The following is a 509938-nucleotide window of genomic DNA, read 5'->3' as shown; positions in this document are numbered from 1 at the left end:
CTAACCTAACCTAACCTAACCTAACCTAACCTAACTAACCTAACCTAACCTAACCTAACCTAACCTAACCTAACCTAACCTAACCTAACCTAACCTAACCTAACCTAACCTAACCTAACCTAACCTAACCTAACCTAACCTAACCTAACCTAACCTAACCTAACCTAACCTAACCTAACCTAACCTAACCTAACCTAACCTAACCTAACCTAACCTAACCTAACCTAACCTAACCTAACCTAACCTAACCTAACCTAACCTAACCTAACCTAACCTAACCTAACCTAACCTAACCTAACCTAACCTAACCTAACCTAACCTAACCTAACCTAACCTAACCTAACCTAACCTAACCTAACCTAACCTAACCTAACCTAACCTAACCTAACCTAACCTAACCTAACCTAACCTAACCTAACCTAACCTAACCTAACCTAACCTAACCTAACCTAACCTAACCTAACCTAACCTAACCTAACCTAACCTAACCTAACCTAACCTAACCTAACCTAACCTAACCTAACCTAACCTAACCTAACCTAACCTAACCTAACCTAACCTAACCTAACCTAACCTAACCTAACCTAACCTAACCTAACCTAACCTAACCTAACCTAACCTAACCTAACCTAACCTAACCTAACCTAACCTAACCTAACCTAACCTAACCTAACCTAACCTAACCTAACCTAACCTAACCTAACCTAACCTAACCTAACCTAACCTAACCTAACCTAACCTAACCTAACCTAACCTAACCTAACCTAACCTAACCTAACCTAACCTAACCTAACCTAACCTAACCTAACCTAACCTAACCTAACCTAACCTAACCTAACCTAACCTAACCTAACCTAACCTAACCTAACCTAACCTAACCTAACCTAACCTAACCTAACCTAACCTAACCTAACCTAACCTAACCTAACCTAACCTAACCTAACCTAACCTAACCTAACCTAACCTAACCTAACCTAACCTAACCTAACCTAACCTAACCTAACCTAACCTAACCTAACCTAACCTAACCTAACCTAACCTAACCTAACCTAACCTAACCTAACCTAACCTAACCTAACCTAACCTAACCTAACCTAACCTAACCTAACCTAACCTAACCTAACCTAACCTAACCTAACCTAACCTAACCTAACCTAACCTAACCAGTTGCATTTTTGCCGCCGTCCGGTACGCATCATTTTTGTAACGCTCCGCACCAAAAAAAATCGCGAAAAATAGTAAAAATAGCGCGATTTTCATAAAAATAGTGTCAAACTGTGCGGGCAAAAAAGGGCTACATTGCTGTGCAAAAATTTTTCGCCGGAAAGTGAAAGTGGAAAGTGACAAATAGTGAAAAATTTAACCTTTTCGGCTGCGTGGCGGCCGAAAACGATCGACGACCCCCACTTTTTCTGGTACGCCCTGGACCGCATCGGTGACCTCTACAATCCTGCCAAGTTCCAGATTTTTGGCGCCAAGCGTCTAAGTACAAACGCCAAAAAAAACAACTACCACGTGGCCACGAGGTCATCGATGCTGACGAGTCCGGCCAAACCTGACACTCCAAAATCAAGCAGTAAAACCGGCAAGTTGCAACACTGTTTTTTATTTTCAAAAATTTTGACATTTGATAGAGCAACAGACATTTGAAAAAATTAAGTTTTTTCAAAAATTAATAACTCGCCGAAGTGATCTACGACATATACTTTTAAGACCTTTATTAAGTAGACCACAAATAACTTTATATTTAGGCAAAAAAATTGTTTAAATCCGCTCTCTACTTTTTGAGATATTAATTTTTAAAAATTTTAGGTATTTACGTGGTCCCCCCAATATTAAGTGTGGGAACTCAATTTGTACATGACAAAGCTTGTAGTAGCTTACTTATTGACGCTACAAATTTTCAAATTAAAATTTTGTATTTTTTGTGTATTTTTTATATTTTTTTTGTATTTAATTGTTGTTTTTTGTATGTAATTAATTATTTATACATTTTAAAAATATTTTGAAATTTGTACTGTACGGGGCTCATCAAGCCCGACAGATTGAGCCCAATCTCGGGTTGTTTCGGATCAGTGGATCAAAAGTTAGCTTATTGTCCGCCATCTTGGACGCCATCTTGGAAAACTTTAGACCCAAGTAACTTGTGACTGGATATTCCCTCTGACGTGCGGTTTTCTTGGTTATTATTGTCTTCAGAAGCTCTACAAGATAAACCACTTGTTGACTCTACATAGAGTCCAAAGTTTTTGTAGAGTTTCGACAGGATTCAGATCGACACAGCTGGCCTTTACTCTGTGGTCCAAACCGCAGCGCTCTGGGGCATCTGGATCAGAAGTAATCGCTTTTTTAAATTTTCGGCGGCCATTTTGTCGGCCATTTTGGATTTCTTAAAACATCTGTATCTCGGGAACCCGTCATCCGATCAGAACGCGGTTTTCAGTAGCACTAACGGCTTGCCCAGGACTACCCTTCGAGATATAGAGACTGTCTCTACATAGAGCAAACATTTTATTTTTAAGAAATAGCAATTTGACGCCCTCTTTTTATGATATAGAGCTCTATTGAGCCTAATTTACTGCTATTCTTTGATTTAGAGATCATTTTATTTTCTCTACATTACTTTTTGTTGTCTTTACTTTTAAATTATGTTATTTTAGTGACGTCTTTTTGACACAGAGCTTTATTGAGCCCTGATATATTGACGTAGAGCCAGTATTTATTACTTAGTTCTACTCATATTTTATTTTTACTCTAGTTTTTATTAGTAGACTCAGAGTTTTATTGAACTCTGCCATAGTTTAGATTAAGTTATATATACACTATTGTGTAGAGACAAGGTTCCCTATTGAATCTTCAATAATTCCATTTGAACGTATTATCTACTTTGACGCACCCGTACCCAAATAACTATGATGGGTATTAGGACTCCTCCCGCCAAAGGAAATGACAAACAGGATACCCAACGGTCTCCCGTAAAGAAGACGGAGAAGGCTGGTCCTTCAAAGCCTACTGCGACTACGTCCACCAACGTTAGGCGAAGCGTCGGTGAATGGGAGACTGGAAACTCGGATATTCCACGATCTAGCCCCCTTAAATACCAAGATAGGTTGTCTGAGGCAAGAGCTTGCGTTACTAAGGCTAAGCTAAATCTTAGCAACTCACGCAACCTCAAAACCGAAATAAAGGAGGGTGTAACGCAGGCAGTTGATAGGCTCTATCAATTGGTAAAGGAAGCTGGAGCCGCAAAGGGCCAGCCCCAAGCCAACCCACCACCGCCGGCGGTGCAAGCAGAAAAACCCGGCCCCCCTGACACCGACCTCTTTAAAAGGATAGATGCTCAATCCGCTCAAATAAGAGAAAACGCCAAGATGCTGGAGGACATCAAGAATAGTCTTGACAAGCAAACAAGGATGCTTGAAACTCAAACAAATGAGACCCTCCCAGCGATGTGCGCTAAGATGGATAAGGCCCAAGATAACATCATTGATGAGACCAAGAACCAACTGGCAGAGTTTAGAAAAATGGTAGAGAGCGACCATTCACAAAGACTGAGCTACGCAGAAATGGCTAGCCGACCGAAACTTTCGCAGCCAGAGCGAGTGCATTCCATCATAATCTCGTCCTCTGATGCGACAGAATCTAGCGGGCAGGTGCTAGAGAAAATAAGAACTGCAGTAGACGCGAAAACCTCAGGTCTCCAAATCGACAAGGTAAGGAAGGCTAAGGACCAAAAAGTAATAATCAGCTGCACCACAAAAGACGAGTTACTGAGGGTCGCAAGCAGATTGAAAGAAGGTTCTAGCCTGCGCTGTGAGGAGGCAATCCACAAGGACCCATTAGTCGTACTCAAAGGAGTACTAAAGATCAACTCGGATGAGGACGTGGTCAAGGCCGTTACCATCCAAAACAAAAAGCTTTTGGATGGCCTGAGTTCCGATGAAATAAGAGTTCAGGTCAAGTATAGGAAACGTGCTAGAAACCCCCACGCTGACAACGTCATTATGCAGGTGTCCCCACAAGTCTGGCAACGTCTAACGAGAGCACAAATAGTTCACGTTGATCTCCAGAGGATAACGTTAGCCGACCAGTCACCACTCGTGCAGTGCTCGCTCTGCCTAGGCTACAGCCACGGTAGGCGGTTCTGCAAGGATGAAGTGGCGAAATGCAGCCACTGTGGTGGGCCACACATGTGGGCTGACTGTCCTGATAGGGTTCTCGGAGAGCAGCCACGGTGCTGCAATTGCACTAAAGCTAAACAAGCATCAAGCAACCACAACGCATTTAGCCAAGACTGCCCTATCCGAAAGAGGTGGGATGAGTTAGCGAGAGCCACGGTAGCTTATTGCTAAGGTGGTGACAACAGAGAAAACCGCAAACAACGACAAAAAGGGGTACTTGGTGGTCCAGGCAAACTTGCAGAGGAAGAAACTTGCGACCCTCGAACTAATGAAAGCAGGGAACGAAAGATGCGCGGCCTTTGCTCTGGTCCAGGAGCCTTATGTAGGGGGGGAAAGGACAATGAGGAACTATGGGGCGGCGAGGATATTTCAGGCAGCTGACAAAGGGGAAGGCGTAGTAAAGGCGGCAATCGTCGTATTTGACCATGACCTTGATGTGTTACCGTACCCAAAACTGACTACTAACAACATCGTTGTAGTCAAGATCAAGACTAGCGCCTGGGAGATCGTTGTTGCCTCTTTTTACTTCGAACCCGACCAACAAATTGAACCATACCTGGAGCAGATCAAAGTGATAGCAAAGGAGCTTGGACCAGCGAGACTCATATTCGGAGGGGACAGTAATGCAAAGAGCACCTGGTGGGGAAGCCACGTCGTTGACCTTCGAGGGGAAGAGGTTTCCGGAACCCTAGAAGAACTTGGTTTGCAGGTGTTGAACAACGGTGACACTCCGACCTTTAGCACTGTCAGGGGGAACAAAACATACAGGAGCCACGTAGATATAACAGTATGCACAGAAGATCTCTTGAATCTAGTGGAAGACTGGTTTGTCGACGAGGATATCACCAGCTCGGACCACAACGGTATTACTTTCAAAATTAATCTAAAAAAATCAAAAGGAGAGAGTGTAAAAAGAACTACTAGAATATACAAAACCAAAGACGTTAATTGGGAACAATTTCACGAAAAACTGGAGGAATTAAAGACAGAAAACCACATTAACTTAGAAACTTTAGCAAATATCAACACCGTATTAGATTTAGAACACCTAATCGAAAATTTTAATAGCTTAATAATAAAATGTTGCCAAGATGAACTACCGAAAATCAAGCAGAACAATAAATTTAAAATGCCGTGGTGGTCCGAGCAACTTGATAAACTCAAAAAAGACACAGTCACTAAAAAACGGAGGATTAAGTGTGCAGCTCCAATACGGAAAACTAAAGTAGTGGAAGAATACCTGCAAGCCAAGGAAATATATGAAACTGAAGCGAAAAAGGCACAAATCGATAGCTGGAAGGACTTCTGCGGGAAACAGGACAAGGAAGGTCTTTGGGAGGGAATATATAGGGTTATAGGACGGACCACCAAAAGACACGAAGATGTTCCTCTTGTACAAAACGGGAAAGACATTGACCTGAAAGACTCTGCACAGGTTCTAGCTGAGACTTTTTACCCTGCTGATCTGGAAGCTACTGACAGCGCAGAGCACCAGCGGATAAGACTGTTAGCATGCCAGGAGGAAGCAATCGAGGAACAAGTACTAGACCCACCTTTCACTATGGTTGAACTGATTGCTGCGGTAAAAAGCTTCAACCCCAAGAAAGCACCAGGAGAGGACGGCCTGACGGCCGATATATGCAGTGAAATCATCCTGAGGAACCCCAAATTCTTCCTATCACTGGCCAACAAGTGTCTAACCTTGGGATTATTTCCTAAGATCTGGAAAATCGCCACAGTAGTAGCCCTTCGTAAACCAGGAAAAGATGACTACCAGAATCCCAAGTCTTATAGGCCCATTGGATTGTTGCCAGTGATGGGAAAAATTTTGGAAAAAATCATCGTTGGACGTTTAAAATGGCACCTTATCCCGAAAACGAGCCCAAGACAGTACGGTTTCATGCCCCAAAAAAGCACTGAGGACTCCCTCTATGATCTGGTGAACTATATACGCGGAAAGCTCAAGGAGAAAAAGCTAGTGGTGATGGTGTCGCTGGATATAGAGGGAGCCTTTGACAATGCTTGGTGGCCCGCAATCAGAATTCGGCTGTCAGAGGAGAAATGCCCGACAAACATAAAAAGGATTATATACAGTTACCTAAACGACAGGATGGTCAAAGTTAGGTATGGTGGTCAGGAATACTCCAAGAGCACAAATAAGGGATGTGTGCAAGGATCGATTGGTGGTCCGACCCTGTGGAACCTTCTTCTGGACCCACTGTTAAAAGGACTGGACCGTCGGGGCGACTACTGCCAGGCTTTTGCAGACGACGTCGTTTTAGTGTTTGACGCAGACAGAGCGGTAGACATACAGCGTCAAGCAAATGCTGCCCTCGCCCATGTACAGAGATGGGGCCAGGATAACAAGCTGAACTTTGCAGCACACAAGACTAAGGCAATGATCATCACTAACAAGCTCAAATACGACACCCCAGCACTGAGCATGGGGGGTGTGGATATAGGCTTCTCCAAGGAGATCAAAATACTTGGACTAACCATAGACGACAAACTTACGTTCAATAGTCATGTGGCAGAGGTTTGCAAAAAAGCCCTCAACATCTACAAACAGCTGTCTAGGGCAGCCAAAGTCAGCTGGGGCCTTCATCCGGAAGTCATACGACTAATTTACACGGCTACTGTAGAGCCGATTATCATGTATGCCGCAAGCGCTTGGGCACCGGCGACTAAGAAACAGGGAATACAGAAGCACCTGAATGCAGTACAAAGAGGGTTTGCTCAAAAGCTGACAAAAGCATACCGGACCGTGTCCCTAAACTCCGCACTCCTACTGGCTGGCATACTGCCCCTAGATCTTCGCATACAGGAAGCAGCAGCTCTTTACGAGGCTAGGAGAGGCAAAGACCCAGAGCAGAGGCAAGGTGAAGGGGAGGTCGAACTAGTCACTGCCTATGCGGAGACTCCCCATCCAGCTGAACATATGGAACTGGAGTTCATTAATCTGGTGGACCAGCAACAGGTGGAGGCCCACAACTGCCAAGCAGTAAAAATTTATACGGACGGCAGCAAAATTGATGGCAGGGTTGGAGCAGCGTTATCCTTATGGAATAACGAAGCCCAATTCAAGGCCATCAAGTTGAAACTGTCTCCCTACTGCACGGTCTACCAGGCCGAACTACTGGCCATATGCAAGGCTACGAGGGTGATATTGGACCGTCAGGAGACGAGTTTCGGCATATTCAGTGACTCGAGGTCAGCTCTGGAGACTATTGTCAACCACAATACTCGTCACCCTCTAGCAACTGAAGCAAGAAGCAACCTGAGCCGTTGCAAATCTCAGAATAAGACAGTTGACTTATTCTGGATTAAAGCACATGCAGGGCTGGAGGGAAACGAAGCAGCTGACAAGTTAGCCAAAGAGGCTGCCAAAACCCTGAAATGCAAACCCCACTACGAACAGTGCCCGGTATCATTCGTCAAGCGAAAAATCCGCCTGGACTCGCTTGCCGAATGGAACCGGAGGTATAAGTCAGGTACAACTGCATCGGTCACTAAGATATTCTTCCCAGACGCAATAGATGCATACAGGACAGTCCGCAAAATTGAAATTAGCAATGTACTAACCCAGGTTATGACAGGACATGGTGGATTCTCTGAGTACTTGAATAGATTCAAGTGCAAGGAGAACCCATCATGTACCTGTGACCCACAACAGGTAGAAAGCATACCGCATCTGCTATTTGACTGTCCCGTGTACGGGTTCTCGAGATACGAACTAGAGCAAAGGGCAGATGTGACTCTGAATGTAGAAAACGCCAAACATATAATAATGGATAAGGAAGTACGTCAGGCTTTCTTAGAATACTGTATAAATTTAGCAAAAAAAGTTATAGCTAGAAATAAGTAAAGCTATTATGCAAATATATGCTGAGCCATATATTCTGCATAGATAGGATATTATAATCATAAGTCTAAAAACTGTAGAAGTAGTTGATAAGAAACCTAAAAATAATTAAAGTACTATTAAAATTAGATAATAATATGAAATAATATTAAGTGTTGGCATAATATTAGAAATAAGATGTAAATAATAATTAATAGTATATAAGTTAAAGTAAGAAAGATAAAAAACAAAAGGCAAAAAAAAAAAAAAACAATAATAAAAAATAATGAAAACAGTAAAAGAAAAAAAAATATATATATATATGTTACTAAATAATATAAAAAGAAAAGCAAAAAGGTACTGAAAAATGTAACTCGATTACCCGACGTAGTATTTAAGTAGAATTAAGATAAATTAAGACTATAGCTGTACAAAGTCCCTGATTATGTCAGGGGTGACTGGAAAGGGAGGGGTTTTAGTCGGTGAGAGTCCGACACTACCTGACAGTACGGGCTGTCAGGTGTCCATTAGGATTTCCCCTCCCTACGGAAAAAAAAAAAAAAAAAAACCTAACCTAACCTAACCTAACCTAACCTAACCTAACCTAACCTAACCTAACCAAACCTTTTTTTTTTTTTTTTACGTGGGGAAATGCCTAACGCATACCCAGCCGCTCGGGGAAGCGACTGGGTTATGTCGGGCTTGCACCGACTAAAACCCCACGGTGGACTCCATCGCGCTTCTTGGAGGTGTCCCGGGAACCGCCTTGTGGCATACTACCGGTAGCCTCCGCGCAGGCTGCTGTGAGAACAGCAGCACTCCTGAGGGAAGGATTTCCTACCCTCCGCAGTAGCACGCATCCACAATACGTGTTACCACGCCGCAGGACCCGCAACTCGACGCACTAAGGGTCTCCCGCCCCTCGTGCGCCTGCGACTCCAGGGCCCCTTTGAGGCAGGGGTTACCGTAGCTCTATTGTAATGCCCGAACTACAGGGCGGGGTCCCCTTTAAGGCAGGGGATACCGTTTATATCGCTCGACTCGCAGGGCGACAGAGATACTATCTTCTGCCACCCCGGGGTCGGCGGCCTCTTCTTGCACGACGCCTAGCTGGGTCCTCCTGTTCCCGCTCGCGTTCTGCGTCTTCCTTTTGCGACATGACGGTCTCACAAAATGTGGAGAACGCACGCCAGGCATGTCTGCTGCTTACGATCGCTGCAATTACTGCAGGCAGCGTTAGGTCTGGCCCGATGACCGCGCAGAGAGCGCTGCGCTCATCGGCCCAGGCCGGGCACTCCGCCAGTGTGTGCTCCGCGGAGTCCACTACAGCACCACAGTGGTGGCACGCTTGCGTCTCTTCCCTCCCTATCCTACACAGATACTTCCCGAAGCATCCGTGCCCGGAAAGCATCTGTGACACACGGAAAGTGCACGACCCGTGCTCCCTATCTAGCCACTGTCGCAGAGCAGGGAGAATCGCGTCGATTGTGCGCCGGCCATAGGCTGATTCGTCGAGCCTTCTTGTCCATAATTCTATAGCATCGTCCACGTACCCGTCTCTCGCAGCCCCGATCTCTCTTGGTGCTGGACGCATGTCTGTCCGACGTGCTTCCTCCCGCCAGTGATACAGGGATGAGAGGACACCGGCATCTAATTCCCACGGTAGGGATCCAGCAATCAGGCAAGCGGCTTCTGCGGAGATGGTGCAGTATGCCCGAATCACCCTTGAGGCCATCACTCTTTGCGCTCTGCGCAGATGGGTGATGTTCGACCTCGATAGGTTATCGGCCCACACAGGAGCACCGTACATGGCCATAGAACGCACGATGCCCATATAAAGCCGCCTGCAAGATGTTCTTGGCCCACCAAGGTTGGGCAAGAGCCTACTCAGTGCCGCACACGTGGCGACCAGTTTTATAGCCAGCCTTTCAAAATGGGCGGCAAAATTCCACCGGCTGTCCAGGACGAGTCCCAGATATTTCATCGTCGACTGGACAGCGATACGTTCTCCGCCAACTACTATGGCTGATTCAGGCGGAGGAGCATTGCGGGCCCCGTGGAAGCACAGGGCCTCTGACTTGTGTAGAGCTACCTCCAGCCCCAGCATTCGGATGCGGCGCACCATCTGGGCGACACCAGCCGTTGCAAGAATGGCAGCATCCCTGAACGTGATGCCCCGAGCCGTAATTAGGGTATCGTCTGCGTAGCAGGTGGTCTCGATACCTCTGAGGGTCGCGCCACGCAGCACCCAGTCGTAGCCGATGTTCCACAGGAGCGGGCCAAGAACCGATCCCTGTGGGACGCCGCACGACATCGCCTTTCGGCCCCAAGCCTCCCGCCCAGGGTATGTTATAAACCTTTCGGAGAGGTAGGAGTCCACTATCTCTATTAGGTATTTGGGCATCCTGTGGTACCCAAATGCTTCCTTTATGCAGAGCCAGGGTAATGTGTTGAAGGCATTGGAAATGTCAAGTGACACCGCAATCATCACATCACCATCGCGCACTGCTTCGTCCGCCAAGGTCTTTACCCGCAGAATGGCATGGACAGTGGACCTACCCCTCCGGAAGCCGAACTGGTTTTCGGACAGGTTGGGTCCTTCTGACTCCAGATGTTCTGTAATGCGGTCGGCAATGATGCGCTCAAAGAGCTTACCGACCTCATCTAGCAGCACGATTGGGCGGTATGCTGAGGGTGAATCTGCAGGCCGTCCCTCCTTCTGTAGCAACACTAGCTTGCCAGTCCGCCACTGCAGTGGGAAACTCCCCTGCTCTAGACATTGTGACAGAAAGCGGAGGAATCTTGGCCCAAGGTGCTCCCTGAGAGCCAGGTACACCACACGGCCAGGGATGCCGTCAAGCCCAGGGGCGGCTTTTCGCGTTCGGAGTCTATGAAGGGCTACACGAAGCTCCGCTTCCGTTACTGGAGGAACATGATTATCCTCCGCTGGTTCCAACACGGCCGCCATCGATGGTGGAGCATGTGGAGGCCTCGACGGAAAGAGGGCCGATGTCACCTGATCCACTAGCTGGGGCCGGAGACTTTGTGTCAACGGTGGAGCCCAGGGGCGAAGCTTTTTCCTCGCAGCCCTGTACGGTCGGCCCCAAGGATCCACGTCTAGAGCCTCCAGCATCTCATTCCGAGCAGCCTCCTTAGACCGCCGTAAACCTAACCTAACCTAACCTAACCTAACCTTTTTTTTTTTTTTTTTTTTTTTTACGAGGGGGAAATCTTCAGAAAGATTCCCGCCGACCTCGGGGGAGGAAGACGGGATATGTGGGATTTTTACCCACTAAAACCCCCTCGGTGGCCACCATCAGTGCAGGTAGGTGCTCCGGGATCTCCAGGGGAACGCACCGGAGTCACCTCACACCGTGCCGCAGCTCTTCTCCGGGAGACTCAAGGTCTCCCCACTCCTTCGCAGCCTGCGCGGCTGTACATGGCCACATGCACAGCCGCTCTTCCCGGGGCCGCTATTATGCGGCGGCTCGGACCCCCGTCCTCACCGCCCACAACCCCTAACCTCCTTTTGGTCGCCTTCTACGACGGGCAGGAGTTACCGTAGCCTTATTCTTACTCCCGGGCTACAGGGACGCGACGGGCTCACCTGGCCTGAGCCCTTCGCCGTCGCCTCCGAGCTGGATCGGCCCTCTCCCGATCTCGTTCTGCGGCCTCTTTCTGGACCATGACGGTCTCACAGAACGAGACCACGGCCTTCCAACACTCCTTGCCTCGAGTCATGGCTGCCACCACTGAGGGCAGTGACAGATCCGGCCCGATCCTGTTAGCCAGGATCTGCCTTTCGGACTCCCACGCTGGGCACACTGCAAGTGTGTGCTGCGCGGAGTCCAGGCTGCCTTCACAGTGGTGACACGACGGTGCAACCTCACGCCCTATCCGGTGCAGGTACTCACCGAAGCAACCGTGCCCGGTCAGCACCTGCGTCAGACGATACGTGAGGTTGCCCGGCCGTTGCATCCATGCGTCGAAGCACGGAAGTACGGCTGCGACAGCTCGCTGCCGACAACTTCTCGGCTCCTCCAACCGCTCCCGCCAGTGCTCCAGAGCGACCTGGTGCTCGTATCGCCGGACGGCTGATGCCGGCTCCGCATCGGCACCTTCCACATTGTGTAGTCGCTGGTACACTCGAGTGTCCATTTCCGCCAAGATGTCGAGTGGCGGAAAGCGACCCAACAAAGTCGCCGCATCGTACGATATCGTGCGATATCCACGAACAACGCGGATGGCCATCTTACGTTGGACGCTGTTGAGCAGTGCTCGGTTGCGTCGGACACCCGTCAGTCTCTTCGACCAGACAGGTGCTCCGTAGAGGGCCATGGATCGCACGACTCCCGTATAGAGGCGGCGGACTCCTTCGCGAGGACCCCCCAGATTCGGAAGCAGCCCATGCAAAGCACCAGCTACTTTTTGTATCCGGGGGGCTAACCTTTTGAAGTGTTCCTCGAATGACCAGCGACTATCCAGGACTAGGCCGAGGTAGCGCATATGCCGTCCTATGGCGATACGAGCATCACCAACTTGCACCGCTAGGTCAGGTGGTTCCCTGCTCCTAGGCAGTTTGTGGAACCACAGCGCCTCGGTCTTGTGGGGCGCTGTTTTGAGACCCAGCTGGTGGATCTTGCCAATCACTCTGGCCACAGCATCTTCCGCCCTTGGTATAGCCTCCTCGAAGGAGGCCCCGCTAGCAACTACCAGTGTGTCGTCGGCGTAACACACTGTGCTTATTTATTTATTTATTTATTTATATTTTGGCAACAAACAGTCATTTACAATAAATTTTACACATATATAGTGGTATTATTATAGACCTATAGTGCCGACAATAATCACAAACAATTGATTAACTTATAGCTAGTTGAAGTTGGGTGAGGTAGGTAACTACAGTCCATTAGCAGCCAGAGTACACTCGAGAGCAGCTAATCGAGTTCATACAGACTGATAATCATAAAAAGTATTTCGGCCGCCAAGCACACTCATACCGTCAACGAACTGCAGATATCTATGCTTTATTCATTATAGTAATAGGTATTATTATTACTTACAATATTTTGGTCAGTCTTGTTGAATGAGCGCAAGTGGAAGGTGATAAACAAGTTTTCATACTAAGTAGGTATTTATAAAGTTATTACAATAGGTAAGTAAATTATGTATTAAATAGGATATAAAAATGGGTATTTATACACGGCAAACTAGATTACCTGCCTATAATCCTAGCGTGAACAAACATGGGTTAGTAATTGGTACCCAGTACCGAGTCACAATTAAGTGTTTGAGAATAATTATCATGATTCATCCTTATCACAAAGTCCCCTAATTATTAGATGTTTAAACCTGCCATAGGCATTACTAAATATATCAATATCGGATGTTACATCCATTAAGTTACAGAAATTGACATTATAAGTTTGTTGGCTCCTTATAAGAAAGCGGTTACGGGTATAGTTTTTGTTCGCATTAGGTGGCACAAACACATGTAGGTATTGGTTATTTAGTTTAGCAACGCGAGAGGGGCGCGTTATGAATTTAGATTTCGAAATAAAGTTGATCTTTTGCAGTAGGTCTGGGCAGTCTATAGTATTGTTGAGAATTTTGTAAAGGTAACAGAGGTCAAAATAAGAGCGTCGCTTATACAGAGATGATAAGTTATAGTGTTTCAATGATTGCATATAGTCTGAAGAGTACTCATTACCCCTATGATTGAGTAGGTTAAGAAATTTCATTTGAACCTTTTCTATTCTGTCGATGTGTATTTGGTATACTGGACTCCAAATTACACATCCAAAGTCTAAAATAGATCTGACGAAAGAGAAATACAGAATCCTCAGGGTATGTGTGTTCTTAAAAGGTTTACTAACTCTATTAATAAAACCAAGCATTTTAAACGACTGTGCTACGATTTTATCAATGTGAAGGTTGAAGGAGAGTTTGTCATCCATAACTATTCCTAGGTCTCGAATACTTTTCACTCGTATAAGAGAGTATTCATTAAGGCAATATCGGAAATGCATTGGCTTATTTTTACGAGTATAACTGATTATGAAACACTTTTCTATATTCAAGAATAGTTGATTAATTGAGCAGTAATGAATTAATTTGTCTAAATCAGATTGTAGTTTTCTGCAGTCCTCTATGTCGTTTACAACTCTAAATATTTTTGTGTCGTCAGCATAAAGTAATTGATGACTGCTGGTAAGGTTTTCACCTATATCGTTTATGTACAGCGTAAAAAGAACGGGCCCGAGGTGGGATCCCTGCGGTACACCTGAATTGACGTTTAAATAGTTAGATTGGTATCCCTTCATACATACAGCCTGACTTCTGTTTTTTATGTAGGACTCAATCCATCGCAGCAGGCTGCCGTGAACACCGGCTCTCCACAGCTTATTGATTAGGTGATTATGATTAATTTTATCGAAGGCTTTGGAGAAGTCGGTGTACACGACATCTACCTGTAGGTTGCAGTCCATGGCACTTAATAGAAATTCCGTAAAAGTTAGCATATTTGTCTCCACACTACGACATTTCCTAAAACCATGCTGATCATTAGAGATAAAGTTAGACAAGAGTGATGTAAGATTGTTAGTTACAATCTTCTCCAGGATCTTACCAAAAATACACAATTTTGAGATGGGTCTATATTCTGTGATTAAGTTCCTTTTGGCGTTTTTGGGAACGGGTGTAATAAGAGCCTTCTTCCAGATAGCTGGGAAGATACCAGTGCTGAGTGACTGCTTATAGATAAGGAATAGTGGCTTTGATAGCTCTTCTGCGCATTTAAATATCATTAGCGGGTGTATACTGTCAGAGCCCGCTCCTTTATTAACATTTACTGATTTAAGTTCCTTCAGAGTTCTGCCCAAGTCAATTGGTATTGAGTTAATATTAATAGCTGAGCTAAAGGCCATTGGTGTGGTGGGATTTGATGAACATCTGGCCTGGTCATGTGTGTCGTCTACGAAAACTGAGTGGAAATATTCATTGAAAGACTTACATATTTGGTTCCCATCGGTTAATGTTTTTCCTTGGTAAATCATTTCGCTAGGAATTTCATTACAATTACTTTTTTTACTTTTTATGTAGGTCCAAAAGTATTTAGGATCAACGATTATTTGTTCTTCACTAAACTTTATGTAGTTTTGATGTGCTAGGAATTCAATTTTCTTTAACCGTTTTCTAAGACATCTAAAAGCATAGAAATCTGATAAGTTTTGATATCTTTTCCATTTTTTGTGAAACTTATTTTTTTCCTTATCTAATTTTATAAGAGATTTACTATACCAGGGTGGATATCTAGAATTCGATGACACGATTCGACTAGGAACATATTTTTCAATTAAATCATTTAAGACAGAATATATGGTAATTTGGTTTATATCACTAGGAACGGAAAATTTAGCATTCCAATCTATACATGAGAGTTCCCGTTTAATTGATTCAAAATCTGATTTATAAAACATTTTTTTGGACCATTGATTGGGAATTAAAGGAACAGGAAAACATGTAGGTATTTTTATGTCCAAGGATTTATGGTGAGGATCTTCCTTGAGAAGTGGCGACTCACAGGATAATACTAAGCATTGAGTGTTACTGAATACTAGATCAAGGATTCTATTATTGATATTGAACTCTGAGTTGTACTGAGATAAAGCGGATAAATTCATAAAGTTTGATGTTAAGATGGCTAAATTGTCATTATTAGTATGAACATTCATGCTATCGATTTCCTCATCATAGTACCACACGGCATTACTTACATTAAAGTCTCCCACAACTAAAAAAATATCATTAGGAAATTGTAAATATTTTTCAGAAACTCTTTCAAAAAAATTAGATAATCGCTCCTTGTGCGAAGGACCGTGCGGTATGTAAGTACAAATAACATGCAAAGCTCCCGGACTATAAGCGGCGGAACCGCGGTTAGCAACATGTTGTAGCTTGGAGGAGAAGCGTATACTTACCCAGAGCTCATCAGCTGGAGCGGGCGCCGCCCACGCGCCCTGCAGCGTCGCGCACAGCTCCCGCCTCACGGCCACCAGCACGCCGCCTCCCCGCTCGCAGCCACTAGCAACTTGGTCTCGATCACAGCGAAACACTTCATAGCGACTATCTAAGTATTCTGAGCTGTAAAAGCCGTCCGTAAGCCAAGTTTCGGTTATACATATCATGTCGTAATCGTGAATTAAGACGTTTTCGAAAAATGAATGAGATTTTGTACGGGACCCTCTCACGTTCTGGTAATAAATAGATAAATTATTGTTAGTGTTCATTGATATTTAATGATGTATGATTTATAGTTTGTGCCACTAATGCGAACTTAGGAGTATCAAGGTATACATATACATAGTTGTGCAATAGATACAACATTATAACAGTAAGGAATGTTAAGATTGTTTTTACAGTACATAATGAACCTAGTGAACTTGCCAAATAAGAGCCATAAATAACACTTGCAACAAGTGTGGGCATAATATTGTTTAGTAACCCATAAATAATCATAACATACAGGATATTAGCGTTACAAGTGTTTATGATGGTAATTATTAATATTTGAAATGGTTTACATGTATATTTTTTGGGCTTGAGTTGTTTAATTGACAAGTGCGATTTACAATGTGATGTAACATATAATATATGGCATGTGATATTATTACTGTGACATATAACATAAAAAAATATCTTTGTATAATATTTGAGACCTAGATGCAAGGTTTTGGCTATTAACTTTATAGTAGGACAACTGTGAGGAAAGCAGATTGGGCTAGCTGTGTAAAATTGTACATACCATGAGTTTAAGCAATACGCTTTGGATATATAGTATGAGCTAAGCATATGCAGCAACAAAAGCATAACAATTACTCCAGGCATGTGGGTTATAGTTATTTTGGACGCATTATAATAATGTCACTTTATCTTCTCAAGATCTTTTTCACTTGTAATAGCGATTGCTTTAGAATTTTCACTTTTTCTCATTAAGATTTTACTTTCACTTAACCAGATAAACTTATAACACTTTTCTTTACCGAGTTGACGCGCACTTCTGTATAGCACTTTGTTTGAGGGGGTGAGATGGTCGTTCACGAAGACAGGCCGGCTCGGCCCCGCCAGGCCCAGGTCGGCCGTGCTCAGGCCCCGGCGCGCGCGCACTGCTGCGAGGACATCGTTCTTCTTCTTCCGCTGCATGAATTTAATTATTATATTAGGTATAGCAGGAGGCTCGCTGGCTGAACCTTGTTCAGTGGCAGGTTTTTGCTGGAACCTCCGGACACGGTGTACAAAGTCGATATCTGTAGGCGCTATTGGAATTCCGACTTTAACTCCGATACTGTGCAGGATGCTGTATAGGTTTTCGCCTTTAGTGGTAGGTAATCCCGTGATTTCCAGATTGTTCAGGCGCCCCTGCTGCTCTTTCAGTTGTAGCTGCATTTTAAGGTCAGAAATAGCCAGCCTGGCCTCGACCAAGTCGTCTTCCAATGCGATTACTTTTTTCTCACAGTTTACGCCGGCTTTTTTCAGATCAGATACTTCAGTTTTTAGAGAATTTACGTCTTTTGTTAAGTTTGCTGTAGATGATTTTATGTCAGATATCTCTTTCTTCAGGAACCCCATGTCGTCATGTAGCTGGGCTAAGGAATCATTTTGTTTTTTAAAGAGTTCGTGGAATGATGATAACAAGTCCCGCCGAAATTGGTCCAAAGTATTGCAAAGTTCGTTTTCAGGCTGCTTCCTTTTGCGTGATGATGGTTCACACTCACTGTTCTTGGCCAAATCAGGATAGGATCCACTTTTTGTTGGGGTTCTTTGTAATTGAAGCGACATCGCAATTCAAGTATTACTATTATTAATTAATTCGGGTAGCAGGCAATCTGAGATAACGGTTTTAACGGCTTGCGGTATAGCCGAGTGTCGTGATAAACAGCGCGTTGTCTCTTTCACTCACTGCACTCACTGGATGTTTAATGAGTTAACTATTAGAGGATATTGAACCAAATTCACTTTACATAAGAACTAAAATTTAACAATGGTTCCGAGTGATTTACGTTGAAATCGAAGAAAGATAATGGCACACGTCCGACCGTCAACTAGCTTGCGAGCAGACTGACTGCTAACACCATCTGGGAGCTCAACTCGCAGGACCGCATCGTATGCCAAGTTCCACAGAAGAGGGCCCAGCACCGACCCCTGTGGAACTCCGCAACTGACATCCCTCCGCGAAAACATACCCTCTCTGCCCGGGTACTTGATATACCTGTTCGACAGGTATGACCCGACTATTCGCTGCAGGTAGGAAGGCAATTGGTGGTACACAAGAGCCTCCCTAATGGTTCCCCAAGGGATGGAGTTGAACGCATTAACTATGTCTAGGCTAATAGCCAGCGCAACTCCCCCTTGGTTCACAGCCTGCTCCGACAGTGAGCGAACGCGAAGTATCGCATCCACTGTCGATCGCGCAATCCGGAAGCCGTACTGACTATCTAACCTAACCTAACCTAACCTAACCTAACCTAACCTAACCTAACCTAACCTAACCTAACCTAACCTAACCTAACCTTTTTTTTTTTTTTTTTTTTTTTTTTTACGTGGGGAAATGCCTAACGCATACCCAGCCGCTCGGGGAAGCGACTGGGTTATGTCGGGCTTGCACCGACTAAAACCCCACGGTGGACTCCATCGCGCATTTTGGAGGTGTCCCGGGAACCGCCATGTGGCATACTACCGGTAGCCTCCGCGCAGGCTGCTGTGAGAACAGCAGCACTCCTGAGGGAAGGATTTCCCTTCCCTCCGCAGTAGCACGCATCCACAATACGTGTTACCACGCTGCAGGACCCGCAACTCGACGCACTAAGGGTCTCCCGCCCCTCGTGCGCCTGCGGCTCCAGGGCCCCTTTGAGGCAGGGGTTACCGTAGCTCTATTGTAATGCCCGAACTACAGGGCGGGGTCCCCTTTAAGGCAGGGGATACCGTTTATATCGCTCGACTCGCAGGGCGACAGAGATGCTATCTTCTGCCACCCCGGGGTCGGCGGCCTCTTCTTGCACGACGCCTAGCTGGGTCCTCCTGTTCCCGCTCGCGTTCTGCGTCTTCCTTCTGCGACATGACGGTCTCACAAAATGTGGAGAACGCACGCCAGGCAGGTCTGCTGCTTACGATCGCTGCAATTACTGCAGGCAGCGTTAGGTCCTGCCCGATGACCGCGCAGAGAGCGCTGCGCTCATCGGCCCAGGCCGGGCACTCCGCCAGTGTGTGTGTGCCTGGATGCGATTGGCGATGACTCGCTCAAAGAGCTTGCCAGCCTCGTCCAGCAGACAGATGGGTCGGTACGCAGAGGGAGAGTCTGCGGGCCTGCCTTCCTTCTTCAGTAGCACCAGCGTGGCCTCCTTCCAGTCGGTGGGGAACTCGCCGTCACTCAGGCAGCGGTTTAGCAGACAGATGAACTGTCTGAATAAACCAGCCCTGAGCGCCAGCACCCACACACGTCCTGGTATGCCATCGGGGCTGGGAGCGGTGTTCCGCGCTCCGAGACGCCTGACTGCTCGTTCCAGCTCCGGATCCTTCACTCCTAACTCATCAGACCACGTGGTCGGGTCTAACGGGAGAGGGTCTTGTTGACCTTCCTGGGCCCTAGGAAACAGTGTGCTGACCACCGTCTCTACCAGAGCGGGTTCCAGGGTTTCGGTCAACGGAGGGACCCACGGACGCAGCCTGCCCAGTACTGATTTGTATGGTCGGCCCCATGGATCCCTGTTGAGACCCTCCAGGAGCTCCTTCCAGGACCGAGCCTTCGCATCTGCAATCGCGAAACGAAGCGCGTTTTTGGCCTCCCAATAAGCGTCATAGGCGGTACTCTTTTCGGCCTCCGTTGCCTGGCGTCTTCTCCGTGCTCGGGTGTACTGGCGTCGACTGCGGAGACAAACCGCGTGCAGCTGCGCGATTTCCTCTGACCACCAGTACGCCCCTCTTCGCGTGGATGGCTTGGCCCGGGGCATTGACGCGTCACAGATGGACGTCATCGTTTCCCGGAACCAATTGGCCTCCTCTTCTACCCTGACGCCTTCGGCTGGTCTTCCCGCCCATGACGCTACCGTTGCAGCAGCAACTAGGCTATCTCGGTCCAACGATTTTAATGCCCAGCGGCGTTGTGCAGTGTCCGTGCGGATGGTATGGCCAGCTGGCCGGAGGTTCACCTCAAACACGACGTGTCGATGGTCCGACAGGGTTACCATCTCCTCAGCCACCCTCCATCCAGACACAAGACGTGCAGCAGGAGGAGTTGCCCATGAAAGATCCACGATCGACTCCCCCTGCCACCGCACGCACGTGGGCACGGACCCCCGGTTTAAGAGCCGTAGGTCGAGCCCAGCAGCCCATTCCAGCACTGAGTCTCCCTTAGCGTCGTCTGCCTCCCCGCCCCAGGCTCTAGAGTGGGCGTTGAAATCGCCCAGGACAAGCACGGGGCGAGGCAGGCATCTGCGAACGCACAGCGCGACCGCATCCAGGTGAGACTCATACTCTGCACGGGGACTGTTGGGGGACAGGTAGCAGCCCACTACTGCCATAGGGCCCAGCTGAACCGCCACGAAGCGCAAGCCCCGCTCGAGGAGAGTGCACGGGGGGTCACCCGATCCACCGCACCAATAAACGGCGACGAATCCTCCGGTATCGCCGAACCATCGGGGGTGATTTGGCACTCGGTAAGGATCCGACGCGACTGCCATGGCAACCGAACGCTCCGCCAGAGTATGCAGGAACAAGTCCTGTGACTCTCGGCAGTGATTCAGGTTGCCTTGCAACAAGTTTATGGCTGCGAATGGGAAACCTCCATTGCCTCCCTCGGGCCCGTGTTGCCCGTTGGAACCGGCAAGCTGGCTGGGACCGGTTCATCGGCTCGGGGATTGGCAGGCAAGGCCTGCGGCTTCTTTTTACGGCCCTTTGGAGGAGTGCACCTCTTGCTGCCCAGCCGGTGGTCTGATGGCCTACCGAGGTCGGCACAAAGAGGGCATTTCGGCCTATCCGCCCTGCACTGATTTGCGCGATGACCGGTCTCCCCACAAGTGTAGCACCTGTCACTCCTATCAACAGAGTTGGGGCACTGGCGGCGGACGTGGCCAGTCTCGAGGCAACGGTAGCACTGCATTGGTCTGGCCGCCAGGACCTCAACTCTCGCCGATGCCCACCCCACGCGGATGCGCTTCGCTGCTGCCAGCTTGCGCACCGCAGAGAGCGGGCACCGGACCCACGCCGAATTCAAACCCGACCGTGCTTGTCGGATCTCGCCCACCTTGATAAGAGATTTAAGAGATTTATTTATTTCACCAAAAACATACGTACAAATTATATTGAGCACTGTTTTCCGAACTAGATATAAATCTGTATTTCAGAAAACAGTTCTCTTCCAGATTAGGGCCTTACTGGTAAATAAACAAAAATAGAACACAAAATCAAATAATAATTTAAATTAATTTTATAACCAGTGCGTGGGTGTCTGTGCGCGTGCGTGTGTGTGTATGTGTGTGTGTGTGTGTGTGTGTGTGTGTGTGTGTGTGTGTGTGTGTGTGGGTGTGTTTTCTGAGGAAATTTGTTTTGTGTAAAACATAATAGACTAGGCACAAAACAAAATAAAATTAGTAGTGTCTACTGCACTATTTCTAGTATGCTTTCAGTCTCCGAGTATGATAGATTAAGTAGATAATTTGTGATAACGAATTTAGCTTTATGTTTTATTAAGTTGTTAATCATTAGTATTTTGTTCAATTTATTATAGATAAAAGGACCTGTAAAAGGAAAGAATCTCTTGGCGAATACTGTTTTAAAAATTGTATTTTGTTGGTAAATTTTAAACTGTCGTCTTTTCGGGGGTTTTTGAATCAGTTGATGCACAGAAGAATGTTGATGTCGGCAGCCTGGCACTCTCCCGCATTCGCAATCGCCGCGGCCAACTGAACAGGCGAGATTGCCTCATCCAGATCCATGACGCGCACCTCACCCGTCTTGAAAGGGCGCGCGACATGAACCGGCATGTCGGCTAGGGCCTCCCTCATTTTTGCGGCAAGATCGTCCGCATGCTTCGAGCATTCTGCACCAGAAACCTCTAGGACGAGGCCCCCAGTCACGGCTCGCTTCATGCGGACGGTGCTTATGCCGCAGTCACTCAGGCGCACACGCTCCTTCGCTGCTGCCATGACAGCAGCGTATGTGACGTCTGCACCCTCCCGAATTGTGACGGCAATAGCTGCCGATGAGGGAGGCTTCGCCGGAACCACCTTCTTCGTCTGTGCCGGCCTCTGCGGTGCGGTGACTGCCGCCTTCTGTTTCGGGGCTTTCCTGCTCACTACGGTGGCCCAGGTGCTTCCTCCCGCTGCCGGAGTAGCAGAAGAAGGCACTGGTTGTGACCGAGCCACCGGAGCTGGGGTCTCCACAACCCCCTTCTTCCCCTTCCTCTTCCTTTTTTTGGCCTTAGGCCTGGGCTGTGTCCCTTTGACTGCCCCAACTGCTGGCCTATTGTGCCCGGCTGACGGTGTGGAGCCGGAACGAGGTGGGGTCTTTGGAGCGGAAGCGATGGACGCAACTGCCGCCAGTTTCTTGTCCATCAAGCTCCCAATGCGCTCCATCAGGCGCCGCTCCCAATCTCCCGAAGGTTCGGGGGAAGGCCTGGCAGGCGAAACTGGCGCTGCGACATGGTCCTGAGTCTGCCGGAGAGTTGCCACCTCCTTGGCCAAGTCCTCCAGCCTCGAACTGAGGGCGGCTACCTGAGAGCGCAGCTCTGCGTTCTCCCGCTCCAGCCTCTCCTCGTTCCGGCCCGACACCGTGCGTTCAACCAGCTCTGTGGTGGCGGCCTGCACCTGTCTCGCGGCAAGGCGAAGACTGTGGACGAAGGTGCCCTTCAAATTTCTCGACCTGTCGGCAACCCCTTCGACAGTGGACAGCTGAGCTGCAATAAAAGCATTCAGATCAGCTGTCGGTCGTCCCTGCATTTCTGCCAACAGGTCATCCACCTTTGGTAGTGCGGCCTTAGCCCTGGTGTTGGAGGGGGTGAGAGATTGGCCAAGAATCTCATCGTCCTCCCCACTTCCATCCCTAGCCGAGCGCCTTAGCACTCGGCGTTTTGAACCCGGCGGGCTGTTATTGGCTCCCGGGTTCCCCCTTTTCCTGGGCCGTTTAGACACGACATCCGATGATGTCATTGAGATAAATGACACCACCGACGACGTGTCCGACCCGACACTGTCTCTGCGCTGAGACGTGCGCTCAAATGGGCGCGCAAATTCATTGTCACAAATTGACACACTATTACAAATTGACACATTGTCACAACTTTTTTTTCCTAAATCACAAAGGTGCAAATTGCCCCCCCCCAGAATACGAGGGGCAGCCCGAGCCAATTGGCTCGGGGAGGGATTCTCCAGTTACGGGACCCTCCTGGGGTACAATATCATCTATTTTTTGTACCTGCATGATTTAGGACTCCTCCACCTTGGTGTTTGGTCCGCGAGAGTTAAACTCAACCTCGGCTCACTGCCACTAGTACGAGCGTAGTAGTAGCAGAGAGCCGAGGCTCCCTATCCGCCACCTGGGACGCGCCACGTAGGGGTTCACCTCCCCTCCCACTTAGACAACTAAGCAGGTCCGTGGAACCTAACCTATCCTAACCTAACCTAACCTAACCTAACCTAACCTAACCTAACCACTCATCTGATAGCGACACTAACACCACGCTGCTCCGCGGAAAAATTCGCTAAAAATAGTAAAAGTATTCAAATTTTATCAAAATTAGTGTCTGGTGAGAGTTTTGTGGCTGATTCTCCAGGATTATCGTTTGTGACGTCCTACCCTGGAAGAATCGGGAACCGCAGGACTCTAACTTCAGAACTCAACTACATCACCCCAGAACGTTTTCAAAATTGGATCTTGACTTCTCTGTGAGGGGAGCGCCGAGCTACATCTACCGGCGCTTCAACCACGTGGATAACCCTACCCGATCAGGAGATACAGCCCTCGTAAGTTGCCATATTTCCCTTAGAATAGAATAGAATAGAATACTACTTTATTGACTAAAAATAACACAAATAACAATTTATACAGTGGAGTTAAAGCAATAGGCGGCCTTATCGCTAAAAGCGATCTCTTCCAGGCAACCTTTGGGTGGAGGAATGACTTAAAGAATAAGGTGGGAAGGTGTACAAATATAGTAGTAAACATTCACAATTTTTATAATAAATACTTAAATACATACATACAAGATATACAAAAAGGCAGAGGAAATAGTTATCTACATTTATATTATATATACTTAGGTACTATTGCAAGATTGAGGAAAGATAATGTTCTTTTACCTGATTTTTGAATGCTATAATTGTCTTGGCAAAACGGATATTTAGTGGTAATGCATTCCACAGTCTTATAGCAGTAACAGTAAATGAGTTGCTGTAAAACTCAGTAGTATGCGATGGGAAATTCAATAGACGCATTTGTGAGGATCTCATTGGTCTGTCGTCTGGATGGTTTTTAAAAATAAAACGCTCTTTGAGGTACGCAGGAGTTGAGGGATTGAACAGCACAGAGTAGAGTAAGGAGAGAATATGAGCATTCCGGCGAAGGCGAATTGGGAGCCACTTGAGTTTATTGCGATATTCGGATATGTGGTCATATTTGCGTAGACCAAATATGAACCGTATGCAGAAATTTTGAAGGCGCTCAAGTTTATTCAGTTGCTCCTCGGTGATATCTGAATAGCAGGCGTCAGCATAGTCGAGAATGGGAAGTAGAAGAGTTTGTGCAAGCGAGATTTTAGTAGCGGTAGGTAGAAAGTTACGCAGTCTTCTCAGACTGGCAGAGGATGCAAAAATCTTTCGACTGACTTCACTAATCTGTGGCACCCAGGTTAGGTTGGTGTCGATGAGAATACCCAGATTCTTCACTTTATCGGCGAAAGGAATATTAACACCGTCAAAAGCAATCGGGGGTAGTTGAAGCCAGTCAATTTTGGATTTCAGTCTCGAGCTGCCAACCAGTATGACTTGAGTCTTTTTAGGGTTGACCGTAAGCCCATGGCACTTGCTCCAGTCAGAGATTCTATCGAGGTCAAAGTTCACCCTTGATATCGCGTTTTGTAGCTCTTGTGGAGACGATTGGCAATATATTTGAAGGTCGTCTGCATACAAGTGGTAGGAACATGAAATAGTTTGCGATATGCCGTTAATGAATAAGGCGAAGAGGAGAGGAGATAAGACGCCACCTTGCGGGACTCCGGCATTGGTGCTGCACCAAGTTGAAAACGAATCTTCAATGCGTATCCTCTGCCGGCGACCACGCAAGTAACTATGAAACCAGCCAACAGCTTCTGGAGATATGTTAAGTGAACTCAGTATTCCTAGCAGTATATCGAAGTCAACGGTGTTGAAGGCGTTACTGAAGTCAAGCAGTGTTAACACAGTAAGCTCACCTTTTTCCATGCCCCAACGGATGTCGTCATTTATCTTAATTAATGCAGTAACGGTACTGTGACCAGAGCGAAAACCGGATTGGAAGGGATTCAGGATATTGTTTTGGGAAAGAAAGGAATTTAATTGATAATGCACCAGGCGCTCAAACACCTTAGAAAGGAAAGATAGGATTGAGATAGGACGGTAATCGGAAAATGAGGAGGGGTTGGACTTTTTGGGAATAGGGGTGATTTGTGCGTCTTTCCATATAATGGGAAAGGTTTCTGCATCAATTGAAAAGTTAAAGATGTGAGTTATTATGGGAGTGACGACATCAATAATGGGGATGATCATATTACGACTAACACCGTCGCTTCCAACTGCATTCGAGGTAATGGATACTATGTTCTTCTTAACATCACAGTCACTGAATTGGCTAAAAACAAAAGGGGAATAATGAGGAGTTGGCAGAGATGAGAGGCGAGCAAGTGTGTCAGATTTAGTCGAGCCACTGAGGGCCGACGATGAGGAAAAGTGTTGATTTAAAGAGTCTTTGTTAATGTCTCTGGGTAATGAATTATGCTGAGTTTTGCCAACTCCTAAGGATTTAAGAAATTTCCACACTTTAACCGGATCCCCATTTTCTACTGCTTCGTGAATATGGCGTCGTTGGGCGTCCCTACACGCCTTGTTGCAGCGATTCCTTGCCAACAAATATTTTTCCTTATTACGTTCTGTAGGGTTGCACTTGTACCGACACTTTGATGATGCTTTTCGGTGCATTGAAGCTTTTATATCATCGGTAAGCCAAGGGGCCGGCAAGTGTTTCATTTTAACAGCTCTGACTGGAGCATGCCTGTCATACAGGTCTTCCAAAAAGGAGTTGAGAAGCTCTACCTTATTGTCAACTGTGTTGGCGCTCAAGATAGATCCCCAGTCTAAATTTTCAGCATCAGACCGAAGCTTTTCTACATCCATACTACCAAAACATCGCTGCAGAAGAATTCTCGGCTTTGCTTTAGGGGGGCGAATTTTATATGAAAGATGAAGCAAGTCGTGGTGTGAAAAAGCATCAGCACTGCACTGGCCAAATTTTGCAACATGACTATTTGATGACACAATAGTAAGATCGAGCAGAGATGGAGTACAGTTGGGGAGGTGATGCGTAGCATTAAGAGGAAGGACATTTAAGTTACTAGCATTCAGAATTGATTCTAGAGAAGAAGAACGGGAATCTTTTTTGAGGAGACAGGTGTTAAAATCGCCCATTAAAATGATATGAGAGTATACAGAAGTAAAGTCTTCGAGGAGTTTTTCAAACGAAGGAAAGAAATTAAAACGGAGAGTGGGACAATAATAGACTCCAAGGAAGACTTTTTGTTGCGAAAGAGTTACCTCAATAAACAAATGTTCAGCGGAATTTAGTGGAGGGGGCTGAGCGGACATACTAATGACAGTAAAAGGAATGTGAGCACGAAGGTAGATAGCCACTCCTCCTCCTCCAATACCAGTTCTGTCGTTCCGAATAAGTCGAAAACCTGGAAGGGAGTATGAAGTAGTTGGGAGACACGGTTTCAACCAGGATTCGGATACTAAAATCGCATGAATATTTATGTTATCAGAAAACGTTGCCAGCATATCAGAGTAGTGGGCCGGAATGCTTTGGGCGTTGAGATGGACAACATTGAAATTTTTTGGAACATCAGAGAAGTTTGTGATGAGGGTGTCTGAGAGGGATGGTATACTAAGAAAACTACTGTCAGTGCTGTTCAGCTCATCGTCAGACGTACAGGAGAGGTAATTTTCATCATCTATGTTTCCATCGAATATAGACATTATCAGTACCTACGGTTATATGAATAATATATATTATAATAATATGAAATACCTAAATATAAACAATAAATAGCTATAATTATAAAATAAATCAATACCTATTGGGGTACAACAACTGTACAACAAACTAATAAGTCAGTCATACATACACCCGCCAGCTGCCCATTACTAATCACAGATTAACAAATTTTTAGTAATTATTCGCAGTTTTAAAACACAGAGTCAAAACATTTTACTCAATCTGTGAAAGCAAATGTCAAAGTTACGCACATGACACATGACAGCTAAAAATTGACATTGAATTGAAATCAAAACAATTAAAATTTAAAGTTCAGGTAGAAAAAGAAAATAAAAATAACTAATAAAAATAAAAAGCAGCAATTAGAATTTTAACTACCTATCGCAATACTATGACCGAAGATCACGCAGACTTTTGGATCGTGGCTCGTTTCGGACGGGCTTTGGTTGATGGGGCTTTCTCGCTACCTTTTTTAGCAGCCCCCGGCAACGTACTGGCGGCTGACGATGATCCCGCGAGCAATGTCGGCGGACACACAGCATCCAGCTCGGCGACAGTGACTGCTCGGTGCCGCTTACCATCCGGGCTGAGCACGAACACGCACCCGTCCCTCGTCCAGCATCGCGACACACCAACCCGTTGTCTAGCCGCCATAAAAGTGTCGTGACGCGGCTTGGTCAGAAACTCAGACAGAGTCACTCCAGAGCCCTTCAGTTTGGTTTTTGAAAACCAAATCTTGTCCCGTAGTGAGGCCTCCTTCAGCTTCAGTATGACAGGTCTTGGCTTCTCACCCACACTGCGCCCTAGCCTGTGACAATGCCTCACGTCAACCTCCGTGCAAAGCTCTGGGTCTGCGAAGTGGCCGGCAAGCTCCTTGATGGTAGCTGCTGTGGTGTTCTCATCCTTGCTCTCTGGAACTCCATGCACCAGCAACATTTTGCGACGGCTCCTCATCTCAATAGCATCCATGCCCCGTGCCAGAAATTCTACCTGTTGCTGCAGAGTCCCCAGAGCAGACATAATGAAAGCCCGGAATGTGCTAAACTCTGCTGCAAGTCCAGTGGTGGTCGGGGGGCTTGGGGACTTCGAGTTGAGCTGCTCCTGGAAGCTGGCCATGCTACTGCCGAACATCTCCTTCATATCCTCAAGTGACTTTGTTATGGATTCCATTTTGAGGTTATGTGTAATCCAAACAAAATATTGTGCAAGTTCTTGGAGTGAATATATTAGCTGGCAGGTATAATGGTGTCACTGACTCTAATAGACCATGAAGTACAGCTTTATTTCCGTAAGTTTTATTTATTTATATTGGGAGCTAAATATGTATAGTGTTTACTTGTTGACACCTAACCTCCAAAAAAAGAACCTTAGTAACTTACTTACAGTAACTTACTGGAAAATTTCCAACAACTTACACGTGCCGACATTCTGCACGACGTCACAGCCATTTTGGCTGTAAACAAGTGACGCGGCCACAGTTGAAGACACTTACGAGGGATCGAGGAGTTTGGACGACCAGCTGTGAGACACCTGGCTGGTCATCATCAGGGATCGAGGGATATCCTGAAAAGCGAACGGCAGAGAGTTGGTTTTTCCGAACATCTCGAGAAATCACCAGGACCTCTCCACAGCATCGAGGTAACCCTTCAGACCCTCAAGGCTCCCCATCTCCTGATCCCCCTCCGAGGGTCAACGGAACTCCTGAACCATCTACGACCGGGAAGTACTGACTTCACCGAGAGGAGGCAGACATCAGTACTCCACCGCCGCATACAAGCACCTGACAAATTTCCACCCGCACCAGCACCACACCTTCGGCACCAGCTCCGGTCCAGGATCGAGGGATCTCCGGAACCAGGAACGACCCCGAGCTGGGACTTTCGCCGAAGAGGTCAACTCACCAGGTGTACCCCAGGAAGAAGAAGGTAGAGGAGTCCGATTATTTCTTATATTGCGATATCTGACCTAAGGTCACCCCCCCCCCCTTTTTTAGACTCAATATTTTTTGTCATTGTGAACCCCCCCCAGTTAGTCTTCCCACCAGACCTCCCAAAAAAGTACCAATCATAACCCCCCCTACATAGACTCCCCACGAAACCTCCCCCCCCCTTCCCCCCTCAAAATTTCGACCTCACCCCCTCGGAGCCTAACTCAGCCAGTTTTGGCCGCAGAGACCCGTGCTTAGGCTCCTTAGAATCGGAATCTCAAGATCTACCGATTGGCTCCAAGGGTTTTCTAAATTTTGGCCACACTAATTGTGGGCCCCCCCAGTTACTCGTCCCACCAGACCTCCCAAAAAGTACCAATCATAACCCCCCCTACATAGACTCCCCACGAAACCTCCCCCCCCCCCTCCCCCCCTCAAAATTTTGACCTCACCCCCTCGGAGCCTTACTCCGCCAGTTTTGGCCGCAGAGACCCGTGCTTGGGCTCATTAGAATCGGAAAAACAAGACCTACCGATTGGCTCCAAGGGTTTTTCCAAATTCGGTTTAGGGAAAGATATTGTAATTATTGTCAATAACTTTTAATAAATAATAAAATATTAATAACCCACATCACAGTTCTAGAGGTTAACTATATACTACTAAGAATTTCTTTAAGTTTGCGCACGAAATCGTCGGTTTTTAGTAGCCACAATGTCAGGTAACACAACACCAACTAAAGTAAACCTCTTCGAGGACAACATCTCAGCGGGGACCCCGGAGACCATCGAGGAAGGGAGGACCGAGTCATCATTACAAACTCCCCTTAAAACCCCACAAAACCCAACAATCAAGGCAGGACCCAGCATTGGCAAAAGGATATCCTACACTCCGGTCCCAGCCGCCAAACACCGGGCGGCTGCCACTAAACCTAAAAGACTTAGTGGCAATAAGGGACCGAGCAACCTTTGCCGGAGTATCGCCCAAGCAAAGGGCATTACAAAGCGGATACACACGGGAGGGTTACGGAGGGCAGTCTCCATAAAGAATGCGCAATCCGTCGCAAGGAAGATGTCCGTGGACGAGACGCGCGACCTTGTGGCAGACGAATCCCTCTGTGACCCCCACACACCACAAAAAAAAAACACACAACAGACAAATCACACCACAGTCCCCCTGAAGCCGGTCAAGATACGGCCCAAAAGGCTCACATCGAGGACCCACAACCGTCCACCAGCGCCTCCCCGACGCACGCTAAAAATGACTTTTACGGCATCGTTGTCTCGACCACCCCCGTGAAGTCACCTAGAAAGTCCCCATCACCATCTAGGGAACTTGAAGCAGCACATGACGAGCAGGAGGCGCTCACGGACGAAGACTGGACGGACATCGAGAGTGTGGCCAGTGGAAGGGAGAGCCTTCTTCCTCCCGTTATTGGGAAGCACACCGGTGTCTGTAAGGACCTAGCTACAGCCAGGGCACGGGAATATCTCATGGCCGGCAAGGGGGCCATAGAGTCAGCCAACAATTTAAAAAGAGAAATCCGGGCGATCGCTGTGGAACAACTATCAAACCTCTATGAAATGGTGCTATCTCTTGCTGACTCAAGAAACAGGCACAAGCTCCTCAGAGAGGAGGAAAAGTGCAGGTCAGCCAGGGAAATGGTCAGGGTGGAACGCGCCCACAACAAACAACTCGTGGAAGAAAGACAGCGCTCCGAGGTGCTGCTGCGCGAGGCAAAGGAAGCCTGGACCGGTACCCATAAGGCGGTAACGGGGGTCCAAAGTTGGTTGAACTTTGAGATGGACGGCTTTATGAAGACCATAAAAGCCGTCCATATCGAAGCAAAAGAGATGACACCTCCAACGAACAAAACCAGCGAAGGACCCCAAAAAACTACGCAGGATACAACCATGGCGACCACTGCAAACGAACACCTACATCCTGACCTCAGACCGGCTCTGGAGGAGATAAAATTAAAACTCGGGGACCTGGCCAATGAGATCCACTATATGAAGATGGACGCCCAGACTCCACCTACAGGGCACCCATCTCCAAAATCCCCACCCCCAGAGACCCCCCGTACCGGAATTACTGAGGATCTCCAATTGATCAACCGGGAGATCTCCGTGCTCAAGGGCGAGCTTCAAGAAATAGCAACTTGGCTCCGCAGCACGAGACCAGTAACAGAGGAAACCATACGGGAGGTAATTAGGGAGGAGACAGTGGGACTTAAAGCCAGGTCCCACGACATTATAAAAGAACTTGAGGAAGTTAAGGACCAAATACACACGAGCGGCCCAATAACATCGGGGCAGCTTGGAATTGGAGCCGAGCTGGCCATCTCCGACACGGCCACACATCTGGAGGAAATTATAACTCCCCTTAGGGCAGATGTGGCAGAGATGGCCAGCCAATCAAAGGCCCTAAATTCTAACTTGGTGTGGATTAACTCCACCCTCAAAAGTAAAAATAAATCGGCGCTCACACCTCTAAGCACCACCACCACCTACGCATCTGCCGCGGCCCGCCCCAAACCTAAGGCGAAACATACGATCATAGTGACGTCCAAGGATCCCAATAACACCGGGGACAACGTCATAGAGACGATACGGACGTCGCTGGACTTCAAAGGTACGGGCATCCAAGTCGACAAAGAGCGTAAGGGTAAAAACCGTAAAGTGGTGCTGAGCATGGGGAATGAGGAGAGCGCCAAAGAGGTCAAGTCCCAGCTTGATCGCCTAGGAAACGACTTAGAAGTAGTTAGTGGAAAACTAATAAACCCGCTGGTAAGACTAAAAAATGTTATGGCCTACCACAGCGATAAGGAGCTGTTAGAGATCCTGGAGGCCCAAAACAAAAACACCTTTGAGGGCCTAGCACTGGACGAAAAGAAAATGACGGTGCGCTACCGTAAAAAGGCACGCAACAACCTCCAGTGCCACCCAGTGCTGGAGGTGTCGCCTGTACTACATAAGCGGTTGGTGGAGGTGGGTCTGGTCCATATTGGTCTGGGCAGAGCTGCAGTGGAGGACCAATCACCCCTCGTACAGTGCGCCAAATGTCTCGGCTTTGGACACACAAAACCCATGTGCAAAGATGAGAATCAGAGCTGTAACTATTGCGGCGAATCTCATTCTTGGCAGGAATGTCCAGCCAGGGAGGCCAAGAAACCACCCACCTGCAAAAACTGCTTAAAAAAGAAGGGCGACACCTCCAGTATTGAGCCCCACATAGCCTACAGCGACTTATGTCCTGAAAGACAAATGTGGGACAACATAGCGCGGTCCAGGGTCGCGTACTGCTAACGCAACAGTTCAACAGGGGAACGTCCACCAAAGTAATCACGGGCACACAAGACTCCACTTCATCCAAGCCAACCTGCAAAGATCAAAACAGGCAACGGCCGAGCTTCTGAAAGCGGCTGAGGACAACGGAACCGCGGTAGCTATTGTCCAGGAACCATATGTGGGATCCTCTGGCATAGTCAAACAAGTTCCCGGCACAACAGTAATCCAGTAAGCATCACTAATAGCGAGATTTTTAACAATGATAATACGCAGCCTATATTTATAAACGAAGATCTCTCTAGACACCAAAGACAGCTGTTCTGGGCCGCTAGGGCGGAACTGAAGCCGAACTTCAAGTTTGTATGGACCAATAATGGGGACATTCTGGTGCGCAAGAATGAAGACAACAGGAAAGTATATGTTATCCGCTCTGCAGAAGACATAGAAAAATTAAAAAAATCAAGTCAGGAGTAGTGCACTCTTTCTTGCGCACTCCGCATTATAAAGGAGGATTCACATAACATTCAATCGTATAAATACCAACACTTTAGATACTATTACGGATACAACATATAATAGATATAACGACCCAAAATTATGGAGTCAATTCATTAGTAATACACATAATAGCTTGAACTTAATACATATAAATATAAGATCTTTAAGAAAAAACTTTAATACATTTTTGGTACTTATAAACCAATGCCAAGAAAAATTAGACCTGATTATCCTTACAGAAGTTAACATAAAAAAAGAGGAGATACCACTATACAGTTTAGACGGCTATGATAATTACTGGAATACAAGAGAAACACGTAAAGGCGGAGGTGTTTTAATTTATGCAAAGAAGGAGTTAAATTTTTCAGCTTCAAACATAAATGGAACAGCATCCGAAGTAATACATGGAAAAATAAATACATCTCAACAAAAAGACATCCACATAATATCGGTATATAGACCGCCTAAAACCAATAAATTAAGATTTACTCAAGAAATACAAAACGTATTGAAGACTATCCCAAAGTTCACCGATGTCATATTTGTGGGAGATACTAACATCGACCTGCTGGATGACAACATGAGCACAGCTACAGTGAGGTACAAGAACACGCTGTATAGCCACGGACTGGACTGTCTCATCACCGACGTGACGCGGGAGGAGGTCGTGGACGGCCGCCTCACCAGATCCTGCATCGACCACCTGTGGGTGCGCAGCCTAGCACCTACTCACCACCAAGATCGCCGACCATTATTTGATTGGTGTAACAATATCTAAAAGTGACGACACAATAAATGTCAGTGATAGTGATAAATGTGATAAGGTAATAATATCAAATAAATTAGTGCGTGAAAAGTTGGATGCTGTTAATTGGGATGAACTTCAAGACTGTAAGTGTCCTTTATTATTATATGAGAAACTTTGCTTAATTTTTGGGTGTATTTATGAAAGTTCAAAGATCAAAGTCCCATTAAGGAGTAGGCGCATTCGACCAGTGTGGATAGATGATAAATTGAACTCAATGTTATGTATGAGAGATGAATTGTTCAGAAAATGGAAATCGAAAGCAAACTGTATGAGTATTATATTAGAGTACACGAAATATAGAAATAAGGTTAGCAAATTAATTAATTTAGCTAAAAATAAGAATAGACAAGAACAACTTAGGAAATGTAATAATGATGCAAAGAAGATATGGTGTAACATAAATAGTTGGTTAGGTAGAGAGAAACCTCGATTAGATGATGTTATTTTGAAATATTTAGGACAAAAGGATAACCTAGAAAATATATGTAGTAATTTTTCTAAAACATTTACTGAAGAAATTCATAATATTAAACATAACTGTGATAAAAAGTTTTTAAAAAGAAATGGATATGTAAATGAGAGTGATGTGTCAATAAGATTTCGAAAAATTTGTGCTTCAGATGTAGAAAAAATTATTGATAACATGAGTAATGAGAAGTCATCCGGCTCGGATGGTATCAGAGTAGAGGATATTAAATACATTAAGAAACGTATAAGTCCTATTCTTGCTATCTTCATAAACCTGAGTGTAAACAAAGGGTGTTATCCAGATGAACTAAAACTGGCTATGATTAGGCCCATATATAAACAAGGTAGCCACTTTGACTACACAAATTATAGACCCATAGCTATTTTGTCCATTATCAATAAGATAACAGAAAAATTAATTATACAGCAAATTAGTAAGTTCCTAGACAATCATAATATTATCTCAAATAGTCAACACGGTTTCCGCCGAGGACGCAGTACGGCGACAGCTCTCAAACTATTTACGGATTACATAAACAATTCATTAGATGAACGAAAACAAGTAGTAGCTCTTTTCATCGATTTCAAAAAGGCTTTTGATACTTTGGACCATTCACAACTTTTGCTGGCGATGAGTGAATGTGGAATACGAGGTCCTTTGAATAGTTGGATAAGGGTATACCTGAAAAATAGATCTATGCAGACCGTGGTAAGTGGTACAAAGGGTGCCAAAGCAAACATAAGGTATGGCGTCCCGACCGGTTCCGTGTACGGGCCGGTTGGGTACATCATGCACGTAAATAGCGTGTGCAATGTAGTTAAACAATGTAAAATGTTCATGTATGCAGACGATACGTGCTTACTATGCGCCCACAATGACTTAGATGTTATCCAAAAATGTATACAAACTGATCTTGAGAACATTGTCAAATGGTCAAATGATAATGGCATTATTATTAATCTATCTAAAACTAAATGTATGCACATCTGTTCACCATATAATAGACCTAAAATAAATAAACTACAAATAATTGGCCATTCTTATGAATGTTTACATCGAAGCGGTTCGAATTGTAACTGTTCAGAAATTGAATTTGTAAATCAGTACAAGTACCTGGGACTTATAATAGATAAAAATATGTCATGGAAATCACATATAAATAATGTCTGTTCAAAGTTAAGATCTGTATTGTGTAAGTTGTATCATCTGCGGGGCGTAGTAAACAGAGCTACAGCTACCATGTACTCCGTTTACTACGCACTCGCAGAGTCGATAATATCATATGGTTTGAGTAGTTATGGGTGCACCTTCCAAAGTTACTTAGATCAAATAAATGCTATACAGAAAAGGCTTATAAAATTATTGGTTGATAATAAAACAAAGAGAAATTGCCGCCCTGACTATGATAAACTATATGGTACATGTAAAATATTACCTGTCCAAGAAAAAGTTAAGTTGTTCATTTTGTTAGAGGAATACAATAGCAGTGAGTTTAAAACCCCCATTTCACATTGCATCAGTACAAGAAAAGTTGTCAACAAAAAGTTGTATGTACCCAAAATATGTAATTATTACGGTTCACGGACCCGAAAGTACTTGGTACCAAAGATTCTTAATGATCTTCCAGACGATGTAAGAAACAATACCTTTACTAAACCTGTATTTAAGAAAAAAGTTATAGTATCCCTATTAGATTCTTTTGTAGCAAAGAAAAACTGAGAAAGTGTATCAAATTATGTTAAAGCTATACCTAAACATGTACATGTGTGCCTGTGTTCGCCTAGTTATCTTTCAAATTATATAAGAAGTAGTTAGTATATCTATAAACCTAGCTATATAGTAAAAGAACGGTTGCTGCAATCAACAATCCAACAACCCGATAGAAGTTTATATAAATTAGGAAATATAATACATACATACCTACATGCCAATGAACTACAGCGTAGTTTGTTGTTGCATTTGTGGATTGCAGAAACCGGTTCTGTTCTATCCTATTATAAGTGTAGGTACTTATAATAGGATAGAATAGAACCTAGTTTATTAAGTAGTTTATTAGTTAAGTTATATTATGAGTGAGAGCGTATAACTGCCAATAAACTGCTTTGCAGTTTGGCGGTGTATTGTCATTAAATTTTTTTGTGTTTTCTTATGAATAAATAAACTTATCTATCTATCTATCAGTGCACCCTCAACCGCCAGAAGCCCGTCAAGGCTGCTGTAATAATTTTCGGTGACAGGCTGAGAGTAACGCATGACCCCCAGCTTGTCACAGAAACGGAAGCAGCAGTCTTGGTGGAAGCAGGCCCACTAAAACTTGGAATCGTGTCCGTATACTACGAAGGTGACGACAGTATCTCACCCTACATTGAGCGTACTAAAGCAGTATGCGAAAAACTAAGCTCTTTCACGGCCAACATACTTATCGGCGGGGATATAAACGCTTGGAGCCACTGGTGGGGCAGCCCGTCCGAAAACCCAAGAGGCCAGGACTATGTTTCCTTCCTGTCAGAAATGGACTACCAAGTTCTAAACAGCGGCAACACACCGACCTTCGAAGTATACCGCGGAGGGAAGCTGCACAGCAGCTTTGTCGATGTGACAGCATGTTCGACACCCTTGCTTGGGAAGATCAACAACTGGTATGTGGACCGAGATCTGACCACAGCCGACCACAACGCAATAACATTCACCCTGGCGGTGGGAGGAAAATTAAAACCAATTCCTCGAACTACCACCAGGAGGTACAATAGGCGTGTCGACAGTATTACATTATCAAAGATTTAATGACTTTAGAGGAAAATACACATTCAAAGGATTTAAAAAACTGATTTAGTTTTATTTAAAAAATTGAGATTAATAAGATTTTCAATAAAATAAAAGAGTAAAATACTGCAATCGGCCATTTTGACTGAAACGCCAATCACAGCGCATGACGTCATACTTATGTACGCTTCACTGTGTTTTGATTACCTTACATACTGATTGCGCGTTACGATTGATATATATTTGTTTTGGTGATTTATCGACTTTATAACACGAAACTATCTTTAACAATGGAACCAGGTTTTGTTAAGGCAAACAGTGCAAATTTACCCAGGATCGATTTATTAATGTTGGGCGAGTTCCTTGCAACAAATAAAGAATTTTGCTCTTCCGAATTTAGAAACGTGAAAACCTCTTTGTAAGTTTATTTTATTAGTATTTATCTTTAACACTAGATATAAATATGACTAAGTAGCAATCAGACTCGTTTTAAACTCGTAGAAGTTTATTACGTTTTACTTTTATAGGTTATTTTTACAATAAACTTGTCTTTGTTTTTGAGGTTAACTCCCTTACAGTCAGTATAGGTATGTTTGCTAAACCAGTTATTTACTAACAAAACGAGAAAATTTGTATAACTTCGAAACACCTAAATATGAGAAGTGATGGAAGTTTTAGATTTATTGACACACAAAATTTTTGACTTCTAAATAAGTCTACATTCAAAAATAAACATGTTTGATTTGACAGTATGTATGTATTGTATGTATGTATTTGTTTTAATTAATTTCTATTATTTCAGGTCTTCAAGACCTTCATACGGAGATGATGCAATTAGTTATGTTCAACTAAGACGGGAAGGAAACATTTGCACAGTCAAATGCAAGATTTGCCCCGAGCATAAAGTCCATGCAAAACTATATGCTGTTACATTGATAGTTGATGAAGATGAAGAAAAAGTAACATCAATTCAATGTCATGATTGCGTTGCTGCCCAGGGTGGGTGCAAACATGCCATAGCACTTCTTATGTGGGTCCACAGACGAAGTGAAGAACCTTCATGCACAGAAGTCCAATGCTACTGGCAGAAATCAAAGCTGTCAAGAGTTGGCACTACCTTGAAATTTATATCTGCCAAAGATTTATCTAAAGGTAGCCCTGTGTTGCCTTCTAACAACACAGTCCTTGAAAAATTTTTAGAGGAAGGAAAAAAGAGAAATCTTGGTAACTGCGAGCTACTAAAGTACCAACATGATTATAATGGTGAAGAATTATTTAGTGTCTCAATGCACCAACTGGTCTTTAAATATAAAACAGAATGTTGCGACTTATTTTTAAGTAAAATCAATTTGACAGTTGACCTTATCAATAAAATTGAAGCTGAAACCAGGCCCTCCGTCGCTGGATATCCTATTCGCAAAATATGATATTCGCAAAACATCACATTAGCAAAACATGATATTCGCAAATTATGATATTAGTAAATCATGATATTCGCAAAACATCACACTAGCAAAACATGATATTCGCAAAACATCATACTAGCAAAATACGATATACGTAAATCGGGCCATTATTTTATTTTGGGTACAATTATCGGTCCCCTACAAAGAAAGATTTTTAAAATATTAAATAGGTAATGAAGTTTAGGAATAAAGCTACCGTCTGCAGCAATCAAATAAGACACCGGTCACATAAAATATTATAAATTTAAGAAAAATACTTTATTTATTTACAAATTACGGTAACTCTGTTGTTGTTTTTGGTAACGCAATTGTTTTTCATATAAAAATTGTCTGTCCCTCGAAGCGAGTCATATGGAGCTCCGAATCGTTTTCCGAATTACTCTTCTCCGATAGCACGGTTCGTCGAAAACACTGTTCGTCGACGGTTTGTTCATCGAAAAAATCCTTCTCCGATAGCACGGTTCGTCGAAAGCACTGTTCGACGATGGTTGCTTTGCCGAAGAAATCGTTCGCCGATTGAAAGATTCGTCGAAAGCACTGTTCGACGATGGTTGCTTTGCCGAAGAAATCATTCGCCGATAGAGAGATTCGTCGAAAGCACTGTTCGACGATGGTATATGATTGGAATAATGATGTATAAACTAGTATAACCTTATTGTGTCATTGTGTAATATTTAAGAAAAGTAATTTTTATTTCTATACTTGCTCTATATGCACCTAACGTCTCTCTCTTTCTGTTTGCCTGCCTATGGCCGGGACTCCACCAAAGCAGAGATGTGTGCGGTGTGCTGTGTGCTGTGCGAGAAGAGATGTTTTTCAGCTCGGGTGCGAGGCGTTGAGTGCTCAGTACGCATTCTGACGGGTTGCTAGCGGGCGAGAGGGGGGAGGGTGACATAGCTCACTGCACGCCGCTCACATCTCTCGTCTCCACTGCGCGTCGTCCGACAGCTCACATCTCCGCTTCCTCCACGACATACAAATATTACTCATCTCCGCACAGCGAACTCCACTGAAGCTGAGCGGAGAGGAGACGTGTCAATAACTCAATTCTATTGGTTGTTTAAAAACATCTCCTCTCCGCTCGTCTCGTCTCCGCTTTGGTGGAGTCCCGGCCTAACGGTGTATAATATGTGTGACTATAGTTTTCAAATAAATATCCAAGTTATAAGGTAATCTTGCTCTTTTTGCTTACGCTTACCCAATACCTATGCGGATGGTTCGTTTAACGAAAGAATCAATTGCCGCCGCAAAGAATTTTATTGTTCACCATTTTCGTTAGGAATCGAACCAAATGGATTAATATCTTTATTGGAATATTTAAGGTAAGTATAATCATTATAAGTATTGCTTTCGAAAAGGTAACTACTGTGTGTATCCATGTGTATAAATACGTACCTAGATAGGGTATCTACCTCAACTTTTTGGTAAGTCAGGAATAACAAATTGAGTTATGTCCAAGCTATAATGCAGTTATGATTTTCCATTTAGTATACCTACTAATAGTATTACTAACCTAAAGATCGATGCATAATTTATAGATTCAGATTATGATGTGCTGAGATAGGTACTCATCAGTAGCTTACAGTTGGTGTTCTCTCCACCATGCAATACTGTTTAGTATTTGTGTGTGATTGAACAAATACTGTAATGCACTTAACCGTTTTAGGCATACCTGGAGACTTATTGTCTTAAGTACGCAATCATTAACGATACTTATAATTTGTTTATTTTTGTTTATGACTTTTTTATTTCTTTTCGTATCAGGGTAATGTAAATTGTTTCGTACTAATTTTACTTTTTGAATTTTTGCTTCTTTTCTTAATAATGAAATAAATTGAAACATGGTTGGTTGTTTTGCAATTTTTGTATTTATTCGGCGATGCCAGCCCTCGACGCCATTTGTCGTTCTATTTTTCTGGTTATAACAGCTTAATATATTACTGCTTATCTTCTGCATCCACTGAGTGTTGAAATAGTCAAGAAATTTGTTTATATCTTCCGATCGTGATGACATTTCAATAATAGTGAAAAATGCCTCTGGTATCATTTTTGGTGGCAGCAGTGGTAGTAGTGAACAATACTGTACCACTTTACGATCTTCGGCAGAGAGATTTAATTCCTTGGTCTTTTTGAAAACAGCGTTGCAAAAGTGGTAATAACAACCTTTTACGGTTAAATTTGGAAACACACGGTTCACAGCGTTAATAACGCTTAATTCGTAATCGCATTTGTACATTTCTAAGTTTAATCCATATTGTTCTTGAAGTATCGAAAAAAACCTTTCATACGTTCTTTGCTGTTTATTCGGCAACAGAGCAAAAATTATGGGTATAAAATTTACTGTTTCATCACTGCGTGCCACGTCTACGTGCAAGCTATACAGCTGATAGTATGGCTTAGGTACTATTTTTAAATGTACCGTCACCGTAGAGAGTTTTTTTGGTTGTGAAATACTCAACTAACTCAGTCCGTGTCAGTGTTGAGAAAATAATTATCCTGCCAGATAAATCATATTCATCGTACAAGTAAAAATCTTCTACTAAGCTATGAGGGAGTCTTATGTGGAATGAGTCCTTTACCTTTAAGCTATTCATACTTAAAAACATTTTTCGTGCTCTGTAAAGAGTATCTTTCTTTGACGCAAATGCTGGCATTTCATGTTCTTGACCCTTAAAATCATGTTTAGAAATGTTCTTCTCAAAAATCTTTTGAGCGGAGGTAAAATTTGCACACACCTCTTTTTTGCAGTCATCAACAACTAAATCTATTAGATTACGGGTGAAATTCAAAGAATCACAAACATGCTTAGCGGGTCTGATAACTTTATTGTTACGGTCGAGAGTTATCGAGGTGCGGCATTCTTGTTGTTTAAAACATCTCCAGTTCGTCGTGCCAGACTTATTTTTTAAATACAAATTGTACCTGTATCCCTCATGGAGTAGCACCGGTTTATTTTTTTGGCTTTTTATAAATTTCATTTCGTCCATTTTCATCCACTAATCCACTGAACACTAATTTGTAACAATAATTTTGACTAAGCTCGCAACGCAATTATGAACATGAAATAAATCAAAATTTACGTATTTCACATGAAATAAATGAAACCTGACGTTTTGTCATTATTAATCATAACCATAAAGAATAAAAATACATGGTCAGCCAGTATCATATTTGAAATATGTTCAATCAAAAATAGTTTCAACATAGTATCTATTTACCAAGATATCATATAAAAAGGCCTTTCTGACATCAAACAGGTTTTAGGGTTCCGTACCTCAAAAGAATAAAAAAACATGGATGACTTTATTGTCCGTTGTCACCACCCGTGTTCCTTTTTCAGCGCGAAATTCTACCTCTATGAGACTACTCAAACGTAAAAGTACCTACCTACATATTTTTTAGTCCGATGGTACTTTTAGATAAAAAATGTGGTAAATTGCGAATATGATATTATATGGAATATGGTTAATTGCAAATGTCATGTTTTGGGAATATTATATTATGCTAGTATGATGTTTAGCGAATATCATGTTTTGCGAATATAATAATTTACTAATATCATAATTTGCGAATATCATGTTTCGCTAATGTGATGTTTTGCGAATATCATTTTTTACGAATAGGATATCCAGCGACGGAGGGAAACCAGGGACCAGTTCAAAAATAACCTGTGGTACGAACTCAGGTATGGCAGAGTAACAGCTTCTAAAGCTTATGAAGTGAGTCGGTGCCAGACCAATGATGGGACTCTGATTTCTATTATCATGGGGGGTAAGATACCAGATACACCAGCCATGAAACGGGGTAGATATTTAGAAAATGAGGTAAGAGAAATTGTTAGCAAGAAACTGGGGAAAAATATCAAGAATTGTGGTCTCTTCATTTCTCAAAAATACCCAATGCTAGCAGGTTCTCCTGACGGGTTATGTCAAGATAGCATTGTGGAGATAAAATGCCCTATAAGCAATAAAACTTATGTAAATTATATAAAAAATGGAAAACCCAGCAAGAAATGCTTTGCCCAAATACAAATGCAAATGTACCTAAGTGGCCTAAAAAAATGTTACTTTTGTGTCGCAGATCCTAATTTTTCAATTAATAAAAATGTAGAAATTATATGCATAAACTTAGATAATGAATATTTGTCAAGTTTCCTTGAAAGTATTATAAAATTTTGGAAATGCCATGTATATCCATTGTTATATAAAAGTGTAGAATAGGAAATAAAAATGCAGAAATTTAATTATTGTTTTATTTAATAAGAGAATCTTGTATATTAATTAAACCACAGGCTATAGTTATTACATCATCCAGAACTTTAACCAAACTTAAGTTAAGACATGCATGTGGTTTTAACATGTTGAATTCACGTAATCGACGTATTACCCGTTCAACATGAATACGTAAGCTAGCTATTTGTTTAGTTTCTTTGGCTTCAGCTTTTGTTAACTTGGCTCCAGATACAACACTTGGAGGCCGTACTAATAGCACACCCATTTTACGTAAATACACTTCCACATGTTTAAATCCTCTATCTGCCATAACACACATATTAGGTTGCAAACATTTTGAGAAATCTGAAGTTTCCACAATGCATGTGTCTGTTATTCGGCCTCCATAACCATATGAAATATAATTGATTAAACCATTAGGGGTACAAGATATGAGGTACTTAATTGTGTTGGCTTTCTTGTAATCAGACCAGGAAAGAGCTTGATTTAAGGCCTTCGAAGGCTTTTGTACTTCGATTTCTAAACAATCTATTATACAACTCACTGTATGATATTTATGCCTAAAAGCCATAGGTAACGTTTTTTTTATCAACTCCTTATCTAGTGACACAATAAAAGGACGCATTACACTTGCTATAAGAGGTACATTTTTAAAGAAAATTTTGCTTGGATAAGATCTATCAATGCCGAAGTCATCAGCAAGTTCACGGAATGAATTGTTCAACCTAATTTTTTTTAGACAGAGTAAAATATGGTTAAACGGTATGCCTGTCTGTTCTGAAATTAAGTTAACTAAATAATAACAATTTAAAGGAATGCCAATATAAGAACGGGGGTTCTTTTTAATCTTCTTCAAAGTGCACTCCAAAGTGTTTAAATCTTCTGTCCTTTTGTCATCCTCTAGCATCTCGCTACAGTCAGATGTAAACTCCATATGAAGAGATTTTATGGATGATGACGGCTCATCAGAGGGAGTGTAAGAAGTATCACTGTCTGATTGTTCTATTTGTTTGACTATTTTACTCAAAACATTTATACTTGGTCTTGATGGGTTATTAACATCATGCTTGATTTTAAATGGTGATGTAGAAACAGAATGTAGATACGGCTTCAAGGGTGATGTCATCTGGTTTACCAAATTAACTTTTGTTTGGTTAGCTTTACTTCTAAATGTTTTACATATGTGTACTTGAATTGCTTTATCCAACATTCTTGGTAGTAATTGGGGAACTTCTTCAACAATCTGCTGAACTGTAAAACAAATGTTTTGTTATTGAAGTAATAATTTTGTTTGTTTTGCGATTAGTCCTAAGTGCAGTAACAAATCCATACAGTCTATACTAAACACCGCAATATAAGATAATCTGTAATATGGGCCTAAGTACACCAACAATGTATGAAATAATACTGAATAAACATTCTAATAAATAAGTTAGTAAACTATACCTGAACTACAAGATGCAATTTCTTTTGAACTTGATGGCTCTTCAACTATAGTACTTTCTTCAAATTGCTTTTCACACTCCTCAAGAATCATCATCCTTCGTTTTTTAGCTATATAGGGTCGCTCTGTTGTGTTTGTGTGTGTTTTCCTGCCTGGTTGGCAAGTAAATTTTGTGGGCATACATCCTGGTTTCATACGTACTTGTGATACCGACCCCATCACATGGTATTCCATAAAATTTTCCATGTCATTTGGCAACTGAAAAATGCAAAGTCAACAATTAAAATTGATAATAAGAATGATAACCAAGACTAACACAAACATAACCTCAAAAAATTACTAGTTATTCCATAGCCTCTACTTTCAACTATTTCACGTCAAACAAACATTATAATAAGTTAAAAATCTATCAATACATGATAACATACTCACATCAAAGTGATCTTCACAGAAATAAAGTGGCGAATTTGTCTTTACATCGTTCGGGTTTCGGCGTGCAAGCTTTAACCATTTATCTCTTATTATTTTCTTGTATGGGACATGTACAAACACCTTGTTGGGTGTCGTTATAGATGTATTTTTGCACTGAGGCACTGCACACCACTTATAAACTTTAGAATTCATTTTTAACACAAAAAATACGCAGTGTTTGTTTACTTTGCTGTCTAGCTGCAAGTAAACAAATTTGACGTACGTAAGTGTGACGTCACACACGACGCCATGACACGGCGAGCTGTTTTCGCGCAGAATTTAAAAATGATTATAAAAATGGCTTTAAATTTCCAAAATCTTAAGTTTATTACCGAAATAAAGGTTTTGTTGTAAACAATAGATGGTTATCTGCATAACGGAAGAGGATTTCCAAATCTTTCGCCTTGCCTATTGTAATAAGGCAAATTGGGAGGATTTCGACTCACTGCTACATCAATCTCTCGTAAGGAGGAACATCAACGTCAACACAATAAGGTCGGCAAAAAGCCACGAGGAACTGGAGTCGTATATACAAGCCTACATAGAGTCCATCGAGGAAGCGTGCGAGCACGCGATTCCGAAAACAGGCAACAGGAAGACAAACACCACGCCTCCATGGTGGACACCAGAGCTGAATACCTTGCACAAGGACGTACTGCGCAAAAAGCGTAGAATTAAAAATGCTGCCCCAATCAGAAAAGAACACGTGCTGAGGGAATACATTGAGGCCAAAGAGGAATATCTCAAGAAAGCCTCTGAAGCCCAAACAGAGAGTTGGAAAACCTTCTGCACTGCACAGGGCAGAGAGAGCATGTGGGATGGAGTGTACAGAGTACTCAGGCAGACTGCAGGCAGGCAAGAATAAATAAATAATAATAATAAATAATAAATATGTGGGGACATCTCACACACGGCCATCCGACCCCAAGCTAGGCAGAACCTGTGTTATGGGTGTCGGACAGCTGATATATCTACACAAATACATAGATAGATAGATACTAAATATAAATATCAACACCCAAGACCCGAGTACAAATATCTGTCTTTAAACAAATATCTGCCCCAGCCGGGAATCGAACCCGGGACCTTCGGCTCAGTAGTCAGGGTCACTAACCACTACGCCATTCGGTCGTCTACTAGAAGACATGCTACTGCGTAACTGCACCGGCAAAACACTCAGCCAGGAAGAGTCGGCCGCACTACTAGCCGACACATTCTACCCTGAGGACTCTGCAACCACAGACAAACCATACCATACGCAACTCAGACATACAGTGGAGTGCGGGAAAGAACACCAAGTGAGGGAAAATACGGCAGTGGACCCACCTTTTACTGAGGCAGAAGTCGAAGCTGTGCTTAAAGCACAAAACCCGAAGAAAGCCCCAGGATCAGATGGGTACACTGCAGATATCTGAGCCAGAGCCGTACGCTGTGAAAAGGAAGTATTCATGGAAATCGCAAATCAATGCCTAGCCATTTCTTACTTCCCATCACAGTGGAAATCGGCCCATGTAGTCATACTAAGGAAATCAGGCAAGGAAGACTACACCCACCCGAAATCTTATAGACCGATAGGCCTTCTATCAGTACTAGGCAAGATTCTCGAGAAACTCCTGGTGGGCAGGCTGCAGTATCACCTTCTGCCAACTCTCAACCCCAAACAGTACGGATTCATGCCGCAGCGCGGTACGGATGACGCGCTCTTTGACTTAGTGAAACATATCCGGTCTCAGCTACAGGCAAAACAATCGGTCATTGTAGTTTCACTGGACATAGAGGGTGCCTTCGATAACGCGTGGTGGCCGGCTCTCAAGCACCAACTACTGACCAGGCGGTGCCCGCAAAATCTGAGGAGGCTGGTAGATTCATACCTCGAAGGAAGGAAAATAACAGTAAACTACGCAGGGGCAAAAAGTGAGAGGACCACATCTAAGGGTTGTGTTCCAGGTTCAATTGGTGGACCAACCTTCTGGAACCTCATCCTTGACCCTTTGCTCCAGATACTGTCCGGCGAGGATGTCTACTGAAAGGCCTTCGCGGATGACGGTGTCCTGATCTTCTCTGGAAAGTCCATAGCCCAAATGTAGGAAACCGCCAACAGTGTGCTGGCAAAAGTGACCGAATGGGGGGAAAACAACAAACTGAACTTTGCAGCACATAAGACCAATGTTATGCTGCTAACTAGGAAACTAAAGTTCGACCCCCCCGCCATACAAATGTCCGGTAAAACGCTAGCCATTGTTGACGAAATAAAAATCCTAGGGCTCACCATCGACAAGAACCTCAATTTCAACGCACACGTGAAGGCAGTATGTAAAAAAGCCTCAAATATTTACAAACAACTAGCGTGTGCGGCCAAGGTTACTTGGGGACTGAATGGAGAAATTATAAGGACCATATACGTCGCGGTGATTGAGCCAATTATCACCTACGGCTCATGCGCCTGGTCAGAAGCCACTAAACTACAAACAAATAAAAAACAGCTGGAAGCAATACAGCGCTGCTTTGCTCAGAAAATCTGCAAGGCATATAGAACAGCATCGTTGACATCGGTGCTGGCGCTATCGGGGACGTTACCATTGGACCTGCGCATACAAGAAAATGCCGCAATGTACGAGGCCAAGCGGGGACTATCAACCACCTTCCTGAGTCCGAAGCGTCTAGCCTCGACCTTGCCGGGTCCAACACAAGCAAAGGGCGGCCGAGCATGCTATTTGCCCCCAGTGGAAAACGCAAAGGCGCAGAAATGGACCTGGCGACAAAACTAGCGACCGAAATGTTCCAAAAGGGGAAAGATGCAATCGAGCAGGCCAGTAAGATAAAGCGAGAGCACAAGACCATCGTATTAGAAAGCATTTCTGGCCTGTACGAAATAGTGCTTTCCGTTTCGGACTCTAGATCGCGGGCCAAGTGCGACCTGGAGAAAGAAAAGGCGAGGAATGCTATAGAACTGATGAGAGTGGAAAGAGCGCACACAAAAAACATAAACGAGCTCAATAAAATGCTCGCCGGGGAACTGGGACTTGCTAGGAAAGATCTAGCTGCAAACCTTGCCGAAACCAAGGCAATTAGGGACTGGCAAGGGTACGAGACTCAAGAGCCACACAGGCTCATAAAGGAGACCGCCGAGGCCATAGAAGACCTCAAAAAGCGCCTGAAATTGTTAAATGACACCGTAGCTAGCCAAACTGGACACCTTACATCAAACGAGCCTATTCTTAAGGATCACGCCTACATAAAAACAGGCGTCGAAAGTTTAAGAAACCAGATAGATGAGCTACGGCGGGACATGCATACAGAAGGCAAAAAGGCTTCCGAAATCCATGGCCTCAATACAAAAATGATCGGTCTCCTGGAGTCTCAGCCCAAATATTGTAAGACCGATACCACTGCTGAAATGAGCAAAGTCCTAGAAATCCTAGGTAAAATCGACTCCAAGAGGATTCCTGAGTCCACCCCGCAGCCCATCGTTGTCAACCTTAACGAGCAGTTACAACCCATAACTGAAACGCTGGAGGCCGTCAAGTCCGAGCTCCGCACTATGCGAGAGGAGAAGCGGACTCTGCCACCGTCATCCCTAAGTCTCGAGGCAGAAATGGCCATTGCGGAGTGTGAAAAAGGAGCGAAGAGGACTTACGCCAAAGTAGCCGCACTACCTCCTCCACCACTTAAACCGAACCATACCCTAATTATATCGTCCAGTGACAACAAGCAAACCGGAGACAACTTAATAGACCGGATAGCGGTAGCACTGGACACAAAGAAAACGGGGGCAAAGGTGGACAGGATTAGAAAAGCCAAAAATCAAAAGGTTGTCCTTAGTTGTGGAACGCGCGAGGATCTGAACCTCATCCACAACAGAGTCCAACTGGACAAAGGCTTAAAGGTGCAGGTGGCAAAGGCCGGGAATCCTCTTATTATTATAAGAGATGTCATTAAGGCCCATACTGACGCGGAAATTGTGGAGAACCTCCTGGCGCAGAACAAGAACCTCCTCCAGGACCAAGACCTCAAGGAATGCACAATGAAAGTGCGATACAGGAAAAAGGCACGCAACACCCTTGAGTGCCATCCGGTCTTGGAAGTTTCCCCGCTCGCCCACAAAAAACTTGTAGAGGCAGGGAAAGTGTATATCGGGCTACAAAGAAGACCTGTGGCAGACCATTCCCCTCTCGTGCAATGCACTAAATGTCTTGGGTTTGGCCACACAAAGGCAATCTGCAGGGAAACAGAGGACCTCTGCAGCCACTGTGGAGGTAAACACACGTGGGAGAAATGTCAGTTGAGACTGGACAGACTGCCACCTAAGTGTAAAAACTGCTCCTCCACAGCCAACGGTGAAGGTAACGACCTCAAGCACAATGCGTTCAGTAGTGAGTGTCCCGAAAGAATGAAATGGGATGCTATAGCACGGTCTCGAATATCCTACTGCTAAAGGCTCCTCACAGATGCAAAACTCATCCCCCCAAAGTGTCAATCAACGTAACAATGAATTAAACGTAATTCAAGTGAATCTGCATAGGTCTAAACTGGCAACCGCAGAACTATACCAGGTGGCAATGGAGACAAAAGTTTCAATAGCTCTTGTTCAAGAACCCTACGTGGGAAAACATGGCTATATGAAACAACAGCCAGGAACACGCCTTATCCAGTGCACCCTAAACCGACAAAAGCCAGTAAAGGCAGCCATCATCGTCTTCGGCGACTTGCTAGAGGTAATCCACGATCCACAGCTGGTGACAGAAACCGAAGCAGCAGCCGTGGCGATCGGAGGGGGCACAAAACTGGGCCTGGTATCAGTTTACTTTGAGGGGGATCAGGACATAGATCCATACATTGAAAGGACTAAAACATTCTGCGAAAAATTGAACACGCGAAACCTCATTGTAGCAGGCGACGTTAACGCATGGAGTCACTGGTGGGGAAGCGTCTCGGAAAATGACAGAGGGGTGGCGTACAGCTCATTCCTAACAGAAATTGACCTCCAAATTCTCAACACAGGAGACACACCAACCTTCGAAACCTACAGAAATGGAAAAATCTGCAAAAGTACGGTAGATGTCACCGCCTGTAGCACGTCCCTTCTGGGTAAGATCGAGGACTGGAAAGTCGACGCAAACTTAATAACTTCTGACCACAACGCAATCACCTTTACACTGCGAACGGGAAAGGCACTAGAACACCTAAAGCCAATCACAACGCGTATGTATAATACCAAAAAGGCGAACTGGTCGAAATTTGCGTCAAAACTAAAAACCCTCCTGGTTGAGAAAAATATCACAACTACGTCCGTACAAGAGTGTGACAATCCAGAAGATCTTGAAAATATGATCTCAACGTACACTGAAGCCATCCACGAAGCCTGCGAAACGTCCATCCCAACCGCAGGAAAATGGAAAGGGGAACCCAAACCCCCGTGGTGGTCAAAGTCGCTTGAAGATCTCAAAAAAGATGTGTTGAGGAAAAAAAGAAGAATAAGGAATGCTGCTGCAAGCAGAATGCCCTATGTCATAGCGGAATACCAAAAAACTAAACTAGAATACTCCGAAAAAGCCGAGAAAGCCCAAATAGAGAGCTGGAAGGAGTTCTGCTCGACTCAGGAAAAAGAAAGCATGTGGGACAAAATCTACAGGGTGATAAAGAAAACCTCAGGCAGGCAGGAAGACATGCTCCTCAGAGACAGACGTTTTACCCAGATGACTCCGAAAGCACCGACCAACCATTCCATGCGGAGCTGAGAGAAAAAACCAAGGAAATACCACGGGGACATCTAAGAGATAACGACCCACCCTTTACAACTGTGGAACTCGACCTTGTGCTACAAGCAATGAACCCAAAAAAAGCCCCAGGACCCGATGGCTTCACTGCCGATATCTGTGGCGCAGCCATCCAGTGCGAGAGGGAGGTGTTTATGGCGATAGCCAATAAATGCTTATCATTTAGACACTTCCCATCGCAATGGAAAACGGCGCACGTGGTGATCTTGCGGAAAGCTAGCAAAGAGGACTACACGCACCCAAAATCCTACAGACCTATAGGGCTACTCTCAGTTCTCGGAAAAATAGTTGAAAAACTAATGGTCGCTCGCCTACAGTGGCATATCTTACCGACGCTCAACAAAAACCAGTACGGCTTTATGCCCCAGAGAGGTACCGAGGACGCTCTCTATGACCTTGTAGCACACCTAAGAGAGGGAATGAACACCAAAAAATTTGTTGTACTTATCTCCTTGGACATAGAGGGCGCCTTCGACAACGCATGGTGGCCCGCTTTAAAACATCAACTGGCAAAAAAAAGGTGCCCACAAAATCTGTACGAGATGGTATGCTCATATCTCAGTGACCGAAAGATCAAGGTCAACTACGCTCGAGCGGCATGTGAGAAGGGGACCACTAAGGGATGTGTCCAAGGCTCCATAGGAGGACCAACTTTCTGGAACATCATCCTCGACTCACTGTTGCACAAACTAGAGGCTGAAGGAGTGTATTGTCAAGCATTCGCAGATGACGTGGCCCTTGTCTTCACAGGTCTAGCAGTAAAAACCCTAGAGGTGTCGGCTAACAAAGTACTCGATAAAATAGTGGAATGGGGAACTCGCAACAAACTCAACTTTGCACCACATAAGACCAACGCGATGCTGTTAACGAAGAAGTTGAAATACGATTTGCCCCAACTATTCATGGCTGGTACAAAGATAAACCTCGTAGAGGAAATAAAACTGTTGGGCCTCATCATAGACCGCAGGTTAACTTTCAAAGCTCACATAACCGCTCAGTGTAAAAAGGCAGCAGACATTCACAAACAGCTAGCGCGCGCAGCGAAGGTAACCTGGGGACTAAACGGTGAAATTGTGAGGACAATCTACATCGCAGTAGTGGAGCCCATCATGACATACGCCGCAAGCGTCTGGTCACAAGCCGTCGAACTGGAAAGTAACAAAAAACTGCTTTTCTCGCTACAAAGAGGTTTCGCACAAAAAATATGTAAAGCCTACCGAACAGTGTCGCTCACATCTGCACTGGCACTGTCGGGCTTGCTGCCTCTCGACCTCAGAATACAGGAGGCAGCAAATCTGTACAAATCAAAAAAACTCTTGTCAGCTGACTACCTCCCACCGGGCAAAGATCTCGAACGGAATGTAGGGTACTTGGACTTACCACATCCGTCCACACTTACCTCTACCAAGTACGAGATCCTTGAAAACACCACCCTGCTGGACACCGGCTCCCAAATCTTCACGGATGGAAGCAAGATAGAGGGAAAAGTCGGCGCCGCCCTAAGTTGGTGGGAGGATGGCAAAGAAAAACTGTCCGAGACTTTTGGTCTCCACCCATCGTGCACGGTCTTCCAATCGGAACTTTATGCACTTCACAGGGCAACAAAACTGGTGAGCTCTAGCACGGATAAAAAAGTGAACATCTTGAGCGACTCGAGATCATCACTCGATCTGCTCCAAAATCCGAAACTCAGCCACCCCCTGGCAAGAAGCATAAAGGAAAACATTGCGAGGGCTGTGAGCGATGGCGGAGAGATACAAATGTTCTGGTTGAGGGCGCACGTAGGAACTGCCGGGAACGAAAGAGCCGATGAGCTCGCCAAAACAGCAGCACTACACAGCACCTCCCACGACTATGACAAAGTTCCCCTGTCCTATGTCAGAAAAAAGATCAGAGAGGAATCGGTCCGCAAATGGCAAGATCGATACGCGACCTCGAGTACAGGAGCAGTCACGCGTAAATTTCTACCGGATGTCAACCAAGCATACCGAATTACGCGAACTTCTAAATTGACCCCTGCTCACGTACAAATGCTGACCGGACACGGGGGGATAGGAGAATATTTGTACAGATTCAAACTTAAAGGAAGCCCTGGATGTGATTGCGACCCCAACATCAGTGAATCGGTATGGCACATCATTCTGGACTGCCCCCGTTTTCTTGCTGCAAGACATGATCTGGAGACATCGATAAACAGGAACTTGGTGGAGTCGGAATTAAAAGATATTCTGGCAGACACCAATCACAGACCTCATTTCCTATCATACGCAGATCGAATCTTCCGAGTAGCAGCAAGGAGAAACAGCACAATTTCTCGCCCTGAAGCCCAATCAACATCAGTATTCCAACCATCAAACCCGACCATCTCAGCACCACAACAAGTGACTCCAAAAGCAACAGCGACAAACCAGCTATTGTCTTGTGGCGAAAAAGGAGAAGCCGGACTAAGACGCCGAAGTGTGGCTCTGTTCATGGACAGTAGCAGCGAAAGACTCGGCATCAGCTTCTGCGTCTCGGGGGCGCGAAAGCGTGTAGCCATATCACCCGGCCTAGCCTCTCTCCTAAATGGAAGCACATCCAAAGCTACCATGAAACGTAAAGCCTATGACGCACTGCCGGTAACACTAGTGGGAAATCAGTCCTGCAGATTAGTACGATGCCGTAACAAGACCATCGCACTATTGGAATGGGCCGATGACACCCCGTTTGTCCAGGCATGCTCATGGCTCACTACGCTTGGAGAGAGAGCACAAGATAGTAACGTCCCCAAGATAATAAGCGTAGACGCAATGGTGATCGAGCATAAGAAAGGTGAAATTGTTGACCAGCTGGGCTGCCTAAAAGCCTCAAAACAACACGAAATAGTTGTGTATGAGGACAGAGGTGAAGACCTAAGCTTTCTTAGTGGACACATAACCGTGAGGAACAACAACCACCAACAAACTGAAGCGGTCACCGGATCAGAACGCCTACAGGAGAGGATGGCTTCCGAGTCCGTCGCTGCTACTGAACAGCAGGAAATAAATATGAGGATGCAGAGCAGAATCTCGCAGGGGCGCGCACAAGGGTTCCTTCAGGCATTCAAATCAGCTGCCCAAAGCCTTCCCAGGTAGCACAAAATTGCTGCTTAAGCGCTGAACAAGTGCTGTATAAGAATACCAATGCTGCAATATAGTATTTAAATTGGCTGTATTATAGCTGTAGTGGCTCTGTTTCAGCCAAAAAGGGCCCCAAATTAACCAGCCTTTGGTATTATAATGGCTGAAAATTGGCTGTGGTTTACGTTAAAAAAGGCTTAATTAAAGCTGCAATAAACTCTTCCTAAACGTTTCATTCTGCTTAAGATTATCATATCCAGCCCTTGTGCAGCTTTTGACGTACGCGGTATCCAATTACAACTTTTTTTGCAGCTTTCCATATGAAAATATTTATAATTTTTAAAATATTTCCAAAGTCGTCACGTCATAACAAGAAAAAGAAAGAAGTTGATATTATTTAACAGTGCATCCATTTTGAATAAAATATTGTGTTTGCAGTTACGGTAAGTTGAACCAGTGAATATAATAATAAGTTCAGATTCTGATTGCGAGTGCAACTTTATCGTGTAGTTTATACTAATTTATAACAAATAATTGATGCGCCCTTAGAAGTATTTAAATATATTGAAAGAAATGTGTAAATAAATTTCGAGTCAAAAAGCGTTTTGTAAAATTTTACTTGTAATCATATGAAATAACCTTTTACGAACGTATTTTAAGTTGAAAAATAGGTAATATTTGAAATAAATGTGTAGTTTTGCAGAATATTCGATTTAAAATTTGATTCAAAATTATTTTTATAGGTTAGTTATGGCGTCCATAAAGTTTTCAGCTTAAGTCGTTGAAAAAATATACTGTGATTCTATTTGCTGTAAATAATTCTAATATTCAGCCACAAACTGCTTATGTTCTGCATAGAATACTTTCATTTACACTTTTAGTTTTTACAAGGTTTTGGGGTACGCAGTTCTAATTATTATTGAGGTATATCGTATTTCAGCAACTACTTTATGCAGCATATTGGGGTTCATAATGGGGTTCCTCTAACAAATAATAAAAACCGTTTCCATTGATTAAATAGGTACTAATGGCGTGTGAAATTATTATGAATATTAAAATAATAATCAATAATGATGTACTCGTAAAAATTTTACCTTACTAATTGTCTATTTTTTTCAGATTACACATGCGATGCGATGTCGTTTAAAATAGTAAAAACGTTTGAAGATGGGAAATACAAACTATGTGTCGTCCCCAACAAATGGGAGAGTAAAGGAGTTCTGAAATATCCTGTGAAGAACTCAGACTATAAGCTATATCGCGATGGGAATTCTAGACCAAGCCACGAATGGCCCACAATGCAATGTCAAGTGAAAAGATCCGCCATTTTTACATATAAACAGGCAAACGAAATTATTGATGAGATGATGCGCACAAGTGACACAGACAATGGCGAAAATAATACCAATAGTAATGTTCATGTGGCTTATAAGAAAAATACAGCAGACAGTTACAATGAATTAGCAGAGCATTTAGTAAATATATTGTTACTCCATTTTAATTTCCTATGTAGGGGTGATTAAAATTTTAATGTTACTTTCAAACGAAATCTCATGGCTGTGATTCACTTATATACAGGATGTTGCAAAAAGGGTATACTAAGCCGAAACCTACATGTGCAGCATGTTATATCTAAGCCCAAAACTGAAATAAGAATTTGAAAATTCGCTAACATGCTGCACATGTAGGTTTCGGCTTAGTATACCAATTTTGCAACATCCTGTAGTTAAGAATTCTAAGTAATGTTATGGTTCTCACTGATATTCTATTCTCGCACAGATTTTTCTTAATAATAAAAGTATTTATCTTGGTATAATATTGTTTTATTTTAAAATAATTTAATCCAAATAGGTATGTAGAAGAGGTATTAAAAACAATTCACATCCATGTTGAATGGAAACAAATTTAAAGTGCACATCCTTAGGGGCTATCATTTTCTCGACTAATCTGTTACTGGTCACCCTGGTTTTGTACATGTTTATGTATGATGATTTGATTGGGACGTCAAAAATATCAACAAGGTCTGTTATTTCAAAGGTTTGAATATTTATAGTCTTTCTATCCATATCTTCTAATACTTCTTTGACTTTCATCACTTCACCGTTTCTTGTCATAAAACAACTGTCCTTTGTTTTTGTGGACACTACAAAATTTTCAAAATTTAATATTTTTGTGGGTCCAACTTTAGTTACATATGGCACAGAACTCTTCTTTTCTTTCTTTTTAATACAATCATATTCACTCATTCTTTTCGCTACTTGCGCTAATGGTTTTGGTCCACTTCTCAAAAGGCGTTTAATCATAAAAAGTTCATCATCTGTAGTACTAATTTTTGTGGAGACTGGGTCACAAAAGAACTGAAAGTACTAGGATTTGCAGGAATTATTTGTACGAAATCGTTATTAATATTGTCTCTTCGACCTTGATCAAATGACGATTCTTGTGTTTCTTCATATCTCCTTGATAATTTTCTTTTTATTGCACCATTTCGTTTTCTTTTTGACCAGGGAATGTCCATAGTTTCTTCATTTTTATTTAACTGTAAGTATCTGTATTAAACAATGAATAATGATTATGACTGCAAGCTACGGACCCCAACATAAATTGATTTACTGATGTTGGGAAGAAAAGCTGTAAAATGGAATCATCAAGAGCAACAAGTTCCATAAGGGTTTACCGGGATGCGATAATCTTTATAATAGTACGCATAAATGACACTATGTTTCTATAAGAATCATAAACCACTTGTAAAATTACACAAATCAGCTTTGCAACCAAGCTGTTATAATAAACGACTCGATACGCTTCTACAGCTTCAGGAGTAATAAGATTAAACTTTGAAGTATTTTAAGCAGGTGCGGGCTGTTTAAAGTATTTCTTTTACAGTTTTAACCAGACATCTGGTTATTGGTTTCAAAATAGACCACAAGTAGTGTAATGGCTTGATAAAAGATACCTTCAAGATGATACATCAGCTTTTAGCGTTAGAAAACCACTGGGGCGTACTGTTAACCAGTTGTCTGTATAAAAGAATTTGTTTCAGCCATTCAACAGCAAAAAACGTTATAAAACACTAACTATGAACTCGTATGCAGCCCACAGCTTAATAACGTATTTTAGATGAACCTTTTACCAACCATTAAGTTATTAACTTATTTCAAAGCTTTATATCAGCTTATTGAAGGTACGAACACCATTAAACATCTTATATAACACTTTTACACTTAAATAAGAGGCAGGTTCGACATCTAATCAGCCAGTGTGCTACCTGGGTTATGGGGAAACCACAGAGGACACCTGAGTGGCGCCAAATCCCCAAAGGCCCCATCCGAAAAAGAACGGCCCAAAGAACCATAACAAGAGCCGACATGGGTCAGGTGGTCCCACCGAAGCTAAAAACAGCAACCTCCCCTAAAGAGCATTTGGAGAATGCCGTCATAGAATTTGTGGCAATAACAACCGCCACAAAGCAGGTAAACCTCTTGTCGTGCAAAACCATCATGCAGACCTACAGGCAAGAAAACGAAGGCCGGCTAAAAATTCTACTCGAGGAGGCCGAAGCCTGCATATACGATAACAGTAGTTGCCAAGTCCTCAGAGGCAAAATGACTGGAGCGTATATGGCGGCTTACAGCGAGGAAAGCGGATTTGTACCCTGGGAATGCAACTCCTCAAAATTTACTGTGCCACACAACAACCAAATAGTGGTCGTCGCCCAGTGCACCAGGATTATGCTAGAGGATAAAATCCTAGCAAAAGTGGAAACCATCAACGCCAACTGGAATCACTGGACGATGCCCACTATCACTTGGGTGAACGGGGTACCTGGATGTGGGAAGACAACCTGGGTGATAAATAACTTCGATGTGAGCAAAGACACCATTATCACAACAACAACTGAGGCGGCCATCGACATAAGAAACAGGCTAGCGCATCGTATTGGTGACATGGTCAAAACTAGGGTGCGTACGATGGCATCAGTCCTGGTAAACGGCTTTAGAGAACATGTCGGTTGCCAACGCCTGATAATTGACGAAGCCCTGATGAACCATTTCGGGGCAATCGTAATGGCCGCCCACCTGTCTCGTGCCTGTGATATTGCTCTGATCGGAGACATCAATCAGCTACCATATATCGACAGAGAGAACCTATTCGAGCTTAGGTACAATCGCCCAACACTGGTAGCAAACATCACCCAGGAGCTGTTGTGCTCATACAGAAACCCCATGGATGTTGCATACGCCCTAAAGGAAGTATACTCAGGCATATACGCAGCCACAGCGCGCATCCAATCCCTGCAGCTGAAAAGGTTAACAGACGCAGTAATTCCCAAATCCCAAACCAACACTCTGTTCCTGGTGCATACACAGGAAGAAAAAGAGACCTTGACCAGCCAAGGGTATGGTGAAGGAATGGGCTCACGCGTCCTAACCATACACGAAGCACAGGGATTGACGTACGAATCCGTTATTATCATAAGAACAAAAGATAAAATAAAGTTGCACGATAGCATACCTCACGCAGTAGTGGCGCTGTCGAGGCACACCACCGCCTGCACCTACTATGCGGATGACACCGAGGACGCTATCGGCAACCTCGCTAAAACGGCAATAACAGCGCCAAAGAAACGCATCCTCGAGTACAATCTAAAAATGGCAGTTAAGAATCGAGACGAAGAGGTCATTGCACTTTCTGGGGAAATGTTAAGAAGGCAAAACGGGGCGGAATAAAACATAAAATATAATTTTGGTTAAGAGCGCAAAATATAGGCCAAATCGGGAAAATAATTTGTATAACTAACCTATTGATTATTATATCATAACTAACAATTAAAATAAGTTATCTTTAAGAACAGAGTCACACACTAACATCAGGCAAAACATGACCTATAACGACTGAGGGGCCGAGCCATTGCCAGGTGTCTACTAAGTTCTCCGAAAACAGCTGGCATTGGCCCTGTCCTTGTTAAGTTTGTTGCCATTACTAATGTAAGTGTGACTCTGAAAACCATTAATTAAAAAAAAAGGGAAAAAAAAAGAAAAAAAAAAAAAAAAAAAAAAAACTTGTATAATGAGATACACGGCTGGGGGTTTTTAGTCGGTTAACGCCCGACACTACCTGGGTCCTCTTCCCAGGTGTCCATGTGGATTTTCCCCCAGCAGTGGAAAAAAAAAGGGAAAAAAGAAAAAGAAAAAAAAAAGAACAATATATATATAAAAGATAGAATATATATATATATATATATAAATGAAACTTCCTTACCGAGTAGAAAGTAGATAAAAGAATTAAAAACTATCTCATAAAAATTACCACTCTTCAAAAGGCACGGACATAAAGTCTGTGGAGTGATAACAATTTCTTAAAAAAAAAAAAAAAAAAAAAAAAAAAAAAACCACCTTCCTACCTCCGGGACGACAGCTCGAGCAGAAAGTGAAGTTTGCAGACTTCCCGCATCCTGCTACCCAAATAACTACCGAGTACGAGCTCCTGGAGAACATGGACAGCGACACTATAGCAACCCTCCATATTACCGGACCACAAATCTACACAGATGGTAGTAAAATGGATGGGAAAGTTGGCGCCGCCCTCACATGGTGGGAGGATGGAAGAGAGACCTCGAACGAACTGTTCAGCCTCGATAAAACATGCACGGTTTTCCAATCCGAGCTTTATGCACTCCATAAGGCAGTCAGGAAGGTAAAGGACAGTAAGGTATCAGAAGCAAACATTCTAAGCGACTCCAGATCTTCGCTAGAACTACTCAACAATCCGAAACTGTCACACCCTCTGGCCAAAATAATAAAAGAGGATATGGCTCGGATCGCAGAAGATGGAAGACAAGTTCGGCTATTCTGGCTCAGGGCCCACGTCGGTACACCGGGTAACGAAAGAGCAGACGAACTGGCAAAGGCAGCATCCTCAAAAATACCATCGCAACCAGACTATGCGGAGGTACCACTCTCATACGTCAGGAAAACAATCCGGAGCGAAACTGTTCAGAAATGGCAGGATCGATACGACAGTTCTGAAACTGGTTCAATCACAAAAATATTCCTCCCGGACGTTGATAAAGCGTACCGTATCATCAGGGAGGCAAAACCGAACCACTTCCAGACTCAAATCCTGACGGGCCACGGGGGTTTCGGGGAATACCTTCACAGGTTTAACCTAAAACAGCACCCCGGGTGCGAGTGCGATGCCACCGTAAATGAGTCGGTGTTACATCTTTTGCTCGAGTTCCAGCTGAGACGCCAGGACTTAGAATATTTAATAAACACCAAATTGACTCATCACACACTACACATAGCTTTAGAGTCAAAAAGTCCAGACAATACCTGCTGGACTTCATGGGATATGTTGCTGAAATATCTTCTAGACGCAACAGCACTCTAAACAAACCAACACCCACACCCGATCACACCACAACACCAACACCAACACCAACACAAAACACAACACAGAAGCCCTTCGCTCTAAAACGCGCAACTCAGAAGCTGGACCTCCTGTCTCTGGCACATACGGGTCGCCCTGGAATACGGCTGAGAGGCACGGCGCTGTTCATGGACAACAACACCGAATGTCTAGGGATAGCGTTTTGCAATGCTTTGGCCAAAAACAGTGTCACATTATCACCAGGCCTAGGGGCACTTGTAAACGGCAGCACTAAAAAGATCACAATGCGCCGCAAAGTTTTCGATCAACTACCAAAGGTGGAAGTCGAAGATGTCACGTGCAGACTGGTGCGAAAGGACAACAAGGTCATCGTACTGTTCTGCGCGGGCGATCTTTGCACAGACGCCACCGAGTTCGAACAGATGTGCAATGTGCTGACGCGTATAGGCAACCGGGCCACACCTGAGACCGCTCCTCGGAAGATCAGCGTGGACGCCATGACCGTGGCCTACTTTAAAGGGGAAACAAAGGATTACGAGGGAGTACTCCTGGCGTCAAAACACCACGAAATCGTGGTTTACGAGGACAGGGGCCAGAGCCTAAGTTACCTTTTGACCCAACACCACGGTCACGGTGCACCACGAGTCCCCACCGATCACTTGGACCATCCCGTTTCGAACCCGGAGATATCGGGGTCAGAACGTCTCCAGTTACGGGTAGAATCGGAGAAAGAAGCGGCTCGGAGTTCTAAGTCCGTCGACGCAAACGAATATAATATCCAAAAAGCTAACCAGGCTTGGAAGAACTAGGTCGGCGGAGAAGGCTGTGGAGGACTTCATGGAACCCACTCCGCGTCAAAGTTCGGAACCACGTAGTCCACCGCGCACTCGCGCAGACGAGGGACAAGTGGAACCCCCAAGGTTTATATCGGCCCACGGGCCACAAGATCACATGTATAACGCATTCATGGAATTTGTAGCAGTAACCAAGGCCACCCGCAAGGTCAATTCGGACACCTGTGAGAAAATCATCCAGGTATACCGACGGGACACAATTGGCCTGCTACAGGTTCTATTAAGCGAAGCCGAGGCTGCCATCTACGACAATAAGAACGCTATAGTCCTCGCGGGCAGCATGTCTGGGTCGTATATGGCAGCTTACAGCAGCGCATGTGGTTTTGTGGAAAGTGAAGAAGATAAAACCAAAATCAAAGGGGCTCATGTTTTCAAAACACCTCCAGAAGACCCAATAGTCGTAGTTGCCAAGTGCACCAGAGTGATGTTGGATGACAGGGTGCTTGAAATGGCAACCACCATAGCAGGCAGTCTGTCCGCAGTTACCCCAAGCACTGGACGAGGCCTACTTTCACATGGGTAAACGGAGTCCCAGGTTGCGGGAAATCCACCTGGATAGTCTCGAACTTTGACGTGGATGGAGACATAGTGGTCACAACCACCGCTCAAGCAGCAAAAGATCTGAGAGAGAAACTGGCAGCCAAATATGGACACAAAGTCAAGTCACGGGTACGCACTATGGCATCCCTACTAGTAAATGGTACTCAAGAGGGCGAATCGTGTAAACGCCTTATGGTGGACGAAGCCCTCATGAACCATTTTGGGTCCATAGTGTTGGCAATACAAGTAGCCCGCACCAGTGAAACACTCCTCATAGGGGACATAAATCAACTGCCCTACATTGAGCGGAACAACCTATTTCCGCTGTTTTACCACAGACCAGGCCTGGTTTGCAACATAAACAAAGAACTCCTTTGTACGCACAGGAGCCCAATGGACGCAGCATACATCATCATCCCATCATCACGACCCATTGCGTCCCCACTGCTGGGGCACGGGTCTCCTTCCAATGAAGGAAGGGTTAAGGCCTAGTCCACCACGCTGGCCAAGTGCGGGTTGGTGGACCCCAACACAAGCAAGCTTGTGCTGAGAAAGTTGTCAGGTAAGTGGGCAACCCGACTGTCAGATGTTTTCAAGCCGCCCGAAGGCCTCTGACTAGGCTTAACGACTGCTGCCGAAGCAGCAACCGGGACCCATGGCTTAACGTGCCGTCCGAAGCACGGAAGCGTCCAGAAAAGCACCACTTGAAATTGGTCACCCATCCAATGGCTGACCGTGTCAGTTGTTGCTTAACCTCAGCGATCAGTTACGATCACTGAGGCCCGCTCGACTACGGACGCAGCATACGCCCTCAACGAAATCTACAGCGGCATATACTCGTCCAGAACTCTCATCAAATCCCTAGCGATGAAAAGGTACACGGGTTCGGAAATTCCAAAGACAGCCGGCACCCTATATCTTGTTCACACCCAGGCTGAGAAGGCACTGCTAATCAGCCAGGGTTATGGAGAACAGCCGGAATCCCGAACTCTAACCATTCATGAAGCGCAGGGGTTAACTTATGAGACAGTGGTAATTGTGCGTGCAACATCCCACCCACACCAAGTCCTCCTTAGTGTTCCCCATGCCGTCGTCGCAATCTCCAGGCATACCAAGTGCTGCACGTATTATACGGACAGCACCGAAAACGATGCCACCGCACGTTTGATCCTACGTGCGGAGAGTGCGACGACGACAAAAATAATAGATTACAACCTAAAAATGGCCATAAGGCAAGGTGACCACCTTACTCGGGAGAAGATTCTCCAGGTCTTGCGGGATCCGGAGTCAGGCCCGACACGCCGGCTGAAATGGCCACGAAGAAAATAGAATAAAATATATATAAAAACCAAGTGTTAGTTGCCTGGCAGCGGGGGTGCTGGAGACCGACGATAGCGTATACACCAAATACAATACAACCATATAAATAACAACTGTATAACTGTATTTTAAAGCAAAATCAAGTTAAAGTTACTATTAGTTATATCATCAAGTTAAAGTTACTATACCATCAAGTTGTACGGTGGCCTGCGCCTAAAAGTATACAGGAGGAGTTTTTAAAATAGCGATCTCAAGCTCACATGCTGCTCAAGCACATCCACATAAACACCACTGCGACACACATCACACACAACACGTCCCCGGATTTAAAACAGATGTAGCTGGTCCCTTCATCATCAGGGATAGCTATTTTGAAACTCCGCCTGTATACTTTTAGGCGCAGGCCACCGTACCTAGTACAACAATAACTGTAAAATAAATTACTAACAATACTCAATAAGAAGATTGTGAAATGTAATAATATATAACCTACCGGATTTGACTACTTCATTATAAGTATATTATAAGTATAACAATGACAAGAAAATTATGTATAATATTTAAAAAAAAAAGCATAAGAAAATATATATATTCATTAAAAAAAAAAAAAAGAATATTTATAACAATGGAAAACAATATACCATTAAAAAAAAAACATACCGATATAAAAATATATATATATTAAAAAAAAAAAAAAAGTCTTAATATACATAACGTACCTAATAATAACTAAATATAAAATAAGCATGTAAAACAACATACCTCATACAACAATAACTGTAATAATAATAATAATAAATAAATATAATATGAAAATATAATATTTGCATGTAAAACAACACAACATACTTTAATTTATGTATAACATCACAGAAAGGGGCAGCTCACTGTAAGGCAACCCAACATCTGTAACAACGAAGAGAGCGAGCCACTGTCAGTAATCTACTAAGTTCTCCGAAGACGGCTGACATTGGCCCACCTCTTTCGCGTTTTATGCTGCCATTAGAATCAAGCCTGCTCCTATCACCAATGAGTCACAGAACATGTTAAAATTGTTAAAATCTTTATTGAAAACAGTATTTAAGTCCTGATCTATATATATATATATATTATAATAGTTTGTAAGTTTTAAATTAAGGAACACTAGAACTGTGATGCTAAGACATCATGAAATAAATATCTGTACTTACTATTTTTGTATAGTTAATGTGTCTGATCGGGTAGTTGTCCGGTATGGTCCTCGAGTTAAGCGCGCGGTAATCGCCGCAAGGTCTCCAGCCGTCGTCTTTTTTCTTTGCTAGATGCAGGGGCGACGACCATGGGCTTTCCGAGCGTCTAGCAGTACCATTGTTAAGCATATCCTCGAACTCTTTCTTCGCTATTTGCAAGCGGGTTGGATCCAGGCGTCTTGGTTTGCTAGCAACTGGATGTCCGGGAGTAGTCCGTATGTAGTGCATTGTATTATGCTTAGACGGGGTATTCAGGCCAGCTGGTTTGGTTATTTCAGGGTACTCCTGTAGCAAGGAATGGTACTCCGAGTCGCCTGTGACAACTTTTATCGACGAGATGTATTCAGATGACTCCGACTGCTTGCCGTTGACCTTGAGAGAGGTTATACCATCGATAAGGCGGTTGTTTCTACAGTCTACTAGTAAGTGGTAGTACCGTAGGAAGTCAACTCCGATTATAGGTTTGGAAACATCCGCGATGGTGAAAGTCCAGGAGAAGTCTCTTCTTAACCCGAAGTCCAGGTGTAAGTGAGTGGGTCCGTAAGTATTTATTATTGAGCTGTTGGCTGCTATCAGGTCGTATTTGGTTTTAGTACAAGGTACTTTGACAGCTGACCGTGGGAAGACACACAGGTCTGAGCCAGTGTCCACTAGGAACTGCATCTTGGAGGAACGGTCAGTGATAAATAAACGGCCTGATGGTGAAGGGCTGTCGGTGGCCGCTACTTCCGACGGCCCGGACAGTTTTCCGATGTGTCCTTGTGGAAGCTGCACGGTTCCTTGCATTTCTGCGCCTTATCACCGTAGGTGAAGTGGTAGAAGCAATGCGGGTGGTTTGCTGGAGGTTGCCTCGGACGAGACCGACTGCGGGAGCGGCTGCGTGAGAATCTGCGTCTGTTGGAGTATGGATGTTCGCGATCGTAGCTTCTGTCATTTACCTTGGACGTAAGCATGGCCACCTGCCTGGTAAGTTCGCTTATCTGTCTCGTTAGGTCGTCGTACGCGGTTGGAGGAGCTGAAGAGGTACTTGCCACCAGGGGAGATGATGGGGCTATCTCGTGCACCTTGTCTGCAAGTTCGGCCAGTTTTTCCAATGCAAGCTCACTCTGCGAAGCAACAACGGTTTGAATATTGTGAGGTAAACGACTAGACCATATTGTATACAAGAAATCCTTTGGTACATCTGGACCTGCCAGGCTTTCCAGGTGTCGGAGGAACTGGGAAGGCTTCCTGTCCCCGAGCTCTTCATGCATCAGCAGCTGTTTGACCCGTTTTTCCTTAGAAGCGGAAAGTCTTTTAATAAGTTCTGTTTTCAGCTTTAGGTACTTATCTTTTTCAGGTGGGTTGGTGATGACGTCCTTGACCTCGGCAGCATATTGATGATCCAGCTGGGCTACGAGGTAACAAAATTTAGTGTCATCCGTGGTTATCCGTGACAAAACGAACTGACTTTCCACTTGAGCGAACCATAAGGCAGGTTCTTCAGACCAAAATGGCGGTATCTTAACACCAACACGTAATATTTCAGGTTGCTGGATGGCCTGTGGTAACTCTTTATCCGAAACAGACATTATTAATTTCACGGCAAAAGTTGGGATCCGCTCCGCTTATGCCACTATGAACGCAGCGTTAAATAACAAACGAACAACTCGCAAAAGTACCGTCGTACGATTAATAAAAATCTCAGCGGCGATGTTTAGGTAGGCACTTTTTAATGTTTAGCACTATGTTCACTTGCACTTCGCACTTGCACTTGCAGCTTTTATAGGGGTCACCAGTTGTAGGTAGCCGAGGGCGAACTACCATACAAAAGAATTTATACCTAATCCTATCCTAGGTTTAGTTAATTTTGAAATTTAATAGCTATATTTGGAGATTAAATTAAAGAAAAGATTATGATAATTAAGTTATATTATAGATAAAGGATTACAATTTTTGGTACAAATAAATTGAGGAACCGATGTTATGCGTGCGCGATAATAAAGCCCTCTGATGGTCATAGCGCGGTAGCGGGGATGCATCGATGTGCTCTGAGGTTGCCACTATAGGCATGAGCGGAGCGATTTTGATCGCGGGCGTGGCGGACACGCCACATTACCATTTTATTGCGGAGCGCACCCATGTGGTGAATTTTAAAAACACTGTAGTTTTCAATATAATAATTTTTAAGAAGTAAAGTAAAAAAAGGTGCGGACCACGTGTCTGCAGTTGTAGAATCATTTAATAAAAAAAAAAAAAAAAAACCTAACCTAACCTAACCTAACCTAACCTAACCTCCTCCACTGGCCGAGTCACCTTCTTGTTCTTCCCAAATGTCACGTCAGCCTACAAAATCCTTGGTTCCTTCACAATGTGCAACACCAAGGCGCAGCTGTGGACTGGACACGGTGGCTTTCGAGCGTACCTCCACAGGTTCAAACTCTCCGAGAGCCCATCCTGCTCTTGTGACGATGAGACTCCGGAGACCATAGAACACCTGTTGGAGGAATGCCCTAGGTTTGGAGCTGCTAGGTTTGACTGCGAACAAAAGGTCAAAGGAAGAATAAGAAGTGAGGAATTCCCTGCTCTCATGGCCAATGAATCCACACGATCAGTGTTTATGGGTTTGCCTTAAATGTTGTAAAGCTAGCAAACGGTGCGAATAGGACCAGGTGATAATAATCTGTGATAATTTTAGTATAATTAATTAAGTTGTTTTTAAATAAAAATTTGTAATAATAAGCTTTCATTTATTCAATTGTAATTTGTGATATAATTAGTTTTAGATGTAATGAATTTGATTTATAATTATTTATTGTTATTTGTAAAATGTTAATTATATGAATGATGCATTATATTATGTTATAATGCATTACTATTGTTATTATGTTTATTTTAATGTAACTTTAACTTACTGTCTCTAAGACTTCATTCTTCTGTTTCTACATTGTATTCTTCTATTGTTTCTTTTCTTTATAATGTTTTAATTTGTTACTGTATCATTTTATGTATTGTATACTTCTTCATATCGATTTTATTATGGAAAATGATTTAAATTAAAATAATGTTTTAAATAATGATAAAAGGTAGGGGGTTTTTAGCCGGTAGGAGTCCGGCACAACCTGGGTCTTCCCTTCCCAGGTGTCCATGATGGATTTTCCTCCTACCTATTGCAATTTCATTAAAGAAACTTAAATTTGATATTATTTTTTTGATTTATTAAAAGTTATAAAATGATTAAAAGTATAAAGGTTGACGCAAAATAAAAAGCGTCAGTTCATAATGAAAATGAAAATGAAAATGAAAATGAAAATGAAAATGAAAATGAAAATGAAAATGAAAATGAAAATGGAAATGAAAATGAAAATGAAAATGAAAATGAAAATGAAAATGAAAATGAAAATGAAAATGAAAATGAAAATGAAAATGAAAATGAAAATGAAAATGAAAATGAAAATGAAAATGAAAATGAAAATGAAAATGAAAATGAAAATGAAAATGAAAATGAAAATGAAAATGAAAATGAAAATGAAAATGAAAATGAAAATGAAAATGAAAATGAAAATGAAAATGAAAATGAAAATGAAAATGAAAATGAAAATGAAAATGAAAATGAAAATGAAAATGAAAATGAAAATGAAAATGAAAATGAAAATGAAAATGAAAATGAAAATGAAAATGAAAATGAAAATGAAAATGAAAATGAAAATGAAAATGAAAATGAAAATGAAAATGAAAATGAAAATGAAAATGAAAATGAAAATGAAAATGAAAATGAAAATGAAAATGAAAATGAAAATCTCATCGTCATCGTCATCGTCATCGTCATATTCGTCATCGTCATCGTCATCGTCATCGTCATCGTCATCGTCATCGTCATCGTCATCGTCATCGTCATCGTCATCGTCATCGTCATCGTCATCGTCATCGTCATCGTCATCGTCATCGTCATCGTCATCGTCATCGTCATCGTCATCGTCATCGTCATCGTCATCGTCATCGTCATCGTCATCGTCATCGTCATCGTCATCGTCATCGTCATCGTCATCGTCATCGTCATCGTCATCGTCATCGTCATCGTCATCGTTATCATCATCGTCATCGTCATCACACACATTAAAAAAATAAATAAATAAATCACTGCTAGACGAAAACAGTACCAGGAGTCCATAATGTATTGAGTTCCGGTAGTACAACTCAATACCGGGATTCCGGTATTAATACCGGTATTAGACATGCTTGTAATAAATGGCATATATGTGGGATGAAAATTAAAGCCGCCGATGCACTTAAACAATCTTTATTTTATTTATAAAACCCATGAAATGAAAAACAATCTTTCGTCCTAAGCGCCATATTTTCAAGAGAACCCATAAAAAAGTTAACATCATAGACAAGTAATAATTCTATAATTCGTTCTGAAATATCATTGAAATATTATAAATCCTACAGCTCGGCCATCCTGCAGATAGTCTGCCCTCAGACTATGAAAAACATATAAAAAACAATCGACATAAATCTTTACTGAATCTACATTTAAACAACATTTTGAACTGTAACATAAAAATATTAAATCTGCAACTTTCAGAAAATTACACTTAATTATTGACACAATATAAACTTCAGAACCAAAATTCTTAATACAACCATGGAATATTTAGGTAAACATTTCATCAATATACAATAAGCATCAATAAACAATAAACATCATCCTGTACATTTAACATACAAAAAAAACATAAAATTAACCCTGCCTACTCAATTAAAAACACACTCATTCTTTGTCACTCATTCATCATCACACAAATAAAAACTTATAAAAATCACCTACACCTTCCTCAGTGTCCCATCTAGGCAATGACTTCATGTACTCAGCGTAGTACATGGTAATCTTTCTTCCTTTCTTCTTTTATAATCCTCTCAGAGAAATTACCATCCTTGTATACCCTCTTCACGATTTCTTTCTCCATAGTTTTCTCCTTATTTATTTTGTAACATATTTCATTCTCCATCAAACCATCTTGGTACTGTGTATCTTTTTCTACACATCTTCTTTTAAACGCCCTCTTATTATCGATATATCTCCTTTTTGTGCCATCCTTCTTCTTAGCAAATTCACCTGGACAACTCTCTTTTCCAACCACCTTTTCAACTTTTTGTTTACGAATATTTTCCTCCTTAATACATATGCGCTCGATTGGCGCCTCTTTGCCAAGTTCCTCCTTTTTATTTTCTAAAACTTGTTTATTTACAACATTTACAACTTCCGGTTTACGTTTCATGGATGTCACTTCGTTCGTCTTTGTTTCTATGGCTATCGTTTCGTTCTCCTTCGTGTTTATGGCTGTCACTTTCTTTTCCTTCGAATAATCATTACTCCGTTTGTTGGCCTCGTCCATCCCGACTTCAAACCAGTGCTGTTTTACCGACACCGCCGACTTGTCGCCGCATCCGTTTCTCTGTTGCTGTTCAGGGTCCTGCTTTACCGACACGTCGTCTATCGGTCGTTCGCCTCCTGTGCAGCTGTAACACCATCTAGCCGGGCTTTCTCTTCTCGTTCGTGCACTCATCTCCATCTTTCTTTTCATATATTCGTAAATTTTCAGCTTTTCCTTCAGGTCCGGATATGTGGTGATACCATACAGCATGGCTTTGTGTATCACACAGTCTTCGATACCATCGACTATATATTGTATGGCCACGTAGTCTTCAAATCCACCGCGCTTCCCCAGCTCCTTCATCACCAGCATGTACTCATAGCAGCTCTCGTCGCGCTTCTTCTTGCGGTTAGTCATGAGCTCGTGGATCACCTTCGGGTTGGCATCGTAGGGAAACTCCTCCAGCAGAGCCCGCTGCAGCTCGTCGAAGCTCTTGAATGTATTCTCCGTGCGGAGCCACAGACCTGCCACACCAGTCAATGCCCGTCGCGCCATCAGCAGCTTTTGTGAAGGTGACCAGCCGAATACCTCCGCATTGTCACTGATCTCCTCCACCCACCTTGCCGCCGGGTACGTCGGGTCCGCTCCCGAGAACCGTGGGATTGTCGCCTCAATGCTGACCAACGAGGGTTGGGCCGCCGTCATCATCATATCGTCTTAGTAATAAATTTTACACCCTTTGTTTTTCACCTTCACCGTATCTACATCATTATCACCTTCTATTTGTTCACCTTTATTAATTTTGAATTTTCACCATAATTTCGCTTTAGTGCGCGCCGCCATCTTTTACGTGTGAGAATCGCTTCACGAACACGCCTTCTTATTTACACTATTTACACCTTCATAATATACATCTTCAGCACCTTTGGCCTATTTCCATCCCGGACGAGCCCCCAAAAGTTGTGGGATGAAAATTAAAGCCGCCGATGCACTTAAACAATCTTTATTTTATTTATAAAACCCATGAAATGAAAAACAATCTTTCGTCCTAAGCAGGGGGGGCTCAGTGCCTTAATGGCTGAACTTTTAGTAGAAGGTAGCGCCATCTCTTTATATTACTCTTACTACCAAAAAAGATGTAAGATGGCGTTGTGAACAAGACCATAGAACAATAACAAGACACATAGATAAGTAGTATTTGAATGTTAACATTGTCATGATCTATGGCTATTATGAAGAAATTGCGTGTCAGTGTCAGTTCAGTTGTCTTACAATGTCTCGCAAATAACATTTTTGTAATAAAAGCCTATACTCTCGGTATATCGTTATTTATAAATTTTATATACCTACAAATAAAAATAAACATGGTGTGTCAAGAAAAAGCATCTTAATCCGCAAAAAGTGTTTTTATGAAATTCTTGTGACCTGACAGATTACATATGGATCCAGGTTCCATGTGGTTCCACGAGAACCGAGCTGAAATGGCGGCACTGGCAAAGAGCGATCGACATCTTCATATCCGCTGAAGATTAAAATACTATGTGTACCAAACTGATAAATGTCGTCAAAGATTTGCCTCGCGAGGATAAATGATGCACTATTGGACGAAATGACTTTATCACCACAAGTGACAAGATTTGCTTCTCTTGGGAAACATAAACTAGCAAAACATGAATTGGTTTTCATGGTGAAAGGAATAAAAAGGAATACACATACCCACTCGCATATTATTTTACAAGTGACATGAACAAAACTGAACTGAAACATTGTTATATGCGAGGTAATAAAGAATTATATAATAATTTGTTTTTAATTTATTGTTGCATGTAGGTAGGTACATAAATAGATTGAACTTACATTTAGCTAATAAATTTTAATGTAATAACTGTTGTGTGGTGTAACTACGTTAAGGCAAATATGTCTCTTATAGATTGAAGTTAATAGCCGGATCCCCACCAGACGATCCAACGCGATCCGATCGTGCGATCCAAGGAATCTTACATACTAAACTTCTTGGATCGGGCGATCGGATCGCATTGGATCGTTTGGTGGAGATCCGGCTATTAACTTGTGATAACAATATCTATATATACAGGGTGTCCCAACAGAGCACCCTGTATGTATGTACAATGAGGCTGAGAAATATAAAGAGATGGCGCTTTTCACGTATTATGACGTTTATGACGTATAGAGTATGACAAAAAACTCCTCGAGATGCCACTCTTTTCACAATTGTTTATTTTTTCTCTATGGTCCTAAGCGCCATATTTTCAAGAGAACCCATAAAAAAGTTAACATCATAGACAAGTAATAATTCTATAATTCGTTCTGAAATATCATTGAAATATTATAAATCCTACATATATTGTGTTTAAAAGTCGTGTAGGTAAAAAAAAACCAAGAATATTCTGTAATTTATGTAGAATTTTAAGGGAATAGAGAATTAGAGTTTAATTTTTTGAATATTCTAGCTAATTTTTAGCCGCTGCTTTATTTCTAGCCTAAAAAAGTCCGATTCCGGTATTACTTCAATACCGGTATTAACTTTCAATACCGGTATTGAAAAAAGCGTGAACTTTGTCCGGGATCCCGGTATTGCGTTATTGCATGCCCTAGTCCATATCCATACCTATTAAGGAGGTTTTGGAATCAGCAACGTCATCATCATTATCATCAGTCGCGCATTTTATTAACAAAAATTATTGATTACATCATAAAGATAAATTATATTTAATTAAATGTTTATTCTAATCAAATTATTTACATAAAAAGACTTAATTACCTGAGGCGCACCCGACCTTTGATTATTATAGTTATTATTATACATTACTTGGTCGATATTCATAATGTCAATGTCAGTCAACAGCATTTAAAACCAAGCCGATAAAATATTATAGAACATTTCCATTATTTTATAAGTGGATTTCAAAAAATAATGAGCTGAAAATATCAAACACTAAAGGTGGCTTGCATTGCACAACAAAGTTACCAAAATTTAATTGTTCTGTCAGTATAATGTCAGAGCAAGAGGACGTCATAGATTTAATTTTGATTAACTTTGTTATGCAAGCCGCCCTAAGACAAAGTCAAATGTTTTTTTTTCATCGAAATACAATGCACCTCTGCCTACCCCGCAAGGGAGTACATTAGTACAAGGTGTGACTCACACCTTATATGTTGTTGCAGTCCTATGGCACCCCAGAGGTGCAGAGGGTCTCCACTAACGTCCGCCACTTCCGTCTATCTTTGGCTGTACTTTTGGCCTCACTCCAGCTTAGTCCAGCGGCTCGCAGCTCGTTTTCGGCGCCATGTTTGGACAGGGCGTCCCCGGGAGCGCTTGCCATTTGGTGGCCTCCAGTCAAAGGCTATAGTTGCGGCATTCGTAGCTCCTCTTCGTACAGTACACCTTATATAATATAATATAAATACAATAATAATAAATATAATAATAATAATATTACCTATATAATATAAATACAATAAAAATTTCTGATGAATATAATTTTTTACAAACTACTCTCCGTTCTGATAAGGGGCCCTTTTTGAACACATGCAATGCAATATTCAAAATTGTGTTTTTCGTTATGTGAGTTATGTGTTATGTGACTGATCCTCATTGGTTCAAAAAAATTGAAAATAATCTAAGCTAAACTTGGCCGGTTTTTTGTTACGAAAATTATCTCTATTCCCTTAGGTACCTTCTGAATAACTTTGCTCGGCTTACGCGATTTGTTAAATTTTTGTTCGGTTTGTAATGCCTTATTTCACTTGGCTTTAGGTTTTAGTACCTAAATGCCGATTCGTCGTGCCATTTTCCGCCGACGACGGTCGTCGCCGTCGCCCGTCGCTCGTCGGCATCGCCTTACCAAATTGCGTTAGGGAGATGTAATTATTGCTTTTATAGAGTGCTCTTAGTGGCTTTTAGGAGACGCGAGCGGAGTGTTCGCCGCCGCCGCCGCCGATGTAAACATAAATGGCATGGATATCGATTCTGAAGGCATAAATTCTACCCAATTAATGCTGTCAATAATTAAAAAAATTAAAAAACCGACTTCGACTGGTGCCATATTTCTTCAGATTACTTTGTCACCGCACCAACATCAAAAAAGAACAGTTCCTGCTTAGGTATATTTGTACTGTCTCATACGAGTAGAATTTGTGTAAACCTTAAATTATTTCTTACATTTTAGTGGTTTTTTGAAGTCGGTTTTTTAATTTTTTTAATTATTATTTTATTTAATAGTTTTTAGTTTATTTGTAATAATTTTCAATCAAAAGTAAGGTGCAAATGATACCAAAAAGTCCTACTAATCAATACGAATCATTCAAGCCTAAACACGAAGTAGTTGCTATATACCGTTGAGGAGTTCCCCTGACTGCCTTCCGTTTCCATCATCAGATCAGCTCAAGGTCACCATCATATTTTTTGTTATAGTGGGACCTGGCACCTGGAAGCTCAACCCAATACAACAAAAAAAGAATTTTCAAAATCGGTTCATAAACGGCGGAGTAATCGGTGAACATACATAAAAAAAAAAAAAAAAAGATCCCGACGAATTGAGAACCTCCTCCTTTTTTTGAAGTCGGTTAAAAAACCAACCAAACCTATGCAACCAAAATTTTTTTAACGCAACGCCTATGTAATCTGATGAAGTGTTTAAGAAATAATGAAAATAAGAAGAAAAAAATTGAATTGAATTGAATTGAATTGGATGTATGAATTTTATGTATAAAGAAGCATCTTTATTTAATTTGTAATAGGTAAGTACTAAGCTTTATTGAAAATTACAGATCGACTGTGATGTTTTCATAATAAACAATAACTATAATAATATATAATAGTTATTTACTTTTTGAGCTTTGCGCAACCGCTGATAAAAAAACAATCATGAATCTGCAAATGAAGTACCTATTTAAAATTGCTCATGGCGCTACGTCATTTTCGGTTAAGAGTAATTTGGTGCAATTTTTACTGGAACTTTTTCATTGATCGTATCATCATGAATATCGAGGTGCCAGTGACAACAGCAACAGCGAAGACGGAAGATCTTATCAAAATTATATTGTAAATTAGCACTTATCAAAATTATACTGTAAAATTTAATGTAAATAACTGTATATACTAGCCACATCTTAAAGCACACAGGATGCATGTAGGTCCTTATCAGCTTGTTATCAAGTCCATGCATCTTGTGGAGTTACCCCCTTGACCCCATGGTGAGGGTGGTAATGAAGAACGTACGTTCTTGGTGGGCGGTATGTTCAGTTATCAATTAACTGTCATGTATTTACATAGATGTCACAATCCCGCAAACTACATCGCGGTATTAGGATTTCTTACAACATGTTAATGACCCTATGAAATATACAAATAAACATTGCTTCTACTACCAGCGATCCGATCATAAGGCTAACAAGCCTTTTCACCCGCGGGGATATCTTTATAAGGCGAAGCAAAGCTCGCGGGCAATACCCAGTCAGAAACGAAAACGTAAAATCAAGTACCTATTGGGGGGTCAGTAAACGCCGAGTGTCCGCGGTCGGTCGTCGCCCCCGCCCGCCCCGCCCCGCCCCGCCGCCGCCGCCGCCGCTGACCTTGGTCTCTCACCGCGACCGGCACTGGGTCACCTCGCGGGGCAGGAAGCGGCTCTTGTAAACATTATACTTAAATATTACATTAACATAATTTATATTTTGGTTAAAACATAAGTGCTGATGGATCAGGCTTACTACAACCACTACTACAACACTGCAGTGTTCACAGTTAAAACAAAACATTAATAGTTTAAGTTATATTCAAGATGTTATCGTATCGTAGATTTCTTGTATGTGTGTATTCATTAGCTCTGAAGCTTCGGGAGTCAGGTGGTGTGGTATACATTCAACATGGTCGCAGCCTTCAACCTATGCAGGATTATATTAGGAGGGAGAAATATATACATCTAGAACAGGATAAAATGTAAGATAATAATTTAATACTTAAGTTTATTATTTTATCTATTGAGTACCCGGTACCAACAGCAAAAAAAGATCGTACCTTGTAATTTTACGCTAATTTCTAAAATTATACGTCAATGATTAACACATTTATAAAAACGGAAACTCTTAAACACTATTAAGAAAAGGAAGCTGCAATACTTAGGCCATATAATGCGCAATGACAAATATGCCCTCCTGCAACTCATATTGCAAGGGAAAATACAGGGCAAAAGAAGACCTGGCCGTAGAAGAACCCAATGGCTACAGAACCTTGCCGAATGGTTCAATATGTCCACCATAGAGCTATTCCGAGCTGCGACTTCCCGGGCCCAAGTGGCCATAATGATAGCCGACCTACGATAGTAGATGGCACCTGAAGAAGAAGAAGAAAAACGGATATTCCCAACTTAAAAAGCAATAAGTATAAAATAGTTCGAATTTTACTTAATTACATAAATATCTGGTTTATATTATTCGTATTTTTTTATGCATAGCTGACAAGTTTGAATTGAATGTGAAACAACAGTGCTGTGAAGTCTGTCCCGAAATAAATAAATAATCTTTATAATTATTATTGAAACTGTTGTAGTAGAGTCGTGTCCGTTTCTCCTACTAGCATGTCCCACCCACACAGGTATCACTGGACAGAAAATGGCTTATCATTCCCCAATATTGTTTTTTTATCATCAGTTAAGGAACAGTGTATTCCGCCTTAAACCTGTAGCTTTTTACAGCCAACAAAATATATAAATGAGTATAAATAACAAAAATATTGTTTGACCACCGACCTATCGTGTACCTAGTAGTACCTACCTACAGACGCACTGCGAGCGCCGCGAGGAACCCGCAGCCTTCACCTCGGCCGCGGGACCGACGACTACTCGTTCCATATATACGAATCGCAACACATACTGTTATCAGTCCTTTAATCGAGTGTAGCGCAGACAGACATGGTGCGGTGCGATGTTGTATTTCTTCTTGTTGCTGTGCTTGAACGCGCTCACGCGGGAGACGCTGGGCCGCCTGCTGCGGGAGTGGCGCCCGATGAGGATTATTCGGACGCATTCCTGGATTCTTATCAGCTGATCGAGAAGTACGGGTTCCGCGCGGAGCGGCACCGCGCGGTCACGCGGGACGGCTACGAGCTGACGCTGTTCCGCGCGCGGGGGGCGGGCGCGGGGGGCGCGGGGGATGCGGGGGACGCGGGGGCGCCGCCCGTGCTGCTGCTGCACGGCGTGTCGGACAGCTCGGACTGCTGGCTGCTGCTGGGCCGGCGCTCGCTGGCGCTGCGCCTGGCGGCGGCGGGGCGCGACGTGTGGCTGCTGAACGCGCGCGGCAATCGCTACAGCCGCGGCCACGCGCGCCGCCCGCCTCCGCCGCCGCGCGACTACTGGGACTTCAGCTTCGAGGAGGTGGGCACGGAGGACCTGGCGGCCGCCGTGGACCTGGTGCTGGCCGCCACGCGCCGCCCGCGCCTGCACTACGTGGGCTTCTCGCAGGGCACCACGGCCTTCCTGGCGCTGTGCTCGCTGCGGCCCGAGTACAACGAGCGCGTGGCGCGCGCCGTGCTGCTGGCGCCCGTGGCGTGGATGACCGGCGTGGACTACCCCTACGCGCCGCTGCTGGCGCCGCACCTGCCGGCGCTGGGGCGCGCGCTGGACGCGCTGGGCGTGCACGAGCTGTTCCCCTGGAACCCCGCCATGAACGCGCTGCACGCGGGTGCGTGCCGCGAGGGCCGCGCCAGCAAGGCGCTGTGCGACCTGGAGTACCTGGCGTTCTTCGGCGTGCGTTCCCCGCGGGCCGTGGCGCGGCTGGCGGTGGTGGCGGCGCACGTGCCGGCCGGCGCCTCGCGCGGCGCCTTCGAGCACTACCTGCAGGTGTACGCGGCGGACCGCTTCCTGCGGCGCGACCGCGGGCGCGCGGGGAACCTGGCGCGCTACGGGCGGGTGGCGCCGCCGGACTACGAGCTGGGGCGCGTGGCGGCGCCCGTGGTGCTGCTGGGCTCGGCGGACGACTGGTTCAGCTCCGCGCCCGCGCTGCGCCGGCTGCAGGCGGCGCTGCCCCGCGTGGACCGCGCGCTGGTGTTCAACCAGTCGCTGCACTTCACGCACCTGGAGTTCGTGTACGGCGCGCGCGTGCACCTCGTCAACGACGTGGTGCTGGAGGAGCTCGGGGCCGCTGACGTGTGAGCTCCATGGCAGCTGATGTGTGAGCTCGATGTCAGCTGACGTGTGAGCTCGGTGCCAGCTGATCATTGTCCGAGAACTTTGTAGGCAACTTATATTTCAGTGTATATCTAGTCATTAATTTATTTGTGCATAGCTACACCTAATTTATTTTATTTATCATGAACAATAATTTATTTTAATAAATTAATTGAACTTGCCTAGTGAAAGTTGTACATAGATAGGTAATATTATGTACTTACAGTGTTATGACTCATATTGAACTAAGTACTTACAGTTATTCGCAACACCAGGACGGTAGTGGTCTGTATTAGTCTTTAGACTGTGCCATGTCGAGTATTTAGTTAGATAACATTATTATGCGATAAAAAATATAGTGAATAAAAAAGCTGAAAAACTATTAAAAATCTGTTTTTTTCTATGTTCTATTTTGCTATCCGTAGCGTTACCGGGATTAATTGCAGAAAATTACAGATCGCCCTGTTTGTTTGTCGTAAATCGATAGAGCAAGCCACCACTGAAGTGTAACGGCAAAATCGTGAACAATACTGCCTATCATACTATATTTGCCATTTAGTTCTATGAGAGCAACTAAACAGTAAATACATACTGCGTTGAATACAGCGCCGCGGCTATAGGAATGCAATAATAGCGCTCCATCTAATAAACGTAAAAATTCTAAATTCTCAAGTATACATTCATTGAAAATAACCTATAATAATTGGCAATAATGGGACCAAAGTTTACCGTTAACACTCTACCAGTAGCGGGTGACTCTGCGGTGTGAACAGGCCCTAAGACGTCGAGGTGTGACAAATTAAATTTATGAATGAACTGTCTTCTCCGTGTGATCTTCGCATCGCCTTTAAAAGGTTTCCCGGGGGAATACCGAGGGGGAGAGGGGTGAAAACTTGATAAAAAGTAGTACTCAATAATTATAGTACTCATACTGAACCTTATACCCATTAATAAAGACGTGAAATAAATAAATAGATATTTTGTGAAATCGGTTTAGTAGTATTGAGTTTATTCGTTTCACTTACATGCATGCCTGCTTTAATCCTCTCAAATTAATCCTCTTTATGATATTTATAATTATATTGTAAGTGAATAGGAATAAAATAATTTTAATGTAACTTTACTAGGTAGGTACTACTAAATGTTCATCTGAGGCTGTTTAGTTAGGATGTTTTTCAATAAAATATAGGTACCAATTTCGTGGATTTATAGTAGCGTAAAAATCAATGGAACTTAGTATTGAGAAAATTCAAATATTTTGTCATATTCACACAGTAGGGAAACAAGTGGCGGCGGAATTTCCAGTCTTCTTATTTATAGAGGTAACATAATCTTCATATCAAAAAAACAAATTTGCTAACAAACAGGAAGTATAATTTTATAAAACATACCTAAGTAGTTTAAATTCTAAAAGCAAGGTCTTTCCTACATACATCGTCCACTGAGATAAAACAATGGTGATAATTAAATTAATAAATGGATGTGTAACCTAACACAAGTTAGGTACCTATGTCGCTCCCTAAAGCTATAAACATGGTCATTTCTGAAATTTCACTTCCTAAATCCCCATCTATTCTATTCTATTCTATTCTATTCTCTGTGGGGAGGTAAGTACCTGCACCTGGCTCTCTCGAGTGGAACCTTTGTGCATATCCCCAAGGTCTAAACTGCCTTCCTAAGCTTGGACCATTTCCCACCACGCTGGTCCACTGCGGGTTGGTGGGTTCACATATATCTAGATGTGCTAAATCTAGATATGCAGGTTTCCTCACGATGTTTTCCTTCACCGTAAGAGCGATGGTATACATTGTACTTAAGTTAAAAGAACTCATTGGACATGTCAGCGCCGGGATCGAACCCGCATCTCTTGCGTGAGAAGCGGGCGCTTACCCGACTGAGCTACCACCGCTCTTACTGAGCTACCACCGCTCTTTAAATCCCCATCAGTATGATTAGGTATGTATCTCGTTTATAGTTGGTTAGCAGCTTAGAGCAGCTCAGCTCAGATATTGAGTGTAGTTTTATTAAATTATTGCCACACTCTGAGTAAATAAAAACTTGTAAAACTCCGGTGTTGTTGACTGACGCCGCTCCTCAGCACACAGGCCGCGACACGACGCAGTCTGCAGACATTGCGACATCACACGAGGAGAGTGAGGACGCGAGGAGCTGAGGGAATAGTGCAGGTTCTTCTTTTCAGTTCGAGCACTGGCAGCTAACATAAAATTGTATCGTATACTGTACAGCTAGGTGGCGTCTCACCCGCGCCATACAAATTTAACTCGCGTCTACTTGCCACTACTCGAATGAACGAACGGTGTACAAACACGCACTCCGCATGCTGTGTGTTGACCCAGAGAGTCAGATGAAGTCAGATCGGTGTCTCCTGATTAGTTATCAAATTAAATAATTACAAACATTCTAGTCATGAACAATTTTCGGTAGTCGTAATAGTAACAAAAGCAGTGAATGAGGGAATGTTATCATGCTATCGATAAACATGATAATATTGATAATTATCAGATTAAACAATACGTAAGTGTGTGATGTGATCTGGCGACTGCGAGTTCTCACGGTCAAGGCAGCGTGACGTCATCACCGGAGGGACCGGTTCTTGTTCAGAAGAGTACTGAACATGCAGTGGTGGCAGCATTTGCAACATAAGAACTACTGAGATACTGGTAGGTATATTCGTATGAATGGCACTATTCCCAAGATCAATCAAAATCTATGTGGTAAAGCTGCTGTACAAACTTTCACATGCTGTGAATCGCACAACATTGATGGTTTGTTCCGGAAAGTAGCAAAAAACTGATTTTCTTATAATGAATCTGTCAAGCAGTACCTAAACGCTTGCACCGCGGCTAACTCAAAACATGTTTATTTGTTTATATTATTTTCGCTTACATCCAAATTATGCGTTTTGGTCACCTTTTTGGACTTACCGTTTTGTTTTAATTTCTTAGTTGCTTTTTTGTAGGTATTATTTGCTTTTATGGTGCAAATAAACAATAAGTAGGTATTGTATAATTTATATGTTCGATAATCATGTGTTCTCTGCAGCTTGGCTACCCTGCGCGCGCGCCGCCGCCGCCGCGGGAGGCAGTGACCGGCGCCGGAAGCAGCCGCGGCCTCCGCGCGCCCGGAAGGAACATTCGCAAACAACACCAGGTTATTCATACTACATACTATATCATACTATAATTAATGCCCAATATAGAACAGCTACTTAGGTCTGTAATATCTGTAAAAAATCTACACAATATTCTAAAGAGGAAATATTTGATCGTATTCAATGGGGTCTGACACTATTGGACTAATTAAACCCATTTTCGATTGTAATAAGTATCTACTGCACTATCTCTGACTAGCAGTAGCCAGAGATATGTCAACCACGTCTAAGGCTGTAGCATATAGCACATGCTGCTTTTTATCCCGGTATACTCATTCCCTCCCAAAAAAGAAGTTGAGTGATGCGCTGATGAGCCTTCGATCAATTTATTATACTTACATAGAAGAATTAAATGCTGGTAGAATTATATCACGAAATATCATCAAGTTCCTATGCCGATTTATCTGTTTAAATGTTATAGCCTGTGTTATTCAGCAGGCTCAGAATGTAGGTACTTACGAGTAGTCATTTATGGGAATTATTTGGAATAGTTTGCTAACAACGTTATAATTTTTATTAAAAATTATTAAAATAAATTAAATACAGTGATGAAAATTTACTTATGTTTTTATCCGTATGAAATAAAATACACGTTAAAGCTGAGAAGATGGAATGGTTGATCGCAGCGCAGGTTCATAAATATGCAAAATGATACATTTTCCGTGTCAGCAATTTTTCAAGCGGTCTTTTCAGCGACTGGTAAATCCTGTAGATTAATATAATAAAATGAATTGCATTGTGGAATCTGTCGCGCAGCTATTACAACTGCCGCTCAGAATTATGAAACGCAATCAATTAAGCTCCAGCAGAATTAAAATACACTTCGGCCGAACGAGTACTATTCACGATGGTACAGTCGACTCCATCAATATCTATTCACTTGTATATCTGATTAAATTATGTATAATATTATACTTACATTAGCCGTCAAATACTTCTTGGTCGGTTTATGAAGTAACGTTCTACAACATGTAACACTTTTATGGAGTCGACTGTACCGCTTCCATCGATGACTGTGGTGTTATTTTATTGGAATGGTGACATTATACTGTTTTATTTGCTCACTTCTAGTTATTAAGTACTTGTGATATTGTGATTTTATTAGACAAGTTAAGAACGTTGGGATGTAAATAGCCTGGTGCAAAGTGGTGAATGAGTGTGTGTGTGCGTGTGTGTGTGTGTGTGTGTGTGTGTGTGTGTGCCGGGACGGAGTGCGTTCATTAGCCGGACAAAGCGGAGAGTCCGCGGGCCATTGAGCGCGGAGAGGCAATTTAAATCGTTGTCTGCCGTGGACAGCGGCCGGTCGTCGGTCGCCGGGGCGGGCGGGAGCCGGGGCGGGCGGGCGCCGGGGCGGGCGGGCGACAGGTTTTTTAATTTTTGTGCTCTCAGCACCTCGGCCGCGTATTGTTTATTGAACGCGCCCGTGCGGCCTCCATACGTGATGTACGTATGTGTATTGTGTATGGTTTCATTCCATATTTTCGATTATTTTAATTTCAATGACATATATAGGTTACTACACTATAAATAAGTTAATTACATTAAGTTGAAAATGTTCTATACGTACGATGCGATGCGATGCCACAGGTACATAATCATAATAATATCACTTTCATACTGTAAGTTTATCTAAAGCATGATTGCAATTGGTACCACACCGCAAAGTGCAATTAATCCAACTGCAAAGTGTATTCCTGCTAATCCGTTAGATATACACATTTCCCAATGATTTCTATTACCACCACTATCAAAGTATTCATTAATTCAAGAATAGACAAAAATAGACGACATTTTAAGTGTGTAATATTTGTTGGTTGCATATTTGCTGGGTGTCGGCGTGACGTCACGGAGGCCGCGGCCGCTCCGACTGCGAGCATCGCCTCGCACCTGCAACATGCATGGATATGAGGAGAGAGAGACAATAAATTAAAGTAAAACGACCCATCTACGAAACGGTTGTCCATATAACTATAACAAACTGTATTCCATATACTTATTTATCTATCGGTTGTCCGGTAGATGTCGCTAATAAATGTCATACTAATTCCAGTTTAATAGTAGTTAGTAGTTGTAACTTTGACAATCAAACGGACATTTAGCTAAATCAAATAATCGGGGTGATTTTAGGACTTGGGCCGCCCCTCGCAGCCGCATGGGCCCGCCGCCGCCGCCGCCGCGTCGATCTGTCGACAAGCTTTATTTCCTCCTGTCGAAGCGCCTGAAAATACGATACTAGCTTCATTTTATTTCCAATATTTCATTTATTGAAATAGAAGCACACGCAGTCAGTAACTGCCAGCTGACACGGCGTCAGCGGGAGCGTGCTGGACAGATGTAGGGATCCGAAATCATCATCATCAGTATTGGAATTAAGATAACACAATATGCATATAAATGCAATAAACAGCATACATCTCCTGTCATCGAGTACGGTGGAGACACAACCAGTCTTGCCTGCGTGGCGGCGGTGGTAGCGGCGGCGGTGCAGGCGCCTGGGCGGCGGCGGCGAGCGGTGCGTGTGGGCGGCGCTACCTGCAACATGACAACATGTACGGGCTGCCCAAATTAAAAACTTTGAAAGGACGTCAAAACCAGAAACTGTTTTTAGATTGCTTTTTGTTTATTTTCTACCAATAGATTATGAAGTTTAAAATCACTTTGTTAACCTTTTGGTATGACATGGTGGGGAACGGATCTTCCTGATATTACCTGAGCTCGTTGCCTGTGTATGTGAGGGGTACTCAGAGGTAACTTGCTGCTTGGCAACCCACTGTTCCGTACATTGTACCTACTCAGGTAGGGACTATAGCAAGCCGTATACTGGTTTGGGATGAGTATACAAGATGAGCACAGTCATGCTGGTGTCCCCAAGGAATTTCCATGGTATTTCCATTGTGATTCTTCACGATGATTTCATTAAAGAAAAAATACGGCATTAAAATAAGTAAAAAAAAACTGCAAACAAAATAAATCTTGCAACTAGTAAAAGGTATTTGTGTAACAAATGTGGCGCAAAAGATTAGTTCAGCAGATATATGGCGAGTGCGGCCCCGCGGTGAACGCATTTCCGGGAAACAAAATACGGTTGTCAAATATCTGAATTGTAGGATAAAATTGTTATGTTCTATATCTTGTAATTGTTGTTTAAATTCTGTTGTAATTGCTTCACAAACATTCTGGTGGTCGAATCTGTTGCAGATGTTTTCTATATATTGAACGTATTTATGGATGCTTTTTATCCCACTCCAGTAGCTGCTCATATTGTAATAAGCTACAACTGTCCAAGTATCGTGAACTGTGCTCAGTGTACCCATATCATCGTAGTACATGTTTCTTTGATTTTCAAACGATGTCATCTTAAATGTTTCTTGTTGGTAGGTACATGGTACGAGCATCAAAACGGTGAGAAAGGTGAAGGCGTAGTGGATCAAAGCCTTTTTCCCACTCCCGTTGGGATGTCGTATCTTTTGATGTTGGATGTTGCTGACGGCGCTGGCGGCTGATCGTCTTGTTGTTCCGTAGGTTCGTAAACTGGTAATCTTGTTATCTTGTTAATGGGTCTTCGAAGTTCTCCCTTCTGGGTTTTAATGGTTAACACCCTAGTTAGGCCATCTGTTCCTGGATGAACTTCTGTTACTCGGCCGATTGGCCAATTCCCTGGTGTGTATGTTTCATCTTTGATTACGACGATGTCTCCCACAACTATGTTATCTGTTTTGTTTTGCCATTTGCTTCGTGCCTGAAGCGATTGGATATATTCCGTTGACCATCTTTTCCAAAAAGATTGTTGCATTTTTGTTGTGAGTTGCCATCTGTTTCTCAACGTTATCTGGTCTGTCAAGTCATCCTGTGGTATTGCTAGAAGCGGCTCACCAATCAAGAAGTGACCAGGTGTTAGAACGAGCTCAGTATCCTCTGGATTTTCTGTGAGACTGACTAGAGGTCTTGAGTTTAGACAAGCCTCTATGCAGGTGAGTAAAGTGTTGAACTCTTCATAAGTAAGCCGCTGCGGACCCAATACCCGCTTTAAGTGTTTTTTCATGGACTTTACGGCTGCTTCCCAGAGTCCACCTGCTGTTGGCCATGATGGTGCGTTGAAATGGCATTTAATCTGCATATTTGCTGTGGCCCTGTTGATTTGTTCATTGTTGAATGTATTTTCCTTCCTAAACTGTTTCTGTAGTTCTCTGTCGGCGCCTACAAAGCAAGTTCCGTTATCACTGAACATTCGACGGGGCAGGCCTCTCCTGTTGACCAGTCTCTTCAAACAGGCTATGAAAGATGGTGTGGATAAGTCCCCGACCAGCTCCAAGTGCACAGCCTTGGTAGCCATGCATAAGAATACTGCGATATATCCCTTGGTAGTAGCGACGCCTCTTCCTTTGTTCGTTTTGATGTCTACCGGCCCAGCGTAGTCAACACCACAATTGTAAAATGGTCTCGCTGGTGTCACTCTAGACCTTGGCAGATCCCCCATAAGCTGGCACTCTTTGTTGTTATGGCGTGCGCATTTGACACACTGCCTCAGCTGTTTCTTGATGACGGTCATTCCACCAATGATCCAATACCTTTGTCTTATATAGCTCAAGGTTAGACGAGCTCCCCCATGTAGTGTTATTGCATGGGCTTCAATTATTAAAAGTTCTGTAAGCTTAGACTTGGCTGGTAGAATTAGTGGATTTTTAGCATCATAGTGTAATTCTGAATTTTTCAAGCGCCCGCCCACTCTTAAACACCCATTTTCATCCAAAAATGGGTTAAACTGGACTATACTGCTGCTGGGGTTGATACGACCTTTTTTCTTTATCGTGTTCATTTCTGTTTGAAAATGCTCGTGTTGTATTTCTTTAATCATATAATTTCGAGCCGCTCGCAATTCTTGCAGCGTCAGATGCTCCGGTTTCGATGCGGCGGCGGTGGAGGCGGCAGGCCGTGTATTTGTTATGAATCGCATAATTCGCGCTAATACACGCGTGACTTTCGTAATACTACTGACCTTAGTCAACAAGTCATTAGTTATTCCTGTTTGTTTTGTTTCAGTTTGTGCAGTAAATGCTGATAATGTTTTGACTTCCTCTGTAGTATAAATGTTATTCTTTGCGTCGGCCTGTAACATTGTTTCTATGTTTATAGGCTCAGGCTAGGTTCCGGCTCGAAGGACCAACTGTAGGGGAGACAGAGTTTCCCCCTACAGTATTTAGGTCGGGTCGTGATGGAGATTGAGTGAAAGACGCCCGTTACAAGTCTATACAATCACTGCTTTATTTCTATCTTATTACGGTATTTAAATATGTGCATTACGTGCATCAGCCTCATTATTACTATCTAATGTTATTACTAACTAATCTAGTGTACGATTGTACGTGATAAACCGTACAGCCTATGTTATTTGTGTAACTGTAATGTTTTTTTTTATAATGTATAATGGTGTCTTTAATCGGTGTTGTTACTTAGAGCCCTTGCCTGCCGCCCTGCCTCGCCGCCCCCGCCGTGTTGCCGCCCCCGCCCCCACCGGGGCTCACTGCACACGGCACAAAGAGGCGCTTACGAGATTTTCCGTTCAATAAATATGCTCTAATTTGTGTAACGCGATGATGTGACCCTCGGCCGTGTGGATCTTTCACCTAATTACCCCTTCCGGGACACGGCGCCGCTTCAAAGTGCCGACTCGCCGGGTGTAGCTGGAACTATGCGCCTCCCCCGCGCCCCCGCGCGCCTACTGGAGTGGACTGGCACTGCGCTAACGTGATTGAAAGCGGGAGGTAAATATAAATACTCCTCGTTGTTTTTCCCTTGTTCCGCTCGGAGGTACATTAGCGGCACGAGTGTGGAGCCTCCGCGGCGTGCCAGCACGGTGCTCAAGAATAAGAACAGTCTATACAGGGTGTTGCAACAGCAGAGACGAAAGGCAAAAAGATTGACGCAAATTTTGTTTAACAAATATTGAAAATTTAGGTTTTTTGCAGGAAGCATTTACTTTATCATATATGGGTATTTCAGCACTGCCCTGAAGAAATTTTATGTTGGAATGGCAGAAACATATACCTAACTAAAACATTGTTAATTTAGTAGGTAATTTTGTAATCCTCACCATCAAAACATGATGATAATGATAAGTACTGTGGGTTCAGTACAAAGTGCCTACGGAACACAAACTGCGACCTAATAACTTTGCCGACATTCATATTCAGTTTGTTATTTTCAGCGCTTTTGCCGATATTGTTGGGAAACAATAGTAAGTAATTGTTTTAAAAGCTTGGCACTTATGTTCCTGACGCCTCGATTATAAAAGCTTTGCCTTTGCTCACCGAACTAACTTTAGTATATAATACTCATATGTGGAGGCAGTGAATTATTGCTAGGTTTATTAGTTTTGCTGATTAAGAAATCAATACAAAATTAATATTCTAATCTGTTGCACATCTATGTCCACCTAGACAATTTAGACTTTACGACGACAGTCTGACGGTAAAGGTGGCGCAACCAATGGAAGAAAACAAATGAAAGTGTAATCGCAGCCAACTTTAAAACTATGAAGTTGTTTGTACCGAACTGTAAAAAAACCCAAACCCTACTACAAAATATCTGTCTTTAAACAAATACCTGCCCCGGCCGGGATCAAACCCGGGAGCTTCAGCATAGCAGTCAGCAGGGTCACTAACCACTACACTATTTGGTCGTCAAATTATGCCACTTTCTCACAAACTAGTGTTTCCTAGCTTTATGATTCTGGAGTACATTCATGGTAGTGTCACGCGTGCACGTCCCGCTCACCGCTCACCGCTCACAGCTCACCGCTCACCGCTCACCGCTCACCGCTCACCGCTCACCGCTCACCGCTCACCGCTCACCGCTCACCGCTCACCGCTCGCCGCTCGCCGCTCGCCGGTCATTGAGCGCTCCCCACGCGGCCCCGCACACTCGCACACTCGCACGAGGCGCACTCGGCGCACGAGGCGCAGTAATTGCATGAGCTCGGATGAAGCTGCGCGTAATCGCGTTACTGCAAACATGGTGAAGTTTTCAGCGCCCACTTACTGTCGCACGCCTTTTTACATATCCACCGGCGACGACGCTAACGAACTAAGCCTGTTAGAGACCCGCCGCGGTGTGCGCCGCGCCGTGTGCTGGTGGGAAACAACGCGGATAACACAAGATATATTACTAACCAGTTCATGTAGAAGGTATAATTCAATACTTACATATATTTTGGCATTTCATAAAAAATATAGCGTCCTCGAATGATGGGCAAGATGGAAGCTCTATTTAGGACCAAACATAGATCATTTATTATTTTGTAAAACTAATAGTTAGTATGTATACCGCATCTGCTCATCATCTTTTATAAAGACACAAAATACAATAGTGATCTCATCATCTCGTTCTATAAGACAGTTGAATGGTGAGAACCAATTACAAGTTGTAAGCGATCCTCTTACCCTCAGAGGCGGCGGCGGCGGTGGCGGCGGGGGCGGCGGCGGGGGCGGGGCGAAGAAGTGCACACTTTCTTCAAAGTTATTATCTGGTTAAATACGACTACACTTCGAAAAACATAATCAGACAGCTACATAGGTAATCAATATATATCAATATATTTATATATAAGTACCGAATAGGAATACGAAAGCATTGCAAATCTTAGCAATGATCTGACTGGTACTAATAATACCGACCATGTAAATTGTTAAATACGAGTAGGTTCGATGAATAAGTGTGCACTTCTCCCTCGCCGCTGCGCTGTGATAATTCACTTTATCCATATTCAATATCAGATCGTCGCAAATAGAGCGGGCCGAGGGAGAGGCTGCCTGTACCTACGTACATCCACCTGTACCTACATGTACACATACTTGCTACCTACCTGCCGGCCAGCGGGGAGAATAGCAAGAAATGACTGAAATAATTAGATCTCACTTACAATACGTCGGTAGTTATGCTCTTTAGGGCCGCGTCCACGACACCAGCGGGCGGGCGGCGGTGGCGCCGACTAGTATTATTTACTCTATCCATCTAACGCTTTCCATCGATTTTTTTAAAGGAAAATTAGTGTTGTTTTTGCCTCTCTATTCCTACTCTAAATCACCACAATCTTTATACGCTGGTACATCAGCTGATCTGTAGCTCTGGCTGTCTTCACTCATTTTCTATACCAGACTACCAATAATATGGCCGTATCTAGCGGAGAGAATTAGCTGTGCCCTGCGCCCTGCGTGTGGACATGGAACAATGGCGGCGCACAAATATCCAATTAGCATGCGCGAGTGTTTGTCGCCGCTCATTTGGTTGAGTTTTCACGCCGTGATTAATCTATTCATCCGATTGAACTTTTCAACATCGGATTTGTGCTTTTGTCTATCGGTTGCTTTAAATGTGGCACGAACGTTGTATTTTTCATCAGCAAACGACGGCTTTCATAGCATGTTAATTATCTGCTACAATATTCATCACATAATACTGAAATAATATCGTAGTATCACATCGCATCCAGTCACAGTATCATTTGGTTGGCTTTGCGACTTTCCAACTAATACAGCTCTCAACATGATCATGGAACCTCATGTGCATCCAGTCCCAATTTTTTTTCCGTTATGTATGTTATGTACGACTTACGAGTAAAGAGATGCATGAGCACATGACAGACGATCACGATAGACGCTTTAAGTAGAGCACCACATGTCACTGCCTGTGTGTGCCAGCGACTACTTCTCGTCGACATTAGATCCGCCTTCACCACACAGATACACTTAAAAGATAAAGCCAATCTTGTAGCTTTTGCAGTTCCTTTCTGATTCTGAAAACCAGTTGTCATGTCCAGTCGTCCACGCAGCGGGATTCTGCGACCATCTTCGATACATCAAAAATGGCACAAATACTTATCATAAAATTATTATTACCACAGTGAATGATATGAATGTTAAGAAGTCCTGAACATTAAAATATAAGTAACATATTCACTTAACATCCTGTAAGTTAATAAAGTAAACTATAGGTACCTTAAATGGGATGGTAGATGTGGCTGATAATCAGATAAATATCGAAGAATCAAATTTCAAAACGAAAAGCATGCTAAACAAAATATTATTCCTTTCCAAGAATACCAACATTTTTACCGATTGCAAATAAGTAACAGAATAAGTGTATTGGTCAGAGGGACGCACTGGCGGCGGACACTATCAGCCGCGTGCGATCTGCTTTGTGCCACCCCCGCGCCCCCCGCGCCCCCCGCGCCGCCGCCGCCGCCGCCCCGCACTGCCGCTGACATCTCAATTATGATATCCTGCGTTCTGGTGATACATTTACTTTGGTTCCTGATAGAAATGAGTACGTTTGATTGTACTGGATTCGAATGGTTATATTTTGATGTTATTCTGTCATTTCGAAATAGCTTTTCGCTCATTAGAGGGTGAAATTTTATGACTGACATTACATTACAATACAAATACCTATCTTAAATATCCGCAAGTGTCACAAGTTCCGCTGGTAGCCGTGGCGGCGGCGTCGCCCGCTCGGAGCGCGGCGGCACGTCCGCCCGCGCCGGCGGCCGCGAGCCGAGTGAGTCTGAGTCGTAATCGTAAATAACCTATATTAATTTGATAACCTTATTTATCTACATACATATAGCTTAAGTACCTATATGTACCTGATGATGCGGTTCGACCGATTTCGGTCACGGCGACCGCTTCGAGGATCAGACTCGTCGCTCGTGTGCTCGCATGTGGCTTGTGTAGCCTATCTTATTCGTGAAGACCCTCGCACATTGCGGGCATGTGAGCACACCATTCTCATAATTATATTGAGTTAGCGCAGGTGGTCGGGCTTTTAACTCATCGCGCTTCAAGTCGAGTTCGGCGCGCCGGTGGACTTCAAAATCACGGACTTTGGTTTTAACCAAAGCCCTCCACTCAGGTCTTAAGGCGGCATGCTTCTCCCACTGAGAAGGCTCTATGCCGCACCTCTTCATGTGGCGCTTCAGCACATCTTTGTACCTGAGGAGTTGTCCGCCATGCTTTCGCTTGCCCTCCTCAAGTTCTGAATAGAAGATGCGCTTTGCGACCCTCTGCTCTGACATCCTAGACACGTGTCCGCACCACCTAAGCTGTCGCCGCATGAGGTAAGCCTCAATGCCACCCAAATTGGCTCGACGCAGCACCTCGGTATTCCTCACGCGATCAGACCATCGGATATTTAGGATTTTACGCAAACATCTTAGGTGAAATCGATCCAACATGCGGATGTGACGACGGTACACGGTCCAAGTTTCCGCAGCATACATATGTGGGGGCCGCCATGTATACTGAGATCTTTGTACCCAGCTTTATATCGTGTGAGCAGAAGACCTTATTATCCAGCTTGCCGAATGCTGCAGCGGCAGCTCCGATCCTGCTGTTGATCTCTGCGTCAAGGTCACACTTTGATGTTAGAGTGCTCCCCAGGTAGCGGAATTTATCGACCTGTTTCAGCTCATCATCCCCAAGTTTAATTTTAAGCGCCTCGTGACCGTCGATGTCTAGAGACATTACCTCCGTCTTTTTGACACTTATTCTTAAGCCAAATTTATGGCAGGACTTGTCTAAATCGGCCATAAGCTGTTGCAGGCCGTCTGAGGTCTCTGACACGAAGCATAGGTCATCCGCGTAGATTATCTCAGTAACCATGGCGTGTGAGACTTTTGTGCGGGCTTTTAGCCTCGCCAAATTGAACACGCTGCCATCAGTGCGAAAACGGATGCGGACACCTTCCATAGAAGTCTGTAAGACCTCTCGGACTACGACCGCAAAATACAACGCGAACAATGTAGGCGCGAGAACGCAACCTTGTTTTACCCCACAAGTAACGGGGAAAAACGCAGATTGTTCATCGTTGACAGCGACGCAGCACTGCATGTCGTCGTGGAGGAGTCTGAGGAGTCTCACAAACTTCTCAGTGCACCCTATCTTTTTCAGCACCAACCAGAGGGCTTCTCGAGGCACGCTGTCAAAAGCTTTCTCGAGGTCAACAAAACACAGGTACATGTGACGGCCCTGCTCTCTGGTTTTCTCTTGCAGTTGACGCACTGAGAAGACAGCTTCAGCTGTGCCACGGTCAGGTCGGAAGCCAAACTGGGTTTCGGGCAGCAATGTTTCGGAGATTTTCATCAGGCGGTTTAGGAGTATTCTGGCGAACACTTTTCCAGGGACTGATAGAAGGCAAATACCGCGGTAGGAACCACAATCGGAACGGTCACCCTTATTCTTATATAGAGGTGTCTACGCCGGTCTTTTCGTTTAACTTAAATTCAGAAATTTAATAATGTGTGCGTCTTGCATTATATAAAGTAAATAATAAATATTAATATTTAATAAAACTAGAATTGTATAAATAAATAATTTAAAGTAAATAAGTATAAAGAGTAAAGTATTCTAATAACTAATCTAACATCATTTCTAAACGCACACACTTAGTCATCCGCACTGCGTATTAGACACGTATGCGGTTACCGATCCAACGTCACTTCCCTACTTACCGCGACGCAAGAACCATTGTCGGGTCTAATTGTACAAGTGCTAATTATTTGCTAATTTAAAATATAGCACTACAACTGAAGTCAACCCAAATCTTTTATTTTGTTCCCATCGTGAACAAAAAGTGGCGACCGTGACAGGACCTGCTGTCTATTCGGATTACTGAGCACAGGTCCAAGTTCCCGCCCAAGTCAAGCAGAGGTCATCGCCACGTGTCACACCTTGGAGCTGGTCTAAGAAGACTACGGGTCATCCCACTTCAGCCAGCGCCGAGCCTACCCCGTGCCGTGCAGCCGCGACCCGCGCCCACTCCGGGAACGAACCCGGGACTCCGCCTACGTGAGCAGCAGCCAGCCCCAGAGCCGCGCCCGACGTGCCCCGCGCCGCCCGCCGCGACGCCGACGCACCGCCGCAGCCGCCGCCTGCCTGCCCTTCTAACTGTGAGCCCGTTCCTATTATTTCCTACCTTTCATATTTGATTTGTGCATTCATTGAAGCTTGTTCTCGAAATACTGAGTGATCTAGACCTAGGTTTCCTAGTCGCTTTGCGATATATCTAGCTAAACGTGCCTTCTATCCGCTTAAGCTACGCATTTAAACGCAAGTTTATTAGCTTATACATTCCTAAGGCTTGTTACGTCATCTCATTCTATACGTCATCGAGTCTATTTGCAAGTCATCGCCTAAACAAAGCACTTATCTTTCACAAAGGCCTAATCTAACTAGTAAACTAAACTATTCACAAAGAAACTATTATAAATAGCCAATAAATACTTACGTATTATTACGTAACTACATTTCATCCCAATTTTGCATTCCAATTCCAAGTCATTGCACAACTAAACTGTATCCACCTATCGTAATTATTATTGCTGTGCATATTTACGCTTTTGCAATCAATTAAATCTAAACACAAAACACTGCCTAATTAAATACGCCTACTTATTCCTAGCGTTTCTAATAACTTCACTTGCTTTAATTTCCCCTGCAATCATCTTTGTTCACTAGCTTCCAACTAAAATATAACTTTGATAATCAGCTGCTAAACACAACGAACGTCTCAATTCCAGCGGACTGTGTGGTGCATTCCAAGCGCGGAGACGCCGTGTTTACTGCGCGAGCGCATAGTCACCGACTGCTGGTGTCGAGCGGCCGCTGCCTGCGCGCGCCGTGCGCCGCCAGACGAACCGGTTCTGCTATCGGCCAGCGCTGCCCAGCGACAACGAAGTGAGGAGCGTATCGTTCAACTTTTGTTATTATTCATAACTAACATCAGCTGATCTATACCGTTAAGTTTATCGCACGCTTGCAATCATGGAGGACAAATTAAAGGAATTGCTAATTAAACGTAGTTCTATTCGAGGACGCGTTACTAAATTTAAGAACAGTGTCGATTTGCTAACTACCGAATCCATTTCCTCCATCGAACTAAGTAAGCTTTCGATGAAAATAACGAAATTTGAGGCGTTATTCAATGAGTTCGACGAGTTGCAGGGTGAAATCGAGATTTTAAATGAATTAAATCTCTCGTCTGAGTTAGCTACCAGAGATTTAATTGAGCAAGATTTTTATCAGGCCATCGCTGTTGCGCAAAATATTGTTCAGACTAAGTCGCCTTCTAAGCAGGAGGACAACGTAAGCAACCCATCATGTTCCGCCAATTCCCAGTGTCATCACCAACCGGATGAGACACTAGGTTTCAAATTACCAATAATTAAAATACCAAATTTTGACGGGACTTACTATAAATGGATGGAGTTCAAGGAAACTTTTACCTCATTAATTCATGATAATGAAAAAATCAAAAATATCCATAAATTTCATTATCTTAACTCCTACTTAGAAGGCGAGGCCTCTCGAGTTATCTGCAATTTAGAGGTAAATGACCTAAATTACGTCAAGGCTTGGCAACTCCTGTGCGAACGATTTGACAACAAGCGGCAACTAATTAACAACCACCTAAAGTCGCTTCTAAACTTCGAGTCAGTGCGAGAGACCGATAAGTCATTAAGGTTTATAATTGATCATGTGTCGAAAAACTTACGGGCTCTCAGCACTCTCGGCCTACCTACAGACAAGTGGGATATGCTAATTATATTTATGGTCGCAGCAAAATTAGATCCCAGTACATTTTTTAAGTGGGAGGAAAACAGGAACACTCTGCCAGATATTCCCACACTAGAACAATTTTTCCACTTTCTAAAGAACCGTGCTGATGTTCTCGAAACCGTGCAGCGTAGTAGGCAGCAAGATAGGTCTAAACCTAATAATAATAATAATTTCAACGCCCAAAGTAGGCCTCAAACCAAAGCCATGGTAGTGACTTCTAAAGAAGCTTCATCTCCCCCGCCTAAATTTCATTTTGAATGTGTTGAATGCAAAGCTAATCATCGTCTGTATGAATGCCCCACATTTAAGTCTAAGAAACCGGAGGAGAGAATGAGTTTAGTCACTGCACTAAAATTATGCACTAATTGTTTAAGAGGAGGTCACAATTCACGCTATTGTAAGTTACCAGGCTCGTGTCGTTTGTGTAAACAAAAACATAATTCGTTACTTCACCAATCAAATGAAGTCTCCGACTCTAATCAGCCAAGCTCCCTAACAATGTCGGCGCAGTCTTCGACAGAAGTACTGTTGTGCACTGCCATGGTTAAATTAATAAATCCTGCGACAAACCAATCAATCAAGGTTCGAGCTTTACTGGACAGCGGTAGCCAGAGTTCTTTCATCACTGAAGCTGTTAAAGATAAGCTTAGTTTGACCCCTCAGCCGTCTAACACTAATATTGTAGGTATTGGAAACACCCCAATTAATTTAAAAACGGAGCGTTGTGCACTCCAACTACAGTCCAATGACTCATCCTATGACGTCAAAATGACGTGCCTAATAATGCCTAAGATTTCAGATAATTTACCTAAAGTTGCATTCGATATTAGGCATCTAAATTTATCTAACTTCTCATTAGCCGACCCCAACTTTAATGAGCCATCCCCTATCGAAATGCTTATAGGTGCTGACCTATTTTGGGATATAATCGGATCTCAACAGCACTCGTTAGGCGAGAAAAACCCAATTTTAAGAAGTTCCAAGTTTGGCTGGCTCATCGCAGGTCCTATAATAACTAAAACTATGCCTAAAAATAATAATAAAAAATCAAATAAAAACATATTGTGCAATTTTGTGTCAAGCAATGAAAATCTTGACAGCCTAAATGACGAGTTAAGTAGATTTTGGAAAATTGAAAGTTTTCCTCAGGTACAGCCATTAACTGCTGAAGAAAAACAATGCGAGCAACATTTTCTCTCTAACACTACTCGTTCTACAGATGGTCGTTTTTGTGTAGCTCTTCCTCTTCGAGACGATCCAGATTGCCTAGGTAACTCGTACAGTCTGGCTAAAAAAAGGTTTCTGAATTTAGAAGCTCGTTTCAGGAGACAACCGGAGTTGAAAAAAGCCTACACCGACTTCATCCACGAGTACGAGGAACTGGGTCATCTCTCCGAGTGCCCAGTACAGCAGCCTAATCTCTCGTATTTTCTTCCCCACCACCCTGTTTTCAGGGAGAGTAGCGAGTCAACTAAACTTCGTGTGGTCTTCGACGCTAGCGCTCGGTCTACTTCCGGTTTTTCCATTAACGATCTGCAAATGGTCGGTCCTACTATACAGGACTCTCTCTATAACATTCTTCTTCGATTTCGACTCCACAAGTATGTTTTATCTGGGGACATCGAGAAAATGTTTCGGCAGGTGTCTCTAAGAGAGTCAGATCGTCCATTGCAGCAAATTTTATGGAGAGACAACGAAGACGAGCCACTGAGGACTCTACAACTCGGTACAGTCACCTATGGGTTTGCAAGTGCTAGTTTCCTTACAACCAGATGCATATGGCAGGTAGGCGAAGAATGCAGTGACCCCTCTATCAAGTCCATCATTCAGAGAGACTTGTACTGCGACGATTTATTAACAGGTGCAGATTCAGAGGAGCAGCTTCGCTACATTCAGCGCTCAGTATCCAGCGAACTTGCCAAGGGTTGTTTCAACTTGCGAAAGTACCGGTCTAACCTAACTAATCTTTTCTCCGGCAACGAGGAGCTAGAGAAAGATAATCTCCTAATCAGCAACTCTACCAGTACTTTAGGTATTGGATGGATTCCTCCATCTGATATGCTACATTTCCAAATTGAGTACACGCCTAGCAAAATTTTAACTAAAAGGTCGATTTTGTCCTCTACATTCAAAATTTTTGACCCACTTGGTCTTTTGTCCCTGTGTACAATCAAACCTAAAATTATTTTACAGGTTCTATGGACTCTCAAAGTTGACTGGGATGAGCCGGTCCCTACAGAAATCCATAATTCCTGGTCAAATTTCACCAAAAACTTAGACTCACTGTCTAACCTTCACAGACCTCGGCGAGTTTTAATAGATAATGCTGTGTCTATTGAAATGCACTGTTTCTGCGATGCATCGCAACGCGCCTATGGAACGTGCATCTATCTGAGGTCCACTAATTCCAACGGTGATGTCAACGTCAGTCTGTTAACAGCTAAATCTCGTGTCGCTCCTATCCAGCTGATGACTATTCCTCGCCTTGAACTTAGCGCTGCCTTGCTTGGAGCTGAATTAAGCTCAGCAGTGTCACAGGCTCTTCATCGCAATATCGATCGTCACGTCTATTGGACAGATTCAAGTGTCGTACTAGGTTGGTTGAAATCTAACAAAAAGGCTAAAACATTTGTTGCCAACAGAGTATGTGCAATCCTAGAGCTCACCGATGCTTCATCCTGGCGCCATGTACCTACTTCAGAAAATCCTGCAGATCTTGTTTCCCGTGGAGTAGATCCCCAACATGTAGGTGGCTCAACTATTTGGTGGCATGGACCTGCGTTCCTGAAGGAGTCGGAGTCTTCATGGCCATCCTCTGAGTTTTCAGAAGTAGTCGATTTGCCAGAGTTGAAAGCAAATCCCGCTTTCGTGGCGGAGGCTTCATCGTCTTCGAGCGATGACAAAATTATAACTTTTGCAAACTATTCAAAGCTCGTGCGTCTTCAACGAATATTTGCTCATGTTTTAAGATTTATTGATTCTGTTAAAGATCCTAAATCGCAAAGAAAAGGTCCCCTACAATCAAACGAATTAGAAAACTCCCTAAGGACCTTAATAAAAATGGCTCAGCTAGAGTCCTTCCCAATTGAGTTATCCCTATTAAAGAAAGGTAAACCTGTCCCTCAAGCTAATGTCGCATCCCTTAACCCATTTATCGACAGCGAAGGTGTCATGCGAGTTGGGGGTCGCATAGGTTCATCGAACTATCCCTACGACAAAAAACACCCTATTCTTTTAAAGTCAGATCACCATCTAACAAAACTTTTATTCGAATTAGAGCACGAACAACTAATGCATGCTGGACCTCAACATCTCCTCGCCTCTATGAGAGAGCGCTATTGGCCAATCGGAGGTAGAGCACTAGCACGACGCGTCACTCGTCATTGTTTCGTGTGTCGTCGATTCAAGGGTCAGACTTTAAACAATATCATGGGGAATCTGCCCTCTGACAGAGTGGAACCTGACTTTCCTTTCCACACTGTAGGCACTGATTTTGCTGGACCATTTCTAATAACTGATCGCAAGGGACGGGGCTGCAAAATAACGAAATGCTATCTATGCATTTTTGTATGCTTCCGTTACAAATGTGTCCACCTAGAAGCCGTAAGTGACCTAACAAAGGATTCATTTATTCTCACTCTCTCTAGGTTTATAAGTCGTAGAGGCAAGCCAAAAACAATATGCTGTGACAACGGCCGAAACTTTGTTGCTGCAGCTAAGGAGATCAACAGTTTTCTAACGTTACAAGCTGACTCTATAGTTGAATTTGCAGCTCGTCGGGGCATTGAATTTCGCTTCTCACCTGCGTACGCTCCTCACTTCGGCGGTCTCTGGGAGGCCGGTGTAAAGTCAGCCAAATTCCACATGCATAGAGTATTAAAAGACACTCATTTAACTTTCGAGGAACTGGCGTCTCTATTTGCTCAAATTGAAGCAATCCTAAATAGCCGTCCCCTATGTCCAATCAGTCCCTCACCAAATGATCTTTCCCCCCTTACCCCGGGCCACTTTTTGATAGGCAGGCCACTAACGGCCTCACCATCTCCGTGTCTACTGGAAGCTAATCCAAATCGCCTCGATCGTTTCCAGCGCCTCGAGCAGTACCGGCAACACTTCTGGAAGCGGTGGTCGAGCGAGTACGTCGCCGAACTCCAGCAGCGCACGAAGTGGAAGACGAGAGCCACGGACCTGCTCCTAGATGACCTGGTCCTCATCAAAGAAGACGCTGCTCCCCCCCTGTGCTGGCGGCTCGGCAGAGTCGACAAGCTGTACCCGGGCTCCGACGGCGTGCCTCGCGTCGCCGACGTGCGCACTACCCACGGCACAGTGCGGAGAGCGCTAAATCGTCTCTGCATCCTACCTACTCCTCAAGCCAATGAATCTTGAAAGCCGAAGCTTTCAAGGGCCGGGAAGATGTCTACGCCGGTCTTTTCGTTTAACTTAAATTCAGAAATTTAATAATGTGTGCGTCTTGCATTATATAAAGTAAATAATAAATATTAATATTTAATAAAACTAGAATTGTATAAATAAATAATTTAAAGTAAATAAGTATAAAGAGTAAAGTATTCTAATAACTAATCTAACATCATTTCTAAACGCACACACTTAGTCATCCGCACTGCGTATTAGACACGTATGCGGTTACCGATCCAACGTCACTTCCCTACTTACCGCGACGCAAGAACCATTGTCGGGTCTAATTGTACAAGTGCTAATTATTTGCTAATTTAAAATATAGCACTACAACTGAAGTCAACCCAAATCTTTTATTTTGTTCCCATCGTGAACAAGAGGTTTTATGCGCGAAACTTTAAAACTTGGAGGGACCTCTTCCTTATTCCACATAAGACTAAAAAGCTTCCATATTTCCGAGTGTAGTTCCTCACCGCCATATTTAAGCAGTTCCCCCGGTATAAAATCCACGCCAACCGCACGCTTGTTCTGCTGTTGTTTAATTGCAAGGTTAACCTCCTCTCTAGTCAACGGCTCATCCAGATCGCTAGATACGGGTTGTTGTGGGGTCGAGTTGATGTGTTCCAGATCTACAGCTCTGTCCACATTTAGCAGAGAGTTGAAATAATCTGCCCAACGTTCGAGTATTTCTTCCTTGCTTTTAAGAAGGCCATCGCCACTAGCAGGCTTAAGTGGGACTTTTGCAAGTGAAGTTGTACCTATCAACTTTCGAACCTCGGCGTAGAATTCCCCAAGCTGGTTATTGTCTGCCAGCCATTGCATTCGGCAGGCTTTGCCTTGCCACCATTCATTTTTTGTTTCCCGAATTAGTCTGCGCAGCTCTAGGTCACTTCCTCTGATCTCCGAAACACTACGATGGCTCTTTCCCCGCTGCCGGAGAAGACGCCGATGTTTGTCAATTGCTTCCCGAAGAACTTCATCATTTTCATCAAACCAATCCTCATTCTTTTGAACTTTTAGTCCCAAAGTATGTTTGGCGGTGTCTAATATGCAAGAAGATAGAGTACCCCAGTCCGCATCAACATTACCGACTCCCGTGTCACTGTGTGGCAGCGCGGCAGTCACTGCTTCGACATACTTTTCCCGCGTCCCGAGATGTTTTAGCCCATCCAAGTTGAGACACGGCGACTTTGGTTTGGAGGATCTAGAAGGACGACGAAGACGGAGACACAGCTTAGTGACTACAAGCCGGTGATCCGTCCAACAGTGAGCTCCACGCATGACGCGAGTAATTTGGACTTGGGAAACGTCTGTTGCCTCACTATAGCATAGTCTATAAGATGCCAGTGTTTGGATCTAGGATGCATCCACGTGTTTTTGTGCTTGGCAGGGAGTCTGAACATAGTGTTCGTTATCGCCAGGTCGTGTTGTGCACAAAGATTGAGTAGCAGGTGTCCGTTTTCGTTCATTTGCCTACTCCATGTTTGCCTAGGACTTTAGGCCAGGCTGCGAAATCCTGACCTACTCTGGCGTTGAAGTCACCCAGTAAAAGGATCTGTTCCCTGGGACGTATGCTCTCAATAGATTCTGTCAACTCCTCATAGAATCGATCCTTAATGTCATCAGATTTGTCTAGCGTAGGCGCATATACACTGATGACATTAAGGTGGTTATTATTGTCAAGTTGTAGGCGCAAAGTTGTAATTCGGTCTGAGATGTGCACCGGGAATTCTTGGAGCTGTTTAGCAAGCCGATTTTTTATTGCGAAACCCACACCTGATTGCCGCGGTTCGGAGGTTGCGAGTCCTTTCCAGAAGAAAGTGTATCCGCCGCCGTGCTCCACCAGCTCTCCTTCATCAGCGAGATGTGTTTCGCTGATAGCAGCCACATCTACGTCATAGCGGGAGAGCTCACGAGCTACTATTGCGGTCTTTCGTTCGGGACAGCTGTTCTCTTTGCGGTCAAGAAGTGTTCTTACATTCCATGCGCCAAAGGTCATATCCATTTTCATGGGTGTATTTTTGTTATTTATTCTGTGACGTCGACCACGATTTTAAAGATGCAATGACAGCCGCGGTTACTACCATTCATTGTAGTTGGGGTGAGCAATTTTTAGGGCACCTTTTCTAGCCCTCTCCAAGGCTGAGCAAGGAGAGCAGTGCTATCCTAAATAGGGCTGCTCTGTCACCCCGGGTGCTGCCGAACCCACTCTGTCACCCCAGTTCAGAGCGGAAGCGACCACGATGATCTGAGACCACCCCCGGAGCCGCCTATGTGCAGGCCTCAGACAAAGCCCGGCATGCATCAGACCGAACCTATCTACCTCAGCCTGTCGCCACAGGACTTTACGTCTTCGGAGTCCAATTCATGAAGCAGTCATCTGCGCAGGAATATTTTTTAGTGCATAAGCGGTCGCGCGGTCGCAGATGCCCTCTCTCGTCCTCATCCCCCGTAGCCCAGTGGAACGGAAACCGCTACGACTGGCGGAGGGTTTGGATGCAGTCTCTAGCCGGCAGCCACTTCAGACCTCAACTGCCGCCCTAGGCCATCAACATTGCCTTGCTAACTCGCCGGGTCTGCCAAGACTCGTTGCTTAACAGCGGAGCTGCCTTCCCCGCCGAGTTAGACTTGTGCACAAGCGGGAGGTATCCGCGTAGAAACCTGGCGGCCAACGCCTACCAGGCCCCCTCACCGGGTTTAGCCCACGAGCCGACGTGGTGTACCGGGGTGTGGCCGTCGTGTGCACAATGACTACTTGGAGCCACCGGTGAGAGTTTGTAGAATGCTGGCCAGAGCGATTTGCTACCCTAAGGGTCGGCTGCAAACCCTCGAGCATCCTACTACACCCCTAATTACACGCCTATATGTACCTATCTAGTATGTAACTAGACGTGTCAATTGTTTTAAAAAATGAAATGAGACAAGAAATATGAGAGGTTCCAATTATCTAAGTTATATTATCGAAGGGTGATAAGGGTACATAATGAAAGCAAAATCCGACTTCAGAGGTCTCAATCTGCGATCTGCGATTTGGGGTTTCCGAGTACCTCAGTATTGTTTGCGAGCTGTTGTAGATAGGTACCTAAATTAATAAGCACAATTTCGGTTAAATATTTTATTACTACTAGGCCTAAACCCTTCCTTCATTGCTCCTTCCAATGCCCCAGCAGTGGGGACGTAATGGGTCGTGATGATGATTTTATTACTATACTTACTTATAGCATTTAGCTATCGTAGAAATATTAATTAAGAAAGTATTTATACTAATTTTATTATGTTTAGTTACTAGTGTTTAAGTGTTGGGTCATCAGCATAGTTCCAGCTCTGGAGGTTTCTCACCTGTCCAGGTATCCCCCTTACTGTACCTGGATATTTATGAGAATTAGACACTGAATAAGTATGACTGAAAAAGTAGAATAAGAATAGAATACCTCTATAGGTCGGCCCAATTTGTAGGTCCCTTGAAGTTCCACTTATGATGGCGCCTATGAAGTAGGACCACGTGTGGCGTGGTCCACTGTGTGTGGTTCATACATCATAGTCCGTGGTCCATGGTCCGTGGCGCGGGCGTCACCGTGTTCACAGTCGATATGCAGATTACAGTTCAATTAATTCGATATTTCAGCAGCCTGCGGTGTGGTTTATCTAAATATTGATTCTGTGGTCACATCATACTGGAAAATACATTAGTATCAGTCACTCAGAGAATTAATGTCATGTTAATGTCGCAGGCAACTGGTTTAATCTTCTGTTTGATTGAACCACTAGCCCGTTCATTGGATGGCGCTGTTCAGTTGTATGACTAAAGGACAACTCGTCAAGTCGTTGATTGTAACGTTCGACGTCTTGACTGAACGTCATTCAGCGAGGTCGTTGAATGGGATATAGTATAGCAACTTCGTAATGTCTGGTTAGGGTGAACATCACCAGACAAGAGTCAACAAAAAGACTATGTTACAAAGCTCTTATCTCACAAATTAACTAAACAATAACAATAAACGTACCTTCATATTGTTGTTCATAATAATCCAGTTTCGCCACTTTTTTTCTTTGAAACTATCCGCCCGCGGCGTAATAATAGGTAAATCCATGTTGTCACACTATTTTAACACAAATAACGCACTTTAAAGCTAATTTATTTGCAAAAAACTAACATATAGGTGCTTTTAGTGTCAGCTGTTAGCTGTTAGACGCCATATTTGTTTTATTCACCACCTGACTGATTTTAAGTCAGCTAACTAGTTGGACGTTTTGTGACGCTTGTACAATCAACGTTCGGCCTAGTCATACAACTGAACAGCGCCATCCAATGAACGGGCTAGTGGTTCAATCAAACAGGAGATTAAACCAGTTGCCTGCGACATTAATACGAACATAAATTATAAGTACCGTCTACCTACTACCTATACAATTTTTGGTTGGAATTCATTTTACAAAATAGAATTTTTATTGATGGATGATAAACTAGTTTTGACTTTTGACAGACGTATGTTTTATTTTCAATCAAACATTTTATAGGTATATAGAAACGGTTAGTACACTTCGATCAATGAGATAAAAAAACCCTAATCGACGCGGCGACTCAAAAAATCTATTGTTATATTTCAATTAAGTCTTTAGAAATGTAAAGGGCAAAAATAATACTAAGTATCTTTTTTTTAAGTTGTCTACTTTTTCTCTTTTACCAACAGCTAAACTAAAGTACCTACCTCGCATTGGAGCAACATTGAACCAATCGCCTCCGGCTCTTACTATTTATCTAATGAAAGAGTCTTAAGAGAAAATTGCGAGAATAAAAAAAAAAAAAAGATCCCGACGTATTGAGAACCTCCTCCTTTTTTTTAAGTCGATTAAAAAAAGAAAATAAACCAAATCTGTTTAGGATTAGTTTGTCCGGCCAGTGTTTTGATTTTATAGTACGAAAAAACATAAATGCAAGAAGAGCGTAGAGTTGAATTAGAATACTCCAAACAAACCCATGAATCTGGCACAAGTTCGGCTCTCCAACAGGGCCGGTGAAAATGAGCCATTTCATATACAGTTACAATATTCTGAGATTAGTGGATACGGATTAGGAGTTATTAGTTAGACTGCAGACTGCAGCCACGGGCGGCACCTGGGACCACCGGGACCCGCGCCGAAACACAGTCATTATTACATACTTTACATTATTCTCAATCACTTACTTAATTAGTAGAACTAACTGCATTTACTGCTATTAAATAACGTTTAGGTGTCGAAATTTTAGACAGTGAAAACTGTTCCTAGCATTGATATATTTATCGATTTTCCCAGAAAGGTCCGCTTGCTGATAGCCCAATAATTTAATAGAAACATTCAATTTGTAGCATTTGAGACATAAAACCCTCTCCAATAGCCAATAAACTTGCACGTCCAAGTGTAGTGTGTGTGTATGTGCATATGTGTGTGTGTGTGTAGGTAGGTACACGAGAGTGCTACTTAGTTTATTGGCAGCGAGTAGTTGTCAGCTGCGCTCTGTGACTACAGTTACTCCGCGGGTGTAATGCTATGTATTTACTTTGTGCATTTCACTACTACATCTACATAGTATCAGGTTCAGGTGTCGTGCAGGGGCGGTGGCGCTGCTGCGGTGTCTCCGCGAGGCCGGCCGGGGCTGCACGAGGAGACACGCCGGCACCAGGTGGCAGCACCATCGTCGCCTGTGCGGGGCGCAGAGGTGTGGGATAATGGCTCCATTTCACGTAATCTGAGTTATTTTTTTGTTTTAATGTGATAAATTTAGCGGCGGGCTGTCTCCCCGGGTCACACATAAAACCTTAATTAGTTAAACTTCTGAATTAATGTGGGCACAGATAATTAGGTGCCAAAGTTATGTCCCGTTTAATTATTTCATATTACTGAAATCACTTTTCAGCCCGAAATTCCTACGTTATAAAACTTAATCATGTACTTACTTATAGTGTGTGGTGTTGTGTTAATTGTTATCTTCCTAAACCTAACAATAATTTCAATAATTTATAAATACAGGTTGTCCCTGGTTAAATTGTCCATAGTCATCGCTCTAACAAATTTTAATTGAAATGAGTAAGTAAGTCATAAATTTAATAAACCTACCTAGGTAACATAACTCCGCATCCTAACTAATATTATAAATGCGAAAGTAACTGTGTCTGTCTGTCTGTCTGTCTGTCTGTCTGTCTGTCTGTTACTCTTTCACGCCAAAACTAATGAACGGATTTGAATGAAATTTGGTATACATACGGTCTAGACCCTGGGAAAGAACATAGGCTACTTTTTATCCCGGAATTCCCACGGGAAAACTTTTTAAGGCGAAGCGAAGCGCGCGGGAACAGCTAGTACTTACTAAAACGCTACACTTTGTGTCTTTACCAGGTTTACCTATCTATAGAATTATTATTATTACTTCTATGGCTACTAACATACTCCATCCATAGTCGGTAACGAAAGACTTCTGAAATGTCGCATAAATATGTATAACTCACTTCAATTCAATTTCCCGAATGCTTATTAAGTACTTACCTACTTGCGATGGGAGGATATTTTAATGCAGAATTAAACTAAAATGGTAGATTTTCCGCTGGATCTAAAATGTCATTTTGAGTAACGATGAAACCTTTATGGTTATACGTACGGCTCTTTACGCTGATCGTAAAAAAACTACCAATTATTAAATTTTATTATTTTCTACTGATAGTACCTACTACTTTTATGGTCAACTTTAGGCGTAATTGAAAGCAAGTCTATCATGTCTAATAAAAATAATTCCCCATTTTTCATCCACTTCTGAAATCTGAACATACTCGTAGGTATGCATAGGTCTCTCCCAGCAAGGAGCATCACAACACAACACTCTTCCTCGCCCTCCCCCAGCCATATCTGTCATAGTGGTATGACAGGCGACAGGAGGGCGTCCCACGGTCCGCTGGTGGTGGTGTGGTTCCCTGATTGTAGTCTCTCGATAACTCACAACCATGATCGGTTCTCCGGCAGACATGGGCCTCGCCCCCGCCGCCGCCGCAGCCGCTCGTCGACAGAACAATATATTTTCAGGTGAAACTGTCGGCCTTGTCCCAATGTACCTACTGGAGGAATTAATGTAGTTTCATAATGCTTTGTTCATTTCCTGAAGCTAGCCGTGCGAGCGCCGAGCTTACATTGAACTTTGCCCGCTGCGATGAAGCTTAGCGGTAAAATATTAATAAAGTACCTACTTACTTAGATTTTAGTTACGTATTTGAGTTTATTCGTGCTAGCTGATTATACTATACGTAAGTAAGCTTATCATATTCTGTCTGAATCTAAGTTTGTAGATTAGGTATTTACTTACCTATTTATTTTTAGCCCATCCATACTGACTAAGTACTTGGCAGATGGGTGATACCAATGAAAACCGCCGTAGTCGAAAATCGGGTGGGAGGACACTATTATTTTGATACAATACGGATATAGCTTATCATTAATTTACAAAGACATCCCTTAGCACTCAATTTAAACTGAACTCCTTACAAGAAAGGGTTTAGAGCATTGCTATTCAGTACGTGCGATAACGCACCCGAGTAAATTTGTTTTGGCAAATACGCCAGTATCTGGATACCCGCGAGGCACGTGAGTACAGTGGGCCGCACGCGCGCCCGCCCGGCCTGCCCCCCGCGCGCCCCGCCCGCCCCCGCGCGCGCTCCGCCTGCCCCCGGCCCGGCCAACCGCGCCCGCGGCCCACTGTACCGACAACCGCACGTATCGTTTCAATTCGAATCTTTATGTTAAGTTTGTTAAGAGCTATGAACGATTTAGCTTCAGAGTTAAAATTGACTCAAACAATTTGCTCTAAGCAAATAACATTTGAAAAATAGTAAGTAAGTACTTATCTATTATAAGATTGTAGTTTTCATGGTAAACAATGAAGTAAAAAGTAACGTAAGTACCTACTATACGTTATGTTATAAAAAAATCTATATCTGAAAGACGGACTTTGCACTCACAGCACAAAGTCCATGTATAGTACAAAGTCCATCATAACTATTATGGCTTATCTCATTACTTTTGATTTTTTTAATACTTGATAAAAATCTAACAATAATTAAATTCTAAACAATTATATGTATATCCTTATCATGTCTGAGTTGATAAAGGTGCTCAGTCATTCAGTGTCTCGTTTAAATAATCTTGTATCGCGTGTAGTGCGTCAGTATTGCTCTACTGGGCCCGCCGTCGCCGCAGTCAGCATGGTGTCGTGTGTCCCCCGCGCCCCCGCGCTGCTGCTGGCGCTAGCCCTCCTGGCCGGGGGGGGCAACGCCGCGCGCATCCTGTGCTACTTCCCCGTGCCGTCCATCAGCCACCAGGTGGTGTTCCGGCCGCTCACGCAGGAGCTGGCGCGGCGCGGGCACCAGGTGACCGTGCTCACCCCCGACCCCGCCTTCCCCCCCGGCGCCGCGCCCGCCAACCTCACCGAGGTCGACTTCCACGACCGCTCCTACGAGCTGTGGCGCGAGGCCTTCGTCAAAGAGATCACCGGCAACTCCAAGAAGTCTTTCAACGCGCTGAAGAGCGGGTTCAGCGCGATCATCGACGTGATCGACTACCAGCTGGGCACGGCGGAGATGCGGCGCGCGCTGGCCGCCGGCCCCTACGACCTCGTGTTCACGGAGGCGCTCGCGCGGCCCGCGCTCGTGCTCGGACACATCTTCGACGCGCCCGTCATTCAGATCAGCTCGTTCGGTGCTCTGCCTCCCAGTTTCCAAGTTTTTGGCGCACCCTCCCACCCGATTCTTTATCCAGAGCTGTCGCGAAAGAGGCTGTACAATTTGTCGCTTTGGGAGAAGATCGAGGGTATCTACGAGGACCTGTCGCTGCACTGGCTGCAGTGGCAGCTGCAGGCGGCGGAGGACGCGGTGCTGGCGCGGCACGTGCCGGGGGCGCCGCGCGTAGCGGAGCTGGGCGCGCGCGCGCAGCTGCTGTTCCTCAACGTGCACCGCGTGTTCGACGGCAACCGCCCCGCGCCGCCCGGCGTCGTGTACCTCGGCGGCCTGCACCAGAAGCCGCCGCAGGAGTTGCCATCGGTCAGTATCTCCTATGAATCTCCCAATCATTACGTATCCTCTTGTAAAAGACAGAGTTCAAACTAAATTTTACATTATTTTTGTACCCTAGGACATCAAATCGTACCTGGACAGCTCGAAGCACGGCGTGATCTACATGAGTTTCGGCACGAACGTGTCCCCGTCGCGGCTGCCGGCGGCGAGCATCCAGCTGTTCAACCGCGTGTTCGCCGCGCTGCCCTACGACGTGCTGTGGAAGTGGGACCAGGACGAGATGCCGGGGAAGGCCGACAACGTCCGGATCTCCAAGTGGCTGCCGCAAGCTGATTTGTTAAGTAAGTTCTAGCTGAATCATCTATTTTAGCTAGATTTATTTGCATATTCAATGTGACAGTATATTCTTTCGTCTTTTCATCGTTTTTTGACCCTACCGCCCAATTTTAACCGTGTTTTCCATTCAGGGCACCCGAAGGTGGTGCTGTTCATCACGCAGGCGGGGCTGCAGTCCACGGACGAGGCCATCACCGCCGGGGTGCCGCTGCTGGCCTTCCCCATGCTCGGGGACCAGTGGTACAACGCGGAGAAGTACGAGCACCTGCACATCGGGCTCAAGCGTGAGCTCGCTGCCCTCACCGACGAGCTACTCGCCGCCTCCATACACACGCTCATCCACGACGACTCGTGAGTGTTTTGTTTTCATTATTAACACGTGAATTTCCGTAAACACTTTATACTCAGGTGCTGGATAATTGAGATTATTATCTACAATGATAGGCACAAACGGTTAGTTGCCAACGTGATTATAATTAAACCCATAGTGTATCAAGGTCGCTATGATAATGAGTTAAACTATCTGTACCCACTACATCTTATCATAGCAGCCGATCTTTTATATTACACTGATTATTGATTATTACATTGCCTAAGCTAATCTCTTCCTTTATCCTTTATCCTTATGATTACATAAGTAGGTATGTTATGTTTAAGTGGAACAAATAAACGTTTTATCTATCTTCTCCATGTTCCTCCTGCAGCTACCGTGCCAGCATCAAACGCCTGGGCGCGGTGGTGTCGGACCAGCCGCAGTCCCCGCTGGAGCGCGCCGTGTGGTGGACCGAGCACGCGCTGCGCCACCGCGGGGCCGCCCACCTCCGCGCGCCCGCCGCCGGCGTCTCCTGGGCAGAGTTCCTCATGCTCGACGTACTGGCAGCGATCTCCGCCGCCGCGCTAGCCGCTATCACCGTCTGCGTAGTCGTGTTGAGGACCATTTTATGTTACGCTGTTCAAGAGAACTGCGAAGGTTAAGAAGAATTAGTTTAGTGAGGATTATTAGTGATTTGATGACTGGGTGTTTGTGTGTTGTGTGTATGGAGAGAATAGTGTAGGTACAGGGAAACAAAAGTTGTTCAGAATTAAAAGGTTTACGTACCCATTTTTGTTCAACATCCTGTTATAGGAGTATAATAGGAGTCTAATACAAAAGTACTTACATGAATTACCTACGTACTGGTACTGGTTAATTTTCAGTTCTATTATTAAATTTTTAATACCTACCTATTTTTTAGCTATTTTTTATCGGTGCTAGTCACTTTATAAGCATGATATTATTGAGATTGTACTTTGATATGTAAGTACCTAAAGTGTTTTTTTGGATTTTGACTTGATATCGAATCAGTATGTAGAATCTAATACTAATTTTTTTACGATTAGCATAGATAAATAAAATTAGTCAAGAAATACTGAAATACTGAAATACTCATTTATTCATAAATCAATAATTTATAAGTCAAAGGAAAAATATATGGTACTTATATGAGTACGTATTACAAAAAATGTCACAGTAAAAAAAGCATCATTCACATTATATTTCAATGTCAAATTAATAAATTCATACTATCAATGTCAAATAAATTAAATTAATACAGTATTATTGATAGATGTCAAGTTAATTACAATTAATACAATTTATCGCCATAATAATAATAAATATAATAAATCAATATAGGTACAATATTTGTACGAAAATATATCAAATCAAGGAATGGCTTTCACAGTCTGAAAGTATTCGTTAGTTGTATAGCATGCCATACCAACCAGTAGCTTTTTAGGGTTCCGTAGCCAAAATGGCAAAAACGGAACCCTTATAGTTTCGTCATGTCCGTCTGTCCGTCTGTCCGTCTGTCCGTCTGTCACAGCCGATTTACTCGGAAACTATAAGTACTACAGTGATGAAATTTGATGGGAATATGTGTTGTATGAACCGCTACAAAAATATGACACTAAATAGTAAAAAAAAGAATTGGGGGTGGGGCCCCCCATACATGTAACTGAGGGATGAAATTTTTTTTTTCGATGTACATACCCGTGTGGGGTATCAATGGAAAGGTCTTTTAAAATGATATAAAGTTTTCTAAAAAACATTTTTCTTAAAGTGAACGGTTTTTGAGATATCAGCTCTCAAAGTCGTAAAAAGTATGTCCCCCCCCCTCTATTTTTATAACTACGGGGTATAAAATTCTAAAAAAAATAGAGGTGATGCATGCTAATTAACTCTTTCAACGATTTTTGGTTTGATCAAAGTATCTCTTATAGTTTTTGAGATAGGTTGATTTAACTGTAATATTATATTTGCTGCTACGGAACCCTTTGTGCGCGAGCCCGACTCGCACTTGGCCGGTTTTTTTAACTTAGAAATGAATATGGACTCACTAGGCACACTTTTTATTTCGTCAGGGAGAGAGTTGTACACCTTGGGAACAAGAGTAAGGAGACACTTGTCAGCTTTGGTGAACCTCCTAGCAGGTATACAAAGTTGATCGCGACGCCGGGTGTTAATATTGTGCGTGTCTTTTTTTTTGCTAAATTGTGGCAGATTACGCCACGCGTACTTAGCGATTTCTAATATGTACAGCGAGGGAAGCGTTAAGATGTTGTATTTCTTGAAAAGCTCCTTCGCTGAAAAGTCCCAGGGTACACCGGCAATTATTCTTATGGCACGTTTCTGCATCCTTAGTGCGCTTTCGCAGTCTGCTGCGTCTCCCCACAAGTCTAGTCCGTAAATAAGTATGGAGTGAAAGTAACCGTGTGTGTGATCTCAATTGAGATTGGCCGCCGTGGCCGAAATTCGGCTAGGAGGACATTATAGTAGGCTTTTTTTAAATTATCAGTTGTTAGAGATGGGGCCAACCTAGACAGAGCAAAGCACGCAGATGAGAGCCTAGTGCAGGTGATGTCGATGTGCGGCGCCCACGTGAGGCCGGCGTCGATGGTGAAGCCCAGGTAGCGGACCTGGTCCACCTGCGGCACCGCCACCCCGTCACAAACTACGTTCAGCTCGTGTCCCCTAGTTTTTCGTAGTTGGAAGTGCATAACCTTTGTTTTTTCAACATTCAGTAGCATTCCGTTGGCGGAAAACCAATGAGCTAGACAGCCAGTGACACGCCTGAGTTTAGATTTTAGCTGGTCGAAGTCATCGGCAGCTACTATTACACATGTGTCATCTGCGAACAGAACGTATTCAGCTTCATCAGACGCAGTGGATATATCATTCATTAGAATGAGAAAGAGACTATTGCCCATTATTGACCCTTGAGGGACAGAACAATTACCAACATGCTCGAGTTCCGATTTAGCACCACGAACGCATGTGCATTGATGACGCTGTGACAGGAAACTACATATAGTTTTATGGAAATCACCCTCGACACCGTACTTACTCAACTTTTTGCAGTATGAGAGAGTGATTAACAAGATCGAAGGCGCGCGACAGGTCGCAGAACATGGCCGCGACCTGTCGCCCGTCCTCGAGCCGGCCCATCACCCGCGCCACGACGTCGCGAGCGGCGTCTACTGTAGACTTGTTAGCTTGGTATGCGTATTGCCGAGTGTTTAACAGTTTATTTTTGGTAAAGTGTTCATCGAGTCTATTGCTAATTATGCGTTCGAATGCCTTAGAAAATATTGGGATTTGAGCTATAGGTCTATAGCTCTTTTCTACATCCATCTCCCCTTTGCCCTTGTACACCGGCTGGACTTTAATCTGTTTGAGAGACTGTGGATAAACACCAGACTCAACGCACTTGTTAAACAACATACATAACAACGAGATTAGTATTGGTGGTACATAATCATATACGTGCGTTGGCATGTCATTTATATCCGTCGAGTTCTTACGTTTAATATTTTTGATCACAGTTATTAACTCTGATAATGTTATTGGCACAAACTGAAACGTTGGTTTTGGCCTGCCATCTAAATATTTATCGAGGAACTGCATAGCGACAACAAGGTCGGGTCGCGAGCGAGGGTCGTTGTTGGCCTCCACATAGAAGCGATTGAGGGCGGCGGCGGCGGCGCCCGCGCGCTGCTCCTGGCTGCTGCCGGCAGACTTGCTCACCAGCAGGTCGAGGGCCCCTCCGCGCCGCGCCTCGCTTCGACCGGTTTCAGCCTCGATCACTCTCCACACAGTACGACGCATGTCAGATTTAGGGTTACTGATCTGTTTGTTAATGTATTCGCTTAAGGCTTAAAAGGCTTAAAAGATTGTATATAAAGACTATTTTATTTAAATCACTTCCACTCTATACCCTTTTATTCGGGAGCCAGCTCAAGTACATGATATACGGACACTTCTAGCACAGTATCTTCCTTCTAGTCACGTATCATCAGTCGATGTGACTACTTGTGACGTCACGCAGACGTTGTGGGACTTGTGACGTCACGACGTGTCAGCCGGTGAGATGAGGAGACAGCGCGGCGCGTGGCGGTCGGAGATAGCGCCGGGTGTGTGTGTGTGTGCGTGTGTGTGCGTGTGTGTGCGTGTGTGTGTGTGTGTATGAACATTGTGAGACCACAGACACAAACAGAACTGTCTACACACAATGCCTAACCCACCTACTCCTGTAATAATGTAGCTTACTTACAACATTCGCTGAAACCGCAGCCTATTATCATCTATTATTTACTATTATTTTTATTATTTTTTTTATTTACTATTATTATTATATTAAACGATGTTGATGTTAATGCTTAATCGCGTTGCCTCAATAAGAAATAACTTGTCTATCTAATGGTTGTTTGACTTGTTGTGACTCAAACAGACTTTTCCAACTTTTAAGTGGTTTAAACCGCAGCAGCAGTGGAGGATGCGGGGGGGGGGACGCAGCGGCACTCCATGACACAGCTAGCTTTTTTCACACCACAATAAACTTGACAAGAAAAGCCACACGAAATCTACGACAGGACTTTTTATTGCATTCTTAAGTTCTCAATGAAATGTTTGAGACTTTTCTACACGGCGCATCATCGGCAGCTGTTTACTACGCCTTGCTGCATGCTTTATGTAATTCAGGACGTATTGTAAATGACACTGAAAGAAAGATATTTTCTCTCTGAAAGATATGAAGTTGGCCGAGCCGTGCTCCGTGTAACCTGTGCTCTGTGGGTTAAGTGTGGATGTGCACTACACGCGTCCAGCGCCGAGACACGAGGCGGCTAGTTTAGCAATCATATCAGTTCTGGGGGTTTCTGTAGCTTACGAGGTTCCGAGCTGCTGCGCCAACCACGTCTCTATCTTTTTGAATTAAACATGCCGATTACAGGACACTCTTTTTTGTGAAGCTAGAGAGACCCCTTAGTGGACGCGTGGCCGAGTGGCCGTGGCTGTTTGAACTTGGAATAAACTTGCAATCTAAATTCATGGCGCGTGGTCGACAACTCGACATGGCGGCGTCCACTGCAACTCATTTAATATTTCAGCAGCTCGCCACTGCCACATTAACACAAACTTCTGCACCAAAAATGTTTGCACCAAAAAAATATTGAAGTCTGTACTGAATTCACACGCAGCCTCGCCAGTGACCCCCAGGTCACTGTAGCGTTGTTTCATTCGTATATGAAGCGTACTGTACTAATATTATTTATCTTTAGATGGTTGTCTATTGATGAATCTATTAAGTACATAAATTGTTCTATTTATCGAACAATAAAGTGATGTACCTAGTAGTGTCATAGCGTACGATCGAGGTGGAACAAAGCCGGCGCTATCGCCTCATACCTGAGCGCGGCCGATAGCGGCTTTGTTGCGCCTGAAAGCCTGAAAGGCCACTGAATGGTTATTATTTTAAATAATAACATTATATTTTGAACATTTAAAGCATCGTGTCTCCTAAAGTAGGTCATACAATAGATACTAGTATAACCTACAGTAACATAGTTCATAGTTAAATTGTTTTTGGAATGCCTTTGATTATTACCTACGCAGTTTTAATTGTGGCATCTAAGTAATACATACGTCTTATTGTTACTCCGTACCTATATTGAATGATTTAAGGGGTAAATTTAAATAATTGAATATTCAGGTAAATCATTTTGTACACAATACATTTTGGGTCGCTCCGCACCTCCGTGCGTACCGTCCTCCGTAACTTCTAAACTAAACTAACTAATTTAAGTCGCACGATAACTAGTTCCCAATAATAATGAGGTACCGCAGTGGTACGGACAGTCACTCAGCACGCGGCGGCGGCGGCGGCGGCGGCGGGAACACAATTACAGGCAGCGGAAGTTGTGTGGAGTTAGTCAGGGAGCACTTCCGCTGTTCGCCTCCACATTTGTGATGCAAACTTCACTATTATGTTTAGTGGAAACGCCCTCACCGTAATATTGTTATTTAAACTAATTATTTGTCGCTAGTGGTGGCTTCTGGACTAGTACGTCGATCGGAAACTTCTATGATTTATTCCACTCCAACCGCTAAAACATTGTAAGTAAGTAGTTGTTTATTTATATTTTTCAAAGATAACCGACATCGGCCTAAATGATGAACACTAACATAATATTACAAAATATAACAAAAAAACAGGAAATGCTATTATGACTATTATGAGACACATACTCGTACATAGTAAAAAAAATGTAGTTCATCATACAACAACCGCCAGCCAAAATATTATGGATTATATATGGAAAATATGTTGAATTTAAAAATTTGCGAAAAAAATAATTATGCATAGTGAAAAAGTCACGTGACCAACAAAGTTTCTGCAGAAATCACACAAAAAGCGAAGCGCGGGGCACAGTCAGTACCATTGGAAGCGTTTACAGCTTACAGCACAGTTTACACCGGGCAGTTTATCATACCATGTCATGTAATGTGTCGTGTCTCGTGTCAAGTGTCACGAGCTCGCGACAGGCCGCCGCCGCCGCCGCCACCGCCGCCGCCGCCGACACTCGCGGAGTGCGAGTATGTCTCAGAGACAGCGAGCGGGGCGCCCCCACGACGATCCTCATTGCACTATAACTGAGCTCAATTAGGTACAACGTGTGTGGTGCGATACTGCATATTCACATATTTTAAGTACGAATAGTAAGTACCTATCTATCTTCTGTAAATAGAGTTGCCTTTACCATTCTTCATCATCAGCCCGTATGGCCCTCTACCATGTAAGAGGAGGTCGGTCAGGGTGGCGTACCACGCTACGTAGCGGATGCTATTCGTGGTCTATTCTATCCCCACATCATCGGTTGCCCGGACCATTTTTTGGTTTACGTATAGTTGGTATGAATTTTTCGGAATTTAGGGTCCTAGGCTTTAAGGTTTTATAGTCATTTATGTCTCTGTATAACGAAAAAAAATGCAGCCATATCGTAACGTTTACCTATGCTGATTTATAACTCACTTTCAATGAAGCGAAGAAACGATGTTACTAATACGATCCATGTAAACAATTCTTGTAACAAAACATCAGGAAAATATGCAGTTGGAAACAATACAGCGATAATGTAGGGATGAACACCCGAGCTGCCCGGCGGGGCGGCGGCGAAGGCGGCGGGTGTGCGAGTGTAAAGCTCATCGAAAGCGCAAAAATTAGAAAACTCGATGTTGAAAAAAGGAAGTAAAAAGTAGAAAATGTTTCAGTTTCTGTACAAAGTTCCGAACACGCGCGGCACCGCATTACAACATGTTGTTCCTGCATTAGGTATGACAATGGTCGGAAATACCTACGGATTTTCATCACTTTTGAACGTGAAATATTGTTACAAAAGTGCGTACAATTCATTATGTGAGATATCTTTTTTGATCTATTTAGGAGACTCGGAGACAGGAAAAGGTAGGAAAGAGGAAGGAATAAGTATTTGTTAAGGACAGGTAGCCAAATCTTAACTACACGCCTTTAAAGTCAACTATGCCATAAAGCTATACATATATCTATCACTAGCTGTTCCCGCGAGCTACGCTTCGCCTTAAAAAAGTTTTCCCGTGGGCATTCCGGGATTAAAAGTAGCCTCAGGGTCTAGACCATATGTATACCAAATTTAATTTAAATCCGTTCAGTAGTTTTGGCGTGAAAGAGTAACAGACAGACACATTCGCATTTATAATATTAGTTAGGATTTATTCATTTACGATACATACTTAAAATCTAATACACAAACAAACATGCAATTATTGTGATAAGATTAAATACCTCGAAATTATATATATAAACGCAAATAAGTTACAAAGAGGGTAAATTTAAATTGAATTTCGATACTCGCCCCGAAGTGCTTGAGCTAGGTTGAGATTTGCTATCAGACTAAGAATGTATCTAGTAAGAAGGGGAAACTTACCGACATGTTTGAAATAAATCTCGTACACAAAGTGGCGAGCTCGAGCCGGGACCGGCTCGAAGGACCAGAAAATGTCATAAATGCACAATACGGGCGCCAGCGTTGCATAATATGGAGTATGTTCAGCCAAAGTATTCGTTATGGTATTTGCTACACCGCCAAGCGGGCATATGTTTTTCAGTATGACGTCTAAAGTCAGGTGTTTATCTCGCCGTCCCTCCTGAAAATCCACCCGTATATTTTCCTGAATAGCGTCGGATTCAAGTGAAGCTTTTGCGCAGCGTTTACGTCGTTCTGCTGCCGGGGAGATGGAAGCCCTTCCCTCGTCTCGGGCGGGCGCGGCGCTGCAAGGTGCACCTTGCGCGGAGGGCGCAGGGTCGGCGGTGGCCCGGCCGGCGCCGCCGCGGGGAGCAGCCCGGCCAGTCTGCCGCCGCGTGGCTCCCCGACTCCTCGCTCCGCGCCCTGCTCCGTGCTCCGTCGCTCCGCGCGCGCTCGACTCACGACACAACTTCTCCCTGCACTCGCTAATATAAATAGTTTTAAACTACCTAGAGTAATTCATAGTAAATTTTTCGTCTTTAGTGTTAATAACAATAATAAGGACTACTCGTAGAGTTTGGACGGTGAGTGACGTTGAAGTGGTCTGTGCGCGGGAAGCGGCTCATTTGCATCTGTCAAGTAAGTACCTCCGCTACCTGCTAACTTTGCTTTTTTTGAAAGCTCTCTAGTTTTATTTTTCTCTTTGATAACGCGTTTCATTATTCAACGAGGCGTGAAGTCCTCGTTTATGGAGCTTCTTTATTTTGTCTCTCGGATTGTAATTAAAATCGCAATGATTGTATTCTTTGTGATATCTGAAGCTCCATTTTAAGATGTTTATTTTACTTACCAACTCTTAATTAAGTGCTATTTAAACTTGGTGTACAATTAATATTGTTTGCTTACATACTTATACTTTTAAGAATATTTTTATTGTTATCGGATGATATAAGGTAAAATTGTTTTTACCTATGGGTTTCATGCTTAAAAAAAACTGGATGATGAAACAATAGATACTTAAGTACCTAATTAAAATGATCGGCCGTGGTAAACCTAATTACAACAATAATGGGCGACCATAAAGCACTTGTTTCCCAACAAAATACAAGAAAACGAGGCTTTAACTAGCGACTCAAATTACCCGTTTAGTTGTTAAGCGCTGGAAAATGTATTCAGCAGGATCCAGCTTACTAAGACGAACTGTTGAACTTTGTTGAGTGAAAATAAGAGTCAATTTCAAATGGCAAGCGAGAGTAAGTCAATATCGTTAAGTTTAAACAGTAAACAGTCCACATTTACTTAGGATAGGTTGCTAATAGGCGGCGGCACTCTCTGCCGTGAGCTGCGGGCGCTGCCGCGGTGGAACAACTGTACTTCATGACGACTAGGAGACCTGCCCCGGACTGCCCAGGACCGTCCCGGGTCAGTCACCGTGTAGTATGACACTGCGAGCCCCGATACTTGCATTGATCCCACCTCTCGCCCGGTGACGGCTGCAATCCCGTTTGCGCAGTAAGCTTTGTGGAATTGAATCCTAAAATTGCATCAATTGCTTATCGAAGTTCAAAGGCACTGAGGTGACACTCGCCGGAATGCCACGTTTCTGAATGCGCTGTGGGAATTCAAATGACATCACTGATACGATGATATTACCTTACAAACATTGAATTGACTGCGAAGCGTTTTCGTTGTTTTGCAAAGAGAAAACTATACTCAAAGTCAGGATCAATAATTTTTATTCATCGTACAAATATAAAAATTTCTGATGAACGTCAATTTTTACAAACTACTCTCCTTACTTTGTTTATAGGTGTTTAACACCCTTTTTTTTTCAATAAGATCGGTATTTTGACTGAATCACAAGAGAGGTACGTGCAGTTGCACTACGGAAAAACAACATTAGGGGCTCCTTGCACCAACATATTAAATCTAGATTTAGTGTCAAATGTCGATTTAAGAAACGTCATTCCATATAAAATTTGACACTAAATCGAGATTTAACACAAAAACTAGATTTAATATGTTGGTGCAAGTGGCCCTAGATAAGTTAGTAAATCTAAAATAGTTGCATGCTGAAAATCAGCAAGTGCGTAAATTGCGTGTGCTAGCGCTGCGGGCGGCGCGGTGCGTTCATATTGTTCATAACTCTTACTAACAATCATTAAGGTGGGCAGCGAATTGCCACCGCATTATCCCCCCGCCCCCGCGGACCTCACGCGGGGTTTATGCCCACTCGGACTTCTCATAATTTCACTCACTGATTATAAAAAAAACTATTGTAGGCAAGTGCTAGACTGCTAGTGGTGTGCTGACGATGACTACTTTTAACCTGTATGTGATAGAATCCCTATGACGGTGAGATGTGACCGGAACCCGCAATCCCGCCACAAGAATAATGACGGTTAATTTTGGCAACAAAATAAATTGGACATTACAAGCCTCGATCACTACTTAGTGGACCAAAGAGGCGGTTTTTTTAAAGAGATCAACTCTTAAATTCAAATATAGAACACGGTCTATTCGTAGGACGATCCTAATTGTGACCGTTAGCGGTGTCCTCGATGTCGGCGGCGGTGTCGGCACTATGCGAACTCACAAGTAATGTAAAACTACGATTAGAAGACTACCAGATTTTCTCTTCTAGCTTCGAATGCAATCGTCACTCGTCCTGGAGTTGCTGGAAGAGGCCGCTACCCGTATAAGTAATACTGTTCTTACACAGTTTCTTGTTCTGGCAACAACAATGTCTTCCCAGCTGAGTGCGTCCCGCGTCCCTCGAGGAGACAGCAGCCGCGGGGAACACCGCATGCCGGATGTACCATATGTACATGTGGCGACAACACCAACACAATCATCGCCATTCGATCCCGGCGAAGCATAAGCTATATTGTACGCATACATTGTAACTTGTAACAGGGCAATTGTAATTTGTGATATTCCATCCATCACAAATTAAAATAGCTTCGGAATTAATATCGTCACAAATTAATTATAAATACAGCGAATAATTAAATTGGATCCGGTACAGTTTGGCGGAGGCAGGATTCAGACATTATTGGAATAGTTATTAGGCATAATTGTCGACAACTTAGATAACTTATCGTCGGAACTATTTCAAGAGCAGAAGATATTATATTCATCGTTATTGTTGGCCCACTTACAGCAGATAAATAAGCATTTAAATAAAATAAAAAGTAGGTAATTAGAATTTCAAACATTTGTCTATAGTCTTACGCCAATGTAGGTTCTATAGTCAAATAGTGTAACATAAGTATGTACTTGTAAAGTACGGAGGTTGCATCAATCTCGCTGAAGGGTCACGGCGTAAAAAGCTCTGACATTCATTCAATTTACGCACGACGGAGCAGGATTTAGCGCCGCTTCAGTATTCAGCGCCCGCCCGCCCGGGTGGCGCTTGGCCCGGATCCCGCTTGGCCCGGACCCAGCCTGGCCCGGACCCTGCCTGGCCCGGACGACGCCTGCCCGGGCCGGCCTGGGTCCGGGCCGGCGCTAACTCGCGCAGTATATCACCGCCGTCAGCGAGACTCTAAACTCATTCCCGCAAATAAAATAAATATGTCACAAAGTCGTTCCGTTAAGGCTCTTTATGACTTAAATTATGTACTCGTGGGGCGCGGGAATGGAGACACATCCCTCCGCCGGGAGCCGACGGACGCGTGACGCGGGCCGCCGCCGCCGCCGCCGCTCCTACTAGGTGTTCGGTGCCTTTTCCAGTATTTCAGGTATCAAGGAAACTATGTTTATTCAAGGTAAAGAATAAGCTGCGTCGTAGCTCTGCGCTAACCTCGGACTCCGAAGAGACGAAGGGAATGTTCCTACACTGATAAAACCCCGACCTACTGTCATAAGGGGTATCTTATCTTGTATTATCGCCAGGAAAATCTATTCAGTATTTCGTATACCAAAGGAAAACTTTGAGTTGAATTTTTGGGTCACTATTCATGGATATAAGGTAGCAAAGATATCATGTAAGTCCAATATCTGTAATTTTGTTATCGCAAACGAAACATAAATTTACGTTACCTACATAAGGTAGTGGAAATTCTTCGTGGTATTGGGTTATCATATATATCAGCTTTTGGTCGTCGTCCTTTTACAAGAATTTTACCAACATACTGTAAGATGGTTATGTAGGTCTGTATCAATTCACCAAATTACGGTAAAGATTTGCCTCAGGATATCTTTATCATTTCCGAATCTGAACCTTTAGTTACAAGTTACGAGTGGCATCGCCGGTGATCGTGTATGGATCCGCGCCACAACTGTTGCCTGCATTTATCTAATTTTATAGAAACGTTCGTTACGTTTTAATTAAAATAACAGAGTGTCTCTTCTAAGAAATATAACATTAAATCTCTCCGCAGTAAGTAGCGGGTGCTCCGGTGTCGCGGAAAAACTAGACCCGGCTCACTCAGTACCTGGGGGGTCACTCTACATCCTAATCCTAACTAATATTATAAATGCGAAAGTAACTGTGTCTGTCTGTATGTTACTCTTTCACGACAAAGCTATCGAACGGATTTGAATGAAATTTGGTATAGATACGGTCTAGACCCTGGGAAAGAACATAGGCTACTTTTTATCCCGGAATTCCCACGGGAAAACTTTTTAAGGCGAAGCGAAGCGCGCGGGAACAGCTAGTAATAATATATATGACGAAAAATGTAGTTTCGTAGCGCTGCTGCGCGAGCCATGGCTCTATCTTGTTGTATTAAACGTGCCGATAGCACAAAGCTCTCGTTTGTTAGTTTTTCATCATTATAGAGGTAACCCTCCCTGTGTGAGTGCGAGTGCAGCCGCTTTCATAACTAGTCCGCATCGCGATTAGCGAGAAGTCACAACTACACATAGGTACATTGCAATTTGTATATGAATTCATGACTATTGTTAAGAATTAATAATATTACTTACTGCATTAACAATAAAAAAAATTTACTGAATCGTTTGGTCCTCAATGAAATAACATTCGTTAAAAAAAATCTTAAACGGTCGGATGCAGTTTTTCAACAGCATATCCTACTGCAAAAGTGGTCCAAACTTGAATTTTTATGCAAACTAATTTATTAATTTAATTTTAAATACCAAATCTTATTTAACAGCATAGAACAACGCGGACTCGGGTGTTCAGGTGTACCCGATACTCAATGTTTAACAGTGTGCAAAGTTTCGGCCAAATCTGTAGAACTACCAAATACGAAGTTCGCTAAAAGCTACTTGAGATTCCTTCCTTCAGATATCTTACTCGTGTCTATCAATGTTAAAATATAATTTTATTTAATTCGGAAGTTTATAGTTTACCAGACTCAGCTAAATCTATTTACGTTTTAATTAATAAATGTATATTTGTTTAAACCTAACAAAATCAAATAAAACAAATTGCCAATTAAATATTTTGTAACAAACAAACGCACCTAAATGAAAATTCATGTCATTGACCATTGTGTGGAATACATTGCACTGAAAGTAATTGGAATAAAAATGTTATTTTCAATTATGAAATCTGGCGCTTTGCTATGTTGGTACTACACAGATACCTACTGTCTGACGTAGATATCTACTATATTAGACAGTACATAATATGATTGTGTACCTACGTACCTATTAGAATATATTACATGTATTACTTACTTACTCTATTGCATTATCCCTGAGTTCATAATGCATGGGCTACTTTTCGTTCAGAAATGTCCCCATGGGAAATTCTTCAAACAAATCTGCATAAAACTAAAAAAAAATGGATATACATATCCAATCCAACGGACCGCGTTAGTCCTGTTATAGATTCGGATTACTGACTTGCCTGTGTCGCAGATGCATTTAAATGGCACCTCAGCGAATGCTAATCGTGCACCGGCGAGTGCAACAGTACCCACATGTGACGAGGACGCCTCCCGCGAGTCAACCACCTCGCGTGTGGATGGACCGGTCCCATCATCATACTCGCATCACACCTCTGCCCATACGTGGCTCGAAAATACTTTTTAGACAACAATCATCTTTATACTGGCTAAATAGGATGTAGAGATGAACTAGAATGTATAGTAGGTAAGTGGTCGTTGGATATGGGCACAGTTTCAGTGACCATAAAATATAACTTTAATAAGTAAGTACTTAAATAATTCGATTTAGACCACCATACGAGTATTAATTAATACTAATTAATAATTATGTAGCTTTTCGAGTAAGTGACCGGCCATTTACATCGGTATCGATCACGAAAGGTAGACATGTAGAGAATCTTAGAACATTAAATATGGCCCGTGCGGTGGTAGCTCAGTCGGGTGAACGCCCGCTTCTCAATCAAGAGATGCGGGTTCGAATCCCGGCGCTGACATGTACCAATGAGTTCTTTTAACTTAAGTACAATGTATACCATCGCTCTTACGGTGAAGGAAAAACATCGTGAGGAAACCTGCATATCTAGATCTAGCACATCTAGATATGTGAACCCACCAACCCGCAGTGGACCAGCGTGGTGGGAAATGGTCCAAGCTTAGGAAGGCAGTTTAGACCTTGGGGATATGCACAAAGGTTCCACTCGAGAGAACCAGGTGCAGGTACTTACACCCCCACAGAGAATAGAATAGAATAGAATAGAATAGAATATGGCCCGTGATCCATCCCGAACCCCTTAGGTATATTATTACGATTTTTAAATGTGACTGCACTGAAATTGGGATTCATGTCAAACATGAAATTTGAAAAATATAGAGCCTGAAGGCTATCTGTTAATTAATGCTATCGAGCAGTTATCGATGGTTCGAACCGACATTTTTTATTCATTTTGAATATTGAAAAATAATATCTGATGGGGTCCGACGCTGACATATACAATACATGCACCTAACTGCGCCTACCGCACACCTAGCGCGTGCTAGCTTGCTAGCCTTTGTCTTATTATAAAATTTTGTAAATATTAACATTTACACAATGAACTAACTGGCAAGAGATACTTTGCGACTGCGGCTGCCGCCAGGCCGGGAACAATAGCTGCACAAGTATCAGCCAATCAGCGACAGGAATCAATCAAACGACGACGAACCCTACGAAAATGCTTGAAATTGTGAACCAATTCAGAATATCCACCAACAGTAGCCGGTCGCGGCGGCGGCGGCGGCATCTCGGCGGAATGCGCCGCGTCATAACACAATGTAATAAGTTTCAACTTCGCTCGTTCCAACAAGATGTTATGCTTAAAAATATTCTTTCTTGTTCTATCCAAGTTATTTAATGTTCTTTGCATTTAACGAGAACTCTTTGTTGGATCATCGCTTATTAAATTGTTTCTTGTCAAGGCGAGTGATGTTCAGATTTAACGTTAAAAGGCAATTTCAAGTTGTGTTGTGATTCCGCGCGGCTCCGGCAGTCGGCGCGCCGCGGACATTCCAGCAATACAACAACACTATTTTGCAGACGTTTGTAAAAATGCAGTACATATTTTAATATAGGTAATATTATTATAATGAGGTTTGCAAGAGAGTTGTTAAATTTGATATTAGTAATTACCTATAGGGACAACGGCCTATCAAGTATGATGATTATTTTAAAAAACCTGGACTAATATTTTTACCTCAGATATATTTTTTCTGGCAAGCAGGAAAAAGTACGCGAAATTTATAAGTACTTAAGTAGGTACGTATAATACCTACATGTGGTTACGCAAGCGTTAAATGTTCTTTATTCCCGAGAGTGTTCGATACGGAAACCATTATTTGGTGTCGGAACAGGCACAGGTATAGCAGCTAGTTAAAAAAAATATCTATAATATTATTATCTTAGAGTGAAATTTTCTGTCTTGATGATTAGGAGTACTTCCCTTTTATGTTTCTTATGGTAACAATCAGAAATGTGGCTATATTTCGGATTGTTAAATTAAAGTTGATTGTTGTTTGTTTACCTAGTAGCAAACATAAAATACTGAAGGGCTCTGTAACACGGCTTGGCGCTCCAAGTCACAATGTGTTCCTGCTGGGTCGTTTCCGCGATTAATCACATTTGCAAACAGCTTTTATAAGTTAAATTAGAATTAAATTCAATGTTGCATTGTTCGTAATGTTTAAATTAGTTTGTAACAGTTTATGCGAGTGTTTGGAGCGCGGTTTGTAGCTAGTTCTAGTTCAGATGCGGAGCTCCAACTTCGCAGATTATTAGAATTGATTCCTTTGTTCAATTGAAATCATAAATATAGAAATTCAGTTCTGTTTAGGGAAAACTAAATTAATTAGTACAAAGTTAGGTCATGTTTGTAATATGCAAATCCTCGCAGTTAATAATCTGTCAGTTAAATATAGTCGCGTTGAACACAGAAATAGCATGCGCTGGGGATAGTGCGGTGGAGATATTCTAATACTATGTCATTCATTAGTTCATTACATAAACCTAGTTCTGCAACTAGCTGTAGGTAATATTTTTTCTTCGTAATGTCGAAATGTACTACTATTGAAACTTCTCAACTTGATGAAAGTGAAGTGTATGATTGACCTCAATGGGACCCCTTCCGGCTGGAAACTCGCACAATGCCTCGTCCCCCCTCCCTCTCCGCAGTCATCGCTGTAGAGACAAAATGTGTAAGCATATTTCTAATACGGAGGAAATTTCTAATTATAAAAAGTTATTATTTTAAACACACGGGGAACGTGTTACATGTTTCTATGACATGATAATGATATCATTCAGATTCTTCTTTTGCAGCCTATAGCATCCACTGCCGGACGTAGACCTCTCCCAAAGCACGCCACTGGATGCTATCTATAGCTTTCCAGATTCATGATTTAATTATGACATGACAGGATATAATTCTAAGGTTCATCATGTCTATAATAACTCAATGGATTCTTATATCGGATTTAACTTATCATTTAGTTAATTTAACTTATTTCACAAAGTCAAAACTGCATGGTAATGAATACTAATCATAGTCAAGTGCCTCCCGATTCATTTCAAGCGAGGTCGCGTCGCCTGCGAACAGCGAAGTGTTAAATAATGAAGTGTAATCAGCAGAATAGCTTCACTAACTCCAATAAAAACTATTTAAGAGCTCTTTGTGAAGCTCTTAAGAAAAAGTAAGTCCACTTAATACGAGGGCAATTCAGCAAAGATTGGTATCGACTGCCAAGTGCCGCCGCGGTGACGCCGGCCGGGCGGGCTGCACTGAGTGTCAGTGCATATGTGTTACTTACTAAATAAAAAAAAACTAACATAAATAATAAAGAATCAGGGTCACTAACTACTACACACAAATCGGTATCACATCCGTCAAACATCTGTAAAATACAACTAGCTGCAGCTGCACCTGCCCTCGACTCCACGACATCTCCATTTCAATGTGGTCGTCGCGAGGTGAGTGGTGAGTGGTGAGTAGGAGGAGGAGGAGAGGTTCCATTGTCCCGCGAGGGGGAGGGAGTGATCCACGAAATATTAGCGTCGACAGTTTATGGAGTCTCTTTGTGCGGCGGCGGCGGCGGCGGCGGCCGGGCCAGGGGGATCAGCGACCGATTTTTTCTGTTTTAATGCGATTTGTGTTCGCATTTTTCACATTTTCAGAGCTTGCATTATCTAAGCAAAAATGAATGTTACTGGATGTTTGTTTCAACAATCTTATTTCCTTTGAGAGAGTAAATTTTTCATTCTTCGTTATGTTTAGGTCTGATTGACAAAAACAGAGCGTAAAAATAGGAGTATTTTTCCCGACATCTTCTGTAAATCTCGGCTTATCCTAATGTTGACATCCTTGCTGTATCATTTCACGTAAGCTGTATCTTTCCCCTGACCTGTTTGTTCAGTGGAGCCACAGTCCTGGAGGCAGCGTGGAGCGCGGGCCCGCACTAGTCCCTGGCTTAGAGGGCTTGGTCCGCGTGTTTGTACTATCATTAGTAACATGAATAGATAGATAGAATATTCTTTATTTGCACACACACATGAAATAAACTTATATAACTTAAATACTAAACACATATGTACAAAAATGGCGGCCTTATCGCTTAAAGCGATTTTTTCAAGACAACCTTAGGGTGGAAGGATATTTATGATCAAAGAGGGGATAGCTTGGTTATGAAATGTGTTGGTTGCTATCTATGTATTATATTTTTAATGGTATGGTATCCACCTTTCTTAATATTTTATGTAAGAAAAAAAACCTTCTTACACTAGTAGCATGAAAAAATAAAAAGAGATTTACAATAACCTAGAGTGGTTTACTGCAAAACACACAGGAATGCTATCTGAAATCATCTGGAAGTTTCCCAGTCCGTTGTCAAGTTGAAAAGGTAGAAATAATACGTATTTTTACAAACGGAAATATAATTTATTTGCTATCCAAAATAATATTAAACGGAAAGAAGCCGGAGAAAATCTTATAAGGCTTTATACTCATTTGTCTCCGCATAAGTTGGATACGAAATGTTGATTACATTCCCATTGTGGAGACGCAGGAGGGAGGCCATTGTTGATCATCAGCGTTCCACGTTCTACAGGAAACAAACTCCCTTACGAGTACATACTGTCCTGTACGTATATACATTATACAGTATTTTGAGAAAATTTTGTTACATCATGTTAAATTAACCGAACTAAAGTAAATAGATAACAGACTTTTATATACCTTCAAGTACCTACCTACTTACATTTCGATCAAAGTAACTTAAGTAGTAGACCTTTATTAAAATTGGTCAATTTCTCTCTATAAATACAAAACTTTCAATATATCACCCGTTGAATTAAATGAATAGGCACACGTGAGTTGAAGTACAAGAGGTCGCACCGTTGCGGTCGCTGACGCTGTCCATGCCTGGTCTCCACGCCTCCTTCAGTAAACTGTTTGAAACTGGACCCGTCGTCGGGACGGTCCTTAAAACATCGCCCCCATTCCTGCCGCCGCCGCCGCCGCCGCCGGGTCGAGAGGTGGTCTCACCGCTCGACTCATGCACACTTGGAGCAGCTCTGGGCGCTCAAAGGCTGCTGAGTTTTCCTTTTATTTGGAGGCGCAACCGCGTGGCGAGGCTGGCAAGGTCCGCGCATTTTTCACACAATTTTCACAGGAAAAGCGGTTGTTCTATGAGAGAGCAGATATTTTATGTTGTTCGAATGCTTATGTCATTCAAAGCGGTATAAAAAATATTCGCCATTATTAATTCGATACGAAGCTATTTTGAGCATAGGTGGAGCTAATTGTTATGAACATAAACGCAGCCATAGTAACGAAAATTAAAGAAAAGTCCAGTATTAAAGCTGTCGAAAGGGCTAAGTACACATAAAAAATGCAGCCAGTCATTTGAAAAGCAAAAATTCCTGTTTGTTAGCTCGGCGCTTGCAAGAAGTGAGACGCGCAAAAAACCTAGATCTAGACCCGACCAGATCTAGACCGGTTCGACCCGGGCCCGTCAGGAAGCGCCACACCGTGGTCACACCACATACCGCGGTATTTATAGGGCTTCCAGAGTCAACAAACTACCTACCTATGTATAAACGGTGCTTGAGCTGAATTATGATCATTCAATAACGATTGAACACAATAATAATATTGAGATACGCTTTTAAATTCCATACACATTATTTACTGGTGCCGGAACATGATTCTCTTCTTTCAAATAAGTACCTAATTTATTTATAAAAAATATTATAATTATGTATATCAACGGCAACAATTTACGAGTGTTATTCAAATTAATGCACTGAAAGTATACATAGAAAAGCGTAGCTACTTAATATTGGCTTTGTAACAGATTTTCAGTAAACAATGAATACACCTTCTCGTACGTTATCTTGACAAACATCACCTAGCACCTACAGCGAGGCTGCATTATTGCGCGTCAACACCTGCTAGTGATGTTTTCGACAGCTAATTACATTCCCACAGCTACACAATATTAGTTTGCGGCTGAGTCTGTTATCAAATGGCTATACAAGCTATATGTGGCAATAGAACCTACAGCTATAGCGTGGTATAGCGGTGGCCGCGTGCAGGTGCACTGTGCCTCGCCCGACTACGACAGTGGTCCCAGTCGGTTATAGTGCGTATAATCACAAAAAAGTATAATAAACTGTAAATTAATGAATTATTATGTTATTTCAACTGAAATATTTTTCCCTAACATCATAGCATAAATATTAAAAGAGTAGAACAAATGAATCCCGCTTATTATTCTGACGGATTGAGCTTCAAATTAAAGCTTAAAATTTGCAATAAAATAAACAAAGCAAGTGTAATAATTAAGCTTTTCGTTAAAGCCTTAGCGGGACACGGGGCGGGGAAACATTCCATCATTAAAACGTTCATAGTAGGTATGTACCTATATTGTTGCGTATTCCCGCCAACTCGGCAGTTCCAAGGCGATAATGAATTCGTAATGCATTGCTGCTGGCAAACTGGCTTCTCCTTTTCAAACCTGACGTTAGATCTTCGATGTGCTTCGAATTCACTGTCGCTTTAGAAACCCCGAGGAAGCAGGAATGAGCATATACGGATACGTATCCACCGACCATCATCCGTCCGACATTCTGACACGCACATGAAAGTTTTATTATGTAGCGGGTGTGAGACCCGCCGGGCCCGCGGGTTGGACCCCACTGTACAATGTTGGGAACAACCGTTTAATAATCTGCGAAATTCCAACATCGGGCTTTAAAAGGAATTATTCAAGTACAATTATTAATTTACTGTTACTATGTACATAAATATTTTCTTAATTAATTGTGATTTCACTCTGTGACGGGTAAATGCTCCCGAATAGAAAATATGAACCTTTGAAGACTTTAAGATAAACTAAGATTATTTCTAATAAATCGAAATTCCTTATAATTGGCCCGCAAATATTTTATTCATGTGCTTTGTTATCCGCAGCGATAAAGCCGGAGTGATCCGACGCGGAGCCGGAAATTTGTACTCAATTAGATGACGAGTTTATTTTATTTATGACAGCGTTTGATATTAAAGAGCATAAGTAGGTGTAGAAAAAAATCTTAAAATTGAATTCCGGAAGCCTTCAAGACTTTAAACCACTTCGTCTTATAAACCGTCATATTAGGTAAGGTAGGTAGGTAGTACGTAGACAGAATAATTACACGGTGGAATTTAACAATAAATATAAAATAATTAGATCACCTGAAACCTAAACTACCTACGTCACTGCGGCCTGATGGTGCCGCATCACGCAGCACGCAGCACGCAGCACGCAGCACGCAGCACGCAGCACGCAGCACGCAGCACGCGCCGCGTCGCTGACTACAAACTACACGCTTAATATGAATGCTTTGCCGCCGCCCTGCCTCATCACGTGGATCGCGCCACGTAATGGCGTAGATAAATTAAAAATGCAATGTTACATTTGCTGTTATTGAGCTTCCTGTAATGTGGCTCCGTAATAACCATGGCGCGTACAAGGTAAACCTATAAGTTAAAACATACAGCATTCACGTCAATTTCAGAATATAATCCTTTCAGCTTCATAATTTACCGAAAAATATACGCAGCAAAACGTCGGTGTTGTGTACATTTAGCCGTGTGCCCGAGTTCCCAATCTCACTTTGTGGAACAAGAGAAAAAAACTCCTATTTATTCCTTGTTAACACATTTCAACGGCAAATCTTTAAAGGAACCTTTATGAATAGAAGAAAAATATTCCTTTTGTACAATGAAAAGCTTGATAAAGGATTACGGGTTTTTTGCGAATCATTCGTTTGTGCTCCGGCCGGGCGGCCCGGGCGCGGTAACACGGGCGGGAAATTATTTATCCGGGTATAGGTAGGTACGAACCTAATAAAAAGACAAAAATAAAAAGTTATTCTAAAATTCGGGATGTCATACTTAGAAATATTTTTTGTGCAGTACTAACTACGCTTCTTCAAATGCAACTTTCCAAAAAGTGCATGAATGTAAATTTGAAATTCAGAGATAAAAAATCCAGTGGCGTTGAATACGGTGTTGATGTTATTTCATGAGCGGGCGCGCTACTGCGGGCTACAGCTTTAGCTACTTGTGCCCATTTCTGAAATGTTGGGCGTGAACCAGTTCACACGACACGCAGCTTCTTAAACCAAGTGTGAACTTATATTAATGTAAGCTGTATATGAAAAGCACCTCCAATGAACCTTTAATGTTTATATCTACCCAGTATTACGGTACATTCATATTGATCAATTACCTACTACAAGTTAATACTATCCGGCACATGCCTAAGTCTCCAATATCAAAGTCACGTAATTTGATAAGAGCCATATTAACTAATTAGCCATGAATGTAACCCTTTACCGAGCAGCAGGTGAAGAGCTCGAGGAGTGACGTCACTCAGTCTCGCTAATCCATCACGGGCGGAGATCATCAATCATCCTCCATTGATTAATGTGTCCCCACGTGAAGTGATCTACTCCACATAATCACATAATTGATGAAGTGAATTGATTTTTTGGCGCCACATCATTAACTTTTGGAGGCAAATTGAAGAGCGGCGTTGTATAGAGAAGTTGAGTATGAGTAACTGGTGGACTGTGAACTGACTTACGACTTTAGCGTCGCCTATTTCATAATCTATTTGGCTAGTTTTGCAGCTGCTTTTGTTGCCGTGATGTTTTCTAGAAGTAGTAAGACAGATTTAGGCCTAGGTATGTGAACCGCAGGTAATAAGTGTGTACTAACAAAATTAAAACACAAAATAAGAGTTTTCAACTCGCGGCCGCGCTGCGCTGTCACGGGCCCCAACTTTAGGGTCTTTTAATAATCTTGAGCTTGAATACTTCGTGAAATGGCTCGTCACTGCGCCACAAGTATAGTGTTCTTTGTTCGTCATATAAACTGAGATGAAGATAATCCACGTATCTTATTAATGTTATAGACATTTTTAACAAAGAGCTGCGTGCTTTCATCCGACGGAAGGAGGTCCGTGGGGCTTCCCCTCCCCTACTTCTGCTTAATATTACATAGTTTCGTTGTTGATGACAGTAAAGGCTTATTTCATTTTTAAAAGCTTTATGAATTTCTACTAACAATCTTACACGTTGGACCAACGACTTTGGCAAGTAGACGGAAATGGTTAGTTGAGGAAGGCCGAGGATAGGGATCAATTTATTATCGTCGTAAAGTTAGGAAATCACATCAAGTTGTTGATATCAATAAAAGTGTTGTAGTTAGTACGCGTGGTGCGAGTATGGCTTTGTGAGTAGTTGATGGGTGCACGTCGGCGGCAGGTGTCGCTGCCATCACTCTCCGCCGGGACAGCGACAATGCTGCGATCACTCGGTTCCACTCGGTTCCATCGGGCCCGCGCAACGAACAAATTCCTCCCAACTTTATGGCGGTTGCAACTTTGTCACAGTTAGTGGATTCGACAACTCCTGTGACGCGGAATTTTTCACAGCGCCCGATGCGATCAGAGTTTAATAGTGTTGCCAGACGCGGCCGTTCAGTTTTTATTTCATTTTTGTTACAAGCCGAAGTTCATGTTCGGTTTATAGTTTTCTGTAAATTGTTTGATAATGTAACTATGGATTTTACAATATGTACAGAAGAGTAAAACCGTACGCGTTTACCTAAAGCAACATTGAACATCAAAAATTTTAATAGGTTTTTGAAAACATGAAATAATATGTTTTTCCCAGCGCGAGCGGGAGTTTCCACTTGAAGTTGATTGTTGATTCTTTGTTTCCGTCAGTTCATTCGAAACGTTAACATTTACTTTGAGATTGACTTTTACGTGCGTTTAATACATCCTAAACGTATTTAAATAACATCTTAAATACCTTTAACTTTGCATGAATTTAGATATTAATCATTTAATGTAAGAACCTAAAATACAGTGGACTTCATTTTATCGTCAATAATTTATATTGTCATGAATATTGTGTTATTTGAAAATTAGCATTAACTTCCCATAGCCTGAAGGTTTGAAATAAATCATTTCATTTGAATTCAATAATATGAATTTCGTTTATTACTTTTACATTTATGTAAAAACCGAAAGCCTGTGACTTTACACATTTCCATAACATTTTACAAGCGAGGGGCGTTCAGTTGAATGGGAGTGATTTCCCGAACATTCTATTGAAGTACTCACCCAGTTAGCTTTACAAAATGCTTAGACAACCTCCGATGGGCTTATGAAAATATTTTTGTAGGTTTACATTGTATCAAAGGCAAAAGTGAGTGACTTTTTTCAAATAGAAAGTAATTTACCTTCGATATGAGAAAATGGTGATGAAAATCTGATACAAACAGCAGCTGTCGAGAGATAAGTGTAGGAAGATGAATGTAGGACATGGAGTGCGATCCATTTGCACTCGCCCCGCGCCGCACGAAGACAAACGACTCGTGTCGTCTCCGCCATGGCTTCTACACAAATCCACCTCCAAGTGTAGTTGAATATATCAAGGCACATTCAATCCCACATCCTCCTTGTTAAAGCCTAAGTCAACATATATTATAGAACATTTGAAGTCAACCTTTCAACTAACAACTAAACTGCTTATCCACTACTCCATTAGAGAACTTTTGAAAGTTAAAACCCGAACTGAATTATAATTTTCTTTCACACTGCACGGACTGCACCTCACATTACCTATGTAATACATAACTGAGTCCGTATTAGATTGGTTGCCGATAGGTATTTCTCTCTACCGTAAGGTGAGACTCGTGGTCTGTGGCGGCGGCAAACGGCTCGCGTCGCGGAGTGCCCCAACATGAGGCACCCTCGCCTCGCCCTGGTCCCCGCAGCTCAGCCCGCGCCGCAAGCAGCTTACCACCTGCTTACTGACCACCACTCGCTGACCACTCTTTCAATCTTCCTACACCTGTGCTTATCTAGAATTACTCCCGGAATATCGGAGTAAGAGTACAGATTAGTTGTGTATCTATATGTTTTGTTAAAAGCAATGGTTCTCGTAATAAAAATAGCAGTCAGTTAATGAAAATTAAAAAAAGTTTGCGTAAATACTCTGCGACACATTATGAAGTCACAACTTCAATTAGGTTCTCAAAGCGTTTCAAATCGTGAATAATCCTGCTAATTGAATTCTCCGAACTTAAACCTTGGCCGGTTCCACTAGTCATACATGCTATAGTGACTAGGTATCTATATGTATTGGTACAAAACTTGTCACACAATATTTAATGTTATACTTCTTCTTCTTAGCTTTTCAGTAAGCAACTAGAGCTCGATCATAGTTTTTAATCGTGGTGAAAGGATATGCCAGTCAGTTTAGATGTCGATTATCGAGTAGGGTGATCGTTTATAACATCGAACTATGTACCTACATTCATTAATAAACCATTACCGAACCATTTTCCACTAATAAAAACAATTAAAATGGCCCCACTCCGCCACCACCACGATATAGCGGAAGCAGCCCCGCGCTGGGGCGCGCGCGACACGCTAAATGGAATCCAATCAAACTGTTTAAAATTTAAATTATATTGTGGGAAATTGATAATGGCATCGGCGAGGTGTTGAGAGCATATTTGCACGCTTTTAATGGATACTCCAGATGAATGGAACCTGCCGATTACAGCGTGTCGAGTGAGCGGGCGGGGCGGCGGCGGCGGCGGCGGCGGCGGCGGCGGCGGCGGCGGGTCGAGCTTGCTCACGTTACACTCATTGCATTAAATTATACTGACACCAAATAAATATATTTAACTACCTATTTACGTACGGAACTCCGTTATTTACACAATTTGTTTCGTCAAACATTCACGATCACGATGCACTAAACGAGTTCGTTACATTTGTATCTAAATAATGGGTATTATATTTATAACCTAACCGATGGATTAAATTATTACAGTACAGTAAGAGTACCTACAATAATAGTAAATAATGATCTACTCTCCAATAAAAGCTAATGGTTCTCGGAACATATTTCATAAGCAAGACTTTCAAGTTCTAAACATCTCGTCCCCGCGGGGGCAATATCACAGACAAATTGTAGCGCTGTCCACTAGCTAGTAGCCGCCCGCCCTCCGCCGCCGCCGCCCAGCGCCGCCCGCCCAGCCGGTGCACAAGACCGTGGGATTTGTACAACATGAACACAGTTTTACCGAGAAAGATACTTTTTAAAAGTGTTTAACTATGTCTGGCTGTAACATTTCTTTAAAATTTTGAAATGCATCGAAATTACTAACACTTGTTGGTTTCAAATACTGTTATGTTTATGAAGTCAATACGTACATTTGTAAGCCTAAGTTCCTAAACAGTGGAATGCGCCGCCAGGTTGTTATCAGACAATGGGAGTCCCTCGAAGTGCTCGCAGCGCCCCCCGCCCCCCGCAGCTGCCCCCCGCAGCCGCCCCCGCGCCCCCCGCAGCCGGTCGAGGCTCGAGATAACTTGGGATTAGTTTGCGCCAACAATCGTCTCTGTTGTAGTTGTAACTGCCGCGGTCGAGATCAAACCTCACTTCACTCCACTTCACAACTTGTAAGACGCACTCCAAGTACACAGTCTATTAAAAGATGCAAGAGTTAAGAACAACTGGTGTAATCTCGTGCTGAGAGACCCTTGGCTGTTAGAAGGGTTTCAATAGATAGGGTTAGAACACCCTCTGATCTATTCTAATATTAAAATATAATTTATACATATCCGCCAATACGATATAAAACATAATAGTATGTAAGTTATGTAACTTGTATTATGTTTGTGTACAGTATTATATAATTAATTAATTATGTAGAGATAAATAATATTTTTATCTCTACATAATTAATAATAAAAATATATAAACCATATATAATATAAACCAACTTGTGCAACACCATACTTTACAAAGGCCAACTTCCTGTCAAACTATGTCACGCAAATATTATTCTTCTCCATAAAAAAGGTGATAGGTCTGATATTGGAAACTATCGTCCCATTAGTTTAATTTCCCATATTTATAAAATATTTATTAAAGTAATTGAAAACCGTATTTCTGCTAAACTTGACTCCCATCAACCACCGGAACAAGCAGGATTTCGACCTGGATTTTCTACGACCGACCATCTCCACACCCTAAATCAGATAATAGAAAAACATAGTGAGTTCAACAAACCTCTTTACCTTGGTTTTGTGGACTACAGCAAGGTCTTTGATAGCATCACCCACAACTCCATATTCACAGCATTGCAAAACCAAGACGTGGACCCTACCTACATACAAATACTGAAAAAGATTTATAACAATAGCACTGCAGATATCAAACTTCAGAATCCAGGTCCACTATTCAATATAGAGAAGGGTGTGAAGCAGGGCGACCCGCTGTCTCCGAAGCTGTTTACTGCCACACTGGAAGAAGTCTTCAAAAAGCTAGCGGTCTCGTGGGAGCGGAAGGGTATAGACGTTGGTGGCAGAATGCTAACAAACCTACGCTTCGCCGACGATATAGTCTTGTTTGCTTCGTCCGCATCAGAATTGACACAAATGCTTCAAGACCTTAGCAAGGCGAGCCTTGAGGTGGGACTGAAGATGTATAGGTCTAAGACTCAAGTCATGACCAATAGCGCCAAAAGTAGGGTCGTGGTAGACGGGTAGGAAATAGGATATGTCGATGAGTATATCTACTTGGGCCAGATAGCATCCTTCGAGAACAGGCAAGACAAAGAAGTCGATAGACGCATTAACAACGCCTGGAAGAGCTTCTGATCCATGAAAGATCTAATGAAGGGCACTCTCCCTCTCACACTCAAACGCCGACTCATCGACATGTGTATACTGCCTGTCCTAACCTACGGCGCACAGACTTGGTCTCTGACCGAACATCAGAAGTCCAAACTCAAGGTTTGCCAAAGAGCGATGGAGCGTACTATACTTGGTGTACGAAGGATAGACCGAATCCGGAACACCACGCTACGCTCCTCGACTCGTATCACTGATGTGGGCGCACAGACTGCGAAGCTGAAGTGGGCCTGGGCAGGCCACGTCTGTCGCATGCACCCGGACCGGTGGGCCAGAATTGTCACCGAGTGGGTGCCCAGTGATGGACGTCGGCGACGCGGAAGACCCAGGCGGAGATGGCGGGACGATCTCGACAGGTTTTTGCCTCAATGGCCGAAGGAAGCACATGATCGGGAACGGTGGTCAGTTTATAAGGAGGCCTTTGCCCAGCAGTGGGACACGACACAGGCTGCATAAAAAAAAAAAAGAAAAATAATATTTTATCTATCTAATTAACTAAATTAATTAATTAACTGAATTCAGCCGTTCTTCAATCACTCAATCCATGTCCAACTGGTGTGGGCAGCCATTGTCTCTTGGGCCATTTTTTCACGCTTGAAAATATTAGAGTACCTTTATGCACGCTCGTAGAAAGAAAACACGCTCACCTCAGTCGATCGGCAACAAATATCTCAAGTCAAACATTTGTTCGGTTCACTCCGCCGCTCCGGCCGGGAGGTGCATTTACTCTGTGAACGAAGTTTTGATTAGTTCTGGCAGCAATATGCCGTCATTGTGGCGCCGGATCATTGACGCTCGTCGTTTCACATTTCTTACTTTAGAAGGCAGTAAATATTACTTAACATGAAATAAAGGTGGATTACTATCAAGATGATGCCTTTGTTGTAATTTAATTCCTCTTTTCCTTTTTTCAGGTAAGTTCCTATCCTGTGCAGCATTGCAAATTTGTTCCGGACTCGTCACATTCCAGACTTATCGTAAGCTAGATTTCATTACACTCCATTACATTAGCACTTATATAGATTTCTATTTTATACTAGTAGTATCGTATTAGAAACCGAGCAATCAATTTAAAATACTGTTTATTTACACAATCTTGCTTACTTACACAATCTTGCTTACATAAACCGATGGTTGATACTACGGGGCCGATATTATGAACTAGCTGTTCCCGCGCGCTTCGCTTCGCCTTAAAAAGTTTTCCCGTGGGAATTCCGGGATAAAAAGTAGCCTATGTTTTTTCCCAGGGTCTAGACCGTATGTATACCAAATTTCATTCAAATCCGTTCAGTAGTTTTGGCGTGAAAGAGTAACAGACAGACAGACAGACGGACAGACAGACAGACAGACAGACAGACACAGTTACTTTCGCATTTATAATATTAGTTAGGATTAGGATTAGGAGCGGTACAAGTAGGTATCACTATGATAAAATAATTCAGCGAATACTTACTACTAGCGATTCTCTGACTGTAGCAGTCACCAGGCTGACTCTCGCGGTGCGTGAAATAAATTCCCGCCGCCGCCACCGCCGCCGCCGTCACGGATACAGTTCGCCCAAACAAATATTGGAGTAGCGTATTACGATCACATTTTCTTTTATAAACCCTTCCCATCGGTTTATCCTCGCAGAGAGGCAGCACTGATACGGGGACCGCAAACATGATAGGTTCATTGTTAGTTTTTTTCTGGATAAAAATATATTCTTGGATTCGTGACCTTCTGTCGAAATGAATATATTATATTTAGAAGAAGAAGTATTTATTTAATTATATTCTACCTACCTAGTTACATTTAGGTAACTATATTGGAATAAATATATTAAGAAGAAAGAAAGAAAATGTTTATTCAGTGCACTGCAAACACACACCAAAAACAAACAGAAAAAAAAGTAAAAAGTACACAAAAAATAAAATAAAAACAAGGTAGGTACAGTACAAGGTCCTGAAAACGGAAGTGGATCCTAACTTTTAATTACAATGATAAATACTTTTCAGTTGGACTGTACAACTACAAATGAAACAAAAACAATACTTAGGTGTGTGTTGCCAAGCACCGAAACGGACGGCGGCTCAGCTTATGCGGTGATAGGGGTTTATACCTACTACCGCGCTGATTTTCAGCCGCTTCCCCTGTGATGCCACTGACCTAATAAATACATTAAATATATTTATTATATGTGTGTGTACCTATGCATGTTCTGATAGTGAGCGTACACCACAGCTGCCATTGTGAACCCGAGGTTTGCAGGTACATTCCAGTTCAATCCGGTTCGTGTTTTCAGTTCCCTGTCCCCGGGCACGCGGCTTTCAGATACAGTACCCGTATCACGAAAATTCGAGCTAACGAATAGAATCGAATGCGAGTGCGACTATTGTCAACTTGACAGCACTTTCGAACACTTTTTACCTTTCGAATGAGTTTCGAAAAGAATGACCACAGAGTACATAATATTATTCTGACAATGACCTATGGAATGATAGCTGTCAAACTTTCGCAAATCCGCCACCGCCATTTTGTTGTTGACAGGTTGACAGCACTTTCGAATAGACTATCGAATAGAATATGCTGCGTTTTTTCCGGATCGCTCTACAGATCACGCGACGCTGCCGCGCTGCACACTCACTACGTGCTAAATTTTATTAGAAACAACTCTTAGTGGTATTGTTGTGGGCGGATGTCGGCATTCAGCTCCGTCTTCATAGAGTACTTGTTGTGATTAGTACTTTTCTTTAAATTTAATATTGTTAATAATTCTCTAACAAAATACAAGTACCAATAAAATAAATAAGTACCTATTAGGTATATTCGCCAGCATGCATGCAGTGAGTGAATAGATTCAAAACTTAATACATCGTCAGGTACATACAGATAAAGTAAAATGAAAATATTTTTTCCATCACAACGTTATGAAAGCTGGATTATTCGGGCTTAGGGTCAGTCGTTGTGAAAGGTTACTAAATATTTCAATAATATTCCTTATTTTGTATCTCTGTTAGGCCTTGCTCTTTCTTCTCGTTTTTATTGGTACGGAAACGGAAAACAGGATTGTGAAATAGGACAGAAAAGTTATTTGTAGAATTTTAGGTGAGGATTAGCGATAGAGGTGCTTTTTGCTATAGCTTCTGTTACCTCTATATTTTGCCTCAATAAAACCAGCCATACATGACATGTAGGTAGCAAAAATATGGATTTAACGATTCGGTCCCACGAATTCAGTTAAAGCCATTCACTCGTAGCTTCCGTTCGCCACGAACCTGTAAAATATTAAACGAGTGAAAAATCTGCCCCTTTTATAAGCTAAGAGGCTTAGTTCTCAATTTGGGTACAACGTAATCCGACAAATGATGGGTTCATTAAGAACTTACAGCGGTCGCGCTGTCGCCGCCGCCGCCGCGCCGCGCCGCTCCAGCGCACTTCATTATCAATCTGCGTGCGTCATAATATTATAGCGGCTTTTGAATTCACAGTTATCGTGGTTTGTCTTAATTCGTGTTTTTGCCGCTGATAGTCACGCAGGTATATAATATATGCCTGCGGAAGGTAAATGGTGGTTATATCGGTAAGTAAATAGGTAATACGTCAATGTAACTCGGCACCCGCACTACATGGCATGTCGAGAGCAGATTGATTAGTTATGGACCTATTACCTAAACGTTACCGAGTTGTGTTGGTCTGTAACTAATAGCAGTGATCGATTTGTGCTATTCGGGATAAATCATTGCGTGCGGTTTGCCACAGGTTTGACTATTGACATGATGCGTGAAAGTCGAGCTTATCATGTTGAAAATGACACGAACGATATACTGTTATCAACATTATTTTGCATGACATGCACCATTCTTCAGAATCATTTCTTGATATAAATTCGTTATGACCAACGTAGAAACACACTGCGATGTTTAGGCCCTTTATTGTTATTTATGACGCTTAATTTGCGCTCCCTGCCCTCACCTCGGCGCGGCGCCATCGCTCACGGAGATGTTGGTCTCTCTTGACCTTCCTCGCACTTGGGCGGCCCTAATTACCTCTAATCTAGATAAATACAAGGAAAAGCTTTCTGACATAATCAAGGGCGGCTCAGGGCTGAGCCGGATGAGATCATGAGCCGTGGCAAGATACCGCTCTAGCGCAGGGCGACAGGGGGCGCTTCCACGAAAAACTAAGTTCCGGAGCACTTCAGCGCTAGCTTGTGTGTGATTGCATCACAGCTTGTGTTCGGTAGTTTTGGTCAGGCTAGAGTCACTGCTAACAGCGGTACAATCTACTGGGGATATCGCTCGCTACTAACGTGTTATTTAATGCTAGACTTGGTTGCTAGACTCCTCGATCATGGATGTTCGTTGTTGTGAGCCGGCTCCAACTTGACTGTCTGTAGTCTGAGGTTCCACTGCAACAGTGCACCGTTAGTCTTAAATGAGCCGTATTTGTGTTTGTTATATGTATAGAGGTAGATAAACTATACAAGTACATCTCTGTATTACCTGTATAGTACAGCCTATATAATACCTCGACATTTTAAAAGCCCGATATTGAATTACATGCAGTGAAATGATGTTTGGTCGGCGGCGGCGGCGGCGGCGGTGGCGGCGGGAGGGCGGTTGAAACACATTCATTAAATTTCAATCACAAAGGTGATATGAAAATAAAAGCTCTTCATGCAAAATCCGATATCAATAAATTATTGACTTTGCAATTAAACTTTTAATTACATAATTTTCAATAAATGTAAACTTAACAGGCAATAAAACAATTTGGTACGTATGCAAATATGCACCCAAGTGAAATATTATTAAGGTGAATTGAAAAAAAAACGGTACATAATACATTCAATTCTAGCAAGAAGGAACAAAAAATAGTACAAAGAATACTTTGTCAATACAGTCCATTGCGTATGTTTTCTTCATCTATTTTGCAAATCTGTATTAAATAAGTTTCGCTGGGATGGATGCACACAGTACACACTATAGTTTAGTGCACCAACAGTACTTGCAGCGTCAGAGATTACAGCCGTGCATATTAATGCTATGTATATTGTATACGTTGGTACGTTTGTGCCAGCTTTAGCCACTCCATCAATAACTTTCCATTTCATGAACCGGATACCCGGAATACCCGCAATGTACTGAGCAGTAAACAGTATATACAGTACAGAGTGTTGTGTGTCTGTGTGTAGGTATACTCTGTGGTGGCTGCGGTCGGGCGCGGGCGGTGACGTCATCACACATGAAACTGGAGTCAGGCTCGGGTGGAAAAACTACCGCCGGCAACCCGATACATGCACATAGGCTCTATAATCTGTCACCACATGGTCAGCCGAGCCAGTACTTACTTTATGCACCTTTTGTATGTACTAGCGTACTATGTAGAGCAGTACTTCTTTGTTGAGTTTTGTTGTGAATTGTGATGCTGTCCAAGTTATGATCACAAAAGATGTCTGCCTTTTACGCATTTTCCGAGTAAGGTTGAAATACAACCGCTAAACGTGAGTAGTGCGTGTAAAATAATTTATACTTTAGCAAATTCCTAACTAATATTATAAATGCGAAAGTAATTGTGTCTGTCTGTATGTCTGTTACTCTTTCACGCCAAAACTATGTTATTAAAATCCTTAATAAGGTCACAACTAGAATATGCTACTCCCATCTGGAACCCCCACTATAATAAGTATAGTGAATGTGTTGAATCGGTGCAGCGTAAGTTTGTTCGATCGGTGAATTACAGATGTCTACGATCTAAACTATCTTACCAAAAATCACTAGTTAAGTACAGTTTACTTTCTCTAAGTGACAGAAGGATACTTTTGGATACCATGCTTCTGTATAACATTGTGCATAACAGGTTTGACTGTAGTTCGATTACAAATAATATTTGCTACAGAATACCGAGTGGTTCTCAGCGTATCAGAGATACATATCCGCATCGACTGTTCCTTACCAAACTATGCAGAACAAATGCAGGCCAAAGAGCACCCTTGTGGAGATTGATGCACAGTTACAATAATTTGTTCCTGGAAGTAGACATATTTACCTTGTCTGCAGCTAGATATAGAACCTCATGTCTCAATATTATAAGTGATCTAAGTGTGCGTACATAGTTATTTATTTGTAACTACAAATCTTTATATATATTTTTTTGTTTTTTGGTATTCTTGTGAAAGCAGCCTAAAACCAATTTAATTTAACTGTTAACTTGTGGAAAGCGGTGCTGATTGTACAATTACCATATATTTTAATAAGTTCTTTGTTTCTTTAGTATTAAACATTGTACAATTGTTTGTTTTCCCGAATAAAATAAAATAAAACTACTGAACGGATTTGAATGAAATTTCGTATAAGTACATAAATATGGTCTAGAACTCTAGACCCTGAGAAAGAACATAGGATACTTTTTAACCCGGAATTCCCACGGGATATCTTTTTATGGCGAATCGAAGCTCGCGGGAGCAGCTAGTATACAATAAGAAAGAAATTAATAACTACTCATGTTCTTTGCTCAAAATACTCACAAAGAAACTATCGTTCTATACCTATTTATCACATAAGACCCTTATAGCTAAACACAGTATCTTAATATTTGTTAACTAAACTTGTTGGCGATTGTATTTTAATAATAATATAATGTTTTCAATTATCTCGTATATTACCTACTGCCCCGCCAAGTTAATTCCGCAGATTGCTGCAACAAACACCGCGATCAATCAATAAGCGAGTGCTCGAAACTGCGATATCTTTAATAAAGTAAGTGCTACAAGATATAATAAAACAAGATATAATAACAATGAATGGCTGCTCACGGGTTGTTGCGTCGAGTTTTCATTTCCAATATTGTCGGATCAGGTTGAGGAGGCGCATTCCGCTCTCTCGCGACCACCAGCTTACGTTCCAAAACCAACGCTAATTAGAACGAAAGGTACAAATAGATACAAAGCCATTGTGGTAATAAACTACAACGTGAGCATTAATAAATACATAGTTTATCATATTAAACCCTTTAAAATTTATTTATCTGATTCCCTCTTAAACAAAATAAAGATCTTTCATAAATATTTACTTGGATAAGGCTTATACTACTGCTACCAGCCCAATTATAATTTTTGGACTCAGAGGAAACAAAAAAAAGTACTAGTTATTGTGATGTAGAATGCGCTCCGATTGAAGAGTCGGATTCAAGTGAGGGGTACAGATTTGATTCCGTTATTGTAGCGAGCCTCCCCGCCCGCCCCGCGCCGCCGCCCGCCCAGGCAGCGCCGGTCAACAACTCAAATACAAGCTTTTGTTCTCTTCAATTATTATTTATCTATGGTTCGTCTATCACAGGATCATTACATTGTTGTAGCTTGCTTCTGTTTCAATGATTGCGATATTGATAAATCGTTGAATGGTAAATTTATACAAATTGTTTCACTAAACCCAAAATGCCTAGGTTTTTTCCACGAAAACATTAAATTAGGTAATTTTAACATTCCCAAGAACTAATAGTTGACTATTGAGATACATACTATTACATACTCTAACTACTTTCCCTGTGAAGTCAATCTGTGCAAATGCACGGAAGGTACCTACTTCTCGGAAACCAAATATTTTTCCTTTAAAGGAATTTTTTGAAAACATCTCACTGACGTAGATAATATCAGATAGTGCCTTTCCGTGTCGCAGCGAATGCACCTCCAGGACATATCAGAGAGACTTATGTTACGGAAGTACTTATCGGGTTTTTGTCTTGCTTAATAAAATTGTACAATCAGACATTTAGCTAATTAGTCTTATTAATACGTAGCGTAATGACTACTCTATGTACTTAGGCACGTTTTAAGAAAAAAACCTCCTCAGTAGATTGTGTGTTAATCTTGCGAATTTAATTCCCGCTAGTTGCCCAGAGACAATAGAGCAAGCTGTACTACTCGCGTACATAAAAGAGCTTAGAGGTAGAAATTAAGGGTTAGTAATAATTGTAAATGAGCCGTGTTCTCCCCCCCCTGCCCCGCCGCGCCTGCCTCACCCCCCGCGGCCCGGCTACTCTAGCCCGCGTGTGTTTCCCCTCACACAGCTAAGTGCAATTTATATTAATACCGTCATATTTTCGCGGTTACCCGCATTTTCACGTGCAGAGTGATTTCACGTCGGTTAGTCAAACAAAAAGTAATAATGTGTCAAAGGTGCTTATACGCTATGAATTGTGAAGCCATTTTCATCAAAATATGGGCTTTAAGTGACGTATATTTTTATTACTAGCTATTGCCCGTGAGCATTGCTTCGCCTTTAAGAAGTTTTCTCATGGGAAAAGCTCAACTGTGCCCAATCTAAGGTGTCAGGTTTCTGCATTTATTTTTCATGGAAGTCCTTTTAGTAGCTTTTAAAATTTGGTTCAACATATCTTTAGGTGTTTTCTCATTGAATCGAATCGTTGATAGTTTGTTTTATGAATTCGGTGGTAAATCGTGCCGCCCTTACGCGCCGCTGGTCTGGCCTCTCAGAAGCAATGTTACTTACTATAAGAGAGGGGACAGGTTTCTCTGCACATGACCGTACCAGCCCCGCCACTAGGTACCAGCCCCAGGTACGCACTCACCAGACCCGCGTCACGCGGCGCCCCTTCTCATTAAATTTGCACACAAAATTGGGTTTCGTGTACAATGTTATAATTTGATTCTTAGATGAGCTCGGGTGGGTTTTTGGCAGGTCCCTCGCACATGAAAGGTGTAAACTTGAGCTCCAACTCTCAACTCATGTCCATTTTATTAAACGGAAATAAGTAACGTTTTTAAGCTTTTGCCTTACTTAATAAAGTGCTTACCAGATTTTTATTACGTTCTAACATTTAATTTTCGTGTTCTGATCTATACCCTAATGCGTCCTATATTTTTCATGAATAAGGATGTAATTCTTTAACCATTCTCTATATTAAGCAGTTGTCGGTCATCAACAATAGAGCAGCAATAAGTCAGGCAGCCAGAGAATCATTAACAAGACAGTAGTTGTCGGATGTACTTAACGCTTTAGTTTGTACAACTCTAGAAGGCTATTTAGTGCAAACCTTTAACTATAAATATAACTATATACTAATAAACTTTGAGAGACTCACATATGCTTATTCATTGTTCAAAGAAAAAGAGGCGTAAGTAATTTCACGACCTAGTTCACTTTACGGTAGCTACGTTTTTGTTGTACGGTAAGATAAACAATGAATTTGAATTTAAATAATTTCAGTGTTCCATTGTCATTGATCGATGGAAATCATAAAGTACCAATAACTATGTCTCAATAATATCCGCGTCTGCGTCATTTCCGCTCGCGGCGGCCGCGGGGCTCCGGTGATCATGCTGCGGTGCATGAGTGGATGAAGGTAATGAATGCAATGTATATAGCAACTGTTGCCTGAAGGTTGGGCCCGTGGTCAGTGCCCCCTGTAACTGAAACCACGATGTGTCGCTCGGACTATGATCGTTGGCAGAATGTCAGCCGCCCGTTGCTCAAGAACGATTCGATTGCTCACTATCGAGTACATTAACCCCTTTTTAGGGTTCCGTAGCCAAAATGGCAAAAACGGAACCCTTATAGTTTCGTCATGTCCGTCTGTCCGTCTGTCCGTCTGTCACAGCCGATTTACTCGGAAACTATAAGTACTACAGTGATGAAATTTGATGGGAATATGTGTTGTATGAACCGCTACAAAAATATGACACTAAATAGTAAAAAAAAGAATTGGGGGTGGGGCCCCCCATACATGTAACTGAGGGATGAAATTTTTTTTTTCGATGTATATACCCGTGTGGGGTATCAATGGAAAGGTCTTTTAAAATGATATAAAGTTTTCTAAAAAACATTTTTCTTAAAGTGAACGGTTTTTGAGATATCAGCTCTCAAAGTCGTAAAAAGTATGTCCCCCCCCCTCTATTTTTATAACTACGGGGTATAAAATTCTAAAAAAAATAGAGGTGATGCATGCTAATTAATTCTTTCAACGATTTTTGGTTTGATCAAAGTATCTCTTATAGTTTTTGAGATAGGTTGATTTAACTGTAATATTATATTTGCTGCTACGGAACCCTTTGTGCGCGAGCCCGACTCGCACTTGGCCGGTTTATTTTTATAATGACGTAAGTATCAAATCGCATACCTAGGTATATTATTTTTATATAATGCGTGATTTGTACTTGCAAATGATTTCTATTACATAGATGGCAGGATGTTATCTGTGTGGCGGGAGGGTATACACATGGCTTGTATCAATATGGCTGAGCGACGGGGCGTACAAGGAAATATTTTCCATTTGTGTATCAGATCAACCGTGACGAGATTTATGTTTCGTCAACGGAGTTTTATTAAATAGCGGGAATGAAGTGGTTTTCTAAACGTTTTTCCCTTAAAGGTCTAAGCTAGGTAGGATTAATTAATTCAAACTAATTGTATTTTTCAAAACGGGACAAAAAGTTGTTTTTCTCTAAGTAAAATCTTTTTCTTTTACTGAAATCGGTAAAAAAGCTCTTTCACTGGGTAGCTTTAAAGCAAGTACGCATTATTCTTAGTGTTACTGCACTAAACATTCATCGTGAAAAAAAAACAGTCAACTTGTTGGCGCAGTGTGGAATGTAGAGGAAGTGGAAGTAGCCATCGCTGAGTGAGTGTCGGTGCTGTCGGCAACCTCGCAGCGAATATTGAGACAGATAGACTAAACTACGTAGTAGTACCTGCCTAATGTTTCATCCGTGCCTTTTCATAGGAATTATTACTATTTAGTGAAAGTAAACTGGCTGTACACATAGAGTAGGTACTATAAGTCACAAGATTCAATTATGTAGTTTATATTTTTAGCTTACGTTATTGGCATTGTCATGTATGCAAACTTTAATTAAAGTGATTCGCTATGCTGGATTTTAATCACTGAAAGTTATTATGAAGTTCCATTTATATTTTCGTTTCAGTAATACATCCTGAAACAACATTATTGTACCTGAATATTTCATTGTAACTGCGACGCATGGAGCGGGCCCCGGGGGTCACTCCGACATTGCAGATACAGAGTGTATCTGTCAGGCTATCGTCAACTCTACGTTCCACGTGATAGAGTCGTACTTACCGTAGCATCATTTCGATACTTTGTAATCGTAGTTCGGGAGGCAGCCGGCCCTGGATGAAGACTTCCGAATCCAATTTGTGCTATTCCCTTCACAATCACACAACAGCCGCCCAATCAGAGCCGTCATCACGGCAAATCGTGTTTACAAATCAGATTACCTCCGACTGAATATTTTACTTACGACTACAGAGTGTAGCGAGCTCGAACACACGTGAACCTTGCCCATGTTATTACATACCTATTATGATTTAATGTTGTTAGTAAATTACAGTTGCGGGCTTGCGGCATAAGTAGAGAGTTCGCTTCAACACCCGGACTAGCCAGGTTGGGTTCCCGGCTGGGACCATCAATCTATGTTCCTCAGTGTAGGGAGATCTAACAGGTATGAATAACCGTCCTCACAAATAACATCGATCAAATCAACATTGAACTGAATGTGTCGCTCGCAAAATCACGCCGAGACGCTGATGTCATTACCTCCTACACTCGAACGCTTGAAAGTGGACAAGACAATCTAATAAGGAGGGGTTATTCAATAAGTGAGCACTGACATACATCGGTGGATGTCGTAATCTGGTTAACTGAGGAGCTTTGAAGGACTTCCCTGTAACCGCCCCCCCCCCCTCCCCCGTTACATGCACACACACGCCGCGACCGCGGGGGTCATGGTTCACATCATTATGAACCATCACATTCATTATGTGACCATAAACAAAAGACAACCAAAAATTTATATTTTTGGACTCAAAATATTATACTCAGTAAAATAATAATTTTGTTTCATAAATCCCGCAAAACTCATTTTTCGTTTAATCTGTTTTCTGTAGACTCGATAGGGATTAATTTTCCTTGATCCTTTGAGGTGAGCCGATAAATATCTTAAATGGCTTATAAAAGGCTCTCAATTCCACCTGAAAAGAAAATTATTTCTATAAAAGGAAATCTTAGTTTCATTGGGAAAATATTTTCTATTACGACTTCAAATAAGTTTGTTTCTATGTAAGTACCTACTTTAGTAAATATTATTTATGTGAATACTTCAGATGTATACTTACGGACAATATTATAAAGAATTAATGTATAACATAAACTGCACGACAAGTTTTTAATGTACTTGATGAAATTAAATATTTCCGTGCCGTAGTAATAAATACCGACGCACAAAACGCACAGTAACCGAGCTATCTAAAACTAGTCTCAAAAAGTATAAAACGAGTTTACACACTAAAACCTTTTTACAGTACGGCAGAAATCGGTTTATCGCAAAAATTCGATATAAAGGATAGAATATAGCGGCGCGCGGCGGCGGCGGCGGTGGCGGCGGCGTCGGGCACTTCCCGCGCGGCCGGCGAGCCTGGCCACACACACCGATCAAATATGTATGGCGAGTGGAGTGTGGAGGCGCCGCTCGGACCTGCGTCACGCTCAGGAAATAGTGTTAAAGGCGAAGGAAAAAAAATCAGTGCCGAAATGTTGCGGTGCCCGCCAGATATGGCTTTATTGAAGGGAGTTTTATTTTTTAGTGTCAACAGCTCGTTTTAGTGCGGCGCATTCCTGGTTCCCGTGGATTTTGCAGCTCTGTTTAGACTTGAAATAGGGAAATATTGGTTGTGAAGGAAAACATAAAGTACCTATGCGATTTGAGTTTGCTATCATACTTGAATATTAAAATGTAATCTAAACTGACATTAGAATATCAGACGAGATCGAGTCACATTGTTAACATGTACCTAACTGCCAAACTGATTGAGGTAGGTACACCTACATGCTCTCTAAACAAACGGATCATAATGTCATATAGGGTGCACGCTCGGCTCTGGCTGGGCACATCTAGCCTCGGTTGGCCCCGGCTGGCTGCATCTGGCCCCGGGCACATCTGGCCCTGGCTCCTGGTCCCGGCTGGCCACATCTGGCCGGGCAAACAGCTGAGCGGCCGGCTGCGGGCGCGTGTTGTGCACAACTCCATCAATATTAGATGACTTACTGCACTGCACCTCGACGTACAACCACGGTGGAATGAGGGCAGTGGGCTGCCTTCTGTGTTGTGATTACTCATAAATGTTATGATATGTGTTTGAATTTACTTTTAACAGTCAAAAAGTTACTTCCAGTGTGTTTGTAGTGTTTGTACATATAATAATTTCAATAATTATGTGTTTAATTAAAGTATTTCCTTCAGCCCCTACAGGTTATTCATTAACTGTCTATATTGGCTATTGTCATTAGCTTCACAATTTAGTTGAGGCTAACGTATTAGGCATATATTAACCAAATGATTGTGTAAGCACATTTAGAACGATGACAGGAGTAAGTCCACTTATCATGTTGCTATAGTGACCGTGCATGCAGCGCAATCAGGAGCCTGCACCCCCGCCCCCCGCGCCCCCACCCTCGCCCCCGCCGGCGCCCCCGCTGCTGTACGACGCCGCAGAAATGATCTGTCCCTCGAGGAGAATTTGTAAACGAACTGAAATGGAGCTAACTCGTCCCGGGAACCCCACTTTAGTATAGTTTAAGATATTAAAGCTGAGTCTAGCTTATTTATCCGCTAATTTAACCTCTGCTATTCCACTTCGAATCTAATACACAACGAATTATACTTGCTACAAAATAATATAATAAAAATTATTATTGTGTTACAATTTTAAATTATCATTTTCTTATAATTATGAGAAGCTTCGCGACCTTCCTCATCCAACCACTACGTGAGAGGGATGCTCTTTAACTGTTTATTGACACATTCTAGACTTTATCTACCATGTAAAAACTATTTTCCTTTAGTGAAACATGGCTAGATTTCCAGCCGGCCAATACTACTCGTAGCATTTTCACATGAAAAGTTTTTAAGCGATCCGCAACATTTCGTATTTGAATTACTGTGGAGAAAAAAAAAGCTTGTGCTCGATACCCGCGCGTGACGTTGACGTGACGGAGCGACAGACGGAGCTCCGCGTGACGTACATTTGTGCTTTTTCCTTTTTCAATAAACCCACGTCCCCCCCCCCCCCGTCCCGCGTGCCGTGCTCGATCCCGCGGTAATAGGACTCGCACAATTGTATTATCTCCTTACGCGCATGATATTGCCATCAATATTTGGTTACGCATTGGGGAAGGGGGGCGGTGAAAAGTGTGCTATGAGAACTTCTTCGCTAGAGCTAGACTAGCGTTTATCAACGTGGTGAAAGGATTAGCCAGCCAAATTAGTTGTCAGTGGCTGACAGCCGTGGGTGCGCCGAAACGTATAAGTTACCTACCATTGTTACGCCACCCAGGAAAGCTCCTTTCGTTTACCCCAATTCTTTGACTTTGAGTTAGGAAAGACCTAAGTATATGATGTTTTTATAAATATCTGTACTTGTAGAGAAGCCCACGATAAATTTGTATTTTAACGTTATGTTGCTCGTCTTCCATAGCCTGACCGAATAAAGATAGAGATTTGCGGTGTCGCGTGCGGCGGCAGAGTTCACGTCGCATCCACTTTAAGAGTTTATAAAATACGAAATGAACATTCAGATTCGATTCAGATTGTAGATGTATGGTCATAACATTATTTTTGCAACTTTTTTATTGCAGATTGCTAGCAATAGCAAATAAAATAATAAAATAAAAGCAGCCTACTTTACAGTCTCGTCTCTGAACTACAGAATAAATACTCTACACTAATAAGTAGTGTTGTTACAGAATGCTATCGAGTTCATCATCATACGACCCTTATATTATTGTAATCAGTGATTCAATCACTCACGGTAATTTATCATACATTTCCCTTGAAGGTAAAATAAAGCACAGTACAGAGGAAATGTCGATTAACTAAGCCAAGGTAAATAAGTGATGCGTTGTTCCGTGACACGGGACACAGGCCGGGGCTGTCAAGCCGGGTCGGAGGCGGGTCGCGGTCCATCGACACCGGCGGATCAACCCGTCATCTGCCGGGGGCCGCTGTGAGTGAACACCGCTCTGTGTTACAATCCGCGGCACGGAGGTCACGGAAACGGTTCCGTAACATCTTTCTTCTTCATCTTCGACGTAGGCATGATCTTGTATGCTCTTTGGAGAAACATAAAACTGTTTTTGCTGGACGTTTTTATTATTATATCAGCTCTATTCTATACAATAGGATTAATAAGAAGCTTAACATCTATCCCATGACACTCCGTGAGTGCAAGCTTGCGGTCACTACATGGTTGCTTTCACTATCTTACGATGATACTGAGAGTCTTATCTCAATAATTAAATAATTTCATTAACTTAACTTAAAACACTACACAAAATAAACTACACATGCTAATTTGTGACCCGTCTTATATTTGTATTAAGTACCGATTAACTCATTAATCTGCGACTATAATTGTTTAAACTACTTTTTCATATTTATCAATTTTGCTTTAACATATTTTACTATGTTCTGGAGTTTGATTAAGACTTGTATAAATGAATAATAGGTACTTTCTATACCTACTTATGTAAAAGAAAACTACTTATATGTTAGTTAATTTAGCCTAGAATCTCTGTACATTGTTACTTGTTCGATCAGGAAATCGTAATAATTTGTTTTTAAGGTGGGCGTTAATGGCTGCGCCACAGTGTTACACTATTTGCAGTTATTAACGTTTCAATTTGTTTAATGTATTAAGTGTTCTTGATCCAAATAAAGATTTTTATTATTATTATTATTTCAGTTAAAAAGCTTTTAGTTAATTACGTGCAATTAACTCTTCCTTTTTTATCATTTTTCATTGACAATTTAGCTAAAATGTGGAATCAGACAACACCACGTAAATTAGATCGAATTTGTAACATTTGTTGACATTTGCAGTGGCGGAAGGCATTCACTGAAAATGACACCCTGTAGAGTATAATGGTAGAGTACCTAATACATAAACGTATAGGTACTTAATTCATTTTCGAATGTCTAGATTTCATGAAACATGATCTTAAATAAATATTGAACATCAAACACGCAGCCTCTGACACCTACAACTAACTTCCAAATCAATTTAACAACTGAAACTGTTTAGACTCTACCAAGACGGCGGAGTTCTAAACTTGGATTATAAATCATATCACTCACAACTATCAAGTCAAACGTATACGGATTCAACGTATTTCGCAAACATTTAGAACTGTCAAAATCAGTTTATTACGAGTTGGAACAAGTTACAGTTGTGACGAGAATAGTGATGTCGCACACTGTGCATGAAACACGGACATTAGATTAGAGCTTTCGTATTTTCATAAACTTTAATAACAACAAAAGACAACTTTTTTAATTTTTTTTTCCATGGATAGCAACATTAATATAATATGAATCGAATACTAACAATGTGACGAAATGGTATCAGTTTCATGGTATTAGACTCTCCAGTAACAGTAACATTGTGGACCAAATAAAAAACAATTTCATTAGGTATATTCTGCAGAAACTTTATTTATGTCGTTGATAAAATGGGGAAAAAGGTCATAAAACATGTAGCTTCACTACACATCCCTAAACGGTGTGTAGTGAAGCTAGATGTTTCGTGACAAGTCTTGGCGCGTAAACACTTACGCAGAGTTTGTAGCGACTTCGTCGTAGCGTCGTCGTAGCAGCGTCGTCGTAGCGTCGTCGTAGCAGCGTCGTCGTAGCATTGTCATAGCGTCGTCGTAGCGTAGCGTTATTTTGTTTAAAAGTTTAGTGTAAGTCACCCTTAACAAGTAAAACTTACCTACTTTTTAGAGTCAAGTTATGAAGTTTTGTTGCAGTATATCAAGGTATTTAGGTATATAATCATAACATATTTCTATTTACAGGCCGGGCTCAATGTCAGCGATAATATTCTAAATACGGATGTGAATTATAATTACAACTTGTGAGGGATCTCATATTTTTCCTCTTTTGATGTTTAATAAGCGAATCCATAAAAGTCCTATTAATTTAGAAAGTATCAAATTTAGCATCATTAATTAAATTCTCACTAAAAAGGTATGTACGTAATAGAAAAATTATAATGTTCAAATTATTATACAAAATGTGAGGGTGGAGACTACTGGAGATGATTATTTAGTTATCATTAAAATGTTGTACTTTATTATATAAATAAATAAATATGTGGGGACATCTCACACACGGCCATCCGACCCCAAGCTAGGCAGAACCTGTGTTTTGGGTGTCGGACAACTGATATATCTTCACAAATACATAGATAGATAGATACTAAATATAAATATCAACACCCAAGACCCGAGTACAAATATCTGTCTTTAAACAAATATCTGCCCCAGTCGGGAATCGAACCCGGGACCTTCGGCATAGCAGTCAGGGCCACTAACCACTACGCATTAACACTAACATTCGACCGTCATTGAATAGTAAAAAATGTAAATTTATATTGAAGTATGGCGCCTACAAATGTGTTACAGTAGGATTGTTGGCTATTAGCTAACAATGATAATGATGAAAAATATTTATCTTCGCACTAAACTTGACATGGCATCTTCACCTCGACCTGCAGGTGTTGCTCCAGCCCGGGCTCAGGGGCCACTCGAGCTTACGGCTAACGAAGTTTCTATCGTTGCATTAAACGTACCGATCGCATGGCAGCCATCTTTCGTTGTTTTGTCACGTTAGAGTGACCCTCGAGGACCGCGGGGCTAGTACAAGAGCCCTGAACGCCTGGCGGCTGCGTGCAACAATGACTGCTGTTATTTTTACAGACGGTGGCGAGCTGTGAGCTGTGAGTCGTGGGTCGTGAGTCGTGAGTACATCGCACAAAGAGACTCGCTCATTAACCATTCAGCGGCACTTGCGTCAAATCATTTATATCAGCCTTCATGAATTCCCTTTCAGAAAGGCAAATGAGGAGCGTGATATTTTACTCCGTTTACATTTATTTATTGTTTGTTTTAATACGTATCTAAATTTTCTTTAAACTAATCAGCTCAAAACAATTATTCAATAACTCTTAAATTGACCCACATTTTGGAGCTACAAAATGACTGACGATTATGACGCAATGATTTACGTTTGCCTTACCACAGACATACACAGATATTATTAATTTAATAAACAGCCTTAGAGCTTAGCCTGACGTAACAGCCTTATCAACTCTTTTTCAGCGGGTTTGTTTTAATATTTGGTTTTAATTGTATTTTTGAATTATTTAGATAATTAAAAAATTCACTTTCATAAAACTAAAACATAACAGTAATAAACAATTTAATATAGACCTTCGAAATTATGTAATAAGTAGTGAGTTGTTCCTCGTGACTCCCCACAAGTGCCTCGGGACCACATTTCGTTGTGAAATCCAATCTCTGGAGATAACTAGTTGGGGTGAAGGAGCGATAAACAATTCATCTCATAAAATCTGAGACTGAATTCCGCCGCGCCACCGTCTACGCCACAATTAAATAATAATAGCTTTATTTATAACGATTACGTAGATGGGTACTTAACTATTTCGTTTCACCTTAAATGCTTATGTGACTTTTAAAAGCATAAACATAATGATCGATGTATTTAATGAAATATACATCACATTAACAATAAAACTCTAGCTACAGAAGTGGCGTTATTATTAAGTATAATAAAACAAACAGTTAAGTTTAATAAGCTACTATTAAGCAAGTTGTCCCGTGAACAGTTTTATTTACTCCAGACCCGGCGCTTGCTCTTAGTTGCGACGACGGTGAGCTAATAACTTGGAATTCTATTAAATGATGCACTTTGACTCTATATAGCTAGGTGCCTACCTACTTCTGTGTACTTATACTTTGTGTTTTATGTAAGAGTACCTATACTAAGATAGGGCAGGTACTTTTACTTAGTTTATAAAGGTTTATGCAGAAAATAAATTTACATAGCAGTTAATTAAACAAAGGGGGGAAAATTTGTAATTTGGTTTCCCGCCAATTTTCCGGCGTATTGTATCGGATTGTAAAAGAGGATAATCCGGTGAAAAATAAAGCCAATTGTTAGGTGAGTGAAGTACCTCGAGCATAAAATTATACAAATTAAAATAGCATTGAGACGCTGAACACGGATTATGGGCCCAATGGGGCGGCGGCGGGGCGGGCGCGGGCGCGAAGCGGGCGGCGGCGGCGGCAGCGGTGGCGGCGCGGCGGCGGTGGGAAAAATTAATTTCAAATACAATTAAAACTTTGTAAAGAACTTTTTGGAGACCTATCAAATTGTCTTTTGTGTGATTTTTAAAATTAGAAGCGTTGAGAGATTCAAATTAATACTTTTCGTTTTGTAAAAGTCATTGTTACGCTTTATTAAGAATACTTAATTGTAATTTTAATTCTTATATTAAAATGTAATCCTCGCATAAAAATTATAAAATACTAACAAAACGTAAGTGTAGCATTCAGTAGTTCACCCGTCGTAGCTACCACAGGGCGGACGCGGCGCCCGCATCATCATGTAAATGATAACCCGCTCTAAGGGTACATAAACCCTTCCGTATGCCCGTTTTATGTTACGATAAGTAGATTAGTAGGTTTTCCGCCTGTTTGTCATTTTTTCATTACTTTCCTTGTGAGATTATTATACAAAAGAGCAAGTTTACGGGCACGAGATGCTCCGGGCCCATCACCCGGCCGCGTCACCCGGGCCTTGCATGATCCACTCAGAGTTAATTAACGGCCGGCGGTGGCGAAAGTACCGATATCTCGATACCGATGTGACGTATTCAATCTCGCGCCGCCATTATACTCCCTACGGGGGCTGTAAGTACATACCGACAGCGACAGTCTTCATACTCACATGTAATGAAGCTAAAGTAAGCTAACTTGGGGCACTATAATTAGGTATAATTGATAAATAATTGTAGGCATTATCAAGAATTCAATTTATGTAAATAATATTTGAAATTAATTTAATATAATATATGCCTAACATTCAGTTTTTATATACTCATATAAGACAGACAAACTATAAAAAATATAGGTATATCTACAAGTACTGCAGCTAAGTGGTACCAGATATTCAGTGACAAACGTGGATGCACTAACACAACAGAACAAAGCACTGAGGAGCACATTACCTTATGTAGGTACATACCTAACATACCACACCGGCGTACTACCTACCTACCTGCTAGTGTACACCTGCACTCGACTGTACCTCGGGAGCCGCTATATTGGCAATGTCTCGTGTCTCCGCAGTGTAAATAGATCAGGCCTTTTGATAAATGATGAATAGAATACGGCGTTTTAGCAGAATCATGGGTTGGAGATACTCACGAGCTTCAGTGAACCGCGCGTATCGAGTAACTTAATTTAAATGGAGAACAAAGCAGAGCTCTGATGTATAACTCATGCCGGGAGTGTTCAATTTAGTTGATGGACTATTTAACCGGATTGCTGATATGCCTACATTTGAGTATTATTGTCTAGTGTTCGGGGTAATTTGAGACTTGGCGCGGGTCGCTCGAGTGAGCCTCGTGATGCCTATTGAAAACGGTTTCAATATCAAATGGAACAAAATATACCAAATTACTAAACGTGTTTGAGTTAATTCTTGAGGCTGAATATAATATTCAAATAAACGTGTATTTCCGTTGGTTCGATAGTTTGTGATCGTCTTCAGACAGACATCAGTGTACAAAAATAGGGGAAAATATCAGTTGCACTCAAGCTATAGAATGGGGCGTGCCCCAGGGTAGTATCCTTGGGCCAACCTTATTTTTAATGTATATTAATAACCTTTGCGGACTTAAACTATCTCAAGGAATCATTGTTACGTATGCTGATGATACAGTCTTACTCTTCAGGGGCAAATCATGGTCTAATGTATTTGATATCGCTCAAGTTGGTTTTAATAAAGTAACAGAGTGGCTTACTTCTAATGTACTTACTTTGAATGCTCAAAAGACTAACTATATAACGTTTTCCATCAATAACTCCACCCAACCAACAAGTGAATTCAGGTTGTTGGTACATGATTGCTCAGATCAAATAACATGTTCCTGCAGATCACTTGATAAAGTACCTGAGATAAAATACCTTGGTATCATACTCGATCAAAATCTTAATTTTAAAAGACATATTCATTTGCTTAGTGCCAAAGTAAGAAGACTGATCCATATATTTAAAAACCTTAGACACGTAGCTGATCCAAATTTATTAAAAATAATATATTATGCTTTATGTGAATCAATTCTGCGATACTGTATCTGCTGTTGGGGGGGTGCACATAAATCCAATATTATTGTTCTAGAACGTGCACAGCGAGCAGTTTTAAAGGTTTGCACTTTCAAGCCAATTCTTCATCCAACTTCTGAGCTTTACAGATTCTGTGACGTATTAACTGTCAGACAACTTTTTATTCAAAATATTGTCCTAAAACAGCTTAATAAAGTTGTATTTCAACATCTCTCAAAGCGCAGAAAGGATATTGTTTGCGAAACAAATATTGGGCGAACTTGTTTCAGACAGAGATTTTTCAGATTTCTGGGACCATACATATATAACACACTAAATAAAGTTCTTATTATATACCCAAAAACCCTTTTTGAATGTAAAAAGGTTATAACTGTTTGGCTAAAATCTAAAAACTATGATGAAACTGAAAGAATTATTTCAGTGACATCATAATTATATTACTTAAAATATAAAACAATAAGACTGACAATGAATCACATACATTTTACACTAACACTCACTATAAATACACTTTACATACATGCACTACACTCCACATCTTCTCTAAAACTTACACAATTCTACACACCTCACCTTTTTAGGGTTCCGTAGCCAAAATGGCAAAAACGGAACCCTTATAGTTTCGTCATGTCCGTCTGTCCGTCTGTCCGTCTGTCCGTCTGTCACAGCCGATTTACTCGGAAACTATAAGTACTACAGTGATGAAATTTGATGGGAATATGTGTTGTATGAACCGCTACAAAAATATGACACTAAATAGTAAAAAAAAGAATTGGGGGTGGGGCCCCCCATACATGTAACTGAGGGATGAAATTTTTTTTTTCGATGTACATACCCGTGTGGGGTATCAATGGAAAGGTCTTTTAAAATGATATAAAGTTTTCTAAAAAACATTTTTCTTAAAGTGAACGGTTTTTGAGATATCAGCTCTCAAAGTCGTAAAAAGTATGTCCCCCCCCCTCTATTTTTATAACTACGGGGTATAAAATTCTAAAAAAAATAGAGGTGATGCATGCTAATTAACTCTTTCAACGATTTTTGGTTTGATCAAAGTATCTCTTATAGTTTTTGAGATAGGTTGATTTAACTGTAATTTTGGTTAAGTTATTGTGCTTACTACGGAACCCTTTGTGCGCGAGCCCGACTCGCACTTGGCCGGTTTTTTATATTTTTTTCATCTGTATAAAAATTTAAATAGTAAGATGAATATGCATGTAAAATAATTTGTTTTTTCTATTGTTGTTTTTAGTTTTTGGATAATTCTTTGTTTTGCTGTTGTTGAGACTTGTTAGCATAAATTCTCATTTTTCGGGAAGTGTAACTACTCATCCTAAGACACAGGGTTCACCCTACTTTAGGGAGTAGAGACATACTAAATTGTTGTTTTTGTATAACAAGTAACTGTAACATTTTTTTTTTATGGAAATAAAAATTATTCTTATTCATTCTTATTCTTATCGGTTTGTCTTCTAATATTTTAGGTTTTCTAATAATTAGGCAAATAAAATATTACGGATAGTAGATAGTCCGTAGAGAAAATTCATGAAAAATTTTCATTAAGTACTTGTTACTAATTTGAAATGTTATATTTTACTGAAAGGAAATTGTTATAACTAAGTCAATATCTATTCTATGTCCGTTAACCGTTACCTACGGCCCAACAACAACAACCCCACCAACGCCGCCGCCCGCCCTGCCGCTGCAGCCGCCCGCCCAGCCGCCGCCCCGAGTACAACCCGCGCTGGCAAGCCTCAATGAGACGACGAGATTTATGTCTGACAGCAGCTCGCTCCTACACTGATCCTTAGTGTGTTTCCGTGTTCGCTCATTATTGACGACGGATTTCACTAATACTTGAGAGATTAGCCGGCTTTAATGGGTCGTTACAAAGAATTAGTCAGACTTATCGGTACTATTATGTTTATCTTAGAAGTATAATACGCCCATGTCTAATCTCTAATCATTGAATTCCTTATTTAAACGTTCTTTTAAATATTTGTTTACTTTTTCATGTGTTTATTCGGCGTTTAATTGGTTCATTTCAATTAACATAATGCCTCTCAACCAGCGTTCACTAACTGTCCATTTCCGGTGATCGTTAATTCAATTGCGAAGTTTGACAAAGCTGCAAATAAGCCAATGCCGATGCGGTTATAATCCGGCCAAATGAAGGCGGGATGTAATCAAGCATTGGATTGTGCCGGTTTATTGAAGCGACGGCTCTGATTGGTCATTACTGTCCATGCATGCTCACTGCTCGTGGCTCACTATAGCCAGTGCCTATTATTATTTGACTAGTGTCATTTTTATGGAAAAGTGTTCCTAACTTGAAGTCTATGCTGTGGGTTTATCTCGTATCAGTGGGTTACCTAATATTATCAATGCAGCAAAACCGATTGGCAGATGCAATACGACAATTATAAATAATAGTTACGACAATTATCGTTGTAAAATATGTAGATAATGCATTTCAATTTTAAAATCAATAGGCAATTTTGGATATTTAGGTATTTATGGAGCTTCTACTATAAGCTAATATAATAATACCTATGCGTTACAAGTGGCTTACAAAGTTGTCAAAACTTAATGTTTACTGCTGCGTACATTCGTGAAAACTATTGATGCATGTTGCTATTGTACTCGTAACCCAATTTTAAGCCAATTATAAACTTACACTTCTGAATTTCGCACCAATTCAATTAAATTCCGATTTTGTATTTTATTTATGGGGTTTATTTATCAGCTGCAGCAGCCGCGGCGGTCACTTGCACTGGAAAGATACGTGTTGTAGAGAGTTGACTTACACTTTTATGTTAATACCGAATTTTTTTCACAAACATGTAAAATTGTATGTTTCGGTAGATATATTTTTCCTGAACTCCGTATTGAAACAGACCTCTTGTTTCAGATCCATACAAAGGCGACAGCTGCTTACCGGTGAGTGAATGTATAAATACTTGATGTGTCGGCTGAATTTTATAGAAAACCTCAATTTTACGACGCACCTATCTACCTTGCCCCGCCCTCGCCATGCGTGCTAATTTTATGGCACAAGTTTGTTTTATCATCTGACGCGCGGATAACGATAAAAATGGTATTGCGGTAACTTGGTAAGTGCATTTCACCCTGCTGTGCGTAAAGGTTCCATCTTTAAAAATATTAATGGTACTATTAAAAAAACTTCTCGATCCTTTTAGTAACTTATGATGTGAGCATCTATGTAGGTATAACATGTACCTGTGAATCTATACAAAAATATCTACATATGACCTGAAAGAGGCGGTATCTTGCGAAAGTTCCCGTAGTACCTGAAATGAACCCCCGCACCTTCCCCAGCGCACAACAAACTATCCATATCCACGAGACCACAGAATAGGATGGAATTATTTATATCTTGTGTCAAGAAAAGTCAGGTGAAAGTGGGGGAGGCTCGCTGCTCCGGCCAGGTACATGAGTACTGGCGGCGCCTGTGGGGGCCTCATTGACGGATGGCTGTGTCTTATCTAATTTGTTATTCTTTGAAGCGTAAAAGGCACGTTATACAATTTTGATGAGGATGAAATTAGATATCTATTAGAGCTTAATAAATCATTTTCAGGGCAGATTTTTTTTGCTTAAGTATCTTTTGATGTTGGATCCGCTGGTCCATAGAAAACCCTACGCTGAGGCAATAATAAATTGTTTGACTTAGATTTAAAATATTCAATTATAATCTCGGGCCGTAATAATCCACAAGAATTATTAATATGTCTGCGATGTAAGTCGGTGGAGAAGTCACGTCCCCACACGGACGGGGCAGGCGGTCAGGGGTTGACCTCTGTAAGTCCTGGGTTCTGACCTGTGCGGAAGGTAAGCCACTTATATTACTACTATAAGCTTTTTCTAGCAGATATTTTGGTGTGTGAATTTGAGTAATCCACGTGGAGATAAAAATACGGCTTAACTTGGGATTTCTGTTCACTGGATTTTTCGTTTAGGTAATTCACTAAATAAACGATAGAATAAGAATAGAATAGAATTAATTATAGAATTAAGATAAAATTTCAAATAAAAATGAATACAGGCTGTTGTAAAATTTATATACCTTTCATCCAATTCGTTCGTACAAGCCACTCATAAAGCATTATTCAAACCTAGGCGATAGGTATCTGTGTAGCGTACATAGTATAGATCTGAAGAGAGCTGTTATTTCTGCTCCTATGTAGATCGTTTGACAGCTTCCTTGACGTGGTACAGGGACACTCCTGCAGGGTGGTCCAGGGCTGAGACCACAGCCCCCGCGCCCCGCACCCCGCCCCCGCCCCGGCCGCCGCCGCCGCTACGCTCACTAACTATTCATTAGTCGGTTGTTGTCTAATGTTATTCGTCCTCAATCAAGCCTGTGCTATGCTAATACGCGTGTGCTTGCTGCGCAGCCGAGCGAGCCGGGATGTGGTAGTGATTGTAGAGCAGGGCGGTAAGGGCTTAGTGGAATGTAATATGTTTTATTTTGCCTTAGAGACGTGGAAAGTGACTATTCAATGTAAAATCATTAAGTATACTTATTAATAACAAAAAGACGCAAAAGTACAAAAATACTGAAGTAAAACTCCACATTCTCAATAACATATTACCCGTTAATTGGTGTAAGGGAGAAAAACAGAATAAGTAAAGTAATTTAGCGATTTCCGAGCAAATTGGTAGCATGTTCCGTGCCATTAGGCTACTTAAGGTATTGGCCGCGCGCCGGGTGAGGGGCGGAACGTGACCGCAACACAATATCTGTTATATTTGTCTGCTCCTCGCCCGCCGCCGCCGCCGCCGCCGTCGACGCTGGTTCGCTAGCTGCATCTTCGCAGCAAGCAATCGCACGTGCTAGTCACTCGGGCAAGTTCATTACAATATTTAGAATAAGGAGTCCAAGAATCACCACGAGTGACGTATTATTATCAACATACCATTAACTACTTACCACCTATCTTACTCACTGACTGTTCACCACGACGCCCGGTGACAAACCCAACGTCGTTTTCGTCAACTACATGCTATGTAGATGATTAATAATGACAATAATGATATCCTTTGTACTAACGCATAATATATCTTTTTCGTTTTGGATGACACATAAAGTACGTTACGCACAAAATTAAAGACCTAAAAATACTTGGCAACCTCTAATTTCCATAGGTCCTGTTTCCCAACCGTGTGACGCTTGTAAATTAAAATACATTGCAGCAGCACTTTACACTTGCTCAAGTTTCGAGCAGAACAATATAAAGCGACCGGAAATAAACCTACTAATCGGGCAGCACTAATGGTTCTGTTTATACAGCGGGTACTCTTTCTCTCTGTCCTTTATTTTTAAGCGCCGGCGGCGGCGGCGGCGGTGGCGAGCGCCCTATATTTTACCTGTGTTTGCAAAACGATCAGATACATTTAAAATACTTAAGTGCTTCTGTATTGGGGTGAAATATTCAGTCGTGGATCCTTGGCATTGTCTGGTGTTGTTTTTGCCCTCATTATTCAGTTGGCTGCAAGTAGTGCCGATACGGCGGTCAAAGCTCAAGTTCAAAGCTCAAATAGTAGGTAATGTATTTTTATGACTTATTCAGGGACTTTAGGCCACGGATTCATAAGTACTGCTTTTATTCATATTTATTCGCAATAAAAGCGAGTGTGGTAACTGCCTCAGGTATAAGTTATAATTATAAATTAATGGTCAGCCCCACTTGCAAACAAAACAAAGTTTGGTAAGATTTGTTTTTCTTCCATTTCATTCTCAATTACACTTTTCTGTTCGATGTGAATTACTTTGTTTTAGTTACGATATTTTTGAATAGCGATAGCTTTAATAAATTTTACATTAGTAAAATGATTAATAGAAGTAATCAATTAATTAATACTTACTTAGGTAATGTTTTATTATTTTTGAAAATGTGGACATATACAATAAATAAATGTGTTTGCTCACGAGAGGATCGCCATCACCTCAGTGCTCGATGACGGCCAGCAGAGTGAAAATATGTGAAAATTCCCCGAACGCGTGCCATATGTGTGTGTGTGTGTGTGTGCGTGTGTGTGTGTGTGTGTGTGTGTGTGTGTGTGTGTGTGTGTGTGTGTGTGTGTGTGTGTGTGTGTGTGTGTGTGTGCGTGTGTAGTAGCTACTTCCTACAGGCTACAGGCGGCTGGGCACGAAGCTCTGTGTACTCCGATTTCATATTTACTTTACCGCCTCTATTGAACATTTCATTCCATTTTTGTTCCCAACTAAATTCATGAGAATTTTTGAGCTGTGAATGGTTTGCTCAATGTTGCCGGTGCGTTTCGACTAGATTTTAGGTCAAATTATTATTTATCGGTATAAAAACAACGTTTTATAATGAAGCCACTGAACGATTTTGGTACATTTAGCGAACTATACGAATTACCTATATAGAATAGAGTATAATTTTATTTTAAGTAAAACAGGAATATACTTAAAAACTGTTCGATAGTCATAATATTACTCTACCACCATTTCACAAAGGCTCAGTCACTAAGGAGTAAAATTGGTGAAATAATTTCGCTAATATATATGTAGTAATAGTACTTATAGTAGGTAAGAGAAGCTACTGCACTTTCTCTACATTTTCCGTTTTATTATTAAGGTTTATTAATTAAAATGAAAAAAAGTCAAGGTTCTGAAACAGCAATTTTTTATTATTTAACGCCGTTTTTTTTAAATAACATGAATTCTCCCCACACGCTGGTTCCCGTGGGCCGAGTGTTTGCAGAGGAACATCTTCAACATGATGTAGGTACCTCATCTGATTTCATTGGACACATTTAATTTTAGTCGAGGAGGCGCTTGACTCCTTCAAGACTGACGTGTAAACAGAATCATTGCAGATTCTTCGGATTTCGATACGAGTATGCGACATAGCCTTTAGATTAATTACTTATCTTAATTTTTTCAGTATGTAGTTGTTATATTTAGTATGTAGTAGAGTACATGACTGGTCGATGTATTATCTCGATTAATGCCGATCAACTTCTCTTGACATTTTCTATGTCATAAGCGTGTGACCGGATGTGCTAGTGTGGAGTGCGACGCAAGGAAGGTTGACTCGGCAAACTTAATTATCACTGCTTTCGTCGAGTGTAAATTTTAGATTTTTTCGTCCGGTTTCAGCAAACAGAAGTTTGCCGGCTAACTTAGTTTGGTACATAATAAAAGAGTGGAAAACTGGCTTTCCGACTGGAAAAGGGTACTGGGGAGCTTTCGAGAATTTTAATCATTTTATAAATTAACCGTACTATTTTCGTATTTTAATAACTACCTAAATAGGATATGTTTACTAACAATATAAAAAGAATGTAATAAGCACTTATTTTAAAATTATGACAAAAGAAAACTGGTTAGTAAGTATAAATTCAAATAATTCATTATGAGATTATCAAAGAGAATCTGGAGATTATGTACATTTAATTTTCCGGTTTCACATAAATTTTAATATTACAATAATACTTTTGAAAATTTACAATGAAACACTATTCACATGGCTATTTTAGTTGTGAAGACAAAATTTTACTTCTTCCCGGTTAATTCCATATAGTTAGGTAAGTACATTAAAAAAATCCGTGTGCTGCTATGAAAACAGAATAGTAGATAATGTATCCAAGTTGCAGATCATAATGTGGCCGCGCCGTCTCTCAGTCGCAGATTGTTTCTAAACGGTATTAAGTGGTTTCACAAAATGGCGCAAACATTTTAAAAGTTTCCGTTCGGAAAAACGCCGCTGCAGCCATCTCCTTGTCACTTTATCTATCTTTTAAGCTCAGCTATTTTTCTTGTTGAAAAGTCTATTCATTTTTGTTTTATTTATCCATTTATCGCAAACAGCTTCTTTTTGCTTACTTTGTAATAATAAACTTTATTATTATGGGTAATTACTTACTTATTTACATTTTTAAAGTTTAACGGAGCGCTTACAAAGCTATAACTCAATGGACTCAGTTAGATACAACGCAGACATCTAACTCTATGAAACTTAGCTCTTCTATATAATAATATAATTATTATCTGCTATTTTTGAAAATAAAATATAATACGCAAATAAAATTTCATTTAAAATATTATTTAGTACTTACCCAGCACCCAGTATCACATAAAAAAGCTTGTAGGCACGGCAATTCGTCTCTTAATTTCTAAACACCGCGGGCTCCCGTCACAACAGTCTGGCGGCGCTACACCGGGCGAGGCGCGGCGCCTTCACGCGGACAGTGAGTGGGGCAGTGAGAGGGACAGTAGAGGGCTATATCCCATTCTACGGGGAAAGACATCTGACAGAACCCTTATTACATTCGAATAAGGGAAGTTTTTTTTTGTATCAGATGTCTTTCCCCGTGGAATGACATAAAAATAATAATTCTGAAAAAAAACGTAAAGTAATTAAAAAAAACTTACCTATAATAATATACATATGTAATAGTATAAACTGTTTGTTTTCCAAATAAAGAAAAATTAAATTAAAAATTAAATTAAATACATATTATACTGAGTTATATTTATATGCGTATAATCAAAACGTATACAAACTGAAAGTTATGAATTGATATAGGTACCTACCTACTACATCTACGCGTCGTATTTTTTGGTCCCAAATAATTTTCCTAGCATTTTTAAAATGCCGTTCAAGTGCCTACTCGTTAAACGTGAACAAGGCTCGAATGTTCAGATTATTGATTTATGGCGTCGGGATTTATGCCTACCCTTTCACTCTTAATCTGTTTGGTGTTTGTGCAAGAGGGACAGCCTTCACCTGCGAGCTAGACGCGCTGACCTGTCAGACTGCGGCGCGAGCCAAGTGCACAACAATATATTCGTGAGTACATCTCTGAATATTCAGAGAAAATGTTTATATTATAACGTATGCAAGTATTGGATAAACTTTATATTTAATCTCAATCTAGACATAAAAAACTTCATAAATTATTCATAATTAAAATAGTGGTGGTGGTTCTTGCATGGAAGTCCTGAAAAGTTTCTAAAAGGTAGAGTAGGCTAAGTATTATGTAGTATACGGCACTCGCTGGCTGGTTCAGCGCGAGCATTATTAATGTGAAGCGCATTTGCACGGCGCCGTCTCACACTAAAATAGAATTAAAAAATATACTCACCTCTTTGTAGGTAAATATTTCACGGGCAATGTGAGATGACGCTTTCTGGTGAGGGTTCATTGTGAATATATTTTATCTATTTTGGAGTGGAGTACAGTTTTGGGAAATGGGTATTTCTTATTCTTATAAAAAATACTGTCTTACGTAAGAATCGGCTAGCTGGAAGCACTCATAGTTGTTAGGTATTATTTTAATTCAAAACAGTAAATCATATTTTTTATCATACAGGCAAGTTAATTATGCATTAAAATACATAAGCCTTGTATTTATAGATATCAATATCCCCCCAAAATGTCACAGCCGTGCGATGTCCGCTCACCGAATTACTCAACAAAATATTTTTCTGGAATTAATTGGTGCTTTTTCAGACAAAAAATCATTATATAATCATTTTATATGCAATTAACTTATCACAATACATACGTATATTTCATGTTGTTTAGCTAAGTAAGTTTAAACCAAAACCTTTCGTAAAGTTTGTCTGATGTTTTTTTGTCACAGCCGTGGCTCGAAATATTTACACTTGAAAAAAGGGTAGAAGTTTGCGACACGTATCTCCTATAACTATATATTTTTCTGCTATATCAACACTGTATGACCGGCATGAATGGTGGAGTGTAAATGAATAATAATTTTTATGTTTTATTTTATAAATTAACACTCTGAACCTGTCCAGACCGTGTTCAAGTTATATAAGGTAAGCTCAACTGTATTGGCAGTTTGTTTTTCGTAATTTATAACTTAAACAATGTTCTTACAGATAAAAGTAACAAATTGCAAAAATAATGACGATTTTAAAATAATGTCAGGCACGGTGCGAAAATGTCACAACCATGGCAGTCACAGCCATAGCTTTCTGAGGCCATGGTCGTGACATGTTTTAACATGTCACATCCATGTCGAACATGGATGTGACGTAACTACCTAATAAATAAATATATAGTTATTCTGAAGGCACAAACTTTAATTTTATTACTGTGAAAACTTTGATTTGGAATATTGAAAATGAGATTTACGCCATCAGTCATAAAGTCGAATTTTAAACAAGGAATTTTATTTGTCACAACCATACTTTCACACCTCATTTACTACCCCTTGCAAAGCGTGTTAAGCTTGATTGAATATATTAAAATTCATTATTTTCAATACACTTTCCAATAACATTAATAAAAAAAAAAGTTTTAAAAAAATTATATTTTTTTGTTTTTTTTTAAGAAATACCCAAATGCTAAAATTATAACACGACGGCATTATCTCATGTAAACAGAGAATTTGCAGAGTTTCCTTTTCACAACAATTGGTACAAGTGCCTGAAACACAACATTATGCCAGCGTGGACAAACTCAATTAGAATACGTTATTTCGTTGTAAATGTTAAATACAATTAATTATCTCGTAAATTGACTCTCTCACACTGAACAACCCCGAGGAAACAGCGATGACAATGAAATTGTTAAAATAAAATAAATCTTATCAAAACTCAATAAACGCTAGTTATCTTTACAAGCTGCTGATAATTTAACTGATATTGGGTAAAAGTCCATAGCCCTAAAAATCCAAATGTTTTTGTAAATAAATATTTAATAATATTATTGTTTTTAATTTTAATATAATGTAACTAACCTAGATAATAAGCCAAATTTAGTTAAGTTTCTATCACAACTATGGACTTATGTCTGAAATAAAGATTATTAGGTAGCTTTAACAGGACGGAAAGTTTAAAATCCACGTTTAGTAAAATATTCCAGCATACTAATTAACAACTGTCAAACTCAACCGGAAAGTTTCGGATCAAACGAAGGTTGAAAGAGCGGGATTGTCTGTGATCGGCTGTCGAATGTCGAATGAAAGAAAAATACAGTTTCCCGACCGCCCCGCCGCCGCCGCCGCCGCCGCGCTTTGATCTGCGGGAAATTGATTTCATATCGAGTGACAACAGTGACATGACAACCCCAGTGGTACCTTGGGCCGGTGAAGGGTTATAATTAGTACCTACCTACCAGTAATTCACGACTTCTCCATTCACATTTATATCTACAGCGAATTTACAATTTAGTAAAATCTTTTCAACAATGACTTAAAGCTTTTATAGTGTGGCGAGTTACATGATACTGCACTGAATAGTTTAGTTTTCAGAAACATAACATGCATAACAGGAACATACCGTTTCCAGAATGAAAACGTTGCTTAATATAAAACAAAAGAAAGACACACAAAAGTTCTGGTAAACTTTATACTTAGCCCTCATTTATTATTTATGACGCAACATTCAAAGAAGATAGTCCCCAATTTGGCTAATGATAACTTCACTTTAAATTGAAATGGGCCTTATTGTTTCTTATATAATTGATATAAATGTTTAATTCATCAGATAGACTCGTGACTTCTCACCCGGTATTTTTCTCGCTAATTATTTTGAGAACGTCCGTCAGCCGGCGGGAAACTCGCACAATTTATAATTCCGTACAAGTTAACTATGCACGATACTTGTTTCATTTCAAACTTCCTATTCAAGAAAGTTCACGAAAGCATTAAAATTTCACAAAATAGCTTGGTAACTCCGAGCCGGGCCCGCTCGCTTCAATCTGCGCCCTCTCGTGTAGCCTAGCAGGGCGGGCGGCGGCGGCGGTTCTTGAGAGAATAGATGCCGATGAGGAATTTCGGGGATTCCCGCCCTCCGATGGACTGTAAATTTTGTTACAACTAGCGGAAATCCGTAAAGTTTCAAGATTCTGGAGTAGACTGTAGCTAATTTTAGTTGGTAATAAAGCCTGGAGCTTTAAATCGAGTATGTATACTCAAATGTTAATAGGTTACATAAGAAGATATTGTATTTCAGTTCCAATTCAATCTCCGCATAAAAATATTGCTACAGAATCACAATAAAGGTACATTGAACACTGCATTAATAACTCATCTGAAAAATGACAATCTTAATAAAACTGAAAAAGCTCGTAGCGCTATACTCGGAACTTAATAGCAAAATTAAATCTCTGAAAAATCCATCCAGTTCGAGCTAAATAACAGATGAGATCCTATTTCCGGTTCACTTTGTCTACGTGTCAGACTGCGGAATGAGTCTACGGAGGCTGGAGGGAGGTACCTCGCTGTAGGCAGCGGCGGAGGTGTGAGGGAAGCGTACATTTATAGAAATAGCCGGCGCGGCTCAATAATTCAACAGTGCAATGCTTTTACACGAGCTGTCGCTGCCACTCCTCATTTGCTTCGATCGGAGTCGCGGGTTCGGCGACGCTCGCCATCGGGAGCTACTTTTAAACGATCCTCTATTGTTTGTTTACTGAATCATCCTTTTGGGATAGCCAAATGATTTCATAGCAACGACATGACCACTATTGTTCTTTTCACAAATTGGAAGATACAATTTATAACTCTATCGTAATAATAATACTCGTATGCACTAGTGCAATAAAGTTATTTGTTTTCTACACTAATATTTATATTTGATGATTGGTTGTGTCGAAAAACAGTGGACATGCGCGTAAAGTCGACTGACACCGACCCACTTGTACTGGAAAATGAAAGCCTACAGACAGTATCCCGTTTTGTGTATCTCGGCAGTACAGTCACCAACCAAGGTGGGACGGACGAAGACGTTGCAGCAAGAATAAATAAGGCGAAAGCTGCCTTCGCACAACTAAGACCAGTGTGGGACTCCAACGTGCTCAAGCGTCGCGTGAAAATCTCCCTTTTCAACTCCGTCGTCAAATCGGTTCTGCTGTTCGGTTGTGAAACGTGGAGAGTGACTAAGGGATTGATGAACAAACTACAAGTGTTCGTCAACAAATCCCTGAGGTTGATCCTCCGCATCTTCTGGCCGAACACAATCCGGAACGTTGACCTGTGGAACGTGTGTAAGCAGACCTCCATCGAACAAGAAATCGCATTGCGAAAATGGAGATGGATTGGCCACACAATCAGAAAAGGAGCCGAGAGCAAAGCGAGCATTGCCTTCGAATGGAAACCGCCTGGCGGCCACCGCAGACGCGGTCGCCCCGTGCACACATGGCGGCGCACAGTGGACGGCGAGCTGCGAGAGCAAGGCCTGAGCTGGACGGAAGCCAGAGCGGTTGCTGAGGACAGAACGGCGTGGCGCACGCTTGTAAAGGCCCTTTGTACCACCGGGGTACCATAGGACAGCAACAACAACATTGGTTGTGTAGGTACTAATGGACTGCTCTGATTTTTTACACCTTACATTATCCTTGAGTTCTAGACGTTACTTTTTACTCTCGCTCGGGAAAGCTCTTGACAACTATTTATCAGCAACATCACGTTTTAGCCTTTACTCCAACAAACTTAATATTAGGTAACCGAAATATTACAGCTATAACCCGCTCGTGAGTAGTTATGTAAGTGGCACCGCGTGACGCGGCTCACTCGCGTCGTGTGAAGTGCAGGCAGATTGTATCTGCAACTTCATCCCGCGCCTCATTTACATTCTGGGGCTGGTGGTGCTGCACTGTGAAACTTGGCTGCTTGTGATACCACTAAACTTTCCGTTACCAAAACTTCACAATTCACAATTTTCGTCATCATTAGCTTTAGTCCAGTCAATAAATGACTCAAAATGAGGTGTAGAGTGCGTGAGGTACTTACCTATGATATTATAAACGTCCAATCTCCACACTTTGTCGCCCATCTTCGTCTAGTATCCATGTGCCACTACTAGCTACCTTGTTTTTCGTTCATGGGGTTGCAAGTGAAGCTACATCACTGCCGTGATTTCACTCCGCTCGCTTGGCTCTAGATGTCTGACTTGCTGCTGGTGTTGTGACGCGATGTGCGGTGAACTTAGGCCCGGGTCTCCTATTTACGCCGTAGATCGCGTCCAGCGTCACGCCGTAGGCCGCGTCACCTTGCTCACTATAGAAATGTACTGATGCGGTCTCCCTCACACGCCGACGTTGGCGCGTATATGCAGTGAGCATCGTGACGCGGCCTACGGCGAGACGCTGGACGCGACCTACGGCGCGTAATAGGAGACCGGGGCCTTCCCCTGCGTGAGTCCGTGTCATGGACCCACTAGTCCACTAGTACTAGAGTGCTGAGTGGTGAACGGACAACTGCCGCGATATCGTTCACTATGATAGAAGTATAGAGGTCCATTACTGTGTTTATTTGGTTTGAGTACCTAAATATCAAAATAAAATAAGTATTAATTTATTCAATAATAATATTTTACTTGATGTATTCTTATAATATAGTAGGCAGGGCTATCCTGTATATAATATTGTTATGTACCGTTATTTTCCTCTGAGAGAATTAAACACAATAAAACGTAAGTTCAGGAAAGTTTCTCGGCTCATCTAAATAATAATATTCTCTACTGACGTAAATAAATACAAAGAGAGATCTTTTGTAGAAGCAGAAGTAGGTTCTTATTGTTTCTGAATTGTTATCCCTTTTTCTTTTAACCCTAAACGCTGATTTCATAAAGTATTTTGTTTATTATGATGTTTTAAATGTATTCCTATTTATATTTCTTTTGATCTCGTTGTATTAATTAAGGCTCTAATTATGGACGTTCCTAGAAGGCGGGTAATGAAATGCTTGTAGTGACTGCTGGGAGGTGCGTCATTGTTTAATTAAGATATTATTCTTCTGAGCGGCGGCGGAGGGTTAGCGCTACCTTTACGGATTACTGAGTCCGCAGATTTGATGTAAAGTTACTCCATTATATTCGTTGTTCGTATAAATACCATTGAAAGGGTGCCTTAATTTTACTTGCTTATTTTGTTCTACATGAATTACATCCTTATCTTTATTATTTAACTGTACTGCTGTATTAGGCAAGTTTCACATTATAAACATTTCCTGAATTTCAAAAATTAATAAAACATTCTAACGTACTATAAATATGAAATTTAACTGAATATTTGCTTGTGCTTAATGTTGCTTAGTACTTGGAAAAAACCTACCGTCACTGTAGATAAATATTTGCCTGTATCTATGTATACAAAAACCACTACGAACATAACAAAGCAAAACGAAATTTCACACAGGTTTACACAAAGCCCCTAAATAGGTCGTTATTTTGCTGCCCTCATTCGTATTGATTTTTAATTTGCGGGTTTAAATCTAGATGGCGGTATCCGATTATTAATGGTCCAGAGTCGGGGGTCGCGGCGTGGGGGCCGACCACTCCGCGGCAACGCCACGTGAACGCACACGTACTTAGCTGAGTGTGACGCAATAGCGAAATAGAAAATATTGCAAGGAAATTTTAAGGGTCTCGAAGGGGGCTCTCGCTTGACGAAAAGGGATTTTTTTTAAGAGCTAGGTAGGTATCGTTGTGTTATCGGTACGTTTACAATGAGGTAGAGTAATAGTGCAGCAGGAGCATGCATGACTACTGTACAATTGTACATTGAGCACCAAATTCTATACAGGGTGTTGCAAAATTGGTATACTAAGCCGAAACCTACATGTGCAGCATGGTATATCTAAACCCGAAACTGAAATCAGAATTTGGAAATTCGCGAAAAAAATAATTAATTTTCCATAGTAAATAGTCACGTGACCAACAAAGTTTCTATGGAAAATGATATTTTTTTTTCGCGAATTTTCAAATTCTGATTTCAGTTTCAGGCTTAGATATACCATGCTGCACATGTAGGTTTCGGCTTAGTATATCCTTTTTGCAACACCCTGTATTATATGTATTACAATAAATTTTATTCTTATTGAACTTCCTTGACACGCGTTCTCCCTCTGACGCCCGGTGTCGGCGTCGATTGATGCTCGCTGCTGCTCCACGGCCCTCAGCCCTGAACTTCCGCCCGTGGCCTGTAATTACAGCTTCAATGACACCAGCGGGGGCGCGGGGGGGTGCGGGGGTGCGGGGCGCGGGGGGCGGGGGCACTCGCGGACACTTCAACTACAAAGCGGAGACATCACAGGCGACGTCGAACAGTTGCTGCTTTTCGGCGGCCATTAGCGTTGTATGACTTTCTCTTATTACTTTTGCGAAGCTATAAAAAGGTTGGGACTTAGGAATTCATAAAATAATTTACCCTTACTTAGGAAAAGGTTTTAAAGTACAGAGAACTAACGTAACCTAGTGTAACTTTATACTTATTTCAATAGCGAAGTTTTGTTGAGACTAACCCCTAAAACTTCAATTCAAAAGTATTAGAAATAGCTTCTTTTTTTCATACAGCCCTCTGCATTATCAATAATAAAAAACAAACTGCGCATAAAACAAATTTATCTGAACATGGTAATATTATTTAAAATTAAATAAATAATATCCCTCGAGTAGTTAAAAGCAGGAAGTAAGTAGTAGTAACAGCAAATTCTGAATCTAATCACGCCGAGCACATACTGCACATGTATTGAGCCAACACTGAAAATACTCAACTGAAAAACACTATATTTTCATTTGAAAAATAACTTTTTACCGCTGCGAAGGAAGACAGAGCAGACACACAAACTATGTACGTGTTCAAATACTAAGGTTCGCTGGCAAATTGTTTTATTCCAAGTATGGACGGAGCGCGATCTGTTTAGCATAGCCAGCAGTTTGTATCGGAAATTATTGGAAATCTAGTACCATTGTTACGGCTTATAAATAACTTGAATATCTACGTTTATTTCGAGATTTGCTTTGGTTTCTGAATGCATAATATACGAATACTACGTCTAGTAGAGAATAATGTGTATTTCTAACCCCCTCATAGATTACTTCTTAATATACTTATAGTACGACAAACTTATCTGTTCCGGTGAGAGTTAACTAAATTAGTCCATATCTCATTACTTACTAATGAATTATAAATAGTTAAGAATTAGATGGGTTTATTAATACCGTAGGGGCGAATTACAACTATGCTCAAACTTAAAATTTTATAAAATGAAGAAATATTAGACTTTTACGTGAGCTCTCACCGGAACAGATAAGTTTGTGGCACTGTAAAACCCGTGAATTTTAATGTGTCATACATGTCATCATACTTTGCCATTTTATATAAATTATATATGTACTCGTACTCACCACTTTTCCACTAAACTATCTAGCTCCATTAGGGATGGAAGATGGGACCTAAACTAAGCTATTTTATCGTGGAAGTAACTTTATTCGTATTTGCATATTGTAATATGATCCATATAAGATTACAGGTGTTGCAGTTGAGTCCCTCGCTAGTCTCGCGCGGGGGGCTCAGTTCTCATCCCGAGCCATTTAAGTCTTAATCGAATACTCCAGTGGAGTGAGCCCATCTCGCTTATTATTATAATGTGAACATGAAACTTTGTAGACTTACATGCAGCCTGGAGGAGGCACTTGCAATACTTAATATGGTTTGAGTGCATCATCAGGCGGCGCCAGGGGCCTATCATTTTATTGGACGTAAAATTTTCAATTATTTGTCCATTGTCATAATATGTATTACTCTACCATCGTACCGATTCACAGCCTGGGCTGGTAGTTAGTGGTGGTACTGGTGTGATTCCCGGGCGGGGCAGATTGTTGTCGAGGTCAGACGGCCGTGTGTTAGATGCCCTCGCATATTATTACTATTATAACTCAGATACTGGATTACTCGTAGTACCTGAAAGATGGGGCTATTAAGTGTGGCCGTGTGTAGGGTGTAAATTCGACATAGATATATCTACCGACGCAAGATGTAAAAATATTGCTGGATTCAGTAGCTGAAGTATTGATTTGATTCTTACACACATTGAACTAATATGACTTAATAATTATGTTCAATATAAAATTAGTTCAATGCTTATACATAAATAAATAAGTGCTACAGTGAGTGCACTACATACGTTGTACACGCGAGTCCTCGTGAACGGCAGCAGTACGGCGCTGGTACGTGATGAATCTATTATATTTTCAGTTACAGCATCGGGGAGACTAATTTCGTAAAGACGCGCTCAATTTTGAAAGTAGTTTAGTTTGCCAAGCGATTATAGTTTTAACGGCTCGGGGATTCGGTTACAGCCGAGATGCAATTTGTGTGAGAACTGCACCGAGTTTATTACGCGGGCGTTTGGCGGAGCAATCAACATTGTGAAATACTTCAACTTGGACTGAAAATATTTTGCTTAATTTTGTGGGAATGTGGTGTAAGGGCTGACCCCTGAGTACAGAGGTATTTGAAATAATGTTATGCCGCGTTACCCATGTATATTACCTGCACTGAAATTAGATGGTTGCGGAGAGTTGTCATCATCGTACGAGTATGTATGCATTAGAAGGTCATCCACCACTTTTGTTAATTATACTTTTTAAGTATATAAATACCTACGTATATACCTACTTATGAACATACTATTTGAAGATGGTGTTCGTTTAACATAATTTTTAGCTTATAAATTTATAGATGCATTGCGATATCAAAAGTTTGCTATTATAAAAAACATACATACACTCACGCCTTGTACTAATGTAACTCCCTTGCGGGGTAGGCAGAGGTGCATTGCTGCACCCACTTTTCGCCAGAGTGTTATGTTAGTCTCAATGTAATAGGGGGCGGGCCTATTGCCATTTTACGGGCACATCCAAGACCCGAGAACAAATATCTGTATTTAAACAAATATCTGCCCCAGCCGGGAATCGAACCCGGGACCATCGGCTCAGTAGTCAGGGTCACTAACCACTACGCCATTCGGTCGTCGTATTATAACAATTTAATCATTAATTGTAAGTATGTTATTTCGTATGTTGATAAACGTCCCACATTAAACACTCGTAAAACTGAGTCGGGTCATAAACGCAGCGAGCGCCGCAGTTACTCTCATTCCTCGTGAAGACATTAAACAAATTCTTAAGTGTGTTAGTTAAAAGTTGTGAACTCGATGGATTACAGGCCAGAGCCGGGGGGAGGGGTTTACGAGTCCTGTAATAGGAGAACTCATAAGTGTTTCCTGAAACTACTGCAAAAATGTCTTTGCTATGTAAATGCACTAGTATTTTCTCTACATCTACATGTACCCGTATCAAAAGTTATTTAAATCAACACACACTGGAGTATCTAACTCGACGCAGTCAATGCAATCTAAAACTAGTAACGAGAAAAGCCGGACACAAACGAAAAAACAACAATCAACAAAACCACCGGCTGTTGAGTCGAGATACATATTGTTACGTCAAAAATGCCGAAAAGTTTAGTGATGCGAAACGGTGAATTTAACTGGTGCCCGGTGCGCGGAAATAGGCTATGTTTGACCTGCCGCTGCCCGCCGCCCGCTGCCCGCCGCCCGCCGCCCGCGCCGCGCCGCCGCCGCCGGACGGGTTAATTAAAATACGAACCACGACGCTGCTGTCCACTACACACATCTCAGCCCTTCCACTGAAAGAGATGCGCCCATACGAGAGTATAAACAAAACAGAGGTAGATATTACGGTGACAGGTGAAGTTACGTGAGATGAGGAAGCTCAATTGTTATGGCCATTGCATAGCTGTTCATAGTTATTCATCGTATGATTAAGTTTGTTTCTGACGAATTTAATTACTTTATAACTTTTTAGTTACATGTCCAATAAATGTTCATATTAAATTGGTGACAAACATTATTTTACCTAAGAAATTCTTGCAAATTTGCATATAAGTACGTATTGTATTTTGAAGCAAAATAAGGCACAATTCCTACCTAAATAAATGCTACACCTACACACATGCTGTAACTTAGTGATGTGCATTGTGCGCTCCCAGTGTGTCGTAGCTCGCCCCGCGGAACTAATGTCCTCCCTCCACTGTGTCGACCCAGCACTAACTACTCGCATCCACTGTGCCTCAGCCCAGCACTAGCTGCACAGGTAGTGGTGGGTACTTAGAGCTGCACCCGTGGAAACATTCCGATATTTAGTAAATCGCTAATTTACTCGAGGAGAACAGAATTCAAACGTCGCCGGCGCGGGGCTAAATAAATAGATGCCATTAATTAGTTGCCAATTCAGACTACAATAATATTCAATTAGTTTGATAGAACGGTTAAGCTTTAGCTGTGTAAATTGTTAGCTTTTCACAGCTGACTTTTATTTTTTAGTTTCGGATATTGTTTTATGTTATTCCATTATTATGCATTGTGGATATAGAATGTCAACAAAAAGCTGCTAAAATAATCATAATTCATGAAAAGAACCTATAACTAAGTATTTTCCTATTCCTCTACAGACCGGCACGTCAGTTTTTCCAGGAATAATATAATAGCCTTTATCTCTCTCCCAGACCCATCGATGTCTTCACCGAAATTGTTTCTTGAATTAAATATAAGTGGAAAAACCCAATTATTATAATAATAACATGAATGCTATAACATAAGTACAGTTGACATGACTGCGACAGCTCGCATCCCTTCCCTGTTGCCTCCCGCGTGTCGTTCACTATACATTAGTCTATGACTATGCTCTCACCTGTACTTAGTGCCTAGTTCCTTCTCGCAGTAGAAGCAGCCAATTTACGTGAGCGTGTAATTTCACTGAGTGCTTTTAAAACATGTCCAAATTAACTTCGCTCCTAGTTTGTGGACACAATGATGTTTGGCTTAATTTTTCCATTTAACCAACCTCTAACTTTGCCGTTTGGTAAGCCGTCCAATTTTAAATGAGACTGTGTTGTTAAATTTCTAATTGTTTTAGTAGTTTGCAGTTTTTTGAATTTATGTCTGACCTAGAAGAGGATACGCCTCAGTGACGCCCCATGAGTCACGATCAGGACTGTTATCTACTAGAACACTATAACTAGCGACTGCATCAATTGGACTGCATCAATGATTATTTTATCGGCCCATCACATACTCATGTATAATATACCGTACATGAAGGTTGTTCTAGCGCTAGATGTGTCAATTAGCCAGCACGCTCGTCCCCCGCCGCCCCGCGCCGCCGCCGCCGCCGCCCCGCGCCCCGGCAGCACTCGGAGTCACTGCGACTGCTCCGAGCCTCGCTAATGTATTTACAGCGCAGCGCCGACGCATTACACCGCTGATGAGTCCATCACATGAACAAGATAGCTTTAATGGGTTCAATTAAAAATCGATACACTCCGCCTACTGGCGGCGGCCATTACCAGCTGCAATCACTATTTTAGGGTTGTGCTGCGATTTTGTTCCGTAAACATTATCAGCCCACGTTTATGCGGTCATTAGCCGGCGGAATTCGATTATCATGCTAAGTGCGTTGACGGCGTAGCGGCTTTAAATGGCAGGTGTGGAATAAAAGCTTCTTGGTTTTCACTCAAAAAACCTCACGACTCTCACTTTTACGTAGCATTTAATGGTTATGCAATAAAAAAGGGAGTTCGGATAACTCTAAACGAAATATTAAACAACAATATTATACCGTGCATTGAAAACAATTCAAAATCTCAGCTGGCCTGAAAATTTAACTACGATCCCGGTTGGAACGTTGCACGGTCGGCCTGCAACTAGCACGGACAATAGCGCTTCCCACCGCCGCCGCCGCCGCCGCCGCCGCCGCCGCCGCTCTATCTCATCTGCTCGTCAAAATAACTTCGCTTTTACACGACAATCCGTGTACACAAACGTGTAATTATAAAGTTTTTAATTAGTATAAGGTTAGTTGGTGAAGCCAATATATTGTTCGTAAGTTTACTTTATAGATCTGTTCCGACTTGGTTCGAGCTGGGAAATGTTTTGTTGCAAAGTTTACACCGTGTTGTGGCAGAAACTATACAACAGATTGTAATAGAGTAAAGCGTGTACTGACGGCGAACCTGGTCAGAGTTGGGGGCATTCCTCTGATATACTCAAGTTCCCATAGTCAAAGCAAAGCACATTTCTCCCATTATAATGTGAACTGTAATTCCTAACCCAATTGTTCCTTGTAAAACATATAAATATTCCACGGCAAAATTGCTTACACAAAAATTTCGGCTACATTTTTATCCTTATTGTATGATTACTGAATATCTCCGTGCTTTGTGGTTGTGATTCTTTTGTCGGACTTAAAAAGGTAATTTAATATTTTATAAGGATTCAAATAACTTTATGGAGATTAATATTCTTTCATTTTAACAGAGTTTTCCCGAAATAATGGGTTTCGTTCGATTAAATCCGAAGACCATTTAGTGGCTGCCGAAAAAAATAAAAGACGAGCGAAAAGTTTTATTAGTTCCGGAGAGCGTGAATACCGGTGTTACATGTACAATCAATTCTTATTAGTGATTCGTTTAAAATGGCTCTGAGTTTTATTCGATTAGTACATTTATATGCATATATTTTTATAGTAACTGTTACAAGAGTTATGTTTTATCAAAATTGATTAAGATTAATAATAAGTATAAACCATATTTTTAATAAATATTGGATCTAAGTGAAGTCGTTTTCTTACCACCTGTTTACGCTTTTGATAACCGGAACGTTACCAGTTGTATCAGACTTCGTGACAGCCTCTCATCGACCGCGGCGGCCTCCAGACTAGATACAGCAGGAATCAAATTAAAAATGTTATTAAATGTAAACTCAGTCCAGACTCGTGACGCGGCCCCTTTGAAAACCACCACTTTTATATTATGACTACATTTAAAATGAAACGAAAGAAGGAAGAGTATAATTGGAAATGCAGGTCAATGTTGAAATACACATGAATCTCATATTTTCCTCCTTATAATATGTAATTACCTACTTTATAAAGTTATAGAGGTATGTGCATGTTTGTGACGCCAACAAAATAATCAAAACAAAACTGAAACTTATGTAGGTACCGCACACTTTTCTATTCCGCATCGAGAAACATTTTTCGCTTGGTTGTAAATCGAACAAAATCATTGGTGGAATTCTGTTAAAACTTCAACTGTTCGGAAGTCGCAAACCAAACACAAACACAGCTGGAAAAAGTGAAATAGTTAGTTCTGTCCCGAGCGCGCCGCCGCCGCTGCCACTGGCTGCTTCCTAGACATCGTGCGAGTTCTACGGAATACGGTAAATATAAAATGTAATAATATAAATACTCTTATTATATTTTATAAATAAATGTAAGTTAATTGTTAACTTTTCTGAGATAATTGAAAGGGTGGAGTGGAGATTGGGTATTGCTAACTGCTCACGAGAAAATTGAGAAACTTTGGTTGTGAAATTAAGCGACAACATCACACAAACCTCATTTTTGGAGTGCTACTTTAATAAGTTTGTTAGCTACCTACTCGTATCCATAAAATTCTTCGATGACTGGAGATGCCTCTAACCACCTGTCTCATTTTATCGCTATGAATTATCTGACAGAAGCTGCCATAAAATTCTGATTTGTTAATCTGCTGTCAGATTATATAAAAAAGTGATAGCGATAGCAGGCGGGACAAATTGATAATTTAAAGCTTCTCAAAGCGGTACGTGGTGACATCGACACAGTAACTCACTCTGTCTATAGCGACTAGTCTACTGCTAGTATCCAGTGTCTAGTGTCGTCGTGCGGCTCTCAGCGCTCTCCGCGGCCCTCGACCCTGCAGCGAGCGTGTCGTGTTGTTGTGTTTGCGCACCATTGTTGTCGCAGAGATCGTTAAACTAATGCTGGCTTGTTTTGTCGTCGAGGTTTTGAGGGCTCCGGGTCATTGTGTAGAGACGAACTGTGCAGGTGTTTGTCACTACCTGTTTGTATTTCCACCTTCAAGTACTTAAACCGTTACAACCAGGTCACAGTCACAGGACATTCAGATACGTAGTTGGAATATTTCACTAGCTCGTATGAACGTCAATCTGTCAAAATAATGAAATTCTAAAGCAGGAGAAACCCAAGCATAACTTAAACATCAGAGGAAAAAGTTACTGTGAATAAAAAACAAAAGTTTCCCTCCAATATTGTTACTCATTGAGCCGTGAGAGACACACGGCTGAAATCCGAGCGCTCCGGAGCTGGAGGAGGCAAAAAGTTGAGCGCAAAAGATCACAAAGATCGTTGCCCAAATTTTTCCTCTTCTGTTAAATTAAGTTGAGCGAAGCGGCACACGGAAAATATAGAAGTGGCGTACGATTATTATGATCAAATCTGTTTCCTGTTTTCACCCTTTTTACATGAAACTTAACGCGTGAAAATAAATACAATAAAAACTTGAGCTTTTTTAAAACATTGCATTTTCAGTGTAGTGGACCCAATAACGTTTGTTTGTCTGTAGTTTAATTGGGCGCGTTAACAACGAACTGTGTAAGTGCAGTTTTCTTTCTATAACCTATAATAATTTGGTATAAGGTTGCTATACTCTACCAATCTGTGGCAAGTGTTTTCAGTCCCTCTACTAGCTTCGCTGCGACATCGAAGATGAATTCTCAACAACCCAGATATTAAAAACAAAATGGAACACAATTTTGTCAGGCCTCAAATATATCAGCTTTCAGTGTAGCATACGTTCACTTTAATCTGCGGTAATTTATTCAAGTTAACAATAATAATTAATTGGAATCCTGTTACTAATTACAGTTTGGCTTTGGCTGATTGGTTTCAGATACATGAACTGGTTAAATGAGCTTTTTTAACTAAATGTACTTAAATTACAATGGTATCTTGAATTGAATCAGATCATCACCATCCGTCACGTCCCCACTGCTGGGGCACGGATCTTCTAATGTAGGAAGGGTTTTAGGCTTAGTCCAGCAGGCTGGCCTAGTGCAGGTTGGTGAACTGAACTTGTTGAATATACTAAATTATACACTCACGGGCAATGAAATGGTTCCACTCACAAAAAGCCGACACCAAAAGACCCCATTTTTTTCCAACATTTAATTTTAAACTTGAACAAAATATGATACACTCACGGGCAATGAAAAGGTTCCACTGAGAAAAACACCAAATTACTCCTAAACGGAAAAAACTACCTTTATGACGCCTTTTGCAACATTGAAGTACATTTAACGGAGCATCAGGATATTACCAAATAAAAACAATCATATTTTGTTTAAATTTTAAATAAAATGTTGGAAAAAATTGGGGTCGTTTGGCGTCGGCTTTTTGTGAGTGGAACTATTTCATTGCCCGTTAGTGTATCTAATGCTCCGTTATATGTAATTCAATGTTGCAATGAAGGCGTCATAAAGCTAGCTTTTTCCGTTTAGGAGTAATTTTGAGTTTTTCTCAGTGGAACCTTTTCATTGCCCGTGAGTGTACTTCCATTTACCGTAAGTATGACTTTCAAGCTAACACGCACATGACATAGAGTTTATGCAACAGCTAGTATATTTTGTTGCGTTGATATTTGCTCGTGAAGACGTCGCTACAATGGCGGGATGCGCCGGTGTTCGCTCAAACGAGCAGTTACTGGAGCCGGCTGGAAATCAATTGTGTCGCGATATTTCGGTCGCGGCGGCGCGGGGCGACCACGCTGCTGGGCCGGACATTCCTACACTTTGTTCGGGTGCCATTTCTCAAGAACTAGAGGGTTTTCTTAGATTCACCAGTTTTATACGATGCAGTAGGCTTCCTAGGTATACACATAATATGGGTACATACATACTGTAGGACGGTTCTTACACAATCCTGCACGTGTTTAAAACGAAATATAACAACAATCATGACGTAATTTCCGTTAGCCACTGGTATCGTATATTGTCTGTAATATATCCAACTTTTAAAGCCATCATAGCACGGTCGCCCTACGCCAGCCCAAGCGCCTCAGAGATAAGGCAGCGTGCGGCGCGCAGCGAACAATGCGCTTCCGCCGCCGCCGCCCGCCCCGCCGCCGCCGCCGCCGCCTGCACCGCCCCGCCACGCCGCCGGCGCCGCCCGCGCGCGTGCCACGCGACTATTGTATTTTTGCTGCATGTCCCAAGTTTCGCTGCATCATGGTCCCCCTCCCCGGCGCTGGCAGTTGGCTGGATTTAAAGTGATTGTAAATGCTATATTTTTATGGAGAATAAAATATCTAGTTTTGCAGTTATAATCCTTTTATGTCTGTTTGAGCTTAGCGTTGTAACCATAAAGTAACAAAATACTATTTCAAAAATGTTAGCTACGTACATTTTATGTTTCTTACAGATATTTTAATGACATAGTTCGGTGCAGTCTGCCAGTAAATAAGGAATCGATAGCAAGGCGGGACGTATCGGAGGGCAAACACATAAAGGTGCAGTTCTGCTGCTACAGAGGTCGCCCTGGCCGGGAGCCAACCCGGGACCTCGTACCGTGACGCTCTCCGTCACCGCACCGCTCTACCTAACTACCTACACACACAGACACCGTGTTGTGGTACACTACAGCGTTTTTATAGTGACGATATTATCCTTCAATCTGCTAGTTGAAATGTCCGAAACATAATTTAAAATTTAATCTGAAGACAGGATTATAAAAACACACAGTCATTACACATATTTGTTTTAAACCCTACTCTTTACAGCGCATATCATACATCTCTGTTTAGAATCTGTAAGTTTTTTTTCTTACTGAAATACCACTCATGAAGTGGATATTATTGCTACAAACTATTATTTTTGGTTCTGGTCCTGAAAGAGCTAAACTTGCAATATTAGATCGTCTCTACTGCAGCCTGCACTGTGCCCGGACGTCGCATAAAATTGAGCAAAGCGGTTTCAGTTTTCGGGAAATATGCATTGTGGAATTCAAAGGTTTTGTAACTTCAAGTTTGCAAGTTGGTGCTTGGTTCTGATATTGAATTTTGTAAATGTCCGCTTTTGAAATACCTAAATTAGAAATTTAATAACCTGTTCAATTTTATTGTTCATAAATTCAATTAAGTGTTTTTCATCAATTTAATACTTTCTTTTTGAAAGATTTTGTAGCCGGTTTTCTTAAGTAACCTACTGAGGATACTTGATAAGGCTATTTAGTTTACAAAAAAATTAAAAGTTAAGCTCCGATTGTTTAAGTAGTGATGAGTGAATCCAATTTCATACAAGTACTTATGTCTAAAGGTTAAGTTCTCCTTCCACTTACTGGGAGTGAGTAAAATGGCAGTAACAGCTGATGGCCTGTAAACTCAGCGGCCGCGGCGGCGGCGGCGACGGCGGCAAGCGACAGTTTAATGCGCCTCACATCCAATATGGCTTCATAAATTCCTTGTGCGAAGATGCGCTATAAATCCGGCCGTGTCTCCGAGCGGCGATCTAAATACGAGCGAGAGTACGCGGCTAATAATACTCGGTGAAATTCTACTTGTATCTCGGTGCGACGTAAGCTGCGGGGGAGAGGGGGGATAGAGACTAGAGATATATTATTGCCAAAATAATAACATTACGAGCGCAGCGGGTAGGTGCAGGTGGGTCGGCGATTGTTTGCGGCGCTCGCTTGTTTATCACTTCACAGTGCAGACGGAATTTGTAAAGCGTCGGTGATCTTAGATGCATAGTTAACACGCGGGTGCGAGCGCTTCATTGGTATGATAACGAGTGGAAATGCACGAGCTGAGACTGAGAGGGCTGGGATTGTGATGCTGTTTACTCGCGGTTGTAAGCTTAACTTAGGGTTGAATATACAAACCCAGGTGAACAGTGAGGGCAACAATGCACCTGTTAGGTTAGATCATGCCAAGTAAATCAATAACAACTTTGTAAGAGCAATGTCAAAACTTCACATTTACAAAATACCTATTATATTTGGATATTGCGAGATTCGTCAATGAGCATATAGTGGAATTCTCACAGGAGCCCAGAAGAAATGTCAGCTTTGGCTGAGGTTCGAACAGTCACTATAATTACTACGCCATTGGGTCGTAAAATTAAGTTAAAGTAAGTTTTGATAATACTTAAAGACATAAAAGGATGTGAGTGCCAATAACATGGACATTTCGTAGGAGCAGCGCAAAACCGCTCGCTAGCGAGTGCCTGCCTCGTTATAACAGAATAGCGCTCCAGCAGTACCCACCTAGGTGAGTGAGTACTATAATAATTATTATAGACTATTCGTGAGCGTTTAGTATTAAAGTGTCCTATATCGCGCGACGTCGCGTGTGTCTCGGAGTTTGATCGCCGGGCAGGTGTGAGCGGCACTGCCAGAACCCAGCCTCCCCCCGCGCCCCGCTCGGCGACCCTCCCCCGCGCTCGCCTGCTATATTTATTGTCTTCACCTTTGATGTAAATGGGGCGTTAATCAACACTGTTATTTGATTTGATTTAATAACCGTTCCATAATTCAGTGTTGAGTAATTCACTTTGATACGGCTGTGTAATGGAGGTGCTTCTAGTGATGGTTACTTGGCATTTTAAGTATATTTTGAGATGCAATGCACTCGACTCGACAATTTAGTGGAAATGAGTTATATATCGAATAATATCGTCGTGTGGGTCCCTTTTTTAAACATTTAATTTAAATTATGAAGTAGTTTTTATTGAAGTCAAACTTTGCAACATTCAATTGTTCTGTTAAAAAAAGATTTAAGAAGTATTTTACACAAACTAGGTGTCTCACTGAAACTTCATTAATAACAGATCGAAAAGGTAAAGCCTCTAAACTAAATCCCTTCAGATCGAGGCATTCCTGGCGGGGGCGTCGAGTCGGGGCGAGTTGTCGCGGCTCATGCGACTCCCGTTCCCGACAGCCGAGCCAGGGGGTTACTCTATACTGTCGAAAAATGAAAGAACGAGAGCTGTCGTGCAATCGGCACAGTTAATACAACGAGAGAGAGTCGTGGATCGCGCAGCAGTGCTCCGAAACTTAGTTTTTCGTAATATAGAGTGACCCACCAGGCCCGCGCGGTGCGAGTGGGCCCCCTTTGTACCCCTTTGTGTGTAAAGTAAGCCCCCCCCCCCCTCGACGCATCTCCGCTGTGATGAAACTTGCCAGACATCGCTGCGTGTTTTGAAACTATACAAGGCCAGAACGCACCCATAGTGTACTGGCACTGTATAGTTTCAAGTAAAAAAAAATTATATTTTACTTGAAAATATACACGATTTGTGCGTACTAATCGCGTATACTTTCAAGTTGGGATTTACTGAATCGTCCTTGAAAATATACATTGCCATTACGCACATTGCTTGATTGGCTTACTTCTTCTGCCTGTCATACCTATAGAATGTTAATAAATAAAGATGAACAAGCTCTAATATGATTGATAAATTTATATTTATAGCAATCATACTTGCAAGTAAGAATACTAATATCTTATTATTTAAGTATATGAATTAATAGTAATACCTACTACACTAACGAGCAATGAAAAAGTTCCAGTAACGATAGCTCCTGAACGGAAAAGACTAGCTTAATGACGCCGTCGGCAAGAACATTTAACAGCACATCAAAATATTATCATAACCAACTAAACATGTAAATTTTTATAAAATTCTAAATTAAATGTTTTTAAAAATTAGGGTCATTTGGTGTTGACTTTTTGCTACTTGGATTTATTCATTGCTCGTGAGTGTAGTAGGTATGTATTATTACCGTATAGACGTATTACTGATATATTTTTCATCAAGTTGTTCTACACCCTCTTCTGAGGTATTTTTTACTATTTACATCAGTTCTACAGTTTAATTTAGGTAAATCAATTTACTTTTTTAACTGTACGATTTAAACAAAAAACACGTTACGAAAACAATGCCAAGTGCGGAATGATCATGCAATGTTTAGAAAGCAATAGACTTATTACTATTTCGCATGAAAGAAAGAGAGAGCAACAATTCTAAAGGGCTACCTGGTAACTAATCACGTATAGTTTCAAGTGCTCGCATGGCCGCTTGGCACTTGAAAATATACACGATTAGTACGCAGTGGTAACTGCTGCAGTATATTTTCAAGCCATAATTTTGGCCCAACTTACTTGAAAATATACGCGATTAGTGCGTAATGGCCTTGTATACTTTCAAGTAAATCATGGCACCATTTTAATTTGAAAATATACGCGAGCAGTCCCAACCTCTGCGTTCTGGCCTTGTATAGTTTCAAAACACGCGACATCGCTTTTAAAGCCCGTTTTATGTCCCGAATCAAAACTTTAAAGAGGAAAATTAAACGACTGAAAAAATGCTGCAGTAATCTTGAGCTGTGGCTCCGACTGTTTGTGTGTGTGTGTGTCATTGTTGTTGGGGAGCCCGTGTGTGTGTCGTGGAGATGTGAGGAGGATCGCGCCACACCGTGGGGTTCACGTCACGCCGCCGTCACTCAAGTCATGACAACGACTTGGAGCTTTCAGTTTCGACTCAATTGAGGTACGCTCTCCTAATACTAAGATTAATAATATGTGTAGGAGGTACGTATGTACTAATATTATGAAGTACTTATAAATAATAAATTTGTATCACGCTTTTGGGCAAGTGATATCTGAATGAAAACAAAACTATTTTTATCGCAAAATGCTTATTATTAAGATGTTTAGTTACTAAGATTATTTAATTAGATGCTTAAGTTTCTCTATGTAACTTTTTAATCTGAAACACAGGAAAAACTCTGTTATTTCCTAGTTCAGAGCAGTATTTCACCTACCTTTAGATTTAAGAGTTGACCTATTTTTAAAATATGTATTACCTATAGTTATCTGAATAAATTTATTCTTAATTTATTCTTATTGGCATAGTAAAGCTCGCAGAAAAAGCAACTTTTACAATAATCTCATTGACACAATGGCATGCGTGATCTGGATGACCCTGTAGTTGCACAACCACAATCATGGACACCGACTAATACAACAAACATTATGCCCGAGCCACCTCATTTATGATTCGGGAGGACATGAGCTGCATTTCCATAAGGTAATGAGATGTGTGATTAGTGATCGCGCACGCCCCACGCTCCGCCGCGCTTCACACTTCACCGACTGTCATATTGATTGATACCGTTTGTGGGTGAACAAACATTGTGGCATTTGAAGTCTAAAGGACTATCCATAAAACTCTTCCTTGAGACACCGCCGTCTGAACCTCAAAATACACTCGCGACTCGTGAGCAAGGAAAAAATTCCAGTGACACAGCACTCGTCAAATTACTCCTAAACAGAAAAAAGTTGCTTAATGACGCCGTCTTCTGCAATATTGAAATACTTACATTTAACAGCGTAGCAAAATATTACCAATTTCAACGTACCTAAATATTTTGATCAAATGCTAATATTCAAATCTTTAAAAAAAATGGGTGATTTAGTGTAGAAAATTTGTAAATGCATCAAAAATATGTCAGTATTGTAATAATATGTTTTTCTAATGTCCAAAGCTTAACTGTTGATAAGCTGTATATCCTTTTGATTTTTATGAGTACATACTTGGATCCATTCCGTTTGCAAATATGCATAAATGTAGAGCTGAGCCTAAAGAGCCCGCAAACAGATCTGCTGATTTCCCTCCGGATGCGGTTGCTATGTCGCCGTGCAAGCAGCCGGGCGAGCCGATTACTGCAATATGTATTAATTTTATTATTTACAATATTGTATCTCGATAGGATATTCGTCCACATTAAACGTATCCATTTAATTTTTGACAATTAGTCGTAACTAGTAGTCCTACTACGAGAAGCCTATGCCTCCTGGGCTGAATTCCTGTCTGACGACAGGATACCCACTTGAAAATTACAAAACAGTTCAGTCAGTTCAGAATTTTAAACCTTGCAATCATATTAATTTAATAATAAACGTGTCCATTAAAGTAAGAGTACTACTCCTACTCATACGTAAGTACCCGTACTCGTATTTGAGCTGCAGCTAGTTATGATATTATTCGTGGGTTTATCATTGCTCTCAGTGCTGGCGCGACGTGCAGGGCTCTTGACACGGATGTGAACACGCCACCGCCGCCGCCGCCGGGACAACGCGAATATCGCCATTTGCATTCCACTATTTATGTCAACTAACTTTCTGAATTCCATTTGAAAACTATCTTCAACTTTTCATCAGTAAAGCTGCGCTATGTCTCGCAACAAAACAATAAAAATGCTTTGTAGAACACGAAGCAGCAGCTCACAAAGGTCAAAAAGAATGTTCAAACAGACAAATCAGAGAAGTTAACAAAGTTAAGGGACAAAAAGGATAGTTCATTGAGTTGTACTCCATTAAATTAAAGTGGAATAGAGCAGGGTCACGAATATATCGGCTAAATTTTGACCGAAAATTGTGGAAGTAATTTCGGGAAGTGCAGCAGGCAGTTGGCACCCCCCCCCCCCCTCCTCCCGCGCGTCATCGGCACATCGACAGCTCCGTCTGCTGGCAGTTCTTTGTGAAACGCACCGCGTGTTTCGGCGGAACATTTTGACGTACGAAATTCGTTTCCGGAAAAGGTACGAGTAATCGGCGGAGGCGCCCGTTCCGGATTATAAATCTGCATGTTTGGGACTGGCTCCTGGTTCCCCACTCTCGGCTGGAATTTACGAGAATAATTGGTAGAGTCCCGCCATGTTTGTCCAAACTGAAGACAGAGTTTATTTTCAGCAGTGGACGTCTGATGAAGATACCCCTTCAGATAAACGATAGTTGAAAGTTCAGTTTGGAACAATACAATATACTTACATCTACGAAGCGCGAGTGACGCCGCTGGCTCTCAGCCCTTTATTAGCTAATTCTGAGAAAAAGGCACCTCATTGCGTGTGACACGAGCCGAGAACATTCACTTACAGTCACACTTCCAGCTGAACCCAGTCCTAATGCAATTTTTATATTTATGCTTCTTCTTTGACAAAATAAAACGAAAATTCGAGGTGAGTAATTGAGACGAGGAGTTGTGGTAACTTTTAGAGGTTCTGAGATCAATATCTCTTTGATAAATATAAATATGTAGGTATATAGATACACACGAAAAGCATAACTCACAAAATGTTACGAATTAGTACCTATGTAATGACATACTGGCCACCTCGGTTCAGCTTAGCTAGGCACTGAAGCTGAAACATCACTAAGCAGTCAAAGCGACTAGAAGCAATAACGGCCCAGTTGTATCAATATTGACGAATATGCGTCGCAGATGGATGTCTAATTAAGCGGCGGAATGTCACCATGTGCGGTGATATGCATGATATGCCCCCGCTGCGGTCAATACAGTTATTAACCTCAGTTGCTATATAAATTATTATTGGAACAACCAGAGTGAAAGCAACTAAGTGTTGAGCTTAGAAGCTTACGGTTATGCAAACCGTGCCATTTATTCGTTACTTACATGTTGTTTATAATAAATCGATAAAAATCAATACTTACAAAATACCTAACGAAATAAAATAATGATACAAGCAAAGGAATCTTCAATAAGAGACCAATACACAAGTAGTGGGGTGTCGGGTCCAGTTTCCAGCTCGGTGGAAGGAGCGGACGGAGTAAATTTTCGTGACGTAAAACGAGACTTTTTCATCACTCGACTCTGAAGGGTCACTCTATATGACGAAATACGAACTTTCAGAGGACTGCTGCGCGAGCCACGACTCTACCTCGTTGTATTAAACCCGCCGATTGCACGACAGCTCTCTTTCGTTCCTTTTCGTCAGTATAGAGCAACCCTCCGTCTCGCGCCGGCAACACGAGCCCGACTTGTAGGTCAATAGTTTCTTGATATTTGATCAAAATAAAAGTCTAACTTGACAATAGATTAATGTGGTTTCCAGTAGATATATCGGCTGCGGTCGAGAAATAACGAATCGGACCGTCTCGGCTATACATCGCCGCATTTGTAACTAGACGGGTCACCTTTCTGAGAGAAAAAAGGGTAAAGGTCTTCTTTCAAAGTAACATTAATAAAATATCTTTGAGAGGGTAGCTTTGGACATTATAAAAAATACATTTGAAAAATTGTGTGTATAGTAAATGCAATAAATAAGTTGTCTATAATAATATATACCTAGTGTTTTTTTTTTAATACTATAACTATGAGTTGATTCCGCATTCGGTGCTAAAATATGGGGCGGTGGTAGCTCAGTCGGGTAAGCGCCCGCTTCTCACGCCAGACATTCAGATTTAGCACATCTAGATATGTGAACCCACCAGCCCGCAGTGGACCAGCGTGGTGAGAAATGGTCCAAGCTTAGGAAGGCAGTTCAGACCTTGGGGATATGCACAAAGGTTCCACTCGAGAGAGCCAGGTGCAGGTCCACCCCCACAGAGAATAGAATAGAATAGAATCCCTATATGATGATTGTGAATAAAATAAATGATATCTATACTTAATTCTGTATACTTTAGCCTCCGTTTAATTATAAGCATATTTAATGAATAAAGAAAAGCTACCTACTTAAAATTATTGAATTTTCGTTAGAATAAATTGAATTTCTAATTTTATCTACTAACCGATACGGGAGTTGATTTCCCAGAACATTTCCAGATCACAAGAATCCATTTGGTACCAACGTGTTGTACGATTCGAGATAATTATTTTTGTTATTTCCCAGTAGATAAATAAACAAATGGTTTTATGATAATTTAAATATTTGTACTATAATCTAACAGCGGCTCTTTTTTGTTCCAGGTCACCGAGTTCACTGAAAATATTCTGCAATCACTCAACTGGTATGTATTTCAACTTACTTACTCATATTTTTACATTCACATTAAGTTAATAAACACTACTTACACAAAACACTAGTTCAATAATTTAGTGCGCCACGGAGCAATAAACAAGGCATCCCCTGTAACATTAGTTTGAGTAACCGCGTGTTAATGTTTCCCATCATACATCACATGAGGTACGAGTAGTACAGTCAACAAAATAAATAGGTATCCGCCCCCAGGTCCAAACAGTTTGGTGCTAAGAGTCACAGATGAAACAAAGATGATGTGAAGCACACTCAAGCTCTATTGATTAAGTATAGCTAGGCTTAATTCCTGTCATCTGGACAAACTTAACTGTTTTGCTGACGGTCCAGTAGCACACTCGCTGCAGTGGCCTCCTCGTCCGCGACAAGTGGCGAATGATGATGAATCGCCCCCGAGCGGGCACCCAACTCAACCTATTGACGTACTGACACACGCCCTCGTTACAAATTGTGATTTAAGTTTCAACTTAGGGACACTGTAACGGAACATAGTCCGTCCGTAGCAGACTTATACATTATTACAATATTTATGTATAGATGGGCGAAATTTTTATTATAAGCAAAATAAGACTATACGCTGGTTGGAAAACACAACCATACCGCGATGTAGAAATGCCACACTAGTGCCATCTAGTGGGTTAGACTCGATGCATTTCCTTATATGGTAATGTTCGGGGGGTGTTGTGTCGTTCGAATCGACAGATACCTAGAATAAGGACAAGTCTTATTGTTGACGCTTAGAGTTTAAAGATATATCATACTAGATTCGGTTATATTATGTTTCAACCGTTTATACAGCTCTGTTAATTATTGGTTGATAATTGAAATGAATGACGCCATAGTGATAAGTTATTATTATGAGGATCAGATTTGCACAACACTAATTTACGCGACACTTTACGTACTACGCCTCCTTGACGCTCAACTGAGTATCTTTAGTTCTAATGAATCGAATCAGGACTTAAAATTAGTAAATACTAGTTAAATAATAATAATATTAATTATCAATAATTATAGAAGAATAGTTCATCGGTTTATTACCTTAAAAATATTTAATAGTTGTGTTATTGTCTAGCTCAGTGGCGCCACCTGTAGTCTAGGATCTGAGGGATGGAGTTGAATCGATAAAGTTCGATGGATGAACCGGAAAAAAAAAAAAGAAAAAAAAGAAAAGGGAGTCGATGGTCAGGGAAGGCTATAAATAGGTTTCGGGAAGAAAACGCGCCCTTGGTCTTCTCGTGGAGTTTCGGGTGATAGGAGGGAGCGTTTGCATATGGGAGTGATAGTGGAAATGTATTTTATGGCGGGGTGGTTTTGCAGCTTCGACCGGCCGGCGGCGGCGCCTCAGGATCCTCAGCTAAGTGTCGATAATATTTTGTCATAACCACTATTTAGAGGTATCACAGCATATCTATACTTCACCCCATTCTTTATATTAGAATATCTATCTACTTAGTTCTGGTTTCAAAATTAGAATATTTTCATAACCTAAAAATCCAATTGTTCCCCATTATTTATTGTTAAGCTTCTTGGCCATTTTGAAATTGAAGGCTGCTAGGGTACCTAGGTTTATTAGGAGAGACCCAAGGAAACCACCTTTTACTTCATCATTCAGCCTTAAAGATTCTATCACATAAAACAATCAATTTACAAGCATAAGTACATTCGACTATGGGAAAATTACCCCACTTGTTTCATCAAGCTATGTTTGTTTACCTGGAAGGAATAAACTTAGTTACTTATATCAATATAGTACAGATATTGAATAGTATGTTCTATTGAGATTATGGCTAATGAGTCAAGTATTTAAGTATGTTACTTTTACTCACAGCAATCTATCTACCTGAAATTGTTTCACCCAGCAGTCTTTGCATACCCAGTAAAGAACGGTAATTAGCATTATACAGACCATTAGTTGTACCTATGTTTCATTGTGGTGGATCATAACCTATGTTCCAACATATTTGGTTTACAAACTTACTAGACTTGCACAACAATCTGAATAAGTACCTAAGTAATAATAATGGATGATTCATCAGATATATAACATAATTATGTGGAATCCTATTCAGTGATAAGTGCTTGCAATTTAAGTAAATCTATTAGGTAACATATTAGATCATTCTGAAATTGTTTAGGTTACAAGAAGATTCATATTCCTAGGTAGTCGGTACTTATTTACTTATCTCCTGAGATACACAATATAAACTTATTTCTACCAACTCCATCTAGTTCTCATGTAAGCATGTACTTATCTATTCAGTCTTGAAACCAGAATGAAGAATATGCTTCAGGTTATTCATATTAAGCTATGAATCTATTTAGCAAAATTATATTCTTATTTGAATCAGCATTTCTTTTTAGTACTTAAGTAATTTAAAATCTACAGCTAGCTCAACCTACTTTGATTCTTTAAGAGTGGTTATTATAAACATTACTTATTACTTGTATTCTTAATATTTGAAATGATTTTAAACATTTTTCCACCGGGATGAAAATTGGCCGGACCATATTTTCATAAAATACTATGTTTCTACTTGAATAATTATTGTGTGTACTTGTGTGATTCACTAGTTTAATGATTCTCTATGGTTTTATTATGGGATTAGCTACACTTGGTAAATTCAGGTATTTGAAGTGTTGTTTATCATAAAAGGAAAAACATACTTAACAATTAGGCAGCAACAAAACCAACAAACATTTAAGGGACACAGTGTTGTATTGTTTGCAAAATAAATCTACTTTCAAAACATTAGTTCAGAACTAAGAAACCCAGATTCTTAATTTATACTTACTTACTAGGTACTTGATACTAGGAACATTGTGTAAAATGTGGGGTTTGTATAAAATGCATTTCATCTTCAAACCACTTAGATGCTAAGCAGTTAGGTTTAGGCTGTGGGAGAGTAGGTTATTGAATTTTAGGGGAAAACAAGCTATCCTTGTGTATCTCATGTGTGGTGAATGTTATTGTGAATGTATGATTGTGGTATTTACTTACCCACCTAAGTATGTAAAGTTTGTTTTATTGGAATTCAATAGGTATTTACTTACTACAATAACTAGTTATGTATCAGACAACAGAATAGAATTCATGTAATTATTCCTTTTATTCAATGGTTACATTGGCCATAACTTGTACCTGACTGACTGTGACTAAGACAATTCTTATATATTCAGCAAGTTAATGATAATTTATAATACTTAAAAACCTGTATTATACCCTTTTATTAATATAAATAAACATTGATTTTGCTTGAAAAAGATGTTAAGAATATTAAACAAAATTAATAAATAATAGGGTCAATGAGTCAGTTGCCGACCTAGTTGAGCACCAACTTTACTTTTACTAAAGTTATCTACTTGTCTGATTAAATAAAATAAATACCTTCAATTAGATACTTATACCCGTAGGGTCAATGTGTTGGATGGCGGCCATAGGAGCACTAACACTATTTTAAGTTAACTGAAATATTTGGAAAAGATAAAATAAATATTTCCATAGTGAATATTCATGCAATTTTACTTTTGAAGGTTAAATGGGTACCATTGGCTATATATTATTGACTGTGACCATGACAACTTTTACATATTAAGTGATTAGTAATAATTTATTATACTTATTATTCTCCTTTAATTCTGCTAATATAAATAATTACTGATTTGGGTTTGGATAAGATGTTGATAATATTAAACAAAATTATAATTAGGGTCATTGATGCGATTGGCGACCATAAGAGTTTCAACTGTATTCTATTCTAAATAAAATTTACTAAGTTTTGAATAAGATAGGAAAATATTTTCATAGTACATGAGTTACTTACTACCGATAAATAAATTGAAATGACTTCTTATCAGCTTGGGTAAAGGAAAGCAGTTGCTGAATTGGATTCTTCTTACAAACTGACCAATATACATACTATATACAGGAGGAGATGATGACAGTTAGTTATTAATAAGTAATGTTGAGCTTGACTGTGATGAAGTTAATTAGAGGCAGGGAAACCACCTCGAACAACTTGTAGGTACCATGGTAGACACAAGCCAGCATCGATAAAATATTAATTGTCACATAACTCTGAGATCTACAATATAGAGATACATTTGAGTGATTGCTCTTGACACAAGCTGAAATGGGAGATAGTAATTATATTCTAATTATGTCCATTATTGGAAGACATTGTACTGTGACGATACACATGAGTAGACTCAGGAAATATCCGTGTCGAATAAATGTATAAGTAGACTCAGGGAATATCCGTGTCGAAAATACAGGAGTAGGCTCAGGAAATATCCGTGCCGAATAACTATTACACATTATGGATACATAAGATATCCGTGCCAAATAACTATTACACATTATTAAGTAGACTCAGGAAATATCCGTGTCGAATAAATGTATAAGTAGACTCAGGGAATATCCGTGTCGAAAATACAAGAGTAGGCTCAGGAAATATCCGTGCCGAATAATTATTGCTTATTATGGATACAGAAGTAGGCTCAGGAACTATCCGTGCCGAATAACTATTACACATTATTGATACATTAAGTAGACTCAGGAAGTGTCCGTGTCGAATAAATGCATAAGTAGACTCAGGAAATATCCGTGTCGAATAAATACTTAAGTAGGCTCAGGAGATATCCGTGCTGAATTGTGAAGCTGAATAAAATATTATTAACATCATCTGGATCCCAATCAATAGATCCTTTCCTAGGCTTTGACTGACTGACAAAAAAAAAAACAGTTTGAATAGAGCCAGTGGGCTAGAGAAGGTAGATGGGTCTGGTGGACAGATCTGGTCGTCCTTCATAGGGTGTGCGAGGCGGGGCGCACCTTCTATTCAAATTAAAAACCCTTTTTTTTATATATATATAATATATATTTTTAAATCACTCTCAATTATGTATATTTTTTAAGAAATAACTATTGCTTGAGCTTTGTTCTGTTGTCCTAAAAATTAGATAAACTAGGGATTATGAACTAGGGTTATGTTCTAGGGATTAGTGCTAGGGTAGGGATTCTCTCAACCTCCTAAAAGAACTTGAGTTACTTCGGCAATGTAGAGTCTTAACCGCTATGCTAGACGATCACGTATTGGCCAAACGAATAATGCAAAACACGTATACCGTTACAAGACTTCTCTTCAGTTCCGTTCCAATTTATGTAGGGCGAAAAAATACGTCTTAAATAGGTAGGTTAGAGTCAGAAGTGTCACTACAGGGGGGGGTATATTACAATTGGTGCCGTGACCAGGATAGGGTGATCAGAATTATTAGAAACAGGATCGGGTTATTAGGAACGTTACTTTATTTGTGTTTTGCATTATTCAAAAACTTAAAAGGCTTTTAGCCTACAATTGTTGCCGTGAAACGGAAGGAGATTGAGAGAAAACAAAAAAAAAAACAAATAAAAAAATAATAATATAATGTGTACACCTAGGTAATACATTTTGTTTGAACCATTTAAAAGGTCAATAACTGGTAACTTTACCCTTTACATAAAAAAAAAAAAAAAAACTTAGCATAATATTTGTATACTTGTATACATTTTGCTTGAAACATTTGAAGTGCCGATATGTGGTACTTTTACCCTACTGTATACAAATTTGTTACATTCAAACTTAGTGTGCTTAAAATACGTGTAGGTTGCCTACAAATGCATTAGTAAAACAATCAAATAGGTTATAGGTAGCGTCCTGTCATTATTATTTTGGTAAAGACATGACATTGTGATTTAGAAGCTGCGCACACTTTACATGGTTCATTTATACCGATCTTACCATGGTGCACTTGAAACTGGTAGGTTTGGCGCATGGATGTTGCGTCATTTTCTGTAATTATTTCATTAAATTAATAAAGGAAAAGGGGTACCTATAGTAAAATAAAGTAGGTACCTACTAAGTAAACGAGAATAAACTAGTAAGGTCAAAGACCGTTCGAAGTTAGCGTGGTAGGTAGCTATAACTAACAGATGTTTTGGTGAATGCAAACTTTAGTAAGTACCTAAGTACTTGTTTACCTATTTAATTTTCTACGACTACGATTGTCTAGGGAATAGATTTTTTTGTTATTTATACATACATATACACATATTATGGGTAGATAGTTGACACATTTAATAAGTGTCAGTTTCACAGCGGCGGATGAGATATATCTACTCATGGCAAATTTATTTTGATTGTGTGCATCCGATTTTAGGTTTAATTCCAAGTGTACTGTCTGTCTACTGTTATTTTATACTTCTACTTACCTTTAAATAAACGGTAAATAAGGATACAACAGGAAGAAGTTAGCTAGCTGTATTTGATGTTCGAACCTGTAGATATCAATGATTAATTGCAGTTCAAGAGTTTTAACACAGGTGGCGCTGGTATACATATTAAAATATTTTGCATTGTATAATTTTCTTACTCATTTATTTAGGTAGTCCGTTATGTGGGTTTAATTAAACCATAAAGGAAGAGTGTTGTTATAGGTTTGGTGTATGTTTATATGCTGATATATTTATACTTTCAACGCTAGAGAAAGGGGTGTAATGAGAATTAGTTATGTATGACAAATAAATTTTGCCAGCATAGAAAAGATAGGATTAGTGTTGGGTCTTATGTCAAGGTGACTTTTACCCACGATAGAAGGGGATTGGTGTCATGAATTTGGTATGGATGTAGGTGAGTTCTAGGTACCTGACGTGTAGGTACCTTACGGACAAAGGAAAGGGCTGTTGTAAGTTTAGCGAATATTATTGTTATGAGTTTTGTGGATTTTAGTAATAGTATATTCAGCTTTCGTGGGGTTAACTGAATATGTATATAGTTACCGCATTCGTGTCGACAAAATTAAAGACTGTTTTGTACAGGTTCAATGACCTTCATGTATGTACCTATTTAATTAGGCAATGATAGGTAATGTTACTTCTTATTATAATGTCAGTGACAAACAGCTGTCCAGCTCCAGTGATTGTCACTAAGGTGTTTGTCACCGTGGTTAAAAGATTATGTAGTGGGATCAGTTGTCGGTGGCTGTTTGCCGATGCCGGAGGCACTGTTCGTGTGTTGGGTACAGTGGATATGTCACTCCTTTCGTTGTACCTACTTCAATGGCATGTATGTAGTAGGTATGCGTTTTGCTAATACGCAGGTATAGGTAATTAGGTATATAATTGGAACTAGGAGGGGAAGTCGATACCTAGCATGTGGAGAAAGAGAGGTTATGATATTATGATCTTATGTTTCTACATGTATGTAAATACTTAGCTGGCTACACTACCGAATGTTGTGGTGGATAGTGATCTTGACTACTGTCTCGAGTTCGATCCTCGGGTTTTTGGTGTTCAATGTGTAACACCACAACGGTGTTAAATTTATGTGCATGGAGATTGTGGAGGTGGCTCTCTGTTGTTGGGGAATTGGAGGAGGTTCGCGTCCTGCAGTGTATACCTAAATACAGGCTGCGCGTGAGTGCGTGCTAGCTACATATAGTATAGGTACTGGATTGCTAATTGCGTGTAGGTGCGATTGAGTATGGATTGATATTGTGAATAATGTGCACGACATTAGGGATATTATGAGATAGAGGAATGATAAGATTACGGTGTAAATAAAATGAGCTAGTGAAGGAAACTATGTTCGTATTTACATACTTACTTATATCTGATTTTATCAATGTGTTAAATTAGGGTGGCTTGGGTTCATCATCATCATCGGCCGTAACATCATTAGATTAAAAGTTACACACAAATAGGTATTCATAGGGTTACTTCAATGTCGTCATCATATATAGGGGGTGTTTAGGACTGTTCCCAGGAGAGGAAGCTGGAAGGCATAAGATAGTGGGGGTGAGCCTAGTGAATGTATGTTACAGTTCTTTAAAAATAGCTTGATTAGAATGACAGCTGTCAAATCCATACATTTTATTTGTCACTTCTTCGCTTTCAAGGGAAACCCAACTTTATTTAGCAGGCATAAGTCAAAGTCAAAGTCAAATGGTTTCATCATCAGCCAATAATCGTCCACTGCTGGACATAGGCCTCTCCCAAGGAGCGCCACAACACTCGGTCCTCGGCCTTCCTCATCCAACCACTACCCGCCACCCGCCTAGGGTCGTCGGTCCGGCGGGCAGGAGGGCGTCCCACGCTGCGTTTGCCTGTTCGTGGTCTCCACTTGAGAACTCGTCTACCCCAACGATTATCGGTTCTTCGGCAGATATGACCAGCCCACTGCCACTTCAGCTTGCATATTTTGACAGCTATGTCGGTAATCAAATGGTTTAGTCGACGTAAAATTTTACAATTATTTGTCGATAGTCATCTACCAGGAAGATCTGTCAATTAAACGTGGTATATTTTAAAGGGCTCATGCTATATTTTATAAACTATAATATGTGTATTAGATTATAATTATGTGTTAGATTATGATGGCCAAGATTCATAATCATCAGGCGGTTCAACATAATATTAGGTAAATGTCACAGAATAGGTATATAGGCTGCTCCGATTTTATAATCATCATCATCATCATCAGTAGGGGGTGTTTACGAATAGGTGACATAAGAGAGTGGGGGTGTCTCTTAAATTGAGTAAATATGGGCTGCTCCAATTTTATAATCATCATCATCATCATCAATAGGGGGTGTTTACGAATAGGTGACATAAGAGAGTGGGGGTGTCTCTTAAAGTGAGTAAATATGGGCTGCTCCAATTTTATAATCATCATCATCAATAGGGGGTGTTTACGAATAGGTGAAATAAGAGAGTGGGGGTGTCTCTTAAAGTGAGTAAATATGGGCTGCTCCAATTTTATAATCATCATCATCATCAGTAGGGTGTGTTTAGGAATATGTGACATAAGAGAGTGGGGGTATCGCTTAAAGTGAGTAAATATGGACTGTTCCAATTTTATAATAATAATCATCATCATCATCAGTAGGGTGTGTTTAGGAATAGGTGACATATGAGAGTGGGGGTGTGTCTTAAAATTAGTAAATATGGTTTAAAAATGTAGGAATTTTTATGAATGAGAGTGTAGTGAGGTGATTGAATTGAGTCAATCAATACTATAAAATAGGAAAGACGGTTGTGATGTGAATGTGGGTTAAGTATTGTTCTGTTGTTACACACGTGGGGGTGAGAGTATTCATCTACAGAAATAGATAAGAGCTTAGGTTACGAGTATTTGACAATTTGAATGCATTTTAAATTTGACTGTCTTGGAGTGAACGAATGTGCCTAACTTACCTAAGTATTTCATCAACATAGATAAATATTTTAGAGTTGTTTAATTTTGGGGGTGATACACCATTTAAATCATTGGTACTCAACTTTTTTTTATGTAAGGGCCACAAACACGTTTAAGTCATGGTACGCGGGCCGCAGGTTGAGTATAGCTGATTTAAATTCTCATTGCACTCCTTTAAATAACTAATTGATTTTGTAAAGGATTTTGGGTTAAACTAAAAGTTATGGATTGGAATAGGATTATTGTTATTATGATTAGTGATTAAGAGAGTGGATAAATTCTTAAATCAAGGGGGTGTGTTGTGTACTTACACAAGAGGGATAGTAAATAAGTTTCTACTTGGATTTAAGTTTACGTACAGGGTATCTGAAGGTACAGTGATGATGGTCACACCGTGTAACCGTGTCATTTATTCATTGGCCCTGTAAATTTTATACTTTTGGGCGCGCTAATGTCGGTGACTATACTTTGGTATGGTAATGAAATGGAATGTAGTTTTGGAGTACTTCTTCCTATACTTAATAACTTTACCGTGATAGATTACATTTTATAATATATATTTTTTTTTGTGAAGGTGATAAGTGATGGTTTTTAAATTCATACCTACTGCTGAACAATTCGGATAAACTACTGATAGGCATATAAGACATTTGCCGAGCTTCTATAAGGGGGCTATCAAATGAGTTATCTAGTAGCATTGCTTATTGGATAATGATATCTTTGTCGTTTTTATTGTCTCGACCGACTAAGACTTTCTGCGATGGTCTACAGTGCGGGCTTTCAACGATCTCATATTTGAGAAGGGAATAGTCTGACTTTGGATCTCAACTCAAATATTTTTCATTAATGAGTTATTATTGATTTGCATAAATCACAAAGACATTGAGGAGGAACTAATTTAAATGTCACTCAATGCGCCGATCGTTCTAAGAAAGTACTGTGAGACATATAGAGCGTCTGGTGAGCTTCTATAAGGGGGCTATCAGATGAGTTATTCATTAGGCTAAAAATACAAGCCTCTTGAATAATGATACTTTTGTCGCCTTCGCGGGAGTGCTGGTTTGGTGGGGCGATATTAATCTGCAGTGGGGGATTCGAAATTGTTCCGTGTTCGAGGTAGCGAAGGGCACAACGACTGTTATCTCGAATACTTTGTTTACGCTTACCACTGGTTACAATTTTAGTGTGCCGTAATTTATTAATTAATATTTACGTGACTAAGCTATAATTAAGAAGTACTTCCAGAGATGCATTTCTTTTCGTTAAAAGTTTCGTTCAGTTATTTGTTTTTCTTATAAACTTTTATCCTGTTGTCACTATAGCTTACAGGTTTACATAAAGCTAGGTAGGTTTAGTAAATGCTGAAGGTGATAAGACCCAGGGATTATTAAATTTACCTTACAAAATTCTGTTGATAAAAGTGTTGTGAAGGTGTTGAAGTGGAGTTAATTCAAGTAGAAAAGTAAAACGATTCGGGTAAACCACTGATAGACACATAGGGCATTTGGTGAGCTTCTATAAAGGGGCTATCGAATGAGTTGTTCAAGAGGACTACTGATAGTGTAAGCCTATTGGATAATGATACCTGTGTCGTGGATGGTGTCTGCTTGACTGGACATTCGGTGAGGATCTACAGTGAGGGCTCTAATCGATCACATATTTGAGAAGGGATATGGGTCTCAACTCAAGTATTTAGTTTAACTTTGTTACTTAGTTTCTTTTCTTAATTGCAAAGACATTGGGAAGAAAACAGTAAGCAATTCACCCAATGCATCGATCGTATGGAGAAATCACTGAGAAACATATAGGGCGTTTGATGAATTCTTATAAGAGAGTTATCAAATGAGTTACCTGATAGGATTGATTATGTGCACGCCTGTCGGGTAATGACACCTTTGTTGTCCTCATTGGGTGCGCTGGTCGAGTGGGTGGCATCTATCTGCAGTAGGGGGCCTCGAACTCGTTGCATATTCGAGATAGCGAAGGGTACAGCGACTGTTACCTCGAATATTCTGTTTTTAATATTACTAAGTAACAATAAAACACTGGTTACAATACTATGAATTAAGTAAATTTAATATGAGAGTATTGGGGTTTATCACCTTCACTTAAGATATAGAGTTATCATTGTCTATCAAGTTAAGTAGGTAAATTTTTATCCAATTGCATTTCCTAAAAATTTAGGGGGTGGTTGTAACGAAACTTATTTGTATTGTAAGGTTCTGATATTAGTTTGTTTATTTTCATGTACCGTTATTCATGTATAATGTATAAGTCTTAGATAGGTAAATTTTTATCCAATTGCATTTCCTAAAAATTTAGGGGGTGGTTGTAACGGAACATAGTCCGTCCGTAGCAGACTTATACATTATTACAATATTTATGTATAGATGGGCGAAATTTTTATTATAAGCAAAATAAGACTATACGCTGGTTGGAAAACACAACCATACCGCGATGTAGAAATGCCACACTAGTGCCATCTAGTGGGTTAGACTCGATGCATTTCCTTATATGGTAATGTTCGGGGGGTGTTGTGTCGTTCGAATCGACAGATACCTAGAATAAGGACAAGTCTTATTGTTGACGCTTAGAGTTTAAAGATATATCATACTAGATTCGGTTATATTATGTTTCAACCGTTTATACAGCTCTGTTAATTATTGGTTGATAATTGAAATGAATGACGCCATAGTGATAAGTTATTATTATGAGGATCAGATTTGCACAACACTAATTTACGCGACACTTTACGTACTACGCCTCCTTGACGCTCAACTGAGTATCTTTAGTTCTAATGAATCGAATCAGGACTTAAAATTAGTAAATACTAGTTAAATAATAATAATATTAATTATCAATAATTATAGAAGAATAGTTCATCGGTTTATTACCTTAAAAATATTTAATAGTTGTGTTATTGTCTAGCTCAGTGGCGCCACCTGTAGTCTAGGATCTGAGGGATGGAGTTGAATCGATAAAGTTCGATGGATGAACCGGAAAAAAAAAAAAGAAAAAAAAGAAAAGGGAGTCGATGGTCAGGGAAGGCTATAAATAGGTTTCGGGAAGAAAACGCGCCCTTGGTCTTCTCGTGGAGTTTCGGGTGATAGGAGGGAGCGTTTGCATATGGGAGTGATAGTGGAAATGTATTTTATGGCGGGGTGGTTTTGCAGCTTCGACCGGCCGGCGGCGGCGCCTCAGGATCCTCAGCTAAGTGTCGATAATATTTTGTCATAACCACTATTTAGAGGTATCACAGCATATCTATACTTCACCCCATTCTTTATATTAGAATATCTATCTACTTAGTTCTGGTTTCAAAATTAGAATATTTTCATAACCTAAAAATCCAATTGTTCCCCATTATTTATTGTTAAGCTTCTTGGCCATTTTGAAATTGAAGGCTGCTAGGGTACCTAGGTTTATTAGGAGAGACCCAAGGAAACCACCTTTTACTTCATCATTCAGCCTTAAAGATTCTATCACATAAAACAATCAATTTACAAGCATAAGTACATTCGACTATGGGAAAATTACCCCACTTGTTTCATCAAGCTATGTTTGTTTACCTGGAAGGAATAAACTTAGTTACTTATATCAATATAGTACAGATATTGAATAGTATGTTCTATTGAGATTATGGCTAATGAGTCAAGTATTTAAGTATGTTACTTTTACTCACAGCAATCTATCTACCTGAAATTGTTTCACCCAGCAGTCTTTGCATACCCAGTAAAGAACGGTAATTAGCATTATACAGACCATTAGTTGTACCTATGTTTCATTGTGGTGGATCATAACCTATGTTCCAACATATTTGGTTTACAAACTTACTAGACTTGCACAACAATCTGAATAAGTACCTAAGTAATAATAATGGATGATTCATCAGATATATAACATAATTATGTGGAATCCTATTCAGTGATAAGTGCTTGCAATTTAAGTAAATCTATTAGGTAACATATTAGATCATTCTGAAATTGTTTAGGTTACAAGAAGATTCATATTCCTAGGTAGTCGGTACTTATTTACTTATCTCCTGAGATACACAATATAAACTTATTTCTACCAACTCCATCTAGTTCTCATGTAAGCATGTACTTATCTATTCAGTCTTGAAACCAGAATGAAGAATATGCTTCAGGTTATTCATATTAAGCTATGAATCTATTTAGCAAAATTATATTCTTATTTGAATCAGCATTTCTTTTTAGTACTTAAGTAATTTAAAATCTACAGCTAGCTCAACCTACTTTGATTCTTTAAGAGTGGTTATTATAAACATTACTTATTACTTGTATTCTTAATATTTGAAATGATTTTAAACATTTTTCCACCGGGATGAAAATTGGCCGGACCATATTTTCATAAAATACTATGTTTCTACTTGAATAATTATTGTGTGTACTTGTGTGATTCACTAGTTTAATGATTCTCTATGGTTTTATTATGGGATTAGCTACACTTGGTAAATTCAGGTATTTGAAGTGTTGTTTATCATAAAAGGAAAAACATACTTAACAATTAGGCAGCAACAAAACCAACAAACATTTAAGGGACACAGTGTTGTATTGTTTGCAAAATAAATCTACTTTCAAAACATTAGTTCAGAACTAAGAAACCCAGATTCTTAATTTATACTTACTTACTAGGTACTTGATACTAGGAACATTGTGTAAAATGTGGGGTTTGTATAAAATGCATTTCATCTTCAAACCACTTAGATGCTAAGCAGTTAGGTTTAGGCTGTGGGAGAGTAGGTTATTGAATTTTAGGGGAAAACAAGCTATCCTTGTGTATCTCATGTGTGGTGAATGTTATTGTGAATGTATGATTGTGGTATTTACTTACCCACCTAAGTATGTAAAGTTTGTTTTATTGGAATTCAATAGGTATTTACTTACTACAATAACTAGTTATGTATCAGACAACAGAATAGAATTCATGTAATTATTCCTTTTATTCAATGGTTACATTGGCCATAACTTGTACCTGACTGACTGTGACTAAGACAATTCTTATATATTCAGCAAGTTAATGATAATTTATAATACTTAAAAACCTGTATTATACCCTTTTATTAATATAAATAAACATTGATTTTGCTTGAAAAAGATGTTAAGAATATTAAACAAAATTAATAAATAATAGGGTCAATGAGTCAGTTGCCGACCTAGTTGAGCACCAACTTTACTTTTACTAAAGTTATCTACTTGTCTGATTAAATAAAATAAATACCTTCAATTAGATACTTATACCCGTAGGGTCAATGTGTTGGATGGCGGCCATAGGAGCACTAACACTATTTTAAGTTAACTGAAATATTTGGAAAAGATAAAATAAATATTTCCATAGTGAATATTCATGCAATTTTACTTTTGAAGGTTAAATGGGTACCATTGGCTATATATTATTGACTGTGACCATGACAACTTTTACATATTAAGTGATTAGTAATAATTTATTATACTTATTATTCTCCTTTAATTCTGCTAATATAAATAATTACTGATTTGGGTTTGGATAAGATGTTGATAATATTAAACAAAATTATAATTAGGGTCATTGATGCGATTGGCGACCATAAGAGTTTCAACTGTATTCTATTCTAAATAAAATTTACTAAGTTTTGAATAAGATAGGAAAATATTTTCATAGTACATGAGTTACTTACTACCGATAAATAAATTGAAATGACTTCTTATCAGCTTGGGTAAAGGAAAGCAGTTGCTGAATTGGATTCTTCTTACAAACTGACCAATATACATACTATATACAGGAGGAGATGATGACAGTTAGTTATTAATAAGTAATGTTGAGCTTGACTGTGATGAAGTTAATTAGAGGCAGGGAAACCACCTCGAACAACTTGTAGGTACCATGGTAGACACAAGCCAGCATCGATAAAATATTAATTGTCACATAACTCTGAGATCTACAATATAGAGATACATTTGAGTGATTGCTCTTGACACAAGCTGAAATGGGAGATAGTAATTATATTCTAATTATGTCCATTATTGGAAGACATTGTACTGTGACGATACACATGAGTAGACTCAGGAAATATCCGTGTCGAATAAATGTATAAGTAGACTCAGGGAATATCCGTGTCGAAAATACAGGAGTAGGCTCAGGAAATATCCGTGCCGAATAACTATTACACATTATGGATACATAAGATATCCGTGCCAAATAACTATTACACATTATTAAGTAGACTCAGGAAATATCCGTGTCGAATAAATGTATAAGTAGACTCAGGGAATATCCGTGTCGAAAATACAAGAGTAGGCTCAGGAAATATCCGTGCCGAATAATTATTGCTTATTATGGATACAGAAGTAGGCTCAGGAACTATCCGTGCCGAATAACTATTACACATTATTGATACATTAAGTAGACTCAGGAAGTGTCCGTGTCGAATAAATGCATAAGTAGACTCAGGAAATATCCGTGTCGAATAAATACTTAAGTAGGCTCAGGAGATATCCGTGCTGAATTGTGAAGCTGAATAAAATATTATTAACATCATCTGGATCCCAATCAATAGATCCTTTCCTAGGCTTTGACTGACTGACAAAAAAAAAAACAGTTTGAATAGAGCCAGTGGGCTAGAGAAGGTAGATGGGTCTGGTGGACAGATCTGGTCGTCCTTCATAGGGTGTGCGAGGCGGGGCGCACCTTCTATTCAAATTAAAAACCCTTTTTTTTATATATATATAATATATATTTTTAAATCACTCTCAATTATGTATATTTTTTAAGAAATAACTATTGCTTGAGCTTTGTTCTGTTGTCCTAAAAATTAGATAAACTAGGGATTATGAACTAGGGTTATGTTCTAGGGATTAGTGCTAGGGTAGGGATTCTCTCAACCTCCTAAAAGAACTTGAGTTACTTCGGCAATGTAGAGTCTTAACCGCTATGCTAGACGATCACGTATTGGCCAAACGAATAATGCAAAACACGTATACCGTTACAAGACTTCTCTTCAGTTCCGTTCCAATTTATGTAGGGCGAAAAAATACGTCTTAAATAGGTAGGTTAGAGTCAGAAGTGTCACTACAGGGGGGGGTATATTACAACACATGTCTGGAGAAGCATTATTTGTAGATGTAATAAGACGTCACGTTACGGAGATCTTTTCGACTGCTACTATTGTAAACGTTTTCAGCGTTTTTAGTAACGAGGTGTTAGAGCTTGTGTTCCTAATAGGACGACTGTTAATGCTAGTTGTAGTCCTCTCAACTGTTACTTTTTGTTTTTGGGTTAGTAAAGTTGTAGTGCCAATATCGCTGTCGCGTCACCGAAACACAAGTATTTTCCACCGCTGATATTATTCAGAAATCGCAAGTGATGAAAACAAACTGCAGGTCGTGCCGGGCGCGGGGGGCGGGGGTGCGGGGCGCGGGGGGCGGGGGGACAAAGACAGCGGATAATTACCGCGGGCAGCCGGCGGGGGCGAAAAGATTTTAATGAACCGCACCGTTTGTCCCACAATAACACTTTATTATGCCATTAAATGAGTAATTAATAATTTAGCACGTTATTCCGTTTTGTTTCACGGTGGTTGTCGCGGTCTGGAGGAATGTCACTGGGAAAGCGATGTAATCCAAACTATCCTTTTTGGTGGTCATGGAAATCGATAACCTTTCATGTAAATCCATACCCATATTGACATAGAACTTTGGATTCAATTCTGGAATAGGGAGAGATTGATTGTTTGGTAGAGGCTAACCGAAGTACAAAAAAGTCTAGCTATGCCGGCAAAAACTAGTGAGTAGTTGACGTTACGTTACGGGCGTAATAATACGTACGCAGATAATAATAATGATAATACGCATTAATAGGTGCACAAGCATAGGTACCTAGTAGGTATTATTATAATTGTGAAATAAAAAAAAACGATCTCCCATATCTGTACACAGTCAAGAACAAGATATTAAAACATTTTGATAAAATTTTAAGTACGTATAAAAAATGAATAGAATAGATCCAGATGCTGTCGGTTCAATGAACTGCGACGAACTAACGAGAGCGTCTGCTGGGTAAATACATGCCAGCGACTTCTGAAATGAATGTACCTACTTACTTCACGTTTTACTATTTAAATGTTTTTTAAACTTATATTTTATGGAACATTTAAAAACCTGATTCAGCTTGCTTTTTCCTTTTTATAATGTTAAAAACACTAAAATGTACTTTAAAAAAAGTATTTTTCACAGATATTTTTATGTTTTCTTATATTACTGATATCTTTCTAACTACAATATTATACATAAGTATATCGTGTTCATAGCTGAAACAAATAAAATTAATCCCGTTTTTTATAGTTTAGGTGAAGTAGGTATCAGAACACACTAGTGCTGCACTGATCCCCTCCTACTACACAACATGCCCGGGGGTTCCGGGAAAGACGCTTAGTTCCAACATGCAGCTAATTCCGAGCTAAGACTGCACTCAGAGTAAAATCAGAGTAGATATCTGGTGTTAGTAAATAAGGACATTTTTAGAAAAATAATATTATAAAGCATCTTATGAAAGATTATAATATTCTGCTTTGAGTAAGTAGATTACATTATGTGATATTTAGTTTCAGTTTCTTTTTGCTAAAGTATAATTATCTTGTTACTTTAGCACAATATTTGTTATCTTTTATTATTACAAATTACCGAGCGGTGGTAGCTCAGACGGGTAAGCGCCCGCTTCTCACGCAAGAGATGCGGGTTCGAATGCCGGACAATGTATACCATCGCTCTTACGGTAAAGGAAAACATCGTGAGGAAACTTGCATATCTAGATTTAGAACATCTAGGTATATGAACCCACCAACCCGCAGTGCAGTGGACCAGCGTGGTGGGAAATGGTCCAAGCTTAGGAAGGCAGTTTAGACCTTGGAGATATGCACCGAGGTTCCACTCGAGGGAGCCAGGTGCAAGTACTTACTCCCCCACAGAGAATAGAATAGAATTTTACAAATTACCGAAGCATAATGAGTTTTAAACTTAAAGTTTAATAACCTCAACTAGTTCGTATATTATTAATTCCAAATATTTTATTGTGACCATAACGGCAAATTAAGCGACGGCATTTAACAATAATAGAGATATGCAATATTTGAGGTCTGATCGATTTCATAGATAATATTATGTACCAGTATAAAATAATATTATAAATTATATATAGAAGAGGTTACAAGAGTATGTAAATACATATGAGCTTTAACAACACCAACACTATGATGGCATTTATTTATTTATTTATTTATACTTTTATTGCACAATTTACAAAAGTAGATGTACAATGAGGTGGACTTAATGCTAAGAGCATTCTCTACCAGTCAACCTGCAGGAGGTTCAGGAGCAGAAAGTAGGGAAGTGCAAAAAAATAACAAAAATCACAATCAATCAATGAATCTCACAAAAAAAAACCTACACAAAATCTACCATAATTATACCTACATATAATATATATATAAAAAAAAATTATATAAACCTATACCTAACATTCTAATAATATATAATAATACATTTATATATACTTATACTGCATATACATACACATAAATATATAACACTAAAACAGAGGTACATGAAAAGGCTGTAATTAATTATATCCTAACTTGTTGAGGTAATGAGACCGAACTAAGGATTTAAAAAGTGCACGACTGGGAGCCTTCCTGATAGACTCAGGGAGATCATTCCACAGACGGACTGCTGAGACAGAGAAGGAATGTAGCATAAAGCCAGACTGATGTGATGGTAATGATAATAAAAGGTTGTGGGAGGAGCGGAGGTGTCGGCTATGAGTGTCAGACAAAAAGTTAAACATGGACTTTAGGTATGGAGGGGATTTGGGTTCATGGAGGACAGAAAACAGAAGACAGAGAATACGTAAATTTCTCCTATCTCGGATAGGAAGCCATTTCAACTTGGCACGGTAGCTGGACACGTGATCATACTTCCGTAGACCGAAAATGAAACGTATGCAGGTGTTCTGCAAGCGTTCTAGTTTATTAAGGAGTGCCTCGGTCACATCCAAATAGCACACGTCAGCGTAGTCGAGAATGGGTAAGAGAAGAGAGGTGGCCAGAGAAAGCTTCCATCCACTAGCGTGACTAGCAGTGCGCGCGGCGCCGGCAGCAGCACCGGGCGGCGTCTCCGGTTCACTGTTTAAATAGTTGCGACTCCGGCGTCGCCGCGTCGTTACAAAACTAATGAAATTTTCGGCGTGTTTAACAGTAACGTCAATAGACGGCTCAAAGGCCTGACTCGCATATTAATTGGCAAATTTATCGTCACTCACGCCTTCTCCCGCAGGCCTCGCGTGGCTCAATTTAGCACTTGATCGCTCGTAATTCGCAATTTTGATGGTTTACCCTTCGCCTGATGACGTGATACCTGGAGCGGGGTCCTGCCGAGCCGCCGTCTACCAGCCCTGAGTCTTGCTTTGATTTAGTGTTGCCCAAATGCAAGAACAAGACGAGACTTAGCCAGTCTTGGTCTTGGTCTTGCGCCAATACACCTGGTCTTGGTCTTGGTCTTGGTCTTGCGCCAATACACCTGGTCTTGGTCTTGGTCTTGGTCTTGCGCTCCCAGTCTTGGTCTTGGTCTTGGTCTTGCAGCAAGAGTCTTGCAAGTCTTGCAATTACCTATTAGTCTATTACTATTTATTAAAGTTTACTTTTTGATTTTAATAGATATTTTTTTATTCGCTATGTTTATGGTATTAGTCGTAATGCGCATAGGTCCAGTTTTTCATTTTCTTTGATACAGTTTTTTGCATCTCATAGAATTCCTAAGCGTACTTACCTATACACCGAACTGTTACACCTAACTACTCAGTGAAGTAGCGCTCTGCAAGACGCAAGAGTCTTGCAGGCTATGTCTTGTTCTTGCTCAAGTCTTGCACGGTCAGTCTTGGTCTTGGTCTTGCTAAAAATACGCGGTCTTGTTCTTGGTCTTGGTCTTGCAAAAACGCAAGAACAAGACCAAGACTGCAAGACCAAGACTGAATTTGGGCAACACTACTTTGATTACTATCCTAATTTAATTCATTATTATTTCTTCATTCAATTTCCAAAACAACTATAACACGATCCCATATTATTAATCTAGTATCAAAATGTACAAAGTAAAACTTTACACAGATCGCAAACAAATTTACTATCAAACCAAAAATCACGTTACACGCTCACCGAAAAACAAATATACCTTCAATAAAATAAAAATTCACGCACAATAGATTCAGCAAGTCTATAGACACAGTGGTCCGGCACAGAGCGACCACTGTGCGTGCGGTCACGTGCGCCGCAAACATCGACAGCCAGCGGCTCCGGTGACGTGACACAGATACACCGCTGATACATGATACACGCAGTGTGTGGGGCGCGCGGGACACACAATCACAATCACATGCACTTTTATTCAATTTGCTGCTCGCAGTACCACATGCTAAAATTTTGTTAAAGTTTATAATAATCTAAGCTATGTAGAGGTGGGTACATCGGATATTAGATAAGTTGAGAACCCGTAATATTTCAGATAATTTTACAGAACATTAAATTAGTTAATACATATTATTATGTTTGATGACACGATTTCAAAGTAAAAAAAAAAGTCTTTTGTTATAGTTGGCACTAGATCGTCTAACAATAATTTAAGTTATAAAATCAAAAGTGAATGTTACATTCATCCCATCCATTTGTTTATTTATATCCAGCCAAGTTTATAGCCATTACTGTCTTTAACAGCACCAGTAATTCCCGACGAACAATATCATTAGCGAGTCGGTTTACAAGCGCTTGTAAGGGCGCGCGCACACTGGGCCGGGCGAGGGAGCGGAGAACCGAAATGAAATAAAGGAGTTGTTGAGATCGCGGCGTGTTCGAGTGGCCGCCCGTGATCCCTCATAACAAGGGCCAAGGTTGGGAGACCATCTAATCATGTGTATCTTTACTGAGCTTTTTTATTTTACGAGAAATGTTGGATCTCGCAAATTTTGTCTTAGGTTTTCTTTAAACAAAATATACCTAACATAATTTTATTATGATTTTTTATATCGTAGGGAAGCGAAGGCGACTCAAGCCAGGAGAGTATTGAGATCCAAGAACACAATATTACACTGCCGGGCAATGAAATAGTTCCACTGATATAACACCAAATTACTCCTAAACGGAAAATGCTAGCTCAATGATGTCTTCTGCAATATTGGAGAATACTTAATTGCGCATCAGAATATTCCCATGTAAAAACTTAAATATTGTAATAAAAATTTTAATTAAATGTTTTTTAAAAAATGGGGCTTTTGTCAAATAAAACAAAATCTCTAATTATGCGTTTATTAGGTGTAAACGTGGTATTTTGATAACTCAGTACTTGGTGTTTGCTCCATGTGCTCTCAATGCAACTTCGACGCGATTGGGCATGCTGAATACCAGATTCTTCAGCATATGCTGAGGAAGTTCTCCCATTCTTTGATGAGCGCGTCTTTTAAGCCACGAAGTGTAATTGGAGGTGTATCTCGGTCTCTCACAGGTCTGTCAAGCTCGTCCCAAGCATGCTCTATGGGATTCAAATCGGGGCTCCTTGCTGGCCACTCCATTTTGTGGATTCCTACGTCATGAAGATACTCATTTACAAATTGAGCAGGGTGCGCCCGTGCATTATCGTGCATGAACAAGGCATTCTCGCCCATATTGGGCAAAAACGGACCGGCGCGGCATGTTCATTGAGGACCTCATTGATGTATCTCACAGCAGTTAGGTTCCCGTTCTCGATTGGAACTGACGCTGTTCGACCCTCTGCAGAGATACCCGTGATCGCGTGAAAGCTGCCTCCGCCGTGTGCCACTTTTTTCAAAACATACTTGTGAAAAATGTTCTCCTGGTTGTCTGTATACTCTTTTCCTCCCATCATGATGGTACAGCATAAATTGTGACTCATCTGAGAACATCACTCTGCCCCATTTGTCCTCACCCCATTCTGTATGATCACGGGCGTATCGCAATCGGGCAACTTTATGATGCCGTTCCAGTTTTGGGCCAATTGCTGGCCTGTAAAGCTTTAATCTTCTTTCGGCAAGACGTCTCCTGACTGTCCACTCGCTTATTGGCTCCCTTCGAGCTTGTAGAAGTTGTTGTTGAACGGCTACTCCCGTCTGATGTCGATTTCTTAACATGATTTCCACAATGAATCGATCTTTTCGGACTGTTGTGCACCTTGGCTTGCCAGTACCTGGTCTTCTCAGGTTTAATCCAGTCTCCCTAAACCTTTAGATCACTCGTTGTATGAGTCACACCCATTGTTCTGGCCGCATTTCTTTGGCTGGTTCCCATTTCCACCATGGTGATGATTCTCGCACAATCCTCGCGTGATACATGCATGATTTATGGGTACGAGAGCAGTAAGACCTTACAATTTTATAATTCTTTCACATCGACAAAAAAAAAGAATGAAATAAAAAGAAAAACTAAAAACGAAGCAAATGTTTTCCAAAATTTTCAAATCCGAAAATTTTCCTTCTTGTTTTTTTTTATCCATGGCTTCGAAAAGAACACTATTAAAAAGAGTTTGCATTTAAAAATGTTTGCATAATAAACTATATTTCATTAAACTTTTTAATTCATGAAGCTAGGTTCTATATCTTAGGAGATATTAAGGTGTTTGTCGGCATTTTGTGGGTGGAACTATTTCATTGCCCGGCAGTGTATATGCAAATCCTCTTTCGCCCAGAACTCATTCGGAGCAGACGTGTTTACTATTTAAAATCAAAAATTACAAATACGGTCATTCTAAATTGATTTCTATTGCGAAGTGTAACTATCCATTATTGCGCTAGCTAATAATTGTGACATAGATCACTTTAATAACAAAAAGTGACCGCGACCGCAGCAACAAGCTTGCCGTTACCTGCCCCGCACTCCACCTCGGGAAAAAGAGACAGTTGACATAATTGCCGTCCCGCTCACGCGCTGCGCGCCTTGTGCCGCTGCTAACCAGAACCGGCTCCGAGTGACGACATCGGCATCGCAATATTCTTCCCCACCTTCGCTACCGGACCGCTACGAGGCTACGAGTGGCTGCTACGACGCTACGAAACGACACATCGAGCGAGACTCCGCCGCGCGCGCCGGCTGACTGCTACAAGGTGCTTGCGTTTCTGCGTTTCGTCGTTACTGTGAGTTTATTTCCTACATCATGAAGGACGACCAGGTAAACGAAAATATTTCTAATCCAGACATGTCGATTTGTCTTTCGGAAACTGAATCACCACCCCAATTCGTGACGCAACGTCCTCAAAGACTGGAAAGTGAGGATTTTAGAGATTTTAAAGAAGAGATAAGAAAGCTCTTATCTTTCTACGGTACGTCACAGAAATCTGAAATAGTTGACCTTAAAAGCACACTATTGGAGATAAAGGAATCTAATGAAAACATCCAAAGTTCAATTTCATTTTTAACTACGCAAAATGAAGAGTTCCGTAGACAGATATCCTTGCTCGAACAAAATGCAAAGGAAGATAGGCAGTACATTTTGTCCTTAGAGGAAAAACTTGAGGATCTGCAAACTGGGAGTCGTAAGACAAATTTTGAGCTAAAAAATGTGCCAAAAAGAGATAACGAGAGTAAACAAGACCTCATTGATATGGTTACCTGCCTATCTGAAACCATTGATTGCAAAATAACTAAAAGTGACCTGAAAGATATTTACAGGGTGCGCGGAAAAAACCCAACCATAAAAAATACCCCAATTGTTGTTGAGACCACCTCGGCTTTATTAAAAACAGATTTTTTAAGGATGGCCAAATCTTTCAATGTAAGAAACAAAACAAAGCTATGTGCTAAACATCTCGGTTTCAAAACTAACGAAGATACTCCAGTCTTTCTCTCTGAACACTTGACTGCCAAAGGCTCCCGCCTATACTTCCTTGCTCGAGACCTGGCGAGATCCAAAGGGTATAAGTTCTGTTGGACGGCCTATGGCAAGGTCTATGTGAGGAGGACCGATAATTCGCAAGTTATCTTTATTAGGAACGAGGAATTGATACACCATCTATTACAAGAACCATGACTATTAAACCTCAATTGCTGTTTTGATATGGAGTCTTTAATATTGTTACTCGATACCGATAATAGTGTACTCGTTATACCCTGTGTCTATTTACAATACCTGCCCTTGCTTTTATGTAAAAATATGTGCCTCTTACAAGACAACATACACTTTTCCACACTTTACACACAACAATCTAGCCCTCTGCGTCATTTTACCCATACCATACACACACAAACACATATACACATACACACAAACAAACAAAACAATGCTTCAGAATCACACACACATAACTTACTATCCGGCCTCATACATAATTACTACCACTTAATACTACTAAAAGTACACTCAATTTTCCTTGTGACATGCTTTATTCTTACATACCTTGTTCATGAGTGATACAATACATACCATACACGAAATTGATGACTTAGAGATAGCTCACTCTTTCGAGTGTGATGTCAATGAGCTTAAAAATCAATTATGTATTAAAAAGTGCGATTTCACTTTAATCTCTCAAAACATAAGAAGCATTTACTGTAATTTTGATAACTTTCTGCTTACTTTGGCTGTTTTGAAGTTTGAAACGGATGTAATAATATTAACAGAGTGTAGACTTAACGATAATAAACTTTTACCTCAGCTTTCTAACTATCAGTCTTATTTTACCTCCTGTCAATTAAATCAAAATGATGGTGTCGTAGTATACGTCAAAAATACACTTAAACATAAAGTTAAAGAAATTAAATTAATACAAGCATCCTGTCTCCAACTTGACATATTGGGCAATACTGTCTTGTGTATTTACAGGTCCCCTTCTGAAGCAAATGCTGACAGCTTTATTAACTCTCTAAATACTCACCTTGAATCTCAATGCAGCACTAGTAAAAACAAAAACATTATTATTACGGGCGATATTAATATTAATATAACTTTGAAATCTGTTGAACTTTATTATGAGCGCAAAAACCGTATTAGTTATTTAAATATGTTATCTACGCACGGAATTTTAGCAGGACACACAATACCCACCAGAGAAACAAACTGTCTGGATCATGTTATGCTCAAAACTAGTAAAATTAAATTCTCAGCAAAAATTGCGGTACTCAACACCACCACAACTGACCATTATACTGTACTCCTTGTTCTGTCGAAACAAAAAAAATACAATACTATTAAAAAATCTAAAATAACTACTAACTACGAGGAAGCATTAAAACAATTAAAAAATAAAAACCTAGCACTACTGCTGCATTGTAATGACCCTGAAAAGTTAATTGACGACCTAATTTATAAACTAAATGAATCATTAAAAGATAACACTACAGTCACCCCTATATCTAAAAAAAACCGTACTATTAAACCATGGATAACACCGGGTATTCTTCGCTGCATTAGACACCGTAATAAATTACAAAAACAATATCGTAAAAATAGTTTCACTGAACTAGATAATTTAATTTATATAAGGTATAGAAACTACTGCAACAACCTCATAAAAAAGCTTAAAAGAAATTATGAGAAAGAACTACTGGCTAAATCTATAAATAATAATAAACAATTATGGAAAACTATTAAAAATATTACATATACCAGAAAATCTAATGATCTCCCAACAGAATTATTTAACATTGATTCTACCCCAACCAATTCAGCAAATCTAATCAACAATTTCTTTGTGAATATTGGTAAGGAACTTGCTCACCAGATCCATCCTATACGAAATGAGCAAAATACTTATCTACAAAATTTGCCAAACCAGCCTAATTCCTTCGTTCTCCTGCACACAAGTCAAGATGAAGTGAGTAGTATTTTGTCCAGTCTTAAATCCAATAGTGCACCTGGTTGGGATGATATACCCACTAGTTTTCTAAAATATAGTAAATTAGAGATCATTCCAGTGATCACTCACTTTGCCAACCTTTGCTTTGATAAAGGAGTCTTCCCTACCCCTCTTAAACAGGCCATTGTCACACCTGTGTACAAGGGTGGCGACAAGGACAGTATCGGTAACTACCGTCCTATTTCAGTTTTAACCGTTATATCAAAAATACTAGAAAAACTAATTAATGTAAGGCTTCTTAGTTATATGAACAAATTTAATTTATTATCACCTTCTCAGTTCGGATTCAGACAGGGGAGATCAACGGAAGATGCAGTGTCTTCACTAACCTCACATGTAGTTGACGAACTTGATAAACACAATAAATGCCTATCAGTCTTCTTAGATCTAAAAAAAGCGTTCGATACTGTCTCTCTCGACATCCTTGTACACAAACTTGAAAAATTTGGCATCAGGGGTGAACCGCTTAGTCTCCTCAGAGACTACCTGTCTAGTAGAAGGCAAAGAGTGAAACTAGGCGAATACAGTAGTTCTGATGAATACGTATCACATGGCGTACCACAAGGAAGCGTTCTTGGTCCTACGCTTTTCCTTATTTATATTAATGACCTATGTAACATGCACATCAAAAACGCTAAAATCTTTTCATACGCCGACGATACGGCCATAGTGTTTACTGGTAAGTCCTGGGGTGTGGTGAGGGATTATGCTGAGAATGGTCTGGAAGAAATAGCGAAATGGCTACAGTATAATTATTTAACTTTAAATACTAACAAAACAAACTATATATGTTTTAGTATTTACCAAAACACTCAACCGAATGACTTTGAAATTAAAATACACAACTGCATAAACAAAAATAACTGTGATTGCCCAACTATTCAGAAGGTTACCCAGACCAAATACCTAGGTGTCTACTTGGATCAGCGACTTTCTTGGTACCCACATCTCGAACATGTTATCATGCGTGTGAGAAAACTCATATGGATTTTTGCAACTTTAAGGCATGTGATACCAAACTCATTAGAAGGTTTAGGCTCATCAGGTAGAAACTTGCTGAAGGAAATTTATGTTTCACTAGTTCAATCCATACTGTTGTATTGTATAAGTATATGGGGTGGAGCAGCCAAAACACGATTCCTGGACTTAGAACGTGCACAACGAAGACTTATTAAGGTAATGTACTTCAAAAATAAACTTTTTCCTACTAACCTACTTTACGAAACTTGTAAACTCCCTTCCGTAAGAAAACTTTATATAATATCTACTGTTCTCAAAGTACATAAAACATTGCCTTTTGATATTAATATCACCAAAAAAAGAAGGAAAGATAAAGCAGTACGTATTCCCGCTACTAATACAACTTTTGCGAGCATACAGTTTAACAAACGCTCAGCATATATCTATAATAAGATAAATAAAGATACTGAAATATATGACAAACCCTTATATGAAGTCAAACATATACTATGTACATGGCTTGAGAATAAGAATTATGAAGAAACTGAGGCACTACTCGAATATGTAACATAAACATCAAATGACACACACACACATACACATACACCCACACACACACACGCACGCACACACACACACACACACACACACACACACACGCTCACACACACGCACACACACACACACAGGCACTCAGACGCAAACACTTGTAAGGCACTAAACATAAATATTTTTTTTAATTCATAAGTAACCATATATACATATTTCTGTTTCACTTATATCTATTATTATAGTTTCTTTCTCCAGTATTTTTCTCCAGTATCTAGGTATTTTGGCTTAAAATATTAAACTGTTACCTATATACTTACCTACAATACCTAAACTGTCTAAATTTAATTAGATTAGATTTAATTTTAAGTATAGTTGTCTCATGTTTTTTCTCTTTTACATTTGGTAAGCTACATAGTTAAGTACCTAAATGCTGTTTAATTGCTTATTTGCACTAACTGTAAGCTAAGGAAGAGCGGTGCTTCCTGTCACAGGCTCTGCTTAAAAGGAGGCACCAATCACGGTTAATGTATGCATGTTCCTATTTATCGCAAATAAACATTTTGAATTTTGAATTGAATTGAATTTTGAAATAAAAGCTGAAAATCTCATTAAAAACCCACACGAGCAGGGCACACAAAGCCCCCATTCTAAAATGTGCTCACTCCAGAGTTCTATATTTAAAATATGCATTCAATATTTCGATTAACCGATAGAGATTTCAATTTCCTTTAGTCACGTGCGGCGGGATATCGGCCCCGCTCGGTAATGAGCGGCGGATGGCAATCCCGCACCCGCACCCCGCGCCCCGCACCCCGCACCCCGCGCCCCGCGCCGCGCTTCCCGCCATCATAATGCACCTAGATAAAAACGTATATAAATTGTTGCTCAGTTAACTAATCACCATTCTTGCAATACTTAGAATTTGTACCAATAGGATAGGAAGTAAAACCTTTACTTACATCAAACTCATAGCAGGTATATAATAATATTATGATGATAGCACGCACCACATTTCCATAACTAATACCTCACGGCTCGACCCGCGCCGGCACCGCCGTGGCTCGCCTCCGCTCCCCTAAACGGATTCCCAACATTACCATAACCGTAATCTGAACATTTATTTTCACTTAACCCGAAATTAGTTGTCAATTTAAGGAGAAAACTTAAAAATGGCCTCGTTATTACAGCGACCGTCGCCAGTAGAGGCAATAAACCGATATTACCTGAGGTGATGGAATATAAATATTAGATCTCTTCCCCAATATGTAATGTAGCCGACTAAGCCATAATTGCTTTTCCTTCGCTACTTCAGGGGTCTTAACGTAATACTACTTTGATTCCGACATTAAATTATGGCCCTTTTTGCCTTAAGTGGAAACAGATAAAATGACTATTACGTTTATTTTATATACCTAATAGGGATGAAATAGTATTTAATATTGATAGAACTGGTATTCCACAGACGTAAATAAGTCGATTCATTCCATTTCATTGAGAATATTTAATTATGTCAAACACAACGGCAAACCTATTCAATTTGTTTTAATGAAAACTTTTAATCAAAACCTCTCTTTAATGATCATCTCGTTGGATCTAAAACAAATCTCTCCTCGAGAGGGAATTAGTCTCCTTCTCACTTCTCTTTGTTAGATTGTGACTATTAAGTAGGTTGATTCGTTTTGGAGTATTCATTCGCAGCCCCCTATTTGTTCCCTCATTGATCTATGACCGTTTTAAATAAAATATGACCATGTCAGTGGGTGAAGGAAAACATCCTGAGGTAAGCTCCAAAATGGGTGTTTGAGTATGGCCTACTCGATCAATAACAAGATAAAGAAATTAAATAAACAAGATCAAAATAACTTGTCACAGTAGTCTGTAATAACCATAGACTTAGTATATACTAGCGTACATATATAATATAACTATACGCTAGTATGTATATAATATAACTATACGCTAGTATACAGGGTGTTGCAAAATTGGTATATTAAGCCGAAACCTACATGTGCAGCATGTAGGTCAAAATTCGCGAAAAAAAAAATTATTTTCCCATAGTTAAAAGTCACGTGACCAACAAAGTTTCTATAGAAAATGATTTTTTTTTTTCGCTAATTTTCAAATTCTGATTTCAGTTTCAGGCTTAGATATACCATGCTGCACATGTAGGTTTCGGCTTAGTATACCCTTTTTGCAACACCCTGTATACTAAGTCTATGGTTATAACAGTTATCAGTAGTTGTTTGTGGGCTCTCAGTTTAGTGTTGCTACCTTTTTTCACTTGTTAAACGGACAAATCTTGTAGAAATCAGGTTGCTACGGACAGCGTCGTAGCATTTCGTAGCAGTTCGTAGCGCGCTACGAACATTCTCGTAGCAAAGTTACAGCATGTTCATTTGTTCATGTTTATTTGTGTGAATGTGAACGTAGGCTGCTAATTCTGCTATTAACAGGACATTGCATTATTAGAGTAGTTAATTTACTTTATTTATTCATTATAAAGTGGTACATAATTTAAGTAGTACTTAATAGGAAAAATTGCAATATTTTGTTTTATACATTGTGGAAACTAAACTTGTAATTAGCTGTCTATTTTACACTTTGTTGTTTTTACTATTATCTCTAGCTATATGATATTTTTCCATTCAAAAAATTCATAACGGCAGTGAGATGGTCTCAAGCCCCCGTCTGGGTTAGATGTTGGCTTGGGTCTTATTACACGCCCTAAAATTACCTATGTACTAACAGAAGTGTTCATAAAATCTTCCTATAAAATAACATTACCCGAACGTGTGAAGTGAAAAACACACTCACATTGTGTAGATGTAGACATACATTAAGAAGCACCTTGTAACGCGAAGCCTCGTCGAGGCTCCGAGACACGTGTAAACAAAACATTAGCGACGGAATAAATCATTAAATTGAAATAAAGGCAGGTAAAATTGTAATGTACACAGTAGGTACACCCTCCGGCGTGCATTAGACAAGGAACCGAACCCGGAGGAGCCTCTTAATTGAATCCCAAAAATATGGCCGCCCCCGGGGCACGCTCCAACACGATCACACTCGGGATCGGTAAAAAAGTTAGCACAAATTAAGAGTTTTCTCTATACATAGGTTTCAGCCCAAGTAAATGTTTTTGTTTTGTTAATTTTGACTGCCTATTAATGGCTTGTTTTACCATGTCTTTTATATAAGTTATCTGAACAAGTAATTTGTTATACAAGTCTATTATACTTAACAAACACATAACATCTTCCAAAATGCTTTAGCTAATTATGATTATAATGATTCACAGTGTCCATCATAGTTAGCCAAATCGCCTCTTTGTTTCGGTTTGTATAACATTTTCAGTTTTAAATGAAGCAAAGTGTATTTTTTATTGGAAGAAAATTTCACGAGTAAGCCTGCTGGACACTTTCCAGGGGCAATTTTTATATCAGCCTACATCTGTCTTGAGTAAACCGACTTTAACGGGGCACTTACTGGCTGTATTATTCCCGCTACAGCCTCGCCGCGTCAGTGCAGTGTCAGGACGAGTTTTTGGTTATGGTTTCAAGGACATTGTTTTGTTTTTATGTGAAATTTCGCTTGGTTTTATATTTCTTTGAAAATTCAATTATCTTATATGCATGCCAGTGCTCTGTTATTTGTATTTTATTTCATCACACTGTGTTCTTTTTACAAATTATGGTTTGTATCGACCATTTTATAGTACTTAGCTTATTTATATGTATATATGTACTTCGTTCCACTAGCTACTTGTATGTGAACTATTCTGATTTGTAAATATAGAGTGCCTATTCCAAAATATTGTGTATTTTTATATAATATTAAGCTTCAACAATTGTTGAGAACTGCAGTTCCTAAACCCAGGAGCAGACTTGCAAAAAAGCTCACATAAATAAATAGGATTTTCCAAACTTTTATCTACCTTCGGTCTTCGCATTGTCTGTGTATTATTAAAATTTCAGACATTTCGTGTTATAGGAATAGAGGTGTACTTACGTATAACAGATATGTGTGTGTGTGTGCGCGCGCGTGTGTGTGTGTATATGTGTGTGTATGTGTGTGAGGGCAAAGAGTTTGACCGAGTGGTCGCGAGTCGCCGCGCTCTGTTTATTTGTTTGTTCCGGACATCGACTAACAGATACGTTCTTGTCTTTTTCATATCAGTTTTTCACAGGTTGGAGTTTTATCAGTTTCTTATGTACTTATCAATAAGAACTTAAATATTAAATTCTTAAGCCTGAATGACCAAATAATTGATGAACGCTCAAGAATAAGAAAACAAATCGTGAATAATTATTTAGTAATACTGCACTTCTCTCTATTCCCCGTTTTCAGGTGTATTTATTTGGTCTCACGTACTCTGCACTGGGCTCGGGCGCACGAACTTTCTCTTCATGAGAATCGCATATTGTTTAGTTCAAAACATTGATGAATACTTTTAGCTTATGGATGGTATTCAGTACGACGGAATACTTTTAGTGAAAATTTTATATAGTATTTAAACTGAATAATTAAGTAATTCATTCGGTACAAAACTATGCAAACTGGCTACAATGGTTAATTCCATTAATTTGCTTTTAAATATTTGCATAAAAACCGTTTTTAAATATTTGCAAAATAACAAGAACAGAAGTTAGGTGCATAGCTTATAAGCTTACACTTATGTACAAACAAGCAGTTTCTTCTTAAAATTGGGTATTTTACTGTATTGTATGATAGAATACATCTTTTTTGGAGCTCCCGGTGCGCTAGAGAGGGACGTAGCCACATTCGGTACTTACAAAAATGTAAGTATCTCTTTGAAATTAATATACAAGGAGGCCGCATTGTCTGTTGGCCGCTAGCCAGGCGGGGGCTCCGGTCGGTGATATTTTTTAAATTCAATTTGGTGAGGCGGCCGCGGCTTACACTTTGTCAGCCTTAATGTGCACCTGAGCTGCTCGAGTAAGATCTAACTTTTATCATATTTACTTACTCTCCTATCGGATTGCCTTCAGTGGATTTAAGATTTATTACCTGTTTTTGTTTACGGGCAGTAAAACAATAAGTAAGAGCCATTTAAAATTAATGTCTGTTCCAAAGTACTTTGTTATGGAGACGGGAACAGCTTTGTTCTATAGTTTGGGTTATAAAACAGATTCAAATAGAATAATTATTAATATTCGTTAGTGATCACATCAATAAAGTTAGAAACGTAAAATACGCTTTTGTTGGTAATCGGATAAAGAGGGTGCGCTATAATAAACACGTAGTATATTATTCCGGTAATTTCTCGGTAGCGCAAACAAACAATGCGAAACATAAAATTGTTGACTGCACATAGCGATTTGCGAGAATCAATCAACCGCATAGTTTGAGCGGAATTCCGAATGTTTTTTTGCTATTTATTTAGCAAACAGACTGCGTGGTTTCATGCCTCGTGCTGCAGCTACAGTGACGTGGCCCGGCCTGGGCGCGTAGTCGCTACCTCATGGCATCGAACATTCACTCAAAAATATACCATGTTTGTGAATGTTAGGATTTTCGGGCAAAGTATACTATATTTTATAACCTCAGTTGTTTTCATTCAGTTTGTTTTCAGAGTTAAATCCTCTAAAGCTCATACATCAGTAAAACAGTAATTTAAACCTTAATACCACTCCACCGAAATGTATAGGGTTCAGTATACTAGCAGCCGACGAAAAAATAACTTACGTAATTCTAACCTGTATTTTTACTGTCTTACCTGTAATTTATTTTAAAAAGGCATTTCAACATTTAATACTAAAGGAAAACTTGAACCGCATATTTGCAGTTAAAATAAATCTGTTAGAAAAAGAAAACCACATTCCTCTTCAACCGCTTTTATAAAACTGATTCAATGTTTCTTACAACAACAAAAACCAACTTCGAGCCACAAAGAGAACGCTCGGGTTTGGTTCTTTGTACAGACTACAGCAGATGAATATTGCTACACAAGAGTACTATAAAGGTATCTTTAGAAATCTAAATAGGTACCTACCAAAAGAACCACAGCCCACGACTAGGCAGCGCCTCGCACAGATAAAATTCACTTTAACATTTAATATCACTACCGTTCGCTCGTCACTTCTCTGTTCACATCACTTCTATCAATCCTTCCCTTCAACTCCCTCTAGCACCCCATCCCAGACCAACTTAATGCATCAAACAAATATCAACTTAAACAACCCATGAATTCCAGCTGAAGTGGAACAAATGTCTAGCGCGAAGAGATTGCGCTTCGAGTAACTAAAGTTGTTTTTCTTTTTAAAAGTAAAAGGTGAAAGTCCTGACTCCGAGTCCTGAGTCCTGAGTCCTGAGTCCAGAGTCCGGTGCTCGCAGTAAAATGAAACGAATCCGATGAGCGTTAGCTTTAATGCACATTTGAAGTTTATGTTTTTGCTGGAACATTCTCTGAAGAATTCGTTTGTTGTTTTTATAGGTTGTTCCGGAATTCCGAGCATGTTTCTGTTCCGATGTTTGCGTTTAAGATAATCAAATTGCCCGCTCTCAGAGATTCTTCTGAAGGTATGCTAGGTCATAACCTGTTTACTCTCAGTCAAATAAAATCTTCTGTTCTTATAAAGCTGGGAATAAGATACTTACTTTACAACTTATTTGCTGAAGTAAAAAAATGGTTGTCGTTATAATTAAGTTCAAGTAAACATAAGTAACTACCTACATGCAACTAAAATAATCATGGGTCTTATAATAATTCATGATTCGTTGTAAGAAAAATAATATTAAAGTTTGTTTTGCAGTTAAATAATACGACGTGCGATTAATATGATCGTATTCATTTGTAAAAAAAACAAACTCGTAAAATGTATTCAAACACAAACACAACATTTATGGATCAAACTTTATAAATCTCATGATTACATTTCAATGTGAATAAATAAGTACCCAAAATTTATCGGAATCGCAAAATATATGAGTCGTGTCGATCATCAATTATCTGTAACGCCACATGCCAACAGTAGGTACACTTTTTTTCGTGTTACTCCATAGGTATATTGTTTGTGTTCCTATTTGATTTTACTACATAAAAATACTATTTTGGATCTGAAAAACTCCAGAGACATCTCATCTCAAATATTGAAACTTAATTTGGTCGTACCTATAAATTGGTAAATAATAATGTTTATAATACAACTAAAATGTCTATCAAATCGTTTTATGTTAACAATGCTGATGGATTGATTTAAAAAGGTGTTGATTTACCTCCTTTTCTACTGTTATCCTAATCCTAACTAATATTATAAATGCGAAAGTAACTGTGTCTGTCTGTCTGTCTGTCTGTTACTCTTTCACGCCAAAACTACTGAACGGATTTGAATGAAATTTGGTATACATACGGTCTAGACCCTGGGAAAGAACATAGGCTACTTTTTATCCCGGAATTCCCACGGGAAAACTTTTTAAGGCGAAGCAAAGCGCGCGGGAACAGCTAGTTTTTTATACTAGGTGAAACTACTTGAAAATTAAGCGAAATAAAAATTTGCAATACTGTTACTGAGAGTTTCACTTAAGTGTTTCATGTTTCCATCTACAGATGTTTACTTTACAGTAAATTTAATGATTATTATGATTAGTTGATTGTGAAACGCAGCGACTACCTCCCTCCAACCTAATTTGGTGCTCGATAAAAAGTATCAATTGGCATATTTCATATTTGTAAACGTTTTTGCTACAAGCAGCGAGTCCTCGAATTTGCATATTTATTATCCGCGCGCTCCCCGACCGATGTCGGATATAGAAAAGTTATTTTACGGTTAGCTTACGGTTGTAAAAATACTGCTGAATAAAATGATGATGTTTGTTCACGGGTTAATTTGAATGAAATATCCCGTGGTAACTTTACATAAACAAGTAGATTGATTTTATTACATTGTCCAACTGTCGTATATGTACTTTGATCTTTGATTAAATTAGTTTCTCATCGTATAACTAACAACCGCGAGACACGCTTGTACTTATACGTACTGTATCGCTGGAATGTAGAGAACTTTAAACGTTAAAGTTGTGGATCATAAAAGTAGTGCGATATTTTGGCTCCTCTCGCGAAGGCCCGGGAGGTCACTCTTGCTTGACGGAATACGAAGTATCGACTATTTCTCGTTGACAATGTTCCTATGGCATTACCGTTCTCTAAAACTTCGTATTTTGTGAAGCTAGACTAGCCCCGATGTACGGGAGCAGTTGCAGTCGTCGTCGTCGTCACTTGTTAAGCAAACGACCTCTCACGGTATTCTGTACCACGACTAATATGCAATGCAATCGAATCGCAATAATAAAATTAAAAAAGGTAGTTATAGTAAAATAAAAAGTTTTTAGGCATAATATTTTATTCAATTATGTAATTCAATATAAGCATGAATCCTAACTCATGGACTCGGTCACGATAACGATAAGGAAAGGAGCAAGAAACTGGTCGACGAGTTGTTTTGTGCACAACTTCTATGAATAAAAAGCATGATACTATTAGTAATTTGTGTCCTCATTACAGTACATTGGTACATAAGTGTACATAGGTACCTACATAACTTAACATTATCATTAAATTTGTCATTATGTTTATTGGCAAGTTGTCTCGAATAGTCCTCCTCGCGGGCGTGTGTGCTCAGTTTATCGCTCTCAGTAATTGTTTCAGTCGGCGGCGGCTGAAAGTGAACGCATATTGAAATGAAGCGGCTTTCTCACTAGTTTCAGATTTTACGAACAAAGTTACAGAAACTACGTGCCCTAATAGTGTAGCTGGCGGAAATATGATATAAGTTTATACAAAACTGACTAAACGTGAGCTCTGCTACAATGAAAACCTAAAACTGTTTTGTTAAAGCAAAAGACACTTTATTTTGCAAAATTTTAATTACATAAGTAGTCGTTTATACATTCATTGTTATCCGTCAATTTTATACGATTAGAAGCACACACAAACACGCGTCAAACCAAATAACACACTTCACTTTTGTTGTCCTGGCTCTGCATAGCATTTGCAACATTTAAATTAACTTGAGAGTACTGAAGTGTCGGACAGAGACAGCGAGGCAGCCGGCGCGGCGGCGGGCTGGGGCGAAGACAATGAACGCTGTATTTATCCACGCTAAATAACTGACGTCCGGAAAATAATTGTAACATTTAGCTGTAGTAAGTTGTTCCAATAGTTTTCTTCTTAGCGTGTCGATGATAAACACTAGAGCTAGTCTAGGGTTTAAAAAGTGGCGAAAGGATTAGCCAGTCAGAATAGCGGCAGTCCATAAATGCCCAGGATGCGCCGGACGAATATAAGTTGATACATCACTCGGGGAGTTTCCTTTGCACACGTTGTAACGATGAAAATAGTATGTTCTTAAGTATCGAACCAAAATAGTGAACATGATGTCCGTAGACAGGCAGGCTGTGGGCGCGCGATAGTGCTTAATCAAAATTCCAATTAAATTTTAGTAATACCCTCACCGCCGGGCGAGGGCACAAATTAATTATCGCCATGAATATGTTTTTATTCCGCCGCTAAGGTTTCAATTTACAACGCGCACGATCCAATATTCGCTGACGGATCCATTTCTGTGTGTTTTTGCAAATGAGGCCATCGACGCCGGCCGGTAATGAAGCGTGAGGTGGTGTAGTTCATTTAACTGACACTTACAAATCGAATCATTAAAAATAAACACAAAAATACTTCTAACAGGGTTTATTTTATGTATTTATAAATATAAATAAGAAATTTATTACGTAGTATTAAGTATTTAGTTATTAGCAATAAATGATGAATTGAATTGAACAAAACCTTTAATCGTTTACCAACATCGGTAGCATGTATACTACTTATGTAAAATTAAAATTGGGTACAACTTTAATGTGGGACAATTATTGGCTGAGGCTGAGGAAGATATCCATGAAAATATTGCATGTATACCTAATGAAACAAAACGCAGTCATACAACATACTTACCACTTTCTTCACTGTTCCAGGTAGGTATAAACTAGGCAATAGGTCCATTACTTACATTGGCAGCTCAATTTACCCCTCTAAACATTAGTTCAACTACTTCCAACAGTGAAACTCAACAAAATCGGACTTGGCAAAGATTAAAAGAGGTAGAACACTGTTAAAAGTTAACGCGAGGATTCGTATAAATGATCCCGCTTCAGGAGGCGCCTTATTGCGGAGAGATAGACGGTTCCATTGCTGTTCGGCCGAGACTATCGCTGCTCACTTGTGTCGCTCGAGCGTCGATGTACTACACTCACGAGCAATGAAAGTGTTCCAGTGACAATAGCACCAAATTACTCCTAAACGGAAAATACTAGCTTAACGATGACGCCGGCTACAATGTTGATTTTTTTATGAAATTCTTAATTAAATGCAAAAAAATTTAGGGAATTTGGTGTCGATTTTTTTTGTGGAACTTTTTAATTGCTCGCTAGTGTATGATTTCTATTTTGAGTTTCCCAAATACCCCGGGGCGGGTCTCAGTCGCTGTCGACGTCGATACAGTCTCGAGTTCCGGCCACTTGCAGGGATGCTATTCTCCTGCTGGCATGCAGATGGGGTCTCTTGACTCTCTACTAATACTACTTCTACTGTTAATGATATCACGGATACAAACCCTAGTGTTACCGACATGGTAAAAAGACTAATAACGGACAGATAGACATAAGTACCTAGTTAATAAAATAAACCAAGAATAGTTTGTTTTATTTGAAATTTTAAACGTTGCTTAAAATAGTATACAAATATTTTGCCCAGCCCTATAGACAACTTCAGTTAAAGACTAGCTGCTGCCGTGTTATCCGATAATGGCATCCATTCGTTTCAGTTAATTCAAAGAAACAGCGCAAACAAGGATTCATTTATTTGTATCTATAACTTGGTTTAATTTATTTATTTCAAAAGAATCTACTGGTAAATTAAATAACTACATAAGTACATGGTTCTTTAAAATGCATAGTTTTCGTCCCAATTTCGACCGTTTTAATCCCTGATTACCACTTCTTAGCTGTTTACCCGCGGGCCTTGGTTAAACTTAATTTATGTATTCCTAAGGGTGCCTTCGATCATCCCTTAAATAGTGTTAGTATGTATACCTAATATAACATCTCAAACCTGCACAAAGTAAACTCCTCAAAGTGCTGGACCTCATCAAAACCGAATATCTCCTGCCAAAACCACTACAACACCACAACCAACGCAGAAAGTGGGTAAAATTTTGGAAAATAGCAATAGCAATGATGGCCCATCGACATCAATCCAAAAGAAGACCAAACTTTGCTTCTTGAGCAGCAGCACACCAAGTGATAGCCTAAAAATTTTAGAAGATCACTTCGGCTCGACCTCCTTCTCTTACTGCAACTATAGGAACACTAACGCAAACCTAGAATTATTATTAGAAAATATTGACAATAAATTAAAAGACTTCACACTATCTGACTATTGTATTATATTAATTGGCGAATCGGATTTTTTGCGTACCAATAACTATATTGAGCTTGTGACTATGATAAGAGAGAAAATACGTAAACTGGATCACACAAACTTTATTATTTGCTTACCGACCTATATCTGTGGAGCTGGCCTGTATAACTGCAGGGTCGAAGTGTTTAACAACCTCATGGGCCTTGACGTACTTACTCATAAATATGCATTAGTTTTTGACTCAAACTCTGACCTCACTTACACCATGTTTTCACAACGTACTGGTAGAATAAACTAACATGGTATAGAAAATATATTTCTAAATATTAAGTCCATAATAAAAGAACTTCAGAACTCGATCGATGTACAACCATCGGAAAGCAGGAAAAAATACAAGATAACAACTCAGAAAGACCCTCGAATTTTTTTCGCTTATAAACATATATATGTACTACACCAAAACATAGCTTCTCTAATTAAAAAATCTGATTTATTAACTGTACATCTGCAAGAACTTTCCGACTCCAACAAAAATATTGATTTGATTTGTATTACCGAGCACTTTATGATTGAAGAAACGGAAGAATTCTTGAACATCCCAAACTTTAAACTCGCAACTAGTTATTCCCGTAAGAAAAAAAGAGGAGGTAGCTGTATATTAGTTAGAAAAGGTCATGACTATAAAGTCCTTACTGAAGTTAACTGTAGTTCTGTTCAAGGCATATTTGAGTGTTGTGCAATTGAACTGTTACAACACAAAATCATTATTATATGTTTGTACAGAACACCCACAAAAAATACAGCAAAATTGACTGAATTTTACGAAAAATTAGAAATTTTACTGTTAAAACTATCCAGGTCCAATAAAAAAAATATAATGTGCGGCGATTTTAACATTGACATATTAAGTAATGATAATCAATCTAAATATTTTGAAAATTTACTATTAAGATTTAATTTAAAACTAGAAATAAGAGAACCAACAAGACTCATCAGTAAAACATGCCTCGATAATTTTGCTCACAATGCCAATGGCTGTAATGGTGAAGTACTTAATTTTGGTCTCTCTGATCACACTGCTCAACTGCTTAAATTTCCAGTCAAAAAGTCATACTCACTAAAATCCTGGTTCATTCAACGTCGTGACTACAGTGATGAAAATCTAATAAAATTTAAATCTTATGTGGAAAGTATTTCATTTTCTGATGTCTATGACTGCGACGATCCCAACGCTGCCTATACTAGCTTTATAGAGCTTTTCACTCTCTTATATAAACTGTGTTTCCCTTTGAAAAAAATAAAAGTTTCTCTCAGGATAACTCCTAAGTGGATATCTATGGGTATAAAAAAATGTAGTAAAAGAAAAAGGGAATTGCTTAGGACATATCAATATAATAAAACATCTGAAAATAAAAATAAACTTAGGACATACTCAAATAGATTTAAAAAAGTAATTCAGTTGACACAGCGAGCCCAAAACGGCTATCTCATTGAAACTGCTGATTCAAAGTCCAAAGCTATGTGGCAAATCATAAAAAACTCAAAATTTAATAACATTAAAGAGCCTATATCAAAAATTGACATTAATTCTCATATTATTACTGACCCAACTGACATTGCTAATGCTTTTAATAACTATTTTATTGACGAACCTAAATTATCCTCTAATGACATTAAACCTAACCTACTAGACAATGTAAATCATACTTTTTTCATGACACCATCCATCCCCACTGACATTTTAAAGATAATAAAAGAGTTAAAAAACACTAATAGCGTAGGTCATGATGAAGTTACGACTAAGGTCATAAAAACGGTAGCTGAATCAATATCATTCCCATTAAGCCACATAATGAATCTATGTATGACAATGGGTGTATTTCCTACGAGACTCAAAACCACTGTCATTGTCCCCATCCACAAAAAGAATAACAAAGAATATATTAAATATTATCGTCCTATTGCCTTATTATCAATTTTCTCAAAAATTCTCGAAAAATATATTAATAATTCTATTTACCAGTATCTCGTCAAATTTAATATCCTTGTAAATGAACAATACGGTTTTCGGAAAAATACAACAATAAATATGGCCATCTTTAAATTTCTTCATCAAACATTGATTAACATTGACAACAAAAAACCCTGCTGTGCAATGTTTATGGACATGACTAAGGCGTTTGACTTAGTCGACCATAAATCTTTACTTAGAAAACTACATTCTTATGGAATTCGTGGGAATATACATAAGCTTATTGAATCTTATTTAAGCGAAAGATTCCAACTGGTAGAAATAACCAAAATAAGTTTAGACACTAAATGTGAAACTACCTATAGATCTTTACAGAGGATAAACAGCCGTGGTGTACCCCAAGGTAGTGTCTTAGGGCCTCTATTATTCATTTTATATATTAATGACCTACCCCTTCACACAAAATTTCCAATGGTGCTATTCGCAGATGATAGTACACTTCTCATAGAATGCAATGATCCTCTATCTTATGAAAATGAAGTAAATGACTCACTTGCAACAGTTATAAACTGGCTTACAAGTAATAATCTTTTAATAAACCTGGAGAAAACTAAACTTATGCATTTTTATCAAAGAATACTACCAGATCGTATAAATGTAAGCTATGAGGGAAAGGTGGTTGAAACCACTAACGTCACTCGTTTTCTGGGTCTATTGATTGACAGCAATCTGTCCTGGAAATTCCATTTAGATCATGTATGTAAGAGAATGAGTAAAGCTGCGTACGCCCTTCACAAACTTTCACGCACCACAAACCGAAAAACACTCTTAACTGCTTATCATGGTAACGCAGCTTCAATATTACGATATGGAGTTATATTCTGGGGCAACTCCACAGATAAAGATAAGGTATTCAAAGCTCAAAAACAGTGCATTCGAGCAATGTTTAATTTAAGAAGCACTGATTCATGTCGACCTTACTTTATCGAGAACAGTTTACTAACATTTCCTTGCCTATACATTTACGAGTTGCTACTATTTGTAAAAACTAATTCAAATTTATTTAAAACAATGAACGATGTCACTTTAAGACAAGGTCGTAACAGAGACAGGCTGTTCACTGAGCGCTATAACACTACGCTCTTAACTAAGAGTATTGTGTGTATGGGCCCTAAGCTATACAACAAACTGCCCAACAATATAAGATGTCTTGACCTTATTAAATTTAAAAACGAACTGAACTCTATTCTCCAAAAAAAATGTTATTATACAATTAATGAATATATAAATGACATATTATAAATTTATTATACATATAAATGAATGACTATTATTGTATGACTATTTGATTATTATATTGCTATTATTATGTTATCTCAGTTTGAACTTAATTTATATAAATTTGCATGAATTCTATAGTGTAAAAATTGTACGTACTGTATAGTACAAAGCATGGAGAACTAATATTTATGTAACACCATTTTTATCTACCCATGTTTACAATAAATGAATTTTTATCTTTTTTATCTTATCTTTATCTGTTTAAACATCCCAAAAAATCCTGACACCGCACACAATAATAATCTAATAATCCTTACAGTTAACACTTAACACTTAGCGGCGGTAATGGCGGGCAAGCGGGGAGTGTTTGCGCTCGCACCAATAAAGCGGCCACTCCACGCCGATTGAGGGTTAACTGTCAGCCGCCGTGCTGTCGGCTAACCTGATTTGGCGCCTCGAGTGCCTCTTAGTGGCCTGAAAGGCCCCGCTTTTGTTTTGACAAAGAATATGAGGCTCCGGGACCTGAGACACGGAGAGCGGCAGGATTCAGAGGAAAAATGTAATAATCAGTCTGTTAACTTTGAGTAGGTACATTACCTACATGATATGTTATAATTATTTACTTATCCTGTAAAATTTCATTTTTAAATTAAAAAACTATGTCGGTATATGTAGGTCGTAATTTCCATATAAAAAACATGTTTTTTCCTCCAATACACTATTTAGCTGTAACATAAATATTACTCTATGGCTGTAACGAATGAACTCAAACTATTGAAGTATAACTAAAATAATTAATAAGTCGTATTTTCCTTGTTTCAGATTTATCTCGTCTTCAACTTCTGTAAATTACAGGTAAGTCTACATACTAGGTACCTATATAATTTTCATAATCATGCATTGGTTATTGTATAATTTATCATAATAAGTAATTATGATACCTATAAATCAAGGCTTTTTTACTTTATATGATTATAATGGCTCAAAAGGATGGAATTAATATCAACTACTATATAATAATATAGATTTTTGGAGTTGGTTCTTTAGTAGTTAATACGTAATAAATAAAATAATGATATTTCTGTATTAAAACAAATTGCTTTTTGATCGAACCTGTGGTTATAAATAATGTTATGAGTAATGTAATTCAAAACTAACTAGACGCACATTACCGACCGCACAAACCAAATAACGGCCACATGATACTGGAACACTGTGCATTACCTCGCGTACATAAACTACCTAGTACAAAGTTCGTTATGGTCAAAGTTGTGCGAAGATGCCCATAGCACCACTAAAGCGTACTTTGTCGCAGCAACTTTGTCACTGGAGGGGAAATAAAGCAAGTGTGTACAGAGCATAGCATTAGTGCGACAGGGTTCTATGTGGCGTTGCGGGGCTAAATTTGGACCTTCTATTTTGTTTGCAACATGCGTCTTTGTTATAGGGATTTGTTGATATGCCCCATGTCCAAGACTAGCTGTGTAGTAAATAAACAGCAGATTTATCCGTCAATTCGTTACTTTCAGGTACATACTCCCATACTGATTTACCTAGTAATTAATTGACTTTGAAATTAGTATAAACTCTACATTTTAAAACCCAAAATCCACCAAAATCTCCACAGTTCAGCTAAGCGTAAACCGGTTGGCATCAGCAGCCACACTGAGTTATTGTATTTTTGATTTTGTAACTCTGCGGAAACCCCGCGCCGCAGCAACATCCGGTACTGAACACCACCGCCTGGTTAATTGCCATAAAACGTGTAATTGCAATTTATTACGTTGCTTTTTACTTACACAACATTTACATAAATTAATTGGTCTATGTAAGTAATTTTTGTATAAAAATAAAAAGCCTTGCTTAGCAAATCCGCTATTGTTATGAACATAAGTAATTTCTTTTAATGAGATATGTTTTGTAAATATTTACCCACAAAGAAGTTGTTAAATTTAAACCGTCTCTCTTGTAACTTTGTTTAAAAAACACAAGTTATATTTATTACGCAAATGATGGTAACCGTGTTAGGTACTTGCATCATGTTATTAATATTACCTACATATGAGACCGCTTTTTCTATGTATTTGGTAATAAGATATTATATTTTGTGTTGTTACAATCAGTACTGGCAATGTACTCTTTCAGGCTTTCTAGCTGGTTGGCTCATCATTTTGAATCATCATCATTATGAAATACATATATCTGTAGGTACACATAAGTATGTAAATATATAATAATCATTGCGTAGGTATGTTCCTGAGGTTTGCTCGAAAAGTCGTTATTTCCCTACAGTAATGTCTTACTTTGCATTAAAATAAAAATACGTACATACCTTTTTTCCTCTTTACCAAAGTAGTGGTGTACATAGCAAGCTAATCTGACTACCTGGGGTATAAGATATGTTTAATATTAGATAGGATATTTCACTCAGCCGCTAGACTCAGCTAGATTTCCCAGGACACCCGGAGATTTCTATTTAAAACTTATAATCGCTGGAAATTTCCAGAACATCAGCTGTACCTGCACTGCTCCATGCAGCTGCTAACTTTAAAAGCATTTTCTTTTCGCATTTAATTTGCGGAAAAAGTGGTCCATTTCAAGTTGCTTGGGTAATGTTGTCATTAGGCGAGGTCGGTGTTGTTACAAAAGAAAAAATGTATAATGAAAGCACTCAGTATTTCAGGTTCAGTAATGTATTTGTTATTAAAATTTACAACGTTTTATTTTAACATTGTTAGTCAAGGCAATCTGATATCTGCGAGGTGGCATGTAATTTTCAGTAACTAAGTAGACAGGATAATTGGACAAATTTTGTTATTTTCGACAAAAACCAACTAACATTACACAACAGCAAAATGTAATTAAAATACTAATTAATCTACCGCACCACTATTCACTCACCACAAAAAAACACTGGGGAACACACGAACTTTATAATAAAACTTTTTTGTACCTTCGCTTTCTTTTATTCGCGTAAATTTTTAATCTTCTATGCAATTTTCCGAGCGCCCGGCGGAGTTAATGTGTCCGTCAAATGCTAAGAAAATGAGAGGGTAATAAGTTTAACCATTATTATGACGAAGACATTGTGCTTTATCACCGCCGAGAGGTTATCCTTTTTATGTTTTAGATTTTTTCGCTTTCTTGTTCGCTAACTTGGAAAGGTACCTATTTAAAAGATAAAAAGTGATAGAGTTTTGCTGTTATTTATTCCAGTAACAGCAAGCAGCTTGCTTTCGTATCTTGCCTAATGCCGAGTTGCTTTTCGGTATTAGAACACTTTAATGTAGAGTTAGTAATTAAAACGCACTTACCTTTGGTACAATGAAGTTTGGCAAACGATTTACTATAGCAATAAAAATACAACGCACAAAAATATTTGGGCGCAAAATATTTTAAAAAGTAGATTTATTAAAGAAGTAGATTATTATAAGTTGAAGATAATGAGGCCTGTATCGGGCGGCGGCGGCGGCGGCGGCGGCGCGGGAGGTTTGTAATAATGCCGAGATTACCCCGCGCGGCTCCATCTCATCCTTAAAACGGGGAAATTGTGACGACCTCACCATATTTGATGCTGAAGTTACCTACGTGTATTTTTCCCAAAAATCCAAGCCACGGAGGCGGCGATTCATTGAGGGGCGCCGGATAGCGTCGGAACCACTGAAAAATCCTGGGCAACATAAATAAACAAAAGTGAGATTACCCAAAACCAATTACAATTTCTAGGTAACAATTTTGGTGGCCAGAAATCCTGATTGTAGGTTTGGAGGAATTCAAATTCTTCCGTGGAAATGTTCTGCTGCAACCCCCCCGCGCCCCGCTCCCCGCTGCACCCCCCGCTGCCCCCCGCGCCGCGACCGCGCGGTCCACTCCAGAACTGCCGCTAATTAGTTAGTTATTTTCACGCGAAAACTTCAATTAATTCCGTGGAAGCCGCGGAACCGTCCTTAGCCTTTTTGCGAGAGTCAAAAGCGACGCGAAAATCGGAAGTAAGTAATGAAATTTCCCGCCGATTCACTCGGAAACTTTGCGGTTTCTTTCCTCGTTGTTCTGCCAAGAGCTGTGGCTGCCGAGCCGACTATTGTCGGCCGAATCACTGGTTTATTTTATTGGTGGTTTGTTAACAACTTCTGCAATTAAAGTAACTGAATATCTTTTAAAAATATTATAGATTATCTATTTGAGTACTCTTTATTTTACACCAAGAAATAGGTAAATAACAATTTTACTTGACCAACTTAATGAGGGTAACGTATTCACAAAACATCGTATTAATATGCGTGTCAACTTAACGTACACGACACATCCCGTGACACCTTCCGAGCAAACGAATTTCCATTCGATTCCACTAAATTTGTGTCGCGAGCGGCCGGCCGGCCGGGCCGCGGGGTAATCTCGTCCAAAGATTTGATTTTCCGCCAAATTAGATAACAGTAATGAAATACGCCTTCGGGATTCCACCGGGCGGGTGTAAAAGAAATTTGCTCGCGATCGACACATCGCCATTACACCACTCTCCGGCATCGATCATTTAACAAATAATAGAATGATCACCAGATGGATAGATGTAATTCAATACATCATGGTTGCTAACAAATGCCTTTGATCTATAGGTGGCTATCACAATAATTGTTTCTTGTTTTCATTGGCTTAGAAATAAAAACTTATATAAGAAATAGAAGTGGTATAGTAAACCAAAACTTATTGATAATATGAGATTTTCGTATGTTTTTACGAATTTCCAACAATCCTAGAACGGTTGTGGTTTCTAATGACGAGCTGAGTCACCCCTTTTAGGCTTACTATAGCAATTTCAGGATACTCTATATACAATTAACTTAGTATTTAAATTAATGATACAGTTTAATTAAAATAACTTTACTATGTATTATAGTCATTTCCAGCCTGATAATTCTAAAGTTAAAATCATTGTTATCTCTAAAATTTTAAATGTGTCGCAGAAAAGAAAAAGCAAACAGTTTAACAAGCACAGAACAAAACAAACCCAACACTGCGCATTAAGCAGCACATAAACTCATTACGCTCAAAATTACTGAATCGAAAACCCGACTGAGCTGCAAAAATAATATTTTAATTTTTATTTGAAAACCCGAGCTCAACCCGGCTAGCGGTGCTAAACAACGAGAGCACGCAACAGACACATTATAACTGCATTAAAACACCTAACAGAATTGAATGTCGCGCGGTTCTGAATCGTGTTCCGTTACGTTCTACCGCCTGTTGTGCCTCAGCCGCGCGGATAACAAATAATTATGAACTTGTCTGTTTGTACAGAATGTACAGCTATGAGAAAAGTTACTCTGCTTCAAGCTGTGTTCTGTGTATATTTTAATAGTTGCTTCCTTTATAGGAATGCTAATTAACTACCATGAAATTCGATATTTGCCTCCCGACTGCTGTAAAATTCTTTAATTGATTTATTTGATACTTGGTCTAGAGTTCTGCTATCACCAACTTTGTTATAGGTACACAAGGAATTTAATTTCTCTCTCGAAACCAAACCCATACAGCGGCCTGCATCCGACACTCCGATACAGAGACATCTCATTCCCGCACAAAACTATATTTAATAACCTGTCAAACGTCTCGGCCGGCGCTTCCGACACCGCCACGACACCGCCCATTCACCGCGCGTCAGCGTCTGACAGCTGACACACATTGTGGCTCTCGCGACAAAGCGAAGACTCCACTACAAGTAAACACTACCGATAATATTGATGGAACTGGAGCAAAAGGAACTTTACAAATGATCGTGAATGAAGGAGCGGTAACTAGGTGGCGGTGAATAGGGTAGCCATTGTGGGTAGCTCACGGAAGCAGCAGTCACTGTCACCGCGAGGCAGATAACTGCTGCGGCTGAACACGCCATGATATGACATCTGCTGGACGTGTGCCGCTCGTTCCACTGACTGGACCGGGGGCGCGGGCGCGGGGGCGGGGTGCGGGGTGCGGGGGAGCCTCATTGTTTAGTGGTCGAGCTACGTTTGCATTTAGCCAATTCGAATTGTTTTGTTTAGAGTGTGAAGCGTATTGTGCAAAAGGGTGTTAATGACGTAGTAATGTCTGTAGCTGGTGAAATTTGCGACTATTGTTGCTAATCGACTGCTTGTTCGGGGCATGAAAATAACATTGTGTAAATATGTGTATATGTTGTATATTGAAATATATACATATAATTTATTATGAAGCTTAAAAAAGCTTCAAAAGTTTGGAAGTTTTCTAATTAAATGGGTACTTATGTTAATAAATGCTCGTAAAGTGGCAAAATAAAGCATGTATTTTATTTATAAAAGGGTCCCCTAATACGTTTTGGTAAATAGCCCACCTGAAAACCTTTCAGGAGGATTGTATCGCAATTGATGCGATGAAATTTCCATTGAAGCGTAGGCTTTTTAAGCGGCAAATTAGTGATGCAAATTCTTTAAGCTATCCGTATCAATGGCGTCCTTTCGAGGGTCTGATAAATAAACATGAGTGTCGGCTCTCCGGGCCGCGGGCGCCATCTATCGGCCCCGCGGGTACTAAATGCTAATGCTCGACCGACACAACTTTCCGTTTTAAAACTAAACGTCGCGATCTACTTTTAAATCAGTTTCCATTCGATAAAAGCTGTGGTCGGCCATTGCTCTTTTTGCTCCCTTTCGTTGTTTACTTTTCACTTGAAATAACTTTGGCAACTGTAATTGGTATTGTGTGCTTGGTTTCAAGACTTTGATACCGCTGTGCGCTACGAAGTTTTATTACCTGTGCCAACATTTGTTAGTATTCTACAGTGATTAAACTTAGAGTAATAAACAGAATACTATATACCTAATGTAATCTCTCAGAGGTATAAATCTTAAAAATTATTTGAGAAATGGGTACTAAAATCTTTGTACGAAAATTCTGTTTCTCATTTTTATTTCCCTCTCCGGAGATGTGTAAACAAAACAGGAACGCAACATTCATGTTTACACGCTCTCGAGAAGAACTACACACAGCATTCAGAATAGCTGTTCCCCTAAATTGGTCCTTCCCAAGTTTGTCAAACAAAAGTTTACTCTATTTGAATGTCGCAAGAGTCACGGCGAGCGCTACCTGTCTTAATTTAGGAGACTTTTAGGCTGAACGCACTACACAATGCAGGCGAGCATGAAATTCCGACCTCTTTCCCCCCGCGCCCCGCGCCCGCCCCCGCCCCCGCCCCCGCCCGCCCCGCAGCGATAACATTTCCCGTCTTGTTATAACTTGAGTGAAATGTTCAGTTAGTTGTTAACGGTTGACGAACAGACGGAGCAATGCAACGGTGACACTATACGAGTCACTATTAAAGTGGCTGCATAAACTGTCTCGTATTTGGTAGTGGAAGGAAGACGGCTGATGGAAATGATAAGGGAAAAGCGAGACGGAAATACGTTTTGTTGACGAGTGTGTGACGGCGACCGCGGCACGTGAAACATCTTCATATTTTTACAGCTAGGAAACATAACTTTTCAAGTGTAGGAAAATATTTAGGTACTACTGGTAAACAGTTTTATTTATCAGTAGAAAATATACCTATTTCTAAACGATTTCTTTGAATAATTTAAAAAGCACTACACTATATTTTATCAAGGACTTGCTACTATTATAACAGCGAGGTAGTTACTACACCAATGCTACTTCGTTCACAAAGGAGCGCAGAAACTAACGTTTAGACGCATCCATTATACGCGGATCAAGATTCACGAGCGTTCACAAAGAACGCTAGTTCCGAATGTCAGAACGCTACACAAGGTGCATCTCTCGTGCTATTTGTTTTCTCGAGACGCGCTCCGTAAACACTCCTCTCGACTCGACTCATCAGTTAATTAAAACTGATCTTGTTATTACAGAGCTGTGATTTCAATGTTGAATAAGCGAGTGTTATGAAATAATAATGAAACATTCCACATGTTGAGAAAACATGTCGGTTTGCGTTCGTTTAAACATGCAAGCTGACTAGGTATTGGTCTTGGCTGCGCTTTGTAGCCGGTAATGCTACACATTTCTCGAATAGCTGTAATGTAAAGAAAATATCTTAAGTATGGACATAAAATGTCAAAGGAATCTGTCGGGAAATAAAAAACCTGAAGATTCTTGGCTGGGAAAATATTCCAAACAATCTGGAGCTAACAGAGTTTATTTTATGATATTATGTATAAGTAAGTATATATTTTAGTGTTAAACAATAGATATTAAACAGAATTAAACTGTTCTCATTGTCTTTCGCACTACCTATCATTTTCTCCACAACGCCCAAGGTTAACTGGAAGAGAATGCTTTTAGCATTAAGTTCGCCTATGTACAAATAAATTTATGTGCAATAAAGAATTTAATAATAATAATAATAACAAAGTAAACATAAATGTAGATAAATATAGTATAGGCTCACGGTCGTTAGTAATCTAAAAGCAAATGGCTATAATTTCAGAACAGAAAACCTTAAGACAAAATGTTACTTACCTACCCGATTCCGGATTTAAAAATCAGTATTTAAGCGACAGTATTGACGCGATGTAATGTAGTAAGAGATTGCCGAGCAAATAACAAACTCGAGCATTCCGTGCGGAGGTCGAGCGTGTTTGCGACTTTCACACTCGCCAATTATTGGCTAAATATTGACACAGTCAAGTACGTACCTCTCCCGCGTCACATTCCTCCACTCGCCTCCTCCGCGCCTCCACGGCCGCCTCCGTTCCTCCAGTAGCTCCACAACTGGCAAACGTGCCGGGAAATTGGCCCGGTAAACGCGCCAGAGTTTGAATACTGAATAAGCTTGGGAATGTTTTAAACACTTTGGTTTCTATTTGACAACGCGATCGCTATTTAATGGTGGTTGTTAGTGGGCATTGGTTTGGTAATCACAAATAATCGTTCTCAATAACTTATTTGTGATTTCACGTAAAATGCACACAGAAAGTTAGTTGGTTGCTTTTCCAAGCAACAGCTTTTTTGCTTTTTAGGCAATGTAATTGTGTACATGCCCTACCTTTAAAAGGCAATTTTTTTTTAATGCTAAACACCACCATCCTGAAATCCAAAATTCAATAATTGTAATAATTTCAAAACACATTGAAAAGTGTCTACAAAGTACTGTATCACAGCAAGTTTACGAAGTAGAACATAGTGCTCATTCAGCATTTATAAAGCAAGCAGACCCGCGGGCTCGCGGCAACTGTTGCAAACTTTCATAAAGGTACTTTCACTTCAACACACCTTGCATCAAAAGTCGGCTTCATACTTAGTTGAACTCGGTAACTTGTGAAACTATCCATGCTGTAGTAAATTCAGCCGAGTCGGTAATTAAGTGGCCCTGCCTGCCCCGGCCAGGGCGGGCGGCGCGGCCAGGGCGGGCGGCGCGGCCAGGGCGGCTGACGGGCACAAACTGCCGAAAATTAGTTCCACAACTACGATGAAAAGTTTAATTGGTTCCTCAAGCCAGTGTGTCATTGTTTCTGATAGTTATTGAATGGAAAAGTTGCCAGTTTCTGGAACTAGCTAAATTGGATCGGGTTTATTCGGGTGACGCCTCGCATCTCGCACGCTAACTTCGTAGCTGCTTGTTAAAAACTTTACGTTTCGGGTTTAGGATTACTGCGGAATATTGCAAGATGCTGCCAACGTGAGTAATAAACTAGTATCTACTAATGAATGATTCATGACGGCCGACTGGTGTAGTGGTTAGTGACCCTGACTGCCAAGCCGAAGGTCCCGGGTTCGATTCCCGGCTGGGGCAGATATTTGTTTAAAGACAAATATTTGTACTCGGGTCTTGGGTGTTGATATTTATATTTAATATGTATCTATCTATGTATTTGTGTAGATATATCAGCTGTCCGATACCCATAACATACCCATAACGCAGGCATAACACAGGTTCGGATGGCCGTGTGTGAGATGTCCCCACATATTATTATTATTTTGATTCATCAACATCATTGATAGATTTCTTGCACTAAGACTAGCAAAGGCCCCATGGCTATGATACACAATATACATTTATTCTGTCGATGTACAACTCGTATAGCAGCATCATCCGTAAATAAAAATAAACATTCCCGCACTAAAATGTAAGTAAATGAATGTACTTAGACTGTTAGCCTGTATACAGAAGACCATTACCCGTTATCGCCCACTTATTTCATTGCCTTCCCGGAATCGTTGTTTTGCGGCCAAATTATTCTTTGTCTATTCGCATTCGCCCTTTTTCATGTTGATTTACGTAACTATACAATCACATACATTATTCGTAGAAGCTCTCATGTGTAAACCTACATACACATACATTGAACCAATTAAGTACAGCTATAAAATAAGAGATTTAATTTTCGGTCGGAGGTGAAAATGCTAGAAATTCCCGTAGGAAAGTGTGCGAAATGTGATCGTAGCGAATAACTCATCAGCACATTTGGTGGTTCTGATTAATAGCAGTAATATAGCAGGCGGCGGCGGCGGCGGCGGCGGCGGTGCCTTTGTTTCTGGAGGTGTGGACTGCATACTGTAGGCGTGGATGAATGACTCGGGCCCGGGACTTCATGCCAACCGATATTTTGAAATTCTGTGCTCAGGTTATGGAAATGATATAGTTCTGTTTCATTTCTTATCGCGTGATAAATTAATTAACGCAATGAACCCAATAACTTGAACGATATGAAAAAAGTCACTTCATAACTGTTATGCCACATCTATAAAATATGATTGTTTAAAAACTCAATAATGTAAGAAGTTTTTTTTCGTTTCTGCGTGTTATTGTATTAGAATACCTAGCCCTTATTCAGATTAATTATGCGTAACGAAGGTAACTAACATGTTAAATACTTGTATATATTGTAATAAGATTGAACGGGGCATACTCGTACAATAATTTCATTATATTATTATGGAGTTGCATTTTAGGTGCTGCGTAATTTAATTAAGAGCTGCTGCATATCATGATGAGATTAATTAAATTAATTCCATCATTATAATTTCCATTTTGCTTCATTTATATTTCCTATATTTATCACTATTAAATATCAATTTCAACCATTAATTAATTTCAATAGATTTAAAGTACAACTACATAGATACAGAAACTTCCAATAAATATTAAAGTAGTATTGGGTTAAAAGAAGGCTTGTTACCTGTACAAATAGGCAAATTACTTTCAGCGGCGGGTCCCCGGAGGCCTCTTCAATCATGTACGAATATCCTGTTTCAGGTCAACAGTTAAGTGTGTTTGGTAGACCAACAGCCGGCGAAACGATCGTTGTCCCGCTCTGTGCGCCGCCCGTCCCGGGGGAGGGAGTGAGACCGACAATTTGCATCTATTAGAATCGTGTCGGACAAGCGGTTCTAGAGGTCTAGTGTCAGCGGCGGGTCTTTGACGCGGCGCGCTAGAGGGCCCTCGGTGCCGGCGCAGGTGGGGCCAATATTTGTGTCATCTCAACGAGGTTTAGCTCACATTTACAAGGACAGATTGTCGCCTCAATTTGAGAGGCAAGGGTAGAAATTTTATCACTAAACTAGTGATCCGTAGGCTTTTAGTTATACTTTACGGCATTATACCTAGTCATTATATAAATGAAGGGAAGTATATTAATATTGAAACCGATGAAAGAATGTGTTTAAATAACAGTAACGTACGGTACCGTAATTGAGCAGATTGTTTGCAACAACGTGCACTCGCGTCGATAACAACAAATCAAAATGGATGCCGTCGGTATCCGCGGCGCTTTGTAACGCAATTAAATCTTAATTTGGTCCCGAGCTCCGTATGCAATAATCTACCTTTGTACACACATACCTATGTATAAACATACATGCTACATGTTAAATTTACAGATTTAAACACACGGCTACAAAGGGAATAGCAAAGTGGGGCTTAAATGTCTGTGAATTTCATAATGTGTGCAAAATACAATATTGGGCGTATAAAAGATATTTAATGTTCTAAAACTCGTGGAACTTACATGCTAAAATTAGATATTCCCCGCGAAAGCAGCTTAGTAAAATAATGTACTTCCTTGAATGAACTTAACTAAACCTCATCGACTGACATGATATATATTTATGTACCTATCTAGCTGTCTTCCGCTCTATCTGTATGATGTTCTATACCTTGTTTCACGGGGAAAGACATCTGACAGGACCCTTATTACATTCGGATAAGGGTAGTTTTTGTTTGTATCAGATGTCTTTCCCCGTGAAACAAGGTATAGTATGATGGTAGATTTTTGACTATTCTTGAATCTTGCGTGATAAAATTAAAATGTATTTTTACATCCCGTAATAAATTAGATAATATACTTATCTTCGTTTATTTTTCTCTATCTAATTGAAAATAATTGCCAATATCCAACGTAATACTTTTGTGGCGCTGCGTAGTAGCGTCGTAGCCCGTAGTGTTTGCTACGAAGTTTGCTACGGCACCGCTACGGCGTAGAACCTGCTACGGCGCAGCGTAGCAATGTTCATTTCATGCATAGTCATTATTAATATTGTGTGATTGCAGGGGCTCAATTATTACAGACTGGTTATGATATCATTGTTTCGTTTTATGGCATTGAGCTTACGTCAACCTCATTAAGATATGAAAAATACGAACATACGATACACAAATACGCATCCAACAGAAAATTATATTTTTTATGAACCTCTCCAATCCAGGGAAATCTGAGACTCATAAAAATCTATTTAGTATGGTGTAGTTACCAATGGGTCACCGGGACGAAGTGGTCAATATTTTGTGTTAGTTGAACCTCTATAAAGTAACTACATCTACTTTTATTTTTTATTTATTTACTTACATTACTTTCTGCGAATGAAAATAAATAACATTATTTAAATGCAATGTTTCCCGAGCCAGCGCTTCATGAGCAATTGCTGTTAAAGCACTTATCGATAAATATCTTGCATTTCAATTTGAATAGCGCCAGTTCACAGCGTCCAATAATGTTTCTGTGAAATAAGCCCTCTGTTTGTACTAGCGGCGCCGCAGCGAGGCAGGACACTCGGCGAGCTCTACTCTCAGTTAACAGAGGATTAAAATAATTATCAGTATACTTACTTGATTTACTCAGTTAGCAAGATAAAGTGGCTATGGACATTACAACAAAATAATCAATTACTTATAAGTGATTACCGATTTTGAAAACCGAATCGTACGGTGTCTGGGAAGCTTCTTGTTGCGTCACAGATCCCAAATTACAGATTTCCCGGAGTTAATAGAAGTACCTACACATGAAAAAGTCTCTACTGGCCCATGTTCCTCTCTTTAGTACCGTCGTGTGTATAGCCGTGTGTACAGAGTGTGTACGTCGTGTGTACAGTGCACACTGCGCGGGGTGAATGGGCAGCAATTTGCGGGGCAGCGGAGCGCGCTGTATAAACTGTCGCCGGGTTGATGTCAACATTTAAGAAGCGCCGGCTAATTTATGTGCATTTTATATTTAAACCGCATTTTAAAGTGGTAAATAATTACTGATTCGAAAATTTTCAGAAAAATTTGGATTGGTGATGGTGATTGTGATGGTGACGAACACTTTTGCCTACTTTTCTAAATTTGTAGAATGATGTTTAAAACTAGAGATGCCACGAATATTCGGCAACTATTCGGTATTCGGCCTATTCGGCCAGTTCTTTCAGTATTCGGTATTCGGCCGAATAGTGCGTACTATTCGGGCCGAATACCGAATAGTAAATCATGTATAAAATGACTTGTTATTTTAATCAAAATTGTGTATTTATTTTCAAATCACAACATTTTGGTACTTAAAATTAATCAGTACTAAGTTGTACATAAAAACGAGCATTTCAGCATTTTTTGGTAGCCCACGGTTGCGCTTTTCATATTAAGCATCCTCAGAAAATAACCTCTCACTATAAACGCTACTTCCAGGTGAAGAAAGATAAGTTTTTGCAAATTTCAAAAGGTTCGGGTATTTTTTTTTGTTTGCTGACCACCACTTGTAAGGATAGGCCATCCGATCTAGGCGAAAAAAATCAACTCGTTTGCCACAGCATTCTGCCTCCTAATAATTAGCATTTCTCATATAATCTGTAGCGACTTCTTCAAAGCAGTTCCAGGAACAAAAAAAACAGGTTGTAGCGCCGAATATTCGGTATTCGGTATTCGGCCAATTCACTATTCGTGGCAACACTATTTAAAACACGTGCTCATAATTCGAGAAACAAATATTGCTAACATAGAGTACTTATGAAATTGGTATCTTAACATTTTCGAAAGAACCCCTCTCTCGTCGCTTCGGCGACCGCGCGGCACGTAGCTGCTGTAGGTAGGTACTGGTAGGGAGGTACTCGCAGTAGGCTTATGAATTCATAAGTTCCAACCGAGAAATGCAGCGGCCTGAATTTTTTATAACAAGAGAGGTCTTACTATGCGTAAAACTTCTGAAAATATTTCCTTAAGAAGGCTTATCTTCAGCAAAACAGAGCAAGTCTGAAACTTACAAGTAACTGCAGGCCAGAAGTTAGGGTCGGATTTGCATTTATCGGTATTGCTCTAGTATCCGACTCGCTTGATAGTTATTTTATTCAGCAAATCGGAAAATATCTTGAACAAATCTCTGGGGTGATTAAAATAAAAATCTCATTCCTGTTAATGCCATTTCTGTATGCAAATGTGCCGCGGGAAGTCATTACGCCGTCGACAGGTAAATACGTTTATTTATTGGTAATGTCTCGTGAATTCGTAATGTATCGCATTTATAACGTGGTTTTATATTTGCATCAATTTCATTTTCAGCAAATAAAATTTGAATGATTATTTGATGTGATATTCGTTAAATTGTTTATATTGATAAATAAGTTTGCAAAAGCACGTTCATTCATACTTAGACTATGAAGATAGCTGCAAACACTACCATAGTCTCACTCTAAATAACCGCAGAAAACTAGCAGATATGTCCATGCTTTACGACCTAGTGCGCGGTCGCGGAGACCCGGCGCTGCTGGCGCAGCTCGGGCTGCTGGTACCCTCCTCCCGCACGCGCCACACGCAGCTTTTCCGCATCCCGTATCATCGCGTTAACTACACTCAAAACACTACTTTAACTCGTATAGCTAAGACATACAATAATATATTTTCTGATGTGGACCCCTTCATCTGTTCAAAGCTAACCTTCAAAAAAAGTATAATTGAGCATCTTAATGAACACTAGATCTATTTTTTGTGTCTTATTTTATTTAACTGACGCAAGAACTATGAACTGTACCGTATGATATAGTGTTGCTTTACATTGCTTTACACGACTGTACTGACTTAGATTAGAGTGAAGTAATTATATGTCCATACCTAGCGGTCTGTGTATTATCGCATGACGACCGATCCCAAGATATATTTTTACTTATCAGTGATGGTCAAATAGGTATGAATGTTCTGAAGATTCTCAGTTGTGGCGGTCTTTTGTTCTTTATGTGATGCAAAATGTTATTATTTAAATGATTACAACCGATTACAACCTACTACTATTTATTTACTGTATGATAAATATATACTTATCTTAATTCTATACGCCGGCCTCATCAAACCTAAACATCGTAATAAGTACATATATATATATATATATATATATATATATATATATATATATATATATATTTTTTTTTTGTTGGTACTTTATGTTGCTTCTGGGAATTACAAACTGCATACTACTACTTTAACTATTGTTACTTAATTATGTAAGTCGTTGTTATATTACTTATATGTATTCTTTGTTCTCTTCATGTTTATAACCTTTATATTTAACTATGTCCTCTAGAAAGACGATGATTTAGGACTTTAAGCTTCTTTACTGTTTATTTTTTATACGTGGAAACCTGTAATTGGCTTTGTTATGTAACCCCTACTATAATGCACAAATGTACCTAGATATAAGCTGTTGGTTTTCCCATCAATAAATAAATAAATAAATAAATACTTATTTTAAAGTAGCGTATAAACTTTAAGTGGTCACAGCTACTATCTTAATTTAATTGATAATCCTATTATACTGTACTTCAGCTGACTCCTACATCCGCCATCTCTCGTCGTAGCCTCCCACCAGCACCTTTGTTCCATATTTCTTGGAAACTCTGTTAAAGGTTCAGACAGACAGTTGGTGCCTGCTACTGAAATTAAACTCGTCCATTGTTTTTGTAGTTTTGTGAAGATACAAAAGGTATACTTACAAAAATAAATGTACTTAGTAGTTTAGATATAAGGTAGTAATTAATAAGCCCACCCGCGGCGGCTACGTCCATGCGTATATAAATTGAAAAGTAAAGATGACTATCGATTGTTCATATTCATAACATAAGCTCTAAAATATTATAAGATAATCATCCATCACACGTTCAAGTGCCGAGCGCATCTCTGACTGTCCAGAAAGTGAGAAGACGAGGATATTGTTTCTTCCTGGAGGGTTACTCTTGTTTGACGGAAAGAAGTTTTGGAGCCTTGCTGAGCTAACCACGACTCTATATCGTTGCATTTAAAGTACTAGTTGCATGATTGCTCTCGGAGACTTCGTACTTCGTGAAGTGGAGTAGCCAGCGGCTGTCGCGCGGCTGTCATGTCGCCTCGTTCGTAAATAATAGAGCGGGGCGACTCGACTGGACTCTACTTATTTAATAAACTGTCACGTCGAAGGAACTAGCTTTTCGTTTCGTAGGAGATGTCGATCGTGATGTTAGTTTTTCAGAAAATACGCGCTTACTAGTTCCGGTGCTAGCTTACGAGCTTTATGGTAAAACTATTGAATTTTATACGTAATGTTATGTATGACTTTAGAAACCTTGAATGTAACATAAAGTTAATTCATTCAGGGAACAAGTCAAACATTAAAATAAACTTACGAGTAACATATTTGTGTGTGACTCTAAAAGTTACGTTAACAGGAGTTCGTAACTTCTCAAAGCTCTAGGTAATTCAAATTAACACGAGCCAAAAATGAATTCACTTAACTCTTAGCGAGCGAAGTATTTGGGGACAAGCCCGCTTGTGCTGTTAGCATAGTCGCACGGAGGCAGGGCATTCCACTGAAACATCGTACGAGGAGGGTTAATCTAGCTTCACAACAAACGAACGAACGAGAGGGTGTATGCAATAGGTCCGTTTAATGAAAGTAGAGCTTTGTAACTTCGTTTTTTCATAAGCTAAAGTGACCCCCTAAGATTCTGACTAAGTTACGGTACCGAGCGCAGGCTCGGAACACTAACCGAATTCAACCCTATGTTAGATCAAAAAACGCCTGATTGTTTTATGAAGAATGAAATAACTTTTCACTTACACTCAACGACCCTCGATAAACCCTTTATATATACTTAATTCCTTTTGATTTATTAGCGAAGCTCAAATTTAAAAATACTCTCATGAATGGTTTGGTCTGTTTTATTTTCTAGGTATATTTTTAGGATAATGATAGAATTTTGAAAACAAATTTTTCGGTTATCCCTGAGTCTTCCTCTTTATTATTTAACACACTTTACCGTCTAGCTCCCGCCACCGCGCTTAGTTGACATAATCGTCATCACACAATACTTATCTACGGCCAGAATGTCTCCACACGACTGTCGCAGCGTGCACACAGTGTGAGTCGTGTAGCTCCGTGTGTGTAGTCCCGTGTGTGTAGTGGCCCCGTGTGTGTGGTGGGACACGGCACTCGGCCGCGCGGCGCCGCGGGCCACGCCAAATTACATGGCCCACTCGCAGGCTCTTCCTAATGGCTACACACTGCTGAAATTACTTTTCAGTTACAAATAATAATAAAATTGCAAATGAAAACCACGTTGGTAGGGTGTGTCTTAATAAACTTGCATAGTCCTGATCTACCGAGACGACAGAGGTGATTTGGTGTAAGTATTTAGACCATACCTTACCAAAAGGTAAATGTGTATTTTTCTCTAGTGCAAATAAATACGGACATGACATAATTTTATTATGTGCCCATCACACATACCACTGGCAACACGCCAACTGTGCCATATTATAACATTTTCACGGACGAGAGTCCTAAGGGTTAGCTTGATTTTTCATGACTTTACAGGTGTAATGGGCGATTTCTTTTAATATTCAATAATATTAAAATCGTGTCCTAGACCTGACACTGGTCAGGATACTGTGTTGGTCAGGAAGCCCCCGCCCCCGTACATCTGCTACATGATTACACAATCATGTGAACGTATTTTGTCGTAAGCAGGTTGTATTATGAGCGAGCCCACGGCCCGGTTAACTTCGCTACTTACAGGATTTCAAATTGAAAATATACTCGTCCTCACCCAACCTGTAAATAGTATAGGTTTTTCTTAAATAAGCTTTAAGTAATGTTCGCAAAAAAACGCAATCGCGGTAGTTAACTTAGTTGGCATATAGCTACATATTTAATTTCCCCAAGAATCTTCTCGAAACGTGTGTCTAAACGTACACCTTGCAATAAAAGGCATTTATGGCATGGCATTACTATTTCATACACCCTCCTAAAACTATGTATTCCGCGTACCTCGTAGCTATTCCAGTTTATAAACACACGTCGTAAAGCGGAGCCTGCAGTTGGCACATGAGTTGCCTCGTCACCCGTCAGTTATTAGACGAGCCAAATTGTGGAGCTTTAGCTCTGATTTGCAACCTCGTCGCGGCGTGGCCGTGACGGCCATTCAATGAAACTAAGTTACGTAGTGTGTTTAATTATAACATGAACATAATAAGGTAAATTTCGCATGTAATAAACATTGATAGCGATACGAACGATCAAGTTTCAATAAAAAAAAACTATCAAAGATAGCGTCGTCACCATCCACAATATTTTTAAGAATATTTCTTTTAATATTTTTGTACCTACATTGTACAAGAAGCCTACCCTTTCAGAAATGTGTCTCCGCTGCACGCGTCACGTCGCCCGCGGCTCATGAGCTACCGAAAAAACTATACGAAAACAAAGAAGCGAGATCATTAAAAGCGCCTGCTTAAGCGACAGTAAAAATTCAGTTGCATTCCTCCTCCCCAATTACATTAGCCCCCAAATAACGAAGCGGCAACACTGTAGCCCGCTCGTGCATACATTTCAAGTCACACGTTAACACCTCCGCTGCCGGACGTTTTAATTAAATTTCAGTTTACATTGTTACAATTTAGCCGTCGACGCCGTAAAAAGTGATGTTAATAAGAACCTCCCGGTTTACGCGCGCTGTAAATCAGGGCCGCTTCATTTCGGCGGGCGAATGCTCATTTCGCTCCGAGAAAAGAATTAAAATTGTCTATGGAACGAGAACGGCCGCACCTCAGGTAGTTACTGAGGTAGCTTTGATAAATTAAAAATTTAAGCTGTGTGAAATGAAGCTCACTTTGTTTCTTGTAGGGCGGTCATTAGTTTCATTAGGTATTCTTTGTCTCAATTTACATTTTTACCCCCACGAGATTGTCTAAGACGGTCATATTTCCCGCTCCATTGGCCTTTAAGTAAAATGTAGCCTCATTCGTTTCAATGCGAGTGACTCGGCGCCCCCCGCCCGGGGTCTCCATTCGTCTCCGCTCCCGATCTGCTTTACTGCTCTCATCTGTTCCCGGAGCTCGCCAGTTTATCGCATCGTTCGGTGAAAGGTTACTCGTGTGGTGAAGATCTGTTTTATTTTAGAATCTATTCTACTGATCTGAGCTTTCACGGTAAGTTACGGTGGGATAGAAGCGATAGTTCAGAAAACGGGCACAGATACCTCGTCGCCTGAATGGAATATTGTTGTTTTAATGTTCATAAGGTGAAGCTGCTGATGAATACGTAATTAAGACAATACATGATCCGCTGGACAAACTCACAGATTCTAAACCAAATTGTGTTAAAAAGGCATTTTATTCTAGAAGAAAATATGAAAAAATAGATCGTTGTTAAATATTATAATAACATAGGTATTTAGATTTGTAGATACTCGTAAAATATACTTAGGTACTATTTCATAACTTACTAAATTGTATAAAAATACTGTAATTGTATAAAAATTATGTCTTCATAATTATGACCCGCACGGTGCGGTGCGGGGTGCGGGTTTAACCAAATCAATGAAAGACCGTAGTGCTGGAATAGATATTTATTCCGCCGGTTCATTAATCGGATTGGTTTCATGGAAATACGATTGCTGAATTTGATGATAATAAGGTAGGTATTTCACGTGAATTAATTTCATATCATAACAACTTTAAATACATATAATCATGTAGGTAATAAGCTATCAAATATCTCTACAACCTACAAAATAACATGCACAGTAATTAGTGTGCCTATTAAATTTTCCAATCTTTTAATAACTTATTTCATAAGTGTCAAAATCTCTACAGTATATTAGATTGAGAAAATAAGTAGCAAATATAGCAAAACCTAATCAATCAACAAATATAGGAACTAAGAAACAAATAATCATAATAAAATGAAGATAAGGTGAGTTTTGTTGAGGTAGAGCAGCCGAGATGCCTGCACTTGGGAAATCCGTCCTACATCCGAGCTTACGGCTATATGGCTTAAAAGCTCTTCTAAGGCGGAAGCTTAATTTTGTACAGCTGGAAATATTTTTGACGTAAAAGTGGCTTGGAGTTCTATCGAAAGAACGAGAAATAAGTATGATACTTATAGGAATACATTTAACTAAAGTGATGAAAATATTTAGATTCTTTAGTTTAGACACGTGTAACTTACGTTGCGATGGGCACGCCACACTACACGTTAGTTGTAAAATGAGCGCATAACTTTCAACTACTTAAACCGATTTCGATTTCAAAGCATACAACAAAACAAAATAACGCATTAATGTCAGCTCAGCATCATTGGGTTCGGAAGTTTAAAATTCCGTAACCACAGTCTTACACAACACAACTAAAACAAGTCCAACTTATAAAACCGTTTTTTTGTGTTTGAGCTTAGAAGTATGTTATTTAAACCATTTGTTATGTTGAGACCCAAGTACAACTGAAATTTTCATCAATGGACTTTTTAAATCCACGTTACTTGATACATTATTTACTTGGAATATAATATTGTAATGTCTCGTCTACGTAATCTCACTAAATACCCTCAATCCCGAAATAGTCACGTGAATCCCGAGGATTATTTAACGTAAACAGATTCTAAGCACAAATAACCTGTTTACATTCTGCGTATTTGTTCTGTACTGAGGAATATAATTAACGCTTATTTGAACAAACGAGCGACGGGAGCGACATGAAAGAGACGCCTCGGAGTTGGAATGAGGATGTCATGTTCCTTGTGAGTTGTGCTCGATACAAGTGACATTTGACGGAAACTTGTGATATATGTATTATCACACGTTTCAAATATGACATGATATACTTTTATCTTATTTCGTATCCGCTTTGTACCGCTGTAAGAGCAATAAAAAGGACTCTTGAAACCCCGTCCTCGCTGCTCCAACAACAAACATAAAACAAGAACAAAATCGTCTTTCCAACAGACCTCTTGTCCACGGAGCATATTTGCAATTTTGATTTCAATAAATCTTTCACGAACACAAACACACAACACAAAGAACTGCGGTTTCAATCTCAGTGCTCAATGCATGGGTAATATGCAGGAGTCCTCACGTGCGGGTCTGGACGCAATACGAAGGACCTTGTCTAAATGAAACGGGCCCGGCGTCTGTCGCAGGTAAATACAAACAAAGTATTCCAATATTGTTGAATTCGTCAAAGGAGGAGATCACGAGCCAGCGGCGCGGCGGTAATGTCGGCGCAAAGTGCCTCTCCGAGGGACGAGCCCGCCACTTTCATTTTGGGGATTGATTCTAAAGTAAATTGGAATTTTGTAGAAAATAATTCGTCAATTTCTTAAAATATATAGGTAATCTATAATAATTTTAATGGATATTGTTTTCAAGATTGAAAATAGATTCAGCCAAAAGAGAGATAATTCATTAAGTAATACAGGTCACACTCAAACCTCTTTTTTGGAAGCCGGAGGACCCTATGAGGAGTATGAGCCATGGAAAAAGGAGTCTGTGAGTTCCCAAAAATACTTATTCATATACTTACACGTAGACGATAAGACATATCCATTTTTTACTCCCGTGTTGAATTATTTAGTAAGTTTATTGTTTCCGTGTCGTTATTTGCAGCCCTTTAGTCCCCGTGGGGAGAACGCCGGCGCAGCATCCCCCGTCAACCGTCCGTTCACTCTCCGCGCGACATGGCGTTCCCTCGCTGTATCCAGTGTCTACCTGTAGTATCCCTGTATCCGTTTACCGAAACAACACCGGGAACTCGCAGCCATCCGTCAATCAACAGTTAAATATTAATATTGATACAAATTCTCCCGCCGAGCGCCGCCAAACTTGGGAACTTGCCTTCCATCAATCAAAAGGCTCTCTTTGTTATTATTCGAGAATGTTCCGCAATGGGCCGGTTGTTTGTGTGATTAATGATGCGGCACACTGTTGGCCAATTTTATCACCGAAATCTTTTATCAACTAAACTCCCTTGAGTGGTATAAAAGTCATCCCTGCTTCAGTTTGCAGAAAACCATTTCCAACCTACTAATAAAGCACTTACGAAAGCTCCGACGGAACCTAAACTATCTGAGTTACAATGGTTTTCTTACAAACCAGTACCTAAATCTAGCTACCATACCAACTACTACTCGGTCTCTACACAAACCTCCCTCACAGGCAGGTATTACGTATTCTGCAGAATGGTCCCACTAGATCTTGGAGCACGTTACATACATTGCCGGCCGAGTCAATAGTGAGAATAGTCAATTACGAACGTGGCGTATCAGGGGCCGGCGATGGATGCCGTCCTTTGTTAGCTAATGGGAGCGGCTGAGCGCCGCCTGAGCTCCGCTGCAAACATTGCTGCCAAATTGAAACATTGTTGCGAATATACCGAATATTGTTAAAGGTAGATTGTCTTTCGCTAAATAATGGCGTCCAGCGGATTTCGTGTTACAAAGGAAATGCGTTACAATTTACAATATAACCTGAATTCCAATATTATATTCATTAAAGTATCCACTAAGTTTAGTATTCTGTTTATTTTGCGTATCCTGTCGCTGCACGTAGCACTCGAGACACAGTGTGGTGGTGCTGCAGTCCGCCGGGATGCGAAGCTGGGAAAGATATAGAGCCTCTTATGCCTCGCCATTACTAAGGGAAAGTTTTTTCAGGCGAAGCGAAGCTTGCTAGCACACCCTGCACAAACGTTATATCAAAACCAAACTCAATGTGTTATACAAAGTGTTGCAAAGAGGGTATACTTAGGCTTAGTACTTATACCCTTTTTGCAACATCCTGTATATAATAATTTAGTACTTACTGTTTTACTGTTTCAGGAAAAGCTAACTAATTAAACAAATTTACATAAGAACTAATAGAATAGCCTTTCATAAAAAGATTATCTGAAATAATCTGCAAAAGAAAGAAAGTGAAGACAATAAAACCTTCCGGATTTAATTCCCATCAAGTCTGAATAGACTTTATAATAATAAAATCTCTTTTGCCGGTTGGATTATTGAGTTTAATTGGCTCGGTGAGAGATAGGGCCTGTTCTAACTTTTCTTATTACAGTTGCTTGTTTAAATCTTGAACAATAACAAGGTACCTTTACCCTTTCAGAGGTTATAAGAAAATGTATTGTGTGGTTGCGGTTGGAACTTTGACTCACTTATCGTGGTTATATTTTAGTATTTATATTTTGAATTAATTATTTGATTAGATGATATTTATTTAGATACGGCGCATAGTTAAACCTATATTGATCTAAATACAGTATTTAACTGGAAAACTAATATTTTGTCCAGGGTTTGGGTTTTTGGATATATTATTTTTATTATTTATTATTTAACTCTTTATTGTACAAATATTACAATATATATATACTTATTACTTACCTAAAGTAATAAGTATATCCAAAGACCCAAACTTTGCGTTTCAGCTAGGAAGGTACTTGGGCGACATCTTAAATTCGTAAATAATGGCTTTAAAAACCATAATTGGGTATCCAATTATCGATAATCGAAAAACGTACCTGCTGGTTTAAAAAGTTAACCGGGAATTTGTTCAATTTGTTAGGCCAAAAGCTGACTGGCAAATAACAAGTTGCCCCTTTGATAAGGAACGTTTCTTTTCATGGGTTGGGAGGAGAGGGCTAATTAATAAAATTGAATTAATCAATGGTACTTAAAATTTACGAAAGATTTTTCCAGTATTGAATGTGATATTTCTAATAAATAAATTAAGATGGTTAAAAGGCAAACTCCTAAATTTATTACGCAATAATAATTAATCTTTGATGATCCTTGGGAATGTTCTTTTGCAGCCACATTAAAATTGACAGAAAATCGCTGTCATGCAGATTCGGTGGGACGCCCTACTGTTCCGTGGACCTGACTTTATGTGTCGTGGCGCTACTTGGGTTAGCTCTCGCCATTGCGTAGGTATACAGTGTACGAGCACCGGCTGATGATAATCTCTTTTCCTTGTTACAGATCGTCTCGTAAAGCTGCGACTGCGCCTACGTACGGATCCTGCAAGAAACAACCTTCAGTAGACAATGTAAGTTTCACCTCTTAGTTCCTATATTGTAGAATTGAAAGTTAGAATGACTTGCAGGAACTTTTAATAAGTAAGTTAGACGAAATTAATAATATTAAAATTAATGTCGTATTCAGATTAAAAATAAACATAACCAACTAACCTAACCAACTCGAAACCATGTTACAAACAAACATTCCAGGAACACAAAATCAACACACAATAATAATGTTTCGAAGCGTTAACTTAATTTTAACATCGTCATTTATTTTACATTTTACTTGGCGGAATCGCGAGCAAAGGTAGTATCTTTATACAGCCCAATTATTAGGAGTTGTTCGTGCCTCCACCGAGCTCGGCAAGGACTTAGAGATCACTTGTCTTGTCGCTACATAATTAATTGATGTCAACGACCCCGGCGGGGCTGGCTACGGCAAAGGCAGTGAGAGTCCTTATTGAAATCATTATAAGGCTGACAATGGAAAAGCGGGGTTGTTATTTGATGTAGGTCCGAATAGTTTACTTTATTCATAGCGTGATGAATTGATGCGATCTTTTCACTTACTTACACTGTTTCTATCTTCATCTGAGAATGTCACGTCAGTTTTTCTGTCACCAGAATTTATTAAGAACAGGAAAAGCCGGTTAAACTATGAAATGAAATATAACTGAATGGGAAAATAAAATGTTTTTCGTAGGAAAAACCAGCTATCAAGCACCTACGAACAGGTTGTTCGTAGCTACGCACATAATAGCTCCTCATACTAGGTGAGTATTTCCCTATACAATCGACAACAACTAACATCATAGCAAAAAATAGTTTTTTTAAAAATAAATACTCCTCATTGCGTGTGAAAAACATACCTATCTCGTAGCCCCGTGAAAAGTACGCAGCAGGTACCTACACCCGAGAGCCCCTCGACGCTCCGGCTCGGCTCGAGAGCCCCGGGGACCCATGAGCCGCGACCCACCATGTGTCAGTGGCCCCGCGCCCGCCTCATGCATACAAAACGACTTCAGCCGTCAGGTACACTCGTTATGCGATTGACCACGTGAAAGCGATTCGACTTAAGCCGGGTCCACACTTGTGTAATAATTTTCTTGTGTCTATCAGATACCCGTAGCTTAATTAATATACAGTTGTCCAAAATTAATAATGCACATGCAGATCTTCACACCCGAATCATTAAATCGTAAGAGCCTTAAAAAAACACTTGCATTTTGCAACTTGTTCGAAAGAAATAGGAGTCAATATCATGTGTCACATAATCGAAAACAACTGATCTGTCAAAGATTTCTATGCGCATTATCAATTTTGGAGCACTGTAAATTAATTTATTAGTAAGAAATAAGCTAATCTTTATGCCGGTTTTGCATCAAGAAGCGTTAAACAGAATAAACCTAATAAAAAGTTTTCCTGTGTACCTCCTGTGGGTGTGGGTTAACTGGTGGAAGATGCTTTTGCCATCAATCAAGTCCACCCTTTCTACACTTATTTATAAGTTTGTGTAATACATAAATATTTTTTAGCGCTCTCTTTTTCCCATGACTGAAAATCGCAGAAAATTTTGTAATTTCTAATACTTAATTGTAGTCAAAATTCCCACCTAGTGGGTACCGATCTAGGTAATTGACACTAGGTACCTACCGATACTGCCTAGACCTAGTCCTTGCTGACATGCTGGATTATTTATCTCCCGAGAGCATCTTAACTCTATTATCTCTGCTAATGCTTAGAGCTTACCTACTACCTAGTGGTATTCTATTAATAGTATTAATGCCTCTAATACGTAATTGATGTGTGATACAGATAACAGAAGCATATATAGCTAATCAATTTGGTTACTTAGGCAACATTCCTGATAAAGCCCGGCTGACGCTGCGCCGTATGTAAATACTTAGGTATGTCATTATTATGTATAACTATGTACTTCTTCGAGTGTGTGTAAGTGTGATACACACATTGTTAAATATGTTACTGGTCATTACCATTATTCATTAAAAACTACACGCCTGAGAGTCGCGTCGAGGGGGATATCCTGTCGTGATGAATGGCGAGCCACGCGCTTGACCGTCGTCACGAGATTATGGGCTCCGGAGCCTATTGTTGCTTTTATTGTACAATGACACATTGTGCCGACACGTGTTCTAAGTTCAAACAGGTGCGAGGTCTCAGTTTACTACTCAAGTGAGCTTTTGGTCCTGTTGAGCTTCACAGTGTATTTTTTTTGACGTGGATTTTAAATAAATAACGTTACAAATGATATCCCTGGGAAGTTTTGGCTAGCTTGTAAAATTACGCTACTAACAGCAGCCGTATGTATAGGTCTATATAATCGGTCGGTATAATCTACTTGTATATACCTTACCTACTCTCCATAGTCTAAAGTTAGTCACCTATCCCCATCACCCATCATGCAAGGAATTCAATAAGAATGAGTAGCAATAAAAATACAGATCAATTTGCTGGTAAAGGAGCGCTCCCGCCCGGTGCCTGACGCTCGTGCAAATGGCTGTATCAATTTTATAGCCGCTCTCCGCCGACCCAAAAACTTCCTTCGATGTCGACAGATATAACGTGGATATAACGCTCAAAAACTTTATTGAATTTAAAAGCTATGGTGTGCTTGGGACTGTGTCATGTCTTGAGCTACCCTAACTATGCTATAATTTTTAGGTGAGATTTAATTTAAACAAGTAAGTAATATACATACATGAGAGAATAGAACAGACATGTGAGATAAAACTTAATAATGTAATGCACACAGACACACACAGTCAGCATGGATAAAGAAGTAACCACTAGCACTAGCTTTAGACACCTCTACCTAAGTACCTACATCCTTCTTTTTTATAAGTCCCTCTAGAACACTTCGATACCTACCTACTGCAATCTAAAAACACTTTCGATGTCCAATGAATTTTAATGTGAGCATCCCTAGAAGAGGAGGTGTCAACGTCAACGTAAAACAATAAAAAAAGGGGTGGAAAAATTCTCTCGTCTCTTAAAAGAGTTAGCGAGGCACAAACAGAGTTTTATTATATTGCCCCCGGCGGCAGCAGCCTCTATTAACAGATGTTTAATTTTACTTTCGCACTCTGGTAGAGGTAGTTTATTTCAATTGAGTAAAAATGTATTAAATGAATGGCTGTCCTTTAAAGTTATTTTTATTATGGTGCCTACCTCAGATCGTAACATGAAATACCTAGGTAGGTAGGTTGTAGGTACTTATAGGGTCTTTATCAACTACCTGGATGATAGAACTTACTACTTACACAATGAATTTTATTGATACACACCATATTCATTATTATCTTCTTTCCTGTAAAACAGACTTTAATTAATAATATAAGTAGGTATACTTAAATCATTATTTTTATTACCTTAGTAAGCATTTATTAGCTAGTAAATAAAAAGGCCGAGAGAAAATGGCGTTGCCGATCCGAAAAGAAGTTTGTCAAAAGTTTAAAACTCTAGAGAAAAGGTCATAAAAATAAATCTTTGGTCCGGAAATACCGTTTCATCGCCGCCGCCCGCCGGCCGGGCAATGAAATCGATGGACCGATTTGCATGGGACAAAGCACTTCGCAGTTTAATATAGCCATGTTCTGATCCTCACAGTTTAGCACAAAAGGAAAAAAATACAGGATGTGCACCTACCAACAAACGTATTTCAGTGAATATTTTGACGACGGATTTAAAGGTTGGCTGGTTTTTAAAGGTTTTTGCACTATACTACCTAAATGGCAGTTAAGTAATGTAAATTTAAATGCAGTGCTAATGGACAACCTAGGTATATACCTACTTTAGGATTCCTTCCACACGTATAAGTAGGTAGGGATAGAGCTACCGGAAGCGTAGCGGTTGAGTAATGTAGCGTAGACTGTAGGCCAAATCGATTATCGACCGCGGTGGGCAATCTCATCAGCCAGCTACGCAGTTAGTATTTGCTTATTCTATGATTAGGCCAGTACACGCCTGAATGGTGCCCAAGTGTGTGCACAGTTAGGTTAGTTTCTAATTAACTTACCAGACTAACTAACTTACCTTAAGAAGGTACCTGGGTAGGCAGACAGGCACTCTGTTTCGTAAACCCCCTTCATAAGCTCATATCATTTCCCACCACGATATGGTCCACTGCGCGTTTGTGGGTTTACTCAGGCAGATGGACATGCTGTTCTTTACAGTTTCCTTAAATTTTTTCGTCCAGAGAAAAATGGTAACTAACCTACATTCTACTAACTCGAGTGTGTTAAGTAAGTACCCTATTATTGGGTAGGTAAGTCGGTACAGTAAGTAGCTAACTAGGTAGGTACTATGTTCAAAGTTACCTAGGTACTTTGAACATAGGTAAGCAGTAGTAGCCTTAGTATCGTGGCCAGGATTTCTTAGACGAATTACACATAGGTAGGTACTCAAAACTTTTTTCAAAATTACCTACCTATCTGGTAAAAAGTTAAACATGAAAATAAGACAAAGAACCAACTTTGAAAAGTTTTCCCTTTTCCCCACCCTTGCGATAGCGTGCATCTCGCTCGCACATTGCAACTCTCTATTAAATGTTGCCACAATTGAAAAATACTAATGTGATGGTAGAATTCATGTCAAAGAACAGGTTTTATTAAAAAAATATTACATCAATAAAATAGCTTGTTCAGTATTAACAAGAATGATTATACCTAAATATTGAATTGGATTTTTTCTAAATATATATTTTTAAATATCTTACGTTGTTTCCAACTGCTGGGCAAAGGCCTCTTTATATTAGGTCCAACGTACGGGATTCTCCGCCATTTTCTGTTATAAAATTTTGTACGTCATCATAATGTCATCGAGCACCAACCAAAAAAAAATATAACCACTCTGCCTCAAAAAATATAATAAATAAACACACATAAATTATTACAAAAACAACCACTAAAATCAATGTAAAAATTCCATTATTACTTTTCCGTTACCTTACTTGTCATAAAAAATTAAATAGCTAGATGTAGGTAGTTTTCAATAATAATAATTATTACTATAGCACCAGGCTGTCATCGTCAACCTGTTCAATTTTTTTTTTCATTAAAAAAAAAATAATTGCATTACAGATTAAAGCCTCTATAATATGTACGTACCCTCAAACTTTCTGGCTGACTGGAAATCATGAGATTCATGAGTCTCACAGAACTATACTATCGAGAATGAGTCTCATAAGGACAATATTTTCTGCTTTGAATGTCAACAAGTTTCTCATTTACCTATAAGCTACTGAAAACGACCTGTCCTTAAAGACCGATCCTAAAAGATGATGCTGCGTAATTTGAGGGACAAAGTTTGGTCAATACAATTAAATATAGCCCGCCAAACTAAAATTAATAACTTTATTAATAAGTCACTTCTGTAAAAAATAGTTTAAACATGTTATTAAACCTGAATACCTACCTACAATGTATTTCATATTTTATAATACTAGCAACAAAAAAATATTAGTAGTTTTTTTATAAGTTTAGTAGAATTAAACATTTCTACTATGGTAACCCTAAAATGACAGTGACATTTCATTCAAGCAACTACACTCGACGCGTCACTTACGTCGAATTTTTTAATTTATTATTGACAAAGCAAATCTTGTGATACGTGTGATTTTATACACATACTGGTGATAATATTAGTGTTAAGATTTGTTATGTTGTTGTTGTGAAGTGTGAAACCCAACGAGGTAAGAATTGCGGCCGTGCACAGTAGCTTGTAGGGCTGGCTAGTTTTGTTTGGGACATTAGCGAGATCGATAACCCGGTCGGCAGTCGCCAAGCCATGAGGCGCGCCGGGAGGTTATGTCGCTCGCGAGTCTGAGTTCAAGTAACGGCACCGGCGGCGGCGGCGGCGGCGGATCCGGTCGCGGCGGTCCAGTTACTCCGCGCGCTCGCGCCCGCCGCCCCGCTGCCCACTGCCTCGGTCACCGACCATTGTAAATAAATACTCGGTAATTAGCTTTGCTTTAATGACGCCCACCTCCCGTACCTTTAGACCGCTCATCACCTTTGGACGCCCCTTTTGAGATGTGCGCCTGTCATTCCAGCTTACCCTGCCTGCGTGAGTGCCAAGAGCCCTGGTCCCCGCCATTAGTTGAGTGGAGTGCCCCGGTGCCCCTGTCCGCCCCCTCGCTCCACGCTCGCTGCACGGCTCCAGCATGGATCTGGAGAAAGCTCCCGCCCAGCTCGAGGAGGACTCCAAGGTCACCCTCACCATCAGACTGATCATGCAAGGGAAGGTAAGAGATCACAACTTTTTCTATTGACTCGCCGTGAATATTATGCGATATGCATGCACTTAATTATGGTGCAGATTAATGTTGCATATGGATGCCACTATGTAAGGCCTCGCATCAAATATTATCTCTTCAGAATGTTTCACTCTGTTTAAAGTAAACATTGACTACTCTTAATGGTTCTATCTGTGTGTTAGTTGAATATATGTGCCCTGTAGACCCCCATAACTTTGCATAGTTTCATAGTGATTAGTCTATCCTATTCCGTGCTGTGGCTTTGCAGTAGTTACCCACATATTAGAATCTTAATCTATTCCTTTGTTACTAGATCCCTAGAGATTGTTATCTTCTTCAGGAATTCTTCCAATTGATTCTATATTGTCTGTACTCTGGTTCAATAATATTTTATTGAAAAACATTATGTAAACTAACAGTTTAGTTTTGTGTGTATACTGTAACAATAATTAAAATAAAATGTCTCTTTCTGTTAATTATGGTTATTGAGCTTTCTGGTAACTACTATGCCTAACTTAACAGAACCAAGCTACTACTGATACAAAGAACCATTATAATATTTTTCTAGTTAAATTATGTTTGACCACATGATGTAAATGCAAACATAATTATTAGGAAAGTGATTATTTCTTTGGAATAAAATGCATATTCATTGTACTGATATTCTAATAAACATAAGCAAGTAACTACTTCATCAAAAATCCTTTGGCTAAAAAGCCTAGACATTTGGAGAAAATAAGTAGTTTTGTGGATATGAAGGCAGTGTGTCGCGGGTATGTAAATCCTGTTAGGAGATCAGCACTTGGCTGGTTTCTGTGCAGTGGATCCAGTTACTGTGCGGGCTTGCTCACTGTATGTAGGTAATTTGCTGCCATGTTGTCGCTAATCCTTGTCATAATTATTGGTTACCAGCCTAATACTATTTACATGAGCCAATTATGTGGACCCAACCTGATAACAATGGATAATTGTACGACGGTCACCAACATACTTAAATACCTGAGTAAGGCAATGGGAATAATATACGGTACCCATTTGGTGTTGCGTTTCAACTCATTGAGTTAAGGGAGAAAATTACCTAATGAAGAATTTGTATTATAGCAATGCCTAATGGTTATCAAAAATTAAATGAAACTTTCAGTAGGTACACTGAGCTAAATATTTGTGCCAGTAGCGCAGAGACAGGTGTGTTTCATTTAACTTATCGCGACATTATATTTTCATGTCACAATAAAGATAATAAAGTGAAGGCATCAATAAAAACATGCTCTCAATCTTTAGGTGTTTGACCTATATTTTTCCGAACATAGGTATTTCTGAGACATCTTATTACTACAGTCTACTATAGGAACTTGTATCAGGATACAAATTTATGGGATCACGACATAGAAAATAATGAGGCCAAACACCCGCGACCGGCGGCGGCTCCTCATTTCATAACTCGCAGACATCGCGCAATCAAAAAGCAATTTGTGCGCGTAAATGCAGCATTTACTAAGACACAGTTCACGACCACCTCGCGCCGATTCCCGCCCGCACTCTCCGCCAGTGACCCGCAGCAGTCGGCCCGCGCGACGCCAACCTGTAAACAGATTTAGCCCGACGGACGCGATCGGGCCGATATGCGAGATAAATGATGATGTCCCATCACTAGCAGTACCTAGGGAACATCTAGCAGCGATTCTTTTAATTGGACCTAATCCAATATAAAGTACATCTGGCGAGCGGCCAACTATCGGCAGCCGCTCAGACTTGTCGATCCTTTTCTAATTAAAATAGCGTTGGGTGTTCATTTTTTTGTTCGCGCCCTGTCGGGATCGGCGACTGGACTCCGGGACTCAATGGAGCAAGAGATCCGCATGCCTGTAGTCGCCACGTGGCTTCAAACACACACTTCTGTTATGTATATCTGCGTAAAAAACTGAAACTTTTTCAGACTGCTTCGCTACCTGTACATAATTCATGCGATTGCAGAACGTTTACCCGAAATTTCCGTTTACAGTTTTTGTGCCAAGATTCATTACACGATCAATGTACTCGCTTACATATTTCCTCGAGGGCGTGCCGGCAAAACCGCATAATTATTACGTAAAAGTAACAGTTCTAATATAAAGTAGCAAGTGTGGAACAATAGTCACATGTGCAGTGACAACATGCATGTGCCGTGCACATTATATCTCCGCCACTTATTATTCTCCCCGCTGCTCTCACATGCGACGTGAAAGCGGCCCCGCGATGCGTTTACTTAGAGCTAACTTGATGTATGTTATTGTTCCTGCACGTAATTTACATAAACCTGAAGTGAGGAAGGGCATACAAGCAGACGCTCACAGCTCACACCTGTCTTACAAGAAGGGTAGACTAAAACTGGAAGCCCGTTCCTCGCGTATAATTATTATCTCAGGGTCGTGATATACCTGCCCTCTTATCTTCCACGATTAAATCGTACCTGCATTGTGCAATGTCAGAGCTTCTTATTCACTCACAGTCACACTATAATAAGTTCGCATAAGACATAATTATATCACCTGTATGTTAGCTTTATGCTTCGATTATTATAATTATTATCACAATCAAAATTAACGTAGTCTCATTCTTGCACATCTTCCCAACGAGGCATGATCACACCTAACACGAAAACTCTTTTGATCTTTAATTCTTGTCTTAAGCTTTTTCCAATCAGCTTGTGATATGCCTGCTTTACATGCACAATATCTCTTCTATTTCTAACCTTATAAAAAAGCTATATAGCTTATTGTGAAAGTATATAGATATACCTAAAGCAGCCAGTCTGGCTGTATCACATTGCGGAGGGGGATACAAAAGCGTATCGGATGACAAAGGGCCCCTGAGCATCCCATACGTCACAGTAGACGGTCAGAGCTATGCTGTCCTGTGAATTTGCGGGATTTATGTACTGTATATTATCTTAAGTTTTATAATGTAAATTTCGTCAATTTAAAACACTTATAAAAAGTGGCCGATGGAACAATAAAAACTACGATACTTGGCTTATAGGCTGAAGTTTACCACCCTTGTGTTTCAAAGGGCGTACATAAAGAATGGGGTGTAGATTCAAGCCAGAAGCCTGGCAGTGGGCTGATTTATAGGCTCGTGTGCTATGTCGCATATTGCTGATCATAAGTGTATGAAAGTATCAGTCGATGGTGATCGCACCAAGGCGGCAGGTAGCGAGGTCCTCGACCCGCGATCCATCAGGCGCGGGTCTATTTGCGGGCGGCGGATGCCTCGCATTGTGCCGGAGTCACCACTCGCACGGACCAGCTATTCTTGCAGCCAAATACTCCACCACTATTATTGGCCGCTAGACGGGAAATCTTTCGCGAGATAAATCTTGCGACTGCATTAATTAGGGCTGAGTTGCACAATACTTGCCAATGCGACTCCGCAGTATTTTTAGCTAATAGGTCCGGCATTTGCTAAGCAAAGTGCATGCACGTATATTTAGTGTAAGCGGTTGTTGATTTGTTTTCGTTTGTTTCGCAGGAAGTTGGCAGTATCATTGGCAAGAAGGGAGAAATTGTCAAACGGTTCAGAGAAGAGGTTTGTTCATTATGTTATAATTAATTTAAATTTCTGATCTTGCTTTATTTAGCTACTCTATTATTGTTTCGGAGAAATCTTGCTGATCTTAGACAACAAATTATTTGGAAGATATTATGTTTAGAACTCGTCTCTCAGCTCAGAGCTCTTGATTGCTACTATTTGCTACGGTATTTTACTCTAAAGCCTTCTTACTGGGAATCAATTTTACGACAAGTAAATAGAAGGAAGTTAATAGAAGCCGAAAATTAAAAGAGTTATACATGTTTAATTTTGTGCTTCTTACTGGGAATCAATTTTACGACAAGTTATTAGAAGCCTAACATTAAAAAAATTAAACATTTTTTTTATGGTAACACAGCTACATCATGTCTACAGTAGACTTGTGTTGACACGATGATGATAAACCTTTCTTTTTTCATAAGGGAGAAAGTTTTAACGTCGTCGTATAACAACAATATTACTGATTTCGACTCCACAAAATGTAGCACTTGCTCTCAACTTGTTCATACGAAATTCTCCTTCATGACTAATCCTACAACCCTATGTTTTCCAGTCCGGCGCTAAGATCAACATATCGGACGGGTCGTGTCCGGAGCGCGTGGTGACCGTCACCGGCAACACCAGCGCCATCTTCAAGGCCTTCACGCTCATCTGCAAGAAGTTTGAGGAAGTATGTACTAGCTATACTTGGTAAAACATAGCGTGAGCGCTATGACAGCAGTCAAATCCATGCATTTTGTTTGTCATTTGTTGGTTTTCAAGGAAAAAAGAACTAGTTACCTGGCAGGTTCCGTCTATCAAACGTCATAGTACACATGCTATATTTTATGAAAATATGAGACACTTAAGAAATTGGGTCACTTATCAGATCAGCCCTCTATGCACCAACCAAACTAGGAATCAAAATTCAGGCGCGTCCACGACGCCAGCGGGCGGATTATTGACTCTATAGCTGAGAATCACGTCCAAATCTACTTCCACAGACTAAACACTATCACAGACTACTCAAAACTCACACCATACCGTTCCCCCCCGCAGTGGTGCTCCCAGTTCAGCGAGGGCGGCGGCGGCGGCGGCGGCTGCCGCGCGCCCATCACGCTGCGCCTCATCGTGCCCGCGTCGCAGTGCGGCTCGCTGATAGGGAAGGGCGGCTCCAAGATCAAGGAGATACGTGACGTCACTGGCGCTAACATACAGGTAGCATTCATTCACATGACCTTCATTCAATCATTTATTATTCACTGATGAAGTGACTCATCGGGAAGGGCGGCTCCAAGATCAAGGAGATCCGCGACGTCACTGGCGCTAACATACTGGTATCATCATCATAATCAGCCTATGTCAACCCACTGCAGGGTATAGGCCTCCTCCATGTAATGCCAAGTCGCACGGTCCTGCGCTACTCTCATCCAGTTTGGTCCAGTCACTCTCCTAATGTCATCGGACCAACGGGTCGGCAACGGTACAACATACAGGTAGCATTCATTCATTCACATACAGGTAGAGTTCATTCATTCACTCATCGTGCCCGCGTCGCAGTGCGGCTCGCTCATCGGCAAGGGCGGCTCCAAGATCAAGAAGATCCGCGACATTACTGGGGCTAACATACAGGTAGCATTCATTCACATACAGGTCCTTCATTCACTCATGATGTGACTCGTAGGCAAGAAAAGCTGCAAGTGTAACAACACATTTCACACTTGTTTTCTATGAATCAATACTCTTTTCGCACTGGAGGCGCTCTTGTGCAACCGTTCATGTGTTCATTCAGTAGGCTGATTCATTCAAGTATGCTTCGTCCTGTTACGCTTTTACTTTCCAAATTATGAATATTACTCACGAAACCCTAAAACGTACAAACGCAATAAGTTTAACAGCACATTTGACACTTTGTCCCTACTTCAAGAGTACATACGCAATAACTATAACAACATTTGACACGTCTTGTCCTAAAAATCGCAATAATTGTAACAACAAATTCGACACTGTTCCCCTACTTCAAGTCCACAAACGCAACAACTATACCATCACATTCGACACTCATCTTTCAGGTGGCGTCGGAGATGCTGCCCAACTCCACGGAGCGCGCGGTGACGGTGAGCGGCGCGTGCGACGCCATCACGCAGTGCATCTACCACATCTGCTGTGTCATGCTCGAGGTAAAGTCGAAGTCGAAGTGAAAGTGGGATGGCCAAAGGGAAATTTAATGTTTGTTGTGGTTAAATGGACTAATGTTGTTGTGGATCGAAATGTACGGGATACGTTTGCTTATCACTAGTTATCACTGAGAGTGAACTAAAAGTGTGCGTGCCCTAACGCGCTGTCCTCGACCACCACAAACTACTAACTGTTACTAATAATAATAATAATATGTGGGGACATCTTCACACACAGCCACCCGACCCCAAGCTAGGCAGGACCTGTGTTATGGGTATCGGACAGCTGATATATCTACACAAATACATAGATAGATAGATACTAAATATAAACATCAACACCCAAGACCCGAGTGCAAATATCTGTCTTTAAACAAATATTAGCCCCAGCCGGGAATCGAATCCGGGACCTTCGGCATAGCAGTCAGGGTCACTAACCACTGCGCCATTCGGTCGTCGTGAAATTAAATGTTTCTTGTAGTTAAGTGGACTAATATTCTTGACGATTGAAATGTCGTCATCATCATTATCATCAAATCTATGTATTGTCGATGTATAAATACATTCTATTTTATTCTCTGTGGGGGTGTCAGTACCTGCACCTGGCTCTCTCGTATGGAACCTTTGTGCATGTCCCCAAGGTCTAAACTGCCTTCCTAAGCTTGGACCATTTCCCACCACGCTGGTCCACTGCGGGTTGGTGGGTTCACATATCTAGATGTGCTAAATCTAGATATGCAGGTTTCCTCACGATGTTTTCCTTTACCGTAAGAGCGAAGGGTATACATTGTGCTTACTCTCTACTGCTTCTTACGCTATGTTTGCCTTCTCGATAATACTGTAATTTATTTATTTGTCTCTTACTGAGCTGCGTGATGTGCGAAACATGTAAAAAACATTGAATGGTAAAAAACAAATAACTGCCAATGAACTATTGTTTTACTACCTACTTGTGTATCTTTGAAGGAACAATATTAGTAATAAGTGTGTTAACTTACCTATAAACCATTTGTGTACAATGTACAGTAAGGTGCAGATAAACCTGACCCCCTCAGAATCATAGTTAGTATGAGAGGGGGGTCAGGTTTCTTTGCACCTGACCGTACATTCTCTCACCCCAACATTTCTCCGCCTTCCAGAGTCCTCCTAAAGGCGCAACCATCCCGTACCGGCCAAAGCCGAACGTGTCCGTACCAAATACTAAATGAATTTTTTTCCTTATTGAAACATTCTCATACTCATTTTTATTTATTTTTATAAACTTCCACTTTTTGAGCTGTTTTCACAGTATACATATAATATTATTTTCTCACCCCAACATTTCTCCGCCTTCCAGAGTCCCCCGAAAGGCGCGACCATCCCGTACCGACCCAAGCCCAATGTCTCCGGGCCCGTGATCCTGGCGGGCGGGCAGGCCTACACCATCCAGGGCAGCTACGCCGTGCCCGCGCAAGACGTAAGTGCATGTCGCATGCTGTTCCGACAGTTTGTTCACTCTAGTAACCGCTAGATGGCGTTGTTAGGTGTTCTACATCGTGGTGTGGTTGGGTTTGCCGATCAGCGTGTAAATAACTGATAAATATTGGCAATTGGCCTATCTTGTGGGTGATATACACTCATTAGCAATTAAAAAGTTCCAGTGATATGTGGAAGGTGATTGGCAAATGGAACTATTTCATTGATTGTGAGTGTATTAATCTGTTCACTGTAGTCATTCATCTACAATCGATTGACCAATGAACTGTTAGCTGACATAAATATTTCGTTTAACGAGCATTTTACTCACAACTCAATTTGTGATGTGAATGTGAATAAAAAGTTCGTTGGACCAAACGTTCGTTTGTATGTTCGACTAATAATTATTATGAAGGATATTGATGTTCATTTACTGCGAACTTCCGAAAAGTAAGTTTTGTGTTACTTACAATATCAACTTGCATACAGGGTCAAATTTACAAGTACGTATATTATAATAGGATTTAATTTTATATTTTCATTAACATTGTGACAAAATTTAAAATTACATAATTTGCGTAGCTATTTCACATGAATGAAGGAGGTTGTTGCTATAAACTGATTTCCCTTTTCGTGTATTCGTTGATTGTTATAATTTTGAACATTTATTTTTCTTTAGGCTATTAATTTGTAAAGTAGATATTACCTACTAATGTCTGTGCCAAATGTCGAATATATCCAACAATGTGTTATTTAGGATTTTGTTGATTATCTCAAAAATAAATCTCTTTAATATAAAATTACTTATACCTCTAGGTAGATATTGAAAAATAACTATTTGTATTACTAATCTGACACATTTCGCCATAGTGAAATCACTGTTTCCTGTATTGATAGAGAAAAATAAATCAACATGTTTTTTTTTGTATTTGTTATGTACATGATTGTATATTTTTTGTACTTATAGAAATAAAATCACTAATTAATATAAGAAACAGTTTTATTATTGTAGCTGTCTGATACTAAATTCAATTGGGAAAAAATACATAATTAATTTTAAATGCTAATCTCAAAGCAGAAGCGCAAAGTAGAAATAGCAATATCTTCTACATTATTATAAAAAGTTAACCATAGTAGGTAACACCATAAGCATTAGTATAATATGCAATACACTTACTCATAAACGATAAACGAAGAAATGTAAGCGAAGATAACGATATCTCGTAGCAACTGAGAGATTGTACTATGGTCTAGCTAGCCTATGTTATAAAGGTATTCAGCGACAACAACCTCTATTTGATTAGACATAGAACATCATTTTATCGTAAGTTCTAGCAAACTATCACCAAAATTAGCCAAGTCTTCAAGCAATAAAATTATCTTCCCTACGTTATACGCTACAGAATACTATAGCTATGGACTAGCCCAGTAAAGTTAGCAAGCAACCTCTATTCCTTAATAGTAGTAATAATAATAATAATTTATGTGGGGGACATCTCACACACGACCATCCGACCCCAAGCTAGGGTGTGATACAGGTATTCGACAGCTGATATATCTATACAGATACATAGATAGTAAGTTCTAGCAGTCTGTATCACCAACACAAGCCAAGTTTTCAAGCGATCTTCCCTCTACGGCGTATAAAACAGACTCCTGCGGCGCTGTTGCCGCCCATGTGAAGGTAGCCAGCGAAAGCCATCTATTCCTTCAGAAATAGAACTTTACTATCGAAAACAACTATTTATAACAGCACCATTTATACCTAAGTTTTAAAGTGATTATCTCCCCTACGACCTAGACAACATTCTATAAAAAAATAGGAAGTAACTATTTATAACAGCACCATATATAGCAAAGTTTTCAAGCGATTCTCTGCCCTACGGCCTAGATTAGGTCTATAAAAGTTTTCGGAAGCAACTATTTATACCAGCACCATATAAAGCCAAGTTTTCAAGCGATTCTCTGCCCTACTGCACACACAACAGAGTCCGCCGGCGCTGCCGCCCATGTTCCCGCTGCTGGAGATGAAGATGCCCCCGCTCGTGCACCCGCTGCACGAACACCACCTCGTGAGTCTAGAGAGAGAGAGAGAGAGATATGGAGTAGAGAGAGATAGGGAGGGAGGGACAGGTGTGGAATATGATGTTGTGGATTTGCAATTCCGTGCGGCTTACGACTGTCGCGCGGCGGTTAAAACCTCCGTGTACATGATTGATTACTGCAAGTGACCAGTGGAAGTACACTCACGGGCAATGAAAAGGTTCCACTGAGAAAAGCGCCAAATTACCTACTCCTAAACGGATAAGGCTAGCTTAATAACGCCTTCTGCAATATTGAAGTACATTTAATAGAGCATCAGGATGTTACCAGCTATAAACGGTAATATTTTGTTCAAATTTTAAATTAAATGTTTGAAAAAATTGGGGTTGTTTGGTGCCGTCAACTTGAGAGTGCAACTTTTTCATTGCTCGTGAGTGTACATTGCCAGATATGTTTGATAAGCGGTGAATGTTACAAAACATGCCCATGAATTTATACTTCTACGTGAAATGAACAAGCATCGGTCGAGCGCCATAGTCGTCGTACGCTGTGTTGTACGCCGCGATGCACTGAATTGTATATTCAAAACAGAAGTTTAAGTATCCATAGATAACGAAGAGATATTGTAATAGAGAGGGATAAGTTTGGTTGCTTTTGGATTGATGGTAGGTGTCACGCTGGCTGATGAATTAATTTGACAAGTAATCCCAAAAATTTGCGTCGACTATCCGTTTAGAGACTTTGGCTAATAATGTAAGTAATTTGAAAATTGGATGCATGATTTTATTAATGTAAAAAGTGTAAAATGAAATTCCAAATCAATCCGAGGTAGGTATGTAACTGACGCCAGACTCATATTATTATAGGTTCAGATGCTACCATCAGTGCTACAAAACTAATGTTTAATAAAATATATTGCCTTTCTTACAGTACTCTTTGTTATCTATGAAAACAAATTCCATACACTGTCCCCGGGACTTGATCAAATCTCCCAGTAACTAAACTTCCAGTAGAGTATCTCTTCTCTATGAGGTTTTAAGGCGATGTGTTATTCGAATGGTGCTGCCCTCTATACCCCACAGTTGGTTTGGATGTTACCCCCTTAAGTAGCGGAATGGAATAACCATAGAACCAAACCCTTAGCATTAAAAACCGTTAATTCTATTTGCAATTGATATTTGACTCGCTTTCTGATCTTATAATTACCCTAAGTTATGCACGTTGGTTATCCTTTTAGTTGTAGACCCTTGTTGACCCTGTAGCGTTAGTCGACATTGTACTTTACGGCACAAGTAATAGAGTTGGCTATTGCGTATCCGTCGTATAAGCTTTATCTGTTTGTTTTCTGGCATCGCCGTGGTTTTCGTAAAAAACCTTTTGCGATCACATTTTGTTGCACATATTCTATGCAAAAGGTGAACGTCTACCTTCGCCCATCCTCAATGCACCTTATCCTTATTTCGCCTTGCCCTCGCCTCTTCCCACTCTTTTAATTATTTTACGCGACTCTTTAATGTTCAAATTAACCATGGAAGCATGGCCTAACGAATCGGTAGCAAATTGATATAAAATTAAAATTAACCTGTTATTTTGAATATGTACTCGGGCAGTGCCATTCGTGGGCTCACAGATCTCACGGGATGGTTCGTGAAGTGTGGTGTAACCGACAAAGTTCGCAAACCCTTCATCCATGGGCCTCCATTCCTTTGCCACGTTATAGTTTTTGCTACACTCTAGGACTGTGTTTCAAATCAAACACGTCTTTCAAACGTGGTCCTTCGGACTAGGTCTTTATCGTAAGCAAAAGCTATAACAGCGCCATCTCTGGTCACTTGTGCGAACTTTTTCGGTTGATCGATTGCGAATTCTAGTTGTTTGTTAGGGTCCAGCGTCCCAGGTGGTCCCCCCCGCGCCCCGCCCCGCGTCCCTCCATGTGTCGAAGGAGCTGAGAAAACAAGCAGTTGGAGCGAGAGTTCATGCATTTTGACCCCTGAGGCTTTCAGATTCCCTGGATATTGTGTTAAGTTGTCATTTGATCAATACTTATATACATGTGGTATAAATTATATGAGGTTAAAAGCAGATTCTTATGTCCGGTCAAAGTTGAATTACCATGGATCAAAAGAAAACGCAAAATTTTATCAGAAACATGTGTAAAGATAAATATTGGTCCAATGACAACAGATATCAGTGAAATGTATGTTATTCATGTATTTGTAGTTTATAATGATCTACCTTGTTATGTTATAAAAGACTGTTTCCCTTGGTGATGTGGTCTTCCAATAATTAATATTACCTAGTATTAAGTATTTATATAAATAAGAAATTTAAATCAACTAATGACCTATGGAATGGAACCTGTGTTTAAGTCTTTCAAATAGTATCACACAAAAGTTCTAACTCCTATGATGGCAGCCAACACTGACATGTAGACCTATCTTCATTGGTTGAAATTCAAAATGAAATGTCACTATTGGTTGTCATCTGGCATTTGGACTGTATAGATATCGCTATAACTCTTGAACTGGCCGCTAAAGCCTTTATCACTACGTTTGCCGGTGTACGGTTTCCACTCAAGAGTAATCGGTCCTAGCTCCTACCTATAATTTACTCTGTAAAGTAAACTTGAAGCCAAAGTTGAGACGAATTCAAATACACAATACAAACGAAGTCTCGAATAATCCGACCTTAGGCTTTAGGCAGACGGACCTCATTTCAACTGCAATCCAACTGCAAATTGCAGTAGATAGCAATCGATACGAATTAATTGAACTGTAATCGAAATCTGTTTGTTTGCAGTTCTATAACATTCGTGTCAAATTCATTCACAACTACACAAAAACATAAAAATAGGCCGGAATAATTCGGTCTCGCAAATTTAATATCTTCAACTGCTACCCGACTGCAATTTGCAATGCTCTCCGTCTGTCTAATCCCTTACCCCCAACCCCATAATCAACCCCTCTCTAACCCCACCCCCTCGTGTTGTAGATGGGTGGCCTGGCGAAGTCCCCGCTGGCCGGGCTCGCGGCGCTCGGGCTGGGAGGCCTCGCGCCCGCCAACGCAGGAGGACTCAACCCCGCAGGTAACACCATTATAGATTGACATCATGTTTGTGCAGTTAGGTAACACCATTGTAGATTGACATCGTGTTTGGTAACACCATTATAGATTGACATCATGTGCTGTGCGGTAACACCATTGTAGATTGACATCGTGTGCCGTTCTTTTCTATAGCAATTAACAAGTCTTAAGGCTGTAAAAAAAGTATGTAAAAAAATACTTTTTGGTTTAGTAAGCCAAAAAGAGCTGACTAACATTATGATTCTGCACAAATTTTGAAAATTGGGGCATTTACTGCCCCAATTTTGTTGTTGCTTCCCCATAAATTCTTACTTGGTCTTAGTTGTTATTAATTAATTACTGGCAGAATGTTTTTTTCTCGAATTAGCAAAAGTCCTAGTACAAAAGTTTTTTTACTAAAGTTGTTTGGTCATCTGAATCACCCTCTCTTTTGACTTACTAAAGGTTGTTGAAAAAGTGGTATACCAAGCTGAAAGAGGTGATTCTCTCAAGGGGTCATTCTGAGCAAAATTCGCAAAAAAGAAATAGTTCTCCATGATAAAAAAGTCACGTGTCGTGATTCATAAAGTTTCTATGGAGAAGTTATTTATTTGAGAATTTCCAAAAGTCCTAGAACAAATTAGACTATAAAGGTTGGTCGCCGATATCCTTGAACTAAGAAGAGTGATCAGTGACCTAAGTAACAACTCTGCAGGTAACATCATTATACTTATTTAATTATTTAGATGCACATTTTATTTAAAGCTTTGTTCTAGTAAACAGGAACTCCATTACTATTTAATAAGCAGTCACCCAAATATTGTAGATAGATAGTAGTTAATTAATGTAGGTATTCACTAGATGACATAAATTAGACATCAGGTTTTGGGATATTATGTCACCTGTCAGAACATTTTAACTTACACGTTTAAAATTTTTCTAATAAATTATTATTCTATTCTATTGAGTTAAGTTTTATCTTTACTAGAATAATGATTTGCTTTTACCTTAATAATTATTGTTACCTACATTGTTTGGTAACCAAATTTTATAAAATTAGATTCAGGGCATTAGCTTTAATTTTTTGGTTTTATATGATAGATAGATAGATAGGTAATTGTAGTCTTCTAAAGTTCAACTTTTTTGTACATTTTTGTTCAACTTACTTAATTTACGATTATGAATGTCAATAATAATTATTTTGCAAAATTGCCACGCTACTATCTGATGACATTATGTTTTTACCTAAAATGTCTTTCGTTCGTTGCGACCGATTACGATTCAGTTTAAGGTTAAAAGAAAAACAGTATGCATATTAATTGAAACAAGATGGTTTATTCTTTCAATTTAAACAGAGGTAACATTCTACTTCATAAAGTTTACATCAGAAATCTATAGTTACTCAGCACAAAAATACCTCTGCTTCATTCCTTTGATTCGGAAATGCCAACGCTTAGTTGAGGATCTCGGGGAGGGTCATAGCGGGGGCGGGGGCGGGGGCGGCCTCCACGACGGAAATGGGAGAGGGGGCGGCCTCAACAACAGTGATGGGAGAGGGGGCGGCCTCAACCACGGTGATGGGAGAGGGGGCGGCCTCTACAACGGTGATGGGAGAGGGGGCGGCCTCAACAACGGTGATGGGAGAGGGGGCGGCCTCAACAACAGTGATGGGAGAGGGGGCGGCCTCAACAACGGTGATGGGAGAGGGGGCGGCCTCTACAACGGTGATGGGAGAGGGGGCGGCCTCAACAACGGTGATGGGAGAGGGGGCGGCCTCAACAACAGTGATGGGAGAGGGGGCGGCCTCAACAACAGTGATGGGAGAGGGGGCGGCCTCAACAACGGTGATGGGAGAGGGGGCGGCCTCTACAACGGTGATGGGAGAGGGGGCGGCCTCAACAACGGTGATGGGAGAGGGGGCGGCCTCAACAACAGTGATGGGAGAGGGGGCGGCCTCAACAACGGTGATGGGAGAGGGGGCGGCCTCAACAACAGTGATGGGAGAGGGGGCGGCCTCAACAACAGTGATGGGAGAGGGGGCGGCCTCAACAACAGTGATGGGAGAGGGGGCGGCCTCAACAACAGTGATGGGAGAGGGGGCGGCCTCTACAACAGTGATGGGAGTGGGGGCGGCTTCGACGACAGTGATGGGGGTGGGGGCGGCCTCAACCACGGTGATGGGAGTAGGGGCGGCTTCCACAACAGTGATGGGGGTGGGGGCGGGCAGGCCGACGGGCGTGGGGGCGGCTCCGACGGGCAGGGGGCTCACGTCGACGACGTCGGCGGCGGCGGCGGAGGTCTTGATGTTGAGGATGATCTGCACGAGCGGGTTGTTGGCGCTGGTGGTGGCGGGCGCGGCCTCGGGGGTGAAGTCCAGGATAGCGGGACCCATGGCGATGGGCTCGAAGGCCGGCAGCGCGGGCCTGGTGGGGCCGGCCGCGGAGAGCGCGACCAGGGCAGCGGCGAATACTAGGAATTTCATCTTGGCTGCGGGTGAAGGGAGAAGATTAGAGGTGGAACGTTGTTAGGGTTGTTTGATGTTCGGGAGTAAAAGTTTGGGGGATGGTTGGTAATCCAACCAAGCAATAATGCATTACTAAAAATATATCTTTTGGATTATAATAACAAAGGATGTGCGGGAATTTTAGTTTGGAACGTCGTTCGAGTAATTCGTTTTGTTAAAAATACTTATTGGGAATAGTAAACAGGAGAGACAAATAGACCAAGTGGAATTCTGTGCTTACCTGTTTGTTGTTAGTTTAGTAACTATGCTTGATTCCGAAATTACATGCTAATTTATATGAAAACATTATCGTACTCGGTATTAGGGTAGTAAATTTAAAGATAACTTTTTCATTGTGAAATTTTATTGATTTACAATTTCTATAATACCTTGAATGATTCCGTACAATTTTAAAAGATATCGTTATCAAAATCACACTATCGATCTAATTCCACAATAAACTGCCGTAAATTTAGCTGTAGGAAACAAAACACATTGTTATTGTTTAGTTAGTTAATCCATTGTCTATTGAACATTTTAATCCATGTGTGATCGTAAATAGTTTACCACTATCTCGTTACAAACATGGTAAACATTATGCAAAATAAAGTAGTGTTAGGCATACTTAAGTTATCTGATACGAATGAAGAGCCATATGGATAGTCTTATTCACACTAATGCCAAGGTCCGATCTTCTTAGCGTATCGGTACAATACTAGACCTGAGCTACTAGTGAATTGAATACTCTTTTACCTTTTAGTCTTTAGCTAATGTAGGTGTCAAAGATTTATCTCTTTAGGCTATTATCTCTTCGTAGACATATCTTTTAATTTTTCTGGCATTGTCATGTGAGCTGTTAGTTTTTATGACTCGTAGATTATCGAATCTTTAATCCACAATACATAATCTGTTTCCGTTTAATAAATAATGTAGATACAAGAAGCTCTTATCATTCTTGTCTGGAAGGTTTTTGTTTTTTCTGAAGGAATTTTACTAAGGAACGTTGAAGTCGCGAAAAATCTGCTGTTTCAATACTTAAGTTAAATACTTACCAATACGTATAAAGTAGATGTTTTAGCGATTTCACAGTTCGTCCCATAGTAGTGAACTGTGATCACACATACCTGTAAAAGATACTTCTGTCTGTGTTGTAAAATATCTAGAAGTTACAGGTTTGAGGCTTCATAACTTGCGACCATAGAAAATTTGGACACAGGCCTATTATGATGGTGGCGGAGGCGCCATAATAATAGGCATAATGCATCCTAAATTATTATTTTTAGCCTGCATTGTAAAAAACATAGAGATTTTTTTTTATTCTACCTATACCTACATACAAATTATGGCCTTCACTGCTCTTCACCTGTGACCACTCCTGGGCTCGGGGCGCATTTAAGACGGGACATAAGTTTTGCATCGCGCTCACTCACATTGCGCAGCGTCATGAGCCAAGCAATAATGTAAATTTAAATAAGTTAAATTTGTTCTTTCTATTATTAATAAAATCGCCCCAATTTTAGCTAACATCTTTAATAAATGTATCGCTGAAGGTGTGTTCCCAGATCTTATGAAATTTAGTAAAATTATACCTCTGTTCAAAAGTGGGGATATGGAGGACCCTGCAAATTTCAGGCCTGTCTCGGTTCTTCCAGTTTTGAGTAAAATATTTGAGAGGGTCATACTCAGTCAGATGCTTTTGCATTTCAATGATGCTCGATTGTTTCATAGCCAGCAGTATGGTTTTACAAAAGGCAAATCAACAGCCGATGCCGGTACTGCGTTGATTAATCACATATTTGACGCCTGGGAAGACCATCACGATGCTATTGGAGTCTTCTGTGATCTGTCGAAGGCGTTTGATTGTGTAGACCATCAGACTTTAATTTCGAAACTTAGATACTATGGAATAGGAGGAAAGGCTTTAGATTTGATATCTTCATATTTAGACAAGAGACAACAAAGGGTCGATATTAACAATACTAAATCACAGGGGGCTCATGTAAAAATAGGCGTCCCTCAAGGATCTATTCTAGGACCATTTTTATTCCTCATTTATATTAATGACTTGCCTTTTATGGTTGAAAAATTGACTAATATAGTTTTATTTGCTGACGATACTTCTTTGCTTTTTAAAGTTAAAAGAAGAGAAAATAATTTTAATGAAATTAATTCAATTCTATCTGACATACACGATTGGTTTACCGTTAATAATCTTCTATTGAATTCTAAGAAAACGAAATGTATTAAATTTACACTGCCGAATGTTAGACAATGCGATACTAACATTATTCTAGATGGGAATAAATTGGACCTAGTTAATGATACTGTCTTTCTTGGGATGACTATAGATTCAAAGTTACAGTGGGGACCTCACATTGAAAAATTGTCTGGAAGGTTGAGCTCCGCAGCTTTTGCTGTACGGAAAATTAGACAGCTGACCGACGTTGAAACCGCCAGATTAGTTTACTTTAGTTATTTCCACAGCTTATTATCGTATGGCATTTTGCTTTGGGGTAGAGCAGCTGATATTGAAACTATATTTGTATTACAGAAAAGAGCCATCCGCTCTATATACAAACTTGGTTCCAGGGATTCATTGAGAGAACTATTTAAAGAAATTAACATCCTTACAGTTCCATGTCAGTTCATTTTTTCCAATTTAATGTATGTACGAAAGAATATTTCAACTTTTGATACAATTGGCAGTAATCATGACATTAATACTAGGAACAAGCATAAGCTGGCTTTTCCAGCGATGCGTCTGGCGAAAGTTAATAAATCGTTTTTAGGGTACTATATTAGATTTTATAATAAGCTTCCAGCAGAAGTTGCTCAAATGCCAGAGAATAAGTTTAAGTGTTACATTAAAGAGAAACTCAGTAAAAAAGCTTATTATAAAATTGATGATTACTTAGAGGACGTTAATGCATGGCTGTGATAAGTAGTTAGCTCTGCTCATATTATTATAATAATAATTATTAAGCTTATATGTATTGTATACCAACTAGTTTTAAGTCTTTTTTTGAAAAGATGGCTCAGGAGTTTCTTGCCTCCGTTCTTCTCCTTAGACAGAAAGAGCCCCCCCTTATCCGAACGGAGAGTAATTTGTAAAAATTGACGTTCATCAGAAAATTTTATATTTGTACGATGAATAAAAAAATTTGAGTTTGAGTTTGAGTTTGAGCGAGCGCGACGGAGAACTTTGGTCACGTCTTAAATGCGCCCCATACTAGTCCCTCTGGTAGTCATGCACATTGCACAACATGTAACGGTTAGTGAATGCCGTCGTTAAGCCTAGTCAGAGGCCTTCGGGCGGCTTGAAAACATCTGACAGTCGGGTTGCCCACTTACCCGACAACTCTCTCAGCACAAGCTTGCTTGTGTTGGGGTCCTCCAACCCGCACTAGGCCAGCGTGGTGGACTACGCCTAAACCCTTCCTTCATTGGAAGGAGACTTGTGCCCCAGCAGTGGGGACGTCATGGGTCGTGATGATTCCCACGGGAAAACTTTATAAGGCGAAGCGAAGCTCGCAGGGACAGCTAGTTATTAACATATAACAGTATACTAACATCGCCTTGTCTCCCAGCAGCGCTGGCGGCGCTGGCGGGGTCGCAGCTGCGGTCGACGGCGGCGCGCGGCGCCCCGCCCCCCGCGCAGCAGAGCCACGAGATGAGCGTGCCCAATGAGCTCATCGGGTGCATCATCGGGAAGGTAATATAACTTCATCTTCGTCTTTAGGCTTTAGCAGTCTAGTGCTGGAAGTAGGCCCAGAGCATGCCACTGGATCTGGATGAATCTGTAGCTTTCCGCAAATCATTTTAAATTTTACATCGAATGAATGAATGATGAATCAGAATCTGAACATAGGACGGTCCAGGAGCGTCAACTCTACCCCTACTTGCACCACTTATACATCATCATCATCAGCCCCTTATCTTCCATCATTAAACATGGCACTCTGCCAAGGAGCGCTAACTTAGCCTCCACTACTAGCTCCCTGTTAATTGCGGCCACAACGCAGCTTACAGGAAATACTTAGTTGGTTGAAAAGATGGCTCAGGAGTTTCTTGCCTCCGTTGTTCTCGTAAGACAGGAAGAGAAGATAAGAAATCCGAACGGAGAGTAGTTTGTAAAAGTTGACGTTCATCAGAAAAAAATACATTTATACGATGAATAAAAACATTTGACTTTGACTTTGGTTGCAACATGCGCAAATGACCTGTGTAAAACCTCTGTCTTTTCCGTACCAGGGCGGCACGAAGATCGCGGAGATCCGCCAGATCTCGGGCGCCATGATCCGGATATCCAACTGCGAGGAGCGCGAGGGCGGCTCCACGGACCGCACCATCAGTATCACCGGCAACCCCGACGCCGTCGCGCTCGCGCAGTACCTCATCAATATGAGGTAAGTACTGTAGATAGATAGGGTATAGGTGTGAAGGGTTAACTGGTTAAGCAGTATTATGGTAAGCGTCCGCCTTTTGGTTTCATACGTGTCGGAGCAAACGGATTTTCATAAATCTATGGAGAAACGCAATGGCGTTGAAGTGCACGGAACTGTGTGAATTTCCATAAGTACCTACAAATAATACTGCGTATTGTGCCGAAAGATGGGCGCTTACCTTTAAGCGGCGGTTACACGATAACTGTACACGGACCGAGTGAATGTTCGGCAAGTTTATGAGGAATGTGTAGACAACCTTTGGATGGATGGATTAAAAATATATACGATAGGGCTGAGACCGAGTTTGGTCAGCGCAAACTGTTATCGTGTATACGCCGCTTTAAACTGTGTCTTTTGTTATTACTGGCACGCATTGATAGAGTTTAAGAATATATTATAGGGATCGTTATTGCTGCAAATATAAAAAGATCTCGGATTTCACCTCCCTAATAACTCTTTCCATCCGAATAAATATCCAATGTCCAATGTTATCTTTGTCCAATCTTGTCCACATCAACTGCCCACGAACCCACCTCTTGAATAATTCAATATTCCCCATAATTTCCCAACGAATACTACCTTTACCTCCACGGGACTGTTTCGAAGTCGACAATTTTCGAAAACCACGGTAGCTGATACGGAAACACGCATTCAAAAATACATTAACACAGGTGTCGGTGAAATAAGCTTGGTAAGTGTACCATTTGTTACAAAGTCCTCTCAAATTACGAGCGGCATTTTTATAACATGTTTCATAAACCTTCAGTACCTTCACCTCCTTCACCATACCGCGCTACGGACACAAGTCCGAGTGCACCGCACACCTACTCCGAACCTTATCCAACTACCACTGGAACCAGAACTCGTAGCAACCACCCTCTGTAACGTTCCACACTAGTGGACTTTGCAGCGGTGTTTATTAAATTAAGCTCGTGTTTCTGCGTCCAGTGAGTAGGAACCTAAGAACCCGCCTGTTCCGCATCGGCTGCCCTCGCTTCGAGGCGGTCCGTCCCGAGCTACCCTCTCATTGCCCCATTGCCCCCCCCTCGCCAGTGTGGAGCTGCAGAAGGCGAACCTCGAGGGGGCGGCGGGGGCGGGCGGGGGCGCGGCGGCGGGGGGCAGCAGCCCGCTCGCCTCCGCCATCCCGCTAGCGCAGCTGCTGAGCAAGCCCAACCTTGGCGCGCTGAGCTCGCTGTCGGCGCTGGGCGGGCTGTCGGAGCTGCTGGCGCCGGCGCCCGTGCAGACCACGGGGGTGCACCGCTCGCACAAGTTCCCGCGACACAAGGATGAGGACAACAACTCCAAGTCGTCTAAGGACCGCCGGCTCACACCCTACTAGATGTTACTCTGCTTCAAAGAATGTGTATAGAATGCGTGGTAAAAATATAGCAAGAGTCTTGTGACGTTTGGTGGACAGATGCTCACGCCTGGCAAATAAAGTTCGTTTTCACTTGAAAACCAACAGATGACAGATAAAATGTATGGATTTGACAGTTGTCATAGGACGCGTGCTATATTTAACTAAGTAACTTATGATCCTGATCAGTCGGTACTGTGGTGTCCCGAGCGTATGTGCGAATTCTGTTAGGAATTGAGCCGGTTGTATATGGCTGTGTGTAATTAAAAGAGCGTTTAGTTATTTAATAGGTAACTATGTGTGGAAGTCTATCTAGAAAGTCCGGCTTATAAATTGCAAATTTTCCAATAGACAGTTTGAGTTATCTGTCCATTATAATTTAAGATCTTAGTTTCCATAAGTTTTGGTAATAAATAAAAACACGTTTGATGAAGGGATATCACAGTATTGACTGATCAGATCATTGTTTGACTAGTGTAGCGGTTAAACTGCGTCGCAGGGGCGGTTGGTCAGAAGTAGTTTTAAGAAAATGTAATTTAAGCAAATCTTATCCTCTCAGTCATTCACCGGACACATTTTAAATCATGTAGAAAAGTTGAAATTATTTTGAAGTTGACATAAATTGACCGAAGGCAGAATAATATCACATAAGGTATCAATCAGTTCACTATGTAAACATTTAATTAGATCAACTAATGAGCAATACGTCATCGAATATACGGAATTTTTGGAAACTACATATTTTATAGATAGTTGATCTAGTTAACATTTAATCCGTTATTTAGTTCCGTTAGTGGCTATTTATGATTTTCGACTGAAATGTTTATCATCAGCATCAAAGCTTTGTAAAATAATAATTAAACCATTTGACCAACAATTTGATAGCGTTGAATCGGGCTAGGTGTAGTTATGTTATAGTTTTATATTTGCGTATGAAAATTTTACGTGTGACTTTGTAGTTTCGTTTAGACCTAAAATAAGCTTATTAAAGTTAATAAAAAGAAGGATAGTTTAAACCTAGTTTATTAGGTTAATATTTAAATTTAGTCATCGATTTTGACAGTTTTGTATGTACCAGTTGTGTATGTAATGCAGCTGTTGACCTGTAGTATATATATGTTGTAAGCCAGAGGAGAGGCGGTTCGAGACAATAGTAGTACATAGACGCTTGGCGGAGGCTGTGCGTGTACATTGCTTGGCATTTAATCGTGTTGTACATAAAACGGTGAGAATAAAAAACAGGGTGTTATGAGAATCAAATAATTCCCCTTTTAGACGAAATTACATAAATATGATTGTATCCGACGATGTCTTTTGAGATACATTTTGTGTGAACCGATGAGTCTTTTTTATTGATTGTATATAGAAAATGTAGTACATAAAAGTACTTTTAACTAATACTGAATCAATAATAGGTACATTTTATGAAATCGTTGCAATATCATACAAACACGTCTTGCTTAATTTAGATATAATATGTGCAATGGCGCATTTTATATTAAGTAAAATAGTTTCTGGTCAGCTAAATGATTCTATAATGTACTTACCTCGATGTTGTCAAATAAAAGACGGCACAGAAGTAAGTTTCATATAACTATCCAACATGGATAAATATAGTAGGTACCTACTTACCTAAAACATTCCTGTGTAACAAAATTCAATACGAGATAAAAAAAACTAAAATCCTTGAAAGTATCCAGTCCATGTTAGAAGTATGAAAAGTTAAACTGGAACTAACTGTTGAATGAATTTGTAAGTTTAAATAAGTCGGATCTAGCTCATCACGCCTATAGAACGCGTTAATCTAAAGTAAATTTTCGTATAAATTATGAATATTTTTACCAATTTCATAGGTATACTAGATGGTTATGTCATCACTTTATGATAGAATTTTGTAATTAAGCAATACTTACAGTTTTCACACAATATTTAGTATGTTTTTATTAAACGTTTTGATCTTTCTTATCGCATAGATTTCATTATGAGTAGGTATAGTCACAAGAGTTTATATTTTAAATAGAATACTAACTCTAAGATGGATGCTGTATCAAAGTTATTTTAAATCAATCTGACTGCTTTTCGCTGATCGATACATTTTTGAAATGCAACAAATCCAACATCTGCAGTTCCAATATCAAAATATGCGTCAGATCGGTTTGATTAGAATAACTTTATTGCGGAATCCGAGCTTACAAGATGTCGAGATAGTCGACGCTAGATGAAATGAAAATGAAAATGGAGGTCCAATTACTAAAGTGTTGGCACCGCGATGGCAGCGCCAGTACATTATCAATAATTCTTACTTATTTTCAATCAATCATGTTAATTTTAAGCGAACAGCACTTTGGTATCGTTTCGGTAGTATTTATATAACTCGCTAGTTATTGTTAAGTGGAAGTGTTTTATTAAGTGCCGTATTTAATAAAGGTAATAAAAGCTGTGGTGCGTTGTTTCTCTGCCCCGAGACTAATGTTGAATGCGTGTTGAGCACAGGACCCTGTGTCAGGTATATCCCTACGAGTCCTCCCCCGACCCTCAGCCCTCCCGGACACCGGTAAGCCTGACTCCTATACTATTACTGTCCTGGCGGCCCTACGCATGCAGGGCCCTCCCTTCCGATCCGAGAGAATGTAGACCGACTTTGTAGCATACACTTTTATTTTATTGTTTTGTTTTATGATATTTGGAGAACTTACAGCTATAATAAAATATGGGAATCTATTTCATAGGTACTAGCCAATTACAAGTTCCCACATGTTTTGATGTTGATATTTTTTGTTTAGTTATTAATGGCGAATGTATGGTCCGTGGCTAATCGCGTGTGTGTTGCAGGATCACGATGGAGACGGCGGGGCTGCCGCTGCAGGGCTACCACTACGTGGCCCCCAGCCACATCGTGAAGGCGCCCATCCACTGAGCGGGGCCCCGGGGGGGCGGGGGCGGGGGCGCGAGGGACGGGGGCTGCCCCCCGCCCCGGCTAGTACTTCACATGAGACCAAACCACCAGGAGGCGATTGGCAATTTTTAGATAACTAGCTAAGCGTATGTTTACATTTGTTACAAGTTTATAAGTATTTTAGATATTCTTATATTTATTCTCCACTCGTATTTAATTGAAGTATATTTGGAAGGTCGGCGTGCACACGCGAGGAAATCAGGGACACGTGGATGAGACATAGCTAACTAGTATACTAACGGATAATATTGAGTATATCTTTAAATTATGTGCCAATTCCCCTCGGGCCACGGCCGGCGCGCGGCTTTCAGTTTTATTTAAAAGGCGAGAGAGTTTAGAATTCCCCGCCCGCCGCGGGCCGGCCGTGGCCGCTAGTGTAACAGACGACAGGATTTAGCTAAGCTGATCGAATTTACTATTGAATTAAGCGATCAAACGTTTTAACCTAACGGCTCGATTGGTTTTATTAATTTATGATCAGTACTGACCACAAAAAGAATGTTCAAAGTAAGTAAGTTTGGCGCGTGGTAGTGTATGTAGCGGGCGCGGTAGCGTAGTGGCAGAGAGAGACGGTTCAAGACAATATTTGTAAATAAAGTAATCGTAATGGCGCGCCCCGCCCGCGCCCACGGGGGCGCCTTGTGGGGCGCCAGGCGCGGGGGCGCTAGGCGCGGGGCCCAGTGGGGCGCCGGGCCCGGGGGGGCGTGGGGCCCAGGGGGCGCCGGGCGGAGACGAAACCGATGGGATCAAATCCTTTAAGAATCTTCAATATTTGCGGAGCGACCGACTCTACACTCTCCGATCACAATCAACTATAGTGTAATACAAAATATTAGTGTTGCTAAATGTGATAGAGTCTTCTCATTTGTATTTTGAATTTATAGAGATCTCTAATTGTTTCATATGCATCGGCTGATGGAAATTTTATGTCGAATTAAAATATTGGTTTAGGGATCAAAGCCAAAGATTGTTGAACGTTTTTTTTTACATTAGTATTGTTGTGGATCTATGATGTACTCAGTTCTGGCGTAGTCGGCTGTCGTAGCGGAGCAGACCGCTCTCTCTAGACTGTCACATTAGTCGTAGATCGAGATATATAGTCCTGTGGTAATCAAACATATTTCCAAAAAACTAAAAAAAAAGAAAAATAAAAGACTTAGGCTAACGTAGGATAAGTAATACTAGGACCAGTGGATTTAAATAAAATCACTTTCTTTCTAAAAATGTTACAACTTAAATTAGTGCCAAATATTTTAGATTCGGATGTGACATAATAAGTACACAATAATAGTTATTTATTTTTCACAATTATTGACATATTTATTATACATGATAAATAGTCGGTCGTGCGGTAGGTTCAAACACTGCTGATACTGCAATAAGATATCACTAGTTGTAACGATTACCCTTATCATGTGTCAAAAAGCAATTCGAACGTACCTACTTAATTATACATATTATACCTAAATGTGTATCCACTTATTGTTAATTTTGCACCGTAGGTTAAGGTGATTGGATGTTTCGGACATATCCCTGTTGTACTCCCAAGTCTTCCCCTTCAGTATTTCAATAATAAATTAATTATAATGAATGATTGTGCCAATGTTGTGAGTAAATTTACGTGTGTATTTGGAAGCGAGTTGCAGCAATGTGTCATTCTGTCTCGGAGATATCGGCGGATGCTAGTCAAATTGTTCTGAGAATAAAAGACAAATGTTTAATCAAATTATGTACTTAAATGCTAGTCAAAATTATGTTCTATTGGTGTTTTGTTTTGTGGAGTATTTTATTGGATATATTGTGGAGTTGTACTTGTTCTGAGGCGAGCCTTGCAAGTCGCAGAGGAGTTTTTAAAAATATAAAAGTTAATAATTTTCAAGTGGTCTCGTTGCAAGTAACGCATTAGCAATACAATACAAAGATTGCTAAGAATCAATTATTTATATAATATTAAATCGCAATTAAGACAATGTATAGAGCTTTGTACATTAAGTACACACAGGTTTAATATAATTAACGTAGAGAATACTCAAAAGAGAGATGAAGTTAGATTTTTGAGAAAAAAATATGTGAAAATGAGGTTTTCTTAGCTGTGATTATAATTGAAAGTGCACTTTTGTGCAGGAGGGCCGGTGGATTAGCAAATGTGAATCGTATTGGTGAGAGAATTAGATCTAGAGTTTAGTGCACGCTTATTAGCTGGTAATGTGGTTCACAGAGTAACGAGTGCACTGCTACGGGGAGGGGGGTATATTTTGTAATTAAAGATATAGAATATGTCGTGTACTCGATGTTCTAGCAGCAAACTTGATGCAAGGAGAGTTGATGTTTTCAATACATTATACATAATTATAGTGCAATGCAATTATACAATTAGTAAATAAATTAGAGTTAAATTATTAGTCGTGTACCTATGTTACGTTTCTCTCAATGAAGGAATAATCATTTTTATATTACTCACTATAGAGTAAATTATAGGTCAATATTGTTATTGTTATTTTGATTTGCTCAATTTTTGATTTTATGTAAGCTAAGCTTGAAATGAACGTAGCTATTATTATTATTGTGTTGTTTAGTGGAGTATTTACGAGTAAAGCAACTATTTCCCATTGAGTCAAGATTACTTATGCAAACACTTGCTGTTGCTCCAAGCTGGCACCACGAGACACTCAGTGCCTTTGATCATCGGTTTTATTTAAAACTTCACTGTTGTTATTATTTTGTTTCTTTATTCCAAATTATATTAGCCTTTATTAACAGGGTCAGAAAGCGCTGTACGATAATGTAAAATTTATTCAATTTAAGCAAATATTTAAATGTATTAAAATTTTCTTAGCACCTGAATTTAATATCATAATGCACCATTTTAAACAGTCCTTGAATTTCTGTATTCTTATAAATATTAACATTAAGTTTCTTCTCGAGTAAAGTGCCACTTGTATCTGGATGATATTGTAGTGAATTCAGACTCGTCTACGTTACTTCTTGTCAGCGCAAAGTAACGAGAATGCAATAATATCAATATTATAATATTCTTAAATAACATATTTTTTAAATTCAAAATACAGGTCGGTCATTACGATTGGGTAATTATGGGTTGTGTAAATTTGTTATCTATTTACAAAGATCTGTATAACTTGCTTCTAACCCTTCTTAGGTACCTATAGTAGCACTGCGTAAATATTCGTCTGCATTATAAATTATAGTAGATATAATACCAGGGTAAAGATAGTCACGCGTTCACATAAAGCCTTTTAAAGACAGATTAAATCCAAGATAGCGACTGAAGACGACGCACGTTGCGTGGCGCAATACTTCAAATAGTTTAAATCTATGTATTCCGAGTGCTTATTGTATGAAACAGATATTTTAAACGCGTTATACTGCTGAAAATCGATTTAAATGATTAATATTTGTAGGATATAAGCTGAAGTATATAAGACCTTTCTTATTGTGAATCATATTTTGTCTTCGACAAATTCAAGTTTCTTGAGATGCACGCTTGCTTCTTATACGAGTAAAGTATGCTTTCATGTTTTCAGTTATAATTTAAATGGAACTCTCAAATTCCATTTGAAAACAAATAGAACGTGTCTATAACCGTTTTGAAATATTTGATGCTGAATCAAAAAAAAACTTTATCTTATCCATCTACTTACTTCATATTAAAATTCGTTAATGATTGTACCTAAATGTTTACAATATTATTATTTATCTAATGCTCAATTTCTATGTGTTTTTGTTTATTCGGCACCTTTGTAATGTTGAGTTATATCAGTCATATGCAACTCAGCACCTAATAATGGCTATTTTAAAAGCATTTAATTTTTTATCTTATCTAATCGCTTTTTCAGGAATGATTTTCTCCATAAAATGTAGATGGAGTACCTACCTAGGTACCTAATGTACTATCTACTTACTTGCTTACCTTTTTACTTTCAGTAAATTTAAGGTTCGGACTGGAAAAGTGTTTTAAAAGACAGTTTTAGTTAAGTACTTACATATCTAAATGTATTGCAAGTTCCGTTTATTGTGTAGCTAAATAACATCTGAATATCCCGACTGTTGGATTGTACCTTGGTATTCAACTTCTCAATAATAATATAATTACAAACTAAACGGAACTTCAGTTATTTTGCTTGTTTTATTATAGTAGGTATAGTATATGTTACAAAAATAATACTCATTGGATCCATATCTTTTAAAATATCAATTGTAATTGTCGACATATCTTATGGTTTTTATACTTAGGTATGTCTTGAATTGATTATAGTGTTAATAAATGTTGTACTTACATAAACCAGTTACACGGCTACGGTATACTGTCATTGAACTTCATTTCAGTATATTGAATGTTTGTTTTTCATTATGTTAAATAAAGTGTGTAAATAATATTTGGATTTCATTTATAGCTACATAGCTAGAACCTACTTAGTAACATAGTAACATGTAGTCTTGGGTAGGTACGCTCATAGCCATACACCCCTACCTCTGGGGCACCCTCTGACCCATAACCGACTGGGGGTTACTCTACTGCTCAAGTATTTATTAATCTGTGCTCTAGCTTTACAAAAAAAAAACGAACGAACGAGAGCTATCCTGCGATGGGGAAGAAAACCAAGTAAAACTTTGGCAGCACCAGCGAGTGTGCCTTTCTGGTTCTGGCCAATTACATTGTTGGGGAGAAAAAATGGCGACTGAACCAACCAATTAGAACTGGGGAATTAGGCACAGTCGCCTAAGGCGCCATCTGTACCTAATTATAGCTTTTAGTTTTTCTCCCCATTGGTAGGTACGTTCAACGCAACGGGATAGAGTCGTGGTTAGCGCATCAGCGTTCTCCGAAACTCCGTTTCCCGTAAGCTAGAGTCCCTTAGGTATTCGTGTATCAATTAGGTAATTAGGGAATACTTTGTACACAGTATCACCAGAAGGGCTATAACGGGGCGCATTTAAGACGTGACAAAAGTTGCTTTAATTTTACCTTTACATTGGTCGCCATTATTCGGGCACGAATTTCGACTTGCAGCAATTAAAACTTTATCAGAAAAGCCTGTCTTAACAACTACCAAACTCTGTCCTGAAAACTGAAAAAGTTATTGTAGGTAACTTAGGTACAGCCAGCAAAAGATATAATTATGTAAGGCACCCCAGCGCAAACAGTTTAATTTTATGATCCACATTTATTTTTATAGTTACCTAATCTTCGTGAGTTAGTCGCCAATTCTACTTACTACACGGTATGTATCCCTGAAGACTGGTATATTCCTACATAAGAAGCTATACGTACCTACCTATGTATAATCTAATTGTAGCTAGTTTCATCGGTAAATGGAAATCAAAAGATTGCGTGTTTGTCCTCTGACCGGTTTTCCCCACTTAGCATACCTTGATGATAGGAACTGAAAATCAATAAGATTGCACAAGCACCTACCAATTTGCTGTCACGACAATACGCCGAGTTGCGAGAATGCTGTTCGACGATTAATTGAATTGCAACTCCATAAATAGGTAGGTAAGTATAAGTAAGTATACGAGTATTAGGTTATATAGCGGAGGTATAGTGGTAAGTAACGTACCTACGTAGGAACCTATACAATACACTAGTTACTGGACCTATGCTCTGGACTTCTGGAGTTGACTGCAGGCGCGGATCCAGACCTCAAAATAGGTGGTGGGCAAGTCGAGCGCAAGTCTAAAAAAGGTTTATTTTCCTCGCCTTGAAGTACTGAAAGCTGTTTTTTTTTGTATGATATTCATAAGAATGAATTTCCAAATTCTGATTTCAGTTTCAGGCTTAGATATACCATGCTGCACATGTAGTTTTCGGCTTAGTATACCAATTTTGCAACACCCTGTATACTGATAATCCAAAAATTCGTTCTTAAAATTATCGAAAAATCATATTTTTTCCCCCTCTCCCATACAGCGAAAAGTTAATTCGAAACAAAATTAGAGTATGCTAATATACAGCAAATTTTTTTCAGAATTATTGTAATAGTATTTCAAAAGTTAAATTTAAGGAGGGGACGCGACGGGAGTTTTCAGTACAAGTCTACTTACCTGAGATAGTTTTTCTTTTAATTTTATCATATGTACCGTGATTTTTTTCATATTTTTTGAGCCAACCATTTAGCCAGCTTGGAGGGACAAATTTTGAAAGACCTATTCAACGATATCCCACACTATCGAAACACCAGAAAAAATATACTCATCCCCACTGTACGTGAATGGGTTATTTTATTTTAGTATTTTGTTGGAGCTGTAAATTTTTATATCTATGCAAAATAACAGCTTGATACCTTTACCGGTTTCTGAGAAAAAGGGTGGTGACACTGGTGACAGACACACAGACGGAAGGACAACAAAGTGATCCTATAAGGATTCTTTTTTTCCTTTTGAGTTACGGAACCCTAAAAATATAAAACCGACTTCAAAAAACCTAAAAATTTAAATTATGTCTGCTTTACCAAAAAAGGCTTTCTTTTAAATTACTGAACATTGACTTATCGAGATCAAAATAATCTCGTTGTACCTATACATAAATAGTGACTTTGGTCGTAAGCCGAAACACAGACTCTTGGCATGTTAGAAAATTTTATGGATTTTAAATTCTTTAATAACTATCGGGAGGGCTTTCCAGATGGAAAAAAATGACATAGCATAACCAGAAATCATCTCATCATTACTATAAAAAGCCATACCTACCTCCAAAGTGATAAAATTACTAAATGATAATATTAAAATCCCGTGGCTAGATATGGCAAGTCATTTAGGTGATGGGCATGCCCACCTTGCCCATATGGGTGAATCCGCGCCTGGTTGACTGTTAAATTATTCTACCAAACGACATACTGTAAGTTTCAGCAGTACCCTACGTCTACGTCTCATAAGATTGAGGAATGGTGGTTTTCAGTCGGATTCAAAATTTAAATAAAGTATAAATTGAGCTATGGCCTTTTCTGATCCCGTAGAACATGGGTTTCTTTGTCAATGTATGTAATGCATTAAGATATAGATGCTTAAGCCCACTAATAGATGGCGCTGTCTACCTTTGCTAAGATAGATGATAGTCCCGAACCATAAAAAGTCTGGTATGAAATACAAAACACAATCACTCCGTCAACGATGCTTTGTAAGGCGGTTCCGCCTTCTATAAGTACCCCATACCAGTCACTTCTCTGGATTGCTCACGTTTGCCGACTAAGCTTAGCTTTAGTTAAGTACCTACATAACAAAGTACCTATATACCGACCCAAACTGACCAGTCGGAGGGTCTAGTTTACCCAGTCATAAAATAAAGCTTTGTTGTTAGTTTAGTACTTACATAGGTGCTACCTATATTACCTATTAGGTAGTTATCTAATATTCAATCTGGAGGCCTGCATTGTTTTTATAATGCGTATCGGTGACTAGGCATGGTATAGTCACCGTCGTGAAGGGTTAGCGTCAGTCACTGACTGCCCAAGGTGACTTTTTAGTTTCAGGAAACTCGACGAGGCTAATTTCTGTACCTACCCCATTTGTACGCATACATATAGTTATATGTTTGTAGGCGCTAGGCATGTAATCGTCTGACCCGTGACAGTAGCAAGGACCCTGCAGACAAATACAACACGTCATTAAACTATAAATAGAAAACTACAGCAACCGCGAAGGACAAAGCACGTGTAATTGAACGTTAGCGAGCCACAAGGATGGCATAGGCCGGGGGATCAATAGGATCGCCTGACGTCGCCATATTAACTGTTGCATGCGATGCTTGGAGGTTGGAGGTCACTTGGCGAAAAAGTAGGTAGGTACATTAATTGTGGAGGAAATAGGTCAAAATTTTGCGTGCGGAAACGCTGGGCGGGCGGAGTAGAGTCAGTGGTCCGGCGCTGCACGCGGCGGGGCGGGCGGGGCGGGGGCGGGGGCGGCGGGGCGCAGGCGCGGCGCCGCGGCGGCTCCCCCTGGCGTCGCTGCGGAGAGTTGCGTAACCGCCGCACTCGGGCCCGCACGCTCGCTGACCGCTCCGCGCCGGGATGCGGCGACACTACAAAAACTAAAAAACTTTATCGCACCGCGCGCCGTGCACCCCCAGCCCCGGTCTCTACTTCGGGAGACGACGAATATTTTTTTTCCGGACTTTCAGCCGCTTTTTATTGAGTTGGAAAAGTTTTCTCGAAGTTGCGATAAGTGTGTCCCGAAAAGTTGTGACGACGGTTTTAAGTGTAGTGTTTAATTTGTTTAATTTTGTTTTGCCGCCGGGTGGGAGCCGCGCTGGTGGGCAATCGATAGTCGGTGGGAGCGGCGAAGGTAACCACTATATTCTATTCTGTTCTACGTCTATACACTGGGTACATACACCGATCGATTTTTCGCACATAAACAGATTTTACCAAGCCGGCCAGCGGCAAACTTTGCAGTCGCGAAAGAAGACATTACTGTTTGCGTATGTAGGTAGGTGATGCCGTTAAACTTTATCGTAACGTTTATGCAGGCTTTTACCGTTGTCGTAAACATGCGATACAAAGGGCTGAGCATGTTGATCGAGTGTGCGGTAATGTAGCACCTACCCGCATACCTAGCCTACCCAACTGGTGATATTTTCCTTCTACGAAATAGAAGTAAAGTGGTGTAGCATGCATTGTATATGTATAAATGAAGGCTCCAGCGGACAAAAGAGCCGCCGTGTGACGTCACCGAGACACTTTGTTGTTACATGCGGGTACTTCGTAATTACGTTACAGCACTTACAGCTTGGCCTGTAATACAACCACTTCTGAACTAGTTAGCAAGGTATTGAAAGTATTGGCATATTACCGGTTTACTACTTTTATGTTTGAAGATGCTTAGGTACCAAGGAGTCATTGGATGACAAGACTAAACTATAGAATTATTCTAAAAACACAATGCAAGTGTAGGTATCGTAGGTAAACTTTAATTCTTGAAATAAATATTTGCTGAGCCGTCTGTTTTTCAGTTCGTTCCATTGTCCGCTAGTGCGATTACGTAATGAAACCTAGGAAAGTCCTGACTGAAACATAAAGTACAAGTACGCATATCACTCGCACGGTAACAAACTAACAAGCTATTTCAACCGGTCTTTGTTCTAGCACCTCTAGTTCTAGTTCGAACAAACAAAGCGATCCGTCGCGGCTCGCGTCGTATATCTCCGAACTGAGAGTCAAACGAACTGAAGTTACTCGCGGGCTCTCGGGACCAGACTTGCAGCACTTGAATCTTATAGATAATGTGGATGCACTTTGCTAAAGTTACTACTATGATACTTTAGGGGTGGCGCACAGCTTTTTTATGCTTAGATATAAGTACTTACCTAAACATCGACAAATGATAGTACATAGATGCCTCAAAATTTAGGGTAGCAGCATATTCTTTGAAAATCATGGTCATAAAGAAAGTTTCACTGATATTATGAATTTTACAGTTTTTTTTTTAAATTACTAAAATTAAATTTAAAAAAATGTGTTAAAAAAATATATAACTAAGTACTTATGGCTATACTATACACAATAATACATAGGCAAGTACATAATAAGTAACTTCATTGATTGATTAGATTCCGTGAACCACGACAAACCGACAATTAGGCGAGCTTGTACCTGTAATTACTTAGTTAAGGTGGTTTTCATTTCCTTCCAGTACATTAGCCGGCTCGCAGATGACGGTGAAGATTAGAACTAATGACTGCTACCATTAAAAACAGCGGCGTGAGTAGCCGGGGCGATTCCCAGGGGGTCACTCCAGGTTACGAGAAACCAAGTTTTTAAGTGCTGGTGTATTTATCACGATTCTATCTCGCTGTATTAGTAGCGAGTGTATGAACTCACGTTCGTTAATATTAAGTGAAGCTAGCGTAGCCCCTCTGGAACTGTTTCGCAAAGAGCCTGAAAACTCGACGAGGGAAAGACATCAACGCAGCTCCGAGCGAAGTTCTCGCGTTTTAATGTACTTTACTCAATTTTATGTACGTTCGTACTGTAATTGGGTATTTCATCATAAACGGATAGTATATTTATGATATTATTTAGTTTAATATATTCACAGCAATGGTTTTTATATAATATAGCTGTTCCCGCGAGCTTCACTTCGCCGTAAAAAGTTTTCCCGTGGGAATTCTGGAATAAAAAGTAGCCTATGTTCTTTCTCAGTTTCTAGACCATATGTATACCAAATTTCGTTATAATCCTTTCAGTAGTTTTGGCGTGAAAGAGTACCTAACAGACAGACAGACGCAGTTACTTTACCATAATATTAGTTACTAGGATAAAATCTAAATGCTGCATTGGATATTTTATATACCTACTTAATTATTTATTTACGGGTTGTGTGTGTGTACTATTACACTAAACAATAGTTCCCACAGCACGTCTAGATCTACCCGCAGTGGCGAGAGAAGCGACCTGCAGCTCCCAAGTTTCCCCATTCCAGGCCTCGCGGGAACAATAAAACCTTGAAATATCAGCCTGTCTGCTTGTTTTAAGCTGCGTACAGACCGGCCAAACGAACGCCAACGAACGGGTTTCGTTGACCTTCGTTGCTGCAATCTGCCCTGTATTATGTATGATGGGCGCTCGTTGGGCAGGTCTGTACGCGGCTTTATGAAGGCTTCCGTGCGCCTGGCTGTTTCTGTTCTTGTGATGAAGACTGATAAGCTCCGAGTCACGCATAGATACAACAGACATCGCCGTAAACCTTTGGCGATTATATTTAACAAGCTCTTGCTTACGAATGCCTACGATTTTAGGTAACATCATATTAGAATAATAGAATGTACAAAATTAAACATTTATGCCGCAGCTTAGATATAATAATGTTAATAGGTACTTCTTTAATGTGTTATTTTCAATCTGGCTGTTGAATTATGATGAAGATGAAATTAACATAAAACATAAAACACAGTACGTAACTACGGAAATATTGTATCTGAACGGAGGACTAGGCGTAGGCATACTAGGCATCGCATTGTCTCTCAGCAAACAACAGCTACCTCACCTACCCAGGTACCTAAGAACTTCTTATAACCGGAGCTGGATGCTGCCAAAACCTGATAGTCGGATTTGTCTCTTTGCATAGTGAACCTAATACCTGCCTGTGTTATGAACTTAGAATCAAGTCTAATTAAAGCTAAAGCTTTGTTTAGGTACACTATAGGTAATATATAGTAAATATAGCATGAGTAATAATTGAGTAGCTACTTTCTGGGGTAAGAACCTACTTATGTAATTTCAATATGAATAAAAATGATCCTAAAACAAGTACCTAAGTATATACGGAAACCTTCCAACTTCCTATTGGACAAATCCTTTCTAAACAATAAATTCTTATACAATATTTGCTCTGCCAGCCTTCCCGGTCCCGCATTTATAAGCAAAGACAAAGATACCCACTTCTATTCTTGTCGTAAAAAGAACAGTTTATTTATCAAAGCAACCTCAAGGGACGTAAGCTCAATATACAAAAACCCTTGTAAACGGCGGAGTTCATGACCTAAATTGGATTTCTCAAGTGTTTTTAATTTACAAAAACAGTTTCAGCTAATTGAAAATAGGTGAAAGCTTGATTTTTGTTTGTTTGTGCATCTACTTAATGAAATAAGTACCTAAGTAGAATAGAATACTCTTTATTTTGCACCATTAAATACAACATTACAACTTATATATAAAATTGTACAAAAAAGACGGCCTTATTGCTTAAAGCAATCTCTACCAGACAACCTTTAAGTAATAGTATTGTCGAAGAGAAGAACGAAATTGGTGGATTTTATACACACACGCACACACTCACGCTTTGTACTAATGTACTCCCTTGCGGGGTAGGCAGAGGTGCATTGCTGCACCCACTTTTCGCCAGAGTGTTATGTTAGTCCCAATGTAATCGGGGGCGGGCCTATTGCCATTTTACGGGCACATCCAAGACCCGAGAACAAATATCTGTGTTTAAACAAATATCTGCCCCAGCCGGGAATCGAACCCGGGACCTTCGGCTCAGTAGTCAGGGTCACTAACCACTACGCCATTCGGTCGTCGGTGGATTTTATAGTAGCTGACTATGTCTTTAGGTAAAACAAGGCATCCAATTAAAAAAAATGTAGTGAGTAATACAGTAGGCATGTATTGCAATATTAATAAAATACATAGCTTTGAATTACAAAGTAGAATTAATGACTTATTAAGGTACCTAACTTCTCTCTTGTATTCAGTATTTACATAATTTTTTCTATTGATTAACAAACTCAATGCTACTTTTATACAAAATAAAAGTAAAATATGAGAAGAACCTATAACAACTTGCTTACTGGTTGGTATTCCTACAGCAGTCGCTACTGAATAAACCAGTGGCGTCGTCGGGTCGTTCAACTGGCTCCCATGCAATTTTCAGTTTCTCGAAACCTTCAGTGAAGACTGCATTGAAACCTTTGAACTCATAACTCAAACTCAGTACTGGCAGGGACACATCGGCAGCTTATACTAAGCTCTTTTTTGCTTGGGACATAGAGTTCAAAATATAAACTGCTCGTAGCGATCACAAGCTACGAATGGTTCACCATTTACTTTGTTTTGAAATAAAAATAAAGTTTGTGTTGAAATATGAGTTGAGAAATAGCTTCAACTGTGAGTGGTTATAAAGACTTGGTTCTTTATTATGCTACTGTTATGTTTGCTTGAGGAATAACTCACTCTTTCACGACTATATCCTCGCTGAAAAAGTTACATACTTAGTAGATTCATTAAAATTAGATGAATACAATGTGTTTATTTAGTGAGTTTTGAGATGTTATGTATATGTTATTGGTCATCTCATCTCAACTGAAATCGCATTACAATTAATCACGATAATTAATCTAAACATCTGTTACGACCTGACTAGCGAGTCATTATCCAGGCTTACCGCAAATAAATAGAGATATAGATATAGAGAGAGCGCGGATAGAGCCACTGAAATTAGCTGCTGAATAAAATATGAAGTTTGCTACATGGTGCCAACACTGGTAACTCTCCGCCATACAGACACAGAGTCATACAAGTACAAAACTCGCAGCTACACGATACGGATAAACATACATCGTGTGGATTGAATAAATCAGGTATACTGTAGTGATATTGTATTGTTTGACGGCCCGGGCTGCGCTGCACATGTTGGCACTGTCATGAAACGATGATGCAGTGTAGAATCCTTAAGGTAAGCGTACACCTGCGCCATCGTACGCAACAGATGCATTGTATTCAGTACTATTTGTATAGAAATTCAAAAAAGTGCGTCCATTTCATCGGCATTGCCAACGCTGTTTCTCCATAAATTTATGAAAATTCGTTTGGTCCAACCAATTCTTACGATACCGAAAGGTGAACGCTTACCTACCTTTATAATACATTCAAATCTTCTTTACTACCATGCATACGTACCGGAAACTACATAAATCAACATTAGGGCTCGAACTTTGCAAATTATAATGAGAGCACGTCTACCTCGCCATAAACTCTCATTCATATCTACCCGAGTAATAACCGCGATGGAGCCCGTAGTTTATGCTCTATTCTGCTTTGAAAGTTACAACTAATATAAAACTAGAAGAGATTCTGCGTTTTATAGCATTGTTTATTTTTCTAGAAAATTGCTGGTAAACTTTTAGTTGGTGGCCATATTTTTGTTGATTGTTCATGTTGAATAGGCACGGACTACATAAAAGAACTTCATTTTTATGTTGGAATATATGTATTTACGTTTAGTAAGACAGATTGTTTTTCACATGACTATTAAGTAATTTAGTCAAATACTTTGCAATTTTAATTAAGTTGAAGCTGGTAGAATATCTGGTGTGGCAGCCATTCAAAGTGCTGGAGAACCTAAATATCTTCCTGAAACAATGGAAGCCCAAAATGCATGTACATGCCTTGTACATGCATACCTGACCATGACATTATAGCACTTTGTTTGCAAAGACATTTTGTTTGCCCTTCGCCACTCCCATCACTGCATAAAAATGAATATAGAAGCAGTACCTAACCTAGCCGTTGAGATGGCGGTAGAAATTCCACCAACATCCACTCATATCCCACGAATCCCACAATCCTCAATCAAAACCAATCAAAGAGTTACACATGATCGAATGCACACCTCGCTCCTAACATCACAGCTAGTGAGGACGAACAGCTGTTTCGTCAGCGAATGTCAGCCGCCGCTATAATTAGTCAGCGCCCGCGTGTCCGGCGACCTTCAACTGTAGATCTATTTCTCTATCGTTTGGCGCGCACGTGTGTCTACATTGTGTTTGTTCTGCACTCGGCTATGCGGAACATATGGGACGGACGAATATCTGAGAGAAGACGATGATCATGCCCGTAAAGTTTAATGGCATATCCTTATGTTTGAATGGGTGCCTTAAAATTCTGCCTTCAGCCTTCCTCATCTAGTCGCTACTGGCAACGACGTCCGGGGGGTGTCCAATACCTTGATTAGATATAAATATTACTAATTTTATAAAACGGAAAGCTATGATAAGTAAAACACAGATAAAATTACAACACTTAATATGATTCACAAAGTAATTTCACCCCTACGGAACACTAGGGATCCACATAGCTATCGTGATGCGATTATCCAAGTCATTTCCACCAGTGGCAAGGGTTTAACCATTTCCATGTAACATTAGTCCCGCTTCCTTTGTGTGAGCTGGCACATTGCAGATATCTATCTACTCACTGTGCTCCTCCTCAGAGGTACCCTTCATATGTTAATGAGGAGTTACGACTGGCATTGCGATGAGGACTGAAGAGAGATATCATTATGTCATAATCGGAATTTAGTCGCTTCGTTAGAGGAATAGACGGCACCAAAAGACACTTATACCTAGCGATATAATTTATGTTTGTAAATATTGTTTTATTCTTCTACATAATGTTTCTTGTATAGTAATAAAATCGTAGTGGTAGTGTACCTATATTCATCACAAATCAATACAAACAGTATGTAGTTCTAAGCGCGCTCTCGTTTGAATGTCCACTATAAATCCAGATATATTTTAGAGCCATTGTTGGCTGCAAGCTGCAAAGTTTCTGAATCCAAATTTATAACGCCATTTTTAATAAATCAATATTCACTTGTTACAATTTCTGTTTGCTTTCTTCCAGTCAAAATTCGTTATGGTTTAGTTTGAATAGGTGTATAGTAGGCACTTATTACCATATACTAAACTTACCCTAATTAAGTTTCATGACGGTACTGATTGCGGCTGAATTTTGATGACATAGCCTTTATTCAGGGTAAGATTGTAGAGTAAAACCACCGCTGCTGAATATAGCGGGGTCTCGCTGTAAACATTATACTACGTGTGAACGGTACCTACATTCCTATGGGTCCAGCAGTTCGCTTTTGATCCAGAAATTAGCATCAGCCCGCCGTTATGCCTTTAACGAAACACCATGTCTGCTGCCTTTTCCATGCAGCCATTAAGAAATGCTACATCTGCCTGTGTTTGGCCTCGAACTTTACCGCAACTGCTGTCTGGAGTTCGTTCTTCCACAGATATGACTGCTAGTAATAGCTCGTGAAGTGCAGTGTAAATACATCGATAGCGGAGTAGCAGAATGGCGCGGCTCGCGATGCGATGCATGGTCGTTTATTTATGTGATTTTAAAAATATACGCTGCAGCGGCGGCGGCGGCGGCGGCCGGGGCGACACACATCTAGTTTGTTTTCGATTAGCCGCAATGTTTAGACAATATCAATAGAAACGAAAACATTTAGGTATGTTTGGCGTGGTTTTGGGTAAAGTTGCGATGAATGAATGTAACGTGTCATGGCATTTCATACGTGCTCAATAATTTTCAATAACTACCTACTCACCTGCGAATGCTAAAACCATTTCATATCCTAGGCCTTAAGATCTCTTTGTTTCACAATGAAAAAAATTACTATGATTGAAACAAATAGGTACCATCAACTACCTATAAATAATTATACCTATTTACTCATTCGTTAACCATGACGTATCACCATGTATTACCCAATATAAATAATGGAGGGTCATTGACGTTAATATTCGCGGTTGAAGTTTGTTAGTTTGAAATGAATTAGTAAGTACAATCCCGCGGGAACGGCCCCGTCCCGACACAGACACGTAACGGCATCGTGTAGGTACTACTGGGCACCGTGGTACAGTATCCAACTATTTTAATGGCGTTTCAGGCACTTCATGTGACCTGTAGAGGAGGTTACTCTTTAATCGACTTATGAACGAACAAAAAATCACGCTTAGTACAGCGAGGACTCTATCTTATAAGCATGCCGATTGTGCGACAATTCTAGTTCATTCGTTCGGCGATTTAGAGATAATAATACATAAGTACTTAGGTACATAAATTGCAATATTGGACACTTCACAGGTATGGGAAAAGATGTAAGTATTTCTGCACTGATGACTAACCGTCAAGCATTCATTCAGTTGTTATTATGTAGCTCCCAAAATAATAGCAAAATACCAATTTGCCAGACACACCAATTAGCGAGATCAAAATGTTTATCTCCACATGAATATCTAACCAGTGCCAGCGAGGTGAGCTCGTCATTAAACAGCAAACACACTGTAATCAAAGCGTTCCGCGTTCCATTTGTCGCCTAATACGACCGTAAAACCAGAACTAACTACCAGCACTGGGGGGGGTCACTTCATATGACGAAAAACGAAGTTTCGGAGCGCTACTGCGCGAGCTACGACTTTATCTCGTTGTACTAAACGTGCGAATTGCACGACAGCTCTTGTTCGCTCGTTTTTCGTCAGTATAGAGTAACCCCCCTGGGCAGCTCGCATGCCGGTTTACGTTCCAAGTTTAAAGACCTCGGGCGATCGATACACCAACACCCTGTATTGTACAGTAAAGTATGCACAACATCCTGTATATGGCTCGTCCCCACTAGCCCGCTGCCCGACCGTCAAGTATTCATTAACACAACACATCATGTTGATTGGATGTCGCTTCTAGAGAGAAAACATACATAATTAAAGATTCATTCGATTATAAATTATTTTTGAAAATTCATAACGTGAGGTTAAACATGCTCTCAACAATAGTTTATTTATTTTTCAGAACCATTACAGTTTAGGCACCAATGCAGTGAATAGGCAGGTGCTTACATACGAACTGACATGTGTGTTCTCTGTAAAGTTAAAGTCTAGTTTCCTACTGAGCTTCGCATAAATTGAGCCGTAGTTAGACACTCCGTGCTAATTTCATCAAGGTTCAGCTCAAAGTAAATGGATTAAAGTCGGAGATTTCACTAATTTCCTAAATGGTTCAGTTCGCTCCATCGGGCTACGTTTAATAAGTAAATAGTAAATTCTAATCCACTTTATAAATTTAATTTCGTTAGAAAGTTATTTTGATAGTTGTATGTATCTAATGATAATATTATTACATAATTGGCAGGTATTAAAATAATGTTATGATTACATTATTTTATTAGTCGTAAGTTACACTTTATTTGAACTTATAGATTTCAGTTGCGAGTGTCCCAGGTTGGGTTTCTGGTCTATTGTCGAGTCTTGTACGCGACCAAAGAATGGCAATAGGATATAGGTACTTCTGATTCTTTGGTTCGAGACGGATAGGGATCTACTACCTACCTCTACATAAATCGCGACTAAACAAAACATAGCTGAGATCACTATCGATAGCGATAGGGCTTGCCGTAAAAACTGTATACCTACTGATAAACTTTTTATAATAACAGATTAATTATTAATTGCAATGAATACAACACTTACAATAATTAGACATGGAGCTTTATTACTGAAATGATAGAGTATAAAGGTTTGACCATAGAGTAGGTATACAGGGTGTTGAAAAAAGGGTATACTAAGCCGAAACCTACATGTGCAGTTTTTTTTTTCGCGAATTTTGAAATTCTGATTTCAGTTTCCGGCTTAGATATACCATGCTGCACATGTAGGTTTCGGCTTAGTACTTATACCCTTTTTGCAACACCCTGTATAGAGTGCCAGTGTTTTGTCTACACAGATTACACGCATACACATCAAATACACGGTAAATACGATAAACAATGATGTTATGAAATTAGAGATGCGGCCTTGAAGATAAGCTATTTTTGACCTACTAACTGGCTGGACGGTATCTTGACGGCGAAAAGAGGAAAATATTAATTCAGTTGCCTAGCAACGGAGACACAAACACCAGGGTTTCAGCAAATAGCGGGTTATTCATACAACTTTCTGTTTAAATTTAACTTGTAACGAGTCTAAAAGTTCCAAGTAAAGTAGTAAGTTTGCATACTTGCCGTTTGTACAGTAAAAGACACGTTAAATGTTAATTTTTAGAGAATTTTGGCTCTAAGGACGTGGCGAGGTCCAGGTTCTAATATTAAACATGCCTACCATACTACTTTAATAAATATAATATATTATATTAATATTATTATGATGTCTAGAGTCCCCCGGAACTTTCCGGGGAACTTTCAGATCTCACCGGCAATCCACAGAGTTTTTTCAGCAGATTTGTCATTATTTTGTTTTACGGAGCGAACAACAGACGGTCGGACGGTTATCTCATAATATCTCCCACTGTTCCTGCTCAATGAATTACGATTTCTAATAGAACTTACTACACTAGCTATTTTTTTTTTATTACATGCACAAATATAAGTGTACAAAATGTGGGCTTAGGCAAAAAGCATTTTCACCAGCCAACCTACAGGAGGTACAGAAAAAACAGTAAACAGATGTGGAAAAAAATAATATTTTGTAATTAACGAATGGCGATTATCGCAGAGCCGTGGGTTAATAAATCGGGGATCAATCGCGTGTCCCGATGAGCCCGGGATTACTTCAGTTAGAACAACTCCGAGCGAGGCAGGAACTTGAGATGCAGGTAGGTAGGTACCTAATCTCCTTGGTAAGAGATAAGGGCCTGATATTTATTATGTTGAAGAGTATGTTATGTGTATATACTTAAACTTATTTTAATACAAAAAAAATATTGGTATGGTGCCTATGTACTGGATTAGAAGAATGAAAATTTTTGAAATTATTCGGTTCAATGAAGCGATAAATAGTAAACTATAACTTTAATAATTCTTGCTGACTGGTATAAATTCTAATGGTCTAAATTATGTTGGGTGACCGAAAAACACTTCTACTGACCAAACTTAATAATATAGCACGAGTACGTATCCTATATATAGAACATTTTTTAGAATCGTGTGAAAGATTTAAACACTTTAAAAACTGTGTAGGTAGTTTAATTTGTAAGTTATGATTAAGTCCTTTCCCTTTAAACGCTGCGATATGACAAAAATACAGTACGTATTTCTCTAAAAGGTTCTCTCGTTTTATTTAAAATCTTCTCTTCTTTTTATTGAGAAATGTAAAAGACGGGAGTATGAGCCGGCCGGGAGCATGTCGCCGCCATATTCACATATTCTCATGAAGACAACGTCTTTATTTTATCAAACGACACTGTAAGAAATGATATATGTGCAAAGAAAATGAAATGAACTCAACATATAAAACTGGCGCCCTGTATGTAACTACTCAAAGTGAATTGTGTTTTGCTTAGACGTGACTTATCATCAACTTTCCCGTACAACCAACAAAATAACATGCATTCAAAGAAAAATAATTCCGCGATATAAGTTAGTACAGCTATTTTTTGTGCTTATAAATTCTATCAGCATTTTTATTCTTTGTCTGTAAAGTTATAGATTAACTAGTCTACTGAAGGGTCGAGGGTATTATGAACGTTATACAGGTGTCGCAAAAAGCGTATACTAAGCCGAAACCTACATGTGTAGCATGTTATATCTTAGCCCGAAAATAAAATCACAGTTTCAAAATTCGAAAAAATAAATATTCATTCACCATAGAAATTTGTTGGTCACGTGACTTTTTACTAGGTTTCGGCTTAGTACCTATACCCTTTTTACAACACCCTGTATAACGTTCATAATACCCTCTACCCTTCAGTGACATTGAGAGTAACATTATTATTCATTACAGCCGTGTCCATTGGACTCTTTCATCAGACGATCTCGTCAAGTCTCATTCACTCGCGCTGTCTCATAATATTCATAATATTATTTTATTTAAATAATTCCCACTCCTAGGGCTATGAATGTCGGGAGGTGAATGGCTTTTTCCAATTTATTTTAACGTTTCCTTTTGTCCCGGCTTTTATAGCGGGCGAGGATTTCTGAGCAAGTAGAGTGGCTAGCCTTTGTTAAAAATTACTATTTTTGATTTAGTTATAGGTTACATAGGTGTTTAACTCGGATTTGATATACAAATTAAATTAATTTATTGACATCAAGTCAATGTTTTAAAAGATATTTTAGGGATTATTTTCCGGTACACCAATAAATGTATATTCTATTCTATGAAAATTATTATTCAGAAACGAACAAAGATAACAGCATGCAAATTTACTTAAATGCGAAACCATTTGAAGATGTGCCATTAATAACAACAGTGTACTCGGCTGTAATCGCATATTAAGGAATTATTGCCAACACACCATGATAGCGCGAATTTCATGAATTAATGATAAGAACAATTCATATCTGAAAACTTTACGACTAATGATTTTGAGCTCTATTGCGAGTATGTTTAGGCCGAAAATCGATTGTAGCTGCTGCTCTGTTGTCGGCAATGTAACGTAAACTATGCTTCTTAAGTCAAGAGTTAAATTAGATGCTTCGGGACCGAGGAAATAGCAGGCGTCGGCTTATCTGGGTCGAACAAAAGATATTCGCATTTACCTTTGAGAAAATACCAAAGTACAAAGTTGTTATAAATCTTAATATTTAATTAATGTCTAACTTTTTTGTTTCAGGTAAGGAAAATCAGACTGGCTCCTTTGTCTTAGAGTAAGATAAAAGGAAGGGTTGGACGGAGTTCTAAAGGAACAGGTAAGTCTTGTTAAATGGATCACCGAACTTACAGTACAGGTTTACACTCAGATTATAAAGCATTATTATTAATATTTAAACTCAAACCGAAAGTACTTAATTGGTATTGTACCGTAGTTTTCATTATTTCCGTTAGTGTTTTCCGAGTGTATATCTGCACTCGGAAAATATGTCTCTGAACGCTGGAACATTCCAGATTCAGTGGAAACGTCCTGTTTAACCCCAAGCACTCGCCCCGGGGTTCAATGGGCCATCCTGTAGATGTGGGTGACGGGACTAGCGCGTTATGTCGCTATTAAGGCTACGTATGTGGTTACGAGTAGCCTAGTCGCCTGCCGGGCGTCCCATGGTCGGGTGATTGCTGTATTTGAAATCACAAACGAACAACCTAATATGTTATGTTGATCTATCGAAAATTTACATAAAGGCTTTTTAAAACAGTAAAAAAAATCCAGTTCAATTGGATTCGTCACTAATAATTATACCTAGTTAATTAAATAGTAATAGTAGGTACCTACTTAGGTATGGTAAATGCAGTCGTAACTCACCAATCATAAACATATATTATTATGTACCGCCACTAAACGTGTAGGTACATAATTACATATCGTATATGTATTATAGGTACCATTATGGTATGTACCTACATGCTGCATAGCTATACCAGCATAAACTAGAATAATCGCCTCGGTCGCATCCATAACTCTCCATCCAGCTGAATATGCAGGCCGCTTCAGTTCGCACCATTTTGTATGCATTGAGGTGAGTGCAGTGAAGCGAGCGGGGACCTGCATGTACCTGCATGTACTACGCGACAGATGAAGCGGAGTCCTTGCTGGCAAGACATTGTATGGTACAGTGAGGGACGCGGAAAAGGTGCTATTCGGACTTTGTACGGGAGCTGTGACGTAATCAAACACATTTGTACGAAACAGGGGATGCAGTGATTAAAGTCCCAAATTCACAACATTTTTTTACTCGCATAATTTCATTTGTTACTTTGCGTTGCAACTGCCGTTTCTTTATCTTCCTCGTAGTAAGAGTTGAATTTGACGGCAACTGTCACGATGGTGTATGTATTCCCTACTGTACCTGGGCATGGACTAGAGTTCACTAGAGAATCACGTGCACAGAGCTGAGTTGCAATTTTGTACACTCGGAGTTGTAGACTAAAATACAAAGTAGTTAGGTAGTTAGTTGTTTTCAGAATTGCAGTAGGTAGAAATATTATAACAAATAATAAAAAATAGCTGTGAGTAATGGTGAAATATATAGTTATACTTAATTAGATTATATTATATATATATATATCTATTTCATATAGGTATATAATATTATCTTACTTTATTTGTAAGTAGACAAAGTCAGAAACATGACACAATCACAGAGCTAAATCTAACAAAAGGTGATCGTATGATAATAATATCTGAAATTTTGTTCCAGAGGTTTCGGGTCCATTCAGAAACAAAAATATAAATATTAACTCCTTATAATATTATACAACTGACTGACTAAAAATCTATGTAATCGTAAAACATATTTTTTTCTTATGGTTTAAAGCTTGGCTGGAAAAAGTCCTTTGAGCTCCACAACAGAACTGCGCAAAAATAGACAAAGAGTATAATTAATGCCACTCTAACCTCAGACTGGAGCACAGGGCGTGCATCTACCGCCAGGGGAGATAGCCGACGGTAAATCTGCCCAGAGTGGAGCATAGACACTTTAGTTAAAAGCTTAGTGAAATACTGTAAATGGGATCCGTTAACGATAGTGGCTGAAGTCAAGGGGCTACGTTAACACTAGAAGAGTAATGGACATTGATTTAAAAAGTAAAATTTTCTGTAAGACGGTTAGATATATAAAGATATGTTCATTAATTTACTCTATGGGGATATAAATATAGATAATTGCATTCGCAAAACAAAACCCTCACATTATTATGTTTAGCTGCCGTCCAACCATCAAGTTTAGGTGCTATAACCAACCCAATTTACAGTCAAACTTCAAACCTCTCCATTTCAAGATGCTGGCTAGGAATAATACACTACGGCATTTAACGAAAATTACAAAGCGTTCTAAATTTGAAAACTTGAAAATTCGCTGAAGTTTGAATTAACGGCTCATAAGGAATTCAAACGGTGCACAGACCGGGGGCCTATTTCCGTCTGCAACAGTTATTATGTCGCTTTTGATATCATTTATTTTTATCGTACCTATGTACAATTTTTGTTTCTGAATTTGGTGTTACTTTGCTAATACATTTATGAAGTACGAAATGCGCTGGATACCTTTTTTTGTAGTGACCAGTAAACATCAGCCTCACATTCTGGACATCAGGTGGACATCTTCTAAGAGGATGATCCCTCTTTATCTTAATAACAATAGTTAATGACTATTTGATCCACTTATAAAACGATAAAACACATTTGAAAGTATCTTCCAAATGCAGTTGTCAGACGTATTTCGTCTTTCACTTGAGAATCGTCCCCTAGATCGATACGGCTGCTCCTAGCGCAAAGCGTGTTAGAATTTTTGAAACATGCTCCGCATAGCTAATAGCACTTTGACTTCGGCGATCATCCTCTCTGGATCTATTACGAAGTTTGGCTGCAGCTCGCGCTATCCAGATATTTCATTTATATTCCTTAGAGGAGCGGTAACGTAGATAGGTACAGCTCAGTGATAGTTATTCCAGATAATCTTTACTATAGTGTTAGAAAATAATACACCATATCATAGAAAAGCTTTTCATGAACTCGATCCTTCATGGGATAGCGGTTTTTTTAAACCTGGCAGGTAATATCTATTTTCATTATCAAAGTAAAGAATACAAAGTTTTCATTCTTTCTTTTTTATAATCCAAAGTTCGTTCGTGGTACCTACTACCTAGCACAGTGGATATATTATGTCTCCCTAAACGCTCATTCCCACAAGTTGGTGGCAGGATGACGAAAGTCATGGGTATGTATGTTCTTCGCCTAAACAAAGACGCGAAGTGGCTGGGAAATGTATGTAAATAGATTTTCCCGGATTTCTTTCACACAATAGAAGTGTATCTTTTTCAGTATTCGGGGAATTTACATATGATTACGGGAAATGCCTCCTCTAAGTCTCGTTGATGCCTTTTAATATAAGAAAACCGTGCACAAGTGAGCAGGTAAGTCAGTATTGCGTGCCATACTGAGTTTAAAGTAATGTGTTGGATCTTAACTAACCCATGACATAAATCTCAATAATCATATTACACTCACGGGCAATGAAAAAGTTTCACCACAAAATGCTCACCAAGCGACCCCAATTTTTTCAAACATTTAGTTTAAAATTTTACTTAATTTAAAATTTGAAGAAAATATTATTACCGTTTTTTGTTGGTAATATCCTGATGCTCTGATAAATGTAATTTAATGTTGCAGAAGGCATCAATTAACAAAGCCTTTTTCGTTTAGGATTAATTTGATGCTTTTCTCAGTGGAACCTTTTCATTGCCCGTGAGTATATTATATTATTTTTTGTATGTATGTAGAAAACTTTTATCGAAATCCTCTTCGGTTAAACGAAACCCACTTGCTGCAATATCTGTGATATTGTGTCTTAGCTGTAATCTCTCCTGAAACTTATATTAAGTAAGTTAGACACGATGGAAGTTTCGTTGCCAATATAAGTGCGACGGGGGCGCCACAGATTGTAGTTACTGGTGGCGGTAACAGGAACTAATATTTTGCTTCAGCGACTTTAGTTCAAAGTTGGATAACAATTGATATGACTATGTGTATACATATATGTACAGTGGCCTGCGCCTAAAAGTATGCAGGCACGGTCCGCACAGTGATGCCATCTAGTAAAAACATTGTAACTACAACGTATTGGACGTGTGTTTTGATAAGTGCATGTTGTTGTTCTATAAGTAAGAGTGTTTGAGCAGTACGATATTGTTTGTATTCGCTGTTTTTACTACTGTGTATAATTGTATATTAGGTAGTTAATTTCTTACAATTTCGTCATAGTGACTGTGGCGTAGTTGTTAAGGCGTGGCGCGGCGGTGCCGCATGAGTTATTACGAATTTGTTGATACTTACTTCGCATCCTGTTATTGTTTTTTGTGACTTAAAGATCATATATGATAGAAGTTTCCTTTACTTTCTTTTTTTAATTTTTTAATTCGATTAAGGGTTTGTTATTATTTAAATAAACTAAATTAAAATTGATTGTTAATCAATAACACACTTGATGGGATCAATAATCAACAATAGTTAGTAGCAGTCAGGTGCAATGTAACGGACGACTAACTAAAACTTGCTTCTTTTTATTTATTAAGTTGTTCTCATAAGATTGAGGGTAGAACTATATAATATATTAAGTATATGTGATCATGACTCCCAGAGTTCTTTGAGACAATACAACACTTGCGTTCCACTCAACGTTTTATAAATCGCTTTGGCTTCTAAATATTACTTATCGGTGCTTACTACTGATATCAAGAATGTTAAAAGGCATTTAAAAATAAAAACCAATAGTTTTACTATTTAGTGGAGGACTTGAACACAGGGACCTCATGCCGCCGCATCAATTAATGAATGCTTAACCACTCGGACTATCACCGACCATGATAGCGTTCTCGAAATATGCTATCAGTTATTATTACCGCCACCGCCCCGAACTTATATTTACAAGCTGGTTACTAGATGGCATTACTGTTTCCAATTCGCCTGATTACTTTTAGGCGCAGGCCACCGTACCATACCAACGCTTAATAAACGTATATATACCTATATACTTTGTACGTTTAACTCGCGAGCGTGTGTAAGTAGGTATATTTCATGTTTGTTAGAATACATTCTAGTATATTGTTTTCACATGCAATAGCAATGTGTATTATTATGAATCGATTTTATAAATGTTTTCGTGATGTCAGCTCGAAAACAACATAAAATGTAAGTACTATCAACAATAATGTGATTACCTTACCGAAGTTAATAAATAACTAAGTACAATATTTGACGACCGAATGGCGTAGTGGTTAGTGACCCTGACTACTGAGCCGAAGGTCCCGGGTTCGATTCCCGGCTGGGGCAGATATTTGTTTAAAAACAGATATTTGTACTCGGGTCTTGGGTGTTGATATTTATATTTAGTATCTATCTATCTATGTATTTGTGTAGATATATCAGCTGTCCGACACCCATAACACAGGTTCTGCCTAGCTTGGGGTCGGATGGCCGAGTGTGAGATGTCCCAACATATTTATTTATTTATTTATAATATTTATATTAAACATTTTTTATTAAATGAGACTTGACTTTCAAAAAACTTATAGGTACTTATTGGAGCAAATTCAAACAAGCACCACAAGCAGACTTAGTAGGTAGTTCTAAGGGGACAATTAAGCATCATTGACCAGTAATTTATGTCTAACTGTCCATAGGCTTAACCAAATGGGCCACGTATGAGATAGGTTTAAACAAAAGGCATGGATATAACATATATTATAGTCTTTGGAATGATATAACTCAAGAAGAGATTATATATGATGCTTTCTAAATGTATCTTTACCTACCCAAAAGTATATCTTAACAAAATACAAGGCAATGTCCAGAAAGCGACCAGCCTATCCGCATATCTCATACAAATATTTTGCTAGAGTAACTATATTTTCTTTGGCCACGAAAATTGGGACGCGCAGAAATGTGCTCAATGATAACATTTGTTCAGGAACAATATGTCAGCTTAGAGGGAACGAATAGAGAGGTGCTTCACTCGACTCATATTTGTGTTTGGGTATGTGTGTGTGTGTGTGTGTGTGTGTATGTAGGTGTGTAAACCATTGCTTAAGTTTTCTGTCAAATTTATATTCTGTGGGTTCATGCGATAAAATATTCCCACAATTTAATTACAAAACATAATTTATTCCAGCCGGTTATTTTCACTATTTTGTTCATAGGTATATGTATGTGCTGATAGTAAGTAAATATAAATGTAGGTACGTATATAAACGTTAAATATTTCCTACTTTACACCGCCGCGGCTGGGGCGGCTTTTACGATACCTTTTAACATATTTTGTTCTGCTGCTCCGTTCACGTTCACGTAGATAACTCACGGTGTAACTCTGAGTTACCGGCGGAATACTAATACTGCGTTTAAACGAACGCATTATTCGCAAGAAATAATAACATTCCCGAGGCGGACTCGCTATAATTTAATACAAAACTCTAATTGCGTAAGTTCTGTATTTATTACCCACCTGGCTTTAGGGTTCTTTACTTTAGACCTTGCCTTTAGAAAATAAATAAGATTGGGTACGTAAATGTCATAAGTAATAAATAAATCCTTGGCTTATAACTTTGTATATTAATTCTTATGTAAAAAGTACGTAGCAGAGAAATGTAACGACCGAATTATGTGAGGTTGTGGTCATAAATAATGAGACGCGTGAGAGCTTAAATACCATATTTCTCTGACAAACATACAGGCTACAGCGCGAGGAAATATAACACGTCAAATATGGCTTACAAATTATGCGGCAACGGCGGCGGCGGCGGCGGCGGCGGCGGCGGCGGCGGCGGCGGCGGCGGCGGCGGCGGGAACAGAAACCCGCAATATTTGACTAAAGCCGGAACTAGGATTAGTTTTATTAGCACAATTTGCGTATTCATTTCACTCGAAATATAAAATACATTTTCCATATCTGATGAACTTAATAGCTTTATTTATAACTTTGGAATGTTAGGCCATAACCTGTACATAATATGAGCTTACAAAACCAGAATATATTCACACACTACTTCAGCAGCATATCTGCATTGTAAATTAAAAAAATTATCTCGCTTTTAAGTACCTAATAAGAGTAAATTGCTTTCGTAGATAAAATACAGTTAGCCGTAAGTGCAAGCTGCTTGCCCTCCCCGCGGGCTCATGTGTCAGTACTCGTACTCAGTTGTAATGGAACGAGAGATAAAGCTCGCTAAATGGCCACGTTTTTCCGCGTCCAACTGTACTGAACATCTGACAGGATTATGCAACCGAGTTTCACTCCGCGTTCTTCCCTGCACAAAGGAAACTTACATTGTAGTTCTTTTGTCTCGGTTAGCTCAAACGATTATATCATAAAATATAAATTAGCTGCAAGTAAATATTGTTACCCTGCTGCCTGGGATTGTAATAGCTATTATGCGTTTATTTGTAGCCCGCTTTAGAAATCTTTATTGAATTAAATATGGGAGAAATGTTGCGAGTGTTTAGTGCTCTGAATCAGTCGCAGATAACTGCGAAGTTCTGTTCAAGGATTGTTTGGCATGGGTTTGATACCTCACATACGCCATTAAAATTAGACAACATACTTTACGATGATCATCAATTTAGCCATACATCGTGGTAAGTAGTACCTAGGTAGATACTGACTGTATTGCCTGTAAGAGAACAATAGGTAAGTATTTATTTATTTAAGAAACTTTAGCATATAATTTTCGAAATAAACTTAATTAAGTCAAATGGTTCCTCAAAGATTAGCAATATAAACTCACTGCAATAGGCACAATTCCACCAATTTAGCTAGACCCTCAAAACTAACTACCAATGAGATGGTAGGCACCAACATCATAAAAGCTGCAAAACTAAAACGCCATAAAGTTTTTAATCTTCGTGTAAAAAAGTAAAAACTCTACTTAAAAATAGTAAACTTTTTGGCCATTTCTGTTGGAGTCTGAAAATAAAGTTGCAATTCCCGCCTTGGCCCGGCCGCGCTCGTTATGTGACTACAAAAAGATGAGCATCTGCTGAATAAAGTTCCTCACTTTTACATACAAATGAGGAGCAAGATCTGGAAATATGCTCGTTTGGCACCTCCGCCCGTGGAACTGTATGATGTTCCGTGTTAACTACGTGCCGGAGCTGGCATTTGTAACAACACATTTTCAGAAGCAGTTGCATTTTTTTAAATCAGTTTAACTTTAGCTGATGATCTCCGTTAGTTGCACCTACTTTACCCCTCTCTTACATAACACTGAACTATAAATAATGTAGCTGAAACAAAACCTAAACAATAAAAAGTTGTTTTTGTATTAATATAGTTATTAATGCATCGGTTTTAATCGTCCCCTGAATCCATTTGACTTTTATTGTTCAGTTTTTCAACATTCATTTATTACAATGCGGTCTAAATTCCCAAAAGAGATTCCTATTATGAGGAACTTTGTCACACCATTCAACTTTTCCAATAAAGAAGTAGAGACGGCAAACTTGATAGCATCGATCAGTGGCGCCATTCAAAACTCTATTACCTAACCAGCTGGGTTTAAGATTGAATATGAGCGATAAATATATGGTTTTATTTTGTAGGAGGTGGCCAAAAGCCAAGGAAGATCTGATGAAAACCTCAGTTCAATGCCAATAAAAAAAGTATTGAAAACATATTGTGAAAAGTGCACACATTCAAATCGAATTATCAGTTTTAGGTATCCAGAATTTTGTTCATGTTTTTAATTTTGCTTCGTCATAAAATTATTGTACACACGGCAACGTTAAATGGTTGGCAGGGCACACTAACGTAGGTAGTGTATGTGTGTGTCGGCGACGTTGACGTAATTATTTAGTTCTGGGCAACCCACACACGGATATTGTAAGCATGTAGTTGTGCCAGTGACAATGATTCATTGTTTTTATGATATGAAGCAAAATTTTGCAAGGCATTGTAAGAGATTGAATGGCTCAGTTGGTATGATACAAGACTTACAATAATCGCTATGGTGGTTCAAATCCCACTGAACTTACAATATTCCTTTTTTGTTTTTTTTATAGATTTAATTTATTTTTTAAGATGGTTAATAATAGTATTGTAGTATATACAAATAAAAGCAACACAGAAAGTAAATGAAACAAGTTATTAAGTGTTAAAATTACCAAATTTATTCTTGCCGTAACATAAACATTAAGGATGTTACGTTTTTGTTGTTTTTCGTTTTAAAACAAAGTTGTAGTTTATATTAATAAGGAAAATTTACAATTAGCAGTTTTATTTCATAATAAACATCAGAAAAGGATGGACTGGCTGTTTTACTAAAGTAAATGGGCAAGTCATTAGTTATATGAATCAACATGTTAATTAGCTAGAAATAAGATAACTTATTCCAACCTCAGTAACAATAACATCATTAACACATTGGCTTACCCATAATTGTAAATAATAATAAGTATTTAACAAAATAACTAAAATCTTATACAAATGGAAAAATAAAAATTACTGAGCTAACCCCAATAACTATAATTTTCACCACTTTTTCGCCATAATATCTTACGTCCATCCTTGTCTGACTTAATGGACTTTTCATCACTAATTATCACTACATTGTTGCACCAATCAAAGTTTAAAATAGTCAGTCGCAAAATGCACTCTGTTTCGACGATGCTGATCGGTTAGAGCAATTTTCTTCGTCGGCCTCCGACATCGCAACCCTGCAGCACGCAAGTGAACCCGTACGGTTTTTAGGGATAGATTATGTGTTGTGGCCGTAGAACGGGTGCTGCAGAACGGATCAGCGCTATGTGCAGCTACGATTTCTCGATGGCGAGGTGATGCATCCGTATAGACGACTACTGTCTACATGTCCCGAATCTGCGTATCGGTGAACCCATAATTGAACAGTTCTCCTCTGCAAACAAAAAAAAACAAATACTTAGCTTATACAAATACAAATATTCTAACAGTCAAATAAAATGTTTGCAATTCTATGTTTACTTACCGTTAAACGTGTTGCGATTTCACTAATTGTAATGTTTTGTTCATATATAAATACGATTATCTCCGCCTTTTTGAACATGGTTAAGTGACTATCCATAGTGACTGCGAATTAATTAATTAAATTGACAAATCACAAAGTGAATCACTTGGCAGACGCAGAGGTGAATTGTCACTAAAACTAAAAACAAATTTCGTTTATTCATATTGTATGAGGGTAGAATGGTTTTAATTCTCAAGTGAAGAAATATATATTTTTGGCGAAGAGAAATAGTCGACAGCTATGCAGCTTGTAGTCGTTTGTCAGTTTCAAATATATTAATTCTATACTCAACAGCGTTTAAATTAACGCAAAATTTGAATTAAATTAATTAAAAATAACCATCCGTGGACTCGAACTCACGACCTATGTTTCATAAGTCTAACATTCTACCAATGAGCTACGAAGTGTATAGACACAGGCAGTGAAATTTTGCTTCACATCAATTTTATAACTATTTCACTAACACTACCGGTGTCACAGCTGGTATACGGGCGTTTGCCTACGCGCAAACTCGTTTGTGCTGTTGTGTGTGTGTGGTTTGTTACTGGTGTGTAAACTGATTTCTGCGTTTATGCACACATATACAACGTTAGTGTGCACACATACACTACGTTAGTGTGCCCTGCCAACCATTTGACGTTGCCGTGTGTACTTGTAGATTCTCTGTTTTTCCTCAAATATAATCCACATCCTCGGGGCTAGGCCACATTGTATACATTGGAAAATGTTTCGAAACTGCTTTTGCCACTTACAGCCGTGGATTGCGTATTTCTGTGCTCTGTACTGCGACAGAACTGAACATTTATTTCCACTAGTGGCCCCGGGGACGTGGTGGGGGAGCAAAGAGGCCAGATATTCGATTAGCTGGATATTCCACTGGCAACTCTGAACTACGCCGCACAGCGAGTGGAGCAGTGACAGTGTTGCACGTGAATTATTGCCATTTAGCAGCACATGTATCAAAGCTAATGACGTACTCGTAATGACTGTTAGGGGGTAATACGGTAAGCCATTAGGTTGCTACTTTTTAGGAATTTTTCAGAGATGGTTATGTAAGACAAATGTTCGACTCGAATGTTTTAATTTAATAACTGTCTGTGTAATAAAAAAAAATTATGTATTTTAAACGTCAACAATTTTTTTAATTTTTAAAAATTCAGTTTGGCAAAGGTAGGTACTACTTGTTTTTATAAATGATAAACCTCACTTTCACTTCTTGTATGATACCCGCTTTTGCATAACAGTATAATTTTTGCTGCACCCTGTAGACTCAGCTCGTCCGGATCTGTCGGCGGTGGCTCCGGTTTGTTTGTGCAATTAATCCGGTATTTACCGGAGCCGAACTAACGAGTGGCGGCCGGATCGGAATATTTATTGCCGTGTAATTATTTACGTTAGTTTTTGCGGTGTTGGGAATAATTACAACGTCGCGGGAACTGTGGTTGCGAAAAATAATGCAAAACACTGGAGTACGAAATGGCCTTTCGAACCAACTTTTAAATTAATCTAATATTATGCCAATCCTTTATATAAATACTTTAGTAATACAATACCATAGACACGAGGCTCAGCCAGACGGATACATTCGCTAAACTTCAACGACCTCTCTTTAGGTCTAGCGGTTTTATAAACGCGTGGACGGTTAAATCTTACGGCACTTTTACTTTGCCGAATAATCCAAATATGTTTTCTTTCAAATTAGCTGAACTTTATTAAGATTGCAAATATTCATACGAAGATGGAACCATTATTAAAGAAAGTGGCAATCACGGAAATTGGATGACACAATTTTTGTATAGAGTTTTACACTGTCTACATTGTGTAAAGCTAACCTTTATCCTAAATATTATGAATACGCATTAGGGATGCCACGGTGCGGCACGGCGCACTATATAGGAATGATACTGTGACGAAACTAGGTAGGAACTGTGTTTAATTATATTTTAAGTTCCCGTATGTAAGTATTAAATTGTATTTATTAATTAGTAGATATCTACTACAACGTGTTGTTTGAAATGCTATATTTGTTTGTGCGAACACTTTATAGATCAAACACGTTAGAACAAACGATGCACATTATGTCTCTATGCACGGTGTCGTAGTTAATGTAACTCTAAACATTACTTCTTATTTAATAAACAGAGTGCTGAACAAATATGGAATGGAAAAATGATAATATTTTTTAAGTAGGTTTTGATGTAAACTGCCAAACAACATTGATAATATCTGGAGTAGGGGTGTTCAAAATTTATTTATACATTAACACCAAAATATTTTGTTCATGACTGTAATGTTCATGAAGTTGGGCGGAAAAATGTTATCTTATTTACTGTTTTCCTTTCAATAAAGGTCATTTGGACATTCCTATCCATGTATTTAAGTAAAACAGCCTTGATTTTTCAACTAATTAGCCTGTTTGTTTTTGTTACAGGTAAGACTGACTGGAACCGTAGGTAGATGTTGCTAAGGAGGAGGAATAAGTAATGTCTAATCCTCCTTTGTGTAGACTGAGCTATCAGCACACTGTATAATCTAACACAGCCGAGAACAACGAAATCATAAGTAAGCATCTAATATTGGAAGTGCACTTTAAGATTCTATCATAAAACTTACCTCACAATCCGGCACCACAATCTCCATTGACATACGACGGTATCCGCAGGCATCCAACGCGTTCTCGCGGTGACCGCTGATTGCGCCCCGTACGTGGCAACCCTGCATTTCCACATTACGTGACCGTAAGCCCTCGCTAAGGCGGGTTAAATTAGGAGTCACATTTTCATGAAACTCATTTTACCCGGCGGTCGGATCGATACAATTAACATGGAGCGGGTGCCAAGTCGCCGGCCGTGACCGCGCAGTGTGTCACTAGACCAGTGGAGCGGCCGAGCGACGGCTTCACTTTATTGTTTATTTTATTATTATTATTTAGGGCACAATGGTCATGGTTGGACGGGATGACGCGCGGAGGGATGGGAGCGATCGGGTATCGGGCGAGGTGTAAATGGTGACAGGTTTTCGATTTATCGTGTTCGGGTTTCCTGAGGCGGGCGAGGAATGGTGAGCATTTCACACCTCTGCAACGGTAATTTGAGAAAAAGGTTGTAGCCAAAATGTCTGAAAATAAATGTATTATTACTATTATTATAATATTTTCAATGGCAGCCATAAATATATAACCAAAGCTCCTGTAATTCCTGTCATCTCCATCTTAAATGAATACTTACTATAATTTATAAATGTTTATACTTTATAAGAGGCGTCTGAATTTGGGGGCGCGAAACCGCAGGATACACCGAACATTACCGAGCTCGCCACACGCTCTTATAATTGGCTAATCCGACCGCAACACTAAACTGAGCTTATAAAATAAACAGTTAATTACATACCTGCAGTGTGCAGGTATAACGTTTTATGAGTACATTTTAGTAACTTTTGGTAGGTACATAAGTAATACAGTTTATACCTTTGCAAAACGCAAACGTATTACTTATAAATATAAAATGTTGGTGACTTAGGAACATAGAAATCTAAACTGGAACTTATTCATCCGATCTTATTGTTTCAATCATATTAAACAAATGTAATAATAAAATAACTAGGTAAAAACAATGACTGCAAAGTGGAGCGGAATTAACGAAAGCGATAGGGGTCCATTTGAATAATAATAATGATACTTACTTTGAATCATGAAAAATTCACCGTGGGACGAAAAACGAACATACTACATAGATAGACACAAAGACAACTTTAAACATGAAACTTGGGAAGCGTTGCGTAAAAGTTAAAAGCCAACGTGCGAGATAAAAAAGAAAGTTTCTTTTGCTCAGACAAAAATATGGTACTATTCTATTCTATTCTATTCTCATAGGGGGTGAAGTTCCTGTACGTGGCTCTCTCGAGTGGAACCTTTGTACATATCCCCTTGATTTCAGCTCAGCCAGCCTAGCTCCCGAGTAAACTGGAGTAGCAGGCCTGGGTGTTGTAATAGCTGAGGTAGGCGCTCTGTTGGTCCAAGAATAGATAATCTTGTTTCTGTAGTAGGTGGACAAGCTAACAGAATATGTTCAACCGTCTCATCTACTTCCTTACATGTCCTACATAAGGGACTAGTTGAGTTACCTATGGTATATAAGTGTTTATTCACGCAACAATGTCCTGTTATTAATCCTACCATTAATGATATATTACTACGGGACAGGTTGAGTAAGTAGCGTGTAAGTTTATGGTTGTGTGATACAATAAACGCTTTAGTTTGTCTGCAATCTACACGATTTTTCCACTCCTGATTGTGTTCAGATAGTGTTTTATCGGTGAGAACTTGCCTTATTGCCTTTGATGACAAACTAATAAATGGTTCTGGCCCTATTGGTAGGGTATTTGATCCCATTCTTGCTAGTCGGTCAGCCTCGCAATTTCCTATGTTGTCGTTATGACTTTTAATCCACTGTACTGTTACATTATTTGAAATGCTTAGGTTTTCCAGTGTTCTGTGACATTCTAAAATTAATTTAGATTTTGTTACAGTTCTGCCTAAGGCACCTAAAATAGCCATACTGTCTGTGTAGAAGCAGATATTGCTATTTTTTGTGTCTTTTATTTGTGTAGCTAAATATGGTACGTACACAATGGTATTATGGAAGTAAAGCTAACATTACTTTTCATAGACTTGTTTGTTACAGGTTTTGTAGACGTTTTGCTGATAAATTATCTTTACGTTATTTCTTGCAATTTTGTGATATTATATAGATTCATTTAATATTTTATTATAACGAAATGAATAAAACTTAGATGATAATAAATTGGTAGAGATTTATTTCAATATTTATCAAAATTTCAAGATACAAATTAATAAATATAAAATCCACCCTAGCTTCGTCAAATAGGATGTATAAAATTCAATCTCACAACAATAGTACAACATTTTATCTAATATCAAGTGATGGCAAGGCAGACCAAAATAAATGAATAGACTTGGTTATATTCACTAAAGTACCTCCACTACCTCAGAGGTATATATACGTATCTAACCGAGTATCGTATATTCAATTCAATACCATTAAAATCTAATCTACGATTGAAGGATAATGGCTCTTGACCCGTACATTTTTATTACGGTTGTTATTCTATCAGTAGCACGTTTAACCCAGAACCAAGAGAAGCATACATAATAAAATTGAATGGAAGATTTTTTGGGAAACTACGTATCTATTATCGACTAGTTTGTAGGTAGGGTTGTAGGTTACACGACAACGTGAGTCAAAGTATATGTCTGTTTGTCTATTGGTCACTAGTCGGTTTCAATTATTTCGCCGTGCATAAGTTCTTTTCTTTGCAGAGGAACTATAAAATTCAAACTGCAAGTGTTTTGTATTAAATTAATATTATGAGTACTTATAAAATGTATGTAAGTACTCTCTGCAGGGTTGATAGGTAAACTTTATTGAATTGTAACCACATTCCACACCGTTTTTTACGTAGCTTAAGTACCTATCTCCGTTTGTATAAGGATGCGGCGTTGCGTTGCGTTCATACAATTTAAGCAACATGCAGTGTGATGCGGGGTCGTGCGAAAACTGCCTAAGGCTACGATGACGAGAGAGTAGGTCTCGCGGGCAGCAGCTAGTGCGGTGGCGTGTGGCGACGAGTGGACGGCGGTTCACATTAATACTAAATGCGACGTGAACCGTTTCCTTTTTTAGGAAATTACCTGACTTTTCTGTTATAATTTAATTAAACTCTTTTTAGACAAGGTTAAGGAGCGTTTTGGTTTAAAAAAAAATCATTTGTATGGTTTTGTATTATTAGAAAAAAAAATAATGTAACGAATTTACTTGTTTTTTTAGTAGGTTCATTTGGACACAGTTTTTTTATGTTTCAAATTATTTAAAACCTTAAGTCACGTATATTATTATTTTTTTCAATAACTTAAAACATATCCTATAAAATTAACTTGTAACGCTTAAAACATAACAGTATTCACAGAAAACCGATTACTAAGTGGAGCATCATAAATTAAATGAATATTATCGTAAATCAGATTGAACTCAGTCCCGGGAGATCGTTTTAATCCTTTTGAAACATAAATTGAATTATTACTAGCTTTTACATTATCTCGCCGGTTAAAAGTTAATCATTTTGCGAGTTCGGGTTTATTACTGGAGATTAAATAATTATCTAATCGGTGCTTTTACAGCGAGGTCTTATGGTCCTTTATATTTGAACGGATTAATTGATATGTCTTTCCCTTTTCCTATTCTGTATAACACATGTGACCTGCAGTAGCTATAAAAATGAATGTAAAAAATACAGAAGATCGAAAATACAGTTACCGCTAGGGAAGTAGGGTTTAGACCAGCAATAACTAATATAAATTGTAGCTTCTGCAAGTGTGTGAATGTACATATCTATGGTAAGCATAAATATTTTCCTGAACTTAAACTAGTGAGGCATACTAACTTACAGTGGTCCATTGCTGCAATTTTATTGCTAGTCTGAACCTCGCTTCACATATTTCGTAGTTAGGGTAGATTCAAAAAATAATAATAAGCGTAACGACCAAAGTTACCTTTCAGTTTTTGAAAAAACGCTTTTAAACCAGAGTTTTTGTTTTCATTGGCAGCGTCCGTTAGCCTTTGTTGTCCCCTTAAATGCTTATGATGCTACCCACGGTCCCGCCACCTCCAGTGAGTGTCGCGTTGCCCCATTATCTCCCACTTGCCTCCACTGTCGATACACACTCATAGACTAGAATTGACTAGATGAAGTGCTGCGGCCGACAGAATTTCAATTAATATTTGACACACGTCCGCTCTAACTTCGGATGGATATAGTCTATGAAATTACCAACTTACTCCTTTGGGAAACTAAGGTGAGCTTGTGTTTGTGCGAATTGAATCATGTTTTGTGCGTGTTACTCGTATTAGATATAAAGTTATTGAATACAGGTACGAAATTAATGAACAAAATATACAAATTATAGATTTACTTTAGAACTGTTCTATTAAATATCTACTACTCGTACACAGAGTGGGATTTTATTTGAAGTTGGTCAGTATGTAGAGAATACCTTTACACCACAAAGAAATCTAAATGATAATACAAAAAAATAGCACTAGGGCCGCCTGACAAATATTTAGCATATCATAAAGACATGTGACCTCTGGAATTGAATTATCCCGGCAGGCGCCCGGCTGAAGGGATGTCCTCACAACACACATCAGTTTGAAGTGCACACTATACACGTATCTCCACTTAATTTTAACTGGGTAAAGCTGCGGCATTTTTCCCGCCATTCCAACTCTCCGCTCCAAAATGGCGGACGCAGGCCGGCCGTTTATTTTCATTTTATTTTTATTGCAACGTTGACCACTGTTGGACGAGGGCCGGTCGCGCCCTCGTGTAGCTTATGTAACTGTTGCTTGATGCTGGTCAGGGCATGTCGCGTTATCGATTGTAGCTTTTGTTACGTAAAGAACAGACAGATTTCCTTGTGATAATCGTTAACTTACATAGGTTTCGTTAAGACGCTCAACAAATAAATATGAGGAATCTGAAGAAAGTAGTATAACGTTGGAAAAGTAGCTTTTTCTTCAAGTAGGTATGGCTTTTTGAAAAGATGGCTCAGGAGTTTCTTGCCTCCGTTCTTCTCCTAAGACAGAAAGAGCCCCCCCTTATCCGAACGGAGAGTAGTTTGTAAAAATTGACGTTCGTCAGAAAATTTTATATTTTTGCGATGAATAAAAATATTTGACTTTTGACTTTGACACTTTTTATTAAGTAGGTTGTTTAATAACCCAGTGCTACATATAACCATCTAGTAAGTCTCACTAAAGTATGTATCTTCACAATCCTATATCCTCACCGATCATCAACCAGCTACTAATTCAATCTAAACTCCTTAATTTCTTATTCCATGCTTTGTGACTACAGTACCGAACATTCCTCCACTGGAGGTTCCACCGAGCGACCCACAAATACCTGTGCGGTTGTGTGGTTAACCCAATTTACTGCTGACATATTCTGGGAAAACTAGCGGTGCAGCTCGGTCACTCTGTTAATATATTAGTGATGAGTCTACGGTATGCTAATTTGTGTCAATTTAATTCAACTACACGAATATGATTTTTCATTATAAATCATTGACTCATCGATACATTTCTTAATGATTATTAGGTAATATTTCTATACAGTGTACAGTGAAAATAACAAGTAAACTTTTTTCAGAATTATTATAATTGGTCTGGTGTCTGCTTTACTACGACCTTTTGGGATATCGGCACAAACAATCAGAAGTCAGAATTCACCTCCACACGGCAGTAAGACGAACTTTAGTTCTGAATTTCGATGAATGATTCGGCACGGAGATGATTGAATATCTACAATTCTACAGCTCGTACATCAATTAGAAACATTCCTAGACTTCAGGTACAAGTCGAATGTAAGGCATTGTATTTTAATTAATAGGTGTGGTAATATCTGCCAAACACCCGATAGCCGTAAGGTGGAACAAATTCTGAGTGGAGGCCACATATTCATTATATTGAGATTGTTAGCAAAGTGAATAAAAAGCAGATACGGTGGACAGGGTTTATGGCCGAACTTCCTAGACCAATCTTGTTTTTTCGATATCGGAAACTGCCCAGTGGAAACTTTATTCTTCGGGAAAAATAACAGAAAAGTAATACCGATAACGTTACGGGCAATAAAATAAAAAATATGGCAAGTTTCACCACATCTGTGGAATCTTTATCGAGATCTCGGTCTTTACAAGCGCCACCACTGCGACACAGCGACACAGCATTCATGTATGTAGCTAAGGTATATAATTGCACTATCATAGCCACCAATAAACACAACATTGAATGGGTACAATTATACCGTGTTTGGATTAAAAAATACGCGTTGATCTCCCTTATGTATACCTATATAATTAACTAACTATCGAGCATTTAAAAGTATCCCCAAATATATTATAATACCTAAATTTGAACAAAACAAAATATTAGCGTCAGTATTTCAGGTTTGAAACCTGCACACACAGGAGCACTGGGCGCGGCGGCGGCGTGAATAATTCACGGCGGGTGCTCGCGAGCGTCTCCAGGGAATGCCTCTTGCCTTGTGCTCCCTCTTGCCGCCGTGTGCCGAAGTGATTCCAGTTTGCACAAGTTAATATCTTCCAAGTTAAATCATAAATAAATTAGAATCTTCTGAAAACCGCAACAAAAGGCACTGGGCTGCAAAGTTAACTGCTATATACACTTTAAATTCGCTTTCTACTTCTACTTACTAGTTGAAAATTTTTGATGATTTAACCATATTCGGCATACACGCCGATACGTTAATTCTTTAAAAATAACTAGTAAAAAAGCTAAGCAATAAGAAACTCATGCTTTATTGCTAAGAAACTCATACAAAAACAGAAAATGGCTTAACTGTCGTATTTTTCGTTTGGGGCTCAATAAAACGGTCGGTAATTAGGTTACACTAACATATTAATAGGGTCGGATGGATTGGTCATGTTTCGACCCTCACAAGTGCTTTCCCAAACTATTACGGTATCGCACACAAAGGCCCTTACCCAATCAAGTACTCACACTCGCATAATAGGTGTACAAATAATTTTATCATACACACACGTACTGTTTGGTTTAGGGAAACTAAATAATTATATAATAGGGTCTTTGGTTAAATATTGCAATGGACTTAGTCAAATCTCTTTGACCGAAATAACAATAACTACTTATATTAGAACAGACAAAAAATTACTTGCTTATAACAATCGTATTGTGTGTTTTAAACAAAGAAGACCTTGATCGATTAATGCGGTGCCGTGGTGGATCGATAGTCTGTTTATTATCGGCCTCTCGTTCTATTTCCACGTGGGACACCACTTTATTTGGGTCATTTGTTTTTATTTCGGTTATAATAGTGTCATCACTAGAGCTCGAACACATTACACATACCTACTACCTTTTTTCTTTAATTTGAATGTTTTGTCTGAAGTTTACCGTAAGTTGTTATGTGGAGCATGTTATTCGAAGTCGTTTCAGACTAAGACTATGAATGACTTTTATTTATCAGAGAAAAGAAAAGTTTGGAGAAGAACAGCTGTGGAGGCTTGTGAGGTTAGGCCTCATCATAAGTCTCTAGCTTTATTTTAGCTAATATTAATAAAACACTCTGTTTCAAACGCTACTCATAATCATAATGATGACGACGGTTAAACGTTTGCGTTATATTTTGTGTGGTATCAGCCGCCACCAGCCGAGGGTTGACTGTCATAATCATTTATTTCCTGAAAATAGCTTACACTTTGTCAATATTACCTAGAAGGTGTGTTAACTATGTGTGTGTTACCCGAATAAGGTTTTTAATATTATGTGTCTCCGGCTATATTGTACGTAAAGTAAGTAAGTAAGTAATAACAGTTGCTTTTTTTCTAAACGTACTGGGTTCCGGGGGGTTATACAAACCAATATTTGAAAGATTTACGAGTCTCATATCTTTATGCAATGAAGAGCAAAGACCTAACTTATTACCTAACAGGTTTATGCTACTGAATACCAACTAGTATAGTTGTTGCGTTTCATATAGTTGTTGCACTGCATTTGTAACTGACTGAAAACAGTTTACTGAAAGCTATTATTATAATGATTTGCAGTATAAAAAAAAACGCTTCTTACTTGAAGATGTTAGATTATATTTTTGACATGACATAATCAACAACAACATTCAAGCTTTCTTTGAGTCATCCTAATTCTTTTCATTTTTGTATTTTATCTGTTGTACACTGTACAATATTTTAGATATAAACTTTCTTTGTTTAGAGAAAAAAATATTAAATCACGACTTCATGTAAAGCAAATACTACGGCCAATATAGAACGTACAATGGTCTACCACAGTATTATCTACCTCCAATATATTACTCGACGTGCATGTCCTTGGCATATATTAACTTGTTAGGTTCAATTTATATTTTATTATACATTTACCTACTTATGTAGACTACTTTAAGTCGAGTTAGCTCTGCCAGGTAGTTTACAATATTTTATTTTATTGAAAGTAAAAAATGCCTACTTCTTACCAGCCAGTCCAGTGGTTGCGTTAGATGTGACGTCACACTCAAATTTGAATTTCGAATTTTCGATGCGTCCGTTGACCTCCCGCGTGCTTCGACGAGTCAATATTAATTCAGGCTTCGCATGTAATGGCCACGACAAGAGTTATGTCCTAAGCCATTTATTACGTGGTCGGGTTGTAAGCGGAGCTGAGCTCTATAATCCAACTTAACACTTTGCTTACGGTCAAGTCACTTGATTGGGTTGGTTAGTCGATTAGTTCACAAGGTTCATTAGGTAATCAAATCGAACTAAATAATCATACTACATAATAATATTATTATTATGAATACCTATTTGAATACATATTATAATTATGCTAACTGATTTACATTTCTTACGAATGAACCGATAACAAACATAAGATATAATTCTTACCATCTTTGACCGGACAACATCTCTTTCATATGAACTGTGCTACGCGCTACGCCGTAGCATCGTAGGTACAGCTACGCCGAGTGGCTACGCCTCGCTGTAGCACAAAAAACTTACAACTAGCTAAATATAAAGATAGTCTATAATTATGATGTAGTAGTCAAATTAAATACAGAGACACAAGAAACAACTAAATGAATTCAAAAAAAGATCTTAGATGAGATCTTTTTTTCATCATGAGATCACATAATGTTCCCTAAGTAATGTTCTTTTTGTGCCGAGTTTATGTAGACTCGGGATAATTCCTACCATTTATATTCTAGGAAGTCTGTTTGGCCTGTGTCGGCATTTTTCGGCCAATCGCCCATTTCAGCGGCCGGTACCTAGCTCCCTCTGATTGTGCAAACTGTTTCTGTTTACAAAAGTGAACTTGCTGAAATGGTGGCGCGTGTCTGAATAGCCTTGCTGAAATGTTTTGAAAGGCAAGATGTGTTTGAACAGGAACCTTTTTCAAAGACTCTTTCTAAGTTCAATGACTGCTGCGAGGTAAGTAAATAAATACCTAGGTATTAACTTTGTCTTTACAGGGTGTGGCAAATGTGGTATCGTAAACTGAAAGGCGGTGTCACAGCTCGTCATTCTGGACAACCATCCGTCGCCAAAGAACAACGCGGACTCGGGTGTATCCGTCAATAATGAATTAAGTCTCAACTGTAGTTACTGCATTAGTGCAGCAAAACTTTTGCGTCACGAAAATAATGTGATAAATATACATAGGTACTAACTTTTCAGTCCAAGGCTACTGAAATAAGGTTGTATTTACATTTAAACATGCCTAATATGTACCAAACATTTATAAAGGAAGCGGCAAACATTTTCGCCCGTAAATTGGTCCTTATTTGCATATTACGGCGCATTTTGACTAAAATGAAAGTAAATTGTGCCATAAATAAGTTTAGACAGCGTAGTTTAGGAGTGCATCGTTATTTTGTATTATCAGTATCACATTTTTGTGCATTATTATTCACACACACATACTCACGCCTTGTACTAATGTACTCCCTTGCGGGGTAGGCAGAGGTGCATTGCTGCACCCACTTTTCGCCAGAGTGTTATGTTAGTCCCAATGTAATAGGGGGCGGGCCTATTGCCATTTTACGGGCACATCCAAGACCCGAGAACAAATATCTGTGTTTAAACAAATATCTGCCCCAGCCGGGAATCGAACCCGGGACCATCGGCTCAGTAGTCAGGGTCACTACGCCATTCGGTTGTCTATAATTCATGATAATATAAATTATAAAACATAAATAAACATGTATAGTTTTAATTGCCTGAAAGTATCTACAAAACAAAATTAAGTGCTTCCATAATAGGGAATATGCGTAATTTTTTTTTATACTTTTATTGGATAGTTTTACATCACTTTATTATAGTAAAAAAAAATTCAACGCCAAAATAAGTAATTTCAATTTCATTTCACGGCTCAGAATAATGAGTCCCGTCAGTCGGCATAGATTTTTTACCTAATCAAGTAATCACAGAGTACTTTTGTATTTTCAACAAACCAATGTTGTCATGATAACAAACGAAAAAGGAAGTGTATAAAGTGTGATCAGTGGCTGTTTTGTAATGGTAATAAAGTGTGACCAGTGGCTGTTTTGTAATGGGAGCTCGTAAATAGCTGCTAGTAGCTCTTTTGAAATGGGAGCGCGCAAACCAGAGGACCTTTGTACACAATATTACGCTATTATGGCAATATGAATATAAAGTAATATTTGTATTGTATGTAAGTACTTACTGTAACTTTGGTTCTCAGTAAGAGAGACTAGGGTTAGTGGGTCATTCTATTCTATTATCTGTGGGGGTGTAAGAACCTGCACCTGGCTCTCTTGAATGGAACCATTGTGCATATCTCAAAGGTCTAAACCCCCTTATCTAAACTATCGAATAAGATTATAAAAATATATGCATATTCCCTAATATTTGGGCACACGGCTCTCGATTTTTCAATAGTCTTTGCTGTCCTTTTCCGCAGCTGGCCACAGTTTACTCGTTCATACTGCGTAATAAATTTAATGTGTCCAGTTCTTCTGATTACGAGAATTCTTCCATAACTTAATTTAGAAAAAAATAACAACTTTTGAAATATACTAACGACTGCCATTATAACCTAAAAGTAGAAAGAGCAACTTGTGTCATGTTCATGTCATAATACTTACAATACAAATTTAATTTTATTGTGTTGCAATATGGAGCATATTTGAGTGGCTCGTTGACTAGCGAATGGCTGTTTACGCCTCATTACAAAAGAACAACTAGTGGCAGCCAATACACTACCAACAAAAAATATAAAAAGTCCTAAACTTTGCAAACAAACAAGCATATCAAACAAGAAGTGGAGAGGTTATAGGAGGCTAGGATCTACTCGTATTAGAAGAATTTTTATGTGATCCATCGTATCTGATCACAACGAGCATCACAAATACTCGGTGACATTAACATTTCTTTGTTTACACTTGACATTTATTTAACTATACGCAAACGCAAAGAAGTTATTATTCTGAGATTGATATATAAAGAATTATGACGTCACATCCGCCCTAAGAAAATGGGTGACGTTTCTCGGAAGTTAGAATTTACCGAAGTTTTTTTTGTACTTTTCAACTTCATTTACTTGCTCAAAAATAAATTATAATCAAAAATAATGATGGAGTCGTAGTTATGAAACAACAAAGTTTATTATAAATAATATTTGACCTTTATTTGAACCACTCGCATATTCCCTATTATAAAAGTGGCAAAGAAAATCCAGCGATGCCTTCAAAAAGCAGCTTGACATAATTACATAAGCGGCGGCCACGGCTCTTTAACCACATTACCCTCGTCCCCGCGCCATCTTGGACCATAGACAATGTATTTTTTGTCTCTTAATAAAGTAAGTCTTGGCTGCCAGCCTCTCTTTTGTCCATTTTCTGTTTGTAACTACTGGCACTTTGCGGTTGCTCTTTTTGTTTCTCATATCAGTTTTATTAACCAAATCATTTATTGCTGAAATAAAATAACCTGTGTAATAGGGTAGCTTTGCTATTTCTTTCTGGATCATCACTGTAATCTCTTAACACTAGATCAACTTAGTTTCAGTTACAAACTACACTTTATGATCATCAACCACACTCGCAGGCGCTAATATTGTCACTCCGGTGTCATAAAATCCAACACAGCATACATCGTAATCGTAAATCAACATAAAGAGTCAGAACAGTCATAACAAGAAACAATTAACTAATGGACACACGCCGGGTAAAAATAGACACAGAATCGGTCAGATTTATCTGAAACTAACGTGTATGCTCCAGATCGGAATGGTTTTGTAAATAATAAAATGTGATTCCTGATCACGAAACAGATTAAATATTTACCATGATTTGAATTAGCAGTAACTGCTACTAATTTAAAGCTACTGTAAAGAAAATACTTTAAAAACCATTAAATAATTGATTTAAACTATTAAAATACCATTACGCTTAAATCCATATCAGGAATTAATTGGATTATAATTATATGTAACGTATGCGTATACATATATTTACTCAAAACAATTAAGAAAGTACTTCCGAAAATACCACTTCATTACACGGCAATTACGATTTACAAAGCTGAAAACCAATAAATATCGAAAGCATTTATATGGCTGTTTCAAACATTCGTAAATAAACACGTTCAATTTGTAGCGACTTTTACGACTGAAGCGTGTGGAGATTTGATAGCTAACTAGCTAGTCTGTACGTAGGTAAATGCATAAAAAAACTTCTGCATTATTATTCAGTTATGACACACTTTTTGTTCTAGATTTTTCAAGTCTTCTCGTATTTACATAAGAGCTCAAGTAAGGGATATTATTTGTCCTCCCTCAAATTATTCTACCTTCGCGACAGAACAATAAAACTGTGTCCCTGATGACGTCACACGGCAAGTACGTGACTCTAGTGCCAACAAACTTCAATCTCAAGACGATTGCCTCACCAACTATTCACATTGACTTGACCCTGAGCTCCCGCAATATCAAAGAAAACCAGCCCCTGTCCCAACGGGATACGTTCTTCAGAAAACTTTCTGAGCTTATTCCACGGGACAAGTTAAATTGGACGGTGGCGGCGTGTGCCGCCTGGTATAGGTTTTAGATGACAAATAATCTGACAGGATTGTATGATTTACGGTTTTTAGGTTTGTTGGGTATAATAAGGGTCCGTCGTGGCACTAGGCGAACTTTCTCTGACACATTATTTAGACTGTCTACCTTTTTGGTGTGAAATATTACAACTATTTATTATATTTACTTACTAGGATATTTCTATATCTGCAGTCCAAACTTTTAGTTTCCTTCAGCAATAGTGGTTCGGTGTGTCGACTAAAATGACGTCATCTTGAGAAGCTCTTTTATTTAGCCACAAAAGCTTTTACAGAAACTGAAACTCATTTTCAGTGGCCTCTGTTTCTTTCCGGCGTTTCACTCAAAGAACGAATGCGAATGTTGATTTTGTTTAGCGTGGCGGAACCCGGCTCGCTTCTTCACCGCAACGAATCAAACGATCTATCTAAAGCGGTGTTCACACTGCGGCGCATCTCGCTGCATGTTGCGTGAATACGTGTCCGAACGTTGCTTGTAATCTATCTCCGTTTATATTGAAAACACGCACAGAAAACGCTTCTAGGTACTTATGTGCGGTAATGCGTTCAAAAAATTCACGCAAAAAAGTATATTTTACAAATTACATTGATCAGCATTACGATATATGCGATATAATTATTGTAATATCCGCATGGGGAGTGCGAGTTTTTGCTCTGTTTGAGTAGTTGCGAATAAACGCGAATTTGTATACTGAACACGATTCGAACTAGTGTAGGAGCACCCTCGGGCGCGGCTAGTAATGGCGCCGCATGTTCGCCTTTTAACAAATGGCGAAACCTCGTTTCTGTACAGTTAGTCTTCATTTGCACATTAGCAGCCGTCCTATGGAAATGAAAAATTGAATTCAGACCGACAGTTGAAACAACTCTGGCAGGTTCCCACTGGAATTTTTGAATGAAAATCGTTTAAAAATCCGACTGTATTTCGGTGTTTATTTGTTTTTATATTTCGTTATTGAACGAGTATTCTGTAGTAGATTTAGTTGTTCCCCGTGAGGAACAAAAACTAGTTAAATTAAAAGTATAACTAAAGGTTACTAACATACCCTACAATATTTTATTTATTCAGAATAATAAATGATGTACTGAAGCATCAATTTAAAAGCGAACCAAATAGTATTGATATAGAGTAAATAAGTGCCCAAGCAATGATCCTTTTTAATGAGTTCCCTCCATATATATACGTACTTATACCTGTATCTATTTCATAATTAGTCAAAATGTATATTTTAATGTAATGATGACTATAATATTAATCATTCTTTGAAAGAGTATTTTGTAAACAACGCAGGCTCCTTAAAAAGGTAAAAAAATACCTAAGAGAGTTCCCTTCAACGGAATAAGGTCAGCTTCATGTAATATTTACTTGTGAATCCACTTGATCGAGTGCCTGCATGAAAGCCTGTGAGAAATTACCTTCCAAACGAAAAATTTAGCTCCTTCATTTTATTTGTAATGTATAAGATGGCTCAACGAAAAGGATTTTTTCTGCTAAATGTACCGGTGCTTTTTATTCAGAAAGAAAATAAGAAATTTTGTATTATTATTTACAGGAATTTTCTGTATATTCCTCCACATCTCTATATTTCTATGCAAAGTTCAATGTTTAATAATGGTTTAATGCAAACTTACATACACTCAATGAACGACAAAATTAACAAATAAAAAAAATCAAATACTTAGGTTATATAATTCATCTACATCCCAATACCAAGATGCCCCAACAACCTTTAAAACTAAAACCTATTCCTTGGCACAATACAACTTGGTCGCTCTCATTTCACTCGGCCGATCATCGGAGCCGTCTCCACTCGCCGGAGTTCAGACTTGGAGACTCTTTGAAGCATTGTTGCGGAGTTAGCTCGAGAGCACTTTCTTCAAGCCTTTGAATGAACTCACCGTCGTCTCAAAGCCGCCAGAATGGACACTTAAGCCCCATTTGGTTGCCCTCAGTTTACTAAAGTATGTTCAACAACAAAAACATTTTGACAGTTCATTTCATTATAATGTTTCGGGGGTTTTTATTTCTGGTCAGTTTGTTCAATTCAATCATGATTCCAATCATTTCGCTGAACGGAAAACGCTGTGGAACGTGGGGGTTATTTGAAACGGAGCATGTTCAATATGTTTAAATGGAATTCTGTGCTTCTGATGTAAACGTTTTCGATCGGCAACTATGCACTGAAACACCAGCCCAGTTAAAACATTCAATGCTGATTGCATTTATTTAAAAATTTATTTATATTTTTAAATAGTTTTACGTTTTACTAGTTCGCTCTAATTGTTATACTGGGAATCGTGAATTTTAATGAGTTTTACTGCTGAGTGCTAAAACTATTCATATCGGCCTCACCTATTTGAAACTGCAGTACAAATTAATAATAAATGTTCTACCTACCTAAAAAAAATAATCGACTCATTCTTAAATGTAAAACAGTAGGTATGAGTATACTACGAATATAATATTATTTCATATCGATGCCTTATATTTGCTAAGGAAAGAAATAAGTAATGAATATGTTACAGAGCGAAGCTGTAACTAACAAATTGGTTGTCAACCGCCGCGACGTGACAGATGATGTGGACAAAAACTTGACCTGAATAAGGCGCCGTGGTCTTAGACTAACAATATGGACGTGAACTTAGATACAAACAACCCTTCCTTCATTGGAAGGAGACCCGTGCCCCAGAAGTGGGGACGTGATGTGTCATGATGCTGATGATGATGAACAAGATGGTGTGTCACATACAAAAACAAAACTAAAACCGGTCCACAGTTGTGTACTGTTAAACCGTTATAAGTTCAACCTAATGACAACCATTGTACCAATGAATAAAGTAAGAAGTCTTCTAACCGGACTACTAGAGGTAGAAGTGTTATTTGTCGAGACGTTTCTTTTGCATTGACTTTCCATCTTGTCGTATATTGTTAATCTAAGGTCGTGGTCGCAATCAGGCAATCTCAGCGCGTGGCGTGCCGAGGTTTACCCCAATTTGTAGCCTCTTTTTAGTTTCGTTTTCATTAAAGAAAGAAAAAGAAGGGGCGTATAAGTTAGGAATGTGCGTCCGACTATGGCAATTTTCTGTAAAATGATGTTTGTTATTGATAATTGATAAGCGATTGATCCTCACACACATACACCTTGTACTATATGTATATACTTGTACCCTTACGGGGTAGCTAATGGTACATTGTTGCAGCTATTTGAACTAAATTAGATGTTAATTAGACTGTTAAGGTTTTTACACCAGACAAAAAACTTATTACATTTTAATACAATCATAACTTTAATCGTAAAGATATTTTTAAGTACCTAAATGTAATAAATCAGCGACTAGGTGTTAATCCAGCGGTCACGTAATCTTCAAGGAAAATAAGAAATTTCACACGAAAAACATGAAAGAAACTTTTCCCTTTTTTGTAGCTTTATGTTCAATAGAATCCGCGGCTAGATCGTTATTGTTTCAAAGAACGACCCATAAAATTGGTATCGTTATCGTAAACACGTGGTTATAAGAAATAAAAAATGGTTACTGTATTTTTTATACAAAATGAAATTTTCGGCGAAATTTTACCAACACATTAACTACCGAACTATGTGTTTTTAATTTTAAGTGCATGATTTCCAAAACATGTTTCTTTAATAGGTAAATATCGACTTATGTATTTTTTTCCGTTCTATACTAATAGTTTATTTAAAGCACCTACCGGCCTACCTAGCTCGATGTTGTCTTTCTTTCCAGGTAGTCCAAAAATATTTTCTATATAAATTAGGATAGAAGCTCCTCACTTGTAAAAAGCCAATAGGTATAGTAACTAGCTGCAAAATTTGTTAAAACGCATTTTGTTAAGGACATTGTATAGTTTGTATACTTAACTATATATTCCGTAGTAGACTATCACTGAGTTGCAGAAAGGATCTTTAAGTTAATGTCGGCATTAAATGTATTGTTGCCTTGCTTTGACAGTATACGGACAGAAAGAGACAGACATAGATTTAATGTCGACATTAGCTTATAGTACCTTTCTGCAACTCGGCATATGTAGAAAATAATAAAATTTAAAAGGTTTTTTTTATATTTTATATAGTTTAATATGGACTTCAGCGTTACCCTAAAATGCATTCAATAACTGGTCACGTACAAATTAGGTAAAGATGAACAATATTCAAATTCAGAACGGGTGTAGATGTAATCTAGCCATTACCGCTGCCGCCGCGCGAAGTGTTCCAAATTTAGAATTCAGTTCTGTGACGCTGGCTGGTTGTAAAAGCTCACCTTTCCGGAGACTAAATGTTATCCGGTCAATCGATAGGGATGTAGTAATGCGGTGCCGCAGACAGTCGCCTCGCTCTCAGCACGCCGCCCGCCACAAGGGGCACTGACCTCTACACCTATTGTTTATTTTAAAGGAATAGGCACTGCATTTTTAAAGGTAACATCTGCAAAAAAAGTCATATAATCGTAATAGTGACCTGAATATGTTATTATTGTATATCTATTACTAGGCCAGTACGTAACAAATTGACTACTTTTGTAGTTGTGTGTGTTTTGACTAATTATTACATTCATTGGACAAAATGATTCCACACCACTTTAATCTTAAATTCAAGGTTTGCACAGTTTAATGCCTCGTATGATGTCATGAGAAGCTTTAAATAAGAATTGATTAATTGTCCTTCTCTTTACTAATTAACACGATATTTTTAGACTCTTTATTATTAGATTTCCAGCTTGTGTTTAAAGATCCCGACTGAGAGTTTATTTTAAATAAAACATAGCATTTAATTAGATAATGTCTCAGAAAAGGGTATTGTGAAATTCAAAGTATGTACTTACTAATTTAAACTTTGTTTTCCTTTTGTATTTAAAAGATACATCATCGCCATAATTATAATAAGATTTTGGCAAGATCATTTTTATGATATTGTATACTAGGAACAAGCATAAGCTGGCATTTCCAGCGATGCGTCTGGCGAAAGTAAATAAATCTTTTTTAGGGTACTGTATTACATTTTATAATAAGCAACAGAAGTTACTCTAATGCCAGAGAGACAAGAGAAACTCTGTAATAAAGTTTATTATTTTTTTTTTTTTAAAAGATGGCTCAGGACTATTTTGCCCCCGTTCTTCTACTAAGACAAACATTTTTAATAAAATTGACGTTCTTCAGAAAAAAAATATATTTATACGATGAATAAAAACATTTAACTTTAACTTTGACATTGTATGTAACTTCTACTTCTTTGCGTTTCGGCGAAAAATACTCGTGGCGTACTAGGCTTCTCACCATAGTAGCCAGATATAGCGCCAGTCGGTGACTCGCCCAGGGTGGGTAGGTATAGTTATAAGTTAAAACCGTTGAAACATCACCGAAGGCTTTCGTGTACCCCAAATTAACTAATCTTATAACCGCCACAGTGATCAAACTCTAGTCACCCGGGCTCAGAGTTTAACGATACAAAACAAGCATTTGCATAAAATTCACGGCAGTTCGGCAGAAATTGGGTGAAACTGCAAACTACCCAAGTTTAGTTATGACGCAAACAAACGTTGTAAAGTGATTTTAAACGATCGTTTGCTTCTAAGTTTCACCCACTAACCTATTTTGGATCTTTGAAATCGGATTTCTGAGTTCAATTTAAGTTAAGTTTCTTGTTGATGATGATTTGCATCGAAAGATAGGGCTTAATGTAGTTCAAATAGATTTACAGAATTCTGAAACACAAGTTTCTCTAGGAATACGCTGACAAATAAGTACCAGCATTTGTCTCTAGAACTTCCATAACTGTAAAAATAATTTACTTAGTAACAAGTCTTTAATTCTTAAATTTTAGTTCTATATTTTTCCAATACAGCACATAAACAAATAATGCGTGTAATTTCCATATAAGATATCAATTGTGGAAAGATTCAGTAAATATTTACATGGGAAGCGGCACTCCCCAAGGCTACATGACGGAAATGTGGGACGCCCTCCGCTTCGCTGATGCGGCGTGGCACGCGATGCGGCACTCACCTTATACGACCCCTTAAATTGATGTATAACTGTTACTAAACAGACAAGGCTATTCAAAATAATATGTAAGTGTGGTGTAGTAAAGGGCAGAAAGACCTGACCCCTCTCAGAAACATTGTTACTATGAGAGGGGGGTCAGGTTTGTCTACACTTTTATTTATTTTTTATTTTATTCCAATAGCGTTGTTTAGCTTGTGTTTCTATCTGTTGTTTTCAAATTTCATTTAAATAATGTATAATATACACTAGGTAGATATAAAATAGAAAATAGTGATACACCAATGGTTCAGTAACTTCAAAAAAGTACCTAACTTTGTTTTTGTTACAAAATTACATTGTATTAAAACTAAGAACAACTCCAACTCTGCGGAAAACATGAAAAATGAACGACCATAAGTAGCTGACAAAGAACACCTAAAGTATTGCCTTCATAAAACAGCGACTGCAGAATCTCGTTATAACTTTAGCAGCAAAATCTAAGCTATTTTCTTCGCATTGCAATACGAGTTCTACACAAAACACAGTGCGGCTGGTGCAACAACGAATAACCTATGTTTTGCTTCACTGGCCCCTGCGGAGGGAGGTTATGTTATTATCGGCTTAACTGAATCGATTGTTTATCGAAAACAGATTTTCATGTTATAGATTTATCGGTAACTGGAGTTCAGAGTTATTTAAACTAACATTTATACGAAATTATTTAAATGACATTTTCAAGAAAATCGCTCTGTCTTTCTCTGTAACTTTTCGTAAGTAATGTCAAAGTTACGATATCAAGTTTAGGGTAGGGCTGTAATAAAATTCTGTCTCGTTTTATAAATAACTTCTTTATTCGTCAAGTAATAAATGAGTTGTTTTAAAAAAACATGTCCGAATGGCGTCGTTGTATTTCCCGCGGGCCCAGTCTTACGTCGGCCATTTGTTTTGTTAACCGATTCGCCTTTTCCAGTTTTATTCCCATTTCGCGCGAACTTTAACAATTAACATCTTTGTTTTTGCCCAATTAGCGATGACTGCAAATATCCAGCTTTGTATACCAGAAGCGCCTGTTGCTATTGTTATGATTAATTAAAGTTTATGAGGCCCTACCTTTGAGGAGAAAATACCTAAACAATATTATGTAAGTATGTATTACTATTAAATTTCCAGCTCACGTACTGAGAAAACAATGGCTTGAATGTAAACTATATGTACTATCTATATTCATCTACCTTTGTCTCTGCATCTACCGACAGTAATTATCAAGGTCGAATCATACAGCAGGACAGGCTGGTTGATATTAGTTTGTCTCTACAAGAAACAAAATAAGTAGGAAGTAAATAATTAGATCTCTTTCATCAAATTGAATCACATCGTTACTATAGCGTGCTCACTACTACTACTGAACTAGTCCCGTGAATCAACAAGCATTACCTTGACGCCGTGTCACTTGGCAAGAGCACCAGTCTCCACATGACGAGCATGCCAATGAAACTATCTTCAACTGAGTGTTTAATATAATTTTGCAATAAGATTCAGATACAGGAACCAATAGGTGAAAATGCGCCATAGTACATAAGTAATACCTATAACGATCTTGAAATACAATTAAAAGCAATGAAAAAGTTTTACCTGCCATAGTAGTTCCATTTATCACTAGAACTTTTTCATTGCTCGTGAGTGTACGATACGAAAGATATTCTTCAAATTTCAGGCACATTAGTTTTTAACTCTATTACCTAATACACAACCTTATACATAATCTAAAATTTCCTTACTCAAAATGTTTCAAATATCCGACTCGGTGAAGTTGTTCCCGGAAAGTGTCAGATGCGAGAGGTTAATATTATTTCTGACACCACATCCCGGAAAGTATGTAAGCTTTTAAGGCTTCAGCGGAGCGCGCGTCAAATTGCGACCTGCGGACCCGCGGTGATCCCGTGAGGAGGGAAGGCGATATGCTTTTGAAAATTACATTTTATAACTTAGTTATTTTTTAAATGATTGTATACAGTGTTTAATAAATAGTGTAGTTATTAACTAGCCTAATTAAGAGCAGGTTTAGATTATTGACAGTCAAAACTATTATTTCCAATTTAAATAGATTTAGAAATTAGTCTCTTCTCAAGTCTAAACCATTTCATTCCAAAAACATTCACTTATCTAAAAACTTATCGTGTTTAATTGTTAATTGCCCACGGCAATTGCTTACCTATAATGCATATTTGAAAAATCCATCTAAGTATCAATAAATCCCTTTTATCGGTAAGTACGACCGTTTCTCTTTAATGTCCAAGGAATCTGTTTATTTTTCATTTTCTTTACATAAGAAATTAATTAGAGAAACTAAAATGGTTCGTATAATTAATTCGTTAAAATCTTTTGTTTTTCTCGACTACTTGGATGTTTTGTCTAAACAACAACTTGAGAAGTCTATTCCACGTGTCCAAATTCATTTATTTATTGAAATTTTACATTGAAAAACTTATTAGATTGCAAATTTTTTTAAAATAGTTCTAATAAAAATTAAATAGTCATATTATAATTATTATAATTTTACATAATAGAAATATTATCTTTTCTTCTTAACGATAATATTTACCGATGAATCTCTCCCACATCGCTGCAACATCTTCATAAAAAACTTTAAGATTTTCAGCATTGTTACTTTGCAACGTGAAGTTTATTTCATACTTAGTAACTTGTAGCCAACTCCACTCACAGTGTACCTAAGCGAGATAGCTCCGGGAGACTACTCTACTCTGACAAAATACTCAGTCAGTAGCGCCCATATTTTGTCAAGGTAGGGTAACTCTCTGCACTGCAACTCACCACAAATCTCGTTGCATTAAACGTATCGATTGCATGCCGGCTCTCTGGAACTCTGTATGGGGTTACACGTTCACAGAACGTTGGTACCAATCACCGCAATCGGTTCCTGCCCTATTTGAGCACGAGTAAGGGTGCTTATATAGAGAAACGGGTTCCCTTTATCTACCTGTACCGGTAACCTGATTATGCGAAAGCGCTCATGACATATAAAAACCCGGGAAATGCTCCGTGAGTGAGCGCTTTCGCATAATCGGGTTAGCGGTACGGGTAGATACAGGGAACCCGATTCTCTATGTTAGCGCCCTAAGCTAGGACTAGGCCCGAGCATACTCTTATCGTGTGAACTCCGTTTTACGTGAAGTTACAGCTAGCTACTGCAGCCCCGCAGAGCGGTCGCCGCGGGGGCCGGACTCACTCCCTATTACAAGAGACTCTGTGGTTCATTTAATATGTTAGTAAAGTTGACGTTCTTTAATAATAGATTTATAAGCAGTTTTTTTATTGTGTGCAAAAACAATAAGACCACAAATAATATAACTTTTACGGAATATAATTTAATATATATTTTTCTTGTTCCAGATTACATGATTTGGCGAAGCATCTGCCAGTTAAGGCATCGGTGAAGGTATGCACACTATACGAATTATGCACATTTAATTACCTACATGATTTGCAAGAAACGAAGCCCATGCTTTTCCAATTTATATTTTTCTTAGATTCACAGTTACATCTGCAGAAAAATCAATGTATAACAGAGCGGAGACCTGTGACTGACTGACTAGCTATGTAGCTACCGGTGACATTGTCATTATTAGTAAAAGCTGCCGTTACAGTTTCAGCGTCCGCCGTAAAACCCCACATTGTTCTTTTACTAGATTTCCTTTATTGCTTCGGTTTCATTGCGGGTCGAGAGCTGAATTGGGATTTTTCAAGGCTTAGGCATAAAAAAGGTCTTAAATTTTGTGAGTGACTAGATAGTGTAGTAGCTACATAGTTTCCTAAGTTTAATTGTGTTATTATTGTCTAAATACATTACGGTATTTTTTTCTATAAAACCAATACAAATTATTCCAAAGTTTAAATGTAAGTACTTTAACGTCACAGATGAAAGTGAAAGCTCGAAATGTTGTCGGCTTTACACTTAAAAGCGACATTACGACATAATAAGCAGAAGCTCTCAAATAACGCGACGCCTCGTTATCTCAATGGACGACTAAAAGCCGTTCGCTTGACAACATAAAGCTCCGTACACACACGGGTTTTCTCGACGCTAAAGCTAAGTTAAACTCATGCAAGAGCTGCGGTCGCGGTCTACCGTTGATGGTCTGCGTGGCTAAAACTTTGTGGCACCTGCGCGGTCACTTTAACCTGCGAAAACTTAGTTTGAGAGAGTCGCTGCACTTTAGATCTTTAGCACAACCACGGCTTAAGATCGTTGCATTAACCGTTGGCATGACAGCAATCGTTCGTTAGTTTTTTGTGACTCTGGTTTTGTCACCTGGTTCGGTTCACCGTATTCAATATGCATAATTATTTAGATTCTATGTAACCTGAAAGCTTAGAATTATATTTATATATTTTTTACGATATTAGAATAGGCAGTACAAAGCTTTAGAAATATTATGTGTATAATAATTTTTAGGTGCATTGGTGTTCGTAATTTCTCAGTAACAGGATTTTAATGTACTCTAACTTTACAATTTATATGCGAAGTGTCTACGTGTTTGTGAAAGCATAATAATGTTAATAATATCAAGTCATTTAAAAAAATATAACTCCTTGTACTTAGATTTGTTGCCCACACAGTCTGCAATAAAAGTACAGAGTGAATTTATGGGGCACAAGAAATCTGTTAAACTCTACAAGTCACCACATACAGGCACACGTTATGATACACGGACACACACACACATGTCAACCACCTAACTTATTTACCGCCATCCCCTGCAAAATTAGGAGCAGCAAAAAGGCAACTCGCTGGATTCTGGACCACGTTTCGTTTACAACGCTATTGTAAATCATAAAAATTAAATGGCGAGGAAAAAAAACGTGAGAAAACAAGATCTGTTACACCTTCGCGGATACCAGTCTAGCATATTATGTATGTATGTTATGTGAAATTAAATACTGAAATCCTATTCTAGCTCACGTAAGAAGGAGCTACCGTTGGTGAACTCTACACGATAGCCTCAAATTCATAAACATTTCACCAATATAGCTGATTAATAAATATTGTACCTATCTCTCCCTGAATAAGCCGCCATGTTTGTGTATCCACAAACTCCAAGTCCTGATTCATATTTAACACGTCCGCGGCCGCCGAGTAATGTGTTCCGAGGGTGCTGGGCGGCCTATTAGATTGTCTACGGGTTTACTTACTGAACTTACAGATTAAATTATGTACATGACAAACCCAAATAACACACGTAACATAACAAACAATATAACAAAAGCTATGATAATATTATAGCCGTCAGTTTAAATCTCTGATCTAAATACATTGCATTGATTGCACAAAACTAACTCAAGCTACTCCCGTCGTTTGCCAACCTTAAAAATTCGGCACCTTTAAATAAAATCATTGTGTTTTAGAGAAAACACTTAAATAATTAAAATTACTCGTACAGAAGCGTTCTTAATCAAATAAACTGTGTAAAATTCAGCCAGTTTTTTACAATCAAAATAACAATCATTTTAAATTCTGTTTGAACAGCGACATAACAAGGCACTAACTATACTCGTAGTATCACTAATAACTTGCAACCGAGTTACAAGTTACGTTGTAACAGTGTTTGCTGCGATGTTGGCAGTGACCCAGCAACCCCATATTAAGTAATGGATTTCACACAGAAATTAATATGACTACGAACTGAAATATTACGTAGCATTCAACTGCACTGCATGGGGGGTGTTTTATTTGAGGATTGGGTTTTATTTACTTATATAAATCACGTGATTACTAATTAATATGCAAGTAACCTTGAATTAACCTTTCTGTACCATGGACTACTTAGTGTATTAGTCTATCGTACATGTATTAGTCTATGTCTGTACGTATGTATCTGCAAGTTTCCATGTCCACTAATGTGGATATGATCCGAGATTGCGTATTGATTACGCGAATCATCGTTAGTGCGTCGTGGTATGAGCACGCGTGTCGATGGCGGCGGGGTGACTACGTGACGGCGGACGTGCCCCGAATGTGTGACCACCCTTAATTGCCTCGTTGAACTATCATGTGTAATGTAATGTCGACTGCAGGTATATTTGAATTTTGTTTTACAGGTTTACCTAGTGTAGTTACAGTTACAGCCAAAATGTTAATTTGTTAAAAAGTGTAAAAGATACGAAATCACAAACATTCAGTGAAAGAACAGATGTTTCTGTCATCGAATAAATAAAGTATTTCCGAATAAGTAGACACTCAATCACGATCGCAATCTCGGGGATGTAACGTGAAACCGAATTGTGGGATTTAGGAATCTCTAAACTCATTAGTCAGCGTTGATCCGCGGCAAATTGTCGACAAATGCGAGCGATCTCGCTCTCTGTGCGACTGGCGTGGCGGTTGGGAGCGGATTTCACTTATTTTATATTAGTCGACCAAACAACATTACAGCTGTTAAGTCTACATTAATACCGGCGAATTTATTTCGATCTTTCCTCAATAATTTTTTTAATCGATTCTGTACCTGGCGAAAGTAATGCGTTGAAACCTTAATTTTTTGATATAGGTTAATTACTCGTAGTTTATTAGCGAATATCTACCTAGGTATATCGACTGTAGCAATTAACAATGTCGTAAGTGAAAAACCGCTACTTTTCAGTAGAGCCGTTTTAAGTTTTAAATATGACTAAAATAGTTCTAAAATTTACATTACTCTATCTATCTTAACCAAATTCGGCATGGTGACTTAGTTTTAAATGTGCTACAAGGTAGTAAGATAAAAAGTTAGTATTTTTGATAGGAAAGGTGAAAAAAGGCACATGTGACATTATTAATCGTCAAATCCCAGATTAACTTTGTCGGAAGAGTTAGATCCAACAATGTTAACTGGACTTAGTATTATAAATTTTGTTGGTAGTGGGAGATTCAACAATGTTCACTGAACTTAGTACTCAAAATTTTGTCGGAAGTGGGAAATCCTGCTATTTTAAGTGGACTTTATATTCTTTACGATGTCGGATTTATGCTTTCCTGAATATTTTTTTCCATGAAAATTGTAGTTTTCCATTATTTCGTTTCTATTTTCTAAGATAAATTTTAGTTATCAATTATAATAATGCAACGATAATCTGCTTATAGTTCTAGACACAAAACTGAATGTTGCAGTTTCTTAAGGCATACTAAGAACGGGAAATTCGGGAAACTTCGTCACATATTCTCCTCGGCCATTCTTCAGAGCCTGAAGACAAAATTCTTCAGCCAGTGAGTCCTGCCAGTGAGGACGTATGTTGCAGAGACCTGGACACTGACGGTAGGACTGGTCCACCGATTTCAAATCGCTCAGCGTGCTATGGAGAGAGCTATGCTTGAGGTTTCTTTGATAGATCGTATCAGAAATTAAGTTATCCGTCAGAGGACTACGGTTACCGACATAGCTGTCAAAATATGCAAGCTGAAGTGGCAGTGGGCTGGTCATATCTGCCGAAGAATCGATAACAGTTGGGGTAGACGAGTTCTCGAGTGGAGACCACGAACACACAGACGCAGGGTGGGGCGCCCTCCTGCCCGCTGGGCCGTAGGCGAGTAGCCGGTTGGAGGAGGAAGTCCGAGAACCGAGTGTTGTGGCGCTCATTGGGAGAGGCTGCAACTGAGATTTACCAACTCCTCAATGAGTGCTGGTGTTGCGGTACAGTGCCAGGTAACTGGAACGGAGCGGTCATAGTTCCTTTGCATAAAGACAAAGGCTCTCTCCAGGTCCGCAACATTCACCGTGGCATCAGCCTCTTAAGTATCGTTGATTCTGTATGCAAAAATATTGATTGAAAGGGTATATAGGGAGACAGAGAATAAAAAATCTTGGATGTGTTGGCATGGTATTTGAAGAAAGGGAATGGGATTTGTGGATTACGATCTTATCACTACGTATAATGTCACAGATAGGTCCTGGCTTAACAGAGTTCTGTGCCTTCTTAGATTTAGGAAATGCTTTTATAGTAAGGAGGAATGATTTGTGGGACACAATGTCCGTTTATGGAGTGGACAGCCAATTGACGCGACCACTGGGATCCCTTTAGGGACTTTGGCTTGCGTTAGGATAGAGCCTACACTGACTGGTTTAGCATCCACAGGGGTGTTAAGCCCTGCTTAATGTGTGCTTCGCCTTGGGTGTTTCATTTATTTAAAGAAAGTTATGTTAGGGATATAAAAGATGATAAAAAGGATTGCGAATCGAAAAGTTACTTCTTAAGTGCATGCTGTACGCTGACAATTAAGTCTTACTATCATCGTCGGTAGAACAGCTGCAAAAATAAGTAACTTTCCGGTATGATGTTTAAAAATGAAGGGAATGAAAGGCGAAAGTAATGATGTTTGAAAGAGATGAAACGGTGACTGAGTGTAAGATCACGATAGAGAATTAAAGATTACAGCAAGAGAATGAGTTTGTATTGTTTGGGTATCCTGTTAACGAGAGATGTAAGGGTTATTGAAAGTGAAAGTGGGAAATCAGATAAATTTATTGGAGCCTGGAACTCTGTAATGAGGAGTCAGAAAGTGTCTCAAAAAGCTCGTTTGGATGTTCATGAGAGTGTTGTTCCCTACGCTGATGTCATTTATTATTGTTATCACTAAAGATCTAGTATACTCGTATCCTTGCAGCTTTACAGTAAGAGGCCGAGAAACCTGCAGGTTACAGTGCACGTGACTGCACTAGTTCATCTTCAAATCCAATAGGAATTTTACTGACGGTTGTTATCCAAAAAACAACAAATAAATAATAAAATATCGGTACCTATAAACATACAGAATGTAAAAGCAATGCTCCTGAAATCATGAACCACGTGCTCCTTCAGTCCAACTAAAATATATAAATACCTACGCAAATTATCATTTTTTTTCAGTTTACCATACAGAATTACCTACTCTGGAATATTAGGAGTATGTATGGGATTTTTAAAGATGTTAGTGTTAAATTAAAGTAAACTATTTTTGTAGATACCAGAGCTTTTAACTGTTTTTGAAAAATCTGCCCTAAGTAAATTTACAGTAAGAGGCCTTTCTTACTAGGCCATGGTCACATCAGCAACTACGTATCCAAGCAGTAGGTATATTGAAATGTATGGTATTAGCGACGATACCACACCGTCGTCGCCAAGTGAGTTAGGTACTATAAATTTCAATACTTACAGCTTGGACACGTTGCTGGTAACGCGTTCAATGAGGTTCTAGTGAGGCTGGGCTCTAACTTTTATAGAGAGCCGGTCGAGATTTTACAACGTTTACAGAAAATAATGGTACATTGTACCACATCCAACTCAATAGTTTAACATTATGTACAAATAACAAGGTCGGTTCTTCCATATCCGACAATCACAAGGGAAAGAAGAACAAATAATAAAGTCGGTAATACCATATACAACAGTAGTACTTGAAACGCAAGCAAGTAACAATGTGGGATGTGGTACATCCGACTCAAAATTAAAATAATTCGCAGTTAATACTGTTGGATGTGCCGTTTGCTACAATGTTACCTGTTCAGTACTGTTTATACAACTTCCATACGAAAATTTAATAAAATATTAATTGTTAAAAAAAATACATTGTATTGGGCAAGCATGTTAATGTGAGATGCTATAAAAATATATATTTGTTTAATTGTATCCGTTTTAATGGAACATGTTTGTACACAAATCTTCAAATTCTGTCATACATTGTCTTGAGATCTTTACCCGTTCCTTGATACACTAAGTCTACCATTATTTAGAGCAAGACATTATAGTTTCATTATTTTTATAAATTAATTCATCTTAAAGACCACATAATAAAATTGTATAACGCAACTTGGGCTCCTCCCGCTAACATGGCGGGAAGTGGTAGATACGACCGGCCGCCCCGCTCGCCCGCCCCGGGAACAGTGTCGCAACATACTTACCGACAGTGTTAAGCGGTCGCCATGAACAGATCCGACTTTTTTCCACAAGAAAAATCGGGAAATATTCATAATTAAGAGCTGAAACTTTCCTAACACCTTCCTTATTGATATTATGACCTTCTAGTGCAATAAACTGAAAAATGGCCAAAAGTCAGTTACGACATTGTTAATTGCTACAGTCGATATTATATTTATATGCAGAAATGGTATAAAAAAGGCGCATTATGTCGCAGTAAGTACAAAGGTATTACTAACATAGTCTTTATCCAGACAGATTTTCAAGACCCAGCCAATAAATCAAGCATCAGTACAACCTTCCCACAAATCTCCCTTCATCCCTAGATCCGTGCTCATATCCCCCCCCCCGCGCTGGGGCTCCGGCCGTGGACACCGGGCTTAGGGGATGACACGCGGCTCGGCTCACTGCTCGAAGGTCACTTTAGATTAACAAAAAACGGACGAGAGCTGGTAGTAGAGAGTATTTGGTAGTAGAGCTTTGAAACTCGGTTTTTTGTAAGCTCCAGTCACCCCTGAATAGCGTTGTTGGAGCCACGGAGACTACACTCGCTTGACGAAATACGAAGTTGCGTGCTGGATTAAATGGAATACGGATTGCATGAAACCTATTTGAAACTTTATATTTTGTGATGCAAGAGTTGTCCCCCTGGCGTTAACTCCAGTGTCCTCTGAATGTAGAGTCTGGTAAACCATTTTGGCGCATTGTTGTACGGTCAGGGTTTCACTTCTAGGAGGAGTTTATCAATTATAGGTCATTAATGTTTTCAATGGCTTTCTTAATAATCATCATAATGCTATTTGCAAGCGCCTTTAAATTATGTTAAAACTTACGTCAAATTTATAAGGCTTTTTGTGTTTGATCAGTACTAAATTTAAATAGATTTTAGAATGTAGTATCCAAAATATTTAATGTGTAGGTGTTGTTTATGAAAACAAATTTTTCCTCAGGCATCCTTCAGCAGATTTTTTTACGAAATATATAACCCTATCACGAAAACATTTCAACATTGACAACAGTCAAGTATCAATTTCTTCAGTCACTTAAGGTAATTGTATGATTGGTAGCTACTGGACCCGAAAAGTAAAACGTTTCTTCTTACCATTTTACCGTCGTCAATCAGTCAGATAGGCCCGAGACAGCGGGACAACGGTCAGTGACTGACAGTTGAAGCGACATCGCGTCATTTGTCGATGTGTCAGCGGCGGAATTAACGGAGAGCTCTCCATTTCAAGCATTTCCGGACTTTTCTTTATATGAATTCAAGCAACAATTGACACGGTTTAGTACACTCACGTGCAATGAAAAATTTAAATTATTTCTTGAATTCATTTAAGAACAAAAGTCTGCCAGTCAGTTTGATACACCAATAAATTACTATTACTATATACACAAGTACATAGTACCAACCAAATGTTAGATTTGTATCAGTTGAGCATTCTGATGACATATTTGGTTTACTATTCTTTTCCTTTTTTTTATTCTTTTTTGTACACCTTATTACCTATTTTTCCTGTACCTCCTGCGGGTTGACTGGAAGAAAATGCTTTTAGCATTAAGTCCACCCTTTGTACTTTTATTTGTAATATTTCTACAATAAAGAGTTAAATAAAAATAATAAATAAATATTTCTGTTAAATTTTAAGTAGGTAATGTAGGTAGGACAGTAAACTTTGAATAAATCATATATTTATAAAATATGCGGGGGACATAATAATTGGGCACAAACGTAACTTTGCCAAAAGAGTCCTCGGCACAGTTTCGGGCGCTAACGATCTCTGAAATCTTAAATGTAAATGGAATAAAACATCCCATTCAAATAACAGACAGTACTTACATTGAGTACCCTTTGCTGAAGTGTTGAATAGCATGTTTATGGTAAATAGAATAACCTTGCTGTAAAGGATAATTTTCTTAAGCTTATCCCGATAAAACTTAAATACTTTTTGCTACAAAGGTATTTCTAAGTAACGACTGAGCCTTATCAGATTGAGTGTAGAGGCGGGAAGATTATATTATTATCGCCAAGACAATCTGATCTAGCTATTGAAAAGTTGGTTACGCAAAACAGTCTATTCAATTACTACTTAACATTATTTAATTTAATTAATAAGGTCAATGTAGATAAAGTACTTTTGATCATTAATTTCATTAGAAATATAGGTACTGGCGAAAAGTTAAGGGTCAAAATATATTCAGAAAAAAAAAATATAATTACTGTCTTATACAACTTTAAAATAAACGATTTTAATATGGAGTCGGAATTCGTTGCGACTTGAGTTTGTAGCCCCTATCTACGACCGTAGCTTCGTAGCGCTACGCCGCCACTCGTAGCACAGGCAGCGTAGCGCTACGCAGCTCGTAGCACGATCGATTTCAAATGAGCGTAGCAAAATATTACAATGCTTTTTGTACAGTATTATAGGTACAGCCCGTACAACCGCACATATTAATTTTACGAGCTTAATCATGAAATGGGTTTTAATTTTGTTTAATATGTAATAACTGGATAATTCGGTTGGCGAGTTGACAATTCATATTCTATAATAATTCCTGTAATAATTCCTCGATAATGTTAGCCATAAAAATGCATAAATAAGCCTTTAATGATTCACTATTAACAAAACATAATAATATGTACAGTACCTAGATAGTTATATTATTGAGCCTATGGACAAATAGAAATACTACCTACATTTTATTAGTTAAAAGCCACTTGAAACATGCGGTCCTTATGATCCGTAGTTAAGTGATTGGTATTTTTATAATAGTATTGGAAGAAATAAAACGACATTTATGCTTGCATTCTGTTGGTACTCAACGTTTTACTACATTTCATAAATGTGGAACTACATATATATTGAAATGAGTTTACAGTTACAATGTACGTATAATAAACTCTTTATGGATACAGTTCATAGAATAGTATGTACAATAAAAGTACAGACGCTACAGTATACAGCAATTATTGAACTCCTTTCTCCTACTTCTATATCACTGATAGAATTTTCACCCCGTGTACTACATACACACTCACATCTTTGTTGTATTGTCATGTACTTCTTTGCGTATTTTAAATGTATTAATTAAAAGTACATTTTTTAGCGGAGTAAGCACACGCACTAAAAAGGCAGATGTACTCAGTTGTTAAATGTTTATGTTTTGAGATATATCGTGCGCGGAGATTATGGCAATAATCCTTCAGTCTTGGAGAAGGCTAATGTTCTGCTTTTTGTGTTTTTGCGTTTAAGTTTATGTACATTAACTCTAGGGCGAAGCCCCATTGCTGTGGTGCGGCGCCGCGCTCCGTGCATTTTCCCATATATTTTTCAGGGTCATGTCCTAAATAATATGTGGGAAACAGCACTGCACTGCAGCAATAGGGCCTCGCCCTAAGATAACAGGTATTATCGCCTGAGAGCTGTTGGGACACACAACACGATACATGAGATACACTAGGATACAGTACATACATGGAACTAATCACAAACATCATTTGCATACTAATTACGAATGTTGTTAGTTGATGCTAGAACAATGTACAACTCTGCAACAATGTTCATGAATATCATCCCGTTTAAATAGTAAAATAACATCTAATACACTGAAATACAACGTCAAATATTATATTGTTGTTTCATTCCTGAATTATAAAACATAGATTTTATATTATATTATTGTTGCATTCCTAAATTACCTACATAACATAGATTTTATTGCTCCTATTTTTTGTGATATATAAATCGAATTCTCAGAGTAAACTGTTATATATTGAATAATTGAAACGTTTTGCACACGCACATGTAGTTATATTTTGAATTCGTTATGCGAATACTGTAATTTGAATCTCTGCAGTTATTGAGTAACTACTATTTTCTACCAAATTGACGATATTTCGTTATCGGCGTCAATCATTCAATTTGATTTTTGTTAACTCTGAGTGAATAGTTGTTTGTTGTTTGTGTTATTAAACTTTAACTGTATAAAGTACGGTTGCTTTGGGACTAACCCTAAATGAATGAGGTTTAGTAAAATGTACCACGTAACGTCAGATGTTGCAACTTGTTTCTGTTGTAAAGTAAGCATTGTAGAATTGTACTTCTTGCCATTTTGTATGTTTTACAAAACACTTTTATTACTGACGTACCCGGCCCCGCGTTGTTCCATGTTGTCGTTCATTTTACAACACAGTAAACACAATTTATTTGCATGTGTTTAATGATTCATAGAATGGTCACTTTTGCCCGCAATAAAAATATATTTTACGAGTCGACAAAAACACGGCAGGCGGATTACAAACGACGAACATTCAAGCTTTAATTAAATAAGGCCAGGATGGCCACGTTGCTCCATTGTAATAAACGTTAATTCAGTATCCGACTCTCAATCGATAGAAAATTATTAAATATAATGCAATTTGATGTTTTAAATTGGAAGACTGGAATGTTAACTGTATGAGTAAAAATCAATAAAATTTATTATAAATTTAATACTGTTCCCAAAAAAAAAAACAGATTAGATGGGCACGATTACAAGTATGTTTACTTTAACTAAAATGTTTATAATGTTTAAATATTTTATATTACCAAAAGCGTACTTCCGTATCTTAGTACTTCTTGAAATTTTAATAGGTGCCCACTTAGGTATGGACACATACACAACTATGGACTTATGTCTGAAATAAATATTATTCTTCTTTCTTCTTCTTAGGTTCTTAGGTAATATAAATCCATAGAATGATATAAACACTAAACGTTTACACGAGTGCGCCAGGGATCCCTGCAACTTGAACCTGGGCTCAGGCTCGTAATGAGCGAGTGAAGCCTGAACTAACGAACACGCGAGCGCCGCGCGAGCGGAGCGGAGAGCTGCCAATTACGTGCTGTTTGTATGTCTTATGTGCAATTATGTAACTGCTTTTACAATGTATGATGTTAGTTTTATTATATTCTATACGAAAATGCCTAGGTTAGGTTTGTATCTATAAAGTTTTTGATTGAATGAAGAATGATCCAGAGGCGCGAGCATAGGATTCGATACTATTTTCGAATCTACACGAAGGGTCGCTTTTACCAAACGCTAAACGTATTTAAATCAAATTTTAAATACATTTTGTACTAACTGACAGACGTATGACAGGCTACCAAATACGTTTAGCGTTTGGTGAAATTCCACTTAACATGGAAAAAACAAATGCCACTTTTGGAACTAACAAATTTGCCTTACATTTTGACAGTGACAATTGACGATACACAACCAATACGCAACGTAAACGGAGGTTTCGAATCCTGTGCTCGGGCAACTGTTCACATGTTTCCGCCAGATTTGAGCCATTTTCCGCCATATAAATTTATTGTAACTGTTGCCATTTGTCTTGTATGCAGATCTTTTGACATAAAATCATCTATAATCACTGTGCCACACGATCGTAATGCCATGTTGTATGAAAAATTTTCCAATACCTAATGTAATTCCATTTCAGTATCTTATCAATTTGAGATCCCAACACAAGCTCTCCCGTTTCCTCACAGAATGTGTGTTAATACAAATCCAATAGCAATCCTGATGGAATGACCTGCAGCTCAGTCGCCTCTCGAGGGCGGAACTCTACATTGAATTCCAAATAAACGGATGAATGGAATGCGACCCGGAGTGCGCCCCCAGCGGCGGAGTGCAGGAAACGGATCAATTCATAAACCCATTAGTGAGGTCCGCAGAGCCAAATAGCACCGATGCAAGTATCATATCAAGTATATAGGTAGCTCACAAATTTACATGTTCACATCATCTCAGAGTGTTTGTGTTCGTTAAAGAGAGAGCATTCATTTTCGTTCAGTTTTTTCTGCAAATAGCAGCAGACACTGAATTAAATAGCAATAAATAATCACTCATGAGATTTCTCATCTTTCTGTAGGTACATAAAAAGTCTCTCAAAGACGATTCAAATAAGCTGCTCTCTAACAAAAATCACGTATACCTATAAGCCTTTCTATTCCTGCGTTACATTGTACAGGTATTGTTGTAGAATACTAAAGAAGCACGTTTTCGTACTAAGTATGAAGTAAGTATAAAGCGCCAAGGTTGCTCATTGTTCTGTGCCCCCGATTCTGCTTAAGTTTGAAATTTATTCTAGTTTTACTATCCACTCGTAGTGAGGGCTGGCTCTGGGTGTGGCTTCGGCCACTACGCTGAAAAGCCGAAGTCAATCTTGGTTTTATTTTTGCGCTGTTACTGATATAACGTGTGCTAAGGTTAACCATTCCTGTTTTGTATTTTTAAATAAATAATCTATGATTTGAAATTTGGTATGCAGGAAGTTGATACTTTGGTTACTATTTATCCTGGAATTTATTCCCATAAACATTTTAAAGCAAAGCGAGCTTGCGGGCATCATGAAGAATAAAGCAATATTTTTTTAACAGACGAATACTGAAACTTTATACTGCGTTGCTGTTACTAAGCTACTGATAAAATGCATACCCCCTTATTCATAAAAAAATTACTAGACGCTTTAGCTACTTTTGACGCTTTTGTCACTCTCTGTCACAGAACAAATTGTTCTCTGTCAGAGAGTGACAAAACAGAGCAGACGAAACTGGTCTGAGGATGAAACAATTCAATAACTAAAACGTCATATTTTTTATGAATAAGGGGGATAGACTATAGCCGAAGCTGCGTAGTCGTGGTGCCCTCTACGCCATCGGTGCCGCCGCGCGACGGCGCGACATGCGACCTTGTCGACACGAAATGTCGTACATTCGCTTTTAATATTACTTCACACGATAGCGTTACATTAAAGAGCGGATTATTCATTTGTTACTGGTATTAATTGATTTTTTCATTTGGTGGGACCAAATGATAATGATAAAAGTATTTATGTGTATCTACAGGTTCGGTAGGTATATTGCATCACAGGGTTTCAATTCATTTTGACGGATTTTTTTGTATTTTTTCATCTCCAAGTACACGTAGAATTCAGAAACATCGTAGGAAGAATTCATTTCCTTTAACAACAGAGTGGTGTGGAAAAACGAAATGGGTTTAATTTAAAGAAAGAAGAACAATTCTGCTACAACAATGAAATTCTACCGGATTTAATTGGATCCCTTCTTTGTTATGAGACTGCATTTGCTGAAATTGTTACAATCAAAATGTGGGAATGAAGGAAAACACAAAGCTTATTAAGGAAATACTGCGAGATACAATATTTAAACGAATGGAATTCTATTAGAATGTTTTAGTTGTAGCAGAAAACAAAATTGTACCTGCCTCCTTGGACTATATGATATTCATTTCAAAAAATAAGGAAGGTTGTTTTTAGGGGTTTCGTACCTCGAGTAAAAATGGAACCCTCATAGGATCACTTTGTTGTCTGTCCGTCAATCTGTGAGTCTATTCATCTATCTGTCAATCAATCTCGGGAACGCGTGCAGATATCGAGATGAACTTTAAACCATTCAAGTCTTTGTCCTCCCTTGAGGCTGTGTTTTTTTTTCTATTAGGTGCAGATTAGATTATTCATTTATATGTAAATTTTATCCTTACACCGTAGATGACTCTCTTCCCGTGTTTTTTAACCCTGGGTATGTTGTTTCAGGAGGCGATGGGGTCTCGCGGGCGCGGGAGGGCCGCCGGCTGAGACACATGCCCACTACACACTGCTGCCAGCAGAAAGGTAAACAAACTGGACAATCTTAGCAATCTGATAATTTAAAATGATCTGTCTGTAATTGAAGGAAGAAGGGTGGGGGAAGTTGTACGTATGGTAGTGAATCATATACGTGACTACAACTACCCTTTTAAACATACAATAATACGATATAAATCAATTAAAGAAGTAGCAAGTAGTTGCGCATAATGCTTCAATTGTGTAAGGTGAGCGCAAAACTATAAACTGTAACAATCGGCATACTATACCAGTTTGCCTACTGGGGACGTAACCTCAACTCTAAATAAAATAGGCACACACTGCAGACAATGTAGTTTAGTATTTACTTACTCTGCAATACAATATGTCCGAGCTCCACGAGCCAACATTCGGTTGCCAAAAGAAAGGAGATCACCTCCAGGTACTTTCTGGAATCGAAATAAGATATTCTAGTGATGGATAAAAGATACCTGTACTCTACCGTATTGAGATATCTTTAAGCTCCAAAAATCTTGAACTATTGTACTGAATGGACGATTCATCTTTTGAAGCCGAGTCTTCGGAACACCTGGATGTTGCATAAACAAGTAGTGTAGGTATTCTAAGATGAAATAGGGTCACAGCTGGGGGTGTTGTATGTTTTGTATCATTTCACTCACAATATATATGAAATGATGAGTGGCATAGACTGAAGGAGGCCTACACCTTTGAGGTTGAAAACGGCTAAGAAGAAGAAAGAAGAAGACATATGAAAAATCAAAATTTCTTTTCAATCCCTTATATAAAACCTCATTTATCTTAAAGAAAACTCCTCAATAAAGTATTTTTCCCTCCTAAGTAAACGTACAAAATGTCCAGATAGAACTAGATACGGTATAATCGGCTCTAGCAGCGGCTGTCGGTAAACAGGTGAAGCCGGGCCGGTGCGGTAATCCGCGACTTCGCCTCCACGACGCTCCAAGACCACTCGCTTGACTGGATGAATGTAAACTTGTTTTTATGTGTTGGAGTTATAAATTATCTATGCTACTTCCTTGGTACGCATCTGTAGGTACTCTTAAATCGGTTCTTTTGTTTTGAGTTACATTGAGTTGCTACAGTCTGGGGAAAAGAAACCTGACCCTTCTCAGAGTGACAACGCTACTGAGAGTAGTGAAGTTTTTCTACCTCAAAATGTACTGTAGTCAGACTGTATCATTGTCTATCTTACACTGTTTTTCATACAGAGCATATAGTGTTGTTTCAAAAAAGTAACCAACTTTTATAATAAGATAAACAGTACAAAATAAAAGTAAGAAATTGTGTGCAAGTACCTAGCTACAGAAATCTCACATCTCTCCGCCGCGCTAGAAACTAATCGAGAAAGCAATTGAATAAAAGAACACGAAGTAAATAGGTGCACCGACTGTACCGACGCAGCTGAACTGTTGAGGAAATTGCATTACCAAGCAGAATACTACCTGAATTACACAGACAATACATTATTTTACACTGCAAATCTAACTCTTAGTTAGCAGGAAATAAGAACAATGCAAAACCCGAAGTAACACAGTTAGAGTTCCCACCACTGTACTAACTTGAGTAGAACTGAGTTACTCAGGGTTCAAAGCACTTCAATTATTCCCTTTAGAAGTTTTGCAGCACAGACAGAATCATAAGCGAGTACTTACTACTTATCCTACCGTCTGTGGAACTTGACAAAATAGCACGTCTCAAAATATATATAATGTACGAGTAAATAGTTTATATTCCAGTGAAAGGGTGTTTTTCAATCTAATGAAACAGTTTATTAGAATAAATTCAATCATCAAAATACATAAACTAAGACAGTTTCCAGAACAATTTACGATATCATACGACGGAAACCGTAAACCGCAAACTGAAACCTTCATAGAACTCCTAACAATACCAAACGGATATCCAATCCCATTCCCTATTCACACACTGGGTAATATACCCACATTTCGACTAGGGATGTACATAAGACTGCACAGTTTGTGGACGGATCGAGATGACTTTTGAAAATAGTTTATTCTATTCTATTCTATTCTCTGTGGGGGTAACAGTACCTGCACCTGGCTCTCTCGAATGGAACCTTTGTGCATATCCCCAAGGTCTAAACTGCCTTCCTAAGCTTGGACCATTTTCCCACCACGCTGGTCCACTGCGGGTTGGTGGGTTCACATATCTAGATGTGCTAAATCTAGATATGCAGGTTTCCTCACGATGTTTTCCTTCACCGTAAGAGCGATGGTATACATTGTACTTAAATTCAGAAAAGAACTCATTGGTACATGTCAGCGCCGGGATTCGAACCCGCATCTCTGGCGTGAGAAGCGGGCGCTTACCCGACTGAGCTACCACCGCTCTCGAAAATAGTTTAAACATGGATCAGTTACCAGCAGCACTGCCATCATAGCTTACATCTCAGTTATTTGAAAGATTGCTTTTTTAAGAGCGGTAAGGAAACGATAAGTACCTATGACTTGAATGACGATTTTACATGAATTTTGTCATGAAACAGTACCATTACATTATTACTATATTAAACTATTGATTGTACATTAATATTCAATCCGTAGGGGAAATTAATGCTGATAGTATTATTTTCCAGTTAACTTTTGGTGTTCCCACTGCACTTCTTTTCGAAGATCACTCTAAGAAGTCCAGGATTCAGATGCTATTATTTCATGGTCTAATGGCATTTCGATATGACGCTGTTATCTGCTATATCTGGCGACCATCGACGGTCAGTCTACAATGGCCTATATTCTTATCGAAAATAACATAATTTTAGAATTATATTCCTATATTCTTATCGATATCTTCCCGGATGGTTCAGCTCATCTCTATCCCGGAGGTATCGGCCACTGAGAGCCTCCGCAATGTTTTACCCTTTTTATTGAAATTGGAAGCCTCTAAGCGATATTGGTCTAGACTCTGAAGTCCGCGGCAAAGAGTGAACGAAATGAGCACTGAAGTGAACCGGCTGAATGAAATTGATTTCTTGAAAGGAGCACTTAGAAGTAGTAGGTGCTGAGCCTATGGTGTCATAAAAATGCAAAACCAGATTTAAAAACCTATAATAAAAAAAGTACAGTGCTGATATTCCTTTCTCACATTAAGGGTGATTTTAAAACGCCTGTTATTGTTTATTTTAAGCCTACCTTACTTTCTGAATCCTTTGGATACGGTCAAATCGCGTTTGTACACGAGTACCAGTTAGCCTAAACGTAATCTCAGTATTTGGAATGGCAAAATGGTCCAACGTCCACAGTCCACCGCTACGAGACCTAGACAAATGACAGTGAATGCGGCCTCGGGGGGGTCACTACAGCTTATGAAAAAGAACAAACGAAAACTGACATCAAATTGGTACGCTTAATTAATACAACCACATCGACTCGTGGTTAGCGCAGAGCTTAAAAGTTTGGAATATGCCGTAGTTAGCAACGCTTCTGCACGATTGCATTAAGTGTTGCGAAAAGTTTTTTGTAAGGTACAGTGACCCCCCTGCTCGGTCCGCACTCACTTTACAGATAAAGTGAATCCCAGGCTGTACCCTGAAGGCTGTACACTTGAATAATCGAGATGTTGCGGACTCAGTGCATTGCTATTTGTTTGTGCTCAGCAAAAGGCTCGGCTTTAGTTGCATTGGATAAACTAGAGGCATTTTGGCTTACATAAATATACGGACAGACAAATTACGTACCTAGGTAGTTTGTAAAAAAAAGCGTTTGTGTAGCAAACAACTATAAATAATTACTATAGTTAGTATACTACCTATATTGCCTATAAGACGACCGAATGGCGTAGTGGTTAGTGACCCTGACTACTGAGCCGATGGTCCCGGGTTCGATTCCCGGCTGGGGCAGATATTTGTTTAAACACAGATATTTGTTCTCGGGTCTTGGATGTGCCCGTAAAATGGCAATAGGCCCGCCCCCTATTACATTGGGACTAACATAACACTCTGGCGAAAAGTGGGTGCAGCAATGCACCTCTGCCTACCCCGCAAGGGAGTACATTAGTACAAGGCGTGAGTGCGTGTTTACCTATATTGCTGGTTACAACTTGAACTGTTATTATAAAAGTTGATCCTTTAAATAAAAATAAAACAATTGACTGCAAGCCGCGTTCGTTGAAGACTCATTATGCATCGATACGCTTTATCCAAAAACTCAGCCGCAGCCATAATTAACAGGATGAGCAATTATTTAAATTTCCTTCAATAAACGTTATTTTATGCAATTTTTATACGTATTTAGCGTGCTTTATTGACGTCAGAGCCTCTAAACCAGGTCATGTGTTTTGTTTCGAGCAAAAAAATGAAATTTATGCTGCCCTTGCATCATGCAAGTGAGCACAGGCCACCAACATTTTATTCATAACTCTACAATAATCAAAATGCTGAAATTTCTGTAACAAATATTTTACTTGAAAGTCTGTAGGATAAATACTTACTTATCTTACACTCTCCAAGGCTATATCACACAATGACCCATTTCAAATGCTATTTTGTAAATTTTATGAAAACAAGTTACCCTATGAACTTATTATATGGAGAAACAAATGTTCCGTGCGAGGATGGCATAAAATTAACATAAATCAACTAGCAAGGCTAAATTAAATTATACACTGGTGTATGTTAAATCAGTGGGAATAAATGTTTTATAATAGTTTTATTAAAAATGAATAACTAAGTGCAAATAATATGGAGCAGGCTGTTCGTAGGTAGGTATATCACAGACAGAGCTTACAATATTGATATTATGTAAAATGTGTAAGGGACGTAACTCATTATGATAAATGAAAACTCGTTTCGGAACCGGTCATCGGTTTTTCTGCATGTTGAGATTATAGAGGTATGGCCGTTTTATACTGCCACTTCAGCATGAGAGTTGCTTACCGGACCGAACCGGACCCCATTACCTTACAATAATTACTAGCTTTTCCCCGTCCAATTACTTTCTGGTTGACATTTCAGTATAAAAAAATATATATTGTGTAGTTAGTCAAAGAGTAACAAACATCAATGAAATCGCGCCTTTATAATATTAGCTAATCCTATCCAAATACTATCATACTAATATTATAAAGGCGAAAGTTTGTGCGTATTTGTGTGTATGTTTGTTACTTCTTCACGTCTAAACGGCTTAACCATTTTTAATGAAAATTGGTATAGAGTTAGCTGACAACCTGGATTAAGATATGCTACTTTACTTTACGCTACTTTTTATCGCGGAATTCCCACGTGTAAACTTTTTATGGCGAAGCGAAGCTCGCGAGAACAGCTAAAATTAGCTAATAGGATAATAATGTGTACTGTGTGTTGCTTGCAGATGTCCTAATATGGGTTGGTCGACGGCGGCGGCGCGCGCCCTGCCCCTCCTCATGCTGGGCTGTGTCTCCGTCTCCGCTCTCACTTCCGACATGTAAGCTATGCCTCTCTTTCTCTCTTCTATAGGTACTTGTCTTGAGGTACTGACCAACGTTACGAGGTGTAATGTAACATAGTTACACAGCGAGCATTCGTGCAGTCAGTACGCAGTGTTACGGGGAAACCAGCGAGCGACGAGCCGCTTAGAACACAGCGTTGCGTAACATGCTCGCTGGGAATGTAACATTACAGTCCGTAACGTTGGTCAGTACCCACCTTTACAGTGTGCAGTGGCACACTGTAAAGACAAATTGAAATAGGAAGGGATTTCCGGGTCGATATAATTGCCAGACTTGAGCCGTAGCCAGACTATGGCGGATATGGTAGGATGACCTCCGTAGGTTTTCGACGCATGGCGTATAGCATGGAGTGACGTATCAACTGTACCTTATATAGGTATACCCATGGAAGTAATAATACAACAGGAATGCGCACTGCACCAAAAAAACGAGCCGATAGAGATAGTCAGCACGGAGCCCTCCATCTCTTTCTATTTTTGGTGACCATAATTTTAGGTAATTCATGAGACATCACTTCTAATCTATCATGTCGCGAATAGGTGTCGATGGTCTCAAAGTCACCTATTATTCGAATAATTCGATTGCAATGTAGGTACGAATGTATTTTGGTGATATGACAATTGAGTAAACATTGTGTTGACATTGTGAAAATTTGTGGGAATTACTTGGAACCACCTTTGCTATGCTTCTTCATTGGAAGGAAAGCTGAAATTTGGGAAAATATAATTTTAAGTAAATAAAATTAAGTTGGGTGTAGTGTTGACAAGAAAGTGTCAAAACAGATTAACATTAAACGCAACTATGTACCTAAAACGTGTTTACTCTGGGTGTTCCGTTTACATAGTCTAGTTGATGAAAATCATAAGATTTCAAAATAAATATCTCAACCTAAGTGCTTCCGCCGGTTTTAAGCTTGATAAATTATCTTATAATACTCATATCTATCACCAAAAAAATCAACAGCTCATAACTCTTTACCAGCCTTATAAGATAACAGCCACAATAATACCTAATGATACTTAGGTATAAAATAAAACAAAAAGTTGAATGAAACAGGTCCTAATTAATGGAAAGTGATTCAAAAGTACGAATGAATGGTCACCCTAACCATAACGTCTCTCACAACAGTATAAACGTCATCCGTCATCTTGACAACTTCGGTCTTGTCGTAAAGTATTTAGAAAAACTGCCAATATTTTTTATGAAATTATTATTGATACAAATACCAAATATTTCATTAAAATTACATGTTTATAATGATTTATTATAAATTTGTTTTTGAAAATGATATGATATACAGTAGTCTATGAGTTAATTTAATATTTTTTTGCATAGCTCTCTTCGTACAAAATCTACTAAAGTTTACACAACTAAATCCTGGCAATTGTTAGAAAGAGAGGAAGGGCTCTGTGGTAACCCTCTCTATCGGCTCGCGGCCTCTTTCACTTCAAATATAAATCTTAAGGTGAATTCGTTAGGTCTATTTTTGTTTGCATCATTTTGGTGAGTGCGCATTCCTGTTGTATTATTACTTCCATGGGTATACCTCATCTTTGGGTAGTGTTTGTGACCGATACTTTTCTTAGATGTAAATTCAAATTCAAATTCAAATTCAAATGGTTTAATCGACGTAAAATTTTACAATTATTTGTCGATAGTCATCTACCACCATTTCACAAAGGCCCCGTCATTGAGAAGGAAAGAAATGGCGAAAGAAACTCCTCGAGCATCTTTTCAACTTTTTCCTTATAATCTATTACAATTTTTACTTATATCTAGTACCTACAATTTTACTTAAGTACCTATATCCATTTCATTTTTTCAATAGCCTTAGCTGAGGTGGACAAGACCACGCGTTTTTGTCGTTTAAATAATCATTTATACTATAGTAATTACAGTTAAAACTATAGTGCTTCAATCCCTTCAGCGGTGCCATATAGACTATCGCTATATCGAGGTGTTGAGATGTATGTACAATGCTGCCACAATGTCAGTTCGATTACACGAACATAGCACAAAACCGATCCAGTTGCAAAGGGGCGTGAGACAGGGAGATGTTATTTCTCCGAAACTGTTCACCTGTGCACTGGAAGATGTTTTTAAGCTTGTAGAGTGGAAAAGACTGGGCATTAACGTCAATGGCGAATATATCTCTCATCTACGATTTGCTGATGACATAGTTATTATGGCGGAAACGCTGGAGGAGTTAGGCGAAATGCTCACAGACCTCAATGATGCCTCTAAACAAGTTGGGCTGAAAATGAACATGGACAAGACAAAGGTCATGTCGAACGAACATGTTTCATCATCGCCCGTAACTGTAGGAGGTGTCACCATCGAAGTTGTCGATCAGTATCCCTACCTAGGACAAGTGATCCGATTAGGTAAATCCAACTTCGATAAAGAGGTAGCTCGTAGAATCCAACTCGGATGGGCAGCGTTCGGGAAATTACGACACATCTTCACTGAAAACATACCTCAGTGTCTGAAAACAAACGTTTTCAATCAGTGCGTGTTGCCAGTGATGACTTACGGAGCCGAGACGTGGTGCTTCACCAAAGGGCTTATCCACAAGCTCAGAGTTGCTCAGCGTGCTATGGAAAGGGCTATGTTAGGCGTGTCCCTGCGAGATAGGATTCGTAATGAAGAAATCCGCAGGAGAACTAAAGTTACCGACATAGCCAAAAGGATTAGCACGCTGAAGTGGCAATGGGCTGGCCACGTAGCCCGCAGAGCCGACGACCGCTGGAGTAGAAAGGTTCTGGAGTGGAGACCCCGTGTCGGCAAACGGCGTGTCGGTCGCCCCCCAACCCGTTGGTCTGATGATCTGCGGAAGGTAGCGGGAAGCCGCTGGATGCAGATGGCGGGTGACCGTTTGGGGTGGCGATCGTTAGGAGAGGCCTATGTCCAACAGTGGACTACAGAAGGCTGAGAGAGAGACTATAGTAAGCTTTACTACATAATGTAGCTTTAACATAATTCTTAAATTTTTGCTCAGTAAGGTTTATTGCTTCATTTGATAATTTATTATAAAAACGTATACAGTTCCCCATGAATGATGTGTTTGTTTTCGAAAGTCTGAGTGTGGGGAAAAGCAACTTATTTTTGTTTCTGGTCTCAATACCGTGAGTGGCTCCTACTTTACTAAATGAATTTAAGTTTTTACGAACATACATAATATTTTCATAGATATATTGGCATGGAACAGTTAGTATACCTATTTCCTTAAACGTATCTCTTAATGAAATTCTAGACCCTAATACATATATGGCTCGAATTGCTCGTTTTTGCAGAACAAAGATTTGATTAATGTCAGCCGCTCGTCCCCACAATAGAATTCCGTAAGACATAACACTATGAATATAACTAAAATACACAAGCCTGGCTGTATCTACATCTGTTAACTGTCTAATGGTTCTAACCGCATAAGCTGCAGAACTCAATCTACCGGCTATCCTCTCAATATGGGGTCCCCATTGCAACTTTGAGTCAATTGTAATACCCAGGAATACCGTTTCATTTACTAACTCTAGCTTATCGTTATTCAACGTCAAATATGTCTCTACTTGTCTTACATTAGGCAAAGTGAATTTAATACATTTTGTTTTCTTGGAGTTAGAGCTAAATTATTTACAGTGAACCAATTAGCAACTATGGAAAGAGTACTGTTTGCATAGTCAAAATTGACTTCTTGTCGCTTCAACTTAAATATAAGTGAAGTATCATCAGCAAACAGTACTATCTCACATAATTTATCTACCAAAAACGCTAAATCGTTAACATATACAAGAAACAAGAATGGTCCTAAAATCGAGCCTTGGGGAACACCCATACTGACAGGACAGCCAGCCGAACGCACTCCATTTATGTCAACTAGTTGAGTTCTGTTGCTCAAGTATGATTCCAATAATGTAAGAGCTTTGCCAGTTAGCCCATAATATTTAAGTTTCATAAGTAGAGTGGCATGATCCACACAATCAAATGCTTTCGATAGATCGCAAAATACACCCACAGCATCAAGACGTTCCTCCCAAGCACTAAATATGTGTTTGACCAACGCGACACCAGCGTCAGTTGTAGATCGACCTTTGGTGAAACCGAACTGTTGGTTATGGAGAAGGCCGTGAATACTAAAGTGCGAAAGCATTTGATGCAGCATATTTTTTTCAAATATTTTACTCAGTACTGGCAAAACTGATACAGGCCTAAAATTATTGGGATCATTTTTCTCACCAGATTTAAAAAGCGGTATTAGTTTACTAAGTTTCATCAAATCGGGGAATACACCGACCTCAATGCATCTGTTAAAAAGATTAGCCAGGTGGGGTGCTAGGATATCAATAACATGACTAATAACTTTAACGGACATGCCCCATAAATCTTCTGTCATTTTTAAATTTAATTCTTTATAAGTGGTAATTATGGTCTGTGTATTTATACCATGAAATTGAAAGTCGAGATCGCAAGGCGGTGCATTCCCTCTTAGCAAACGTTCAGCTTCAGCGCAAGATGAGTCAAGGTTCTCAGTTGTAGCTATGGGTATACTACGGAAAAAATCTTCAAAGACGGAAGCCACTTCTTCACTAGATGAAACAATTTTATCATTAATTTTAAGTTCAAAATTTAAATCACGTGGTTTATTCTTCCCGGTTTCAGTATTAATGATATTCCATACGGTTTTAATCTTGTTATTAGAGTTTTTAATCTTTCTATTTATATAATCTGATTTAGCTTGGTGGCAAACGGCTTTGAATATCTTTGTATATTTCTTTACATAATCTCGAAAGTTATCGTCATGAGTAAATGTACGCTGTTCATAGAGATCATATAATTTACGTCTGCTCTTATAAATTCCCGATGTTGCCCAGTCATTAAGACTTAGTTTACAATTAACATCTACTTCTTTCTTAGTGAACACGTTTTCAAATTCTTGAGACAAACCTTGAAATATTTCCTTAAAGGCATCATTGGGATTTCTTTCAGAGCTTCTACAGTAGCCAAGTTTACTGTTCAATCGAGATTTAAACTTATCAATTCTGTATGATGTTACTGGTCTGAACTTGAAAGTGGCTGACTTACGTTCAAAAGTACAAGGAAACGTAATAATTTGCCCACTGTGGTCGGATGGTAAACAATTGATTACAGAATGATTAGTAAAATCACAATTACAGTAAATATTGTCAATACAAGTGGCTGAGGTGGGAGTAATTCTGGTAGGTTCCAGGAAGACATTACTTAAATTATATGACTTGAACAAATTAATTATACAACATTTCATAGAAGTCTCAACTAATAAATCAATATTAAAATTTTCCACCACGACCACTTGTTTTGAGCTCTTAGATAAGATGGTAAGACTCTCCTCCATCACTTTCTCAAATACTTTATAGTCAGAAGAGGGGGGCCTGTACACGCTTAAAATTATATACTCGTCCATCTCAACACAAGCTAGTTCAGCTATTCTTTCGACCGATAATTTTACAATATCTTTCCTATCCTTACATTTTAAATTTTTCTTTACAAATATTAATGATCCTCCTTTGTCTAACGATTTCCTATTAAATGAGCTAATAACATTGTAATTTTTTACATTAAAATTCATGTCATCATTTTTAAGGTGATGCTCAGTAATACAAATTATGTCTATGTCGTATTGTTCTAAAAATAACTCTAGCATTAGAAGTTTGCGAGAAAGCCCCTGAATATTCTGGTGTACAACTCTCAGTTGCTCACCTCTTGTCGTGCATGGCAGTTTAAATTTACATTAGTATTACTACTAACTATCGTATCAGTTGGTCCTACTTCTGTTATACTACTTATAACAGGGTCATAAATATTGTAAGCTAACAATTTAGCTATCTGTCGCTTATAAAACTTAGGTACAAATAATGTAGGGTAAACAGTGGTGAAATTGGCCACCCCCAATAACTGGCCACATGGCTTTTTATTCGCCTAAAATAAGAAATACGATGACAGCACGCCATCTGTTACAGCTTGACACTAACCACTAGTAAGTTCTCGTTCATTTTAGTTCACACTCATTCCGCTTGAAGGATTGGTCTTCAAAATACACGCAATTTTCTGACAGTCGGCGACAGTGCGTCTGTTAAAATGGTTGTGCGCTAAGAAAACGTTAAGCGAAGACATTATTTCGAGAGGCGATATTTTTTGTCCCCAGCTTCTGTGAGTGACTTTAAATAGTGACAACGATAGATTTTGAGGTAAGCTATTATAATTTGTACTGATTTAATCCTTAATTTGATTTTTTATTGCATTTTTCGACTTGGCCAGTTACTGGTTCCAGTTTTATAGTATTTTTAGTAACTGGCCCCCCTATGCCAGTTACCCCAATTTGCTACTTGCAAGTAAATTAACTTAAAATACAGCTTATTACCTTGGTTTTAAATAGCATTTTCTGTGGTAAAAATTTTGTAAAAATCGTTCAATATTTAGTAGTAACTGGCATAGGTATTCTAGTGGCCAGTTACTACATGGCCAGTTACTGAGAACTATTTTATGTTTCAGGATATATGCCAAAATCTCTTCAAGATAATGGTGGCCCAGCCCACAAACAGCCTTCACTATTTGGACTGTATCCTCGTCAATATCCGTAGTGGTTAGCAGCGATTCGAATCGGCTCTGTTGTTCTCTTTGGAAGCTGGTGTTGCCATGCCAACTTCAATTTGGTGCAGCGTGGGACGAAGGGCCTGCTTCATGAGTCTTCTCTCCAGCTTGAAGTTGATATTCAGAGTGCCTCCAAGAAGTCGGTGATCACTCCTAGTTTAAAATGTATAAATCATATAAATCACTGAGGCATCTCTGGATATGTGCCGCTTGTCAGTCATAATGAAGTCGATTTAATTTTTCGTCCTACACCATCGGGGCTTGACCATGTTCACTTCCTCCGGGGATGTTTCTCATAGAAAGAATTCATCAAGTAGAGCCCATTCTAGTCTGTCTCATTCGAGGAAGTCAACAAGAATTTGCCCTCTCCGAAATCCTACGCCACCTTGGGACAGTTGGTTACCCTCCCGATGGTAGAGCATGTGGCCAGACTTCAGGGTCATCGTGTCCCTCTCTAAGGATTTCCGATAGCCCTATTCTATTATATTCTGTGTCAGTGCCAGCACCTGGCTCTCTCGAATGGAACCTTTGCGCATAACCCCAAGGTCTAAACTGTCTTTCTAAGCTTGGACCATTTCCCACCATGCTGGCATTCCACTGCGGGTTGGTGGGTTCACATATCTAGATGTGCAAAATCTAGACATGCAGGTTTCCTCACGATGTTTTCCTTCACCGTAAGAGTGATGGTATACATTGTACTTAAGTTAAAATAACTAATTGGTACATGTCAGCACCGGGATTCAAACCCGCATCTCTGGCGTGAGAAGCGGGCGCTTACCCGACTGAGCTACCACCACTCTCCAATAGCCCTAAGATGTCCTTATTTTTTTTCCCAGCCTTACCTCGTGTTACACCATCTTCTCGTCCTCTCTCAGTGTCCGTGCGTTGTATGTAGCAAGTTGTATTTCATACAATCTTAAAATTAGTTCAAGAAGAAGCTAAGATTTATGTATTTGACTTAATATAAACTTGAAATAATTCAATATGATTGTTAATAAAGATTTGTGATGATTTATAGATAATAAACTTATTGTTTGTCATAATAATATGAGAATTGTGACGTTGTTACACTAATTACATTGAAGGAGTATTAAATTGTAGAAGTATTTTTGTTTTTATATTAAATTTTGTTAGAAAATCCTTCCTTCATTGGAAGGAAACCCGTGCCCCAGCAGGTGGGGACGTGATGATGATTATGAACTGTTTATTTGTTAAGAAATATTAGATATTTCTCATTTTTAAGTATTAACACATTAACTACGTCATAACACATTAATTGTAATAGGTTTTTTATAATGTTTGCAGTAGTTATAAGGTTAAAACTTCTCATTTTAGTTAATTATATTAGGTGGCCAGTTACTGCAAAATAAGAGGGCCAGTTACTAAAATTTATGGCCAGTTACTACACAAAAGTGATACTTTTCATTTAAATAAAGATATTTAAATAAATAGTTCTTAATGATTATTAAATTGATCAAAAAAACAATCAACAGGATCTAGTGAATCATTAGATATATAAATCACCTAAATCAGATCATGCATTAAGATGGAGCACACACGTAAAGTGGCCAAGGTGCTTAAGTGGCCAGTTACTACCCCTTTTCCCCTACTCTTGGTCAAAATAAAATTGTGAATAAATTTATTTGTATCGAAATACATCATCTGTTCCCTATGACCAAATGTCATGTTAAATATCAACATATTTAACTCATGTATCTGAGTGTTCTGCTTATGAGACCGTGAAGCGGAATAGGGAAAGGCACAGATTATCGTTTTCTTGATTTCCATGGTAGAAAGGGCGTCATAGCATCTTATTAAGTCATTTTCTGTCACATCTAAGCTGTTTCCAATTAACAATACTAATGTAGTGTTTGCACTGTATTGTCCTGACAAAATTCTATCTACAATTTGGTTATAAGAAGCCCCTGGCATACATATATTTATGTATGCCAGTTTGTATGTAGTTTTAGATTAAGTCAAAAAAATAAAATATTATCGCATTTTGTAACAACTTTGGTACAAACAAATCCAAAAACACCACACTTCCTGCGTTCTATTGTTAAAATAGTATTGAATAGAATCACAGAACTAGAACTAAACCTAAGACAAAGCACTATCTATTTATAGCTAATGCACGTTGAGAAGCGAGCAAGTTATTCAGTTGGCTCGGCAGACGGCGTCTTGGCTTCCGATACTAATAGGCTCTTACCGGCCTCGGCAGAAACAATGCCAAATTGGTTCCCGCCAGATAAGACACAATGTGGACAAAATGCTTTAGACTTAATGGCTGAAACATTGCCGTTATAAGACGGTATCGTAGCTAAGGCGATAGCGAACCTGCTTCTGAACTATGAGACGTGGTCGCGGGTTTGAATCTCACTCAGGCCAAACTATCGCATCATTGGTAATCTAGCTGGAGACCTCTGGTTAGTAAAGCGAACATTTTCAAATCTAGTTGGGCCCAATGCAGCCACGGGCAGCCACAGACATGTCATTAATTTATGACACACAAACACTCTTATCGCAATGTTGTAGTTATTAAAGATTTTATCAGTGACCTAAACATTTCAATACACGTGCATAAAATATTGAATTTACTCGAAACTAATTCTATTTTAAGTAGATAACTTCATTCAGCCACACCTAATGTAACATGAGTTACAATATGTATCACATAAACATGGTAACAAAATAAAGTAAGCTACAATATATGATAGATATTACAACGTACAGGTATACAATAACAAAGGTGCATGTGACGAGGCAGGGGGGGCACCGTAGTGGAAGTAACGCGCCGCACAAAGGCCGCTGGAGCGCTGTGGGGTGGAGCTGATCTAATTATACACTGATACCAGCCTACCATGTGTCAGACGACTGTGTTTGTTACAGATTAAATTAGCTCTTAGTTTATGAAGGTGATGATTCTTAGAGCAATGCCACGCTTTGTGAGTGCGTTGCGTAAGCGCTGCGTCGACTAAGCGGTGACGCTCCGTTGTTTTAGGCCTGGGTCTCCTATTTACGCCGTAGGTCGCGTCTAGCGTCACGCCGTAGGCCGCGTCACGATGCTCACTATAGAAATGTACTGATGCGGTCTCCCTCACACGCCGACGTTGGCGCGTAGACATAATGAGCATTGTGACGCGGCCTACGGCGGTGACACTTGACGCGACCTACGGAGTAAATAGGAGACCCGGGCCTTATGAAATCTTGATCAGCGCCATTATCGGTAACGATAGAAACTAATAAAACGCATACAAACTCCTCCGGTGAACCGAACTAGATCCGACAAATGTTCGTGACTAACACACTGAACTTTATGCCAGTGCGTTTAAGTCACCATGTTCCATAAAAATCAAGTTACCAATTTTCGTTTTCTAAATTCTATGTCTGCAATACAATTTCCTCTCTAGATTGCCTTAACGAAAACGAACCCACTTAATAAAATATGACTCGCAGTTGATCTAAGACATAACTTATTCAAAGGACTTTGACATTGTTTGACGCTGGCTCGGCTCTCAGATTACATACATTTTAAATGGATACTTCCCTTTGTTAGCTATGCAAAGAATCATAATACTTCAATATACTTAATATTCAATTTCTGTTTTAAAAATTAATGCAACGTTGTTTATTATTCCGTATGAAATTACTGTGCTGTTTCATTCAAAGTGCTTCTTAACACTTCGATTTTGTGAAATCCCACGAAAGGACTAGAAAAATAAAATGTCTCTTTATTGGTGGTCTAAATGTTTCACATCCGTCGTAATACAATTTTTTTTTAGATACGCATACTCATTTACTCAGATAAAACGATTACAGAAAAATGATTAAATTTTTAGGCTGTTTAAGCTGTAAAGTCAAAATCTGACCACTCCTATTTTTTATGGATAACAAAACAGATACGTTATACTTTTAGAGTAATTTTTCCTTATTATAAATAATATAATTTATGCTGCGGATAACCAATCGTTTTCGATGTGTGTCGTTGGGGCTATAAATACAATAAAATATAATGACTTCGTGACCCTGCCGAGTAACATCTGAATATCCAGTATGTACCGTTTGCAAAAGAGTGAAGTATCCATCCTTAATAACAGTTTGAGAACCTATAGTTTAATTGAAGAATATTAATTCGATATAATAATTTTTATACACAAAAATGTAAACATAATTATTGTTAAATATTTGTAACACAAAATGTTCTTCTTACCATGTCGGTGACAAACCCTGGATGATTCAAAATACCTAATTAGTATAATTCACTAATTGCCAACCCACACTAATAAGGTTTTCTTTGTGAAACTCTTCACTCGATTAGAATAATATTGTTGGGATAGTGTTTGCGCTGTGAGTCCCAACTATCTTATTTTGCTGACTGTGTGCGGGTCAGTATTTATTGCGGTCCAGCTTTCGATAGCGCAAACCTATTTACTGGATAAACTAATAGTGATATTTTGGATATCTAGATTTATATTATCGAGGTAAAAAGATAAATTTTATCTGTAAAAGTATCAGGTAAACTAATAAATGTTGTAGTTAATTACAAAAATACCATATTTTGCGTATGTTATAATAATCATAATTCAAATTGTTACCTGCAACCATTTGGAACATATCACAAGCAATAAATGCATACAATTATAAAGACATACGAGTTCATTTATAATTAAGTATGAAAAGTTTACAAACAAGCGAGCATCGTCGTTAGCAAACTGTGTCGGTGTTCGTCAACTAGCGACACTTCTAGAGCACTCGTGTAGTGAAACTGCTTAACTGCATGTTTGTAATAAATATATATTTAATTTGATCACAATTAACAAGACATTTTATAAAGGAAAGGATAAATGAAACGTTCACGAGTCACCACCAACTAGAGCGATTACTTATTCGATAAATAAATATAGTGACGACGTAGTCGATGGTTGTAACAGGCATACTTACATAGATTCAATACACTCAGGGGACAAGCAGAGGCTTCCATTAGAGGCAGACTCTAACTAGACCCCATTGACTATTAAATTTGCATCTAGAGACAACCGGCAGTTGTAGAGCGTGTTGAGATAATATTATATCCTTAGGAAGGGATCCTATATCCTAGCTTATTACGTGCATGAAGGCACAAAATATTCTCTTGAAGTGTGCCAGATGCAGCAACTAACGACCCCTCAAAGAATACAATATAAGAACAGTGTTACAGCGAATACTGGGTGTTTCTGATGATGATAAATTATAGCACATAGGTATATTATAAATTCAGCCTAACTATAACAACTAGGTACCTACCGGCTTTCAGCAACAGAAATCGTTATTTAGATCCGTCTTTCCCAACCACGATGCATTCTGTCGCGTCAGCGGAGTAGTTCGGCCGAGTCATGCCCTCTTTCTATTTACAACGTTGGCTAATCGAAAATCAATACCAGAATATAGACCTTCTATTCCGAGTTCACATGGTTTATTTAATCTGACAGCAATTAAATGGACATAGCTCTTTAGTAAAGGTTGCAATCCAAGTTGCTAAACAAAAGTACGTAGTAATGAGAGAGGCAACATTAGAAAATTATTGGCTTGATAATAATTATGACGAAGTGATTATTTTTCTAAGAATTTACTACCGGCATTATTATATACGAGTTTGTATGTAGGTTGGTAGATCCTACTTATTTAATTATGAATAGGACAGTATGTAGGGCACCTTCAGTTGAATATTCCAACAAATCATTTTCTAATTCATGTTTTTGTCCCTTCAATCTCTATCCCTAAAATACAATGTATAAAAATAGAAATATTTCCACTTTCCAGCTTCGCAGCAGGCAAGTCGGACAAGGAGATCCTGGACAACCTGCTGAAGAACTCCCGCTACGACAAGCGTCTGCTGCCTCCTGTCGACGGTCAGTACCTCCCACCCCCCTTTCTCACCCCTTCACTACTTACCTTCACTATCCATTGTTCCATTGTTTCATTTCATCCCCATCTTTATCGAAAGAACTAAACTAGTGGTGTACATTGCAGATCCAGATTTCTGTTGTGGTCTAACTTCTCCGAACGACTCGCTAGCTCAGAACCGAGTGGGGCTGTCCTCGCTGCGGCCGCGCTCGCACAACCGCGGTGCGTTGCGTTTCAATGTTTTTGAAAAGAGAAACCACACTTTTACTTTTGTAGTGTATTTTTCTTTTGTTTTGAAACCCACCTCCTGTTGAGCTGCACGATCATTTCAATGTTTAGCGGTTCCGTGCGTATTGTGTATAGATCTATGTACGTAGGTCTTTTATATGATTTGCTTGAGAATATATACTTGTTCTGCACTATTGTTACAGGCTTTATCATTATTCAATTCAATCACTTTTTCAATAAATACATAAAGATGAGTAAATAATATATATATATGTCGCAGGCAACTGGTTTAATCTCCTGTTTGATTGAACCACTAGCCCGTTCATTGGATGGCGCTGTTCAGTTGTATGACTAGGCCGAACGTTGATTGTACAAGCGTCACAAAACGTCCAACTAGTTAGCTGACTTAAAATCAGTCAGGTGGTGAATAAAACAAATATGGCGTCTAACAGCTAACAGCTGACACAAAAAGCACCTATATTAGATAGATAGATAGATAGATAGATAAATTGTTAGTTTTTTGCAAATAAATTAGCTTTAAAGTGCGTTATTTGTGTTAAAATAGTGTGACAACATGGATTTACCTATTATTACGCCGCGGGCGGATAGTTTCAAAGAAAAAAAGTGGCGAAACTAAATAATTATGAACAACAATATGAAGGTACGTTTATTGTTATTGTTTATTTAATTTGTGAGATAAGAGCTTTGTAACATAGTTTTTTTGTTGACTCTTGTCTGGTGATGTTCACCCTTACCAGACATTACAAAGTTGCTATTCAACGACTTCGCTGAATGAAGTTCAGTCAAGACGTCGAACGTTACAATCAACGACTTGACGAGTTGTCCTTTAGTCATACAACTGAATAGCGCCATCCAATGAACGGGCTAGTGGTTCAATCAAACAGAATATTAAACCAGTTGCCTGCGACATATACATCGCGTCAAGTATAAAATATCAGTTTCAGTAACTCTTATTATACTTTATACATAAAGCTATTTCAATTCAAATATTGATTTATTTCACACGTCTACAATATACTTTCTTTTTGCATTTGATTTAGTAATATTTTTGTTATACTGATTTTCTCTTTTCATGAACATTAAACACAACCTTATTATTACTTTAATGACTATTTTGAAGTCAAAATTTTACTGGGAATCTGGTCTGCTTATCATTACGAAATTAAGAAAAAGCGATGTATAGATAAAATTAAAATAATGGTCACCATCTCCTGGTTTCGTGAACTGAATAAACTTTTTATTTTTACCAACTTTATCAATGTTGTTTTGTTTATTATTTGTAAATGATTGTCTTACACCTATATACATCCTTATATTAATTGCGCACTTTCTAGCACCCTTAAATGTTTAAGAACTATTATAATATGGGCATGAATTTATGGAATCCTTTCAAAACGTCTTAATTATAGCTGTTTAAATTATTGTCAAGTATTTTGTTTCCAGGTGTCCTTACAGTAAATGTCAGCGTCTTGCTACTTAGTCTAGCGTCTCCAGATGAATCTAGTCTTGTGAGTATAATCCTATCCCATAAGTTTATACCCTTTATCTAAGACCCCAACTCTTCGACTTTAAACATGCCACTAACTATAAGAATTCTTGCTTAAAATTTTATTCTCAAGCATGGTTGAAATAAAAACTTTAATTCAGTTTGTCCAAGTTCATTTTCATAATGTGTTTACTTTCTAAATTTCAGAAATACGAAGTGGAGTTTCTTCTCCAGCAGCAATGGTACGACCCTCGGCTGCGCTACTCCAACCAGTCTCACTACGACTTCCTGAACGCCATCCACCACCACGAGGATATCTGGCTGCCTGACACCTACTTCATCATGCATGGAGACTTCAAGGTTAGACTCTGCTCCCACTTCTACGCTTTGAACGTATGTTTGGTGTTTGGCTGTTACATGTTGTCTAAGTTCTAGGAGTTCTTGAGGATTTTTTTCGGTCAATATTCCGGTAAGATTTAGTTTTAAGGTGAGCATGATTGTTAATGTTGTCTTGATAACGTAAATTCAATATTGGTTTTGGTGTGATTAGATTTTATTTGTATACGTTGTTGAATCATTATCTTTTATAGAATCATGGAATCCATTGAAAATTCAAAATTTTGTTATTCTATTGGTGTTATGAAACACTCACTTCCTGTTAATTTTAACAAAAGATTCTCCGTCTGACTTGTAAAACTCAATTGTTTCTACCATGCTTTCCTTTGAAGGAGTTTTCACAACATTCATGGGTATTTATAACATACAATGTTTCTTGAAGCATAATTTTCTTGTACATATAGTTTGTTGAACTGTGAACCGCAAATTAAACTCAGCTTTAAGTCAAAGATTTTGCGCACTAGAGTATCACGAGGACTGCATTAGAATGCTACTTTTGCGAATTTATAAATTTGACTTTAGATTTTCGATTTGCGATCAAAGACTAAGAATACTTATTTATATTTTTTGTAAAATTATTTAGTTTTTATTAGTATTTGGATAGTGTTTTGTTTGGTTTTATCTATATGGTGTGCTTATTTGAATCGTAGATTGTCATTAACTTTTGCCATTGAACTCATTTTAATAATGTCATCGAAGACATGACATAAAACTGTGCACTACATGTGTGGTATTCTTTAGTCAAATTTATAAGTTTAATTCTAACGATATGGTTTCTTCCAGTCTGATCTTTGTTTATTATTACATGTTCGATCCGCAGGACCCGATTATCCCGATGCACTTCGCGTTGCGCATCTACAGGAACGGGACCATCAACTACTTGATGAGAAGACACCTGATCCTGAGTTGTCAGGGTCGACTCAACATTTTCCCATTTGATGACCCATTGTGTTCATTTGCCTTAGAAAGTAGTAAGTATTAAATTCTACTTTACATCTTATTCCAGAATTGGCGGGTTTTTCATCAAGTAAATTTTATTCTTCCTTAAACACTGAAAAACTAATTTTGTATTATGTCATTGTCTGAACTTATGCAGGTGTAAAGTTTTAGACCATACAATTCGATATTTGCCTCTGAAATTGATTGTTTTGTAAATTTCACGATGACTGTGTCAATTCCAGTATCGTACGAGTCGTCGGCGATCACGTACGTGTGGAAGAATGACGAGGACACGCTGCGCAAGTCGCCGTCGCTGACGACGCTCAACGCGTACCTCATCCAGAACCAGACCATCCCCTGCCCCATCAAGGCCAGCTGGCGAGGTAACCACGCGCTCCTGACCCGCCCACCGACATCGCTTGCTCCACCATCTACTCCGATAACGAATACATTACTCCTCTACAACTCCGACTCAGGCCTAACCAAATTATTATAAGTTGGAATTACTTTGTTACCTGCACATCCTTTATACTTTGCACAAGAATCGAGCTTTCTAATATTGAAATTCTAATTAACTCTTTTCAGCTTGGTCTTGGTTTCATTTGAAGGTTTTGAAATTTTTTGACTTTATTTGTTGTTGGACGACATACGAAATAGAGTAGCAAGCTTGTATGTTTTTTATGATTTAGATTGGTCTTAGATTTAGAAAAAAACCAGTGCCTTGTTTATTTTTAGATTTTTTATGTTTATTAGATTAGGTATCATTTTTGAATGCACGACTAGTTTTGAACTTAGAGGATTGACAACGTATTTACATGAAATTTTAAATGAAAAAATATAATTCATCAAAAAATAAGCAAGTATTAACGTCTTTGCAAGCAGCTGAGGGTTACTCACTTTACGAGGAAGACGAAGAGCTGACATGTAATCTTTGCCAGAGACGGTTTGAGGAACAAGGTATTTGAACTTTACCGGTTGCTTACAGTACAAGGTCCGGTAATCGACGTTTACTGCGTTGTATCCGTAGCTTATGTGTGAGTAAATGCGATGTTGTTGAAATAGACAAGTCATTGGTATGTAACTACTAAAGAACTACTATGACTACAATGCTCGACATTATCACAAGTTTATAAAAAGGTCAAACAAAAACTTTGAATCATATATCCACCGAATCCATCATATACATCATTATCATTACTTTCAATGTTACTGTTGCATGTGAGTTTTTGATTTCCTGCACGTGTTTTAAAATTTGGTTTTGTCTAAACAGTGTCACAACGACTGAAGGTACGAGGTACATATTGAACCAACGCGCATTACTCATACATATAGGTTCTACAATTTTTATAAAGTATGTATCACTAGCATTATTTATGTAGTATTTTTATAATATGTTTACAAGACCACTGAATGGAGTTACTTGGAATATAAACATCTTATTGTTGTACCTACAAGGTTTTAAAACTCACATTGAATCTTTTGGACATAACTACAACAGCTCACGGTACTCACGGTTTCTGTTTCGTTTGCGTATAAATGCTTGTGTACAAACTGTAATGAGAGTCCCTTCGCAGGTAACTACAGCTGTCTTAAGGTGGATCTGATCTTCACGAGGGACCGAGCGTTCTACTTTACCACAGTTTTTATTCCGGGAATTATATTAGTGACCTCCTCGTTTATCACGTTCTGGCTGGAGTGGAACGCGGTGCCCGCGCGCTCCATGATAGGTAACCGGCGGCGCCCGCTGCTGCATCCGGCCTGCTTTAGTTCTGCATCCCCTACTTAATTAGTTCTGTTTAACTCTATGCGGCTGTTAATATTCTCACGCTCTGTATGTTTTATGTTTTTCTACAGGTTTTGCTTTCTTAACGGCAATGTAAATAAAGCCCACATTTGCCGGAAGATCTAAATTATTAGCATTAATTAGTTTAATTTTATTATTTTTGGAATTTGCTTTGTATTTTAGGTAATTATAGCTGCCTAAAAGTGGATCTCATCTTCACACGGGATCGATCATTTTACTTCACTACAGTTTTCATTCCTGGCATCATTTTGGTGACATCATCGTTCATAACTTTTTGGCTGGAGTGGAACGCAGTGCCTGCTAGAGTCATGATCGGTTAGTCTCATATTAGTTAGTTGAAACTCATTATGAAATTTAACGCAATTTTCAATATCCTGGGAATTTATGTCCCTAAAAGTAATAACTTTAGTTATGTACATTTTTAATCGCTTTGTATGAAATCATCATCTTCAGTAGAATTTTTTGAATCGCATGTTAATTTTACAAAGAATTGCCATAAATATTTTTATTGTTAAAAAGTACCTAAATGAATATCAATCATACTCAAGATATCGTATTGGTTGTCTCAAACCAATCCACACTGGACCACCAAGACGATATCTTCACTTCAATCTCCCGATTCTAATACCAGCTCTTCCAATACAGGTGTAACAACAATGTTGAACTTTTTCACCACTTCCAACGGTTTCCGCTCGACGCTGCCCGTGGTGTCCAACCTGACTGCCATGAACGTGTGGGACGGCGTGTGCATGTGCTTCATCTACGCCTCCCTGCTCGAGTTCGTGTGCGTGAACTACGTCGGCAGGAAGCGCCCTCTCCACAACGTGGTCTACCGGCCCGGCGAGAACCCCGTCACCCAGGTAATGTTCTACACTTACTTCTCGTTCTTTCACTTCGTCAGTGTCTATTTTGGTGTTGCCACGTATATCGATGTGTGAAACTACCTTTTCATTTATTTTAATTTGATGTCCCATTAGATTAAAATTCGGTGTATTCAGAATTCTTAATATTAGTGATTTGTTTTAAATGAGGCTAGGAACCCTAATATGATTCCCAATTTAGATGTTACATGTAAATATATACCCTCATTTTACTTTATAAGTTACCCTTATACCCTTTTTAAATCTAAAGATAGCACTTGGCTGTATTTACTCTTTGCAATGTTTTCTCTTCCAGTAACCTCATGCATGCAATCAACGACTGTTTTCTTATTAACTTTACGTGTCGTGTTCGTGTTTGTGATGTGTCAATTAATTATGATAAATTAAGCATGGTGTGTGTATCTTAAAATATTTAAATATCGCATGATACTTATGATATTTTTAACTACAGGTAGTTTTTTAAAGTATCTGGCTTTATCAAAAATTCAAAATTCCATTTCATCGGAAAAACGCAGACTATTTTGTGCGGCCACATTCTCCGCTTGTTCATATTATAATTTTTTATAATATATTTAAAGAAAATACTAAATTTATTGCTTGATTGGTTTTATATCTAAAATGATTTTGTTTTCAGAAAGCATTGCAAAGAAGTAAATAGATGTGCTTATTATTATTTATCTCTTAAAAGCAAAGTATTTACACCAAACCTATTACACCCTACCTTTTAATCATCAAGGACTTTATGTTTACTAGCAACTTCATCTTTGCCATTGGAGTATACCTAGATGTAATTGTGTTCCGTATGACCCTTCCCTTAGTAGGCGAACTTTACTAAGTTCAATTTATGGCCACAACAATATAGTCTGAGTTCACCAGCACGTCGGTAGTCCATGTCACGAGTGAACAACTATGTGTGTGATGTGTTCACAGCGACTACCCGCAGTTCTGAGCAGAATTGGCATTATTCTGGCCAGCCCCTTGGTAAGCCCTGTTCGCCGCATTCATTGGCACATTCTTAATTATACTCAAACCCTCTGACATATTTCTTTTAACCCCATTTTTTGTTTTTTCCGGTGTATGAATATTTGTATTCTTGGCCAAATCATTTTCTGTGAAATTATTAATAATTTCATCAGCTTTGAGCAAATTGTGAAATGAAAAGAAATATGACAGCAACAGTCAAACATCCTCATCCATGGCACGGATGCACTTGATGAAGCATGCACTAGGTATAGTTTTTAGTCTACTATAATTGTAGATAGGTAGTTAAAATAATTTTAAATTGAAAGTCTGGTCCAAGTAACTTTTAGATTATAAGTGCCAAGCCTCATAAAGGCTGTATATTATTTAATGAAAATACACGCTACACAACACATTTACAATTAAAAACTTGCTGTTAAAGATGTACCTGCTTTGCTAACATACAGACCAAAGAAACTTGCTTCAACACATTACAAGACACGCGAGAAAGTTATAAAACTTTAATGTCACTGTAAGTCCCACTGCATTCTGGGATTCAAACAGCTTAGCAGGCAAAACAAAGTATAACAAAAGCTTTTAGTATAAAAAAGATATTCTAGATTTGTAAGTATACTTGAGCGATTACACTAAGCTTTGTTTGAAATACGTTGTTTTACAAATGACAAGAAAACTTTGGGTAGTGTTGTATTGTAACATATTGATTAAAAATTACATAGGAGGCGATGGCTCTGTACCATTGGGCCACTTCTGAAACTGAAACACCGCAACCGGAGACTAGTGGTGCTGTAAGTGACGTCACAGCTCTCTCCGCCCTCCAGGTCACCACCACCCGAACTAATTTCATGAAAGACTAACGCATGACTTTTATTTAATGCTGCTTCGGATCGCTACAGCCTGTAAGTATGCTCCTTCATTCATTATTTTTTCACCTTCAAATTTGTATCTACAAACAAGCACAGAGAAAATCGTTCCATGCCATTGTTTAATTTCTTTCCATTTCCATCAACTTCTAAGTTTTTGCATTTTACTGCCTATAAACCAACTTTTACTCCATCTAGCGTTGATAGTCCTTGCACTGTTGATGTTTTATCCGCATGCTCATCTAACTCTTGCAAAGTGTCAGCTACAATTCTGTGTAATTGTATTTTTAGGCGGATAAGAAGCGGGATTCCACGGGCGCGGCAGAGCTGGTGAACTGCGCGGCGTGCAGCGCCGGCCCGCCAGGCGCCTGCACGCATACCACCAACAATGGCGGGGTCACCGAGGTAGTAGCTCCTTTACTACTTCTACAGTTACATCTACATTCATCTTGGCTGTATTTACTACTTCTACAGTAACATCTACCATCATCTTCGCTTAGCTTGTTGATACGAAATTAGTGATGCCAAAATTATCTTCATTGTTACCTAATTCAAATTTATTAGTCATTGTATTTTTAAGTAATTCGGTCACATCAAGGTTATGGCCGTATATGTATAAAAAGAAAGCTGGAAACTTATTAGCACTTACGTTACTTTGGATATTTTTCCCGCGCTTATCAGCGCTGGTTCGGTAAAGAATGAAATTTCCAGCTTTTTTTCTGTATACGGCCTAAGTCTTTTCAGAATGACTACAGAATTGGCCCTAGTAGAGCTACCATTGTATGTAGTTTCATCATTCATTCGCCGATTAATATCTTGCAGCCGTGTTTCGTCCAGGTGCGCAAGAAAGAGCCGCCGCACCCCATCCGCGTGGCGAAGACCATCGACGTGATTGCGCGTATCACCTTCCCCACCGCGTACGCCGTGTTCCTCATCTTCTTCTTCATCCACTACAAAGCCTTCTCTTAATGTCCCCCCGGCGGCTCCAGCGCTCAGTCCAACTTCGGCGCCGACGGCTGCCAGTGAATCCACTACAAAGACTTTTACTCATTCGACAGTTTCTACAAGTTCATAACGCAATTTGATAAAAAGTTACGTAGACTAGAAACGCGTTGAGCATTCGATTGCAATTTGTCGCTTTCACTACTTTTAAGATATGCGTCGATTGTAATATTTTAAGGAGATGTGTATACAAGTTATCTACGGGTTTTGAAATAGTTTTCGGTGAAACATCATCGGTTGATTTAAGATTATCGAACATTAGGATAAGGATTATCTATTGAGGGAACAAAATACTTAGACGAAAGTTTTTTGTATTAATATTGAGAATGTAAGGATGTGTCTGTTACTAGGTACAGTGGGATTTTAATCGTTACTAAATGGTGTAGAAATCTATTTCAAACCTAAAGACAGTCCAAATGTACTTTATTGCGGTAGGTTACGGAACGAATAATTAAGATCATGAGAACTTTTATATTTATTAGATTTCATCACGATTAGCTATTAGATAGATTCACATTACACGTTCGTTGTGATATTATAATAAATCATTATAAAGGCTGTAACTGCTTCAAGCGAGAGTTTTACTTACTGTTACATTATTATTGTTTTATAGATTTTATATTTCGTTGTTTTGGGTATAACTGGCCACTTTGATATCACTATGATTATGAGAGAAATCACAAGAATAGCAATATGTTTTGTGTGGTTTGGTTCGGATTGTATATCAAGCTCAATTTAATTATTATTGTGTAAAAATAGATTAATGGAAATTTCACTCGATATTGTTGTAACTGTAAAATACGCAATGTTGAACGTTTACGAAGACAAACAAAATATTTGTTGAAAATTGGATTAGTACCATTATGAGTTATGAGCTTAAAAATCGATGTTGTTTGCATTATAATATTACTATGAGAGTTTTAGGGAATACACATTCGATATAATAAACCATTGTACCTGTTAAGTTTCTAAACATCATTAATAAAATGTGTCCATCTTGAATAAATACAATTATTTACTTAGTAAGCTTTATATTTTGTAGGGTTATATAAGGTATTGAAATAAACTCATTTATAGTTAGCAAAAAGTGAGACACGGTTAATATAAAAAAGTATTTTATGTCAAAAAATTAAATAAAATTAGCTCGATATTTGTAATAGCTATAAATTAAAAAATATCCGCTTTACTAACTAAATTTAAATGCCTTTTGCTTATTAGTGAACCGCGGACCAACAATGGTAATGGAAATATTATTTATTTGAATAAAATTTAAAAGTAAGGACACGCCTATTTGCAAGGAAAATTAACGGCTGTGTTTTTTTTTTCTACTTAAATGATGAATCAAAAACGTACAAAGGTTACTGAAATCATATATTTTTCCTTCAAAAGTATTTTCTTTTCAATCAAAATAATATATGACATGCTATTAGCATCATTACCTATTAATTAAGCTAAAACTTGCAGACTCTGTACAGTAAACTCGATATAAATAAGTAAATGAAAATATTGTTTTCGAGCTCTTCGACCATTTCCTTAAAACTATTGAACACAAAGTGATACTACGTTAACTTGCAAAGTTTTTTAATACCTACAACTTTAAGTGTAAGAAAAAATTACATATCATTCGCTTTATAAGATACGCTATACGCCGTAAAAGAACTAAAATCTATCTATATTTACATCTATCTATTGTTGCTCTGGCTTTAATATTTTGTATTGTTTATATACTAGAGTTTTCTAAATGGACTCAAAGTTCTATATTGCTGCTCTATGGAAAATATGATATTTTATCCAAAATTGTATCTAAATTGTTGAGTAATAATAAATTAATTTCTAAGTCGTTTGCAAAAACGAAGAATCATGTTCCGTATTTCTTATTTGCATAATTTGTTTACCTTGGAGAATGATTTATAAAATTATGTTATTTTTACTATTATAATGTTTTATTAAATTTATAGTTATAAAATAATATACTTAATGTGCATGTGAGATACATTTGTAACATCTGTAAGTTTGTACCTTACCCATCTCTCTACTATAATATCCTAATTTGTATTTTTCCGGACAGTGGAAATAACTCGACCCACTATGCCACCGACTGCATTGAAATACTCTTATAAGGTACCTTTAATCCTAAACTGTACATACTTATGTTTAATTAATTATTAATATATTTGGCTCCCCTAATGTGTATACTTTTTTGTATATTTTGATCCGAGTTTTCACTGTAACACTTACCTACATTTAATTATGTGTATGAGAAAATAATTTAGATATAAATTATAATGCAACATAAGTAATAAGATTTACACACCAAGCGTGCGCTTAAACCTATTTTATGTTTGTCCAAAAACTATAACATGCATATAAAAATATATTTCTTGAATACGTATAACTGTCATTAACCATAAGACGTTAAGCTTTGCCGAAAATGAGAGAAAATTAATGTAACGTGTTAAATGTAAGAATAATTAAGTGGTGTGTGAGGATACAAGGATTAGAACCAAATATATATTATGTACTTTTAGCAATCATGCTTCGTCATGTTGAAATCTCAAAACAGACTGCCCCAAGAAACATCCAAAACAAAAGATTCACTTTAATAAAAAATAAAATCTCTTGTAAGCATCATGTCAGAAAACCAAGTTAGCAAATGCTAGCACATACTTAACCAGAATATAAGGTGTACTTTCTGTGCAATCTCAGATATATCGTCTGTCTTGGCATCAAAATCTGCCTCCATCCATGGAATCTTAGTATCATAGGCATTATGGTCCTGTCCTAAGTATATAATTGGTTTTAGTACTAACTAGGCTAGTAGCACAGAGCGCAAGACGCGCACATCAAGACGTGACAAAAGTTTTTCATCGCACTCACTCACATCGCGCGGCCTTGAGAGCGATCGCGACGGCGAACTTTTGTCACGTCAAGACGTGAGCGCTTGCAGTCCGTGCTAGGCTAGCTGGACAGTATAAATTAATTGAAAATGTACCATATAATTAATGCTGTACCATAAAAACAATAACTACGAGTAGAATGAGTCCCAACGACGGCTCAGAGCAAAATGATTTATATTTAATTAAATAAGGGTCAATGCTTTGCTTGTTGACTTTTGTTTATGTAGTTCATTGCGGTATCTGAGTTTACATCAAAACTCAGACCGGGTGTAAGGTTAAAATACACCTTATTCGTCGTGTCTCAGGTACCACAATGTATAAGTGAGGGTCATCTTCAGTCTAGCTTGGAGGCTTAGTAATTAGGTAAATTATTCGAGAATTTTAAAGAAATAAGAAAAGTTTAATACGGCTCTCATTATTATCAGTATTTTTTATATCATAATAAAATAATTTTAATAAATTATGTAACTACTTATATGCATTTTCAGTTCTATATCGTATTTTAATTTCTCACAGCATAAAACATGAACTCAGTTTTCCACTATTAAAGTAATGAGATTCGTACCGTTCAAGAGATGCTAAAGCCCAAATGTGTATTCCCATGCAATGAAATCAATTTACCATAAATTCTTCTTAAAATCGTCTTATCAGCTAGTTATTGACCTACTTATAGTATGTTGACTGAAATGTTACGGAAAATATAGAAAAAGAAACATGTTTTACTAAGTATCACAGCTAACGCTAGTGTGAAGAGACCCTTAAATCGCAACTTAGTTTATACCTAGTCAAATAAACAATTAAGGTAATTCATATTATTGTAATCATAATTATGCTAACATTTAAAATTTATTGTTTAGACTGATTCACTTTCAATTATATTGGGACTATAGTAATGCGATAAGGCGTTTTGCGATGCAATGTTTTCGCATTGGGTTATTAGTGATTAATTACTTATAGTCAACTAAAAATATTGGTTACTAACCCTAGTAAAAATATAAATAGAACCTTTGAGCTTTTCGTAAATTATCTGAATAATGCTAATTTGTGTGATAGGTTATATTACTTATATCATACAATTTCACTCCTCAGCTCATCTATCTCTCAGGATCGAAGTGTTTTACTAGGGGTGGTCATCTATTTTAGTCTACTATTTATGAATCTTTTATATTTCCTATGCGGAGACATCGTACCTAAAGACACTAATACACTAGGCGTACTTAGTAGATTATAAGAGGCACGAAAAGACATTAGTGAGATAAATAGTGAAAAATATATACCCACCTTTAGATGTGGTTCTAGTAAGTTTGCGATTTAATGTTTAATTTCTTGTTAACCATTCACAAAATAATATTACGTATTTTATTACACATTATATCTAATATATAAGAATCAAATTGTGTTCCTTGTTAAAAAGTTTACCAGTTATATATAATATTTATGAATTCATTATTTAAAATAAATATTAAATATAAATCCAAATAGATTATATTACAAAATAATAGAACATAAAACACGCCTTTTATACATAAGCTGTCTTTTAGGTGAATAGGAACGAAAATCACATATTTTTTGTGTATTTAATTCAGTTTTGTGATATTGATTAGTGTAAGCTGATACCTAGAACTTTATGCGTACGAATGTGCACCGTGTCTGCTGCGGAAGTGTGAAGTGTAGAGATGCTTCGGTGCTGAAGTATCGAGGGTAGATATGCGTCGGTGCTTTCGCATGGAGTGTAGAGATGAATCGGTACTGGCGTGTGGGTTGTAGAGATGCGTCTGTGCTGAAGTATCGAGTGTAGAGATGCGTCGGTACTGGCGTGTGGCGTGTAGAGATACGTCGGTGCTGACATGTGTGGTGTAGAGATGTGCCAGTGCTGAAGTATCGAGTGTAGAGAAGCGTCGGTGATGCACCGGCTGCAAGATGCGATGACTTTGCTTCGCGATTACCTTTAGACGTTCACTAACGCAAATCTATCACATTTTGTAATTATAATGAATTATTATAAAAGATTTTAGTGTAAATTGTGCACAGACACGCATCGCCGCTGTACATAGGGGAAGCTCGCGCGCGGCGCATTGTACATAGTTTTATTGTATTGTAAAGTTTATGAATTACAATTTTCATCAAATAAAACACAAATTCGATATATTGTTGTTTTTTTTTATTCATATTTTACTCCTAATATATGTTTTAATGAGGTACCTGGGACAGTATCAAATTAGAGGATTTTCCCCTTCTCATTGACAGAGCCCCTATGAAATGGACTTATTTTTCAATTTTATATTTCGCACCTCAACAGAAAGATGCAAAAGTTATGACTAAGTATAACTTTAAATATATAAAAAAAACATGAATGTGGAGGACAGATTCAAAATATTAAAGTAAGTATGTTTAAAGAAAATAAAGTGGGTACTGTTCCTCTATAAGTTATTTCTATTCGAAAAAATATAAGTACCCTTAGGGCAAGGCCCCATTACTAAGTAGCCACCCTGCTTTATTTTCCATAGGCAGGTATATTTTTCAGGATCAGTCATGTCAGAATGACTGCACTGCACCGCAACATTGGGGCCTCGCCCTAAAGGTATAATAATCTTTATCCGAATTGAAATTACCTACAAGAAATGTAAGCTAATAAATATAAATATAGGTAGGTAATTAGTAGCTATCACTGGCGAAGGGTCCTTACACCACGATTCATATCGGCTTCCCTATAAGATTTTAAAGAAGTAGGGTTAATGAAATTTTGAAAAGAAGTAGATTTCTTTTGTTCCCATGGAAAAAAACCCTTTGCTATTGGTGTAGCTATGCGAAAACTACTTAAGATTGAAAGTTTGACTTAATTTCACTGGCCTTTTGTAAATTTGAACAATTTCAGTTTTCTTTTAAACATGAAAGTGCTAGCTATAATACTACAAAACACCAGTAAAGTATAGTATTTCACGTCCACAAACACGTAGATAAAGCTCTGTGCACACGGGGCGGTTCCCACGTCGCGCGGGTGACATCCGAACATTTGTAATACAACAATGGATCCGCTTACCCGCCCGCGCCACTTAGAGCAGGACAGGGAATGGCGTGGACTCGATTTAGTTGTGAAAAATTTAGGTTTCATAAACTTTTAAATATCTTAATAGTTTAAAAACGCATTTTCGTTTTGTCATTAGAATTAAAGATAGGTTGCTGCTATTAGATACTTAAGTACTGCATTTTCTGTTTTTTTTTTGTTTTCATGAGGTTTATGTGAAGTCAGTGAAGTGTAGGAGCCATTGTTAGATTTATCGTAAAAGTCGACATTACTTGCAAGCCTTGTTTTTTACAGATCTTGACAAAAGATCTTATGATCACATTTGAAAAGAGTAGCAAAACTTGAATAGGAACATAATTATATTATTATATTACAGAGGAAATAAAATAAAATTTCATGATTAGTAACTTAAAATAAAAACCAGTCCATAGATCGCTCTGTCCAATAAAGCGTGAACTCTCATTAGCTCCCCGCAGCGCTGGTCCATTATCACGCCAATATACATCCTACCCGCAGACAGTGGCTGTTGCTTCTGGGCTACTTTACACACAGATTTTCAACCTCAGAAGGAAAAAGAGGGATATTATAAAGTAAGTATTTAAAAAGTGATTACTTTAAAAACTTGTTTGTGTGATTGACTTAAAAAACTTCAAAATGTATTAAAAACTATATTAACCGACTAAATGCAAAGTCTCTATTAAATAAATATGAGGTATACAGACCAGGGTATCTATGTATAACACTATACTTACATAGTATAATATCTCTAAATCTGACCCATGTGTTCAGAGTAAATCATCGTACCGTGCTCACAGTAATAGTGCATTCACAGGTCCCGCTATAATGTCGAATCTTATCTCACACGATTTTCCGCTTTGTACACCGAATAATACCCGAGCTCTCAATGCTCAAGATGCACAGTTTACTTTTGTAGCTTGCTCTATAAACTGTCTTTTATTATAATAGTAAAAAAAATGGTGTTAAAAGTTCTGATAAAAATGTTTATTCTAATAGCCAGTTATATTTTAATCCAAGTTGTATTAATTGATGCTACAAAAATGTTTGATAGTGATTTGAATGTTAACGATATTTTGAGGATGGATTTAATGCCAACGTATTTTATTCAAGAAATTAATGAAGATGGTAGAACTAACGTTAGTGACGTGGTAAAGGAGGATCATAATAATATGTTTCCGTCAGTGAATGGATCTATAGACGCGGCGCTCTCCACTTTGTCTTTTCACAGGTAAGGAGAAACCCTAAAACCATTTTTAAATATTCTTTACAAAATGGGATGGAATGGGTATAATTTTATCAGCAAACCATAGAACGGCCCGTAAAAAAGATACTGTACCAGATAAAATAGAAATATTATTATTAGTCATTTTCCATGACGAAGATAAAAAGTATCATAGTATTTCATTAAAATAGTATCTACATAGGTAGGTATATAATACTTATGCGGCATTAAACATTTGCAGGAAAATGATGAACGAATACCAATGCCGCAATTTCGTAGCTGAGCAGATATTAGAGGAGATGGGCAAACCCGCCCTACAGGACCGTATGGGGGCGCCGTTCACGCCCAGCGCCCCCCATATTAGCGCCCCCCGGCCCAGCGCCTCCTGGCTCAGCGCCCCCGGGCTGATGCAGGATAAGCGGAGTCACGCCGACATTATGCACGACGTGGGCTCTACTAGCTACCAGGACTGGCTGGCCAAGTAAGTGAGATGTGACGGTTTTTTATCCACTTCCGCTACTTAGGTCTCCCTAAGGAGTGCTGCAACACTCGAATTCTAGACTTTCGTCATCCCACCACTGCTTCACAAGCTGAGTAGGGTCGTCGGTCTAGCGGACAGAAAGGTGCATGCATAGGACACCGCTTACGTTTGCCTGTTCATGGACTCTACTGTGACCCCAACTGTCATCGTTTCACTCCGTGACGGTTAATTTAAACCACAAAACTCTTTTTATGAGCTATCCCCTTCATAACTAGAGAACAAAGAAAGAATAATATGAACAACCCATACCACCACACTTAAATTCCGCAGAGTGACAGCCCTAAACGACGTGTACCAGCACTTCAACGCCGCGTCTCCTGGCCGCCCCTCGTCCCCTGGTAACTCCAGCGCGGCGGCGGCGCCGGCGGCACCAGGCGCGCAGGACCGCGACGGTGCCTACGACGTCTATGAAGGTGGGAAGGTCACCTTTCCGCAACCTGAACATCTGTACTATCATGAGGATGTTGATGCGCATAGTAATTCTGTTTGTTATTATATCATTTGTTTTATTAATCGTTGATGGGGTATGAGCGTAAGGCAGTTTTTAGTTCACTGCACCGTGGTGAAGATTAACTATCAGTCTCTTACTGCCCAGGGTGCACCGAACATATACAAGGTACAGTTTATACGTCACACGGAGAGGTTTCTTTCATACACCTCAGAAAGATACAAACTCACTGCAACATAACTTTGCCCACATCCTACTCTACTACTACTCATACAATCCAACCTATATTTATCCGCATTACCTCCAGGCACGTATCCAGGAGGCGGCTACGAGTACCACATGCCGCCCCCGCCACCTCCCCTGTACCACCCCCCCGCAGCCCACGACGACGCGTACGAGCAGAAGTATGAACACCACGTTCACGAGCACGACGACCACCACGGCTCGGGACTGTCGGATCTGTTTGATATCTCGCTGACGGGGATAGCGTTCCTGAGCTTCGGCATGTTTGTGCTGCAAGTTTGCATGTGTATTACTATGGTGAGTGTGTGTGTCTAGAGAGTGGGGATATTGCTTGGCCAAGCTTGGGAAAATACGAGGTTTTGAAGTGTTGTTGCGCCAACGATTATTAGGCTTATTTCGTTAAATTGAATATACTGATCTCTCCGATATTTCGTATTTCTGCAAACGGATAGCATTCTATTGAATTCTTAAATACTTTAAACAACGTGAAGTATTTATTGTATGCAACTGACGCCTAAAAATTTATTATGTAATCTAGATTCTTTGTCGAAATCGGTTACATCCCGTCGAAAGATGGTTAATTTTGTAATTTACTTACTTACTACTTAGCTACTTACTCGTATTTTTCCAGAGCCACGAACAACCTCAAGTGATGATTGACAACGGAAATGACGAGATGAACGTAGAAGAAGTGATCCGTTTCAAACGAAACGCTTTCGGAGAGCCCAATACTTACCCTGGCCCAAGAAGTCCGAACTACTATTCGGATCCCGAAACTCCTTTTCCGAAGCGCCGTAAAAAGAGAGCTACAAGTCTCTCAGACTTCTCTCTGACAACTCTGAATTCTCTGTCTCGATACGCTCTGTTGGCTCTGAAGCCCACGACTCTGCCGTGTCTGTACCGCGCGCTGTGTCTGGGGAACCAACGGGCGAGGAACCTGAACGATAGCAGCAGATATTGGCTACCGGTTTGGCAGTAAGTATAATGTCTTTTAATACCTTAACTCGATAGATTATCACTCTAATAGATTATCTGTAAGTATTTATGGCCTCCGATCTTTCAATATTAGCACCCCACATTTGTGTATAGGACCTATAGTTTTAAAATTTATTCAACAGTGTTTCTCTGACGGCCTAAATTGCCAACCATTATAATTAAACCAGCTACAATTATATTATTATTTAGAATGACTGTCGTGCTGAGGTGTGAATTAGGTATATTCTTAGATTTTTTTTCGCAAATTTCCAAAACTTGTAGGGCAACAGTTGTTTAAAATGACCCCCTGAGTCATCCCTTGTAGAATTGATCACGATGTCTCACAAAATAAAAGTAATAATTCCTTCGATGCTCTTTATTGTAATGATATTTTTTAATTTGTAAGACATACTGATCAACTCTCTACACCCCCTTTCGGCTTAGTAAACCTTTTTGCAATACCCTGTATAGGTACGACACATTTCGTAAGCCCTAAATGCTTTTATTTTCCGTTCCAGTGTGGGCGTGTCGTGGGCGCGGGGCGGCGCGTTCGGCGCGCTGCGGGCGGCCGCGCTGGGGCTGGGCGGCGCACGCTGCCACCGGCTGTTCCCCGCTGCTGAGTGCTCCGAGTCATCATGAGGACAGGGGTAGGGACAAGAATACTAGCGTGGAAGTGGATAGCTACATGTTCTACGCAGATTAAGACCTAGTTTCACCATACTCTTTAGATCATTAACGCCCTGATACATTATAACAAGCGATATGTTGTTGATTTTTGACACATCTGTCAAGACTGCATTTAATTAATTAATTAATTTAGATGACACTTGCATGTAACAGGTGTGTTGATGATCTAACAGACTATGGTGAAACTAGGCATAGATCTGCCTGTTGCCCGACTACTAACTAATGTTTCGCTTTACACTAGTAGAATCTTATTAGTTAAATCCTCTTACATAATATGTTTTATTTAGTGGTTTGGATAAGTTTTTTTTTATGTAGCCTGTATAGTGTCCCTATATGTGTACTTATAAATTGACCACCGCTACCGATCCTGTGCCTCCTTCGGCCATTGAGGTAAAAACCTGTCGAGGTCTTCCCGCCATCTCGATATACTTACCCCAGTATGTCTAAACCTTGTATACGCAACTGATAAGAATATTTTTAGATAAAATGGATTCTGTATGAATGAACCGCAAAGTATTATAGGTATTAATAAAACTTATTAGACTCATTTAGACATGACAAAGTTTATTTGTATTACACTTTACAATGTTTTATTTACAGTGATACATTATTAACCAAGTAAATGCTAAATATATTTTATGATTACATAAATCATTATTTTATTAATAAATAGGTATATTCCAATATTCATTATTACATACAGTTAGCATAAAAATAGATTTAGTGTGTGTGTTAAATGTGAAGATGGAGATCAAAGTGTTGTGTAGCTGCAGTGGACGGGGACGATCATGATAATGATAATAGTTTCCTCCTACATAAATTATCACCCTACTTTATTATTGCATTTATGATTAATTATGTAAAGACATTCATAAACTGTCTTGTGATGGCAGAGCCTTCAGATTGTCGTGTCAACAAAAAAATTAACACTACGATCTAACAGATATTTAGGCTATTTACCCTCACAGTGATAAAACTAGCGCACTTGGGATGATTTTCGCACCATCGTCAATTTAATAGGTGGTTAATGCTTTTACGAAACTGCGTTTTGGAATACCAAGTATTTGGTATTTGTCTGCTTTTTTAACAGTTTGTGACCCACTGGTATTTAACGCTGCGTCCATAGGCAAACATTTCAAAACAGTTAGGTCTATTGAGCCTCTGATAAATATAATTTGAGTGATATGTATAATTCGGCAGTTTTATAGGGTTATGAAAAAATTACTTTCTTAGTACCTACACGTATATGATAATCTACTATTCGTACAGTTTTTACTGTAAAATTTCTCAACATATTTCCAATATGATTTTGTAAAAAGTACATACAAGACTAAAGGCTAGTTTTCGAGACACTATTCAAATTAAAGACCTCTTCATATTAATTAACTATCTATACATATTATATTGGTAGGTACTACTAACAAGTAAAGTTATCCAAATTTTATCGCCTCCAGAAAATGTATGGTAGCTTCTATATTCTACACCCCTCCCTATCTTGAGCCGCCCCTCACTAAGAGAACAGAAGGTCTATCGTGGGCCCACGACCATTTTCGCCCTCCGTACCTACCATTAAAGAAAATACTCTATCCATATCTGTATATTTCTTTAAAAAAACTAATATTCAATTAGGCGAACCCGAGCTCATAGCAATAGGACTAAACACGCAGCTCAACGGAGCATACGCATACTGGTGGAGCAGTGAGTACTGCGCGGGGAACGCCGGCGCGGGGAACAGCCCCTGGCGTTGAGCGATCTTGAGACGGGACGTCAGCTGCTTCTTCCACTTGGTGCGCCGGTTCTGGAACCAGGTCTTGATTTGTACCTGAGGATACATTTAGAAAGTTTGTCAAGGTAACACTATGTTAAGGCTTGCTTTAGTTTATATGATTAAATGCGAAATGATAAAAACCGGCCAAGTGCGAGTCGGGCTCGCGCACAAAGGGTTCCGTAGCAGCAAAATTACAGTTAAATCAACCTATCTCAAAAACTATAAGAGATACTTTGATCAAACCAAAAATCGTTGAAAGAGTTAATTAGCATGCATCACCTCTATTTTTTTTAGAATTTTATACCCCGTTGTTATAAAAATAGAGGGGGGGGGACATACTTTTTACGACTTTGAGAGCTGATATCTCAAAAACCGTTCACTTTAAGAAAAATGTTTTTTAGAAAACTTTATATCATTTTAAAAGACCTTTCCATTGATACCCCACACGGGTATGTACATCGAAAAAAAAAAATTCATCCCTCAGTTACATGTATGGGGGGCCCCACCCCCAATTCTTTTTTTTACTATTTAGTGTCATATTTTTGTAGCGGTTCATACACCACATATTCCCATCAAATTTCATCACTGTAGTACTTATAGTTTCCGAGTAAATCGGCTGTGACAGACGGACAGACGGACAGACGGACAGACGGACATGACGAAACTATAAGGGTTCCGTTTTTGCCATTTTGGCTACGGAACCCTAAAAACGTGTGGTTTTGTCCATATGTCAGCTGAGGAAACAATAACAATACCTAATGTATTAGATTTAGTTGTGAGGCCCCATCGGTGCGTTGCGACGCTTCTTCCTAAAGGAAGTGTCATTCAAAAAGATGTCCGTTCCTTGGCCACCGATAGGGCCTTACCCTAAGCTGAAGTTTGAAATTATAGGTACTTGAGGAGTTTCTTTCCTAGTGACCGAGCTTTTATAAAATGGGGTTAGACTGACATTTTTTCATTGGACAAATCATTGTAATAAAATACGTCGAATAAAGAACATTTTCATATCACCTCTGTAAGTCCAAGAGCCTTGGAAAGCTCCAGTCGTTTGGACACACTCAGGTACTTGTCGAGCTTGAACTCGGCCTCGAGGCGCTCCAGTTGCTTGGCGCTGTACGCCTGCCGCGGCTTGCGCTCCGGCCCGGGGCGCCGCGCGCGGGACGACTTGTCCTCTGGGGACAAGTGGAAATTGGTTCGGTTACTACATTATGAGGGTTCACTATTCTATTCGTGGCTATCTCGAGTGGAACCTTTGTACATATCCCCTTGATTTCAGCTCAGCCAGCCTAGCTCCCGAGTAAACGAGAGCAGAAAACCTGGGTGTATATAGCAATAGCTGAGAGTGTTCACTATAAATATGTAAGGTGGGTGGTTGTAACAGAACTTAACAGAACATAGAAACAGAAGCGCTGTAGAGGCGGGGCGGCAGCGGCGTTGACCGTCTAGCTAGTTGAATGGATATAGAGGTGAGGTTATTTTATGAATTATTACAAATTATCGTCATCAGCCAACACGTCCACCACTAGAAATAAGTCTCTCCAAACTCCAAAGGAATGTTATACTTATCTCTCTAACTACAATGCCTAAAATTACATAAGTACATAATATATTATAAATTTGGGTAGATGGCTAAATTCCGGTAAATTGGAAAGTCAATCACAATAAAATAACCAAAGCTCGAAAGACAACTTAACCCACAAAAACCTTACGTTTACCAAGTAGCTCTCTCCAGCGACACTTCCATAAAATCACAAAAAATGTTTAAGGGTAATAAAAACGGTCGCAGGCAGTTGTTAAGTGGCAATAAACACAGTGTGTGTGTTTGTGTGTTTGCGGTCGCAGTGACACCTCCGCGAGAGCGGGCGTGATTAGTGTGGCACGACCACCGACCACACCGAGAGAACTAACTAACCATGATTAAGTATAAATGAAAAAATACGACCCCGTATAGTTTTATGCACACCGAATCCGTTGAAAAAAGCTATGTACAGTGAACTGAGCTCCCCTAAAACTTAGGCCATGTACCAGTGTACCTATCACAGGCACTATTCCGTCAACCAGACAGCAGTCTAACATCAGGGATTCATAAAGTAGTGGATGACGCCGTCGCCACTGAAGCTTATGCCTATTATGTACAGCTTAACCATACTCCATGCAATTACAATGGACTTATTATCTCAGACTCGTTGGGTGGCAGTATGAAGTAGCTGCAACAATGCAAAATCTATGCATATACTTAACTAATGCAAAGCATGTATGAAGCGTTCCGTTTTAAAAATCAAAACCATAATCAATCCAAAATATAACAACGCAACAACTTTTCAACCCGACGGATGTGACGCAGGATCCTCGGCCGCGGCCGCGTGACCGCTGGTTGTTTGCCAGATGCAACACTCGCTAAGGCCGCGCGCAAACACTGCGCTTTGTCCGTCATTATCGCATTGGGAGCTTGTTGACTGTCGCCGCAGTGTGAACCAGGGCCGTCACTCTAGCTACACACAAAACTAACAAATAACAGACGGCATGCAATCGGTGCGTTAAATACAACGACATAGAGTGGTGGTTAGCGCAGAATCATTCAGAAAATTCGTTTTTCATAAGCTAAAGTAAGCATCCAGCGACCACCGCCGGGCAGTACTTCGCCGAATGATGCTCAGATTTATCACTTTGGTGACAATACCGTGTGTGCTCTGTTTATGTTCCCCATTAGGACGGTAGTAGGACGGTGTTGAGGCATTTTTTCGGGTACCCGGAATTGTTTGTTTTATGTATGGTCCGGTATTTTGTAACGGAATATTAAGGTGATACATCAGTCGAATAAATTTTGGAAATTTTAAGATGATTACCTACTATCTATTGACATCATATTATTATTGTAGGTATTTGTAATCGTTAGGTACTCGTACAAATGCGACCGGCGCAAAGAAAGACTTGGCAAGAGAATGAAAAGAGTACCTACCTATGCGGAGCTGACTGCCAACCTCCAATAGTGGAGAGGCACTTAAAGAAGAAGAAACCAAGACGATTATAAATATCAAAACCTGACGAATACTACCTTTAAAATGGCTGTAAATTCGAGTCAAACTGATCACTTACTTAATTAAGTAAATACGAAAAATTCTCGCAAGTTTCATTTAGTTGCCACCGGTATCTATGGGTACGAATAAGATGACAATACAAATCCACTAATTTCTTATAATATTTTCATCATACATATATCCATTAGTCCTAATAGAACCAACGTCACGCACACGTCACGGCACGCGCAACGCGCAACAGTATAAATAAATCAATTAGAACAAAAGACGCGCGGTTGCGTGTCGACGACGTGTGAACCGACGCAGCGGCCGCACGCGATCCGTGTGAAGCGAGCTTTATCTTGTGAACTCCAACTGGGAGTGTTATGTTGTAGTTTTGATGAGAGTTACTGTTGATCTGTATGATTATTATTGTGTGTGATGTTTATAATGAATCCCGTAATGTTAGCGGCTTCTATCTATGATCTTTAACTAAGTATAGATAAAAACTTCCCTTTGAAAGATTAAGGTGGAATTTCACCAAACGCTAAACGTATTTAGTCGCCTGTCAAACGTCTGTCAGTACCGAATGTATAAAAAATTGATTTATAAATACAATTTTAAATACGTTTAGCGTTTGGTAAAAGTGGCCCTTAAATAAATAAATATAATGTTATTATCTATCTAATCAGTTTCATGTCGGACATAGCACTCTCTTCTTAGTGTTCGATATTTTTATTTATTGTAAAGATATGTACATATACTTAACAAGCATTATAATTACTTAGTAGTAGTTCACATAGATTCGATAGCATGTTCGATTTGGTAATGGAACGCGCGGAATTAATTCGCGCGATTTTATATTCCGCGATCAAAGTTCGCCTGTTGTTTTTTTTGCGTTTTTTTTTCGCATGCGCGGATACTCCTATATGTAGTATTCGATATGTTACAGAATTGCGAATTAATTTCGCGCGGAAAAATATTCGCGGACACGGCCTTAATGTAATAATAGTAATAATTTGAAATAAAAAAACTCAGAATAATATAGATCGGTCTTTTTTCATAAATTTTGTAGCGAATCGAAAATAGAACCGAATGTGCCGCGTTTGTACCGAGGTATACTATAAAAACACAAATTTTTGTTTACCTACCCAGTAAACAAAAAGTGTTGTGGTCATTGAAAAGTTTCAGAATTAGGTACGTAGACTCAGTACAGTGGAAGTGTGAAATTAAATAACAAACCATATATGTATTATAAAACAATATTTTTTTAAGTTGCGGCCACAGTTTTAGTGGCAAATTGAGAGGTGGTGTTTTTTGAGCCGTGAGTCAAGATTCGGTTTAGAAGTGAATTGTGCTGTAAGACTTTGTGGAAGTTTGCTGTACGAGGTAGGTGTCAGTCATATCCTTGTTCGTTCCCAAAGTAATTGCAGGTTTAGGTAGATTACTGTGCGTACTAGTTTGAGCCTTACGGGTTATGTAATAGTTAGCCAATATTTATGCCATCTTCCAATTTTAAACTCCTTCACACATTATACTTTCCTAAAATTTATCATGTTATTCATAAAATTTACTTAAAAACAAATTAAAGAGACACAATTATTCATTGTGATAGATTTCGTGATAAATACCAATTCATTTCACTCAAGTAATTTCTGAATGAAGAGGGCGTCACGGTTATAGCAAATCGTTTTGTAGAGGGTGAGATTGAGTGCTCAAATTACTCTAATATTGTGTCACACCACACCACTACTAATGCTGTATTAGAGGATTATGGTTTTGTTCAAATAAGCGATCATGAATGACGTTATTTATGAAGGTACCTAAAAAAACACTGATGAATACAATTGTGGTATAGCGTAAGACAGAAATGATTAGCCAGATTAGCGTCAGTCGCTGACTGCACGCTATGGATAAAATTAGAAACATGTCATAATACGTCAATCGAGAAGGCGGAGTTCTATTATTTTTTCATGAATTTTCTCTGATTCTGAGGTCTAGTGCTAGAAGCTCCAGCGATGAGGTCTCGAGTTTTATACACGTAAAGAACCATCTATTTGTGTTTCTAAACTGTGGTTCCAAGTGAGGTTAAGACATAGTTAGGTGCTCGCTGCTGATGTCCGAAAAATGAAATGACGTTATAGGTATACTAATACTACGCTATCGGATGAGCATATAAAGCAGCAGATATTACGCCTAACCTGCCTAAAATGCGTATGTGGAAGCTATTATGTAGTAATCTGTGGCCTAACTCTGTTCAGTCCTATGGGCCATACGTCCCATCGACACATTTGAGCGGTGCCTATAATCTACTCCGGTTTAGATCTAAATGAGATTGGATTTGTTCCAATTTCGGGTAGCAGGACACATCCTACATATTAAATCTTACAAATGCGAAATTTTGTGAGAATGTGTATGTTTGTTACATCTTCACATCAAAACGGCTGATCCGATTTTAACAAAATTTGGTATGGAGTTAGCTGAGACACTGATTAACACATAGGCTACGTTTTATCTTGGTATTCCCACGGAAAAAAAAACTTTTTAATTAGAAGTAAAGATCGCGGGAAGAGCTAGTAATACCTACCTATATTTTTTTTTAAGTGTAGTTGGACACGTATTAGGTAATTGAAACATGCAGCTCACCATGGTAGCTAGTAGAGTGGTGCACGGCGAGCCAGCTGGCGTAGGCGCGCCCCGCCAGCAGCGCCGCGCCGCCGCCGCCGCCGCCGCCCCGCGCGCGCCGCTCGGCCGAGGATGACGTTGACGACACTGGGGGGTGCAAGGCGGTCACAACGTTGGTTATATTTTAATCAGTTGTGCACTTTAAAATATTAAGTGCCAATTTCGCCATAGTTTGTTAGATCATAACAAGGGGTTATTGTTGACTTTAGACACATCTGTAAAGAATTTAATATGGAGATACGTAGAATTGATGACATTACAATTTAACAGGGGTGTTAATAACCTAACAGACTATGGTTAAACTAGACATACTATCTATTGGGCAAACGGCTAGACCAGTTCTTATGAAATTTGGTGTGTAGTAAGCTGACATATCGGATACTTTTTATCCTATACCTAGGTAATTTCCACAGGGTTAACCATTTATAACATTGCATTTTCTAGTAAACTCAATGGCAAAGAATAAAAAATTATGATAACAATAATTTCAGCCACTGTGTGGTAGTTGGTTTGAGGCGAAGCGAAGCCTGCGAGAAAAACTAGTTTAAACTATATTAAATTTGATTTTACGGCGATTGCCTGTGTGAACCCAAGTTACCCAAAGTTAACTTTGTAGTAAAAGTCAAAGCTTACCGTTGTGTTCATCCGTGCTCTCTTCGTTCAGGAACTCGTCGTCCGCACACTCGGAGTCTTCACCACTCTTGTCGTTACCTAATATGCTATCAATAAGAAACGTTTTACTCCTACTTGGAATATGATCACTGCTTTTGAATATATTTAACTTATTCCTTTGACTAGAACCACTAATACTACAACTATTGGTTGAATTAATTTGTGCATCACTTCCAACTATCACTCTAGATTCTTCAAAACGAAAACCTGAATTCGTGTATTGGCTTAAAATCGGTAGGTAACATGACTTATCGAGATATTGATTGATTGCTTGATCACTTTTATCACAAATTACATCAATAGTTTCATTTTCACTGTCACAGTCCGTATCTGTACCATTTTCTTTGGCTTCTTTAGCCATTCTCCACAGGACACTAGGCCTTGTCGAATCGTTTTCGGATGTACTGGAGATATTGTCTAGAGTGTCCATTTTATCTCCAATACTCATGGCCTCACATAATTCCTTCGCCTGATTGGGATCACATAAAACCCGTGTTAAAAGTGTAACTATGACTGATCGGTCTTCTGCTTTCGTATCTCAGTCGGCACGTGATAATTGCTTTTGAAAATAGGTGGTGCCTCGTGGTCGCGCCGCGGGCAGGCACGAGACGGATCATCAACTCACACGCTACTGGTCCATTACTCGGGGGAGGGGGAACCGCCATTTTGAGTGGGAGGGGCCTAGACCCTGTGAAAATTCACACCTTTCTTTTATTTGGTAATATTAGGTTCTTAGCCACACAAAAGGCCTACTAAAAGCTGGTGATGGCCCACTCATATTCAGAATCGAGTTAGAGGGTGATTGATAGTCGAGCTCGCTATGATTTATGGTAGATGGGACTGTTTAATTTATTTAACTAGGGTGTTTGCGAATAGGTGTCTTAAATGTAAAAGGGTGTGTTAGTAGGGTATACCAATTAAATACATTATAAAAATGAATAGAAACATTTATTTCATACTAACCGGCAGCCTGAAATGAAGCGATTATAAGATTTTCGAACCTTCGTTTACGTTGCGTATTGTCAACGCAAACGCTGTTCTTTTTTCATATGTTTGTGTAGTATCGAATTGCCACGTTAGACCGTGATAGGCCATTGATACACCCGAGTCCGCGTTGTTCTATGTGATAGGCCTTCTGAGAATGTCAAGTTGAACTTGACTTACAGTAGGCCTACAGTTGTCTGTGTTTGTGCCGGTGGCTAGTTTAGGTGTTTGGCTAGAGGTGGCTAGTGTCGACAGCTGCCAGTCAGATAAGCCTGAGCTACCCAGGATATTAGGAATAGGTGACTTTCACAAAAAATGACTTTCAATGATAAAATAGGAAACTATGGTCGTCCCTAACGATTAGAGGTAGGTACCTAGAAGTACGGCCGTAGAACATCACCATATTCATTCTGACGGATTCTTGTTTAAAAGAGTTAATATAATATGTGTCTAGCCCTCTCTAATGTCAAGATTGTCTAGTGATGTCAGTCAGGCATCCCAGTGGAGGTTTGATAAAAGCGGTGAAAAACATTGAGTGCCCTTCTGTTTTGTTCTTAACTTTCGTCAAGAATGGTTTCATTTTACTACGAATAAGTCTTCCATTTTAATATTTCATTCATTCCAAACGTCGTTTAGGACCCTAAACGGAGGAAACTTCATAGAAAATAAATGCTTGTTGAAGAAAATGAAAACTTCTACCAAAAGGAGTATTTTTGAAGATTGTCATGTCATAATGATCGAAATCAGTGGCACAAAAGAATTATTATGCCTCATTGAAAAAAACTTTTGTTTGAAAGTGTTTTTTTCAAAACTGACATGTTTTACGCCCTATTCCAATTTTTATAACCTATATAGTTACCACCGAATGTCCAGTCCCTATAATTTAGAATTTTAAGTAACAAACGCAAAAAATGGCCGTTTCTGCCGTGGCGGAAAGAACTAAAACTTCTTCATTCTAGGTATTGGGAGGTAGGTTAGATGGCTGTAGCTGTAGAAAAATGAAAATATTATATCGAAGAGTCATCTAAATACCATCGAGGGAACCTCTACGACAGCTAGTCTAGTCTCTCATCTGCAGTTGAAGTGTGTATATCCGTGTAAAGTGGTGCGCTGCTTACCGACGCTACAAGCAGTTTCCCTTATATTCCGCTAGATGGAGTGATGTTGTGTTTTTCACAAGTTGTACTTAAGTAATTATATTTTTGGATTATTTTACCATGATATCAATAGTAAACTAAATCGTACCTACAACACGTACAAAAATAAGATCAATATAAGTTAAATACCTACCTACCTTGGTAATAAGTAGATACTTAAAGCTATGTAACCACAGAAAAACACACTATGTTCTTATTTCAAGTTTTAGTAATAGTTTTCAAGTGTGAAAGTTCAGGGCTAAAGCAAGCACATGTACATTCTGCGAGTAAAATTCCTTCCAGGAAGCTTCACCACATTCCTACTAAGACCCTGTTTCAAAGTCACCGCAGCCCGAACAAGGCAGGGTGAGGTGACAACGATCGTCACTTGTTGACGGCTTTTCAATTAATTTAGTGACGACATTTGCATGATGTTCATTTGCTTTTTTGTTTAAAATTTAAATCTCTAGTCATCTGACTTTTTATGTATTATTATTGTAGGTAGGTAGTAGGTAGGTACTCGTACCTACTTATTTTTATTGGTAAAGTTTCTGCAGTTAAGGAGTAACTTTTCTGTGGCATCTAATTAGGTACGTGCTTTTAAAACTGTTTGAATGACTAATGAGGGGTAGGTAAAGTCTCGTTTTTACGAAAAATTTACTCAAACCCACCTAAAGGCTTTTTGTTTATTTGGTCTCCACAAATATTCTAGAACATTTACATAGATGCAAAAACTAGTGGGAAAGGCGGTAATATTGGAAGAGTGGTTTTAGACCGTCGTGTCGTAACTGGCTTCAACGCAATATGTTCCCCTGGTATATCATGCATGACGTTTTACCAATATACTGGTGTTATTGGTGAAATATCTAGTAGGTACACTCCACGTTGGTGGATACCAATAAATGCAATGGAGAAATAAAAAATACCGTGGAAAGGTTTTTGTTGTTTTATAATCCAATTTACCCTAAAACGCCTCGAATACGAGTAAAGCTGCTCGCATAATTATGTATCGATCTACACTTACAAGTAAGTCGTTTGATCATAAATAAACAGCCATATTTTTTTTAAATTCAAAAGTTACTTAAGAAAACTTGATAAATCGGTATAATATCTGGAAAATTTACAATATACTTACAAACATTATAATACACTCGCGGGCAATGAAAAGGTTCCACTAAGAAAAGCACCAAATTACTCTTTGAAATACATTCAACAGAGCATCAAGATATAACCAACTAAAAACGGTAACATCACGTTCAAACTTTTTCATTGCCCGTGAGTGTATATTTACGATTTACGTTTCTTACATAATTTATTACACATTTTAAAAAATATATCACAAAGCAGTCTATCTAACGAACACCCTGTCTGTAAAGTGACACGGCATCAGAGGAAATTGATGAGGCATCGACATCAAACATGCCGCACCCTCGTCGCGGCTCCTATTAGAGACCATGACAAAGACGAGTCGAAAATGGTCCATCCACAGGCGGTTGAGTCGGTTGACCCATGAACTGTTAGTACTAAGAATGTTTCACCTTGTCCCATAGACTTAGTATATACTAAACTCCTTATTCATAGAAAAGTTACAATACGTTTTAACTAATAAACTGTTTTGTCCCTCTCTGTCAAGAAACAAATTGTTCTTTGTCGGAGAGGGACAAAACAGTTTATTAGTTAAAACGTATTGTAACTTCTCTATGAATAAGGGGGTAAGTCTTAGTCTTAGTATATACTAAGTCTATGCCTTGTCCTTACTACATAATACATGCACCAAGCACTGAAAAATTCCACTGATATAATACTAATGGAACGTCAATGACAGATGGAACTTTTTCATTGCTCGTGAGTGTACAAAGTAGGCGAAACGTTCGTTGGACGAGATGCTTTATGGGCTACATCCGCGACATAATTATAGGTATACCTGTCCTATTTCACAGATTCAATAGTTTCAGTTTCATGAAATCGAGTATCTTTCTTCCCTACAACTTCACAAGGTATTACTTATTTATTAATTTTGGCAGATTCAGATTATATTCATTATGGATCAGAAAACTTCACCAGAGTTATGTTATAGTTGAAACATGAGGCTAATAAAGTTGAGCTCTTTGTGAACGTAATCCCACACTAGGTGTAGCATATAATAACTCACACTCAGCGTCCCGAGTCATTAGTCTTGTAGCCGACGACCGTAATAAGACTAGATGGAGACCGTATAGACTAGAAATACTTACTGGACACAGTGAGGTAAAAAATCCTCATATACCTACCTATAGAGAGACTGTTACCAACTAGGGCATGCAATACCGGTAATATTTTCAATACCGGTATTGAGTTCCGGTATTAGAACTCAACACCGGGATCCCGGTATTAATACCGGTATTAGACTTCCTTGTTATAAATGGCATATATTTTGTTTAAAGGTCGTATAGGGCAAAATGCAACAAGAAAAAGCAATCAAATTCTGTATTATGTGATATTTTTTACGAGAATTGAGTATTAGGGTTAAAATTTTAGAACGCATGGACAACAAGTAGGTTTCCAAAGGCCAAAAACCGCATGTAACGGTTGAAAACAAGTGCGCTTTCATAGTTTATAGGAGCACAAGGCTAATAACAATAACAAAAATTTTTAATATAAATATTACTTCAATACCGGTATTAACTTTCAATACCGGTATTGAGAAAAGCGTGGATTTTGTCTTACCCAATACCGGTATTGCGGTATTGCATGCCCTATTACCAACACGTTAAAATTAAGCGTCCACCTATCGGTATCGTTCGTTTCGGACTAAACGGATTTTTCCGTAAATGTGTGGAAAAACGGCGTGGCCAATGCCCATGAAGTGGACGCACTTGTGTGAATTTATACACGGAGAATACTGAATGCGATGCGTCCGTTGCTTGCTGTCCGTTAATTGCTTATGCCGAAAAGTGCACGCTTACCTCAAGTAGAAGTAAAGTACCTATTAGTACGTACACGTAGGTATATTATATATGTAATTATTTTGCATGTTAACTCGAAAACAAACGGGGGTGACATTAATTAGAGCACACACGGAATACACCTCCTAATAATACTCGTATCTACGAGACGTCTTAAAATTTTAATTACTGTATGATAAATTCATTAATTACCTCTCTGTTTTCAAATTAAACATCGTTTTACCTCGTTGTGACGAACAGTTCTCTTTATAAACGAAGCTCCAATTCAAATTAATGTACGTAATTTGTTTAACTGCAATCGTCATTTGAGCCTTTCACAGTATTCTCATTACACTTGTAGTAAACACCTACAGAAGTGAATCGCAATATGTAATTTACATTGAGTTTCAATTTAGCGTACGTCCATGGGTTTTCATAACGAGATATCTCCCGTTCGAACCTATTTCATATTCTAGGCAAGTCCCTATACTTACTGTTTATAACATAAATTATGTGACAGTTACTATACATTCGAGCGGTGGTAGCTCAGTTGGGAGCGGTGGTAGCTCAGTCGGGTAAGCGCCCGCTTCTCACGCAAGAGATGCGGGTTCGAATCCCGGCGCTGACATGTACCAATGAGTTCTTTTAACTTAAGTACAATGTATACCATCGCTCTTACGGTGAAGGAAAACATCGTGAGGAAACCTGCATATCTAGATTTAGCACATCTAGATATGTGAACCTACCAACCCGCAGTGGACCAGCGTGGTGGGAGATGGTCCAAGCTTAGGAAGGCAGTTTAGACCTTGGGGATATGCACAAAGGTTCCACTCGAGAGAGCCAGGTGCAGGTACTTACACCCCCACAGAGAATAGAATAGAATAGAATACTATACATTCAGTTGCATTGGTGCTCTACATAGAACACGAGAACTCAAGTGAATCGCACCTTGTGGTTGTGCCTTTCTACAATCTCTTGATCGTTATCTCTTGTGATATTTTTTTAAAACACAATTAAGTTCATCGTATACGAAACACTTTTTATGAGTTAAATTTATATAGAGCGAATGACTGCCTTCACTTAAGTACTAATATAATTTCACCCTGCCTAGGAGCACATGTCACTCTGCATCACGGGGATACTTACCTATATTTAAACAGGTTGCGCAGGGCACCCTGTCTCCAGACCTCTAACAAAATTGAGTAGAGCGCCGCTAATGATATCATATTATAATTAACTCTATTATAAGTTCGTTACTTATACGTCAGCCATGTCATTGAGACGTAGGCGTAGCTAATAAGTTATAATAATATTTTCAAATCGAATCGAAATCGAAGCGTCCGTAGTCGAGCGGGCTTCAGTGATCGTAACTGATCACTGAGGTTAAGCAACAACTGGCACGGTCAGCCATTGGATGGGTGACCGATTTCAAGTGGTTCTTTTCTGGACGCTTCCGTGCTTCGGACGGCACGTTAAGCCGTGGGTCCTGGTTGCTGCTTCGGCAGCAGTCGTTAAGCCTAGTCAGAGGCCTTCGGGCGGCTTGAAAACATCTGACAGTCGGGTTGCCCACTTACCCGACAACTCTCTCAGCACAAGCTTTCTTGTGTTGGGGTCCATCAACCCGCACTTGGCCAGCATGGTGGACTAGGCCTAAACCCTTCCTTCATTGGAAGGAGACCCGTGCCCCAGCAGTGGGGACGTAAAGGGTTGTGATGATGAATATTTTCAAAGGTACAAGAAATTCCTGTAAGTATACTGTTCTTGGTTTTACTAAAAACACAGAGGTTTTTTCTTCTATCACTTACAACTGTTACTCTATCTGTCAATTAAACAAAAAATAGTGACTTCTCATGATACTTAATGCACTCGTAAAAATACTTCGAATTCATCGCCATTCAACGCCACTACAACACAAGTCCACACGTCAAATTAAAACCGTCTGTATATTCCGGTAAGATTCCGGTCCTAAAACTCAAAGTAACATCTATTATTACTTCGATCATAAAAAATACGGAATATAATATTTAGAAGTCTTGTAAGCAATGTGAGCAGTTGCCTCACACCTCGTATGCAAAATGCAATAAGTATATACACCTGCCTGTCAACGGAAACGCAATAACGTGGGTGACTCGTCTTCGTCTCGCCTTACGCGGGATAAAAGCGCCGTCAAAGAGAGCTTTTGTTCGCGACTCACGCCGCCGATAGCGCTCATGTTTCCTCCCATCTTATGCTGTTCAGGGTTTAAAGGAATGTAAGCTCCAATATTTGAGAGTAAGCTTAGGAATCTTGCATGTTGTTTATTGAAAAATTATCTTATAAAATCAAATCGTTCTTATTTTACTTCGCGTAGAGTACGTAGATAGGTATTCCTTTTAGGCATTCGACTGACGGATTTATCGAAGTTTAGTTCGAGCTACAGCTCATGTTCAAGCTGAAATGTGGATACAACATTCAACAGTAATCTTAAGGCTGCAGCTGGAATCAACAGCTTAGCACCGTTCATGTTCATGTCATGATAACACAGGTGGGAGCTGGGTTATATTCATGACAGTTTACTGTATAGTCAAAGTCGAACTGAAAATCAAACGTTTTTATTTATTCATCACCATTTAGAACATTTAGGGCGTCTAGCACATCAGAGTTAAACCAATTTAAATCTATGACCTCTTGCTCTGACATTATACTGTCAGAGCAGGAGACAAACTATTTAATTTTGATTAACTTTGTTGTGCAAGGCGCCCTTATTCATCACCAAATGAACGTCTATAATATATATTACACACAACTTTCCGTATGAAAATATTTGCTAGTTTCTTTCAAAGAATTTAAAATCCACTGAAATTACCACAATATGCCGATCATATGGCTAGTGTAGTCCAACTAAATGTATAGGTATAATATATTATATTATGTTCTCAAATAACGAACATCAGATTGCTCCATTTGTGATTTATTACTCCGATATCAGCTTCCCTCTAACAACGTAGTTTTCCTCAGAAATTGGAAACTACCTACATATCCGCAATCCACGTATCCACTTATTATATTTTATCAAAAATATTTTTTATGATTTTTCATTATCGCCTTTTAATAATTTATGTGATAGGTTTCGCTCGTCACGTCCTTTTTACCTAACTAGGTACTTAATAATAATACTTATTCGCATACTATAACTATGTAACATTTATAGGAGAATCTACATAAAAATATTAGGTATGTATGTATAATTTTTTGCAATGCCAGCAAATATAGTTTACACTATGCTCGAGAACTCTTCAGAGTTTATACCGAAATTTCAGTAGTTTGCTAAAATGTGCTGTGTCATCCATTTTGCAGCTATCTTTGTCGGATATGAGGGAAGCTCCCGAGGTCTAGCTCGCTCGCTCTCGCTTCACTTTAGAAATACTTATTTTCATTTTAGCGCCGGAAATTATAAACTCGGTGTCTGTTAGTTTTGTGGTTCACTTTATGACCGTATGTATCTATTTACGTGAAAAAGACGTCAAGTTGTTTATTATTAAATAAACTAATATAGGTGCTTAGTTTTTTATTTTCTTTAAATTCGCACCTATATAGTAATTGCTTTAATATTACATTGAATTTAATTTTAAAACTTATAGTATAGGCTCGTACACCGTACGAAACAGTCATTGACGTTATAATGACGACATATCTAAATTCAAGGTATAGGACCTTTATATAACTAACAACAACATAACTAGTAAAATAAATATAATATATATATTACTCTAAGGGCTGATTTTTATAACTTTTATCTGACCATTGAAGAATCAGCTCTAAGGATGGGTTGCACCATTTAACTTTAACTATTACAAACGTCAAATCCCTTGGCGAGACAGATCAATCTTCAAGAGATTTGACGTCTGTTATAGTTAAAGTTAAATGGTGCAACCCAACCTAAGGCCTAATTTCACACCATTCGGTTAGGTTAAAAATACCTCGGTTTGGTTACATGTTGGACCGTTAAGGTTAGTGAGTGTCCCACCATGCTAAATCACGGGGTTAACTCCCTTGATCGGGTGATAAACTTGATTGCTGCTGTGGGGTTCCGCTAAGACTTGGTTAAGACCGGTAACCAGGCAACGGGTTGTTTACTTGTCACTCATTCTGTCAAGATTCAAGATGGAAAAATGAACAGAGCCTTTGATAAACAATATACGAACTAGATGTTGTGTGACATAAAAAATGAAGCGAACTTACTGTCTGGGTTTTATATAATGTCAAACCGAGATAAAAGTTTAAATTTAATGTCCTAACCTAACTTGGAACCGTAATATAGAAACACAAATTGATGGCCCTACCTGGAAATCGAACCCTGGATCCCTGGGTGATGAAGCTGAGCTTCTACCACTAGACCACAGAGGTAGATTCAAGAAGTTAAACCTAATGACTTAATGAGAACTATTGAATTAGGTGAAAAATCTTCTAACAAAATATTTTAAAATAAGACCTTACTTAGAAATTGATATGTTATTTCCCGAGAAGTTTCTTTTGCACTGACACTCCATCTTGTTCGTTGTATTGTTTTTCAAAGGGCATGGCGTAATAATATTATTATCAATGACGGATGTCAAAAAACAACCTCGGTAGAAATAGTAACCATGGCAACCTCAAAACCAAAAAGTTTGGTTGTTTGAGGTTGTTTGAAATCGCAGAGACATAGACAACAAATTTCAATGAATATGACAGAATATTGAGTGAAGTGTGAGGGAAATGAGTGAATGATACACATAATGCTGGATTTATGAATGGTCTGTTAGATTTTCGTCGTGGGACTCATCCAGTTAACAAGGGTAATAATCCTTAAACGTGTCGTCAGCAAATCCGTTATTGAGACTGTAACTAACAGAATCATGAGAAACCAGGTCTTAGTATAAAAATTCAACATTTAAGTTAGATACCTATTCCTTTTCGATATCGCATGCTTGTCAATTCCCGAAGATTTCCCGAAATGGCAGAGTGGTGGTCACTCGGGGCCGCCAACTTACAGCCCTCGAAGTGTCAACTAAAAGCCATTTTACGTTTTAGAGTCAGGTGAACCCTGCAGCATCGGCCGACTGGGACACCGCTGTGACTGCGCTTCGTAAAGATGCGTGCTAGCCACGGTTTTTTTTTCTGAAAACTTATTTCACTTCGAGTCAAAATGTTTTCCCTTGGGAATTCAAGGATAAAAAGTTCATGTTTTGATTCTGTTGTCAGCTTGCTACATGCTTAATTTAATAAAAATGGTTTTGCTATGAAATACCATTAAATATTAACAATTTTGACATTCTGATTTCATTTCCGGGCTTAGATATAACATGATGCACTCGTAGGTTTCGGCTTAGTATACCCTTTGTGCAACACCTTGTACCGAACAAGTAAGATCGCCATTTTTTTTGTAGGTATAGTGAAACTCAGAAACCGCAAAAACTTTTTCCTATACAGTACCTTTAAGTCATAAATGGCACTGAAAAATTAAGCCACAGGATATATACTATTAAGTATGACACAAAAAAAAACACTGCAAAATACACTTTTTTATAAGTTCGGTAGGAACTTTTTAGTTTGATTTTATTATTATTAAACATTTATTTTCAGATATAACACCCATAGTGAATTAGTAAAACATGTCAAAAATTGTTAGTCAAAATATAAAAATCATAGGCAAAAATTAAATTAAATTAGATCCGAAATAATAAATAGGTAAATATACTTTAATTTCATTTTAAATGTGAAATAAATTGGATTGAATAAAGTGAAATAATAAATTGAATTAATAAATAGAATAAATAAATACATTCATTTCTTATTTCGGTTAATGTGTACACCTACGCAATGCCTCAAAATTGGACTATATTGGATTTGTGGATCACGTGGTTAAATTTATCAGGACTATGTTATTCACACTCTGTTTACAAAGTCAACATTGAAAAAGCCATGAAGACGTCTAAACTGAATGGTGTTTTGTGAAATGCAACGACTATAGCACTAATGGACTTGCTATCAAACAAAAAAGATGTTCCTTCGCGAAAACTTGGAACAAAAAGATGTTTCAATACCGAACGCAGCTTCCATTTGTAATCTTTTTATTTTATTGATTGATCGTGAAGCAGGTTATGGCAGATCATCTCTTGTTTTATATTAGAAACACCACTTGGAGCGATTCATTTAAAAAAAGATAAGTAGAAGCTTTCACTTGCACGTTTATACATTTGCATTTATAACTATTTATGATATTGGTTTATAATGGTGTTGTGGACGAGACAGTAGACATAACAGTCATAACTATTAAGTAAATTATTATATTTCATCAATGGTTGCTCTAAATATCATAAAGGGCCGTGAAAACCCAAAACTCATACCATCGCTGGAATTAATGCTGTTGAAAGGTTACACTATAAATGTACATATTTTACTGTGTTTATTATACTTACAAGAACCACTTTTATAAGTAGTGCCTATTATTTCCAATCTTCTGCGGCAAGACTCGAGTCTAGTCAAGAGCAACTGCTCTTACGACTGAAAGTAAATAAATGTCCAACAAGTTTTATTTTATGGCACTATTTTTAGTTTTACCTCAGTGTAACGGCATATTTACTATTTACCACTGTTTGAGCGACATTTATAGTCCGGACTAGCGTCATCCACTAAAAACTATGCACGCCTTGCGAGTTTAGTTAGTATATAAATAAAATGGTCACATCTGTCGAAGAACCGATAACCGATGGGGTAAAGGAGTTGAGACCACGATTAGACAAACTTAGTGTAGGACTCCATCCGTGTAGATGGTGGAAAGGTGGCAGATAATGATTAGATGCGGAAAGCTATAGATCGCATCCAGTGGCGTGCTTTTGAAGAGGCCTAATGATCAATAAATAACTCTTACAATTAGATGATCTATCATTATTTGATTCCATATTTTAGGCTTGTGCATAAAACAGCAAAACTTATTTTAAAAATATAGACATTGAAACATTGATTGATAAAAATAAATTTAACATTTTATTTGGTACTGCAAAGGTTCACTCACGAATGATAAATATGAAGACTTTTCTCATGCTTTGAGACGTTGAGAACGGAAAACTTTTTAAGTTTCCTTTGTAAGGTTTGTGGATTCAAAGTTTAGGTTCGGTGATAATGCTACATGTGAGGAGTCAGGTTTCTGAACTCAGACTGTATACACTTACTTATAGTGAGTAAATAGATAAAAAACAAGAAGTGAAAACCCCAGTGAAAGCATTCAATCGCATTACTAACTGATAACATGACATTTACCGAGATTATCCGGAGTACTTTTATCATTCCTTTTTGTTGCTCTCCGCAGATCCGAAATCTTTTATCCATTTCGAATCGAGGTTAATCTTAGTGCCTCTTCACTTTTACAATATCATTGGTATAACATAACTCGATGAAGGCCTCGCTCTTATAATGTTGAGAGGATGTGAAGGGAGTAGAAAGTAGACTGCCACTTTTCTTTTAAAATCCAAAGCTTTTATTCCGCATGATAATTATGTTGACGATTTAACATTACCATTCATAAAATCCCGAGGAGTTTCATACAAGAAGTATCTAGCTTTCTAATCTTTGCTGTTAATTTCCACTACGCTTACGAGTCCAGCGAAGAACAGTAATCTCAGTCCACTCACAGCCAAAAATATTGTTTATTACTGCTAATTATGGGCTTATTAATTGATGTTTTTTTTAATTTTTTAATATACTGTCATCATCAGTCTATAATCGACCACTGCTGGAGATATCCCTCGACAAAGAAATGCCACACGTACAAATTATTATAATTTATGTCCTTGACTCTCCCTCACAATAAAAACCTGAAATTCAAAAATAACTAAGTATTATCTGATGTAAGGACAGTAAAATAACTGTATTACGTTATAAGGAAAACAAACCATAAAAGAACAAAGCCAAATAAAAACAAAGTACCCAGCCAAAAACTAAGCAAAAAGAGGGTAAAACTTAAGAAAGAAGGTGAAAGAAGTTTATAAAATATAAGTTAATGAAAATCCCTGTCTGCCGGCGGCCTGCGTACGATGTGTCTTCATCGGAGAAGTTTCATAACAAAATATAGGGTGGAATTTATTAGTGAAATTGACGGCAGCGGGTCAATTTACCTACTACCTATATTATATTATAATAATCTGTATAAATACCTACTCAACCAAAATGTTCCTAGAACTTCTGTCCATCAAACGGAACAGAAGTTTTATCTACGATTTCAGAGTTATTTTCATAGTAGACGCAAGTTCACTGATAAACTCCACCCGAATATAGTGGCTATTATTATTTCTCGTAATTTCAGAATTTACAATACATTCGCCTGCCAGCGGAAAGTACCTAATATCTTCGAATAATTTTAAACTGAAGTAAAATCCTGAAACTTTCACAAACTATTCTTCAAGTGAATGCTAAGCGGAGTCCGATTACCACCAACTTTACAAGAATTTACTAAAGTGACGTCTGACATTTTATTTTAGTCTCTTTCTAAACTTAACCAGCGTTCAAGTTAGTCAAATAATTTTAAAAGCCGTTTAAGTTTTAAGGATGACTAGAATTCTGCTACGCCATTTTGAAACCCTAAAGTTGTTACACATTTATTCATTTGAGGCCTATGCAAATAAAATTTGAGGGTGAATTGCACATGAAATATTCATATAGCGGCAGAAGAAACGTTAAATTACAATAGTATGGCCGCGGCCGGTGCGAACTTTAAACATGTATGTGCTACATCTTTTAGTGAGGATGTGTGCATGCATAACACAAGGTATCCAGTACATATCCCACCCAGTTTACAGGGTACAGTTTTGACAGTGTATAAGGTATCATGAAATGTATCCGACAATAGCGGCCACTTCCATTATGGTAGCGAAAAAGAAACACTACTTACTAAACAACTAGCTTTTTTAAATTTTACTCAACCAATATGTATTGGACGGCTGTTTCGAGTCCAACGGGTACATTCACTTGCCAACGGGAAGTGCACAGATAAATTGTCACCCTTTATAGGGTTGCGTCATCCAAAAAGGTAACTTTTTTTTCTATTTTGCGGTCCGTTGATATTAAGAATGCATGCAGGTGGGAGGTTTTTGTTGCAGCCTTATCTTCTTATCTTCTTCTTACCTACCTAGCTTGGAGATTACAGAAGGTCCTCCCAGTCATGTAATAGGTCAAAACGTACGCTAATATGCATACAATAACGCAATAAATAAAAAAAAATACAAAATCTACTTAGCTATATTTAGTTGTTCACAAACTTACAAACTTTGCTTCTTTATAATAATAATTGCTATAAATAAAGTATGGATATCTAAATTAGCTTCTGGGACATATTATTATAGGGTACATACATTGCTCATTTATGATTTATATTAGTAACGTAAATGCGGGATTATAAAAGGATTCTGTTATTTCCCAAACATCCCCTTTGATTTATTGTTTTTTCAGGAAACCGCAAAGCAAAACGGGAAATGTCTATTAAATTGTTTGTTTTTGGCTTCTATTTGTGTACAGATGAGGTTTCATGTGAGATTATGTTATCTTCCTGTATATGCTTTCGAATATATCCCCAAAGGCATGAGGTGAGGCAACCACTTTTCTACTACATTAAAATGTGCACTCGTGTGATGTGTCGCGAGCCATATGACCGATTTGGAATAGTACATGGCCTAAGCAAGACTTCTTTTATTAAAAAAGGTTGTTACAAATAATGTAAGCTGTGGCTATGACTGTGTTGTTTGAACGTAGTTGAACGATATAGGTACTCGTTATCACTTAAGATATAATATCCGTGAAACGATATCGTGTAGATCTAATCACTCGTAGATGTATAAACGAGGTTACAGCTATTAGAATTAATCAGACTTTTAAAGTATCAAACTGAACAGAGGTAGGTAATACTGATGCCAGCCATCTTATTTAAATCTAGAGTTTCTTAACCTCTAGACCGTAACCGACCACACGAGCAGCTTGCTCTGATAATAAAGCTTTTCTAATTAACTCGAAAGCTCCTTTATTTTTAATCAAGTTCCGCTTCCTCTGGCGGAGCTTCCATCCTGTTTCTTACCTGTAAAAAGAACAAGGGGCGGTTTCCTGTAACTCAAAATATTTTTCGTTGACATTTTGAAGAATATAGGTCGATGACCTCTTCTCCTAGACTTTAAAGCTTCTAAGAAAAGTAGACGTAATTGCTGAACTGTGTAAACGTTGTTCAATTATTTTCAGGAAGTAGGAATTTTCTTATTGCTCGTGTATTCAGTAGAACTATATATTGCACAAACACGGCGACAATAGATGAACACGGTTTCCGTACTTGTTTGATTTACTCTATGTACTCTGGCATGTTGAATTGCTTGTGTTGAAAAGGTTGAAATTTTCCGGATAAATACGAGTTATATTGTTTGTTGTGAAATGTGAAAATAGTTAAACAAAAGCACTTCCAAAGTATTTGGTGGGTAAGCACTAAATAGATTTTTATGCTCTTGTACTAAGGTTACTTAAAATAAAAATCGGAAGCTTTGTTTTAAACTTTTCATGTATTAATTCGTCCACCATATACTGATCTATAAATAAGCCCATGACAGTTGAGTTACACTGATAATGTTTCTAGAATAGGATCCTAGGTATTAGCAATATTACCCGTAATAGCACTAATATCATTGACTACCAGTTACTGTAAGCTCGTGATAGAAACTAATTTAGCACATACCAGACGCCGAGAGTATGTAGAATGCTGCGAATATAATAATTATCGGTAGATTAAACTGTTGTGAGCCTTTGGCTACATATAGATAGATAGGTAAATTGATTATTTACAAACCATAATATAGATATTATTTTTATTTATAACTAAATTTGGTTAAAAAAAAAAACTCGTATTCTATATTTTTTATTCAAAAATACAAGTTCTATGTACTTACAAGTTTGTGAGGCAACATCCATTAAAATGTTGAAACCCTGTGATTATTTTGTATTTAGGTCTATTATTAGGGTACATGGAGATTTTTCGTCTACCGTAGAATAACTACACTCACGAGCACTGAAAACATTCCAGTGACATAATGGAACGACAATGGCAGGCGGAACTTTTTCAGTGCACGAGAGTGTATTAGGTCTCATCAAAGTAAAAATAGAAACCTTAAAGTGACTGTACAAAACATGGTTTTGGCTGAGTCACAAGGCAAGACTAACCGAGGCTGACCTGTATTTGTTTATTTTCACAGCGGAGTGTATGTGAGTGTGTATGTATGTATAGTGGTGGTAGTGTGTTCTACTATAACGCCTCATTACCGACCGTGGACAATGGGCGAGGGGAAGCGAGGCAGTGCGGTGCCTACCAACATAAAATTATAAAGATAATAAGATAAAATTATAATTAATTGTGGATTAATTAAGTACCATCCAAGTTGATGATGATACATTTTTAAATGAGGTTAATGTCCAACTCCTCAATTCGATGTACATAAAATATGCACAGTTACATCTTATTTGTTTCAGTTACGTTACGTTACGTTACGTTACGTTACGTTACAACAAGATCTTATAAGACCTTGTAAGAGCAGCTCAGCCCAGAATGAGGCACTAGGCGTACTACCTAGTACCTTCGGATTAAGGCAAGTATATCACAGATTTTTTAAACAACATATTTATAAACATATCGGACGTATATTTATAAACATAATTATATGACGGTCAATGGCGTAGTGGTTAGTGACCCTGACTGCTATGCCGAAGGTCCCGGGTTCGATTCCCGGCTGGGGCAGATATTTGTTTAAAGACAGATGTTAGTACTCGGGTCTTGGGTGTTGATTTTTATATTTAATATTTATCTATCTATGTATTTGTGTAAATATATCAGCTGTTCGATACCCATAACACAGGCTCTGCCTAGCTTGGGGTTGGATGGCCGTGTGTGAGATGTCCCCACATATTATTATTATTATTACATATTATGAAGCGGCCGCACTGTCCAGACTCCACTCCTGGCCACCAGCGGAGCGGAATTAATCCTCAATCGAGTGTTAAGCCCTCTAACTCGAAACCGGGCATTTTATCATTATCACAGTTTGCTGGCGGCGGCGGCGGCGGCGGCGGTGGTGTGCGCTAGAATAATGCACTTTATTAGGCTGTATTAGCTATTTTGGACAGCAAAATGTTTCCAGGTTGTTGAAGAGATAAACTCAATTTCATTACACTACCAATACTATTAGACACATTCCATAATAATATGTTTTTGACATTCGATGAGCTTATTATAATTATTAAGTACCTACCTACGTGCACGTATAAAGGGAATTAGAATATTTATTTATTTAAATCGGTATTTCTAATTATCTAGTGACTTAAGACTATTGTAAATTTACTTAGTATGCACTTAGCCAAGCCCAGTTCTTTGTTCCTGAATTGGCGGTTGCCTCTGGCGGTTGTAACTACTCCGCTGAAATAATCTTAGCTTTATGTATTATAACTAAGAAAATGTGACTTCCTATGTAAAAGTCAAGAAAAGGAACTCTTGTGTTTAAACGCAGTTTGGGAAATATGTTGATAAGCACAACACTAAAGACTGCACCGTTCTTATTTCGTGGGCTTTAAGAGTAAATTTTAACTGCAAATTTTGCTTTTGGGTTACTGCACTCGGGAGCAAATTTTCCATTTTTACTGCAAGAGCCTTACCTTCGAACCTATTTACTGTAAAGTGGGGACACACTGAAACCCGAGGCTATGTATAAACAGTTCCAAGGACGTCATTATGTAAGCACATAGGGGATAGGAATCTATATTTAAGACAAAATCTCTACACCTACATAATAAGTATAACTATCTTCTTTAGATATAAGGACAGACAACACTGTCACTTTGCAGTGCCCAATATGGGTAAACAAGTATTAAGCACATCCCTATATTTAAGATTTAATGTAGGTACACTTATGATTGCAATAAATATTTGGATTTTTATACTAACAGATAATTCATTATTATCTATAGAGAAATCTATGAAAACTTTTCAGAATTATTAGACATGCATTAGGGGTCATTCTGAACCAGTTTTATTTTAAAACTAATGAAAATTCGCGTGAAAAAATAATCGCTTTTCGAATAATATTATTATTGTTGGCGACTGTGCCAAAACGTAGTCACTAGTGTTTGTTATACACAGAAGAAGAAGTACCTACTTATTAACAAGTGGATCTTAAAAATGCAATCAGCTCAACAAGAGGCTCTGGTTTTGTTCCGGGAACGGTCCGGGGCGCGAGGCTTGCAGGCAACATGGGGGGGGGGGGGGGGTACTCTCTAAATCGACGGCTCGCTTAATACAACGTAGAGTCTCTTGATGCAGTAAATGATTGAGTGTTGAGTCTGTTTTTTAATATCAGATACTAAACTTAAAGATTCTGATATTCTGAATGGTTCATCAACAGTCGATAGTCCCGACAATAGAACGATACGTCAATTAATCGGTAAACCTTTCTAAACCGTCAATCAGACAGATCGTCATTTTCAGATACTAAATCTGAGATTAAAAAACATAATTATAGGTACTTTAGAGTCGTGATTGCCGCCGCAGTTTTGTTTTTCTGAAGCTCCACAGCGCTCCGCTAACCACAGCTCTTTCCGATTGCATGTTTTATTCTTGGTTCGTTCGTTCGTTCGTGAATGTAGTGAGTGGCCCCCCCGCTATGTTGGTACCACAACACGCTTTACAAACTACAAATTCACATCACGGCGCTACGCCATCGCATTCGCGTGTTTAAATGTACCAACAGGATGTTATTTGGTAAGTATTTATAATTAAAATATACATCTCCAACTGTTGGCCCACAAATAATTGGCACTGGCAAAAATGCCTTTCTCATTTCAGCATCTCTTCAACATGAAGTATCAATGGGATGATTAAGTACCCGCCCATGGTAATTTGGTCATAATTTGGAATAAATCTGTTTCAAAAAAATAACACTAATTATATGATATTTTATTTCAGACTACCGTACAATTTCCTAACACCCTGTATACAAAAAGCAGGCACAGTACAAGGATTGTAAATGCAGTTAGCGTGAAGTGTCGGTTGCAATTAAAACTATGAGCTCGCGGAACCAGCTCCTCCGGGGCGAGATGTAGAATATTACTACATAAATTACTTACTATGTAAATTATGTTGAAATAGATGTGTTTAGTGGTGGGAAAAGATTAGCCAGATTAGCCAGAAATAGCGTCAGTCACAGAGCGCCCAGGGTGCGCCATGGTACTGTATTTTATCTACAGGGTACTGTAGATAAGTCATTCAATGTTTTTTCCTTTCGTAGTTCAATAAAAAATATAGTTACAAGTTTCTAACATTCACAGATCTTCAAATATTTTTAAACATTGCTAAGTAATTTAACAAGTGTGTTACTTTATCTATAGATATATTGGTATTTGGACTAGTGTAAAGTTACTCTTGCATTGCGGGTACCTATTATTAATTAAACCAAGAACTTAGGTACTGAGTTTCTTGCAAGTTTTGTCTCTCTCTACAGAGGAATAAGTTTTAGCTTTGTTCAAATAGCACTTGAGTAAAGTTAGTGATCTTCTGTATAAAAAATGTTGAAAAGTTATAACAATAGCAGGAATTCCCTTGTTGTATTAATAAAACCACAATAGTTGAAACATTCAATTAACTTACAGTTATCATCACCAGCCAATAGTAATTTACTGCTGCTTATAAACCACTCCAAAGAGCGCCACAACACTCTGTCTTCAGTGTCTCCTCCATCATCCTCTACTAGCTACGTGAATGATGATATCTCTGCCATTCTGTGGACTCCACACGAGAACTCATCAACCTCCAAGGTTCTTAGAATAATCGAATTTGTTCTTATAAAACTCAACTTCACTGAGTGTAGGCACAGTGTTATTAGACGCGGAGATTGTTCCGATCCAATTTACAGTAGCGAGCTGAAGCTTCAGCAGTCAACAGTAACATTGCTGAGCTCTGTTTTAACAAAATGTAGAAAATTTAATTTGAAAAGTTTTGCCTGCACTCGCCGCAGCACGCTCATGCATTGCTTTAGTTCAAAAAGCCTACGGTTTTTATTTGAATTTGAAAACTAGAACTTTTTAAATTTTAAACACCTATAAATTAAAAACTTTTACAAACAACTTAGACGTAAAGTACGTACATGCCTGCTTAGTTATGGGTAGCAAATTCGTACTTAATTTATTGGGCACTTCAAAATAATTATGGCATTCTTTAAATAAAGTTAAGTCTTGTCTCTTCTTCTCCTATCCTGTTACTTCTCCGAGGCGGGGAGTTTGGGACTGACACTAAAATTTACCAACTGAAACGTAATATTGTAGACGTAGTTCCATAGAAAATGTCGCCATAATTTAACAAAAGACTACCGTTATGGATGATACTCACCGTGCAGGCAATTGATAGGCATCAACAGCTTGTGGGTGAGAAATTCTGTGGACGATTATTAACTGTCGGATGAAAAGCAAAGTCTTATGTCTTAGGTACAATCCATATACCTAATTTACAGGAGCATGCTGGATATTTTAAAAGGTCAGCGAAATATTTCGTTATTTGATATGCACCTTACAACATCCTTGTGTGCCACCGGCAGGTACACAAAATATTTCACATTTGCAACAAATTCGTGCTTAAAGCGTATTCCAAGTCGTATGTAACGTAAATTGTAACATCAAGTATGATGGCTCAAGTATAAGTATTTCTTATGCTTATGTGATGAAATGACGTAGTCTGTGGACATAAAATGTAATGTTTATAAGTAAAAAAAAGAAATATATGCAGACGAATTTGTGACCTCCTCCTGTTTTGAAGTGGGTTAAAAGTAAGTTTTTTTTATAAATTTTGCATGTAATGCAATTAGTTAAATAAACACATTTCAGAGGAAAATAAAACTTTGCGTTTTGATTACCTAAGTAATTACGTAATGAAGCTTTGGCAGTAGTTGGCACCATAAAATATCCAGATGAATAATAAAAAACCGGCCAAGTGCGAGTCGGGCTCGCGCACAAAGGGTTCCGTAGCAGCAAAATTACAGTTAAATCAACCTATCTCAAAAACTATAAGAGATACTTTGATCAAACCAAAAATCGTTGAAAGAATTAATTAGCATGCATCACCTCTATTTTTTTTAGAATTTTATACCCCGTAGTTATAAAAATAGAGGGGGGGGGGACATACTTTTTACGACTTTGAGAGCTGATATCTCAAAAACCGTTCACTTTAAGAAAAATGTTTTTTAGAAAACTTTATATCATTTTAAAAGACCTTTCCATTGATACCCCACACGGGTATGTACATCGAAAAAAAAAATTTCATCCCTCAGTTACATGTATGGGGGGCCCCACCCCCAATTCTTTTTTTTACTATTTAGTGTCATATTTTTGTAGCGGTTCATACAACACATATTCCCATCAAATTTCATCACTGTAGTACTTATAGTTTCCGAGTAAATCGGCTGTGACAGACGGACAGACGGACAGACGGACATGACGAAACTATAAGGGTTCCGTTTTTGCCATTTTGGCTACGGAACCCTAAAAACCGGCCAAGTGCGAGTCGGGCTCGCGCACAAAGGGTTCCGTAGCAGCAAAATTACAGTTAAATCAACCTATCTCAAAAACTATAAGAGATACTTTGATCAAACCAAAAATCGTTGAAAGAGTTAATTAGCATGCATCACCTCTATTTTTTTTAGAATTTTATACCCCGTAGTTATAAAAATAGAGGGGGGGGGGACATACTTTTTACGACTTTGAGAGCTGATATCTCAAAAACCGTTCACTTTAAGAAAAATGTTTTTTAGAAAACTTTATATCATTTTAAAAGACCTTTCCATTGATACCCCACACGGGTATGTACATCGAAAAAAAAAAATTCATCCCTCAGTTACATGTATGGGGGGCTCCACCCCCAATTCTTTTTTTTACTATTTAGTGTCATATTTTTGTAGCGGTTCATACAACACATATTCCCATCAAATTTCATCACTGTAGTACTTATAGTTTCCGAGTAAATCGGCTGTGACAGACGGACAGACGGACAGACGGACAGACGGACATGACGAAACTATAAGGGTTCCGTTTTTGCCATTTCGGCTACGGAACCCTAAAAAATCCATTAGTGCACTCTTCATGTTCACTACGCAGCCATAGTGAGAGGTTTTTACTCCATTCGTAATTAACATTATAAATGAGAAATAATCTTAGTAAAAAAGGCATACCTATGTGGTCAACTTTTTAATTTCCTCTCAATTTTATTGTGTATACTTGCATTATAAACGAGAACGTGACTCCTTTTATTATAAAACATAATGGAGCTTGATTTTATTAGTTCCTGGAGCGGAACTATTAGCTTCTTAAACAAGTCTAGTAAGCTCAAGAATAGTGTAGTTATTCAGCGTTCATGAAATAAAATAACATTGCTTTTAATAGAAAACAACGTCTTACGGTTTAAGTGCAGCCTTTGTAGCTCGCATTAAATATTCCCGTACATCCTCCTACAAATAATGCAAGGTACTAGCGGCGTCTCGTTACAGAGACAAGGTACTTTAGGTTACGTTCTTAAATTGCATTATTTACTACCAGTTACAGTGTATTACTTACTTGATAAAAAAAATACAAATTCGGTTTATATTTTATGGAGATATTTAAGTAATTTAAATGAAACTTTATTAAATCGTATCTAACAATAATAATATTATGTCGAATGAACGACAATAGGTACTAATTTTATTCTAAACTTCTTATATAACCGAGGCTATGCTCCCAATATGCCAGGGTAAAACAAAGCACAAATGAAATTAAATAAATCCCATTCATGAAATTTCCTACAGTTTTACAGTAAGTTTTGACAGTTGCAGGCTTCTAGTCCCTTCAGGAGGATCAACCTGCCAGCGACCGGCGAGTACCTTCTACAACCGCCGAATCAAAAATTCAAAACTACTGTTTTCAGTGGCACTATAAATTTAATTTAATTTCATGAAACTGGTTTTGCTTTTTCTCTTACTCACAATATTCATGGTCTCTTTATCGAAAGGTAAGACAGAGGATTCAGAAATTTTCTTTAATTTAGATTTATTTTAACCTAAATAACATTTAGTATATTAATTAAGATCGAAATGAAAAACTACCTCATTACGAGTATGTATGTGTTACATGTATTACATGTGTATGAGCCACTCATACATGAGACTATTTGATGACAGCGCGTACATGCGCGCCCTCAATTAAGGAAGTCGTGACATCTTTGTAAATACACGATTATTACATTTACGATTATTATAAGTTTAAGCTTTAGTACATTATAGACCTTTATACGTATCGGTTATGTATTCATTCTGACACCCTGACATCCTGACATCTCTAATTGACAATAATCTTATACAGAGTGTGACATTGCATACCGCTCTGTACATTGGTCCTTCGAGCTATCGAGCTGGACCCCGCGAAACGTACGGCAAACGGGTAGTGACATTTTTTATCGTTTGTGTCGGGTTGCGTGGTGCGGTTCGGAAACAGCACGGATTACAGTGCAAGTGACATTGACATTTTTTTTGACAAGAGCATTGTGGAGCCTAGGAGAGGTTCTACTTGCAACGTGACAGTAATTCTCGGCCGCCGACGGAGACCACCGGTGTAAGGTGTGCAGTCTCCCACGGTTCCTGAGAGGTCCGCGCTGCAGTTCACACCGCAGACCAGCCGCTCGCCAGGTTGTGAGTGAACGCCAGCAGCTGCCGCCATTCAAGTAAGATCCTTCCATTCTTACATTCCTGACATTATGGAGAATTTGCTTAGTCGTCAAAAGGCGATTATAACAACAATTACGCAAACTCGCGATAATTTCAAAAAAGACTCTGCGCATAGAAAGACAGAGGCCTATTTGCAACAACGTATTGACACTATCAGCAACCTCTGGAGAGAGTTTGAAGATAATCATGTAAAATTAGAAACATCCCCTGACAAGTCGCATGATTATTTCACTAAAAACATCTACCATACTACTAAAGTATTGTATGAGGAGGTTTATGCAATGATTTCTACATTTGACACGTCTGACATACTCAATAAGCTCACCATGCAGGCAGGTTCTAGTGCGGGGCGATTTGACAGCCCACGACCGGCGTTCCGTGAGGAGTCAAAGGTTGGGGAGCTTATTAAGCAACAAAATACGTACTTCCGAGCGTTCAAAAGGATGATTGACAACTTGAACATCGATGACATAGAGGAAAAGTGGGAAGTGGATGATGAATTGCGTAATTTGCAGACGCGTTGGAACCAAATGGATGCTTTACACTTACAAATTGACAACATTTTGCAGGGCTCAGACCCATCATATGACACCATGTTTATGAATTACGAAATGACATACAAGCAAACCAAGCGACAGCTAAACAAGAGAATAGGCGCAATGAACCACCAGCATCAGATGACTCCGCAGGTGGATATTCCAAAATTTGCAGGCGACTATTCACAATGGCCGACCTTTTTAGACCTTTTTACTGGCGCGATTCATGCAAATCCTGGGTTGTCAAAAGCACAGAAGATGCAGCAACTGAAGGGGAAATTGCGTGGGGAAGCAGAACGACTCATACAACACCTGAATGTCTCCTCTGACAATTATGACACGGCCTGGGACATTCTAACCCATCGCTACAACAACGCGCAGATTTTGTTTACTAAGCAAATAGAAACATTTTTAAACCAAGCTTCCATACAGAAACAAAATGCCGTCGAACTAAAGAGGCTTCATGACGTCACCAATGAATGCATCTATGCAATCCGGAATCTGGGAGTTGACACTACAACATGGGACCCGCTGTTAGTCCATTTACTGGTAAAGAAGTTGGACTCCCAAACCTACACCGAATATATGGAGTCTCGTAGCGCTCCACGTGACCTTCCTACTTTCGACGAGCTGATGTTATTCTTGGAGGCTAAGTTCACGGCATTAGAGCCGCTTAGTAGAGGGGAGAAGGCAGACATTGCAGTGACAAACAAGCAGCCGCAACGACACATTCGAGAGAAACCGGAAAAATCGTTTAACACAGCAAATTACAACTACAGCAGATTTTATAATGCAAATGCAGTCGTCAAGTGTGGAATGTGCAATACTAGCAGTCATGCACTCTACCAATGCAAAAAATTTGAAGCGTTAACACCTGACATGAAGCTAAAAACTGTGTCAAGGCAGGGCTTGTGTATCAACTGCCTCTATTACCACGAGCGAAATGTATGTAACTCGAACAAGCGTTGTCGAGAATGCTACGGGCAACATAATACCTTATTGCATGCAGCAATAAAGGCGGAGCAAGTAGCACCGAATAAGTCGGGCAAACATCGACAACAACCTCGTCAGCAGAATGCGAACCACATTGCCAACGACGATGATGAAGTATTACTCACCACGGTGCAGGTGCGCGTGCGGGCGGTAGATGGCACGTACATTACTCTTAGAGCCCTTCTGGATCAAGGCTCCCAGGTTACTCTCATCACCGAGAATGCTGCTCAACGTCTACGACTGCCACGACAACATACAAGCGCCTTGATATCGGGTGTGACGTCGGCCTCGAAAATGGGCAAAGGAAAAATACAATTAGAATGCAAGTCTATGCATGATGATTTTACTTTCACCACAGAGGCACTTGTCATGGCTAAGGTGGTTAATAATCTTCCCAATCATTCGATGCCTAAGAAAAATTATCAACACATGCAACATTTGCAATTAGCTGACCCCGAATACAACATCTGCAGGCCCATTGACATGCTACTAGACGCAAAGGTATATTCTGAGATACTTATGAATGGTTTACTTAAGGGCTCGTCATCTGAACCAATTGCTCAACAGACCAAACTTGGCTGGATAATATCAGGGCGAGTAACGTTTAATTGCAATGTCGTTATTCATAATCTTGAGGATATCTCCACATATTGGGAACTGGAAAATGTAATGGATGACAACAGTGATATGACAAAGCGTGACCAATATTGTGAGGAGTTTTACAACAAAACTACAAACCGTCTATCCGATGGCCGATATGAGGTAAGACTACCCATGAAAAATAATTTTGAATCACAGCTGGGAGTCTCAAAACCACAAGCCGTTGCACAATTCATGCAGCTGGAGCGGAAGCTCGCTAAGGATAAAAGGTTACATGACAGCTATCATCAATTTATAAATGAGTACATCGAATTGGGACACATGAAGGAGTGTGTGACGAGCGCAGATACGCAATGTTTCTTGCCGCACCATGGTGTCCATAAGCAAGACTCGAGTACAACTAAACTAAGAGTCGTGTTTAATGCATCAGCTAAGACATCAACCGGCCACAGTTTAAATGACTTGATGGAATGTGGGCCGAAGTTACAAACTGACATTCAAAGTTTATTGTTACGCTGGAGGACACATCGATATGTGTTGAATGACTGTGAAAAGATGTACCGGATGGTTTTGATTCATGAACAGGACCAACTACTGCAGAAGGTCATCTGGAGGAATACCCCGCAGGAAGCACTCAAGGAATTCCAACTCTGCAACATATGGAACACGATCGGCGCCCTGGCTTGCCATGAGAACCATGCAACAATTGGCGAGGGATGACGCTGACAAGTACCCCCTAGCAGCTGAAGTATTGACGAATGATTTCTACGTCGACGATTTATTGACAGGCAGTGACAGCATAGAGGAGGCACAGAAAATCAAACATCAGTTGATTCAAATGTTGCACGGTGGTAGATTCAACTTAAGGAAATGGTCGAGCAATAGTAAACAGCTATTAGAAGATCTAACAAAAGAACAACTCAACCCGTCGGTCATCGACTTCAAAACCGCGGACTCGACAAAGGCGCTCGGACTTAAGTGGAATGCAACTACTAATAGTTTTACATTTCAATGCAAAATCGAACAACATGACATGACAAAACCGCACACCAAGCGAAGAATCCTATCTGACATATCAAAGGTGTTCGATCCGCTTGGCTGGTTGTCGCCTATTACAGTGAGGGCAAAACTGCTATTCCAAACTGTATGGAGCACAGGGACGGACTGGGATGAAGAAATTAATCCAGAGATGCAACAAGAGTAGGTCGGACTCAGGAAAGATCTTGACAGTATAAACAAATTTGACATATCGAGATGGATAGGTGACACACATGTGCCCTGTGAATTTCATGGATTCAGTGACGCCTCCGAGAAAATGTATGCATGCGTTGTATACCTAAAATCAAAGGATGATCAAGGAAAAACCACCATTACTCTTATTGCAGCAAAGACGAAATTGGCACCACGTAAAAATCCTATCTCACTGCCACGATTAGAACTGTGCGGCGCGCTATTATTGACGAAACTGATGACTAAGATTCGTCAGTCAATGCAACTGACGGCCAATGACATTCCAACATACGGATGGTCCGACTCTATGGTCGTGCTAGGATGGCTTCAAGGTGACGCATCGCGTTAGAAGACCTTTGTAGCGGCGAGAGTCAAAATGATAACTGACATTATGCCAGCTTCGTGTTGGAGGCACGTTAGATCGAGTGACAATGCGGCCGACTGCGCTACGAGAGGACTTACCCCATCGCAACTTGTGGACTTTCCTTTGTGGTGGGAAGGCCCAACTTGGCTAAAAAATGACATTTATGAGAGTAGCACAGTGATTGAAATACCAACTATCGAGGCAAAAACTAAACATCAAAACAATGCAGTTCAAATGACAACTCCGCTGATTGAAGAAATGCTGATGAAGCACAGTTCAATAACCCGGTGCGTACGAGTCATGTGTTGGGTTTCGCGTTTCATTACCGCTACTCGGGGCAAGGTCAATGTTACTAGAACTGCCTACTTGACACAAACCGAAATAGAAACTGCATATAATTGTATCGTAAAATCGGTTCAGGCGCAGACGTATGAAACTGACATTGCACAATTAAAACAAAAGGGTACAGTTGGTACTAAGAGTGACCTATTAAAATTGACACCGTTTCTGGATGAAAATGGAATAATAAGAGTAGGAGGACGACTGCAAAATGCAAACTTGACAGATAAGGCCAAACATCCCATCGTCATTCCGAACACTTCAAGGCTGACTGAGCTGCTGATCAGTCAAGCTCACAAAACCACTCTACACGGCGGACCGCGATTGACACTTGCAGTACTTCGGGACCGTTGGTGGATTGTCGGAGGCAATAGAGCCGTGAAGAAATACATTCGCACGTGCGTACGATGCCGCCGATTCGACAACAACAAAGAAAATCAGCTGATGGCAGATCTGCCTATATCCCGTGTGAACCCATCACCACCGTTTACACACACCGGTGTTGACTTTGCGGGTCCAATCGAACTGAAAGTCAATAAAGGGAGAGGCGTCAAGACATGCAAAGGCTACATTGCAGTGTTTGTATGTTTTGCTACTAAGGCAGTCCACCTAGAATTGGTGTCAGACCTCAGCTCTGCTGCATTCCTAGCCGCATTCAAACGTTTCTGTGCTAGACGTAATACCCCAAAACATACCTACAGCGATAATGGCACTAACTTTGTCGGCGCAGCAAAAATATTGAGACGAGAATACCAGCAAGCCTTACAAATATACATCAATGACCCCTTCCTGACTGACATCGCTGAAATGGGAGTCACGTGGCATTTCAACGCTCCCTCTTGGCCTAGTGGTGGGGGAATTTGGGAAGCTGCCGTGCGCAGCATGAAGCGTCATCTTAAACGAGTGCTGGGCCACCAATTATTGACATTTGAAGAGTTCTCGACACTTTTGACACAGATTGAGGCGTGCCTCAACTCGAGGCCCTTGTATGCACTGACAGAAGACATTGAGGATGACGTGTTGACACCAGGACACTTCCTAGTTGGAGCACCGTTACTTTCATCGCCATTCTCAGATATAAACGTACAATGCATGAAGACCAGATGGCAGCTTACTGAACGTATGATGGTCAACTGAGTATCTGCATCATCTTCAAACCAGAAGCAAATGGCAACAGCCGAAACGGAATTTGACCATTAATGACATTGTCCTGTTAAAGGAAGACAACTTGCCACCCTCGAAATGGGCTCTAGGCAAAATAACTGCATTGCATCCGGGACAGGACGGACATAAACGTGTCGTTACTGTGAAAACCAAAGGAGGACACACAAGGAGACCTATTGTCAAACTGGTACCTCTGCCAGTTCATCAGAAATGTGACTCCGATAACGATAAGCCCAGCAACGATACCACTGCACCACCAAAACTGACAAGGGCAACCCGTAGTAGGAGGGGAAAGCCAAGCCTCTTAACTGCCACCTTACTATTATTAATGACACTCGTGACACCAACTACACAACAGCTATGCAATGTGAGCTCTCTGAACACCAGCAACGTGCTATATTTTGACAAGGTTGCGGATTTAGGCATCATTCAAGACCATTGGAAAATGATTGTCTATTACAACATGACAACGTACTGGCAGAGCATGCAAGATATCAGCAACTATGTTCGAGGCTTATCCAAACTTTGCCAACGAGATCAGAGGTTAATGACTATTGCCGCGCAATTCGAGCACGAATTAAAAGAACTGCAACATTATAACACCTTGCTGACCACGCCCACACGGTTACGTAGGAAGAGAGGGTTGATAAATGGAGTCGGCTATGTCGCGAATTCGTTATTTGGAGTCTTAGACGATAGATTTGCCCAAAAGTATGAAGAGGATATTGCATCTATAGGACGGAAAGAAAATCATCTCCTTACGTTGTTGAAGAACCAAACATCGCTCATCGAAGCCGAAAACAACATCCTGAAACGAAATGAGGCAGTCATGAACAAACAATTTGCGATCATTAATCAACACATGAAAGACTTGCAACAAAACACGAATCGCGCCGTGAACATCGGTGAAACTGCATTAGAAGCACTTTACATTATGTCTTCTGCAATATCGGTCGACGTCATCATTTCCAATCTGAGACGGATGGGAACACCCAAATATTCCGAAAAACTTTTTTCCGAATTTGAAAACACCGAATATGTTATTTACGAAATATTGTAATACCGATGTTTTAAAATACCGAATTATAAAAATCACGTAAGTTATAATTTCGAATATTATAATCACGAAGATTGTTATTACGATTGTCAAATACACAAACGTTAAAAAATACGATTACTTAAGTATACGAAAAATAAAATACCGATTTATTATAATCACGAAAAATTCAAAACCCGATCGAAAATGTGATAATTCGTGATTTTGGCAAAAAACCATAAACGTCTTAAAAACCTTAGAACCAAAACCTAAAGATAGGTGCGACGACGAGCAAAGCGAGGAGGAGCGTGTTAGGTGCACATAGATATCGAAAAACAAAGCGGAGCGCAGCGAAGCGGAGCGGAGCGTTTCAAATATAGAGTAAAAATATTATTAAATAGAAAGCAATAAGATTGCTCAGATTTTTACGGTTTTTAACGTTAAAAACCTTAGGACCTAAACCTAAAGATAGGTGCGACGACGAGCAAAGCGAGAAGGAGCGTGTTAGGTGCACATAGATATCGAAAAACAAAGCGGAGCGCAGCGAAGCGGAGCGGAGCGTTTCACATAATATAGCATAAAAAATATTGTTAAATTGTATACGGATTATGCTGTTAATAAACACTATTCTTAATAACTATCGCTGAGTTGCAGAAAGGAACTTTAAGCTAATGTCGGCATTAAATCTATGTCTGTCTCTTTCTGTCCATATACTGTGAAAGCAAGGCAGGTATACATACATTTAAGGTCAGCATTAGCTTAAAGTTCCTTTCTGCAATTCAGCGTATTTCTTGTTAACTAAGATACATTCAGGAATTTGTATTTTCGGAATATTAAAACTTCGGGATTCGTTATTTTAACAATTCGATATAATAAAAAGTCGTACTTTTAAAACATCGAAAGAATAATATTCGGAAAATTGACTTTCGTCATTTTATAATAAATCTGTTGTTTGAAATTTCGTTTATTAAATAATTCGTGATTTTCGTTATTCGGAAACTTAAAATTCGGGATTTTGAATTATTCGGAACTATGAAATTCGTAATTTTAAAAATCGTTATTTTCATATTCGTAAAAAAGTAATTCGGATTTATGTAGTGTACCCGAGACGGATACAGGAGACACTAATTGACACTGTCACCAACATCTACCACGGCAAGATAGACATGCACCTCTTATCGCCAGACCAAGTACGAGAACAACTGAGCATTATTTCTGGCCACCTGCAAGAAGATCTCACGGTCCCCGCCAGCGACATCACTGAGCTATACGGCCTACTACACGTTCAAGCGAAGGTGACAAGGAAGTACTTGGTTATGGAAGTCAGAATCCCCTTACTAAACCACGATCATTACGAACTTGACAACGTAATACCAATTCCCCAAAAGCAAGGTGACTACGCGGTGTATACCACGACACAAACGAAATACATTGCCATCAACGTACGAAAGGACACCGTTATCACCATGACAGAAACTGTCATTCAAACCTGCATTAAACAGAATGACAACAAATTACTATGCCCCTTAAAAAACCCCGTCTATAGCCTCAAAACACATGAGTCATTATGCGACATGCGTCTGAATATAAATAATGACATTAATTACTGTCGGTCTGAGACAAAGAAATGCACAGACACATGGGTCAAGTTACACGCACGCGACTCTTGGTTGTTTACATGCTGCCAGGAATGCTACGTTCGCATTTTATGCCCAGCTGGAGTATCGCAGAAACGCTTACAAGGCACGGGAATCATTGCACTAGGTCAGGGTTGTGTTATGAAAGGAGACACCTACAGCATACATGCACACTATGATTTTATAAATCGAATGTATGTACAGCCGAAGATTGACACAATAAAACCTTTTATATCATCCCCACTGAATGAGATCATCAACACGACGTTGCCACACTATACAGTTAACACAGAAAACCATACCCAACTATATAATGAAATACAGCAGAAAATTGACATACTGAAGTCACAAACTCCAGATGTATTCACTAATGATGAGCTTCCTCACCACATCGTGAACTACAGTATTTCATCAGCATTAGTAGCGGTGATACTTCTGTACACCCTGTATAAATTAAAGCAAAGATGCAGGAAGCGGCCGCGTACGCGAGAGGAGCCTCCGATCGAGATGACCCGGCGGAGGCCGGGAGTGAGTGAGTGCAAGTGCAGTGTTGCTAATGAGGTAGTGCCCTGTCATATACAAGTAGCCTCACCAGTGAAGTGTCGTGACTCAAATCAATCTTTGAACAATCTAAATAAATCGACGTCCTCATTCATGATAGACCATACAGTGACATTTGATTAAGATATTTTGCATTAGATCTTGTAATTAGTTATAGTTAGGAATAGAACTAACTTGCACTAAACTATTGTTACTGCACATTGACTAACGTGATGACATGTAAATATTTAAGACTAGACTTAACCTTGATTCAGTTAATTAGTTAACCTAGGTAGCTTTCGTTCTCTTGGGTGGCAGTATGTATGAGCCACTCATACATGAGACTATTTGATGACAGCGCGTACATGCGCGCCCTCAATTAAGGAAGTCGTGACATCTTTGTAAATACACGATTATTACATTTACGATTATTATAAGTTTAAGCTTTAGTACATTATAGACCTTTATACGTATCGGTTATGTATTCATTCTGACACCCTGACATCCTGACATCTCTAATTGACAATAATCTTATACAGAGTGTGACATTGCATACCGCTCTGTACAACATGTATGTTATGGAGCTGAAAAACATTTACCTAATCCGTAAAGATCTTATAATATGACAGGAGTTTTTAAACTTTCTGTTTATCCTTATCATAAACGTAAAAGGAAAGTATACTTGTTATGGCAGAAAGCTAGTTAAAATAATGACAAGCTATTTCGGATACTACGGACTACATTGGATGTTATCTTGTTTATAATCGCGTACTCGTAACATTTATTTAAAAGTCGCTGGCATGATACTATGTGTAAATTGTCTTTGTTGCTAGACAAAATTAAAAAAGTATATTTTCCAAAATATGTTTATATAAGTTCGGTTGTATAATTTAGCACAGATTAAGTAGTGTAGTAAATACAACTTTAGTTATTCTGTAATATAAAAATAAAAAAACTGCCTTATTTTTACGATAATTACCATCTTCTACCCGTTGCAAAGTTAAGGATATCAGACTCTACCTGACACTGACGGCTACTAAGTTTACTTCGCTACCTAATTTAGTTATTTTCTAGTTTTCTAAGTACCTCCTAGGCTACTACGTAATAGTGTAAGTAACTCAATAATTTACCTGAATAAGCGGTACGGGTAGGGAAGTTAGTTAGGAAATTGTTTACTAATTCAATCATATTTAGCTATGAGCGATTGCATGCCAGCCTGATGAGGCCAAGTGCATTAGTACTGCAGGTAATGATGATAATTATGCCACAGGCACCACCACTTTGAAGTAAAATTTATAATTTTATTAAATTTTAGATAGGTACAGAGAGTCTAAAACTTTTTGTAACTTGCCAACCTTACAAACGTATCCTAAGTTCTAAGAATATGGCGTTATATACCTATGATGAATAAAACGTTGCTTTAACTAAACTTTAAGGGCCATTTGCACAAACATTTAGATCTAGATTTAGTGCCAAATTTCGATTTAAGAAACGTCAATCCATATAAAATTTGACACTAAATCGAGATTTAACACTAAATCTAGATTTAATATGTTTGTGCAAGTGGGGCTAAGATCGTGTTAAAATAATTACCAGTTCCACTAGGACCCAGCTGTTTCCAGTGAATCGGCACTCGAGTCATCATCAACATCCCGCTGCACCGAACATTCTTCCTGGACATTTCAGCGATCCGGTGATCCGGCGACTCTGAATCCAGTGCCTCTGAAATGTCACTTTCGCTTCGAATGCTTGAAACTGGAGTTGAACTTTTGAGCTTACGAAAAACTAAGTTCTAACCACGCATAATAAGCATTTATAGGTTCATTTTTAAAAGTACGGTGGCCTGCGCCTAAAAGTATACAGGCGGAGTTTTTAAAATAGCGATCTCAAGCTCACATGCTGCTCAAGCACATCCACATAAACACCACTGCTACACACATCACACATAACACGTCCCCGGATTTATAACAGATGTAGCTGGTCCCTTCATCATCAGGGATCGCTATTTTAAAAACTCCGCCTGTATACTTTTAGGCGCAGGCCACCGTACATAAAGCTTTTCTTCTTTCAGTTTTATCATGCTAGAGTAATCCTTCAGCATACTGCTCTATACCAATTGCTTGACAGCTCCCCATTAGCTTCATTCCCGTTTACCTGAAGTGACCCTCCTGGCCGGGGAAGGCCTGTGAAATGCCTTATCAGTCTCCGTGTTGTACCAACTGCTGCCGACAGTGGGCAACTCCGCCGAAACCTGCCGCCAACAGTTTGATTAATGTTATTTAGCTATTAACCTACTAATTAAGGTCATTAGTCGTTATAGTCTGAGCTCGTGGTCATGTTTTTTTGGCCGAGTACTTATGTAATATTTATTTACTTGTGTTCTATGTCCGTGTTATTTACCTTTGATTTTACTTAAATCTGAAATATTGATTCCATCAATTACACAAGGTACGCCTTCGATCCGGTACTACGCAAAACAACAAATCGTTCGGTTTTACGAGCACTTACTCTCAGCAAACAACTACACAGTATCTCCAACAACAGCCATCGAACAAGATCAACAATCAATATGCTCGCGAGATGCAGGTACAGTCAGCAAAAATGATAAGTGCACTCACGAGCAATGAAAAAGTTCCAGTGACTGTAGCTTCAAATTACGTATAAACGAAACAAGCTACATTGACGGCGTCTTCAATATTGATGTACATTTAACAGCGGATCAGAATACTACCAACTCTAAAGACGTAAATATTTTATTCAAATTTTAAACTAAATGTTTGTATCGGGATTTTGTGAGTGGAGTTTTTTCATTGCTGTGAGTGTACTTACGCCTTAGCTTATATCATACAACATACGTCTGAATCAATCTGTTTACGCTGGGAGTAGAAGAACCCATGCATTTATCTCTTTATTTATTTAAGTAAATTGTTCATGGAGCATTTGCGTGAACTTATATGGTAACAAACTTATAAAATTTCTCTTTTGTTGACTGTACCTGCGGCTAGCGCTAGTTTACATTCTGATCTGACGCAACTTGTGTGCATCCACTATCATAGTCGTAGTTCCACCGACAACTTGCGATGTTCAACAGTGTCAGTACGGATAAACATCTATAGTGCCACAAACTTATCTGTTCCGGTGAGAGCGAACTAAATTGGTCCATATAATCTATGTCATGTCAATATGAAATTCATTAGTAAGTAATGAGGTATGGACCAATTTAGTTTGCTCTCACCGGAACAGATAAGTTTGTGGCACTATACCTATGCTTAGGTTTTCTTTGTTTTTCCGTCGTCATCATAGACTAATATTGTGTGTGTAGGTCGTCATAATGTCATAACATAAGGTTAGCGTAAATAATCCTGAAACTACACTGAAACGTAGTGTTCTTTTCTCTATGCTACACTGAACTGAGAAATAGTTACCATGCAGTTTCGCTACTTTTGTTACGAAATATCTGTTCTGCAATTCACACATATACAGACACGCCAAACTCCTAACACTATACTATTCTTCGGTAAGCGTTAAAAAGGTACATAAATAAATAAAGTAAAGAATAATTATTCGAGTTACAAAGATCTGTAGCGTGAACCTCGGCCCAGCTCTCGGCGAGGTTTAATTAGTCCGAAAACAATTTTCCTAATGACTACTTTTTCTCGGAATCTATTCGAGACCACGGTATTGTGTTTTGCATCAAACTTACCCTAGCTTTCTGAGAAGGAAAGTCGGTAATCTGTGATCGCATCATTATCCCCCTCCAATCCGTAGAATGGATCGTTTACATCGGTCTTGAGAGTCCTCACATTTGTTCCTATCGAGATCCTCAAAATAGATTCTTGGGCAGTTTATTGCGGGTTTTTTTATGTAGGTGTTTGTCTTAGAGAAAGATTCAACGCTGGGTGTTTGGAAAATTGAGAAATTTAAATGATTTTAGTCCATATGGAAGTCATCTTTCTAGCTTTACCAAAAAAAAAAAAAAAATCAAAAATATTTATTGCAGTACCATAAATTTCAAAAATATGAGTTGGCTGGGGCCTTCTTTTAAGTAAGAAATACCTGTACCAGAAGACCCCGCTCCTTAACATCCATCGCGTAATGGTAAAATAATAAAATATTTAACTTATGGATAATACTAACGATCTAATTTTTTACAAAATTACCTTAGTACCTTATATTAATGAATTACTTATAAATGAATAGGTTGATTTATATTGTTGTTAACATAATTATATAATTTTATTAGCATGCAAAATTAATTAACTAATTACCTAACGTAGATTAAAAAATATAAAATGTTGGTTGTTTATGGTATGTATCCAATGCATGCATGCATGCGTATGTGTGTGTGTGTGTGTGTGTGTGTGTGTGTGTGTGTGTGTGTGTGTGTGTGTGTGTGTGTGTGTGTGTGTGTGTGTGTGTGTGTGTGTGTGTGTGTGTGGGTGTTTGTGTGTATGTGTGTATGCGAATGAATGCGTGAGTGTTTGGAGACATGAGTAAAACCTGTTTTTTATTGTATTAGTGATTCCGTTTCGTCATATGTTTTGGGTTGTAACCAGAATTTAACAAGTTTTTTACAGTCTGAATAAAGTGTTTTATAAATATTTTGACTTTTATTTGCTAAATTATAAAGATGAGCAGATTGACTTGTATATTGTCTCTGGGCATAAGCGGATTTGGTTGTTTTTATCTCAATAGCTTTATCTGTTCTGCGTTTTTTGTAAAAGTCCGAGTCGTATGCAGTATGTTTGTGTCTTCTTATGATTGCCTGAAGCACATATAGTTTTCTAACCGTTAATAAATTACTTAAGGTATAGAGTTCATGTGTACCAAATCGGTACGGTTTGAAAAACATCACTTTAATGAGAGCTCTTTGTGATCTTTCTATTTTGATGAAACATATTGCTAATTAGTAATTTAAGTTAAATAATTGCTGGCGCTGAAAAATATAAGACCTATTGTCTTAAGTGTCTGAAAGGTAAGTGAAAATCTATTAAAATATTGACGTAGCTTTCAGGTAGGAGCCGAGTATCGATATTAAATTTCCGATAGTGAGCGCTTCGGGCAAGTCGCGAGTGCATTACGAGAGAAATGAAAATAATTCAATACAGCTTCCTTTGTGACATCACGGTGTTCCGCCGCGCACATTCAGTGACCGGCAGCGGATTATTGAGTTTATTTTCTTCTTGAAAATCCTACTAATATTACAATAAAAGCGAAAGTTTGAAAGTGGATGCCTGGATGTTTGTAACTCTTACTTATTAGGAAAAACGGAAATGTCATACGGAATCACGATCAGACTGGGTTGCACGGCATCTTTGTAGACTTAGAAAAACACACCTATTGCACCTCATCGCCGTGTTTATCACGACAAATTGACGTTTATCTACTTTGATAACAATGCCGTGCAGCAGGCACAGACACAAAACTTTATCTAGTACTATAGTTTCCTTCTACCACGTGGCGGCGTATACTTTTTTATACTTACTTTTCGTAAGCAGGTATCCTTAACTCAGCAGCAACATAGTTGTATATACTTACCCCTCGCCCCTCGCCACTCCCTGCCTGCCCACTGCCCCCTGTGCAAGAATGCGAAGCCTTCAGGACTGAGCCACCGCCGCGCCCTTCCTTTGTGACTCCCACTTGAGGGTTAGCCGTAGCCGTTTAGGGTTAAGGTTAACTCGGCACTGCATTTTTGGGTTAACTCATTTGTGGCTTGGTAAGTAGGTGTGGTATGGAAAAACTACTAATTTAAATATATAACATTTAGTTGCCTGCGTAGTTTCATAATAAGAACATTAAGTGTACAAATTAGACTTTATAAAATTTTAATGAGTTATGTATCTTAATTACTTGTAACCACATACATTATCATCATAAGGACAAACATTAATGAGGTAGTTTAGTAGTCATAAGGGACAATCTAAAACCCAAAATATGATATTTATTAGGTACGTAGGTATTTGATATTAACTTAATTACCAGACGTTTCATTAATCCACAGAATAACCACTAAAAGCTGTGACCTAGGTGGAGGAAGTTATGAGAATGAAAAAAAAAACACAAACATTTTACAAAGATATTTTATTTAACATTTTATTTTCTGTAAAATAGATTAATTAAAACCTGACATTTACAACAAACACTATAAAATTCTTTGTATCCTCCCTCTAACATTATAATAATAGGTCCTGTTTAAATTTCATGGGATCGTTCATTAGACGAACAGAGATCTATGACAGTCGTATTCTAGATCAAATCACAAGTCAAAGGGAATTTAGGAAAACAAACATAACTGTTCTGCATTCAACTTGAGATCCAATCTAGAATACCATGCCTGCTGCGAGCCTATTCTGTAACCCAGTTGGCATTAAGTACACATTATGTATCGTAACCAAATAAACGTGTCAGGATGGCTGTAGTTACGCAGCCGCAGTGTGTGAACTATGAACATTTGGCACTTTCCTGCAGTGATAGTTATCGTCGTTACAGAATAACCCGGCAGGTTGTAGTGAAGATTGTCCGAGGGTATGGCCACACTTGTGTGAACTCCGTACAAAATTGTAAGGCGTAGATAAAACGGAAGCGGAGATATATTGGAATTACAGAAATCTTTGATTGTACAATAAGTGTCTGTAGACAGATAAAGTCTATTGAGTATTAATTTCAGACCATTACGAGGAACAATGACAGAGACTAATAGATACTAATGTGTATCTTGGAGACTTGTAAAGTCAACAGTCAATTATAAATGTACATAGTTCGCACATAGTTCGCACAAGTGTGGGCAGTCCTCGGGCGAGGTACGAACAAGTACATAAGTAAATCGTATCACAAGGTAAGGGCGGTGGACCTCGACAACTATACATCGTATAATATTATGATACACATCGTATTAATTTACCATTTAATCTACAGCGATTGGCGCACATTTAAACATTTAACATCCAACATTTAAATGGTTTTCGGGTCTACCTTAATAATTACTCCACTCGTACTTCCAGTCAAATAAAACTCGATTTTTAAACACCGATCCGTTACGATACACCAACTTATTTAAATTGGCAACAGCTTATTTACTGGTGTTTGTGTGTATTCATTTACACCAGCTTACAGAGTAGTGTATTCTTACCAAACTAATAATAAACAAACCTAAAGAAACCAGCGAATGTAGCGGTCACTGTAATAAAACAAAAAATGACAGATTTACGCCGTTACCATTTTTACGGCAAATGTTACCTCACATTCTGTTACGTAACCTGTACTCTAGCACAATAATTATACACTTTTATAGGGCTGCACTTGCAGGGTTGAAGTGACATACTTAAATAGTTTTATTGCCGAAAGCATTTAAAAATCCTTCGAGAAACTGCGTGTTCTTGTGAATTGTTTCTCATAGACTCAAAGCTATTCCGTTCTAACAGTGGGCATTGATTCAATTCAATCTGAATGTGAAACACTTTCGGATTAATGAAATAGTTCATCTTCGAAATCATAGCGAACGAATTGCTGTTGGTATTCGCTTTTATTAATCCGACATTCAATTCTTTTATTTTTCAGAATGTAAATTTAAACGCTCTAACATACTCAGTTAATAAAATAGTCGTAAAATAAGGATAGAGTTTAAAAATCGAGCTTTCATAACACTATACAGCATACCCGCTCTGCGAATTGACTCGAAGTCACTCGGCGCTTCAGAGCCGCTCTCATAAGGCGGCTTTAAATAGTTGCTACTGTAGAAGACATTCATTTCTTTCTTTACACCTACACGTTTCAATTAATAAAGTAACAGCCACGGGTTTCGATATAAAAGAGGAAACTATTCAGTTAAAACCAAGCGATTCCAAGGCAATAATGAATCCGTAAATGTGAGAGTAAAACAAAAAAATTCTGACGAGATAGCTTCACGATCACTTTGCAATCGCTTTGTGCTCTCAACATGATTGTAACTACTCGGTAACTCAGTTGTCAACTACGACTATATCACTCGGTTTGAACTTGGTTCATAGACATACAGTGAGACAGAGAGTTCTGTTAACGCATATTTTGACGTGCGCTAGCGTGAGTTGGTATCGTTATTGTGTTACAGAATAATGGTACGGAATAGTTCCATAAGTGAAGGTATACAGCACAAAGCCGCCTTATTTGAGCTGAACTACATACAGCCTCCTCCAGCCTCGTTGCACAATTGCACAAATATATGTCTACATCTACGCACTTACATTTAACAGTTTAGTATCTCGAAAAGCTCTTTGACTAGAATTGTTACAGGTCAGTGGATCAGTACAGTGACGTTTGGAAGTGATTCTCTAACTACGGGAAGCTTGCTTCTGACTTTGAAAATAGAAAACACTGTGCTACAATTTTTTATTCATATAAAATTATAGGCATGATTTTTTTAATTATTTAAATAATTAATAACAATTCTTTATTTGAACTAGGTATATAAATTTTACAATGATACGTTTTAATAAAGATACAATAATTTATGTTCGCGTGGGCTTCAATATTTTATTATGTTACAATCTACCGATGCGATGGGTCACACGTAGCGGGGACTCTATGGCGTCACTTCATTTATACATAACTTTAATACACAGAAACTGGAGGAAGAAATGTGACGATTACCATACTTAATTCTACCTGGGCACTATGATCGATGTTAAAAATTCGGTCGGTTTCCAAATCAGAGTTTGAATTCTGAATGAGACGTAAACTTATCTTCACCGTGTTGCGTTTCTATTGATTGTAGGAACATAATTGACGCTGAGGCAACAATTCCCACATGTTTATAGATATATGTTAAATATGGATAGAAGGATCAGAAAACCGCAACATGACTCCTTCACGCCGCGCCCCGGAGGCACGACAAGTACGCGAGATACTCCCCAAGCCCAGCGCGACGCAACACAAAACACCAGCTCGTCATCACTCACATCTCTCCCTCCAGCTACACACGAGGCGAGTCGCAACAAGCGTCACGCAGCACCCCTCTTGTCTAACATCTCAATAAATTCGGCAGCGGAATAGCCCCGCGCCCGCTTGCTGCCACCGCCCGCTTACTCTAAATACGTACTACAGTAAATTATTGACATCTCTCCACGCTCCAGTAACCATAAATACACATGCCAACAACACGGTCACTATTGAATTCGTTCGTGGCGCACAGCGGTGAGTCTGTGGGGGCCTCACGTGTGCGGGGGCGGGTCGTCCAGCTCGTCGGGGGCGGGGGGCGCGGCGGGGGGGCGCGCCGTGTCCAGCCGGGGGCGCGGCGAGTAGCGGGGGGTCAGCGCGATGCCCCCAACGACTGGGTGCGATTTAAGATTCCCGCCTGCAGTACGTCGTGCATCAGCCGCTCGTTCTCCTGCCGAACTGCAACAAACAGACACCACATGCTTAATCCAAGACTTGTTCTAGAATGTTCTGTGATGTGCCCGCGGCGGTCGAAACAACCCTGTGGTGGCGCGTGACGTCACGAGTAGACGGCAGTGGCTACACTGCCTTCTAAACACAGTGTTGCTGTGCTGTCCAGATTTTAAAGGTCCAGCCACCTTGCCACTCTTTTAGCACTAGTTGAGGTTCCACTTATTGCTTGAATGAATTATATGTAATGCTTGAATATTCGCAGCGCTTTAAACTGGTGGCATGGTGGCTGGCACAGGGTTGTTTTGACACGCCGCGATGGCGTCGGCCGGACAGTGGTTGACATTGTGATTAATATTCGGGGCTCTACTTCTATGGGTTCCCACTTTCATCTCTGACAATAACAAGGATTCCTAATTTGGGTTAAACATCCAACATCTCGATGGGGACGGAACATTTGGCGGGAAGTTTTGCCTAAATAGGTTTCTAATCTGAGCCTACACTACCCTACGTTAAATCGAGGGTAACATAACTACTGGTCTGCATTGAGGATTATATGGCAGCACAATTACTACCTCAGAACCTAAAACAGCACGCTATAATACCCAGATGACATAGCTTCATATGAAATTTTGTTATGAATAAAGTATAATTGATCCCAGTTGACCCCCATGAATGCTGATCCCCTGATCTGCTAAACAACAATTTCGGGATAAATCCTTCTCATTATGAAACAAAATGTAAATCAAATTGTAACGTCAAAATTGAGAACGTGATTTCAGTCAAAGTTATGGAGTATTCCGCGTCTCAACTCACAAACATGTCATGTTATATTAATTCCGTGTCGCGATATTAATATTATAAATCATTATAATAAACCGACTCCTGTCGATGTAACTTGGCCGAAATTGAATTTTCAGTTTAAAGGCAAGACGATCTAATAATAGATATTAATCTTGTCACCCTTCAGTCTCTCCAAATTACAATAATTTAATGATTTACTTTTTTTAGATTTTCCGCCCGTTTTTCTTGTTACTAAAGGGAATTAATGAGTTCTGGCTTTAGGATTGGGATATTATTTTTAATAAAGCTTGGCACACGACGATGACGATTTACAATAATAAGAGGAAGTTATATTATATACCACAAAGCTTACATAAAAGGGAAAATAGTTACAAGAAAACCGTTTTATCAGGTATATCATTTCACCATCTGAAAAGGTAGTTCATTAACAAACGTAATATCATCCCGATAAACGGCATTCAGGCGACAACCCGTTCTACTTCTACCCGGCTGACGGGATGGTCCGGGACACCTCAAAGCGCGACTGTCTCCAACATTTCCGACATAATTGTCCTCAACAAACTCAAGTAATTTAATAAAGGGGTGCTCAATGCTCGGAACATAGTCCCTAGAACGGGTGAACCTTGTTAAAACTCAGTTTAACGTAATTAGCCTTTTTAACTCGAGTAACATAATCTGAGATGATTTGCGCCGCCCCCGGGGCGGGCGGGGACGCTCGCTCCGCAACCCGCCGATAATAATAATTGACGATCAAAATAATAGAATATCTGGTACCCGTAAGCTTTATTGAGATAAAATGTATTTTATAAGACATAAATACATAAATATTGTTATTATTTAGAACTGCAAAACACACACACAAACACACTATCTATGTTTATACTATCCGGTTACTGTGTTATTTACTTTATATAATAATGTTTACCAAACTCCTCGCGAGTCTGTTTTCAGTACAAAACCCACCTATGCACTTTCAATTACAAAGTAGTATGTAAACCATAACACGGCAATATTACCCTGAAAATGAACGTTTAAAAACTTGCGAGTATTCATCTGCTCTCCTGAAATGTTCATTGTTGAACGCCGAACCGCTTCGCAACTTCGCAGTAGTTCGTCTTGCACAGATTACACCGAAACTTCAGGCATACGGCATACTGGCAGCGAGTGGGGGCATTCAAACGTAGAAATCAGGTCGGAATACCATGCCCGAGTTTTATTCAAACATGGTAGACGGATGCGCACTGAATTGCGGAGTATTGGTAATTTTATCTCATATTTGTATGCGAAATCAATTATGTTTGCGGTTATTTATTGGAGGATGAGGAACGATGAGGTCAGAGTACATATTGTGGAACTCTAAGGAAAGTCTTATGTACACATTTGGTTTGCTTTAATACCTTAATTAAAGGCATATAATGTTTATAAAATATAAATACTTATTTAATTCAGAAAATTTGACCATACGGTTTACAACATTTACATTCTAATGACTATTTAATAACTAAAACAGATTTTGTTCCTAAGACTAGTTTATGTTTAGAGCTGTTTAAGTTTTTCAATGATTGCTAACGTAGGTAAAGCTAAGCCTACCTTGTTAGGATGTATCTCAAGTGTTTCAGTGATATGAATCTAGATTAATCAACAACCGCACAATTTGAAACCTCAAATTCGAGCTTCGAAAACAGATCACAAAGCCGAATTGTGTGCAAACACTGAGATATCGAACCACTAACTTGAGCGAGGAGTGATTATCATTCACTAACTTTTTCCCGCGGGCTTCCCATTGTCTGAAGCAGAAAATTTATATTCTGAGATATAAACTTGAATTGGACTATCGGATCTATACTGCTTATATAAAATCGGGGCATTCCGCGAATTTTCAGAAGTATTTTGTATTGTTAACTGAAAGTCAACCAAACTTTTCTCGATGGGTAAGGTATTGGTTTACAAAAAGGACCAAACATATTTTTAGATAGAAGAATTTGTTTAATTTATGAACGATGTAATTCATGTTCCCACAATATGTAACCTCAACCCCATATTAATAGACCTCTGTCAATTTGCAGTAATTTGGGCGGCCAATGACATCATGGCTGCAAAATCTACGCCAGTGGTTCCAGCTGAGCACTGGAGAATTGTTCCGTGCGGCGGCCTCCAAGACGGAAATCAGCAGGATGATTGCCAATCTTCGCTAGGAGACGGCACCAGAAGAAGAAGAAGTCAATTTGCAACAGGAAAACATAAATTAAATAATTTTGACTTTCTGACAATCCTGTTCTTTTCACCGATCCTGTTCTTTTTATCGATTTATGCAACATAGTTAAGCCTTTGTAGTTAATGAATACAGTCATGTCAGTATTATGGGTCAGTGTTTAACGCACGCTTATTTACAGTCTTTTGAATTAATCGAGTGCGATATTAGTAATCGGTGGCTTCCACATGATCGGTTGGCAGAGCACCAAATATCACGCATCGCCGCCCCTCTTAGGGGGTCACTCTATGCTGACGAAAAAATAACGACCGAGTGGTGTCGTGCAATCGGCAAGTTAAATACAACGATATAGAGTCGTGTCTCGCGTAGCAGACTTCAGAAATATATTTTTTAGTCAGTATAGAGTGACCCCCGGCTCACAGGCTGACGTTTGACACAAGCGCCTTGTTAGCTGGAGCTGAGAGGAACTAACCAAGTTTGGCGGATCGCGTCTCTCCATGAGTTAAGAGTTAATAGAAACTAGATGTGTTTGTATTAATTTAGTTTAGTATAAAAGTTATACGGCAGACTGATGTTATGGCTGTTATTGTGTTCCAGGGTCAGATGATAATAATATTTGACAGTGTAAATACTAAATCATGATTAGTAAAAGTTTTTAATGTAATGATGGAGCAAATTCTAAATGATATCGTTGTTTTTTTTCGAGTCTTATCAACACAATGCAATACGTACCTAGTTTTGCTAGGAACATGTAAATAGTAGTCTGTTGTTAAACAATTATTTACACCTAAAAAATAATCTTTCAATTCATTTATGTCACTGAAACAAATTAAATAACGACTATCCATACAAAAATGCAGGTCACAGTTTATTTATAGTTTCAAGTTACAGCGAAAGTTGGCCGTAACGTACAACCTGTAGTCGGTTCTGAATAAAACTTTCATGAAAGAGGCCTTTGTTGCCGGCGCTCGGAATAACGACAAGCTTAAAAGGGGAGGCCAAAATAGGCATCTGGCGTATTTCAGGTTTCAGGGCGCGCCAAATTGTCCCGTAGCAGGCCCGATGTGGCGGCTCGGATCTACCGGTTATCTGCTACATTCCAATGTAATCTTTTGGATATTAATAAACAAGAACAAAATTAAAAAAAGAGGTTGGTCATTTGATATACGAATCATAGGACATAGGTACATATCCTCGTGACTGTAATCCCCGAAGGGGTTGTCAGAGGTGGCCCGCTTTTCACTGTACATTTGAACTCACATAATAGGTCGCGAGCCGTATCGCCATTATTGAATGAGTACAATGCACTAGTCATAGAGGAATCACAAGATAAATATATTTACTTCAATAACACAGTTATGTGCATAACACAATAATACACTTGAAGAATCATTACGAACGTTTCTTTAGGACGTTTTCATGTCAGATGCTACTTTCGGGATTGTGGCTTTACAAACTGCCAAAGGCGAAGTGCGATTTAGACAGTCGATTTCAGTCGCACGTCTAAAATCGTGCGGCTTAAAGGTCTTCGCACAGTACCTATATAACAACTCAACGGCGACTCGACTCTATGCTAGACACTGATATTTAAGCCCTGTGTCATATCTTCAAGGTTTATTTTCAAATTGATTATAAAGTAGTGTACAACGAGTGGCCTAGGCATCGTACACTAAATGTCATTTTTAGGGTTCCGTAGCCAAAATGGCAAAAACGGAACCCTTATAGTTTCGTCATGTCCGTCTGTCCGTCTGTCCGTCTGTCACAGCCGATTTACTCGGAAACTATAAGTACTACAGTGATGAAATTTGATGGGAATATGTGTTGTATGAACCGCTACAAAAATATGACACTAAATTGTAAAAAAAAGAATTGGGGGGGGGGCCCCCCATACATGTAACTGAGGGATGAAATTTTTTTTTTCGATGTACATACCCGTGTAAGGTATCAATGGAAAGGTCTTTTAAAATGATATAAAGTTTTCTAAAAAACATTTTTCTTAAAGTGAACGGTTTTTGAGATATCAGCTCTCAAAGTCGTAAAAAGTATGTCCCCCCCCCTCTATTTTTATAACTACGGGGTATAAAATTCTAAAAAAAATAGAGGTGATGCATGCTAATTAACTCTTTCAACGATTTTTGGTTTGATCAAAGTATCTCTTATAGTTTTTGAGATAGGTTGATTTAACTGTAATATTATATTTGCTGCTACGGAACCCTTTGTGCGCGAGCCCGACTCGCACTTGGCCGGTTTTTTGAAATTAAACTTGAACATATGACACATGGCTTAAAATTAAATATCAATGTCTAGCATAGAGTCGAGTCGCCGTTGAGTTGTTATATTGTGCGAAGACCTTTAGTCACCCGTGTGAATAAAACCTTCCTGAAAGCCCAAGTGGCAGTTATTCCATATGCAGCTCAGGAGCTGTTAACGTATTTAAAAATCATAATAAATTGGGTTAATGCGCAGATTTCACTAAAACCGTAGCTAATAAGTCACTGTGAGTGTGTTTAGACTGGCCAGTAACGTGAACACGAACAGTAAACATTGCCAATGAAACCAATGAAAAAGAGAGAAAAAACAGATGTTTCTCGCACTATGAGTAAGGGAGCACTAACACTACGAGTATTTACAGACACAAAGATACCACGACTAACTAGAACACCCTTCTTTTACCTACAATTGAATCGTGTATGATGCCTAGTGATAATTTACCTTTCACTATTTACAGTAATCCACAGGTCTATGGTATAACTTGAAAACCAACATAATTGTGATGTGCAAGCTTCTTGGAATGGTTAAGTTTAAATAAAATAGCAATGTATGTAGTAGGTATATAACGCCGGAATGATGTGCATCTAAATCGGCCAGTGAAAAGTATTCGCAAGCTAAGAATATTTCAATTTGTTCTTTTTGCAAAGTTCCAGAGAGGTCACTCTATATAACGAAAAACTAAGATTCGGAGCTCTGCTGCGCGAGCCACGACTCTATCTCGTTGTATTAAACGTGCCGATTGCATGACAGCTCTTGTTCGTTCGTTTTTCGTCAGTATAGAGTGACCCTTCGGCGCGGGCGGCAGAGGGCCAATACTGAATGCTACCTGCAGGAGCGTTCTGACGACACTGTACGGCCTACTTTCTAGCTTCACGTTCAAGTTGTTTTGGTGTAAAAAAACATGGAAATTATAGGTAGTTTTAAAAAAAAAAATATGTTTGTATTGGGTAAATTAGAATAAAATATAAGATATGTATGTACATAAATAAATCTTATGTTAAAATAAAATGAATGGGAGGGTACATGGAATGGAATGGAATAAGTAAGTAGCATTGAATCGGGTACAAATTGTTTAAGCCTTTAACCGCTTCTTTATTAAGGCAGGTACACAAATTCTTCCAATAACCATATGTTTTTATCATTACAGAACGTGTAATTCATCGACAAACAAATAGGTATTTATTCTATCTTATTTTAATTCCGTCACAAATAACTTATGTGGCCCGTTTCCCAGTCCCACTTGCCTGATCCAGTAGTCACAACGCTCCCCCGCTCCACCTGAATGCACACTGGACACTCTCCAAGCAAACCCGTACTTACACCTTGCATACCGCACAATCAACTGTGAACCCTACACTCCAGGCAATAAGAGCCACAGTGCCGCTCAGCACGGCCTCACAGTCAGCACATTGTTTTCTATTGCAAATACTTTTATTCAAAAGGTATGAAGATAAGAATTCAAGAAGGAATGCTATTGTTGAAAAACTGCTTGATTAATGTAAAACTTTTGCTGTTTTGTTTCAGTTATGAGCTGTTATGTTTTCAGTTAGTACTTACCTAGCTTTCTTTTTTATACCTGCTGAGGTGCTTTTGGTTATCCTAATCCTAACTAATATTATAAATGCGAAAGTAACTGTGTATGTCTGTCTGTCTGTCTTTCTGTCTGTTACTCTTTCACGCCAAAACTACTGAACGGATTTTAATGAAATTTGTTATAAATACGATCTACACCCTGGGAAAGAATATAGGCTTCTTTTTATCCGGAATTCCCACGGGAAAACTTTTTAAGACGAAGCGAAGCGCGTGGGAACAGCTCGTTTTATATACAGAGTGACGATAGGTATATCATAGGAGATACGCGTGACGTATTGTCCTAGAACCTAGAAGGAGTGCCTCGCCTAAACTATTATTAACAATAACCACAGTAGATTGAACCTCTGTGCTGATAAATTTAAGTGAAAACACTCTCCGCGTGCTGCCTATTAACCGGCAAAATTATAATGTAAATCTATAATCCCCTTCATGAAGGCTGAAAGAAGATTACGAACAACATGTAATGAGTAGAGCCATCGACGGCGGGCAACGTGTTAATTAACGCGTTCGGGAATCTGCCGGATTAGCCGATCCGCGGGACAAAGGAGATTATCTCAAACTTCACGGAGTGCCAACAGTTTACACGCTCGTTATTTTTAAAATATTGAATAACTACCTTTTTGCTAGTGAGCTCCACACTTGCTCACTTCACCTGTACAGTCCACAGTTTTTTTTTTATGTAGAATATAGGTATAGACTTTTCCACACTGGACTAGTTCTTAACGATACATAGTAAAAAGTTTCAAACGTGTAGGTATTCTTAAAGTTCAATCTACCTCTATGCAGAATAATAAAGCTGGCAGTGTAGCACAGGGCGCTAATAAGACGTGACAAAAGTTCTCCGTAGCGTTCACTGTTCACTCTTGATACTGCGCGATGTGAGTGACAGAGATGCAAAACTTTTGTCACGTCTTAAATGCGCCCCGTACTAGCCCTTCTGATCGTATTATTTGTGTATTTAATGCCAACAGTTTGCGCGCCGTATCGCACGAAATGCACATAAAGCACGTTTACAGTAGATACCTACTGATTATGTATGTGCAAGTTTCCTCACAATATTTGCCTTTTGCATAATAATAGCCTTCATTAATAAAGGAATACAATATCGGCTTGTAATATCGGCTTTTTACTTCGGTAGGATAACAATGTTACCGTTATTATCTACTCACTTAACAGAATACTCGTAATGAAAACACTTGATAAAATATTTAGTCGGCCATTATTGAAAATCTGAAAACATGCAACGAGCCAAAACTTTTAACAAAACACTTTTAGTTTTGTATAATCCACTTGACAGGTTCACTAAACCGTATCTCACTTAGCGATTACCCACTAGATCTGGAAAGTTTCGTCGACCCAAACATGAGAATAATTTTATTTCGGCCCTCAGCGGCTCCCCTTCCCTCCTCCCCTTGCCCCCCCCGCCCGCGCTGTCATTCGGCCAATACGTGCTTTGTTTTGCTCCTCGATTTAAAATTAATAACAGTGCTAAAAACCCAGAATAGTCAGTTTAACTTTAACTCACAGTGTAAACTACATAAGTGTAATAAAGTGCATCACTGATATTCCAAATTAAGTGTGGTTTTGAAGTGAATTGAACCAATTGTTTATTACGGATACTAAGATACTGTTCTCAGAATCTACCTACCCTACGCTTCTGCGCCTGCAAATTAGTTCATAGCAATCAGTTTGAACGTATCAACTTGTCCAATCTTAATTATACGGTACTATCATGATGCCGCTAAAGCGCACGCCACCCGCTACACCGTCTTCGGCACTACCACCGCTCTCCACTTCAATGCAGCACAGTGGCTCAGAACCTGCACTAAACACTATAAAGGTTGGCGAAAACAAGAGTAAGACTGGAAAGCGCAAATTTCAAGGCGAAGACGAGAATGCCCTCCGTGCTGTGATGGCTGAAGTTCGTATAATGCTATCAGCGTTTACTAAAGAACAGGATGCGAAGTTCTGTACCCTGTTTGATACCATAACGGAAATAAAGGAGCAAAGTAACAAGGTTACAAGTGCAGTTGAATTCTTATCCGAGAGATACGACCAGATGCATAACCAGATTAAATGCCTTGAAAATGAACGGAAAGAATTTCGTACCCAGATCGAGACACTAGAACATCGGCTTGAAACTATGGAACGAAGGATGCGCTCAACTTGCATTGAAGTGCGTAACATACCTAAAACCAAACAAATTGAAAGTAAACAAGAGCTCAGTGACATCATCAAAAAGATAGGCGCCTCCTTGAATATCAATATTCAGGACCCCGACATCAAGGACATCTACAGAACACCGAACAAAAATGGCACAAACCAACCGTTACTTGTAGAATTTGTCAGCGCTATATCTAAAGAAAAAATAGTAGCCGGAGCCAAAACCTATAGCAAACAAAATGGATCAAAATTAACTACTTCTCAGGTGAAAATTGAAGGACCTGCAACTCCTATTTATATATCAGAAGCCCTGACTTACAAAGGTAAAAAAATCCATTTCTTGGCTAGAGATTTTGCAAGAAATAATAATTACAAATTCTGCTGGACCTCACATGGCAACATCTTCCTGAGAATGAAAGAAGGCTCACCACAAATCCGCATAGACTCTGAAAATGATTTAGCAAGACTTAGTACCATAAGCTCAGAATGACTATATGTAAACTATATACTTTCTATTATATGCTATTCTCTTATGCTTTACAACATTATCATCGGTGTAAAATCTGGCATATTGTATGTTAAATTAGCTGTAAGCAATTACTTACTCACTCAAATATGTAACTACACATCATACACTCACAGAAACAACTCACCACACAAACTTCCCTACCTTAACATGCAAACACATAACCATACATTTCACACTCACCTAACATTCCCACGTCACAAAAATGAGATCACTCCACTAAATGTAACTATGCAGTTGCAGACCAACAGGCTCAAACTAACAGTCTGCCAGATTATCAGACAATTCTTATATAGCCCCTATATAACTAAATAGCCTACTTAAATACCTAAACTTACCTTCTTAAAATATAATAAAAATAAAATATAATGGAAAACAACCTTCCTAAAATAATTAACGATATTGACAACTTTGCGGTATCTAAACCATATATATGTAGTCCAGATAACTGTAAAACGTATTTGAATAATAATAATAAACACTTTAATATACTTACACAAAACATTCGGAGTATATCCTGTAATTTTGATGGTTTCAACCTCTTCTTAAACCAACTACAGGTAAAAATAGGGATTATTGTTCTAACGGAATGCTGGTTAAATAGTCCTACTAATCAAACAGTTCCAAATATTGAGGGTTACAACCAGGTTGCAACCACAAACAATAGCAACCAAAATGAAGGTGTTGTAGTTTACATAAAAGATGACCTAATTTCAACTAGTTATGAACCTACCTTCTCACAGGGAAATTGCCTCGTAACAATATTAAATAAAGAAACTGCCATCGTATCAATATATCGATCACCTTCATATAAAAAAACGAATAATTTCATTGAATCCTTAAATAATACCCTAAATGACCTTTGTATGTACAAAAGTATTATTTTAATAGGCGACATAAATATTAATATAGAAAAAACTTCTGACGACAACAATGCCCAACCTTACCTGGATCTCCTAGCTTATCATGGATTGTTACCAGCTCACACGTTTCCAACCCGTAAAAAGTCGTGTCTCGACCACATCATGCTGAAAACAAATATTCAGTCAACTACTTTGGTGATTAGTCATAGCTTAACAGACCATGACTCTGCTCTACTATCACTAGATTTAAAACAACATACCACCCAAAATTTAACCATCACTAAGGTGAACCTCGAAGGTGTCACCGATGATATTAAAAATACAGACTTCCAGCCTATAATGGAATGTAATGACTGCGATACGGCTGCAGACCTATTTACAACCAAATTGATGACCATTATTCAAAAAAATAGTAAAACCGTAAATATACCTAAAAGACGTGTCACACTGAAACCATGGGTTACTCCTGGTCTCCTAAGGTGCATTAAAAACCGAGATCGTATGCACAAAAATCTTAAATCTAATCCTAACGACCTTACTCTGGCTACAACCTACCGTCGATACCGCAACTTTTGCAATAACCTCCTAAAAAAACTCAAAAGACACTTTGAACGTTCCGAACTTGATAAGGCTAGCAAATGCAACATAAAACAAACCTGGCAGATAATTAACAATATAACTAATTATAAAAAAGTTAAATCATCATCGCGTGACCTACTGTCGTCAGCTGACACCCCCAAAAATGCTGTAAACCTGGCAAACAAATACTTCTCGCAGGTGGGTGAAAAACTTGCTGCTGCAATCAGAGACAAGCATAAAAAAAACACACAAACGACCACACCTAAAAAACAAAATCAAAATTCATTCTTGTTATTAGAAACAGATATTACGGAAATAATTGGAATCATAAAATCTTTAAAAAACACAAACTCTTGCGGCTGGGATCTAATATCAGCCAAAATACTAAAACTAAATATTCACACTCTTGCTGCAATAATTACACATATTTGCAACCTAACAATAAATACAGGCGTATTTCCAAAAGCTTTCAAAAAATCAATCATAACACCGATACATAAATCGGGAGACAAATACAACATTAATAACTATAGACCAATCTCAATATTGCCTACTTTATCAAAAATCATAGAGCGTGTCATAAACAATCAACTTATTAAATACCTAGAATCATACAAAATCCTATCAGAAAACCAATACGGCTTTCGAAGCGGCAGATCCACCTCTGATGCGGTCTCTAAATTAACTGAATCTATAGTAGCAAGTCTGGACAAGAGTGAAAAATGCCTAGCAGTGTTTTTGGACCTTCGTAAAGCTTTTGACACCATATCAATTCCTATCCTTCTTGAAAAGTTAGAGTATCTTGGAATACGAGGACTGCCGTTGAAACTACTTTCCGACTACCTCACAAATAGAAGCCAATGTGTAAAACTATTTAACTATACAAGTGATTCTTTGCCAGTAAACTATGGTGCCCCTCAGGGCAGTGTATTGGCTCCGACGCTATTCTTAGCGTATATAAACGATTTATGCGATCTAAATATTGCCAACGGACAAGTAGTGTCTTTTGCTGACGACACAGCACTTGTTTTCAAAGGTGTAAACTGGAACAATGCGTTTGAAAATGCCCAACGCGGAGTAAATAAAGCTATCGAATGGCTAGACAATAATCTCCTGAGTTTAAATGAGGAAAAAACTAAGTACCTTACATTTTCCATCACGGATAGATCACAGCCGAAAGCTAATAAACACAAGATAACCATACACTCTGGCTCCTGCCAAGATCCTCCTTCATCTAGCTGCGTAAACTGCATTGACCTTGAAAATGTGAAATCTATTAAATACCTTGGTATAATAATAGATAACCAACTAAACTTTAAAGAACACATAGCTGCGCTGTCAAACCGTACTCGGAAACTAATAGTAATTTTTAAAAAACTTAGACATATTGCAGAAGTCAACCACCTAAGATTAGTATATACATCTCTGTGTCAGTCAATTCTAACTTATTGCATTGGAGTATGGGGCGGAGCGGCTCAGACCCATCTGATACGACTGGAGCGCGCCCAACGAGCTCTGCTCAAAGTAGCTCACTTTTTACCAATGCTGCACCCTACCTCACAGGTATACAATAAAGTTCAAGTCTTAAGTGTGAGAAAACTGTATGTGCTAAATATAATAACAGGCCAACACAAAAAATCACCAGACACCAATCTTAAAGACAAGCGGCGAAAAGATTTAGTTTTCAACATTGCTAGATGTAATACTGTGTTTGCACAAAGATTTAAAACATTCTTAAGCGCTCATGTTTATAACAAATTAAATAGAATATTAAACATTTATAACTGTAATAACTTAGAATGTAAACAAACTGTGCATAAGTATCTGTTAGAAATTAGCCAAGTAGATACGGATGATCTACTGCATACAGCTAAATAGTGAGTGATACACCACACAACACAACATACATCCAAACACAAACATACACACACACACACACACACACACACACACACACACACACACATACACATACATACACACACACACACACACACACACACACACACACACATACCACTTCAAAAACATCTGAAAATAATTTATACCACTAACTAAAACAGAAGCTACTGAGCACAACATGTACTGTATTGTCTTAACGTAAATACTTCACATACAAGGCTTATTTTTATATATTTTTTTTGTATCACTAGTTTGGGGCACCAGCAGCTGTAACACAGGTTTCCACCTAGTACGGTTGCTGGAAGCTACATCATATCTGTATAAATACAGCCTACTTTGTTTTAACCATGCATATAGATATCCACTCAATTGTACAATAGCATTGTAAGTTGTGTTAAATTTTGAAATAAAAATATATTCATTCATTCATCGACGGCAGGCAACGTGTTAATTAACGCGTTCGGGAATCTGCCGGATTAGCCGATCCGCGGGACAAAGGAGATTATCTCAAACTTCACGGAGTGCCGGCAGTTTTCACGCTCGTTATTTTTAAAATATTGAATAACTACCTTTTGATAGTGAGCTCCACACTTGCTCACTTCACCCGTACAGTCCACAGTTTTAAAAAAATGTAGAATATACGTACAGACTCTTTCACACTGGACTAGTTTTTAATGATACATAGTAAAAAGTTTCAAATGTGTAAGTATTCTTAAAGTTCAATCTACCTCTATGCAGAATAATAAAGCTGGCAGTGTAGCACAGGGCGCTAATAAGACGTGACAAAAGTTCTCCGTCGCGTTCACTGTTCACTCTTGATACTGCGCGATGTGAGTGACAGAGATGCAAAACTTTTGTCACGTCTTAAATGCGCCCCGTACTAGCCCTTCTGATCGTATTATTTGTGTATTTAATGCCAACAGTTTGCGAGCCGTATCGCACGAAATGCACATAAAGCACGTTTACAATAGATACCTACTGATTATGTATGTGCAAGTTTCCTCACAATATTTGCCTTTTGCATAATAATAGCCTTCATTAATAAAGGAATACAATATCGGCTTGCAATATCGGCTTTTTACTTCGGCAGGATAACAATGTTACCGCTAATAAATTTAATGTCTACACACTTAACAGAATAATGAAAACACTTCATAAAATATTTTGTCGGCCATTATTGAAAATCTGAAAACATGCAACGAGCCAAAACTTTTAACAAAACACTTTTAGTTTTGTATAATCCACTTGACAGGTTCACTAAACCGTATCTCACTTAGTGATTACCCACTAGATCTGGAAAGTTTCGTCGACCCAAACATGAGAATAATTTTATTTCGGCCCTCAGCGGCTCCCCTTCACGGTCGGATATCATAATAATGAAACCCCAAACAAAGGTTATCATTCGAAGCCTCAACTTGGGGTGTATGTAGGTACGTCAGACGATCACAATTGAAAAAGTTCTGGAACATTCCTCAGAATGGAATTGTTCGTGATTGCCTGCTCACGGTCACGGCTTCGAAGATTATTTTGTGCGGTTTCTTAGCTCTACATATCCTTATAGTACGAAAACGTGATGTATGGATAGATTCATAATCAATATACTAAATAAATAATTCACGTTATTGCATTCCATCCAAGACTTCATTAGGGAGAACAATTTTGTTTTGTGAAAACTTGACTTTGAATGTAGCTAAGTACCTACTACCATTCGTAGAATTTAATTCAACGAAGACGTTCTCTTTCCTATGATTCAGATTGCCACACGCGTAGGTATATAAGTACTATTAGATATTCTTGTTTGAAATCATCATTCACATACAAAGTAAAGAGACAGTAGGTATTCAAACCTAAACACAATAATTGTGAAAGGAAAAATAAAGACTCTTTAACCCGTACATTTTGTAGGAAACCTTTTAAGTTTTTTTGTAACAGCACTCTGGCACTCTTGGAGCGTCGTTCTTATAAAGGCTTTTCATCTCATCTCTTTAATTTCCTCAACTTCATCCCCGCTCAGACTAGGGGTGATGGTTAATGGTTTAATTCATTAATTTATTACATTAATTATATTTATTAATTAACTACATTGACATAATTTCATTAAAATGATATTGATAATTTAAAAAGTTCGTCAATTTACCGACCGTCCGTATTTAACTTGCAACGCCCTCTATGATTTTCGATGAGAACAAATTGGTCACGGTTATTCATTATCGTTTAAGCAATGTAATGCACAGGGTTATGGTATTTATTTGTATAGTAATAGATGCGAATTATCGTTGAATGCTCCATTAACGTTTAAGCGATGTAATGCACAGGGTTATGGTGTTTATGAGTATAGTAATAGATGCGAATTATCATTGAATGCTGGATTACTGTTAACGATATACCATCAACCATCAACCATTACTTTATTTTCACTAATTCACTGAATGATAATTTAAACACGGAAGTCGAAAGTAAAATAATTTTCACGTCGTCGCGTAAGTAATATTGTTATTGACGTCGAGTAAAGTAGATTACAATAATAAATATTTCTTAAGTTCGGTTTCGGAAGTTGTAGGTAGGTATAAAGTAGGGTTAGTGTAATGATTAAGTTAGTTAAATTAGAGTAATAAACTATAAGTACAAATAAACTTGGATTATTGATAAGTGATTGCAGTAAACTGTAAATAAATCCATTTCGAGAAAAGTGCCAGTGGTGTTAAACTTGCTACGAGTAATATCTGTAATACTCTTTCTTATAAAGGAACCACTACAAACTTGAAAACGCATTTAAAATTAATGCACATTTCCGTATAGAGCGATTAACTAAACAAAAAACCCAGTAGGTATAACATCATTCATAACTCATAACCTCTTAACCTTATAACCTCTGAGTTTAATTATTTGAAGTCAATAAAAATAACAAACAACCAATCAGCGTTTTTATCTGTTAACAATTATTCATTAATATTAACTGTTAATATATTATGATATTTTATATTATTCATTATCAATTAACCATTATTCAGTTTTAACGCTTATTCTCATCTCTAGCTCAGACCGAGACTCATCAAACTCAACACTTTTGCTAGGAATTATAAGAAATAATGAAATGCAGAGAAAAACCCGGCCAAGTGCAAGTGGAATACGCGCACGAAGTGGAATCATTTTGTTGATTTCAGTTTTTTTCGTTTTCTAACTTACACGGCATTTTAAAATAATTAAATTTTGATATAAATATAAATAATGAAAAAAATTGTGCGTAGATTACAGAATCTTTAGTCAACAAATCACTTCAGGTACTGAAATATACATAATTTTAAAGTGTTTTTAGGGTATATTTCAAATCTGACTACTCATTCAAACTAACACTTCTTTTTCCGGGTATAAAAAGCGTAACGTCTTTATTGTACAGAAAGCTATAATAATCCGTTTTCATCCCCACTTACATCGCCCCTCGCTCGATCATATAATATATAAAAATCTTCATGTGAGACATGGATAGCTTATTCCCCCCTCCATAATATACAATTTAATATAGAATATTATAGAACTTACATAATAGGTACTTATAATACGAGTTATTATACGTGAGTATTATGTAAATATCTATATTATATTGTATAGGTATAAAATAGATTTGCCACTACGATCATTTAAATAAACAGGGTGGAAAAGTTAGATAGGGCAGACAGGGTAGGTACCATAACCGTTGCAGATAAAGGAAAACTGTCTTAGATGGCTATCAATAGTACCCACCTAATTTTCAATCTGAATCCAAAGGTATTAGCTCCAAAAAATAAATTACAATGGACCAAATAGGTGAGGTTTTATTGGAGGACTGAATGATCTCCAAAATGGACCAAACAGGTTGAGCTTTAAGGTTGTTATTGGTCGCCGTATTGGTTGAAATGTCACCTCTGTCGCTATTCCTCAACGTGGCAGTGATTCATACCGCGCGTGGTGACGTCACACGCGGCGACGTGCTCGGGGAGGCAAAGATTGCTTTTAACACAAACCTCGTTCGGTTGCACGAATTCCACGTAAGTTTCTCGTGCCGCTGACGTTTTCGTAGTTCCATGAGAGATCGGTTTTACGAAAATATAAGTGTACGTTACGAGTAATAAAAACATATTTTCAGTTTCCGTAAATGGTACATTTTCTGCATTCACACAATGTGTTTATAGATTATTAAATTAAAATAGGTTACTACCACCTTTTTTGTAGATGCCGTTATGCACGTAGACGCATCGATGTTCTTTGGGTAGATAACTGATAATGATACTATTTTACACTGTACCTACTTAATTTCTAGCAAAAGAAGAAATAACATTTAGTAACCTATCATTTGCCATTATCAGTGTCTACCTACGTAGTAGGTAACATTCTCTTACAAACTTTCATAGTAACAATAGCACATTCAATCAAAGCCTGAAGTTTCTCCGCGTACTGAATCGAAGCCTCGTGACGTCACCACGTCCACGTCGTGTCATCGCGAGAGTTCTGAGAATAGCCCCCCGTCTATTTATAGAAGGCCACGTCTGCAGTTTCACGACGGTTAGTAGAATACGCCCATGCTAAGTCACTCTCTTGCTTACGAAAAACAAATCTGTAAAACAAGCTTGTAAGCATTGATTTTTGAAATAGATATTATTACTACACTCACGGGCAATGAAAAGGGCAATGCAAACGTGATGTTCTCAGTGGTACCACTGAGAACATCACCAAATTACTCCTAAACGAAAAAGGCAAGCCTATTGACTCCTTCTGCAACATTGAAGTACAGTCAGCTGCATAAGTAGCTATACACTTTTGTACCTTGTCATTCTGAAACTACCTATCAATGAGGCGTTGGTTAAAAAAAAAAAAAGTTCCTTCTTGGAGAAATAGATGGCGTTGTCTAGGGTTGTACCAACTTTCAAACCCTCAGAACACACTCAGATCACAATATGTTATTCTGTGAGGCTAACGAAATGTGAAAGTGACGTAGGTAGGTAGAATTGTAGTATTATTTTCTCTATGATGTCGATGTCACTGTTGCTTCAGCGTTCAGTGCGATTGTGCGTACAGCCGTTCTTTTCGAGTTTTCTCAGTTTCCTTGTGTTTCTCCTGTATTAATTGAGTTGTAGTTGAGCTATCTGCTCCTCCTCCCTTGATACTGTAGAGTTAGTGCACTTGAGATAGTGATTTAATGATTTAACTTACTTACGTGAATGAAAATCACTTGGTATGAAATGATCCGAACACAACCATGAATGTTTTCGCAGTTTCCAATCAATTTTTCGCACATTTATCCGAGTCGCCTTAATCCATTGTTGCGCCTGGCTTTCATCATTTGGAAATTTATGATGTCCTTTATTTTTACAAGTTGCGACGGCACACATTCTCATCTTGTCTTGTAAGTATTTCTTTGGGATCTTATTTAGGATCATACAATAAATAAAAATAGAAAATCAGTTCTCGCACGCAGCACCCGTTCAAACGGCGCGCATAGAGAAAAGAACACTACGTGACGGCGCGGGTAGAACAGAATACTTAGCACTATCCCAAGCCACATGCAGTCTGAGCCTCGGAAGGATGGCTCGCGCTACCACCCGACATTTAATCACAACTAGTGAGTTCTTATTCTGAGTTTAGTACTCTTTGCTCTCTATGTAATTTTTGACAGTTGGTACACTGCGTTTTCACACCATCTATCGGCTTACCCAAAAGCTCAACTGACAGCTGTCAAGGAAAACGGCTCATTTATTGAAACATTGACGGTTCTTCAGTTTGACAAGGTACAGAAGTGTATAGCTACTTATACAGCTGACCGTACATTTAACAGAGCATCAGAATATTACCAACTAAAAACGGTAATATTTTGTTAAAATTTCAAATGAAATGTTGGAAAAAATGGGGATTGTTTGGTGTCAGCATTTTATGAATGGAACTTTTTCATTGCCCGTGAGTGTATTATCATGTTGTATTGCATGACAGCACGTTCGTACGTTATTGCCAAGGAAGAAGAGCCCTCCAGTCGCTGTGTGTCGCTGAATGTGAATAATCGGATATAGCTTCAATAACCGATATCAGAACTTTGTTGACCGAACCGAATTGCACTGGTGAAAGATTAAATGACTGTTTTTATACGAAAAGTAATATTGTTGTTTGTGTATAGTACTGTTGGTAGTCGAATGTTTGCATACATATACCTAAATATGTAATCTGTAATGTATTATGTTTATTATATTGAAAACTTAAAGCTCTTTCTCGTATTATCTTAAATATGTTTAGTTAAATAAAACAACTACATGATTCAGAGGAAAATTATATAGGGTATGTAGAATAAGTGTTTTTTTTTTTATTATGTACAAAGCATAATAATTTACTAAGAACACAGTAGATATAAATATGTAATAATATTATATTATGTAAATTTGTATCGCCGCTAATTCGAGTCTCATAAGAATTACAATAGAAGTGCAACACAAGTGCTACACCTCAGAAGTTTCCAAATGAAGCTGCGAGCCCAGTGCAAGTAAACTGGCGGCAGTGCAGACACTGCGGGGTCACTCTCTCAGTAGACGAACGAACGAACGAGAACTGTCTCGCAATCTGCACGCTCAACACTACGATATAGAGTCGTAGTTGATGCTGCAGTTTTAACTTTCCTAAGTTTAGTGTCAATTTCTCCATCGTCGGTTATCTAACCGACCTGGGATTGGTTATCCATTATACGTCATTTCCATATAAAATTCTTGACAGATGTGTCAAAAGTTAACCGCTACTACCTGGTTATGCTCTAACCGACTATGGAGAAATTGGCACTTAGGAGCGCTGCGCTAACCACAGCTCTATCTCGTTGTATGTAAGCGTGCTGATTGTGTGACAGTTCTCGTTCGTTCGTTCGTCGATTTAGAGACTGGCCCCCTGGTGACCTACATCGCGGTGAACGTTTCATGTTTCCGGTACACACGGCGGCGGCGGCGGCGGCCACCTCGCCTGTTCGCGATGCCTGCACTATTTCTTGTTTTAATGGTGGACTAATAACAGCTTTGCATTTTCAAAGTACGTATTTGCTTTTTTTTAGTTACACTCTGGCGGGATTTCATTTAATTCCCTGACGAATTGTAAAGTGGAACTTGGAAGGATTAAAATTTATTGCACAACACGCTTACGTATGATTTGCTAGTATTTCTGTTTAAAGTAAAAATAATTATGAATTTTGAGCAAGTTGATAGCTTTTCGTTAAGTAGAATTTTATTCAAATCCAAATAATTCTTAAGGAGGCATTTCAGGCTTGTTTCAACTTTCTTTACTTAAAGCCTTTTATCATTTGAATATTTGAATGATTAACCTTTCAAAAAGAAAAGGAAATTGGAACAATCCATGAAACCACCAAAGGTTGGAATAGAATTATCAAAGTGGGACGATTGGCTAAAGAGTTAACACATTTTGAAAAAAGCAAATATTATTTTTTCTACGCTTAGCTCAAATATAAACTTTTAGTAGAACTTTAAAATAACTATTTTTCACTTATAGTTAGGTTAGGTACCAACCAAAACAGCATTTTAAACTCAAAGTGTAGTTTTTGCCCTTGTAAACTTTTAGTAGGTACCTACTATTTTTTAATCATGTAATGATAGAATAAGCTTGAACGCGAATTCTTTTTTTCAGCGAAATATTTTATTCATCTCTCAAACCCAAATGACTCCTCTGTGGGAGATTCCATCGCAATTAACTTTTTACTGTCATCTCAGACGCAAATTCTCTACGTGACTGGAATAAAGATTATGTTTTATTTCTTGAGTGTGTTGTTATGGATCGAAGAGGCTTCATCCGGGAGGTTGCTTGCTTTTCTTTGTATTCTGACAATCAACCTCCAATATTCACGCTATAAAATGACTGTGGCAGGCAGATTTAACATCTTTGACCTGGCAAAAGATTCCTTTTTGAAATGTCAATATCTATCCCACTCACACAACACAAGTTCATGCATATAAAAAGCTTTGTGACACCTATTCGTAGGGCCGTAGCCCAGAGCCGGTGGAAAATGGAAATTGATGCATTACAAAAGCGACCACTATTGAATATGGAGATACCATTTGTGCACGCGTCAAAACTGTTTATTAGTTCATTCTTACACACTCGAGTCCGCGTTGTTCTATGATTCTCACCATGCCTTTGTGACGAGGGCATTTATTTATAAATATATCTAAATTTTAAAGGTTGATATACCCTAAAAAATATGGAATGATAGTTACTTTGGCATTTTAATCTATCATTTAGAACACAAATAACATTTCCTCTCACCCTATTAATAGAACACAAAAATAAATGTAAGATTACAGCATTCGGATACTGACATTCTGTTTTCCAAAGATTTTCCGTTACGGAACCTTGAAATTGTAAGTTAAAAGAGCAGCCATTAGTGCGGAACAAGGGGACGTCTTCGACCTCTTAATCTCATCGTTTAATGTTTTACGAGGATTCTTTTCGAGAGTAAAAGCGTAGCGAGAAAAGAATTTTGAAAATCTTACGAGTCTTATGAAGAAAAACAAATGGAAACCCTCCGAATAGTAAATGACTGAATGAAGTTGAAACTGGATGATATTTATTGCGTTTCGCCAACTCGGAATCAACTTTCATTGACTGTATATATATTAATATTTATTGACATGCCTTATACAACTCAACCAGCGATGATATTAAAATGGACATCGGAAAAGCAACGGGGGGTGTCCACTAAAAAGCAGGAACGACATGAGACGTTAAGGGATAAGTTCGTTATTTTTAAATTATTATTACATTAATATTAAAAAAAAGAGACGAAAATCAAATTAAATTGTATGGTGCTGCTTGTAATGAGAAGCTAAGACTTATTGATTTCCCTGTCCAACTCGTGCAGTGTTCCAACTATAATTCATGTTGCAACGCGCTTGGCCATAGGGACGTTATTGATAAACTGTACTCTGACATTGTGTCTGCTCTGAGTGAGTCAGCAGCTTTGAATCGTGCGCCGCGTGACAGTGGTAGGAAGCGTAGGCAGGTCACTGGATGGAACAAGTATGTCCGGGGCGCTCACGAGGAGGCACGACTCAAATTTCAAATGTGGTGTTTGTGTGGAAAGCCAAACTCGGGTAAATTATACGAGCAAATGAGTGAAAGTAAACGCATTTTTAAATCTAGATTAAAATGGTGTCAAAAGCATGAGGAACAAATCAAAATGGATATCCTAGCTTCACACCACTCAAGGAATGATTTCCGTAACTTTTGGAAACACACCAACAAGATTAGTGGACGGCCGGGTCTCCCCGTGAGTGTCGAGGGCGTCAGTGACGCCAAAGACATTGCGAACCTATTTAAAAATCACTTTCTTGTGCATTCATCATTGGGTCAATCAGATAGTGTTAATACTGAGTCACGAGCCCACCCTCTTAAGTGCACGACACTTTTCACCGCTAAGGATGTCGGAAAAGTCATTAAATCAATGACCCGTGGCAAATCACCAGGACACGATGGTCTTAGCATAGAGCACATACAGCACGCTGGACCACACATATGCCGCGTCTTAGCGCTACTGTTCAACTGCTGTGTGATGCACTCGTATCTGCCATCCCATATGATGCGGACTCTCGTAGTACCCATTGTTAAAAACAAGACGGGAGACAAGGCAGATAAGGCGAACTACAGGCCTATTTCTCTTGCTACAATAGTTGCTAAATTGTTTGACGGTTTGCTTGAGGTACAATTAAATAAGTATTTAAATCTGCACGATAATCAGTTTGGCTTTCGGCAGGGATTATCGACAGAGAGTGCTATTCTGTGCGTCAAGCACACCGTCAACTACTATGTGCGGAGAAATACGCCTGTATACGCTTGCTTTTTAGATTTGTCGAAAGCTTTTGATCTGGTTTCCTACGATATACTATGGAGAAAACTCAAGGATATTGGCTTGCCCAGTGAGTTCATTAGTATCTTCAGGTACTGGTATGGGAACCAGATCAATTGCGTTAAGTGGGCAGATGCAGTGTCAGATCCGTATAGATTGGAGTGTGGTGTGAGGCAAGGGGGGTTAACCTCACCTGCACTGTTTAACCTCTACATGGACTCTCTGGTCAGAGCGCTCAGCAGCCAACATATCGGATGCCACATTGACGGAGTCAGCTTCAACAACATAAGCTACGCGGACGATATGGTGCTGCTGAGTGCATCGGCCTGCGGGATCTCACAGATGCTGCGCATCTGTGAGGAATACGCCCGCTCTCACGGACTCATATACAACGCCAAAAAGAGTCAAGTCATGGTATTTGAGGCTGGATCGAAATTACGTAGGGTCAACACTCCACCAATTCGGCTAAATGAATCTACCTTGGAAAAGGTAGATGAATTTAAGTATTTAGGCCACCTACTGACATCCAGCCTCAAGGACGATGACGACATGGAGAGGGAACGGAGGGCATTGTCGATTAGAGCAAATATGATTGCTCGCAGATTTTTTCGGTGCTCCAGGCAAGTCAAAATAACGCTCTTTAAATCGTACTGCACCACATTCTACACCTGCAGCTTGTGGGCCTTCTACACGCAAAAATCGTACAGTGCCCTCCGGGTGCAGTTTAACAATGCGTTCCGGAGTCTGCTGGGGCTGTCCCGACGCTGCAGTGCGTCAGGCATGTTTGTGGAGGCGCGAACAGATTGCTTCTATGCAACTATGCGAAAGCGAGCCGCCTCGCTGGTGCGACGCGTGCGGGCCAGCCCCAACAGCCTCCTGACCACCATTGCGGCCAGGCTCGACTGTCCCTATGTGGGTCGCTGTTCCCTGCTGCATGCTAGCGTCCCCACCTGGCAGAGGCCACCCGCATAGGACCAGTTTCATTTGTGTTTTTTTATTAATTGTGTTTAAATTAATTTATGTTGTTGTGTATTCTGTCTACTAACATAGAAATAAGGGCTATTGTTACTAACAACAACTATGGGTTATTTTTGTAATTATGAAAAATTACCTGAAATAAATGAATTTATATATTATATTTATAAATCGTGCTGTGCCGGTTTTTGGAAAAATACCAACAAAATATAATAGCCATGTCAGATTAAGTGTTACAAAAATAGAAAATGTATCGTTATTTTCCTGTTTCATTAATATTTTATGAAAGTATAGTTTTTTTTTTTTTTTTGTGTAAGTATAGTTCGGATGGTAGACATTCTGAGTCCCGTCCACGTGGAGAATTTCATTATATGAAACAAATCGTATCCCCCGATTTCAAAAATAGAAGTTAAAAAATCAAATAAGTAAATGGCCATTTCCTTGTGTCTATTGTATTGTATGCTTTTTTTTTATTTTTAATATCACTCCACAGACTTTATGTACGTGTTTACAGAGAGAGACTTATTGTATGGTGTTTACAGAGCTGAGCACATCGTTTGTTTAAGCTTGTAAGACCCGGCCGAGGAAGAAACGACTCGCGGCGAGCGGCACCGCCGTATTCAACAAGTTCCTTTCAGACAAAGTTATAGGAAAAGAAAGAAACACTATATATTTGAGAAAGACAGCGGATAGCGACAGCAGATATTGATACATTAATAAAGAAAGAAACGAAAACATATATATAAGTATAAATTTATTTTTGTCGAAAAAAAGTGTCCACTAATATGTGGCTTATGAGCAAAAGCATTTTATGAAATGTGTTATGTAAGTCTGTATATTGTGTTTTTTCGAAGGATCATGTAATTGGAATAAAATAATTTCTTATTGATCAACTAAAGACTTATATATTGAGTTTGACTTATATATTTATTTATGTATGCATTGTATTATTACATATAAGGTCTAGGTATATAATTATTAATAGCTATGTAGGTTTAAAGTATTTATATGTGTTCATAATATATTTAAGTATTATTGTATGTAGGTATTTACACATTGTTCATAGTAATTATGTTGTATTTTCTCTTGTCTTGTCACACGTTACCCCTTTCTTTATACTTTATATTTCCTTTCAATGTGGTTGTCTGGAAGAGATTACTTTTAGTAATAAGGCCGCCGATTGTACCATTTTTCTTTTCTATGTTTGTGAAACTATTTCTGTTTGTGTGCAATAAAGTGTATTTTATCTTTATCTTTATCTTTGTTTCGTGTATAAATACTTGTTTATACCGTGAACTTCGCTACAAAAGCAGTTACGACGCACGAATTTAGAATCATAGGGGACTCTAGTGTGTTGCTTTATGTATGAACTGTTAATCTGCACATCTAGATTCTAGATGAGTATATAAAGTACTTATGTGTATTGTACTTATCCCAAAACGGTGATATGGTTCGCAACCTATCACGTGAGTTCAAATGTGCTGCGAAAAGTGGGTGGCTCGCTTTGTGAGCCACCTCCCCTCTTTGCCCGTCGTACGGTTCTGTTGTCCGGTCAACCGGACCACAGGAAAAAAATATTTTCCGTAGTTTTGCAACGAAAAAATTATAAACCCGGTGTGACCATTCTGAAAAATAATATTTTACATGGTCCGGTTGCCTTTTAATATAACTATAGGATAACTATACAATCAAAGGAGATTTAAAATAAAAATGGAAATTTTAATCAAAAGGAAAAGAAAATAGGTAACTCAAAGGCGACTTTAAATAATATTAGGTTTATGGAAATAAAAAAATGCCCCAGTTACTACTTTACAGGACCTAAAACGAGTGCCTAAAACAACAAAAAAACAGCATTATCAAACTAATATTTAAATTCCCTCTTTGCCCGTGGTACGGAAATTGCGTTTATAAGTATTACCTACTAATTATCTTATATTTGCTAGCTTCTCCAAAGCATAGCCTAAATCAATTTCTTCGTTTAAAAGTTGCAATTGAATATGCCTTATTGTATCGTCTTTTAGTATATCTTCCCTTTTGCGTTTAATATAAACATTTTGTTTATTACATTTTGTGACTCTGATTTGTGTTTGCTTATCCATTTTCTCTAAATAATTTAGAAGCCGTAATATGTTAACATTGTTTTTATTGATGGCTCGATTTAATTTCGAATTCCATCCCTCCACGCTGTTATTGGTGCGGTGTCGTTCTCCAAAGACAGAGATAAATTGGCAATATTTACTGTTGAGCCAAATTTTATCAAAATATTTAAAAAACTTGGCCATGTCACAGAGAGCTTCTGATTGAATGTGTCGCCATGCATCTAAAATGGTTTCACATGGCAAAAGTGGTAGCCTAGCACACAGTGTTATGATGCGTCTCTCTACTCCTGATTTTGTAAAGCCCATGCTCTTAGCTTTTCTCCACACACATCTTGACCAGTGATAATAGCACCCGATTATCGTTACTGTTGGAAATTCTCGCTTTATGGCATTTATAGCTGCTCTCTCATAGTCACAATGGACTTTAGATGGATTCCATCCTAACTTTGATTTCAGCAAACTAAATACTATTGAATAGTTTTTCTCTTTCTTGTCACACATGAGGACAAATATCAAAGGAATCACATTCGTTGTTTCAGCCGTGCTGCCTACTTCACCATGTACCGTAAATAATTGATAAAACGGACGGGGGCAACTTTTAAACGTTCCATCAAAAAAAAACTCTGTTATCAGTGGAATTAACTTCCTCGTTTCTTGAGAGCAAAATATGATAATCCTGTTTTCTTCAAAACAATAATCGGCTAACATAAAGTTATTTAAAAACTTTGATGGAACTTGGACCTCTTCTGGATTTTGACACACCATTTTTTTAACACCATTGCTTTTATTTCTCGAATTATAAAGGCCATGTTGAACGTTACGAAATTCTGGTACCTCTACTACCATGTCTATTCCATCATCTTTTAGTTTTTCAACTGCCTCGTTATAAAGCACAGGTATAGGTAGGTCCGATTTTTTTACATCTTCTTTTAAATTAGCCATTGCTACATCGACATCATTTTTTGCTTCGTTACTTCGGACATTGATGAGGAGTAATTTTAACCACAGTTTCATCCTATAAGGAAAATGGTAGATAATTTATTGTTGATACATTAGCAGGGAATTTATAAGGGTATGCATTGGTTTAAATACAAAAAAAATAACGTTTATACTTATACGCACTTCCTGCAAGGTGATGTTAATGGGCTGATGATAACAACACGTACCTACTTTACTTTACTTAACTAATATTGTAATGGGTTAAAATAAATAAGTTATCCTTACGTGAACAGTTATAAATCCTTTACATTTTAGTTTTTTATAAGAGCTACATCTCCACAGTAACGAGCCATCTTTGTAACAACAATTTTTGTAATACTGATGCCCATCAAATAGCAGCACTGTCCCACCTTTCCTTGATATGTAGTGTAAACGTTGAGACATAATTCAGCAATATTTTCAAAGCCGTATATATAAGAAGCAACCAACATAAGAAACAGTAAACATTTCTATCATTTTTCAGGGAAACAACTGTCAGAATAAAAAAATAAATTAAGTACAATATTTTAAACAAAAAGGTCAACTCGATAAAAAGGGTATAAACAAGTTCTTCCGTAGTCCGGTCAACCGGACTATGGAAAAAAAATATTCTTCCGTAGTCCGGCCAACTGTACTACAGAAAAAAAAAATTCCCGTGGTCCGGTTGACCGGACCACAGAACCGGACAACGGGCAAAAAGGGATAAAAAGGGTATAAACTAGTTCTTCCGTAGTCCGGTCAACCGGACTATGGAAAAAAAATATTCTGCCGTAGTCCGGCCAACTGTACTACAGAAAAAAAAATTCCCGTGGTCCGGTTGACCGGACCACAGAACCGGACAACGGGCAAAAAGGGGCCACCTCTGACTACCCCTCCGGTGATTACAGTCGTGAGTGCGTATGTTAATCTGGGTACGTACTTAAATAGTTACATGACAAGCCAGTCAATCGAACCTTTTCCTCAATACTGCGGATGCGTGCCTGGCTTAAGTGGGGTCACTCTCTAAATCGACGAACGAACCAAGAAAAATTTTCACGCATTCGCATTCGCTTTGTTTTTGCAGTTTTGTTTTTCTCAAGCTTCGACATCATTGAAAGTTTCAATTTTCCATTTAGGAACAAAGTAAACTTTTGTATTTATTTATCAACCAAAGTGATACTTATGCCTTCATTCAATATAATATTTACCTTATGCACAGTTTTCAGCATACCTTTTGATTATATGTTACCCACCATGTAATTCGTGTAATATATAAAGGTAGATGTCTATGACGTATAGCATACTAATTACAAATTTTCAAACGCGTTGTTTAATTAACCATAAAAGTAAACCTGGGGTTGAAATGTGAATAATAGGAATCTCTATAAATTTTGAAGTACGTAAGTAAGTAATATTTTATCAAGTAAATTGAGGAGGTTTTGCAAGAATTTTACCTCTTTATATTAATTATTATAATTTGGGTTTGAAATGATAACCAAGATGAGCAAGAAACCATGGAAATTTAAAACTTTTCAACCGTATTAATATGTTTGTACTTTGTATATTCTTAAGCATTTTATGCGTATTCGATTTACCCTCTTTTAGATTGCTATTTCAGCGGTACTTTCTATACTATAGTATATGTATGTATACATATAGTATAGGTATAACCTTGTTACAAAAGTTTCAATGTGACTGATTGCCACTTCACAATAACAAATGAATACAATCGATAGTCAACAAACAATTTGTCTTAGTGTCCGAATGTGTAACACAATTGAATGAAATGGAAATACCAACGAACTGAACTATAATAGTTCGTTGGGAAAAATGAAAGAAACTGTAATCGTTATCAGTACAAAAAATAGAAATTGAGGGAATTAAAGAACTGTAATTTAACCTTTGCAGTAACAACCAGAAGGTTAGGCCAGCAGATTTATGAAACTTAAATTATTAAACAACAAACAAACATTAAACCTCTCCTTTCCTGTCAGGGGTTTAAAGTTTTTCCGAATATTAGTAAGTACACTTTTTACGAACCCCTAACTGTATAGTAGTTTCATAACAAAATCGAAACCCACACTCCCCTGTATCTTTGTTCGACGTTGCAGCGTTTTTTCCGAGTTCCACTCAACTTTTCGACGGATAATGAAACAACACCGGATATTAACGTCTCGCTGAAGCTATTATTCATTGTGTTATACCATAGAATATAGAAGGAAATTTTTACTCATGACAAAAACTGAACTAACAATACCTATAAGTTTGATGTTAAGTGTATTTGTATGGCTGTTGCATCAAACATTTGATACTTGGTTGTGTTCAGGATCTTATGTTCTTTGCCTTGCCACCGCGTCCTAAATCGCTAAGCGGTACTAGAAGAAGAAGTAAATTAATCAGATTGATTTCTCCCGTCAGTGTATGAAAGGATATAAAACCTGTATTTTATTTTTTACGTGAAACCCTTTTTGCGGTAGACACATTATGACGTTATCCCCCGAAGGTACTCCGCTCCTTGAAAGGATACGGGAGCCCCGAGGGAACTCACATTTTGTAACCGACTTTTGAACCACAGACCTTTTAAAAAAATTGGCAAGGGTTCCAGACGCCTGTTGGATTTTAGCTGTGTTTGATCTGTCTATATTATATTCGCGCGGTAAAGTTTGGTAATTATTGACATTATCGATAACACGGTGACCACAGATCTACCACAAAATTGTGGCAAACACTAGTCTAGCTCTATTGTTTATTACCAACACACTGAAGACAAGGACAAAAGATATTATACCTATGTACTTACTTTCAATTACTACTTAATACCAGAGATATGGTGGTTTACTTGTCTAAGCTTAATACAGATAGTTTATTTTACTTTTCTGTATAAAGTAGAGGAAGTAAGGTAAGACCTACATCGAGTTGTTTCATCCGGCCAGCAGTTATTTAGTACGTTGTTATAAAAGCGAGGTTCGTTTAAACACACAAAGACCGAACCACAAATTAAGAGCTTTGCTGTGGCCACTAAATATGTGCAGAAAGTGTGCCGACGACTGAAAATGCAATGACGAATGCCATGTATACTACAGTTTATATATGTAATCAACATGTTTTGTATGTATAATATAGTCTCCTTCTAAGCGTGTCAGTGACAAATACTAGAGCTGAAGTAGGGTTTGTCGCCGTGGTGACAGAATAGGCGCGCAGTTATAAAATATTGTTCTTTTACGTCACTCGGGACGCTCCTTTGATATTGGTTACAAATAGATATTCGTTCAAACAAATAGCTCTAATGTATTTATTTATGAATCTTAAAATATATATTATTTTAAAATATAAATCTATTTTCAGTAGATACACCTCTAGAAATAGTTTTATGTTAGTAAATTTTATGTTCTCATGAAAGATCTCAAACACGGGCAGGCTTTTCAACCCTTTTGTTTTAATACTCGTACAACCTTTGTTCATATTCAGTCCAGGTAACTACGAGTGCGATACATGGCACACGGTACAGCTAAAACAAACCGGAGTGACCCCGATTCTGAAAGCAGCAATAAAACAAATATCGGCAGCAAAAGGTTCAAACATCGATCATTGTTGCCGCGTTCCGCGAGCAGGGACGGCCAATTTTGAACAACCGCTCTCCACGAACTTTAAAATGAATTCGAATTATTGAAGTCACATGGCTGATACTCACAATGTTATACTTGATAGAAAAAGATGGAATTTTATGCCATGACATATAAAAGCTATTAAAATGGCTCAGCCATTACTCTTGATGATAGATTTCATTAGCTGAAGTAGTGAGATGAAAACTATATACAAAACAATATAACTAGTTATATTAGAAGTATTTATTTAAACTTCATTTCACCGACAATGTATAGGTTGTAATGCCTTACAGTGGCAATACATTCCACAGCAAGTCCGCTTCAGGCAGGCTATTCCACAAGACTGTATGCGCTTGAGCGGTGTGATACCGCCGCAACCTACCGACTGCACCACGGCTACTTGCGGCAGTCTTAGGCCCAGTTCAAGCCCAATCACTTTTATCAATTTCTAGCTATTGAAATATACTGGTAAAATTAACAACTAACCAGTAGTTGTTAATTTTACCAGTATATTTCAGTGCTTCTGTGTGATTGAAAGTAATTTCTTTATTTGTTATAATTTAATGCTAACTCTTATAGTAAAACAACTAAAAACTAACAGACTAGACGGATTGAAATAGCTGAACATATACTGTATTAAGTAAGTAAAATTAAAGATACAAGTTTCGTAGGCCCTTAAGGAATTCACTTAATCATCGGCCAATGACTGGTCGGGGCGTTTGACGGAGATTTTCTACTCAAGTTAAAGTTAAGAAACTTGTCCCACAAGTTATCTCAGAAACTTACGTCGACTCGCCATGACTGAGATTCGCGGCAACTTCTGGAGTGAGATTAAGATGGCGATATTTAATCTGGCTTAGCCATTTCGTATTAGCCGGAGAGATGTCTCGTAACTCTGTTCGCGTAAGTGCAAGGTAATCTCCGTTATCTAATGATGTCATTAAATTGAAAACCATAAGTGAAAAAGAAATACAATTTTAAGGTTGTTAATTTCGAATTCGAACGAATTCTTATAATACGGATAACTAACAAGCTCTTTTATAACAGCGCATCACTTTTGTACTTGGGAATATAAAATTATTCCTCGTTTGCTTGAACGAGTATGCACCAAAGTTTACAAAAACAGCTCAAACACAATGCAATATTTCAAAATAAAATATTGTACGAGTATTGTTGAATTTTATAATAAAAGGGTAGGCACTTTTCAATTTCAGTTGAAAAATCATCCGAGCAGACACCGAAGATACCAGCGGGCTGAATTGAAATGTTGGAATTTGCAATCTTGATTACGCAATGCGAAACACAATACGAAATTCATGTTCAAAATAATATCATGTTTTAATATTTGCATGAGATTCCATATTTCTATTCGCATTATAAAGGATAACCTCTAAGTTTCAATCCACGACCGCTTTTAGAAATAAGTAGGTACTAACTGTAAAAAGGCGTGGGTAATAAATGTTTATAAAAATTTAGGTTAAATAGTTCATGAATCGTATATTTGTTATTTAATAATTATAATCTTATTTGGGTATTTTTATAATATTATTATATTTATATGTACTAGGTTAATTACTTTTAGAGCTATCTGATTTATTGTAATATAATATTAAATTTTAACGTAAAATTCTTCCCAAAATATTCAAAATTGGTATCGGAATTTCGTGAGTGGAACATTTTCATTGCTCGTGACTCGTGAGTGTACAGTATTAGTACCTATGTGTACAGTATTTCCCCGATCATGTTTCAGTAGTAGCCACCACACCGCGTCACAACGCGTGCCGCGGACTTTCATTACGCTAATGGACATGAGTGGATTCCGTTATATGTTCTTCTCTTCGAATAATTCTGCCCATTTTATTATGTATTCATTTCGATAGCTTAGAGATAACCATTGACGAGAGATGAGACATGTATTTTCGTGACCACATACAGGTAGACACATAAACACAACACCACAAGCTTCAAACTTACAACGCCCCTCTTTCAGTCCGGTACAATAAAGCAAGTAACAGCATAGCAAACATGAAAGAATGCAATATCGACAGATCCGTAGAATCCGAGGGCCCGGACTCCTCTATTTACCCTCCACTTTCCGGATCTACATTCTGGAGCCGCGGAGTTCGAGCTCTCTAAAATATCAAACCCCGCCATTGTTTAAATTACATCGGAGCAGTGTGACGAGTCGCGGCGCCACTTGTTGAGTTATGTGATTGTGCCTTGAGCCGTAGTCGCTATACTGTTTAGAAAAAATACGACTTTTATCGTGCTGTTCCCAGCTGACGGATGGCACAGTGGTTAGTGAGTCTGTGAGCCGATAGTCTGGGTTCGATGCACGGTCAGTCATTCTTTTGTTTTATGTCAATAACCGTCCAGTCTATGAGGAGGTTTTTGTCCTGTAATGGTATAATTAAGCTGTATGTGTGTGCTTCATCGAGTAGAAAAAAGCTATCCGTAAATGTAGTAATATTGCTCTTAAAAACAAAAAAATCAGACCATATTTTTGTGAGATAAAAAAATACCGATAAAGATACGGAGTAACATTCGTCGTAAAACCCGTACTTCCAATCTAGAAGTAACATTTTACCTATATTTTATGAAGGGCCCGAAACATATAAAAACAGCGTATGAACTCAAACGAAGGTGGCTGATAGATACAGGATAGATACAGGTATTCAATGTATTCATCCTCAACCGTTCAAAAACCTACATATGAAACCATTAATAAGTTTCACACCGTTTTGAAGAAAATTCACGAACTAACTATTATTGTTGTAGGGTCATGGATGTTTAACGTTGTCGAACCTGGTTAGTGGATAATGCAAAATATGTTAACAATATCAGCATCCAAACTAAAAGCACACTTTAACAGCAATAATATGTAAAAGTGATAAATTTATAGTTATAACATGGTTGAAATGAGAGCATTACGAAAAAATAGGCACTTGAAATTGATATAAAAATGAATACTGAATGCCATGAAAGTACATAGAAATGAACAATTTAAACCATGTTTGGCATAAACATAAATGAACTGAGCGATGCAAAAAGCAGATTACTAAAATTGTGAGCTTCACTGTCAGTATTTGTCGAGTAGACGGTTTGCGGAGCGGCCATTTTAGTGAGGCCGCCTCTGATTGGCCACTTGTTGCGTCGCGAACGTAATACGGATAATGCCAGCGGGTTTTTTAAAAACAAATATCCGATGTTCGACTTTTGTTATGATGGTTAACACGGACTGTGTAGAGATATTGTTTTATGAACTTACAATTGTCACGGTTTGAGTCTATCCAACGTCCATGTTTAAGTTTTGAACAAACTAGAAATTTTGGTACAAATAAGTCCTTGCTGCTATATTAGTTTCCTTCCTTCTTTTCTCTTTTATCCCATGTCCTGGTAAAATCTGATGTTCTAAAAGTAATCACTACATAGTCTATCTCGTGGTTTTTACGAGTGTTTCTAGGTTTCTACAAGGGTTCCGCAGCGGTGCAGTCCCGCTTGTTTTTTGGCGGAATCATCATATTCCACATGCTACGAAAAGATGGCCTATTCACATTTTTGGGCTAATTGAAAGTTCCGAGAGCGAAATATGCCTTTTAGAAAATTCTATCTCAATCCGAAATCAAACTAGGGGGCTTTCCAAACAAAAACAAAGGTCTATATACGAGTATGTGCATCTCACATAGTTATGGAACAATTTTCATAATTTTCACGGATCATTAAATTTTCTTGTGTATGAAAGCCCAGTTATTGAATGAAATACAAATCCACTGAAATGAGAAACGAACGTAAAGATTAAAAAGATAAGTTGGCACTAAATAATTTTCGAATATGATAAGTGAAGTAAAAGGCATGTTTACTTTAGTTCACTTTAATATACCTCTAATATCACAGAATATTAAAAGTGGCGCGGGATCGAAGGCGGCTTACCCGCGATCAAAGATTAATAAAAAAACGATGACCAAGATAGGGCACTTGTTTGCAGTTAGAATATAATCTGACCCAACCACGCCTTTTGTTCCCGAAATACACCCCCGCGGCCCTTGACACACTTTTATATGTAAAAAAGCAATAGCGAGGGTGTATGTGTGTATGTATATGTGGTGTGACGACGCTTCGTTTTACAAATGAGTCGAATTTTAAAACCTCCAAAAACCAAGGGCTGCTATGAGTAAGAAGACGGATGCGTTTATTTGTTTAGTTCACGTAGGTATACTGTAAAAATACATGTTATTTCATGCCCTATTCAAGCTTATTTAATCTGAAACGGTAATAGCTTATCATTTTCCGGTATAAGTAGGGTACCCACTGAAACATCTGTAAAAAAAAACTCCACTTTTTATATCCGGGGCAGCTAAAGGTTTTATCTTTACTGTGCAAATGCAACGAGCAGCTACGTAATTACTTTAAGTACTTTGTGGCATTTTAAGTACCGCTGTGGGATTCCGTATTCCTCCCGCTATCTGTTATATGGAAAACCTGCTTTTGCAAAGCGTTTTAATGCATCGCTTTGTTTGTCGTATCGTTTTCTCAAGGTCTGCTTGGCACTGTCTCGCGACTATTTTAAACATTTATGACAATAACATGTTATTTAGAAGTAAATACATAACCGTGTACAAGAATGGCGTTTTATGTAACTAACTATAAAATTTCATTCATCGTACAGATATTCATAAATTATTCGATTGTCAAAACACGTTGAACCAACGAAAGATATAAAAACATCAAAAATACGAATAATTTTCAATCTATTGCACAATGTTGTAGCCGTTTAGATAACAGATTACATTCGCAGGGCAGGTGCATGTTTCTCGCAAACTCTGTCACAACCAGACGCGTACAATCGTACATAAGAGATTTATGTCCCACATTACCCTTCCTCCACGGTACCTCCAACCTCCATGCTCCCGACATCATCCATCTTTACCGTCGCAATATTGAGTGACGGGAAATCTCAATACTAAGCCATTCGCGAACACATCGAGCCAAGCGTAAAATTAAAAATAGCGGGTGTTTACAATATGTGTGGGCTGTGGTGCGATCACTGAAGCGCGTCCTGGTGGTAGACTCAAATCAATAAAAAAATGCCATATCTAGAACCTCAATCCGTCTGTAACTCCATTTTAGGTCAGTTATGTAGGAAAACTTTTACTACTGGACCCGAATTCCTGTGAAAATCAGGTAAGGCAACGCAAAGCTCGTGGGTGAAAGCGTGGGTTACCTGCCATCAGTTATTTTTAGATCTAATTAACGGAAAAAAATACATGCTGTAACCACAAACGAAAAAGAGGGGTCCGTAAGGAAATAAGAATGGATTTCTGTTTCTGTAACCTCACATTGCTATAAAACAGATAACTATCATTCTTTGAGCTTTAAATTCGATTTAGATATGAATACTCAACCGTAGCACTTCTCATTTATGCTAGAAATGAAGAGTAAGGCCTGTTGTCCAAAGCAAGTTTTCTTAGTAGGGCGTGTTTACCGTAGTTTGGCCACCGGTTAAAGTCAACAAGCTCTCATAGCGAACTATACAACACTGCCCACCGTCGTGGCTACCGTACGGCGAATAAACCTTAGTTAATAACAGCGAAAATACGTGTCAACAAGAGGCCTTACAGTGACTGAACTGTACCCATATAAAGATGTTTGCAATGTGAGTCGAACCTGTATATAACATGCATATACATGTTGGTCCAAGGCCCATCACCACGCCTGGCTGGATGCAATAAGCCGGGACACACCAGGTGACTCCATCGGCTGAGGGCTTTCATTAACAAAGATTCAGATTACAAAGGTGGTTTTAATCACTTTCTGACAGGTTATTTTTGTTTCCTTGCAACATTGATAGTAAGGTAGGTACTTCTAGGTTCTAGTTACTTACTAGGTATATTAGAAATTGGGTTGGGGTACAAAAAATTGGAATTAGCATGACGAATAGATTATTCTGGTACGCATTGAAAAAAAACTTGTGCAGAAGTTGTGCAATTTTTTTCTATTTTTGGCTTTTGTTAATCCTAGTAACGCCCCAAAATGAAAGCAGAACATTTACCCGTACTATTACGAATATAGGTATACCTAATTAATTTCCTGAAAATATGGAAAAAAAAGTACAAGTCGTAAAGAAATGATCTGATTTTTATTTGAAAGGAATAAGAAGAGCGATTTGTTACGTTTGCCAAAGCGGATCAACAAGTGGCTTATCACATTACGTTCATTCCTTCATGGCCGCCGCCTGCCCGCTCGAGCGGAGAACTAAAAGACACGATTGCTCTTCAATACAGACATACACACATACATCCCCATTTCACGCAATTTCAAATTATAACAGACTCACTCACGGCTGAAAGCTTATCACGGCGTGTGAAGAGAGACTGACTATTTGTCTTATTTATTTAAGGATTTAAAGATCTACCATCACTGATCCTATAAATAAATGAAGAAACCATACCATAGGTGTTGCTTATTCACACCTTATCTGATCCATGTAATCATCTGTATTAATGATTCCACGCAACTTATCATAATTACTTACTAGGTCAATAAATTTGTTAATCAAACCGCAGCGTTTACAAAGTGAATACAAAGACTGAAGGAAGGAACTGCAATTTATAAGAATAATTGAATTACGTTCTCAAATGGAACTTCGTGAAGGAAACGAGGATGAGCCCGTGGGAGCTCTAATTGTTTACAAGACGGACGCCGGAGGAACAATTACTTATTTAAATGCTAACAACAAATTTGTAATTACATAATCTTGTAGTTAATTACAAGTATCCTTTAAACACGTCTGGCGTAGCCTGAACAGTCAGCGACTGACAACAAATCAGACTCGATATTCTTTTCGCCAGAACAGGGTTTACCACCTATTCCAGCTCTAGATCTAGATTGTCACTGAAACCCGAAGAGAAAGAAGATGTTACATAAGTATTATATTATATAGGTATTCTTCCTGCTACTAACACATATAACAAACGGAGTAAATCGAATTGATTTTTGGTTTCAAGTCATAAAAGAACCATTTCTCCTTAACCTTATAAACAATGATCCTTTTCGTCGTAAGTACATGAACAGAGATGAGAGAAAGAAAATGTTCGTCCTCACACACCAAATAAATAAAATGAGGTGTTCTCATTCCACGACCGGGTATTGTAAGAATGACTGTGTGTGATATTTGACCCGCTACAGAAAAAAGTTTTAATCCCTCGTTATTTAATAACGTTGAAAGACTCGCTTTCAGATATTAAAGATATTTCTCTCGTAAAACGTTTGGAAAGGTTTCACTCAATTCAATTTTAGTAGGTACAATTCATAATCTGAGATTTTTAAGCAATCACATTCTTCTTTGCTTCGCTACGGACTAGTCAATGTTCTTCTCATTCTCACTCAATACGTTTATATAGGTATTAACTTTTAAATATGACATATTATAAAAAAAATAAAAAATATTATCAATATTGTACAATCAAAAAGAAAAACATACATACAGACGAATTGAGAACCTCCTCCTTTTTTCGAAGTCGGTTAATGAGCATTAAATCGTGAGTAGGGAGGTGCAATGCAACTTAAGCCTGATTCACATTCTATGTGTATAGTGCGAAAGTTGAGTAGACTTACAATGTTGTATAATTATAAATTATTTGGATATTTGCATAACTCACATACCTAAATACAACACCAACAGTGAGTGAAGAAACTTTGTAAGCAATATTTATGTGAAAAACCTTTTAACATCACAAAGAAACATGATTTTTATCTCCTGGTATTATGTGAGGAATGTTCGTCACAATATTTGTACATAATTAATCATCATAGTTCTGGAAAGAAAGAGATAAAGTGGTAGTTGCCAAATTTTTCAAAGACAATTTTAGTTATCTGTTGGATTACTTGGACAACAATTAATGTATTAATCTCGAAACGGATAAATTTGACTCAACTTTAGATTCAACTACATGCAACTCAACTCAGTAGCACAAGATTTTTACAAAATTTGTTCACAGATATCATTTGTTCTCGGGTCTTGGATGTGCCCGTAAAATGGCAATAGGCCCGCCCCCTATTACATTGGGACTAACATAACACTCTGGCGAAAAGTGGGTGCAGCAATGCATCTCTGCATACCCCGCAAGGGAGTACATTAGTACAAGGCGTGAGTGCGTGTGTGTGTCATGTGTAGCCACTACCCACTGTGTACACAGTGGACTGTGTACTTGCTTCATTTTGGTCACAATGCTACAACAATCTGCTGAGTAGGAAGCGGAAAAGATGAGGAAGGAACAGCCATATATTTTCCCATAAAAGGTCCTCAGGACAGCAGCTAAAGTCTGCTATAAAAAAGTTGTAATCGCCGCATAAAACATGACATCATAACGTAAACATGACATATACCTACTACTCGTAGATATTTCCTAAAAGTTATTAGTATCTTCAAGGTATCTTCATAATATAAATACTCTTAATATAATTAAACAACAAGTTAAGTGTTTTAGAAGAACAATCTTGCATATGGTGATTTTCACATTAAAAATGTTCGATAACATACACGACATAATAATTTTCATATTATGTACCAAATTATAGTCGACAGTCAAGGTAAGCTAACATTATTAAGATTTCAATTTTTAAAACCAACAACACATTTTCTTACACAAACGCTCAATGAATTGAAGAGTAGGTTCAAAATTAAACTTGCACACTGTATGCAATCTCATCAACATGATGGCGTTAGGGATTCGAAAATTTTAATAATTTGCAGCTCCATATTTACCAATAAGTGATGTATTGCACAGCATATCATTAAGAAATGCAACGTGGGACTATTCTGACAGCTGAAGCGAAGATCTGTCAAAACGAAGTAACATTTACCAAGTACATACTAAGGGTCAAATTCAAAACATTTTAAATCCGGCAATCGATGCCAAATCAAGTTCACTATATTAAGCCTGAGCTAAGAATAAATGAGATATTTTAGTGTACCATGCCATGGGAGAGGCAATCACCAGACCATCGCTGAACAGAGCTTTCGGAAAAAAATGCTAACAAAGAAACAATTTTTGCAGAAAATGGTTCGGAGCTTTAGATAAGCATGCGGTGGTGTGCTTTCCGAACTTGTATCGCCCTGTTTTGGTCTGGGGCGAGAACCCTCAGCATCCGTCAGCTACACTGAACCCCCGAGAAGCCTCCGCTAATGTAACAAAGGGATACCCACTTTGTTTGCTCCGGCGGCTCCTTTCTGACTATTAATTACAAGCTTGAGGCTCCGTGGATTAAACAAGATGTTTTATACAAGTTTATTTAATCCCTGGTCTGAACTGACTGGTATTGAAAAATTGGCGTGGGTATACGTGTCTGTGGCATGAAAAAAGGCTTAAATATTCTGTGAAAAAAATAAACTTGAATATTGTATATAATTAAAATAAGTAAGTATGTATATTAGTATTTTGATAAACTTATCTTCTCTCCTCAGCTTATCGCACTCCTACTTTCTCCACAACACTAAGGGCGACTTGCACAAACATGTTAAATCTAGAATTAGTGTTAAATCTCGATTTAATAATAATAATAAATAATAATAATAAATGTTCTTTATTTCAGGCAGCACCCATATAAAATAATAATTACAATTACAATTAAAATGTAAATCATAATATAAATACAATAAAATATAAATTACAATAAAATTAAGTAGGTAGGTACAATATAGGTTCCTACAAGTCAATTATTATTAATTAAAACTAGATAAAACATTTAAAACTCTTAACTAGAGTTTCCCGTTCTCGCTCAGGTGCACGCGCAGCCAGTGCCTGAAGAAGGGCCCCGCGCACGCGTGCTGCTCGCAGATACCACGCAAAATACTATTTTGACTATCTCTCAGTCGACCCCAAAGGGATGCTATCCGCGTCCGCATCACCGCATAGAAGTCGCGGACTCCGGCGTCGGCGAACATGCCCTTTGCGCTACAGTATCTCGGCAGCCTGAATAATATTCTGAAAGCATCATTATACTGTACTCTCAGAGTATTATACGCTATTTTCGTGAAGTTAACCCATAAAGGACAAGTATAGAAAGTCTGACAGAAGGCGTTGAATAGGGTTAACTTCACCTCTCGAGTACAGTGCGCGAACCTGCGTGCGAGCATGTTACACCGCACCGCCAGAGCCCGCCGCTCCCGCTCGATGTCCGCGTCGTCACAGAGTGTCTCTGTCAGCACGTGGCCCAGATATTTAAATGTCTTAACAACCCGAATAGACGAGCCGTACAAGTATACAGGGGGCACCACATCCGGCCCCTTCCCTGCTCTAAATACCACCATTTCCGTTTTCAACACATTATACTTCAAACCGTGGTCCTTAGAAAACCTTTCACAGATAGCTATCAGCCTTCTAAGGCCATTGATCGAGGGGCTGAGAAGCACCATATCGTCAGCGTAGCTCAGATTGTTAACACATACGTTACCAATATGGCAACCGATATTGGTGCTTCTCAGCTCCACAATCAGGTCATTAATATAATGGTTGAAAAGGTCGGGGGATGTCAAACCTCCTTGACGAACGCCACAGTCTAATCTAAAGTCATTAGACTGTGCGTCGCCCCATCTTACATTATTAATTTGGTTTTCGTACCAGTATCCCAACAGATCCACTACTTGAGTCGGTACCTTCGATCTCCTCAACTTATGCCACAAAATGTCATAATTGACGAGATCGAAGGCGCGACTCAGGTCTAGAAAACATGCATAAACTGAAGTATCTCTACTTTTATAATAACTTTTAAGCTAACTTTTAAGCCATACATTTGTATGGATTAACATTTCTTAATATCGAGAATTGACACTTAATCTAGATTTGATATCTTTGTGTTGAGCCCTAAATGCTAGCTCGAAAAGAATGCTATCAGCATTAAGTTCGACTTTGTACAATTCAATGGATGATGTGCAATTAAGAATTTAATAATAACCTACATACACGGGATCAAAATGAAATGCCACTGGTGAGAAATATTACTAGCAAGCACTTCTGTGCTGTTTTTTTTCAAAACCCATTAGCCTGAAACTGCAGGTCAATGTTCAGTCAATATTTATTATATCCGTTTCAGCGAGCTCGAACACGGCGTGTTTTAACCACTTACGCAAAAGAGGTGTTACTCTACTCGTATTATTATTAAAAATTACATTCGATTACGAACTAAGTTTTATATTAATAGCTTTTTTTAAAATTTATTGTTTCCGTTTGCTAAAAAAAACATATGAAAAAAGGAGATCCTGACGAAGAAGAGTGAAGTCGGTTAAAAAATGCTTTTATCCCCTTTTTAATGAATGTATAATTTAGTTAATTAATAACAGTAGCGCATTGCTGCCTGGGTATCGCTTTGTGTCGTCTGATTGAAATGCCATCTGTTACAAGAATTTAATCATGGCAGCCGCTAGAGTGCATCCGTGTAACATATTAATGGAATCCACATTGAAATTACTTGTTTGTACTGTATTATATACTAGGGATGTCTGTACGACTGTTTCTGTTAACCGTGGCGATCGATTTATTTATTTATTTAACACTTTATTGCAAACATATGATATAATATGTGAACAAAACATGGGCTATCATATTGGTAAGTGCCCCAAACCTTAATAGTAAATTTAATGTTAGAAATTGTAAATTCTTTTTCTGCAAAGTTGTCTAGGCAAACAAAATGTTATCCTATTATTTGATATTTCGCTTATCGAGCTCTATTTTTGCACTTTTGACTACCAAGTCCCGAAAATAGCTTGTATTAAGACACAGGCTGTTTTCAAGACGTACGAAATGGCTAAAATTTAATAAGAATAGGAATACATTTGACAACATTGAACTTAGGACTCACGTAACAACAGACAGGATACCTAACTGCTGAGCCATTCGGCTGTCTCTATCATTATAAATACAACAAAAAAAATACACTCACGGACAATGAAAAGGTTCCACTGAGAAAAGCACCAAATTACTTCTAAACGTGAAAGGCTACCTTAATGCCTTCTTCTTCAACATTGAAGTACATTTTAAAGAGCATCAGGATATTACCAACTAAAATTGGTAATATTTTGTTCCAATTTTAAATTAAATCTTTGATAAAATTGGGATCGAAAATTGTCGCCGTTTTGTAAGTGGAACTTTTTCATTGCCCGGCAGTGTATTATAAGTATCACCCTGCTTTTGTGTGAAGCTTACGGTTATTAACTAAAAGTAACAAGAAGAAGAGAAGTCTGTAATTATAATTTTACGAATTCGTGGAAAAACAATCATGTTATGCTAATGTAATGAATGCTTTATGACTTTTAATTGTTAATTAAAATTGTTTTGGAAGTTACACTGCTGCAGATTTAAGGTTATTTTCGTCTTTACAGCATTGTATAAATTACAATTATGTTTGTGTTATAAGCTATCAAACCAAAGTAGAACAAATAAACACATTTTATTAAGGTGTTTGCATCTACTTACCGATGCAATGTAAGTACGTTTAACACAGCATAGCACTGTTGTCTGAATATTAGAACATAAAATGTTCTATATTATTTATAACACACTGTTCTAACATTACAAGCTTGTGGCTTCGCGACTAATTCACTTACTGAATGTCGGGCCCTAGGGCTGAAAGTCATTAAAATAATTTCATTTGGTTCGATTCTTAGAAACAAGAAACAATGATTCATGGAAATCGGTCCAGATATTATTGTAAAAAGACCTTTTAAAATTGAATTTAGTTCTGGAAAATATTTTGTAAAGGCACTCGTGAGATTAGATTTCTTCCCGGTCGTTGAAAGGTTCCACTTGTGACTGGGACATTAAACCACTCTCATTCGCAAAACTTATGTCAGGATGTTACCTACGTATTAAATATAAAAAAAACACTACTACGTATACATACAAGCTTCTTTATTAAAGTTGGTTTTGGTGTGTTGTGTAATTTCCCTTTCCCTTTCCCTTAATGGAAAGACTGTGAAACACTGAGTTTAAATTTGAATCAGTCCAGTCCGTCCACAAATAAATTGTTGTGAAAGTATAAATTTCACTTCAGACCTTAATTTAAAATTTTCAGTTTTTTATTATCAAAAACCAAATATTTATCATTTGTTAAAAATTCTTTTATAAATTCTTATTAGACTCATCCCCGGAATGTTTATAGAAAATCTTTGCAGATAAAAAAAACATCCCGTGCTCCCAAGCCTATGTGTTTTGTTTATAATTAAAGGTTACATAATTCGGTTACATAAAGCCTGCATTGTGGTTTTTCCGAGAACGCAAACCTACCTTTACCCGCGTTAAGTTTCTTACATAGTGTTTGTGTTTTCAGTATTTCAGTGCACATTTAAATATACTCGTACTTTGTCTCAGCTTAGTCATAAGTAAATGAAAAAGCTCGTGCACTATTTTATATAGTGTACAGTAGGGAATTAATATAGATTGAGGCATAACATAGCTAGGGTATACAAATTTAAAACCCCGTGAGAGCTATTCATAGGAAAAAAATCACAACTTTTAATCGAATTATAGAACTCTTAGGCATTAACAGTTCTATATTAGAGCCACGAGTTATTAAACCCACACGATACACGAGAAAACTGTACTTATTAACTTAAAATATAACACTATATATACTATATACTACATATACACTATATATCTTGTATACTCAAATAAATATTTCATTTCATACATATTCTTTCTATATCGATCTATAATCGTACATTAAACGTGTAAGCATCTGCATCAGCCGGCAAGTCAGGAAGGGCGATTGTAAGCGAACAGTCCGCAGCAGTCGACAACAGCACTGAAAGGAATGAATTGTGCACCGACACAACGAGAAATGTAATGAAAGTGCTTAAAAACGAAGCTTTTTTATTCAGATAGAAGGTAGCCCGTTTGAAGTAGTATTCCGGTGTTTTGGAATTGGAGTTTTTACTTGCATCGCGCTGGGTTTTTGGCAAAGAAATGTCTGCTTTATTAACCTTCTAACAAAAGAGAGATGTTATAAGTTTTGTTCGTGTTTCTGTCTGATTTTACAATTAAGGATTTAAAGATTTTAATGGATGATTCGAATGCATATTTCGTTAGTATCATTTTAGTATTTATCTTGATTATTGTGGGGTTTCAGACGTTTTTCATCAATATGTACCTTTATTCGCTCATTTGCACAGTTCGGAATATCTATCCTGACATCCGAATTGCGTAAATATATCAAATTCAAAACCTTGTTGTAAAATTCCTAAAACTCCTAATTTAAAAATAAAACCATCTTAAGTTTACCAAATACAACGATCACACCTACCACCTGTCTACTCAGGTGTACGCCTAGTAATAATAGACTTAGTTAATGAACGCTTCCTATCAAGCCACTCGAGCGGTATCGGTCTAGTGTAAGCAGAATGAGGTCCCCGCTAGATGCATTAATATTGATGAACCTGTCGCCCAACAAAGGGGATACTTTATTGCAACTTGTAGTTTGACGGCGACGATCGACCTCCTGACTGACGGGAGTGACGGGTCGATCGGGGAGCATGCATCATCCTGCCATAATAACGTGATAATAACATAACAAGAGCGAAGATTAAAGCAAGGATAAGATGAGATTTTTGTACTGAACAACCGATTTTTATTCCTTAGAGGACGAAACACATTCTTGTCTACAAAAACCATTAAACCGTTATGGCTTAATGGTTTTTGTAGACCTATATTATAATAGGTAAAGAAAAAGATATACTATTATTGGAAATTTTCGTCTAGAACTTTTAAAAATGTTGGCAAGAGTTTTATTTCAATATTGTATGAAACTTTATCGGTTTATATTGTCAGCAGTTTCAGTATAACAGTTGTGTAACTGGAGGAATATTTGCATAAAACTGCCAGCAGGTAGTGCACTCACATATTTACAGTGTAAGTGCAAACTGCAGCTTCATGCCTCCGCATTCAACTATTCTGTTTCACTGTAGCATTTTTACAGACAAACGTAAAGTTTGTCGCACGGATAGATGAGCGTATAGTCCCGGAATTCCTACATAATACACCTTTGTTAGTTGGTTTTAAAGCTTGCGGGTAACAGATATTTAGTCCAATACTGGCTGGTGTAATCATAACATACATATAAGCAGCAATAACCAAGTGTTATCGGACAGGTATGCATGTTATGCAAAAGAGATTGTTAATGTAATTGTTGTGTTGTTACATTTAATGTCGTACCCTGAAAGTTAAATACCGTGAAATGTAACACGTAAATTTCATGAAAACGTCAACGATTAAAATGTTAATGTGGAATATTAAACTCTTATCACTAGCAAAGTATACCATCACATCACAACACTTGACATCGTCTACTGTGAACGTGAACTAAGCATGCAATGGGGAGACGCTGCGAGCTGGTCCCGGGGGCACGTGGACCAGGCCCGGGGGCACGGCGGGGGCACGTGGGGGCACGGGCAGCTCGCAGCGCCCCCCCTCGGGGAGTCAGTCGCATGCGAAGCGGGAGCGGAGGGGCGACGGTGGGGCGACATGAACGGGGCTCACTGAGAGGATGGTGCGGCGGCACGGAGAACGTGTAGTACTTGGCCGTTTGGTTGTGAGCGCGCAGCACGGAGCTGTGCGTGAGCGTGACCACCACCACCAGCACGGACGCCAGCGCCAGCGCCAGGAACGACGCCGCCACCGCCGTGACCACGCGGCGCCGGCGCTGCTCCTTGGGCTCGTCCAGCGGCGCGGGCTCCGGCGGCGGCGGCGGCGGCGGCTCGGGCGAGCGCGAGCGCACGCTGGCGCGCGCCGGCAGCTCCAGCGTGTGGCGGCGGCTGCGGCGCGCGCGCTCGCACTCCGCGGCCGACGAGTGGTGGCGGCGCAGGCGCTGCGGCGCGCCGGGCGCCACGCGGCACGAGGCCGAGCGCAGCGCGCGCGCGCCCACGGCGTCGTCGCTGCTGGTGCGGGGCACGCGCGCCGAGTGCACGGAGCGGAAGCTGTGGTCGCGCGAGCCGCCGGGGCACGCCAGCTCCACGGACGCGCGCGACGAGTGGCGCGAGAAGCGCTCGCGGTCGCGCGGGTCCACGCGGACCGACATGGCGGGCGGAGGGCGCGGCGGCGGCCGCCCGAGTGCCGCTCCGCCGCGCCGCGCGCCCTCTCCGCGGTCCGAGCCGCCCTCCGCGCCAGCCGATTCCATATTTACACGATTAAGGTATTCCGACGCCCCTTTTAACGACTAACTTTGTGCAAATGTTTATTCGAGTGCCTCCGTTTAGCGAATTTGGCCGCGTCGGGGAAACGTCCCGCCCGGGTGCCGACCGAGGCGAGTGAGTGTTTTGATTACATTTCGTTACGCTCTGACAGCCCGCGTTTGCCCACTCGCAGTCTATTCTTGTAGTCGAATACGTTACGAGATTGAATAGGCGGTAGTCGGAGTCTAGTATTGTAGGTATGCGACGGTAAATGGGACAAGGCGGCTTTGTTGTCGGTTCGCGTTGACAAGTTAAATTGTCTCGGAGGCTCGGAAACGAAACAGATAGGGGAGAAGTTGTCGCTCGCGGCCACATCGACACCATTCAGCCCTCAATACGCCGCCGCCGCCGCCACCACACACCGGCGCGAGCACGCCGGCCACTGAACGCTCGCTCGTGCACTTGTTCGCGAGACTTTGCCTGCAGTTGCCGCTCGTCCTACTTTTGAAGTGAGGAATTATGATTAATGCGCCGCCGACGCTTTTATCCGGTGTTTCGACACACACACGCACGACTCAATGTAGCGCAGAGGTGCTGAACATTGGTCGAGGTCCGCAGTCTCGGTGGTTCTATCAGCCGGGAGATAGGCCCGCGGGACAATGCCGGCGGCACAAAGCCCGAGACGAGCGACTGACAGCTCCATTTCAAGTCGAACTTCTCTCACGGTACGAGCTTCTCACTTGTGATAGTGAGATGTTATCACACGTTTCCGGAAACGGAAGAAGCTGACATGATTTTTCCACGAGTGGATAGTTCGAAATAATATTTCTGCGATAAAAATACGTTGTAGACGAATTCTGCTGCACATATAGGCTACTCGTGTATTTACAGAACGGCCGTCCAGAAATGTACCTGCCCATAGCTGCTTCAGTGATTTTGAAATGGGTTCCCTATGATTTATTATAAGTATAAGTGGAAATGTCCAGCCTGGGTTAGATCTGGGTGAAACAGCAACATTGTAGTACTTAATAATGTAATACGTGTTTCATTTCCCAAGATAATTTGTCTGTACATTTTGAGTACCTACCTACATTAGTTCGATAGAAAAATAAAGCTACCATTGAAGTTAAAATGAAAAAAAATACCTACAATAATAAATTATTCGATGTGATAACAATTTCAGTTACTCTGATAACTACTTGTACATGTACATTGTACAGACTGTATATTCCCTAAATACGTGTACTATAAATATACAAACAAAAAACAAAACACACATTAAAATAAACCCCACAAACCAAACACGCAAACCCAGTCCCCGGAAAACAAACAAAAAGCCAATATATGAAGAATTATCCCGAAAGTTTACAAAGAAAGCTACTGCTATCGGAATCCGCGGCATTTGGGTGTCAATGGAAGTGGCACTTGTCGCACCATAAATGCGGTCAGGAGAGCCCTATGAGCCTTCACCGCGGCTTCAGCGCCCTTCGGACACAGACCAGGAGATGCGCCTTAAATAAGGTGTTGCAAAAGTGGTATAACGATATAGCAAGTCAAAAGGGAAATATAAATAAATATTGTATGAATTATTTTTATGACGATAAAATTAATTGACTTGTTACTAATTTTATAAATTTTGTTATAAAATTATAAATTACCTATTGCAAGTACCTTGTATTGTTTTAGTGTAAATAAATGCCATGGAATTTAAATTTATGGCTATGAAATGTAAAAGTGAGGGCTCAAAAATTCATTCTGAACAACTTTTTTAAAGGTCAAAGGTAAACAAGGTCTATGTAGCTTTTTAAGTAAGTACTGACTAATTTAAAATAAAGCATTGTTCAGAAAGACATAAGGTTTTACACTCATATCATAAGTAGGATGATACGAGTAGCATGAACATATATATAGTGGTGTAAATAAATTGGGAAAGTGCTTGTTCACTTAGGCATAAAATTTAGTTTTTCTGTATTTTTATAATACTGAAAATGCCTTGCATTCTCTTCTCCCTGCCAGTGTTCTAGATCCGTGATCCGGCGCCCAGGGCGGACATAAATCGTAGGATTTCAGCGCGGCGGGCCCGATGTATTATTCATGGCCCAGTATTCCAATAAGCGTTACTTTGTCAACAATGATCGTATGGGAGACGCTAAACGAGATCTGAACAATGCGCCTAGCAGGGAAGAATGGATAGCTTTGGAGGAAAATTGGTGCATATACTGGTGTTTTAGTAGTTTATTGACGTAATAATATTCGGTAGGATTAGGTGCCTAATCCTATTTGAAATTTAAACATGCAATAAACGAAATTATAAGAATGAACAAAGACTAAGCCAACAGCATGTTGAAAACAAAAGTTGGTAGCTACTCTAATATACAAATAGAAGCAAATGGTATTGCCATCATATATAATATTTTTGAGAGAAAGTGGATTAAAAATAAGTGAAGTCATTCACCGCTTACGGAACCTTCACATCCACAATGGAACCCTAGTACCCTAGCGGCTAGTTTACACATGGACAATTAAACTGAATGGATCGTGACCGCGCATCAGAGTTACAACCACAAGGATTAATCAAATTTACCGTTTTAAAAACCTAACCAACTTTAAAAATCACTGACGGAAAACTTTTGAACGCTTTCCATGCAATATTTCATCAAAATCTGTTGATGAGTTTGGAGTTCATTTGTTCACTGAGTTGCAGGTTTTTCTCTGCAACTTTAATGTTTATCTTTTCTTATTTTTTATTTTATTTATTGGTAAAGGAATACAAACAGTACACAATACAAATCATTCTTAAACTATAGTTACATAGGTCTTATTCTAGTACTTGTACCAATTATATGTATTCACAACATTTGCCAAAACTTTCTATACTAATCTAAGAACTAAGTTTTAAGTTAGGTGTGTTATTAATTTTTCTGATATTGTGAACTTTTACATAAATTTTAATAATTTTGATTTAAATTGTTGTAAGCCATTGGAGAATATATCAATATTATTACTTATATGGTTATATGTACTACACATACGAGCAATGGGTGAATGTCTTCCAAGGTTAGTCAGGTAATTTGGGAAATAAAAAGTGTTTTGTACTTTTTTGCGAATCGGTAGTCGAGGCACTGTGAATTTAAGTTTTTCTAGCAAGGTCTTATCTGAAGTTCTTCCATGTGTTAGTTTGTGCAAGAAAGTGAGGTCATATATTTTTCTACGTTTGTGCAGTGGATCTAGCTTAAAGTGCTTTAAGCGGTCTTGATAGCTGGCGCGTGCCGAAATACTAGGACTCTTCCAGGCAAGATGACGAGTGAAAGCGCGTTGAATTGACTCTATGCGCTGTGAGTGTACCGCGTAGCTGGGATTCCAGACCACACTGCCAAATTCTAAGGTACTACGTGCAAGAGATTTATACAGAGTCACTTTCGTTGAAATTGATTGGAATTCTTTTGTATTTCTCCGAATAAAACCTATCATTTTGGCAGAATTACTGATGATGTTATTCATATGGCTAATGAAATTCAGTTTACTGTCCAAGATTATGCCTAAATCACGAATTTCATTTACTTCATCCAACTCGACAAATTCAATTTGATAACTTGATGCAATTGGATTCTTTTTACGCGTGAACTTTATGTGGAAACATTTTGTGGGATTGAGATGCATTCTGTTTCTTCTGCACCAAAGGGATAAAGCATTAAGATCACTTTGAAGTAAAGATACATCATTGTTCGAAAGGATTTCCCTATACAACTTTAAGTCATCGGCAAATAACGAACTATGGCTGTTTGGTAAATAATCAACAATGTCATTAATGAAGATCAGAAATAGTTTAGGTCCTAAGTGCGATCCCTGCGGTACGCCAGATGTAGAGTAGTATGTTTCAGAAGAAAAACCATTTATGACTACGTTTTGAGGCCTAGCTGTTAAATAGGATAGAAACCAAAGCCACATTTCTGCACAGATTCCATATCTTTTTAACTTTAGTAATAATAAATAGTGATCGACTTTATCAAATGCACTCGTAAAATCCGTGTAAATTACATCTACTTGGGATCTGCGATCGACTTTCTCCATTATATATTGTAAATAAGATACCAAGTTAGTAGAAACGGAACGTCCCTTTACGAAACCGTGCTGATTTATATTGATTATGTTGTCAACGTGTCTAGTTAATACGCCATTCACCAGCAGTTCAAACACTTTAGAAAAGCAGCTTAGTATTGATACAGGTCTATAGTGTCCTATGTTGGATTTGTCTCCTTTCTTAAATACAGGAACTATTCGTGCTTGTTTCCATAAAGTAGGAAACTGACCGCGTTTTAATGACGCATTAAAAATTATGGCTAAGGGTAAAGCTAGCTGATTAGCACATTTCTTTATGAAGAAGCTGGGGATGTTATCGGGACCGGGACCTTTAGAAATGTCAATTTTCTTTAGGGCCTGTAAAACCTCAGCTACAGTAAACTCTAGACTTGGAAATTTTGCATCAACGTTTTGATAAAGATCATCTCTGCCTTGCTCATGATCTAGATTAAGACTTGTTGAAGTAGTAAATGCCGCTGAAAAATTTGTAGCGAACAGGTCACACACTTCTTGAACACTTTCACTACTTCTGTCGCATAAAAACATTTTATTCGGATAGTTACTGACTCCATTTCTTTTCTCTTTAATAAAACTCCAAAAGTGTTTAGGATTTTGTTTTATATTATTTTCTAAAGTATTTAAATAATTTTTATAGCAATTCTTATACAATTGATTGCAACGGTCACGTAAAATGTGAAACTCTATATCGTCCATTGGATTATTGAATTTTTGTAGTCTACGTCTGATTTTATCTTTTTCCTTCAATAGGCGAATTAGGCAATGAGTGAACCAACATGGATATTTCCTTTTGTTAGGTTTTATTTTGCGTTTAGGAACATAAGTACTAATGATATCATTCAGTTTTCCGTAAAAAAGGGACACTATAATATCGATATCAACATCACGGCTATGTTCTAAGAGGTTAGACCAGTCAACGGAATTAAGCTCAGATCTAATTTGTTCATAAGAAGCTTTGTAAAAGTTATAATCAGACCTTTGCTTTGTAGGAAGATTTTGTGTAAGGTCAATGGATAAGGTAATTTGTAGTTGCGGATGATAACCATTTAGCTTAGATAGCACTTCAGGAGGTCGTGTGACTTCCACGCTGTCCATAGTTGATAAAACCAAATCAAGTATACCATTATGAGAGTTTGTTATATGGTTATGCTGAAATAAATTGTTGAGATTGATAAAATCTATAAGTGTCGTATGTAATAATTTAGTTGGGGAATAAATTGGCTTAGTGTATAATTTATCTGAAATCAGAGACCACGAAATCGAACTAATATTGAAATCACCGATTATGATTACCTCGTCTAAACTATCCATTGCTCTATTAACATTATCCAAAAAAGTTCTAAGAAGATCTACATTAATTGGTGACGGAAGATAAACAGAACATATGCCAATTTTTTTTGAAACATCGTTATCAGTAATTTCTAATGTGATCCAGATATCCTCACAGCGAGACTCAAGCGATGAAACTCTCATCGATTTATATTTATTTGCGACAGCTATCAAAACACCGCCGCCTGTGGTACACGTAATACGGTCTTTTCTATAGATTGAATATCTGCTATCTATGACTTCACTATCTTTTATAGAATCATTTAGCCAGGTTTCTGTAAATACAATGGCATCAAAATTACATTGAGATATATTATTAAACACTTCATTAGTTTTAGTGCATATGCCTTGAACATTTTGGTAATAAAGATTGAACATGGTAAGACAAGATTTTTTTTTTACATTATATCTAGGTCCTGTACAATAATATGACAAAAATTTATTTAAGATATAAATCTTAATAGGTACTAATTTAATTAAATATTATTAAGTTTCTCCAAGCTGTTGATAAGTATATGAGGGCTGACTTCATCCTTGCGAACATATATGTTACCATTCCTAACCCATGTAAACATGTTCTTTCACTGCTATGTATGTACGCATGTACTTGCGCTGGGGCGGTATACATATCTATTTTGCTGACTGTACAGTGTGTTATTTTGAATGAATTTCCTTGATAATAATATAAGTCTTGGACTGACTTGAGGAAATTACTCAGTAACAAGTGGGACCCAGCTGCCGCTAATGTATAAAAATAATGAGAAAAAATGTAGAGAAATAAGATTCTAAAATGAAATCGGTCACATCGCGACACGATGGACCTCTGGCGACTTAATTCTCAACAATATTGAGTTCCAGTCGCACCCTACTCCAAACTTTTTGATGGGTAATTTGAGTAAGTATTACTTATTTTTGAAGACTTTGTTTTTGTTGTTATTATTTGTAAAAGTTCTAACAATACATTTAATTAGTAGGCTGTTGCAAAAGTGTTGAAAATAAACTTTGTCGCCTACGTAACCAACAAAGTTTCTATTGAGATACCTACTTTTTACTTTCGTGAATTTTTCAAAATTTTGTGAACAACGTCGTTTCTTATGTTTTACCCCTTTTAACACCCTGTATATATTGGAGAACCTAAGTGATACTTATCCAAAACCCATACCTACGCTACTACCTAGCACTAGCTACTTATTAGGAAAAAGTCCGCACTACTGACTAATATAAGTACATGTACCAAAAAAACTTATTTATTACAATGTGATGGATTATTCTCATAATGAACTAACAAGCAAACTACAACATGTAACATACAGCAGAGGTAAGTAATAGATTCACCACCAGGAGCCGCTTTCAGGATGATGGATGAGATATAAAATTTGTTGTTTGTTGGCAACATTAGTACCAAAGACCGTTAAATTACTGTAGCAGGGACCAATATAAAATGTACCAAACTGCGTAAAATCTAACACCACATAGTCTCTTTTTTCTAAAAATCCAAACTAATAATAACCTATTATGTTACGAGACTTACGAGTAGGTATATTTTATAAATTCGTGCTTATACCTATACCCTCCTGACGCCCAGCCGTTATTTTATTTTTTAGGACTATCTGCCCACGGTCCTCACACAAGGACTATTGCGTTTACCTAGCTTACTGCCCAGAAACTTAAACTTGAATAAATATCGCAAAAATTATTATATATTGTTCCTAGTAGTATGTACGGGTAATGCATTAAAAAAGGAACCAGTTTCAATAGGTTTAAATTCGAAAATCATTAGTCCTCATGTGAGGACCGTGGGCAGTTAAAAAAAGTTTAATTTATTGGTAGAAAATATATTTATAAGGTAATTTGTTAGAAATAACAAAACTAATGAAATAAGAACCACTTAGGGACACATTTAACACTTTAAATCAGTCTCACATAAGTTTAGAACTTATATTTATTCTAGATAAACTCACACTTATCAACTATTATAATTATTGGGATCAATATAGGAACAAAATAAGATAAAATGAAAGGCTCAGCTAGCAGCTCCTGGATATCATCATCACAAAATTCAAATTCTACGGGTTCATGGTGAGTCATTTATGTCGTCATGTCATCGTCCTCCGAGAGATCTATGTCCGACATAGCTAAATCTGCTTCAATTTCTTGGATTTCGCATTATATTCTGTAAAAAAATACAAAAATAAGTATATCTAAAATTATAGTATAGCGGACTAAAAGTTCATGTAATTGAAGACCACGGTACTCAGACGAGTACTAATGTAAATGGATGATCATAGAATATTATTTAGAACCTTAATTGATAAAATATTAGTATTCGTCTCTTGCTAATATACTTAACAATAAGATTTTATTAAAGTTATTTAATTAAATGATTAGATCACATAAGTAAAATGAGATAACAACTTACTTAGTCGACGGTGGCCCCGCCATGGTTCCGTTTTTTGACGTTTTTTCAATGAACGATTGATTATCCTCAGATGACACTTAAGACAGCTGTCAGTGATGGAATGTTAAATCCATAGATTCAATCCCAAAAAATAATGGCGGTAAATTCAAATATGGTTCAAACACAAAGTATTCGTCCTCGGAGAAGGACCGTGGGCATTTAGTCCAGAAAAAATATATTATAGCTTGGGCAGTAACAACTACACTCGATAAGTACTCACATAAGGACCGTGGGCATCAGGAGGATACACTTGCCGGTTTATACCTACTATAGATTATATCAAAATTGTTCTACTCTTATTTTCATTATAGCCTACAGCAAATACCTAGTCTAGAGTAAATACCTACTCTGCGATCGAGAACCTTCTCCATTCAATATACCGCTCTCAGCCAATTACGCACGCCATGTTTACCATCGTTGATTAAACCCTTATGCCAATAAGCATAAAGCGCAATTCCCCTTATTATTGTGTCAGCAAATAGTGCGGTCGAATTAGAACCCGGGACAAGGTTAAAGGTGCACGGGTAATATATTGGCTCTATGATTCAGCATGATTAATCAAAAGACGACCTGTTAACGGTCTTTGTGTGATGAAAATTATCACTGTCCCATATGACTTTGACATCATCTTTTTTATCCAACAAATAATCTGTATCCAGACATTGAGTAATGTCTGTAAATAAACAAACACCTCCTTTTGTAAAACGTAGATTCTCTCTTCTTTCTACTTGGGATCACATTTTGATCGTATTGCCCATATTAAGAAACTTTAGTTCTATACTTAGGGTACCTACTTAAATAAGAATTGGATTCAATCCATAGTCGTGCTGTTCGACTGATCTGTGACGATGTAGGGGGTCACTCTATATCTATCGACGAATGTACAACAAGATAGAGCCGTAGTTCGCTAACAGAACTCCGAAACTTCGGGAAAGCAAACCACGACTCTATCTTGAGCCGATTAAATGCCAATTCTCGTTCGTTCATTCGTCGAGTTAGAGAGAGTCAGGAATATTTATCGGTAAATAAAACGTTGTTTGAACGACAGAGATTAGTCTCAATCAGACAGAATCTGCGAGACACGAGTGTTGGGCACGTAGCACTGTGTACCTTCTTATTATAGCGTTATGTTAATGTTCCGGAATATAAGGACAAAAACGGATTGTTTTCATGAATTCTGATTATGATGAAGATAATTTATCTTCTACTTCTTCAACCTATAGCAGTTCACTTGTACGGAGACCTCTCCCAAAGCCACTGAAAAGACTATTTAAGTATACCATAGACTAAATACATACCAAAATTATTTTTTTATTTTGAAAATCCATTTTCATCCATCGGATTTTTATTAAGTACTTTAGAAAATGTAGCCCACCTCAACCCTTTCTAAAATACTTTCACAAAATTTTAATCTATAGAAGCATTTTTTATTATTTGTACCTACTTATCGATTTTTATGTGTAGGGGTAAGTAATCATACTATATTTTTCTAAATACGTCGTAACAGATACATTGATACATCCCTGCAAACTATTTCAGCTTTAACAACTTCGCCCTAAAATTTATCTCTTCACCTATCCACTACAGTTACTGATGGGTTAAGCGGTAAAAAGGCCCTTAAACTAAAAGTACGCAAGTTGAACCATATCTCCACATTAGTTCACGCGTAAAGTAAATTTAGGACTTATCGAGTTACGAAGTGAAACGCTGGGGGGTAAAAGCTTTTTTACGTTTACGTTAAGAGCTGAATAAATGTCCTTCTCACTAGTTGTTAACTACTTCTTAGTGTAAATGTGTGGTTTCAGCAGAAAACTAAAGCTGTAAATATTGAGTATAGAATAACAATTACAAGTTATATTCGTAGTTAAACGACATACATACTCCTAGCATCATCACACTTAAGTATAATATCTATATTTTGTTGTCAACGTTTCAAAAAGTATATTCTTGTTTATCATAATAATACAGTATTTTCAAGAAAAAATAGAAAAAAGAAAAATGCTCGCCGCCAGGCAACTTGGAATACTTGAAGAGATCTCTCTTGTATTCCACAAAGTTTCTTTAAAATTAGGTAAGGAATGTCTAAGCGCGGAATGCGCTCGGCAAGAAATCTGCTCCTCAGAAGAATGAGCGGCGCTCCGGGAATGCGCAACGTTCATATCCCGAGGTTCTTGTGTACTGGGAGGTAAGAGAATGTTGGAACCTCAAACGTACCAGGTTTTCTTTCTGCAGCCTGGTGCTGGGGCTAGGTTATGCCTAACTCGTATGCATCTCGTACGCGGCTATAAAAGTGTAGCGATGTTTCAAATTGTTTCAAAAAGGGAAAATTATGATAATATATACCTATGTAAATTTGAAACGTCAATGCTGAGCTAAGTGAACCTCCCACTCGTACTTGGTTGATGTGGAGATACTTATGTAAAGGCTCAATATTTATGATGAGTGTGCATCGGTGTCTACCATTTTAATATAACTTACCTTTTCTTTTATCTATTTGTATGTCAAGTAATTTTGAGAGAGCTATCGAAATCAAAGTCATAACAACATACCAATTCGTGCATGTGATTGAGGGTTGGGAAAGCTTTTTTCTGACTACAATTTAACGCTTCTTTGCATCGGCATCGATGCGAAATGTTGATTTAATTGAATAACATTATACCTATATAAATTATATTCTTTCACTATTACAAAAAGAAAAAAAGAGTTTATAGGTACATAAAAAGTTTGTTTTTTTATATATTTCACCCTCCTCTATTTTATTTTACTAATTGGAATATATTATTTAGTATTTTTATTACTTCTTTATAAGATAAAGGCGATGTAAGTGCTGAAAGGATTGGTCACATACACGTGGAACTCACGGTTTATTTGTCAATGTATAAATTAACACCGCTCTAGAACAACCTACCAACCTAGAATGCTTCCAGGAACTCGATATTTATGATGAGATAACGAAAATTCCCATGAATATTTATTGGATCATCATAATAATCGTATGCGCAAAGGCACGGGAAATGAAGCTGATATTATAAGCCGTGTTTCTTGTGAAAGCTTCAGGTAGCCGGATCCTTGGCTTAGAACGATTATTACGAAGTAAACACGATACTTACAAGGATACAATTAATATTACCGATTATACTTGGATAAAGTAATCGTTAGTTTTTGTACATAATTCATCAGTCACGAAAAGATTGTCAATTATTTAAATAAACTAACTACGAATAAAATGAAATATTGATCTAGAATATTATAGTACTTTTATTTTACATACCTAATAATTTGATATTACTGATGTTACGTAGTGATTACCAAACTTTATAGAGACTTGAAACTGCAATAAAGGCTGTTACGGCACATAGTCACTGCATACTCCGACAGCTTGCAAGCACCTACTAGTCTCTAGTAAACTTCACATGCGACGAACAATTATCAGAACCTCATCAAAGCGTTGTGCAAAATTTGCATCTAAAGACTTTGGGGGCTGAACTCGACTCCCTTCGGAAGAATATCAAGGTCTGAGGGATTAAAGAAGGACTTGTAGATACATGGTTCATTAATAATCGGGATATTAACTATACCTTTGTAAAAGTATCTTATTATTATTCATACTGAAAAATAATGTAATTATTGTCTATTGACCCTTCTAAGATGCCAGGGGTCTTGGTAACGGTTCTCAATCTAAAACCGCAGTGGAAAATAAACCATTTCGTCTTAAGATCTTTCTACAGAATTCACGCTGGCTGCTTTTAAAGTTTTCATTTAATTGGAGAATGCCTCTTGGGGCGTTTTTCCCTTTGTTCCACATTTCTATTAGCGCTGACTTCACAGGGGAGGCATGTTTCAGCTTGTCTCTTCACGAGACAACACAACGACACCTGTCTGATCAGAGGAAGACGCTCCAGTGACTGAATTAAATGGCCCACTTATGATCATGGAGTGGTTTAACTTTTTTTTCATTAGGTTCTCATGCTTTGAAAGTAGGTAAGAATTATAGGAGTAATACTGTGGTTTATTAAATAGTAATAGTACACTCATTTCCGAGGGCATATTTTATGGAGAAGGTTTTTCAGTTTGACCTATGGATCATGTGGTTTAATTTTCTGTTACAAGCTATTTAATCTACAGCAATGCATTCGTCGTGTTATCAATGTGTTTGTGTGTAAATTAGTATTTCTCATTCCACTCTCATTCGCATGGCGAGCCGCGTCGCAGCAACAAACTGAATTCAGTACAAGTTGATTAAAGGTTGTTCTGTGACGAGCCGCGTCGGCCTCGCGTGGGCTTTGCATTTCAAAGCTTTTTGTTCACGATGGGAACAAAATAAAAGATTTGGGTTGACTTCAGTTGTAGTGCTATATTTTAAATTAGCAAATAATTAGCACTTGTACAATTAGACCCGACAATGGTTCTTGCGTCGCGGTAAGTAGGGAAGTGACGTTGGATCGGTAACCGCATACGTGTCTAATACGCAGTGCGGATGACTAAGTGTGTGCGTTTAGAAATTATGTTAGATTAGTTATTAGAATACTTTACGCTTTATATTTATTTACTTTAAATTATTTATTTATACAATTCTAGTTTTATTAATTATTAATATTTATTATTTACTTTATATAATGCAAGACGCACACATTATTAAATTTCTGAATTTACGTTGAACTAAAGACCGGCGTAGACATCTTCCCGGCCCTTGAAAGCTTCGGCTTTCAAGATTCATTGGCTTGAGGTGTAGGTAGGATGCAGAGACGATTTAGCGCTCTCCGCACTGTGCCGTGGGTAGTGCGCACGTCGGCGACGCGAGGTACGCCGTCGGAGCCCGGGTACAGCTTGTCGACTCTGCCGAGCCGCCAGCACAGGGGGGGAGCAGCGTCTTCCTTGATGAGGACCAGGTCATCTAGGAGCAGGTCTGCGGCTCTCGTCTTCCACTTCGTGCGCTGCTGGAGTTCGGCGACGTACTCGCTCGACCACCGCTTCCAGAAGTGTTGCCGGTACTGCTCGAGGCGCTGGAAACGATCGAGGCGATTCGGATTAGCTTCCAGTAGACACGGAGATGGTGAGGCCGTTAGTGGCCTGCCTATCAAAAAGTGGCCCGGGGTAAGGGGAGAAAGATCATTTGGTGAGGGACTGATTGGACATAGGGGACGGCTATTTAGGATTGCTTCGATTTGAGCAAATAGAGACGCCAGTTCCTCGAAAGTTAAATGAGTGTCTTTTAATACTCTATGCATGTGGAATTTGGCTGACTTTACACCGGCCTCCCAGAGACCGCCGAAGTGAGGAGCGTACGCAGGTGAGAAGCGAAATTCAATGCCCCGACGAGCTGCAAAGTCAACTATAGAGTCAGCTTGTGACGTTAGAAAACTGTTGATCTCCTTAGCTGCAGCAACAAAATTTCGGCCGTTGTCACAGCATATTGTTTTTGGCTTGCCTCTACGACTTATAAACCTAGAGAGAGTGAGAATAAATGAATCCTTTGTTAGGTCACTTACGGCTTCTAGGTGGACACATTTGTAACGGAAGCATACAAAAATGCATAGGTAGCATTTCGTTATTTTGCAGCCTCGTCCCTTGCGATCAGTTATTAGAAATGGTCCAGCAAAATCAGTGCCTACAGTGTGGAAAGGAAAATCAGGTTCCACTCTGTCAGAGGGTAAATTTCCCATGATATTGTTTAAAGTCTGACCCTTAAATCGACGACACACGAAACAATGACGAGTGACGCGTCGTGCTAGTGCTCTACCTCCGATTGGCCAATAGCGCTCTCTCATAGAGGCGAGGAGATGTTGAGGTCCAGCATGCATTAGTTGTTCGTGCTCTAATTCGAATAACAGTTTTGTTAGATGGTGATCTGACTTTAAAAGAATGGGGTGTTTTTTGTCGTAGGGATAATTAGATGAGCCTATGCGACCCCCAACTCGCATGACACCTTCGCTGTCGATAAATGGGTTAAGGGAGGCGACATTAGCTTGAGTGACAGGTTTACCTTTCTTTAATAGGGATAACTCATTTGGGAAGGACTCTAGCTGAGCCATTTTTATTAAGGCCATTAGGGAATTTTCTAATTCGTTAGATTGTAGGGGACCTTTTCTTTGAGATTTGGGATCTTTTACAAAATCTATAAATCTTAAAACTTGAGCGAATATTCTTTGAAGACGCACGAGCTTTGAATAATTTGTAAAAATTATAATTTTGTCATCGCTCGAAGACGATGCAGCCTCCGCCACGAAAGCGGGATTAGCTTTCAACTCTGGCAAATCGACTACTTCTGAGAACTCAGAGGATGGCCATGAAGACTCCGACTCCTTCAGGAACGCAGGTCCATGCCACCAAATAGTTGAGCCACCTACATGTTGGGGATCTACTCCACGGGAAACAAGATCTGCAGGATTTTCTGAAGTAGGTACATGGCGCCAGGATGAAGCATTGGTGAGCTCTAGGATTCCACATACTCTGTTGGCAACAAATGTTTTAGCCTTCTTGTTAGATTTCAACCAACCTAGTACGACACTTGAATCTGTCCAATAGACGTGACGATCGATATTGCGATGAAGAGCCTGTGACACTGCTGAGCTTAATTCAGCTCCAAGCAAGGCAGCGCTAAGTTCAAGGCGAGGAATAGTCATCAGCTGGATAGGAGCGACACGAGATTTAGCTGTCAACAGACTGACGTTGACATCACCGTTGGAATTAGTGGACCTCAGATAGATGCACGTTCCATAGGCGCGTTGCGATGCATCGCAGAAACAGTGCATTTCAATAGACACAGCATTATCTATTAAAACTCGCCGAGGTCTGTGAAGGTTAGACAGTGAGTCTAAGTTTTTGGTGAAATTTGACCAGGAATTATGGATTTCTGTAGGGACCGGCTCATCCCAGTCAACTTTGAGAGTCCATAGAACCTGTAAAATAATTTTAGGTTTGATTGTACACAGGGACAAAAGACCAAGTGGGTCAAAAATTTTAAATGTAGAGGACAAAATCGACCTTTTAGTTAAAATTTTGCTAGGCGTGTACTCAATTTGGAAGTGTAGCATATCAGATGGAGGAATCCATCCAATACCTAAAGTACTGGTAGAGTTGCTGATTAGGAGATTATCTTTCTCTAGCTCCTCGTTGCCGGAGAAAAGATTAGTTAGATTAGACCGGTACTTTCGCAAGTTGAAACAACCTTTGGCAAGTTCGCTGGATACTGAGCGCTGAATGTAACGAAGCTGCTCCTCTGAATCTGCACCTGTTAATAAATCGTCGCAGTACAAGTCTCTATGAATGATGGACTTGATAGAGGGGTCACTGCATTCTTCGCCTACCTGCCATATGCATCTGGTTGTAAGGAAACTAGCACTTGCAAACCCATAGGTGACTGTACCGAGTTGTAGAGTCCTCAGTGGCTCGTCTTCGTTGTCTCTCCATACAATTTGCTGCAATGGACGATCTGACTCTCTTAGAGACACCTGCCGAAACATTTTCTCGATGTCCCCTGATAAAACATACTTGTGGAGTCGAAATCGAAGAAGAATGTTGTAGAGAGAGTCCTGTATAGTAGGACCGACCATTTGCAGATCGTTGACGGAAAAACCGGAAGTAGACCGAGCGCTAGCGTCGAAGACCACACGAAGTTTAGTTGACTCGCTACTCTCCCTAAAAACAGGGTGGTGGGGAAGAAAATACGAGAGATTAGGCTGCTCTACTGGGCACTCGGAGAGATGACCCAGTTCCTCGTACTCGTGGATGAAGTCGGTGTAGGCTTTTTTCAACTCCGGTTGTCTCCTGAAACGAGCTTCTAAATTCAGAAACCTTTTCTTAGCCAGACTGTACGAGTTACCTAGGCAATCTGGATCGTCTCGAAGAGGAAGAGCTACACAAAAACGACCATCTGTAGAACGAGTAGTGTTAGTGAGAAAATGTTGCTCGCATTGTTTTTCTTCCGCAGTTAATGGCTCTACCTGAGGAAAACTCTCAATTTTCCAAAATCTACTTAACTCGTCATTTAGGCTGTCAAGATTTTCATTGCTTGACACAAAATTGCACAATATGTTTTTATTTGATTTTTTATTATTATTTTTAGGCATAGTTTTAGTTATTATAGGACCTGCGATGAGCCAGCCAAACTTGGAACTTCTTAAAATTGGGTTTTTCTCGCCTAACGAGTGCTGTTGAGATCCGATTATATCCCAAAATAGGTCAGCACCTATAAGCATTTCGATAGGGGATGGCTCATTAAAGCTGGGGTCGGCTAATGAGAAGTTAGATAAATTTAGATGCCTAATATCGAATGCAACTTTAGGTAAATTATCTGAAATCTTAGGCATTATTAGGCACGTCATTTTGACGTCATAGGATGAGTCATTGGACTGTAGTTGGAGTGCACAACGCTCCGTTTTTAAATTAATTGGGGTGTTTCCAATACCTACAATATTAGTGTTAGACGGCTGAGGGGTCAAACTAAGCTTATCTTTAACAGCTTCAGTGATGAAGGAACTCTGGCTGCCACTGTCCAGTAAAGCTCGGACCTTGATTGACTGGTTGGTCGCAGGATTTATTAACCTAACCAGGGCAGTGCACAACAGTACTTCTGTGGAAGACTGGGCCGACATTGTTAGGGAGCTTGACTGATTTGAGTCGGAGACTTCATTTGATTGGTGAAGTAATGAATTATGTTTTTGTTTACACAAACGACACGAGCCTGGTAACTTACAATAACGTGAATTGTGACCTCCTCTCAAACAATTAGTGCATAATTTTAGTGCAGTGACTAAGTTCATTCTCTCCTCCGGTTTCTTAGCCTTAAATGTGGGACATTCATATAGACGGTGATTAGCCTTGCACTCGACACATTCAAAATGAAATTTAGGTGGGGAAGATGGAGCTTCTTTAGAAGTCACTACCATGGCCTTGGTTTGAGGCCTACTTTGGGCGTTGAAATTATTATTAGGTTTAGACCTATCTTGCTGCCTACTACGCTGCACGGTTTCGAGAACATCAGCACGGTTCTTTAGAAAGTGGAAAAATTGTTCTAGTGTGGGGATATCTGGCAGAGTGTTCCCGTTTTCCTCCCACTTGAAAAATGTACTGGGATCTAATCTTGCTGAGACCATGAATATAATTAGCATATCCCACTTGTCTGTAGGTAGGCCGAGAGTGCTGAGAGCCCGTAAGTTTTTCGACACATGATCAATTATAAACCTTAATGACTTATCGGTCTCTCGCACTGGCTCGAAGCTTAGAAGCGACTTTAGGTGGTTATTAATTAGTTGCCGCTTGTTGTCAAATCGTTCGCACAGGAGTTGCCAAGCCTTGACGTAATTTAGGTCATTTACCTCTAAATTGCAAATAACTCGAGAGGCCTCGCCTTCTAAGTAGGAGTTAAGATAATGAAATTTATGTATGTTTTTGATTTTTTCATTATCATGAATTAATGAGGTAAAGGTCTCCTTGAACTCCATCCATTTATAGTATGTCCCGTCAAAATTTGGGATTTTAATTATAGGTAATTTGAAACCTAGTGCCTCATCCGGTTGGTGATGACACTGGGAATTGGCGGAACATGATGGGTTGCTTACGTTGTCCTCCTGCTTAGAAGGCGACTTGGTCTGAACAATATTTTGCGCAACAGCGATGGCCTGATAAAAATCTTGCTCAATTAAATCTCTGGTGGCTAACTCAGAGGAGAGATTTAACTCATTTAAAATCTCGATTTCACCCTGCAACTCGTCGAACTCATTGAATAACGCCTCAAATTTCGTTATTTTCATCGAAAGCTTACTTAGTTCGATGGAGGAAATGGATTCGGTAGTTAGCAAATCGACACTGTTCTTAAATTTAGTAACGCGTCCTCGAATAGAACTACGTTTAATTAGCAATTCCTTTAATTTGTCCTCCATGATTGCAAGCGTGCGATGAACTTAACGGTATAGATCAGCTGATGTTAGTTAGAAATAATAACAAAAGTTGAACGATACGCTCCTCACTTCGTTGTCGCTGGGCAGCGCTGGCCGATAGCAGAACCGGTTCGTCTGGCGGCGCACGGCGCGCGCAGGCAGCGGCCGCTCGACACCAGCAGTCGGTGACTATGCGCTCGCGCAGTGAACACGGAGTCTCCGCGCTTGGAATGCACCACACAGTCCGCTGGAATTGAGACGTTCGTTGTGTTTAGCAGCTGATTATAAAAGTTACGTTTTAGTTTGAAGCTAGGGAACACAGATAATTGCAGGCGAGATGTAAGCAAGTGAAGTTATTAGAAACGCTAGGAATAAGTGTATTTAATTAGGCAGTGTTTAATGTTTAGGTTCAATTGTTTGCAAAAGCGTAAATATCCGCAGCAATAATAATTACGATAGGTGGATAAAGTTTAGTTGTGCAATGACTTGGAATTGGAATGCAAAATTGGGATGAAATGTAGTTGCGTAATAATAAGTAAGTATTTATTGGCTATTTATAATAGTTTCTTTGTGAATAGTTTAGTTTATTAGTTAGATTAGGCCTTTGTGAAAGATAAGTGCTTTGTTTAGGCGATGACTTGCAAATAGACTCGATGACGTAGAATGAGATGACGTAACAAGCCTTAGGAATTTATAAGCTAATAAACTTGCGTTTAAATGCGTAGCTTAAGCGGATAGAAGGCACGTTTAGCTAGATATATCGCAAAGCGACTAAGATACCTAGGTCTAGATCACTCAGTATTTCGAGAACAAGCTTCAATAAATGCACGAATCAAATAGGAAAGGTAGGAAATAATAGGAACGGGTGTAACGTAGCGTTACGAAACGCCTT

At 39.3% G+C, this 509938-nt stretch overlaps 12 protein-coding genes and 2 long non-coding RNA genes across 46 annotated transcripts; 7 read left to right on the top strand and 7 right to left on the bottom strand.

Moving 5' to 3' along the window:
• Positions 1 to 37103: 37103 nt before the first annotated feature.
• LOC119692524 lies at positions 37104 to 42776 on the top strand. The gene is made up of 3 exons (XM_048623051.1): positions 37104 to 37485; positions 37870 to 38457; positions 42183 to 42776. The coding sequence occupies exons 1-3, from the start codon at positions 37358 to 37360 to the stop codon at positions 42751 to 42753; spliced, it is 1287 nt and encodes a 428-aa protein (XP_048479008.1). The 5' UTR covers positions 37104 to 37357; the 3' UTR covers positions 42754 to 42776.
• LOC105387386 lies at positions 42777 to 45070 on the bottom strand. Its single transcript, XR_960756.3, has 3 exons — positions 44642 to 45070; positions 44212 to 44467; positions 42777 to 44016 (listed from the first exon to the last, which is right to left on the bottom strand). It is a non-coding gene; the product is annotated as an uncharacterized LOC105387386 (long non-coding RNA).
• A 19543-nt stretch (positions 45071 to 64613) lies between these two features.
• Positions 64614 to 65462, bottom strand: LOC105389351. The gene has a single exon (XM_011560450.3). It carries the CDS (start codon positions 65460 to 65462, stop codon positions 64614 to 64616), a length of 849 nt encoding a protein of 282 aa, XP_011558752.3.
• A 2692-nt stretch (positions 65463 to 68154) lies between these two features.
• LOC125489006 lies at positions 68155 to 70293 on the bottom strand. The gene is made up of 2 exons (XM_048623231.1): positions 69422 to 70293; positions 68155 to 69385 (listed from the first exon to the last, which is right to left on the bottom strand). Exons 1-2 carry the CDS (start codon positions 69957 to 69959, stop codon positions 68742 to 68744), a joined length of 1182 nt encoding a protein of 393 aa, XP_048479188.1. The 5' UTR covers positions 69960 to 70293; the 3' UTR covers positions 68155 to 68741.
• A 5884-nt stretch (positions 70294 to 76177) lies between these two features.
• LOC119690410 (lipase 3) lies at positions 76178 to 77478 on the top strand. Its single transcript, XM_038105402.2, has one exon. The coding sequence runs from the start codon at positions 76178 to 76180 to the stop codon at positions 77414 to 77416; it is 1239 nt and encodes a 412-aa protein (XP_037961330.2). The 3' UTR covers positions 77417 to 77478.
• A 29323-nt stretch (positions 77479 to 106801) lies between these two features.
• LOC119691229 (UDP-glucosyltransferase 2) lies at positions 106802 to 109229 on the top strand. The gene is made up of 4 exons (XM_038108186.2): positions 106802 to 107688; positions 107780 to 108002; positions 108129 to 108348; positions 108702 to 109229. Exons 1-4 carry the CDS (start codon positions 106855 to 106857, stop codon positions 108970 to 108972), a joined length of 1548 nt encoding a protein of 515 aa, XP_037964114.2. The 5' UTR covers positions 106802 to 106854; the 3' UTR covers positions 108973 to 109229.
• A 7481-nt stretch (positions 109230 to 116710) lies between these two features.
• Positions 116711 to 289003, top strand: LOC105395354 (poly(rC)-binding protein 3). Of its 6 annotated transcripts, XM_048623138.1 has the most exons (15): positions 116711 to 116955; positions 160102 to 160130; positions 191631 to 191671; positions 234851 to 234883; positions 258508 to 258574; positions 264619 to 264810; positions 268330 to 268386; positions 268943 to 269059; positions 269428 to 269586; positions 270441 to 270548; positions 271882 to 272001; positions 277035 to 277128; positions 283197 to 283321; positions 283861 to 284015; positions 285108 to 285460. In XM_048623138.1, exons 6-15 carry the CDS (start codon positions 264730 to 264732, stop codon positions 285391 to 285393), a joined length of 1302 nt encoding a protein of 433 aa, XP_048479095.1. In that variant the 5' UTR covers positions 116711 to 116955; positions 160102 to 160130; positions 191631 to 191671; positions 234851 to 234883; positions 258508 to 258574; positions 264619 to 264729; the 3' UTR covers positions 285394 to 285460. The 6 variants fall into 6 exon arrangements, with proteins under 6 accessions (XP_048479095.1, XP_048479099.1, XP_048479098.1 ...); XM_048623142.1 differs by lacking the exons at positions 116711 to 116955; positions 160102 to 160130; positions 191631 to 191671; ... (1 more) ...; positions 258508 to 258574; positions 285108 to 285460 and adding exons at positions 264086 to 264258; positions 288244 to 289003 and having other exon boundaries at positions 283200 to 283321; XM_048623141.1 differs by lacking the exons at positions 116711 to 116955; positions 160102 to 160130; positions 191631 to 191671; ... (1 more) ...; positions 258508 to 258574; positions 285108 to 285460 and adding exons at positions 264086 to 264258; positions 288244 to 289003.
• Positions 278422 to 279991, bottom strand: LOC119694885 (foot protein 1 variant 1). The gene is made up of 2 exons (XM_038122345.2): positions 279851 to 279991; positions 278422 to 279593 (listed from the first exon to the last, which is right to left on the bottom strand). The coding sequence occupies exon 2, from the start codon at positions 279586 to 279588 to the stop codon at positions 278560 to 278562; it is 1029 nt and encodes a 342-aa protein (XP_037978273.2). The 5' UTR covers positions 279589 to 279593; positions 279851 to 279991; the 3' UTR covers positions 278422 to 278559.
• Positions 289004 to 296324: 7321 nt separating the features above from the next.
• Positions 296325 to 387559, top strand: LOC105384426 (glutamate-gated chloride channel). 27 transcript variants are annotated; one of them, XM_038113981.2, is made up of 19 exons: positions 296325 to 296665; positions 344159 to 344204; positions 358290 to 358367; positions 363683 to 363775; positions 376224 to 376312; positions 376434 to 376529; positions 378000 to 378064; positions 378250 to 378402; positions 378771 to 378791; positions 379259 to 379409; positions 379620 to 379760; positions 380260 to 380334; positions 380952 to 381104; positions 381344 to 381496; positions 381827 to 382041; positions 382993 to 383043; positions 383760 to 383828; positions 384195 to 384308; positions 384741 to 387559. In XM_038113981.2, exons 4-19 carry the CDS (start codon positions 363693 to 363695, stop codon positions 384870 to 384872), a joined length of 1761 nt encoding a protein of 586 aa, XP_037969909.1. In that variant the 5' UTR covers positions 296325 to 296665; positions 344159 to 344204; positions 358290 to 358367; positions 363683 to 363692; the 3' UTR covers positions 384873 to 387559. The 27 variants fall into 27 exon arrangements, with proteins under 27 accessions (XP_037969909.1, XP_037971124.1, XP_037969855.1 ...); XM_038113927.2 differs by having other exon boundaries at positions 296326 to 296665; positions 384726 to 387559; XM_038114149.2 differs by lacking the exon at positions 376434 to 376529 and having other exon boundaries at positions 296326 to 296665; positions 384726 to 387559.
• A 4303-nt stretch (positions 387560 to 391862) lies between these two features.
• On the top strand, positions 391863 to 394913 carry LOC119690419. The gene is made up of 6 exons (XM_048623124.1): positions 391863 to 392073; positions 392309 to 392548; positions 392879 to 393021; positions 393364 to 393596; positions 393931 to 394274; positions 394793 to 394913. Exons 1-6 carry the CDS (start codon positions 391886 to 391888, stop codon positions 394911 to 394913), a joined length of 1269 nt encoding a protein of 422 aa, XP_048479081.1. The 5' UTR covers positions 391863 to 391885.
• Positions 394914 to 396543: 1630 nt separating this feature from the next.
• On the bottom strand, positions 396544 to 403716 carry LOC125488991 (homeobox protein engrailed-2b-like). The gene is made up of 4 exons (XM_048623181.1): positions 403065 to 403716; positions 402393 to 402518; positions 397741 to 397901; positions 396544 to 396783 (listed from the first exon to the last, which is right to left on the bottom strand). The coding sequence occupies exons 1-4, from the start codon at positions 403549 to 403551 to the stop codon at positions 396583 to 396585; spliced, it is 975 nt and encodes a 324-aa protein (XP_048479138.1). The 5' UTR covers positions 403552 to 403716; the 3' UTR covers positions 396544 to 396582.
• Positions 403717 to 427243: 23527 nt separating this feature from the next.
• Positions 427244 to 429766, top strand: LOC125488978. Its single transcript, XM_048623123.1, has one exon. It carries the CDS (start codon positions 427244 to 427246, stop codon positions 429764 to 429766), a length of 2523 nt encoding a protein of 840 aa, XP_048479080.1.
• Positions 429767 to 441420: 11654 nt separating this feature from the next.
• Positions 441421 to 492131, bottom strand: LOC125488529 (formin-like protein 16). Of its 2 annotated transcripts, none has more exons than XM_038107082.2 (2): positions 490652 to 492131; positions 441421 to 444725 (listed from the first exon to the last, which is right to left on the bottom strand). In XM_038107082.2, exons 1-2 carry the CDS (start codon positions 491286 to 491288, stop codon positions 444640 to 444642), a joined length of 723 nt encoding a protein of 240 aa, XP_037963010.1. In that variant the 5' UTR covers positions 491289 to 492131; the 3' UTR covers positions 441421 to 444639. The 2 variants fall into 2 exon arrangements, with proteins under 2 accessions (XP_037963010.1, XP_037963005.1); XM_038107077.2 differs by having other exon boundaries at positions 490690 to 492131.
• A 6474-nt stretch (positions 492132 to 498605) lies between these two features.
• On the bottom strand, positions 498606 to 499367 carry LOC125488979. Its single transcript, XR_007266636.1, has 2 exons — positions 499130 to 499367; positions 498606 to 498883 (listed from the first exon to the last, which is right to left on the bottom strand). It is a non-coding gene; the product is annotated as an uncharacterized LOC125488979 (long non-coding RNA).
• Between the last annotated feature and the right edge of the window lie 10571 nt (positions 499368 to 509938).

This window comes from Plutella xylostella, chromosome 9, assembly GCF_932276165.1.
Source record: "Plutella xylostella chromosome 9, ilPluXylo3.1, whole genome shotgun sequence".
NCBI lineage: Eukaryota > Metazoa > Arthropoda > Insecta > Lepidoptera > Plutellidae > Plutella > Plutella xylostella.
The sequence above is the reverse complement of the archived record's forward strand: the minus strand, read 5'-3'. Positions and strand labels throughout refer to the sequence as shown.

Excerpts from the sequence above, each read along its gene's own strand:
- LOC119691229 (XM_038108186.2), top strand. The coding sequence starts at position 106,855 with ATGGTGTCGTGTGTCCCCCGCGCCCCCGCGCTGCTGCTGGCGCTAGCC. Across the intron at positions 108,003-108,128 it reads GCCGCAAGCTGATTTGTTAA|GGCACCCGAAGGTGGTGCTG; the intron begins GTAAGTTCTAGC and ends TTTTCCATTCAG. Across the intron at positions 108,349-108,701 it reads ACGCTCATCCACGACGACTC|CTACCGTGCCAGCATCAAAC; the intron begins GTGAGTGTTTTG and ends TTCCTCCTGCAG.
- LOC119690410 (XM_038105402.2), top strand. The coding sequence starts at position 76,178 with ATGGTGCGGTGCGATGTTGTATTTCTTCTTGTTGCTGTGCTTGAACGC.
- LOC125488529 (XM_038107077.2), bottom strand. The coding sequence starts at position 491,288 with ATGGAATCGGCTGGCGCGGAGGGCGGCTCGGACCGCGGAGAGGGCGCG. Across the intron at positions 444,726-490,689 it reads GCTCACAACCAAACGGCCAA|TTCGGCAGGAGAACGAGCGG; the intron begins GTACTACACGTT and ends TGTTTGTTGCAG.
- LOC119692524 (XM_048623051.1), top strand. The coding sequence starts at position 37,358 with ATGGAACCAGGTTTTGTTAAGGCAAACAGTGCAAATTTACCCAGGATC. Across the intron at positions 37,486-37,869 it reads AGAAACGTGAAAACCTCTTT|GTCTTCAAGACCTTCATACG; the intron begins GTAAGTTTATTT and ends CTATTATTTCAG. Across the intron at positions 38,458-42,182 it reads AAAATTGAAGCTGAAACCAG|GGACCAGTTCAAAAATAACC; the intron begins GCCCTCCGTCGC and ends GAGGGAAACCAG.
- LOC125488978 (XM_048623123.1), top strand. The coding sequence starts at position 427,244 with ATGCAGGCAGGTTCTAGTGCGGGGCGATTTGACAGCCCACGACCGGCG.
- LOC119694885 (XM_038122345.2), bottom strand. The coding sequence starts at position 279,588 with ATGAAATTCCTAGTATTCGCCGCTGCCCTGGTCGCGCTCTCCGCGGCC.
- LOC105389351 (XM_011560450.3), bottom strand. The coding sequence starts at position 65,462 with ATGTCTGTTTCGGATAAAGAGTTACCACAGGCCATCCAGCAACCTGAA.
- LOC105395354 (XM_048623138.1), top strand. The coding sequence starts at position 264,730 with ATGGATCTGGAGAAAGCTCCCGCCCAGCTCGAGGAGGACTCCAAGGTC. Across the intron at positions 270,549-271,881 it reads TCTGCTGTGTCATGCTCGAG|AGTCCCCCGAAAGGCGCGAC; the intron begins GTAAAGTCGAAG and ends TCCGCCTTCCAG. Across the intron at positions 272,002-277,034 it reads ACGCCGTGCCCGCGCAAGAC|ATGGGTGGCCTGGCGAAGTC; the intron begins GTAAGTGCATGT and ends CTCGTGTTGTAG.
- LOC119690419 (XM_048623124.1), top strand. The coding sequence starts at position 391,886 with ATGTTTGATAGTGATTTGAATGTTAACGATATTTTGAGGATGGATTTA. Across the intron at positions 392,549-392,878 it reads TACCAGGACTGGCTGGCCAA|AGTGACAGCCCTAAACGACG; the intron begins GTAAGTGAGATG and ends TAAATTCCGCAG. Across the intron at positions 393,597-393,930 it reads TTTGCATGTGTATTACTATG|AGCCACGAACAACCTCAAGT; the intron begins GTGAGTGTGTGT and ends GTATTTTTCCAG.
- LOC125489006 (XM_048623231.1), bottom strand. The coding sequence starts at position 69,959 with ATGATGATGACGGCGGCCCAACCCTCGTTGGTCAGCATTGAGGCGACA. Across the intron at positions 69,386-69,421 it reads GATGAGTGCACGAACGAGAA|GAGGCGAACGACCGATAGAC; the intron begins GAGAAAGCCCGG and ends ACAGCTGCACAG.
- LOC105384426 (XM_038113927.2), top strand. The coding sequence starts at position 363,693 with ATGGGTTGGTCGACGGCGGCGGCGCGCGCCCTGCCCCTCCTCATGCTG. Across the intron at positions 381,105-381,343 it reads GCCCGCGCGCTCCATGATAG|GTAATTATAGCTGCCTAAAA; the intron begins GTAACCGGCGGC and ends TTTGTATTTTAG. Across the intron at positions 383,829-384,194 it reads AACCGGAGACTAGTGGTGCT|GCGGATAAGAAGCGGGATTC; the intron begins GTAAGTGACGTC and ends TTGTATTTTTAG.
- LOC125488991 (XM_048623181.1), bottom strand. The coding sequence starts at position 403,551 with ATGAGTATTGGAGATAAAATGGACACTCTAGACAATATCTCCAGTACA. Across the intron at positions 397,902-402,392 it reads CCACTCTACTAGCTACCATG|AGGACAAGTCGTCCCGCGCG; the intron begins GTGAGCTGCATG and ends ACTTGTCCCCAG. Across the intron at positions 396,784-397,740 it reads AGGCTCTTGGACTTACAGAG|GTACAAATCAAGACCTGGTT; the intron begins GTGATATGAAAA and ends ATGTATCCTCAG.